The sequence below is a fragment of the Thunnus albacares genome, chromosome 20, assembly GCF_914725855.1.
Source record: "Thunnus albacares chromosome 20, fThuAlb1.1, whole genome shotgun sequence".
Lineage (NCBI taxonomy): Eukaryota > Metazoa > Chordata > Actinopteri > Scombriformes > Scombridae > Thunnus > Thunnus albacares.
This window is the reverse complement of record NC_058125.1, coordinates 18635220-19211935: the sequence shown is the minus strand read 5'-3', so window position 1 is coordinate 19211935 and position 576716 is coordinate 18635220. Positions and strand designations below refer to the sequence as shown.

The 576716-nt window shown below is 40.3% G+C and overlaps 24 protein-coding genes, 2 long non-coding RNA genes, 3 other non-coding genes and 1 pseudogene across 80 annotated transcripts in view; 21 read left to right on the top strand and 9 right to left on the bottom strand.

Annotated features, from left to right (window-relative positions):
* Nucleotides 1-9256, bottom strand: part of rnf157 (ring finger protein 157) — a 24160-nt gene extending 14904 nt beyond the window's left edge. For 3 of the 4 annotated variants that reach the window (XM_044336759.1, XM_044336761.1, XM_044336762.1), the window contains exons 1-7: nt 8683-9255; nt 5099-5217; nt 2958-3046; nt 2244-2393; nt 1078-1195; nt 891-957; nt 751-794 (exon numbers count right to left, since the gene is read on the bottom strand). In XM_044336759.1, coding sequence (XP_044192694.1) covers nt 751-794; nt 891-957; nt 1078-1195; nt 2244-2393; nt 2958-3046; nt 5099-5217; nt 8683-8770 — 675 coding nt within the window. In that variant the 5' untranslated portion in view covers nt 8771-9255. Of the gene's footprint in view, nt 1-750; nt 795-890; nt 958-1077; nt 1196-2243; nt 2394-2957; nt 3047-5098; nt 5218-8682 lie in introns of all 4 variants that reach the window. The other variant, XM_044336760.1, reaches the window with a different exon arrangement.
* A 498-nt stretch (nt 9257-9754) lies between these two features.
* srsf2a (serine and arginine rich splicing factor 2a) lies at nt 9755-13594 on the top strand. 6 transcript variants are annotated; one of them, XR_006399278.1, is made up of 5 exons: nt 9755-10315; nt 11150-11486; nt 11855-12084; nt 12486-12578; nt 13124-13594. XR_006399278.1 is itself a non-coding variant. In XM_044336763.1 (3 exons), exons 1-2 carry the CDS (start codon nt 9981-9983, stop codon nt 11460-11462), a joined length of 648 nt encoding a protein of 215 aa, XP_044192698.1. In that variant the 5' UTR covers nt 9755-9980; the 3' UTR covers nt 11463-11486; nt 11855-13594. The 6 variants fall into 6 exon arrangements, 1 of the variants encoding a protein (XP_044192698.1); XR_006399275.1 differs by lacking the exon at nt 11855-12084; XR_006399277.1 differs by having other exon boundaries at nt 12486-13594.
* Nucleotides 13595-15333: 1739 nt separating this feature from the next.
* On the top strand, nt 15334-22403 carry LOC122971368 (matrix-remodeling-associated protein 7-like). Of its 4 annotated transcripts, none has more exons than XM_044337979.1 (5): nt 15334-16231; nt 17881-18115; nt 18211-18319; nt 18747-18822; nt 21770-21857. In XM_044337979.1, exons 1-4 carry the CDS (start codon nt 15935-15937, stop codon nt 18778-18780), a joined length of 675 nt encoding a protein of 224 aa, XP_044193914.1. In that variant the 5' UTR covers nt 15334-15934; the 3' UTR covers nt 18781-18822; nt 21770-21857. The 4 variants fall into 4 exon arrangements, with proteins under 4 accessions (XP_044193914.1, XP_044193915.1, XP_044193913.1 ...); XM_044337980.1 differs by lacking the exon at nt 21770-21857 and adding an exon at nt 18920-19062; XM_044337978.1 differs by lacking the exon at nt 18747-18822 and having other exon boundaries at nt 15349-16231; nt 21770-22403.
* A 157-nt stretch (nt 22404-22560) lies between these two features.
* Nucleotides 22561-35584, top strand: LOC122971367 (alpha-N-acetylgalactosaminide alpha-2,6-sialyltransferase 1-like). Of its 3 annotated transcripts, XM_044337975.1 has the most exons (9): nt 22563-23240; nt 23481-23784; nt 25000-25162; nt 27587-27749; nt 31548-31686; nt 31772-31875; nt 32825-32908; nt 33892-33991; nt 34883-35584. In XM_044337975.1, the coding sequence occupies exons 1-9, from the start codon at nt 23140-23142 to the stop codon at nt 35081-35083; spliced, it is 1359 nt and encodes a 452-aa protein (XP_044193910.1). In that variant the 5' UTR covers nt 22563-23139; the 3' UTR covers nt 35084-35584. The 3 variants fall into 3 exon arrangements, with proteins under 3 accessions (XP_044193911.1, XP_044193910.1, XP_044193912.1); XM_044337976.1 differs by lacking the exon at nt 32825-32908 and having other exon boundaries at nt 22561-23240; XM_044337977.1 differs by lacking the exon at nt 22563-23240 and having other exon boundaries at nt 23692-23846.
* A 7414-nt stretch (nt 35585-42998) lies between these two features.
* On the top strand, nt 42999-43113 carry LOC122972013. The gene has a single exon (XR_006399623.1). It is a non-coding gene; the product is annotated as a U5 spliceosomal RNA (small nuclear RNA).
* A 12513-nt stretch (nt 43114-55626) lies between these two features.
* Nucleotides 55627-63339, top strand: trim8b (tripartite motif containing 8b). The gene is made up of 5 exons (XM_044337286.1): nt 55627-56304; nt 60269-60364; nt 60478-60743; nt 60853-60968; nt 61083-63339. The coding sequence occupies exons 1-5, from the start codon at nt 55699-55701 to the stop codon at nt 61781-61783; spliced, it is 1785 nt and encodes a 594-aa protein (XP_044193221.1). The 5' UTR covers nt 55627-55698; the 3' UTR covers nt 61784-63339.
* Nucleotides 63340-72207: 8868 nt separating this feature from the next.
* arl3b (ADP ribosylation factor like GTPase 3b) lies at nt 72208-78021 on the bottom strand. Its single transcript, XM_044337552.1, has 7 exons — nt 77925-78021; nt 76408-76448; nt 75768-75911; nt 75519-75635; nt 75344-75394; nt 73458-73643; nt 72208-73363 (listed from the first exon to the last, which is right to left on the bottom strand). The coding sequence occupies exons 2-7, from the start codon at nt 76408-76410 to the stop codon at nt 73316-73318; spliced, it is 549 nt and encodes a 182-aa protein (XP_044193487.1). The 5' UTR covers nt 76411-76448; nt 77925-78021; the 3' UTR covers nt 72208-73315.
* Nucleotides 77329-91209, top strand: sfxn2 (sideroflexin 2). Of its 2 annotated transcripts, XM_044337551.1 has the most exons (13): nt 77336-77389; nt 77518-77665; nt 82323-82575; nt 83070-83240; nt 83335-83433; nt 85249-85324; nt 86143-86228; nt 88208-88268; nt 88373-88439; nt 88536-88585; nt 88677-88726; nt 88830-88877; nt 90319-91209. In XM_044337551.1, the coding sequence occupies exons 3-13, from the start codon at nt 82421-82423 to the stop codon at nt 90416-90418; spliced, it is 963 nt and encodes a 320-aa protein (XP_044193486.1). In that variant the 5' UTR covers nt 77336-77389; nt 77518-77665; nt 82323-82420; the 3' UTR covers nt 90419-91209. The 2 variants fall into 2 exon arrangements, with proteins under 2 accessions (XP_044193485.1, XP_044193486.1); XM_044337550.1 differs by having other exon boundaries at nt 77329-77665.
* Nucleotides 91210-93572: 2363 nt separating this feature from the next.
* On the top strand, nt 93573-110750 carry timp2a (TIMP metallopeptidase inhibitor 2a). Its single transcript, XM_044337559.1, has 5 exons — nt 93573-93982; nt 103441-103541; nt 103635-103743; nt 106802-106926; nt 108638-110750. Exons 1-5 carry the CDS (start codon nt 93853-93855, stop codon nt 108833-108835), a joined length of 663 nt encoding a protein of 220 aa, XP_044193494.1. The 5' UTR covers nt 93573-93852; the 3' UTR covers nt 108836-110750.
* Nucleotides 110751-118770: 8020 nt separating this feature from the next.
* Nucleotides 118771-141329, top strand: cyth1b (cytohesin 1b). 7 transcript variants are annotated; one of them, XM_044336970.1, is made up of 13 exons: nt 123497-123544; nt 123626-123677; nt 131561-131643; nt 135830-135894; nt 136496-136562; nt 137154-137272; nt 137633-137826; nt 138194-138342; nt 138560-138672; nt 139369-139447; nt 139566-139637; nt 140089-140243; nt 140347-141329. In XM_044336970.1, exons 2-13 carry the CDS (start codon nt 123650-123652, stop codon nt 140423-140425), a joined length of 1203 nt encoding a protein of 400 aa, XP_044192905.1. In that variant the 5' UTR covers nt 123497-123544; nt 123626-123649; the 3' UTR covers nt 140426-141329. The 7 variants fall into 7 exon arrangements, with proteins under 7 accessions (XP_044192909.1, XP_044192904.1, XP_044192907.1 ...); XM_044336974.1 differs by lacking the exons at nt 123497-123544; nt 123626-123677 and adding an exon at nt 118771-118863; XM_044336969.1 differs by lacking the exons at nt 123497-123544; nt 123626-123677 and adding an exon at nt 119909-120011 and having other exon boundaries at nt 138560-138671; nt 139371-139447.
* A 1511-nt stretch (nt 141330-142840) lies between these two features.
* LOC122970761 (CDP-diacylglycerol--glycerol-3-phosphate 3-phosphatidyltransferase, mitochondrial) lies at nt 142841-167231 on the bottom strand. Of its 4 annotated transcripts, none has more exons than XM_044336965.1 (11): nt 167081-167231; nt 164168-164378; nt 160216-160293; nt 157163-157262; nt 156872-157061; nt 155403-155581; nt 152144-152343; nt 150473-150764; nt 149178-149326; nt 148943-149073; nt 142841-143474 (listed from the first exon to the last, which is right to left on the bottom strand). In XM_044336965.1, exons 1-10 carry the CDS (start codon nt 167194-167196, stop codon nt 148954-148956), a joined length of 1635 nt encoding a protein of 544 aa, XP_044192900.1. In that variant the 5' UTR covers nt 167197-167231; the 3' UTR covers nt 142841-143474; nt 148943-148953. The 4 variants fall into 4 exon arrangements, with proteins under 4 accessions (XP_044192900.1, XP_044192899.1, XP_044192903.1 ...); XM_044336964.1 differs by having other exon boundaries at nt 142841-143471; XM_044336968.1 differs by having other exon boundaries at nt 148953-149073.
* Nucleotides 167232-170843: 3612 nt separating this feature from the next.
* On the top strand, nt 170844-175212 carry socs3b (suppressor of cytokine signaling 3b). Its single transcript, XM_044338098.1, has 3 exons — nt 170844-171076; nt 171956-172301; nt 172404-175212. The coding sequence occupies exons 2-3, from the start codon at nt 172173-172175 to the stop codon at nt 172953-172955; spliced, it is 681 nt and encodes a 226-aa protein (XP_044194033.1). The 5' UTR covers nt 170844-171076; nt 171956-172172; the 3' UTR covers nt 172956-175212.
* Nucleotides 175213-190996: 15784 nt separating this feature from the next.
* On the top strand, nt 190997-195319 carry tha1 (threonine aldolase 1). Its single transcript, XM_044337721.1, has 7 exons — nt 190997-191432; nt 192825-192908; nt 193009-193097; nt 193198-193383; nt 193533-193670; nt 194569-194761; nt 194846-195319. The coding sequence occupies exons 1-7, from the start codon at nt 191138-191140 to the stop codon at nt 195151-195153; spliced, it is 1293 nt and encodes a 430-aa protein (XP_044193656.1). The 5' UTR covers nt 190997-191137; the 3' UTR covers nt 195154-195319.
* An 848-nt stretch (nt 195320-196167) lies between these two features.
* On the bottom strand, nt 196168-196249 carry trnal-uag. Its single transcript has one exon. It is a non-coding gene; the product is annotated as a tRNA-Leu (tRNA).
* A 2542-nt stretch (nt 196250-198791) lies between these two features.
* Nucleotides 198792-217696, top strand: eef2k (eukaryotic elongation factor 2 kinase). Of its 6 annotated transcripts, none has more exons than XM_044337712.1 (19): nt 198792-199093; nt 199741-200005; nt 200608-200673; nt 202612-202712; nt 206369-206429; nt 206532-206569; nt 207440-207611; nt 208990-209139; nt 209228-209360; nt 209522-209649; nt 210439-210658; nt 210768-210832; nt 211287-211364; nt 212066-212131; nt 212725-212856; nt 214256-214444; nt 214535-214659; nt 214899-215077; nt 217161-217696. In XM_044337712.1, exons 2-19 carry the CDS (start codon nt 199757-199759, stop codon nt 217268-217270), a joined length of 2262 nt encoding a protein of 753 aa, XP_044193647.1. In that variant the 5' UTR covers nt 198792-199093; nt 199741-199756; the 3' UTR covers nt 217271-217696. The 6 variants fall into 6 exon arrangements, with proteins under 6 accessions (XP_044193647.1, XP_044193648.1, XP_044193649.1 ...); XM_044337713.1 differs by having other exon boundaries at nt 198797-199118; XM_044337714.1 differs by lacking the exon at nt 212066-212131 and adding an exon at nt 211809-211865 and having other exon boundaries at nt 198798-199093.
* Nucleotides 217697-221365: 3669 nt separating this feature from the next.
* Nucleotides 221366-221447, top strand: trnal-aag. Its single transcript has one exon. It is a non-coding gene; the product is annotated as a tRNA-Leu (tRNA).
* Nucleotides 221448-221556: 109 nt separating this feature from the next.
* On the top strand, nt 221557-235775 carry polr3e (polymerase (RNA) III (DNA directed) polypeptide E). Its single transcript, XM_044337719.1, has 21 exons — nt 221557-221744; nt 222539-222653; nt 224216-224266; nt 224387-224464; nt 224564-224679; nt 225601-225683; nt 226007-226114; nt 226502-226551; nt 226669-226788; nt 227065-227150; nt 227493-227537; nt 227639-227730; nt 228110-228230; nt 228462-228543; nt 228682-228741; nt 229801-229958; nt 230122-230183; nt 230273-230742; nt 233940-234017; nt 235134-235256; nt 235422-235775. The coding sequence occupies exons 2-21, from the start codon at nt 222615-222617 to the stop codon at nt 235476-235478; spliced, it is 2079 nt and encodes a 692-aa protein (XP_044193654.1). The 5' UTR covers nt 221557-221744; nt 222539-222614; the 3' UTR covers nt 235479-235775.
* Nucleotides 235776-238135: 2360 nt separating this feature from the next.
* LOC122971189 lies at nt 238136-257960 on the top strand. Its single transcript, XR_006399424.1, has 3 exons — nt 238136-239412; nt 256522-256526; nt 257950-257960. It is a non-coding gene; the product is annotated as an uncharacterized LOC122971189 (long non-coding RNA).
* On the bottom strand, nt 238699-248426 carry LOC122971187 (cerebellar degeneration-related protein 2-like). The gene is made up of 6 exons (XM_044337720.1): nt 248197-248426; nt 247067-247179; nt 244626-244774; nt 244379-244543; nt 241356-241575; nt 238699-240846 (listed from the first exon to the last, which is right to left on the bottom strand). Exons 1-6 carry the CDS (start codon nt 248276-248278, stop codon nt 240232-240234), a joined length of 1344 nt encoding a protein of 447 aa, XP_044193655.1. The 5' UTR covers nt 248279-248426; the 3' UTR covers nt 238699-240231.
* A 3672-nt stretch (nt 257961-261632) lies between the features above and the next one.
* Nucleotides 261633-292529, top strand: LOC122971067 (neurotrypsin-like). Of its 2 annotated transcripts, none has more exons than XM_044337512.1 (14): nt 261633-261996; nt 268859-268901; nt 278215-278457; nt 279715-279853; nt 280072-280250; nt 280457-280604; nt 284168-284346; nt 284738-284879; nt 286595-286815; nt 287529-287670; nt 287766-288044; nt 288569-288691; nt 288814-289082; nt 289865-292529. In XM_044337512.1, exons 1-14 carry the CDS (start codon nt 261883-261885, stop codon nt 290455-290457), a joined length of 2814 nt encoding a protein of 937 aa, XP_044193447.1. In that variant the 5' UTR covers nt 261633-261882; the 3' UTR covers nt 290458-292529. The 2 variants fall into 2 exon arrangements, with proteins under 2 accessions (XP_044193447.1, XP_044193448.1); XM_044337513.1 differs by having other exon boundaries at nt 261634-261981.
* Nucleotides 271798-274931, bottom strand: LOC122971071 (zinc finger protein RFP-like). Its single transcript, XM_044337532.1, has 2 exons — nt 274828-274931; nt 271798-273603 (listed from the first exon to the last, which is right to left on the bottom strand). The coding sequence occupies exon 2, from the start codon at nt 273599-273601 to the stop codon at nt 271916-271918; it is 1686 nt and encodes a 561-aa protein (XP_044193467.1). The 5' UTR covers nt 273602-273603; nt 274828-274931; the 3' UTR covers nt 271798-271915.
* A 611-nt stretch (nt 292530-293140) lies between the features above and the next one.
* On the top strand, nt 293141-297101 carry LOC122971072 (annotated as a pseudogene).
* A 1349-nt stretch (nt 297102-298450) lies between these two features.
* Nucleotides 298451-339181, bottom strand: LOC122971069 (calcium/calmodulin-dependent protein kinase type II subunit gamma). Of its 17 annotated transcripts, none has more exons than XM_044337514.1 (23): nt 338914-339181; nt 336704-336798; nt 327333-327392; nt 323367-323421; nt 323099-323164; nt 321050-321122; nt 319590-319692; nt 318079-318162; nt 317535-317629; nt 316504-316626; nt 316238-316321; nt 315240-315282; nt 314332-314394; nt 311463-311503; nt 310546-310629; nt 309079-309123; nt 308897-308951; nt 308605-308685; nt 305836-305976; nt 304052-304127; nt 303762-303856; nt 302627-302863; nt 298451-301198 (listed from the first exon to the last, which is right to left on the bottom strand). In XM_044337514.1, exons 1-22 carry the CDS (start codon nt 338976-338978, stop codon nt 302631-302633), a joined length of 1860 nt encoding a protein of 619 aa, XP_044193449.1. In that variant the 5' UTR covers nt 338979-339181; the 3' UTR covers nt 298451-301198; nt 302627-302630. The 17 variants fall into 17 exon arrangements, with proteins under 17 accessions (XP_044193449.1, XP_044193450.1, XP_044193454.1 ...); XM_044337515.1 differs by having other exon boundaries at nt 308906-308951; nt 338914-339180; XM_044337519.1 differs by lacking the exon at nt 308605-308685 and having other exon boundaries at nt 308906-308951.
* A 4846-nt stretch (nt 339182-344027) lies between these two features.
* Nucleotides 344028-353189, top strand: LOC122970896 (NLR family CARD domain-containing protein 3-like). The gene is made up of 10 exons (XM_044337247.1): nt 344028-345318; nt 345429-345604; nt 345846-345986; nt 346060-346131; nt 346240-348028; nt 348937-349098; nt 349201-349374; nt 349496-349663; nt 349821-349867; nt 349964-353189. The coding sequence occupies exons 2-10, from the start codon at nt 345559-345561 to the stop codon at nt 350482-350484; spliced, it is 3120 nt and encodes a 1039-aa protein (XP_044193182.1). The 5' UTR covers nt 344028-345318; nt 345429-345558; the 3' UTR covers nt 350485-353189.
* On the bottom strand, nt 353080-372919 carry sec24c (SEC24 homolog C, COPII coat complex component). Of its 2 annotated transcripts, XM_044337245.1 has the most exons (25): nt 372772-372919; nt 370185-370363; nt 369195-369275; nt 368271-368397; nt 366365-366534; nt 365436-366170; nt 365210-365352; nt 364357-364425; nt 363295-363403; nt 362969-363096; nt 361643-361781; nt 361413-361528; nt 359315-359439; nt 358785-358976; nt 358583-358676; nt 358223-358339; nt 357354-357524; nt 357028-357124; nt 356753-356898; nt 356243-356381; nt 355630-355748; nt 355107-355286; nt 354191-354376; nt 353482-353571; nt 353080-353385 (listed from the first exon to the last, which is right to left on the bottom strand). In XM_044337245.1, the coding sequence occupies exons 2-25, from the start codon at nt 370342-370344 to the stop codon at nt 353245-353247; spliced, it is 3774 nt and encodes a 1257-aa protein (XP_044193180.1). In that variant the 5' UTR covers nt 370345-370363; nt 372772-372919; the 3' UTR covers nt 353080-353244. The 2 variants fall into 2 exon arrangements, with proteins under 2 accessions (XP_044193180.1, XP_044193181.1); XM_044337246.1 differs by lacking the exon at nt 364357-364425.
* Nucleotides 372920-375641: 2722 nt separating this feature from the next.
* Nucleotides 375642-388357, top strand: synpo2lb (synaptopodin 2-like b). The gene is made up of 5 exons (XM_044337467.1): nt 375642-375885; nt 379260-379411; nt 379519-379821; nt 380037-380440; nt 384436-388357. The coding sequence occupies exons 1-5, from the start codon at nt 375784-375786 to the stop codon at nt 387441-387443; spliced, it is 3969 nt and encodes a 1322-aa protein (XP_044193402.1). The 5' UTR covers nt 375642-375783; the 3' UTR covers nt 387444-388357.
* A 3753-nt stretch (nt 388358-392110) lies between these two features.
* myoz1b (myozenin 1b) lies at nt 392111-402859 on the top strand. 2 transcript variants are annotated; one of them, XM_044337469.1, is made up of 6 exons: nt 392111-392287; nt 394969-395055; nt 399484-399650; nt 399737-399803; nt 399896-400082; nt 402236-402859. In XM_044337469.1, the coding sequence occupies exons 2-6, from the start codon at nt 394971-394973 to the stop codon at nt 402468-402470; spliced, it is 741 nt and encodes a 246-aa protein (XP_044193404.1). In that variant the 5' UTR covers nt 392111-392287; nt 394969-394970; the 3' UTR covers nt 402471-402859. The 2 variants fall into 2 exon arrangements, with proteins under 2 accessions (XP_044193404.1, XP_044193403.1); XM_044337468.1 differs by having other exon boundaries at nt 399734-399803.
* Nucleotides 402860-404309: 1450 nt separating this feature from the next.
* On the top strand, nt 404310-462060 carry usp54b (ubiquitin specific peptidase 54b). 4 transcript variants are annotated; one of them, XR_006399472.1, is made up of 21 exons: nt 404310-404972; nt 416792-417384; nt 425921-426013; nt 431788-431922; nt 434956-435069; nt 435265-435347; nt 437342-437447; nt 440657-440803; nt 443930-444079; nt 444729-444921; nt 445152-445334; nt 445694-445913; nt 446586-446972; nt 447280-447407; nt 447522-447680; nt 452393-452540; nt 455003-455826; nt 457084-457211; nt 457309-457440; nt 457676-457815; nt 459614-459722. XR_006399472.1 is itself a non-coding variant. In XM_044338059.1 (20 exons), exons 2-20 carry the CDS (start codon nt 417229-417231, stop codon nt 459698-459700), a joined length of 3573 nt encoding a protein of 1190 aa, XP_044193994.1. In that variant the 5' UTR covers nt 404311-404972; nt 416792-417228; the 3' UTR covers nt 459701-462060. The 4 variants fall into 4 exon arrangements, 3 of the variants coding, with proteins under 3 accessions (XP_044193994.1, XP_044193995.1, XP_044193996.1); XM_044338059.1 differs by lacking the exon at nt 457676-457815 and having other exon boundaries at nt 404311-404972; nt 459614-462060; XM_044338060.1 differs by lacking the exons at nt 404310-404972; nt 457676-457815 and adding an exon at nt 405259-406121 and having other exon boundaries at nt 459614-462060.
* A 16130-nt stretch (nt 462061-478190) lies between these two features.
* On the bottom strand, nt 478191-481911 carry LOC122971444. The gene is made up of 2 exons (XR_006399476.1): nt 481730-481911; nt 478191-478487 (listed from the first exon to the last, which is right to left on the bottom strand). It is a non-coding gene; the product is annotated as an uncharacterized LOC122971444 (long non-coding RNA).
* A 50552-nt stretch (nt 481912-532463) lies between these two features.
* On the top strand, nt 532464-570731 carry LOC122971793 (melanopsin-A-like). 2 transcript variants are annotated; one of them, XM_044338537.1, is made up of 11 exons: nt 532464-532720; nt 544904-545040; nt 545221-545354; nt 552992-553195; nt 556054-556225; nt 557558-557719; nt 558981-559088; nt 562271-562442; nt 562587-562778; nt 565771-565842; nt 568131-570731. In XM_044338537.1, the coding sequence occupies exons 1-11, from the start codon at nt 532598-532600 to the stop codon at nt 568329-568331; spliced, it is 1677 nt and encodes a 558-aa protein (XP_044194472.1). In that variant the 5' UTR covers nt 532464-532597; the 3' UTR covers nt 568332-570731. The 2 variants fall into 2 exon arrangements, with proteins under 2 accessions (XP_044194472.1, XP_044194473.1); XM_044338538.1 differs by lacking the exon at nt 565771-565842.
* The last annotated feature ends 5985 nt before the right edge of the window (nt 570732-576716 follow it).

Genomic DNA, 576716 nt, shown 5'->3' with positions numbered 1-576716 from the left:
TCAAAAAACTAATGATATTTTCTCAAATTTTCTCAAAAATATCTTAAAAAATCTTAAAAAAGCTGCAGTTGTAATCTCCAAAACATTATAACTTCATTAACTCTAAAGGTTTTTTGTAAAAATGTTTTATTTGATTTACCCCACAACACCAAGGTAATCAATACAGTATGTGTCGTTATTGTGCTGGTGATTCTCTACACATTCATGTTGCAAACTCAAGAGAGAATAATCAAGTATAAAGTCCTTTCTTAAACAAAAATGCCAAAACATGCTGATTCTAGCTCCTCAAAATGTGACGATTTGCTGTTTTCTCTGTTTTTAGTCATTTCATATTGAATATTTCTGGGATTTAAGCGTTTGGTCGAAGCAAAAAAGCAAACTGAAGACGTCACCTTGGGGAAACTGTGATGGACGTTAGTCTGTTTTGGTTTTATTCTGTCACAAAACTAACCGACACATAACACACTCTTCCACATATGAACCAAGATGACTAACAAACAAAAACACACAGATTCAAACCATAAACACAAAACAAACTGAATACATCATTTTTCATTATTTTCTGACATTTTATAACTAAAGGATTAGGAAAGTTTGATAATGAAAGTAATCACAGCTTTATTACAATACAGCATTATAATAATAGCAGTAAATATTTACACTGTTATCATGTGGTTGCATGTGACATCCTGGTATCTGCTGTAAAACACCAAAATCCACACCGACTCTAATAAAAAGCTTCATTCTTACCTTTTCAAATGTCGCCAGCAGAATATGAGAGTGTCCCAAATGTTCTGTGGATATAAAAACAGCAAACTTCACTTAAAACTCTGCAGCTCTACTCTCACATCGGACCATCGGCGTGATAAACAGACGCTAACTCAACTCACCTTCCCCCTCGTCGACCACGGCCTGCACCACCATGGGGAAGATCTCCTTGTCCATATCAAACAGCAGCTGAGGAGAAAAGAAGGGGAGAGAGGTGTTGTAGATATCTATCTGTTCTGCGTTCCTCACAAGAGAACAGCCTCATACGGAACCGCGTCTCAGCGTTCGGCCTACAGACGGGTGGCGTACCTCCTCGTCGGCCCACTCGCTGAGGTTGACGGTGTGTGAGGGCAGGCAGAACTGCTGGCAAACTCCCCTCTTGAAGTGCACCGTCTCAGACTGCAGAGAGCTGTCCTGGGGCAGGTAGCTGCAGGAAAAATGCGGATACAGTCCATCAGTGCACGCAGCTGCACGGAATACATGATATGAGCGCACGATAGATCTGTCAGCTCAGGTATCAGGCAGTACTTGATCGTACCTGCAGCAGTCTGTGGGAGATTCATTGTCTAATTATAATTTATTTCAGTCATGACAGGCTTTTTCTGTTTAAATGTGGCATTTTCTGTGCAGTGACAGATGATTCTGTGTGAGCTGGAGCAACATTTGCTTGTCTACCCTGATTTGAAGACAAAGTTAGGAACATAAAGGCCTCTTATCTGGATAGAAATAAGCTCACAGCAGCTATTTATGCAAGAAATGCAAATACAAGACATACTGTATGTATATAATATACTTATGAAAGCAGAGTGTCCGCATGAATATTTATGGAAACATATTTCTCTTCCATACCAGCCTGTATGTCTATAAATGATATAGCAGATGTCCCTCGTTTTTCTAGCGATGCACCAATTTGACCTTTTCTCTCCTGATCCGATACCGGTGCTCTCTTTTTCCCCCACATTTAAAATCTGTAAACTTCACTGCTTGTGACTGATTGGGATCATTTTTTAATGTAAGGTAACATAAGGCCAGAGAGTCATCTGCCTTCTGTGCCTGCAGAAATACTGAATTTTATACGACACTGATGAGATTCTTCATCTATTTAATGTGGATCAGTCACGTCTGACCGATAACCAAACTGTCAGTATCTGCCCTGATATCCATCTGTTGGATCAGATCCCTGCATCCCTACTTTTCACTTGAGCGTGAGAGTCAGTATCTCACAGTAAAGTGCTCGAGGATGTATCTCCAGTAGACGCATCGTCAGCGCAAAAACATTTGTTCTTCTGTCCACTCATCTCGCACAATTGCAGACTCTCAGCGTCACAAGACATACTAATAAAGCTTTGAAAGTCTTTTTGAGGACTCTTCAGTGTAATTTTACTGATGGAAACTAGATGATAGGTATTATAACGAAATGGAAAGTATAGACCAATACAGGAAAAAGCAAAGTAAAGCTGAAATGTTCCACTTACACCGGCACTCCGTTGTGAAACTCCTCTATGGCCTGGTAGTAGATGGTGATGGCCACCTGCGTGTCAGCATCAAAGGTGAACTCTACGTTGTAGCAGGACCTGTTCTTACCCGCCGCCTCGTCACCCGGCAGCTTCAGGTCCTCGCTGCATCTATGGGTGGCGGAGAGAGTTGAAGGAAGGGCAGAAGACATGATTAGGGTGTAAACCCGTCGATGATCTAAACTCCATTTAGTCGTGTTTGAGTCATGGTTATAAAACAGGAATTAAATGTAATTATATTCAACTTAAGGCTTCAATAATCATACAAGAATGATCTGAAACAGTGGATTATTTATTGTTAGAAGCTATGTGATGTCACGTAATGACAATATGTCAATAATTAACAGAAATATCTTAAAAACTTGGGATCACTTTACATATTTTTTTTTGTTTGAAATGTTTTTCTTTTTTTGTGTGTGTTTGTCTTGTGAGACTTTGTGCTTTTATTTTTAGCTGGTATTTTGTAATTGGATGTTTTATGTAACACTTGACTGTGTTTTGTTTTCTTGACTACGCCTGAAGAAAAAAAAAAAAAAAAACATGCATGATTTGACGCCATCCCTTGAATTAGCTGCTGTGGCTTGTTCCCTAAAAATAGCTGAGAGGACATAAAATTAGACAACAGTGGTGTAATGAGAGGTTGTGTATGTGTTCAGGTGGATAACAGGAGCGTACCGAACAAGCCGCAGCGTGTCCTTACGGATGTTTATAAGGCTTCGTAACGTCTTTACTGGTTCCTGAGGTGGAGGGGCTGCGTAAGGGAACTGAAAACAAAACAAAACAAAACATATTATAGATGTAAAATACATGTTATGATACTGAAGAGTAGCCGCATTCAGCTTCACTCAACCGCCCCGACATTCCTCTGGTTACCACAGAGGAGTCAGACTAGCACGATGACCGCAGCCGCTCCTGGTTCAACCTCAACACAGAAAGTGTTTCGATTTGTCAGCACGGATCTCGCCGGTGCTGACAAGTGCTGAGCCGGAGAGAAAAATCTGCTCGGATTATGTCTTTCCAGGGACGAGGCTGACACTTCAGAAGACAGCTCTCGGCACATTTCTGCACACACAGGGACCGCAGGGGTGTAAAACAGTCCAGGGTCAAACAAAGTCTCTCTTTCTTTCAGGCTGGTTTCAAGGATCTGATGGGTGAGGTTTACTGCATCAGGGGAATTTTGATAGTGCCAAGTCACAGATAAGGATGTGAAATATCTAGACTTTCTGCTTTTCTGCAGTGGCCGACCTTTCAAAATAAAATCAAACATTAACAAACCCCGCTGTAAAACCGACACGCAACCTTTCAACTCGAAGCCTCACGTCTCAGCGCTCTCTTTTGTTGTGTGTTTGAAGGCCAGAAGTTGCTGACTGTGCGTAAGGAGAGCTGAGGTGGTTTGAGGATCAGTGAAGGAGAAACATGCAGGATGTGGTCAGATACCTCCGCACTACAACCCCTCATCTGTGCGTGTGTTTGTGTGTGCTGTGAATGGCACCATATTCAGTACTATTACACACATCTGGGCTCAGCGGGGAGTCACGCCTGTAAACCACACAAACAAACACACACACACACGGAGTAGCAGATGCTGAAAAGAGCCATTCATTAGGAATCTCACGGGCAACAGTGTAGGTCTTGAAACTTATTAGAAATCACGAAACATCAGAGCAGCCACCCAGAGACACTGAAACACTCTGTACTTCCTCTCACAGGCTCAGACTAAACTGAAAAAGGTTCGACTGTTTTCCCTTTTTCAAATAAATGTGAGAGGAGTGTTTATATAAGGCTCTATTCAATAATAAATTGAACAGAAGGGCTTATGAAACTGAAAAAGCAATTTCAAAAAACAGCCCAACGCTTCTGGCAGGAGTTTCAGAAAAAAAAAAAATCACTAAATATAGCCCGTCCATTATCATATTTGTCGAGCGGTGCAGGAGACCGAGAACACAACAACTGCGGCCGGGTTTATGATTCCGCAGCACCATCTGCTTAGAAACCACCAAACATTATATAATGCTGGTAAAGCTTCAGACACACATACCGAAAAGAAAAAAAAAAAAAATCACCAGCTGAATTCTGTGCCCACAAGAGGATTATAAACACCCACATAATCGGGAGAAAAACTGCACTCCTAATTTTAGCCCCAGTCTAGACAGAAACAGCAGTGTGACTGAGATTAGCGCACAGAGAGATGCAAACGAGTCTCTCCATTATCACCCGGCTGAGCTTCGCTTTTCAAATTCTCTTTTTTTTTCGACTTTAACTCCCCTCCAAACTCTTCCCTTACGTCTGTGTCGAATTCTCTCTCTCTCTCTCTCTCTCCTCTCGGGGCTCGGGCTCTTTTTGATCTGCAGCTCTCATAAGTTTAACCTTCAGCTTCACAATTCGGGAATGAACGAACGCTCCCGAGCGAACCCCCCCGTCGCTTATCAGCCTCTCTCTCTCTCTGTATCGGGGAGCTGGCAGACTGTCATTTCATTTTTTAATTAGTTTGACAGGATGAGACGTTGGAATAAATTTCAATCAGTGACAGTCTGAAAGCCTGTTAATCGCCGCTGCAGGAGTCACGGCTGCAGAGATGCAGCAGCTTCTGTTTAATGACAAAGAGGCCTTTTAATGCTGAAATTCAATCAGCCGATCAACACTAAATTAATCAGCGACTGTCGAGTCAGCTATTAAGCAAAAAAAAAATAAAAATGCTGTTTTGCTTGATTTGCTGCTTTTCTTTGTTTTGTATCATCATAAACTGAATATATTTGTGTTTTGGAAACAATTCCCTGAGCTCTGGGAAATTATTATGAATGTGTGAGAATACCTACCGCTACTGGTCTGGTCCCCAGGAAGTTAAGGTCTGTGTTTTCCCCGAACAGGTAACCTTCAGGATGGGTGGAGTCAAACTTCTCTCCCCCCATGATGAAATGGCTGGCGAAGTAACTCCCTGCACACAAAAGAAAACTCACTTTGAAAGATGGAAAAACTGAAAAATGCATCACACCGTCAGCTGAGATTATAAAAGACTTTAGAGATGAGCACGATGTGTCTGAGCCGTAGCCGTGAATCATTTTGTGCTTTATAAAGCTGGTTTCAATGTCAGTGAAGGTTGTTACTTTTATATTCTGTTTTAAAGACTTAAATCCATAAGATATGTTGATCATCTTTGTTTTGAGAGAACATTTATCATATTTTGTCCATTGCTCTGTGTCTTTAGCTTTCAAGACTTCATGTTTTTCTTAAAATAAAACAAATTCCACCATTAGAAATGACTTTTTCTTCCTGAAATAATACAGAACAAGAATATAAAAACTTGATTCTGGTTGATTTTCATTCGCCTGGTTAAAGAGCCTGAAATCGCTGCTCTCATCTCTGATTTCTTCAGCTGTCCAAACAGAAAACATAACAGCAATTTAGTCTGATTGTCGGGGTTAGATTTGTATTATTTTTATAGGAATGTTGAATAATTATAAACTGGTGAAATTCTCTCAGTCTGTTTTTCATGGGTATAAGATTTTAGGGGCTCGAATAACAAACAAAATGAACGCTTAAAAACTGAGATTTCTCGCTGTGCGACAGTCTTTTTTTTTTTTTTTGCTGTGTTGCAACACCCACCCATCTGGCACTTCAGTGGCATGAAACATTTACAACTCCCTTTAATATTTGAACCGTTTAACTGGCACTGTCATCCACAGAGACCCAAAAAAAGCCCCAAACTGCTAGATCTCAAACATTAAACACAACAACTAGTGAGCTTTACAGATGCACAAAATATCCCTGTGATCCTTGTAAGACTTGTAAGAAATGATGGGAAAAATGTAGATTTGTTTTTTTCTTTTCTTATTTCAAGAAGACAAATTAAACCCTACAAAGGACTGGAGAGGTCATTGTTGGCCTGCGGCTCGTCCACCTGTTTACTGCAACTTTAGGTTGGTGACAACAAGACTAAATAGACGTTCTGCTTTTTAATCACAGGTTGGGCTAATATCATAAGACTGTAATGGTGGTTCACAGTCTTTAAATAACATGCTGGACGGTCAAGTCATGTATCTGCTGATAGGACATCTAGTCTGGATCTGAATCAGGTCCTGTCTTGTTTCATGCGTATTAATGCAGGAGAAAAGGACAAAGGGTTTGGATGCTCTGACCTGTAGAAAAATCCATAACAGTACAAATCATGAGCTAAAAAAAGCCCCGATGACGACACTCCCTCTCTCTCTCTCTCTCTCTCTCTCTCTCTCTCTGCCTTCATTGCTTTATTATTATTTACAGAAGGTAGGAGAGGTGAGCTGGGCCGAGGCTTTGTCACCAGATCCCGCAGACAGGAACTGGGGCTGACAGATCGGTTTCACCTGCAGCCGCTGCCACCACCTCCCCTGCCCCTCCCACCACCAGCACCAGCACCAGCACCAGCACCGGCACCAGCACCACTCCTTCAGGCTGCAACCAGCACTGTTATATCACAAATTCATACAGCCTGTGACGAATTCAGCCAAAGTGCAGTGAGACAGGCGCTAATGGCAAGTCAGCACTTGTTCTTCCTTTCTCTCCTTTCTTTAGGACATAGTAACACTATAAATCTAAGATATTATTGTAATATCAGTATATAGCCTAACACATCACATCTCAATATAATAAAACTATTCCCCGATTCAGTTTGAGATCTCATTTTGTGAGAGGCTTTAATTTATTTTATGCCACTGCTCACAGTAGAATTGAAAAGCAACGGCATTATTTTTGACGTTAATATTGGATTACGGCTAAACCCCGGTAGGGCTCTGAACATTGTGCTGTAATCAGAAAATGTCACATGGAGGAACATTAACAAGACAGATTCAAAACACACACACAAACACACAGGTCAGTTTGGGGTCCAAAGGACAGTCAGGTGAGTTGGGTTGAAGAGAGCAGGGCTGGGTGTTGTTTGACAGTTTGTGATTGTGGTGCCAAATACTTTGCATAAACAAGAACATAAATTAAATAATATATAATACAAAATTTAGAGCTGCAATGATTAGTCATTTGATAGAAAATTAATCATCCACTATTTTCAAAATCGATAAATCATTTTTCAAGAAAAAAAATCAAAATTCTCAGATTCTAGCTTCTAAAATGTGAATATTTTCTGCTTTCTTTAGTCTTCTATGATAAAAAAAATCTATATCTTTGGGTTGTGGACTGGTGGTCGGGACAAAAGAAGACATATGAAGACGTCATCTCGGGCTTTGGGAGACATAAATTGATATTTCTTACAATTTTCTGACATTTCATAGGTCAAACAACTAATCAGATAATCAGTAAAATAACTGATAATGAAAATAATTGTTAGTTGCAGCCCCTAAAAAAATGAACAAAATTAAGACTTTAGTAAGGTAATAACTCATCAAAGAATCAGTAAATAGGATTAAACATCTGAAAAAGTATTCTGTGCTAGGTGGGTTTTAATACTGAAGGAGTGCTGAGACGTCTATTTGACTTTAAATTCAAGCTGCAACATAAAATGAATCAACAATTCATTCATTTACTCAGCAAAAATGCCAAACCCTCAACATTTACAGCCTCTAAAATATGAGGATTTGCTGCTTTTTTTAAAAAAAAATTCATATCATTGTAAATTGAATCTCTTTGGGTTTTGGACCGTTGTCACCTTGGATTGGAAAGTGCCTTTTTTCACTATTTTCTGACATTTTATTGACTAATCAATGAATCATTTAATGTAAAAAATGATCACCAGATTACTTGAAAGTGACAATAATTACTGCAGTCCTACTTAAAATCAAAACCTCATCTAGACTGACTGAACACAACCATAACTTCCACAGATTAAAGCATCTCTACTGCTGATGGTGATGTTGCTCTTTTTATTTCCATGTCCAGATCCCTGAAAGACTGCTTACAGCTGCAATCCCACTTCTGTCTCCCATACAAATTAAATAAAAGAAAATATACGGTTTAACATATATAAATATGTTAGATGGATAATCAGTAGGATTCAAAATACAGAAGTAAAGTGGTAATATGTCCCTGTGTGTTGCTGCCATGGGTTTTATCCCTCCATGTAATGCTGCAGTGCTAGAAATAAATTATAATAAATTATCAAAAAAAAACAAAACAATCATGAAGTAGAGAGAATTAGGAAGGTATACTGTGAATATGTTAAAAGACAAATTAAGTAGAAAGGTGTTTGTGATAAATCATGAAGCATGGATCCTCTCTCTGTCTCTCCACAGGTAGCTCCAGGTTAGAGGCTGAAATGCCCCTACAGGCCTGTCAGCAACAAGGTATGATGGTGATGGATTTGCTGGTGATGCCTAGGCTAGTTTCCAATGCGTGTACAGCCTAAAAAAAAATACACAATCTGCGAATAAAACTGAGAGCATTCAATCAGTCTGACCTGTTGTTGGTGACTTACCAGATTTCGGTGGATAACGGTACACCGAATTGGACGGAATGTCCACTTCTTCCACGCCTATATTCTGCCTGCTTGTTAAAGCTCCCATTTCCAGTCAAATAAAGACCATACGGATTAACGGGCATAACACTTCAGGTTCGCTTTGTTCGCGGCGTCTCGTCACTCCCTATCATTTAATCCAGTTCGTGCTGCCCTGTCCATTTCTGTCGGGTCCGAGCCCCGCCGTGAATGTGACCGTCCCGGGGATTAACGGTTGTTCTCTGGCTGCTTATCTCCTCCCCGGTGCAGCTCGTTTTTTAAGGCTGAAAACAGCCGTTAATGACAGAGGAGCGCTCTCATGGTGCGCCGCATTCGCACAATCGAGCAAAAAAAAAAAAAAAGGAAAGCGAAATCTCCGCGCCCCGGCTTTTTTTTTTTTTTTACTTTACCGAGGCACAAAACGGTGATGTTCCCGTCGACATAATAATAACCGGCCCCCCTGGCTGAGTGTTGATCGTGTATCCTCCCGGTGCTTTTCGTTGCTGGATCCTGTCAGAGAGGTCGGTGGCTCCCCATGACGTCAGCCAGGCACAAATCCGGACCGTGTGTGTGTTTTTTTTTTTTTTTTTTGCGCAGTCCTCCTCTCTCCGGCAGCAGCTACCGACCCGCTTTATAACGTGACCTTCCGCCACCGACTGCAGTGCAGAGAGGACGGCCACACCGAGCCCTAAAACAACATCACCCTCCACACATGAAGCCAGTAGAGGCTCAATCATTTAGTGTAACAGGAGCCCAGATGCTCGCTATGAAAGCTATTAACGGTCGATTGAAGCTTTTTTTCGCAACAAGTAGAGTCATAGAAATCAATGTGTGAGAGTTTTACAAAGACTTGAGACAATAATGAGCCCTTAAAGTTGATAAACTACAAAAACAACCGTTAACGCCCCATGATATTATAGATAATATGATATTTATTTGGGGACAAAGGCGGATTTGTGGTCCAACATTGCCGTTAAAAGCAGCTCCTCGTCGACAGAGGGCGCTGTAACGGCTAATGTGACGGAAGGTGAGCAGCCAATCAGAGGAGGCCACCACGGGCGCAAAGAAAAGGGGAAAAGGAAGCTTTATTGCCGCCATTTCACGTGAAAGCAGCGCGGTAAGGACGACGTCTACTGCTAAACAATTTAGAATAAGTCCGAATTTGAGTTAAATACACCATTTGGGGATTAATAAACCAACAGTGACCGTTTAAGCAAACGGTAGGACGTAACGGTTTTCGTTTCAACGGGCCTGCTCTGTTGCTTGGAGACGGTGGGAAAATGAGCTACGGAAGGCCGCCGCCAGACGTGGAGGGGATGACCTCCCTGAAAGTGGACAACCTGACTTACCGGACTTCGCCCGAGACTCTGCGCCGAGTGTTTGAGAAGTACGGCCGCGTGGGAGACGTGTACATCCCCCGGGACAGGTACACCAAGGAGAGCCGCGGTTTCGCCTTCGTGCGGTTCCTCGACAAGCGCGACGCCGAGGACGCCATGGACGCTATGGACGGCGCGCTGCTCGACGGGCGGGAGCTCAGGGTGCAGATGGCCCGCTACGGACGACCACCGGACTCGATGTACAGCCGGAGAGGAGCTCCGCCACGCAGATATGGAGGGTACGGACATAGAAGCAGGAGATAACTCTGCTTTAGTGTAGCAGAGGAACTAGTTTAGGCTACGTTAGTCTTGCAAAGGATAAGAGGAGCACATGGTGCAACGGAAACGAAAGTAGTTTGTAATTTTATACTCATTTTGTAAACCCAAATCTTTACTGGTTGCAACACTTTTTGATTGATTTTACACTTGTAATTTCAGTTTTCAAACCGAACGTTGTTCAAATGTTGTATACCATTGTATACAAGAGGTTTTATTGTCATCCACAGCAACACAGTAAATAGCAACATTGAAGGTAGTGATATTTTGCTTCTTCGGGCTCTAAGTTGGTTCCAATTAGAGTATATGACGATAATAATAAGTAACAGTCAAATCAGTTTTATTTGTAGTCTAACATCATAAATCAGAGATTTGTCACAGGGGACTTTACAATCTGTACAGTAATAACATCCTCTGTCCTTAGACCCTTGATTTGAATAAGGAAAAACTCCCTAAAACCCCCCTTTTTCTCCAGAAAGATGTTGTTGACATCAACAGGAAACTATTAGCTCATTGTATTGTAGCCCCTCTGTGACACCTACACTGTATAATATTTTGCATTAACTGCTACTTATTTTTTGTGTGTGTATGTATGTGTACACACACACATTTATTTATTTATTTATATATATATATATATATATATATATATATATATATACATACATACATACATACATACATACATACGCATGCGTGTGTGTGTGTGTATAAGTATATTAATAGGTAGCTGATTGTTAAGGCAGTGGTGTGTATGTATTTTGGTCTTACTGAAGTCCTTCTCTCTGTACCTGCAGCCGTTCAGACAGTCCCCGGCGCCGCAGACGTAGCCGCAGCCGCTCCAGGAGCAGAAGCCGTTCCCGATCCAGGAGCCGCCACCACTACAGCCGCTCCAGGTCCCGCTCCTACTCCAGATCCAGGTCAAGGTCCAGGTCCAAGTCCAGAACCCCCAGGCGAAGCAAGTCAAAGTCTCCCTCCAGGTCTCGGTCCCGCTCCAGGTCTAAGTCGAGGAGTCGAACCCCGCCTTCCAACAGAGGGTCAAAGTCCAGGTCCAGATCCAAATCCAAGAGCAGACCTAAATCTCCAGAGGACAACGGAGCAGAGTCTTAACCCAAAGTTGGACACGATATGACGGTATACAGGGGAATGGGCGGATTATATTATGTTCTTCTAATAATATGTGTGAGATTGCAATCAGTCATTAGCTGTCATCACTTGGCCAACCAAGTCGGCAGAATCATGAATATTTTTAGCAATGAAATAGCAAATATTGGGACCAATTTGGTCTACAGTGATGGTGCTCTGTGCGCTTTACTTGGCTCGTATGTTCAGCTAATCTAAAGCGCACACATGGGCAACAAGGGGTTTGGTTTGATGTGATCTACTGTTGCACATATATCAAAATTGGGGGTGATGTGAGTGTGGGAGGGAGGGAGGGGTGGTTGGGACGTGGGGTGCTTCACTCAAAACGTTCACCTAAATGTGGAATTCTTTCCTCCAAGCTGCGGAGTCCTGTTTGCAAAGGGAGGAGGAGGAGGAGGAGGAGGAGGAGATGGGGGTGTGGCAGTGTGAGAGCAGTTAGTGTGTGACCCGCCCATGTGACCTGCCTGTTGCTGAGAGCGATGGCAGTTGCTAAGGAGCAGGTCACCAAGGCAACGGTGGTTGCTATGGAAGCAGGTCGTCAATGGCGGTGGTTCGGGCTGTCAGTTGGTGTATGAGGTGGTGTGGTGAGGTACGTTCGCGGGGATCACAGGCAGATGCACTGAGCACTGTTCCCACCCGTGCCTGTGGTTTCCTCCGCCTCTCACAAAGGGAACGGACCCCGAGGTTTGTTTTTCAAATATGCCCGAGTGTAAGAGACTTGTTAGAGCTAGTTTTTGGGAGTGTGGGGGCCAAGGAAGGTGTGTAAACAAATGTGAACATTACTATAAATGTTAGGTATACTGCAAGAAGATGGATGCCCAAAAAAAAAAAAAAAAAAAAAAAAAAGCCTGTTTGATAAATGTTAGTGTCAGCGGAAAGAAAATCAGACCATGCTATTAAATGTCCAAGTCAGCTGCAGGAGTTTAAAATAGACTTTTCTTTTGTTTGTTTGTTTTGCTCTTGTCAACTCTGTTCTCTCTTTCCTTCCAGATCTCAGATGATTGAGCCTTTGCTGAGGACATCAGGAAGAGTCTCACATTGAGCAAGTGGACTCCACTATTACCACTGAATGCAGACTGAAAGGTTATTGGAACTTGGTCTAAAACGTTTTAAATGTTTCATTTGACTTAATTTACCGAAACAAATTCTGTAACTTTGATGTGATCATTGTTTGTAAAGTTGAGCATATTGAAAGGGATTTGTAAGGTTTTTTTTCCTCCCCATTTAATTTGTTTTTTTGTTTTTTTTTTTGCATTTTGAATTTGTACTTGTTAATAAATTCTTTTTTTGAATTAACGTAGCTTTCTTTTAATGAAATCCCTTGTTTAACACTTCTTTCCAGACTGATATGGAAAAGTATTAATTTGCAGGCTTGATTTATAGAAAAGGTTGTCTTGTTGGATGTTCAAAGCCTTTACAGCTATGTTATACCACTCCTATCGGAAAATGGCATAATGTACAGTAACAAAACAGCAAAACTTTGAAATATTGCAGTGCCACTTAATTTGTGACTCGCTAATCCGGCAGCATAGTATTTTTTCTTTTCTGTCAAATCTCTTTTTTTCTGTCTGGTTAAAGTTGCTTCCTATGACTCTAACCCTCTTTCTTGTGTATCTTTTGTGCACTAGGCGCAGTTGTGTAGCAGTTGAGTAATGCTGGTTAGCTGTTAAGATGCGGTGCAGTGCGGTGGTGACATGGTGTGGCGTGTTGCGGTGCTGAGTGCCCGGCACTGTTCCGGGGCTCGACCCTCCGCTGCTGTTTGCCGGTTTGTAAGCTCACAGGTGTGGCAGATCATCCATCCTCTCCTGTCTTGTTACCTCTGCTTCCCTCCATGTGCTGTACAGATTCTCTCTTTCCTTCCTTCTTTTTTCTCTTTACTCCCTCTTCTCCTTTCCCCCCCCCCCCCTCTGTGGTTTATCCACTGTTAACTGGTTTTGCTCGCTTTCTGATATTGGGTCCAGTGTGACTCCTAGTGAAGGGTTGAGAGGGCAGTTCGGCTGCTTCATGAATCATTTTTGTGTACTGCATTCCTCTGTGAACCTCTCAATGTCTTGTAATTGCTTCAGGTGAATGCTAATAAACATCTTTGTGGTAAATAAGTTGCCAGTGTGAATGCTGTCATGCTTTTCTGCACTTTTGCTTTGCTCTGTATTGTGGTATTTGATACTAGAGCTGCACCGATTAGTCGATTGGCAGAAGATTGATCATTCAATTTTTAAGCAAAATGCTAAACTAACATTCGCTGGTTGCAGCTTCTCAGATCTGAGGATTTGAAGCTTTCTGTTGTCGTACATGACTGTAAACTGAATATCTCTGGATTTTGGACTGTTAATCAGACAAAGCAAGACATTTGAAGGCATCACCATGAGACTGATTAATCAAGAAAACAATTAGATTTATCAATAATTAAAATAAGCTAGTTGCAGCCCAGTGAGTGTTTACAGTCTGAATCGAAAGTCTGTCAGAAGACGTGTGTATTGGAAGGTTTAATTGGTATTTAATATTTTTGTTCAGGTTGTAAATATGGATACAACCTTTTTATTATAGTGTGTATGTAAAGGTACATCACAATATTGATTATGTTACACCTTCAGGAAAATCAATTAGAAACCATCAGCCAGATGGGAATGTCTGTTCTTTGCTAATCTTGTGAATTAAAAACCTGTACAGCATTTTTTTATTTTTTTATCGGCTCACAGTAGTCTATTTGTCACATCACACTAAAATCTTCCACCTAAATGTGTTTTGTTTCTTAATTTGGATGTTTGACCTTCATTGTACAGAATAATGTAAGCGCAATTCAACACCAGAAGATTTCTACATTCATGAGCTGAAGTTTCTCTGCTCACCTTAAATCACAGTTTAACTCTTTACATAGAGCAGCACTGTGTGACATCACAGCTAGTTTTGAAGCCAGTCGTGGTCCAGTACGCAAGCGTGATGTCGAGACCTGAAGCCTCTGGTGCACAAACACAGACGAGGAGACATCTTGTGTCCAGCAGTTAAACTTATGAGATAAAAAAATATTTACATGTTCATAGATTTTGGATTTTCCAGTAGAGCAGATTGAATTTTTAACTGAAGTTAATGGTGGAAAAACCATTTTAAACTTTTAAAATTATTATTCTAAGATGAGTATTTTTATATCTGAGGGGAATCAATGGGTTTAAGGTTAGAATATAATGAATAAAAACTTGTACAGCTGCAACAATTAGTTGATCTATCTTGGTTATGATTTGATTTATTTTTTCTTTTAAAAATGCCAAAATTCTCCTCAATCAGCTTTGTAAATGAATATTTTCTTGTCTCTTTAGTCTTCTATGACAGTGAACTGAATATCTTTGGGTTGTGGACTGTTGGTTGAGACAAATAAAGACATTTGAAGACGTCATCTTGGGCTTTGGGGAACTGTATCAACATTTTATAGACCAAACAATCAACAAAATTATTGACAGATTCATCTATAATGAAAATTATTGTCAGTTGCAGCCCTAAGAACTTTTTAATGCAAGGTGGTTGTTTACTGGAGTTCATTTTATTGAAAAGTGTTCCTAATATTTTGCCCCTCTCATGCATGTTAATAAAGTGGACAAAATATTAGCAAAGTATGAACACTTTTCAGTATCCAGTACACCACCAACACCCACTACGACCTCAATAAGACACGATACAATGTCAACAAAATCTGAAAATGTATAAGCTTCATCAAAGTAGAGTTTATGGCAGAACTGTTGTAAGATTGCACAGATGTTCCTAATAAAGTGCTCCGTGAGTGTATATATATATAATTAAGGCCTAAATTATGTTAAGGCCCTACACTTGACAAAAATATTGATTTCAGTGGTGCGACATTATCACACACCTTTGCAATTAATCACGTGGTTTATAGGCCCCCCGTGAGGGTCCGGGGCCCTGGGATAGTAACCCACTTTACCCAGTTGGTAATCTAGTAGACCTTTATGTAATGTATCCTGTAGTTTCCCTGCTCTTAGTTGTTTATAGTCCTGATTAAATCCTCGGTGCAGACTGACTGGAAGGTGAACACCTTTCCCCTTACAGCACAGACTGTAAATACTGCTTGGCTTCCTCAGCCTGCACGGGTCCTGTCACAAACCATTTCCATCTCCCAACATGTCCTACACTCGCTCCTCATGATGACGGGATTAACAGCACAAGCGAAGAGCCGAGCACGTTGCAGGGCTCCGTGCCAGCCCACCTGACCTGCCCGGCAGTCTTAGGACTCAGCGCGGCGGGGGCGGGGGCGGTGAGGTGAGGAGGGGCGGACCCGGAGGATGTGACGCACAGGCCCGAAGAGGAGATTGTAGTACGTCCCGGTGAACGCTGCTCGTTAACGTTGATGTTTGGTGAGGATTAACACCAGCAGCGAGGATGAGTGAGAGACAGAAAGCGGAACAGTGAAGACGGCTAACCACAACAATATGGATCTAACGTTTGCGTTGTCTGCTATCATTTTCACGCTGCTCGCCATTGTGGTCGCTACGTCGCTTTTTAACAACTCCTCGCCCGCAACCGACTTTGCAAACGCACGGAGTTATTTCGGGTGCAGAGGGGACGGTGCAGCCGCAGGATCGGACCCATCAGGGCCCAAACTGAACGGTCATGTACCCGACAATCAGAAGGAGGAGGAAGAGGAGGAGGAGGAGGAGGCGGACGACTGGAACGAGCTCAGCGGCAGCTCACATGATCACTGGGATGTAGTGAAATCTGTGCTTTCGGTAAGTAGTCTGTAATCTGGCTGTTAGTTTATGAGAGTGCTGGTTGTTTGTTTAGTCAGTAGCTGTAAAAACGGGTGTTTCATAAATCTCTCTTAATCTGTTTGACTGTCCCTCCCACTCAGTTTACATGTCCAGCCAGAGGAAGAAGCTGCACTCAAATCCTTTACTGTAAACACAGGTAGCAATGCAAAAAAAAATACTGCAGTACAACATGTGAAGATCCTGCATTAAAATGTAAAAGTGCAATGTTAAGTGTCAAGAAAAAAAGACAGGAAGTAAGGACAAAAAGAATAACTTTATTTCATGTTAATTGGAAAATCTGAATGTGCAAACTAGCTACAACTACTTTATAAATGTATGGAAAAGTACTTCAAAACTGTGCTTCATCAGACCTTTTACTTGTGTTCAAATAGCAGTGCCAAAAGATGCACTGATCTGACTTTTTCAGCCCCGATACCGATACCTGGGCTTTGGGTATCAGCCAATACCGTGTACCGATCCGATACCAGTGTATAATCAATAAGCTCACAGTGTGGAAGAGACTGGGATCAATTCTTTTACATTTAAGTCAACATCAGGCTTGACTTAAACTTTGCTTTGTAAAACAAAACAAATAAGTACATAGATATAAATTTGCTGAATTGTTATCTATTAAAATTAAGGTATCTGATAACAGATTGGCCCATTGTCACCGATATTTCAATCAATATCGGTATCGGTGCATCTGCAGCAGTGACAGTGAGTAAAACGCTCAATTACAAGCAAAAGTCCTGCATTTAACTTAACTTAAAGTGCAGCACAGAATCAGCTCTAATAGCCAATATATATATATATATATATATAAAGAACAAGAATGGAGCCAAAGTAAGGAAATAATAAATATCAAAACAAAATAATATAATAATTAAATTTAAAATGTATTTTCTGAATAGAATTCAATAATTCAAATGTATTATTGAATTGATGCATTAACATGTAAGCAGCATCTCAATGTTTTAACTGGTCCAGGTGAATCTAATTTTAACTGGTTTGTATTCTCTTGGATAGTTTCACCATTAACGATGCATCACATTTTATAAGTGTGTCAAGTCTTAAATTTTCATAGAAGCTATCACTGATGTACGTGGTTACGCTCCACGTCAGCAGGTTTTTCTAGTAAATAACATCCCACGAATGTGTTGGCGTGCTCAAAAATAAAGGCTGCTGGGGTCATAAACATGCTATAACTGGTTTTAGTTATGTCTTTTTAGTCTCAATTTGACTAACGAAGGGCATTCCTCCTTCAGCCAGGTGATATATCGAAGCTAAATGGCTTAACTTTTATTTGTAAAAGGGCACTTTAGTACCCAAGACAAACAGAAACTCAGAGTAGAGGAGTCATCAAAGTGGACAAAACCAGGGAGGACAGGGAGAAAGGTGTCAAATCAGCACCTGAGGGAGCAAAGTATGGACAGGTAACCGTGGCTGCTCCCATCACTGACACCCGGGCGGAGTGTAGGCCAGATCAGCATCCAGGAGAGGTGACAAATGAAGGTAAAACAAGGTGATTTGTTCAGCGCTTTCCTCGCTGCTTAACATCTGTATCTCTGGAGGGGGAAAAGCCTGTGATGGTGCGACGCGCCTCATCTGACCCCTTAATTCTCTGACAGGAGGAGGCACAGCCCAACCCTCGCACTGAAGAATTGGCAACACCAGTTGTTCACTCCTCCTTCACATCTAGCCTGTCCGTCCCCAGGCCTGGATCTAGGCACACGAGCTTAGACGTAGACTCGTCACCTGGGCGGTGCCGTACGTCATTCATTGGGCTCTCTGATAAGGAACTCCTAAAGTGTGCTTTCTCTCACCCCCAGACTGAAGGAGCCACAGAGAGCCCAGAGATCAACGGTGAGCACTTTTACATATTTACTCTCGTTTTTTTTTTGCCCCCAAAATAATCGTTAGATGTCGATTTCTAATCAAAGTCGATTCTGTTTCTCCAGATAAGGTTGAATCAAATTCAGACGATTCCTTGAAGTACGTCCCCGGAAAGGCGAGATCCCACCATCTGAAAATGATGATGTCCAAAGAGGAGCTGGAGGAGGAGCAGAGGTCAGTGAAAGCTACAAATACTGCAAATACCCGTTTATTCATGGCCACCATCTGTTTTTTTTCTCCCTAAGTAATTAAAGTAACATGTCTGTTCTGTCCGCTGTCCAGTGTCGACTCCTCTTCCTCCCTCTAACCTTCCCTACGCCTGACTGTCTTCACGTGTTTATGTGTCGTTGGCATTTCACTCAAGAGATTTCCTCGTTTAGCTGTTGTGTCACGCCTCAGCTTTAGGCTAGACTGAGTAAGGCGAGATTGAGCCTCGGCCAGGTGGAGGATGAATGACACGAGGCTTAAAGAAATTACTCAAGGTGTTTGGCGTGTGAGTGTTTTAACACGGCTGCGGAGTAGCGGACAGGAGACGCAGGGAACAGAGGAGCTACCAAAGTCTGTTTTTCCTGTAATGTATCTGCATATCTTATCATTGCAGGATACACTCCAACACAGACTTTAGCTGTCTGTAAGCCTCTTGAGCAGGCAGGCAGGGAGAGCGGAGCAAATACGTGGTAAAGTATGAGTATTATTCTCACCCGTTAACCTTAGAGGGGTCACTTTCTGGCCATTGTATGGAAACTCACGTCAGACCAATTTTTGCATTCACAGTTTCGACCTCAGCAGTGATTTTGACCTCACCAGCTCTTTATCCACAAGTGGCCATGAAGCGACTGATGTTACTGTGCCCACGTACCCACCTCCCGCCGCCCCCATTATTCCACATTAGATGTGTGAGTGTCAGGTGTCACAGCAGGTGCTCCTCAGCTTTGTGGAGGTGTTGATTGTGTCTCCAGTCATCACCTCTGACATAGGAGTGTTAGTTAATCCTCTAAGGACTCTCCTCTGTTCTGCCACAAGGAGGAGTCGGTGTAACGCAACACTGGGACCTGTGCTGATGAGGCCTCCAAAACTATTCAGTCACACAGGAATTGTGGGGGCGGGGTGGGCAGGGGGTGACTGGTGGTTTATGCATTGCAAGATAAATATAGTAACTCAATGGATACAATTAATTATCATTTAGTGGACCAAAACCATCTAACCAGGTGTGAATGATTAACTTTATCACAGAAAGTCTGAGTTTACCAAAGTCCACCCTTTGTGTGTCTGTCCCTCTTGTTTTTCCCCTCTTGCCTTTTAGTAATAATATAACAATAAAGTTTGTGGTTTGTGTGCAATATTACATTTTTCTATTCTGCTCTTTCACCTCTCGATATGTAATATGTAACTATAACATTTTTTCACACCAAATAGTCTTGACAGGTGTGTCAGATCAAAAAGTCCGGCTCACAGTTGATCACTAGTTCTCACTTTATTACTTTATTACCTCATTTCATGACATTTCAACACCATACTGAGCTCTTCCATCCACATTTCAACTCTCTACTGTCTTTGTAATTATTTGGTTCATCCCAGCAGCATCATGTCTTAACTATTGCCCCGTCCAAACTTCGTCAGCCACACTTAATTTGCATACAATAATACATCAACGATCACTCAATACTGCAGTTTAATTTTATGACTGTTGCAGCACCAAATACAAGTCATATAATCATCATAAGCCCATAGTGAAGCTTACATATGTGAAAAAAAAATGCATCCCCAAAAAGGTACAGGCCAGCTCACTGTACACACACACACACACACACACTCACTAACAGATGAAAGCGAGTCCTTTGCCCAGGTTCAAGTGCCATAAAGTCTAAATGGCCACAATAAAAGGCAGCACCAGTTTCCAAAATCAAAACTTATATAAGTGAAGCCTGCATTCATCCTTCTGTCCACTCACGAGTGGTGCAAGTATACGAATGTTACATGAATAAATCCATAACAGCCGCAGGTATTAAAAGTCTGTTCCTACCTTTAAAACATGGTCCTCCTGGTTTTACACGTGGCAAAGTCCAGGGCTCTAACAGTCACTATCCAATGACATCAGTGTTAAAACAGTTGGCTATTTGAATAATTTCTGACATAATTTGTTCCATCATTAATTGAACAAACTCATCACAAATTGTTGTGGAAACATATGACTGTGTCCCCTTGCCTACATTCTGAAAATTGCTGGTGTGCTCTCTCAAGAAAAGGGTCAAACTGACTGATTAATTCTAAGCACCCCATCCAAAACTTGCCATTATTGAGCGAACCAAATGTGCGTGCCCCCTCAAAAGGCGATCCCATGCTCAGATAGAAAATTCACAGTGGCTACGACCCTTTTTTATCTGTCGAAAACAGGCTTCAAACCATTTAACCACAATGTACTTACTGGAAAAACTGAACATCTGACTCCTTAAAGGTTCTTTTCGTACACCGAACGCTGAACACGACTTTTGTAGGCAAACAAAATGTTACAATTAACTTTCATGAACTGAAACAACGTCTCAAAGTGGCCACTCCCTTAATTAATGCATAATTTTAAGCCTCAACAAAATGTAAACAGTTGTCATGAACGGGGAAATTAGCTATAGACCAAAACGGTTAGGGTATTAAACATGTTTATTTCTGCTGTATAGTTGGGCATTTTGACATGGGGGTCTATGGGGATTGACTGGTTTTTGGAGCCTGAAGTGGCCATTCGAGGAACCGCAGTTTTTGGAACTTTGTGTTGTCTTCATTTTTCAGCCCCGGAGGTTGCCGCTTGTCTAAGATACCTAGATACCTAACCTGTGGAAGCACGTGGTAATTCTGCCGGTGTCCTCATCATTGTTTCACTTGCCACCTCTGCTATTAGTACTGCTGCTGGGAGGGTTTTTGACCTCAGGGCTTGCAGCTTTGAAATATCCGGTCAGCTTGGGGATTTTTCTTAATAGCTGTGACGTCTGCTGCCCTTTTTCTCTTTGAGTTTTGCATTTTTGAGCTCCACTTTCACATTTCTTTCCAGACATTTCTGCAAACGTGGTTCTTGAGGTAAATTTCTTCTCAAACCAGGAAACTACCATGCATATAAACAATGAATGTCATTCATTGGACAATAAAGACAGGCACATCATACATTTACTAATCACAGTGGCTTTTTAAAAAATTTTTCAAGCTATTAACTTGAAAAAAGTTAATAGCCTGGTCGTCGCCGAGGCGGAAAGCGTGTTGTGTTACTATGGCGACCGGCAACAGTGAGTTGTCAAGTCAGCTGCAACTAACCGCTACCTGCGTATTAAACAGTTTTTAATATAGTGATTTAATGTAACATAAAACATAATTAATGTAAATGTTGTAGTGAAACATTATTAAAAACGCACAACAGATTAATCTCACAGCACCCCTGGTCCGTCCTCCTCCTCTTCCTCAGAACCACTGGACCATATAAATGGATTTTACCTGATGAACGTTGTTAATCATCAACAGCGCACAGTGTTATATCCGGCTGTTTTACAGAAGACAACTGTAACACTTCCTTGTCTACTGTATTGTATTCTTTGGAATTAATAAAGTACTCTTATTGACCTCATCCTTTATCTATCTTCGCAGGGTGCAACGTGAGCAGCTAGCTGCCATCTTCCAGCTGTTGAAAGAGAACACGGAGACGTTTGGGGAGGTGTCTGAGGGAGACATGGAGGAGCAGCTCAGACTCTACTCCATCTGAGACTCCTCTCTTACTCAGGTCTTCGTGCTTCGTTATACGCTCACCTGTGAGCGCTGCTGAAGGGACTACTCCGGTGCACCAAATACATTAACTCTCTAAACTTGTTCACAGTATTCAACACAGCTGTACAGTCTGCTCGACAATATTCAAGACACACCACCAACCATCCTTGTTTTTGTTTTAATATGACACACTGTTTTATTGTTTTGTTTTCTTGCTGATCCGTTTGCCCTTCATCCACGCTCCAGTCCACATGAAGGCTAAACCAAAGCAGCTGGACCAGTATATTTCTAGCTACTCATGCAAATAAGGACTAAAAGGGATAAAGGACTGTTGTTTCTGTTAGTTTTATATTGTAATAAAATTTTAAAAATGTTAATTTATTACATAACCTTTTTTAAAATTTAATTTTATCTTCATTGAATCTGTCCCAGGTATGAATCTTGTAAAAGTTTCTGCATGACTTCCCTCCTCTGTTGCGTAATAAACCAAACAACGGGAAATACCATTGTGAAGGTGTGTGAGTGTGCATGAGCGGTTCTGTTGTGGGAAATCTTCAGATGGGCCAACAAATCTTCAGGTCACCCACAACTTAGTATTAAACTCAAAACTTACAAGAGAAAGACTCAAAGAAATACACTGGAAGCTGGTAGAGTTCAATGTGAATAGGTTTACAGTAGCAGCAGAGCAATACAAAGCAAACTGAGGCCTTGATCCCATGATAAATAACCTGATTAAAAAAATCATAAAACGATAAATTGTATACCTCTCATAACACCTCCTAACATGGAGCTTATTTGCTGATCCCCACCTTGTTCAATCTTAACATTTTGGTAATAATCCAAACATGACTCATCTCAGAAAACAATGGTGTCTCACACTTCTCTAAATGTATCAGTCATACTTGGTATTTTCTGCATTTCTCCCAATACACATGGCCTAATGGCCTTCGCTCATAACACACATAAAATTAAAATGTGACCTCACTGATCCTCCCACGCCAAGCTCCCTTTGGAACTATCTCTTATTGACATAAATTTTATGTTTGCACAATTACTGGCCTATTCACAGAAAGGCAGTTTTCCACCACGGTTCCTGTTCTATTGTGCATCAGCGCAGTAGCCCTGCCCCTTTACAAGTTGGTGACAAGGGCTCAAATACTCTAGGTAGCTTTCCCACCAGGGCATAAATTCCAGCAACGCAAGCAAACACTTGTCTGTATTCATCTGGATAGCAACACTGCTGGTTCTCAGGGATGGGAATACAAACTGACAGGATATTTTTTGTGCTGTTTGTGATCTCAACTGGCATTGTACTTTTTACTCTATCAAGGAGAAATTTATCACAAAGCATCAGGTAAGAAGTATTTTGTCTGGAGAAATGTTAGGATAAAGAGGGAAACTTTACACTGTAAGATTTTTTAAACCTGTAATATTATCTGGTAAAATCTAATCAGCTGATTCTTTAAAATTTTCCTGAATGAAATGTGTATCAGCACATTTCTAGGTACACTATTTTTATAATGGTTGCTTAAAGTGTATCTTGCTAATTCTTGTATGTTGCATCTATTACTCTTTTGTCAAATTTCCAATTCAGCTGGACCGCTTTCTCAGGAAAATTCAAACACAGAGATGGAGACAGTAAAATTACAGTCTTGGATAATAAAGGAAACTCAACTCCATCGCCTGCTGTGTCACCCACAACAACACATAAAGCAAAAATCACTGATTCAGTGACAACAAACCCAGTGACAGAGTTTAAAACTGATGTAATGAGAACCTCTACGCATGGCGCTGTAGCTGAGACTCCCATGCCTGTCCTCTACAAAAGTTCCTTCAAGAAACTCCCCAAGTGGGATTTTGAGGATAAATATAACCAGGATGCTCCACCCAGACAGACAGTAAGCATAATGTGACAAGACAGGACAGAAACAAATGAAGTTTAATAACTTACTGGGAGCGGGTAAGCATGGCCGTGACCATGTGTTGTTTGGCTTTGGTGTGACTTTCATGGGCTTTCTGTTTGCTTTTGCCTTTGATGCTTTTGCAGTGTAATAGCCTTTCAAGGATGTGTTCACAGATTTTCAAGTCTGTCTTAAGACAAAAACAACAGTCAGGTGCCCAAATGAACACTGAGACAGTTTTTGTTTGCTGTGGTCATTCCTCCTGTTCATACTCATCATTAGAAGATCCCTTCGTAATGCACTTACAGTATAATGTGAGTCATGGGGGACAAAACCTACAGTCCTCCTTCTGTGCAAAAATTTATTCAGAAGTTTATCTGTCTGAGAGTCAATTAAAGTGGATATCTTCCAAATTTACAGTCAGATTCCCTTTTTGTGTTTCCTCTGACAGTGTTTCTGTGTTGACACTAAAAAGACTGTAATGTTGAAAGATATCTACTTGATTTGACTCATTTGGGTGGCTGAAGCTTCATATCAGCGTCAGATACACTTTTGAATACATATCTGCACAGAAGGACGACTGTGGATTTTGTCCCCCATCACTTATATTGTACTCATTATATTTTAGCTTAGAATGAGCCCTTTATATCTACATAGTGATGTGTTTCTATGTTTCTACAGTAGCCAAGTCCAGACAAACCAAACACTGGCTCCAGAGAGAGCCTTTCACATTTTTACATTGAAGTAGCAGCCACCATAGGTTTTCTACACGCTTGGAAAGGGACGGGTGAGTGGAGGGGTATTCAGTTGGTTGCAATCTGTGACCTCACCTGTAGATGCCACTAAATCCTACACTCTGGTCCTTTAATGGTCAGTATGAACAGGAGGAGTGAGTATGGCAAGAAAAACCTGTTTCAATGTTCATCTGGGCTCCTGACTGTTGTTTAAAAACAGACTTGAAAAACTCTGAATCTGTCCTTTAACTACAATCACTTTTCATTTTCATTTTCATTTTTCTTTTAGTAATGACTGACATTCCCCTACTTTTTTGACCTACTTTTTTGTCTTCTCTATCACCTGATTATGTCTGCTGTTTCCTCAGCTGTATGGGACCTTGACTAAATCAATGGTTTTAACAAGATGAACATGGAGAAAATCACATTTGCTTTCTGTTATTTGATCATTTAACATTTTTTTCCCCAATGTTCTCAGACATGTGCCCAGTCTCTACGGAAGTCTGAAGATGAGAGCTTTAAGAAGGCTTTTCTTCCCAACATACGCTTGTTTATGCACAAAGACAATATCAATATGAGCGAGTGGAACCGACTTTCCCATTTTAACAATCCTTTCGGTTTCATGGGGTACAAGTATGATGGTAGGTGTTTGCAAGTGTCCGTGTGAGTGTCAGAACTGTAGCCTCTATGTCATTATCACTACGTGAGGGCGGCGATGGTCACATACCTCCCTGTTACTGTCATCCTCTTTACTTTTCTTGGATATTGCATTAGTATCACTGTGGCACCATAACCATATGACACATTGAGGCAAGTGGTTCCACCTGATAGACCTGTAATTATGTTTTGGTAGCACAAAACATTACCCCAAATTTCACAAGAAAGTACTTTTTCCTGGCAAAGAACAACTTTGTCTTAATTAGAAACTTTATTTAAAGCCTCTCTACTAAATATTTTTATATTAACAATTACTGAAATTACTATGTATCATGTGACTCAGGTCACTTGTAGGGATGAACCCACAGAGAATTACCAACTGCAGTTAGCCTCAACTCTGCAGAGCTTTTCAGCACCTTTCAGCTCAATGTTTTGGTTTTACAGCCAGCAGCTTTACAGTTTTTTTGTTCACAGTGACCACTTTCATCAGTGTCGTCTCCAGAAGCAGCAGGTAATGAATGAAAAATCTCTTAAAACCTACCAAACAATAAATTGACAAAGTTAGCGACAAGCTGGTGAATATAGTCGAGCATTTAGCAGCTAGAGAGCCAAATACTTTGCTCAGGACTTGGTGGAGACCAAAATAGAGCTAAAAGAAGAGTGAACATGGGAATCACAACTCCAAATGAATGCAAATGTTGTTTGCTAACAAAAACAGCGTTATGAGTTGATGATATGTTAATGCTGTGCTTACAGTTTGTTTGGCTTTCCCCAAGAGACAAACCCAAAAAATTAAATTATTGTGAGTTAAAAGTTGAAATGAGTCACCGCACTTTGACCTTAATTGGATTTAATCAGCATTATGTGACCTCAGTTATGAAGCCCTAAATATGGGGTTGTAACTCTTGAACTGAAAGGTTTATTGAAGTAAGAAAACTGAGAGGTCTATCTAGTCTATCGGCTGAGTAAATAAACTCATAGTATGATAACAAGAAACAGGACACATAACATTTACATTGTTGAATTAACAAGACACAGAAATACAAATCTGCTGTCTGTTATAAATGAAGAAGTCACAAACACTAAATGAGAGGGATGCACATACAGTGAACAAAGGGCTTAACACCAACAATGATGATTAGGATCAACGTACGTCTATAAATAACATTGCAGACTTCTGTGTCTCAAAGCTGACTTTCCTGTAAATGCCCACTACAGAAAGAAAAGACTTTGCCAGTCTGGATTCTTTATATTTAGAGTCAACCACACCTATTGTTGCCTCACTACATTATCTGCTATCTCTCCCCCTCCCTCCTTCTTTCTCTCTCAACCCAACCGGTCGAGGCAGATGGCCTTTCACCTAGAGTCCGGTTTTGCTTGGTTTCTTCCTGTTATAGTTTTTCCTCCTGTCAAGTGCTTGCTCATGTTGGGTCTCTGTGAGTACGGTCCTGACCTGCTCTATGTGAAAAGTGCCCTGAGATAACTTTTGTCATGATTTGATGCTACATAAATAAAATTGAATCGAATTGAATATTGTCTGCTATATGTTGAAAACATCAGTGTGCTGCTGCTGTGAGGTTGATGTGAACATGTGATGTGAGTTAACGGCCAGAAAACCAAAATAATGAGCTTAAAGACACTAAAGCGCTCTGTAGAGCTGAGGGGAATTGAGTCACTTTAAAATCAGTTTATCTATTATTAATATGAAAATGTTAATAAATGCAACTTTAAATATATAAAATATTGGCTAACACTTTTGAAATGTAAGCACCAACTTAGCAAGCTGTTAGCAATACGCTAATGAGTTTCACTTACATGTTAACCATGCATGAATTTATTTTAGAAAATGTTTTTGTCATAAACTGTCAGTATGAAACAGAATCCCTTAATTTTTTTTACCTTAAAATACCATTAATAATAATGGAATTGAGGTATTTTAATGGGTTTTAAGGGGATAATTAAATTATAAATTAATAGATTGAAATAAAGGGGTTTTTAAGGGTTCTTAAAAATCTTAAAATTGACCAAAAAACACCACATCTTACTGTAATTTATATATTAAAAGGTCTTAATTTCTTATTTAAGGTGAAAATGAGAGAAGAAAACTAAAACCCCAGTCTGTGATTGATGTGCTGACTTGTTTGCTGTCCAAGGAAATGAGACGGTGCTGCTATGCAGATTTGCAGGGATATGCAGGGAAAGTCCCCCTTAAAATCTACTTAATATGATAATTAAGGAGTTTTAAGAAACCCTCAATAACTCCTTAAATTGATAATTAAGAGTTATGTACCCCTTAAATTTTACTTTAGGAGTAATTATTGGTATTTTAAGGGATTCTTGTTTCATAGTGTGTTATGCATCTTAAGACAGTTTATGTATTCATATGTGGGGTTTTTTTTGTTTTGCAGACGTGATGGCCTCAGCGAAATTGATCTCAAAGCCAAAGGAGCCACTACTCCTTCCAGTTCCAGGCAGTGATGGATGTGTTCGCTGTGCTGTGGTGGCCACCTCTGGGATCCTCTATGGCTCTAAATTGGGGAAAGAGATCGATGCACACGATTATGTGTTTCGGTAAGAAAGAGGGAGAGAACAAGTTTGTTAGTCATCAAACCTGGCATGCTATAACGTTTATGTATCTAAATGTATCTAAACAACTGGAAAGATCATTCATGGGGACGATTCTAAAGGTCACATCCCTGTATGATTGTACTGCTTCATACTTGTTTGAAGTGACACGTAGTTTAGGAGCTCTAATTAATCTCTTTATTTGTCAATATTTCACTGTGATAACTATGAATTCTATATGAATTCTTGAGTTATGGCCAAAAATGTGTTTTGTGACGTCACAGTGAACTTTGACCTTTGGCCACCAAATATTGGATGTTGTGCCAGGTGTATTGAAATTCCCTCCAGGCGTTCTGTGATATCATGTTCATGAGAATGGGATAGATGTTAGGTCACAGTGACCTTGACCTTTGACCATCAAAATCTAATCAGTTCACTCTTGAGTCCAAGTGGATGTTTGTGCCAAGTTTGAAGAAATTCCCTCAAGGCGTTCTTGAGATATCGCGTTCACAGGAATGGGACAGATGGACAAACAACCCAAAAACATAATCCTAGTCCAGATACAATACCTGATCTGGAGATTATATACAGTATTGTTGACGCTGCAGTTTCAATGAGACTTCACTATCCGGTGACCTCAGAGATATTTTATAAACAAAGCACAGATGCTTTATTTTCTGTTGCTCTCATCTGGGTTTGGTCGGGTGCCAGTACAAATTATTTTCACTGATAATACAGCCTCCATGGTGATTAAACACAACCAGTATTTTTTTTCCAAAACATGTGGGTCAAATCCTTAACTTTTCAGCCGTACACATCAAGAAGTTGAAACATTTTTCTTTCAATCTCTGTTCTTACCCTGGAATATGAATGAACAGCAATTCTGTATTGAATTTGGACTGAAGCCATGACTCTGACTTAGCCACTCCAGGATATTACCATTGCTGTTTTTAAACTCTTCCTTTTTGCTAGAAAGTAGAATTTTCTTGCAAGCTGCACAGAGATTTTTCAGTACTGTGTTTTATTGATCATTTACCTTAACAAGTCTTCCAGGCTTTATTATGAAACTTCTAAAAACAATTAGCTGTTGGAACTTGGATATTATTTTTAGCCATATTGCACAGCTCTACCAGGGTACTCAGGCCTAGCATAGGCTTGATGTACAAGTGGAATTAGTAGGAAAAAAAAGTGGCAGAGAGATGCTCTTATGGTGAACATGCAGTTCCAGGGCATTGAATGCTGAGACAAGCAGACATTTTCCAAATGAACAGGCAGAATTACCGACAGCCAAATGTGTTTCATTATATTGCTCAGACAGAATCATGACCCGAAAGTGCCCCAGGAGTTTATCATGAAAATTAACAAATCTAAATCAGTTCTATAACAAAGCAGTTCCCAGTAATGTATGATAAAAGGAAATAAAAATACAATTATGACAATAAGGTACCTTTGTTGCATGTCGTTGCTCCTCTCACAGACCCCATCATTACAAATTAACAAAATTGACAATCTGCATTTTTCTGATGATTTTCTTTTACTCTTCTCTGCTTAAAGGAGTCAATGAAAAGTTTCATGTTCCAGGCATAAGTAGCCCCATTTTCTAACTTTCTAAGAATAGTTATAAGTCATTTCAGCTTTCACCTAACAACTAGCTAGCATTGACGTACTTGCCTTGTTTAAACGTAGCTTTTTAGCTAACGCAGGTTTTCATTACGGGCCATAGACAGTTGGCTGACAACTGTATGGGTTTTTTTGACACTTTTAAATCTGTGTTTATAGAGCTGTAAATACAACACTGACATATGATGAGCATGTTAGCAAACAGTTGCTAATTTACACACCCAGCTCTGAGCAACGTTAGCCTTCATTTGGAGTTGTGTTTCAGTCTGCTCCACTACGTTCACCAGCTAGTCGCTACCTCTGGGTATGTCGTGTACATTGAAAAAACCTGCCTGCTGCATCTGGAAATGATGTTGTATGCTGAAGTTGCGGGCCGTAAAACCAAAACAATGAGCCGAAAGATGCTAAAATGCTAACAGCAACCTGTTTCACATTACACATAGTCCATTAATATAAAAATATGGATTAAAGCAGTTTTAACTTGAATCTAATACACCATTACAGATCAGTCTTTCCAAACACTGCCTGTTTGTTTGGAGTTCACTTGGAGTTACCTCGCACCTGTAGCTTACCCAAGATTGAAGAAAGGTCATATAAACTTGTGTCATTTCCTGCAAGCAGTAGCAAAGGCATTGCATTGATGATTGCCACAATGGTAGACCTCTGGCTGCGACCAACAACATAATAATGGAGTAAAATTGTGACTGTTGATAGACACTGTCAACAGGAAGCAATACAGTTCTCATTCTCAGTTCTCACTCCCTGGGTGTGTTTCATAATAACATAGTTGTTCAGAAATAACCATTTTCTTACCAGACACAGACTAAGCCATGCCAGTGAGTCAACAGACACACAACTCGCACACCCCTTATTTACCTAATGTGATGGATCAAATGTCTGCTATGAGAAAGACCTATTCAAACATCACTGGGATCACTCTCTTAATAACATTGACGAAATACTAAAGAAGAAAAAAGAAAGGCTGAGGATTGAGAAATTATTCTTGAGAACTTCTGCCACATACTTGCACAAACACTTCAGTTAATCCTGTCTATATCCAGGGCATTCAGCATGGTACACGATAATGAAATGAGAAGTAAAGTTTACAGTAAACAGAGAGACTGATATCAGCACAATGTTCTGTGCATTGTGAGTGAAGTTGATAAACCAACCAGGGGCTATTAAGTTCCACTTAGCAGGTATTCTAACAAAGCAGTTAGCCTCTCCTCTACATACACCTCCCACAGCCTGATTTAAACCAGCCCTCAAACGAACAAAAGCGTTCTACAATATAATCAACAATAAGAATTGATGGGTAGATAATCTGTGCCACCCAGCCTACCCTCCAGGGCATTGCAAATGCAGTGCTCTGGAGGCAGTACAAATGCCCGTAAATTAAAACAAGCAGACACAAGAAGACTGTCTTCACACTTGTACGTTAGCCGCGACAAGATGTCAGTCTAATTTATGTTTGGATACAACTGCAATTACGAAACCCTTGAATGCCAACTCATACATATTCACACATTACAAAAACAAAACAGAAAAAAGGACAGAAGCAGGGCGAGGATACGTGCATCCACAGCTGCATCGATCTATCTGTGTTCAAACACTCATCAAAACTCACCTTTGCAGAACTGCTTTTAATGTCATGTGCTACTTCAGTGTTTTTTATGATCCTTTTAATTTATATAAAACGTCTTGAACATAAGGTAAAAAACAAGAAAAATTGAAATGGTAACAAAAAGATAAATATTAACAACAAGAACATAATCTCTTTGAAGTCCAACAGTAAGCTACATAACATACAATAAACATGAATTTCATACAGTCATATTTTACCTATGCATGCACATTTAAACATACCTACAAATAAATATATGCTTAGTCAGTCCTTGTAGATTATAATGAGCAACCTGATCTCAATAAATAGATCTATATGTCTGTTTGTTCAGATGTTCCTTGTTTATCTGTCTTTTCACAGTTAACCTTTTGCGTAATAGCTGGGTATTCCAGTAATCTGTTTTGCATGAGTACGTTGACAGCTGATAACTGCAGTCCTCGTGTGTGGTCATAAGAGGCCAACAAACTCAACTCAGATTCTTTACTGGTATCATAGAAAAAAATTTTTTAAGTACATGGCACATTTCTGAAAGCTGACATTTTGATCTGTTTGTGTGGCAGGATGAACGGCGCTGTCATCAAGGGTTTCGAGGAAGACGTAGGAAACAAAACGTCAGTGTACGTTCACACGGCCCACTCCATCACTTCAGCCTCATATACGCTGAAGAAGTATGGATACAAATCTGTCCCTCATGATGAGGTACTCAAACTCACACAGCAATGGTTTATCTGTAATGGTTTACACCTTACATGTACTCACTCAGCTGTCCTCCTCATTTTTGCAGGGTATAAAATACGTAATGATTCCTGAGGGGATGAGGGATTTTCAGTGGCTCCAGGGTCTTCTCAAAGGAGAAAGAGTCTCTGCTGGTCCATATCGTAACAAGCGGTGAATATCAACTCACAACATATTATTAACAAAGCGTAATATGCACACACAAATACAAATAAACACATACATCCACTGCTGGAACATATTTGGCCTGGAAACAGTCTAATATCTGATGCAAGTAAATGTTGATTTTAGTTATTATTTACTAAATTAATGGAAGAAGGCAAGAAGGCATCAGTTAGTACAATTTATTGAGGTTGCAAGTTATGTTAAACACTCACAAGATATACTAAACACTCCTTTGTGGTTCAGGTAGACAGTAACAAAACTCACTTGAAAAAGCAGGCAATTTAATTTTGCTTTTCTAGAAACAATAATCATACAGAGTATACTTTGTGAAACACTACAACCCACAGTGTTTTCTTGTAAATTCCTCATTAAAAGTATAGTAAGTTTTTTACTATTTCAAGAATGTTTCCATAACATTGTTCCCTGCTACTTCTGTGAACATCACACTTCACTGTTTGTCAGCACCTTTTGTCAGTTCAACATGTTACCTCTTGTAAGGAGTCTGGAGAGGTCCACCGCAGTGATTAGACTTTTTTTTAGTGTTTTATTAAAATAAGTTAAGAACATGATACATTTTTAACAAGCTATTATATATTATTTAAATTTTCATTTAAATGATACATTATTTATCTCGCAAACAGAAGCAAATAAACAGTATGAAAAGTTTTGTGCACTCCAAACTCTATGATATGAGTCTATGATTTGTCTAGTGGCACACTTCAGACTCATGGATCATTGTGGGTAATTTACTGTTGCAACAGGGAATTAACTCCTGCCTCACTGACAACACAGTGTAATTTGAGGTGGATTCCTAATCTAATTTGGCCTCAAGCAACATAGTATTACCTGTATTGCACAGACAAGAACCAACAACGCTCAGTTTTCGTCATGTCATTCTTTCATTATCAGAATTAACTTTTGTGTTGTAACCTTCCAGGCCGAGGACGTACTATGCCCAGCAGTACAATGAGACACGCTTCTACGTTCTGCACCAGGACTTTCTCAGATACGTGCGGAACAGGTCAACCTCATTTCAAATCCTACCCCAACTTTTTATTTTTTATGGTTTATAACAAAAATAATAGTAACTTTATTTGTATATCATCTGTCATGCAAAGATGCAGTCCAAAAAGTTTCACAAAACAAGATTTAAAAGCAATTGAAAGCAGAAAAAAAATGAAAACAAACAATTAAAATGTTTCATAGCATTGTTAATGTTTTTTAATATTTTATAGTAAAATATTAAAAAACATTAACAATAAAACTAACAGGAAAAATTACATAAATAGTAAAATTAAAAAAATAAAGAAGGGCGGACAAGGAAGGATTAATCCAAATTAAAAGCCATATTTGAAAAATAAGTCTTTAAATTCTCAAGGGAGATTGCTGTTTTAAAATCCAGAGACTATTCCACAGTTTAGGGCCATATAAACAGACCAGATTTCTTGGAAAATATTAGGAACACCGAAAAGAAAGGCAATGAAACATCCAAGATGACAAGTAGACAAGTAGAACTTTTCATCCAAATATTAATGCCACTGAGACAGGTAATAACAGCATTCAAAGAACCGGGGTTGTCTGGTAAAACAGAGATATACAGTTGTATCATCTGTGCAACATGTCTGACATGATGATGAACAATAATGTTGCCCAGAAAGCATGTATAAAGAAAACAGAATAGGGCCCACAATGCTTCCTTGAGGAACACCATAATGAGTATCAAATGTCTCTGACACAAACTCACGTAAACTAACGAGAACCTTTCATCTATTAACAAAACTCATCAAGCACTACACCGGCGAGACCCACCCATTTCTCAACAACTGTTGATTAAAATATCGCAATCATTTGTATCAAATGCAATGCTAAATATAAAAGAAAGGACAACCACATTTCTGGAATCAATAGAAATTCACTTTGGAAGCTGTAATTTGTCTTTTAGTGGTACAAGACTGGTTTTAAATGTATGTGTGCGTTCATTCGACACTTTTTCATTGCCCACAGGTTCTTGTCTTCTCATATCTTGAATTCTGTACACTGGGGAATTGTGAGACCAACCAATGGGGCATTCACTCTCTTCCTGGCTCTACAAACCTGTGACATAGTAAGTTAATATTACTTAAACTCGTCCACGTTATCTAGTATCCAGTAATATATGCAGTAAACAATTATTTATACAGTTATTAACTTTTGTTATCAAAGAATAGTTCAACAATTTGGAAAATTCACTTACTAGCTTTATTGCTGGGTGTTATGAGCTTAGCTTCGCTTGATATACAGGGGTTCTGGGGTAGGCTGCAACCCTCAGATTTTTGTTGTGTCCCACTCAGACCAGATAAAGATTGTGTTTACAAAAAAGGATTCAATTATCATGTATCTAGCCAATGCCAATGCCATGTACTTGTTGGAAGAAATAATGCAGAGAGGGGTACCTATTAAAACTATAGCCGGCCATGTACTTGTTGGCAGAAATAATGCATTAAAACTATAGCCGACCTGCTACGACAAAACTAGACTGAGAGGAACTGGCTGTTACTTTGATGTCCAAAGGTAACAAAATCTGTCTACCAGCACCTCTAAAGCTCACTAAATTTGTTTAATTGATACAAAAAACAAAGTGTAAAAAAATAACTATTTGTTTATTCGATTTTATGGGGGCTTACATGCAAAATTGGTTTTACACTTTGGTTTCTGAGATATAATGTGTTAATTTGTTGGCTTTAGAGGCACTAGTGGGTAGATTTGTTTTACCTTTATACAGCACCTGGATAGTTGTTTCCCCCTGCTTCCTGTCTTCATGCTAAGCTAAGTGAACTGTCTTCTAGCTGTAGCTTCCACTTTTTTAGATATGACAGTGGTATCGATCTTCTCATCTAACTCTCAACAAGAAAGCGATTAAGCACATTTCCCAAAATTTCAAATTATTCTTTTAACTATTCTTTTTTGGTGGGATCTAATCCCAAGCCTCCCCGTTCTCTCTTTCTGTTGTTCTCAGGTGGATGCATATGGATTCATTACTGGTGACCACAAGAAATACTCCAACTACTATTATCAGAGGAATGCTAAAACCCATGTCGTTTACTACATCAATCATGATTACACAGTGGAAATGAATATGTGGAAAAAACTGCACAACAGCAAAATAATTAGGCTATATCAAAGAACTGACCCTGAAACAGAAAAGCCAAAGCAATAATGACACACTGAGAATGGCGGTAATGGCATCAAGAGCTGAGGTTATTTTTACACGGAAAACCAGGTAAGGAACGTGTTCCACAAAGAGATTATCAAAGACATTACCAAAACCTGACCATAAGTGCTCTTAAGCACTTATTAGTGCTTACTTAGGTACTCCAAAGTCACTATAAAGTTGAATAAACACTTCTTCTGGTGAAACAGTCAGCAAAAAACTGACATTATAACCTTCATGAGGGTGGGACTGAAGGGTTGGTGCGTTACACTAGTTTTAGTGATTAGCTAGTTTTGATTGTAGTATGTCTCTAATTAGGTGGTAGATAGAAAAAAAACAATATACCTTACTATTAAATAAGAGAGATGAAATATCATTAAGATATAGCTATCATAATACAAATGTAAAAATGCTGTCATAGATGATAAAAGGATTTCCCATTTTGTGCTCTTGTAATGTGGAAAATCCATTGCCATGTCATGATAGCATGATAGCCAAAAAAAGCAACGTGCTGGGAGAAAGAACAATGAATTACTAGATTATTAGTGATAAATTCTTATGTGACAATCCTCTTGTTTCCAAAAAGTGTTCACTTCTCGTGACACATTGATATCTGTCTGACTTCTGTCGGCTCTAGCTAGCTAAGCTAACGTAAATTCCAAGGAAAAAATAGCAGCTAGCAGCAATGATAATGCTAACCCAGACTACATGAAGATAGCACTTACAGTTACTGAGAAATGATCTGTGTCTGTGTCCCAGACGATCAACTGGCAACACTGAAACCTCCTCAAGCAAGTAAAGTTAGCATTTATTAATTGTATGCTGTTTGTTTGCACAAGTTAAAAGTACAGAAATCTCCCTAAGGCTGTATGTTAACATTACTTTTGTTGTGGTAGTATGCTGCTGTTTACCATCAAATATGTAGACACTAGATAGATGCCAGATGTCCCATATGAAAATATTAGATGTCTGCTGTGTATACAGGCAAAGTTTCACTCATAAAAAACAGGATTTAATAATTATCTACGGAGCCTGGGAGGGGCAATGGAGAAAAAATAACTGTATAATAACTATAATAAATCATCCTCTCGATTTAATAATTCATGCTCTCGATTTCATAATTTGTTTTCTCAATTTATCTATTTTGTCTGTTGCCCTCTTGTAGAGGGCAGCAAACGCTTTCAGTTAGCCAGAACTTTGAAGAAGCGACAGAGACATTTCTCCTGTAATGTCAGTAAGCCTGCTGATCCAAGCCAAGCCCCAGGAACAGCGCTGGGCTGTGAAGCCAAACCACATAATTACAACGTCACGTGATTCTATTTTGCCCAAAAAGACTTACATTGTAAAAGAGACATCTGCAAATCAGCAGATAATTTTTTTGAGCATCACAACCCCTGCGAAATGACTCATCTCACTATCAGAATTTGATACATTTGGTCCGATCACATTTCAAAAGTCTAGAAGAGCCAAACGATTAAATTGTTTTATCCCCATTCAAGTTAGCTGGAGGGCTAAATTCACATTCATGGATGTATTAAAGGACCAGTGTGTAGGATTTAGTGGCATCTAGCGGTGAGGTTGCAGATTGCAACCAACTGAATACCAATTCCATTGGACCAATCGTCGCATTTCGTGTCGTGGTAACTTCCGTCATCGCAGTGCATTCAGCAGGGATTCAGGGGTGCAGTCAGACAAATCTCACCTGCCAAAAAAAATGACTGCCATAGACCGTAAAATCAAATCCCAAATGTTCCCAAATGAGGTTTGCATTCAGTTAGTTAGAAGAATACAAGTTGATGTGTTGTTCAGACAGCAAAGATGAGCACAATCTACTTCAAACATAAAAATGGGCACTTTGGAAATGAAACTGTATTTTTATTTTAATGGATTTATTTTGATGGCATTGTTGACTCATTTCATTTGGCGCTAATGTTGAGATGAGAGTTTATTTAATAATGGCTTATAAATGAAACTCAAGTACAGTATTTTCTTTTGCACATACTTGTGAGCCCATGGTTCTCATGTTTACAATTTTTTTAAAGCACTGAAATATAGTTGTTTCTTTGATATACAGTACTTTTTATTTCATTGGTAGTGGTTATTATTTTCCTTGGCTTCCACTTTTTCCCAATTCCCACAATTTAACCACAAAGAGCACATAAAACATTGCAATTTTTGAGAAAAACAGCTGCAAAATCAAGCATTTTTGGCTGCAACAATCACAAAAAACTGCACAATCCTGGAGGGACTACACAGTGTTGTGCTTAAAGTATATCCACATATCTTAGTCCAAGATCAAAATAAAAACGTAATAAATCCTGGATTCTGTTAAAATGAGAGCACAAATTTTTAAATCAAGAGTACAAATGATTTATTTTTTCTCCAGGGCTCTGTAATTATCAGTTGCAGGGGATCATGAAAAAAAATCCAGGGCTCTGATTAGATCTCAGACACCAATAGCTAATTCTGAACTAAAAGAGGAGGTTTCCTTTTGGGGATATTGAAGATTTTCCATTCAATACTTTTGTATTTTTTTTTTAATCAAAGAAGAATTTTACTTTTGTTTACATAATTATTTTAATAGTATAATATAATTTATAACAATAGAAGTAATTTATTTCACTTGGTCTCTATACATAGCTTCTATGTAGATTGTTGTATTGTAAATTCTTAGACTGATGCAAATATTTACTGTAAATGTGTGTGTTTGTGTGTGTGTTTATTGTTTTTGTATTTATATTTTATAGTTTAGATTTTATACATGGGCTACAAACAGTTTGTTTGATGATGTTCTGATAGTAATTCATTGTCTTTTTGGCATCAATGTTCATGAAAGTATGTGGCAGTTACAAATGTGTAAAAGGCTGAAGGGTGTTAATGTTCCCTTCATCTGTTTGGTATTGAGACTATGATTGTGCTATGTATAGAAAGGAGGTGCTGGAGGTGTCATGACGTGATACATATTTGTGAGGAAGCCTAGTGAAGCTGGTCATCTAATTAAAAAAGGTGTGTAACATACCATGTTGTTATTTTTTTAATGTCTGATGTACAGCACTCAAATAATACAACTAACTTCATACTACTAAATAAGCTTAATCATGCACATAATCAGATACACAATTTAAATACAGCTCATCTATCAACATAAAAAAGGTCATGTGCAATATGAGGAAGAAGAAAAATGTGTGTTCCAAATATAAAACCTAATTTAGGCAGTAATGAAGGTTGTATGTAAGTAGAATATTTTGTTTTTTCAGTCTGTAGGATCTTATTACTTCTTTCAGAGACAAAAATATTGGACCTGCATGAACTCAGTTGCTGTGAATGTATCAACACAACTGGTTCACTGTGCCAAGAAACCACATAATGGTTCAGCTATTTGCTGGCTGCTGAAACTAGTTTTGCAAAGGTGTTCTTCCTTTCCATGCTTTTCATGATTATCACATACTGAAATGTTATCAAAACATTCATGCACAATGCATAAATTACATCATAACATGTAATTTTACCACACTTTTGTCAGGTGACGTGAGAGCTGGGAGTGTCGAGGCTTCTCCTCGGTTCACTGTGGCTTTGATTGTACCTCATTAGTGCGTCGCCTTGGACAAAAAGCACAAATGAATAAATGTAATTTAATGTAGAATAGGAGGAAGCTGCTGGGGGATCTCTGTATTATGGAGGGATATTTTTTTCACAATGTTTTGTTTTTTCTCTGTGAGATTCAAGGTGTTTATTGTCAGACTGGTTGAACAAGTACACTTGTGTGAAATTCTTTGGCTAGGAGGCTCCATTACAGAAAACAGTAAATAAATATATATAAAGCATATCGTGACGACCCCCTCTGGACAGTCCTTTTCCTCTACCTGCAGGAGCCTGGTGGTCAGGGAGATTCAGCTCACCTGGACTGACAAGCTTCTATATAAGCTGATTAGCAGTCAGTTACTCTCTCTCTCTCTCTCTCTCTCCTCTGGCTTCCACCATGTTTGGTTTTGGTTGTATTTAGTTTCATTTATCTCTTAGCTATGTACAATGAATCCGTTTTTAGTTACAGCTCATGTGTGGTCTCCCCTCCTTTTTCCAGCCTTGAGCCAGGTTGTGACAACATAAATATAAAAACAGAATATAAATAGCAATTAAGGGTATATAAAAGGGTATAAAAAGCAATAAAAGGTGCATATACAATCATTAATCAGATATTACACAGATGCTTAAATTGCACTTCGTATCAGTATCCTCTTAATTGGGCTCAGTTAGTGAAGGTCTTGTCTGGATCTGTTCAGCCAGTGGATGTAACATAACATTTCCTTTAACTACTGAGATGTTTTAAAATTCTTAATTTTTTTTTTCGGTCCTTTTAAAGCAACAATTGAGTGTGTGACATTTATGCAATGATCAGATGTAGGATCTGTCTTGACCATTGGCCAGTGATACTGTTGCTACATTTAATGTTTTCAGCACTGGTGTTGTCTCATGTTTTCAGATGCTGTAGTTTTAGTTTTAGATTGGACACAGTGAGCTGGCATTTAAACCGGACATGGGAGCAAACAATAAAGGGCCTTGTGTATATTATGTAAGACTGGAGCCTGCTCTTAACACTTTTAGTGGTTGCTGATGACAGTTTAATATATTGTGTGTGTGTGTGTGAGTGTGTGTGTTATTTATTTAGTAGTCTTATGGCCTGAGGAAAAAAGCTGTTCCTCAGTCAGCTGTATCTCCTCCTTGAGGGCAGCAGGGAGAGCAGGCGAGCTGGGTCCTTAAGGACCCCCAGGGACTTCCTGAGGCACCCCTGAGTGTACAGCTCATGCAGGCTGGGTAGCTCACACCTAGTGATGTGCGGGGCCATGCACACCACCCTCCCCAGTGCTTTGAGATCCATGCTAGTACAGCTGCTGTACCAGGTGATGAAGCAGCCTTAGGATTTAGGGCTGTCAGTGACAGTCATCCCTGAAAACCCCACCCTACATTGTGGGGGTACTATCTGTAATGGAAAATTGAAGTACCAAGTCGAGCCAATACCATGTAATGGAAAAACGCCATTAGTGAGGTAGTGAGTCCATTTTTCCAGTGATCTGATTGGTCAGTTGACAGGTTTTGATCTGATTCTTCAGAGGTTAACCTTTTCCAACTGTTCAGCAAAGCAGCTAAATGCTTTGCAAGATTTCCAAAACTAGTCTTTTGTTATTATAAATAGACTTGTTTTTCAAAAATCCAGGAGGACTTTCATAAATAATTGTGAGAGAAAAAAATGCTCATTTGTGAAGGAGAGATGTTCAATGTTCAATTTATGGAAATGTTCAACTTATGAGCTAAGTCTTTTCATAAGAATGTGCTAATCAAAGCCTTGATGTGATGATTTCATCTACAGGGACTGACTCTGTCCTCCAAGGTCTCATACTAGAGATGTTTTAGCTTCATGGCAAGGGTGGGAGAAAGTGATAACCTTGGATGGGTAACAACAGCTGCCCGTATTATTTTCCAATTAGAGTTCATTCTGACACCAAGTGTCCTTGTTTCCCCCCTCCCTGGTGGCATGACATGAGCAACTCCATAAGGAGTGATTGTTTTTTGGTGCGATTGCGTCCATGTACACACTGTGCCAAAGGCATCTCTGACGTCATTTGTTTTTAATAAACTTCATATATTCAAGTAAGTATCAGCTGGAGCCTGTGGAGTCTCTTCAACAATTATTCAACAAGTACAAGATTTTCCTTATCAATAATATTTGTAATACCTCGATGCAATCTAGTGCAGAGTGGTTCCCAACCTGGAGGTCACGACCCCCACAAGGAGTCACAAGATGAAGGTACTATAAATGGTCATGAGATGATTATGTGAGTATAAGATGTGAAAATACAAAGTTTTATACATAAAATTATGTTTGTTTTTCAGAATCATTACTTTCTTCTTGTGACATAAAGTATAGTTTTATCTCTTCAGGCTTCAAAAAAGTATTCAAATGAAACAATAAGGAGATACTTGTCATGTCGGATGTAGTCCCAGTAGGCTATTTATTGCTTCATAATGGTCACAGGCAGAAAAGGTTGGGTTAATCTAGCAGTTGATGAGTCATTGTTTTATTATCTATGGATGATCTGTTTATTTTATCTTTACCTTGTTTGTCTCACCGCCCAGAATGATTTCTTGTGTAGGCAGGTTTTGGGTGGATGGAATGAGGTAGGCGTTGATTTTTTTGCTTGACGGGAGACGATCATGAGACAGTACAACTGTGAAACAAGCCGGATTAAGTCACTGTCAACATTGTGCAACACCCAAACTGCATGTAACAGTAGCTACATTAACCTTAACTGAACACAATCAGCAATTAGGATGTTATTCAACTAAGTCTGAGATATCTAAAACAGTTTGCATAGATGGCATGAATTTGTTTTAGGAAACTGTGTATGCACTGATGACCTTAACATACAGTTCAAGGGCTCAAGGCTCAAAGATACAAAGATACTCAACACAAACAGCAAATACTACACTAATAAACTGATTGATGAGAACCAATTATGCACAAAATATCAAAGGACAGGTTCACAATTTTTCAACTCTATTTAAGATGTCAAGAAGATATCTTGCAACGTTACAGCCAACAAGGAAACACTTTCCGAGGAAACACAAAAGGGAAGGAACAATGAAGTCTTTTGTATGTCTTCACACATACTCGTCAGACGGATCTGTCTGATGGGAGATAAGCGAGGGCGGTGCAAGGCCATTCCTGTCACTTTCCCACACCGATGAGCCGACATTCAGGCCCACTTCACGCAGTGATTGGTTGGTGCGGAGGTGAGAGAGGAGTCAAGGTTTACACTTCTCTCTCTGGCTCTCCTTTTTTCATTCTTGAAACAATTATTTCTGTTTTGTTTTTTTATGTGAACAACAAATTGCAACAATAGTAATGTCTTCCAGGAAAGAATGTCTGGAAATATTAATGTATTAAAATAATATCATATCTGAAATATCTCCACAACTATTAGATAATAGTGTGTATGCTGATGGATATCTGTTACTGTAATGCATTCACTGCCGACCAAATATTATTAACTCAGCTGGACGCTGAGATCAGAGATAGTGAGTAATTTTGAATAGTTTTCACCTGAGAGTTAGAGAAATAAACAGCACCACCTGCTGACTCATTATAAATAAGACCACAAAAACATTTATAAAAATAGTTGTACAGTAATGGATGGAAATAAGAAATATGAGCATGTAAAACTGAAGCAAGTTAAAAGAAAATGGAGAGAAAATAATAAAAACATTGCAAAATGTGAATTTACAGTACATACAAATTGTTAGCACATGCAAACTGTGTAAATGTGTATGATGTTTTCTGCTCAGCCTGTTTACTTAAGTACTGTACTTAAGTACAATTTGGAGGTATTTGTACTTGAGTATTTCCATTTTATTCTACTTTATACACTTCGCTTTATACATCCATGGTACATGTCTTTGTGTGTGTGTGTGTGTGTGTGTGTGTGTGTGTGTGTGTGTGTGTGTGTGTGTGTGTGTGTGTGTGTAAGGAGGCGGGTCTTTCCGTAACGTAATGCACGCTTTATATAAAAGTGGGAATATTAACACGGAGGAAAATTATGTTGTAGAGTTATGTATGTTTGTGTGGCTCAAATGATGTTTTTTAATAATAACAGAAACGGCAAAATAAAACTTTAATTCGAGAAAACACGGAAATACAAACGTCATCTCATCCCATCATGCCTTGCGCCACAGCGCGAACGGCTAAATAATCGCACAGTTTTTACCGTAAAATGTCGTTTTTAGCTGTGTTTATTCCGCTGTGTTTCTGTATTTGCTAAATTATGTGAGTCTTGTGTTTCTGTGAGTATATTATTTTATATCAAACCGTCAGTAAAGGTAGTATCGTCGTTAATGTGGTCTTTCTATGTAACATATATTTTTCAGTACACTCTTGTTTCTCTTCAGATCGTATAAATCTTTCGCCTTTTACTAAAGATTTCCGTGGAGAGGAACAATAAGAGTTTCAACCAATTTTTTGATGCCCTGCGTTTAGTGGGGCTTTCTATTAATGTTAAATATAAATACGTATCGGAATAACCACCCGCTGACCATTCAATGGGAGTAATGCCTGTAGTATCACATCTATATCGATAGTTAGAGGCCACAAACACAACGAGTGATTCAGCCGACTTTAATAGTTATATGGTAATAACACATCGGACAGTTTAGCAAAGATACAGGTTCACACATTTTGCGTTTATGTGAAAAGATTTCCAGTTTGTGTCTCTGCTGACAGGAGGGTTTGAGAGGGCGGGATAACCGTCAGTCATTTTTTAATTTGGCCAATCAGAGTCTTACAGTCCTCTGTCCTAATTTCACCCAAACGTAGCCTGAACCGGTTGTCAATCATTTTTTTAATTAACTCGACTCAGTGGTTTCAGAGTGGTGATTAAAGGGAGTTGAGATCTCACAGAAACTCGCGAGATTAAACGTGACTTCAGGAAAAAAAAGAAGAAAAACACGGAGGCGTCGTCAGCTGCAAAAAACAAAAAAAAGAGAGAAAAAACTGTGTATTAAGTGATGGCTGAGAAGACGAAATCAGTATGGTTTATAATATATTTTGTAGGTGAGTTGGAAATAAAGTTTTATTGTACGCAACATCCGGTTGATGACGCGTCCCGCTCAGCTCGCTCTCATTGGCTAATGCAGGTTTCTGTTCAATATTTGATCACTGTCCTTCTCACTCTGCAGGATTTCAAGTCACATGTTTGATATTTAGGATTCAAATCCAGTCGTTAACATTAAGATTATGTCTGTAAACCCTTCACATATCATCATACAGCATCATTTGTCAGGACCCAAAATCTGTTCAATCATCCTCAAGTGTGGAGAAGAACAAGAGGCTTCCTGTTGTACTAAATACTGAGTAACATCTAACAAGAATATTTTTAAAAGTGACTGCATTAATTAAATATTGACATGGATATCACGTTCATTAGGAAGACGTTAAAGCAATAATTACAATAACATTAAAAAGTACATGAAAAAAGTTCCTCTGTCCAATATGCCGTAATTATTATGTATAAAATAAAATAGCATAAATAGCTCAAATTGTTTATTTAAGTTTTAGAGCTCTGGTATTCTTCAGGGCTTTGTTATGATGAAAATTAATTTACAAATATATTCTTCAAGGGCCAATGGTTTAGTATATTTGCATTTATATAAGAAATAATTAAACTATATTATTATCTTTGTCTTCCACAGTCATACCATGCTGAATATTTTTAAACCAGTCATTAAATTGATGAATATACAGCTGTAGAACAGGTGTTTTTCCTTTTTGTATGTGTTTTGCCTCTTGCAGCTGTTTCTTGTGGCATTTTTGAAGTTGGTATTTGTTGCATTTTTCACTTTTGTTTTTGTTTATTTTTAACCGTTGACTTTGTGGACTTTTTGGATTTTGAGCACAAATATAACAGCATGATAGTTTCAGTCATTTTTTTATGCAAAAATGCCAAATATTTGCTGTTTTCAGCTTGTCAGATGTGAGGTTTTCATGCTTTTTTTTGTCACACATGACAGTAAACTGAATAGCTTTGGGTTTTACGCTGTTTCTCGGACAAATCAAGACATTTCGAGACACTTTTGACTGAAAAATTATAACCATAATTTTTTACTAAGTTCTGGCATTTTGTAGACATAACAATAAATCAATAATGAAAATAATCATAAGTTGCAGTTACTTGTAAAAGTTAAGAAAGGTAAAAGTGCAGCAGCTCGCTATCACTTTTTAAAAGACTCCTTTTGATGAACACTGCTGAAACAAAGAAACTTGGAAAACACAAAAAGTTCGAGCCAACTTGCAACAGAAAACACTGCATGACTTGTAAATTGTCACATCAGTGGCACCCTGAGCAAACACCTGATAAGATAGTTAACACAATGACACCCACTATTTAACTGTAATCCTGTGATTGGACATACATCCTGTCTACTTTCTATACACCTACAGGATTAAAAGTGTCACTTCCCATCTGTGTTTCTTTCTCACATTTAATCCACTGAGACAAATCGTTTTAAAACAAAGAACAGAACAATGTAAGGACAGCCTGTATACCTGCAAAGCTGTGAGCCGGGACTACAAAGTTTAGAGGAAAACATATTTTAGGGAGCACTGCCTGCACCAAACAGCCACTTTGGGAACTTATGATCAGGTACCAGAAGTTTATCAGCAGTGTTTTATATTCTGGAGGAAGTCTGATAAGCAGTCACATGTTGAGTTTACAAAGAACTTAACTAAACATTTCAACAGGTGGTGCTCTGCACGGATGTCACTATTTTTAAAGATCGGTGTGATCTGACGGTGCTACAAGCAACTTTCTTCTACCTGAAGTTGCCACTCATATCGCTGAATGTTGAGTGAAAACTGCCCTGAAGCTGCTACTTTGGCACATATGAGGAAATCTGGAGATTACTGTGCTTCAGATGATAATGCTGCTGCTAAATCTGTCAGTCACTCAACAAAATTTTCTTCATTTGAGTCTGAAAAGGTGAATCATGGTCACAGTTCTGTTGGTTTAGTTCCTGTACTTAAAATGTTGAACCAGCAGCTCTCATTGCTCCAGTTAGGGAAGTTTCAAATGATGAAGATACTTTTTACAGCTAAACCTGAAAGTGTGAAATATTCTGGTTTTGAGGCTTTTGTCTCAGATGGGTTTGTGTCTGTCACTGGTAGTGATGTTAAAGTGCTCATGAAAATCCTTCAAGACACAGGAGCAAAGGTTTAAAGCCAGTCTGTCTCGTGTCCACAGTAGGGTTTTCCATGCTTTACCAAAAGATGGGGTCGATGTCACACTGGAAAACAATTTGGCTGGTAATCGACATGTCTGGGGCTGATGGCTCTCTGCCTGCTGAGTCTCTAATCATTTGCTTCTAAGGGAAATAATGACTGTAATACAACAATAACAGACGCCACTCTGCCTAACAAATGAGTGATTAAGATACGTTGAGTGCATTTTGTTTTGTTAATACTTCTTTACTTCCCTCCATTACTTCCATTAATCGCAGAGCTGCGCAGTTCGATCGCCCACTCTTGCTCGAGTCCACATGTCGAGGTGTCCTTGGGCAAGATACTGAAACCCCAGTTGCTCCCGATGGTCAGGACAACACCTTGCAATGTAGCTTGCTGCCGTTGGTGAGTGTGTAATTGGTGAATTGTAAAGCGCTTCAGCCTTTATTTAAGTTGAATTTTGAATGTGTGAAGTGGACGTAAATGTCAGATCATTGGTTTCAGAAAGTCAAGGGGATATGAGAGATAATGTGAAGGAGAGATAATGTGAATTTCTGTCTGACAGCCTACATTATGACTTGTCTTACTCTATAATAATAAGTGTGACATTGAAAAGAGAAAAAAAGCAAGGACATGTCCTGAGTCATGGCTACGGCCCAGAAAATACTTAACTTCTTACTCCTTTACATTTATTTGACAGCTATCGTTATGTTGCAAATATATATCTTAAACATACAGTATGATGAATGTTGAAGATAAAGTGCATTATTGAGAATTAAACTACCTACAACTATACAAAGTGGTTGTAAATTACTGTCAATCTACTTCAAGATGAGACATTCAAATTGCTTCTTATACATAAATGCATCAGTGCCAATAATAAAACAGTAATATATAACACTATGAAAGGAGCCATTATGTACAATGAGTAGTTTCAATTTTGATATTTTTAGTGCATATTCATTTAATACATCCATCCATACTCCAACTCATGACTTGCAGTGGAGTCATTTTACGTTGTGGTATTCACACATTTATTTATATAAAGGATGAGAATACTTCTTCCACCATGAATTTCAAAGAAATAGTAATATTTAGGGAGTTTAAGGGGTTTTCCCAGCCTACACAGTACCGTCATCATAATGTAGTCGAACCTTTTTGGTAATTTTGAAACTCACCAGCTGCACAAACATCATCTGATGGAAATACTTTGAAATACTTTTATCAAAAAATAATGTTGCAACCAAGCAACATGTTGACCTCAGGTCAGAGCCTCGGTTTGAACTGACAGTTAACGTTTCTTGTTGGAAAGTCACAGAGCTCAGTTAAAAGTAGAGATGTCAGAGGTCTGATCCTTATCAGTCTTTTAATACTGCCAACTGCCTTTTTATTTATTTTTTTGCTTCATGTTACAGCTGGACAACATACTGACAGTGAAATAAGGCTATTTGCAGAACAGCTCTAAATGAATAAAACAGAACATGCATCTCAGGCTTTCTTTGATTGTTTCCTATTAGATTTTGTATAGTATGTTGTAATATGTAGTATAATATTTATACAGAGGAGTCAGAAAGCTTCTCTGCTGCAGTTTTTGAACCAACAGCAGAACCTCCGACTCTGGTTCACCTGCAGAATGTCTACGTGGTTCATAGTCACTTTCCTGCAAGTCCTTAATTTTAAATGATTTTGTTTAAACGTGCAAATTTGATTTATTTTTTTTTAGTTTTAACTGAAACCTGACAAAGTTTCTTTCTCTGAGCTGTGCCTTGTAAACAGTTCATACAAATATCTTATATGTGGATGCGTTGGGGGCCTGGTCATGGTTTTTAATGGTGATCTTTTTTTAACTGTAAACCCACGTTGACTGTTGAATATATAATCAATTCCAGTGCTTTGTGCTCTTATACGCAGATTTCCTAAATTTCACAAGGTTTTTACACAAGAATTCTCTTTTATTATATATGTATCCAAATCTGATCCAAGCTTTTAATTGTAGATGATTTTAATATTCACATTTACTGTCCGTCAAATCCTGTGGCTTGTATTTTTCTACATTTAATTGACTCTTTCAGTCTTACCCAGTCAGTCGTAGGTCCTACATATGTACACGGTCATATCCTTGACCTTGTTTTAACTTGTCTCGAATGATGAACAATGTCAGCTTATCTTATCATTGGGCCATTTTATTCTACTTCCTTCCCCCCACTCCTAAACCCATTTTACCTGGTAATTATGGTCTATTATCCTTTTACTGCCAGGCAGTTCTCTGATACCTTCACCTCTGCTGTCATTAAAGCTCCTCCTGCTGGCCTGGACACATAACTGGTCTCTCTATTCAACCCCACTTGCACCAATATTCTGGACTCTTTTGCCCCTTATAAAGTCAGAAAACCTGAAAATTTAAACTCAGACCTGGTTTAACGTTTGTGTAGTTAGGCTGGTGTCCTTCCAGCATCTGAGATACTGTCTGGCTAAATATCAACAGTGTGTCAAAGCAGAGAGAGATAAATGTTTTTCCACTATTATCTTCAAACATACCCAAAGTCTTATTTAATATAATAGATACAGAGCTCAGCCCGGCAGTCACAAATAGTCCTGAAACAACTCCTGATACCTGTGATTATTTCCTAAGATTCTTGGACAAATAAATAAATTAATTTGACTTGATTTTGTGTCTCTTTCAGTCTTCGTTTCTTGCTCCCACGTTGGAGGGTTTGGGCGCCTTTTATCTATCTGTCACCCGGGGGTTCATTGTCTTATAATTCGTCCACAGCGATAAGGCGTTAATGTACCAAAATAATGGAATCAAACACATTATCTCTGTAATAAGTGCCTTATTGTGATTTCCCAATGAAAGTGATTTCCCAATGAGTGGCTCATTTTGGAGGAATTTGAAACAATTAGTTGTGTGTAAGCAGTGTAAAATACATTTTATCAAATACTGAAATACAATTTAAGGTACTTTTTTGTATTTCCATTTTATGCTACTTCATACTTTATATTATACTTTATATTCCGCCACATTGCAGAAGGAAACATTGTGCTTTTGACTCCATTACTTTTATGTGACAGCTGTAGTTTAGCTACTTTGTGTATCAAGATTTTACATATAACACAGGATTTTAGTAAATATGATGCATTGCTGATTTATGACTTATAGACATTATTTATTCACTTATTTTATTATATTCGTGTTGTAAAGTTTTATTTTATTTATTTTTCCCCTCTTATCAATTTTATTTGTCTCTGTTTATCTATTTTGTCTACTTTTTTAATCTAAGTTTTATTTCACTCTATTTTTTTTATTATTATTTTTATTTTTGAATCTATTTTATTTTATTACATTTCGATAATTTTTATTTCTCGTGTGCATTAGTCTCAAATTGTTTTCCTGTTTGCTGTTTACATTTGTTCTGTCTCATTATTGGCTTTTATATATATATATATATATATATATATATATATATATATATATATATATATATATATATATATAGTTTTATTTTCACTCCTCATTTTTTAAATTTATTTTAAGTCTGTTTTTCTCATCCTCACTTTGAATTGATGTATAGCTGAGTATTTGGTAGGTAAACATGTGTTTTTATAATATGTGAATGTCCTTGTGTACAAATCGAATCATATTTTTCTAAAATACAAAAATAAATATAGTTCAACCAGCCACGACATTAAAATGCTTCTTACACATTAATAAAACTGTAATAATAATCCAATAATATATTCATATAATAATAATAATAATAATAATAATAATAATAATAATAATGTAAGTCTATTTACTATTACATTATTATTACATAGTCTGTTTACTATTACATTATTATTACATAGTCTGTTTACTATTACATTATTACATACTATTACATACTAATGGGCTGTTCTGTTAATAATTCAAGTATTTTGCTGATATTTCTGTACATTTAAATAAGTACAATTATGAGTAACTTGACTTGTGATGGAGTATTTAAACTTAATTTGATGTTTATACCTTTTTAAAGTAAAGGATCTGAAAACAATACTATATATTGTCAAAATAAGTGATATTATTGTATTCAGAATTGTATAAAACACAGTTATTTGTACTAAAATTATATTTTTTCCTTCATCTTTTTATTGCATGTCAGGAACATAGAGTGACTCATTTCCTGCTAGTTTTAATCTGGTCAAGGCCTAAGCGCTGCAGAATGCACCTTTAGTCTGTAACAAGATATTACAGTTATATTTTCATGCAACAACATGCACTATACACACACATACACACACACACACACACATACACACAGTGATCTCAGTCAGCAGCTGTGTTTCCATCACTTCAGAGGACATTTCATTGACTTATATTCATTTCCTGCAGACTTATTGTAACTTTAATCATAACCACCACATGCCTAACCCTAAACTTAACATAACTCTAAACTTACTTTAACTTTTAACCAAGTCTTCACCCCAAAATTAATGTTTTACGGTAAGGGGACTTGCTTTTTGTCTCCATAAGGAAACCAAGTCCCCACAACATGAGGAATACCTGGTGCACACACACACAGATATGCAATGCTGCCCCAAAGGAACATCATGAACGTCCAGGCCATTAACAAATGCAGTAAGCCCTTTAAGTATGATTCCCTGCCCTTCCTCCCCGGCTCGTCCCTCAGCTCCTCCCGGTTAAAACGTGACACACATCAGTTGTGTGACAGGTCACGTGACGGCCGTAGCGTTGATCCGGAAGGAGGGAGGGGATGAAGGGATGGAGGAGGGATGGAGGAGGGGGTAGCCGATGTAGCCGAGAAACTGCGTCAGGTCAGCCAGAGACAGCCTGAATCATACAGGACGCTCAGCTGGTCAGCTTCAAAATGAAAGCACCGAACATTTTTCACATGTTGGAGTTACAGTAGAGTTACAGATCCCCTCCAGACACCTTTGAAGACATTTAATTTACAATTTATTTGGTACAGTAATTTGTGTCTGATATGGATTTTCCTTTAGCAAACGTTACTCAGACATTCCTTTATCATATCTACCACAATCCATTATTACATGAATAGCATAGACTCCTCAACCTGGAAGTGTTTACATCAACTAGTCGGGTGTTTTTACTGTATTTAAGTTTCTTGAATTCTTATTTTACTGAAGATACCTTCCTCCCAATTTTTAATGTCCAAAGTACCCCAAATAGTCCTATCAGATGGGATGAAGTCCTCCTTTTTTCAGTAGGTTTGGTCAAGTTTGCATTAATTTTACTGCTACAACTTGGAGTGGCAGAAGCTGGATATTTAAACCAATTATCTGTTTCTTCTATCGATCCCTTGTTTGCTAACAAGTTTTCAAGCATTCTTGAACTTAACACTTGACACAGAAGGCTGATGATATTTTATATTTTTCTTATTGTCAACAAACCCCATTAAAAAACCAAAATAAACTAAACACAAACCTGCTACGTACAGGTATGAAATTAACAGCCACACAAATGTCTCCAAGCAACCCCTGTGCATGTTCGCCTACGTGCAGCCCGCAGAACCATAATTCCACCTTAACAAGTACTGTCATGAGCCAACACGTTGTTCCTCCATTGTGAAGAACATGGTCTCTGTAGTTTATGTTGAGTAGAACTCACATACGCCGTCCTGCTGAACAAAATACTCACTGACGCACCAAATGTGTATTAATCTTCCACTGAAAATAGTCTCCAACAAAGGCATCAATTACTCATGTCTGAGTAATGTTAAAAACTACAGCGCTCAGCTGTTATATGAAATCATTTAGCTGTTTTTCAAACTCAAACTATATAATTATGAGCTGTTTCTGAAGATTTTCATTGGAAACAAATTGACTCGGGGCTAACAGCCACAGACAGTATTGTTGGTTTTAGTCTTTTCATGGGAATTGTTGACAACAACAAAAATATAGAATAGCGCCAGCCTCGTTCTTTTCCTGGTGGGAAACTGAGGCATATCCTATACTCATAAGATCAGCTTAACACTAGGGCTGCAATTAACATTTTTTTTCTCAATTTATCAATTAGTTTTTTGGTCTATAACATGTCAGAAAATGTGAAAAACACTAATCACTGTTTCCCAAAGCTGCAACCTAAAACGTTTTGTTTTGAGAGATTTAGTTTACTGTCACAGAGGACTAAAGAAACCAAGGAAAGAATTTGGGGCATTTTTTCTTTAAAACATGACTTTAAATGATTCATCAGTTACTAAAATAGTTGGTGAAAATCAGCTAATCATTGCAGCTGAAGTAAAAATACCAACACAGCAGTTCTACATGAAAAATCCTACGGAAGTAAAAGTAGTAGTTTGGTTCCTCTGACTGATATATTATTGTATATGACATCATTAGATTATTAATACTGAAGCATCAGTGTTAGAGCAGCATGTTACTGTTGTAGCTGCTGGAGGTGGAGCTAGTTTCAACTACTTTATATACAGTTAGCTAGTTTAGTCCAGTGGTTCCCAACCTAGGGGTCGGGCCCCTCCAAAGGATCACCAGATAAATCTGAGGGGTCGTGAGATGATTAATTTACCTTGCGAGGCCATCCGTGTTGTCAGGCTTCAAGTTATTTGTTTGGCTGCGTACGCTAAAACAGTATGTCTGAAACCTTAGTGTGAAACCAATAGTATGTGAAGTGCATACTATTTTCAGGGAAACAATACAGTATGCAAGCACTGGACACTACGCCAGCATAAATATCCCACAATGCGATGCAGTAGTGACGACAACAACAACAACAACAACAACATAACAGACAATGATGGACAGTGACCAAGGAAGCTCTGGCGTAACGTCAATAACACTTTAATTTAAGCAACATTTCACTTTGCTCTGCTTTTTTTTTTTTTTTAATCACCGGTATTTCAGACTTTATGGTTGGCACATGTTACCATGGTTACGTGTCTCCAACAGGCAAAGAGGCTCTCGGGAAGTGACGTCCGAAAAGACACATACTCCTGTTTATTCACACAATGTTGAACAATAGTACACATATTGGGTATGTAGTGCATAGTACGTGATTTCGGACGGAGCGATTGGTCCGAACCACCGGTAGTTCAGGCCAATCAGTGTCCTATGAGGATTCTTACATGAGCCAGCTGCTTAGCAAGGTAAGACGGTGATAGACAGATGGTTCATCCAATCACCTGCCAAGTATTTTTTTTGTGGAAGTGCCTGCCCAGTTTCCAAGGACGACTTCTCAGATGGTTCTGTGTAACAAACCATATGGTGCATCAGGTTAATGATTAATGGGAGAGGAAAGAAGAAAAAACAAAGCACAAATCAGTTTTCAGTTTTTAGACTTTTTCTCTAATCTGATTTTTGGTGAAATGTTGGATCATTTGAACATTTATTGAACTGTGAGAAGTTTAGAGGGGGAAAAAAATCACTATTTGGTGGAGCTGTTAACAACTCATAAACATCTGAAATCTGACCTGACCACACATTGCTTTATGTAAGACATCAAAAGACAAAATTGGAACTGGAAATCACTGGTTTCATCTTTAACAATGTGTTGTATTTTAAAAACTTTTTATATTATCCATTGTGTCAAATATTCATCTGACAAGTAACTAAAGCTGTCAAATAAATGTTGTGGAGTAGAAAGCACAATATTCCCCTCTGAAATGTAGTGGAGAGGAAATATAAAGTAGTATACAAATGGAAATACTCAATTAAAGTACAAGTACTTCAAAATTTACTCATCTCTCTTCTTTTACGGTTTCATTTTGAAACCCGTAGCCGGAAGTGTCACGTCATGCTGTTTTTCTTGACGCGAGTTTAACAGCTCGCCTGCATTCCTCCTCTCTCTGAGAGCCTGGTCGATACAGACAGAGAAAGAAAAGAGGGGACAGAGAAAACACAGATTATTATACAGAACAACCCTGCTGGATTTTTATAAATAAACCCGAGTCGGCTCACACCGGACACATTTGACGACACCGGGGGGGCAACGAAAACAGAAAATAACCACGTCAAGACTGCACCTTTGGACCTACAACCACGACAGGGGGAGGAAAAAAAAGGCTTGTTTTTCTTTTATAATGACGGGAGTTTCAGCGTTGATAAGCCTGTGTAGGTCAGCTATCGAAAAGCAGCTTTGTTGAAACAGCCGCGGCGGATATCTCCCCTTCATTTATATATATATATTTATATATATATGAAAGAGGATTTGCAAGATGGCTGATGACAGCTACCCCTAACAAGGACAGAAAAAAGCGACGTCCCCTTTAAGATTAGGAGGGTATATTTTTGTATTTTATCAGTTAAATATATAATTATGACTACAGCTTGTGTTAATAAGGCTCGTCCTTGTCTGGAAATAGTGCAAATCTAAGTGTTAATCTGTACCTGTGCTGTGGTAGAAAATGGTGAGGTGACGTCTGAGGTAACGTTAACGGTTAATTTACGTTACGGTTTAATCGAGATAAGGAAGTAGATAAATATGTTGTTGGCTAAAGGCTGAGGCGACAATAGGTGAAAAAGGTGGACACCAAAGTTTAAAACAAAGAGTCCAGAGCTGATTAATAATAGTAATAATAATCTTTTAGGGGGATATTTGATAGATGTGTTTGCGACAGCAGCCAACATTCCTGCGGATCCTAAAACCCTTTGTTTTGTGCGCAGGAGCCGGACTCGACTATTAAAAACGATTAACTATGCAGTAAACAGCCTCGAAATGATGGCCTGGGTCTGATTTTCTATTTAATGAGATTATAAGGCCTTTGTTGTCGACAGAAAACTGGCAGAAAAAAAAAGAGCCGAGGCCTTGTGTACAGATATGCGAGCTGTGCCACATAGCAGGCGTTATTCATCAAACACAAATGTCGTTTTTTATGTCAAATTGAAGGGCTGGAGGTCGCCTATGTTGTTAATCTGATCAGTAAAACTGTGTTTTTTCTCCGTCTACTGCCAAACCGTCGCTGTTGTGTATGTATAATTGAATTGCTGGTGGAGGCTCCTTGGATACTTATTTATGATTCAGCGGACAAAAGCATTGCGCTGCGTTGTGGTTATTGAGGGATTCAAGCGTCCTTGAGGTCAGATTCAACACATTCAGGTTTAAAAGCTGTGCGTGTGTGTGTGTATGTGTATATGTGTGTGTGTGAACAGTAATCAGGGTGTGGACTGGAGCAGTCCTTTTCTCGTGGTTTTCATGCTTCGTTTGTTGGTCTGAATTGGTCCTCAGTCAATCATAATCCGACGCTGAAGTCAAGGAAGCTCTTCAAGGTAAAGGGCCCGAGCAGACAGGAGGGGGATCAAGTGTGTTTTCATGTGCTCATGATCATTGAAGTAACAGTGTAGATATTTAGTTCTCTGTGCCTTGTTTGCATTTCATGGTTTACCTGTAGCTGACAGGCTTTTTAGCTTCCTGTAGGCCTGTACACACACACACATACACACACATATACATTTATATATATATTTATATATATATAAACACACACACACAGAAGCTTTAAAGGCAGGCCCAGTGTGTGTGTGTATGTGTGTGTGTGTGTGTGAGAGAGTGTGATTTAGAGGAAAGGAAAGCACCGTTTACTGTAATCTGTATAACGTCAGCCCCTGCTGTGTGTGTTGAAATCACCAAGGTGTTGTCATCCTCGCCTGAAGCCTTCTCTGGTCAATTTCTGGAATTTGCCTTCATGCTGCAGCAATAAGCAATACTCGTCATCTGTCAGGGAGACTCGTCTGATTTTGCTCACAAGGGTTTGAAATATACAGACTAATCTTTCAGGACGGTATCGGGTCTGTTTTTATCTTTTTTCTCAAGACTCATTTTGAGAGTGTCAGGTTTCCTGTGCTGAGGACAGAGAGTCATAGAAGTGGAGAACAGAGTTAGTGTATGCCTGCCCGCACCATGATGGCCTCTGACATGGCTGAGACGTGGAGGAACTGTTTTGAGGAGGAGCTCATCTGCCCCATCTGCCTGCACGTGTTCTCAGATCCCATCCAGCTGCCCTGCAAGCACAACTTCTGCCGGGGCTGCATCAGCGAGGCCTGGGCCAAAGACTCCTCGCTGGCCCGCTGCCCTGAGTGCAATCATGCTTACACGCAGAAGCCCAGCCTGGAGAAGAACCACAAACTGTCCAACATAGTCGAGAAGTACAACGCCCTGAGCGTGGAGAAGGCCACCACGCCGGCGTTGCAGTGCATCTTGTGCCGCCGAGGCCCACCACTCCCTGCAGTGAAAGTCTGCCTGCGCTGCAACGCCCCGTGCTGCCAGTCCCACATCCAGACACACCTGCAGCAGCCGTGCTCAGCCCTGGGGCACCTGTTGGTGGAGGCGGAGGCGGTGAAGGCCTGGACCTGCCCTCAGCATGACGAGTACAGGCTGTACCACTGCGAGGCCGAACAGACGGCGGTGTGTCAGTACTGCTGCTTCGCCCGCTGCCACCCCAGCCACGGCCACGCCGTCACTGACGTGGAGCTGCGGCGCAACGACATAAGAGTAAGAAGAATTATACTTGTACACAAACATGAAACAAACATATGCCAGCAGGGTGTCATCACACACAGAAACAAAAACACAGCCAGTAGTTTGACTATATCACTGATGTCAGACATCTTGCAAGAATTTGTCAATTCATCACTGATCAATAAGTATTGGCTAAGTGCCCACTCAGGTACCAAAATGCAGCTTTTTACATTTATAACAGCACCACACAGACCAATGAGGTCATTTTTCTCTACTGTCCAGCAAACATCACCAGAACAAAGGGCATATTTGAATGTAATCCTTTGCCACATTAGAGACATTAAGTGGAGGTTTTTGGGTAAAAAGCTGGCATGATCTCCTCTTAGTCGTTAATGTTTTTACCCAATCAGTTTACTCAGTCAAATACAGAGGCGCCTGTATTAAGAAACAATTGCATTTCGAGTGTTTTTCAGCGCCTGTGTTGGAGTCTATCTTCCAGTCTGTGCATTTTTTCAGTTGTGATCCATTCCAGCCCGTTCTCATCTGTTGGAATGACAAACAATGCAGTCGAGGGTGGAACAATGAGGGGCCCTCAGTGGGCCTTATCTCCCCAGCACAGGTGCATCCTAGCACAGGGATCGCCAGTTGTGAGAGGGGGGGGGGGGGGGGGGGGGGTGGGAGTGGAGACGAGGGGAAGGGGGATTAAAGTGATTCGTCACTTGATTCTGCGGTCTACTTGGGTTTTCTTATTAACCTCTTCCCTTCCTGGGGGTTTGGTGCTCGCTGCCGTCTGTTCGAGCGGAGGTCGGGTTGGTTTTCCATCCTGGTTTTTTTTTTTTTTCTTCTCTTGAAAGGGTTGTGTGACAGGGCGGTTTAGTCAAACCACGAAGGCAACACTCCTGACTGACTCATGTTATTCACCCAACACCCTGTTTGGGTGTCAACCATGTCATGCTCGGGTGTGCTTCCTTTTGGTAACACTATGACTCAGCTTTATGTATAGTTAATCGGTTGCCTGGGGCGCAGGAAGGGCCACCGGGTGGGACCTGGCCTGAATTTAAAGGCTGTATTACGAAAATCCTTCACATTTACAGCTTTTCCTACATTATCTATAATCAGACTGGACGACAAGTTGAGCCTGATTTAATTCTGGATTTCTGATTTATTTGACTTATTAAAAAACCCGATAATCATATTTCAGCCGATATAACTATTTTAGCATAAACGTATCACGTAAATAAACATTTTTAATAAGGATTCCTTTAAATTTGGATTTTGAAAATAATCTTTCAATAACACCGTGACATTGATTTCAAACATATCAACCAGCCTTAATCCATAAACCTTTTAGATCACATTTGTCCTCGTGTTAGTGGCCACTAATGCATCCTCCATGTTGAATGCAATCAAGAAATGCAGAGTGGACCCCCCCCCCCCCCCCTCTCTCTCTCTCTCCCTCTCCACACACACACACACACACATACCACCCTACAGCCACTCCCTGCTCTTCACCTCCATCAGCCCCCCCACCACCAAATCCACCTCACTAGCTCACACCATCCACCAGCCACTCCAGGCGAGCACCGACCTTCCCTCTGGCCCTGCTCTCCTGCTCTGGTGGCTCTGATGGAAAAGACACTGTGGTGAAATGACAGCTAAAGAGCCCCCCCCACCCCACCCCCACCTCCTCTTTATACCCCCCTCACCCCTCTCCCTCCCCCAAAGGTATCCCATACATTTAGTTGCTACCCCCCTCTGGGAAGCTTCAGCTCCTTCGACCCTGTTTTTCCCCTGGCTTCTGCTCGGAGCCTAACTCAATCAATCAGCACAACCAGGTCACAGTCCTGGATCTAACCATGCCAAGTGTGTGCGTGTGTTTGCGTATGTGTGTGTGTGTGTGTGTCTGTGTGTGTGTGTGTGTGTGTGTGAGAGATATCTAGGGCAGTGGTTCCCAACCATGTGCCGCTGAGGCCCAAGAGTATGCAGGTTTTCATTCCTATCAAGCTCCACAGCAGCTGATCATACTGGGAACTAATGATAAAATCAGCTGTTTGGTTGGAATGACTGGACAGTGGAGATGATGATGATGATGATGGTGGTGGTGGGTGTATGTGAACAGATCTTCATTCTGTGAAAAACAACTGATTATTGACTTGTGGGATTAATGACAGATTTAGTCCCATTTTTAGCCACGCTAGCAGTGAGACTCTAGGGATGGCGATGTCTGTCCACCAGTCTGTAACTGAAATATCTCAACAACTATTGGATGGATTTATGTGGAATTTGATACAGACGTTCATGTTATCCAGAGGAAGAATCATACTGACTTAAGCGATCCCCTGACTTTTCATCTGGGGTCATCATCAGATCAAAAATTTAGACTGTCTACATTAAGCCGGCCAAATTCTAAAACACTGTTTTCATGCTAAAACAACAAGCGTCCACTCCAGCGTTTCAGCTCGTTTCTGCAAATACCTCCGTCCACATTAAAACACCAAAACCAGTAATTCGTCTACTGGGCCTGTGCAGAGGACAGATGAGCAAATCAGCCACAGAAAAACCAGCAAAGAAGAAACAGTATACTGTTTCTGTTTCTGCGGCAGCTTCCTGACATTTTGTTTATTGCGTGCAGATTATAACCATTCCAGCGAGAGAAAGGTGGTAGATAGCTACGTTTAACAACAAACAAGCTATCAAAGTAGACAATAAAGACGATAACACCCGCATGAAGCCGTCTGCCGTTGTTGTGGTGTTTCTTCTTCTTCTTCTTCCAATGAAAAACAGTGGACTGTCGCGCTACTGCTACCATCTATTTTGTCACCAATACCATAGTGTTTCTACAAAGCTCAGTTTTCTGTACATACTACAATGCCAAGCCGGCATTTTCACATTCACAAGAGCTCAGATTTCGTGGGAGAAAAACCTGTTTTAGTCTGGTCGGAGGGTCAAAACAGAGAGAAAAGATGTGTTTATGAATTTAGCTGCATGGACATGTTCTTAATTTGCCCAATACTTTGAGTTATGACTAAATACCTTCAAAACTAAAGACATTCCCACCATCCTCAGCTTGTGTTTAGTGCTAAATAGCAAATGTTAGCAGCTGAACATAGTAAACATCATATAAAAGATCAGCATGTTAGCATGCTGACATTAGCATTTAGCCCAAAGCAGCACTGTGTCTAAATACAGCCTCACAGAGCTGCTAGCATGGCTGTAGGCTCTTCGTCCTGTTTATTTAAATCTGGATCATATTGGCAGCACCACATTATTCTCCTCTTCACCATCTCATCCTCATGCTTCTCCACTGTTACATGTTGAGCAAAGATTATTCATTTTTCACATTAAATATTAATAGCATGAAGGATTAGCAAATCTGTGTCAATGATATTCCTGCTGTCAGACTTGTATAATGCAGGCAGAGACATAAAGGATTGTTGATCTCATATAAAGACATTTATCATGTTTTTTTTAAATTTATTGTAGCCACAAGCTGAAGCAGGATGGACATCTCAGTTTGGCCCGAGCAGGCGTCTGCTCTTGTTCACATGCCATCAACCTCCCAGAAATAACAAGTGTTGTTGTCACAACATTGCTGTAGCTCACGGAGCGGCCTCGACGGCGTGAATACATGAGCGTGTTTTTAGAGAGCAAATAAAGAGTAGAGGAGCAGTAAGAGGAGGTGCACTGAGGGGAGAGTAGAGGGAGGAGAGCTCCTTATGCCCATTTATCTATCTCTCTCTGCTTGCTGCCGCCAGCTCCCCCAACGTTAGTCCTCACTCACTAATGCAAACACAAAATAGCTGTTGGTTGCTATGACAGCACACCCTCCCTCCTCCCCCACAGGGATTGTGTGTTGGATGGAGACTAAATTAGCCGGCTCCCGGGTTCTAATATCTCCGGCATGGGGAGGGGATGCTAGTGGCTGGCTGAGGTCACAACTTCTCAGAGTTTTAAGACTTTCTTTCTTGTTTTCTGTCTCTCTTTCCCCACCTCGCAGCAAAGCCTGTTGAGACAGCAGGAGCGCGTGGAGGAACGAGTGCAGGAGATCGAGGAACAGCTTTGCAAACTAGACTCTGACAAGTGTGTGGTGGAGGTATGTTTTTGCACCTTGCTCCGTGGGCGTAAACACAGCCACACACATTTTAAGACACACTGTTATATAACGCCGGTATTGATGTTTGTGTGTCCGCGTTTGTTTCTCTACAGGACAGGGTGTGTGAGCTGAAAGAGGAGGTGCGTTTGCAGTACCAGCGGATGCATCAGCTCTTGGAGGAGGATCTCGGTCGGACACTGGAGGCTCTGGAGCGGGCTCAGGCTCGGTTCTGCCAGGACAACGCCGCCCAGGTTCTAGCTCTGGGAGAGCAGCGCCATGAGGCCCAGAAGCTGCTGAGCTCCATCCACACAGCCTTCAGTAAGGCAGAGGAACTGAGCTTCATGAAAAATACCAAGCCTGTTAAAATCCTCACAGACAGGTGAGAGAGAAGGTTTTTTTTTTTTTTGCCCTCGGTTCTATAATATGCAGGTGATGATGCCAAGAGAAGGCGTCTTATCTTGAATTTTGTCTCCTGGCACTTGTTGCAGGTCTCAGGCATGTGTGGGAAGCAGTCTGCCTCCTTACAAAGTGGGGAATCTAAACTCAAAGCTGTTCCTTTCTGAAATCTCCAAAAGAGAGAAGAGCTTGAAGAGAACGCTGGAAGGTACAAACTCAGACACACTTTTCAGGTTTTAATCCAGGACACGACAGTCATGAATGTGTTTTTATTTTAATTACCACTTATCTCTCATTTCACACCCTCTCTCTCCCCTCTCAGCTCCCCTCACCCCTCCCTCGACCTTCCTGCAGTCTGTTCCTGCTTATCCCAGCGGTCAGAGCTCTGCCTCTGGAGCAGAGAAACGGAAACATTCCACTGCCTTCCCAGAGGGAAACGGGAACGTCGGAAAAAACACCACTCTGGGTTTCAAAGACTCCTCCTCCTCTTCCTCATCTTCTTCCTCATCGTTAGCTAAGCAGCCCTACCTGGGCTCAGGCTCTGCCTCTGGAGAAGGCCAGTCCACCAATCAGCAACCTCTCGGCCCCTGCGGCCCACCTCACATCAGCGAGAGCGGCGGGGCAGGAAGCGGAAGCGGCTCGCTGACCAACCACCACTCTGGTTCCGTGTTCGGCTCCTCACACTTTCCTCCCGGTGGCAGCAGCTCCTCTCACTCCTCCCAGCAGGCAGTGCTGCCACAGTACGGCGGCCGTAAGATCCTGGTGTGTACGATGGATAACTGCTACTGCTCCGGAGTGCCCTCGGTGTCGGGCCACCGCAGTCATCCCCCGTACCCGCGCTCGGGCTCTTTCCCCTGGGTCAGCGCCCAAGACTACCCTCCGCCTCCTGGCCTGGCCTCTGGAGGTCCGTCCATGCAGGGCTTGGCAGTGAGGGACTGGATAGACGCCTCACAGACACACAGACATGCAGATTTCTACGGGCTGTATGGGCAGCCATCTACAAAGCACTACGTCACCAGTTAACAGAGTAGACACACACACACACATACACACACACACACTTGGATATAGAGACAGGCACCAAAATAGCACACCTTTACTGACTTCATTACCGGAAAAAACACATCAATACTCTCTGATAATGCAGTTATAGTCTACACACACTTAAATTAATGTTTATATCCACACACACACACACACACACACACACAGATCTAGAACATGTACACACATTCGGGGGCAGGGTTGATCTCTTTGTGTTTTTATTTTTTTATTTTCTTTATTTTCGGTCAGTGTTTCATGTAGTGTATTATACGTAAAATGCATATACAGCCAACCGCTCACTCTTGGCACAACTCAGCTCAGTGTTTTACACGTTAAAAGACACAGAGGAGGGGCTGAAGACGTCCGGATGAGATGCATCTTTTTATTTATAGAGCAGGAGACGAATTGATAGAAAATGAACTTTTTATTAGAAAATCTTTCATGCCTCTTCAAGGCTTCTCACTGAGGCTCGAGGGAAAAGAGATAATACCGTGCAGTGTTGAGCTTTCCAGTTTAGCGTCTCATGTTTCTCTGATATAATCACCCCTCCAGTTGTACTGAGGTCAATTGCCTTATGTTATTAGCATCATATTTTTCTCAGCCCAGCTGACTTACTTTGATAGATCCTTTAAAGAGGGACCACGGTCCCTTTGTGTCTCTTGATGTTCTTTTTTTTTTTTTCTCGTCATGGCACTTCCTTTCTTTGCTGAGTTCAGGGATGGATAGTACGGCTTGAACACAAAACGCTCTTCCATGGAACACCCACAATGCACTTGTGGACGCCTTGTTATGCCTGGACTACAGATGCTGAACCACAGAGGGACACTAGAGCTGCGTCTAAAGGGGCCGGTTGACCCTGACCCTCTGAGTTTTTGGGGAATTCAACCCTTATTCCTAGCACTCTTGTTTCTGGAATGAGGATCCAGTCCTCCCTTCATGCTGCCAGGCTTCCCACAGGACAGAAAATCTTCTGACAAAGACTGTTTCCATTTAGTAATGACTATGACTTTGTGTTATTTGGTACATCCGTAGGTTTCATGCTTGTCTTGAGAGACTCTTTGATTGTTGAGAAAAAGGCAAAACTGGACAGACCAAACCAATCAAGCATCTGGAGGATCTGATGATGCTGTAATTGTACTTCCTGCAGGGCAAAGATGTCACTTCCTCTCAATAAGCACACAAGCTCTTGGCTTCCTGTTTGCAGCTGTAAGCATGCAAGGAAGAGTTTTTTAAGCACTCAAAAGAAGAACAATAGGGGAAAAAACTGTATGCAGTTTTAAAAAAGAGTGTATGGAAGAAAAAAAAAAAGGGTGGGAGGATTTTTTTTTTTTTTTCATGAACTTTTTCTAAAAGACTGGACTGCGAGATGTAAGCAATGGTCATCATCCTAAAAAGGAGCCGTTACAACAGACATAAAGATAGAAAAAAAGAAAAAAAAACGACATAAAAGTATCTTTTTTTGTAAATATTTTGTGAAATGGAAAAATTACAGACGTGATTTGGAGGAGGGTTCCAAATAAACGAACAAATTTAAACCAGTCTCTGCTGTCCACTCTGTATGTGCACATCCTGTTTTCTCTTGTTGCTTAAAGGATAAGGCTGCTGCAGATATTCTATATTTTTATTATTGTGAATAAATCCCATGAAAAGACTAAAATCGACAATGTGTTAGTCAATCTCTCAAAGGTTTTCGATTTCCCTACCCTATCTGAGGATCTCACACCAAAAACAGCCCTGCATTGTCTGTACCCCCGCTGCATTAACGTGCTGCCCCTGTTCAAATGAATGACATAACTTTTGCTACGTTTACGCCTAGCGTCCACACTGCTCTGGTGTTTTCCCAACCCCTAAAACGGACACTTTTGAAAACATGGTCGACACAGTTTTAGTCTGGACCAGCTGAAACCAACACTTTCGAAAACGATGATGCAGACACCCCCGTTCACTTCCTGATTGGATCTTATCCATCACGACGTGTATTTCCCTGATTGGTCACGCCCCTATCACATGGTCATGTTTTCTGCCGCCTTGACCACCTTATACTCGTGTTACTCAGTTCCGCCTCATCATCAGTCCAAGCAAAGAAATCTCTAGTCTTACTTTTTGACATTACTGTTCTTTCTCTGTAATATTTTCTGCAACTAAGCAACCAATAATCTGCTTCCTGTCTACACCCGCACACACACGCCCAGTGTCCGTGAATGGTCATGCGATATGCGTTTTCAGGCGTTAGTATGGACGGAGATCATTTCTGAAACAGTGCTAAAGCGCTCGTGTGGACGGAGATTTTAAAACGTCTAAGGCTGCCATTCACACCAAATCCAGCAATGCGGCACCTTCCTGCAGGGTTGTGCGGAGGTGTGGTCGTGTTTATTTGTGCTGTAGAAAGAAACAGCTGTGAAACAATCAGAAAATAACGTCTATCTGATTCACTGCTTTGTTTTCACTACACCGCTCCTTCTTTTCATTCACTCTCCAGCTCATTCAACCGTTACTCTCTCTTTAGTGCTCTTGGCTCACTCGCCATCTCTCTCTTTTTCTCTTGTCTTTTAAATTGAGTCAGGAAGCTGTCAGCAGAAGCCTAACTTTATTTTTAAAGCTATCAATCAAAGCGAAATGTCTTCCTCTCATCCTAGTAACGTCTTTGTACTCCCTCATGGCAGAGTTGTACAGATGCTACATGGTAAACAAAGTTCTTCTCCCCGTAGGCGTCTTCGATCTGATCGCCAGCTTTCGTGATCGGCCACAGCAGCATGACTTAGGGTTACATTTTGGCAAAAGTTGATTATAGTTCAATTTTTTTCTTGCACTGCTGCTGTGGTTTTCTGCTGCAGCCCATGCGGTTCCCACTTCCGCAGCCTAAATGCACTAACCCCGTTGAAATGAATGGGAGGACTGGCCTTTTTCCTGCATCGCTGGATTTGGTGTGAATGCTGCCTAAATCCTCAAAAATGGTCACAAATATTATGTTTCAGTTTCCTAGAACAGCTGGGCACTGAGGTTTTTTAGCAAACGTTCCTCAAGGAGTAAGTAGTGCGTTTGTTGGGGACTATTTTCAGCTGCAGTAAGTATTTGCAACACCAGAAGTGTTTTTATGATTGACTCTAAAGGTAGCTCATTATGTCAACTAGTACAAAGATGTGGCTCATTGATGTTTTGTGTCTAGGGATGGCAATGTCAGTATGTCAGTTGGTCCGCCATTTTGGTCCAGACTGAAATATCTCAACAACAATTGGATAAATTGAAAATGAAAATTGGTGTAAACATTCATGTCCCCCGTAGAATGAATTGTAATAACTTCCCTTGAAAATCCCTTGACTTTTCATCAAGTGCCATCAAAACAATTTGTTCAAAACTTTGATTCATAACTAAAAACCTGCAAAACAAATGACCCTCCCATCAGCCTCAACTGTACTTTGTGTTAAGTGCTAAGTAGCAAATGTTAGCACGCTAACACGATACACACATACCTGCTAGACATCAGCATGTCACAGTAGCATCGGTATTTTGAGGATATTAGCACTTTGACATTAGCATGTAGCTCAAAACACCCCTGAAAGTACAGCCTCACATAGCTGCTAGCAACAATGGAAGTCTATGGGTCAAAGGAAGTTATCAGGCTTTAATGAGGATCAATTCATCGTTTGTCTCGGGTCTTTTATGAAAAATATAGAATATCACCTGGACTGATCCTTAAACGTTTCTCCTGTTTGTACAAACACAGAATCTCAGTATTTGTTTCATGCTCAGCTATTGTTTTCCATTTCATAAGTCATCACCACCCAGTCATCTGCTCGGTCTTCATATGACCTTAAAAAAAACACGGCATCCTCCCACTTGTACCCTAACATCATGCAATCGCCGCTGTTGCAATGCAAGTACATGCAAATTACCCCTCTGGCTGCCCTTTTCTCTGTTTGACTGTTTATCTAATTTATCTTTTAGTATGTTTATTTGTCTTAAAAGACACATTAAAAGAGGACAAACCATTAAAATAAAACATTAAATATCTCCTGTGGGGCTCGTGTGTGTGTGTGTGTGTGTGTGTGTGTGTGTGTGTGGGTGGAGGTCTGCAGAGAGAAAACAGGATGGAGAGAACGAGTCTTGAGATGAGTAGTCAGAGTGTGTGTGTGTGTTAGTGTGAGTGTGTTCCCCTCAGCCTGATTAAGCTGTTGCATTACTGCTTTCCCCCACCCAGCACTTTGAGCCTCTATCTTGTTCAGACTACAGAGATGATCCACTAGTGTTTGAGTGAGTGAAAAGGGAATGAAGTAAAAAACTATTTTAAGAGACACAAGTTCATGTTAAGACTTGAAAATAGATAGATAGATATATAGACCAAAGGGAAAATAAAATGCCACAGCAGCCACTCGACATAAATCACGTCAAAATACAAAGAGGCAGAAAAGGCAAACGAAATGAATACAGTTAAAGGCTAAATTGTAGATACACTCTAATAAGAACCATGAAAATATTATGAATACCACATATGTGATGGATAATGCAACAAAATTAAATTTCAGGTGAGAAAATGAAGGTTTTTCAATCAGGAAGATCATGTAATATGAGCAAAAGCTCCAGAAGTCCAGAAGATTTTTAGGTACATTAGCTGCTTTTGGAATATTTTTGGAAGTATACTTACTCGTTTTCTCACCGAGAGTCAGATTAGAAGATTGACACCACTCTCATATCTGTATGAAGCTACAGCTAGGTTAGCTTAGCTTAGCATAAAGACTGGAAGCAGGGGGAAACAGTTAGCCTGGTATCAAGGTAACAAAATCCACATACAAGCATCTTTGACACATAACCCCTCGTAAAACAACATATTGTTTTTACACGTTTTTGTACAAATTAACAAAATATATAACGTGTTAGCTTTCAGACAGAGCCTGGCTAACTGTTTATCTGTTTCCGGTATTTCTGCTAAGCTAAGTAGGGCTGCAACTAATAATTATTTTCATTATGGATTCATTATTTGGTATATATAGTCATTTGGTCTATAAAATGGCAGAAATCAAAAATATCAACATAGTTAAAGATTAACTGTCGATTGATTATTCAACCTATCATTGTAGCTCTAAAGCTAAGCTAACCAACTGCTGGCTCTAGCTTTATATTTAGACAAACAAACATGAACGTGGTATCAATCTTATGATCTAACTATCTGTAATAAAGCCATAAGCATTTCCGAAAAACTATTCCTCTAATAGTAATTTAATGATGAGATCGTTTTGTTGACTGCGGTTTTCAAGGTCAATGAGTAACCTTGAGTCTAAGCCAACATGCTGAGGAAAATCATTCAAAAGCTCTAAAAAAAGCTACTAAATAGACCTCGTGGTGAGTAGATTTTTGAGTCATCTACTTCTTTTTAAGGTGAACAATGAACTTTTTTGTACACTATGTAGTCATTCAGACACATCAGTTACCCTCTCATGACAATCAGTGTTTCATATACACGTAAAAACAAACATTTTAATCATGTTGCGCCACCCTCGTTTTACTCCCCCGTCTTTCCCCTGGTGAGCTGGTGGAAGCTGATTTCTGATGAGCTGCCTTTTTCTCACGTCAGCAAACCTCAGAAGAGACAGAGGCAGCCAAGAACTGTGGGGTCGGAGGTGCAGCATAAATTACAGCGCTGCTTTTCTATCTTTCTCTGACACACACATACTCGCACAAACACTCCTCCCTTTCTCTCTCTCTCTCTCCTGACACACACATTTTCTCACACTTGTGCACACAGCTGCTGAACAGCTGTCTGATCCATGAGGAGAGAGAGAGGCAGCAATCCGGTTGCCTACGTCCCCGATATGTATCTCTGTCACACACACACACACACTCTCTCGCACTGTCTGGCTCCTTTAAATTACCCATACACACACACTCCGTGAGGGGAAATGCTTTTATTCACTGATAAAAAAAACCACAGAACTTTTTGTTTGCTCCCTTAAAGATTCCAAAAGAACATATGCAGATAAAACACTAAAAAGACCGCAAAAAAGAAAATTAACTGTTTGATGTTCGACTGTGGCGACCAACTGAGATATCTCAACGTTTATTTGGTGGATTGCCATGAAATTTGGTACAGACATTCACGATTCACAGAAGATGGATCCTAAAAACCTTGAGGATCCCTACACCTTTTCTCTAGCAGCACCATGAGGTTCACATTTGTGGTTTCAAGTCAAATCTCAGCAACTATCTGAAGGATTACCTTGAAATTTGGTACAGATATTCATGTTCCCACCAGGGTGAATTAAAGTAACTTTGGTGAACCCTTAACACTCTATATAGCACCATCATCAGGCTCAAATTTGTTCAGTTTTGTTTTGGGTTTTTTTTTTAACTAATACTCTAGACAGTATATAAAGATGGACGTAGCGAGGTCTGACGTCACCCACTGGTTTGCATTGGAGCCAATTTAAAGCCCAAGGTTCAATTTTAATTCAATTCAGTTTTATTTATGCTAAATCATAACAAAAGTTATCCCAGGACACTTTTCACATATAGCAGGTCTAGACTGTACTCTTAAATTTAGAGAGACCCAACGATTCCCCCATGAGCAGCACTTGGCGACAGCGGCGAGGAAAAACTCCCCTCTAACGGAAAGAAACCTCAAGCAGAACGAAATCTAGATGGACGGCCATCTGCCTTGGCCGGTTGGGTTGATAGAGAAAGAAGGAGGGAGGGGGAGAGAGACACAGAGAAGCATAATAACAACAATAATAACAATAACAACGATAGTATTAATAAAGATATGACTAGTAATAATAATAGCAATAATATTGCCGGAGAAGGTGTCAAGGCAGGACACCCGCAGGACCACGCCACCATCGCTGCACTATCCCCGTGGCCATGGCCCACAATTCGGATTCTGGATTTTCCTGCGAGGTGAGAAAGCACAAAAACTGCGGGGAAGAAGCCAAGTTAGTAACACGCATTATATAAAGTTGCAGCTTATGGTCCCGTTTGGAGCCAGGATCTTCCAAATAAGGAGTGCAGGGTGTTGCCCTCCACGCTCCGGAAACACGCCCCGCTACCTCGGACTGAAGACAGCACTAGTTTATGGGGAACGGCTTATTTAACTGAAGTGTGCTAACGTAATCAAATACTATTAAACCGAAAAATTGCAACAATAGTCCGACTCATTGCGGGGAGAGCAGCAGTTGAGCCAACTATCAATCACAGCTGTCAATCAACGTCCACACAGCAGACATCAAAGATAATATAAGCCTTCAAATCTTATTAACGGAGCAATAATTACCAAAAAGACCACCAAGACACCATAATGACTCATTGAAAAATAATGACTGAGTTAAAATTTCTAGAGAGAAGTTGACGCTTTTTGAATGGGAGTCAATTGGAGCATCTGATGGCGTTGCACTTTAAGCTAGTTGCCACGTGACTAATATCTGCAAAAACTAATGACGTTCCCATCAGGCTCAACTTTACTTTGTGTTTAGTGCTAATTTGCTAACGTTAGCATGCTGACATGTTAAACTAAGATGGTGAACATGGTTATATACCTGCTAAACATCAGGGTGTTAGCATTGTCACTGTGAGCACAGCTGTAAGTTCAACTTCACAGAGCTGTTGTTTGTTGTTTGAAGACTCTTAGTCTTTTTAGTTAGTATACTGTACGTTTTTCATCATGTTCAAAGCTATCAATCTTTTAAAGGCCTTCAAGTTCATGTGGCTCCCAGGGTGTGTTGTATTTCCACAGTGCTATGTCAGAGGTGAAAGTAACAAGGGTAAAAGAGCCAGAAATGTGGAACAATATTAGTACATTCTGTCTGTTTGAGAGCAAAGGAAATGCTGGACAATGAGCATCTTTGTGAGAGAAGAAGAGGCTGTTTGCATGTCTCTGAGGCCCTCTGAATCAGTCACATACAATGTTACGCAAAGTAAAAACACACTGCACGCACTGTTCCTACAGCAGGCACGTACTGTCCGACATGTAACACCTCCAAATATCTGCTGGGCAGTTATTTACGACCTGGAAGTGGTCTGTAGGTGACAAAGACAACTTTTTAAAACCCACACTGCCTCGAGAAGCTTTAAAATTATACTCTTAGGTCAACTACTTTTAGACAGCAATGTATTAGAGTAGAGTTGAAAGCTAACATGAGCATGCTAACATGCTGTTTTTAACAGGTTTAATATTTACCATGTTCAACATCTTAGTTTACCATGGACGTTAGCATGCCAATTATCAAAGTACGGCGTCATTTGTTTTGAAGGTTTTTGGTTATGAATCATAGTTTTGGACAAATTTAAATGTTTATGGCGCAAGATAAAAAAGTCATTAGGCTTTATCCTCTGAGGGCCATGAATGTCAGCACCAATCCATCCAATAATTGTTGAGATATTTCAGTTTGGACCAAAGTGGTTGATAGGCAGGCTGACAACGCCATCTGCTAACGTGGCTAAAACTATTAAAAACACATGAAAGAGCCATAATGTTGCATTTGGGTGACATAATCCTTCATTTACAATAAATCAGCGCTGGTGTAGTTTATTCTGAGACTAGATGAATCACTTCCAGGCGTCTCAGAAAGAAATCCATCCTCTCATTTGGCTTCTAAGCACATACAGAGCCATTTCTCTACAATATACAGCTTTATTGTCATTCACAGTTCTCTGTTAGAGCAATACATGGTCATTTAGTTTTCTGCACATTTTAAACTGCAGATTGTTTTCTTTGTAAGTACCTGTACATGCACCATTCAGGTGATTGCAGAAGGATGATATTCATGTGTATCAATCAGCTTGATTTCATGCTCTGACTCTGAAAAATAGCTCCTATTCAGCAGGAGGTGATCATCATGTATAGAAAATAGAGGTCATGTGACTGCAGTTATATGTGACTGCTCGCAAGGGACTCGACAAGCCTCTATAGGAAGCCAAAACCAGCACAGGTGTATCAGCTAATCAGAGACCGAGCCACAGCACAATAGAGGTCGAGGGGGAAGACCACGATGCAGTCAGATGGATGTTTTCAACCCTCACTCTCCTCTTCTGTGCAATCAGTGTGACGATCCAGGTATGCTGGTGGTCTCATGCGTAACTGCAGCCAGCAGGCTCTACACGCCTCGGAGCTGGATCCAAGCTGCACAGCTTCTCCTGCTCAGCCGCAGGCCATGAATCACTTACCCAGGCAGGCGGATACTGTATAGCACCACCTGCCTGAAGCTCCTGCCAGTGAGAACACACACACAAAATTTGATTTCAGATGTATTGTATTGGAGCCCTTATTCTGTAATTTGTGTAATTTCACAATACAAGGAGTATTCAGATCCTTTATTTAAGTAAAAATATCAATACAGTAAAGATGTGTAGCGTAAAGATACTCCATTCCAAGTAAAAGTCCTGCATGAAAAATCTTACTACAGTAAAAGTACATAAGTATTTGCGGCTAAATATAGTTAAAGTATTGCAGTAAAAGTAGTGTTTTGGTCCCTCTGACTGATATATTATTATATATGACATCATTAGATTATTAATACTGAAGCATCAGTGTTAGAGCAGCATGTTACTGTTGTAGCTGCTGTAGGTGGAGCTAGTTTCAACTACTTTATATTCAGTTAGCTAGTTTAGTCCAGTGGTTCCCAACCTAGGGGTCAGGCCCCTCCAAAGGGTCACCAGATAATATCTGAGGGGTCATGAGATGATTAATGGGAGAGGAAAGAAGAAAAAACAGTTTCAGTTTTTTGGACTTTTCCTCTAATCTTCTTTTTGGTGAAATATTGGATCATTTGAAGATTTATTGAGATGAAACCATGTGAGAAGTTTAGAGGGAAAAATCACTATTTGGTGCAGCCGTTAACAACTCATAGACATATGAAATGTGACCCCGACTACACACTGCTTTTTGTTAGGTGTCAAAAACCAAAAAGGTTGGAAACCACTGGTTTCATCTTTAACAATGTGTTATTATCCATTGTGTCAAATCTTCATCTGAAAAGTCACTAAAGCTGTCAAATAAATGTAGTGGAGTAGAAAGTACGATATTTCCCTCTGAAATGTAGTGGAGTGGAAGTATAAAGTAGCATCAAAAGAAAATATTCAAATAAAGTACCTCTAAATTGTTCTTAAGTACAGTACTTAGCGACTTTCCACCACTGACTATATTCATCCAAACACATTTCTAAACTCTCTTCAGTGTTGATTCTTAAAGTCTGGCTGCTGTCTCCCACAGAGGCCTCTCCACACAAGCTTTAGCTGTTGTCACGAACAGCTGACCCCACCTGCTACGATGTGTGACCACTAGAGCCTGGTTCGATTTATACACACGCAAAAAAAAAAAAAAAACCCTCCATGATCTGAGTGAAAAACAGTCTTTATGAGTAGAAGACGAAACTTGGATTAATTTATTAATAACCGGATGATTTCCTGAAACATTTGTCTGTCTTTTTTCATCTTTTTTATTCACATACAGTACCTTCAATTCTGGACAGATTACATTCAAGAATATCAAAAGGAAATGCCTAAAGAGTGAAATTCCCTCACTACCCGAGAGTCGCACAGAGAAATGCATTGGGACATACAGGACATATAACTCTGTTAAAAATCTGCCAGCATATATTACATATGCAAACATTATAGACTACAAAGTACAGCAAGGTAACGTATACTCTATAACATGTGCATAAGGTAACATATGAACACAGGGCCGAGCTATTTACAGTTGGTCCAAAAAAAAAAAAAAATGTAGATCCTCTTAACCATTTCATTTGTTTTATACATATTAACATGTACAAGTATCATTCTTTAGTGGGGAGAGTTTGAAGACAGCGGACTGTTTCTCCAACATCCTTGACATCACACACACACGCTACACCAGTTGTTGTTTGAAAGCACTCTACACTCTACTTCACCATAAATAAAACAATTACAAAAATATACCTCACTTCAAACAGAGCCATAGCAGGAAAAGCGCTTACAGCCATTGTGGAATGATAAAAAAAAAAAGAAAGAAAAAACACAACACATATCGACCTGTAAGAATGAGATGAAGAAAAGATGGAGATGGGAGGAGGAGGAGGAGAAGGAGGAGGAGGAGGAGGGGGCTGGTTTCCAGGACAGCGTGTGAAAGAGTTTTAAGAACATGCTGGAATTCCAATGAAAGACAGCAGTTTTAACTGGGATGTTTGAGGTTCTGACAGGCTGCGGACGGTGGCTGGGATTGGCTGGGACGGTGACGGTGACGTGGGTAGACTGGGGCGGAGGGCGGAGGGGGGTTGACTTCCTGGCATGGGTTCCCTTTGAAGTTCCCCCCCTCTTCTTTTGTAGGAGAAGAAAACATGGGAGGATGTATGGAAATTAGTAAACATCAGCGATACAGGAATGCAGAGGGTTAAAAACTCCAAGTCCATGTTGGATTAGTAGTGTGTGTACATTCACAGGTGTATCCCGTTGTATTAAGGCTCAGGAGGGCGCATGTGTGTCAGTGTACATGTATGAGTGTATGTGCTGCAGCTGTTCCTCCTGAGTAGTGGAAGTCTAGAAGCGAAGCTACTTTTTCTTGGAGTTGACACTCTTGCAGACCCAGTTCATGCCCTCCTGAAAGGGAAGCGAAGAGAAACAGCAGGACGGTGAGAATCAGGAAACAGTAAAAAAAAAAAAAAAAAAGGAGAAGCTGGAGTTGTATGCTCACCTGAATCCCCTCGCCGGTGAGGGCAGAGCAGGACTGGATCTGCCACATGCGATCCCGGATGGTGTGCAGGTTCAGACCCTCGGCGATCTCAGAGGCCGGGGCGGCTGTCAGCAGGTCCTGCTTGTTTGCAAAGATCAGCACTGGAACGCCGCTCAGCTTCTCTTCATCCAACAGCTCAGCCAGCTCCTACAAAACACACACACACACACACACACACACACACACACACACACACACACACACATCTGTCTATTAAACATAAAGACAATAAAACTGTCACAGAAGAAGAAGTGCTCTAATGCTGTTAATAGAAACCAGAGCCGTAGTTGGACTCAGTCATAATCCTTCACATAATTCCGACTTGGCCAGATAATTTAAGATTTGACAGGAATTATGAAATGGGCAGAAATATGTGTCACCAGAAACTGAATTTAAATCATTTATATTTGAATTTGAATTGCTCAACTTAAAAAAATTGCATTAAAAAATGAATCTGAGTAGCATCATTTGAAGTTTTATTTATTAGTTTGGAACTGAATTATTTAAACTTGAAACTAAATGTAATATTATAAAATTGAATTAATTTGCTGTGAAACTGTATTTCATCCTCACTGAGAATTCAACTCTATAAACTTCTACATTCAGTTCTCACAATTCAAGACAGACGTCGTTGGGTCGGTCGTTGAGGAAGATTCACAGAACTCCTTTTCACGTACTCTAACCACTATTTCTCTCAACAATATTGACGACCAATAGGAGCTGGATATTTACTGGATATTTCGAAAGCCTGAAGTGTTTTCTCTGCTCTTTGTAAAAACTGTAGATTTATGATTTGCGTTGTGTGCCTGATCCATCGCCATGGTAACATTTTGGCTTGAGAGGGACAGCCAAGTCCCAGCCTCATCCATGATCGAAAGAAACATTCTTCGACGTGCATCAATCACTACGAGTCCATGGATCAATGAGAATGAAGGAAATTGTCAATAACACAAGTGCTGATTGGCCAAAAAGGAGTGTGAATCTGCACTCGAGGATCAAAAACATTCATAATATTATGTTCAGTTTCAAGCTCATTGGAATTCATTTCCAAACTAATAAATTCAATTTCAAATGATGCTACTCAAATTCAGTTTTTAATGCAATTATTCAAGTTAAAAAGATTCAAATATAAATGATTAAAATTCAGTTTCTAGTGACACATATTTCTGCCCATATTGTAACTTCAAACGTTTTAAAAAGTGTCATGTTTTGACCTGATAAAATACTAAAAAAGTACAATACTAAACAAAAACTAAAATAACTTAACATAACAACACACACTGGATATATTATTAAGCCTTTGCACTGAATGGACTTGGTGTCAGATATGTAAAAAAAACACCATTAGGTCAACTTTCTCTTGTAATTTAATGCTCAGCAATCAGAATTCTCAAAGTCTCGTATCTGATATGAAATTTGCTCAGGAAACTTCATTTGAACCTGCCCTAACAGACTTTAAAAGGACCCTAATAAAAACTAGTAAAAAACTATATTATAATGGAAACAATTAGTTGATTAATTGTCTGAAACAATTTTGATAATCAATTGTTCATTTAGGTCATTCTTTAAGCACAAACACCAAAAGTCCACCAGTTTCATCCTCTCAAATGTGAATATGTTCCTCTTTTCTTTGTCTTATATGAAAGTAAATTCAATGTTTGTATGTGTCCGACTGTTAATCAGACAAAACAAGTGATTTGAAGATGTCACAAATATTTGTCACCGTTTTCTGACATTTTAAAGACCAGATGATTAATAAAAGAGACTAAGCACCAGATGAATAGATAATTAAAATAATTGTTAGTTGCAGTTCTACAGGATATGCTTTAATGTGCGACTGTACATACCTGACCTGTTTCCTCAAACCTCTTCCTGTCAGCGCTGTCGATGACATAAATCTGAAACAAAATGAACGTTTTCCTTGTTAGCCAGGGCAGCGGGTCCTTAGTACACATGTGTGATAAACTTCATCAAGGATGAATGGATTAAAACTGCCTGGTAAACAAACCAAACTCCACTCACCAGCACATCAGTGTTTTCAAAATAGTTTCTCCAGTACGGCCTGATCTTCCTCTGGCCTCCAATGTCCCAAACATTCAGTTTAAAACCCTGAGACTGGACGCTCTTGATGTTGAAACCCTGGAGACAACACAAAACATCAAGGGAAGATGATGTGATAATTTTAAGGCCACCCATCCTCTTTGTATTACATCAGCCCGCTCCAGAGACAGGTACATTTACTTGGTGTGCATATGAACCTTTCCTGCATACCTGTGTGGGGGTGATGTGGCTGATATCCTCAGATGCCAGCTGTTTGAGCAGGGTGGTCTTCCCGCCGTTGTCCAGACCCAGCAGTAGTATCCTAACCTCCTGGTCTGGTGTGCTCTTTAGCTTACGCAGGATGGACAGCAATCCCTGCAACAAGCAATGGAAAAAAACAAGTTGCTTTTTCCAGGAGGACAGGGGGAGCACTGCACATCAGCTATTGTAGAAATGCATCTCTTGGCTCCTCACTAACAGGCCGTGTGAGTGCATTTCTACTGCTCACGATGAGCTCCTAACAGCACCAGTAAACTAAAGACAACAGCAGATCCCGTTAGAAGCGACTCACATCATCTTCTTTGGTTTTACTGAACCTTGAGGGCAGCTTGTTTCAGAGTAAGGCCGGTTAACGGTACGTAAATAGGAGATAAACACAGCTAATTTGCTAAGCTAATCTCCGCTGATGACTGAACGAAGCAACAAGGCAGCTTTTGCAGTTTAATGTTTTTTTTTTCTCGGCAAGTTGCGGACAGCAGGAAACATTAAACCCCAAATAAACTCAAGTCAGCGCCACTTAAAGCTGGTGTTTGCACAATTGGAGCGTGATGTTTACAGTTAATGGCTAATTATTACGATAAATTAAACTCACCATCTTGTTGCCTTCTCTCTTGGAGACGCCGCCGAGGGTTACTAAGGGGGATGACGTCAGACGCACAGTCACGCACGAAACTTTTTTTTTCAAATTTATTAACAACACAGTAAAATTACAAAACAAACAGTAATAAATAATAATAATTTGTACCGCACTTTTCATTCATAGTGAACTCAAAGTGCTACAGTATTAATAACATAGAACACACAACATAAAGAAAATAATGATGATAATAATAATAATAATGATAATAATAATAATAATAATAATAATAATAATAAGAGAGTTAAGTACAGGGAATATTGGGGAAAATTAAATGAAATAAACTGTTCATGAAAACACAAACAGAAATAAAACTGTAATGTAAAAAAACAACAAAACATAATACATTAATTAAAAGAGAATATCTCAAACCAAATTAAATCATCTGGCAATGTTGTTCACAATGTTTCTCAAGAGATGAGATGTTTTTAAAGCTTTTGTTGTTTTTAGATAGACAGAATTATGTCTGAAGTTCAACATAAAACAAGTTTTTGTTCAGAAGAAACTGAAGAAATCAGGCTTTGTGAATATGATATATTGCCCAAAAGACACAGCAATTTCTCTTCACTCTCTACATTCAAAAATAAGAACATACTCTCTGTAATAGGGACCTTATGAGTCCCCCAGATTAATAAGAAAATTTGAGTCCAAAAGGATGAAATGGGTACAGACATAAATTAAACGGGAATAGATTATTTTATTTATTTTAATTTAATATATTTTATTGTACTGTATTCATTTTATTTTGTTTTATTTTAATTTAATTTAATTTTAATTTAATTTCATTTAGTATTTTTTATTCATTTACTTTTATTTTATTTTACTCTATTTTATTTTTATTTCATTGTCCGTGGTATGTGTCATGATAAATAAAGTTTTTCTTTAAAAAAGTATGGAGGACCAGTTTAGCTCTTAGCTGCCCGTGAATGTATCACATGTAGGCCGGTTAAACTTCTACGTGTTTCCTTCTCTTGACAGTTCTTGCCCACAGACGTTTCAATAAGTTACAGTTCATACATGTGTTTCATTTCTCCGTTAATACATGTGTTTTGTTTATACACACAGAAGCAAATGTTTGTTGTTTTCACCGGGAGCTGCCCCAGCTCGTGATTGGAGGACTGCATGCCACGTGCACATTTCTTTACTATGCCACACGAGCACATTTTGAGTACTGACAGGTTACTCTGCTGGGCAGCTGAGGAGTCTCGTAAAGGTATGTTTTGTGTTTTTTCGTGTTGCAGGTTGCAGACTGAGTGTCCACACGGCAGCAGCTCGGTGTCTGTTTGCGGAAGTCAGACTGTAGCTGAGCGGTCAGTTGCATCAGTCTGTGAGCTCCCGGCTGACATGTCTGAACTCCCTTCTCACACCAGTTTAGTCGGTGATCTTCACACAAGTAGCCACTGTGTCCACACATAATGTTTATTTACTTGTTAGAGGGCACGTGTGCATACAATTTAAGACATTTTACCCACGCACAAGCTGTAAAACTGGTGAGATTTCAGTGTTGACTGGTGTTCCAGATGCTGGCTGTGCTCTGGCCTGCAGATCCAGTTTGTCAAGCGTCTGTTGAACCTTAAAAAGCTCATGTTAGTTTTGTAACTTGTGTCAGCTGCACTATTCACATGCAACGTACATATAGACGAGTTCAAAACACTTTTCTCTTCATGCAGGGCTGCAATTAATGATTATTATCATCATTGAGCCCATTATTGTCTCAAATAATCCATTAATTACACATTTTAGGTTCACAATTTTTCAAGTCAGCAGTCAAGTGCTCATATGAACAGTGAAAGAGGTTTTTCTCGCTGTAATCATTCCTTCTGTTCATTCTGGCTGTTAAAAGATCCCCTTCAAATGTGGTTCCAATGTAAGTGATGGAGGCCAAAATCCACAATGTGTCCACACAGTCATTTAGTGTAAAAATGCATTTAAAAGTTGATCTGAAGCTTATATGAGGCTACAGTAGTCTGAGTTAGTCATATCAAGTGGATCTTCTAATGGCCAGTATGAACAGGAGGAATGATTATGGCAAGAAAAACCTATTTCAATCAGGGCTGGGCAATATATCGATATTATATCGATATCATGGTATGATACTAGATATCGTCTTAGATTTGGATATCGTAATATCGTGATATGGTGTAAGTGTTGTCTTTTCCTGGTTTTAAAGGCTACTTTACAGTAAATTGATGTAATTTTCTAAACTTACCAGACTGCTTCTAGCTGTTCCATTTACTTTTACCCACTTAATCATTATAACCACATTACTGATGATTGTTTATCAAAAATCTCATTGTGTAAATATTTTATGAAAGCACCAATAGTCATCCCTACAGTATTGTCACAATATCGATATCGAGGTATTTGGTCAAAAATATCATGATATTTGATTTTGTCCATATTGCCAGGCTCTGGTTTCAATGTTCATTTGGGCACCTGAAGGTTGTTTTAAGACAAACTTGAAAAACTGTGACTCCATCCTTTATAAAATGACTGGGATGATTAAACACCTAATCAAAATAATGTCTGGTTATTTTCTGTTGATCGATTAATATGTTTCAGCTTCCTGATATCTGTATCAGTTTGCTAATACATCAATTTATCGATACAGGTGAAGTTTCAGGTATATGAACAACGAAACATCTGCAAATCTTGAGATGTATCCGTAGAGTTTTTTTCATTTAGTTGTGTGATTCTGAATAGATCGTTGTGCTGAAACCATTAGTCGATCATGAGAAAACTCATAGACAACCATTTTTATAACTGATTATTGTTTAAGTCATTTATCAAACAAACATTTGTGCAGCTGTAACTAACAATTATTTTCATTATCGATTCATTTTCTGATAATTTTCTCAATTAATCACTTTGTCTATAAAATGTCAGAAAATAGAGAAATATGCTTGTTTATAATTTCTGTAGATGCATTGAATGGGTTTCTGGCACAACTTCACTTAACTTCCAAGGTGCACGGAGAAGGGAAAGAAGTCTAAAGAGGTTAAAACTCCAGCAACTCTTGTAATATATAGAACAACTTTATTGTAGACCAACACGTTTTGGCTTGTGGCCTTCATCAGGGTCATCATAAAACACATTACTATGTGCCGAAACGTGTTGGTCTAACAATAAAGTTGTTCTATATACTACAAGTTTTGCTGGAGTTTTGACCTCTTTAGTCTTGTTTTATAATTTCTTAAAGCTCAATGTAACGTCTTCAAATGTCCTGTTTTGTCCGAGCAACCATCCAAAATCCAAAGATATTCAGTTTACAGTCACATATGACACAAAAAAACCTTCAAATGCTCACGTTAGAGAAGCTGCAACCACTGAATATTTGGCATTTTTGCTTACAAAACGACAAAAGCGATTATTCGATTATCAGAATAATTGCCGATTTAACTTCCTGTCGATCGACTAATGGTTGCAGCTCTAAACATTTGCTTGTTCCAAGTGGACAGCCGAGACACATCGCTGTTCACACCTGTGTCTATCATGTGTCTCCAAGGTGTCCAGCTGAGCAAAAAGGGTCCAAAGTCGTTAAGCGTTGGCGCTCTGTCACCAAAACAACCATCGTGTCCTGCATTGATGACGTATTTTCCTGTTACGTCCTTGTTGGGGACATGTTAGCGTTTACACCACAAACAATATTTGGTCAAATGCGTCCCAGAACCACCTTAGCAAGTGGTTTGAGTGATCAGATCACAATGGGGCCACTTGTGTTCTGATCTGACCAAGACGCATTTTAAAACCAAGCGTAAACAGGGTCTTTGTTTTATATCGTCGTATATTGAGTCTTTGGTTTTTTGACTGTTTGTCAGACAAAAAAAAATATCTGAGAATGTCACCTTCGGCTCTTGAAAATTAGGAGTGGGGACGTTATTACCAGTAAATTTAAACATTTTATAGAGCAAATGATTAATCAACTAATCAAACAATACATTGTGTCGTCTACTTCTGTAACGACCCAGTTTCATTCTATCACTTCCAGTCTTTGTTTATGTATTTGTATTGGTATGTCATGGAACAGATTCAGAAAGTAGGGCAATGTTGACTTTTGGCTGATGTGCCGTGTTCCCCACAAGGTCTTGCAGGCCTTTAGCCTAGTTTCTAAACAAACAGCTCCAGGAACAATCCAGTTCCAGCCAGACTGAGCCTTCAAAGAGCCCTGATATACTCTTCACATGCCCTTTAGTTAAGAAGATTATACCACATAGGAAAGTTTTGTTGCTGTTGTGAGATTGGTCTTCACCTAAAACCTGCGGTGAATAATTAGTAATGTAATGATGAAGAAGTGCAGTGGGATGTTTGGATAGATCCAGCTCTAGTCAGCAGATTCTGGGTCAGAGGGAGCAGCGGGCTGCAGCTGCAAAACCCAAAATGACCATTTACCAGGAGGTGGTCAATGATTTCTAGTGGAAGTTTGGCCCTCGAGTATTTAAAGGGAGTTAGTGTTTGTTCAGGATTGTGTTGGGTTTAAACTCAAGGGCACACGTAACGTTAGCAAACAGCAGCTCTGTGGGTACATTTGGAGGCTAAAGCTGCAACGATTAGTCCATCATCAGAAAATTAATCTGCAACTATTCTCATAATTGATTCATTGTTTCAGTCATTTTTAAAGCAAAAATGCCAAATATTTTATGGTTTCGACTTCTCAAATGAAAAGATTTGCTGTTTTTCTTTGTCATATATGAACATCTTAACATTTTAGACTTTATTCAGACAAAACAAGCAAACTGAAAACATCACCATGGCACCATGATGAATGCCATTTTTTCACAATTTTTAAAAAAATATTTCATATACCTCTGCCAGAAGTGCAAATAAATTACCTTTGCACATAATAAAGTGAATGTAACCATCATAATTTTGAAATGTACGTCAAATGGTTGCCAGTGTAAACTAATCATTCTAGTTACAACTTTAATATTTATAGTTTATTTTTTGCTGTTTGACTTGATTTTAATGATGATAATTTAGGTATTTTTTAGCGCTACAACTAATGATTATTTTCTTTTCTTATTCTGTCGATTAATTGTTTCGTCTATAAAATGCCAGAAAATGGTAGAAAGAAAAGTCCATCACAACTTCCCAAGCTTACGTCTTCAGATGTCATGTTTTTCCACTTAATAGTATAGTAGTAATTAGTAATAGTGGTAGTAATAGTATAGTAATAGTAGTAGTTGGATTGTATAGTAATAGTCTTAATAGAAAACAAAAACAGAGAAAAGCAGCAAATATTTACATTTGAAAAGCTGGAACCAGGAGTTTTTTGCTTAAACAATTACATAAACAATTAATTGACTATCAAAATAGTTGACTATTGATTTTCTGTCAATTGATTTATTGATTAATTGTTTCAACATTAGTATCTATTGTATTGGTTTGCTGGTAATATGAAGTCATATCCAGTCGCCTGGACTCATGTGTCTTTAATCTTTTTACATAGAGGACTCTCTTGTATCTTTATTGTCTTATAAAGTCAAATAAACTAAAGTCCACACTAAAGTTTTTGGTAGACGAGGTTTGTGTGCACACTAACACACACACACATGGACACAAACCTCTGAGCGAGTCTGTGGGAATGAGAGTTCAAAGGTAAAGCAGTTTGGGCCTCTCTGACCCACTGAGCTAAAACTCTGTCAGTGTTGCATCAGCTCAGACTAGGTCTGGCTGGTTTGACAGACAGGTAACCAAACATGAACCAGGTGGGACTGTTTGTGTAAAACTGACAAGAAACTATGAAACAGTTAATGTTTTAGTTGTAGCTGGAACAGTCAGGACAACAGTCAGATGTATTTTTCTGTTTTATCATTTCTATATCTTTAACATCACACGCAGCTAATCGTACTATTCTTCTCCCTTTTCTTCAGATTTCGACTGCAGCTGCTGAGAAGCCTTTTGGAGCGTAAATAAGCTGCTGTTGAGACTTTTTAATGAATTAATTTGGGACTGCTGTTTAACAACCACGATGGCTTTGAGTTCATTCGACATCGACGCACCACAATGGGATCAGTCCACGTTTATGGGCCGACTGAAACACTTCTTCAACATCACAGACTGTCGAACGGCGATCTTGCCTGACTCACGTCTGGATGAGGCCAAAGCTTTAGTAGAAAGCTGCAGGTAAGGAAATGGACTCTGACACACACACACGGACTGTAATTGTGGCGAATCTTGAACCTTTTTTTAAATCAGCCTTTCAGCAAAAATTAAGGTCATGCTATTGCAATAATTCTGTACATTAGAGTCAGTATCTGAATTTCTTCATCCCAAGTATCTGACACCTTTTTTCAGGTGTGGTCCATAAATGCTGACTTGTTGACTGACTTCATTTATACAAATTTATAAATATATTATGTTTAAATGAGAACGAATCAAATGTACTATCTCAGACAGAAGTATAAAGCTTGAACTGTGCTGTATAAGAGATCTGCTTTCGGGTGGATTTTCCCTTTATAGTCTGGCTCGTGCCCTGGTGTCTGCATTTTAACTGTCACCTGCAAGTTTCAACAAGAAAAATGAGCCCCCAAAAAAAGAAAAACAGGCTTTACAAGAATGTTTCCGCAGGTAGTCGACGGTGGAAAAAATGTCTGCTAACGTCTTTTGGTGCTTTGTAGGGCAGGATCCGTTCCCCCCGGCACCACAGAGGAGCAGCTCCACTATGCTAAGAAGCTGTACGACTCGGCCTTCCACCCGGACACCGGAGACCGCATGAACATCATCGGCCGAATGTCCTTCCAGGTCCCCGGAGGCATGGCCATCACCGGCTTCATGCTGCAGTTCTACAGGTACCCGAGAGCAAACCGGACGAGCTGCATTCGACCACATCCTACATTTTCACAGAGGAAGCTTTTAGAGGTTTCATAACTGTCTGTTTTCTAGGACAGTTCCTGCTGTGGTGTTCTGGCAGTGGGTGAATCAGTCCTTCAACGCTCTGGTCAACTACACCAACCGCAACGCTGCCTCACCCATCACTCCAAAGTAAGAACTCAGACCCCGTTTACACTCTGTCACATCCAGTGTGTCTCATATCCAGATGTTAGTCAGTGTCAGCCCCCCCCCCCCTCCAGTCCAGACGGTGGTGGAAATGCACCTGAAGCTTTTTTGGTAACTGCCAAAAAAGAAAGAAATAACTTTTACGTTTTAGCAGTTTAGTTATAACTATAAGTGGTTCTGCTGAATGATGACGACAGTCGATATACGACTGCTGTCAGTGGTCACACAGCCAGAGATCAGAATGAATCAGATCTGGAACCACATATGGCCCAGATCTGATATGAAAAACATCAGATCTGATATGAAAAACATCAGATCTGAGTCACTTAGGCCGCATTTACGTTGCCTGGTACAAGTGACCCAATTCCGATTTTTTTTTTTTTTCCTCGCATGTGGCACAGATCAGATATGTATTATGAACGTGTAAACAGGAAAAAAGCACATGGAATCAGATGTTCTCAGATCCATTTCGGGCCTTAATGATATGTGGAAATAAATCTGATAGTAATCGGATATCTGCCGATGCGACTGTCATCTAAACGGACAGATCGGATATTCCCCGTCACTGCGATTCACACGTCATTGAAAATGCGACCATCTTATCCTTTTTGGCATTTTAATGACGTATAACGTTATTTTCACGTGCACGGCTGGCACAACTACCGTCCGCTAAAAAAACAAGAACAAATTGTTTACTTCCCTTTCGGTAACCAAACCCTCGTTTATGCATGCGGGTTGTTTCAAGTGTAAACACAGGTATCGGACATCGGTCACTTGTAAAAGTAGATGTAAACAGGAAACATGACATGCAGCGTAAATGTGGCTTTGGAGGCAAAATAAATTCACATTTGGACCACTTCAGTATGTAATGTGAATGTAGCCTAATTATCTAATAAATATCTATGAGCAAGACAAAGTTTTATCGTGTTGAGGAGCTCACACACACACACACACACACACAGATCATTCAGAACTGATCTGAAATCAGATAAACATTACAACAGCTTGGTGTTAATCCGTCCTGTTACTTTATATGCGACAGGAAGGATGACAGCAGTGTAATTTCTGTGTAACTGTAGCTGCCATTATCACAGGGGACAGACCCTGTAGAGACGACTTCCACAGACCTCTTGCTGACGTAGTTACACTTGGGAGGAGTATAGCTTACATATGACGGATGCGTTTTCAACAGCTTCTCCCGAGGTGGTTTAAACAATCCGTCTGAAATGTTTTTGATATCGGATATCCAGTCTCCAATCAGATAACTATCTGATATCAAAAAGGCCTGATGTCTAAATCCAACCAGGCAGCAATATAGAGCCAGATGCTGAAAAGTCGTAAACACATCTGTCTCTCCGAGATTCATACATAATCTATACTCCTCCCAAGAGGAACTACGTCAACAAGAAGTAGCCGCTAACAGCATCAGCCGAAATGAGCTGCCATCTTTCTTTTTGTGTCATGACAACGACGAGAAGACTCTCATTGATTCGTGTAACGTGCTAATGTTTATCTGATCTCTAATCAGTGCAACCACTTAATGATCTGTGTGTGTGAGAGCTCAAACTATTGTCTTGCTTGTAGTTCCTCCATGTTAGTCACTCATGTTGTTAGCTACCTAGCTAAACTGAACTGATGAAGTAAGTGGGGTCTGGCATGTTAAGTGTATTAAATCTGATCCTGATGGGAGAAACTTGAAAAGACAAGTGTAAAATGTGCTTTACTGACCGTACGATCGTTAATCTCAGTGTTCGTAATCCTAAAAGAGCTGCTCTCCTGTGTCTCTGTCGTCTCTCTCAGGCAGATCGGAGTAGCCTACGTTACAGCAACCAGCACAGCTTTAGCGACAGCAGTCGGACTCAACCTCTACACAAAGGTACAAACGCACATGTTGTCTGAAGCTGCACGAGATTTACTGAGAGGAAATTATTTTGTCACCAAACTCATCTGGATAATTTAAGAATTGACGAATAATCCAGATGTGTCACGGTCTCGTGTTATCCGAACTTTTTAGTTTCTCGGCCGAATGAACTGTGAATATTTAATGTGAAAGTTTATTCTTGATATTAGGGGTAAAAAACCTTGAACAAAGGTCCACTTATCAGCTTTTTCCAGAGCTTTGACCACAGTCATCCTCTGCAGATGGTGTTTACAGAGGTTATGATTTACCAGTTAATTTAGATATCATACAATCATAATATGCGTGTGATAAGCTCATAAATCAGATTGTAAACCTTTCTAAACTTCCCCTTGGAAAAAAAACATGAGTCACATTTGAAAGATCAGGATAAAAGCTAGTAAGTGGACCTTGAGCTTTGTTTTTTTTTGTTTTTTTTTCCCAAAACATTTTTAAAACTTTCTCAACACCTGCAGACAACTCGTCTAGTGTTAGTTTGTGTATTAAAAGACGTCAGAAAGATGTCAGTTACTGTAACAGACCTTTTTCACAGCTCATATTTCAACTGATCATAACAGTAATGATGTTACAGTAATGAGGCATCATATGAAGATTCATGAGATGCAGAAAATATTACTGTTGTGAATTTACATCTGTGCTTTTCCATGACGTCTGTGAAAAAGATCTATTTGTGAGTGATGATTTTAACACTCGGTTATTGTTTTATCCATATTTAGATAAGGGATCATTTCTTCAGCTGCTTTATTTTATTGGTTTTTTTTGTCTTTCTCCTACAGAAAGCTCCTCCTCTCATCGCTCGCTGGGTTCCTTTTGCAGCGGTGGCCGCAGCCAACTGTGTTAACATTCCCATGATGAGGCAACAGTGAGTCCATCACCAGAAAAACATATATAACATATAAATATATATTAATGTTTTTCTGGTAGGCAGTTGTTACACAGTATTGTACTGATTTCCTTTTGGAGATGTGCTGAAATCAAAGTGACTTTCTCAGAGCTTTTCTGAGAAGCCCCGACGACACATTTCCTGTGTTAAGTAGGTGTTCACGCAGCCTCCTATCTGAAGAGAAGAGATGTGTGTCAAAAGTTTCATGTTGACTAGATGCGTGCAGCCGTGGCATCGGGCGGAATTCAGTGGGCATTCGATTTTTTTCCACAAGAGCTGTTGTAAGAAACAAATGTTCTACTTAATTTCAGTGACGCTGTTGGACAGAATTCAGGCATCAATTTAGATATTTGCTGCAGCTGTTTGATCATTACACGAACCTACAGTATATTAGGTTAACTAATCATACCATGAGACTAGAGCTGGGTATTGTTTAAAAAATTACAATACCAGTACCCTTAAAGTGATACTGATACCAGTAGAGTGCATCGTTCAATACCCATCATATGAATGAAAGCATTATGTAAAATGCCTGCACTCCTCCCCATTCAAATAATTTTTACACAAATACATTTTGAAAGTGTTCAGATTATTGAAATATTCATTAAATAACTGTACAATGAAGTATCATCACCGCAGACTGTAGGGATCGTAGCTGTTGCCAATCAAACGTTGCATTAAATCGATGAACGCGAAAACCATACAAACAGTCATTTCTTCCAGATCTGCGTACAAAAAGCATCGAATGCAGTTATCGTTTGACTGGAGAAGTTTCAGTATTGCTTGGCACTGGCTTATTTCGTTCAATATCTTAAAGGTATCTGGTATCGATACCCAGCCTTACATGAAACAAACAAGCCCACCGCTGTAAAAACACAGCAACACGGAGGCCGACTCTCGCCTACGTTGTTGCAGTTTCTGCCAGCAAAACACTCACCTCCCATACGTAAACTTACGATGTGAATGTTCTGTATGTGTCACAAAGGATGTATCAAACTTAAATTATGACCGACAGCTGCTGAGTACGTCCTAAAAATTTAAAAGCATTGATCATAAAGCCTGCGTGTGAAACTCCTACAAGAAACATTAACACACATTGCTGACTTGTCTTGTTTTTCCTCTGTGCACCAAAAAAAGCATCCAGCACCACTAAAATCCAAGGCTCATTCATTTTCCACTTGACAGACCTGGATGTTTCCTAGTTATCTTGGTTCTCAGTTCATTTTTCATAAGGCTGAACTTTAAAAAAAAACAAAACAAGTGACCCAGATAATGTTTTAAAACTCACCCAATTTGAGAAATGAAAGCTCTAACTTAACTAAACAGGCCATCAGATCATTCTTTCATCTGCGCTGCCTGTTTATACTGTGTTTTTTCTTTTCCTACTGTTTTTTTGGGGGGAAAAAGACTCAGTGGTTTGTGGGCATCTGTCCAGTCCAACATCCGCTCTGGCTGGCACAAACCTACTACATACACAAACCCAGTCCTGCTGCCACATGCATGGGCAAGAGGTTGCAAACAGGTCACCTTCCCAGTAAGATCCCTGAGAGCCTTAATGTATCTATACTGATTTATTGATTATAGTCTGGGTCTGGATCTTCTTTCAAAACTGCTGTCAGAGCTTTAATCACGTTTATGAAGTAGAAATTCTGTGTAGAAACTAAATTAAAATATGTTTTAATAACACCTGCAAAACATAAAACAAAATCAAGGTAGTTGTGAATATAGTTGCCATATAATACTCTTCATATTTCAGTCAATGTGGCCCTTTCTCTGTTTTGTTTTGATCACTAAATGTTCTCCCTGAAGGCTCCTGTGTGCTTTTACAGTGAAGTCAAAATATCCACTAAATAACAGAGCGGCGAGCGTCGCGGCCGGCGGTATGATAAGGAAACCACATCTCACATTCCTTTTCCCTTTCAGTTCAGTTCACCATCAGTTTGTTTCTGTTTTCTCAGAGAAATCCTGAACGGCATTGCTGTCACAGATGAAAACGGCAACAAACTGGGCCACTCTAAGGTCAGCACTCCCGACACGCTTACGTTGACGTTTTTGTAATTTGTTAATTTCACAGAAACGTTCCTTCACTATTCACAAATCGTCCTCTTTTATCTCCTCTGTAGAAAGCTGCGGTAAAAGGCATCACGCAGGTGGTCGTCTCACGGATCACCATGGCCGCACCAGGAATGAGTATGCAAATAAAAAACCCTTGTCTTCTAAATGATCGTCTTATTTTATTACACTTAAATTATCACAACAACTAACTTGTCGCTCCTCTTCTGTCAGTCATCCTTCCCATCATCATGCAGAGGCTGGAAAAATACAAGTTCATGCAGGTTAGATCTTTGCTTCCTTTACTGTCGTCCTGCTAAAGTTTCCAACATCGACGGGTGCATCTGTCATCAGGTTCTTTACGTCTTTTCACAGAGAATCACGTATCTCCACGGACCAATTCAAGTGATGATGGTGGGAGTGTTGTAAGTAGGACATGTGTGAGGGAGTTTATGGGGGTTTCGATGTCCTCGTAGTGTTTCAGGGGGAGGAATAAACTGTTTCTCTTTTTGTTTTCTCTTTTAAAAGTTTGATCTTCATGGTGCCGGCTGCCTGCTCGCTGTTCCCTCAGAGATGGTAACCAACCCGTTACTGTACTTCCACCTGTTGACACATGTAGCTTATAGACTAAAGGCGCCTTTAGACTGTGCAACAACAACGATTGTTTATGTTTATTGCACGTCACATTGTGCGAGACGCCTGTAATAAAATCTCAGTCAGAATCTGTGTCGGACTGTAAGATATCAGTTTGCTGTCGGATTGTGCGCTGAATGTGTGATGAATCGTAGCCGCAGCAAAGTTACACAAACTGACATGGACGTATTAAAGGGGACATATCGTGGTTTTTGTGATTTTCTGTTATTTCTATACTGTTATGATGTCAGATATCTATGTTAAACATGGTCAAAGTTCCAAAACTTGAGGTGGATGTGTGTAAAAATGTTGCATGCAAGTCAAAAGCCTTCAGCCTACTCTGAATGCTTCATTTGCAAAGTTACCTCTACTTCCTCCTCGTGGTGATGTCAGATTGTTCGCACATGCCCACAAACGGCCGTCTGTTCCCTAGACTTTGTTGCTAAGGTTGTCCACTCGCATATTTCAGATCAGATTCAGACTCTAACATATCAAAAAGAAGTGATATCTGACCAACTACTGTTTGTTTATGTTGCTTCTTAAGGGCAGCTGCCTGAAGCTGGCCAATCAGAACACAGTGTGCTCATCAGGAGGCGGGCCTTAAAGAGACAGGAGCTAAAACAGCCTGTTACAGACAGAGGCTGAACTGAGGGGCTGCATAAAGGACCAGTATAAGATAAATAGAGTTTTTTTTACTGTAAATTATCCAAAGATATTCCAGTAGAGCCCCAGAATATAAATATATACCTGGAAATCTGCATATGTCCCCTTTTAATGAGAACAAATGTGTTTTAACCCAGAACTTTATTCAAAAAACTGCATTTACAGAATTCACCTGCGTGACATATTGTGTCATCTTATGTTGTACTCTAAGTGGTTTGTTTGTGGACATGGGTCGTAGCAGCAGTCAGATTGTGAGATTTTGGTCTACTAGGACTTTTTCTTCATGTTGTCTTTGGTCTCTATATCGGACGTCAGTGGACAACTTTTCATCTTGGAAATCTCAAAATCGCACAGTGTAAAGGCGCCTCTCTGATTACAGAAAGCAAAACAATGTGTCAATGTTCATTTTGGCTCCTGATTGTTTTAAGACAAACTTAAAAAACTGTGACTCAATCCTTTAAAATATAAGACATGAAATGATGAGGAAGATTTTTGGAAATTAGCTGATTAGATGCAAGAATTTGGATGAATGTTCAAAAACTGAGGATTTTTGAAGGTCATAGAAAATGTAAACCAGTGTTTGCTTCTTAAATCAAAACAAGTTAATTCTGACCATGTTTCTCTTCCTCTCTGTGTCCCTGTTTCCCCTTTCTAATCTCTCTCTCTCTCTCTCTCTCTCTCTCTCTCTCTCTCTCTCTCTCTCTCTCTCTGTCTATAACAGCTCTATGGCTGTGTCGAAGCTGGAGCCCGAGCTGAGAGACTCCATCATGACTCAGTACGGAGACGGCGTACAACGTGTCTACTTCAACAAAGGCCTCTGAGGCTCATTAGTATTAATCTAGTCAACACACAAAGAGTGAATACATACGTGTTTATGTAGTTTGTCTTTATTTTTCTAGTTGTCAGTTATGAGGGGTGATAATGAAATGCTCATTCCCAAATCGGTGCTTAACGGGAACTAGTTGTGGGACGTTTAATTAATCATGTCACACTTTATTTTTTATCAGCTCGTCTCTTTTTGGCTCTAAATTTCTATTTTCTGATTTCTTATAATGAAGCAGATACGAAGGGCATTATGAAATCCTGTTGAGAAACCAAATGATCTTTTCTCAGGAACTGTGCTTTAGTTTGCCACATTAAAACTCTTTTTTTTTCTGTGTTACTTCATGGTTTGTTTGGCTCATCTGCAGCTGTTTTACTGTTTCAACTCTCTGTAATGGTGCTGTTTTCTGTCTGCAAAGCTCCCTTTTCAATCTGTGCCTTCTACTAAGTGGCAGGGGCAACAACACTGCTGGTTTTTCTGTTTTTTTTTTTTTTTGTTTTTTTTTAAACTGATGTTAAAACCAGAAGCTACTTCTATGCACGGTTTACAGGAAGTGACATTTATGAGCGTGGATGAACAGTCTGAAACGGTGATTGAGTGAGAGGCTGACGTGTGATTAAAGGTGGAGGATACCGCCCTCTTCTGCCAGAATGGAGGTAGAGGTCTTGAGACTCGTGTGCGTGATTTATCTTGAGAGGTTTGAATCATTTCAGTGTGTAAAACTCAGATTTGTGCCACAGTCGTCAGGATGAGATGGAATAAAACCACACAAATATTTGAAAATCAGAACCCTGTTGTGTTTTTTTTGTTTTATCATCTGTGCTGTAAAATGTTTTTATTTACATGGATGAACGGGTTGTCAGGTGATAGTTTTAGATTAGATTTTAGGAAACTTTAATGAGCTTTTGTGGAGAAATTGATGACAGAGTAAGAAAAACAACAAACTGAACATCTGCAATGACAAATTAATGTCTTTGTGTGTGTTTCTGAGAACTTAATACTCAAATTATCCTGTTTAGGCATTAATTTTGTATAAATGTACATATATTTAATGCATATCTAATTAAGAATACATTAAGAAAACATCAGATTCACAGGGAAGTTGCACAGAAGTACAACAAACCCAGATGTGCTTTGGTCATCATGTTGTAGCATTTTCAGTTAGCCGCATACCAGATGTGCAGAAGTGCATCATTGAAGTTAATCCTGTACAACATGTGTGTAGGTCATGTTCAAGGATGCAGAGAGAGAGAACTGCAGAAAGGATGTTGGATGTAGTTTATGTTTGAGTTCAGACTTAATCAACTTCAGCATGTAAAAAAATGTACATATGAGGTTAATTATAGGACGGAAACTTCACATTACGATGATTCGCACATGAGAAAATACAATAATTTGAGACAAAGCAAAAAAGTAAATGCACATAATTAGCAAATAAATCAACTTAAGAGTGGAAAAGTCAATGGCTTGTAACTTATCTATAAACTATAATGATTTAATACTATTTAATATATCCATGTGTTACTAATTATGAAGCCTTTATAAAGGTTGCCTTATTAGAAAGTGGTAAAAACATGAGTTATATGGTTATGAAAAATAAAGCATGAATATTTGATCTGAAGGTAAAAAAAAAAAAAAAGTGTCATAAAAGATGATTCACAATTGTTACGAAAAGACAGTTAAAACCTGATGTTGATGTGAATTATTCATTTTTTTTTAAGTTTCGTTGAAAACACATTTATTTATTTAGTTATTCTCACACTGGAAAGTTTGCCAAGATCTTTGTTGGATTTACTATTGTAAAATGTGTAATGACTTCTCTGTAACTCTAACAGGCTGTTTAGTTTTCATAATTTTCACAAATCTGAAGACAAATACATTTACTATATAAATTAAATTATATTATTAGTCAAATATCACACATAGATGAAGTTTTTCTGAAACCAAACCCAGATTTTTTAAAATTTGACTATGTATTTTGTAATAATTGAATTTTTTAATAAAGTTGTAACATTACACAGCTCTGTTGGAAATTGATTATATGTGTAGGAACCAAAGTCTTTTTTATATGAAATGTTTTTATAAATTTGATCAAAAGAAATGTTACTTGATCATCAGATTTTGTTTAGCCAGTGTCACAGGTAGATACTAAGATATTTTAAGTGTTTTCTTATAGCTAAAAGTGTGAGATAAATATAATACTTTACTTAAATATTTCCATGTGATGGTACTAAATACTTCCACTCCACTATATTTCAGAGGGAAATATCATACTCTCTACTCTACTACATTTATTTAACAGCTTTAGTTACTTTTCAGATGAAGATTTGACACAATGGATAATATAACAAGCTTTTAAAATACAATACATTGTTAAAGATGAAACCAGTGGTTTCCAAACTTTTTTGGCTTTTTACATCTTACAAAAAGCAGTGTGTAGTCGGGGTCACATTTCAGATGTTTATGAGTTGTTAACAGCTGCACCAAATAGTGATTTTTCCCTCTAAACTTCTCACATGGTTTCATTTCAATAAATGTTCAAATGATCCAATATTTCACCAAAAATCAAAGATTAGAGAAACAGTCCAAAAATTGAAAACAGATTTGTGTATCAGAACTTTGTTTTTTCTTCTTTTCTCTCCCATTAATCATCTCACGACCCCTCAGATTTATCTGGTGACCTTTTGGAGGGGCCCTGACCCCTAGGTTGGTAATCACTGGACTAAACTAGCTAACTGTATATAAAGTAGTTGAAACTAGCTTCACCTCCAGCAGCTACAACAGTAACATGCTGCTCTAACACTGATGCTTCAGTATTAATAATCTAATGATGTCATAAATAATAATATATCAGTCAGAGGAACCAAACCACTACTTTTACTGCGATACTTTAACTACATTTAGCTGATAATACTTATGTACTTTTACTGTAGTAATATTTTTCATGCAGGACTTTCACTTGCAATGGAGTATTTGTACATTACTGCATCGGTATTTCTACTTAAGTAAAGTATCTGAGTACTTCTTCCACCACTGTAAACAGCAGCAGCAGCTCCGGTTGTTCCAGGCGGAGGACCGAGCGCCCCCTGCCGGTTTGACCGTCACCACCGGGGGGAGGAGTCGGCCTGGCAGCTTTATAAAACCGCCTTGATCCCAGAAACGAAAACACTCCCGAAAGACAGACAGCTGCAGACACCGGCAAGAAGACCACCGAGCATACCGTGTAACCTCACCTTTTTATCCCGGAGCTGACTGAGCGGACCGTCCGGTGTTGTTGACGTCGCCCGGTTTCTGTCGGTTAAAGAAAAAACAAACAAAAAAAAGAGACAGAAAAACAAGCGGAGGGTCGCTGGAGCCACACTGCGACGCATCTGCGCAGACAAAACACAAGCCACGAAGAGGGTGGGAAACGTCGCATCAGTGTTGATAAAAATGCCGTTTACCGTTAACGGCATCCTTTGCACGCTCGCGCTGCTGGTCCTGTGGCGGGCGGAGGAGCTCGCGGAAGCTTGCAGCTGCGCTCCGGTACATCCGCAACAGGCGTTCTGCAACGCCGATATAGGTGAGTACAGCACTGGAGACTTGTTGTTGTTGTTGTTGTTGTTGTTGATGTTGTTGTTTACGTGGCCCATGTTGCACCAGGCTCCTGCACGGTAGCTACAGCGGCCTCTTTGCAGCCGCTCAGTCCGCCTCCGGTGCGTGTTGAATGGGCTGAGAGAGGCTGCTGGAAACCGCTGGAAAGGCTGGAGGTGGAGGGTGTTGCTCCTCAAGGCCATGGCCCAGACAGTTTGTGCGCTGCATGCAGACTGCACTCTTGCAGACACATGCAGATCCCATTATCATATTTTATCGTGCCGTGTTGACAAGGATAGCTCTCTAAAATGCACAAGTAGCCATATTTGAAGAGAAGAAATAGATAATATGTTGTTTAGGTGTCATGGTGGCATGCCTTGAAGGGACACACACACCCCCAAACACAAACACAAAGCTTATTTTGAAGCAAAGTCCACCTTAAAATGCAATCTAGCATCACTTTAAGGAGTTAAAAGTGCATTTGTGGCTCTCATTCATGAGTTGTTATTGAACTTTCCTCTAATGTCATTGTTACATCTCTGCGTTGCCCTCTAAAAATCCACAATAACATATTCTTGTATCTCAGGGTGTATAAATGCTTTATGTTTGTGTGAGTCAGCCGGGAGATACAGGAAGCACAGCGGGACCATCGTTGTACATAAATGTCTCAGCTCCGGAGCTCAGAGCTTGACTTGTGTTTACCAGGCTTCACCCTCGGCATTCAGCAGCTCCAGGACGAAGAAGGAGCGTTGCCTGGCTCTGCAGGGCAACGTGGCACAAGAGAGGAAAAGAGACAAGGAGGGAAAGAGCAGAGAGGAGGACAAGGGATGGAGAGAGCGGAGCGGTTGGTCTGTGAAAGAGAAATTTTTTAGGGGGGGATTGAATCTCAACCACAGAATATGTCGCACCGCGAGCTTTCCTCATATTTTTATTTCCATTCCTGCCCTGTTTCTTCCTGCGAGGGGTGGTGCTGGGAGGAATTGCAGGAATGCTGCTGGGGTTTTCCCAACTTTGCTCCCGGTGTAACGCAGGGACACACGCACTTTCAGAAAGGCTGCCATGCATTGGTGAACTCTCTCTCACACACACACACACACACACACACAAAACACACACACACACACACACAAGACATCTGGCTGTCAGTTGAGGGTGTGTTTTCCGGGAGAAAAGCAATAAAATTCACAATCCAAGTGAAAATATGCATGGTATCCATGAGAATGAGAAACTTTTAAGACCACACTACTTTGGCTCCAAAGCGTCTTTTCTTCCTTCTTTTTTTTTTGTCCCATATTTCCCTGCAGATGCACAGATGCGTGTGTGTGTGTGTGTGTGTTGATAAGATAACTGTGTAATATGATATTGCAAAATGACAGCTCTATTTTCAAGTGTGACTCAGTTTCTTGCTGAGCTGGCGGAGACAGGATGTGTTTCAGGATTCGTGTGTTTGTGTTTGGTGTGCTCATGTTGTTTTTAAAGGGTCTGTGAGTCAATATAGCTTCTTCTTCTTCTTTTTTTTTTTTTTTCTCACAGAGGGAGGAGGATGTTTTAAGCTGGGCTCCGACTACAGGAGTTTTAAAATCTTAACCGATTTTGAAATCTGGTTGCATCACACACACACAAGGAGAAACTTCACAGATGTTCTTCTCTTTAATCTCAAACATGCACACACTACAAGATTTGAACATAATGGGGCACTACTACACACACACGACAGGATATTATCAAAGATTATCGTGCCAGAGGGAGCAGTTGCACCACCTCATGTGATCTCATGGGGAAGTAGATGTAAACAAAATAATTTGCAGTGAGAAAAAAACCAAAAGTAGAAGATTAAAAATGGTTGAAGAGATGCGGTTAACACAGGTTTTCTGTTCTTCAGTGAGAGCTGGAGGTGAGATTTTAACTGTTAGTTATAATACCTGTCGACAGTAGTATGCTAGCTAACATTAGCCTCAAGGGCTAGAATGTTTACTGTTGCTTGGCAACGCCGTCAGCTCCCTCTCATTGGCTGTTGTGGTCTTGCTCAGAAAGTAGTGATGTAAACATCCAGATTTTTGATGTTTGAAATTATCGGGGCGGTGTCGATGAGTCTGCGAGCAGTTCTGGAGGTTTAAGATTGGATCTGTAAATCCCTCACATTACCAGAAAATCTGGGCTGAACAAGATCCCAGACCAGATTTCTCCTCCGATTGTCGGGGATAAATCAGCCCACATCTCCTGTAGTCTGAGTTTAAAGTTCCAGTGAAATGTACATCAGTGTCTTTGTCTTCTGTACTGTGACATATTTTCCAGAGAAACAGAATATTTGAGCAGTGTACAGTTACAAGAAGGGTTTAAATCGAATCCTTCGCATTTGATTGGACCATTGAAAAGTGGGCGGGGCTTACAGTTAAGTGCGATACTGAGCTACTCCACACGCACACCTCCTCACCTGTTGTTAAATCAGGGGGAGGACAAGAATGAATTAGACCTCAAGAGCCACATTGTTTTTACCCACTGATATCCAAACACACATCTCTTCCTGTCTGTCTCCATATTACTCTGTTAGCTATTACGACCCACAAACGGTGAAGTGCGGTTTTATAAGATCAGTGTGGCAAGCTACCTGCCCAAAGTCACATTTTATTGATTGAACTTTAGTAAATGCCTCTGAGTGCAGGATGACTCATCAAACATTTGAAACTGTTTTACAGGAAGAGAAAAGAGATGAATAAATAATTAACACAGAGACACTGGATTAAAACTTGGAAAATGTATTTCTCATTTCACTGGGACGTTAAGGCTGCGCAGACCGCTAAACGGCAACAATGACCAATGTCTAAATGCGCCACTATCTTCAGCAGCTAGTCGCTAACTGTCTGTCTGTGAGAGTGAACCAAAACAATGAGCTGAAAGACGCTAAAATGCCCCCATAGAGCTGGAGAGGAACTGCAGAGGCTGTGGGTTCACCATTACAAGTGACCCTTTTGAAATCACAGGTTTGCATTTGATCCACAGTTAACAAATGTATTGATTAGAGCTGCTTTAAAATTTTACAGAAAGATAAACCTCAACGGAGGTTCTCTACAGCAGGTTTATCAGCAGCCTGTTGTATCTAGTAACGACACTGAACCAAAACCAAAACAATGAGCTGAAAGATGCTAAAAAGCTCGGTAGAGTCGAGGGGAATGCTGAGTCACTAAGAGATCTTTTCATATTAGACATTATCATTTGATCCAGTGTTAATATAGAAATATTAATTAATGCAGCTGGATGGATGTTTAAGGCCGCACACACTGCTGAACAGCAACAATGGCTGATGTCATTGTCCAGCGATGATTTCATGAGGATGAAACTGCAACTTTGGTGGATCTGAAAACTCCCAGTGACCCCACCTGCTGGAAGAAACATTGAGATATGATCCTGCAGAAATGAAGAAAGGACCATGTAGAGGAAGAAGGAGCAATGTTGACAAACAGAGAATATGAATAGACTCGATTGTCTGTTTGGGGAGAATGTGCGTGTAGGCAACAACAAAAGCGGCGTTGTCAAAAATTATGTGACATTTGGGGTTTTTTTTTAAAAATGGTTTCCCAGTTGTTGCGTGTTCACACACACACTGTAAATGCTGGAATCAGTAGTGTGTGTGTGTGTGTGTTACCTTCTATTTTTCATGCTAAGTGATGCTCCTGGTCAGACCACAAGCCATAAAAAGCAAGCAGTGTCACGCACCCACCGCATAATGTTACACACACACACACTCACGTAAACATATGAAGCAAACATCCTCTTTTCATATAAATCTGTTGCCCACAAAGGGGAACTTCCCCGGCAGCCCGGCCCAGTCAGACTGTCCGGAGGCTGGGTGGTGTGGAGTCACCCAGCTGTCTGCACAAAACAAAGCAGTGGACATGTAATAACACATGCACACTGAATCAATGTGTTTCCATTTATGGGAATATAAACAAGTTTTTTTTTTCTCTTCATGAAATGTGCATGTGTGAGTGACTGCGTGAGAAAGTCTATGATTCAAAACCTCTTCAAACAATATGAAAGTCTCGGAGGATATTTAAAAGAAACCAATGGATTCTCATTTTCTTAGGCTGATTCTGATCATCAATAACTTTTATATCTGCCGTTATTTGTGTTTTAATTGTGTTTTACATAAATATTTATCTCCAATATCATTGATAGAGATGTCAAAGATCTGTACTGAGGAAAATATTTTACACTTGAACAATAAACTTAATCATCAACAGTGAAAATAACAGACAAACTTCACTAGAAATTAAAGCTGCACTAATTCATATTTTCACATTTTTAAAATAATTTTTCGTGTAATATATAAGGTGGCTATTTCAAACCACAGACAATTTATCATCTCGGCTCTGTGGAGCTTTTTAGCCTCTTTCAGCTCGTTGTTTTGGTTTTTTACAACTTTGTTGTTTTGGTTCACTCTCAGACAGACAAAGGAAAGTGAATATTGGACTTGCATTTGTCAGTTGGCAAGAAACACAATATAAACACAAATAAATGTTAATGTTGCTTTGTGGCAGCTGGATGTTCATACAGTACTACTACTGTTTGCCACAACGTTGTGTTTACAGCTTGTTTCGCTGCCCCCAAGTGGCCAAAAAACCAATAATGCTGCTTTAAAGGTTAAAGTGCTAAAATGATTATTTGATAGACACAAACGTTATCTACAACAGTTTTGATAACCAATTAATAATGATTATGTATATAAATACAAATATAATGATTTGCTTCTCTGCTTTGTATAATTGTAAACTGAATATTTCGACTGTTGCTCGGACAGAACGATGTATTTGAAGACATTGTGACCAAACAATTAATCAATAAATCAAAATAATTATCAAATGAATCAACTTGCAGCCCTATAATACTATAAATAATAGAAATAAAAACACAAATATAACAATATATTACACTTGAGTAAAGAATACACTGTGTACTCGTATACTTTGTGTATATACATCTTAAAACCAGTGAATCTATTGCTTATTGCTCCACAATAGGGCTGCAGCTAACAATTATTTTCATTATTGATTAATCTGACTGTTTATTTTCTCAGTTAATCGATTGTCTTGTCTATAAAATGTCTGTTATAAATTCCCAGAGTCAAAGTTGACATCTTCATATGTCTTGATCTTTACCAACCTAAAGATAATCAGCTGTATGACAAAGAAAATCATTTATTAATCACATTTGAGAAGCTAAAACTAGCTTATGTTTAGCATTTTTGCTTTAAAATGACTAAAATAGTTGCTGATTAATTTACTCTAATCGGCTACTTGTTGGAGCTCTAGTCCACAGTTTTGTCCTGTTACATTGTTCAGGCTCTAATATTTGAGCTTTTTATCCCCTCAGTTGCTCTCTCTGTATCTCTGATGAAAGTTTATTGATCGTCTCTTCTGTAGGGTTTGTTTCATGAAGACCTAACAGAGAAAACCAGAGCTTTCTTCTTCAGGTCTTCATACAGATGTTGTCAGAGGTCAAGAGGGCGTCTCATCTCCGTTCAAATGACAGGTTAAACAGAAGGCCCACATGCGTCTGGAACTGAAACCACATGGGGGAAAGTCGGGGATGATTTGGTGGAGTATGAAAAAAGAAATGGATAGTCATGCGGTGGATTGAATGAGGAGGGGGGAGGGGGGGGCACTTCTTGGGATGTGGTGTGTGTGTGTTCATATGGAGTTTGCATGGAAAACATTGCGTAGTGCGTCTGATAGGCGTTTTACATGTCATTAAGCTTCATCCTGGTCGGGGAGGGTAGGGGAACAGACTGAATGTGGGTCAGCCGGTGGTTTACGAAGGGGGCTCATGGCTGCTGATTGACTGCCGGTGATCAGACGACGTTGGGATCAATCTGTGGTGTAACTCCTGCAGGCCTCCCCGGTAGTCGTGCTGTTTTAGCTTCACGCTGTGTAGTCTGCTGCCTCCGCAACGCGCTGTTTAGACTGCACAGGATCAACCACTTCAGCTTTATTGCTGGGTGAAACTGAGAAGTAAACATGTCTGCAACATCGAGGTGGACAGATAAGCCTCCATAATAGCAATCTGTTGTGAATAACAGAGTAATTTCCCCTCAGTATTGTGCCCTGCTGCTGATTCTTTGCTCATTAGTTTGTGGCTCAGAATGAGGTCAGGAAACGAGAGCGGAAAAACTGAAAGGAATGCAGGAGAGAGCGCCAGCCAGGTATACTGCTGCGTGTGTGTGTTTATGTGTGTATTCTGGCTGCTTCTGCGTATTTGCATAAGCATCAGAGTGGAACTAAAATGCAAAAGTTTTCTTGAGAGGAAGGATTGGTTTCTCTGAAGCACTGATGAATGACTAGACATTTATTTAGCTCTGTGAGCCGCTTCCATTTTGTGTCTTTTATTGTTTATTTGGATCCCAATTAGCTTCCACAAAGAGGTCGCTAGTCCTTCTGTGGTCCACACAACTTGAGCAACGATTAAACAAACCACCATTTAAAATCACATTTATCAGTACAACAGGAAAAAGCTTCATGTAGAGATCAGAAAATAAGTGAAATAACTCCAGTTCCAAGTTGTTAAAATAGCTGATTTGTTCATCTCTGAGTCAACAAAGCTCTCATCAAAGTTTTAATCTCCTCTTCCTCTTTTATCAGCGAGTAGTAATCAACCAAAAAAGAAAAAAAAATGTAATCTGTTTGAATGTCAGTTTGGGTTCATTTCTTAAACATTATGTTTACAACTTAAACTTTCACTTAAACTCGCATCATTGGATTTTTTTTGGCCACTTGGGGGCAGCACAACAAGCTGCAAACCACAGACTTAAAAAATAAAGTGGACGTAGCCACTGTGACGTCACCCACTGGTTTGTAGATTCCCATTTTGAAGCTTCGAGTTTGACATTTTGACCGTCGCCACCTTGGCTTTTTGGAGCTTGGGAAGAGCTCCCCAAGATCCAACTGCAGCGCCGTGGTAGCGACTTGTCAATCACGACGTAGCCACGCCCTAAAGCATACCCTGCTTTATCGTCTATTTTACTCTAAATGGGACCATAATTTGCAAAATGAACATCATGCTGTCTTAAAGACTTGATACTAGTGATTGAGAACATGAAGTCATCAGGAAAGTGTTTACTGCGGTAATAAATCAGGTCATTTTTTTTTTTGTAGACGTCAGTGAAGTCGCCCCCTGATGGCCATTAGAGAAAATGCAGGTTTAAGGCACTTCGCACTGGGAGCTACCAGCTCGCTGCAAACACAACACTTTAAAACATATTATTATCTTTAAGTTGATATGGAAGACTTGTTACCAAACTTGCTTAATTTAATTATTCAATTATCAAAATTACCGATTAACTTTCTGTCAATCAACTAATCAACTCTGTGTGAACTGAATTTACCTTTTATATGAAATAACGCTGTAACTCTCAGGCTAAAAAAGATCAAAGGTGCTATTTCACACATCATATATTTAATGAGTGTGGATATTGTTTAAGCTGTCGTCCTTGTTGACATGGTGACATGCCAGGATGATTATGGATTACCACCTCTTCTCCATCAACCATCAGAATCTGCTCCACTATTGATCAGTGCTGAAACAATTAGGGCTGCAAATAACGATTATTTTCATTACCAATTAATTGTTTGGTCTATAAAATATCAGGAAACTATGAGAAATGCCCAGTTGGGGACATCTTCGACTGTCTTGTGTTCTGATCATTGATCAAAAATCCAAAGAAATTTAGTTTCCCATCACATATGACGCAGGAAAGGTTCAAATTCTCACATTTGAGAAGCTGCAACCAGCAAATTTTTGGCATTTTTTTCTTGATAAACGACTACAATGATTAATCTATTATCAAAATAGTTGCTGATTAATTTTCTGCCCATCAATTAATTGACTAATTGTTGCATAATCGCCATTTATCAAGCAAAATTATTAACATTTGCTGCTTCCAGTTTCTCAATTGTGAGGATTTGTTGCTTCTCTCTTTTTTTTTTTTTTTTTATAAAATTTTATAAATAGAATATTTTGGGGTTTTGGACTTTGTGTGAGCTTTTTCACTATTTTCTGAAATTTTATAGACTAAATGATTATTGATTTGTTTTTTTAAAAAAAAGAAAGAATACAAATAAATAATGAAAGTAATCAGTTGCAGCCCTGTGAGCTACATGTGCAGAAAAGCATGTGTGTCTGGACCAGGGGGAAGAATGAAAAGGGGGAAAAGGAAGTAGCGAGGGAGAAGCAGAGACGTTATTAACTCTGGGAGCCATGAACCCCATATTTGTGTCTGCTCCAAGCCATAAACTGAACCCAAGGGTGTAAGAGCAACGGCAGACAACTCTCTCTGTGTGTGTGTGTGTGTGTGTGTGTGTGTGTGTGTGTGTGTGTGTGTGTGTGTGTGTGTTTATCTATGTGTACGTGTCCTCTGTTCCTGCTTATTTTATGTTTTTTTTTTTTTTTGTTTCTTTTTTTTTTTTCTCTATTGCTCATATTTTCCATTCTGAATAAATGCCCAAAGCATAGCTGAAGCTTGATGTAGTCAGTCAGGCCATTAAAACACACACACACACACACACACACACACACACACAGAGAGAGAGAGAGAGAAATATGCCTCTGGCTAAGTCTTTCTCCCCGTATTGGCTTTCACATTGTATTCTTATTCTCTAAATCTGATTCTTTGATGGTTTCCTTGTTTCATGTTTGGAAGCAGGAAGCTTCGTGCTGCGGGCCAAGTCGGTTCATGTGTCTGTTTCTGAAGTCGTATTGGACCAATGAAACGCCGCAGTTGTGTTTTTCATTGACTGGGCTGCTTTAGAAGCTGAAGCTCGGCGGCTGTGGCTCGTTTTCTTCATTTTCTTGATGTGGTTTGTGCACACGAGACTTCAGACAGCTGTGGATGTTGTTCCTGATGTGGTCCAATCTGCCCTCTTCTTAGCCCGGGATGTGGTAAATAAGAAGAAGAAGAAGAAGAAGAAGCTGAGCCTGATGATTCAATATTATTGTTTATCAGCTTTCAGTGGAATCAGGAACATTGTGACCATGATCTCGTTGTCATTTTGCTGAAGTCTTTTGTTTTCTATTAATGATCTCAAGCTGACTGCGGTTAAAAACTAACACTTGAATCACTAGTACCAGAAAAAATATTGTTGACCATGTCGTTCCTTTTATCCGTAGCGCCCAGCCCTGCTCGAAGCTCTAACACATGTGTTAGTTGGTTTGTGTGTTTATAATTTCAGTTTGTCAGTTTTTTTTTACTTCTAGAAAAACAGTCGACCAGTTTTTCTCAAGGAAAAGCCTCTTAAAATGTGCTGTAGTTGCTTAAACAGCCCTTTTTTTTTTCTTTATCCTTTTTATTTCTCATGGTTTTATTTCTTCATCTCCTCTACTGTGTGTGAGACTCTCTGTGTTTTTGAGTGTAAGGTCACGTGACCTCTGACACACGCTGCTCTGCTTCTGTAACAGTGATTCGAGCAAAGGTGGTGGGAGAGAGAGAGGTGGATTCTGGGAACGATATCTACGGGAACCCCATCAAGAGGATCCAGTATGAGGTCAAACAGATCAAGGTGAGAAGACGCTGGTAGAATGCGTCACCACAGTGTTTTTAGTGAGAGCTGTTTTGATGACCTTTGACCCTCTCGCTGTGCTTTTTGTTCCAGATGTTCAAGGGGCCTAACCAGGACATCGAGGCTGTCTTCACCGCTCCTGTGTCCGCTGTCTGTGGCGTTACCCTGGATGCCAGCGGCAAGAAGGAGTACCTGATCTCAGGTGTGTGTGTTTTCTTATGAGATTTTATTTATTCTCGTCTGCAATTAAAGCAGTTCACAACGTTTCTCTTGTCCTATTGGTCACCTCATCTGTTTCCTTTCTTGGCAAGGGTTTGATGAGAAGATACAAGAGATACCACTCACATATCGGTTAGCTCAGCATAAACACTGGAAGTATAAACACTCACTAGTTAAGACACTTTATCTTGTTTGTTTAATCTGTACACTAACAGAAATGTAAAAATGACACGTTGTATTCTTTACAGGGGTTTGTTTACTTGAACTGTTTTTTTTTTTTCCTGGAGTCTCCAGTGGTTTCTTGGTGATCTCATAGTCTGGCACATAACCCCTCTATAAAACCACAACTTCTCCTTTTTTGTGTGTGTGCTTTGGTTTTTATACGGATCAAACTTAGTTAGAATTAGTGAATTAGTGAGCTTTAGAGGTGCTGGTTGGCAGCCAGGCTAGCTGTTTCCCTCTATTTCCAGTCTTTATGCAAAGCTAAGCTAACAGAGCTAACAGTGGCTCCATACTTGATGTGTTATTGATCTTCTCATCTAATTCTTAGCAACAAAAGTGAATAAACATATCTCATCAAATGTTAAACTGTTCCTTTAAGCATACACTGTGTTTACTGTTTAGTCAGTTACTTAATTGCAAAATCAGCATAAAATTTTAACAGTCAAGTAATAATTTAGGTAATTTATCAAGTAAAAATATCAAATAATTGATTGTTTGTTGTTTATACATGAGGATTTGCTGCTTTACTGTTCTTTGTGAATTATGAGTAAGTGAATAATTAATCATAATTTGTCATAAAAACACATTTTAATATGTTACTCAGGAGTGTGGTAAGTTCTGTTGGGCAATTTTTTGACATTTCGTATCCCAAATGAGGAAGTGATTGATCAACAACACTCAATAGACAAGATGTCTCTGTAATCTGGTGACCGACACAAGTTACGTAACCGCAACTTCCCATCCTTAGTGTCTCTCTACCGTGCTATCAAAAAAAAAAGCCTCCAAAATCCTCACTGAATTAATAAAGAATGAAAATAATCATCGCAGTTGTGATATTAAGAGAGAAAATGGTGCTTTACAGCAACTGTAAAGCTAAAAAGTAACTAATCAGGAGTGATGTGAGGGGAAACCCTTCACATTTATAACATTTACACAGACTGATGATACAATCGCTACAGTCATTTTTTTCCTCTTTAGCAACCGATGTGGACACATTGACTAATAAGACACTGGAAAGCTAAAAAGTCTTGTTCTGGCTGATCACGTTAGCTGACTCGTTAAAAATAACTCAGTGTAGTCCTATAAATACTGCTGCTGTCTGTGATTTCAGTTATTGCAGGGGGAAAAAAAAAACCTTAAGATCGAATATAAAAACAAAAATGGAAAGAATGAAAAGACAGACAGTTACTCAGACAGATAGGAAAACGACAGGAATTCACAGACGTATAATCAGATATCGACTCGCAGGTGTAAACAGCCGGTGCAGACGGGCAGCATCAGGACGGATACAGACTAGAAGGACATTTTTTTTTTTTTTTTTTTTTTTATGTGTGTGTGTGTGTGTTTGAGCAGTAACTGTTTATGTTATTACGGGTAATGATACGCTGCTGACTAAACCCTGCGGAGACTGGGAGTGACCTCGTCTGTCTTGGTACAACTTGTGCTCCTGAGAGTTGTAAACGTTCATATTTTATATCTGGTTCTTCCTGCTTGAGCCGAGATGAACGTGAAGCAAAAAAAACATTTATAGCAAACCCTGAAGGGAACAAGGTAACATTGTTATCCAGGTATCTGAATTACATATATCTAAATGTATGTCAAAGTGACCTTTTTATTCACATTTATGTCAATAAATTTCATTTGAAATGTTTATATTTATTGACATTTTCAAGCATAATGACATTGGAAATACAATGCTTGTAACAGGAACATGATGAGTCACATCTTTGTAGGCATTTATTTAGTATACTCAGTTTTTTCTAGTATCTCAGGTACATTTCATAATGTAGTCTAAAGATAAAAGTCAGTTTTTCAGGACAGTGTATTTCTTTGACATCATTATAGTCCTGGCATCTTTTGTTGGAGGGTTTGCGTGCAGACATATCATGTTTTTTGTCTTTTTTTTTTGTTGTTTTTGGAATCACAAAATATCTTGTTATGTACCTGTCCTACTCACGTGTTATTCCGTCATCCTCAAATATCTTCAAACCTGATTCTCTGTCCAATTTCCGTTTGACGTGGACAGTCCAGTAAACCTTTTTATTGTCATATTTCTAAGCCAGCAGTCGTGTTTGCGTACAAAATCTGGGTTATATTGTGACTGAAAGCGGCGCAGTCAGTCAGTCAGTCAGTCAGTCAGCAGCAGATTGAGACAGCGAGCAGAGGAGACAGAGAGGATCATGATGTCATGCATGCTCTGGTTTCCCCATCGCAGACAGAGATGCACCCGCAAACACTCTGCCCTAATTACATAGAGTTGTAAGAAGAGGAACTGCTGAAGCCAGCGTTTCCTCTCTCTCAGACTCAAGCAGCTGGGAAAGACAGTTAAACTTTCTGCAGCCCGGGGCATCTTTTTAAAATGATTCATCCTTTTTTTCTTCAGTTTGAAGGGTTAACATTTGGAAGAGTTACAGTGAAACATGAGTCAGTCCTGTCTGGGAGGACATAATGTGAAGACTTCAACATGTTGAGAGTTGCTCCGCAGACAGATAGTGGTGAAGTGAGGAGGACGCAGCCTCAGCAGATATGCAAACCCTACTTGAAATATCGCCTTGTTTTGACTGGTGTCACTCGTGCATGAAACATAAGCTCTATGTTATCACAAGGACAGGTGGTCTGTGTTTGCCCCTACAGGCACCAGCCTGAAAAATAACAGATTTTATCTATTTAACCTGTGAATCTGTTATCTGATGTTCTTCACAGCGAGAACATTTCATAGTGACGCATCCGGCGCTCAGCCGCCGATCGTCAGCGATCATGTTTTTGAATGTTGTTTCGTGTGTCGCAAAGCTTTTTATTGCTGTCTCGTTTGTTTACAGGCAAGGGCGAGGGCAGCGGGCGCATGCATGTGACCCTGTGTGATTACATCATGCCCTGGGACTCCTTGAGCACCACCCAGAAGAAGAGCCTGAGCCAGCGCTACCAGATGGGCTGTGACTGCAAGGTAAAGCACAGGATGGCTGTTTATGTGTGAGGTTTGTCTGTCTAAAAAAAAAAAAAAAAAGGAAGAAAAAAAAAAAAATGCAGCAGCTAGTCGTCCCTTCCTGGAGACATAACAGACTAAATGAGATGAGACACGAGCCACAACAACAGATACAACAACAAACATCAGAGCGATGAGTTTGTGCAGAAGAGATTAGTTGATTTTTAATATGTTGACAGAAAATTAATGGACATAAACTTTGACAATCGAGTCATTCATCAAGAAAAAAATGCTCAACGTCGGTTTCAGCTTCTGCAACGAGAGGATTTGCCTTCTTTTTCTTTTCTTTTTTTTCTGTTTTCCATCATGTAAACTGAATATCTCTTTGTTGACCAAACAATCTCATCTCAAGGTCTGATGTAGTTCGTTGGTAAAGTGACATGATCTTGTCATTGGAATGTAGATGTTCAGATTTCCATTTTTGCTGAAGTCTTTTAAGGATCTATCGTGGCTCCGGGAGCTTGGGAAAGACATTTTTCATCAGTTTCTATCATTTTTATAAACTACATTATAAAATATCAACAAATTAAGCGAAAACAAATGCTTCACAGTTTAGGTGAGGACACCTCAGTACTTACTTGGTATAAAGCACAAATTATTAAAAATATATGACTTAAAGATCACTTATTCACTTGATTTAAGTCACTTGATCGATTTTACAGTATATAAGGAAACCAGAAACAACCTCAAACACGACCCTGCTGAAGGCAAGATAGCTGAAAACATTAATAACTCTGTTCTGGAGAAGAGTCGTGACATGTTTTTATTTTGATGGGCTGGTATCGAAGCTCATGCAGCCTGCAGCTCGCTGGATATGTCTTCTCAAAGTTGGAAATTGTTTAAAAGAATAGTGACAACAACATCGACACCACTTTTCTGTCTGTACAGTAAATATGAAACCACAGACAGCAGCCGGTTAGCTTAGTTTAGCTTAGCTTAGTCTGGAAACAGGAGGAAAACAGCTAGCCTGCCTCTGTTCAGAGGTAATAAACTGCAAACCGTGTAAAACCGCAACTTTACAACTTAACTGAGATTTAGAGGTGCTGGTTGGTGGATTTTTGTTTGGACAGAGCCAGACTAGCTGTTTCCCCCTTTATTTCCAGTCTTTAGGCTAAACTAAGCTGTCTCCTGGCTGTAGCTGCATATTCATCAGACAGACAGGAGTGATTTTCTCCTCAAACTCTTGTGTATTTTTTTAAAATGTCAGACTATTCCTTTAAATCATAATACTGCCAGTTTTAGAGTGAGTGTGTTTTCATGTAGACAAACTTCTGGGACAGCAGACAACTTTCTTTAAAATAATAAATTATTGAACATCATCATTTGAATTTGTCAACAATGTCCATACTGGGTTCACAACACACAATTAATCATGTTTCCTTTGCAATAGTGATAACTCAAATCATCAAAAATATAAATAATTGTGATTCAAAAGAGGAAAAAAAACATTTGTGAGCTTTGGTTTCTTCAGGTAAACTCAGGTATTAAAAGTTTTGGTATCTGTACTGAAACTGTGGTATCATAACAGCACTAGAAACAAAATATTTTGCACAATACGCAGCCTGAACAGTGTGTATGTATGTGTGTATATATATATATATATATATATAAAATAGAGATATCATAACTTTCTTCATGCAGTAATGGGAGACTGTTTTGTGTGTGTCTGCAGATTGTGCGCTGTCCCTCTCTGCCCTGTGAGATCTCCGCTCCCGAGGAGTGTCTGTGGACGGACCTGATGATCGAGAAGCAGGTGCACGGACGCCAGGCCAACCACTACGCCTGCGTCAAGAGGGCAGACGGCTCCTGCTCCTGGTACCGCGGTGTCGCACCGCCCAAGAAGGAGTTCATGGACGCCGAGGACCCCTAGTCAAGTCAAGCACGCTTGACTGCCCACTGCACAGCCTGACGAAAATAAATGTAAACGATTCCAATGAAATTTAAGACAGCAACATCAGGCAAAGTGATTTTTTTTTTTTTTTTTTTTTTTTTTTTAAAAAAAAAAAAAAGGCAAATGTGACTGAAATGAACTGCTGGTCTGAAAACAATCTTTAGCCTCTCTTTTTAATTTGCTGTCTGTAAGTAATGTCAGTCAGAAAAGCAATATGAGGGTACTTTCAAGTTTAACGTTGAAGAGGAAAGGCTCGGAGGTTGTTCTCAGACGCAGCATCTGTGTAAAAACAAACAAAATGCATCATGAGACATAGACTGGTCGAGTGATGATGAAACTTCCTCCTGAGGCTGGCGTCAGGAGGATATAAATTCTCGGTGAGACAGAGCACTTCCTGCCCCGCAAAGCTCTTTATTAGCTCTGCTCTCCGACTCCACCAATCAGTCCCCGATCTACGGACAATCATTCGTTACCCATCGTGTTTCTACTTTTATTACCTCATTCTCCATTTTATTCCAAAGCCAAATTCCAAGTTGCCTTTTTTTAAATGATTGTCTCCCCTCTCTCCCCTGAACACTATTTAGTTACTTCTTCTCTCATCTTCTCTGCTGGGAACTGTTTGGCTGCTGGTGACGTACAGTAGGTGACGCCCACGACATGCTTAGTGTTTCTTTAAAAAGAACATGATTCATCTTGCATGGCTGATAGCTTTTCTGGTTTCATTCCTTGTAGCGATTTTAACAGCTGCCTGTGACCATCACACAGGCCTCACTGGACCAGTCTATGCTGTGTGAAGATGAGCGCTCTAAATTTAAACCTGCTCGTGAGGTAAAACACCACGTCTTCACCGCCCCACAGTCTAATCAGAAATGTCCGAAATTCTCCCTTTCTTCTTCAGATCTCCTTCCCCCTCTCCCTTATTCCCACTATGTAGCTGTACAGTACCTATGCATAGACTTTTGTTGTTACTTGATAATTATTATTTACTGCATTAGAACTAGATTTGCACTTTTTGAGGATGAGTTCCAGTAAAGACAAGAGCCTGAACACTCTGATGTGACAGTTATTATCCCCCAGACCGACAGATCCACCTCAGGTGCAGATTTCGCCTATTTTGAGTGCTTTTGGTGATCCATATCTATCCACAAACGCAAGCTTAATATATGCTATCTTTGTCGTAACAGATGAAGTAGGCAGCGGAAGGAAAAACAACAAAAAAGTGGTGTGTGAGAGGTGTGGATATAAGGGATCTTTTTGCAGATTTTGTGTGTGAAAGAGAAACAAAAACAGCTTGTGGGATGTTATTTCAGTGTCTTTGTATTATCTGTTGATTGTAAATGCAAACAGCAGTTTCATAATTTGCCAATATATTCTCGCGGACGGTTCATTTCATGAGTAATAAGGTCTTTACATGCTTAATGTTAGCTTTGACTTGTCTTTCCTGCTCCTTCCAGTTATTAATGAAAGCTTTATCGCTGTCCTAGAAAGCAAGTTACTCAATCGAAGTTTACAGTGCTGTTTTATACACCTCAAGCTACATTAACAAAAAATATATATATGATGGAGTATTAGAGGCATAATTTAAAAGTAAACTCTTTCCATTTTCCATTACTTTGTATTTTTTCAGTGTTATTATTATACCTGTCATGATTTTTGTGTGTTTTTCGCTGTCTTTGTCTACGATGTCTTTAGCTGTAGTGTCAAGTCGAGAAGGTCCTCTTGCGCTGGAGTCACGTGAGAGTGAGAGAGAATAATCCTTTTTGGAGAGGTGTAGAGAAATGAGTATCTTGTGTGAATAGAGGACTGTGCATGTGTTTGATGCTTTGTGTAAGTCCGGGCGAAGGACAAAATATTCAGTATTATCAAATAAAAACTCCACGTTTGAAAGAATAAATACTGTTTGTGTGAGTCATTTACTGGCTGGGCTGCGGGGCGCTGATAGGAGTTTTAGTTTTGGTGAAATGATGCAGAGTGCTGTCAGCTGAAAGTATGGAGGCTCAAAGTGTTTAAAAACAAATCAATTATATGCAGTAAGACATTATTAAATAATTATATGAATTAATAAAGACAAAATACATAATGTAACAATGAAATTGTGAAGTAATCCATTTTTAAAATGCAAGTTATGAAATTATTTTATCCTGCTTTTATCACATTAATAGTTTTGAGGTCCTGTTTAACCACACTAGGCTAAAAATATCTCAACAATATTTGATGGTTTTAGTGCTAATTAGCCAATGTTAGCATGCACACACGCTAAATTAAGATGGTGAAACATACCTGCTTAACATCAGTATGTTAGCATGCTAACATTAGCATTTAGCTCAAAGCATGGCTGTGGACTCTTTGTCTTATTTAATTTCAGCTACTTTTATTTGAAACATCCTTTTTATAAGTCTGTTTTTTTAATTTCACCTTTAATCATAAATGTCTTTATCTGCTAGTCAAGACAAACAGGGCAGAGCCAGTTATGTCATTAGCTGTTTTTATCTGAATGAGTGAACAGCCAATCACATGACTGCATTGGTCCACTATGTTTATCTTGGTAAACAAAGACATGATGAAGAGTGGCATTATGCAATAAAATGGTAACCAGGAAAAATATGTTTGTTAAAACATATAAATATTTTATTATTGTTGTTGTTGTTGTTGTTGTTAATAATAATAATAATAAAAACTAAACCTTCTGAATTCTGCCTTATGGGATGAAATAACCATGGTAGCACTCACTTCAACTTAGTTAACACTGGCTAATTAGTGCTAAATACAAAGTATAACTGATTGAAATTTCATTAGTTTTCCATTTTATTCGGTCAGAAGTGCTTAAAAGATTTAAAAAAGAAAAGAGCAGACAATTTAAAAATCAATTGAAATATAAAAATACATTTAAAAAGAGGAAGTAAATTACACAAAATAAAATAAAATCCTAAACCAGAGTAATGAACCAATTTAAAATTTGACTTGATGTTAAAGTTATTACAATTTATCCTGAGGTGGACATGAATTTACGCAGCAAATTTTATGACAATCCATTCAATTGAGATATTTCAGTCTTGACCAAAGTGGTGAACCGACCAACCAACATTTCCATCCCTGGGCCATGCTAGAAGCATAAAAGTCTTAAATATTATTGGATTATTCCTCCATTTCATGATTATATTCCATATTTTGTCTGTACTTATTCATGTGATTTATTTATTTCATAATGTCTTTTTTATTTAACATTGGAAGCTTTGGGCCTCCATACAAAAAGAACCACAAGGAGAATAGTTGAGCCCAAATGTCCAAAAAACAGATTATGTGGAGGATTGATTCTAAATTCTACACATTACATTGAATTTCACATTTAGGCTCCACCTTTTGTAATATTGGTATGCTAAGCAGTCAAACTTGGCCTTCATTTGTCTGGTGTTAATTTCCCGCTGAGGTTGTCGGTTTGTGTGAGAGGAATTATAGATGTGAGGGCAGACTGGAGAGGCTGTGTTGGGAGAAAGGCAGACAAATACACTCAAATAGATGTGGTAATCGACTCAACTAGGAAAATATTTGAGAAATGTTCAGACTGAGCCCAGACCAAGCGGTTTTGTCATCTCTGTTCATTCTCTCCTCAATAATGTCAAACAGGATTGTAGTAATCATCCGGTGTCACAAGGGATTTCACTTCTTCCTACACGTAGCTTTTATGGTGACACTCTGAGGTCAGGCCATCGCTCGTGAGCGAGGGTGTAAATCCAATTATAAGTATAATTGGGTTAAGTAGACTATAATGCAGAGTGTCAGTCACCTGAGGCCATGTTGTCCATATCTGTCCTTTCTTTTCTTAAATATACATTTGCTTTTCTGATTTCTGTCCAAATGTTTGAAACCGGTTGGGTAACTCTGAGTGCGTGAGTTCTGTAAACTGTTGCTTTAACCTCCACTTTGCAATCCTGGTTACCCAACACAGAGAGGAGGGACAGAGAAACGCACACTCACGGAAGCTCTGGTGCAAACAAATTATTTATAAACTACTAAATGAAGTAAACAAAGACTCAAAGTCCTGGCCTGATTCACTTACTTCCTGCTAAAATGTTCACTAACAAAAGAGAATCATGTTTTGCGAAACAAGTTGCCCTCTTTTGCATGAAATGTGCCATATAAATAAAGTTTTATTATTGTTATTATTACGTCACAGTTTCTCAGTGTTTATAATATAATCATGATTTCACATTTCAGTTATAAGTCAGGATGCAACTGTTGTCTTTTTTAACCAATGAAATAAAATTATATCCATCAAATTTGGATCAAAATAATCCAATAAAGCTGCACTGTCATGTACCTGAGGTGAAAATAACTGAACCATTTTCTCAGACAATAAATCAGAAACACTGTCCCTTGTAGTTGTGATGCCACCCAGTGGCTGCTGGAGGACACAGCAGCCATTTGAAAAGACTTTAACTAGAAATATAGAGTACTTTATTAATCCCAAAGGGAAATTAAAATGTTACAGCAACCACTTGACATAAATCAAAATACAAAAACAATGAAGTAGGTAATAGAAACAAATGCAATTAAAGGCTAAAATATATATACAATAACTAAATTAACTAACTCAAATATAGCAATATGTAAAAAAAAAAAAAAAAAAGAATAGAAAAAATAAAACCACAATAGAGACTAGAAATATAACCATGACTGGAACTATAATACACTATTTGCACAAAAAAACATTATTTCTACAACTCTGATACTGTGCTTTCAAGCAGCAATTAAAGGCAATTGTATGAGTGTAGCTCATTTTATTACAACTAAACTCAATGTATTTTACATTAAAATGCAAGAAGTGACATATAAAGAAGAATATAACAGATAAAATACAAAAAGAAAAAGCACAAATGTGGAAAAAAACACCCATCAATCCAAAGACAGTGAAAAATCCGCATTATAGAAACCAAAAAAGTGACGTACACTGACAAGAAACTAGTCATAAATTGAAAAGTGACTCCTAAAATGGCATAAAAAACTGTAATGCATTACTAAGTCCATATTATCATATTAGCACCCACATTGTGCATTACATTTGCTATCAGGGGTTTAAAATAAGGAACACAGTCACTCTTGTGAGATGTAAAAGTGTGAATCATTTGGCTGTCAGAGGAAGAAACGCCCAAAATTGTTCGATGTTTCCCGTTAACTGTGTTCAGCTTTCATTAACTTGTGAATCTGACTGTTGTGTGCGATCATAACTCAAGATGCATCATTACACTCACATCACACCCAGAATATGCACAGCAATTGATAGTAGTGTAGATGTTCTGCCTTAAATGCATATGTGTTTCTGAAAGCATCAGTCCAGTCATTCGTCTCCTCAGCTGACGAACATCAGACCAGAGTTTGAAGTTTGTGAACTGTTACATCCACTGACTTTCTCCCAGCCTCTTTCTGGAAGAGATCTGTCTGTGTTTTAGGTCTGCCACACCCATCTCTGCATGCTTGGATCACCCGCACCTGAACTTCGTCTGACCGTCAGTGGAGCTGTGTATGAACCCCCCCTGAACCAGTGCTTCTCCCCATTTTGCCACTGAGCTGCTGGTTTGGCTGGTGTTGTTGTTGAGTTTTTGCTGTTCATACTCTGTGTTGTTGTTAGCACTTTGATTACAGCTCTGTGTAACTTGTAGGTGATTTTCAGGAAGCCTTGTAGGGGTTCTCTGCCTTTTTATTTTGCTCTCCTGTTTTGTGGCTAACCAGGGAGCTTAGCATTGCCTTTGTTTTTCATTCTGTAGCCCGAGTGAGACCTTTCTTTTCTAGTTGGTGTAGGATTTTGTTTGTTGTTTTGGCCTTGGAGACGCCTAATTTGCTTCCTTTATTTAACTATATTGGTCAGTTTATCTGTTAATCATTCTTTTTGTTAATAAATGGTTCTCCTTGTTGCACTTTGTAAGGGTTTCAGCAGCCTTTTTCTTACCATTTTTACAAAGGGTTTTCAGTCACCTGGTTACTCCTTGTGTTCCCCAAGACATTAGAGGTGGTAACAAAGGCAAAAACTAAAATTTACCTTGATGTCAACATAGTTGTGACAATTAATGTGATAGTCGCAATGCCTCATTCATTCATACTGTATGTACTTTTCAAACCCTTTTCTCGGACCATAATTGAACTTGGTGCCGTTCCTGCAACTGAAACTGAAGCTAAAAGACACTCTCTCTCAATGATTGGGGCATAATACTACACTGAACTGCCATTTTGTTTCACCTTTCCTTTTTTCGTGCAATCTGACAGGTGTGCAGCAATTCAGAAGTCTGGAACCAGGATAATATCTAACATTAAACCTCTTTCAGAGTCTCCATGCTGGTTTTGACTTTATAACTCTGAATTCCTCTCACCACACTTGGCAGACAGCTACTCTATTATCTTTTATGGATGTCAGTTGGTTAGAAATATCTCAACAACTATTGGATGGATTGCCATGAAATTTTCTACAGACAGTCATGGTCCCCATAGGATGAATCACAGCGAATATAGTGAGCTGACTTTTCTTCTATAGCAACACTATGAGGTTGACATTTGTGGTTTTAAGTAGGCTAAAATGTCTCAACAACTATTTGATGGTTTTAGTGCTGGTTAGCGCGTTATCATGCTAACACGCTAAACTAAAATGGTGAACATTATTAGCATGTTGTTCATATTTTTCTTTTTGAATCGCTGACAACATCTGAGAAGTGTGCAGTGATTCAGAGGTCTGGAATCAGGACAATATGTAACATTGACCTTGAGAAAATTCTGGTCTTTTTTTTTTTGGCCGTCTTTCAGAGTTTCAATATTGGTTTTGACCTTGTCTTTTAATTCTGAACTGAGCAGCTGTCTGCCATGGAGTCTGGTGAGAGGAGTTCAGCTTTGAAGGTCAAAACCAATATTGAGACTGTGAAAGAGGGCCAGAAATAATCAGAATTTTCTAAACTAACTACTCCCATGAAATTTTCTACAGACATCCATGGTTTACGTAGGATGAAACATACTAATTTCAGTGATCTGACTTTTCTTCTAGCAACACCATGACTTGACTGGTTGATTTTTTACATGGTTTTGAGTAAAATGTCTCAACAACTATTGTGCTAATTAGTACATGTTAGCATGCTAACACACTTAAGTAAGAAGGTGAACATGGAAAACATTAAATCTGCTAAACATCAGCATGTTAACATTGTCATTGTTACCATGCTAGCGTTAGCATTTAGCTCAAACTACAGCTTTCACAGATCTGTTAGCATTGCTGTAGGTTTGTTAGTACAGGATTTAACCTCTTTGTGCCCTTTTTTGTATGTATTCGTTTATTGTAAATCTCATATTTATTGCAATTTCTTATAAATATCTTCTCATTTATTTCGTTTGTCGTTATGTGTAATTTATGTTTATTTTAGGAGCAGTTTGAGTCGGTGGGAGCTGTGAAGAAAAATTGCTTTTAGCTACAGTAACTCTGATACAACAAGCAGGTATGGTATCATTTATGATTGATATTGCACATGGAGCCTTACAAATAAACAAAACAAATTCATAAATGTGTTTTAAAGAGAACAAAATGGTGTTGTATGACTACAAAAACTGCATGTTGCATCTTTGTTGAAAATCAATTAATCAATTTAGAAAAAAAAACATGTTATAAACAATCACAAGGAGCAATATTGAGCAACAAGACAATGACTATTATTGTTTCTTATCTGTGAGGGGGAGGAAAGATGGTCATTGCACTTTCCTGATCTCTTACACTCTGAGATTTTAGGGTTGGCATGGCAACCTGATGCATTTTAGAAATGAGTCTAGGAGAAGCAAAATGAGAAAGGAAGTGTTTTTATTTTTCCACCAGGAGCCTCACAAATAGAAAACATGAACTAAATCATGTAAAGTACTTCAATATGATCATGTTTTACATGTTTTGAGACATGTTTTTTGGCCGCTGGGTGTCAACAGGAGCAGACACCACTGGCATTTAGAGAGAAAACATACTGTATGAGGGGAATCAATCAGAATAATTATGTTTTCCTCATCTTCAGCATGTTAATTTTATAGATCCTGTTTAAAAATCATTTGAATAAATCATCTGGAATCCTTGACTTTTGGTGGATTCTACATCAACACTGTTATTTGTTTCTTTCCACACCCAGAATGCACTGTGAGGTGAGATTATTTTTCTCATTTTGTGTTGTACATGGTTTAAATGATAAGCAGCAGCAGCAGCAGGCGGTGCACCACAAGTAACATTAACCCAACTGCATATATCATCTATATATGGAAAGGTCCATCCGTGTGCAATTTCGTCAGCAATTCTTCATCGCTGCCCTATGAAGGCTGATGCTGTGGAAACAGACTGTGTTGTTTTTGTGGTTTCATTTTATATGCAAATCACATAAAAAGTTCATCCAGGGCCACTTACATCACACCACCTACTCTTCCACTGCTATTCAGTACCACCTGGCAGGCAGTACTGAAGTAAATATGCATATCTATATGTACTATGTGCCATTATGAAGGGACAAAATAGTGTTGAACAGATAAGATATCCCCATTTCCCAGTTGTACAAGCTCTGAGGGAGGAAAAGATGAATACACCACCAAGTGATAAGTGGCAGGAGAGTTCGAGAGTGGATGAGGTCAACAGAAAGAGGTCAGCGCTCCAGAGAGGTGAGAAGAGGTATCAGATTAAATCAAAGACACAAATAGTTGGACTATTATTATGGTCTATAATAAAGAGATACAGAAAAGTGGAGTGAATTAAGAGTTGGACAGAGAGGAAATACAGTGCAAGTGAAGGCATTGAAGCAACGGAGAAAACCAAAAAATAAGGAAGTATGTCGTGTATCAAAATCCGACTCTAAAACAGTCTGAAAACGCGATGATATCACATTCCCATTCCATGTCTATAGTGGCACTGGTCTCTTATGACAGATGCCGTTTATATTTAGCTTTAGTGGCTGTATTTGTAGGTCTATGTAGAGTAGTCTCTCCAACACGGCTGCTACGACACTACAGTAGCATTTTTCATACCTTTTTAAGTCATTATATAGAAATATGCAAGACAGGAAGCACTTTCCCTTTGTTATGAAGCCATTATAGTAACTGTACTTCCTCTAATCGATACTATCACTCTCATGGCTAATATTGACTTTAATACTGCTAAAACTGGTTTATTGACATAAACCTGCTAAGCCATCTTTTACCCCCCATTCCTCCCAGTCTCCCTGCATTGTTTATGGTATCCAAATACTGAAATACTGCCTATGACTCCAAGTTTGCTTTGACATAATTTGATCAATCAAAAATTAATTTGAAACATATTATATGCACATATATATACACTATATGCAAAATACATAATAAATAAGACATAATGCAGGTCTTAATCCTCTTCAAGACATGGCTTTATGATTAGAGAATTAAACATAGGACCCACCTCAAAGCCCTCTCTTATTATGTCAGTTGATATTGTGCTTTAGTGGTGCAATTATTTGAAATCAGTTTTGTCAAATGAATCTGGTGCTTTTGGGTTTCTGAGGCCCCAGATAGTTCGCAGTGTGCCCTGTTAGTTAATCTAGCTTTGGCTGCTAGTGCTAATACAATGAAGGCTCCCACTGGTATCATTACTGCTACTGCTTTAGACCATTTAGATCTTTTTACTGCAGTAGTTTTTTCACTGCTCTAATTCTGTTGGTGCTCCTCGCAGTGTTACTGATGTCATAACCGGTGCTACAAGCATGACTTCTGCTATTACTATTGTTACTGCGACTGGTATCGCTGCTGTTACATTACATTAAATTGGCCGACGCTTTTGTCTGAAGCGACTTACGATTGAAGTGCATTCCATTCCTGTGCATTTGCTAATTTGCTACCACTGATACTGAATGATTATTGATTTTCCAGGTTTCGTCTTAACTGTCTAGAAAATTTCTGGTGGTATTTCCTGAGACAACAGTTGGTGTTCTTGTATTAGATGACATGATACTGCACCGGTGACTAATGACTTACGGTGGTGGAAGGTAAGAGCATTACCTCAATCAGTTTTGTTGTATTTTACTTGAGAATTTGTATTTTATTCTACTTTATAGTACTTTACACAGACAAATATTGTACTTCTTACTCCACTGCATCCATTCGATGACAATGATTGCAACTTTGCAGATAAATATTTCAACTTATCCATTTATGATGATGTATTCCTATAGATGAAACAACCCAACATTATATGAATAGTTGAAATTAGCTTCATCTCGACCAGATACAACACACATTAAAGCAACAGTAATAATAACCTATGAATATAATTAATATAATCATATAAAACTCTGAAGGGGACTGTTCTGCATAATAAGTACTTTAACTTCTGATATAATCATATTAGCTGATAATATAATCTACTTTTACTCATAAACTGAAGTATGTGAACACTTCTACCTCTGATATGCAATACATGTGTCCGCGTGTGTGTTTGCTCTGACTAAACTAAACTGGGCTCTGATGTGTGTGTGGGGGTGTGAAACAGGAGGATACGAGCGTGTGTGTGCATGTGTGTGTCCATTTGTCATCACTTCCAAGAATACTTTTAACAACTGTTCAAAGCGACACAGCAGTGGGTGTCTCTATATACAGTATGTGTGTCCCTTTGTGCGTTTGTGTTGATGTGCATTTTTTTGTGAAACGTATTTTTCCAGTAACGTATATATGATGTATTAAAACATGAACGGTTTGTGCATGTGTGTGTGTGTGTGTACAGTAGTGGAAGTGTGGAGTGTGTGAGGCTGGATTCGGGAGTGAGGTCAAGTGTGTGAACAAGAGCGAGGAGGGAGGAGAGAGAGAGAGAGAGTGAGAGTGGAGAGCGTTTTTCTCAGAGTCCATCAGAGTCTGGTAGCAGTCGATGGGAGAAAAGCTTTTTTCCAAACAGCTTTACGCTGAAACCAGAACCTGATCCTGCTGATTTGGTCTCCTTTTTGAGTAATGACGCCGATTTAAGGGGTAGTAAAGCAAAGAGATGCTCAGAGGATACCGCTAGAGCCTCAAACAGTGTTTTGTCACAAACTCCTGAGCACACACTGTGTAGTGATGGGGACCGTCAGTGAGCTGTGTGCCTCCAGTTTTCAGGCATTTCTCTGTCCTACGGTGCGAGCTGCGGCACCTGCTGCTGCTACAGGTAAGTGCTTTTAAGATAAATACACTCGTCTTGTGTTATTGTGAACTATTTTTGAGCTTTTTGAGTAGTTCTGCCATGCAATTAACCTTTATTTCGAGCTGCGTGAACATGCTTTCTCTTTATTCATGCACATTTTTTCTGATTTGGAAAAAAAAAAGTGCTTTATAAATAAATTATCACCGTTGTTATTCACACAGGTCTTTGTTGCTTATATGTTGCTTTGTGTGACTCTAGAAATGACAGACAAACACAGCGAGAGACGTGGAGAGCAAGACTGGCACAAAGTGCTATCAGTGTTCAGTTGCCGTGGTGATTTTCAAGACACAGAGCACTCTGTAGTGTGTGTGTGTGTGTTTGTGTGTGTATGTGCCATGCTGTGCTTTTGACATTTCTGTGTTCATGTGCACACATGAGTCAGGCAAACTGTGTGCGTGTGTGTGTGTGTGTGAGAGAGAGAGAGATGGTGGGCTTGATTTGAGAACATGACGCAAACCCATCATCCTCTGGTCCAGGATCTTCCTCTCCAGTGGGTGCTGGAGTGACATAATCTCCATTGCTGCCCACAGGTGCTTTTATACAGTAATGTGTATCTATGCATTCATTCAAAAGCCATTTTTACACAATGAAAGCAGTTCAGCACTCAAGCAGGTTATTTCCTTTTGCCTTATGGCTTTTTATGACATTTCTTTCTATAGTGGGACTTCCCCATCTTTTTCCGTGTCATTTCCTCTGCTTTCTTCTTTGTTAGTCTGCTTTCTTCTTCTTTGTTTTTGCCTTGAGCTTTAACGCTTCTGAAGCCTGAGCGATTTCACAGATAAACCCTTCAGCTGTGAAGCAGATTTGCTCAATCAATCCTTTGAGAATGATTCGTATCTTCAGATTTACCTTTTTCCTGCAAAAGTATTAAAGAGTTTGTTCGTTTTTTAACTCACCTCCAGCATGAAAGAGTATGTGGATATATGACCACATGTTCACTGTTTTGTATATTTGCAGGAATTGTGAAAACCTATTTCCCTCCTTGGACAATAAAGATCTATCTATGCTGATCTTGGTTTTGAGATGTGTCCAAGAGATTTGGGCCTCCACCTCAGAGCAATGTAGGGATTTCATTTCTGGTGGTCACAACAGTGAAAAATGACTCTTTCCAGAAACAATGTACTGGTTAATTTGGATAATACACAGACCTCACTGTCAAAGGTTTTCATTTGAACTACTTTTTACCGATGAAAAAGTCCCAGTGGAAACAGTCTGTTCACAATCTGTCGCTCAATAGAAGGGAGAAAATGTGTTTTTTGTATTTGGGTGAGCTGACCCTTTAAACTGTTAAATTGCAGCAGCTCTTCCTCACCCCTCCTCAACATATCCTGTTTTTGGTGTGTCCAAAGTCTGAATAAAGCACTGATTCAAGTGCACAGCTGCAATCCTTCGCCCTCTTTTCCTCTATCCTTCCCTGCATCCTCTCCTCGCCCTTCCTCTTTCTCTCACACACGAGTCGTTTCTGATATCAAATGTGCTTCCTCAGTCTTCACACCCATGTGGTTTAAATGTGTGTCTCTTCTCCAGCAGGTTCACTTTATAATTAATTATTTTATACTTCTTGTTGCGTCCTGTCTGTGTTCTTTTCCTGCTTGAACACGCCACCACAGGGTGGAGTGCTAAAACATCAATAAGTGAAACATTCACACATATCCCCGAGCCAAAAGACATTAAAACTGGTATGGGGAACAGATACACCCATATACACACACACACACACACACACACATATACACACACGGACATCTGTAAAAACTACAAACAGATTCAAGCATGCAAACATGTGAATTAATGCAATTTTTATTTTAATTTCTCTCCACATACACATATGCTTATAGTGCAGCCTATAGTGTTATTACAAGCAGTCAAAATGATGAGATATTAAGTCAAAAATGATAGTAAGTTAGTAGCTGTTAAGTCAGAGATGAGATCTCAAAATGATGACTTGATATCACATAATTAAACAGATTCAAGCATGCAAACATTAAATATATTTGTTCCTCTCATTTTTCCTATTTCTCTCTGCACACATATCCTTATGAAAACCTTTCCAAAGTATTAAAAACAGCTGAAATGATTGGAATGACAAGTTAATACAAGACATGCTGACTGCAGAAACATTAACTCAGAATTAACACAGTCACCTTCAGTGTTTTCATCATTAGACGTGGTTTATGTGCTTCGTACATCGTTTATTTTCTATCATTTTTATGTGTGTGTTTATAGTTTTAATACATATTCAGTTTTACATCTTTTACTAGATGTTATTTGCTATATTTTAATAGTTATTTTATTACCCCTAGATTAGTGATTTTATTTAATCATTTTCTTTTGATGTCTTTCAAAAAGCAGTGTGTAGTCGGGTCACATTTCAGATGTCTATGAGTTGTTAACAGCTCCACCAAATAGTGATTTTTCCCTCTAAACTTCTCACATGGTTTCACTTCAATAAATGTTAAAATGATCCAATATTTCACCAAAAATCAAAGATTAGAGAAAAAAAATCCACAAACTGAAAACAGATTTGTGTATCAGAACTTTATTTTTTTTCTTTCCTCTCCTATTAATCATCTTACGACCCCTCAGATTTATCTGGTGACCCTTTGGAGGGGCCCTGACCCCTAGGTTGGTAACCACTGGACTAAACTAGCTAACTGTATATAAAGCAGTTGAAACTAGCTCCACCTCCAGCAGCTACAACAGTAACATGCTGCTCTAACACTGATGCTTCACTATTAATAATCTAATGATGTCATATATAATAATATATCAGTCAGAGGAACCAAACCACTACTTTTACTGCAATACTTTAACTACATCAAACTGATAATACTTATGTACTGTAGGATTTTTCATGCAGGACTTTTACTTGTAATGGAGTATTTTTACATTGCTGTATGGGTAAGATAAGTCAAAATATTATAGGATATAGATGATATATTAAGATTAAGATATTAAGTCAAAATGATAATAATGTTAATATGATGATAATGTCTCTACATCACATAATAATCACTAAAATTGTCATAAATGTGACTTGATCTTTCATAATTCTGACTCTGTGCATTATAATTTAGATTTACCAGGAGTATTTTTAGATAGATAAATAGATAGATAAATAGATGGATGGATAAATAGATGGATAAATAGATGGATGGATAGATAAATAGATGGATAAATAGATGGATAGATAAAATAGATGGATGGATAACTAGATGGATAAATAGATGGATGGATAAGTAGATGGATGGATAGATGGATAGATAGATGGATAGATACATAGATGGATAAATAGATGGATAAATAGATTGATAGATACATAGATGGATAAATAGATGGATGGATAAATAGATGGATAAATAGATGGATAGATAGTTGGCTAGGCAACCATTAACCGCTTTCTGATTGGCTGCAGCCGCTGAAGCCACGCCTACGTCATCCTGCCCCAACACCGGCTGTCTCCGCAGAGACAGTTGTCATTAACTGCCAGTTTAACGGTAACGGAGTGACAAAATACAGACACTTTTTGGCCTTTAAAGTTACTTAAAACTTAAAAGTTTAGCTTTTCTTGTTATCAGTCAGCGTCGACCAGCAGCACCAACATGGTTTTGAAGTCGGAAGACGGAGTTGGTAAGTTGCTTTGACCCGCTTTAGTTTAGCAGGGCTAACCTTCAGGCTAACCAGATTAGCAACTAACGTAACTTTAACGCTAGATAACTTAAATAAATCAGCGCGTAGCGGGTAGTTTGTGGTTGATGCTGGTTTCAGCATTTCATTTCTTATCAACAGAGCGAAAGCAACAAGTCCTCATCTGTCCTGACTGATTAAGTTAATGCTCTTTGACAGTCTGTATTAACTGGCACAAGGGATCCTTTATTATTAATCTGGTTTGAGGCCAGACTTTATGGGGGTTTGTGCTTATTGTGCAGCACTTCATAATTCATGTGTCTATAAATACAGTCAAAGCAGTCATTTATTAGTTGGAAATGAAGAAATCACCCTCAAAAATACTTGTTTTTTTTTTAGTTAACTTGGCTGCGTGGACTAAACTGCGTAGTTCTCCAATTTGTGACCAAAAAGTACCTCATCGTCAGAAATAGTAGGTGAAAAGATCAGTGGTGGAAGAAGTACTCAGATCCTTTACTCAAGTAAAAGTACCAATACAGTAGTGTAAAAATACTCCATTACTAAAGTCCTGCATGAAAAAAACCTACTCAAGCAAAGGTACATAAGTATTATCAGCTAAATGTAGTATCGCAGTAAAAGTAGTAGTTTGGTTCCTCTGACTGATATATTATTATATATGACATCATTAGATTATTAATAGTGAAGCATCAGTGTTAGAGCAGCATGTTACTGTTGTAGCTGTTGGAGGTGGAGCTAGTTTCAACTACTTTATATACAGTTAGCTAGTTTAGTCCAGTGGTTCCCAACCTAGGGGTCGGGGCCCCACCAAAGGGTCACCAGATAAATCTGAGGGGTTGTGAGAAGATTAATGGGAAAGAAAAGAAGACTTTTTGTCTAATCTTTGATTTTTGGTGACATATTGGATCATTTGAACATTTGTTGAAGTGAAACCATGTGCCAAAAAAAGCCCAAAGGGTTAGAAACCACTGGTTTCATCTTTAACAATGTGTTGTATTTTAAAAGCTCGGCAGTATGAAGTAGCATCAAATGGAAATATTCAAAGTATAAGTACCTCAAAATTCTTCTGAAGTACAGTACTTGCATAAAAGTACTGTGAAAAGAGGAAGAATAAGCCACAAAAACAATACAATAAACAAGATACACTAATTTATTATTTGTCATCTTCACCACAACTACTCTTTTGTTTCAAGCTGTACTTTACAGTAAAGTATCTTACTCTGTCAGGTGGGAAATATCTGTCAAATCTGATTACCAAATACGCTTAAATAAAGGTAGCTCATTCTGTCATTTACGAATAAACTGTCAAAACCTTTAGTAACATAAATTGGTTTTAATGAAAGATCACTCATTCTGTCAAGTAGGAAATATTAGAGCTACAAGCAGTAAAGGTGGCTTTTTCATGACATTTTCCACTTGACAGAGTGGGTGCTACTTTATTTTTAAGCATAATTATAATACTGGAAGTCTTTTTTTTCCCCCCACCTGACAGATACTCCACTTTAAAAGACTTTTCCACCCTCAGAGAGCAGTTCAAGTTGTCAGAAATGTCCTCACATTCTCTCTCTGTCATATTAAGATGTTTTTCTTTTCTGCAACAGTTTATTTTTCCTTCCCTGAGCAGTTTGATTTATTTTTACCTCCTTACTTACTGGACTTTTGAGCCTTACGGCTGTGTGAATGCAATCAGTCACCAGGGAGTTTACCATAAACGCTGGATTATATCACTCTGCTGAGCTTGTTATCCTCAGGCCAGGGAACATTGTAACGGACAATTATCGCCTTGTGAATACTGAAATGGACAAATATTGCCTTGTGAACGGTGCCAGACACTGCAACGCTCAATCTCAAAACACAGATCTTTTCCTAGTCATAACCAAACTGCTTTGCCTTGGGTCCTGGGTCAGCTGCCGTCCTGTGGGGGCCAATAATGAGACAAACCAATGAGGGAGGCGTTGTTGGTGTGTGTTCTTTTGTAGGAGTTTAATTTGCGAGGATTCAACATGTGATGAGCAGAGACGGAAGACTGAAGACAGATTTAATGCCACGATAACAGAGAGCTGTTGTTAAGTAAATTGTTTTTTTGTATGTTTTGGTGTCCAGCAGGGCTGCAACTAACAATTATTTTCATTATCGATTCATCTGCCGATTATTTTCTAGATTAATCGATTAGTCATTTGGTCTTTAAACTGTCAGAAAATGGTGAAATATGTTGATTGCTGTTTCTCAAAGTTCAAGATGACGTCCTCAAATGTCTTGTTTTGTCCCGACCAACAGTCCACAACCCAAAGATATTCAGTTTACTGTCATAGAGGACAAAAGAAACCAGAAAATACTCACATTAGAGTGAAGCTGCAACAATTAGTCAATTAATAAGTGTGTCGATCGACAGAAACTATTTTGATAATTGTTAAATCATTTTGAGTCATTTTTTAAGAAAGCTACTTAAATAGCTCGAGCATGAGGGAGTATAAAGACGTTGCTGGGACGAGGGGAGGATATTCTCTTCGTTTGATAACGTCAAAAGTAAAGTTAGACTCGTCGTCGGCTTCCTGACTCAATTTTAAAAAGACGAGAGAAAGAGAGAGAGAGCAGCGTTGGCCGAGCGAGCTAGAGAGTGAATGAAGAGAAATAAACACACCGCATAACCCTGCAGGAAGGCGCCACATTAATGGTATTAAAAATAAGTAGCTCTTTCTTTCACTCACTTCTAAAACAAATGCTAGCCCAGATCTTTACGACACGAGGCGGTGGCGCTCATGGGAAATGCAGTCTTCATTCTGGGAAAACACTACCGCTTTTGTCCACAGGGGCCGCTAAAATCAACATGAAATTAAAGTTCCTTGTTGTACCTTTAAAACATTAAAAAACTATTAATCAATTATCAAAATAGTTGGCGTTTAATTTTCTGTCAGTCGGTTAATCGACTAATTGTTGCAGCTCTAGTATTCAGGACAAGTGAGTCAAACTCAGGTTTGCATTCTCCTCATTTCTTTACCACTCAGTGTTTTGAACGTGCATGCAAAACTGCCCTGCCCTCTCTCTCTCTCTCTCTCTCTCTCTCTCTCTCGGACACCGGTGTCCACGTGGGGGAGCCGGTGTTTGATGCTCTGCTCGTTCAGGGAGGGAGGGAAGGAGGGAGGAGTCAAGATGGACAGAGGGAGGGAGGGAGGAAGAGAGATGAGAGTTCAAGGGTTTTCCCCCTCACACACTCACGAACACTCTCGTCCTCATCCTCATTTAGCTGCAGGCCTGCTCCCTTCTCCTCTCTCTCCGTCCTCTCTCCTGTGGTGGAGTGAGCGCCTGAGGATTAAGAGGCAGGGAGGCTGGACTAGAGGACCACAGGATTGGGATTGGAGGGCTCTGACAGGGCTGGATTACTGCTGTGTTATAGGAGACACTAGGCTGGGCTGCTGAAAACCGGCTGCTTTGGTGCTGGAATTGGCGACTAAGATAGACTTTTGGATTTCAGAATCAACCTGTGAGTGAGTGTGTTGTTTTCAAGCTGCACTGGGAATACTGGGACAACCGAGACTGGTGGTAGTGAAGCCACTCAGCCAGACTGACGTTCTCACTGGTATGAACCTTTTAGGATTATGACACAAATGAGTGGGTGTACTGCGTCAGCACTACTTCTCCATCAGGTCTAATTTGCAGAAATGTATCTGAATGAATGTGTGTGTGTGTGTGTGTGTGTACGTGTGTGTCATCACATCATCCTCAGAAACCTCATGAGAGCCGGAAACCCAACCAGAACATACGGTAACTGCTGATTGATTAATGTGGCATTCAGTTTTCTTCAGAGGATGCAATGTGTTGCATAACTTACAAACCAGACGGTGGATGCAGAAGCACAGAGAGCAAACTTTAGGGCCTGAGATATGTTGGTTGTCCGGAGCAGCTGGTCATCTGCAGCGTCGCTCTGACAAGGTGTCCCATTACTTGGCAACACAAACACACACTGGCTGACCTCGAGACTATGCAGATGGTTGAGGAGCCAGAGGACGCGGGTCAATAGTTGTTTATGTTTTTGTGTTTTTGTTTACATGAGAGAAGAGTGATGTGACACGCTTTCATGAAGCATCACAAATCCGCCGCCGGCTTTTATTTCCTCTCTAAATGTAAAGTCGGGGGATAGGAAGTGAGCGTGAATGCCAGTTTCACTACCTCTCTGCTCACAATGGCGCGTTATTCTATTCTGAGTGGAGGCTGTGTGTGTGTGCGTGTGTGTGTGTGTGTGTGTGTGTGTGTGTGTGTAATGAGTGAGTGCGTCACTGTCTGTGTTTGCAGGATGTAAATTATATCAGTATCTGAGGCTGTGGCACCTGTCACGCCACCTTGGCCTTTTCTGACTTTACCTTTCATATATTTAGAGGAGTCTGAGACAGATTTTGAAATGACTGACAAAAAATAACTTTACTCAAGGTTCATCCACGAGATTTTTCCAGAGCTTTCAACCACATCTCATGATCTTTTTTTTTTTTTTTTTTTTTTTTTTTTTTTGAGGATGTAGTTTAAAGGGGAAACAACAAATGATCTTAATGTGTATATATAGAGCTGAAACAATTACATCATCGATTACTAGTTTAACTTAATATTCATCAGTAATAATTAATATAATGGCCTGATGGTTTAAGTCACTCTTAAAGTAAAATCTCCATAAATCCACAGTAGAGCTGCAATGATTAGTCGATTAGCTGCTGACTATTTGTCCATTAATCGCTTTGATTCATTTTTTTTAAAGAAACAAAAGTTAAAATTCTCTGATTCCAGCTTCTCCAGTGTGAATATTTTCTGGTTATCTGAATATCTTTTGGGTTGTGAACTATTGGCGGGGACACAGAAGTCATTTGAGGATGTCATCTTGGACTTTGGAAAACAGTGATGGACATTTTTCACCATTTTCTGACTGTTTATGGACCAAACACCTTGTCAATTAATCGAGAAACTAATCGATAATGAAAATGATTGTTAGTGCAGCCGTACTCCACGGGTTTCAGCTTCTCAAATATGAAGATTTGCAGGTTTTCTTAGTCGTCTACGATGGTAAACTCAATACTTTTGGGTTTTCTTAGTAAAACAAATATTTTGTCAACTTGAGCTGCTGGAACTTATTTTCTGACATTTTACGATAGTCCGTAAACTAGTTAACAATAGGTTGATCGATAATTGATAATGGAAATAGCCGTTATTTGCAGCTCTATGTATTAGACTATTGAATATTATTTAAATGTACAGGTTGATTGTGAACTCCATCCCTGAGAAAGACTGCTACATCCACTTATAAGCTCTGGAAAAAGTTAGTAAGTGAACCTTGAGCTCAGATATTTTTGTCTCCAAGGTTTATAACAAAGACTTTTTTTTTTTAGAAATTTTAAAAACGAGATTTCTTGCAGTTCAGTTTTTTATTTGTTGGAAATGATCCTTTTTGGCGTCTAAAAAGCTATTTTTTATTTACATATTCATCTCAGCATCAACCGGGTGTAATATATCATTTGAAATACAAAACTTCTTGTAAAATATTATGAATCTTAAAAGTACTGGTAAAACACTTGCACCTCTGCTTTTTAAATGAGTTTCCCTCGGTTGATCCAGAGGTTGACAGTGAGTAACTTGTGAAATGAAACAGTTTACAGGAGTCTCCCAGCGTGGCTCCACTAATGAGGCTGACAAACAGCAGCAGCACAGCTTGATTTGTCCTTCGTGGCTCCTTCTTGTTCGCCATAAATTGTGTCTTTTCTTCACCTTTTTCATTGGTTGAAACATATTTTTTTATGCATCAGAAAGTAGCCAGAAGCTTTATTATGAGGCACCCAGTGGAGAGGAACAGCAGTTATAGTTTTATGGTGCAGAATATGAGATGTTTGAAAATCTTTGGACGAGAGACTTGCATATTAAAAACATGAAATATGCAGATGGGCACGTCTCTACAGCGCTGTGTTCTCTGTCTTTTTTTTTTTTTTCTCTCTCTCTCAAGTTTTCTTAAGAAAAACCACAAGTCAGCCACTGTGACAGATCCACGTTTCCCTCCTCACCTTATCATTCCTCTGCAGATGTTACGTGTGTCTGTGGTTGCCCACCAACCTCTGTTCTATCAGAGGACACACTCGGGGTGTATAAAGTTCAGGGTGTGTATTGTGTGGAGGGTGGGAGCAGCATCGATGTTCGAGCTTAACGGATACAGGAAGAATTCACGTCTAATGTACCGTTTTTAAAGCTGCTTTGATGTTTCTGTTGGAGATAGTAATGTGTCATCTAACTGTTTGTTTTTGGATTGTGTGTCAAAAACCGGAGCTAGAAACATTTCAATAATATCGATGAATCTGTCGATTACCTTTTTGATTGACTGATGAGTCGCTCTATAAAATCTGAAAAATGTCGATCATGTTTTCCCAAATCCCAAGATGCAACCTGAGATGTCTTGTTTTGTCCCGACCGACAGTCCACAACCTGAAGATATTTAGTTTACTGTTGTAGAAGCCTGAAGAAACCCGAAAATATTCACATTTAAAAAGCTGAAACAGAGAATTTTGATATTTTTTTCTTTAAAAATGACTCAAAACAATTCATTTATTATCAAAGTATGCTAGGATGCTGCCAAACACTGTTTTTTTGAGGCAGAACAAATGGGAAACGGCCAGAAGTGAGAGAACAAGCTACTATTCTGTGTATGATGAAACTTCTCATAGAATTAGTGATTTTGGAAGATTCTGGGTTATATCTGATGAGAAACCACTCATTTCTGTACCATGACAGTGTAAGGGCTTTTTAAATGTAGTTGCTGATTCATTTTCTATTCATTTTCAGCTCTAAATAACATAAACATTACATTACATTTGTTTTTTTGCAATAGAAAGAATGAAATATATCCAGCTTTCCATTTCTGGTGCTCAATCTGGAAAGAAAAAGTGTTTTCATGCCACTTAATCTTGTTTTAAAAGCTCAGCAACATCGCTGATCTTTCTTCTTTTTGTCAGTTTCTTTTGTCATCTTCATTCATTTTAAAGTCACATGACTCTCAGCTTCTTTTTTCGTCGTCGCTCAATGAATGAAATCAGGCAAAATTATGTTTTATGGTCTGTTTTAACCATTAATATTATATATAAAAGCAAACTTTCTATCATTTGCTCTCATACAGTTTGTATAGTCTACCATGGTGGATTAGTCAGTGAACGTCTGCACACGTGTACGCTGTGATGTTGATGATGAAACGTTGAGTTCAGTCTCTTCTTCTCCTGCATATTTTCTGTCACCAATATAACTTATAACAATCTCTAAAGATATGAAAAACATATGAAAACTGTGTGAACATTTTTTTAATTTTTACACAGTTCTTCATGTTTGTGCTTCAAGTTATTTGTCTGTTACTACATTTTTATATAACACTGATAGTTTTAACATGTTTCAGTGTTTAAATGTCCTCTAAAGCAGCTTTTTATTTTATGATTGTTATGTTTTTTTTCAGGCAAATATAAATTTTGTTTTCTAGATGTAAAATATAACAATATTTGTAAAAAGGACAATATTTTTATTATTGTTGTTATTATTGTTTCCTCCTCCTGAATTTTTCTTATGGCCACTGGTTAGTGAGTGAGTGTGTGTGTGTGTGTGTGTGTGTGTGTGTGTGTGTGTGTGTGTGTGTGTGTGTATCTGTACAGGACTAAGGGAGTTGATTTAATCTCCACTTTGGGGAGGAGGCTAATTTGATGGATCAAAGATTGTGTTGCTATAATGACCCAGACCAGTGGGATTCTCAGGTCCCCTTCCTGTGTATGTATGTGTGTGTCTGTGTGTGTATTCTGTATATATATATGTGATATAGATATTTGTTTGTATTTGAGTGTTATATATTCTTCCTCTCGTCTCAGTGCCTGATGACCTCAGTCCTGAAGAAAGACAAGAGCTGGAGAGCATCCGCCGCAGAAAACAAGAGCTACTGGAGGACATACAAGTAAGAAAACACACACACACACACACACACACACACACACACACACACACACACTTTGTCAAGGCCCAGTGATGTTTTATTTATTTAATCAATTTGTTTAACTTTAAAAGAAAACCTCAGCTGAATTCATCTGGAGTTCAGCCTCGTGGTCTCAGTCTGTTTTCTGTCCTCCTGATTACTGCACATTCTCTGCTGGGCCGCTATGAAAGGGAGTTTGTTTTTGTCCCTGCTGTGAACCTTGTGGCCGTCTGGACTGTTGCACATCTCTCTCTTTCTCCCTTTCTCTCTGGAACATTTCATTTTTTTTAAACCATGTCAATTGTTTCAAGCTGGCCATTTAAAAAAAAAAAACAAAAAAAAAAAACCTGCATTGTTTTGCTTTTGCGTTTTTATGACATGGTTCAGGTAGTTCTTTCTTCTCTCTTTGTCCTTGGCCAGATTTGTTCCTCCATGTCTAGACCAGTGTGCCTTGGGAGGTGTGTGTGTGTATATAAATATATATGTGTATGTGTGTGTGTGTGTGTGGAGGGTAGGGGGTATTGGGGTATGACCACCGGAGCGTTACTGTACGCATTCAAGACAGATGATCCTCTTTGTGTGGGGGTGCATGTGTACGAGGGGGGTTGAACCTCATATATATATATATATATATATATATATATATACAGTGTGTGTGTGTGTGTGTGTGTGTGTGTGTGTGTGTGTGTGTGTGTGTGTGTGTGTGTGTGTGTGTGTGTGTCCTTTATCTGTCTCTGCCTGGAGGGACAGTTTAACCCGCTGCCTCAGTTCCCCCCTACAACCCTAAATAAATTAGCGGGACTTTCTGTGTCAGCTCTTCATTAGGATGAATTTGTTTTGGCATGATAAGGGAGCAGAGGAAGACCTTAATATTAATATTTATCTTAGCTGGAAATAAGATATAAAATGCAGACAGAAATGAATCATAATAATTAGATAAAAGCACAAAAGGATAAAAAGGGCAATAATGACGTTTTATCTCGTGTGTATGTGGCATTTTGAGAAGGTTTTTGATGTTACATGTTCTGGTTTGTAGGGTTGGACCAATATAACAGTTTGGTGATATTAGATTAGATATACTTTATTGACCCCCGAAGGGACAGTCACCAAATAGTCACCACATATGACAAGAGGAAAAAACATTAAAAACAAAGATAAACAAAGCCAGGATGAAACAGTTAAAATAGTCTGAAAAACGTAATGAGTTACTTAATATGTTGCTTAAACACAAGGCAATAAAAACTAATCGTTAACACTGAGCAAATAAGAACACAAAAGACCTCACAGCCAACAGTGATAGATAATCATAAAGGCCATTTAATAGTGTAACATGTCATCGATAAGCTTCACCACAGCAGGACCTTATCAGTCTTTCCATTGAGCAGCCGTGCACTAAAAGAACTTTTCAGTCCACGAAAAAACACCACTGAGTGGGTGTTTCTGCATATTTTAGAAAGGTCTTCAATTTTATTCTTGTTCTATTTTCTAAAAGAACCTTTAAGAAATCTGGAGGTGAGCCAAAGATAGAGCTGCTTTTTTTTGATCAGGTTATTTATTCTCCCTTTGTCCTCCACTGTAATACTCCCCCCAACAAACAGCAGCATGAGAAATGATGCTCTGGTTAAAAACAAACAAGAAGTAGTCCTCTATTTATGTCACAGGACCTTTTTAGGACCATGTTTGTATCTACCTTCCAGGTTAGTTTTGTACACCGATATTTGTAAGAACGGACAAATCTCCACCTCTTGATCATCAATAAAAACAGGAGTAACTTCCTCCCCTCTCTTCCTAAAGTCAATAATCAGCTCCTTTGTTTTACTGACATTTAAGTTTAAATAATTATCTTTGCACCATTTAATTAAAGAGTTCTTCTCTGTGAGCTAAATCGTTTCCTTTTGATATGAAAATGCAAAAAACAGGAAGAGCCATGACCGTGTCTGCAACCAGCAACAGCAAACTGTTCCCTGCGGTGATCCTGTCTTAGTTTAGAGACTGTCAGAGAAGTTGGTTATTAATTCTGACACACTGAGGTCTGGAGATCAGATAATCCATCTCCAGACCTCAGTACGTCAGAATTAATAACCAAGTGTCTATCGCACTGATATCGACTATTTCAGACACTCCTGTCAATGTTTTAACTATAAGCAGGCATTTATGAACATGAACACATATTTAAACAAACATCCAAAGTTCATGTACAAATGCTAATACATGAGTCTATATTATATTTTATATATATATATATATATATATATATGTATTGTGAGAGATGGAGGGTGTTTAGAACATGTGACTATAAAATGACTCCTGTGCCTAAACTCACACAACGCCTCATTTATTTCATGTCACATATTGTCAAGTCAGTTTTATTTGTACAAATCAATATCAAAAAAATCACAAATCTGCCTCAAGGAGCTTTAAAATCTGTAGTTATACAGTTATACTGTTATTAGACCCTTAATTATTGACCACTCATATCATCCACCTCTGATATGATCAGGTTTAGGGCTGCTGTTTGTTAATATTCATATGAATTGTTCATAAATTGAGTTTTGGACTCTTGTTTGGACAAAACAACCAAAGATATTTAATTTACAATGATATAAAACAGAAAAACAACAAAATCTCACATTTGAGAAGCTGGAACCATCATATGTTTAATTAACAACTTGATTGATAAATTATCAGAAGTGTTGTTGATTAATTTTCTATTGACTAATCCTTTCAGCACCAGCAGAGTTTTTCCCTGCTGACTAGTTACACAGAAACCGTCTGGAAACTGTTTAGTAAACGTCCAGTAATCCATCTCTGACTTTCCATTCCAGTAGGTGTGGTGGGTGATTTGGCCTTTAACATCAGATAATGTTAAAATAATTTTTATTATTCTGGTTTCACTGGAAAGTTTTAGCGTCTCGTGTTTTCATGCTCTAAATGTTTTTCCCAGCATTCCTGAGGTGGAAATTCTCAAAGTAAAAATATTATCAGCCTTCAAAAAAAAACCCTTTAATTTGCTCCCTAGTTTTTTAGTTTCCCTCACAGCCGTTCAATATTGTTTTAAGAATTAATCCTCAGTCAGCAAGGTGAGCATCCAAAACACACACACACACACAAACACACGCCCTCCGGGCAGCGACGCTGTGTAAATAGATTGATGGAGTTTATTACTGAGGTCGACTCTCGTTCTGCGCTTCTCTCCTCTAAAGCGCCGCCCTGTCCTGCCCTCGGGGGCTGATGGGTAATGAGCCATGAAATATTCCAGTAATGGAGACAGAGGACGCTGTTCGTTTACGAGGGGGTGTAACCATGGAAACGCACATGGGAGGAATCCTGACAGCTGAAGTTATTTACCTCAGATAAGGGCTACGTCACCTGCTCTACACACATATTCTGTTTAGATGATTATATCTCAGGCTGCGTCTTTTTCTCTCTCTCTCTCTCTCTTCTATAATTAGTTCGTTATCTTCTGGGCTCAGTGTTTCTCCATCTGCTTCTCACCTGCGTTCGAGACTCCCATAACCTCTGCTTCTGAGCTCTGCTGAGCAGCTCCGCTAAGCCAGTCAAAGTCTTTGATCCTGCATATTCCCGTCTCCCCACCAGTGTGACGCTCGCACAGACTGGGGAGGGAGTCAGTTGATGGTGGGGGGGGGGAGAGAGAGAAGCAGGCTGGTAAATCTGGGTCAGGAGTGGGGAGAGAGACAGAGAGAGAGAGAGAGAGAGAGGGGTGGTCAGCTCTGACCCCAGAACAGGTGCTACAGCTCCCAGAGAGGATTTTCTGCAGAGCGCGGCTGTTCTGAATAACTCCTGCCGAGAGGAAGAATGAGAGAGAGAGAATCACGTCTGCACTTTTTCAGGGTTTTACTGGGTCATCTTCTTAGCAGGAAGCTCTTGTCCGGACATGTTGGTCAGTAAAGACGTATCTGGAACAGACAACCATGAAAGATGAAATGTGCTGACGGTGAGATCAAAGCATGTCCGGAGGTTTTATGTAAAGAGTCACACATCACACAGACATCACATGTATGCCTTTCGTTTCCTTTTGAGTTTCTGTGTTTGCAGCCGAAAAGACGCACAATTATTCAACTGTATTTCCTTCCTTTTTTTTCTCCCCCCTCTTTCTGTCTCATCACTCGTCTTCATCGCTCTCTCTCTCTCTCCCGTCTGCTCTCAGAGGCTGAAGGATGAGATAGCAGAGGTGACCAATGAGATTGAAAACCTGGGCCTGACTGAAGAGAGGTAAAGTATCTCTTCAACCACCATTTCTGTGCTTCATGTGTAGGCAGCTCTGGTCCACTCAGCCTTTTGTTTCATGTGTTCACGGGGATCTGACACACAGATGCATGTTTGGCTTCGGGGCTGCAAAAACAAATGTTTTCGTTATCGATTCATCTGTTGACTCTTTTTTTAATTAATCGTTTAGTCTATGAAAATGAGAGTAAGGAAGCATTTTCAAGGAGCTTGTTTTGTTTGACCAGCAGTCCCAAAAATATTCAGTGGAAACCAGTCTAAACACAAGGTCCACTTACTGAATTATTGTCGGAGCTCTCAACCGTATCAAAAGCTTCACCTTCTGTAGCTGAAAGAGGTTGTTGGATATTTGTCCCGAAGGTCGAGAATGAATCTCAGCCTCGAACAGATTCAGTTTACAAAACAGAGAAAAGCAGCAAATCCTCACATTCGAGAAGCTGGAACCGCTGAATATTTGACATTTTGCCTCATAAATAAACAATGATCAAATTTCTGTCAATTCATTTTCTGTTTAGACAAATACTCTTCTCAGTATTAGTGGGACTGATGCGGATTCAACCACTTACAGAGTTGTTTTCTTGTTTTTTAGGAAAAGCATGCAGAGGAATAAACAGATGGCCATGGGCCGGAAGAAGTTCAACATGGACCCCAAGAAGGTGAGAATCAGTCGACGTCAGGCTCTGTCTTTATATAGAAGACTGTCAGTAACACAATAGTTCAACATTATGGGAAATACACTTTTTTGCTTTCTGGGTAAGAGTTAGATGAGGAGATCGATGCCAGCAGCAGTTAGCTTAGCATGAAGACGGTAAACAGCTAGCCTGCCTTTGTCCGAACTTAATAAAAATCGACCTTTAAAGCTCACGTACCAACATGTTATATCTTGTTTGTAAAAGCAACAATTTGCCGTTTTATGGAGGACTGTTTGCCAAACTATTTCTTGCCGTCAAGCAGTTGCCAGGCAACCAGCAGATACTCCAGGAAGTTACTGGTCCTGCCCAAGAAATAGTCCGGCACGTAACTCTACACCAGAAAGTGAATTGAATGATTATTTCCCAAAATGTCAAACTACTGTGGTGAAACTGAGACGCAGTTATGAATATTTTTAAAATTTAAACAAGTGATTCATCTGAACTTTGTTTGTCTCACTGGACAAAGACCGTTAACTTCACCTGTTCTCATATTTAGTGTAAATACTGATGTCCAGACTATGATCTGAGCTCTGATTGGCTGCTTTTCCTCCTCAGGGGATCCGATTCTTGATTGACAGCTCCCTGCTGAAAAACACCAGCAATGACATCGCCCAGTTCCTCTACAAGGGGGAGGGGCTTAATAAGACAGCTATCGGCGACTACCTGGGGGAGAGGTGAGTGAGACTAATGATGCTCCTCCCAACTAGTTCTTCTCATCAGGAGTGATGATGATGATGGACCCAGAGAGTTCTCAGAACAGGATAATCCTCATATTTTCAATCTGTGGACTTTGTCCAGCATTGAGGACAAATCGAGCCTTATCAATACAGAATATATGAGCTTAACAGATCATCCATTAATCTGTTTTTTATCTGATTCGTCACATCTCATCCATCTCTTTTTGTTGCCAACTCAGTGAGCTAAACAGAGCTGCGTTCAGGTCTTGATCCTGTTTTCGTTGTCCTTCCTCCCCCCTGCCTGTGTGCGTGTGCATGTGGGTTGTGTGTTTGTGTGGGACCGCGCGTGTCGTGCAGAGATGACTTCAACATCGAGGTTCTGCACGCCTTCCTGCAGTTACACGAGTTCACAGACTTGAACCTGGTCCAGGCTCTCAGGCAGTTCCTGTGGAGCTTCAGGCTGCCTGGCGAGGCTCAGAAGATCGACCGCATGATGGAGGCCTTCGCACAGCGATACTGTCGCTGTAACCCCGGAGTGTTTCAGAGCACGGGTACGTGAGTGTGTGAGACACAAACACGTTTCCAGTCATAGTATTTTTATTTTTATGAGCACTAAAAGAAGTTAAAATACTGCTTTTCCCCCCTGAAATATCATGTACATCATGTGTTTTAGCATTTTGACTTCAGACTTAATCCCAAAAATACATCACAGATAATTTGCTGTTGTGATGAAAACATCAGTTTTAAACTTAAGTCAGTGGAAACATATTTCTAAAACACAATAAACATGAGTGTTTTTTCTCTTTAAATCTGCTAAAATATTTACAAAGGAGCAAATCTCATTTAATCTTTGTTTGTGTGTTTATTTCAGTCATTAAATCCCATTAAAATGTGCACATATATTATCTTTTTTTCCAGATACTTGTTACGTGTTGTCGTTCGCTGTGATCATGCTGAACACCAGTTTACACAACCCCAACGTGAAGGACAAACCGTCCGTTCAGAGATTTACGGCGATGAATCGAGGCATCAATGACGGAGGAGACCTGCCGGAGGACCTGCTCAGGGTCAGTTTATTTTACTAAAACTTCAACTCACTGGAAGCTTCATTTTAAAATAAACAACACAAAAGGACATGTTTGTTTATTCCTCAAATGAACATTTTGACTGGTGAAGTCCACAAGATCTGACCTTTACACAAATATCCTGCCTGTTTTCACGCCAGGACATGCCATCCAATAATCTAAGATAACATTTCTTCTCTTTATTTTGGCCTCTGTGTAGAATCTGTACGACAGCATCAAGAATGAACCCTTTAAGATCCCAGAGGATGATGGGAACGACCTCACACACACCTTCTTCAACCCCGACAGAGAGGGGTGGCTACTCAAACTCGGTACGTGCGTCCATACTTCATAATACTTCATTATTCATTCACTTCTGGATCCATCCAGCCTCTGTAGGTCAATGTAAACTGGATCGCCCTCTAGTGGACTGGATTTGTAACAACATCTTTAACCAGAGGAGGACAAACTGATGTTGAAACTTAGAAGAAAGTTGACTGAAATGTTTGAACTTGTAACTCTTCTGCATCTGTTGTGTGTTTACATGCACTTCATGTAATGTAAAATGTGTTTTTTGACATTCTTCTTCTTGTGTTTCATGTTGTGACTTCAGGAGGTATGTACCCTAAAAGCTCAAACTCGCCAGCTTCAACGCACGGCTTTGCCTCTGAGCCGCCCCTCCCCTCCCCTCCCCTTCCCCCCCCTTCCCCTCCCCTTTTACCCCCCCCTCAGTGGCTGTGTGCACATCAGCTTTTTGCATATTTTACATCTAGATTTCATTCAGAATGAAGACATTTCATTCCTGCGCTGCGTGCTGTTGAGCACTGATGTAAAACAATAAAAAAAAAAAAACATAACAGTTGTTTCACATCTGCTTCTGACTGCTGGACCACACTGACCTGAGTTTTAACCTCAGCTTTCATCTTTGCAATCATTAGTCTTTATTTAACCTGCTGATCAGTTTGCTTCAGCTCTAACAGACGTTTTCTGTCGTTTATCGACGTCACCGCTCACCAGTAATCTCTCCTCAGGTGGACGAGTGAAGACCTGGAAGAGACGCTGGTTTATTCTCACAGATAACTGCCTTTACTACTTCGAATACACGACTGTAAGTAATTCCTATTTTGGCTGCAGAAATATCCTCAAATACTGTGTGTAGGCTCACGCACGTTATACTTAGATCTCTTACAGTGTTATTTATTTTCTCTCTCTGCTGTGTTTATAAGGATAAAGAACCCAGAGGGATTATTCCACTGGAAAATCTGAGTATCAGAGAAGTTGATGACTCCAAGAAACCGGTAAACTGAACTCTTATCTCTCCACCACTTTACTGTCATGTGACTGACTGACTGCCGCTGTTTTTCTCCGCACAAGATGTGGAGAAAAGATTGACGTTTTGATAAATGTGTCCGAGAAATTTGTCAAAAAATAAACCAAGCAACAAGTAGAAATGTCTTAAAATAAGTTAATTATGTTAAAATATGTAATTTATCCCCCATTAAGTGCGATACTTGTTGTGGTTCGATATCCATTAGTTGCCTCATTAAAACTTTTCATTTTTAAAGCAGGTCCAGTGTTTTCAGATACAGAACCACCACAAATCAATTCTTTACAGACTTGTTTTTTATGTCCTCTGTCATCAGGAAACGATTTATTCTCTACAGCCTGAAACGCTTCTAATTTGTGTTTTTTTGCACATTTCGGTAGTTTCCTGTTGACTCATCTCACTCTTGTTTCTCTCTCCCCCAGAACTGCTTCGAGCTGTTCATCCCGGACCACAAAGATCAGGTGATCAAGGCCTGTAAGACGGAGGCAGACGGCCGCGTCGTCGAGGGCAACCACACTTTTTACAGAATCTCCGCCCCGACCGCGGAGGAGAAGGACGAATGGATCAACAGCATCAAGTGAGTCACATTTAAACTCTTTTTTTTAATTTTTTTTTTTTATTGTTGTTGTTTATTTTTTTGTTTCCTCCGTCTGATCCTCCTCCACGTTTCTCACCTGCAGAGCTGCGATAAGCAAAGACCCGTTCTACGAGATGCTGGCTGCTCGGAAGAAGAAGGTTTCCTCTCTGAAGGGGCTGTAGAGCCGCTGACGACTGAACTTTGAAAACAACAAGCACAGGTTTGACTCATCAGTGCAGAACTGGATGCGGATCTGATACTCCTCCACGGACCTGGCAGAGGAGTCAACTTCTCCTCTGTCGCCTTTTGAACTCTTGAACCTTCAGCACCGACACTCCTTCCTCTACAGGTTTATAACCTCCTCTTGAATATTTTTCATTTCACATCTTCAGATGAAACTATTCAACCGTAAACATCTTTTTCTTTTAATCTTCAAACATCCTTTTTGAAAAACAAACTCCTGCAGGACTGTAACTCTGACGCTCTTCTTTACAATCTGCTGTAATGACTGATTCATCTCTGAAACTCTTCAGACTCTGTGTTGTTTTCGGTCTGCTTCTCCCGGAGAGAAACGGAATGAAGAAGTGTGTAACACTCACCGGATCATAAATCATGTTTGTTCATCATTACACACGAGCGGAGGAAAAGAAACAGATGTTTGATAAGAAACATTAAAAGAGAAGGAGTCGAGATAAAATGCTGGACACTTACTGGAAGAATCACATTACACGTTAATGGGATTCAGATGCTTTTATGTTACACTTTAAGTTAGTTTACAAACGTCTCTGTTTCCATCAGTTTGAGGTAAACATAATCCCACACATACAGTAAACTCTTCACGGAGAAATCTACTGGAAAAATATCCTTCGGTCAGGATTCGTCCTCGTCTGGGATTCGTTTAGTCTCATTTGCCATATAAATGCTTTTTTTTTTTTTTTTTCTAAGCCTGTTTTCTTACTGCTGTTGATCTTTTTGTCAAAGCACTGTTTATGGAAATGAAGGTAATGCATAGCTAAATATTTATTTATCCAGATTTCTTGTAATTTATTGTTTTCAGTTTTGTCTCATTAAAAGTTTGCAAACGAATATCGTTCATTTGACTTTTTGTCACGCAGGAAACAAAAAGCCTCCAGAACATCTGTGTCGTTTATTACTGTGATGATATGGTCGCATTAATATTGACATTGAAGAGTTTCCTGGTTCAGACTTGTTTTTAAAAAACCAAATCTGGATTTTAGGGTTTTGTTTTTGGTGATTTTATGCTCTCTGGATCAAATTTAGAAGACACAGCAGATGAAATATTACTATAGTTGTGAAATAGTGACAAAGTTCTCTAAAAGTTCTCATTTAATCTTCAGGTGAAACAAAATATTTTTGATTTTATTTAGTCCTGAATCTTACCAGCACTGATGCGACCAAGATGTTTTCAAACGGTTGATTTCCTGCTCGTTAGCTACAGAACATGTGATCGTTTCACGTGTTTCCAGAGCCGATTGTTCTGTTGTCATATTTTTAACTTTAACAAGCAGATGAAAGCTTCAGCCTCGAGGCAGAGCGGGGAGAGATTCCTCCTCAAGGAAAAACTGTTCAAACAGTCTTGTGACTTAACTGCATTAACAGGTAACAGCTACGACTCCGGAGCGACACCAACGTATCCAACAGGCTGACGTGTCACAACCCACACTAAATATTTCAGTGTGAATTCACAAGATCGAAGAAGCGTTTCACAAAGAGCTAAAAGGAAAAAAAAAAGATCTTATGAATGATGAATTAGAAATGATTAAAAAGGCAAATCAGGTTTGTAAACTAAATATCTAACTCTAGTAGTCAGTTGCTCGGCTACCGTTCTAAATCTAAGATAAACTTTTCTAACTTTATCTTAACTTGTAGTTAAGATTGGTTTTTTTGGGCACTTGTGGGAAACAAACAAGCTGTGAACTCTGACATCATCTTAAAAAAATGAGGTGAAGACAGTAAACAGCTGCAGATTTACACATTCAGCAGATATCAATGTTGACATTATCATTCGTTTGGAGTTCTGGCCTCCTGACGAATATAAGTCCAATATTCACTCAGTTATGAGTCACTAACTTAACCGGCTCCGCACCAAACAGGAGACAGATCGAGTTCAGAGATCTTAGAAGAGAAGTGAGAGTGAACTGAAACAAGGTCGGGGGGCCAGAAAACCAAAACAACGAGCTGAAAGGTGCTAAAAAGCTCTGAAGGGGATGAGGAACTGTAGAGTTCACTTCACACATAGTCATGAGATCCGTCGTAAATAAAACATGCTCTCCTTTGCTGACATGATATAAAACTTGAAGCTGTCCTTTAACGATTATTTTCTTAATTGACTGATTAATCGTTTAGTCGATGAAATGAAAAGCCCACAGTCAACATCTTCAATTTGCTTGTTTTGTCCAACTAATGGTTCAAAATCTTAAGATATTCAATTTACTGTTGACCAATCAACCAATCGTTGCAGCTCTACCTTTTAACCATTCAAAAAAAAAATAAAAAACTTACTGCTGGCTGTCTGTATGTTGCTATGGCGACAAAAAAACAAACAAAAAAACACCTCAGTCACACATTTAAAGTCGTTTTAAAAACTCACGTCGTCCTTTAATTTACAAAGATAATAATAACACAAAGACACTGTACAGTTCGCTTTGATTACAGCTGTCGGCAGAGCTGTAAACACTGTAAGAGCTCTTAAAAACTGTTATTAAGGCTCGTCGAGGGATCGTAATGATTCACCACACCCGTCCGTTTAGCATCACACCCTCCGTCACTCATCGAGTCTCTATTGCTTTCTTACACATGCAACATGTACGTGTGCAGATGTACGTACAGTAGAAGTAGAAGTGGGGTTGTTTTGTTTTTTTCTTCTTTTAAACGTTTGTAGCTACAAACCCAGAAATTCACAGTGTGATGACGTCAGGTGTTAACATTTAAATGATCTAACGGAAACACAGGTAAACCACAGGTGAATCCACCACATACATCTGCTCCTGTGTGTGTGCGTGTGTGTGTGTGTGTGTGTGTGTGTGTGTGTGTGTGTATGTGTGAGTCACTTCCTGGGACACACTGATGAGAGTTTAAGCCGAGGTGAAGCCGAAGATGTCGACTCTCGGCACGCCGGAGATACTCGAGCGTGTCCGACCGTCCCGTCTGCAGGAGTCGACCGAGACCTTCAACCTCAGGACCGACGAGACTGAAGCCGCCTGCTTCCTGCTGAACGAGAACACACAGAGACAGAAAACAGTTTGTTGAGTCTTCAGCGACGTCCCTGCAACGTGTTATGTCTAAAAAGTTCCTGGCGATGTTTCAAAAACTTGAGATTTAACATGTTTTGTTGTTTTAAAGTTCTGGACTCTTGTATAATGTGCGTTTTCACATTATTTTTCTTCCAGTTGAGCTTCCTGTAGTCTCAAAATGTGTGTCAGTTTTCAATTAAGGAGGTATTACAACATTATGAGCCACTGGTTCGGTATGACGGGTGAAAATTTCCCCCAATTCCTCATAAAAGCTTTTTTTAAACTTGCCATTAATAGTATTATAACTAAACATCTGTCACTTCCTGTTACACTTTCTTCAAATAACTTAGAAATAAATTACTGTACAAATCGTACAGACCTTATATGTACTTTACACATCATTTCCCAAAACAGTTATTTTCTGATATTTCCCCTCATTTCTACATGAAATGATCAAAATGCTCCAACAGCGTCTCTGTTCTTAAAATATAATCATTATTATATACGAAAGTTATGTAAAATAACATTAATACAGATAAATTTACCTGATAATATAACTTGCGTAAATGTTTTTGTTGCATCGTACCAGCTGAGAAAAGAGACGACAGAATACTTTTTGATCCAGACTGAAAGGTTTTATGGTTTGATTGCCTTTGATTTATCTTTCAGAAACATGATAAACAGCTGCAGTTCCCCACATGAAAGCCACCAGATAAATCTTAGGAGTCACAAGGTGATTAACAGGAGATGAGAGCAGAAAAAAAAAAAAAAAATCAACATAATTCTTTACTTTTTTTTACCCCTTCAAGCCTTGTAGTCTGTGGTCATGACCCGCAACTTAAGATTAATCTGTTTTTTATTCTCTAGATAACTTGTTTTGTCTATAAAATGCCAAAAATAGTGAAAAAATGTCCGTCTCAAGTTTCCCAGAACAGACAGTAAAGTTATGAAATGTCTGTCTCAGTTTCTAAAAGCCAAAAGTTTACGAGTTCACGATGATATAAAGACATCAAAAACTTCACATCTGAGGAGCTGGAACCAGAGACTAATCGATTAATCATCTAATTTATCTCAGCTCTACCGCAGATACACACAACTAGTGTCGGCTGTATTAAAGGATCATACTGGGACCAGTTCAAAGCATGAAACCACAGTGGGAGATCACGGTTTCACCAGTAGAGGGCAGGCAGGTCCGTGACAAGCAGCCCGTCTGCTGCAGGATTGACTGTGATGCTGCTGCTGTAACCTCAGGACAGGCCGTTCACCATGACGGTGAAAACAGTTGGGAGAGGCTCCAACTTGTTGTCACTAGTCTCTAACAATAGACAGCCTGCGCTGCCGATAAGGACTTTTTATCCTTTTAACCGGCAGAGCTATTGTTGGAGCGCCGTGTTTTGTTTTTTCCTCTGTCAGGAAAATAAAGGAGATAAGCACCGAAGTACACAGACGACAAAAGCCTGACGGATACGAAGCATGAGAGAGAGTGAACAATAAACTCATCCTGAGCTCAGAGCAGCAGACAAAAAAACTCCGTTTGTTTTGTAAACTGCTGGTTTTAGATGAAAACTGACACAAAAAAGTCTTAGAAAGTATGTTTTTTTGGGAGGAAACAGTCCAAAAATACACAAGTTAAAGAAATCACAGTCTTTATAAACAAACAGGACACTAAAAAAAGAGAAATAAACAGTTCATCTAATGTTAGAGCGGCAACAATTAGATTGACAGAAAATTAATCACCAACTATTTTGCTAAACGATTAAAAAGGTTAAAATTATCTGCTTCCTGGTTCTTAAATGTGAATATTTTCTGTTTTCTTTAATACTGATTGTTAACTGAATATCGTTGAGTTGTGGACTGTTGTTTTTCGAGACTAAAGACGTTTTAGGTCGTCATCTTGGGCTTTGTGATCAACGTTTTTCACCATTTTCACCAAACAACTGATCCATTAATCGAAGAAGATAATCGACAGATGAATCGATAATGAAAATACTCGTTAGTTGCAGCCCTGAATGCATCAGTCTGCCTCTGAGTGATTTCGACGTCCCTCTGTGTCACTCCTCAAACACATTCATTCGTTTCTGCTGTAAAACTTTAACACAAATATATTGTTTCATTTCCTAAAACAGACGTTTTTTTCTGTAATTTTCCTGCAAAAATGCCAAAATTTTAGTCAAATGTGAATATTTGATGCTTTTGTTTGTCATATATGAAAATAAACTGGATATTTTTGGACTTCTGGTTGAATAAAACAACACTTTGTTGAAGCTGGATTGCAGAACCTTTAAGTATAAATAAACATCTGTTACATTCAAACCCTTGCCAGTATACAGAGGTTTGAAATCTGTGGTGACCCTCCTACGCTGGCGAACCGGTAGTGATGTGTTTTACAACAACACGGGCAGACTGTCGTCAGTATGCGCCAACCGTGTTGCATCACCAGGGCAGCGACCCGCTCACGTAAAAAAGCTTTTACGGTTCTGCAGCGATGACGTTGACAGTCTTTGTGTAATTACTCTCACTGCCAGAAGGGGGAGATAAAAGTTCCTCCCTGCAGGTTTAACTTCGGTTTTTGGGGAAACTGTGATGTCTTTTCTCACTTTTCTCCTGACATTTTACAGACTAAAAGATTAACAATCGTTCGTTACAGCCCTTGAAGCAAACATTGTGTTTGTTGGGGACTATTTTTAGCAGCGGATTAATACACATTTGGTGTTCCAGTGAGTATTTACAGCAGCTGGACGATGAATGTAGGACTGACTCAAAATAAACCGCAGTGTGTTTGTTGATGGTAATGAAGGAACATGTCAGCCAGTATCAACAGATGTGTTTTTGGACGACAATGAAGCTCAACAGACAATATATGTTAGTGTTTTAGTCCTCTGCTTTCAATTAACTGCTCCCCTCCAATGACACTTTTAAGACTCAAGACTTACATGTTTTCAACAACCTTTTAATGACTTTAGTACTTATTATAATCTTTTATTTATGTATTTAGACCTTTATCTTAAAATTTGTGTACATACTTTGACGTTTCCTTTTACTGTTGTGCTTTTTACTGTAAATCACTTTGATCAACTGGTTGCTTTTAAATGTGCTCTATAAATAAACATGACAAGTCCAATCAATTCATTATTGGTTTTGGTCTTCTTATGGGATTTGTTGAAAGTAATATAAATTATAGTACATCCCGAATTCTTGTTTAAATAGCTGCAGGAGGAAACCTTCATCTTACAAACAAAACATCTGCTCAAAACTACTTTAACAACATCCACACACACAAAAAAAAAAACTGACATCAATGTGCCAAAAGTGTAAATTAACAAAAAAATGCTATGAGTGTAATTGGTATAAATTGACACAACTATATATTACAAGTCAACGTTTTACAGATTTGCTTCTCTCAAAACTTCTCTTCACATCTGCTTCTTACAGCCAAAATGATCAAAACAGTTCATTTTAAGATATTAGATGTGTACTAATCTTAAAAAAATCAGCCTCAAAAGAAAAAAGGTTTAAAAATCTCTGTATTTCAACTTTAAGTAAACATTTTGAAAACTGCAGCAGGTTGTTGAAGATTAAGATCAAATTTTACAACTGTTTTTGTTTTCAGCTTTGAAACCACAGTCTTTGTATCATTTGAATCTTTCTCTGCTGTTATCTCTGAGGCGTTTCTGCTGTTATCTAAACATGTTCAGAGAGTTCCGCTTTCTGTTCGAGGTCATTCATGTGTGAGTCTCAACCCCCGTCACCCGTCACCCCCCCCCCCCTCCCCATCCCCCGTTTGTGACGGTAAAAAACGAGGATTTCCAGAAGTCGTCGATTTCCCAACAATTGAGCCCAAACGTGCTCGAGCTCACCTCATTGTTTGAGAAGTATTTCGTCTGTGTGCATATTTGTGAATACGACCTCTGTGCCAAAAGGTGACCTTTTTTTTTACTGATTGTTTCCCTCTGGCAGCAGATCACACAAGTTTTTTGTTTTTTTTTCCCCTTTACTCTGTCCAGGTAGCGATAAGACGCCACCCATTTACCGTCATTATCCAGCCTAACACTTCCTGTTTTGAAACACACACACACACACACACACACACACACACACACAAAAAAAACGCTGACTTTGTCTCCATCTTCAGCTGTGGTCTTCACAGGTTTCCCTTCGGTTAATCGTCTTCCTTTTTTTCCTTCCTTTGACATTTGTTGATGTTTTAATGTCTTTTACTGTCATCCTGCAGTCAGCGCCTTTAAATATTCTTTGTTTTCATACAAACAGACACACACACACACACAAAAAAAAAAGTTGACATTTATTCACTTTTCCACAGAGCAGAAGTTTGGCCCGGTTGATGAACTCTCTGACTTCACCGCACCAAGTCCTGACAAGATCACGGTAACACAGACCATACTGTCAAATCATCACCATAACACCACGCTGACTCACTTCTTTACAGCGGTGAATCAGCCGACACGCTGTCCTACTCTCGCTTTGGTGATTTGTGCTGCTGGGAAGACGAGGACAGGACCTGCGATTTGGGACTCGCCACAATGACTGCAGACATTTCTAAGAAGCCACAGCCTGTTTTTACTCTGCGTGTGTGTGTGTGTGTGTGTGTGTGTGTGTGTGTGTGTGTTATGTACAGTATGCTTCGGGGCTGTATTTTGTCTACCTTGCACAAATTGCAGACAAACTTACAAAACTATCAAAACTTTGTTCTGATTTTCATAGTTGTTCTCCAAGTTTTTTTTCGTTTTTTCAAGGTTTGTTTGGAGCTTTAAATGATTAGTCAATTAATCTGCACCAATATTGATAATCAATCCATTGTTTCAGTCCATCATTCTCTGGGTCGAGCTTCTCCAATGTGAGGATTTGCTGCTTTTCACAGTTTTATAAAGCTTTTTGGGTTTTGGACTGTTGGTTTAATCAATAATAAAATAATTAATAGCTGCAGTTTTAGTTGTGATAACTCGACAGTTAATCACATATATTTGTTAATTGTTTATATTGATGTTGCATGTTATCTTACAACATGTACGTACGTTCATACGGCAACTAGTGCTTAATCTGTTGATTATTTCTTGATTAATTGATTAGTTGTTTGGTCCATAAAATGCAACGGAAAACGGTTCATTAACTTTATCTGTCTGCTGCTCGGTGCTGGGTTGGTGGCTTACAGCGAGTTCATCAGAGCTTTTTCTGCCTGCTGTGGCTGGAAACAGAGTTTATGAGAGCAGTGAGACCGAACCAAAACAGTAAAATTGTGGCCCATAAAACAAAAGAGTGAGCTGACAGACGTTAAAAACGCTCCACAGAGCTGAGAGGAACTGCAGAGTTGAGTTAATTACTTGTTAAAATCAATATATCTACCAGTAAAAACTGATTGTTCTCCTTTAACAGGAATAAATCTGAGTTTATTTCATGTTTAGTGAGTGTGTGTCGGTGTGTTTGCACCTGATGGCACCTCAGAAGAAATTCTTGATGAGAGGAGTGACCAGCTTCACCCACAGCTTGACGTGGCGGTCCGGCCGCTCAAACGTGGAGCTGGACACCTCTGTGGAGCGCCGGTACAACATCTCCTGCTCCTGTGAGGCCGAGAGTGTGAAACACAGGTGTGTATTATTCAGTAAAGAGTTACACATTAACATTTCTGGCTGCGGTTAAAGGAAAAAAAAAAAAAAGAGCCGACCTCCTGCAGCTGGCTCTGCAACTCCTCATTCTCCGTTACTATGGCGATTTGGGCCTCCAGGTCACGGTGAACCGAGCGGTAACCAAAATTAGGGGAGCCAATTAGAGTGAGGCAAGGCCGATCCTGCCCCTGGAGGTAATACCACAGACCTGCAGGAGAGGAAAAGAGGAGTGAGCCGGTGAGGAGGTAATGCTTCAGAGAGCCGTTTCCAGCCGGGATTTCTGTCGGCCCGAAAACCACAACTAAGAGGAAGCACATGCAGAAATCCCCAACGTCAATCCAAAACCCCAAAGAATGAGAGAGAGTGAGTGTACATCCTTGTCCTGAGGCTACGACAGGATGACTGTACAAGCCTTCGTCTCTCACGCTACATACCATCACGACCACAAGAAGAACACCAGAGCAGGGAACAGATCAGTGAGAGTAATGTGTTTTTATTATTTCCACTGAGCTAAACAAAAGTAATCCGGACGGTGAGGTCTAGTTTAGCTCGTAATCTCTGCTGAAATGATCAACGGAAAAAAATATCCGACAATTTATGAGGCAAAAATGCTGAATATTCTCCGGTTCCTGCTTCTGATGTCATCTTGGCACTGGGAAAGCACGATAGGCTATTTTAAAAGGGGACGTATGATGCTTTTTGTGATTTTCTGTTATTTTTATACAGTTGTGATGTCAGATGTCTACGATAAACATGGCAGAAGATCCAAAACTTGAACACAACTACTTCCTCCTCATGATGATGTCACATTGTTCACACTAATGCCCATAAACGGCCATTTGCTCCGTAGCCTTTGTTGCTAAAGTTGTTTCATGGCTTGTTCGCGTTGTTCATTTCTGATCTAATTCACGTTCAAACATATACGGATGTATTTGAGAAGTTTACATTTTTGAGTAAGGAACAAGACAAAGAAGGGAAATCCTACTACTGGTTTGTTTACGTAGCCTCTAGAGGCGGCGTCACAGCAGACTCTGGAGGCTACGTAAACAAACTAGCTAACCAATCAGAACAGAGCAGCTCATCAGGAGGAAGTCTTAAAGAGACAGGAGCTAAAACAGCCTGTTTCAGACAGAGGCTGAACTGAGGGGGCTCCATAAAGGGCCAGTATAAGATAAATAAGGAGTTTTTTGAACTGTAAATCATACAAAGATATTCCAGTAGAGCCCCAGAATATAAATATAGACCTTTCTGACATTTTAACTACACAATTAATAATAAATAATCGACATAAGGTGTATCTCTTGTGCGACTGGAGTGTTGACGTGAACAGGCATGCACGAGTGTTTCATCCCACCTTTGGCGTGGAAGGTCCACTGCTGTCTGTGGTACTCGTGCAGGTGAACTCTCTCCTGCTGACCCAGCTGGCACACTTGGTTGTAGAACTGTCTGGCGATGTGGATGTAAGCCGCGGGGATCGCCCCGGCAACACCCTTGGCTCCGAAGAACCCGTTGACCTCCGGGGAGGCTGTGAGGATGCGGTAGCTGGGTCCGGCCCCGAGCACCAGCCGCATGTACGCCCGGGTCAGGTTGAAGTAACCCGACGTTAGAAACACAGTGGAGTCCGGCTCCGCGTCTGTCAGCAGGCGCTGCAGACGGAAAGTGAGGAAAGACGCATCACAGCTTCTATTTGTTTCTATTGTTGTCAAAAACAGAGATGGTTGCTAACAATTATAACGAGGAAGTGGTTAGTTTTTTTTATTACTGCTGTATTCAGTCAGTAGACTCACTATAGTGCTGCTCAATATGACTAAAACATAATCACATGAATTGTTACATTTACCGAGATAACCATAAATTTAAAGATAAGATGATTTTTAATGAATCAGTTTCCTCCTTCGCCACGTTTGCTCATTGCTAATAATTTTATGACAGTTAATAACTTCATGACCAGTTAATAGTTCTGTACTTTTGGACTGGACTGTCAGCTGATTCCAGTTACATGTCACAGGTTGTTGTAGCTATAACCAGTTTAACTACATGAAAATCAGATGATGTGTTTATTGAAAACAGAGATATAAATATAACAATTAGTCATGTGACTTAGATGTATTTATCACACCTGTGAGTAGCGACCGACCAGCACCTGTCTGAAAATACTGGCTGTGCATGAGGAGTTCTGTCCTTTTAGAGATATAAGTACATTTATTATGATTTATTGTGCAGCTCTAGTTCATGATATTTCTCTTTTTTTTTAAAAAAAAAGAGGGAAATTATGTGAATTATTTGGATCATTTAAAATATGTGAAAATTAACTCTAAACACTAAAACTTCCTGGTGAAAATCTGCTAAAAAAATCTGGTTCATAATCAGCAGCAGCTACTTTTTACTTCCTCCCCTCTTTTCTTTATAATCGAGGAAGATATTTTGTTGTCATAAGAAAACTTTGTTTACGGTAAACTCGAGGAGTCACGTCACTACTTTTGGGTGGAAAGGAAACACAGAAGCTGGGTGAAAAGCCGTTTAAACTTTTAAAAAAAAGGATTCAAAACTGTGGATAGATGAGCCTTAAATGTACTCTACTTTAGAAAAAAATACTTCTTTGCTCTAAACATGTTTCTCATGTCAAGTTAAAAACCAAAGTCACAAATGAATAAAAAGACCAAACAACTTTTATTACGTGTTTCAGACCAGTTTGTGGTTGGTGTTTGTTGTTGTATTTGATTACATTATATTGCTCTGGAGATCATTTTACTGTCTTCATTCCCAGAATATGTGACTAACAAACCCAGAATAAATGTCCAAATATTTATCCATGGTTTATTAGTCACATAATAGTTTATTAGTCACATGTCTGCAACATCCCGTGATGATATTACTTGTTATTAAAGATCAAGAGGTCAACGTCAGCAAAGCTTAGACGACACTGCTAATGAAAATATAGGTGATAATTCATTATATATAGATTTAAATCCATTTATAAATTGCTGACTGTGTCTTTTGTGGTGTTTTTTGTCTGGAGCCGCACCTGTGTGACCTGCTCGTCCACCTGGATTCCCAGAGGCTTCATCTGGACCAGCGGGAACACCCAGGTGTCCTCCTCCCCCTCGCTCATCCCCTCGTCCTCCGAGTCCTCGGACCGGTTCAGCAGCTGCTGCCGCACGTGGGCTGTGTTCACGACCTCCATGATCCGCTTCCTGGCCACGGCCGAGAAGTCCTGCCGGTCGCCTGGTTGCCACGGAGACACATGCAGGCAACACATAGACAAAAGCTTCCTGAGTGAAGAACGAGGCGGTCAAACTGTTCTCCGGGTCAATGTGTCCTGGGATCTGAGTGTGTGTGTGTGTGTGTGTGTGTGTGTGTGTGTGTGTGTGTGTTATTTCTGGTAATTTAAGATAAAAGGACTAAGTACAACATTAAAGGGGCAGTTCACTCAAATTACACAAAAAACAAGGGTCATATAATTGTTGAAAAGCTTGTTTGTAACCAGTTTACCCAGTGTGAGTAATGTAGCACCAAGCAGAAATCGTGTTGCTATGGTTACCTAAAGGTTAAAAAGGGTCAGCTCACCTTTTTCTCACTAGTGTTTGTGTAGTGGTATCCAGCCATAAACAACCACTTTCTACTGTGGAAATAATCCCCATGAAAACAGTTTCAGGGTTTCATCAGAGTCGAGATGAAATGAAAAATGTCTTTCTAACCTTTTTAGATCACATCCACCATCATATTGTGCACCTATTGAATAATATATGCCGAAGAAATACAAAAAAAATCAATTTCTTTGTATTCTTATATCAAAGTCCAATCATGTTTTCTTCCTATAAAACAAAACATGACGTGTGCGTCAACCAATAACATCATGACATCAACTCATCAATCAATCTTCAACTTTTAGTGGCACTAAGATTTATTATGACACGCCCGCTTCCCAACATTCAAATTAAATTCCTCCCAATGTTACGTCCCGCCTGTCTGTCCTGTTTCAGTCTCGACATGGAAGTTAAATACTCTCGAAATGCCGTTTCATCTGAACTTTAAATTTAATATCCCATATATACAAATTTATTAGCCGTTTCACGATCACAACAGCAAAAGTAAGAAAGTGTGATGGAAAACCAGTCGGGACGATGTGGCCCGAGAAAGATTTATTATCATATCACATTTATTTCAGTACTTTCCAGCAGTATATAACAATTCTTTATTATATAATTAACTAAATTAATGCAACTTGGACCTGAATAAATGGAGGAATCGATTAATCACTTATTTTTATAATTAACGTTGGACTGTTTTATTGTAATCTATTTATTTTGTGTAGTGTTTTATAATTTCATGTTGACTTGTGCCTTTTATTGCTCATATTTTCTTTTATTATTTTTACTGTTCTCTTACCATTTACTTATCTTTTATTGGTGTCTTATTAAATTTATTATTTTAAAGCAGGTTTTATCGAGTCTTTTTCTTTCTAATCTATTATCGTCTTTGTGATTATTGGGTTTGTGTCTTAGTCCTGGGGCTGCTGTGTTTCTGTGTTTCCCCCCTACAGGTCCAGGTTGGTGGACACTGTATTAGTGCACGTGGCCAGTCCATCCACGATGCGTTTTGGATCAGCCATCCCCATTTCTCGGTCTCTCACTTCATCGCTGGCTCTCTCCTTTGCACCACATGTTTTCTTTTGTTTGTTTGGTTGTACGTCTCTTTCGTTTACACCTTATGAAACACATTCAAACATCCACTCACCAACACCGCTGACCTGCTGACCGACCATTTCTCCACATCAGATTAATAATGTGTTGCAATTTCTTAAAACAATAAATATAATTGCTTGATTCTGAGTACAACCATTTGTGTTTTCCTTTATGTGAGTCAGGTCATAAAAAGTTGGGGGCTCGTCCAGGATGATGATATCAGTATTTTTCAGTTATTTTATTTACATTTTACAAGTAACTTCATTTTATTTTTTGGTATTTTACTTGTGTCTTGGTGTGCATTAGTCTCCCAAACCATATTTGCCATCCTGTGCATTTGTCAGTCACTTGTAGAGCACTTTGAATTGCATCCAACTTGTATGAAAAGTGCTATATAAATAAAGTTTTACTGATTGATTAACCATTTAAAAAGAAATCACTCATTTCAGCTCATTTAAGTTTTTGCTCAAATGAGTGTTTGCATGTTATGAGTCACTCATAGTTACTGCAACTAGCAGTAGCGAGTGTTTGCTGCAGGTCTGGTGGTGCGATGTGCAAAGCAGTGCTTCTTATTATTTTCAAGACCTGCAGATGAGTTTACTGTGTGATCTGTGGATTTAGAGGAGTAACAACACTGTTCTTGGAGAGCAAAGTTGCTGTTGAATTCATTTCAATTTAACGTTCAATGCCGTGAGCACCACAAATAAAACTAATTTCAACTCCATTGTTTTGTTGTAGCTACTTGGCTGCACACCAGTAGAGATAAGTGAGAAGATGATTTTGAAATTCGGGTGAACTGACCTTTTAAACCGCAGGAAAACATAACAATAGTACTTCAGTCTATTGTTGTCAGTCAACTCTTACTGACAACAAACTTTAAACACAGCTTCTCTTTTTGCTTGTGGTAAGTGGCCATGCTGTGAGATCCATAACAGAGAACGAGGTGTCCTAATGTAGAAAATAACAGGATGTAGGGAAGAAAAAGCCTCTCAGCCTCCTAATCATCCGTTATTTCTGTGTATGTCAGGTATAAAATTATCAGCTATAAATACTCTCTCATCCTTTCAAATGTCTTTCGTTAGAATTTCCCCAGTATGTGTGTTCTTCTGAAATAAGTGTGTGTGTGTGTGTGTGTCAGTTCCCACTCCATATCATCTTCCAGCAACACTGTGACATCACAGCTCTATTCCTGGTGTTCGTTACCACAGCAGTCCACTCCTGCAGACATGATGTCATTCATCCCTCAAACTAACATCCTGGCAGTCTGCGCTCCAGTTACGGACACACTGTACGAGTGTGTGAGTGTGTGTGTGTGTGTGTATATATGTGTGTGTGTGTGTGTGTACACCAAATCCTGACAATTTCACATCCGGCTGCATGGCTAGCCAACCACAAGAGCTCTCTCCATCTTTCTCGCTGTGCTCACACAGACCAAGTCCATCTCTCTGACCATCATCTATCCGCCTGTCTAAGCTTTCAAGCTCCATTAGTAAAACCAATCGGCTCTTCTTGCAGAAAACTGGGCCGATGCCACCGTAACTGAAGTGTCAAAACATGTTAGAGAGTAAACATTTGTCTGTTTCCACACACGGTTTCTACCTTTGTATGGGTGTACCATGCCCTCCAGCATGCTGACTGAGTCATCGGGCTGAAGCTGCAGGGAAACGTCTCCCACAGCCTCCACCAGCTCGGAGAAGAAGTCGGCGACCTCCCTGCAGTTCTCCAGCAGCACGTAGCGGTCCTGTCTGTTGGTGAAGTACGAGTCGCTCAGGTTGGCCCTGAGAAATGACAGTGAGACAGTTTTTAAGAAAGAGAGGAGAACACGGGAGTATTTTGGTGAGCGGTAAGAAGAGATCGGGATAATTTGATGCCTCGTAGCCAAACTATACCTAAGTCCTGCTAAACGAGGTTATAATGGAGCTGTGGTACGGCTCACAGCGCACTTTTCCAGCAGCAAGAAAACAGCAGAGACAAAATGCCTCACTAATGAGTACACAAAGAACAACTTCATGCCACAGGATGTTTTTCCTTGAAATGTAGTGGACGAAGGGTCAGTGTTGTAAACGTGACTTCGCTGCTCCTCACACTGCTGTCGTTTTGCTTTGCTGGTGTCCCATCTGTCATGAAATGCTGGGAAACCCCCTCAGATGTAGTGCAGGTGGCATGATAGGCAGTAGGCATGACCTTGACTCCCTGTCAGCTGTCAAACAGCAGCAGGAGGAACAGATGCTGTTGTTGTTCAGTAGAAGTTGTTGAACTAGAAACATGTAAATTAAAGGAAGATGTGGAGGATTTACCTCTAAGATTTAATTTGTTTAATGAACAAAAACCCTTTTTGTATTCTGTTTTACTTCTTTGTACTGCTACTTTTCTGTTTAACTGGTGCTGTGGGAAACAAAACCAGAGAGAGAGATCCTCTCCGCTCTCTCCATGTGCACATGTCCTCATAGAATCAGCAACATGTGGAGCGACCTTTTGCACAAAATAAATTTTGCATGAATACTTTCCTTGACAAAAGGGTAAAATCATAAACATAGTATTGCCACTAATTGAATGTTTTGACAGGTTTTAAGTGTTGGCAGAAACAGTGCAACACATTTTCCATTTGAATTTAGCCATGAAAAGCTATACATATGTGTTTACTAGTCTCCAATGTTTGGTACATGTGGTATCTTGTTTACTTTCCCTGTAAGTCGTCGATTGGCAGAACCAGCATGTGCCATTTTCTGACTGGAAACCGCACAAAATTGGCACTGTGCTGGTTGGGTTTTGGAGAGCTTCCACTGTTTCCCTGCGTATGTCAAAATGTGCGCTGACAACATTTCCCAGCAATGGTGGTACGCACCTGCACTTGATAAAGAAAGCCACTGATCAGAACAAAGAACATGGGTGAAAGCAGGCGATGGAGGAGGAGGAGGAGGAGGAGGAGTGGGGGAGGGGGGGGAGGGGGGAGGTGTGGGACAAAGTTTGAACTTAAGTTCAGACGTAAAAAAATTCAGTGTGAAAGCAGCCGTATTGACACAGCCAGCCTAATCTCTGTGTGTGTGTGTGTGCGGGAATCAACATACCCGCTGATGATAATGCTGTCGTCAAAGAGGTAAACTTTGATATGCTGGACTCCGATAGTCTCGTTGAAGCGCTGAGGGACCAGCAGCCTCAGCAGCCCCCTCAGGTCCGGAGTGTGATACAAAGACACCCGCATCTGTGAGGAGAAGCGCTGCAACAGTGGCAGCAGCATGGTCCTCGAGTTAACCTGCCCTGCACGTTAAAGATAACCGCAGAATACGATCAGCGTGATGAACGTGGCGCTCGGTACAAACCAGCAGAGACAGAGAAACGTCACAGAAAACGTCACCGACCTCGTGAGCCACGTGTGTAGTCCAGCAAAACGGAGACTTTTAGGTCGGGAGCGTGACTGTTTTCCTGTGAGAGTTGTAGAGCTTCTTCCATACAGTCCACCTGAAACACAAGAAGAAGAAGAAGAAGCCAGCAAACATTAAATAAACAGATAAAACACAACATGAACCGCAGTCTTGACAAACTTTTAGATTTAAGAAGTAGAGTTGAGGTAAGAAATGATTCAGTTCATTAGTTGAACCCAGTTGTCTGAATTAGGACTAAACTGTTGCCTTCTGGACCAACAGTTAGAAGACATTTTACTTGGAAACTCCCAGTGACAAAAAGGTTTCCTGTGGTCTGTAAAACGTTTTCACTTCTCACGCAAGCCATTGTTTCACAAAACCACAAATTAAGTTTTGTATTCCTGTTGTTTTGTCGGCAGGTGACATTAATTGTCTGTTTCCAGCAGGTGTTTTAAGCTCAAAATTAAGTTTTCTAAAATCATTATTTTTATAACTTTCATTTGAATAAATTAAACCTGAGCCTCAGTCCGTAGACCACTAACACATCCCTCTAAGAACTCCTGATCTCTTTGTTTTTTGCACTTTGTCCTCCTGCCTGTGTTCCAAGACGGAGCCGCAAAACAAAGGAGCAGATTATTATTATTGATTAGCTGGCAACAGTCAACATTTATGAAACACTAGTGGCCTATTATTACCTGTTTACTGAGCGTGGGAAAAGCATGACTAAATACTTTGTGCTCATGGAGGAAATGGCTCCTCTTCAGAAGGCACCACTGGTAGTGAGCATGGAGTCTTTGTTCCCCCTCCTGATATCAATCCGATGCTTTCTTTTTCAAAAAAAACTTCAGCTAAATTGTGCATCTGGTGCCCAAATGCATTCATTATACGTCACCCCACAGAGCCTGTTTACATGCCAGTAAAACATTTATTCTTTCCAGTAGAGAGCTCTTTGGGGAGCACCAACACTTCCAGCTTCGCTCTGAAGTAAATGTGACAATGAGTTGGAGCTCGGAGGAAAAAACGTTTATCCATTAAAGCAGAGAAGTAGTTTACATGTTTGCCAGAGCTCTAACAACCAATAAATCTAGATAGAAAAAGGTTTATGGTTCAACTGAATCTTAAGCCTTCAAGTTAATATTCATTTTTTCCCGTATTTCCAAATCAGCCCCAGTCTTTCATTTTAGAGTGATCGAAGCTGTAAAACCAAAACATGAAATGTGTTCTTTATTCACATTCAACATTTGAAACAGCAAACAATCTGCAATCTCGAGCACTGTTACTCTTAGCAGAGCTAAGTTTGCTATCCACAAGGGAGAGCAGATAGTGAGATATATTATTGAAAGCTGCGACAATTAACCAATTATTTGATCATTAAATAATCGTTTTTCAAGCAAATATGCCAAACATTTCCAGGCTCTGGCTTCTCAAATGTGACGATTTGCTGTTTTTCTTTATCATATCAGCACACTGATGACATCACCGTGGCCTCTGAGAAATTGTGAATGTGTTTTTTTTTCACTATTTCTCAACATTTCACAGACTAACGATTAACTGAGAAAACAATCGGCAGATTAATCGACAATGAAATGTTTAAAACAACAAAAAACACAAAGACTTTCTTCCACTCAGTGGCCCCGCAGGAGACAACAACGTGGTTTAGACCAGAATCCACCTTCACATGTTCATCCTGCTCTCCATTTCTCTGTTTTAATCTTTTAAAATTTCATCTTTAAATGTGTTTTAAATGTCTTGTCCTCTATTTGTTATTAATGTAATTAACGCCAGGATCGAGGAGTTGGGATAGCGCTGGGAAAACAAGCTTTTAAATACTAATAAATATGAAAACAACTGAAACTGTTAGAGATGATTACTGTTTGGGGGATTTGAGTCAATTCTAAAGAATCAGGAAAATCGTACTCTTGGTCAGTGTGTTTGCCTTTACACGTTTCGTTCTTTATTTGAGATAGTTTTGGAAAATCCTACCTGGTTTATGCATCTTAACTGGATTCTGTCTATAATCTTGTTTTGCATATTAACTGATGTTCACTCGTTTGTCATGTGACATTTGTATTGGTCTGTTTTATGTAATTATAGTCTTAACGATGTTTATGCTGCTCTCTCGGCCAGATCCTTTAAAAAGGAGGTTTTAATCTCCATGAGACTTGGTTAAACAAAGGAAGAAGAGGAAGAAGAATGCCTGTTTGAATTGCTCTTGTATGTGAAAGATGATATAAATAAACTTGCTTTGCTTTAAGAATGTTCAGACTATTTTCACTGCTTGCACCTGCGCTTAAGCAAACACACTACGCAGGTGTGACTGTCTGAATCAGTCGGGCATCTTTTGTGCGGAGCCTGTTATCGAGGGTGGATCCAGACTTCAGGATGAAATTACACCTGCAGTTTGAATTCTTCAGTCTGTACCACAGACCGTTCTCACATTTTTCTTCTGAATCGAGTTCTGTTCGTGGTGTCCGGTTACAAGCAAACCTGGGCATGAAAATAAAACTCACATGGACTAACTGTACCTTGTTGACTCAACATTTCTAGTAATCCATCATACTGTGAGGTTACAGAGTTTGGAAAGCAATGGAGGCTGATTCAGATGCTTTTAACTATAATTAAGCATGTTTGACTTGTCTGAGCCTTTTTCTGTAATTCAGCCTCTCTGCTGCTCATGCCAGTCAGAAAAAACAGCTGAATATGAGCGTCAGTCCAGACTGTGGTTTGTTCTGGGTTAATGTTGTTATGCTAGGCTTTCCAAGCATGAAGAACAGCAGGCTATCACATGCCAACACTGGTCTCCTTATACCCATAAACCCTTACATTTAGGGGTCATTCCTTGTAGTTGGCTTGGAGTACATTTTCATTCTGAAGAAACCACACTGCGGTTCTCTAGAAGAGGACCGTGACTCACATTTTCTGGCATCTCTGACCAGTTATTTGGCACACATCTGTGTTCGGACGGCCTTGTTCTCACCTGCCTGAACTGAAGACGCCAAGTCTCAAGAGAGAAAACTTCCCTAAACATGCTTGTTATGAATGTCTCTCACCAGGTCCTGCTCCAGTTGACCTGTTCCCAGATACAGCGAGGCCAACACCACTCGCCTCTTCGCCGTCTTGATACGTGCCTGATGTGAGAGAGAGAGAACAAGAGAGAGAGAGAGAGAGAGAAAGACAAACACACGTAACAGTGAATGAATTTATGGGTGTACTGGGGTGTGACGGTTCTGGTCACAAATGCCGAAAACTGTGAAACGTTAAAACTTTCAAGCTGAGGGTACATTTCCATTCTTGAATTGTCAAACTAGTTCATACGATGTGTCGTGTGACCACGTCTAAAAGGAAGAAGTGTTTATAGTCGCCACGCTCGGAGGCGGTTTGAAAAGCCGGCTGTCATAGAGAGACTGTCGTCATGATTTGGTGAAGGCAGTTATTTAACCTTTTAGGAGTTTTTTATAAAGTGTCAGGTTTCAATTTAATGCGTAACAGTTTGTTTTATTCGGTCTGTTTTGTGTTTCTGTGCGTCCGTGTTTTATGGTTACCGTTCGAATCTGTGTGCGTTTGTTTGTTTGTTTGTTAGTTTTCCTGGTGAACAGATGGAAAAGTGTGTTATATGTAGGTTGTTTTAGGACAGAATAAAACCAAACCAAACCAAACCAAACCAAACCAGACACGACAAATCGTTCAAATGGAGATAACAGTCTCATATAGTCTTTCCTTGAAAGCATTCATAGTGGTCATAGTGTTGAACTCCGGGTTGTAAATATGGAAAAGTGTCTCAAATAATTGTGTGAAGAGTTCAACCTCTGCGTACTGGATGTCAGATCGTCAGCGTCATAAAGTTACGGAAATAGTTGGACCCAGCCCCGATGATTAAAATGTCAGAAAGGTGTGTGTGTGTGGTGGCATTAAGGCCACCACACAAGCTGATAACAAATCAGCATTCTCAGCTGCATGTTAAAAATGTCGACTATTTGAGGTTTAACACAGAAGTTCTTCTATTTTTGGCCTTTAAAAAGGTTTTTAGCTTGAAGGGTTGGAACAGCAACAAAATCCTGTCCTGTTTTATTGTTTTTCAAATGATCTGATCCTGTTTTAGTACAGTTTAAATACTTGTTCTAAGCAGGAAACTAACCATGAATCAGATCTTTCTCATTCTGCCTTTGGCGCTTTTCATGGACAATTGTCATTATACACAAACACCAACCAGCCCGGTGACAATAAGTGACAAACGGGACACAATGGAGCTTGTTTGTGTGCATCATAGGTGAGTTATAAATACACACTATAATTCCCTTGAGAGATAATTTTCCCAGCTCTCGTGACTATGGGGAAGTGTCCATATAAAAGAAAACAAATTACACGTTTGTTTTGAATGTGTGTATCACACCCATTCTCACACCCAACTACATGCATTTACCCACAGTACATAAATCATGTCTGTCATATGTGATATTTCTAGATCTCATTATATAAAAGGGATACAAATATCCAGGCATCCAAGCATTAAAGAGAAACATTTCTTGTGTTTAATTGTGATTTGTCTTCACATCAAATAAAGCTAAACAGTGGCCTTATGTCAGGGAAACTCCTGACTGGCTGCTACATATAAACTGCAGCAAATTCCTGTTTTTTTGTTCCTGGAAAAGCTGAATAGCCTAAAGTTAGTTGAGACACAAAAGGATTCCAGTGTGGTGACACACAACAGGTGTGGGGCCACATAAAGAAAAATGGCCTGAGGAAGATCTTGCAGATCGAAATGTTGCCTCAAAAAAAGATAATAAAATTATTTAATGGGAGTTTAACAGAGTGCAGACCTCACTCCTTTGTACCTCACGATGAAAATTGTTTAGTCTTGCACCTGAATATTTTATATCAGGATGTGCGCACACTTGGTCCCAATATGTAAAGAAAGAAACAAAGACAAATCATGAATAACCATGTCAATGTGTTAAATTAAGACTGTAAATCTGCTGATCTATTTAATGATTAAGTCAGAAAGAAGTAGTATTTTACAAAGTTAAATGTGCAGGTGGCAAACTTCTATGTAGGGAGACCAGGAGGCAACCTGACGCACCAAATGATTTGTTACACAAAACCATCTGAGAGGTCTCTCTTGGAAACCGTTTGGAAAAGCAAAGGTACTTTCAAAAAATACTTGGCAGGTGACTGGATGAACCATCTGTCATCACAGTCTATCACCTAGACCGCACCCGTAGCTGCCGGTCGCTCCTCATAGGATGCTGATTAGTCTGAACCATAAAGGCTGAAGGCTGACGAGATGGAGTCTCAAGATGATCTCATGATCATGTGAATCCAGCGAGGTAAACAAGGAGGGGCCATGGAGGAAAAAAAAAAAAAAACTAATTTGTGCTCTCGATTGAATATTTCATGCTCAGATTTAAGTCAATTCACCCTCATGACATTCTCTCATCCTGTGTAAACCCTCAGTATGGATCACTTGGATTTAATAAGGTTTTATTTTGATCTTGGACTAAGATATCTGGATATACTTTAATCACAACACTGTTTTATCTCTGAGATCCTTTATAACATCCCATTATTAAACCTATTCTATGGGATAAAGGACCCATAAACACTTAAAGGCTCCTGCGGATATCGTCCAGTTCATAAAAACTCAGCTTCAGGGTTCTGAAGCGCTTCATGGATATGTAGGTGGATGTTCAATAAGTGTAAAGAACGTGGTTTTCTTGAGAGAAAGGAGGACATACAGCTAATCCTGGCGGCCCTGGATCCAGCTTGGATCAGTAGGCTTACTGACGTTACAGAGGAAACATCTTCTTCATCGTCTTCTTCAGGCAATATAGATAAATTGAGAGCATGAATTATTAAATCGAGAGCACAAATTAGTCTTTTTTTCCTCAGTGGCCCCTCCCAGGATCTGTATCTATGACTGTTGTAGCTGGTAAAAATAATTTTTGGAAGTGACAGATGATACATTTATCAAGGATTAGTTGTGACATACAGTAGATATGTGGAGTCACTTTAGAGCCAAACAATAAACTCTTGTCAGCTGCGACGCGCCACTCCACCAACTCAGGTGTTACGTAAACACTTAGAGTCTGCTGCGACAATAAAACTTCCTCAAGTAGGGTTGAGCAATCATTTATATTTTCATATCATCCAATTGTGATTACATGAGGTGATCGATAGGTGATCTGATCAGCAGGGGGGCAGGGTGGGTGGGGGGGTTTGGGGGGTTGGAGGGCGTTACGTCTCAGTATGCGTCTGTGCGACAATATCACAGCATCATGTTCCATTTAACATTATTATCTTTATCTTTAACAGCACAATCCAAATCATTTCCATAACGTTAACGGCTCTCATGGCGCGCAGAGCAGACATACAGTTGGAGTCAGACGTTTACATACAATTAGGTTGAAGTCACTAAAACTCTTTTTTTTAACCGCTCAACAGATTTCATGTTAATAAACTATAGTTTTAGCAAGTCGGTTACTTTGTGCATGACACAAGTCATCTTATAATTCACTATATCACTATTCCAGTAGGTCAGAAGTTTGGAGCTTAAAAACTTCTAGAAAGTTAAGTCATGGATCCACAGATAAGAGACGGTTTGTAATTAATCATTTAAAATTAATGCGTGACTCATGCTGATTAACGGGGCTCAGCGGGGGCGGACAAGCCGCTCCGCTCCACCAGAAATATTTCTAAATGCACGGCAGGATGCAGATTCAAGTGATTATTTTTGATAGTAAGTCTGATAGTAAGTTAAAGTCGCCTTAATGTCAGTGTAGGAAAAACCAATCGTCTATCGTTCCTTCAATCGACAATATACGATCTGATTGCCAGTCAGCACAAGCCTATCCTGCTTCATACCGATATGGATCATCTGTTGAAAGTCAGCCGTGGCCGCGTTCAGGTTTATCAGGTTCATCATTTACATCTAACTCGTTTTGTTTATGTTTTTCTTGCATTCCATTGCAGCTGAACCGAAAAGTTCATTTTGACGGCGACACCGACCTTCATGGTCTGGTAGAACTGGTCCGGTGAGGTGAGAATGTGGATGTGGGTGCCCGGCACCCGGAAAGCGGGTACGTGTTCCGCCATCCATCGGAAGTGGGTGCAGAGGCCGTCTGTGCCCTGAGCTCCGGCTGACCCGGCGGGCCTGGAGACGCGTCGGGGGGCCGGGTCGGCTTCGGCCAGTAAGGGAGCCAGCAGCAGCACGGAGGACCTGCAGGAAACGAGAGAGGAGCAGAGCAGGAAATGGGTTTCGTGTTTGGTTGAGCTGAAACTTTAGCTTCCAATTTCACTTATATCTGAATTTTTAATACATAACACAGAAGAGACAAGAGCTAAAACAGCCTGTTTCAGACAGAGGCTGAACTGAGGGGCCGCAATAAGAGCAAGTATAAGATAAATAAGGAGTTTTTAACTATAAATCATGCAAAGATATTCTAGGAGAACCGCAGAACGTAAATATAAACCTGTAAATGTGCATGACATGTCCTCTTCTAACACTGTGTCTGGTTTTTCTTTGTCCTACAATTCACCCTGACACCACAGCCGTTTTGTCTCTGCCATACAATTACACAATTTGGTCTGACAATGTGGCCACATTCAATAAAGAGGGTGGAGTGTTAACCTCAGACGTGACTGTCACCCTCCGGCAGCTTATCAGAAGTCATCCTGCTGCATTCTTTTATAAGCTTATATGCATCTTATATATATTCATTACAACCAAAATTCATCCAAAACACACACACACACACACACGTATTCATTCACAAGGTCTGGGTGCAACAGGAGCTAACAGGACGGGTTTACATGTGGGTTTTGATTTAACCCACAAAGAAATCAAAAGGACACAAGAGTCGTATTAAACCAGTAAACACATGTCAGGGCTCCTCTCCAAAACCACTGTGCTGAGTTGGAACTTCTTCGGCAAACACAAAGAGGGGACTTCCCCCTTGTTTGGGATCTGTCATAAACATGCATATCATTCAAAAAGCCATAACAACTACAGCATGTAAGATGACTTCCTCATGCTTACACCGTAGGACTGAATTACTTAAGGTTTTTACAGCAGTGCAAAATACAAACGTTATCTAAGGGGAGTTTACGGAGCTCGTTAATAGGCTTATGTAATGTGACGGACGCCTTAGCTAACCCTCAAAGCCTTCGCAATTTTCTGTAAGTAGTAAATGATAAGAGAGTGTGACAGGAGATAAAGGAACATACTCCGAAATTATGTGACCACTGTTCCGGCGTTTAATTTCAAGCCATCAATATAAAATCAACTATTACCTCCGGCTACAGTGGAATGAAAGCCACCATAAAACAAACTGCTAATATGAATCCAAAAAATGGATATTAAGTTGAGATAAAGGTCAGAGTAGATTTGTTAATCCTCAATTTTTCAAATTTTGCCCGCTCAGTATCAAGCTATTGTTATACAGTTTCTGTAGCGATTTGATGACTGTAACTGAGATAACTTTTAACTTGCTTAGATTTAATGAGGTTAGAGGCTAAGTTAATAACGTAAGGCTCCAGCTCGTAACTGAAATAGAAAGAGCTGTTAACTTTGGTATGTGACTGCACCACATCCCTGCTGATTTGAAGCATGTGATGGGAAAAAAGAAAACTCTTTCTTGCTCTTCCACGTGGTTCCCCAAAATTCAAAATTCCCCCGACTGGAAACTTGCATCATCTGTTTGCATCCTTAAAGGACCTACCGTTCTTCTCAGGGGGCCTAAACTCTTAAAAAAGTGGAAAAGTTGGTCTTTATAGTTCTGAAGATGTAGTATTATCAGTTAAATGTAGTTAAAGTATTGCAGTAAAAGTAGTAGTTTGTTCCCTCTGACTGGTATATTATTATATATGACATCATTAGATTATTAATACTGAAGCATCAGTGTTAGAGCAGCATGTTACTGTTGTAGCTGCTGGAGGTGGAGCTAGTTTCAACTGCTTTATATACAGTTAGCTAGTTTAGTCCAGTGGTTCCCAACCTAGGGGTCAGGGCCCCTCCAAAGGGTCACCAAATAATCTGAGGGGTCGTGAGATGATTATTGGGAGAGGAAAGAAGAAAAAAACAAAGTTCTGATACACAAATCTGTTTTCAGTTTTTAGACTTTTTCTCTAATCTTTGATTTTTGGTGAAATATTGCATCATTTGAACATTTGTTGAAGTGAAACCATGTGAGAAGTTTAGAGAGAAAAATCACTATTTGGTGGAGATGTTAACAACTCATAGACATCTGAAATGTGACCCGACTACACACTGCTTTTTTTAAGATATCAAAAGCCAAAAAAGATTGGAAACTACTGGTTTCATCTTTAACAATGTGTTGTATTTTAAAAGCTTGTTATATTATCTCTTGTGTCTGAAAAGTAACTGAGGCTGTCAAATGAATGTAGTGGAGTAGAAAGTACAACATGTCCTCTGAAATGTAGTGGAGTGGAAGTTTAAAGTAGCATCACATGGAAATACTCAAGAACAGTACAAGTACTTCAAAATTGTACTTAAGTAGAGTCCTTGAAGGGACAACAGTGTCAGGTTTCAAATTTCAGCACATGTTACATAACAAACATAAAGAACATTATGTGCAGCCCTTCAGTTATGGAAACTTCTTCTTCTCTTGAGGGTCAACTACTATTTGAAGCATCAGGAGCTGCAGGAGAAATGTTCTTGATTTGACCTCGTCGGTTTTACCCCACAATAAACCAGAAGTTGGCGGCTAAACACGTAAAATCACTGTGGAGTGACGTCTTCTAGAGTCTGAGTCCAAACAGGAGCATTATAAGTGCATGTGTCCGATATTGGACGCATTAGCAGCACAACATTAGCAGCTTGGCTACATGTCAGGCACACTGAGTGACATTGCAGCTGTATCCGCATGTCTGGAGTCTCTACGGATGAACCGCGTCTCTTACCCGCCTCTCCTGTCCCGGGCACGGAAGAGTCGGTCAGATATTCGGGTGAAAACCCCGGCAATGGCCGGTGTGTACACGGAGTACACCAGCCTCCTCCAGGACACTGGGGCCGCCATTGCTGCAGCAACGTCTCTGCGACTTTGAATAAACTTTATCGACACAGACTCAAAACACACTGCTGTTAAGATTGAAGAGACTTTATTGCCATTTGTACAGGGGCATAGACAGTGCAGTTCCCTCAGTCAATGAATTAAAAAATTAAGTTAAAAAAATTAAAATAGAGTAGCAAGGTCTGAGAGGAATAATTTCATTTACAAGAGTTATTTATAGAGCTTCTAATGAAGCACTGGAGCAGCAGTAGGAAAGAGGTATTGCACATAAGAAAAAAACAGATGTTTAGCAGCATGTTATACTGGGATATTAATAAGGGTTTTTGAATAAATAAAACAATCAAGGTGTTTGTGTGTCTTTGGGTGGGACTTTATTTATTTGCACGGGTTAAATTCAAAAAAATGTGCAGGGAGAGGGAGAAAAAAAGACTATTAGGCTAATTGATAACCTCTACTTAAATGATAGAAACACATAAATATACAAGAAAAACAAAATCAGACTATTAAGAAAAACTACAAAAAACAAATAAGGTATGAAAAGTGAGGATAAATTAGAATAGGATAGAAGAATAAAGAGTATGAAGACATTGTTTGTCAACAAAATATCTTAATTTCCTAAAATAGAAAGTGACAGCTTAGACTAAACTAAGAAACATGTTTGTTTACCAACATCAACAACACATAAATAATTAAGAAAAACAATATATTACTGGCTTATCTTGGTTTTTCTTGTAATTAAATGCAACCTCTAGTGGTCACCCTGCAACCAGACTTGTAACTTCGGCTGTGCAGTGATGTTATATCAGTCAAATTTACCCTGAAGCTTCCTTAAAAATGATCACGTGTCTACACAGTTTACCGGATTCACACAGCACAGCCCTGCATGCTTATATCTACATGTCTCCCAAATGCATATCAGCAAAAACTTGTTTGAACTTTGCCCTTCCTATCTATTACTGACAAAGGTGTAACCTCAGATCTCACCACAGGTTTGCATTCATGCAGCACAGAGCGTGTAATGTATGCAGGTTTTAGTTCCAGCTAAAAGACTCTTAGTCCTTCTTGGCAATGGGAGGGCCTTAAACTTGCTGCACATGATACGCATCATTATTATACCATAATAACACTATTGTTATGGCAGTGCGGTGGTTAGTCTCAGGGGATTAGTCGACTAATTGCTTTGTTTTCAGCTATTAAATTTATCACCAACCATTGTGATAATTGATTCTTCGTTAAACCCCAAGTTAGTATCAATGTTATTATAATTTACATTTTGCTAATGAGAAGTTAGTCTCCAAGAAGTATAATTCAGAGGTACTTTACCTTTTTCTGATACTATATATACTTTTATTTCACTACAAACAGTAATTTTGCACTTTTTACTGCATTTATCTGACATCTGCAGCTACTTTAACTATAATGTGCAATGCAATGAATAGTTATAAAGCACATTAAACTATCCAACAGTGTATAAATTAGTTAAAGTTGGGGCCACGTCAACTGTGCAGCATTAAAATGTCATAATACTCCAATAATACAATAATATAACACTAACAGAGAGCGTTCTGCACAATGTGTCCTTTTACTTTTTGTATTTTCAGTGATAAAACACACATATTTGTAATCAAATTAAGTCTTTGAATGCAGGACTTTAACCTCTAATGATGTGTTTCAGTTCAGGCTCTGAAATAGAGCAGCATTCCCGTAGCTGGATGTTGCTCAAGAGCACTTACAGTAAGTCTGATGCTTCCTGACATGACACGAGGGCCCGAGGGACCTTATCTTTACCCGAGGGACCTTACCATCGGCCAGGAGGTGAAATGTTAATCATCTGTCATGTTGTGATGAAAGTTGAGTGAAAAAAACAAGAAAGGGTTATACTTTCCTCCTATTTTCTATTATCTACCTTCTATTTTATGACACTTTCTACTTAACTTTTCAGATGTAAATGTGAATAACTTTTTAACTCCACTACATTTATTGTATAGCTATAGTCACTATCACTTTGCAGATTAAGATCTGACATAAACAAATATATGATGGCTTTAAAATATGATGATGCATTGTCTAGATTAAACAAACAAAGCAGTTAAACTACTGCAGCTATATTAAAATGCTGCTTGCATGTGAATGCATCAGTAATAATAATCAATAATGTAATATATATAATAATATTACACAATATAAAGCAGAATAACTACTTTTAGTTGATCCTTGAAACTCTTTAACATACAGATTTCCCCTTTTTATCTCCTTATGGAGCTTTAAAGTTGTAAAAACAACCTTATTCCACACTATATATTCTGTATCAGCTTGTTCCAACAGTTCATTACACATATATGCACATACACCACATTTCTCCAAAATTCAACCTGACATATTTGGTATCTCTGGAAACTCTGGGATCTCTACTAGAATACATAATAGGTTCTGTGGGTTTGGACGACGTTTGGCTGCACAGGATGAGTTTATAATGCAGGTCAGTGAGGTTTAAGTGAGTATTTTACTAATAATACTTCTGCATTTTTTTGACTTTTACTTGTGAGTTGTAGTTTTTTTTTTACATGACATTGCTACTTTTACTTATAGTAACAGATCTTGATACTTCCGTCCACGCCTTAATATTTGTTTGAATGAATATGTGCAAAGGTAATCAATCAATCAGACTTTATTTATATAGCACCTTTCAAACAAATCAAAAGCTTGACAAGCAATTAATAAAACATAGGATGTAAAAAATGGATTTAAATGGATTTTAATGCACACCAAACTAACTAAAAAGCCAAAAAGTTAATTGAATAAGACAACATTAAAAGACGAGTAGTTAAGAAAAGATAATACACACAATAAAAATAATAAAAAAAAACATATAAAATTATGAAATAAAACAGTAAAATGTTAATAATCAAGGTAGTATAGTGACTTAAGACAGTGGAGTCCCAGCAAAAAGTGGGGTCCAGGGACCCCCGGGGGTCCATGAGGGGGTTCTAGGGGGCCCCCAGGAAAAAGGGGAATCATTTATTTTCATTATATTTCCATCCATAAGTAACACAATGACAAAATGTTTGACTATTTTGTTCATGGGTTTCTTTCACTTTCTGTAATAAAACATCTAAAAACAAAACTCTTATCAGATGGGCGTCCTCGTCTAATTTGTGTCAGTTTAGGGGTCCTTTATGTGAAAAAGTTTGAGCACCACCGCTTTAGGACCATATGTAAGTCTTCATGTTACACAATATGTAAAACAGCTCCTATATCTGCAGTGAAATCTGCACCATACATTTCATCATTTGACAGATTATTGTTTTCTGTTGCGCCATATGTGAAGCTTTTAACATGTTCACCTTGTCGGGACGGGAACTCAACAGTACCAGGAAACAGCCCGGCAAAAGGTCACGCTGATTAGTTATTGGCAATCTGCCAAAGAGAGAGAGACAGAGAGAGAAAGAGAGAGAGAGAGAGAGAGAGAGAGCGCTCGAGCCATGGATGTATTATAAGATCATGGGCGCGAGCACGTGCGCCCCGAGCTTGGCTGTGCGTGTGCGTGCGTGCGTGTGCGTGCGGGAGGGCGCGTGCGTGTGTTTACTGGAAGAGCCTCTGAGCGCAGGAGGCGGAGCTTCACTGGAAACAACCTCCAGTAACCTTCCTCCACACACACGGACGGGGTTTCTCCGGCAGGCAGATACCACCACCGCCACATTCCTCCGGTCAGGACAGAAACCCGCACACTCTACGGATCCTCTCTCTTTTTTTTTTTTTTTTTTTTTTCTTTTTTTGGATTTTAATGCCTGAGTTAATAATTCATCTAGCACTACTCTCGGGTAGTTTGCATATCTTTTCCTTTTGCGACGAGCGCCTGCGGTGCGGGGCTGCACATATCCGCAAGGTAAGTTAAAAAAGACTGGGAAAGACACAATAATAATAATAATGATAAATAATAATGCGTTTAATTTGTGCCGCACTTTTCATTCATGGTTTAACTTAAAGTGCTACAGTATTAATAACATAGTTACACTTCATGCACAGCCTGAATGACAAAGAAGAGGTTAAAGCCACAGCATATGTTGTTTAGCTGCTCTTGGTGCAGTGCAGACGGTATTTTTTTTTTTTTGCTGGAAGTGTAAATTTTGGGGTTGTTTTGCAATATTTGTGAATATTGGATCGACTTCCATTCTAGCGGCTCCGTGCCGTTATGGCGCCTCCTGCTTCAGCCGTTCTCTCCGGCTCTGAGCCCACCGGGGATCAACCCAGACAAGACCGGACACCTTTTTAGTCACAGTGAAACCGGAGAATGGGACCACTGTGGCGCAACCGAGCTGGGAATAAGGAGTTATTTATTGAAAGAGGGGGAGAAAAAAGCGCGCCGGACTCTCTCTTTCTCTCCCCCCCCCCCCCCCCCGCCCCCCCCCCCCCCCCTCTCTTTCTCTCTGTCTCTCTGTGTGTGACCCCGTTTCTGAAGTCCCTTGTTGCGGTTCGCCCGGTCGAAGACAATTGAAAGCAATCAGGATCCAGTTGCTGTCTGGCTGCACGGTGCAGCAGCAGCAGCAGCAGCAGCAGCATGAGGCTCATTCATTTAAACTAAATATAACCCGCCTGCTCGCTGTGCAGTCTTGCCTTGTGCATTTGTCACAGTTGTAAACCGAGAGGTCCAGTGAGGCAAAGAAGCCATTTATTTATGAATGAGTGTAAATTTCAGAGTTTGCATGTGTGCATCAGCCTATATATAGATGCCTAATCTGTCCTCCATCCTTCCCTGCCTCTCCAGCTGTGTTTAGGTGCTCTCTCCCAGCCCCTCTCTGGATGCATCAGACTCCTCTGCCCCGGGGCCCTGGACCCGGTGTGTGACCCCGCCGCCCTCGCCCCATTCCCCCTCTCTTCCCTCTCCCTCTGCCCCCAACTCTTTTCCACCTGTCCACCTCGGCGCTCCTGCTCCGGGCCCCCTGCCTCTCGGCCAGAGGGCAGAGGCAGGGGGCCATGGCGCCATGGTAGCCTCCGGTGGACGCAACCCCCTCGCCATGAGCAGCGGGATCCCTCCAGAGGGCAGGGTTCAGGGGTCGAACTTTACCCCGCATCACTACAAGCCCTTCAGCTCGCATGCACACTACCAGCAGGTCAGTCACACCTGAAGTTTTAGAAAAACAGCATTATTGAAATGTAAACATTCACTCTGGCTGAAAACACAATAATGTCAACATCCTTTCTACCTGTTTCAGGTGATGCGTGCACTGCGTAAGCTCCAGGAGAGTGGGTTTTACTGGGGGGCTGTTGGGGGACGGGAGGCCAGCTCCTTGCTACGCTCTGAACCCCCGGGCACTTTTCTGATCCGGGATTCCTCCGACCACCACCACTTCTTCACCCTCTCTGTCCAGACGGTCCGTGGGCCCAAGAACCTGCGCATCCACAGCGAGGGAGGCGGCTTCTTCTTACAGCCGGACTCCCAAAGCACCCAAGAACCCCCGCAGTTCGACTGTGTGCTGAAACTCATTGCGCACTACATGGGGAAAGGGCCTGATGCTACGAGGAACAGAGAAGGAGCGTGTGGCGGGAACTCAGAAGAAATGAAAGCGCCCAGTGTGTATCTGATCCACACCGGCGGAGAGAGGATTCCCTTGGAGTTGCGCCGACCCCTCTCAAGTTCTCTCTCGTCCCTGCAGCACATGTGCAGGAGAACCCTGAACAACAGAGGCTTTGGGGGGTCGGAGCGAGCCGAGCAGCTCCCGCACACACTTAGAGACTTCCTTGAGGAGTATGATGCCCCCATATGACTGACAGGAACTGCAGAGGTTCCACCACATGGACCAGACACCCGGAGGAAGGCACAGACCAGTACTCAGCGCATACGTGAATATGCCATCATATACTGACCAGAGTTAGCAGTCAGAAACCAGTGAGGTCAGAAATCATCTGTTCCCAGATCTGTTTCAACACTGACAGCCATCGTCTACCTAACAGTCTCCCTCAGACCTGTTGTCTGGGGTGAGGAGTGTGATTTGGGTAACCACGGATACCTTGTCCGTCCTGCCTTGCAAAAAAAAAACTGACCACTAGTGTGAGTGGCAGATGAAACCAGAGGTTAAAGGTCAATGTTTTCTATGACTGACTTAGACGCAGAGCAGAGCCTCGTAGAAGATTAACCCGATTGGTCAATATTAACGATGAACACACCGCTAGTGATCCCCTGTTGGTTTAATATGCTTTAGCAGAAACCTCTCCTCTCCTCTGTCAGCCTGATATTTACAACATTTTGGATCACTGGACGGACAGAAAGACAGAAATGAACAGAAAAGGTGAAAGAAAATAGTGCAACAGAGAAAAAGCAAAGTCCACAAGAGGGGCCCAAAGCAGAGAACATACAGAATTTGTGTGTCTGAGTGTGTGTGTGTGCGCGTGTGTATTGTGGTGGTGGTGCGCACATTTCCATTGCTGCTGCTTCCCGCAAATGTTGCCTCATAGAGGGGGAGCAGGGGGGTGGTCATGCACGCTATCTCCACACACGCACACACGCACACACGCACACACTCAGGTGCAGGCCCACATGTAGATTTTGTTAGTGTGGGAGGAAAAGGGGGGGAAAAACAGCATTACAAAGCATCTTTTCCCTCTCCGCTGTTTATGTCTTGGTTCTCCTTCATTACCGATTCCCTGCCTTTCCTTTTTTTTCTTTTTTTTTTTTTTGTGTGTGTTTCGGAGCTGCATGTGCGCTTTGACAGTGACAGAAAACAGGCTGCTGTTGCTGAGACAAAAGCCTTGGCAAGGGACCAAACAAAACAGTAGAACTTATTTTTATCCAGACTGGCTGGAAAAATGTCAGCGACACTGTAAAGCTCCTTGGGGAATGATGATGATGATGATGATGATCCTAGAGATTGGTGGTGGTGGTGGAGGTAGGGGGAGGAGGAGAGGAGAGAGGGTGAGATGAGGGAGTGAACGAAGGAGAAAGAAGAGCGGGAAATGGGATTAGGAAAAAGGAAACTGAAGAGGACAGAGTGCTGAGGAGGGGGGCTAGTGTAGAGGAGAAGGGGGAGGAGACATACTGGTATACAGCTAAACAAAAACATTGACGTGATTGATGTCCCAGACTTAGAGGAAGTGATAAAGCTCAACAGGACGCGGCTCCTGTAAATATAAAGCTTGGTTTGCGCTCAGACAAGCCAAAAAGCTTCATGTGAAAAAGAAAGTTTAGACCGAGTCTTAATTCTGTCTGTTTCACCCCTCTCACGGGGGATTTCTTCTTTACATTATCATCTCAAGCTCACTTCTTTCTTTGTGGTTTGTTTATGTATAAGACCTTTTCCCAAACTGCTCTCCCGACTCTCTTATTTTCACCGTTCATGAAGGAGACAAGAGAGGAAATGAACTGTGATGTGATTCTGTGGACGTAACTGCTAACTAAAGGTGTTTCTATAGCCCCCCCCCTTCTACCTTCCATCGTTACCTCTGAAACAGGAGTTTGGTTTGTCTGTCTGAATGTCAAAAAGGGAACACAAGTCTTCCCAAAAATCGATTCTTTAAAGAAAAAAAAAAAGAAAGAAAAAAAAAGCCTTTTATAAAAACAAAATGTAAGACTCGGATTTGATCAAAATGGTTTTCACTTAAACAGCGCTCCTCATACTTACCTGTGATCCATATTGGAGTGGTAGCCTTTCTCACATTAAACAGTTTTTGTGATCTTATGTGACCACTTGAGGAAAGAGTGCTGAAATATACCATCATAATACATGTTTGTCTGTTGTTTTTTGTTTGTTTGTTTTTTTTTGGTCAAATCCCAGTCTTTATTTTATTTTAACCACACACATCATGTTTGTACATGTGTCTCACCAGTCGACCTCACGTGTATGTGAATCATTTGTCTTTTATAAAGACTCTTGCAAAAGGCTGGCCACTAGTCTGGCAAATACAAGCTGTAATATCTGAAACGACAAAGCATTACAAAAGAAAAATAAATGAAAAGGAACGTTGCACATATTTATATTTCTAAGATATTTCAATAATTTATATTAAAGAGCACTATTTTTACAAAAGTCAATGCTTTTGCCCTGTGTGTTGCTTCATTGTGTGTGTGTGTGTGTGTGTGTGTATGTGTGTGTGTGTGTGTTTCTTTGCCTCCTTCACTGCTCCTCATTTCACTCACACAGTCACTGAGTCAATATTGACTGAATAAGCTCTAACTTACCGTAATGTATTGTTAGGCAGTCTGTATTCCAGCAATGCCTGGCCTCACAACAAGATTATATACTGCCAAATGGGATTTCCTAGTTAAACAAAGCAGTGTTTATTCAGTCAGCAGGCTTTTAAAGAGTCGGACCAGAGCTGGATACACATTCATAGGGTTAAAATTACTGCAATCATCACTTCTTGTTTTCACTGCTGGAGCATTGTGGGTAAATTCCATAGGCATCAGAGAGCATATAGGAAGGGGCTGGGAGCGCAGTTTTGTAAGACACACCCTGCAGATGTACACAACACATAGTATAACAAAGGGATTCCCAGAAACACACAGTTACGTTGACACTCACACACACACACACTTTGACACAGCAGTTACTGTGTAGAGGGCTCACGTTGGGTTGGACCTAACTGGAAAGGAATGCAGCAGGGTTTTATACATCCTGCCCGAGGGGCTGAGAGAGGATGGTGTCCTCTAGAGAGAGCGTGTGCAGTAGTAGGAGAAGTACTCAGATCCTTTACGTAAGTAAAAATACCAATACAACAATGTAAAAATACTCCATTACAAGTAAAAGTCCTGCATGAAAAATCCTATTTAAGTAAAAGTATATAAGTATTATCAACAAAATGTAGTTAAAGTATTGCAGTAAAAGTACTTGTTTCGTCCCTCTGACTGATATATTATTATATATGACATCATTAGATTATTAATACTGAAGCATCAGTGTTAGAGCAGCATGTTACTGTTGTAGCTGCTGGAGGTGGAGCTAGTTTCAACTACTTTATATACAGTTAGCTAGTTTAGTCCAGTGGTTCCCATCCTAGGGGTTGGGCCCCTCCAAAGGGTCACCAGATAAATCTGAGGGGTCGTAAGATGATTAATGGGAGAGGAAAGAAGAAAAAACAAACTTCTGAAACACAAATCTGTTTTTAGTTTTTGGACTTTTTCTCTAATCTTTGAATTTTGGTGAAAAATTAGATCATTTGAACATGTTTTTCGCTCCTCATCATGATTCCTCAGAATTCAAAGTTCCCTTACTGGAAACTTGCATCATCTCTTTGCATCCTTAAAGGACCTACCGTTCTTCTCAAGGGGCCTAAATTCATTAAGGAAACTGGAAAAGCTGGTCTTTGCTTTCTTTTGTAATTCTGAAGACATAGTGGTGGAAGAAGTATTCAGATCCTTTACTTACTTACAGTAATGTAAAAATACTACATCACAAGTAAAAGTCCCATATGAAAAATCCTACTTCAGTGAAAGTATATAAGTATTAACAGCATAATGTACCTAAAGTAAAAGTAGTGGTTTGTTCCCTCTGACTGATATATTATTATATATGACATCATTAGATTATTTATACTGAAGCATCAGTGTTAGAGCAGCATGTTACTGTTGTAGCTGCTGGAGGTGGAGCTAGTTTCAACTACGTTATATACAGTTAGCTAGTTTAGTCCAGTGGTTCCCAACCTAGGGGTCAGGGCCCCTCCAAAGGGTCACCAGATAAATCTGAGGGGTCGTGAGATGATTAATGGGAGAGAAAATAAGAAAAAACAAAGTTCTGATACACAAATCAGTTTTCAGTTTTTGGACTTTTTCTCTAATCTTTGATTTTTGGTGAAATATTGGATCATTTGAACATTTGTTGAAGTGAAACCATGTGAGAAGTTTAGAGAGAAAAATCACTATTTGGTGGAGCTGTTAACAACTCATAGACATCTGAAATGTGACCCCGAATACACACTGCTTTTTAAAAGACGTCAAAAGCCAAAAAGGTTGGAAACCACTGGTTTCATCTTTAACAATGTGTTGTATTTTAAAAGCTTGTTATACTATCTATTGTGTCAAATCTTCTTCTGAAAAGTAACTAAAGCTGTCAAATAAATGTAGTGGAGTAGAAAGTACAATATTTCACTCTGAAATGTAGTGGAATGCAATTATTAAGTATCATAAAATGTAAATACTCAAGTAAAGTACAAGTACCTCAAAATTGTACTTAAGTACAGTACTTGAGTAAATGTACTTACCACCATTGAGTGTGTGTGTGTGTGTGTGTGTGTGTGTGTGTGTGAGAGAGAGGTCAAATAGGTGAAAGGGTCCACGTGGAGAAGATTTATGATGGTCTGTGGTTTTAGTGTGCAGGCGATGCATAGTATGTGTGTGTGTACGTGCACGTGTGTGTGTGTGTGTGTGTGTGTGTGTGTGTACGTGCATGTGTGTGTGTGTGTGTGTGTGTGTGTGTGTGTGTGTGTGTGTGTGTGTACGTGCACGTGTGTGTGTGCGTGTGTGTGTAAAAGGTTGGTCTAGCAAGATTGCTGTTGGTAAAATGAAGCAGGAGGTGAGTTTCTAAAAATTCTTGATTCCTCTCACACACATACACACACACACACACACACATACACACACACACACACACAGGCACACACACACACACACGCACACACACACACACACACACACACACACACACGGTTCCCATTCCCTGCATACCTAGTGTTCTGTCTGAGGCTGGCTTCCAGGAAAGAGGCACTTTAATTGAGTTGAGTTTTTACGGCTTGCCTGGTGTTAGTGTGCGTATGAGAAAGAGGGAATGAGGTGTCTGTGTTTGTGAGTCTGTGGAAGAGAGAGAAAGAGAGGGAGAGAGAGAGAGAGAGAGAGAGAGAGAGAGAGAGAGATGGGGACTCCACCTGGAAAGAATGAAATAAAGAAAACAAAATGATGCAGAAAGAGCATCAAGTGCAGGGAAACTGACTATTTTCACTCCGACTACTGACGTTCACTGACATTACACTATACAATGACACCATTTACCACACACACACATACACACACACACACACACACACACATCTGGATACAAGCCAGCAGTCACAGACCTTTGTGGGAGTGATGGTGGGAACGAGAGGACAATGTTTAATAACTGTTTTTACAGCTTACCTTAGTACAGGTAATTACAATGGTTCTAAAAGACGTCCGTGGTTCCTTATTTTGTTATGACACTCCCAGGAAAAATGTGAGTGTCTAAAGTTTCTGTTTGTACGTCTGTGTGTGTCTGCGTGTGTGTGTGTATGTAGGTGGGTGACACTATTTGTTTATGAGAGGAGGATTGAGTGGGCAATTATAGACAAAAATGACGTAGCTCAAGAGACAAACAGCAATGACCGAGTCGTCTTCCCAAAATCCAACCAGAATAATCCAGTTTCACACACTAACACACACACACATTGTCTAAATAAGCCAGCTCAGCTCACTGTGACTCATTTTATGTTCCCCATAGTTGCCTGGTTAGTGGGGCTGGAATATCCTGCCTGTATCCTCAGCTCCTCTCGTGAATCTCACACACTCATAGAAAGTCTTTCCACGGTGATTCATTTTCTGGGTAATGACTTGCTGTGTCCAGCTCAACAGTTGTCAACAGTGTCTCGGCCAAGCACAACACCCGGCTCTCAAACAACTGAGCTCGGTTTGGACTTTTTTTTTTTTTTTTTTTTTTTTTTCCAACAATCAAAACATTCACACTAAAGTTTGGGCACCGCCCCTCATAGCTTTAACATCGTGTTTTAATGCTGCACGAGGAAACGTGAAGCAAGTTGTGCAACAGGGGAGAATGTTTAAAAAATGATGACAGTTTGACTGATAAGGTTTTACGGTCTGCTTAAAAGTGTTATTGACAGTTTCTTCTTTTTTTTTTTCATTTTTGAGCTCATGCCAATATCAACGGTGTCAAGCGTAGAAGGTGGAAAGAATATTAAAGGATTAGGAATATTCCCTGCAACGAGCGATCCACATTGGTCTTCCAGGAAGGGCCTCCGGTTTGCTGATTATTTCTTCCAGGAAGGCTTTTTGTTGGCTGATCAGTGCTTATAGGAAAGACGTTTGGTTGGCCCATCAGCTCGAGTATTGTCACAGCCGCTTCTGATAAAGCCAGACCAGCTTCCAGGAAACCAGAGATTTACCCTCCAGCATTCCATCATTCCTTCACCATCAGCGCACACAGAGAAAGACAGAGAGAAAGAGAGGGAGCAGAAGGGGTATAATAGGGACACGGATCAATAAAAACCATATGGGAAGCATACAGATAGTCAAATGCACTCAAAAAAACACGTGTGCATGAGCATGTATGTGTTTGCACAAGCCTAACTGACCAGCTCATTGTGACACACGCACCGACGCACTCACTCAAACCACAATATTTTTCTAAGCTGACTATTCACCATCCCCCCCCTATACACACACACACACACACACACACACTGTACAGCATTTGAAACTCATTGTGACTAACTTTATTTTCACTTAAATCATCACTGAAATGGTTTTCCCGTAACACCTGGACAGCCTAACAGATGGGTGTGCCTATGTTGTTCCTGGCTGGAAAAACAAAGAAAACTACCTGGGTTGACCGGAAAGGTACAAAACAGGTTGTAAAAGGCAGTTGTGAGGTTGTAGTAGACACAGTTGCATTGTTTTATATAGGTGGTGTGTTTTTTTTTTTTGTTTTTTTTTTCCATTCACAGCTGTGCGAGTGTAGCGGCAGGGAAGGTCTGAGGCCAAATGGCTTACTGTAACAGCATGGACTCAGACCAAAATCCTCCAACACTCTCAGGTGTCACTGTGTCCCCTCAGCCAGCTACCAGGCCTGCATAATAAACACTGCACACATTTGAACAGACACACACATATATACATAACAGCACTAGTATATACATATGTGGTGGGCAAGGGGCTTCTGGTCATGTATGAATAGTAATAATAATATATTTTATTTATAAAGCGCTTTACAAGGTACTCAAAGATGTTTTATACAGAAGAATAAGGGAAAAGTCTATATATAAAACACACTAAAAGCAGGAGAACACACTAAAAGTATGTTAAGTAGCAGGGGACATTAAATCAAACATTAAAAGAAGTTTTAAAAAGGTAGTTCTGAGTAGTTTTGAATGTCACCACCTGTGATGAAGACTCAGTAGGATCAAAACTCTGCCTTTTTCACTCAATTATAATAAAAAGACTATGGGAGTTATAATCCGGTGTGCAGACACTCTACTTTTTTCCACCACCCACGATTTACCCACAGTGTTGTAAGAAATGCACTAAATATTTCTACAATATAATCCTTTACTTAAATAAATGCAGCAGTGCTACATTAAAAAAAAAAAAAATACTCAATGACAAGTAAAAGACTGGCATTCCCAATTTACCTCAGGTAAAAGTAAATAATTACAAGCTGTAAAATGTATTTTGTGCTGCCTCACAAGTTCCAAGATGTTTTGTTTGGTAAAAAACACTAAAAATATTCAACCATGATGATATAACAGAGCAAAGTCTGACGTTTAAGAAAAGATAAAACAGGAAATATTTGGGATTGTTCCTTGATTAGTGACTTGATGATCGATTAGTAGAATAATTGTGTTAGCACTACTTTAAACCACATCTTACAGTCCTCACAGTATTGTAGTCAAGTCCTAAATCTTGAGTCCAAGACAAGTCTTGAGCCCCCAGTGTTCCAGTCTGAGTCCAAGTCACCAAAGAAGAGTCTGAGTCGAGTCCAAGTCGAGTCCCCATTACCCTAGTCTGAGTCTGAGTCGAGTTCCAAATAAAAACAAAGTCCTCGTCTCCAACTTCCGATTCCAAAGGCAGTCAGTGCTCGAGTCCAAGTCAAAGTCTGAGTCACAAGTCCTGAAAATCAGGACTTGAGTCGGACTCAAGTCCAAGTCCTGGACTTGCACTACAACACTACAACACTGCCTCCTCTGCAGATGGAGTTTTTAACCTACAGCAGATGACTTCCACTGAGCAAAAAGCTAGTAAATGGACCTTAAGTTGATCTTTTTATGTAAACATACAGTATATTAGTGATGTTTAGTGGTGAGTTTATTTCACGTTGAAGGTGAAATCTGATTCTGCTTGTCTAAACTGCAAACAGCATCATGCTAGCAGCTCTGTGAGGCTGCAAAGCTCATTGTAAACAAAACCAAACTGTTACATTGATGAAAGATGAAATGTCAGGTGATCACTAAAGTTCACAAAGATCATAGTCAGGAGATCAAAAACACATAATGATTCATGGCAATCCATCAAATAGTTGTTGAAATATTTAATTAAAAAAACAAAAATGACAACCTCATGGTGGCGCTAGATGAATGTCCGGGGATCATCAGAGTCATTAGGCTTCACCCTTTGGAGACCATGAATGTCTGTACAAAATTTCATGGTTATCCATCCAATAGTTGTTGAGATATTTCAAAAACTATTGACTAAAAAGCACATTAACATCTGAAATAATAGAATAAAGCCTTTCAAACTGGAAATACTGAAGTAATATACCAGCACTTGATTAAATGTACTTTATAAGGGCACCATATGGTTGACACTCAAAATTCTGACACTCAAATAAAATGGCAAACAACAAATATAATTCACTATATAGCAAAAGGGCAGTGAGTTCACACACACTGCATGAGCATCTGCACCAAACTGCATGTTAATCCATCCAACAGACGCTTCACTCTGAACCAAAAATGTCAAACTGCACTGGGGGAAAAGTCATTCCAATTCATCCTCTAAGGAACATGACTGTGCAAAAATTTAAGCCACTTCATCTCATAAATGTAAAGATATTTTGCAGGATATGTTAAATGGCTGCTGGTGGCGCTAGAAGAAAAGTCAGAGGATCAATAAAGGCATAACGATTCATCCTCTAGGGACCAAGAATGTCTGTCGCAAATTTTGTGGCAATCCATTGAATAGTTATTGAGATATTTCACCAAATGTCAACCTCATGATGGCGCTAGAGGAAAGTCAGACGATCATCAAAGTCATTAGGATTCATCCTCTGGAGACCAAGAATGTCTGTACAGAATGTCATGGCCACCCATCCGATAGTTGTTGAGGTATTTCAACAAATTTCAACAAATCAAAAATACTTTTGGATCTGAAATAATTTAATGAAGTCTCCCAAACTGGAAATACTGAAGTACAGTACGAGCACTTGGGTAAATGAACTTACTCCCACTCCTGTTTACTTGCCAGCACAGTCACTCTGTGACACATACACACTGTCCAACTAAGTCAACATTACTGCAGAGCGTATGAATTGACAGCAGTTGGAAAAGTGTGTGGGAAGGTGTCAGTCTCTGGCCGTCAGTCAGTTACATAATAAAAGAGGCAACTGACATCAAAAAGGAGCTCCACTAGCTTTGGCATTTCTTTATCAATACTCTTCCACTGTGGTTTCCACATTGGATAAAATCATTAATCGTCTCTCTCTGCAGCCACACATACAAGACCAGCTGGAATATCAGCATCAGATAAAAATGCGGCTGTCCAAAAAGAAAAAAAAAGAAAAAGTTTCTCATGAGTTAAGACCAAAACAGCGTTCTTTTATAAAACCATGTGTGTTGTTTCAAATTATACACAGATTTTACAAGGTTTTCACTGCAAATTAAAAAGCCTTCAATCCAACCAAAGTGGAGTTTTTGAACATGAACAGTGGCCAATAACTGACAGGCTGCTCTGTTTCGTCTCAACGAGGATCCAATTGGATTAAACGAGCCTCAATGCTGAGTCCATTCAGCTATTGACCTGCCACAGCACGAATCCCTCAACATAAAACAAATACAACTTCTCAGGCTTAGTTTGTATGTGTGCTCATACTTAAGTGATTTCACCTTGTGAGAACAGCCCACTCGTTAAGGACAAGTAACCATTGCTCAATTTGAATTCTGTTTACTGAAAAAGGTGGTATTTAGACACACACTCATACACACACACACACTCATGAACCCCCCCCCCTCGCTCTGTCTTTTAATGTGAGGGATCACATTTGTTCCTGCAAGAAGAAAACAGTGGGTCCGCTGTGTGTGTGTGTGTGTGTGTGTGTGTGTGTGTGTGTGTGTGTGTGTGTGCGCCCAGCAGTGAACAGCATCTGAATGCAAGAGCCAATCAGAGAGCTGTATAGACACTGAGCCCCCCAAGTACTGCTGGTTTATAGGGCTCAGCTTCAGAGAAGTCACATGACTTCCCAGAGAGAGAGAGAGAGAGAGAGAGAGTGAGAGAGAGAGAGAGAGAGGGAGAGAGGAGTGGGTAATGTGGGAAGGAGGATGAGGAGGAGGAGGAGGAGGAGAGGGAGGAGGAGGAGTGAAAAAAGGGTCAGGAGGGTGACAGGATCGCTGCAAGGGGTGAATTGAAGGTCTGGTAAATGAATGGAGCAGAAGGGAGGTAAAAAAAAAAGAAAAGAAAAAGCGAGATACTGCTGTTCTCGGAAGTGAAATTGTACAAGCTGGTCATGGTCTATAATTACAGCTGAATGAACAAATGAGAAATGACTGACTGAGGGGAGAAGTCAGTAAGTGGATGAATGAAGGATGAGATGGCACACAGGCAATGGTGGGTGCAGTTGATTACTACAGCGGGTAATCTTGATGGTCTGGTTAACCCTGCCTCATATTGTCACCACACTGCTTAAAGGGACAGTTCACCCGATTTTACAGCAAAGATTCTGGAGGTATCAAGACAACAGGATTGTTGCAGTGCACGCAGTACCGTGCAAAAGTTTTAGGCACTAAAAGTAAAGTGGAGATGCTTTCATACAAAGCAATAAAACAGAAGAAAGCTAAATCAAATCCATATTTGGTGTGAGCACGCTTTGCCTTTAAAACAGCACCAGTTCTCCTCGGTACACTTGCGCACAAGTTTTTTTAATGTCTCTTCTGTCTCTTCATGTGATCCCAGACTGACTCAATGATGTTGAGATCAGGGTTTTGTGGGGGCCGTACCATCTGTTGTAGGACTCCTTGTTCTTCTTGTCGCTGGAGATAATTCTTTATGACTCTGGCTGTATGTTTGGGGTTGTTGTGATGCTGCAGAATAAATTTGGGACTGATCAGAAGCCTCTCTGATGGTGTTGCTTAATGGGTAAGACAAACATCTAAAGTGACTAAAACTCTCACACGGTACTGAAATCCCACCACCCAAATACAATAGAAGTGAATGAAATCTTTTTTGTGGTGCTCAAAGCTTAAAAAAATCTTTTGTCCCTTTCCAGGAACAATTTTCTTGTTACTCTAATCCACTGAATCGGCTGTCAAGAGTTTTAATTGGGACGATTTACTGGGTAGAAAGTAGTTCCAGTAAAAACTGTTCACAACAAGTTCTTTGGACACATGGGATGCTTTTGAGTTTCGCAAAAGTAAATTTTCAATGCTTGGAAGACCATAAAAATAATTAATATCTCAAAACTTCAAAAATACAGCCAAAACTAAACAATATGGTCTGGGGTTCATGGTTTGAGTTAGGCTCCTTAGGTCCAATGAAAGGAAATCTTACTGTTACAACATACAATGATATTTCAGACAGTATTGTGCTTCCAACTTGTGGAAACAATTTCAGGAAGACACGTATATATTTATGAGTGTATTAGTCTGGTATGGCAGAACTTGCACAGAACCCTAACCGCAACCCTGTCCAACACCTTCAAGATGAACGAGAACGCCGGCTGCGAGCCAGACGTTATCGCCCAGCATCAGTGGTTGACCTCACTAATGCTCTTGAGGCTGAATGGGAGCAAATCCCTGCAGCCAGGCTCCAAAATCTTGTGAAAAGACTTCACAGAACAGTGGAGGCTGTTATATCAGCAGATTAATGCCCATGGTTTTTGGAATGAGATGTTCAGCCCTTGCTTATGGGTGTAATGTTCAAGTGTCCATATACTTTTGGCCATACAACAACCCAGTACCGTAGAAATTACATTCATACACAACTAAACTGCAACAGCAAACACGTCTGGCTGAATAATGTTTTCTGTACATAACATAATGAGAAAACGTTGCAAAAATGTTGATACTAAACCTATGACTGAAATGTTCAGGACAACGAACCTAGTTGTTGTTTTTTCCCACCAAAATATCTGATCTTCCAATACAATATCCTCTAGTAGAAAGCACAATACAGCGTCATTCAATTTATGGTTATGTTTAAGCACTGGCAGCACTTTGTTAAAGATCACCTTCAAACATGCGTGTCTGATATGGTTTTTCCATACAACAAAAGTGTAATTACCAAATTTAAGTCCTTAAAATGGCATCATCTCCTTCTCCCTCATTAAAAATCCACAATCTCTAACCATGTGGATGTTGTTTATTTCAAAAGTTTTCCTGCTGGACACAAGATGTCTCTTACTTCACTGTAAAGTCCATTCTCAGTGTTTGTGCACTGGAGGCTTCAAGTTCCCACATCACACTTTTACACGTTGAGTATTAAACCACGTTAGCTACCAAACTAGTTGTGATGTCACAAATCAAGCTTCTAGACCCACCTGTTGAAATCAGATTTTCAATGAGCGCAGAGAAACTCTCCACTTTCAGCAGATGGATGTGAAAACAGCCTTCCAGCCAAACTCTGCACATACATCATTCTGCACAGCGAAGCTCAAACATTCAACTGTAGGAACAAGTACAAAAACATATTTTTGAGTGGAGGGAGACTTTAAAGTTAGGGAAAGATCATGTTCTTGGTTTAATACAGATAAAAAAAGTCTGCAATGACTTGAAGCACAAGCTTGTTAATATTTAAATGAAACAACAGCCTTTCACTAAACCTAAATGAACCACATGCAAGACTTGTTTAGACCCATTAAAGAACCAAAACACCACTATGGCACAGAGAACTCCCCCCACTCTGCTTTGAGAAAAGGGGAAAGAAAGAATTTGCACCACTGAGCCTCCCTGCTTCTTAAGAGCAACGTATATATATGTGTGTGTGTGTGTGTGTGTGTGTTTGTGTGTGTGTGTGTGTGTGTGTGTGTATGTGAAGTAAAGCATGTCCACATGGCCCATGACATATGAAGTAGGGGGTTAGTGTGAAATGTGAAACAGATGTTACTCTTGTTTCGCAGGCACTGATGTCGACACCTTGACACTGCACTGGGAAGTGTGTGTGTGCGTCTTTGTGTGTGTGCGTGTGTGTGTGTATGTGTGTGTATGTGTGTGTATGAAAAACCTCATTTGAGGGAAGGCTTCCCATAAACACCTGTTTTGTTCCGGTTAATATCTCTCGTCATGGTGAAGAAATGAGGAGAGAGAGAGAGAGAGAGAGAGAGAGAGAAGGGAGGGAGGGAGGGAGGGGAAGAAAAAGAAGAAGAAGAAGGAGGGGGGGTTGCGGGGGGGGGGGGGGTCACCTCCATTCCCCTCCATCTGTGAAAGAGAAGAGCTCATGTGGGATGAACACATTCGTTTATTCATTCAGCCCGTCTATTTTCAGCCCAGTGGGTTTATGGTTATTGGAAAGGCGTTGCCGTCTCGCTCCTTCCCAGAAGGAGTCAATATTTCTCCCTCTCCTTCATTTCTCCCTCTCTGCCTCTTTTTCTCTAATTCAATATTTTCTCCAAAACACCACTCTCCCTCCACGCACAGGCAAGGAATGCTGGAAGGCATTTGAGAGAAAACAAAACACACAACCAAAGACACAGAGAGCACATGCACACACACACACACACACACACACACACACTCACTCAGACACACATACACACACACACGTAGACAAATGTGCGAGGTTACAGAACACAGTGCCAACAGCGATCCCGGAAAACTCCTGCTCAGGACGTCCCCCACTTTCCCCCGTCTTATCGCAGTTATCCATCGCGGCTCTGTCTTGCTTACCGATGCATCTTTATCTCTCTCTCTGTTCACGGCTCTTGTCGGGCTCTTGAGACCGACTGTGGCCTTTTTACGATGCTGATGTTTGCTAATGACTTTTAATGATGACTTGTTATGGCTCATAAAACCTGGCTCTGTTACTGGCAGTATCAACTACAACATAGTGTGGCCCTGATAACACACACTGGGACTTTTATCAAGTGATTAAAATGAGAACAAGACAGCATGAGTATGCATGCGAGTGGGAAATGTATGTGTGTGGGGAGTGTGTGTGTGTGTGTGTGTGTGTGTGTGCGTGAGTGTGGACTGGAAAGGGAGGGAGGGAGATGGTGCTTGTGATGTGAATGTGGTCGCACCATTTGTAGGTCAGAAAGAAAAAGTGAGAGTCAGAGGGAGGAGGCAGCTGTTTTGTAATGAGCGCACCTCCCTCGTAGCCTGATCTCTGTCCACAGTAGATAAATTCCAACAAGCCTTTACCTCCAAATATTGACATAGACATGAAGGAACTGGGGCTTTATTGCAGATAAAAATAGAGGACAGGGCTGGATAAAACCAGTTTAGTTTGGGCTCCATCATGTCATGTGTGTGTGTTTGTGTTCGGGGGGGTGGGGGGGGGGGGAGATTGTGCAGGCGGGCTTTCACCTTTGTCACTCTCTACAATAAGATAAATTAAATGAGTTAGAATTAGCTTTACAGCCGAGTGCAGGGAGAAAAGGTCAGTCCAAAAGCAGGTTTGTGACCTGTGAAGAATTTGCGGGTGTCACAGTTATTTCAGAGCATTCGTGACAACATAGTGTAAACATCTCGTACACACTTGCACAGGAACAGACAGACACACACAGATGCACAGGGATATTTACGTACATACAAGTAGCACTAAAAGGGGTGGGAGGGTGGGGGCGAAAGCAGTCATTGCTGAGTGTTATATGAGGCAGTGGGTAGGAATATCTGGTACAGCTTCAAAATGGTTCCTTTCATACGTGTCAAATAGGAGGTTCTGTGTCTCCATTAATAACCGCATGTCATCTTCTGCTCCTGTCAAGTATAAGTATGGTGTCCCTCAGGGGTCAGTTTTAGGGCCAATTTTATTTTCTCTGCACATGCTTCCCCTGGGACATATTATCCATAGACACGGTGTTTCCTTTCATTGTTATGCTGATGACACGCAGATGTACCTGCCCTTTATAGCCACTGATCCTTGCGTGCTGAGTTCACTACGTATGTGATGTCAAAAACTGGATGTCACAACATTTTTCTGCAGCTTAACTCAAGTAAGACAGAGATCATAATAATTGGCCTCCAGCACACACAGCAAAACAAATCCTGCCATCTGCTGGTGTTAGAACACATTGAGCCTGTTGCAAAGAATCTGTGTGTTTGGTTTGGTAGCAACTTAAAGGTATATTATACAGGATTTTCCTAAAAAAACAATATATAGATTTATACAAAAATAATCCCACTCAATCATTATGACCCACTAGAAGTGTGTGGTGGTGTATTTATCTGCAGAGACTCTGCCCTCTGCCTGTATTTTCTTATTATTTTGCTGTGTTCAGGTGTGTTTCTGGGCATCAACCTTTGGGCAGTGGGTGTGTAGCCCCCAGCCAATAACAGCGTGCAGGGTGTGAGGTCGGGACTCGTAGCTTAGCGATCAGGTTACACCGCTGTTTCCGTCTCTCTCCTGTGCTCCGCTCTGCTCTCTGTCTCTGTGTCATGGATGTATAAAGAGCTGCAGGTCCGTGTGTCTGCTTGTCCGAGGGCGGGGCTGAGCTGCACACGCGCAGAGCAGGGAGGACCTTGCAATGCCGCACCCTCCCGCAGGGTTGTGCAAAGGTGTGGGCATGTTTATTTTGTGCTTTAGATCAAACTCGCCGTGAAACAATCAGAAAATATTTCATTTATCTGATTCATGGCTTTGTTCTCGCTAGCGCCGCTCGCTCTCGTCATTCACTTTCTAGCTTGCTCGCTTGTTGAACTAGGGAGGGGCCAACTTCGAATGCTGTGTGTTTACAAACACCAATCTACAAATCCTGCATGACATACCGTCGAGCACCACACAATAAAACTTGTGCAGTCTTGTTTTTTTATCATCTTAGATATATTTCCAAAATACAATCTATTTTATCTTTCAAAGACAAAGGGACCATTTTAGTTTAGAGTATTGCAACAGCCTCTTTACCTGCATCAACCAAAAATCTATCAGTCTGCTCCAGACTATACGGAATTCAGCTGCCAGGCTTTCAACAAGATCCAAGAGAAGTGACCATATCAAACCTGTTTTAGCCTCATTGCACTTATTGTTGACTTTTAATCAACTTCATGGCCTCTCTCCATGCAATATACCTGACCTCTCACATACAAGTCAGTAGGGAGCCTGAGATCCTTGGACAGAGGTCTTTTATCTGTTCCTGAGAGGTGACAGAGCATTCACAATCAGAGCCTGAAGCTATGGAACGAGCTACTTAAGGAAAAAGTAAAGGTCCAGTGTGTAGAATTTAGTGGCATCTAGTGGAACAGACTTGGCAGAAATGGAATATAATATTCATAAGTATGTTTTAATTACTGTATTATCACCTGAAAATATTCCTTCCATTACCTTAGAATGAGCCCTTTATATCTACATAGGGAGCGGAGTGGGTCCTCTTCCACGGAGCCCGCCATGTTGCACTACCATGTTTCTACAGACTAAACCAAACACTGGCTCTAGAGAGGGCCTCTCGCATTTTTCGTGAGTTTTTCGTGAGAATCTCCCGATTTCATAGTGATACAAATGATATTTCTCAGTGTCTGTGTCGGGTATGTGTTGTGGTACCTTAACCAGCATGCTGTGGTTGCGTAAAACATACTGGCGGGTGGATGGGACACTACAGGCAAAGCAGTTGAAAATATCGCATTTCTACATGTTTATGCTTGTTGAACAGGTGGGTTTGATAAAGTATTTATTGGCTTTTTTACTGGCAATGTTTTTTTTTGCCCAGCCGCCAAACCGAAAAAAAACTCCTGTATTTTGAAACCTAAATGTTGGCAGGTATGACGGTAGGTTGTCCTACACACTTGGGGGGTGGGGTGGGGGGTTGCAACCTAACTGCTAGATATCACTAAATCCTACACACGGCACCTTTAAATCTGTTCTTATCTAAAATCTGTTTAAATCTGTTTATTTTTCTTATTTTGTTTTTATGATCTGCTCGTTTTGAGGTAAGTTTTTGCCTTATGTGGAGCACTTTGTAACGTGGGTTTAGAAATGTGCTCTATAAATATGTATTGTTATTATATATACAAAAAAATAACCAAACGCCACATAAAATATAAAGTATTCCAATAAAAGACAATTGAGTGAAAGTAGTGGAATACACCTGGGAATATTTTTTAGTAGTAGTGGCAATGGTTAAATCTGTTTGTTAGCAACCCTTAAATAAAATACCTGAACTAAATTTTACTGTTATTCTGATCTGTGCGTATGTCCACGCTTCAAATACAGCAAAGTAATCTGAACATACCGGGGTAGACACAATAACCATGATCACCTGTTCTCTATGAAATGATCCAGTGTCACAATCCTGCAATAAATATCACCTATATTAAAGTTTGCTGTGTTTAATTTTTGCTGAGACACTGTCAAAGAGTTGTTGATCTTTGTTGTTGTTGCTTGTTGTACTGGTACTTTTTAAATGTTATTCAGTCCAGTACCGTCTCAAAAAGAGTTGAATAAACACCTCCCTGACACAATCTGAACAAAATGTAAACATAAACTTCAAGTTATTTTGTACATCCTGTGTGTCCTAAGAAATGAGGATCCATGTGTGAAGGGTTTGAAATTTCATGGATAACATTACTTATTACAGTTTTGGCACAACAAAAGTTGTTTTGATCAATTATCCATTAAGTTGAGTTAAATTTTACATGTGAACAAACACTTTTTCTACGTAAATCAGTGTATTACTGTTTATTATAATTAGCTTTGTTTGGATAGTGGCTCCACCTTGAGGTCCACACTGCTATGTGCATGTTGATCGATCTGATCGGTCATCCATTAACTTTCCTCGCAGTCGATGATTATCGATTGCAATGATCCAAAGTTCAGCGCAAAAACACCTTCAATGAACATGATTAAAAGCGGCACATCATGTCTTTGAAAACATTTTGCTGCAGGCTTTTGTCGAAGTATTTGAACCACGGTGTCGTCGCTTCAAACAAGCCGCTCCGTGCGCAACATGCAGCCGCCGTGTTGGGACGAAGCTCCGCTAGAGGTTACTACACCTCCGGGAAGCCCAGGGACACCGGGTCTGGAAGGGCAGCCCGGGTCCAGGTGGTGGATCTCCGCAGCGACACGGTGACCAAGCCCGGGGCGGCGATGCGACAAGCCATGGCGGAGGCCGAGGTTGGAGATGATGTGATGGGGGAAGACCCGACAGTCAACGGTAACAGTAGCAGCGATGCTAAAATGAGCCTGTATGTGACCTTAGAGCGGCGGCGTTTAAAGGACCAGTTCACTGTTTTTCAAGTCAGGCGCCCTAATGAACATTGAAACAGGTTTTTCTTGCGGTAATCATTCCTCCTGTTCATACTGAGCATTAAGAACAGTGGTTATAAAACCTTTTTTCATGTCAAGGACCTTAAACTGCCACAAATTAGACCACAGACCCCCATCTGATAAGATTTTTGCTTTTAAATGTTTTATTACAGAAAGTGTATGAAACCCATGACCAAAATAGTCACACATTCTGTCATTGTGTTACTTATGGATGGAATTATAGTGAAAATAAATGATTCCTCTGTTTGCTGGGGACCCCCTGAAACCCTCTCAGCCGTTCAAATGAGTTAAATCAAGTAGATATCTTTCAACATTACAGTCTTTTTAGTGCCAAAGTCCCTTTTTTAGTTACTACACTTCCACTGCAGCTCAACATGGAAACACTGTCCAAGGAAACACAAAGAGAGAATTTGATGTTAAAAAGACTGTAAATGTGGCAGATATCTACTTGATATGACTAACTCAGACTGCTGAAGCCTCATAAAAGCTTCAAATAAACTTTTAAATGCATTTTTGCACTAAATGACTGTGTGGACACACTGTGGATTTTGGCCTCCATCACTTACATTGAAAGCACATTTGAAGGGGATCTTTTAGCAGCCAGTATGAACAGGAGTAATGATTACAGCGTTCATATGGACACCTGACTGTTGTTTTAGACAGACTTGAAAAATTGTGAACCTGTCCTTTAAAAGCCCAGAATATGTAAGAACTGTAGTGCACAAAATCATGAGTAGTGATCAAGCAGTGAATATGACACAAGATGTTGGCATAACTGAATCAAGGACTGCAGACTATTATTTTATTTATTTATGTATTTATTGGGACCATGTACAGTGTTAAACATAAATGTTACCATTTGATGTACTGTACCAGAGTTAGCTTATAGCTAATTTTCATCTGCAGTCCCTTAGGCAGGTCACAATTAAAATATATAACAGCACAATAAAAAACAGTACAAAGCAAAAAACACACAGGACACATAATACAAAATACAAAGCTCCACACAATAGCATATTACATACACTCACAATGTCAACTAGATATAAGTAGCTTTATAGATGTTATTGAACCTGTTTGTAATGCTTTGTTCCTACTTAACCGTACATCTACATATCAAAACCCTTAATTTATTCTGAATCTGAATGAATCAATCTGTTTTCATTCAATTCTCCTAAAAGATTTGAATGATTATGCAGGTCAAAGCAGCAGCCTGAAACTCACCCAAATAGCAGAGAAGAAGAAGAAGTCTTGCATTGTTTGATTTTTGTTTTTTCAGAGTTACAGAAAATTGCAGCTAGTATGTTTGGGATGGAGGCCGCTCTGTTTGTCCCCTCTGGAACTATGAGTAATCTCATCGCAGGTGAGCTGTTCTAAGTTTTCAATCAACTGTGCTTTTTATTGTCTTGGTCAGTTTTTATGAGGTCAGAATGTTCATTTTGTGCGTGCAATTTATCGTGCAGTGATGGTGCACTGCAGGGAGCGAGGTGATGAGATGATTGTGGGCGATTTATCCCATTTACACATCTACGAGCAAGGAGGGAGCGCACAGGTGAGTTTAACCGAGCAGCAAACCCTTCACCGCATCTACAGAGTTTTGTTTTTTTTTTTAACTTGGTGGAATTCACTGTGTGTTTGTTGTGTTGACGCAGCTGGCTGGTGTCCACGCCACCACGGTGACAACCCTTCCCGACGGGACGTTTGACTTGGAGCAGCTGGAGTCAAAGATCCGCCACGGTTACCCCGACCCACACTACCCCCGCTCACGCCTCATATGTGTGGAGAACACACAGAACATACAGGGAGGACGTGTGATGCCTCTACCCTTCCTGCAGCAGGTTTATTTTTCAGATATATACGAGTGAAGTCAGGAATCTCAGCAAAGCTCACGCTGATAGAATAACGCGTCGCCATGTGTGAATGCAGCAGTGATACTCACCTCACTACGTCAGACAATTCAGCAGATGTGTTTCCGTGTGTTTCCAAGGTGCGCGCTATAGCAGACAAACATGGTCTGTCAGTTCATATGGATGGAGCCAGAGTGATGAACGCCGCTGTGGCCCAGGGGGTGACTCCGTCCACCATACTGCAGCACACACACACCGTCAGTGTGTGTCTCTCCAAGGTGGGACTGCCGAACACACACAGAATGCACCAGAACATACCTATTTCAGGGAATCCATGTGCAACTTTTGTAAAATTCAACAAGTGAATAGAGTCAAAACCAACAAAGAACTTTAAGACAAAGCCCATGATGCAACTGCAAATGTCTTGTTTTGTCCCCAATAACTCAAAGATATTTAGTTTACTATCACAGAGAACTAAAGAAACCAGAAAATATTCACATTTAACCTCTCAACATCCACCGGGTCGCTGACGACCTGCTTAAGCCCGTTATAAGCAGCTTAGCGTCACGCAGTAATGAATAAAAGCAATTGGCACAATTTGGCCACTTGGAGACATTTTGGAGAGGTTCAGGGACACAAGTGACACCACAAAGTAAAAACTCACTCCCCTAAGGTCAGGCCTAGAGGTCTGGAGTTTTATACAGATGTGGATGACATGATGTAGAAGGTATGTGGTGATTTGCACAGTTCTGGCATAAAGCATGTCCTAGTTATTATTCAAATATGACTCATTATAGACGAGGACCAAAAACACTTCTTTGAGCCATATATTTGAACTGATGTAATTTTGATTGTGTTTTAGCCGCATGCTAAATAAGCACATGTCCAGAAACTAGAAGATGTTACTTTTCAATTAAAGCCTAATACATGTATTTTGGCCCCACAGGTCTTCTGTTATAAGCTTTTCCATTTCGGTATGCGAAATGGGCGAAAATTCAAAAAAAAGGGTGGATGTTAAGAGGCTATGAAGCTGGAACCAGAGAATTTTGGCATTTTTTTCTTATGAAATGACTCAAAATGATTACTTTATTATCAAAATAGTTGGCTATTATTAATTTTCAATTAATCATACAGCTCTAGAGTCATATTATATTAAACTGTCTGGGTGTGTGACAGGGTTTAGGTGCCCCTGTGGGAACCATGCTGGCTGGACCCCGAGATTTCATATCCCGGGCAGTACGGTGCCGTAAAGCCCTGGGTGGGGGGTTGCGGCAGTCTGGTATACTAGCAGCAGCAGGAAAACTGTCTCTGCTGGAGATGATAGGAAGACTGGAGGAAGACCACCGCAATGCAAAAACATTTGCTCAAGGTGAGTAGCTCCTATTTCTCCGTAAAGGTTTATTCTGCCGTTGTGGTTCCGCTCGTGACTTCCTGTTTCTTTCTCCTCTCCCAGCTTTGCTAGACTGCGACCCTCCTCTGTTCGCCGTAGACATGGCAGCCGTTGAGACAAACATCCTGCGTTTCAGACTACAGGAACCCACTTTGAGTCCTTCTGAGTTCTGTGCCCGCATGGCCCAGGTTGGGGAGGGAGAGGAGACTGCGCTGGGACAGGGGATACAAGTCCTCATGTACCCTCATTTTGGAAATTCTGTACGGGCTGTGTGGCATCTCGGGATATCACCCGAAGATACCCAGCTGGCCATCCAGAAAATGCAGTTTGTGGCTTCTCAGTTTTTAAAGGAAAAACTCAGGGCCCAGTGAAACCTCATGTCTGATGTGTAACCAAATTTATAAAACTAATCTTGAATAATCTCCACAGACGAACCTAGAAAAAGACTCAATCAAAGGATACAGCACTTTGGATCACAAGTCTCTTTATATTAATACATGTTTTACTGTAATTTATATTCATTAAATTTTTACAAAATACTATATTTTGTCAAGGTTTATTCTTCCATGTTGGTTAATTTGCATACTCTGAATTTTTCAAGTGTGCCCTAAAACAATAATCAGGTGCCCTAATGAACATTGACACGTTTTTCTTGCTGTAATCATTCCTCCTGTTCATAATGACCATTAATAGATCCCTTCATAATGCACTTTCAATATAAGTGATCTATTCTTAAGTTTATCTGAAGCTAATATGAAGCTTCAGCCATCCAAATGATTAAAATCAACTCATCATCTTTCAAAGTTAGTCTTTTTAGTGCCAAATTCCCTCTTTTTGTTACGATCCTTCCACTGCAGCTGAACAGGAAAACACTGTCCGTCAAGATGCAAAGAGGGGAATTTTAACTAAAATAACTAACTGCGGAAGATATCCCGTTAATTTGGCTAAGTCAGATGGCTGAAATCACGTATTATCTTCAGATAAAACACATCTTTGCTCAAAATGAGGAATGTGGATTTTAGCCCCTATCACTTATATTGTAAGTGCATTATGAATGGACCTTCTAATGGTCAGTATGCACAAGAGGAATGATTAAAGCTAAAGAAAAAAATGTTTTAATGTTCATTTGGGCACCTGATTATTGTTTTAAGACAAACTTGGAAAACTGTGAGCCTGTCCTTTTGAAAAATATAGTAACCATGCTGCCACAAGGTGGCGCTTCTGTATCACTACCTGCTATATGGTGACTTCTAGGGAGACGCTGACAAGAGGGAAACGCCTATTTGTGTTATTTTTATCTTATCATTCTTTTTATTTCGCAGCTGAATGCTAAAAACGTATTTAGCACTTATGTCTTATCAAGTATGAAGTAAATAAAAGTATCCTGGCAGCGGTGGGATTCGAACCCACGCCATCGAAATGACTGGAGCCTAAATCCAGCGCCTTAGACCACTCGGCCACGCTACCGATACATCTGCACTGGTAAGACCTAACTGTATTAATATTACCAATACTCAATGTAAACAAAAATTAATTGTATTATTTTTGTGACAAACTGGACGGTTGGTTAGCTTTTCATTAGCTACAGACATTTTAGCCGTTCCCATCAGGCATTGCGTCACTATATGTTTATGTGCGGCGGCCGGCTGGTGTTTTTGATAACAGTTAACGTTAGATAATGTGAATTCGGAACTCAACTGATGAACGGGATGTACGTGTAACTAAGTTAGCCATAAATTACATGATGAATGGCAACGGTTGCTAACTGAAATACTAAAAAACAGTAACCAACATTGGGACGTTGGTTCTTCAAGTAAGTAACGGTTCGTAACCGTTATGTTGGTTTACTACCAAACACTTAACGTTACGTACGTTCGCTAAACTGAATGAGCCTCATTCATACGAACAAACTCGCTCTTAAAATGCACGTACGAGTGATTTAAGAACATTTGTGGTATTCATCATTTTTTTCGTAGTTTTCTCTTAAGTACGAAATGTACGAGTGGTCCAGGTCTTGCGTACGAGTCATGAACGGATGATCTCTGTTGCAGTTCTTCACAGGGGGAAAACACACTTGTTTGACTTACAGTTATAATACCCTAATCTTAATTAATTTGGAGTTTAAATATGATACCGACATTAACAAAAAATAATATGTAAGTAAAACAAACTATATAAATGCAGCCCATCTACCATTCATCATCATGGCTGCCAATTTATTTACAATGTTTTTTTAGATTTTATGATTTTTATTGCCATATTTTGGTGCAGCAACTTCTAACCTACATGTGCTGTTGCTAGAAACTTGTCTCACTGTGACAGCTGCCTCTGTGTGTCTCTGCAGCTCTCCGTCCAGTATCATGTTGTGCTGCAGCTGACGGTGTAACATCACCTGTAGACTTTTATACTCTTCTCTAATATCTCTGTGACATGACCTCATCAGCTGCTCTGATGACATGTTAGCTGGATACATATTTTCTAATTGTTTCCGGTCTCCTTCTGTCACTCATAAATTTGTTTTGTGTTTATCTTCTGGTTTCTTAAAGCAGGAGGAAATTGTGCTGGTGTTTTTACTGTTTGGGGACTTTTTGTGAATGAAACTCGCCCACAAACGGAGAGGAATTTGGATCCTTATATGGTAATTTTAGAGGCGTGAATTATGTTAATAATCAAAACGCGTACCTCTTCATGAACAGGTGACAGTCACCTCATCAGGCAGTTAAGAGAGTTTGTTGGATCCATTCGTACGAGCAAACCTCACAGAAAAAAGTCAGAGTTTTAGGATAAAAATACGAAAATGTTCTTGCATGAGGCCCATTGTTTGCATTCTGTCACCTATTAAAGGACAGGTTCACAATTTTTCAAGTCTGTCTTAAAACAAGTCAGGTGCCCATATGAACACTAAAGTAAAAGTAGAAATACTGTAGTCAAAAAATACCCCATTATAAGTAAAAGTCTTGAATTCAAAATGTTACTTAAGTAACTTAATGTTACTTAAGTAAAAGTACAGAAGTATTATCAGCAAAATGTACTCAAAAGTAGAAGTACTCATTTTGCAGACTGCCTTCTTTTAAAGATCTATTATCATACTATATTATTATTATAGTGTACTATAATATTATAGTGTATTATATTTGTTTTTTATCACTAACAAATGCATGAAAGAACATTTTTAATGTTATAAATTATATGAGTGTATCTTTTTTATATAATAATAATAATGATGATAATACACTTAAAACTACTTTATATACAGTTAGCTAGTTTAGTCTAGTGGTTACCAACCTAGGGGTTGGGCCCCTCCAAAGGGTCACCAGATAAATGTGAGGGGTCGTGAGATGATTAATGGGAGAAGAAAGAAGAAAAAACAAAGATCTGATACACAAATCTGTTTTCAATTTTTGGACGATCTTTTTGGTGAAATATTGGATCATTTGAACATTTATTGAAATGAAACCATGTGAGAAGTTTGGAGGGAAAAATCACTATTTAGTGGAGCTGTTAACAACTCATAAACATCTGAAATGTGACCCCGACTACACACTGCTTTTTGTAAGATGTCAAAAGCCAAAAAGGTTGGAAACCAATGGTTTCATCTTTAACAATGTTTTGTATTTTAAAAGCTTGTTATATTATCCATTGTGTCAAATCTTCATCTGAAAAGTAACTAAAGCTGTCAAATAAATGTAGTGGAGTAGAGAGTACAATATTTCCCTCTGAAATATTGTGGAATGGAAGTATAAAGTAGTATAAAATGGAAATACTCAAGTAAAGTACCTTAAATTTGTACTTGAGTACAGTACTTGACTTACTTTCCACCACTGTTTATATTATAATTACGCAGGGTAAAATATTATGATGAATAAAGTAATGGGATTATCGGTCAGACTCATCCTTATTTATTTATAGTTTGTCCCTTAAACTTTAGATACATCCTTGGAGGTATGTTTACATTTCTAAGCTGAAAGTTCTTCGTCTGTTTATGTGCGTTTGATATTTCCGACAGCCTCGAAGGCAGCAGGATGCAGGGGCGTGGCTGACGTCAGAGCTGTCAGTGTTGTACGTGCGGAGCGCTCACGTCGCCGTGGTGGACGGTAACCACATCCCGCTACAGTTGCCAGGCACGTCCCCGGACCTTCAGGGCAGGTTGGAGAACCAGGACCGACCCAGTCTGGTCTGGGAGGAGACAGTTGAAACTGCAGCTGCTGCATTTTCTACTTGTTTAACTTCAAAACTGAAACTGTGAGACGGAAGAAGACCGAGGTGACTTAAGTGAAACCGTCACAGTCTGTCAAGATAAAGTCATTAAAGGTGTGTCTGTGCCCCCGGGTGTAAGGTTGGTTGTTTATTTAATATGTGCATCCAACACATAAGACTCGTTTTTTGGGGTAAACTCTGCTGCAGCATGCTGTAACATAATGTACTACATCCATGGCTGCCTCTGCATGGTTTCTGTGGGAGCACGTTGTACCAACAGGAGCGCAGGAACTTAATGTATTGAGCTTTTGTTTGCATTCCTCTCCGCCAGCCAGCTGTCACTTTTAAAATCTGCAAGCATAATAACCTCTAGCAAAGACAGACAGCTGTTGTGCAAAATAGATGCAATGAGCTAAATTGCTTTTGCATGCTGATTGTCACCATTTATTGCCACGTACAGTGAGTGTATATTTTGATTGAATTTATGCATTTGATGGAGATGTCATGCTGCAGCCACTTCTAAGATAACACATAGCTTACGGATGGCATGAGCTGCAGTTATCAGCCACGATACAAGGCAGCAGTTCATTTGGTCACCTGACAGTATCAGGTGACCAAATGAACATCCAAACAGGTTTTCCTTGCTGTAATCATTCCTCCTGTTCATATTGACCATTTGGGCACCTGTCTGTTGTTTTAAGACACACTTAAGTGACTTTGCTTTCTCAGTCCACTCACACTCCTGTCTCCTCTCTCGTCAGCACAACAGCAGCCATCATGGAGGACGACCTGATGTTCGCCATGGAGGAGGAGGGCAGCGCCCAGAGACCCCCCGTCCAACGTAGCGTCCCCGGCAAGAGGACATCCTCCCTCAGCGACGCCAACGCCAGTGATGACGACGACGACGACAACTTCATCTGCTCCATCCTGGATGACTCCGCCAAAGAAATCTGTCACTACATGAAGAATCTGGTTTACAGCCGTCAGCTGTCGAGCTCTCTTCCTAAGAGCAACTTTGCGTACAAGGTGAGCCGTCGCCCTCTGGCAACAGGGAGATGCAAGGTGCACAATCTTACTAGGAGTGACAAGGAAGTGAAAAGCATCTGCTAATGTGTCAGGAGGGTTAAATTACATAGTTAAACACTTATTTTCTTTGTTGATGTTCTGTTTTGACACTGCATAATCATAAACACTCAGTTCTGCATTTGCTTCCTTATAAGGAGAGCTGATATGTTCACACTCACACACACGTACCAGTATGTGTGATATGTGTATATCTGGTTTATTGAAGCGGAAAGCTGATCAGTCACCTTTCAACTGTACTCTCTAAAGAACAGGAAGTACCAGAGTGTGGTTTTCATGTCATGTGATGACGCTGTATGTAAACACGTCTCTCAGAGCTCAGAGTCACTTCTTCTACAGTACAAACCAGCAGTCAACTCAGGGCAGATTGCTCCTTATCAGACTGTGTTGCTGCCACTGTGTACCGGCCAACTGTCAGGATGAATGACCTTTTTAGTTTTATGTGTAGTGTTTTTGTTTACAGGCAATTAATGTTATCTGAATTAATGTTGCATAATCTGTTTGCTGACGAAAAGCCGTCCGTTTTCTTTTACCCTTCTGCATAGAATGAAACAGAAACAGAAAAAGTGGCAGAACCTCGGTCGTACAGGGTTTTGTCTGAGAGCGCACGGGTATGTTACAGATTAAATTATATCTTCCTTCTTTCCCTCTTCACCAGTGACCATCTACACCTCCCTTCTTCCCTGCTCCACTCTGTAATTTACTGTCCTTTTCTTCACTGTTTTTGAAATGTCTTGTTGTTGAAATGTTTTTACTTTCATACCAACATGTTTTACACCTTCTTTCTCATTTCCCATGATTTTTTTTTTTAATGACTGATTTTTTAAGTATCCTAATCAACGCATCTTCCTTTCCTCTAGAGTATAATCCCTTAATCAGGAGTTTATTAATCTGCACTAATAAACACTAGAAATTTTATATTGATGTTTGACAAAACTACACTGAAAAAATGTGATGTTTTTGTGGATGAAATGTGCAAATCCTTCAGTGTTTTTCATCCTGAGAAATTAGTTTCAGAGAGCTGATTTTTATCACAGATGATGCCACTTCAAGCTTTTTTATATATATCTTTTATTTTCAAATTTTAGATCTAACAAGACATACAGAATACATACACAAACACAAACACACACAAACATGGCTCCAAATCCCCCTGCTGTCCCACCCACATACAACGTGAGAAAGAAGCTTACTCGAAAGACGTAGGTAGCAGTCAATTAAAATTCAAAAGAAAGAAAAATGTAATTAATTATAAATAAATACAACACAAACTAAGAAGAGACAGTATAAACAATGCTGACTTATTCACACACGGACAGTTTTATATCAGATCTGATACAGGTGTTGGCAACGTGTCCATATAGGTCAGATAGTTTTGCCAAATCTTTAAAAAGGTTCATTCATTTCTGAGAGTAATGTGACCTTTTCAAGTAGAATGCAACCGAAAGTTGTTTCAGGATGTGACAAAAAAATCCCAGAAAGAAATTGTGGTTAAAAAAACAGTGTATTTTTAGCATGGCTGTGTGTTTCAGTACCATACCAGCTTTACCATTTGATCCCTGTCACTGGGCTACAATGTTTTCACAGCGTTAGAGAAGTCTCACGAATCCTGCAGGTGAGCGAGGTCTGAAACGAAAGAGAAATGTGTCGTTTGCTCCTCTTCACAAACAAGATATGACACTCTATCAGTTAAAAACACGACCCTCACTACTGCTCTTCATGTAAATCCTTCCCTCTAAATATAAACATGTCCAGAATGCCTACTGGACGGTGACTAGTGGTGGACGAGAGAGACGTGCTGCTGTGTGGTATAGGTTGGGTCGGGGTTGGGTTACTCGGTCAGGTTCACATACATCGCTACTGACACTTGATTCATGGTTCCTAGTAAGAAAGTTATTTTTTGAACATTGCGCAACTGCAGATGATGACAAAACATCCCATGGTGATCACATTGGAATTCAAAATGCTTGACACCTTTTCAATACATTTATAGTGAGGTCTACTTATTAAAGTTGACCTGTTTACCTTAAATTCCCTCTTTTAATTCCTGACTCCTTCATTATTCTGTTGTTTTCATCTACCCCACCTTTAATGTATTCTCTAATGATCGTGTGCTTTCCTCCTGGTTTGTTTGTGTTTCAAAGTTATTTGTGTTTCTTCCTTCCTCATCCAGCTTTCTTGCTTCTTGATTTGCATGATGTCACAACAGTTATAAACTAAAGATTACAGGATCTATTTTACATTGAATGTGTCCCTGAGTTTTGTCTGTAGATTAACTGTATCATAGGCAGTTTATTTAGCTGTAAGCTGATTAAAAGCAAACATTTCCAAAAAGGAGGGGAAGCTGTTCAATGCAGACATGTGAAATTCTATTAGAAAGCATAATACAGGCAATTAGAGAGAGAAAGTGCACGTGTTTTTTGCATTGGTTGGCTTCCCCTCCTTCTTCTGTGTGTTCTAGCTAATCTGTTTGGGAAGCTGACTCTTCTTTCTAATAGCATTAAAACAATCACTGTGAGCTAATGAGATGTGTTTCTTCGTCGTGACAGGAGACATGGAAACATGCGATCCGAAAGGCCAAAGCCATGCCCGACCCCTGGGCAGAGTTTCACCTGGAGGAAATAGAGACTGAACCCTGTATACGCTACAGGTATGAACAACTCAGCGTGGATGTGAGTCAACAGTACTCATTGTTTGTTTTATGGGTGGGACAATGTGATCACACAGCCTTCAGACGTTGAAATAATATCCCAAAGAGTGATACCAAAGTACCAAAACAATCTTTTTGCGTGTTTGCATGAATGTAGATCCAGAGAGAGACTTAAAGCATTAGTGTGGGGCTTTAACATATCAATGAATGTCCGTTATATTCAAGCCAAACAAGATCACACAATGGTGAATAAGCTCATCACCACCAGGTAAATCTCTCTGTATTTCACAATATACAGAGTTTTTAAATCTGCTGTCTGTGGTGACATTCCCGCACTGGCCAGATGAATATAAACATGCTCTATGGGCCGAGCATGCACAGTAGAGACTTCACCAGCCGAGTGGCTAACTTCCGGTTAACTCTCTGCTAACTTGAACGAGGATAAAATCATTTAATCATGCGGCTTTTCTAGACTTTCCAACTGTTATCAGACCGAATGGATCAAATTCTGATAGTGAAACAAGTCATTTTGCGGGGGTTTTGCTGCTTTGGTCCGGTGCTGGCAAGAAATAAGCAAATGATTCTCTGCTGTTGATCTGTTTACAAGTTCATACCAGGTCTGCACTGGTGCGCACTGCCTCCAGGAAAAAGGCATATGCTCAAGCTCAGAAGTCAGACACTGACAAAAGCTTGCGCCCTCCCCCGCCTTATCAGCTTTTAAATTTTACTAAAATAACTACCAGCCATACAAACGGAAGCATACACAGACTCGTGTTACACTCATTACTGTGTGAGAAAGTTTAGCTTGCTTTAAGTGGTGCAGGTGGTGACTAGTACATGTTTTCCTCGCCCAGAGATTACCATACTATATGTGTCCACAACACTCGAGCTTCCTTGTATTAGTTTGGTGCTGTATTAGTTTTTCTTGAACTGTTATGGCAGCAGGTTTCACACTTGGCTCATATTTTGGTCAGTGGTGCTTATCTTAACTAGAGCTGCAACGATTAGTCTGTTAATCAGTTAGTTGCCAACTATTCAATGAATCGCTTTTAGTCATTTTTTTTAAGAAAAATGTCCAAATTCTCTGATTCCAGCTGCTTAAATGTGAATATTTTCTGGTTTATTCAGTCTTCTATGACAGTAAACAGAATATCTTTGGGTTGTGGACTATTGGTCAAGTCAAAACAAGACATTTGAGGGCGTCTTCTTAAGCTTTGGGAAACAGCGATTGACATTTTTCATCATTTTCTGACATTTTATGCACCAAACAACTAATCGACGAATCAAGAAAATGATCAAAAGTTTAATCAGTAATGAGAATAATTGTTAGTTGCAGCCCTCGTCTTAACATATATTGCTGCTTCTTCACTGGGCTCATGAAGCACTAACATCCTTTTGTCCCATCCAGTTCTTTTTTATTTTTATCTCATACAGTGGGTGGAGTACAGTGAGTACAGCAAGATATTGCAGCCAACAGAACGGCAACATAAACATACATACCTCTCACACAGTTCTCAGGCATCGACAGCGTTATATCAAGGCAGCCACATAACTGAATGGGCGTGGGCAAAAAAGCAGGAAAAAAAAAATTCCTCTGCCTGTGTGTGTTTGTGTGTGTGTGTTTTAGTGTGTGTGTGTTGAGCCTGTTACATAACATACAGGGCTTGAACTCGATTACAGAGAGAGGAGGGATTGTCAGGAGCTGGGATTTGCCCTGGTGTTCTCTTTTCGTGTGCTAATTTTACCCACATGTAACCTCACTCCTCCTCCCCTTCTCTTATGCCCCCTGTAGTATGAACTTAATGGAATGAAAGTCACGGTACACCGTGTTCCCAGGCTGGGAAATGGATTGTTGGCAGTGAAGAGTGAACACTAGATTTTGGAATAGCGCGCTGCTCTTGTGTGGATACGTGAGCGGAGAAAGAAAGCTTCACGTACTAGAGTTTTCTAGTTCAATGGCGCTCAGGTTTCAACTGTGAAGACTTGCAGCTGCACCTACGGTACATGTTGTACTCATTAACTCAGGACACACACACACACACACACACACACACACACACATCTGCCAAGCCAAACAGACACACTGACCCAGACATACAGTGCATTCACAAACATTTCTCACCATATTGATTGTATGCGATACTTCACTGACTTCATGAATTCCCTAAACTCGCTCCTAAAACCCACGCTTCACACTAAACTATCCCTAAATCGAAATCTAAGTAAGTGGGGAGAGTACTATACACACATGAAAACGCTCTCTCCTCGTTGTTTTGCGGTGTAGAGGAAACCAGCCGCTCTATGTGTGTCTCCATGATAAGAATTCATAATGGGCTGTTTGACAGATGAACTCCCTCACAGAGGCCAAAGAGTAACTTAGCTGATGTGATAGAGGCTGGAAAGTTTATGTTCCCCTTTAATAACAGAATTAGACTCTTGAGACTTTTATCTTGATGTGCTTTGTGCTGCGTTTATTGACTTTGTGACAGTAGGTACCTTTTGATAAGGCAACGAGGTCAGAATTGTAGAGTGTCTGAGTGTGAGTGATTTGTAATGTAACAGGTGTGAAAACAAAAACAAGTTCTGATAGCTGAGGAAGGTCACAGGATTTGCTCTGTGACCTAAAAAAAAAACGACCCACATATGTGACATTCGCACAGCCCCCTCTGCTCAAAAGAAGGAACTGAGTTACACCATGAGACTGAATTAAAGGATAAGGCTGATGGTTTCCTAAATTTTCCTTACTGTCAGCAAATTTCATGTGCAGAGCCAAACCAACAATGAACTGATCTATCCAAAGCCTATTCCTCTGTGCCGTAGACTTCCGTTGTTGTCCAATGACTATTAAAAACACAACAGAGATAACATTTTCAGTCCCAGGAGAGTAGTTCTGTGTAAGGCAGACGCCACTCCGTACACAACTACTCCCCCGAGATTTAAAATGTTGTTGCTATAATTAGTCTTTGGAGCCGTATCTAAACAAACTACGATAACCGTTATCTTTGGCGCGAAGGAACAAGTCACCCAGTGCAGCGGTGTGGCTCATTGACGGGTTTTTAATAGTTTTTGGACAACAACAGAAGACACAGGGGAATACGATATATCAGGCTTTGGATAAACACACAAATAAATAACATCAATTCATTGTTGGTTGTTGACAATCAGAACGCCATATCCTTTAAATAATAATGATAATAAGAAAGAACTGGAGCTGCAACTAAAGATTGTTTTCATTATTGATTCATCTGTGTGTTTATTTTTTCAATTCATGGATTAAATGTTTAGTCTATAAAATGTGGAAAAATAGTGAAAAATGGCCATTACAACTTCCCAGAGCCAATGGTGACGTTTTCAAATAGCTTCTCTGTTTGGCCAACAGTCCAAAAGATGTTAAATTTACAAAAGAGCAGCAAAACCTTACATTTAAGAAGCTGAAACCAGCAAATATTTGACATTTTTGTTTGATAAATTACTTAAAAGGTCAATTGATTATAAAAAATTGGTGTTGACCAACTAATTAATCGTTTCAATCTGCCATTTCAGAACACAAAAAGCAAACACTGTCATTAGGTTTGATGAGGATTTTGAGAACACTCAATATTACATAATAAACAATGTAAGTGTTCATCTTTTTTTGACTTAATTCCTCTTCACAGGTATAACGCCATCACAGGAGAATGGGCTCAAGACCAGATCCACATCAAGATGGCTGCCCAGGTAACACCGCTCTCTAGAGAAGGATTGTTTGCCAATATTTAAGAGAGCCCTTCAGTTTCTTATCTCCTGACTAATTTATTTTCCCTGCCTGGTTTCTCACAGCCGTTTGGGAAAGGAGCCATGAGGGAGTGCTTCAGAACGTAAGTTGAACTATTTCTCTATATTCATCTGTTCTCATCCAGCGGTTATTGCCCTCGTGTTCTAGTACCGAAGGCTATCATGGTCCTTGTGTAAACAACGCAGAACAGTGTGGCTCTTCTGGGCTGTAGCCTATGAGTGGTGCAGGTCCACATTCCTTACATTTCTTGCTCCAACCCAGAAGAATATTCGCTGACGTTTCCACTACTCTCAGAGCCAAAGATGGTTGTGAGAGAATCACAGCAAACCAGCTCTGTAAAGTCTTCCATGACGGCACTGGGACTTTATTTTTATCTCATGGAAGCGTTGTTTCCCCCCACCATAGATCTTCACTGTTTGGTGAAACAGAATTTAAGCAGACGGTGTTAATGCTGCTCGACGGTGTTTTGGCTTTTGCATGACATCGCAGAATGAAAGAGAACAGGAATAATAGTCTAATTGTTAAGGTTTAATCCCTCAGTCAGTGGGAAATGTAAAAGAGAGGCACCCGTCCCCAATCACCCCCCCCTCCACCACCACCACCACTTCAGCTGCTTGTTGTTTGCAGTATCCCACAAAAAGACAAAACCCAGAGCATGAAAATAACTCCCTCAGTCCCTGCAAGCCCAAACAAGTTAGATCCTAAAAAAAGAAAGCCTCTACATCTGAAATGTGGTGTTTTTCCTGTTGGACATCTGGGTTTAGAGCTGAGTTGCTCTGTGAGCCAGGGTCACTCTGGGCACATTTGAGATCTGCTCCAGTTGATGCTATGATCAAAAAAACATCTTTAATTATGTATTTTAATAAAGTTTTCTGCTATGAGAGGGTCATAAATATAATCCAGATTCTGCTCACTGCTGTAATATCTGACTCTCGTTTCCTTTTCCCGCCAGGAAGAAGTTGTCTAATTTCTCACACAGCAGCAACTGGAAGTTGGCGTCTAACTATGTGGCCAAACGCTACATGGAGACGGTGGACAGAAGTGTTTACCTGGAAGACGTCAGGCTGCAGATGGAGGCCAAACTGTGGGGAGAGGAGTACAACCGCCACAAGCCTCCCAAACAGGTAGAGAGAGATGTTCAACTCTGAAATGAACTCAATAGATGACAGAATCTAGAAGAGAGAAAAATGATAACATGAATTACTGAGGACAATATGGACAAAATCAGTCATCATAATCCTTTGAAAGCACTCAGAGAGCGCAGCATAATCCTGTAATCCTTTTTAATTTAATAATGTGATAGTTATGACAATCTTTTATTTCTAATTTTTTTAATTTGCATCTGGAGATCTGCATCAATCACAGGATACATGTGTCAGATTTGTGCTTCAAGTGAATGCAGTAGTGAAAAATAGTGAAAATGTTTAAAAATGCCTTGTCTTGCATTATTATGAAGTCCGTTACATAAACCCTGGTACTGAACCAGAAGCAAATCCTCTAATCTTGTTCCTCTGATCAAACTCATCAAATGTCATTAAAATCAGTGCCAGTATCCCAAACTACAGATAAATAAACAAACATGGCTGACAGCATAATGTTTTGGTGGATGTAATAACATGGTGTGTTTTTTATGCAGTAAAATCACATTGTACTGCATGTACTATATATAAATATAAAATATGATCATTTTGATCATTAAATAATATTTCCTTTCCATTTGTTTCATTGTAGGCACATAACTATGTTTTTCAGCATAAAAAAATGTTTGCATCACATAGGGCTGGAACTAACCATTATTTATTTTCGATTAGTCTGCTGATTATGTTCTCCATTAATCATTTTGTCTGTAAAAATGTCAGAAAATAATGAAACAATGCCTGTTATAATTTATTGTGCTCCATGGTGATGTCTTCAAATGTCTCGTTTTGTCTGATCAACAGACCAAAATCCAAAGATGATCAGTTTACCGTCATGTGTGACACAGAAACGCTTCAAATCCTCAAATTTGAGAAGCTGCAACCAGCAAATATTTGGCATTTCTGCTTTAAAAAATGACTAAAACGATCAGTCGATTATTGAAATAGTAGCCAGTTAATTTTCTGTCAATCAATTGATCAACTAATTGTTGCCGCTCTAGCATCTGTATTGAGGGACTGTTGAATAATTGATTTATTTTTTATTTTATATGGATAAACAGCTTTTCCATTAACATTTGCACACAAGCATTTGCAAAAACTAATTGTATAGTTTGCCTTAAATTTGTGACATGTACATTTTACATTTTTACACATATTTATGATTTTTTTATCTTCTCATCTTTCTGTTTTCTAACTTTTCACACATTTCACTGCACATATTGTTTGTAAATGTTACATGTAGACCTTTGAATCATTGAATCATTGTTCCCTCCACATCATGTCATTCACTGTATGTTTGCTGTACTACATATGAGTGAGTCGGAGAACGTGTCTGATCAAATCCACGATGTGTTTAACTCCTCAGGTTGACATCATGCAGATGTGTGTGGTGGAGATGATGAACCGGCCAGGTAAACCTCTCTTCCACCTGGAACATTACATCGAGGGCAAGTACATCAAATACAACTCCAACTCTGGCTTCGTGAGGGACGACAACCTCAGACTCACTCCACAGGTGGGTGTCGTTACCTTTTCCTATTAACACATGTTCAGCTGATAAATACCTCATAATCTTCATCACTCATTCCCTTTCTGTCCGTCAGGCCTTCAGTCACTTCACCTTTGAACGGTCGGGCCATCAGCTGATTGTGGTGGACATCCAGGGGGTCGGAGACCTCTACACTGACCCTCAGATCCACACAGACAAGGGCACTGACTTCGGAGATGGAAATCTGGGTACATCTCTCTCTCTCTGACAATTTATCATCAGTTATTAGACAGATTGATAAACTGCTGTGTGATTTTTTTTTTTAGGTTAGAAGTGATTCAGAGAAGTTTCCACATTTGCAATAAGACAGATGCTAAAGTAAATTTTCCTGATCATACCTGCGTTCCAGGTGTGCGAGGCATGGCACTGTTCTTCCACTCTCACCTGTGTAACAAGATCTGCAAGAGTATGGGTCTGACGCCTTTTGACCTGTCCCCTGCAGAGAAATCCCAGCTGGACGGCACCAACAAACTACTTGTAATTTTAAAATATTACCATAATAGTATAAGTATCAACCAGGGCCAGAAATCAGCAGCAGGTCAGTGTAGAAATACACTTAAAAACAAATAATATTACTCATTGGCATTAAAAAGGGTGAAAAAATGTCCCCAGATATTAGGACTGTTCACAGTTTCCATATTAAGGCATGAATGTGACTGTTGTTCCCCGCTGTGGGAGCTTATGAGTGCAAATTTTCCTGTGAGAAGAATTGTTTTTTGTACAGAAAACAACAGTGTGTTGCCTAAAACAGTAGAGAGAAGAAGGAGTGTGAAATACATAAAGCCTTCCTCCAGTGTGTTTTGGTATTTTTACGATATTACGATTAGCCAAACTGTCTCAAAAACTTGATTTTGCATTCAGCTGTTGCTGAAACAGAACAATGACTATAGCAGAACACTGCAGTCACACGTCATCCTCATAAAATCTCGTTTTTGTTAGTGTCACATAAGCTACTGATACAGTATCAGGCGCCTGAGTTTCAAACTAAATACTTGCTGCAGATGTGCTGCAACAAGTGATTAATGCTTAAAATAAAAATAATTTATTTCAATTAAATACTCTCCAACCAAAATTGGCATAGAAAATAAAAAACATAATGTGCTGAATTATGAGTTTAACATTTGATAAATTGTAGAATTGTATTAAATATCTGCAGAAACATATACCTTTCCTACTGCGCTCAGTCTCCAGTTCAGTTTTCTCACTATATTCTGCTTGTTATGCCATCGACTTCCTGAAGACGGTTTTCATCTTGTTTTGTTTTAGAAGTCAGCTCAGACAGTGCTGAGGGGTTGCGAGGAGCAATGCGGTTCTCCTCGTGTTCGCACCATGTCCGGAAGCCGGGCACCTCCGCTGTTATCTCGCCTGTCTGAGACTTCATCTGCAGACGAAAGCATGAGCGACGTGGACTCGATCCCCTGCTCACCTCTCATCTTCCCCTGCTCCCCGCTAGCTGCACATGGATCTATTGGCAAGTCCCCTGTCGGTACGTGCATGAACGCATTACTACATGAACTGTGTATTTGATGCAGTAAAGCATAGTATCCACATGGGGGGAAACTGCCAGTTGTAAATGTTTTATCTACATTTTACAGGCTTATCTTTTACTGGATCGTACGAAAATGATAGACTCAACAATAACAACACAGGTGACCACAAGGTGAGGTGAAAGATGGTGGCGCTGAGAGCTCAACACACTGCAACTAAAGAAGACACAAGCAAATAGACAAAACATGGTGATAAAACGAGGAAAACAAATACAAATCTGCAAATACAGAATCGCTGCAAGTTGCACAGAACAAGAATTTACAGAGAACACTATAACTATACATTATATACACACTTCATTAACGTAATCCATGCTGAAACTGTTCTTTTTACATTACATTTGGCTTTACTCCACATACTAGATGATGTTAGATGTCAATCACTGTGTGCTCTGTGTCTTTATGTACATCATATCGATAACCAACCGAATAAAATTCAAGTTAAAGTCAAAATGAAAGTCTTACTGAAATCTAAGGTGACTGCCGAGGCCAAGTATCACTGCAGTACTGCAATCTCACCACGTAACTCATAAATCACCACACCGATCTCTGGGTTTCTGTCTGTAGGAACCGGATAGTGGCGGAGACAGCGGCTACCCCAGCGAGAGGAGGAGTGAAGGGGACCCGAATGACCACGTGGATGGGGTAAAGATTTCCATTTGACCTCCCACTGATTTAATTTCAGTCAGTCAGACAATTTCCAGGATTGATTTGCAGGATTGATTTTCTAGCAGTCAGAAATGGATAGAGGGAGGCCTTAAATATTGACCTAAATAACTCATACACCCCTTCCTCAGTTAACCTTAAAGAAACAGTGGCCAAGAAAAGGTATTTATGTTTGTTTCTGACATTTACCAACATGGTTAACAATAATTTATACATCTTATTGACTCATTAGAATTCTTTGTGTCCAAATTACCTTTCAAAATGTCATTTACATGTAGAACTATATTGTTTGGCTGAGTATTGTGTACTTTTAAGCAAATTTGTTAGCATATCTTAGCTACACATTCTTCTTCTCCACATTAAGTTTGACTGTTATGATTTCCTGACAGTAGGTTTCATAATGCATGTTGTATCGTCACGTAGGCCCATCACCGCTACCAAAGACATTATTCCGAGTCGGATGAGGACAGTGTCAGACGGGTAAACAAACAGTAGAGATAACAAACCTCATCCTCACCTTAATCATAATCATCCTCGCTTTAATCAGATAATCAAACTTTGTCTTCTCATTCTTGTCTTTCCTCACTTTGTCCTTCCCCTCATTACTTACATACCAATGAAAGTGGTTCCCCGCCTTTCCTCTAATTCAGCTCCTGCTGCTCTTTGTGTTCCCTTATTAGAGGAAGATGGTAATTCCTCCAAGAGTCTCCGAAAATGTATATTCTGTCACTCCTGACCATGAATGGGTGATTATTTTGCATGGCAGGCCTCCATGTGCAGTCTTGTCTTTGCTGAAATATCACGATTGAGACAAAATGTACCAAGCATGATTCTCAAGTTAAGATCTGAGTAGTTTAATTACACTGAGATGTCACTGTTTCCATTTCCTCACTGCTCTTCCGTTCAGCTGAGTGAATGAAAACAATCTGAAAATGCTAAATTAAAAGCGGAATTTGGAACCTGAACACACCATCTACCTCTCTGTTTCACCAACTCCGCCATCTTGCTCATGATTCTTGCCATAATGACCTTGTGTGTGTGCTTATATTCCCATGTTTTACATGATTTGGCACTGATTGACTGACAAGCCAGCAGGGATGTACTCCTCCAGCGATGAGCTCAAGGCTCATATGTGGCATTTATCAGTTCAAATTTACTTTTCTGGATGAGTACACCCCTGAGTGTGTTTGCAGAGTATGAGTTTTTTATTTTTTACTTGCACTTGATTTATTGTCATAAAATCAGTCTTTCTGATGAACTTGGTAAAGAACAGATATAACATTTTTTCCCCCTTTTTGTCTTTATCCTCCTTGTATTTTTACTGTCTATTACTATCCAGCTGTCAGAAGAGAAGTGGAGCTTCTACCATTCATCTCGCGCTCACATCCACCGACCTTCCTGTGTGGCCACTGAGGTGGAGCGACTCAACGCTCTGATGCAGAAGAAGATCGGCCAGTCAGTCCTCGGAAAGGTAAGAGAACACGACGCCTGCAAACATCTGATTGGTTGATATTATGTTAATAAAGATGATATATATGAATAGCCATGAAGAATATTGAAACCTGACAAGACACCACACACACATGTTGACTACATACTGATTTTTGTAGTCTTACCAGTCAAAAAGGAGCACATATGGAATAGTTCTCCATATTGGGAAATGTGCTTATTCACTTTCTTGCCACTCTCATATCTGTCTGTTAAATATTAAATATGAAGCTACAGCCAGGAGAGGTCAGCTTAGTTTAGCATGATTGATAACAGGGGGAACAGACAGTCTGGTTCTGTCCAAAGGTAACAAACTCTTGTTTGTTTCATCCACACAAAAACTGAAATTTAAAAAGGAAAAGTTGTTTTTGTGTCATGACTTCCTTGTTTCTGGAGAAGTGTTTAAAACCTGTCCTCTACCTTTAGGCATCCTAGTAGCCTAGTGGGTAAGATCCATACCATACTGTATAAGCCAGTACTGTAATTTATGCTGCATGGAAAAGGCAAAGATGAAAGGGCAACATGGAACTTTAAAGTGTAAACTTTACAGGAAGAGTTGAAGATGAGTGAACTTCATAAAAAGTGAGCTGAACTTCAGCTGAGTTGTGGCTCTACACTGATACCTTAAAAACTGGACTATAAATGAATCACTACTCATGGCAAACCACACTCTTTTACTGTTTGCTTGCCTTTTTTTCAACAGTTTTTAAAGGTCCAGTGTGTAGAATTTAGTGGCATCTAGTGGTGAAGTTGCAGACTGCAACCAACTGAACACCCCTCCCCTCAGCATCCCCTTCCAAGTGTGTAGGAGAATCTACGGTGGCTGTGAAACTTACAAAAAACATGAAAGGCCCTCTCTAGAGCCAGTGGTACTGTAGGAACATGGCGGGCTGCTAGAAAAGGACCCGCTCTCTCTGTAGATATAAAAGGTTCATTCTAAGGTAACAAAAACAACAGTACTTATGTTCAGGTGATTATACACTGATTAAAACATACCTACGAATATTATATTCCATTTCTGCCAAGTCTGTTCTGCTAGATGCCACTAAATTCTACACACTGCACCTTTAAATGGTCATTTCTTCCACCATGTGATGACAACAGCCCCAATTTTCCCAAATGCTGACAAGAACGACAGGCAGCAATTCATCAGGACGCCACCAAACACAACTTGGTCTGATCACCAATGACACCCAAATCATAAATATCATCATCTCAACTGTCATTATTTGTGTCGCTGCCCTAAGAGATCAAGGTGATTGGCTGCTGAGAATCTAAAATGTCATGTGAAGTTTTGAATACGCTCATCTCTGCTCTGAGCTTGTTTTCATGGTTAGTTTCATGTGTTGAACATATTCCGGATGTCCTTTGTTCTTGCCCAGGTCCATCTGGCGATGGTGCGGTACCATGAAGCGGGCCGTTTCTGTGAGAGGAATGAACAGTGGGATCAGGACTCAGCCATGTTGCACCTGGAGAGAGCCGCCCAGTGTGGAGAGCTGGAAGCCATCGTAGCCTTGGGACAGTGCTATCTGCAGCTGCCTCATCACATCCTGCCAGACATGGAGGTGGAGGTACCACACGCTTTATTTTTCCCCCCTCTTTTATTTTTTACTTGGCTGTGTATGCATCTTTGAATTCTAACTTTTGTGTGTTGTTGACAGGATAATGCAGGAAGCAGGATGAAAGGTTTCAAGTATCTGCTGCAGGCTGCTGAAGCTGGTGACAGATCTTCTATGACCACAGTGGCCAAAGCCTTTGATTCTGGATTAAATCTGCCAGCTGGCAGGTCAGTGAGAGTCAATTTTTGAATTTTAAAAGTTTTGTTCGCATTTGAATGTTTGTCGTCTATGTCCAACACAACACAGGAATCCAGTTCTAGTAGTCAGGACAATACTGCCCCCTAGAGGGATTTCTGGAGTCTCGACTATGCTAGTTTTGATGCTACTAAAGTCATTGATTTTTAGTGTTTGTTTTATTTGACAGACATTTGAGCATTCTTGTTTTTTTTCTCTTTCAATCATACAGGAAGCAGGACTGGGAAGAAGCGATACACTGGTATGACAGTGTGTTGAACATGACAGACTATGACGAGGGGGGAGAGTTTGATGGGACGCAGGACGAACCTCGCTACCAGCTGCTGGCCAGAGAGGCAGAGATGTACCAAGAAGGAGGCTTCAATCTCACTGCAGACCCACAGAAAGCAGGTTTGACTCTTTATGTTGTTACAACAGATCTTACTGTGCACACTCACCCCATGTAGGCTTGAAATGGGGCTCTGAAAAGTTTAGAAGTTTGTAGTTTGCTCTCTTATGGACAGCCGTGGCTGTAGCAATTACAATGGCTTCCTGTGTCAAACCTGAGTCAAAGCAAAAAAAAGAAACTGAACATCTTTTGAAACCTTTTCTGCAGCATGATCCACTGTTCACTGATTCGCATGTTCTGTATCTTTCCAAACACTCGTAGTTTCTCTTTCTCCACAACATGGCTAAATACACTATTTCCACATTGTGCTATTTTGTCAAGTCATATCTTCAAATCTCCACTGAATAAAGTGCATCCAGTGGTTTATTGGCAAAGGGATAATTAATGGAAAATACTGAAAACATGGATCAACTGCAGACAAGTGAAAACATGATGAAGGAGGGTTTAAAAGGTCATCGTAACTGCAGTGAATCCAAGCTGAGTACAGCTACAAACTTGTCTGAAAAAAATCCCAGGCAATTTCTTAAAATAATTGGGCACTGTAGTTTCAGCTTACTTTTATAAACAAGAGCAAATGGTGCATTTGCTGGGGATTATTTTCAGCTGAGGAACATGTCTCCTATACAACAGTTAAATGGAGCTCTATGGTACAGAGGAATATGACGTATTAGGCTTTGGATACACAGGCAATACTTGTTGATTAATTCATTGTTGTTTTTGGTCTTTTCAAGGGATTTGTTGGCAGTAAGTGTTTTGCCCTCATTATGCGTGCACAGCAACAAACTAAACACACTTCCAGTAAAGATTGACGCATTTGAGGTTTTTACTGGAAGCAATTCTGAAACTGTAAAAACAGTATTAAACAAATTCTTTGATGGTGACTAGAAATGAGAAAGATACCATAAACAACACTCAGACCTGAAGTGCTGTTTATGGTACATCCCTAAAAAATGAGTCGGTACCGCAAAAAAGAAGCTGGATTCACAAGTGTAGACTAGACAAATTAGCTTTCAAATTAGTAAGTGTTTGTGCCAGGAAGAAACTAAATGTCAACAGTAAAGATTAACATATAATTACTCCAGTAAACATCCACAGAGTCCACAAGAGCAAAGAGCAAAAGCAAGAAGAGCAACATACCCCAAAGTTAGCCAAACAGAATGTTGCATCAGGAAAACATTGGCTCAAGATAGCTAGTAAAGTGGCTAGCTTAGTTAGCAGTAAGCTGACCATAGAAAAAAAATCCTACTAAATCACAAATTAACAATCACAACGTAGCTGTAACGAAAGAGTACATTCAGATAACGATCTAACATGGGGAATTTGTGGTGTAGATAAAAGACGCCTGTTAATATTTGTGTAGACACCTGACTTTGTGATTGCTGGGTTATTTAAAGAGCTTCTGAATTAGCACATCAGTTAAAGTATGAAGACCAGAGATGAGAGCCGTTCATCAATTTATAGTCCATTTCAAAGGATTTCCACTTTAAATAGTTGACTGTCACAGATGATTTTACCACTAAAAGGCAAATAAAAACATTAATTGGCTAACAAAAGGTACTCTAATATATCTTATTCAAATAGAACTAATGAACCATTAAACAAAGAAACAGCAATAACTATATATCAAATATCAATAACTTACTCAAGTATGCATCTGGGGTACAGTCAAGCAGTTCAGCAAACAAAAGGAAGAGACCGAGCAGGACCTGAACCAGGCCTCTGATCAGTTCAGGTGTGGTCTGTTAGGTTGAGGCTAAGTCCTGCCATCTAGGACTGGGCAGGAAAGTGGATTTTCCACAGCTGCTTAGTCAAAAATCTGACAAATGGAGGACTTAAAGGTTGATTTACGGTAGGTTGCTCACCACTTTTGATAAGTGTTACACGACTTCTGTTGAATGACACCTATCAAAAGTGTTGAGCGACCCACCATAAATCAGCCATAACAACTGCTGTAGACCTGCACCAGTAGCTGTTGCTACAAGCATCAGAATGTTTAACTGAAACCAAACTGTCTCTGTGTGCAATATTTGATGCAAATATTGTCACTGTCTCCATCTTAACCTCTCATACCATCCGTCTCTACAGGTGAACTGTTTACAGAGGCAGCAGAAGCTGCCATGGCAGCCATGAAAGGCCGGTTGGCTAGCAAGTACTTCATGAAAGCTGAAGAGGCCTGGGCCCTGATGGAGGAGTAATTGTGGACACATTTTTTTTAAATGACAAAAAGGCCAGAGGAGTTATGTGTCAGCCAGGCTGGTTTTACACAGTCGTGATACAGCCTGAATGGTTACAGTTTACATATTTTTTATTACAGAATTTTTTCGCTAATGATGCTTTGTGTGTTCAGACTTCGAGGATCAGACTTACATCTCCAGTTTTCTGTTCTTCCTTGTCTTGGTTTGTGAAACTCTCTTGACTCCTGTTTTCTTTAATTTCCCCGGTCTCTGTTTATCTTTTGGTTAAGTGAATGCAGTTGCGTGAAAGAGAAGGTCTGAAGAATTTAGAATAACAAAAGTGGTTCACTTACTTTGCCCCTAACATGAACTCACTTATATTGGAAGAATGTATGTTAAATGCTTGGAGTTTAAATCTGTAAAAAATAAAGTTTGCATTGCTTTTTATGGGTAAATATTGTCATTATTTCCTGCTCTTATCTGATTAGGCCTATAACTAGTTTCACAGTGAGACATTTTTCCCCCTTGACTTTCTTTAAATATAAGAAAATTAATCAACTCCTTTTTTCACCTGTCTTTGGAGCACATATTACAGTAAAAACTAACATATTGGTTCCAGTTGGTTATACGCGTTTCTCAACACTAAGTTCCCTTTTTCAACACTTCAACACAGTCCTCTTTCTTACCACACAGCTCAATACAGCAGTTAATATCACTTCCAAAGTGCACTAATGCAACCAAAACACTTCATTCATGTCTCAGCATCAACTCATCCTACCAGAAGTTTGTTTTTTTTTGAATATTTGTCTTCCAACAAGACAGACTTTGTTACTCATAACACAATAACCTAAAAAACTTAAACAATAGGTAGCCTACCATTATAATATGTATCACTATTGTCTATTATGTTTTTTTTTGTTGTTGTTGTTCAGTTGTTCAACATGCGATTACAAAACAAGACTGAAAGTGTTACATTACAGTGAGAAATACACCGGAAATGCTGCAAATGTGGACTTTTGAAATATGAAATTATTTTGGCGTAATTCTAAAATACACCAAAGAACAATCAAGCACTTCCAGTAATACCAAATATATTATGTATTTTCTTTTTTACAGAATATAGGCAGTATGAAATGAAGCAAAATTTGCTAAGTGCAACTTCAGTTAAAATGGGAATTAGCTGTGGTTGGTCTTTTTATGTCATGGTTTGAACTTAGAATTCATTTTTGTTTGTATGTAAACAATGGACTTAAATGGTCATTGAATGCATTTTGTGTCAAAAAAGTTACTCACAATCCAGTGCACAAAGACTGCTGCTGTAATTACATAATACGTAAAGAGTTTTGATGAAGAAGAAGATTAGTACGGAGCCACCAAAGTCCCAAAAGGTGATACTGTTTTATCTTGTTCGCACAAGTTATTATCTTGTTGGAACAAGTTATTATCTTTTATGAACAGGTTATTATCTTGTGTGCACATGATCTGGATCTTGTGAGAACAAATAATTTACTATAAATTCATGTGTGGGAAACATTTAACCCTTTTTTAATGATTGAGTGTTAGCATTACCACCATGACAACAAATATAAAGCATTTTTTGTCAGTAGACCATCGGGATGTCTAGAGATAAGTCAGTCTGACCACTCCAAAACATAAATGATTATGAGCCATTAAAGTGTAACTGCACCCCTAAGTCTGAGCCTAACTCCAAAGAAAGATTGAACCTTTCACACTTTCTGATAAGTCATCAGGTCTGCAGTTATACTTGATAAGTCCATCCATCCATTTTCTGTTGCTTATCTGGGACCGGGTCGTGGTGGCATTAGACTGAGTAAGGTAACCCAGACATCCTTCTCCCCGGCAACGCCCTGCAGCTCCTCCTCGGGGATCCCAAAGCATTCCCAGGCCAGGAGAGATACATAATCCCTCCAGTAAGTTCTGGGTCTGCTCCAGAGTCTCATAACAGTTGGACATGTCCGGAAAACTTCCAGAGGGAGGCGTCCAGGAGGCATCCTATCAAGGTGCCCAATTCACCAAAAGTGCTTCTCCATGGCCTCCCCGAACTCCTCCCACACCCAGGTTTTTGCTTCAGCAACCACCTGAGCTTCAGTACCCATCTGCTGCTTCAGGAGACCCCTGGGCCTACCAGACCCGAAAGGCCTTCTTCTGCAGCTTGACGGCCTCCTTCACTGCTGGTGGACACCAGTGGGTTCTCGGGTTGCCACCCCGACAGGCACCGATGACCTTCCAGTTACAACTCTGAGCAGCTGTCTCCACAACTGAGGTCCTGGACATGGCCCACTCGGATTCCATGTCCTCAACCTCCTCCGGGATGTAGGAGGAATTCCTCCGAAGGTGAGAGTTGAGGACCTCATGGACAGGGGCGCCTGCCAGACATTCCCAGTCCACCCTACTCGTTTGGGTCTCCCAGGTCTGTCCAGCTGCTTTCCCTGCCACCTGATCCAACTCACCACCAGGTGGTGAAAGCTCTGCTCCTCTCTTTACCTGAATGTCCAAGACATACGGCCGGAGATCTGATGACGCAAGTACAAAATCGATCATCAATCTTTGCCCTGAGGTGTTCTGGTACCAGACACACTTATGAACAACCTTATGCTCGAACATGGTGTTTGTTATGGCCAATTCATGGCTAACACAGAAGTCCAGTAACAACACACCACTCAGGTTCAGATTAGGCAAGCTGTTCCTCCCAGTCAACTCCCTCCAGGTTTCTCCGTCATTGTCCACGTGAGTGTTGAAGCTCCCCAGCAGAACTTTGGATTTGCAGGGCTGCGCCCCATCCAGGGCCCCACCCAGAGACTCCAAGAGGGCCGGATACTCCGAACTGCTGTTCGTTGCATATGCGTAAACAACAGTCAGAGTCTTCCTCCCAGCAACATGTAGTCACAAAGAAGCGACCTTCTCGTTCTGCTGGAAGAACTCCAACACTGCTGCATTCAGCCAGGGACTTGTGAGTATCCCCACACTTGCGCCTGTTGCCTCTCACCCTGGGCAACTCCAGAAAAGAGGAGAGTTCAGCCCCTCTCCAGGAGTTTGGTTCCAGAGTGGGTGCTGTGTGTAGAGGTGTGCCAAACTATATCCAGTCAGTACCACTCCACCTCCTGCACTAGCTCCGGCTCCATCCCCACCAGGGAAGGAGCTGGACCTAGTTTACGATGGCTGTGACCAGCACGTCCAGGTTCCTGCCCCAGCCCGCTGCCCGTTTGGCAACGCACCCAACCTCAGTCTCTCTCCCTGCAAATGGTGGGCCCAAATGGGGGGCGACTCTTTGGGCTGTGCCCAACTGGGCCCCATGGGTCAAGGTCTGGCCACCAGATGCTCGCAGGTGAGCTCTCCTCCCAGGCCTGGCTCCAGGAGGGTGTTACAGTCTCCCTCTTCTGGGTGAGGTTCCCACACGCCTGAAATGCCACTTCATTGAGATCTATGACAAGTCATTAATGAAAAAAAAAGTCTGCAGGAGACTGAGCTCAGGAGGAAGCACAGGTTGTCCCCTAATTAGAAGATTGGTAGTTCGATCCCCAGCATGTCAAAGTGTCCTTGGGCAAGATACTGAACCAAATTTCTCCCGAAGATGCGTGAGTGTGTGAATGAACATTAGAAACCCCTCTTGATGAGCAGTTTGACACCTTGCATGGCAGTCTCTTCCATGAATGTGTGTGTGAACAGGTAAATGTTGGCACGTAGTGTAAAGCCCTTTGAGTGGTCGGAAGACTAGAGAGGCGCTAGATGCAGTCCACTTACCATTTACAACTTGTTAATAAATGGATTTTCGTCTGGATACCCTGCAGCCCTTTCTTTCTTCCTTTACATGCAAGTTTCCCGAGGTGAAACTTGATCAGCTGAATTCTCTTCATTATATGGTGGCTGTGTGCATCTGAAATTGTCGGGTTTTGTGTTAGAGACACGTATGAATTTATAGTAAATTAACTTGTGCACACAAGGGGGAAAAAAAAAAATCACCTTTCGGGGTTTTAGGGCAAAATATAAATGATATAGGTGTAAAGTGAAAGGTGTGCAAAGAAAAACTATGCAATACTTTTTCATATTTGACTTGTTTCGAATATTATGGTGAGATTCCTATGCATGTTTCCATAAGGTAGCGTGGCCGAGCGGTCTAAGGCGCTGGATTAAGGCTCCAGTCTCTTCGGGGGCGTGGGTTCGAATCCCACCGCTGCCATCAGTCTTTTTCATACCCTGTGGTTATAATCTGCTGTACTCTCCACATAGTTAAATGACATGTATATACAACACACTCAACTGTAACCGCTAACAAAAATACGACATTGCAGTTAAAATAACGGTCACTGTGCGTTGGACTTCGCTGTGCATTATGGGCACGCGCTCCTCCCCACGTGCCTGCGTGGAGTCAACATGGTACCGACACTAACTGACTTCAGCTGGGTTAGCATTAGCCGGAGTTAAGACACTCCTTCTGCTCCTTCAACGCAGCACATTTCTGGGCTGAAGTGTGCAGGTGAGGGCGAAATCTAACCGGGATGCTGTTTAGAGAAAATGACGCGTAAAAAACAGGCCCGTGTGGTATTTTGACTGACATAAGCTAACAAATGCTACGCTTAACTTGACTGCTAGTTCAAGGCAAAGCTACCACCGGCTATCAGCTAGTTTCGTTGCTCATACGATTGTTTATAGAAAGAGGAAATGTTGAGCGTGTTGCTTTTTGTCCTGCTTTCTTTTACAGGTGTTTAGATTTGTATCCGAGTTATATTTTAACCCGTAGTGTTGGTGCAGGCCTGTGACAAGTGGCTGTTTGTTTTCCAGCTTGCTAATGAAGCTAACGTAGCCAGTAATAGGACTTATTTTTAGGAACAATGACCTGCAATGAGTGTTATAATTGTCAGAAATCGTTGCCTGACGTGTTAGCTATATATATAACATTTGTTACATAGTGTTTGCATGATGAAGAGTCATTTAATGTGGATTACATATTCTTACATCATGTGAGATTTACCTCACAGACTGCTTGATCATGGTCTGGCTATTGACTAACTTAAAGGGGTTTTCATGGTTTACTTTCTATATTTGGTGAAATAAAGATAGAGGACTGACAACCTGAATCACCCAGACAAACATCCTAATGAGATCTGATGTAACCTTGATATGTTGAGACACATTGGTGATGTTCTTGTTACTGCAGCAGCTGCCTGTCATCTGTTTTCTTTGTTACCAATCTTTTTTTTGGTCTGGTAGGAGCTTGTGTTTGTAGAATACAATTCCTGTGACTCTGACTTTGTGTTTCGTTGTTTCCAGGTTGGATCTCTAAGATCTGCTGCCGCTCCTCTCCTCTTTTATCTCCTCTTCCCCTCCTCGCTCTGCTCACATCAATATGGCCAGCGGGGATGATGATGACCCCATTATAGAAGAGGTACGTATGGGCTGGTTAAAGGAAAAGACTGGATGTGCTATAGACCTCCATTGTTGTGCAAAAGTGTACTTAAAAGTTTATCTGAGGCTAATATGAAGCTTCAACCATCCAAGTTCGTCAAATCCAGTAGATATCTTTCTCAATGTTAGTCTTTTTAGTGCTAAATTCCCTCTTTTCGATACTATACTTCCACCACAGCTCAACAGGGAAACATGGTCAGAGGAAACACAAAGAGGGAATTTGATGCTAAAAAGACTGTAAATGTGGCAGATATTCACTTGATATGTCTAACTCAGACTGCTGAAGCCTCATAAAAGCATCAGATAAACTTTTAAATGCATTTTGGCACCTAATGACTATGTGGACACACTGTGGATTTTGTCCCCCATCACTTACATTGAAAGCACATTTGAAGGGGATCTTTTAACAGCCAGTATGAACAGGAGGAATGGTTACAGCGAGGAAAACCTCTTTCAGTGTTCATATAGACACCTGACTGTTGTTTTAAGACCCTTAAACACATAAATAAACCACACCATATTCCTGACATATTCCTTCATTATTATGAACATGGGCACTGTAGTTTATTTGGAGCCAGAAATACTCACTAGTGCACTAAACATGTCCCCAACAAATGCACTATTTACTCCTCTTTATGTAACATCTTAAGAAAATAAGCCCTTTTCAGACTTAAGTGGAATATGTGACATTGTTGTCTTAACCAAGTTGTTCAAAGTGATGGCTTCTTGTCATTCAGACGTACTGTAGATGATTGTTGTGTTAATTCGTGGAGTTGACATGAATTAAAATTGAAAATATCATTATTACTTTGGTTATAAGAGGTTTGTTTTTCTTCTGCTCCAGTAGAAGGTGAAACAAGATGTGCATTACTCTGTCTGCACGTTTTACGTTGTGCTGCTGCAGCCTTTACATTAACCTGACTGCATTCAATTCAGACTTGTGTCGTGTTGAAAGTGGAAATGTTACTCGGTTCGACCCACGTACATGTGACCAGGGTGCTTATTCAGACGTGAGACCGACATGGTAAATTTCCAGTGAGACTGATGTAAATGGGTGCATGTCTGAAAGGGGCTTTAGTCAGTATAGAGAGACTAAAGCACTGTTGGTTTAATCTTTTCTTGGGATTTATAATGCCAGTCTTGTCCTTTTACATTAGTTTTTAGGTATCACTTCTGGCATGGAGCGAACATGTGTCATGTGATCGAGTTTTAGACTGTTAGTCAGACAAAACAGTACATTTAAAGGCATCACTTTAGGCTTTCAGAAAATGTGACATGCCTTTTTTAAATATTATCTGACATTTGACACAAATTTGACACTATCACCATGTTTTCTTGCCACCAGATGCAAAAAGGTGATTTTACATTTAAACTTAAATATTTGTAGTTTTTGTCCTATTTTTTCCATCCCAGTCACTGTTTCCTGCCTTGATCTAAATTAAGCACGAGAAACATCAGTGATTTTGTGGTCACGGCTTCATGAATGAGAATATCTACCAGTTTGCAAACTTAGAGAATAACTTTGATCAATGTGTCTTTCAGATTGATGTGTATCTTGCCAAAAGCCTCGCAGATAAGTTGTATCTTTTTCAGGTAAGCGTTTCCTTTGTTGTACTTAATGCTGATGAGGACAAGTCAGTTTTTGAGCAGCTTCTCTAAAATTATCTAATGTCATGAGTCACTAATCACCTGTATTGTTTTTTTCTGACGCAGTACCCTGTCCGACCCTCCACTATGACCTATGATGATGTCAGCCACTTAACTGCTAAGATCAAACCCAAACAGCAAAGGGTAAAAAAGGCTTTTTTTTTTCGTACAGCTCATCTTTTAAAGGATTTCTGTTTCCTCTGAAAGTGTTGGTAAATGTTCTTTCTACCACACGTTATACAGGTGGAGTTGGAAATGGCCATAAACACGATGAGTCCCAACTACTGTCGCAGTAAAGGAGAGCAGATCGCTCTGAATGTGGATGGCACCTCCTATGATGAAACCAACACATATTCAGTGTATGTCCACTGTTAAATCTTCGTATACCATTAACCCCTTGTATGCTGGTGTCCTATTAGGTCACTTTCACACCTTTTTAGTTCAGTTGATCTGCTGTCTTTTAGTCTGGTCTGGTTTGTGTTCATATGGACTTTTTTATTTTTCTTATTTTTTTACAAACTAACCAAGAAGAGTAAATATAAAGTCACATAACCTGACAGGTAACTCATTCATTGGACAGGTTGGCAAGTCATGCAACACTTTACTGAACCTCTGGTGTAACAAAGAGCTCACAAAAATAGTATTCATGACTACAACTAGACTTCATATGTCATAAATTACATCGACAGATATAAACAGAACAAAAAAGAAGCGTCCCTGGATAACTGTAATTAGATAACATGACTGCTCTTGATCTTGTACCATATCACAGGAGATAATTATTGTGTGGCCGCTAAGCGTTTCACACTCTTTTCATTGACCGCCAACATACACGGAAGAAGTTATAAGCACAATTCACTGCTGTTTTAACTCTATTCCTCTTTGTTATTGATAAGAGGAAATCCTTGCACTCATGTGGTGATGTGCATATGATTTACCAAATGATCTTGTATATTTATATCCTTTCACTAATGGTTTATACAGATTACTTTCTTGATGATCAACAGATAGATTTAACAGTAGTTTAGCTTTCGAATTCATGCTTCACATGTTGACTACAACAAATTCCTGTTGTCGGTCTGCTTTGCTTTCACTCGTAAATGAACCGAACCAACCAGGTGAGTTGTGAAAGGACCCTTAGTCAGTGTGATAAATGTACGCTCTTTAATGGCATCAGGCTCATCAAAATGGACAAAAGTTTTCCAGGATTTCACCCTTCTTGCAGCAAGATAGACAGCACAGTGAATGACTCTTCTTCTCTTTGTTTTTTTTTTCCACAGGAAAATGATGGACAAACAGACGTTTTCCTCCATCCAGGCCACCACCAACACCTCCAGATACGCTGCTGCTGTGTTCCGCAAAGGTCTGATTATTCAGTCCGCTGTATCGCCATGTTTGTGTTTTGGTTTAACTGTGTCTCTGCCTCTTGTAAAAAAAAAAAAAAAAAAAAAAACCCACAAAGGTCGCCAACATGTTGACAGAGTCCATTTGAATCTTTATCAGTGTTAACGTTTCTTATCTTTTCTTTTTTTAGTGTTCTGTGTTTACAGTGAAGATAACAAAATATGTCAATATGACTGACTTCATGACTTACTAACACGAGTCCACAAATCAACCACCACTGTCATTATTGATGCTCAAAATCAGGATTTAGGTCTTTAATTGTTTTCCTAACGATGTCAACAGGTGAGCTTCATGTCACACCTCTGACGGGAATCCTGCAGATGAGACCCAGCTTCTCTTACCTGGACAAGGCCGACAACAAAACCAGAGAAAGGGAGGCAGCCAATGAAGGTGAGTTTGTTTTTCATGTTTTCCAGAATAAAATACAAGAAAGAGAGATTAGTGTATGTTGCATTTATTTGATGTGATAACAGAAAATCATCTGCTTGAAACTATCTCACTTTCCCTCCACATTATCCTCAGATAAATAGAGCAAAATGCATTTATCAATGTTATTATAAAACTAATTTAGCAACAGAAATCACTATTTCTTTTGTCTTTTTCCTGTTTTCTTCAAAAAAAAATAGCACCAATACTCATTAGTTAGGCAAATCCCTTGGTTGTGCTGATTTATTGACACTTTTTACACATAAAACAGTCGAGTTTGATGCTTTTATCAACTTTACTTGATACAATAAAGGTGTGATGACTGTTAAATGATGCGTCTTCTGTCTGCAGGTGGAGACTCCTCCCAGGATGAAGCTGAGGAGGAAGCCAAAGCCATTACGGTAAAAAAAACCAAAAAACTTGTGCACACATTCACTCTCACAAACTCATGATAGCTCTGACTTTGTGCCCACATGTAAAGCCATCATATCTAAAATTCTCTGCGCGTTTCTCTCCAGGTGAGGTTTGCTCGTCCCGAGTCGGAGCAGGCCCGGCAGAGGAGGATCCAGTCGTACGAATTCCTCCAGAAGAAGCAGGCAGAAGAGCCCTGGGTTCACCTGCACTACCACGGAGTCAAGGTAAGGGCCGCACTCACCATTAGGACACCACACTGTGTACTAAACTTTAATGTAATCACCTTCACCAAAATACACACTTACACCATGTAATATCAAAAGTGATGGAGCTTCTACTTTCCTCTATTTAGTTTAACGTATGTCTTCTGTTGATTGGTAATAAAAGGCTGCTGGAAACATTATCTGATAGTATTGTAGCTGTTCTTCATCTTCAGGAGACGTTGACATGAAGAGTTTGTCGCAATCAGTTGTGTCTTTGTCATGTTTTTTTAAATTCAGGACAGCCGTTCAGAACATGAAAAGCAGTACCTGTTCTGCCAGTCGGTGGACGCCTCAGAGAACTCTGAACTGGTCAAAACTCCTAAGTGAGAATGAACTTTACATTACTTACACTCTATATTATTATTTTTAATAGTTGTCTGTACTGTATTCTTTTGATTTTTGGTAATACAAAGTCATGATTGTCTTGCCTCACTTTAAAAATCTAATATTATCTGTCACCAAACTTCTGTTTTTTTTGTCTGGTTGCAAATATATGAATTAAAGTAAATGTTTGATGGTTAGAGATGTTTTTGCTGTGATTGAGTACATTGATGCTGTTTTAAAAAGTAAATAATCTACCAAAAAGGATCATTAGTTCTTTTTTTTTTGTCATTCTTTCATTCTTGATGCTTTCCTTCTGACCTGCTTTATCTTTATTTTCTTAGGGAGTACCTTGCAATGCTGATGCCACCTCTTGCAGAAGAAAAAGTGTAAGTGTTCCTCTGTCTTCTGACAAAAGATTAAAGTTTGTTAAACAGGTTCAAAGAGTCATTGACACTGTTTTCTCTCCAACTGCTCTTCTGTATATTAGTGTGAAGCCTGTAGGTCCGAGTAATGTGCTTTCAATGGCTCAACTCCGCACTCTGCCGCTGGGCGAGCAAGTCAAGACCCTGATGAAGAACGGTAGGTTAACACATTTAGATAAAACCGATCACACATCTGTCAGATAGTAGGGCTGCCACGTCTGTGTTTTTTTTTCAGAAATCAATCATTTGTGACATATGCTGTATTTCCGATTATTTAAACAGCAGATTGTTAAGTCAGTGCAGTTTGTGTTTGTGCCAGACGGGTGCATCAAAGTATTAGTAATGATGAATACAGCTGCTTTGTTTCCAAGAGGATGGTTTTTCACTCTTCTTGTTTTAGGTTTAAAGCAATTGTTACCCAGCAGACTTTTTTTCATGTCCTGAACTGCATCAAATTTACACCATTTTAACATTCAGACTGTTTGACCTCCTGTTAACAGAAATGTTTCCTTCTCAATGTCTCCACTCATCTTTAGTCAAAGTGATGCCATTTGCGAACCTGATGGGCCTGCTCGCCTCCGGTACCGACTCAACCGCAGTGCTGCGCTGCATCCAGCAGGTGGCGCTGCTGGTTCAGGGAAACTGGGTTGTCAAAAGGTGAGACAATGCAGCAGCTCCAACACAGATTAACTCAAGACTAAAATGTCCAAAAAAAAAAAAAAAAAAAAGGGTTCACAGAAACTTTTTAAATGAGTGTAAATGTTTAATCTGAACCGCAGCTCATGCTGAGATGTAAGACCTGTGTGCTCTGTGAGTTAACATATTCACATAAAACACAGCGGCCTGGCAGATGTGTGATGTTTCTGTATGTTGTTGGTTTTTTTCCAGTGATGTTCTGTATCCTAAAAACACCTGCAGTCCTCACAGCGGCGTCCCTGCTGAAGTGCTCTGTCGTGGCAGGGACTTTGTGGTGAGCTGCTGTCACTGATTTATTTATTTATTTTTTTTTGTTTGTTACTGAATTACTCAAAATTAAACCAATAACAAGCCTGATGATTTGTTCTGTGTGGTCAACATGATGCTGACTCGTTTGTTCGTTCCTTCTTAGATGTGGAGGTTCACTCTGGAACGCTCTTTGATGAGAAAGGAGGTTACGTCCATCATCAAAGTAAGGATGAACATGTCTAAAATAATAATTCACCAGAATATTCCTGCTTAGTAAAACTTAACATGGCCTAAGAGCTTGTGTTTTCTGAGCGAGCTTTGCATCTTAATCAAGGAGCCTCACCAGCATCTCAATGTTCAAATCAAATTAAATGTAGCTTTTTTAATGGGTTGTTTGCAACCATTTTCTGTAATTTTTAACATTTTTGTTTTGAAAATTGCAAGCCAGTAGTGAAGTTGAACTTTTTAAAGCCTGGCAGGTAAATTTTGTTTGGACATCTTGCAGTTTGAGTAGTTTCACTGATCTATCTTCCACAAGGCTGCAGTCAAAACTTTGAAACTCTAGTGAGCTTGTTTTAATATTATTTGAGTAGAATTTGACATTTTTTGCAGCAGAACACGGAGCATATCGTCTACATCTTTCACCTGCTCCCTTTTTTTCTTTTTGTCTTCTTACTTCCTGTTCATGGTAGAATTTTGTCAACGTTGTTAAAGGTGCAGTCGTCTTGCTTAACTTTATTAGATGGTCACTGGACAAAACCACCTGGGGCTTTGTCTTCTGTTCAGTGTTGTGGCTGGTGAATTGATCCGTACAGCATGAACATGAACGTTGTCTGCCGAGTTTAATCACTCCGCTTCACAACATGGGTTGCCTGGGAGGCTAATTTTATAGCAAATTAGCCCCTTGGGGTTTTCAACAGGAAGTTTTCTGTGGAGATGTGATAAACGGAAACATTTCACTTGTTTTTGGACCCAATCAATTTGTGTGCGAAATTGCATTTGCTTTGTCACATGGCAAGCGTATTCTTCTCATTTTAAAACTTATTGCAGACATATTACAGCTACAGCCGGCGGGGAGTTCTTTTGGGATTGTGGTCTAAGCAAAAACAAACTCCTCCACCTGGGAGATGCTCATTGTGATTTGCACTGAGCGTCTCCCAGGTGAAGGAGAGCATCTTTGAACACCTGCTCTAGCTTGCTTCTGTCACCTTGAGGCTACATTAAAACGTCTCGTTCATTCAGGTAAACTGAACTAACAAGTTCCTCCTCGTGTCGCTTTCAGCTTCCTCCGGAGGACGTGAAGGAGTTCTTGGAGCATGTGGCTGTGCCTCGGATAAACCGGGGCTGGGAGTTCCTGTTGCCTACTGATGAAGACTTCATTAAGAAACACCCAGATGTTGCCCACAGGCAACACATGCTGTGGCTTGGCATCCAGAGCAAGTAGGTTATACTCAGAAGCCAGAAGACTTCCTGATGATTAAGGAACAAGGAGTTTTTTTTTCTAGAGAAGCCTCCATTCACCAGAATATTCTTTTGCTATTATATATTTTGTGGACTGTTTATCAAGATTAATTTGTATAAATCTCTTCTCTTTTTCTTGAAGGTTGGAAAAGGTCTTTAACTTCTCTAAAGAAGACTTCATGCCAAAGAATTCCCCTCAGCCTGGTGTGTTGTACTGTTAATATATTAATATAATTAAACATGCAGCAGAAACGATGTTGCTTGAGCTGATGTCTTTATGTGTCGTTTTCCAGATGCTGTCCATGTCAGCGGGGAGCAGCGCCTGAAGATGGCTCAAGATCGTGCACAAGAAAAACAGGCGTCCCTACAAAAGGACCTGGACGCCAAACGAGCAGGAAGCAGCATCCACATCAAACAGGAACCAGTCAGTGACAGGGAAGACGAACCTATGGACACCTCCTCTCCCCCGTCCTCCTCCATCCCCAACGGTTCTATCAATGGTTACCCCAGCACTACCTCCCCCAGCTTCGATCATACTAACGGTAACGGAGGGAGTCCCACCAACACGCCTTCCCAGGAGCTGCAAAACTTTGTGATCAAGACTTTCAGGAAGCATTTTGTACTGACGCTGAATGAGTTTAAGAGGCTATTTAACCTCCACCTGGCTTCCATGCCGGCGGGGCACGGTGTCTTTAACTCCATCTCGGACCGCATGCTACAGGACGCTGTACTGTCCTGCCAGTGCAAACAGATAATGGTGCCTGTGAGTATTCAAGGAGGAAATGTGGGCAAAATTCAGGATTTACAAGGTTTTTGGATGTCCAGAGTCCAGTTGGAAGTCCGGATTCTCCTGTTTTCCTTCCTTTCTTCAGTCTTTTGTGTTGTTTAGTCACATGTCTATAAACTCATCTCAGCATTTGGAATTTATGCTCGCGTCGCTGTGTTTAGACTGACAGTAGTCCAGAAAAACATTGCGAAGGGCTGCATTGGTGAGGTTGTGTTGCAAAAGGTATGAGTTTGAAGGATTATCAGGCACCAAATCATTGCACAGCGGTTTATATCGCTTTGAGGCAGGAAGTTACAACTCTGAATGGCAGCAACAGTTTTCTCTGTCTTGAAACTTTCCTGTTAAACAGCGTAGTCACCACTAGAGCTGCAACGACTAGTCGATTAACTGAGTAGTTAACATAATAACATAATCAGTTATTTATAATTAAGTTGTTGGCAAAAATGTCAAAATTCCTTGGTTCCAGCCTTTTTCTGATTTCTTTCTCTTATAATAGTAAACTGAATATCTTTCTTTTTTTTTTTATCTACTGCTGCGGCTGTAAAAAGGTGGATAAATTGTTTTGAGCGTCACAAAACCCCCGTGAAATGTCTTGAAGAGCCACATGATTAAATTAAATTATCCTCATTATTATCCTCAAGTTAGCAGAGAGCTAATCAGAAGATATCTGGAAGTTAGCTGACTTGGCCGATGGAGGTCTTTAGTGCACATGTTCCGCCCATATAGCATGTGCTGTATGCATTCATCTGGCCAGCGCAGGAATGTCAAACCCGACACCAGATTAAAACCTCTGTATACAACTGTGATTATACAGAGGATTTACCTGACGGTGATCGGCTTAATCAGCATAGTGCAAACTCGTCCGGCGACGGCTGGAATATAACGGACGTTCATTTATATGTTAAAGTTCCGCACTGCAGGTTTAATATTGAAGCTTGTAATAATAGATATTAAAATGTAAAATCACAGAATTAATGTAGAATAAACACCAAGGAAGTAAATTTAAATTCAAATACCACAGTTTAATAGCATCTTTTTAACTTTGAACACAGATTCTCTCTTGTTGAATCACAGATTTCCAGTAGAAGCATCAAGACTGTCAGCTTGAAAGCCGAATTTCTTATATGCACTTAACAGAAATAATAACAAAACCCAGGACTATATGTTCAAGTGCCAGTTGAATTTCAAAACCATTGAGGCCATTATAATTAGATATAATCTTAGAAGGCAATAATTTATTATATGCACTAATATAAATGATTATCAAGTGCCAGTTGAATTTCATCAAAGTCTAAGCAAAGTCCAAGCAAATATGAAAAAGAGAACAAGGAAAGATTCTGACACAGTGGAGTGTTATTCTAGACAAGGTATCATGAAATGGTACCAGTGGATGCCTTAGGTCATCTAGTTTCATATGATACCAGTATGTTCACTCTAGCTTTAAAACTGAGCCCTCCTACAGCCTCTGAAAGACAGTAATGCATTAATCATGTTAATGTTTTTAATGCCTTAAATATTTTAAATTATTTCAAAAATGAACGCTTTAATTTTGACAGCACTAATGTATTTATATTAATATATGTATGTTGTGAAATAGCAAATAGTGTGATCATTCAATGAGAAACTCTATTTATAAAATAACCAAGAATTGATACCTTGATAGAAACAGTATAGAACTATTTCTACTTGTGGACAGATTTCTATCTTATGATATATATATATATATATATATATACATATGTTTATATTATCAAATCGCCCTACATGAAGCAGGACCCTGTTACGTCAAAGCGGCGGTTGCAATTAAATAAGGAGGCCGTGTTTTTGGACACAGTGCTACTAATCTGACCGCAGTCATTTCTGAGGCTGGATTATGTAATGACTTTCATCCCGTCTTGCTGAACTGCAAACTGATTTGTTCAAATAGGCTTGAACCAAAGGTCGCACCTTAGGAGCAGAGCAGAACTCATGAACCTCTTTAACCTGCACAAGCGTGTTTTGAAGCATCAAGATTACAGTCTCCCCTTTTGTCTTGAATGAAGAGCTGCTGCTGCTGCTGCTGCTGCTGCTGCTACTCTGGTCACTGTCTCGTTAAAAGTGCCTGCGGCTGCTGAATAAGGGGGTTTTCTAGCCGGCAGCTTGAATGCAGATATCAGTTTTCTCAAACAGAATAACGACATTAACGGTCGATTTGCTTGTGAGTGCTTTGTTGCATGAAAAGGAGTCGGTGCACTGAAGCAATGCAAACCCAGTTCTCAGGTTCCAAACGAGTTCTTGGAGCAACCTGATCCGTCTGTGTATTTGAGGTCTGCTGGTGTGTCCTCTGTGTTTTGACTAAGGTCGATGTTTGTAGGCTTAATATAGATTGATGTGGTCTGTTATCAGTCGTCTATTAGCTGTGTTTTTCTTGGTGCTTTTAGGGTGGGGAGTGGCGTGGTCTGTGCCATGTCCTATTGTTTCATTAAGCAGCCAGGTCTCCTGCCAGGACCAGGCCTGTCCTGGCTTAGGTCTTATCCCATCTCTATCCTTGACGTTAGAGGATTTGAAGCGTCTTGGGGGGAGGGAATGGACGGGCGCCATCTTTGTTACGCAACAGCTTGTTAGCCTCAAAGCAAAGCTCATTACTGCTCAGCGAGGGGTTCAGCCAGGAGGTTGTTTGCAAACGTAGGCAGATCTGGAATCGGGTGACTCCACTTCTGTGCCGCTGTAAACATTATTGTTAAGATGCCAGACGGTTCATAGATCAGTTATAGATCAGCAGGTCGTGTCTGGAGGGTTAATCCTTTATTTTGGGGATGCTCAGTGGTCCTTCTGGTCACAGCAGTGTTTGGCCTGTTGTTGTTGTTATGACTTCTCGTTTGGGTGAGAGATAAAATGAACAGACAAAGCAGGTGTCTGAGAACGGAAAGCAGTTTAACATACAAGTAGTTTAACTATTAGTTAAAATGATATTTGCACACTTGAATCAAGGTTTCGATGAGTAATGCATGCTTTTATTATTTTTGTTATAAACGCCGTACACATCATTTGAAACAGAATCTCATAGTTGTGACTGCTGAGAAGAGAGACTTTTACTTACTTCCCTGCTCAAACTCAGAGCATGTTGTAGTTTTGTGTGGCAACCTCCTAGTCAAATGTTTTTCTAACTTTTGCTGTTTCCCCTCTAAATTCAGTTTCCTACTCAGAGCACAGCATCCCCCGATGAACAGAAGGTGTTTGGTTTGTGGGAGACCGGAGAGGAATTCGACAAGGTAAACACACGGCTTCCTGTAGTCGTCTTCATATCCTCCATCTTGCACTACTTGCAAAATTTTGCAGCTGAAACACACCCCAGACCACATGTCAAAACCTTCAGCGATCACTGAAATTCACCTGAATTTTAAAAAAGCCTTCGCAGCGTGTTTCAGTGTTTTGTTGTGGTAGGCTCGTTGCATCATTGCAACGTAACACAGGAGAAAAGAGGACACCTTTCTGTTGAATCAGCATAGCTTTGGGGTTTTTTTTTTTTTTTTATCTCTCTCTCCTGTTCGTTTTTCTTCTTTAAATTGCAAATGGGGAGGAAATGACAGTTGATGCTTTGTGGTCTTCAGTGCATTTCAGCTGCAAACGTCTGCAATAGACTTCCTTCTTTATAATCATCAAGGTGACTAAAGATGACTTTAGACAGAACTTGTTTCTGTGCGGTCATCTGTGTTGCTGTTTCCCTTCAGACATAGTTTGTCATCACACTTATTTGCTGAGAGAGAGTTAGATGAAAAGACTGATGTCAATATGGTAAATACACTACAGTAAAGAGATGGATAGCTTAGCAAAAAGACTAAAGACTAAGATAAAATACTATCCTGCGCTGTGTTTGTGTGTGTAGCGTACACATGGAGGGCTCAGCCGTGCCCGCGGTGAACCACAGAGAGCAGAGTTAGAGTAGTGTGATCATAAGTGACAGCAAAACACAGTAGAGACTATGTTTATTCACGTTATTGACCTAATTTATGTGTACTGGTTTCATTTCCGCTCAGTGAGAGTCTCTTCTGTGTTACTACTCTCCTCTGCTCTCTGTGGTTCACCACGGGCGAGGCTGAGCCCTCCCTGTGCACCGTTTCTTGGCGAGACGCAGTCCTGGAGTCTTGTCAGTGACACAAGGTTGAAAAAAAAACTCTTCTGTTTTTGTAATGAGTTTTGTCGTCTTTGGACAGCGACAGGCTCGCTGTTTCCACCTGTTTATTTTAGGTTCATATTTAAGGGGCTTATGAAAGCAACATCTATCTTCTCATCTAACTCTCTGCAAGAAAGCGACTAAGCGTATTCCCCAAAATATGTAACTCTTCCTATAAATTCATTCATCGGCATGTTTCTTTTCCTTCCCGCAGCACCGTCGGCTGCTGTTTGACCTGTTCACGAAGAACTACCGCGTTAGGAGGAACATGGTACAAGCCAGACTGGCAGAGGAGTTTGGAGACGTCTCAAAGGCCGAGATTGACCGGCTGCTCAAGGTGAGAGAGCCCAGAGGACTGCTGGTTTTAAAGGATAGACTCACTAGTGGCATCTAGCGGAAAAGGACTTTAGGAAGGAAATGAAATATATATATTCATAAGTATGTTTTAATTAATTAAAAACCTATGTCAATGTTCATTTGAGCACCTGCCTTGTTGTTCCAGGAGTGCTGCAGCAGCCACGCAGGGATGTGGTACCTCAAGGGAACGATACAGTCCTGACACTGAGAGCCTGCCACCCTGCGGTCACCGTCAGCCAATCAAATCCTCTCCCGGGTGTCCAGCTGGGAGGGCAGTCTAAGAGATGAGAGCCAATCACAGCTCGCCCAGCTCTGAGGTCGGGGCGATCGGAGGACAAAGATGTCAGCCGTCTGCTCAGAACACGAAGCTTTTTCCTCGTCTCAACTGAAGCATTTCTGACATTTAACACGAGCACTCTGATGCAGCGCGGAGGATAGAAACTCCTCTCACACTCACACTGACAGCTGGAGTGTGAGCAGAAACGATGAATATTTAAAATTTAAAAAAAAAAAATGAAGACATAGCAAGTTACATATACGGTTTATCAATAGATTTGGGATTTCTGACTTCATGTTTGATGAACTTTATTTTTGAATTAAGCTTTTACCAGAGCAGGATGGTGTTTACTATTGAAAGCAGCTGCGGCTCAGACTGCTTTCATTTTTCCTCCTGATTTGTAAAAAAGAAAACAAAAAAAACGTGTATCTCACTTTTTAAGTTGTGTCACCAACGAAGCGAACGTCGTTTAAGGCCTTGTGCGTAGAAAACCTCAAAAGAAGCAAACCTGATTTCCCCTTTTTCATCCATTAACTTTACAAATATGACTCAGTTAAGGCATATCAAATGAATATTGTATTTATTCCACCCTCAACACACAACGGCTTTAACGATGGATGCTGCAAGCGCTTAATTAAAATGGGAAGAGTCAACATGAGAAGAGGGGAAAAAAAAACATCTAGTGATGCAAAAACAAGCAAAAAGCCCTAAATGTCACTATGCTCGTGTTATAGAAATTAATCACTTTATGTTTGGCAATCATGGACCTGGAAACTGCTACATCAAATGTGGCTTTTTCCCCACATTTCTGTATTATTCAGTCTAATGTGTAGTGAAATATAAAATTTAAGAAGAAGTGGATTAAATGGCTTGATGTTGAGGTTTGTTTTTTCTCAGTTGAATGTAAAAAGTTTCAATTGGGTTTTTCTTTGAGAGAGAAACTAGAGTGACTTGATTTCGATCGCCAAATAAAGATGCAATTTGGAGAAAAGTTGTCATATTTTTATCATAAATCTGTCAGGATTTAATCCATTATATTGTAAAAGGAAAAAGAAAGAAAGAAAGAAAGAAAGGAACCGGAACTGACTCGTTCATTACTCAAAGTCGATAGGTGGATCGTGGGTGATGGGGGAGGTGTTGCTATGGATACGTTGGTGTATCGCCATGTGCTGCTATCTTGAGCCTCCATCTAAAGTGCCTCTGCCTCACAAGGCATTCAGGACAAACTCCCACCCGTTCATAAACGCCATTACAAAGACAGTAATGCTTTGATTCTCGTTGAAATACTTCAAGATGTTTAAGACCTTTATGAGTGGAAATGTAAATAAAGGCTTAATCAATAATGACACTTGCATTTTTTTTTTCATTGGTTTGTTACTTTGCTCAATAAATATTGTAATGTCAGCTTGTCTCGTATTTTTTTTCCGCATTTTACACTAAAATACCATTAACAGTGACACTTAAATCTTATTTAAAGGTCCAGTGTGTAGAATTTAGTGGCATCTAGCACAACAGACTTGACAGAAATGGAAAATAATATTCTTAAGAATGTTTTAATTATGTGTATAATGAGCCCTTTATATCCACATAGGGAGCTGGTCATGATATTTTTATTCCTAGGGTGGTGAAGTCATGACCTGCCCTATACTGCCTGATTTGTTTACCCTGATATCTTTACCCTAATCTTAACCAATCTCACTCCTCACATTTAAACCTAACTAACCCGACCAACGAAGGCAATGAGTACTAGCCGATCAGAGGCAGAGTAGGGCAAGTCATGACTTTGCCATCCTAGGAAAAATAATTGGTGAAGATCTTCCATGAAGCCTGCCATGTTGCTACAGTAGCCCAGACTGGACAAACCAAACATCAGCTCTAGAGAGGGCCTTTCACATATTTCAGGGGTATTCAGCTGGTTGTAATCTCACTGCTAGATGATACTAAATCCTACACACTTGTCCTTTAAGTCACTCTGGATTTTTTTTTCATCATTAAAGTGGTGCTCTTGGTTCTTGATAAGATATGATACCTAGAAAATCTGCTTAATTGATTTTGTTAATTGATCAGATTCTTATTAATGGACCATTTTGATCTGTAAAAGTACAGGTTTAAACAATAAAATCAATGATGGCTGAATGCCATTTAGCATTATGTTAAGCTAACTGTTGTTATTTGGTCATTTAGTTTAATGTTATTGGAGTAAAGCTTTGTAATTTGAGATTAAGTGTGTTTTTTCTGTGAACTTTAAAGTGTCAGGTCAGATATGTCGACTATGTTCAATATTACTCCTTTTACTCTTCAATCTAAACAGGTCAGATATTAGCAAGCTAACGTAAGCTTTGTCAGTTGGTTCATTCAGCTAGCTAACGCAACAGTAGGTGTTTGTAGGTGTAAATACTTAGTAAAAACTAATCTCTATGTAAGAACTACTTCGTTTAGTACAACTGTCGTCACAGTGACCTTTGACCATCAAATCTTATCAGTTTGTCCTTGAGTCCAAGTAGACCTTTGTGCCAAACTTGAAGAAATCCCCTAAAGGTTTTCCTGAGATATTGCGTCATGTGAATGGGACGGATGGACGGACAACCTGAAAACATAATTTTATTAAAAGCATTTTCTCACGGGTCTCAATGAGGATCTGATTTTAATTGTTAATAACTTCTTTTTTTTCCTTTTTAATGATTTCTTTTTAGTCCGATCGACGTGTTGGGTCTGTTTAAAGTCCAGCAGGGTGTCTGGACGGCTGACATCAAAGCGCTTTTTTTTTTTTTATAACATCACATGATAAAAAACACATTATACAACTCACAAAGTGTATCAGAGATTTATGATGTCCAGGTTTAATTGTGACACTTACTCAATAAATATGGTTCAATCACCATTTCACAATGCAGCGACTAAGCAAATAAAAAGACACAAACTTGCCATCTCAGCTTACGTCATGTTTTATGGCTCAGAGCAAGAGGTCCAACCATGAAACAGGTAAAAACTCAGCGTACATACATTCAGCAGGTTATTCAGATTTAGAAGATTGAAACAGTAGCACATCACACTTTAACTACATATGACAGTATTATAAAGTGTCAGGGGAGCATTGATAATGCCTGTGCAATACTAAAGTGCATTTCAATGTGATTTTTTTTTATAGATATCTACAAACTATGTGCACAGTTTTAAGCTTAACAAGGACACAAGAATTACATCAGGCAGCAAAAAGCAACACAGAACTGCTGCTGTGGAAAAAGCTTCCAATCATACATGGCTTCATGAAACAACTGGCTAATATATCAGGAGGCCGTTACATGATCAAGTACATAGAGAGAGTTAATATTTTGGTAAACCTCAGAACTTCCCTTAAATATAAACATTCACTCACATTCACCTAACCTAACATACAATAATCAAGTATAATTTCATAGAGAGATGTTACAATTTCAATAATCCTAATATTTTTGAGCACCTTGAATCACCAGCTACTCACCAATATACCATTACACGCTATATTGGTCGCCCTTATAGGCAGGCAAAACTATTCCCAAAAAAACTTTTTTTTTTTAAATAGTTGAAAGGAAAAAAAAAATTAAAGAGTTCACATTAGATCATAGGAGCTCAGTAAACAAAGCAAATAGCAGTTACAGCAGATAGCACTTTATTTTACAGACCTAACAGACCTATTTTCTAATAATTTTCTAGAAAGTTTCCTGGAAAGAGATGTGTAATTTGGTACAAATTACAAAGAAAACAACCGTATTAGTTGAGTTTATAAGCATTAGTTGATTTCCAGATGAATTACTTGAAATAAGGACATTTTATTCTACATATATATTAAATTGTTATGCAACTGTATAATTGAATTTAGGTTTAGGTTGCAGTTACAGCTACAACGATTGGTCGATCGACAGAAAATTAAGCAGCGATTACAAGATAATTAATGAATTAACCATTTAAGACAAGCATACACACAAATCATGTGTTCCAGCTCCTCAAATGTGAACATTTGCTGGTTTTCTTAATCGTACAAATACCTTGTGCTCTGGGAAAAGGACTTTTTACACTATTCTCTGACATTTTATAGACTATACAATTAAAATAATCAGCAGGTGAATCAATAATGGAAAAAAAAAATGTTAATTGCTGTCTTTCAAGCATTTAATTGGAATTATTTAATAGAAAGTGTACCTATTTAACTCCATTTTCTATATAACTGGTACCAATTTACATCCTTTCCAGGAACCTTCCCAACATGACACTTACATGTCAGTTTTTTTCTTAGAAATTATAGGAAACTACGAGCCCTGTAAAATAAAAGTGTGACAGATACATCTTAAGAAAAGAAAACTAGATTATTCCCCAGATATTATTCCTCAGGAGCTTGTTTTCGGTGAGGTAGAGTGATTGTACAGTGGAGACGGCGGCGTTAGGCACTGGTGTTTCTGTGCATCTGAGACGTGAGCTGGTGGTGTTTTGGCCTTCTTGTTCCTGCATCACTCGTATCTCTCAAACCCTTTTTTTTTTTTTTGCATAACAAATTACCATTTCTGGGCAAATAACATACAGTTAAGAGTAAGTTAGCATCTTTCTCTGCTGTGAAGGTCTTTCCGAAGTTTCCTCTGTAACTGGAAGACGATGATTAATCTCGCAGCAGGTCTGTTTTTCTTTCTTTCTTTTTAAAAAGTAACTAATGCAAAATAGGCATCACTCCACCAGCTGAGGGTCTCCCTCTGTTTTCAATCAGGTCCTCTTTGGTTTTCTGAATGCGGGAGAAAATTTCCCTAAAAAGTTCCTTGTACTCCGGCTGGTGAAAGTCATCCTCAAAGTCCTCCATGTCTGCTAGAGCTGGACAAGCGGAGGCGAGGGACGCGGTCTGGACGGACTTGTGGGTCTGCCCGTCCTGCTCCTCCTCCTCCTCCTGCAGCCCCAGGTGGAAGCGGCGCAGCAGCTCATCGTACTTCACCTGCAAGGCACTGTACTGGGCATCCACCTCGTTGAGCAGGGAGATCCCGCGATACTTCACCACCTCGGCTCGGCGCACGCAGGAGCACTCGTGGTCGTAGATCCTGTCGGGAGAGTCGGGTATCTGCGTCAACTTTATCAGACGCTCGCTGTCCCATCGCTTCAGGGCCCGGGGGCTTTTAGCTGCCGCCTCCCCTTCGTTCTCCTCCTCCGGGTTGAGGAGCATCGAGTCAGACAGCAGCCCGTGCAGCAGGTTGGACCTGGTGGATCTTGTGGAGGACTCTGATTTCCAGAGCTGACGCAGCTCCTCGGCCTCACGCTCCAGCTCAGACACTCGTTCCTGAAGAGAAATCAAACAGAAAAAGGGACTTTAGAGAAGACGAACTGAACTCTGAGTGCAACTGACATGTTTCATTTGGCCATGATGATGATGATGATGAAGCATCCTTGTGCTTCCACTGCTCCTGCTGATTTACTTTATTTAAGAAGACAATAAGCTGACAGTAAGAGTCTTTTTCATTCCTTTGAAATGATGATGGATTTATTTTTAGATCAAAGCCTTACATATGACCGTATTATAACTGCTGGGTGAAAACTGGGACTAAAACCACGTTGCATATTTGAGTTTCCTCGTAATTTTAAAAAGGTTTTCATGAAGCAAAGAACAAAACTACAAAAATAATACCCAAATTGTAATAAACCAGGATAACCAGATAGTTTCCTTACAGTCTTTCAAATTTAAAAACTCAACAAGTGTAAAACTCACATGTTGCTCACTTGACTCGTCATATTTTTGTATGTGTGCGCTTTGCAAACAAACACAAGGTGAGAGATATTTGTCAAACATACCTGACACGCCTTCATCCCCGCCAGCTGCTGCTCCAGCGCTGCGTTCTCACCGGCGAGCAGCTCCGCCTCTCGCTCCGCCTCCTCCCTCCGAGCGCGCTCGCTGGCAAACTGGGTCTGGAGGGTGCGGAGGGACTGTCGCAGGGACGCCTGCTCCTCCTCGCGCCACGACATGTCGGAGGACTCCGGGTCTGAGGGTTCATCTGGGTCGTATTCAGAATACCTGCACAGAGTCACAGACAGTCATATATATTTATCTTCTTCTATATCTTTTATTATAGTTTTTTTTCTGGTTCTAGTAACGTGTGCTAATAAAATCTACTGTCAACTATACTATAATTAGTCTATTAAAGGAATAGTTCAGCATTTTAGGAAAACCATTCTGATATCTGTATGCTAACCATTAAGCTCCAGACAACTGGAAGTTAGCTTAGCTTAGCTCAAAGACTGGCCACGCGGGGAACAGCTAGCGTGGCTCTATCTAAAAAAAAAAAGAAAAATCTGCCTACCAGCTCCTCTAAAGTTCACTAATTAACATGTTATATCTTGTTGGTTTCATACGAACAAAAATTGAAGTGTAAAAACAACAAGTACTGGTTTTACAGGGTGTTATGTGCTGGACTTCTTCAGTGGCTTCCTGGCAAATAAGTGTAGTTTCCAAAATGTCCAACTATTCCTAAATTGATCATTCAACATAAAATATCAATGGGTGTACAGACAGAACTAATGATACTAACAAATTATTCTTCAGTACCTCCCAAAGCTTTTTATGATACTTTTCACACTTCAACACAGTTTCTATTTAACCAAACATGATCAGGAAGTCGTCCAAAATACTCAGAATAACGGGAAGTTTGAAAACCTTCAGTTTTATGAAAACTGAGGAAATTTTATCAGTTGAGAAAAACCATGTGACAAAGTTTAAAGAGCTGACGAGTAAGCGGACACTGAGTGGATGATTTAAGACTGCTTGGGATAATTATTTGTGCCTTGTGGTTTTTCCACAAAAAAAAGTTCAATTACATATTTAAAAATTCTTAAAATTACATTTACACAATTACAAATTGCTTCCAAAGTAGTTGTGATGTCAAAATCATGCTTTTTAACTGTTTAAGGTGAGTTTTACAAAGGTGAGAAGCTTTCTCCCTTCAGCACATGAATGTTAAAACAAACTCTGAACATCCAAGTGAAGTAACAAAAAGCAAATCTTTGGAGTGGAGAGGGACTTTATCTAACTATTACCTAACCTTAATCATTTTTATCTAACCATGCACGCTGACATTTTGTAATCTCTTTCACAACTGGCTTTAGTATTTTATCTGTGACGTGTGTCCGCTTAATTAGGGAAAAAAAAGTGAGAGGTGGAAAAATAAAGCACAGCGGAGAGAGAGATGACGACGGCATGTGCTGAAGGTCATGAACCAGGTACAAACACATCACACTGTGGATGCAAAGTATAATGTTTTATTATTTTATTCATTACTATTATTATTATTATTGGTGACTGTCTAGCAATCAGCATTTAGGATTTAAATAAATTAAACAAATATTTTAGATTTTATTTCTTGCCAATACATATTATTGTGTATATTTTTGCAAGTATGTTGGGTATGTATGATTTTATACCAGAATAAGTCAAACGACAACAGACAAAACACTAAAATTGATTATGTAAAAACAAGAAACAGGAGATAAGGCTGAGAAAAGAACACCAAGCAGAGAACTCAGCACTTATCAGTAGAACAGAGGTGATTAGAAATCGGCGCAATAATCAATCAGCAGCTTCAGGGGAGATATTGAGACACATTTGAGTCCTCCAGCTCAGACTCTGACCTCTTTCCCTCCAACCTCACCACTCACTCATTTATCTGCTGTGTTTATCAGTAAGATTTCCATCCACATGACCTGGATGTTTTGAGGGAGCAGTCCGAACAGGATTACACACACACACACACACACACACACACACACACACACACACACACACACACACACACACACACACACACACACACACACACACACACACACACACAGACAAAACTCAGGCGGTAAATGAACCTGTCACACTACAGGCCAAGAGGAAGTTAACTCTGCGTGAAACAGTCAGAGTAGGGCTGCTGTGAGGTAAATCTGTCCAACTGCCAGCAGGTAGGATTAGCACACATAGTGAGGCAGCGCTAATGCCCGGAGGATTTACTGCTTCCCTTTTTGAAGACACGTCTTACAAAGAGCTTCTGGATCTGTGACAAAGCAATCATGATGGGTTTTTTTTAAAACCAAGTCAAGGAAAGTGTTACAGTACAAAAATCTCAGGAGGTGTAAAGACATTTTTGTCCAGAGATGATTCTCGTTGGCTGAATCCAGCAACACAAGCAACTTGAACTGATAATTTCCCGCCATAATCAGCATGAAACATGATCAGTGATGTTGATGTGGTTGTTAACAAGTGTCTGTGTATTAATTAGCAAGTATTAGGAAACATAGGTGGTGTTGATACAAACTCTTGCGAGGCTGCAACAAACCATTACTCTCATTATTTATTAATCTGCTGATTATTTCTACAATTCATCACTTAATCGTCTAATAGTTTACAAAATCTAAGTTCCAGAGCTGAAGGTGAGGTCTTTAAATTGCTAGTTTTCTTTGACTTATAGTCCAAAATACAAAGATATTCAATTTGCAATGATAGAAAACAGAGAAAGCAGCAAATCTTCACACCTGAGAAACTAAAACCAGCAAACAATCAGCATTTTTGCTTGATAAATTAAACAATTCTGTTAAACACAAAATTAATGTTGCTTAATTTTCTGCAGAACGACTAATTGATTAATCTACGAAGTCGTAACATTTTTCAGTCCGTCTTCTTAATACGTTTTTTCATGCAATATTTTATACATCAATCTGATCTGGACCCCATATTGGTCTTCAAATTTGCCTTTTATCTGTCTGCCTGTCTGCCTGGTGTGCATAATATATCAGGCTGCAACTAATGATTTCAAGTTCAGATTTAAGAGTATGCTCACCTGTTTTGCAGCTCTTTCAGGCAGGACACGCTCTGAGTGCCGCGGGGTGACCACATCTCTCTGTGCGGAGGCTTCTGAGGCTGAGAAGGACTCAACTTCATGTCTTCAACCTGATGTTGCAGCTCCTCCACCTGCGTCTGCAGCAGCTCCACGGTTTCTGTCAGCCTGAACAGAAAATGAGGGATATTTTAGCCTAAATATGACTAAGATCTTCAGGTAAACTGGAGGAATCTGATCACTGTCTCACCCCTGGATCTTCTGCTGGGCCGTCCTGTTGTCCAGAGACAGTTTGTGGTTGTTCTGTTCCAGCTCTCTGGCCGACACGTCCAGCTGCTCGTACACCTTAGCATGCTGGTCGTTGACCTGCCTGAGGAGGTCCACTTGCTTCGTCAGGTACTGGAGAAAAGAAGACGAGACATCCAGATGTTTAATTGACATTATACGTCACACTATGATGATTGTGAGTTGAAAGATGTCATTACCACAGCAAAGGGAAATAGTGTCCTAATCTGACAATTCTTAATTAAAAAGCTGCCCTGATGAGCTTTCAAAGTTATGTTTCCATTCAGTGTTTCTCATCTAAACACACTGTGTGTTTCCTTCATGTCTGACAAACATGCCGAATCCTTCCTCATAAAATATTTAAAGTGGAGTTCAGGTGGCGTCTTCTGGGGTCTTGATTTGTCTGATCCAAACTCCAGAGCTCAAAAGCTACATTCTGCACAGTTTGATTTCATGTTTTCTTGCAAGCAATCTTCTTCACTGCTACACGTCTTTGTGCATTACTGCCACCGCTACTTGTTCAGCAGAATAGCGTGAAACGGTGTGCACTTTCATGTGTGTCTTTGAGCGTTTGTGTGTTCTGTAGTGCTACTTGAAGTTGAAAACTCCACAGGGTAGCTTTAATCTGAACGGCTAAATGTAATGTTTTTGCTATATATACTTACATATCAGGAGACTCAACAGTTTATACTGATGAATATGGTGCTCATAAGGGAACCAAACCCCTTTTGTTGCCATTATAAATTAGCTGTTTTAGCTGCTATGCTGCTAATTGCTACTTGCAAGGAATCTAAAAAGACAAATCTGAACATTACTGTAGATTTTGTTGCTTCTCATCAACACAAAGATCTCTTAAAGCTTCATCTGAGGTTCCTTTAAGTAACAGTTTCTTAAAGAACAGGTTATCTTATCAGTCATTGCAGACAGGAAACTTTGAACCTTTTGTCATGTAACCTGTCTGCTGAAAGTCAACAGACAGGAAAAAACAACAAAAAAACACACTGAGAATCAACTTCAAAGTGACCACAGACCTGCTGTCAGCTCAACAGTTCAATGTCAAACCACAGAATGAATCCTGCACAGCAACACTGAACATAAACAGTCCAAAGTCAATGATAACATGTATGTATGTCAACGATCGTTCTCACAACATTTCTGCTTCATCAAATGCCTTCATTCCAGTCAGTGGTGGAAGAAGTACTCAGATCCGAAGTATTATGAGCTTGATGTAGTGAAAGTATTGCAGTAAAAGTACTTGTTTCTTCCCTCTGACTGATATATTATTATATAAGACATCATTAGATTATTAATAGTGAAGCATCAGTGTTAGAGCAGCATGTTACTGTTGTAATGCTGGAGGTGGAGCTAGTTTCAACTACTTTATATACAGTTAGCTAGTTTAGTCCAGTGGTTCCCAACCTAGGGGTTGGGCCCCTCCAAAGGGTCACCAGATAAATCTGAGGGGTTGTGAGATGATTAATGGGAGAGAAAAGAAGAAAAAACAAAGTTCTGATACACAAATCTGTTTTCAGTTTTTGGACTTTTTCTCTAATATTTGACTTTTTGGTGAAATATTGGATCATTTGAACACTTATTGAAATGAAACCATGTGAGAAGTTTAGAGGGAAAAAAAATCACTATTTGGTGGAGCCGTTAACAACTCATAGACATGTGAAATGTTTTTTTGTAAGACGTCAAAAGCCAAAAAGGTTGGAAACCACTGGTTTCATCTTTAACAATGTGTTGTATTTTAAAAGCTTTTTATATTATCCATTGTGTCAAATCTTTATCTGAAAAGTAACTAAAGCCGTCGGAGTAGGAAGTACAATATTTCCCTCTGAAATGTAGTGGAGTGGAAGTATAAAGTATCATCAATACTCAAGTACAAATACAAATACCTCTAAACTGTATTTAAGTACAGTCTTTTATTGTCACTCTTTACTGGATTCAGTAAAGAGTGACAGTAAACGAGATGGGAAGCAGCTAATTAATTGTATCACAGGTCATGAGCTGGAATCAGACCTGTGACGTCACACGCTTACAGCACAAGTCTTAAGAGATTAATTCTGTATGGCAGCAGTGACACGGAGGGACAGATTTAATGCCAGACATCACAGACTGACTCGACTACTCAGGGAAATTAAAACAAGTAGACAAGAGATCCGAAAAAAGCTGCAAGCTAAATATTGAGTTTCTATTTTAAACTAATGCGCGCAGACTTATAAGTCTGTACACAAGAGGACAGAAAGAAAACAACTATACAGGCTAAATAAACATGTGATTGTACAATTTAAAACCGCATTTAATAGGATGTCAGTTCGACCAAACCACTCTATTCATGGTATCAGTGAATTTTAGCTTAAAAAGACACAAGAAGTCAGTTTAGATCACGTCCAGGCTCTTTACCTCGATCTCTTGCAGTTGTTCCTGGTTGTTGGAGTACATCTGCTGCAGGCCCTGCTCCAGCTCCCGGTTCCTCTCCAGGAGAGTCTTCCCGAGCTCGGCTGCCAACTGCAGGTCTGCGGGAGAGACGGAGTGAGGAACCACAACTGCTACAGCCTTCATGGTTTAGTCTCACTGAGACACATCGACCTTTCAGTACAAGCAGCTTTGTGCGGTTTTGCAGTTGTTGGCAAGAATCCAGTAACCCACTTTTTCAAATTTGTGCAAACAGACATGAGATCAAATCAGAGCAGAAACACACATTTTAGTAAGTAAGGACTTCTGGTCATATCTGAAGAACCTATTAATTTACACTATTTTTTAATAAAAATAGTATATTATAGTTATGATTACATATATAGTTTAGTTATTGAATTTACTGAGTTAATCTATTTAGCTACTGTATATAATTTAGTGTTTAATTGGCTTTGTTTCTCTTACCTACCTCATTGTTTTTGTATTTTGATTTATGTCAAGCAGCTTCTGTAACACTTTAATTTCCATTTGGGATTAATAAAGTATTCCCTCCATCAGTACTCTATCTATCTATCTATCTATCTATCTATCTATCTATCTATCTATCTATCTATCTAAACTAGCCTCTTATTATTTAGTCTTCCAGGCAGCCCTCTAAAGATTAGTATTTAAAAATCACTAATAATTGGTAAAAAATGACACAACAGTGACGCAAATATGAACAATTATAAGGGACTAGTGCACAGACAAACCCATCCGAAGATATGCAATAAAGCATGGAGGTGTGAATGATATCAAAGCCACTTCATTTTTTTTCCCGCTTTGCCGCATATGTGAGTCCTGCTGACTCCTTTCTTTCTAAGGTGCTTCATTTTTTTTTATTACTAAACCAGCTTATAGAACATCCTGACTAGAGAAACAATACATATCATGTGTTCACAAACCCTGATAGAAATTCCTATAAATGTAACCTGCTGTGCACCTGCAGGGCTCAGTGTGTGTGTTTAATATGATGCGTTAATTAAACCCGCAGCTGTAATGTTTCTGATTGTTATTTGACTATAAAAGGATCGATATCTGTCAGGCTGCAGGGACAAAGACTGGAAAGGAAACGTTACCATGCTCAAGGTCTTGCTTGTCGTACCACGGTTCCTCCTCCTTGATCTCAAATTCTTCCTCCACGATCATGTCTGTCAGCATGTTTGGGGTCTAGAAGGAGCCGCGCGGCGTGAAGATCCTCCGGTACCGTTACATGACAGAGTCCGGGTGCGGAGACGGGTTCAGTCTGCCCGCCTGGAGCAGCCGGCGCCGGGCGGTGTGAGCTTCATCACCGGGGACCGGACAGACATCTGAACTCATTGATGATGATGATGAAGCTCATATACGTTAGTAGCAGGGTTCCGGTTTGACATTTCTGAATAAAAGCCGTGTTGGTGAGCAGCTCATTAACTGAAGATAATGTAATTAGAGATAATTATGAATAAATGGAGGAAAATCTCGCATTTAAATGCAGAGGCTTGAAAATCAACGTGATGGATTCACATCCAGCCCAATATTTTACATATTGTACCACATCAGAAACCCATACAAATTATATTTATATGTTAAATTATATATTTACAATTCAAATTGTGATGCATGCATATATACAAGCCATTCAAATTAAATCAATCAATCAATCAAATCAAAATATCTGTTTCTCAGCATTTTTATGTTTTTGAATATTAACATATTATATATACTATAATGATATCATATATATAATATAGTGTGGTAGCACTTTTCAACGTGCTTTATACAATACTTTAAAACAGTGGTTCTCAAAGTGGGGTCCAGGGACCCCCAGGGGTCCTTAAGGAGGTTCCAGGTGTCTCCATCAAAAAGGGAATTCATTTATTTTCACTATATTTCCATCCATGAGTAAAACAATGACTGTATGACTGTTTTGATCATGGGTTTCATGCACTTTCTGTAATAAAACATCTAAAAGCAAAGTTCTTATCAGATGGGGGTCGGTGGTCTTTGTGTCAGTTTAGGGTCCTTGATGTGAGAAAGTTTGAGAACCACTGAGTTAAAAACAACATAAAAGTGACAATCAAGACAAAGCACAATCAATATGGGATCTTTATCAATAAAGTAAACAGGTAATAATGCAAAGATGACACATAAAACAAACAACGAGATAATAAAAATTTAAAAAGAAGTTTAAAATAAGTCTAAGTCAAATAACCTTTACAGTCTGTAATTAACATATATTTTAACATGATCTCAGTGTTTACGGTCATTCTGCTTTCTTTGGCTTTTATGTTGAAGGTCAGTTTACGCAGTTTCCGGTGTGGTTTCCTCTCTCTGACAGTTTGAGCACCTCCTCCTCACCACACCTGCTCCTGCTCACTGGTTCCTCCCTTTGAAACCGCAGCGCACAAACTCTTAAGTGACCACCAGGAGGCGCTGCAGATAATTTCACCACCACATGAATATTATGATGATATTTACAGAATATTAATGAGCTGATGGTTTCAAAATGTTAATGATAGAAAAGATAATAATAAAGTCTTTCAAATGCAATAGTAGTAAACTGTACAGACACTGAATTTGTTCTGTTTTCTTTAATATTTATATTGATAAGAACAGCTGCTGCCTGTCATCATGAGACAACAAGCTTCCAATATACAAATCTTTTCTTCTTCTGGGTATTTATATTATAGATAAGAAGCTGGTAAAACATTTTGTAGGTGAAACAGTACTAGTACTCAGAGTAACATTGGTATTTGGTGCAATTTTACACTTGTTCTCTACATTTCAGGGAGAAATATTGTACGTTTCACTCCACTTTGTTTATCTACTCTGGAAAATCTACATGATAATTTTACATATGAATTGTATGATAAATTGTATGATGAAATATGAAGCATTACATCAAAATACATCAAATATTGTAACTTTGGAAGCCATGACTGTTTAGAAGATGACAGTACAAGCTGCTTCAGTTTTGTGTTATTTAACATTTTTTTATATTCTTAATAAAAATACTATTTCAGAGACGACACATATTTTACAGATTTGTAATCTCACAGAGCTGCTTTTGTTCTCGCCGTCAGGACGTCTGGAGGCGGTGGCAGTTAAACAGTCGAGCTGCTGACTGGGAGACAGAAGGTCATTACTGTCCAAGGAAATAGAGAGAGAGCGGACATGTGTTTGTCACATTAGAGGGCCTCTGCTGTAGCTGATCCTTTAAAGGACGGGTTCACAGTTATTCAAGTCTGTCTTAAAACAACAGTCAGGAGCCCAAATGAACATTGAAACATGTTTTTCTTGCCATAATCATTCCTCCTGGTCATACTGGTCGATAGAAGATCCCCTCATAACGCACTTACAATGTAAGTGATGGCAAAATCCACTGTTCTCCTTCTGTGCAAACATGTATTTAAAAGTTTATCTGAAGCTAATATGAAGCTTCATTTGTCCAAATGAGTCAAATCAAGTAGAAATCTTTCAACATTTCAGTCTTTTTAGTGCCAAAGTCCCTCTTTTTGTTACTATACATCCCTCACAGCACAACAGGGAGACACAAAGAGGGACTTTGATGCTAAAAAATGTGGCAGATATCTACTTAATATGACTAACTCTGGATCACTTACATTGAAAGTGCATTTAAAGGGGATCTTTTAACAGCCAGTATGAACAGGAGGAATGATTACAGCGAGGAAAACCTCTTTCAGTGTTCATATGGACACCTGACTGTGTGAACCTTTAATAACAAGCAGCAAACACAAAGACACAAAGCTCTTCCAGAAAAAAATATCACTTCCTAATTTCCTCTTGTTTTCTCCGAAAGTAGTTGACTCAGACTGAGAGGCTGTAGGACACCAGCGGCTGAGTCATCTCTCAGAGTGGGAGAGTTTCCACTGTGAGTGGAGGTTTCTGGGCCTCAGAGGGCATCGACAGAGGCGGAGGAAGAGCTGCTCTCACACATTTTTTTTTTTCTGAAATCACTGAAATCTGCTGACAATGAGACGTTCCTCAGAAGCCGAGACATTTATCACCACTTGTACTATTTATGGTGATATGCATGTGTCAGAATCATCCAAAACAAACCGAGATGAAGTTAATTTTATCTTTACAACCACTCACATAAATACAAATACATATATATATAAATATATCTTAGAAAACTGGATATACTCAACTGTTTAAGCTACATAGTACCATTTCATTTTTCAAAGGAGGATTTAAATGGAAAAGACTTGTAAGCTGCAGACATGATGCTCCATCAGCTGGTGGCAGTATAGTCTCATAATTTGCTCTGAATCCCCTTTTTTAGCACAACGGATCCAACATAAAAGAGTCTTTTATCCAAACGAAGAAGACAAGTTACACAAACACACGCTGCTTTACAGTAGATTATTCATTTGAACACATTAGAAAGAAGGAACTGACATGAAATTAACACATTTTTCATGATTTTTCTAAATTAGTTTCATTCAAAGAAATGAAAATGATCAGATAAATTAATATATAACAGAGTGTTGATCCACACTACAGATAAAATCAAGTATTTGATCAGCTGCAGAGTCAGATTTCATTTTCATTTTATCTGATACAGACACATGAAAACATTTTTCTCTGAGAAATATCCTGCCAGCTGATGATAAATGATGAGCTGCTCTGCATCCAGAAGATGATGATGATGAGTACAGCATCAACTTCTTCACCTTCTCTTTGTCCTTCTACTACTTACTGCTGATACTTTAATTTTCCCTTTTGTAAAAAAAAGTGTGTTGTAAGGTTCTTTCTTTCTTTCTTTCTTTTAATTTTTTTTATAATGTGTTAGTGTGTCATGCACATACATGCTCAGCCCAAATGGACTTAAAGCACCAAAATACAGTTGCAGTGGTGAAATATTTGTCAAACATAGACAAGAACAAAACATTACATTGCAAACAAACAACTTTGTCATCTGTACCAAAAGCTCTAGAAATAAAATCAGCCACACAAAAGGTTCTTAAAATCCTTCTTGAAGCTCCTGAAAACTCACCAGAAATTAAGGATATTTTACTAAATAGTGCAGAATTTAAATCGTTATATAATGAGCAATAAAACATAAAATGGACTTTGTCTTCAGTCTGACTTAAATCACATAACAAACAGTGTTTTGTCTTCAGGGAGATCAGTAAACCTGCCTGTTTCTGTGTTTCTGTTTCACAGAGATCTTCAGACTTTTGGATATATTCTGCATCACTTAAGGCTGCACACTGTTGTTGTTTTTCATCAGACGATATGTCCTTAATTTAAGTTTGAACCAAACATTAACAGAACATCTTTCTTTGTGCACCAGGAACAGTTTGTGCATCATGAATATTACACTGTAATCTGTAGTAATCTCTGTAATTTTACTGTAGTTTTGTCCCTTGTAGGGTTTTTTTGAATCTGTGGTATGTGATTTATACGACTAATTTGTTTCACACAGGCTACTGTAGACCTGTAGACTCTTTACTTGAACTATTTAAAGTAGTTTAGGGATCTTCATTTATAAGGCTGTGCTATTTACTCTCTACTCTTCTACACTCTTAGTTGATCTCAGAGCTAATAACCATGACAGCAGATCACAGAGCAGGTTGGCTTTAAAAGTTCCTCATACAAACTCTGAACTGGGAGGGAACTGGTTTCAGGTACTATACACCTCACTACTGGAATGAACCGCAGCACAGCTGGAAGTTAGAGACGCTTGTTCCTCAGAGGGACTTTGACGTATTACTGAATGATATTTTTCATAATGCTCATGATTTTTTAAATTAAATTAAATACACACAGGATCACAATAAATAATTGTAATATAGGATATAGGATTATATCTATATATAGGATTTTTAACAGTTTTATGTGTGTACAGTAGACACACTCTCATTCAAGAGAATGGGGAGGTGTGTCCAGATGTTTGACTGGTTCTGTATATATATATTAAAAAGGCTTTCCACAATATTTTGGAACCTGTCTGCAGGAATTTTCTCCCATTCAGCCACAAGAACATCGGTGAGGATGGACACCGATGTTGTTGGAAAGCTGTTGAGGCCAGTAAAGTTCATTCACACTAAACTGGGAAAATCATTTCACCCACTGTCATGTTGAAACAGTAAAAGGGTCGAACTGTTCCTACACAAGTTGAAGCACGATGTCGTCTAAAACATCATTGTATGCTTAAGCTTTACGATTTCTATAACTGGAACTGGAGGTGGCCTAGCTCAAACCATGAACACCCCCAGACCAGATTAGTTAATGAATCAGTGAATCAACATAAATAACTGACAACTATTTTAATGATTGTTTAGGTCACGGCAGTGTCAGTTGGTTGGTCCATCATTTTGCTTCAGAGTGAAACATCTCAACAACTATTGAATGGATTGGCATGAAAGTTTGTACAATTATGATCCCCAGAGGATGAATCCTGCTGACTCTGGTGACTTCAGGTTGACGGTTGAGCAAAACTTGACAAGTATTAGATTAATTAGCAGACATTCATGTTCCCTGCATGTTTCTTTTCCACCTGAAATGTGCTAAAGGAGGACATTCATTTTGATTTCTCATTCTCATGACTTTTTAGTCTGTTTTTGGTTCAGACTGAAATATCTCAACAACTATTGGACAGATTGCCATTAAATTTTATACAGCCATTCATGATCCCCGGAGGACGAATCCTAATGACTTTAGTGATCCTCTGACTTTCCCTTTAGTGCCAGCAGTAAGTCAAAATCTTCACTTATTCAGTGAAATATCTTGAAATCTAATTGATGCATTGACACAAAATTCGGTACAGACATTCATGTTCCCATTAAAATGAATCCTACTGATTGTGTTGATCTCCATCCTCAGCTGCTACACTAAGATGGTGAACATTGTAAACATTTATATCTGCTAAATATCCGCAGGTTAGCATTGTGATGTTAGCAACTCAGAGATGCTAGCAAGGCTGTGGAAGTCGTGTTAAATAGTTCAGCTGCAGATATTAAACCGAGACATTTTTATGTGGGAAACCTGAAGGAAGATACTGGAGGTTTTCCACTATCTGACTTTATTTTTGCACCAGTTTATTCATCATTCATCATCACTACCCAGGATGAAGAGTCCAACTGTAGATTACTATGTGTCACTTCAACCCAGGAACTGAGTCAGACCATATTCTTACAAACAGATTGTCTGAGTAGTCGTCGGCCGGAGCTTTCACTGCTTCTCGTAGGTGTTGGGACAGAAGTCACTGTTACGTCTCACTTCCTCATCAACCCCTCAGGCCAGATTATTCCAGCCGGGTCGGGGGACTAGAAGCTGTAACATTAGAAGGCCTCTTAGCTTCAGACATTTCACCTCCTAGATCAGTAACTTTTTCACATTAAGGACCCCTAGACTGACACAAATTAGACCACGGACTCCCATTTGATAAGAATTTTGCTTTTGGATGTTTTATTACAGAAACTGTATGAAAGCCATGACCACAATAGTCATACATTCTGTCATTGTGTTACTTATGGATGGAATTATAGTGAAAATAAATGATTCTCCTTTTCCCCTTTTTGCTGGTCCGCAGACCCCACTTTGAGAACCACCATCCTTGAGTTTGTGCTCTCTCCTTTTTTTGCGCTCCACCCTCAGCGTCTTCCCTGTCTGTCCTCCACCATCCTGATTCCTCCGTCTGTGTTTTTTTTTTTTTTGTGTGTCTGTCAGCGAGATGAGAGAAAGGGCAGAGCAGGAAGCAAAAACTCTCTGCGGGTACTCGGCTTCTCAGAGCGATAAAATAACTGTGATCTTTTTTTTTCCCCCCGCAGAATCAACACGCTGCTTGTGTTTTCTCCTATCTACACTTGTCACCCGTGGCATTTTTTTTTTGCTTTTATTGATGCTGTATTGCCTTTTTTTTCATTTCAGATTACAAGGGCTGTTAAATGCCAAAAAGACGAGAAGAACAGGACCCCATGTGCTGCTATAGCCTTACTGTTATTGAAAAATGATTACACGTGTATCTCAAATGCAAAATCATATTTTCTCTGTGGCAGTCAAAGCATCTTCAAGCGTAATGCGTCTGCAACAATACAGAAGTGAAAGGAAGTCAGATAAACTAAGGAAGGAAATTGAAATATTACAGGAGAGAGGGCAAGCTAACAGGATGATTACCACTGTGCTCACCAACCCGTCCACACATTCCTCCTCATCCCTGCAGCGATCTGGGTTAGTGATGGTGTTTCTCGCTGCCTAGAGTGGAAGCAGTGACATTAATGGGCGGCAACAACCGGTAATGAGTCGTTAAAAGAGAGATTTGGAGCTTTACTGATCCGTTTCCATACCAACTGTCTCAGCTGTGGGGATTGGATCCTCTCGATTGTTTGGGGGGGGGGGGGGGGGGGGGGGGGGGTTGGACGAGGACAAGCTGGGGAGGGGTGTAATGGGATTTGAGGAAGTGCTTCTGGGAAGAACTTTAACACATGCACGCACACAATACATATGACAAAACCTCCGAGTGTGTGTGTGTGTGAGTGTGTGAGTGCTTGTTTTATCTTCAAAGCTCTTCCGTTTTTTGCAGAAATCCACCATGACAGCAGAGAGCACAGAGCCCGCAGCGATTTTAATTTGTTGAGATTTATTTTTTTCTTTTTACTGATTCTTGTCCTCTTCCATGATTTTTTTTTTCTTTTTTTCCTACTGCCTTTTGTTCTGGAGTGTGTATACACAAACAGTCAAGGATGGGAGATATACTCACACTGAGAGGAGCCGCTGTGTTGCCATGACAACCAGGCGTTTGCAGAAATCAGAGTGATGCCAACTCTCATCCATGATTGCATATGGGCTGTGTGGAAGCAAAAGAAAGAAAAAGGAAGAGAGACAAAGACTCTGGCAGAAGCAAGCAAGCACTCCTGCATGTATGTGTCGCAGATATTACTTCTATAACGCACTAGTCCATCCACAGCGACCGGAATACACAGAACATGGAAAATTATAGGGCTGCAACAATTATTTACATTAATCTGCACATTATTTTAACATTCAGTCAATAAAACATAAGAAAATGGTGAAAAGAGCTCAACACAACATGCTGGAGTCGGCTGGAGTCCAAGGTGACGTTCTTAAATGTCTTATTTTGTCAAACCATGTGGTCCAAAACCCCAAAATGGAATTAACAGTGAAACAGGGCAACAAATTCTCAAATTGAAAGCCTTGAACCAGCTAATATTTGGATTTTTTGCCTGAAGAATCACTTAAACGATTATTCGATTATCAAAATAGCTGCAGATTAATTTTCTGTCATTCGGTTAATCGACTAATCGTTGCAGCTCTAGAAAAATGACGTGGGAATGAAGAGACACAGAGAAAACCAGAGAGAGAGAAAGATGGTGATAAGAGAAACTGGATTTGGGTTAAAGATAGCAAACTGTTATAAGTGAACACTGACATCAAAGGCATAGTTGTCAGGGGGAATCAATGAAACTTTAAAAAAAAAAAAAAGTAAGAGAAAGAAGTTTAATTTCACAAGTAATCTCCCACCCTGGGGCTTGTGGGTAAAACAAAACTCTGTGAAGTAGATGAGTTTTGCTAATCTCTCTCACACAGCTTCAGGGGATCACGGAGGCACAGGGATAGAAAAGCACACTCGTTTGAGCTGAAATTTTATAAAACAGAAGCGTCTTTGCTTCTGTGCATGCATAGAGGATCGTCTCTCTGTCTCTGCTCTTAAACACAAGAACAAAAACATGTTTTTTAACAAGGATCCACAATCAAACTGAGTCTGAGAGGATGAAAGGCTTCGGCACTCACAGGCTGAAAAGAAGAATGACAGACAGCTGTCTGCCGCTCAGATGTTTCCTGTTGTGAGTGAGCGGATGGAAAGAGACGTGGCTGATGTTGCATCAAAACACGGTGCTGATGCAGCAGACAGGAGGGATGATGGATGCTGTGTGAGTCTGGGAGATGATAAACTTTCACTAAAGCCATTCAGTTCAGAGCTGAAATTATTAATTGATTAGTTTATCAACAGACAATTAATCTAATCTTTTCTGTAATTATTATGGCAACGTCAGTCGGTCCACCGCAGACTGAAATATCTCTTCAACTTCTGGATGGATTGCCATGAAATTTAAATTCATGATCCCTTGAGGATGAATCCTACTGACTCTGTTGATCCACTGACTTTTCCTCCAGCATCACCATGAGGTTGATGTTTGTGGTCCAGACTGAAATATCTTGACAACTTTTGGATGGATTGTCATGAAATTTGCTACAGATATTCAAAGTCCCTAAAGGATAAATTCTATCAAACCTGCATTAACTCATTTTGGCTATTTGGGTACACAACACTGACACATGATTACCTTTTAAGTTGATCCACATCCAGCATCCACAAAGCATCATTCATTTGGACATGTGTTTCTGTCCACCTGGTGAATTTAAGTCTATTCCATCCAGATCCTTCACCCCAGCAACACCCTCCAGCTCCTCCTGGAGGATCCCAAGGCGTTCCCAGACCAGAAGAGATATGCAGTCCCTCCAGTGTGTTCTGGGTCTGCCCTGGGGTTTCCTACCAGTAGGACTTGCATGAGGAGGGAGGCGTCCAGGAGGCATCCTAACCAGGTGCCCAAACCACTTCAGCTGGCTCCTTTCGATGCAAAGGAGTAGCAGCTCTACTCCGAGCTCCCCCTGAATTTAAGCTCAATATTCACTCTCTTTTAGCTCTGTTTTTGGTCTCCACCAACTCCTGAGGGAAATATCCTGAGGTAAGGTACAGAGGGGTTTTTAGAGGTTTTTCTCTGTTGCAGTTGGACCGCTAAACAATGAGCTGAAACTCGCTATAAAGCTCTGTAAAGCTGCAGAGTCACTGATAATTCTCTGAGGTTCACTAAGAGCGATACCTCTGACATTACACACTGTCATTTGATGCAGTGTTAATATAAAAAATATTGATTTCAGCCACTTCAACTTCAGTGCTCCCTAAACTTTCCATATATATACTTTCCAGGTCAAAATTTTTATTTGTCCAACACTTCGGTTTATGATCAAATTCCTGCAAAACAAATGAGATTCACATCAGCCTCGGCTATATTTTGTGTTTGGTGCTAATTAGCAAGTCGTAGCATGCAACCTGTTAAATATCATCATGTCAGCATATGATGTTAGCACTTAGCTCAAAGCACATTGTGCTCTAACAGACTTTTTCAAGCATAAATGATAAATGATCCGGTTGCAGCTTCTCAAATATGAAGATTTGCTGCTTTTACTTTGTCTCATGTGATAGTTAACGGAATAACTTTAGATTTTAGACTGTTGGTCATACAAAACAAGCAATTTGAAGTCTTCAGGAAAATGTTATGGGTATTTTCCCACAATTTTCTGTAATTGTAATTGTTTGTTATAACCAAACAATTAATCAATTAATCTAGAAAAATAATCAGCAGGGTCATCTGTAATGAAAATAGACCTTAGTTGAACCTAAAATCCATTTCATTTCTGTTTTTTCTGAATGATTTTGCTGTACTCCCACACACACTGCACCTTTCTTTTGATTGCGTTTTTTGGGATCTGATAACACACAAGCTAGAAAAAGCTGAGCTGACCACTTCTCTGCAGCAGCAGAGTCCAACTGCTGAGCGAAGACAAAACGTCCCGGCAGCTGGCTCCGTGTTTTTAATCTGTCCTGATCTGAAATGCTTCTTCTTGGATCATCTTCAAGCGCGACATTCTGAAGCGACACATTCAGGCAATTTTGTCAACAGCTATAATCAAAATGTGGGTGTTTTTTTTTTTTTGTCACTGTCAGCCAAAATCTTTGCTATGCTGATTTTTTATTTCACAGCCAGTTTCTGTTTTGGATGTTTCCTCATAAAGCTGATTATATTTTATCAGTTTTACAAAGAAGAGCTGCAGCAGTTAAATAAATACTGGACTAATGGAGAACTAGAAGTGTTTTGCCAGAGTAGTTTTAATTATTGAACGCAGACAGTGAGCAGGCCTTTGTAGCTCACTTTAGTGAACAGATATATTTACAAATGGGTGGCAAAATTTATTATGTTTTCTCCACAGATTTATTCATTGTTTCCCTTTAATTTGTCACCAATTTCTGCATATTTTCATAAGTTAGTCTCATGTCTTTTGTGGCTATAAAGTCCTGTTTCAAGTCCAATTCATGAACTTTTTGAGTCTTTAACAAGTCATTCATTACACACAAATTTACAAAAATTCACTGTAATTTTAATTTTTTAACAGAGTAACAGTTATTGTAGTAAATTTACAGAAATAATGAATGCTTTTTAAAGTTTGTAAATATTGGTTTCAAATAAACTTCATCACATTTAAGAGTTGATCTGATGTGCCGTAATTACAGTTATTTGCAATTTCTGTTTTGCAGTTTTGCATGTTGCTAACCATTTTTTGCTGATCACAGCAGAGTCTTTTCTAGAGCTAGACTGATAAATAGGCCGGTGCTGATAGGTTACAAGATTTTTCAGGACAGAAATGCCAAAGATACAGTTTATATTTGAGGTAGGTTAGAAACATTGTCATTGTTAAAGAGTTTGCCCACCAGAGAGATGTGAAATATGTTGGTCACACTGCTGTAATAACCAAATTTAAAAGAATCTTTATCTAAAATGTTTATATGTTGTGGTTGTGTTTTCAAGAGACAAAATAGATATAAGTATCAGCTTCAGGAAGCCAGTATTGGTCGGGTTGTTGTCTTTACACCTGAAAGTGATAAACCGAAGCATCATGTTGTTTGTTTGTTGGTCTGCACGGCCAAACGCACATTTCCCTCCAACATGATGGGCTGCTTTAGGAATGATTCAAAGTACAGCTGTTGCCAGGAAGATATAGAGTTTATTTGCTGCACATTTTTTAAAAGCATCGTTTTTCCATCTTTGGACTTCTGGAGGATTCAAGTTATTCCAAATCAGAAGGCTTAAGTCCGAGTGAGGTCTCGAGTCATTGGTGTTAAAGACGAGTCATTTTTTATTTTAAAACGACGTCAAATCAAATCTGAAGTCATCAGACTCAGGTCCAAATCATGTTAAATTATGAGTCCGTTCCTCTAAACATGTGTAAGATGAGGACTGGAATGATTTCATGTTAAACTCATCATGATACCAACATTGATTTTATCCTGAAATATAATTTGGAGTATTTGTGTTGATTCCTTTATGCTCTGTATAATGTATAAAGTATGTGGTCTAGTAGGTTGCAAATGCACACGAAATATAGACTCTTGACTTTACCTTTGCATTTATTCCCACTGTAATGTTTAACATTACAGTATGTTATAATTATCCTATGGGAAAAAAAGCCTCAATTGTTATCTGTTTTTCCTTTTGTTTATTCTACTGTTAACTGCATTTACCACCTATGTTTTCTTTTACGTTACATAGTATGTTTTTCAAGGCTGAATGCTCTCAATGCTCGTATTGTCTCCATGTGGTCTCTTGAACTGTTCTGCAATCGTACGAACACGAACGAGCTACATACAATATCAGGAGGCGTAGAGGTCGAAGAGAAGGTGATCTATTTATTCAAGCTGAAAAAGATGCCGCCTTGTATTGTATATGCTGGAAAAACTGTTTGTTTATCATCGTCTTTACTGAGGAAAGCCACTGGCAACATGTGAGGCATTATATAGTGATGTTTAAAGTTCACATTTTTTTAAGTCAGTCAGGAGCCCAAATGAATATTGAAACCGTTTTTTCTTGCTTTAATTATTCCTCCTGTTCATACCGAACATTAGAAGATCCCTTCATAATGCACTTACAATGTAAGTGATGAAGACAAAGCCACAGAGCAAAAACATGAAGAAGAAATGATGCTTCAGTCATCTGAGTTAGTCAAATAAAGTGGATATCTGCCACAGTTAGTCTGTGTTTTCCTGTTCAGCTGCAGTGGAAAGATTGTTACAAAAAGAGTGAATTTGGCACCAAAAAGACTGTAACTTTGAAAGATATTGATTTGATTTGACTAATTTGGAAGGCTGAAGCTTCATATTAGCTTCAAATAAACTTTTAAATCCATTTTCTGCACAGAAGGCAGACTGTGGATCCATCGCTTACATTGAAAGTGAATTATGAAGGGAACTCTTAATGGCCAGTTTTAACAAGAGGAATGATTACAGCAAGAAAAACATGTGTCATAACTTGAAAAATTGTGAACCCGTCCTTTAATTTGTCTCAAAGCAGAGTCGATTATTGAACACTGACTTTGTTTTCTAGTAGCTACAAAATTGTGATTCTCTGTGATACCAAGAGAGGAGCAAGCATGGCATGAATTCCCACAAATCAGGGTCTCTATGTTGGGAGAGGAGGTCAGTGGCAGAACATTTGTCCCAAATTGTCACCTGAATGAACAGGAAGAGCCAAAGTGATTAACCTACCGAAAACAAAGTCAAATTCATCAATAATTACTCACCCAGGTGACGGGATGTAGCCTCTGTGTGTGTGTGTGTGTGTGTGTGTGTGTGTTTGTGTGTGTGTGTGTGAGAGAGAGAGAGAGAGAGAGAGAGAGAGAGATGCTCGTGGCTTCAGGTTTTTGCAGAGCTCAACACTATTTCACCCAGCGTTGGATCCCTCTCTCTCTGTGTGTGTGTGTGTGTGTGTGTTTCCATCCCGTGAAGCGTTTATAGTGCCGCACCCTGTCTTCTTCTGCGCGTAAAACCTCCCACGTACATCACCATCATCATCACCATCATCACACAGCACGCTTCTTCTTCCCGAGCAGCGGAGGATAACGGCTCACCTCGCGGACAGGTCGGACTCATCAGAGATGGGAGTGGAGCGGCGGCTTTTCTGGCTATGACACGGACACACCGGGCGGGAAGGATGGCTCTAACCAGCCGGGAGATGTTGTGCTTGATCGGAACCGCCTGCCTCTGGCTGCCGCTGTTGGCGGAGGTACGTACCCTGAGTGTGTAGCCTGTCTGATGATGATGATGATGATGATTTTGCAATGTGGCCTGATTTTGAAGGCTTTCCTTTTTTTTTTCTGGAGGCATGTCCCGTCACAGTCACGCGTTGGTGACCTGAGCTGCATTTGAGAAAAAAAAACAAAACATTAATTAGATTGATACTAATCAGATTGATAACCCAACAAAAGAAATCAGGGCAGTGCAACCAAGCTGTGATGTCTGTATGTTTTTATGCTTCACAGTTGATTTAATCAGGATGCTTTTCTAACAAAGCAGGTGCAGGTCGGGCCGTTAAAACAACACCAAACCCTCTCAACTGTCTTTCGGCCAATTAATGGCGTCATCAAAGCGCATTGTCCAATTAAGCGGACATTACGCTGTCGCACGCAAACACAGACACTCGTGCATGGGTTTCAGTCACAGTCCCTCCACCCTCTTCATCCTCATCATCCTCCTCCTCCTCCTCCTCCTCCTCCAGCCCCCCTCGGCGGGATATCATGAGAGGAACCCGTCGCTGGCTCCTCTGCCCCCGCGGTGTTGGGGGAATGAACCCTGTACGGGCGGCTGGTGCTTGTCACAGCAATTCAGTCAACTCAGACATGTTGAGACCGAAAACTGCTGAAGCAGGTGTTGTTCTCAGGTGTGGGTCAAAGGATCCTGAGTCTCAGCTGGACTCCAGGTTTAGTAATTTAGAATTATATAGTTTTTATAGGTTTTATTATGTCAGATCAGGAATGAGCTGAAATTAATGATCAGCGGATTCATTAAGCGTTAGATACGTTCATTTTCTTGCTCTTATGTTATAGTATGTGTGTGTTGTGCTAATGTGAAGCATATGAGCCTGTGAAGTCATTAGTGGGGTGATGTGCAGGATTTAATTAGACCCACTAACACTGGAAGCAGCCGTGCATGTAGCACAAATAGCAACACTGCAGATGAGGTTTTTTTTTTCTTTCTCTCTCCTTCATTTCAACTTCATTAGACAAATATTTTCATCAGGAGAATCCTGCTCCGCAAACGCAGCAGCACATCCAGTTTTTGTCAGCAACAACAAAAAAAAAACATCAAAGCTGTTCACGTAAACAGAAATAGGAACCAAACTGTGGGAATCAGTCAGTAACCTGCAAACTCTGCTTTACTCTGAAGCATACCTAACATTTCTCTTTTTATTTTTTCTGAGATCAAAAGGCTTCAAAGAGATCATTTCAAAAACAGTAAGTTTTATGCACACATGGACGGATCCACCATCAGAGAGTCCTGGGTGCTCGCTCAAGGGCCTCACATGCACCCTGTGGAGAAATATATGTATAAAGAGTAAATCACCTGCAGAGATCAACTACTGTATCTGCTGTATGCATTTGTCTAGATGCAGTTTCACCAACCTTGTCTCCTAGAAACTGTGTTTAAAGACAGTCAAGGCTCATGGATTATCCTTTTTTAGTTAAAATTATGAAGAAATATTGTTAATTATTGGATCTGCCAACCTGCAAAATGTTGATACGAAACGTATTTAGCAAAATGTTCACAGGCAACTTAGCTAAACCATGATTAAAGTTTTTATGGTTATGTTTAGGTTCTCACGACTAGGGCTGCAACTAACGATTAATTTCATCTGTCAATTATATTCTCAATTAATTGATTAATTGTAAATTGTATTCACAGTTTCTGTCTTCAGTTTGCTTGTTTTGTCTGAGTAACAGTCTGAAACCTTCAGATTTTCAACTCATTGTCAGATATGACAAAGAAAAACAGAAAATTATCACATTTAAAAAACTGCAATGATGTCATTTTACTTAAAAAGTGATTAAAATGATGATTGATTATCACAACTGTTGATTAATTTTCTGTCAGTTGAATAATTGATTAATCATTGCAGCTTTGCTTACAGCACTTGGTGAAGGTTAGGGAAAGATATTGAGGAAGCCAAAAGCAGGACATGTTTAATTCATTAACATTTAACTGAACCCACGATGCGTCACTAACCTTAACCAGAGTGTTGCTTAAATCTGACCACACGCAGGATTCAGCATGTGAACGTTGATCTCTGGTGTCAAAGTCCTCCATGATACTAGAAAAAAACACCAAGGATCATAAAATAAGCAGAAACAGGGCAGCTTTCATATGATTCACATCTTTTTCATACTCATCAACCCGTTCAGTGACCCCTCGTGCCCTGTGGATGGGGGTCTTGTCCTGTTCCCATCAGGATAGAAATGTTTCATCATAGGATAAAGGTGATGACTCAGAACAACTTTGTATTGATTTGCAGTGAACCTTCCCTCTAAGGGGACAAGTGGAACCAAACCATGCCAGCAAAATGCCCCCCAAAGCATAACAGAGCCACCAGACCCCCTCACTGTAGGGGTCAAACATTCAGACCTGGACCAGTTTTTCCTTTAATTTGTTACTTGTCTGTATATATATGCATACCCACACACATGCAGATACCCTCCCACCCCAAAATACATTAAATTAAATTAAAATTAAAAATAAATTTAAAAGGAATGAAGGTTATGGGGTAAAGAAGATAAAGACTAAGGTGAAAACTATTCAACATGTTCCAGGGAGCCAAATGCAATCAAATTTAAACGTTTCCTCGCAGATGGGACTTTATCTTTTCTAACCTCATAAAATATCTTCAATCCAGCAGCTGTGAGAATTCATTCATCAATTTTATGTAATAGGTGCCACAAGGATCAGTGGGTTTGCTTGCGGAGTGCAGTGTTGAGTTCAACTTTCCTGAACTTTGACATGTAAAGTCACGCTGCTGACCAGCTGCAAACCATCTTGTTGCTGCTTGACTTTGAGGGCTCAGAGAGAACCAAAGAGACCAAAATGTAGGAAGCTATCAGACTGTTTGTTGCATCAGAACATTTTATTTATATAACTCTGGATGCAGTCAGTCATGAGACAGGAGCAGGGCTGCAACTAATCATTATTTATATGAGCGATTAATCTGTCAATTGTTTTCTCGATTAGTCGTTTAGTCTATAAAATGTCAGAAAATGGTGAAAAATGTTAATCCCAAAATCCAACATGTAACCTAAAATGTCTTGTTTTGTCCTGACCAACAGTCCACAACCTGAAGATATTCAGTTCTATCATAAAAAGATAAAGAAACCAGAAAATATTCACATTTAAGAAGCTGGAACAAGATATTCTTTCTTATAAAAATGACTCAAAACAATTAATCAGTTATCAAAATAGTCGCTGATTGATTTTCCGTCGATCGACTCATTGATTAATCGACTAATCGTTGCAGCTCTAGACGAGTGTGGGTGGTTTCAAATGTGTGTAACTGTTTAAACATGTGAATGAGTTTTATGGCGCCACTTTCTGGTGCGACACACATAAAAAGTGTTTTAAAGCTTGTGAAGCTCACATGTAATGACAGGCGGCAGGAAACAGCAGCTAAAAGCACTTTAGCTGTCAAAGATTCTGGTTTGAGGCCCTTTGAAGTTAAATAACCTTAGAGGTAGGGTTCAAACCAAAAAGATAGGAAGATCAGTGGAGGAAAAAAAAAGGTCATTTCCTCAAATTTTACCAGCAACAATCACATTTAAGGCTAAAAGCTAAAAACAGACTGAACATCACTTTGGAGCATCTTCCATCTTGCAGTAATGTCTTTATTTCTCCCTGTCTATCTGTACACTTCCCTGCTCTGTAGTGTTTGTGTGTGTGTGTGTGTGTTTGCATGTCCATGGACTGGACGCAGCTGTGAGAGCATCAAAACTGATTAGCGCCATAATCGAGCCGTGTGATTGATATGAGCGGCGATATCAGCACCGATGTTCACTAGCACAGGTCACCTGTTCCTGATCTAATATCATTAGACTGAGCAGTGCCTTGTGGGAGGATGTGTTTGCATTTTGGGTTCACGTGTGTGTGTGTGTGTGTGTGTGTGTTAGTGTGTGTGTGTGTGTGAGCTGTTGTAGAGCGACAGAGACAACCAGAGAGCAGAACTCACCTGTGTGAAGGTGAAATGTGTTGTATTTCATTGCCCTTGCCACACATATTCCACAGCCGCCGCAGTGTGCACGTGTGTGTGTGTGTGTGTGTGTGTGTGTGTGTGTGTGTGTGTACGTACATGTGTGTGTTCTCCTCCTCTTCTGTCAGGTGCCCTGCTGTGTAGACGTGTGACCTGATTTCTGGAGAATAAAACAAACACTCTTCTGTCAGATATCGTCAGACACTCTCTAGTACTATGTGTGTGTGTGTGTGTGTGTTTCTGTGTGTGTTTCTGTGTGTGTGTGTGTGTGTGTGTGTGTGAGTTTACACTGTTTGTGAGCTCTCATAACTGGGTGGCTTCTACTTGTCATATTTTTTCCTTTGACTGGTGATCTCTGCTGTCACTGAATAAAGTCATTCACCAGTGTGATAAATAGAGCTGCAATGATTAGTTGTCAACTATTTAACTAATTGCCAACTATTCTGATAATTGATTAATTGTTTGGAATCATTTTTAAAGATAAAAATGTCCAAATTCTCGGATTCCAGCCTTTCAAATGTGAATATTTTCTGTTTTCTTTAGTCTTCTATGACAGTAAACTGAATATCTTTGAGTTGTGGACTGCTGTATGAACCACACAACTAATCGATTAATCGAGAAAATAATCGACAGATTAATCAGTAATGAAAATAATCGTTAGTTGTGACCAAACTCATTCACAAATGTGAGAAAATGGTGTAAATATCCTTCAGTTAATGATTTTACCTCTTAACATCACAGACTTTTCTTTATTCTCTGGTTTCTGAGAATATTTCATATTCAAGAATAAGTAGAAGGAAGTCAGAGAGCGCATAACTTCACCAAGAATCAGAATCACAATCAGCTTTATTGGCCAAGGATGTTTATGTGTACGAGGAATTTCTGGTCTGGTTTCTAATGGCTCAGTGTGCTCACACACAACAATGTTCAGGAAGATACACATGGACATACAGCCAAAACAAGGACAACAAAGCTGAACAAAGATAATTAAATAAAATGAAAAAAAAAGGCAGCAGAATCCTCTAAACGTGTTATTTAAATAATAGAAAATGTTCAGAAACCTTTCTATTTAAATTAATCGTCATGTAGCACCACCTTCAGGCTGAATACCATCAGACTTCACGGGGTCACTTTTATTTGATTTGTGCATGTGTCATCTACATTTGACTGCAGTTGATACATTTGAGGAAACTGTCGTCACCAGAAAAATGAAAACATATTTTTTTCAAGCTTAAACTTAAAACAACCAGTGATTTTTTCCTGGCGAGGATTTCTTGTGACCTCGACAAATAATTGCTGCTGCCTGTCAGAAGCAAGTTATAACGCCACAAAGCGTCTTGTCGACGGCCATCAAGAGGAAGAGGCATCTGACACAGAGATTGCAGTTTCTGTTTCTTCCACGTTTGACCACAATCTCCCTCTAATCAAAAGGTTTTAGTCGCCTAAACTGAACCAAACCTTGAACATAAAGGTGGCAGTTAAGAAAATGATGATATGAATTATTTTTGTAATTGTCATTTGCACTTGTTTTTTTCTGAAGGCCTTGATGAATAATGTTGTCCTGCTGCTTTCATTTGGGTAAATCGGGAAGGCAACAATGAACAAACTATGTCTTTATTCAAATTCAAACATATTTTAAATAAACTACACCTGCAAGAACTCGGCAGCAGCTACAGGAAGACGGTTTGGAAGATTCAAAAACCAGATGACACCCAAAGAAATGTTTACAAGGAATTAAAAAATTAGTTATTGCAGAAGCGGGCGACGCTTTTAGTAGTAATAGATTCCCACTGAACCAAATAATCTAGTCAAATAATTGTTATTATACCTCAGAGTTCAGGAGGAGCCTGATAATCTGACTGAGGTGTTGGTGATGTTAGATGATTTCTTGTTGGGTATTTTGTTTTGTTTTGCTGAAGCGTATCAGTAGTGAGTGTATCTTGCATCCGTCCTGCTCATCTTATTGTCAGTTGCTGCAATTGTGGTTGCTAGAAGCTGTTAATCAATTAATTTAGCAGTTGTTATTTTTGTGGACGTGGACTTACATTAACTTGTACAACTGTGTCGACCTTCCCCACACTTGCTGCCATTTTACTGTAGCTGTTTTTCACCAGTGTAGCTAGTTAGCAAGCTAGCCATGTGGGACGGTGAAACTCACATTTTTAATCCCTCCTACTAAGCTTTGATTGATTAATTGTATCTCCAGCCGATGTAAATAGTCGTCAACGGGCACCAGACAAAACCAGTTATGAGCCAAAACAGTGTAAGAAGTGCTTAATAAAAATGGAGACAATTAAGTCTCAATACTAATGACCAATCAGGTTTCATCATACACAAATTAAAACAAGGTCTAGAAATGTGTAGAAATGCCAGTTTGTGAATTAATTATGATGATTTGATTAATGAACACTAAATTGGAAATATATAAGCCCATGTGGAAAACATTACATTTATTCAGGTGTGGTGGAAGATGCATCTGTGATCAATATAACTTAATATAATTTAAACTTAATATAACTCACAACACATTTGTTAATCATGTTTGTATTTGTGTATCATGACACTCACATGTGTTACTAGTATTGCAACGTGCTGTATTTCTTCCCATGTATGAATGGTTTAATGGAAGCACTTTTTGCACAAAGTATCGATTAGTTTCTTGGCTCAAGGTCTATGATTACCTCAACATTCAGTGAAATCTGAGATATTTCTGAAATATTCCCTAACCTCCCTGGCAGTCTGTCTTATTGTTTGTCTCTTCTTCTTACAACGACATGATGATTCTTTTTCAAATAATTCGTGAAACACTGAGATTATTAAGTTAAATTTCTGGTCCTTTGTCTGACTTGGTGCATCTTTCTCTCTCCGTCTGCAGGTTGTGGCCGAGGACAGTTACTTAAACGAGGTGCAGAACTCAGGTAGGTGGGAGGTGATACTCCGAACACGGCGCTCTCATCCCGTCTGTACGCCTCTCCCTCCATCCTGCCTCCCCTCCCACACCATCTCATCCCTTCCCTTCTGCTCCGTCCATTTTTTCCCTCCAGTTTAACCCACAGTCTGACTCACGAAACGTCTCCCTGTTTGCCGCCTCTCCTCCTCTTATCTCTTTTATTATCCACCCTGCCTCAGCCCTGCTGCTCCCACACTCAGTCTTACCTCTCCTCCTCCCTCCGGCATTCATTTCATTTCTCCTCTTTCATTTCTCCCCCCCCCCCCCCCCCCCCCCCCCCGAGAAGAGTGGAGGCCATAACGGGGAGGAGAGGGGGTGGGGCGAGGAGCTCCTCCTTTCCTCATTTCCAGCGCTGAAATATCTGTGCTTTAACAGCCGAGCGCACGTTCACAGACAAGTAAAAAAATGACACGTAATTACAAACACACCTCTCGTCTGTGAGCGGAAGCAGCCAAACCGGCAGTGTTTGATCGCGTGGAAACCACCTTGAAGCTGTTTTAAAGTGATAATCACCTGGATAATCGGTTGACATCTGCAAATGTTGCACAAGATGCTCTTATGGTTCCTCTGACTGTATCAAAATCAGAGGATGTGAGGTGAGGTAAACAGTGAAAAACATAAATGCATTTTCCCCGTGTTCCCCCGTATTTATTCATAAAATGTGTGTTTTGTGTGGAGGATGCCGTCGCCACACACCCACCCCCCATACAGCGAGCCTCGAACCATGTCAAATACTCATTGTGGCTGGGAAATGGATTATGGGAGCAGGGAGACTGAGTGTTCCCATGGCGATGGGCAGAGTACCGTTGTCGTGGCAATGAGGAGGGTGTTAGCGGCGAGTGTTGTGTGTGTGTGTGTGTGTGTGTGTGAATGCTGCGGGTGTTGAGATGAATTACAGAGCTTGATCTCTGTTACATACTGTCACAATGAGACATACAGGACGGGACGGAGGAAGTGAAATATAACAGCAGAGTGAATTTAGGATGAAAATCAGACGGAGATCAAAGTATAAACAAAAAGAGAGACGCTCATTTGAAGATGTCCTGGTTTCACTGAAGAGGAAAATGAGGGTTAAGACAGGGATGAAAATGTTACGTAATGCTTTTTTACTTTATTAAAATTTCATCAAGCTGACTATAAAAGTTTCATTCCCAGTACAGAGTATATGCAGCTTTAAAGAAAATATTTTTATTTATTCATTTATTTACTCATTTTGGTTTCATTTTCATGTAGTGCAGGATTTCTAACAATCTGATTTTGGGGGAAAAAATCTGCACATCTCTCCCTAAATAAATCAACATCAACACAGATGACAGCAAACGATACATGTTCATGAAATAAATATAAGAACAGGCACGACTTACAGTGATTAACATAAATATGTTTGATATCTATCTGAAATATTAGTGTACAGGATATAAAATAAAAACATGCTGATATATATTTGCTGAAATATGACTTCAGATCAGCTGCTGTTCTTGTGTCACAAATACAGATTAGTGTTTTTCACCTGTTACAGCACAGATTCTAGTCTCAAAATGATTAAAAGGATAAAAAAACAAATAAATCACTTCTAGTATTTCAATTAGATTGATTTTGCTTTTTTTTACTTGCAAATGTTATTACTATCCAGGCTTCAAATTAAAGAATTTGTGAAATTAAAAACACTTGTTTCTCATACTTCATGTCCACACGATATGTTTATAGTCTGGTGTGCTTCACTGCCAAAAAAGGAAGAAAAACACTGTTTTAAAAGCTCAAAACAAGCACGAGGGCTGCAAGAAATGTGTTTGTTTTTCTACTTGATTCTTCATTTTTGTGTTTTCTGCTGCTTTAACCATCCAATATAACAACCCCTCTACTGCTCTACTGACTCCACTAATGTAGAAACAACCATTATTAGATGAATGATGAGTATTAGATGAAACCTTTAATGCTGATTGATTTATTTTCCTAGATTTTCGCCTTGTAGTAGAACACATAGGCCCTTTTTTTTTTTCACACAAGCCATTGACTTGTCATAATAGAAGAGCACAGGTGTTACTAATAACATTAACGATGGCTGACTCCCATTCAAGTGTCCCAGTAAGCCGTGACAGCGTGACGCCTGTGTGAGTCAGCATGAACAATACCGAGACCCTGAAAACTGGAGCAGCTAAATGAAACTCAGCCATCACTCATTTTATTATTTACACCTGTGCTTTTCCTACCGGGACATGCCAAAAACGTCTTCTGTGAAAAAGCTTCGTTATGAGTTACTGCGTGGCCCAGTTCCGAGCACTTAAAACTGACGTCACGACGTGCGTCATCGTCGCAAGTGCCCGAGTGAAGGAACGTCTCTGAGGGATGAGGCAATACTTTGTGAAATCACATTACCTGCACAGAGAAACTTCTGTGGACTGTGAAATGTGAGGCTGATATTTCATTTGTAGTTTAATCAGTGTTTGTTGTTGTCATCCTGCCATCGTGAGACAAAAATAGTGCCGGTAACTGTAAATCATGCAAAGATATTCCAGTAAAGCCCGAGAATATAAATATGTGCATGATACGTCCCACTGAAACTGAATTACTTTCGGCTCTGGGTAATTATAATTGGCATTTTTTTGTACTTTAGAAGCAAAACAATAAAAATATTTGAGGAAATAATCAGCAGATTCATTCATAATGAATATAATCATTGGATGCAGCCCTACGTACATGTGTGTTTATACTTTACTTACTTTAAGATCTTTTTTTCTAATTACTTTCATGTTTTGTTTTTGTTTCTTTTTTTGACAAGGGGGAACTCCAGTATCACTTCTGTGAGCCAGCTGGGTTTCAGACCTATGAAAAGGGCTCAAAAGGTCAACCGGAAAGCTTGCTGATTTCAAAGTGAGCTAGCAGAATCAGAAAAAAATGCTTTATATATTCAGTCACTATGAAAAATACAACACAATGGTTTTTTTTGCATTCTAGTAATTAAGCCATCAAATCACTGAAGCCTCAATACGTATTATGGACAGGAACAATTATCATCGGATCCAAGTTTGAACCATATTCATTATCACAAGGATTCAAGTACGGATACAGTTCTTCAGTAAATAAACACTCCATGAATGAGTAAATATGAGTGGCTGTTTCTACATCATAGAACGATATCTGACCTCCGTCACAATCCACAAACACCCCGACCTTCTCCACTTTCCCAAAGTGCACCGGTTCATTCGGTGAACTGAAGTCCTCAAACTTATTTCCTAGGAACCAGATGGCCCAGAGTCCAGAGTGAGGACCCCGAATGAGTGCGCCTCTCTTCTGGATGGACGCCGTGGCCATTCCCAGACACCATTCAGTCTTTTTACCCACGAACACCTCGAAGTAGTACTTGCATGACGAGAAGCCTCTTAGTCCCAGAACGGCGAGATGTACAGTAAACATGTTCGGGTTCAGGTTCTGGTTAAGCCACAAACCCTCATTGTATCTCACTTGTTTGCCATCGTCTGATAAAATGAGCAGAGGGTGAGCTGTGTCAGGATCGAGCCGGACGTCCACTTCAAACCGCTGCATGTGTCTCAGCTCGGTGTCGTCCGACACGTCCGCGCCTTCGGAGGATTGATTTATTTCTGTGTTCATTTTATCCAGCAACACTCGCAGTTGAGACACTGATTTGCTCAAAGATTTGCGTATGTGCTGTATCCCCAGGTGGCGGTCAAAACTAAAAGTGGACAAGTCCATGGTGTGTGGTAGGAGGGAGGACACTGGGAAGCTCTGGAGGAAACGCACCTGGTCATCCATCTGCTTTAGATCCCTCAGATTCACCGCCGTAATCTCCAGATCAACGACCTCCCGCACCATACCGCTGATAAAACCATCTGCTTGTTCCTCTGCTGCTTTCTGCTTCTCCTCAATCACCTTTACAAGCTCCTCCTTGACCTTCTGAATCTCAGACACCAGCGCCGTCAAGTCACGCACGCTGCTTTCTATCACATCCCTGGTGTCCGTCTTGCTTTGCTCTACGGACGCCTTCATGTCTTGCACTTTCTGTAGCCTTTCCTTGATCATCTGCTGCACTTTGACCTCCGTGTCCCCCACCAGAGCCTTCCTCTCTTTGTACGCCTGCTGCACAGGAGCGACGCTGTGGCTCACGTGGCGCAAACTGGCGCAGACGTCACACAGCAAAACATCGTCCTTTCTACAAAACAACATCAGGAGTCGGTTATGCTCCTTGCAGATCCTGTCATCCAGGCTCGCCAAAGGCTTTACTAGCGTGTGTCTCTTCAGACCGGCAGCTCTGTAATGAGGCTCGAGATGAACGTCGCAGTAGGAAGTCAGACACTCCAGACAGGATTTGACAGCCTCTTGCTGGGTGTCAGTGCAAATATCACACTGTACCGTATCACCAGAGCCGGCCTGCTGTTGGTCTAAGCTCCAGATGTGAGCGTCTGTCACTTGAAGCGACATGAACTGCGATTCGAGCTCCGAAATGAAAGTGTTGACCTTGAGATCAGGTCTTGTTTCAAAAGTTTCCTTGCATACGGGGCACCGGCAGACTGGTATGTCGTTCCAGTAGCACGAGATGCAGGACATGCAGAAGTTGTGTCCGCATGGAGTAGAGACGGGTTGAGTGAACATGTCCAGGCAGATGGGACACAGAAACTGCTCCTCGGATAACAGACTGCTGCTGGACGCCATTTCTGAAAAAACAAACAAACTGTTAAATAAATATTGACACACATACACAAAGCTCGTTCTTGATCTCAACAGGGTCTATTTAGTAGCTGTTCTGGAGTTTTTGATCACACCACACTATCTTCATCAGCAGATGGAGTTGTCATAAAATTGTAGATGTTAAAATTTCCATTTTTTTCTGGGCACTTTAAAGGTACCCCGTGGACTTTTCTACCAAACAAACTTCTGTTTACGTTCAGTGTTTCTAACTAAATGGCTTTGTGTGTGTGTGTGTCCCTGAGGACTGACAGATGTGTTAAATGCATTTCTCTCTACATAAAACATTTGCAAAACCATTTAGGGAAATTTTGAAAATTGCATTGTTGAAATGTTTAAATAAAATCCTTCAGATTTGATTGGATCGTTCAAAAGTGGCTGTGGTTTAACAAAGACAGCAGCTGTAGAGGACAGTTGGTCTTCCTCATCCAGGTTGTTAGATCACGAGTTGGAGGACGAGGGAGTAACTAAACATTAACCACATTCTTTCGAAATTGTCGTTGAGGTTTGCTAACTGATTTTTACACAGCTAGCTTGTACTACCCACAATCTAACTGTCAAGTCTGGTTTCAAGTGATGACCCGGGTTTAGCTCGTCCCCCCTAATCACATTTGATTGGATACATGTATGTATATGCCCGAGATCAGGATCAATCATCAAAAATATTATAAAGTTTTACAGTGAGGGACCTTTACTTGTCATAAACTAAGAGATAACTGGCTTAAAGTCTGAAGTTACTTGGCAACAGCAGCTGACAAGAAATAATCTCACCACAATATCATGCATGTTATGATCGAAAGCTCCAGAACAGTTACTAAACGGAACTTGTGATGAGTTTTTTTTTTTTTCCTTTGTCAACTTTCCAAGGACATGAACGATCCTTTGAATCTCAACTTTCAAGCCACAATAAATCCTTAAAGAAAATGTGAACGTCTACGTTTCCATGACAACGGGGCACAAAGCATCAGCTGATGAAGATCAGGTGATGTGAAAGCTCACTAAATAAACCTCGTGGTGGGGCTACTTTGTCAACTAGACAACACATTTGTAACTGTGTCTTAGTAAACAACAGTGTTTCTCAGCAAAAAAAGGGGCTAAAAAAAGGCAGGAAGTGATATAAAACTACAATTTACAACATAGATTACACTTCTTAAGAGTGCTGGTGAAAGTTTGTCTTATCAAAAGCTGCTTACCTCTGTTGGTGTGGGTCTGTGAAAGAGAAATAATGACGAGAGAAAGAGTTTGGTTGTTTCTAAAGAAGGATCTTAACTTTCGGTTTCTTCCTGTGTCATGTTTCTTAAAGGGACAGGCGCCTTTTTCACGCCTCTCCTCGTTTGTAGTCAGAAGCTCTTTTAGGTTTAGATACTAGTCGGGTTGTTTATGGGCATTGATTCCCTGTTTCTCTCCTGTGCTTCCCTCTTCTCTTATCTTCCTCCAAATTGGACCCAGTGTATGTGTGTGTGTATGTGTGTGTGTTTCTGTCTCAGCCACTATGCAGCAAATCTGTTGGTGTATGTGTGTTAGGCTGCAAAGTGGGCATGAGGGTTGCACCACGTAGATAATTTTCCAGGACGGCCAAGCTGTGTGTGTCGAAGAGATAAGACTGGTTGGTGGTTACTGAAGCACCTCTGCATTAATCATAGTTTAGTAGCCGCTTGGCCTCAAAACCCCCTGGCAGAGAAAAAAGGAAGTACCGAAATCCACAAGAGAAAGTAGCAACACCGCAGAGGGGAAAATACTAAATTACATGTAGAAATTCACTGGGTTTTTTTTCTTCTTCTTTGCTTTCAGGGATTTTTATCCTTTCAGTTCAGTTGATGAAAGAAAAATGAAAGATAGAGGGATGTAAAGAAACACATAAGGCGAAAAAGGAAATTATAGAAGGAGGGATGAAAGAACAGATAGATGAAAAAAGACAAAAAAAAAGATGTTGATAACATTATTTGTTTTAATGTAAAATTTAAATCTGCAGAGTTATGGAAGTGTTCGACATTAAATAAACGGATGATGGGCTGCATTTATATAACACCTTTCTAGTCTTCCGACCACTACATACCGACATTAACCTGTTCACACACGCATTCATACACTGATGCCAGAGGCTGACGTGAGGTGCCAACCTGCTCATCAGCATCTAATCTAACACACACACACACACACTACTGGAGCAGCCATCGGGAGGAATTTCTGGTTCAGTATCTTGCACAGGCTGACATGTGGACTGGAGGAGTCCGGGATCGAACCGCCGATCTTCTGATTAGTGGACGACCTGCTCCACCTCAAACCGCCACCGCCGCCAAATGAGATATACTGTATAATATACACACGTATACATAGAGCCTATTATAAAGTAAATAATCATATGAAAAAGTTAAACGATACAGTTTGAAATAGTTTGGTTGGCTGAGAAATGACGGGGCGGTGACTAACAAAAATGACATTTCATAATAATTAGTTGAGTTTTAATGATTTATTAAATCATTTAATAATTAATTGATTCATTTATCTATTTATTTGTACAATCATTGATCTCATAATCTCTTATTGATTTTATTTTTTAATATTTGGGCAGGGCTGTTGGAACTATTTTCTGGGAGGGGGTGCTGTAAATATGGAGGCATAGATTACCTCACTTCTCTCATGGTGCTCCACCCTGGACAGCGCTGCCAAACAGACCAAAGGCTTTCATTTTTAATAATTTAAGAAGTATACAGCTGTTAAAGAAGCTAGAAAGTAAGATTTAGATGCTCAAAAAGCATCTTTATTATTATGACAATAAAAAAATGGTTCATATCAAAGAGGCCTGTGTCACATATGCTCATATAAATCATGAAACCTTAATAAAATCCTTTAATAAAAAGTGCAAAATCAAAAGTCATCAGTCAAAGGCCCTTGAAGGTATAAATATTTGCAGCCTATGTGAACAAGAGACCACTTCTGAATGAAGGCTGGTTATTCTCTATAGTCATAAATCTCAAAAGTAAATTGTGTGAAACAGAACATGAGGCCAAATGTAACTAAAGGAAAATAGAAAAATAGGCACCTGCAGTCAGCTCAGCTGGTGCAGGGAACCTTCAGCATATGTTGAATTAAACTTTATTAACGTGGGTCAACAGTTTTTCTCGCCAGGTTGTTAAGGAGCCTTTCTCGACTCAAGAAAGGCTTAAAGACACATTAAGTGCTTTGAGCAGGCGACATTTATCATCTCTGACAATCACATCACCGGGCTATGAAAGTATATATTCTTTATGTTGTAAGGAAACGTGACAGAAATGAAAATCATACAAATTTAAACACCGATTCTTTATTCTAAAAAGATGTTTGGTGCAGTAAAGGGAAGCTCCAGCTGTCAGACAAACATAGAGGAGTAAAAAGTGAAATATATCTTTCTGAACTGTAACGGATGAAAAGTATAAAGTCTGCCAAAACAGACAAGTGTAGTACATTTATTTATTGATTTATTTGATTAACTTATTTATACATATGCATATTTATCATATTTTAAACATTAACTCGTGTTTTTCTGCTATGTCACATGTGATATATTCACACATACTGTAGGCACATGTGGTTTTTTTAATGTGAATGGTGAGTTGTGTTGTGGTCTATGGTGGTTGGAAGTTGTTTTGATTGTTTGATTGTATATCTGTAAATAGTTCCATAAAATTTGCATTTATGGTTTTGTTTTTGGTTGTTAGACTTGTGGCATTTAAATGTTGGGATTGTTTTGTGCTTTAGATATTTCACATGTTAAAACATTCTAACAGGCACATGTGGTTTTTTTGGGCAGTTCAGAATATCATATTTCACACGTCAAAGCAAATTTTTTTGGTCTCAAGACACTGAATAAAAACAAAAACAACCAAGATGATTGTGCAAGATGATTGTGTAACAGTTCCTCCACATTTCAGAAGATACATTTGAAAACTTTAACAAACCATTTTGCACCTTTTGCACTATTTTTGCACCTCTGAACACATTAGCATGTCTTGTGTCTTTATGTGTGTTTGGATGTGTGCGGCTCTGCTTGTTATGGTCTCCAATATTATTATTTTTCAGTAATGTGTGAATTTAATAGGACGCTGCTCTATTTTTTTTTTTTTTTTGCCCTAATTTTGCTACACTTTCATGTCAGCAGTCTTTCTAAGCTTCTCTCTCACACATTTCCTCCTCACAGAGAAGATTACTGTAAGTATCTGGTCACCACCATGTTAAGTGAGAGTGGTTTAAGGTTATGGAAATTTTACCAGTTCAACATGAATCAGTGAGGGTGAAGGCATTAATCAGGATCCTGCTGTGGCAGCGGACAGCGTATGAGAATCTGCCATGTAAGCCTTTATGTTTAGATAAAATGCAGACATGGGGATAATGTGATTTCCATGAAAGCAATTCCACTCCTCTTTCCTCTCACTTCTCCCAAACTTTCCCCATTTCACTCCCTTTTACTCACATTGTCGTCTCTGACCCGAATCCTCAACATCCTCCTTTCATCCAAAACATCTTATTCCCCCATCTCTCTCTCTCTCTCTCTCTCCTCAGCATCCACTTATTCTCTCCCCTCCCTCCTTGTCTCCCTGCAGTGCCTCTGTCCTGCTCTGAGGGATTCACTGAGTTGGGATACTACAACGGCACCGTGTCCCAGACGGACTCTGGCGCCCCCTGTCTGAAGTGGACAGAGTTTCCAGACTACGTCATGCAGTACCCGGGCCGAGGGCTGGGAGACCACAGCTACTGCAGGAACCCAGATCGAGAATCCAACCCCTGGTGCTTCTTCAGGCAAAACTCTGGAGCCATCGGATGGGCCTACTGCGACTGCCACCAGGGTACGACTGTGGTTCACCAGGATGTGACTGATCTAGGACCATTTATAACATTAATAAACTTTATTTGTTTAATACTTCTCTAAAACAAGGTTAGAAAGTGTTTTACAGTGTAGAATAAAACAGATAAATAACAAAACTTTTATCAAGTATTGAGGGAATCAGTCATAACAGTGTAACACGGGAAGAATCGGGGCTGACATTAATTTGAAAATGAATTAATTCAATTATTTTTTGATAACCTGATCAATCACTCAGTCCATTGGTTCCCAATTTGAGGGTTGAGACCCCGACTAAAGGGGCCCCACAATTAATCTGAGGGGTCTTGAGATGAATAAAGGAATAAGAAAGAAGAAAATACATGTCTGCTACACAAAATGATCTTTATTTTTTCTATTTTTTGTCTAATCTTTCTCCTCTCCTCACACATCTACAATGTACTCAGTTATTATAATATAATTATAAGAAAGTACAATCACTCTGTGGTTCAACTTCCTGCAACTTGTGGACATAAACACAGATAAATATAGACAATGTAAACACCACACAGTCTATAAGAGTTCAAAGTGATGTCTTCAAACTGGTCGCAACAATCCATATAACGATATAAAACAGTTAAATGACTTAAAGCTGCACTAATCAAAAATTTAACACAGTATGAACACAATGAATCAAATGACTGTGTGTAATGTGTGTAGTCATGAAGCCACAGAAAATTCTTACTCTCTTAGCTCTACAGAGTGTTTAAATCTATTTTGAATCAGTGTTTTGTTTTATTTGGCCCACAAAGACAAAGTTAGCGACTAGCAAGTGAACACAGTGGAGCGTTGAGCAGCTAAAGAAGCAGATATTTGTCTCAGGAGGAGCTAAAAAGAGAGTGAATATTGGACTTAAATTCATCAGCTGACTGGAAACACGACACTAAATGAATGATAATGTTGCTCTTTATCTGTTAAATGTGTAAAAAGGCAACTGTTTGCTAATTTGATCGTCATATGAACTTCACAAGGTGATAATATGTGAATATAGTGTTTACAGCTTGTAGTGCTGCCCCCAAGTGGCAAAAAAAAAAAAATTAATGCAGTTTTAAACAATTAATCGTTTATCAAAATTGTTGATTTATTTCAGCACTAAAAAGAGAAGCATAATAGCATTCAGCACTGTATGTTTATGTGACTGTTGTGTTTGACTGTGTGTCATCATTTACACAGTGAGGCAGGTTTCTGAGCATTTACCTGTTTGTCTCTCTCTAACTGTCAGGTGCTGCTCGTCTGGTCGGCGGCTCGTCCTCCGGCAGCGGGCGGGTTGAAGTCTACCTGAACGGCCAGTGGGGGGCGGTGTGCGACTCTCACTGGACAGACAGAGACGCCAGTGTGATCTGCAGGCAGCTGGGCCTGAGGTAGGAGGAGATAAATACACGTCAGACGTTGCAGCGACGTCTCAGCACCTTGATATTTGCTCTTACTGGTCAAGTCAAGGGTCGAGAGAGAAAACGGGAGGCAGAGAGGGGAGAGAGAGACACAGTGAAGCACAGCAACAACAATAATAACAATAATAACAATAATAATGATATAAATATGACTAATAATAATAATAATGGTGATTTTTTATTAACAGTGACATTGGCACCGCGCTCCAGCACTCACAGTTCGGCTCAGGCTCTGGCCTTTTCCACTACGAGCGTCTGGGTTGCCATGGAGACGAGAACACCCTGAGTACCTGCCGGAGCAGGACTTTCGTCACTGGGGACTGTAACCATGGAAACGAGGCAGCAGTGGTGTGTGAGCCGCCGGAAGGTCAGTGTGACTTCCTAGACTGTCATGGCAACCAGACCTGAATAATCCCCCCCCCCCCCCCTTCACCTGAGAGAGACAGAAAGGAAGAGATTATATTTGAAGATTATTTGTTTTTCTTTTATAATGGACTGTATAGTATGTGTTATGTATTCCTACTGCAGTAATAACTATTTTTAATTACAGTAAATTTGTTTCCCTCCTCTCAGGCAGCGGCACTCCTCTGCGATTGGTCGGAGGCGAGGAAGACTTTGAGGGTCGAGTGGAGGTGTTCCACGGAGGAAGGTGGGGCTCCGTCTGCGATGACCAGTGGGACGACAGAGATGCAGAGGTGGTGTGCAGACAGCTGGGCTTCAGGTACTGCATGTACTTCAAACCAGGTCAACATCTGTGTGGTGACATTTTCAAACCAATCTCTTCTTACTCGCCCTTAAAGATCCCCTCCAGATGTGATTTATGTTGTATATAAAATACTCTACTTTGAAGAATAGTTTGTGTCTAATGTAGTTTTTTTTTCACAAAAAAGTTTAATTATCTCATTAAAATCCTTAAAATGATGCAGAATCTATGACTATACAAATATTACTTTAACTTTAACTAAGGGTTCACACATTAAATCACACTGTAGTTGTGGAGGAGACTCTGCATTAAAGTACAAGGCTGGTTATATTTAATATTTTTCTTATTATCAACAAATCCTAAACACCAAAACCAGCAATATGTTATTTCATTTTTCAATACTTTCTGATTCCCCTTCTCCGTCTGTGGCATTAAGGCCTATTTTTTCCTTCCTTAAATCTTTAAAAACAGGGTACAAATGTATTTTTATTTTTTAATTAAAAAAGGCTCAGTAATTTTCTAAATTAGCTGCAGTTTTTAGAAAATGTTACACAAACTGAAGTGCATTTGTTAGGGACTATTTTCAGCTGTGGATTAATACACATTTGTTGCATATGGATCATGTCACCTGGTGCAACGGTGTGACTCACGGATGTGTTTTTAATAGTTTCTGAGAGCTCTATGGCGCAGAGGAATAAGATATATGAGGCTCTGCGTACACAGACGATCCTTGTTAGTGGCATCAATTTTTTATTGGTTTTGGTCTTTTGATGAGATTTGTTGACTTCGGGGCACAGATGCCACCATGAGCATGAAACAGACGTCACCATGGATACCGACAGATGCCTCGCCCGCTCAGCCAGTGTGTTGTATTATGTAGTGTTGACCAGTGAATGTACAATATCCCCAAAGTGAGCATATGTGATAGATGGTTGCGAATTGAAGCCTGCATTTACTGAGATACTGGAGATACTGTGACTCTTGAAGTGTTGACGAAGCGACTGAATTTTCATGACATTTCCTCTTTTCCTGCACTTCTGTTTAGTGGTAGTGAAGTTTGATTCAGCAACGCTGGTGGAGACTTTCTGTCAGGCGGTTTTATGTCCATTTCCTCTCACCTCTTGCTGGTTTTGGGAAGGCCCTCAGTTGGAAAAACACTTCCTGTTATTGCTCAATCAAAGGTGAAGTGGAGAGAGACTGAGCATTGGACCCAAAGTGACCAGTGTCCAGTACCAGAAAGTATTTGGGTCAAAATTGGACACTGAATCAGTATTTTAAATAGACAAAGAGGAGCTGCCTCTCTCCTTTAAAGCCTAGTAGGAAATAAAATTGTGTTATTTATCTGATGCTCTTGGGTTAATAACCATTAGTGAGCTTGAAGAGTTTGGTAAAGAGAACATGGGTGTTGTTTGGATCACGGTTTTTCTCACAAAAGTGAGGAAAAAATGAGCAGGAAACACCGCGATGAAGGTTTGAATCTTTGCAGGTGTTCCCTTCGTGCAGTGAGAGACTTCAGCCCCGACAGAGGAGGCGTAGCAGAGAACTTTGACTGTCTAACAGAGATAAAGTTGTAGCTGTGAGGGGAGAGAAATTCTTCCATGTTCGACATAAAGGTTGCATTTCATCTCCTCGAACATCGAGGGACGCCTCATCATCTGTGTTTGTGCCTCTAAATAATAAATGCCCTGACACTGACGCACAGGTTCTCACACAGCTGCACAAAGGCTCTGATGTGATTTGACACTTGAAGGCAAAACTGAGTGAAAATGATTTGTTTACCCACCAGGTTTTTCCTTTTTTTTTCCCTACAATAGGTAGGTGCATCAAACACTTACAAGCTTTCTCATATTTTTTACAACAACCACCCCTCCCAGTAGGAATGTTCAGATTCCCCAAACAAATATGATTTTTTGACAACAACCATCCACCTGTTCACAGCTTCCTATGTGACAGCACAGAGGACAAAACAGTCTTTCCATCCATCTTCTACTTCCTGTATTCTGATGTCATTATTCTTCTCTAAAAATGGTCTGTGCCTCACTGTGCTTTTAACAAACCCTTTGCATGTTATTTTCAGCTTAAACATGAACTTCAACTGTACACACAGTACAGGAGAAATGTACGGACACACAAAAACATACACTTTAAAGCATTTCAGCATCAATAAATGATCACAACATGATGCAACAGCATCCTTGTACGAACTATTCATTATTTATTTGGAGTATTTCAGACATTATCTTTATTTTTAGAGTATTTTCTTTTGCCATTTCTTTGCTTTGGTTAGAACTGGGCAGCATTAAAAACAACTCAGGTTTATGTTTATGTCAGTCGGTTGTTTGGTCAGTCCACCTTTTTAGTTCAGACTGGCGTATCTCAACAATTATCGGTTTGATTGCCATTCATTTTAGTACATAAATGTTTATCATAGGATGAAACCTAATGACTCTGGTGATCTCCTGACTTCTCCTCTAGCGCCACCATGAGGTTCACATTTGCGGTTTTTAGTGAAATATCTCAACAACCACTGAATGGATCGCCATGAAATTTGGTACAGACATCCTTGTTCCTCAGGATGAATTGCAATCACTTGGTGAACTTTTCATCTAGCACCAACATTAAGATTAAATCAAAAATCATAATTTAGTGTGACTAATCTCATTCCCATCAGCCTCAGCTGTACTTAGTCTTAAGTGCTAATAGTAAATGTTAGTATACTAACATGCTAAACTAAGGTGAAAAATGCAAACATTAGACCTAAGATATTATCATTGTGAGCATGTTAGCATTAGTATTTAGCTCAAAGCAGCCTCAAAGAGCTGCTAGCATGGCTCTTTAAAGCTAGCATGGGAAAATGGTTACCATTTGTAGTTTAGTGAATAAATGTACCAAGAATTAACTGTTAATTTGACAAGAATATATATCTGTGTTTGAATTATTAAGCAGCAAATATTCTGAGTCATGGAAGCAAGTCAAACTAAAAAATCACTGGGTTAAAATGTCACCCAGTTTGAGGAACCCAGATCATTGGGTTAACTTGTAGCAATCTGTTATTTTGACCCAGTGTTACACACAACAAGCTTTAGCTAAAAACTGTCACAAATGTATTGTTTCTTGTACAAAATAATGTGCACATGACATTCAAAAAATACACAAGTTATTAACAATCAATACCAAATTGTGACATGTAAGTTTAAAAAGAGCAGAGTAGATAATAAAAAAAATGAATCTGGGTAAATAACCCAACAGTAAAATAAAAAATAACAATAAAACTGGGTCAAAACACCATTTTGTCTTGAGTGGCTTTCTGGGTAACATTAACCCAGTATTGTGTTGGTGCGATATTGACCTAAACTGGGTAAAATTTGAGCCCAGTGAATGAATGTGCGTGTTCAATCCTCACATATCTACAAATACAGTATCAGAAACTAAATGCAAGTATCAAGAATTCCTTCAGATATTTCAACAAGATTTCCAGTTTTTCCAGTTCCCTGAATCTTACAATATATCTCTGTTATAAAAAAAAGTAGAAGTTAAAGTCCCCTGTAGTCAACTTTTATGTGTGTGTGTGTGTGTTTCAGTGGTGTGGCGAAGGCCTGGTCGTGGGCTCACTTTGGTCAGGGTTCAGGCCCCATCCTGCTGGATGCTGTGAAGTGCACAGGAAACGAGCTCATCCTGGATCAGTGTCCCCATGGCGACTGGGAGCAGCACAACTGTGACCACATGGAGGATGCTGGGGTCTCCTGCAGCCCTTATACAGGTACATGTACAGTATACACACACACACACACACACACACACACACACTGATAGGCTTAAAGCTGTTATTTTTAGCCTCTGAACATCAATAAATTATTACAGTATGGAGCAGCAACATCCTCTGTGTGACAAGCAGGATTTATGAGAATTGAGAACTAACATACTGTCTCTGCTATCATGATCGTCTAACTTGTTTATATTTATATCACAAATTAATAATTAATGTGCAAATGATATAATAATGTTTAAAATATTACATGCAGGAGCTGTAAAATGTAATCTCTGGCCTTACGGCTGCATAATTGATTTTGTTTCAAGTGTATCTGCCTTTAATCACATCTACGTCCCCAAAGGAAGTTGTTATAATGGGATACAATGTGAAACTGTTTCAGACGGTGTGGTGCGTCTGGTCGGAGGAGACAGTCCCTGGGAGGGTCGGGTCGAGGTTTTCCACAACGGTGACTGGGGGACGGTGTGTGACGACCACTGGACCCAGCAGCATGCCGACGTGGTCTGCAGACAGCTGGGCTACAGGTACGGAAACAAACCCAACACACACGTTGTATTTGTAGCGTTCAAGTTGGTTCACAGTAGAAGATGAGAACTAGTTTGCTTTGGTGCAGAACTCCACAGAGATACATTTATAACAGTTACATTACATTACAATTTAATCAAAGCTTTAATCAATATGCGTCTATTACTCAAACTTAATGATATCAGTATAATTTAGTCTTCTGTTTGGAACAGCATGCTAATTTTTTTCCAAATCAAATTTCCTTTATTAAGATGACTGTAATTAAATACAGTGTTATGTAAGTAATACAGTAATATAACAGTTAACTATACAGAGAAAACATCATTTTCAACAAATCTCTCAACAAAAGGCGATTGGCAACTTTATCAATATCTAAATCAATCAAAACTATTTGTATAGCACCTTTCATGCAGGTCAGTGCAATTTAAAGTGATTTACAGATGACTTACAGGCTGATAAAACAGTACAAATTGATAAAAATGAAATAATAAAACCAATACAATATATAAAATATGATAACAATAGTAAAATAGATAAAGACAATAAAAAAAATAAAACCTCGGTCACTATACTGATTACTGTACATCCTTATTTACGTGAATGTTTTATAATTGTATTTACATACTTAACTGGAATATTTTCATAATTTTATTTTGGACTGTTGCAGAGTTTCTTTTTAACTCTAACTCTGACTAACTAAGTTATCTAAATCTAACTCTTTTTAATCTTTTTATCTAACTGCCTCCTCTCAGACACTCTGACCAGTCTCACACCAACACTGCTTTCCAAACACCAATCAGAGTAAACCAAATTATAACACAACTGGGAAGAAGAAACTAAAAGCCAAAGTAGATTAGAGCGTTATCTGACTATAAAAACAGATTATGAATCGGCAGAATATCTACTGTCAGAGATAGAAAGCAGAGACAGATCCTCACCAAGAACAAACTCAGTGATCACAAACTAGTGATCGAAAAAGGACGACACAAAAAAATCATGGCAACCAAAAGAAAACAGAATATGTGGTCACTGTTTAATAGGTGAGGTTGAGACAGAGATGCACTTCCTCCTACAATGAAAAACATTCAATGAAATAAGGAACATTTATTTTTTTAGTTCAACTCTGTAATTTCAGATTTTAAAGAGCTTAATGGCCTCTCATAATTAAAAATACTCCTTAGAGAAGGAGACGGGTCATATGTTGCTGCCAAATATGTATCAAAATGCCACAACCTGAGGGACAGTGAATGACCTACACACACACACACACACACACACACACAAACACACACACACACATTTGAATTCATTGTTACTTAGTTATATTTTATCACTACAAAAACATGAATTGTAGTAATTTAAGTTCATTCTCTCTTGCCTTACAAAATTTTTAGTCCCTTCCTGGGTCTAATTTACTGCCTTGTCATGTTGCCGTTGATTATTTGAAGAGAAACTGCAGAAACATCTTATTTCCCTCGAGTGACTGGAGTACAATTAAACAAGAATTCAGGCTTAGAGGGAAATAACACATTACTAACATTAATGATTTTTAAATATCACTTTAAACACACGACGGTTAGCTTAAAAACTGAAAAAATCCACCTGTAGTTCTGAGCGTTTGGATCTTCTTTATAATGTAAAACAACACAAAATATCACTAATGAGGTAAATCCTACTTCACAAGAGTAGACGTTCACCTGTTCTGCACCTGCAGGGGTCACACTGAGGTCGTGTCAGATGGAGCGTTCGGTGAGGGTGTCGGTCTGATCCTGCTGGACGACGTCCGCTGCGAAGGATCTGAGACCTCCCTGCTGGACTGTCGCCACGGGATCTGGGGTCGGACCGACTGCTCCCACAGTGAGGATGTCGGGGTGCGCTGCAGGGCCAGATCCAGCCAGGAGACCAACGAGGTGCCAGTTATCGCACCGTCCACAGGTAAGAAATGTGAGATGACTGAAGATGGTGGGCGGGGGGGGAACCAAAAATTCCTTGAAGCCATGGACAGCACAGGAGTAGGGTGTAGTTATCAGATTTGCAGCTAGGTAGCGTCGGCCTACAGCTTAGTGAAACTATAATTGGGACTGAAGATGACTGAAACAACAAACTATCATTTCACTGCACTGCAGAAGTTTGGTGACTGTGCATCTGCAATTAATTTTGTACCAAAAAGGGCAAACTGTCCCTGTAGAACGCTGGTCTTATACCAGACTATGAGATATTTGCTTTATACTTGTAAAAGTGTCCACTTAAGACAAATTTCTAAATATAATAACAATAAAAACAAGATGCACAAGACGTTTCTATCCATCTATGTCCCTTTAGTAGAATAAGGAATGAAAAAAAACAAACAGTTGTTGCTCCTTTCGTGTCTGTGTTTTGTCCAAAGAGTTTAAATGCCACATGTTGACAGCAGACAGAATAAAGCAGTGTTTACTGTCTCAGCACCCCAGAGGTCCTGCGTCTCCTGTAGACACACAGTCCATTACAATGAGAATAGAGGCTGAAGAAAGAGACACCAGGCTCCGGATGACATTTAGTCCTGTCAGCAGACATTTAACGCGCTCTCTGTGACTGCAGACTGCAGTATGTAGATGCACAGATATGAATATTAATAAGAGTTGTGTTTGTTTGGGGTTTTTTTCTTTCAGGTCCCCTGGTGCGTCTTGTGGGCGGCAGCAGCAGGAAGGAGGGTCGAGTCCAAGTGTATCTCCATGGTGACTGGGGAAGTATTTGTGACTCTGGATGGAATGACCTGAATGCAGCCGTCGTGTGCAGACAGCTCGGACACAGGTTAGCGTTTATGTCTGCATGAAAAAGACTTACAGAAAGAAAAAAATGGCACAAAAATATATTCATATTTTCTAATCCACGCATCTTCTCTACAGCGGTGGAGCAGTAGCAGCCGGAGGGTTCGGTCAGGGGAAAGGACCCATCCACCTGGACCAGGTGAGGTGCACAGGGAAGGAGGAGTTCCTGGGAGAGTGTCCCTCTCTGGGTCAGAGTATCCAGGGCTGCAGACGCAGGGAGGATGCAGGGGTGAGGTGTGACGTCACGCCGCAGGAGTCAGCGGTAAAAGTTAAACCGGAAGAGCTGAGCTGCGGCCTGAGGAAGCTCGGGGAGGAAGAGAGCAAGAGGAGGAAGCAAGGAGAGGAGAACATGCTCAGGTAGGATTTGGAACCATATTTTGTATTTCAGAAATCTGACACTGCATCCTGGTGACTCAAGAACTGATGATTCAGTTCCAACAGTCACATTTTCATATATATATAAATGATCTTCTGAATTCTTTAATAAGGATTGATCATGACCAGGTCATTGTCATGTGTATTTTGATATCTTCTGTTAATGCTCTTTATGTTTGATGTAAAGCATTTTGAATTGCCTTGTTGTTGAAAGCTGCTATAAAAATCCACTTCCCTTCCCTTGAACTTATCTCACATTTTGAAAGCTGTTGTCTTTGTGTGTTGCTCCAAACCTCGGTGTCAGGAGGGTCTTTCCTGATTAAAATCCTCTCGCGCGCAGAAAAAATAAAAAATGATTTCCTGCAGCAGCTCTTTTCAAATAAATAAACGAAGAAATGTACAGTCAGCATAAGCAGTGATACAATAACTCCTTGTAGGAGGAAAAAGATGTCAAAGCAGCAGATACACTTTTTTTTTGATGGTGATCTTTTCCTGTTCTGTCTCAGGACCACGTGGCCGTGGCAGGTGTCAGTGTGGCTTCAGTCCCAGAGTGAAGATGGTGGTCCTCTCTGTAGCGGCACTCTGATCAGTCCCTGCTGGGCTCTGACCTCTGCGTACTGTGTCAGCAGGTAAATCAGACGTACAGCTGAGCTTTACATCAGTTCTCACACAGGAGGAGGTGTGAAGTAATAAATCCACCTTAGGTTTCCTCTCTCGTCTGTCACTCCCTCTCTTCTTCTTCCTCCTCCAGGTTTGGCAGCGATCCGTCCAGGTACGTGGTGCGTGTCGGGGCCTCAGAGCAGACTCTCACCCCGGAGAAGGTGGTGGTTCACAGGAAGTTCAAGGGTCAGAGCGGAGGTCATGACCTGGCTTTGTTGAAGCTGCCCAGCACCAAGGGTCACTGTATGACCTTTGACCGCAACACCAATGCAGCATGCCTTCCTACTACAGATGCAGCATCAGGGGGAAGTACTCCATCTTCCTGTGTTGTCATGGTTACCGCTGGCTGGACAGGAGCAGGTATGTGTATTTAAAAATATCTTTTAGATGCAAAACCAGTGCAGAGCAGTAAAAAATGTGAAGATTTAAGATTTTATGAAACAACAACATGATGTTGATGAGAGCAGCTCTTATGTAGCTACAAAAACAAAAACAAATTATAGCACTGTGACACTTACGTCAGAATTTTTTAAATGCTCATATCTATGAAATCACACACAACAACAACAAGAACAATGACATTGCAAACGACTCTTTTTGCCATAAATTTTCATCAGATTTACTTTATAAATAAATATTATAATATATTTAAAGGTTAGAATTTGACCTTGTGGCAGGTTTTGGCTGCTTGTCTCAAATGTTACATCAATGAGTAGTTCATAAAAATATAAGAATAACCTCTTATAATTGTAAATGTTGTCTTAATAAAGTAACTTTGACTTTCAAACTTTGATTCAGGGCATGTAGGGCTGCAACTAATGAATACTTTCATGACTGAAATCTGTTCATTATTATTTTTGATATTTATTTTTTGATGTTTTTTGATCATTTATAAGATGTCAGAAAATAGTGAAAAATGCCCATCATTAGTTAAATATATTCAATTTGCAGTGATATATATATAAAAAAAAATCAAACAATTATCTGTTTTAAGAAGCTAGAACCAGCAAATGTTGACATATTTGCTTGATAATTGATTAAACGAGTAATCGATTATCAAAATTATTGCTGATTAATTTCCTGTTGATGGACTGGTCATCTAATTCCACCTCTTTCATCATCTCGTCTGCCCTCTCTTCTAGACTCAGTTCTTGCATCCTGGGTCCCTCTGATGTCGTCATGGCAATGTAAGAAGCGCTATGGCGACAGCTTCTCCAGCCACGGCACCCTGTGTGCCGGCAGTCCTCCAGACACCAGCCTCCTCCATGGCGACAGTTGTCAGGGCAACTCTGGAGGCGGCCTGGTCTGCCTCGGTGAGGCAGGTCGATGGGTCCTTACCGGGGTTGTTGCCGGGGGTTACGGCTGCTCTGACCCCTCCTCTCCTGCGCTCTACACGAGGGTGAGCCGCTTCAGGAGCTGGATCGACGAGGTCATCAACGCACGAGCGCATCGAGAGGAGCGAGCAAAGACAAATGAAGATCTGACGCACGTTGACAATGACCTAACACACACCCGTGAGGAGCGCACGCACAGCGAGAGCAAGGATAAAAACCTCCACGTGCACGGCAAACACACACACGAGCAACAACAACAACACAAGAATGTGGAAATCAACGAGATTAAACACACACACACTCATCATTCACACACTAATCAACACGTCAACACACACACCAAGAGTTCGCGTACCCACCATGTAGGGGACGCTGACACAAACACGCAAATTCTGGTCTGATTGAGGCCGTGCCATTGGCTTACCATCTGTGCCATGTGACCGCCAGAGGAGGAGGAGGAAGAGGAGGAGGGAGAGTTAAAGGAAGACGAAAGCAAACTTTAAAAAGCAAAAGAAAAGAAAGACGCTCCTAACTTAGTCAGTACAAAACGGCCGTCTCTCTGTGCTCATTTCAAATCTGAACTTAGTGTTGTGAATCCCAAGTGTTTGCGGTTGCTAATCGTCGGATGAGTACAGCAGTGTGGGCAGATCTTCCTGAGCTGCCAGGATGACAGAGTGTGTGGGTGATTTGTGGTGCTTACATGTGAGTTGCAGCCTGTTAAGAAGCAGAAACAACGACTGAAGGATCTGCGTCGTTTAGGTTCGAGCCCTGCAGATTTATCAGCATGCTGATCAGGGCCTTTCACTGATACTGAAAATCAAAAAATCAGCATGGCATGTATTTTAAGGACAATAGTGTTAGCATAAAAAATATCTGGAGGTTATGGTCACACGAGAATCTATGCTAAAAAATCACCTAACTCACCTATTCACCTTCTGTGCAAGCTGTTAGAAGATTTCTGTTAAGTGACAAAAATCAACAAACTAACCACCAGAACATCCAGTATAAACGCTGACTGTATATCATTACCGTCCCTCTAAGATTATTAATGTAGAAGAACCTCAAACATCCTGCATCAGGTGACGCTCGTCCCAAGTTAAGTTTTGATAGAAACTCAGATGTGGGTGATGTTGCTTTTTCAAACAGGGCTCGTCTCAACCTTTACTGGTGAAATTGCTGTTGTTTATTTAGACCCATGACTAAGCTACTTAAAGTTTGGGCCGTACCAGTGTTTTTACTTTTTTTTTTAGGTATTTATTACTAATGATGTATACTTGCTGTTGTGTTACAGGCTGGCTTGTTTGCACTTAAACATTGTGTCATGAGTGTCGTACTCTTCTCGAAAGTATTCCTTTCTTTCCAGGAAGTAATTGGTTTCCGTTTGTTTCTGTGCAATATGGAAATCAATTAGCTTAGACTCTTGGAACAGGTTGAGCAGCATATTTCCTCACAATAAATGTTAAATCAGCATTTATTTTTGTCAAAGTTTGACTATTGTTGAGTGTGTTCAGATCAATTAAACTGCATTACCCCGCAACAATAATGGACGGAAAAAATCTTGCAGACGTGATGTTTGCTGTGATGGATGACGCAACTCAAGCAGGTTTAAGGAGTCTGCTAATTGATTTCTACTCTGAGTAGAAAACAAAAGAAACAATGGCTGCCTGCAACGTAGAAAAAATGTTTAAATATCTGAAACACAATAACATCAGTCGTTATATGAAGTATATATACGCTGTAGTAAAGGAGCTAAAACTTGCAAAAACACTGGTATGGTCCTTTAAAAACTGTACAGGACAGTTCTCTCCTTTCAAAGCCATCTGAAGCTGACTGTCGGGTCCTAATTAAATATCTTTTTGTACTGAATCCAGCAGTTGGCTCTAGATAGATAGATGAGTAGGCAGATAGACGGATAGATAGCTACTATTCCTGAGTTTAGATAGTATGTGTACTGCTTCATTCTTGACTGAATTAGATAGCCAAACTGTTGAAGTTAAATGTTGTCTGTTCTGTTGTTCTCTGAGCAGATGTGTGATTTTAACCAGAAGATGGCGACATTGCTCTATTTTCACAGAGCCTCTAGTTGGATAATGCGGCTCTGACGGTTCTTTTTATACTGTTGCTATAAGTGTTCGGACTTGACTTGTGCTTGGTGTGCTGTGAATCATTGTGTCGTGACGCATCTTGTAAACCTGCAACTGCTGTTTCTCCAACATGGACATGTCCGATGCCTGTTGTTATAATCCTGTACATAAACTCGAGCCTGTCACTACTCCTCCCTGAGACTTGATGTTTTGCCATGCAGGTCCTGTAGGTTCATGTAAATACTGTGTGTCTCTGGCTGGACAGTGAGGGAGCAGCGTAAAGTGTTTAAGGTGTAGGCCTACTTTATCTGTGTTAAACCCATCAGCTGTTCCTCAGTGTAATGTGCTAAATCATGGTTGAGTATTAAACATATACTTAGTGAAAACAAGTCATCAGTGTTGTTTCTCTTCTCTGTTGTTTTTCCTACAAGCTCATTCAACTTCCAAGTAGTCAATAATAAGCTTTTATTAACAGTGTTTTCCCTTAAGTCCAAACATGCCAAATAATGGTAATTAAATGGTAATCTGCAGTTCATTTCAGTTTTTATACCCTTTTTGCACAATTTGGATTCAGCTTGGAGACAATGTTTATGTCTGTGTTTACAAAAATGTGTTGGAGGAAATAAGCAAAACACTGAATCCCTTCTGTTTTTCATCATAATATGAGTCGGGTATTTATTTGATCAAATAGAAAGACTCTTAAAAGCCTTTTTTGCTGTCAAATACATGGATTTTTGTAAGTTATATGTATAAAAGATTGCTTACAAAACCTTAATTGCTTCCAAGAAAAAAAAAAAAAAGAGTAAATCTGCTAAGCTGCTGCTCTCAGTCACCCATGAGCCATGTTAATCTTTTCTTTTGTTTGGATGGGTTCCCCTCTGAAAAAAAGGGGGGATCAGAGGAAACCCTCGTTGCAGTGGATTGGCTAGTACTGATTGAAAACCGTAAAAAAGGGATTTGATATGAGCATAAATGAGTCAGCTTTTGGGATATAGCTGACTAGTTATAAATGAATCTGGTTGAAAGTAGGTTTAGTTGCTAAAGGTTTCTATAAAATGGGACAACAGCAGTTGGTGTTAGCTCGTCCTTTGAAGGGTTAATTCACATCTGTCTAAAACTGGATCTACAGCATAGCAGTGTGAGGGGTGGCAGGACTGTCACACAAGGAAGATATTCAGAGTTAAGATGATGGACTAAAGAGAAACATGACATCTGAATGGAGGTAATTGCTGCACCATTGTTTAATTGAAGCTAGCGGAGCACGTGGATGGGAAGTAATCACACCCTCAGGTGAGAAAGACTGAAGACATCTGTGCGTGCTGGTAAATATGTGCTTCTTTTTTATGTTGCCAGATAATAAGTTTGTATGTGCACCTTTAACCCAGAGTGTGCAATCCAATGACAAAATACAGTTAGTCTAAATTAATCTGGCTTATTCAATGTGTCAGAGTATTAGAGGGGAGAGAAAACACAAGCTCACATATTGGTCGGTTGGAGAGATGAAAAACAAATGCTGACATATTTTTCCAGGAAGTAATGTTTGTGGTTTACGTAATGTTGCAGGCATGTCTTCCTGCAGCAGTCTCTTGTGTGAAGAACAGTTTCAGTGCTCAATCTGCCTGGAGGTCTTCACTGAACCCGTGTCCATCTCATGCGGCCACAACTTCTGCAAGGCCTGTATCAGCAGATACTGGGACAACAGCAGCCAATGCCAGTGTCCACTCTGCAAGGAGACGTTCACGAGGAGTCAAAAACCAATACGACAATCCGAGAAGTCTTTGATGAATCGGTTGCGGAGCATGGAGGTGAGGCCTTCGACATCTGCATTTTGAGGAAACCGAAGGCCGCAAAGTTCTGCTTTAAGTGTCTGACATTTTTCTGTGAAATCCAACTCGGGCCTCACCACAGAGGCCTGAAGAGACACACATTACTCGACCCTGAGGTCAAACTGGACAACAGGATCTGCAAGAAGCACAATGTCTGCAGGACGGACAAAGAGTGTGTTTGCCAGTTCTGCATCAGCGAAGAGCACACCGCCCACAACATTGTTCCACTGGAGGCAGAGTGTGACGAGATAAAGATCCTTCTCAGAGAGACGGAGCTTGAAGTACGACAGATGATCCAGGAGAAGCTGCAGAGGGTCCAAGAGGTCAAATACCTGGTGGAGCTCAGCGAGAGGGACACCCAGAAGGACACATCTGATTGTGCGCAGGTGTTCACCGCTCTCATCGCCTCGATTGAGAGGAGCCAATCAGAGCTCATTTGGGAGATTAAAAGAAGCAGAGAGCAATTGAGAGGATGGCCGAGGGCTTCATTAAAGCTCTTGAGCAAGACATTAGTGCACTACAGCGCAGATGCACAGAGCTGGAGCAGCTCTTACACACAGACGACCCTTTCCGTGTCCTCCAGAGATCATCGTCGCTGTCCAACCCTCCACACATGAATAATCACCAAGAGTTCATCATCCAGAGCAGCCAGTATGAGCAGAATAACAGGAAATCTTTGCGGAGTGCCATCTCTGAACTCCAAGAGACTGCAAGGGGAGAACTTTCCGACTTAGAAGGCAAGTTCAACAAAGAAATGGAGAAGTTCCCCGATCAGAGGTTGAAGTGGATTCGGCACTACGCTGTGGATGTAACTCTGGACCCCGACGTGGCACACTCACCATCTCCGATGATGGGAAGGAGGCGAGGGAAGGAAAGTGGCAGAAGAAACCTTTTAACCAGAAAAGATTCACAGGGTTATTGGGTGCGTCAGTCGTAGCAAAGGAAGGATACTCCTCGGGGAGATTTTACTTTGAGGTGCAAGAGGAAGGGAAGAACAAATGGGCCATCGAAGTCGTTAGAGAGTCTGTAGACCAGAAGTAACTGTATCCGATATCAACTGAACGTGGATACTGGACATAGAGCTGGGAGACGGGTATAAGGCCAACACTGCTCCCCCTGTCCTCCTCTACCCACAGAAGCTGAGGAAGGTCGGGGTGTTTGTGGATTACGAGGAGGGAAAGGTCGCCTTTTATGATACCGAGGGCAAGTCTCATATCTACTCATTCATTGGCTACAACTTTACTGAAAAACTGTGCCCATACTTATACTGCGGCATTGATGATAGTGCTCCATTGGTGATAATCCTTGTAAATCTTGAGGACTAGGACTGTAAAGGGATACATCTACGACCTCTAGTTTGTTTGTTCCCACTGAAAAAAAACAAAACGTCGCAAATATATAGTGTGGTCTTTACAAAGTGCTAACAACTGCTGGGCACTGTAGTGTTTTAGCAAACGTTACTCAAACAGGAGTAAATAGTGCATTTGCTGGGAACCATTTTCAGCCGCAGCTCAAAAACTGTAATGAGTATTCACAGTAGCAGGTCAGTGTGTTAGGGTTTGAGTGCAACAACGGGGCACATTTATGTGTTTTAATAAGTGTAAAAACAATGGCACTCAATGGCACAGAGGAATAATCTACATTTGGTTACACAGAAAATACTTTTTTGTTGATTTGTTGACAATAAGGAAAATACAGAAGCTGTTCCTCAGTTTTTTTTGAAAACAACTTAACTGCTTGCGGAGGAAACTCTCAAATGTTGCATGCTTCAGTAGCTCTGCTGTGATGTTTACTGAGATCCTTTGTTGTTTTTCTTTCACTTCTGATTCAAAACACTTACACAATATCACTGTAAGAAAAAGGAGAGTTGATGAATGTTCGGTTGTGACAAATGTGTTTTTATTAATGAAACTTGTTAAATTTCTTTAGACTTAAGAGATGATGACGTCTGTCAAGTTGAACAGATTTAAGTTTCAATCTCAATGCTGAACTAAGACATACATCCACTACAACAAAAGGTTTATGTTTATTATTGTGCCTCTTTTGTGACACTTACACGACTCTAATGAAAATCCTTTACAGACAGCGATTCTCAGGCTCAAATAGCACGTCTGCCAAATGTTATAGACCACTGTACTGAACTATATTAGACCCAGTTTTGTGAAAACCACATATTTATGAAACCAAAGACCTCAGTCATCAATCATCAACATCTAAGAAGTCCTAATGCTGTAAATTGTTGCCGTCATAAACTAGAGTTCTCTCCACATTGAGAAAGTCTGCAGACTTCATAAAAGATAAGAGATTCACTGTTTTTGAAGCCAGACCTCATTGAAAAAAAAACAGTAAATGTCGTCTTCTGAAAAGGAAAGTTCACATGACGACATGGTTACATTTGTGATGGAAAGAAGGCTGGAAAAATAAATAAAAGCTGATAGATGATGTGATGATGATGATGGTTTGTGATGATTTGATAAAATTAAGTGTGAGGTTTCCGTTTCCCAAAGACTATTTTTAATGCTTTTCAATGACCACATTGAGCAAGAGCTATTGATAAGCCTGTGCTATGTGATATCATAACAAATATTTGGATTAGCTCTGTGTACTTGTCCTTTAAGATCTCAACAAAGTCAAAAGTAATTTACATTCAGCAGTCGTTCTGGGTCAGCTTTTCTCCTCATTTCATTGACACGAAGAGTCGAAGGTCAGAGAAAGCTAACAAGACACATTCCCTCAAGAGTTTCTGCCTTTTCGTGTCTTTGAGAAAGTAAGTGTCAAAGTTAACCAACTGCTGAGCTCTCCTCATTAATCACACAGAAAGCAGAGGAACCAGAGGGAGCTGTCCTACATCCCAGGGACACACACACAGACAGATCCTTAATATAACTGGGACCATCATAAATAACACCACAAAATCGTTTTTAAATAAGGCTGCTGCATTACTCAACACTTCACTGTGCTCGATACGGCTAAAATAGGAACACTGCAAGCAAGACAGAGGAAAGGCCGGAGTGGTGAGACGGGGACGATGCACGAGCTGTTGAGTGGCCGGTGGTGATTGTTTTATCCTGTATGTTAAAGGTGTACTATGCAGGATTTGTTGCTGTTTGTAAACACGCAGCATTCAAAGTTGGCCCCTCCTCCCCGGCTCAGCAAGAGAGAGAGAGAGAGCAGCAGTGGTCGAGCGAGCTAGAGAGTGAATGAAGAGTGGTAGCGAGAACGAAGCAGTGAATCAGATAAATAAAATATTTTCTGATTGTTTCATGGCGGTTACATTCTAATGCACAAATAAACACGCCAACACCTCGGCGCAACTGGAGGTGCTGCGTTGCCAGATTTTGTGTGAACGAAGAGCTTCATGTCTACTGTGGCCTCTCTGCTCTGCGTGTGTGCGGCTCAGCCCCGCCCTCGGTCAAGCAGACACACAGACAGAGAGCAGAGCGGAGCGGAGCAGAGGAGACACAGAGACAGTGATGTAATCTAGTCGCTATGCTACAAGTCCCGACCTCACACCCTGCTTGCTGTTATTGGCTGGGGGCTACACACCCACTGCCCAAACTGTCTTGAACACAGCAAAATAATAAGGAAATACAGGCAGAGAGAAGAGTCTCTGTAGATAAATACACTGCCACACACTGCTAGTGAGTCATATGTGATGATTGAGAAGGATTACTTTTGTATGAGCCTATACATTTTCTTTTTTTTTTTTTAGGAAAATCCTGCATAGTATACCTTTAATGGCCTGGAGGCTATGCAGTGTTATTTAGGGCTTAATCTGAATTTGTTACGTGATGACAGACAAGTATGGAGGGCAAATATTATGCCAGCTGTGATGCCGGGTGGTGTTCAGAGCAACCAGCTGACCACAGAAACATGTTATGGTTTAATTGTGGAAAGATCCAGAGCTGGTTTATTTCACTCGGCTCAAATCAAAACCAGTATCCTCATGTCAAATGTCATCTGAGACACACTAGTTTCCTTTTCCTATAATTGGACATGAGACTACATGGGTAGATATTCAGCGTGACTAATCAATTTTGCAGTGTTATATAATCTGTAACATGTGCTGCATCTCTATGAGCTCCAAATTTGGTGATTTCCGGTTGAGACTGCTGCTGCTGCTGCTGATGATGATGAAAAAGAGTCTCAAAATCTGAAAAAGCAGAGTGATAAGGCCAAAAACAGGTTTGCTATGTATCGCTAATATTTCATTTCAGGGATACATTTTTTCCAGACAGCAGGTATGCAGCACCAGACAAGTGTTAAAGATCATCAGTCCAGAAACTGTGGTATTAAAAAGCACCCGGGGTAAACACAAAACTGTTTTGGCAGGTTGTTAGGTCCAGGAATGGATGGAGCGCATTTCCAGGGAGTAGATGCCTTTCCAATAAGATATTCATTGGAGAAGGGACAAAAAAAACTAAGTCGAACATGGGAGAGATGGCAACAAACATTAAGAAATAAACGAGTCAAGAGAGGCAAACCAGTGCTGAAATAGTATTTTTATTAAATACTTTCAAGATCCAAGTTTGAAGAATAACAAAGCTATGATGAAGACCAACTAACACTCAGACAAACACTTGATAGTCGTCAATTCATGGTTGTATTTCATTGTACATCATGATCATGCAAAAAAACTCCAGCATCCATGTGAAGGCTGGGGGAGAAAGCGCAGCCCAATATTATATCATTACAACGCAGGGAAAAAACGGTAACATCGAGGGCCTCATACCAAGCTACGGCTCCTGAATCCTTTTTTTTTTAAATTTTTTTTTTTTTTTATTATTTTTAAATTTTGCAGTTTTTTAAAATATTTTGTCATGTCACCTATTCAACATTCTGGATGGAGGAAATTTTTATTTCAAAAGATGCAAATATCATATATTAACACTAGCTCCATCCTTATTCAGGTAGGTACATGGTAGAAATGCGTAACTGAAACATGCATATAACTAGGTCTCCCGCTCTGGTTCGACAGTGTAGGTCACAGAAACCTGCACACCCACACCAAATCATTCTCTCTCTCTCTGGCTTTCGAAACTCCTCTCAACTGAGCAGGCACGATTTAAAACCACCAAGGGTAGATTACATTTATAAATAATTTAGTCCTGATCAATCCATGATCATTCAATCTGTAATTTTGTGTTGTCTTTACTTCCTCCCTCTTTTCCCTTTTTTTTTTAAAATTCTTCTTTTTTTTTTTTATCTTCTCTGTGTTGCGAGGGAGAGTGCAGAACTCCAGCTTGGCAGATCGGCATATTACCAAACGACAAGTTAACAGCAACAGCGACGACAACAAATTAAAACTTAAACCAGTAACACGGGAACAGAGAAACAACAGAGAGAGGTACAAATAAACATCTCAAGAGCAAGGACTCGTGGGGAACACGGAGGGGGGGGGGGGAGGAGATATCTGGGGGGGGTTTAAGATACGACTGTCGCGGATGGATGGAGACAATTAAGCAGCACAGCGAGGGTGGTGCCGTGGTCACACAGCAGTGGTGCAGATATGTTACAAAGCCTAAACACACCACCAGGCGTGTGTGTGTGTGTGTGTGTGTGTGTGCATATGATATGAAGAGACGGCTCACAGCATTGTGGGATCAGGATTTTTAAGGACACTATGATGGAGGTCTTCATATTTAAAAAGTTGTTGGGCAGAGGGGAGGGGAGGGGGGTCAAACTATTTTCAACCTGTTATTTCTTTTTATTCCCCGTCTCCAAAAACAGTCTTACGGCCATGGGACTAGAGCTGGTAGCCGACACAAGTGTGTATTCACGTGTTTTATATTCTTGAGGTCAAGAGCTACCAATATTTTTAAGGAAGTATTTTAAGGAGGCAAATCGAGATAGGTGTTGGAAAAGGTTGCTCCTAAATTAGATCGGGGTCACAGAGGTCATGAGATAGTTCCCATGCCCAGGTGCACAGGATGAGTGTCTCTTAGATACATGTACATATAATACACTTTTCTACATATATCTATACATACACTGTATTTACACAGTGATTATAAACAAACCAGACCCTTGCAGAAAGCAGAGAAAAGGAGAGGGGAAGGTAGGTTTTTAAAAGGGAATGGTTAAAGAGAGAAAAAGGGGGCGGGAGGAGGGGGAAGGACAAATGAGGGAGAGGCGGCAGGCAAACATGCAAAACGCAGACGCCTTTTCCCGGCTCGCTCACTCCCTCCACTGCATACAGACACAAACAGAACATGTTACACGCGCAGATAGCTTTAAACTTGCACAATAAAATCCCTCTTTTTAAAAACTCAGCTGCTTTAAAAAGGAGCCTCAAATATAGGATCAGTCAGACAACAAAAAAAAAAAAAAAAAAAAAAAAAAGACAAAAAAAAAAAGAGGCTCCGGTTATTCACAGGAACGCAAACGGAACAGGACGCTAAAAACACAACAAAAACGCATAACTTCAAATCAGGCCCCCCCTCCCCTCCCCTCCCCACTCACCCCAAACAACACCATTTTCCATTCTCTTGGAAAACAAGCACACAAACAAAAACACATAAACACATAAAAAGCCTAAAGTTCTACACTTTGGTGCTTCATGTTTTTGATATCAGGTTTCTCTCGTCATCAAGTTCTCTGACTGAGCCCACTTGATTTTTTTTTTTTTTTTTTTTTCCCCTCTAGAACGCTGATTGGGAAAAATCTCCCTACATCTTTTACATCAACGTCCGGGTAACAAGCACAACACTTTCTACCCGGTAATCCCTAGAATGCCAAAATGTGTCCAAAATCTCAGCTGCTAACTTCACACTCCTCTCTGTTCCTCCCTTATTAGATAGTGAATATAAATGCTTGGTTGGGTTTTGGTGGTTTCTGGTACATCTAGTCATAATTTACACAGTATATTCATAACTCATACTCATAAACTGTCACAAGTTCAACTGTAAATCCTCTCCTCCCCCAGGACGTCTCATCTTGCGCGGGCAGAAAAAAGATGGCTGCCAGGGGAGGGATAGAGGGCAAAGACGCGCCCTCCAATCAGGCGCCAGATGCATGCATCATCCCATGGGGGCGGTGTCTTGTGTTCAGCCGGCCCCCAGCAGGTCAAAGGAGGGACAGGATTGGTTGGTAACGTGGAGAGGGATGCGATCTCGCCCGTCCGGGCTCCTGGCACTAGCCAATCCACGCAGAGGACGTGCCTCTTAAACACGCTCGCTGAAAAAAACTGCCCCCCAAAACACACACTCCAGTAGACTGGAGGCTCAGGACCACTGGGGGGGGGGAGAAGAGGACGGACATATTAGTTTTTTTGGCAGTTCACCAGTGGGCTGAAATTAACCCAGTGCTTTTAAAAAAGGATGATTCCAACTTTAACTTCTATCGCTAACAATAACTTTGTACTCACCAAGTTCATTGAGAGATCTGGGAATGGAGTGATATCAGGGCTGCAACTAACCATTATTTTCATTGTCGATTAATCTGCTGGTTATTTTCTTGATTCATCGATTAATGATTTAGTCAAGAGAAATGTTAAAAAATGGCATTCGCAATTTCTCAGAGGCCAATTTGCAGTCAAAAACAGCCAAAAACCAAAAAGATATTAAATTTAGTGTTAGAAACAGCAAATAATTACATTTGAGAAGCTGGAAGCAGAGAATTTGTGTAATTTTTGCTTGAAAAATGACTGAAACGATTAATCAATCATCGACTAAGACATGAAACCACCATGTAAGCCAAACTGTAAAATGACTAATAGTGTGTCTGTTGTAAATATTGTCCACAGTACTGCAATGACAGATCTGCTGGTTAAACTTTAACCTTCAGTGTTTGCAGTAACAGTTTTCCTGTCCAAACATGGATTATTACCACCGCTACGGGAGTGTTTAATTCATTTGTTCTGTTTAGATCATTTGACTAAACTGTTTACTGGATTGATCATCTTACCACTTGTGTTTTGAGCTCCATCTTGACTGAAATGTCGTCATGATCTCAGCGGTTCACGTGGTGAGTTAAATGTTATTATTACCGATAGAAACAACGGCAAAAAATTACGTAATTGAGTCGTAATAAACCAGAATCAGAATCAAATAAAAACAATAGAGAAAATCAAGAGTCACCGCTGTCAAAAATTAAACAGCAGTATTGATTGGACTTTCAGTGCAGGGACTCACACTAGACAACAACTTAATCTGTTATTGATGCTTTCTGACGCTGTTAAAAAGGTTTGATTACAGCAGTAATATTTCTAAACAAGGGATTAAAACAGGCCTGTATTGATCTATATGATTGGTTTTCTTAACACAAAATGTAAATGTTTAAGTCAAACTCTTCATAGAAGATGTAGTGGATATACTTCATATTTATGTGATTGCAGCTTTTAAACAAATTGTACTTCAGATGATGTTACAGGTCGGTGTAGTTCCAGTAGATTAGGTTGTCAAAATCCACTAAAATTTCACTTGTGTTACTTCACATTATGTGATTAAAATTTGTTCCAAATTAATCTGATGGCAGGAAGTTTTTACTTGTAGAAAACTGGACAATGCAGATGAAAATTGGTGCAGTCACTGTGTTGCTCTTCAGCACATTCCTCCCAGTGTCCTGAGTCTGAAACGTGTTTTGTTCCACTTGTGTGAAACTATATCTGTGTGTGTGTGTGTGTGTGTGTGTGTGTGTGTGTGTGTGTGTGCGCTGAATACCTGATCACTGTAGTGGTGCAGCAGGAGCTCCTGAGCAGTGGAAGTGAACATTGAGCCACTTTCCATCGCGACGATGCCACACCCTGGTCTCCTCTGACTGGCTGGAACGAGGGCGGCCCGTGGAGTCCACAAACTGTGTGAGTCGGATGTAGGCGATGCACGCCGCATCCTCGCCGATCAGGTGCACGTGTGGGTTGAGCAGGGTGGTGTGCACTGGCTTGCTGTTCTTACTCAGCACTGGAGGGATGAAGAAAGAGAAACGATGTGTTCACAGTCATCTTTAAATACCAGAAAGAGGCGTTTTGTTTAGTTCACATCTAGTGGCTGTTCAAGCCAAATGAGAGAAACATGAAGCTACAACTACAATCTTTGTGTGATTCTGAAGGCTGCAGTATAGGTGCCACTAAAGATTATTTTCATTATTGATGATCTGCTGACTATTTTTGCGGAAAAAAAGGCATTCAGAATTTTTCAGAACCCACGATGACGTCTTCAATCAGCTTGTTTTGTCTTACAAACGGTCCAAAACCTTAAGATATTCAATTAACTGTCAAATATGACCAAATAAAACAGTAAATCATCACATTTGAGACACTGGCATCAAAGAACATTTTGCATTTTTGCTTGAAAAATGACTGAAATGATTCATCAATTATTCAAATAGCTGCAGATTAATTTTCTTTCAATCAACAAATCGATTAATCGACTGATTGTTGCAGTTCTGTTCAAATACTAAAATTCAAAACACTCAAATTACTGAAGAAAAACAGAAAAAGGTGGAAAAAGTAGAACAACAACAACTAGAAGTAGAGCTGAAACACTTGATTCATTGATTACTTGATCGACAGAAAATTCTTCTGCAACAATTCTGATAATCAATCAACCATTTGTTATTAATCAAGGAAAAAATCCAGAAGAAACTGCTGGTTTCAGCCTTTCAAATGTGAAGATTTCCTGCTTTATGCTGAGAATAGTTAAGAACGATAGCTAGTAGTGAACCGTAACCACGTTGAGACATTCAGATGCTGTCAGGAATGATGTCAGCCGAAAAGAAAAATCATAAATGTACAGTTTCTGGTGATCCTCATTCTGTATTCTGAGCGGATTGAAATAAATGTACCAGGTGGAGACTCACAGTTTTCAAAGTAGAACTTGTGAAAGTCCATTCCCTCCACCAGGTTCCCCAGGGCCTCTGGTTCAAAAGAGGTGAGTCCAGGATCACAAATCCTCCTGAGAAAGAGCAACAAGAAAGAAAAGCAGAAAGAGGAAAAGGAGTAAGAGTGAGAGAAAAGACATTAGAGCAGAGAAACAGAGTCTTGGAGCAAAAGTAAAGACAACTCAAATAAATTCTGTTCTGCTATTTCACTTCATGCAAAAAACAAAAGAACTCTGCTGCTTTCATCACACACATGCAGTCATACTCACGTGTAGGCATCGAAATCTCCGTTGTTGATTGCTTCAATCAGTTGCTCTGTTATCTTGATGATCTCCTGTTTACGAGCTACAGAAAGAACGAGAGACAAAGAGACAAACAGATGGTGAATGATGAGCAGAACGAGAAGTCGGTTAGAAGGTGAGAAACAATTAACTATGTGGGGATTTCTCTTGATGACATTTTCTCTCATCGCTTCGGCTCCTGCCTGCCTTCAGGCTCTCTGTGCGTCTGTGGCTACAGCGAAACACTCGTCTTTAACCTCAACACTCGGCCCGAAGCAGCTTCCTGGCTGCGGCTCGGCCTCATCGCTGTCTGACGCTTTGCTCGTCACCTTCTGTACGACACGAAAACTGACTCCTCTCTACTGCACGAGCACACGCTGCCGCCAAAACAACACACTAACTTATGCTTGTAAACACCGTAAGCTCAGTTTGACAAAAATGAACTCAAGGTCCACTTAGTAGCTTCTTCTGAAGCTTTCAACAGCATCTTCCTGTAATAATCACCATCAGGTGACCTAAGTATGTTGGTCTGGTAATGTCAACTGACCTATCTCCATGACAACTGAGAAAACTCATCGAAGTCTGACAGGTTTGTTCACTGAGCCAACTATCCGCTGAGGAAGACAGCAAGATGTGACTGAAAGCTCCAAAAAAAAAGTTCAGTTTCAAGCTCAACCATAAGCTTTATTTTGCAACTAAATGGCGTGATATAAACTTGTATTGTATTGATGCCTTCTTCTGACCAGGTTTACCGTCTAGTGATATTTTAGACTGTACTTGTTGTCAATAAATCCCATGAAAAGACTAAAACATTCATCAATTTATCCTACTAACATCCATCACATGTGCATCCAAATCTAGATATACTGTAGCTCACTATAGCACTCCACTGTTGTCTAAAAACTATTAAAACACATAAATGAGCAACACTGTTTGACATTCTCCTTCATTACGTAGTTTATTTTTAATCAACCCCATATTTCCTTCAGTATCAAGTGTGTTTTAATCCACGGCTGAAAATAGTCCCTAACAAATGCACTGTTTACTCCTGTTTGAGTAGTAGTTGCTAAATTTGATTTGTTGACAATAAGACATGGGCGTTATCCTTTAACAAGTCACTTGATCAAGTGATTAGCCCTGAAATCTTATTGTAGAAACATTCCAGCCACCCGTAATTGGTTTGTGATGCATGCGGGGTGATCAGTCTCATTTCAAGATGCTTCTAAGTCTTGAAACAAGGGTGCAGCTCACGATTATTCTCTTGATTAATCTTTTGGTCTGCAGAATGTCAAAAAAATAGTGAAAAATGACCGTTATATCATTTCTGACGTCTTGTTTTGTCTGATTAACAGTCTAAAACCCAAAGACTGTTTGTTAACTGTCTTGTTTGACAAAGACAAATGTTAAATTACATTTGAGAAGGTGACACCGGCAAATTTCTGGCATTTTCGCTTAAAAAAAAAAAAAAAAGACTAAACTGATGAATTGATTGTCAAAATAGTTGCTGTTTCATTTTCTGCCGACTGACTAATTGATTAATCTTTGCAGCTCTTCTTGAAACTTAAAGTGAACAAGAAAAAAAAAAAAGTGTCTCAAATGAGACTCTTAACACCTGACTAAATGACTTATGATGTCATGACATCATTTACGGCCTGTTTTCCCTCATTCCTGGGAAAACTGCCATTTGAGAGATGCGAGGTTTTAGTGTGCAACGGCTAGTGAGTAGACAGCAGGGGGAAAGCTGAGGTCAGTTAGTGCAGATGTGTTCTTACTCTGCTTAGTGTTGCTTTTAGCAGCGACAGTGTTGCTCCCTAGTGGAGCGGCAGGCATGGAGGACTGTGAGAGCTCAGAGTCGGGGCAGGAGCTGTTGCCTGTGCTGTTCCATGCCATGCGCTTTACGTCATGCGGTGGAACTGAAACACATAACGGATGGTCAACATACAAAACACACACACACACACATAAACGTGTGGATGGACAACAGACAAGATGACAGAAATGTACATGTGATCATCCGCACACGTCATGCAGTTTAAAAAAAAAACAAAAAAAAACTGAACACGACAAATCTGATGTGGGTTAGTACGCAGTGTAATTAGAAATAAACAACACTCAGAGTTAGTGTGGCTTTATGACAGACATGCAGATGGGTGACATGAGGACAGGATGGCAGCTGGAAGCAAGATCAGTGCGGCTCTGATCGTGATGCTGTGTGATGTGGAAGTCACTTAACTGCCTGCTCTGCTCACATCTACTCTACTCTTAATGCTCATATACATTCACAAAGCATCCTCTGATGAACTGCAGCACCCAGCAAAGAGGATCAAAGCCACTGTTTGTTATTAGCTCATGTTATGCCTGTGGGGGGAAACTTAGCATGTTTAGGAAGGAAAGGAACAAAAAAAAAAAGGACACAGGAAAGGAGAAGAGAGAGGAGAGAGAGAGGTGGAGAGTTTTAGACTAGTGCAGGTGTGTCTAAGGAGAGGAGATTTCTTAGGAGATGAGAAGAACGGTGTATTAGAGAGAAATGGATAATAGATTACAGAGGAGATGAAATAACAACGATGGAGGATAAAGAGAACGGAGGAGAAAAATGTCGAGGACAAAGAGAAACATGATGCTGTATGGTGCTGCATGGATCCAGTAAAGTCAGACAGGGCAGGGTCTGTCGGACTGGGAGGCCAGTTTAGGACACACAGCTGCAAGGTAAGCAAGGCTTCCTCCAGCTGGAGCTGTCACATTAGGAGGACAAGGGGATAGATGCAGTGATATCCAAGAACACACACACGCACGCACGCACACACATTTCAGGGTTCCCACAGTGGCCCTGATGAAAAATTCCACGACTTTTTCATGACTTTCCATAATTAGGTCACAGACTGCTTCTGTGGCCTAAAAAAAAAAAAAATTAGTCCTTGCTGTTTTTTTTTTTTTTTTTAAAAGTTTGTTCTGAGTGAATTTCAGCTGGTGAAGCAGTCAAAATCTTGTCTTGCTCTTGAGAAACAAGCACAGGATGTACTGTAGTATAGATATACACAACAGGAAATGACGGTCTGCAGTCAGTGTGTAAGAGAAGTTGTTAAATGCTTTCTAATAATGCATCCCTGTTAAAGGGTAATTCTGGCTTATCATAACTCAGGTCTTATTTTTGTAGTTTAAACCAATCGGTTATAATGATACTGTATTGTTCTCACAGTAATTGCTGAGATCTGGGATCATTGTAACGGTGCTAAAAGTCCAGCAGAGCAAGAAACACAAGCTGTCAGAAGATCAAACAGGATCTAAACTAATTATTCATTGATCCGCTGGATCGGTTCAGGGCTGATGCTGACCTTACAAAGTGGATCTGCTGTTGGCTGGATGTGACAGAAACACTTTAAATTTAGTTATTTCCCAGTTGTCATGAAATTCAGTGTTTCCCCAATACTGAGATCCATACAGTGAAGTGTATAGATTTAAAATTTGCAATTTGCAGTGGTATCGGACTGGGAATCTGTATCAGCAGAACCTCTCAGTTGAGGTGCTGGGTAAGAAGAAGTCAGATTAGTGCATGTCTTATATAAACAGTTTAGCCAGATTATCCGACCGTTTTATAGTTATGACACAGGAACACACAACTAGAGTATCTACGGTGGGTAAAATTTGGGGAACAGTTTATTTTACAGGTCCTTTAGTTTCCTACAACTTTCCAGGAATTTTTTTCTCAATTTTCATAAAAAGGTGGCTGCTACTGTATGTAACTATTCATTCTTTCTATAAAAGGGTTATGTCATAAACCAACAGTTTTTCCATTTTTCTTATAATTTTACCAATTTGCACCAACCCCCCTCTCTGTAAAATGTCCTAAGAATTAACCGTTACATACCTGCAAATTACTGGAAACCAGTAATTTATCAGGAAAATTTGTATAAAATTAAGGTACCTGTAAAATAAACGTGACAAAAAGTCGATCTGTGAAAACTGTGATGAATGTTTGTTACAGATATTTGGGTGATCATTTTACTGTCAGTCTTTGTTCTCTAACCTGGTGGTTTGTTTAGCCTGTATGATCGTCTGATTGCTTGTGTTTCTTGTCCCGTCTGACTTCTTTCTAGCAACGCTGCTGCATTTCACATTTCAGAAATTAACTTGGTGAGTTATTCTTACCAAAAAGGAGTGATGGCCAGAACTAAGAAAATAAGACCAAAATAATTATTGACTGAAATTATACTTCAAATAAATCAAATCGATACTAATATCAAATTCTATGATGTTCCCTGACTTTCCTGAAGAACTTAATTTTCTGATTTTCTCTGAATATTCAACAAACAAAAAGTCAATAATGTGCCACAAATTCCAAAACCAGTGGGAACCCTCAAAAAAAGCTTGGTGGATCAGAGTGAGGGAGCTTAAAGATGTAAGACATCATTGGCAGTGACTACAAAAAGCCAGGGTGGGAGTGGGGGGGGGGGGTGGGGGGAGGTGGGTGGGTGGTTGGGTGGGGGTGTTAGGTCCTTGCCAGGGGCGACCGTATAGCTTCTGGTTGCCATGGATAAACTTACTGGCAGGTGAACTTTGAGGTGAGGGCAGAAGTGGGGGCATCTCCTCTGTGGCGCTGCTCTGACTCAGCGCTGAACTGTCCGCTAGAACACACACACAAAACGCAGCCAGACACACGATAAACACATACATACACACACACCACAGGCAAACGGTCAAGAGCGTGACAGACACGTGTAATATCTCGGCACACCTGCCAGTCACTACAGTCAAATACACACACTTCACTAGATGGGAGACAGAGAAAGAGAGAGCGGATAAGAACAGGAAAAAGGGAGTAAAACACTTGAGTACCTTTCCTACCTTTCATTTCCTCCTCGTCATTGGTGGCGTTGCTCTCCGTTGATCCCTGGAGAGCAGAGGGATGAAGAGAAAGATACTGAAATTAACAAAGCCGGCGTCTAGTCCGAGAGGACCGAGACTGAAGGAGCTGGGTAATAACTCCGGCTTTCAGACAGACAAAACACGCATCTCACCTTGACTCCATCGGGAGGGTTGTGCACCACTGTGCTCTGAGATTCCTGTGACGCAGAACACAACAGTCAGTCTGACACGTCATAATCCTGGACCAGTGCCTCTCAACTGGTTTTCCATTGAGCCCCACATCTTAACCACAGCCATGGGTTCATGACCCAACACAACATCTCCTTACTAGTGGTTAGTTTCTTTTCTAAACTGTCAAGAGCACCCACGGCCAGGGCGAGGAGATGGTTATTTTAATTATCGATTAATCTGCAATTTATTGTCTTGATTAATGGCTTTATTGTTTGGTCAATGAAAAATGTGACAAATGCTTATCACAATTTTTTTTTTTTTTAATAAAATTTTGTCCGACAAACAGTCCAAACACATTTGAGAAGCACATATTTTACTTAAAATATGACTTAATCTATTATCAAATTGTTTCCTGTTGTTTATCTGTCGATCAACTCACTTTTCACTGGAATCATATCATGATGATATGATCACAATGTGTTCTGTTTACAAAACCCTGCTGGCTAAATTGATACAATTCTGAGAAAACTAATTAAAATCTAACAAAATTTCTTACTGAAGTTTTTTTTTTTTTTTAAACAAACTATTATCTGATGTATATTTTAAGTGTGATTTCACATGTTTGAAAATCTATTGAAAAAAAAAATACTCATGCTAATACTGATTTAATGGCCTGACCCTACCCATGGCCTACTTCGGGGTCTCACACCAACAGTTGAGAAGCACTTCCTTATCAGACCAGACTGTGCATTATGTAACCAAACCACTACGAGATGAAATATGTAATGCGTGCTATTAAAGCGTGTTAAAAATCACAACATGCCACTATTGGATGAGAACAAGACAGTCAAGTTTGGTAAAAGATGTTAATGATGGCGAGATAAAAACAGGTTAGAGTGAGAGAGATGGTTGTATGAGCTAAAAAAAATTTGGATGACAAAGTAAGATGTTAGGACAGATGGTTTGCAAGGCGGTGTTTACTTTAGAGAGAAGGTTAAAAGGATAGCTGATTAAGCATGGGAGGGGATGATTATGTACAGAGGTCATTATATGATAGGAATAAATTCTAGGTAGCTGAACCAGGACTCTACAGTTCTCTGTGCTGCCACTTTAGAGGCATATAATCCTGAAGATTCATGCTCCTTAGAAATCTAAACAAGGTGCACATGTGCATCCTGGGAGTCAATGTTAAGGATGACCATTGTTAATATTTTAGTGTCTCATATGCTAGATTTAGAATTGAGGACCACATGTGCACCTTGGGGGGGGGGGGGGTAAAAATGGAGGATTGCTGGGACAGGGAATGTTATGATGCAACATCTCCTGGATGGTGGATGAAGGATAACAAGCAAAAACTATGACGATGGAGGATGAGGCACAACGGGCTACTATGCAACTACTGGGGGCGGTTAAGAGGCGGTAACCGACACTGCGGCGGCCTACTGTACCATCTGGGCGTTGGTTGCCATGTTGGTGTCTTTCAGGGCATTGATGGCGCTCACTATACTGTTCTTACTGTTGTTGGTAGAAGGCTGGGACGAGAACGCAGACACTCAGAGTGAACACATACGGTACCGCACACACACACACACACACACACACACACACATACAAGCGCACACATACTCACACAGATGCATTAGAATTATACGCCTTTCAGGGAATGGGGCTAATATTGGTTGAGGCTCCCAGGCTGTTGAGAGCTAACAGGGCAAATGAGAGGGTGAGTGCCACAGAATGGCCTCTAGATCATCCTTTTTACTGCCTCACTAACTCTCTATGCCTCCGCCACTTAACTGCACAGAGAGACCCCTGGGGCAGAGGAGAAAGAGAGGGAGGCAGGAGGCAGGAGGAGAGAGGGAAAGGGATGCTTAATAGCAGCAGAGACTGCTCGGAAAAGAGAGCAGCGAACCTCTGACTGAGCCTGACTCAAAAAGGTGAAAAAGAACAAAACCAACAGTGAGAGAAAGAAAGAAAGGACTGATAATTATAAACAGGGGTGTGACTGGAACTAAAGACTGGAAGCAAATAGAGTTTCTCAAACTTGTGGATGGGACTAGAGGAATCTGGGGGTTCTATAAACAGGCCACAAAAGATTGAGAAACCCTGGAGGTAAAGCATAACCCCCTAGGAAGTTTTTAGCCAAAAAAAAACAGAAATCTGGAACCTTGAAATAAATCATTTCTGGATGAAAAAGATATTGCTCAACATAATACAAGGAAGAGAAAGTGAGCTAGGGCAGAGAGAGACAGTGAGAGGCACAGAAAAGGAACAGAAGGCAGAAAAAAGGGGGTCAGCTAACAGAAGAGACAGAACACAATGTAGGAAAACAAAAGAGGGCAGAGAGGTGATGAGACAACCTTACCTTAGCGGAATCTGACTTCTTGTTGAGTAAACTTTTGCATGCTGTAAAAAAAAAAATAAAAAAAATAAAAAAAAGATGATAGAAAGGGAGAGAAACAGGCAGAAAACTGAGTTTCACGTTTGACTAGAGCATCCATGCCAATCCACCCAGTTCTTTTTCAGCTTTTTTTTATTCAAATCTGCAAATTTAGCAAAAATCCGGATCTACAATTCGTCAGATCTATGAAATCCCAAATCCTGAGCCTTTATGACAACGTAAGCTTAGATGTTGCCAGAGAGAGTAACATGCATTTTAATGGATTTCTTGGGCATTTTTCCCCTTGGCTGTACAGTTTGCTACACTCTGCAAAACCCATTCAGATCATAATCCATTCATTGCCACCTGGGGATAAAAGAGAAACCTGAGAGCAAAGTAAACTTCCTCAATCCATTTCCTGTCTGGAAGACCCTAGCAGACCTAAAAAGAGAGTGATGGTCAGACTCAAACTGCCGCCAGGACTGATGGCAATGAGTTAGGTTAATGTAAATCATTGATTTCCTTTAAGGGCCCCAGTCACTTCTCTACTCAGTCTAAAGCTCTCAACTGTCTGTTGTTTCCTTGTCTCTTTTTTTTTTTTTTACTGACAAAAACACACACATACACACACACACAGGTTCCAAAAATCTTATCTTGTGTTTCTTACCTTCCAATAAGAAATGGGAGAGGGAAAGAGGGGGAGGGGGGGGGGAAGATTGAGAGAGAGGGCTTAGTATTTCAATACAACAGAGAGGAGATAAGGGGCACAGCGTTTAAGGCAGCAAACAATATCAAGAGACAACTCATGCTCAATAATCTTGGCTGTTGCGTCGATATGCAGGTTCTATCTTGGCCTGGCCATGCAGCATCCAAAGAAAAAATAAAAAATAAAATAAAGAAAATAAAGAAAAAAATTCCTTCCACAACCAGGGAAAGGAGAGCTGATTGTTTAGAGCGCAAACATCTGCTCTTCACTTCTACCAGACAGCCATCAGGGTGCCAATAGTGACAGCATGGGACCACCACGTTCACATGCTCTCTAAATACACCCTTCCCTCTTGCTCCTCGAAAGAATGATCACCGATTCCACATGACAGGATAAGTAAAGTCGAGATGACCCCACAGTGAGAGGGCTACACCACTCAAGCAATACCAGCTTAGTGATGAAGAGGGAAAGATGGATTAAAAGCATATGAAGGTGCGCCTCCTGTGAACATTTTTTTATGAAATATAACCACACAGGACACCCACATGCGAAAGGCAGCAAGGCAAACACCTTTCTAAAAACATACAGGAATGCCTCAAACACACACTTCTGTCACATTTTGCTATAATATAATTAAAAGGGAACATCATGAGCAAACTGCCAAGCCTTGTTTCAGCCATTATCTTTTACTAAAAAAAGGTGCAAGGAAGCAGTTACAGTATTAAGTGCTAGGATTTTACAGTGATGAGTGACATCATCAGAGGACCAAAAGCTAAAAAAATTACAGCTGGACGATTACAAAGGAGGAGGAGGAGGGCTGATGAGTCCAGTCTGGAGCGATGATGTCACACATGATATTCACAAAAAACTTACAAACAGGCAACTTGGTCCAGTCTCAGTGAAGAAGCCCGCAATCGGAGGGCTCTAGCTGACAATCAAACCACCACAAACACCCCGAATCTCAGCGCACCAATCACACATAACAGGAGTATCACCTTCCACTGAGGTAATTTCCCCTTTTATATTTGACCTTTATTCTGCCTACACAAATATCCTACTTACTTATTATGGAGATTAATTAACACTATAGAGCAAAGAAGATTCTCACGTCTGAAAAGGTGACAGAGAACCCAGTCTGCTCTACACTGTCTGTTTCTAATGTACTGAATCCATGGAGCCACCTTCGGAATCGCCGACCTTCACCACCCGCCACCACCCGGCAGGATGAGAGCATAGCCTGATTTTAGTACTTTCAAAAAAGGTATTCGCTCCTCCAGTAAGTGATGGACTATGTCACTTGGTATTTTACGAACGTGGCGAAAGGTTTGCTGCTACGTTGGCCTGTGGCATTCCTTTGAGGAGGCACGGATGCTTTTTTGAAAAGTACTAAAACAGACCTGAGGAGGGGGAGATGAGACGAGGGATGCCTTTAACCTCGTGGGATTCATCAGGAAGGCTGCACAATCGTGATTGTTTCAACAGTTGACTCCGGTAGCAGGACCGAAGGCAGCACTCCCATCCTCCGTCTCAGTCCAAACCTCTCCCTCTCCGACTCCTCAACATCCGCCTTTCCCCCTCCCACCAAACCCAGGTCTGACGATGGCAGCACGCCAACCCAGCTCTTGCCGGCCCCCTGCAGTGTCAGTTTCCCGCCCCCAGGATACATGCCCCTCCTCATCCCCTGCCCCAGTCCGCCCTGTGCCCATCCTCACTCAGAGAGAGCACAAGGGCGTATGGGGTCAGTTGGAGGTCAGGATGGAGCTTGCTAGAAGTGACGACTTAATTAATTTGGGAGATGAAATGGAGGTTACAAGGTTGAGCCTGAGCGATGGTGAGGTGTAAATGTAAAAAGCACTTTGGAGTGCGAGGTTGAATTGAATTGATTACCATTAAGTGATGCTGATGACGACTGTGTGCGTACAATCTAATGTCTTTGCATTACAGCAAAGACAACACACATTCGTGAGACCCTAAATGAACAAAATTTGTATGAGTGTGCATGCATGTGTGTGAATGTTGATGAAGATGCTGGCAGAGGCTGCATGCAGGAATTTTGGGTGTGCTAATGAGGGCCCACCCTGTACTATGAACCAAAGAAGTAGCTGTGTGTGTAGAGAGGAAGTGGATGGGCGTGTCTCTGGGACGTACCTTCCTGAGCCAGTGAGGCCGTGGAGGAGGCGGCAGCAGCAGAGTTGGTATGCTGCCGGCCCACTATTGGACAGAAATGCTACAGTTGGGAGGGGCTATGCAAATTATTCAGGTCTATCTCACGCTGTTCAACCGTGGGCCTAGAAAGCTACAGGGTGTGCTGGCTACAGCCCAGATATATCACACAGTTTGATAGAAATGGGCTAAAAGCAAAGACGTGCACCCCTGTGGTTTCCTAGGCCTAGGGTCGAAATCATTAACCATCGACTGACCAATTACTTAGAGGCTGGGAACAAGGCTTCAGCGAAAACAAGTCACTCTCAGCAGGCTGAGATAAAAAAAACACAGAATCTTAGCAGTCACCTGTTTTTATAACACCACACTTGCCCCCAACATAAAAATCTCATTTAAGTCTAGGCTTCCCTCTCTCAAACATGCAAACGCTCCATGGGCAGCAGAAAAGAAGGACACACACACACACACACACAAACTCATACATACACACACAAACAGACACACACAAACACACAGGGAGAAATATATTAGCATGGACAAGGACGAAACTGACGCCCACATATAGTCTGGTACAGTAAATGACAGAATATCACAATTAAGGCTGCTCACTCATTATCAATACATTATTTCTACCATGACTCAAAGGAGCTTCATGTCTCAAATCAGTTTTAATGTTGTAAGCAAGCAAACTCCTGTGCACACATAAAAATATATTGTTATTTTGAAGATGAGTGGGTGAGTGTGTGTGTGTGTGTGTGTGTGTGTGTGTGTGTGTGTGTGGTGAGGGGGGGGGGGGGGGGGTTAAAAGAGGTGCAGAGGACTCTATCCACTCTCCTTCCTCCTCTCCCTCTGCATGTGCTGCGTGGGAGGCGGAGGGTGGAGGGCACACCCACCTGAGAAGTTTCTGGACACCAGCATGGTGGTGAGAATGGCTCCCTGGAGGAGGAGAGGAAGGAGGAGAGAGAAGTGAGGGAGGTATAATGAGTGCTGGGAGAATTGTTTTATTTAACAGGATTTCAGTATGTCTTCTGGGCTCACTGCTCTATATTCATTTCTAATGGGACAATAGAATTTTTATCTTTCTGCTATTATAACAGTGGTGCCTCCACCACAGTGCTGTTGTCTTTAACAGCCAAATTCAGCCAAGGCTGTACGTTCTTTTGTTCTTTGTCAAACAGTATATAATTATTAAAAGGCTGTGCATGTTGTTTTATTGGGCAGATGCACAATTAACTGTAAATCTTCACATCTCCAAGTCCCATGATGCAGTCTTCTATGCAAATTAATTTAAATGATGTGACAAAACAGAACAGCTGATACTTCATCCATTGGTTAGCATGTATGGCTGTGAATGCAAACTACAGCAACTAGAGGCGGGTATCGTTTGACATTTTTCAACACGGATGCAAATATGATCCCAAAACAACATGTTTTTTTTCTATGAAACCATTTTTTCAATAAACAAAAGCTGTATCAAAACAAGCAGCCATATAAAGAAACCTTGGGTAAATAAAATTGGTAAAATTTTGATTACATCAGGAACCATCTGATCAAAAAAATAAACACACATAATTGACCAGATATCTGATGCCAGCTTTTGGTACTTTGGTACTTGCTTTTGGTAACCCCAACTGCAACATACATTACAAAGCTTAATACTTAACACTTAATCTATTTTTAAACTATACACAGAGCTTCTGTATATGTGATGTATGTTTTCAAATGGTTCATAAAGATGGAGGGCCGAGGATAAGCAACTTCTAACACGATGAAAGGAAGACACAACAAAATAAGTAGTAATTTACTGGACAGTAGCTAAAGGTGAAGCAGTGAATAAATCAAGAGGGATGGACATATAGAAAGATGGCAAATCAAAATTTAGAATAACTACCTTGAGTTTTCGGCGAGCATTGAACTTGCGGAGACACTCCACAGTCTCCTGTCTGTGCATCATGGATGCCACTGTAGAACGATGCTGTAGGAAGACAAAACAAGAATTACACACATTACAAACTCTAAGTGTATGCATGAATCTACTTGTGCTGATATTTAAAGGCCTTAATATAGTAATTATCAAGGTAGGTTGAGTGACTACTTATGCACACCTTCTATATCAGTGCCTTCTTTGGTAATTTTGTAATCTGATTGAATACTTACGCAGACCCATGGGTGTTTGAGGGCCTGTTCAGCAGTGATTCTCTTAGCTGGGTTGATGGTCAACATCTGGTTAATCAGGTTCTTTGCCTCAGGAGTCACTGTGTCCCACTCAGGGGAGGGGAACTGTGGAAAAGAGGGAGAAACAAGTCCTGAAGGACTATCCAAGGAGGGTTGAACCGAGGGCAACCGGACTTGGTTGAAGATACTTGAAAGATATTAGGTCGATACTTCGAGGCTCCTTGCATAACCACGACCGAGATGACAATCTTCACAGACATCTTCATGAAGGACTAGTTAGAAGTCTGCATGGTTCTGGCTAATCCACACCATCTGGGCACCAGGTATTTAGTTAATTTCTCAAATTTGGGCTGATATGAAAACAAAACTGCAAATTTTGGGGGGATTAACAAATGCATCTGCGCCTGGTCTTTAAACTTTCTTTTATTATGAGTTTATTCACTACAAACAGGTTGCCTAAGACTTTCCTTCCCTCTGGAAACTGCAACGTGACTTGATTATCACAGACTGAGAAGGAAGGATACCCCTTCTCTGATTCTCTGTCTCTCTCTCTTTCTCTCTCTCTCTCTCACACACACACACACACACACACACACACACACACACATACACCCCTCTGCAATGCGTCAGGGAGGCTCTGATAGGATCAATAGCTTTGGACCAGCTCTCAATTGGACACTATTAAACATTCAAAAACTGCTTAGCAAAACCCTGCACTGCACCCTTTACAAATATACACCTCACACACACACACACACACACTTACTTTACTTAGGTCACTTCTGGGGACATTACAGACTTACATTCATTTCCTAGAGACTTACCCTAAGCATTACTTGCCTTAACCTAACCCTTATGCTAACCTTAACCACTGACCCAAAAATCAGATTTTTACCAATTGGGGACATGGCTTTTGTCCCCCATTGGACAAGACGCCCCCAATTAACTGGTCTTTAGTCTGAAATGTGTCCCTGAAAGTAGGATAAGTCAGACTCCCACACACACACACTTACATCGTATGCCCCAGCTTTGATCTGCTGATAGAGTTTGTGTTGATCTTCATCCCAGAATGGAGGATATCCAACTAACAATATATAGAGAATAACGCCTGACAGAAAACAAGTGGGGAAAGCAGAATGAGAAAGAGATCATGTTACAATAACTTGCATTCATTTCCATTCAAATTAGACAAGGCAAAGCTAGTTTATCTATATGGCACATTTCATTACAAGCGAACTAAATGTGCTGTACATTCAAATTCACACAGCAACAAGTAACACATACAGAAGAGTATAATAAATCAAATACAAGACAATGTGACAGCAATTCAAGAACAAACATCCAAACATGTTTTACTTGTAATGTAAAGGTTATTTCAACACTTTCTGTTAGTCTTCACTCTGCTATAGGTTGGAGGTTTTCAAAAATCATCCTGTCAAATTGGTTAATTTGATTGAAGACAGACATAGACAGAATCTGGTGTTTGTTTCCCACCAATGTAGAGTAAAATGCTGATTGAAACAGGTTAATTGCCCAAAGGTGAGGCTCAAGACTCACCACAAGCCCAAATGTCCACAGGCTTGCCATAAGGGTCCTTCCTTAGGACCTCAGGGGAGAGATAGCCAGGGGTGCCCGCAAACCCTATCGGACAGAAAAACCAGATGACACAATTAACCAATGTCTTTTATTACATTTCTGATGAGGGCTATTTTTGTGCAGTTATGTGAATGGTTCAGACGACATTGACCTGTTGGACTCCAATGCAAGACCAGATTATGACAGTGTAGAGTCACAAGCAAATGCCCATTAATCATCTCGTCCCCGCTGGAAAGTCAGCCAAATGTTCGCAGCTCGGCTCTTTGCCAAGACACAATGACCTAAGCATGAACTGGAATGTGTCTGTGAGCCTCTTAAAGGTGCAGTGTGTAGAATTTAGTGGTATCTAGCGGAACAGACTTGGCAGAAATGGAATAATATCCATAAGTATGTTTTATTTAGTGTATAATCACCTGAGTATAAGAATCGTGTTTTCGTTACCTTAGAATGAGCCCTTTGTATCTACACAGGGATCGGGTCATCTTCCACAGAGCCCGCTATGTTGCACCGCCGTGTTTCTACAGTAGCCCAGAATGGACAAACCAATCACTGGCTCTAGAGAGGGCCTTTCGTGTTGGTGTTTTTAGCAGCCACTGTAGGTTCTCTTACATACTTGGAAGGGGAGGGTGAGGGCGAGGGGTATTCAGTTGGTTGCAATATGCAACCTCACCGCTAGATGCAACTAAATCCTACACGCTGCAACTTTAAGCAATGCTCACACAAACATTTTATGGGCTTCCAAGTTGGCGGGCAAATATGTATCTATATAGGCCTTTATGAAAGAGGGTTTATTCAGCAGTGATTCACATACTTAAGTATAGAGACTATTCAGTGCTTAACATCTATCCAGACATATGAAAGAGAAACCCATTCAGTAGTGATTCATATGCTGAAGTGTGAAAACTCTCCAGTGCTAAACACCTAGACGAAATATCAGATCATGTAATGGTCAAGCATGTTTAAAGGGATACTATGCAGGATTTTCCTAAAAAAAAACAATGTATAGACTCATACAAAAATAATCCTTCTCAATCATCACCTGTGACCCGATAGAAGTGTGTGGCAGTGTATTTATCTGCAGAGACTCAGCCCTCTGCCTGTATTTTCTTATTATTTTGCTGTGTTCAGGACGTTTCTGGGTGTCAGCCTTTGGGCAGTGGGTGTGTAACCCCCAGCCAATAACAGCGCAGAGTGTGAGGTTGGGACTAGCGACCAGGTGTGGCCATCTTTATTTGTACTTTAGAATGAAACCGCTGGGAAACAATCAGAAAATAACTTTTTATTCATCTGATTCACTACTTTGTTCTCATTAGTGCCGCTCCTACTCTGCACTGCTGCTCTCTCTCGCTCTGGTGTCGTTGAGCCGGGGAGGAGGGGCCAACTTTGAATGTTGTGTTTACAAATGCCGACTAATCCGACAATTCCTGCATAGTATGTCTTTGATGTGTGTGTCACTGTTTGTGTTTTCTTACCAAACCAAGCCTGCTGTTCTCCCTGCACTTCAATAGCAAGGCCAAAGTCTGCCAGCTTCACTGCAGCTCCCTTCATCTTACTGGCCAATAACAGGTTCTCAGGCTAAGACAAACACACATACACACACATACACACGGTGAAGCAGAATGTAGGACAAGAGATCAAGACAGTGAGAGACAGATTGTGACAGGCACTCTTCAGTAAAGCTCCTTCTCAGAAATATTTATATTTGACGTATTCAACGCGGCTTGTGTGGGGGTGGGGTAAAGGTGTGAGAAAGCGATGGAGAGACGGAAGAACTAGAGAGAGGATGGGTGGTTGAGAATCTCCACAACACCTTATATGGGCATGGGTTCGTAGCCATAGAAACCACTCGGGAGTCATTTAGGCAGCGCTGCAGACTGCATGCTAAATGGAAAGTGTACTTAGCAAGAGGCAGCGTGTGTGGCAGCGTTCTAAATGGCCGTTGTTTGGGCAGTAAGACATAAAGGGCCGCAGTAAAAGCCCACTCAGGATAAAAGGCCAACAAATCAGACAGGCAGCGCTGGAGGTAATAGCGTTATTCTCCGACACAGAGCGCACACATACACATCCAAAAGCCGCCCACACACGTCTGAGACATCCCTTGAGATTGTTTTTTCCACACGTTGCGGTCTCTGCTTGAAAAAGGTACAATTTAATACATATCATTATTGTCCAAACCTATTAAACCAGGTTAAGTAGAAAACTGGAGGTGGCGGAGAAGCTCTCTTCCTCTACTCTTTGCATTTGAGCCTATCAGCAATTTGGGACAACTCAAGCCCCTCCCCTGCTGTTCCATGGGTGGTGTGATGTCAAATGGGTTGTCCTGGCAACTCCCGAGGTTCATCTATGCCTTCACCTCCTCTCTCATAATAGACCCCCTTCACGACAGCACAAAATTGTGTGTCTCTGTGTGTGCATGTGTGTGTGTGTGTGTTGTTTGAGTCCTTGTCTTTTCCTTGCCATAGGTGATAGACAAACTCTTCCACGTGATCATGACTCACCATCTCTGTGCTCAACATGAGCATTCATACACGTGTGTGCATGTTCACATATACAGACACACACACACACACACACACACACACACAAAGAGATCTGTCAAGGACAGACAAGCTGACAGATCTGAGAACAGATAGAGGAGTAGAGGGTAAAACAGTGGATGACAGAGGGATGCAGGGGAAAAATAAAAGAGATGGCAGCAGAAACGCAGAGGAAGAGAGAGAGAGAGAGAGAGAGAGACAGACAGACAGACAGATAGAGAGAAAAAGAGAGACAGAGAGAGAGAGAGAGAGAGAGACAGAGAGACAGAGAGAGAGAGAGAGAGAGAGACAGAGAGACAGAGAGATGGAGCAACCGAGAGCCATCTCTGTGTTGCCATGGCCACGAGCAGAGGTGTGTGAGTGTGTGGTTGTCACGGTAACGGGCAGCCACTCACCTTGAGGTCTCTGTGCACAATATCATGCTGGTGGATATGATTGACACTCTCCAAGATCTGACTAATGCAATGACTATGGAGAGAGAAAAGGGGACAAACGGAAAGAAAGATGTGTCAGTCGCTGCCCTTTCATCACAGAAAACTTCACATACACACATCATTTGTCAGTGTGCATGGTCTGGTTACAAAACTGATGCATTTCATTACAACATTTTTTTTTAAGCTATTATCAGGAAGAAAAACCTGGTATCACTCTTGTTCACAAAATTATAACACTATGAAACTAGAACTGTTGTTCTGTCACGTTTTAAGTGCTGTTAAAAGGTTGGATTGACCAAATGCTGCTTCAGACAACTTGTATATATATGCACATCGTGGGTAAAAAAAAACAAACCTTTAAAATGAAAAATGAAGAGCTGAAACAAATTAATTGGTTCGACTATTTTAATTAATTATTCATTTGGCATTTTTGCTTGGAAAGTGGCTTAAACAGCACATAGTTACAGCTTCTTAATTGGGAGGATTTGCTGCTTTTCTCTGTTTTAGATCATTGTTAAATGAGTATCTTTGGGTTTTGAGCTGTTGGTCGGACAAAAAGCAATATGAAGATGTTACTTTGGACTTCTTTAAATTGTTATGGGCGTTTTTCCATATCTATACTCTATAATTTTATAGATAAAAAAAAAATGAGATGGAGAAAATAATCAGTAGATTCATTGATAATGAAAATCAGTTACAGATCTATTAGGATGCATAAAAGCATGTAAAAACAGAAGAGAAAAATCATTTGAAGCCAATGGATGTTGAATTTAATTGTAAGTTGCATAACAAACGTTTACTATACAATGACTATTCCTTTTCAAAAGCATAATACAGGCACTGTAGTTTAAACAATCAATACTGAGGAACTTGTGTGGGAGGCGTACACCACAGAGTCAATAAATCTCTGTCCCAGTAGCAATTTTAATAATGGGGGCGTCAATTCAGCTGCCATCAATACCATTGCCATTATTTCTCAATTCTGGCCGGTGAGAATGTTTTCACACTAGCCTGGTGAGTGTGTTGGCTCATGATGGGTCTTGTAAAAAATTTTCCTACAAGCCAGTATCCAACCACCTTATTAATGTCCTACGCACTGTGGTGTCAGGCTCCATGATTCCACCGTTTCAGGCTCATGTTCCTGTCACGTCTCTGGAAAAGGTTAATGGGTCGAAGGTCGGGCCAAGCTAGAGAAAGTGTGGCTGAGGCTTAATCCACGTGGCTTGGTTTGTGTGCGTCTGTGTGTGTGTGTGTGTGTGTGCGGGGGGGAGGTTTCTGTGTTTCTAAAGCCCCCCCAGTGTGCATGAACAGACAAAGACCCCTAATCCAATTGTACAACAGACTCCATAAGCTGCACACCACACAGCCACAGGGAAAAAAAAAAAAAGAAGAAGAAAGAACGGGAACTGGAGAAGGAGGAAGTAGCGAGGAAGAAGAGAAAGCTTAAATGTCACAATGTCAAGAAAATGTCAGGAAATAGTGAAAAATGCCCGATACAATTTCACAGAGGCCAAGGTGACATCTTCAATTCTTGTTTTGTCCGGTGAACGACCCGAATCTTAAAGACACTCGATTTGAAATAAAACAGAGAAAAGCAGCAAATCTTCACGTTTGAGAAGGCAAAACCAATATTTTTTCATATAAATGACACTATCGATCAACTGATTCTCAAGATTGTTGGTGATTTATTGACTGCCGATTGACTGATTTGAGTAATCAACTAATAGTTTCGGCGCTCCTTAAATGTCGAGCGAGGATGGAGAGTGATGCATGTGAAACGTACAAGGATGGCAAATGAGAGACGAGTATATTGATGCACTTGTCGGTGGGGGTGGGGGGGGGGGTTGCATTTGCTGACAAGAATATAAACAAACCAATTATATCCACCACTGTGTGTGTGTTTATGCTCAAAGAATGAGAGCCAGGATTCATATATTTAATGGAGTTACTCTGTACGTCTGCAGCAGAGTGTGTGCGCATGTATGTTTTAGCGACATACGGGGTGCTTACCTGGCATCAGCCTCACTGTAGTACTCCCTGGCTACAATATCTTCAAAAAGCTCTCCTCCTGTCACCCTGGGAGGCGGAGAGAAGTATGGAAAGAAGGAAAGAAAGGAAGAAAGAAGGAAAGAAAGGAGCAGACAGAGAGAGAGAGGTCAGAGAGAGAGAGAGAAGTTGTTAGCATACACAAACAAACTGCAGTCACGCACATGGATAAAATGTCACAGCGTGTGTATGTGTGTATGTGTGTGTGTGTGTGTACACAGAATATACTCACAGGTCAAAGACTAGGTAATGAAAACCTTCCTCTGAAATGCTGTCATGGAGTCTCACTGCAAGAGAGACGGTGAGCAGTGAGACAGAGATATATGTAAATACTGGAGTCACGGTTAACAGAAATAAGAAATTGTAGTTGTTGACGGTTAAAAAACGCCCCATAAATGAAGGCTAGAACAAAGAAAAAATAAAAATAACTGAAGAGAGAAATGAACCAAGGCAGAATTGGAGAAATCACTATCAATTATGGCTGTGATGTATTGATTTTTTTCCCCTCACTATGGTGATATGACAGCGCAGCCAGTGGTTAGGTGGTTAACCACCATTTAATTAAAACCCTCACACACACATGCTATGATTACTGAAACTGAGTGATGGTGCTGGGAGTTTTACTCGGGGACAAGTAGTTTTTCAAAATTCATCTTTAAAACAAAAACACCCCTAATATGACAAATTTCTATACAGTTCGGCGTAGCGGCGCTGCGGCCAACTTGTGAGCGGCGGGGATTGTGGTTTATGATGCGGCACATGACATGAGCGATATTCCATACGAGAGGAACCTTAGTGACGTACTGGAGGTTTTATGTTCCTGCGAATGCCTGTTACATGCAAACCTTCATCAATCAACTCATTATGGCTGTTTCTTCTTTTACCAGTCCTTCCTGCAATATTCAAATGTATTCACTGAGAAAAAAGTGTCCAAAATATTAATGTAGGGATATTTATCTAGGCAGTAAACACAGGGACCAGCCACATGTAGCAGCATTATGGCTAACTGCATATGGAACTTCATCTGGGGCAGTTTGCACGTCGGTTTGTTTACGTCTGAGGCTGTGGATGGTTCGGCGTCTGTTCGTGTTAGAGAAGCAGTAACTTAGCGGATTAAATAAAACGGTTCATGTCTGCGAGTTTCCAAATGGCAAAGATAAAATGACGAGCTACACGCTGAGCAGTTTTCATGGACAACTGCTGGATGATAGACTTACATACTGTAATTCTTCACACAGTTGGGTGTTGTAATCACATTTTTCTTACCATGTGGAGCTGAACATTTGATCCAGCTGGCCTCGCTCTTTTCTTCCAGTTGATTGTGTGGAAGTGAAACAATCTCCAGGACGACAATGTTGATAAATGCTGTGAATCCACGTGTAGTAGTTACACAGCTGGGATTACTCTCATCTGTGGACACTTCTAGATTTTCCGAGTCTGGCAGCGACAGGTCCGACTGCAGGAGAAGTTTTCCTCTTAAATCTTCGGGAGAGTAGTGACTGAAGTAACACCGGCAGTTTTTCTGAGGTAACCGTTATAGTATGTTGTTTTTCCTGATGGTCCTGTTGCCTCTCTGCCTCCATTCTTTGTTTTTTTCTTCTTTCACTTATTTGATCTCCTCTCTGTATACTCCAGGTCAAATAAACACGCTTGGCCATTCAAAGTGAAACGGCTCACGATCGTCCTCATAATAGTCCACAGGATAATCTGTCATCGCACTTAGTTTTTTTTAGTTTATAATCATGGTGAAAGTCAGCCTAATACACGTAAATAAACCAACATGCGCAGATGAATATGTGGGTGGTTTGGTTAGCCGGCAAACTGCCCCGGCTATAGATTAAAATCTCTATGCGGTTAGCCGTAGTGCTGCTACAGACGGCTAGTTCCTGTATTTACTTTCATTCAGACTCAGACACAAACTTTAGAAGCAATTCATGTAAATTCTATGTTCTGCTGACAGGAAATACACCAATATAAACTCATATAAAGGCCCAGTCATGCAAAAAAAAAAAAAAAAAAAAAAAAAAGTGCTACACTGTGAAGCTGCCTGAATCTTAAAAAATACTGTAATACAAATTTTTACAGCAGAGCACTACAATCTGTAGTTACTGATGTATGTGTCATTTTTACATCATTTTCAGTTGACACAGAAGCTGTGACTGGCGAGCACTTACTGTTTCTCACGTTATTTACAAAAAAAAAATCTTGCATGGCTGCATTTTTGTGACAATTTTTTCTGTTACTATTTTTTGAGTTTGACACAGAAAGATGATTTCCTCATTTTTAAACCTTCCTACAAACCTCTGATTGGTTTGGTTGTTTTTCCAACAAGGGAAACAGTTGTCAAACAGCACGATACAAGACCTATGTGAATCTCTTGATTAAAAACCAAAACATGCAGACGTGGGCAGCAATTCAGAGGTTTAAGACCAGGCTAGGAAATGTAATGTTTGCAAAGAAAACTCTTGCTACCAGTAATATTATCTGAAAAAATACCGCAGTGATTACAGTAATGAACTCAATGCAGTAGGCACCATAATACCACGATACTGCGGTGAAGCGGTAACCATCACAGCTCTACTGTCGACTTAACTAAACAGCTACAGAATGACGAAGCAGGATCCAGGCAGCAGGGGCCAGGCGTTAGAACAACGGCCTGAGATACAGCTTAGGTTTGGTGTCAGGGGAGCCACAGTTATCGTTATGTAAAATGAATATCAGTTGTATAATAAGATGAAGTAGGATGGCCCTGCAGCAAGAAACAAGAGCGACTGCTCTTTCCTCCTCCTCCCATCTTCTCGCTCTCCCTCCATCTGTCTCCTACTCCTCCTGCTTTCGTCTCTCCATCTGTCTCTTTTTTGTGCCCTCTTTTGTCCAAAGTTTGAATGCGGGCGATGCCAAAATGTGTCAAAAAAGAGGAGAAAGGACAAGAAAGAGAGAAAAATCTATACCGAGTGGGGAAGAGAACAGGGAAAGAAGGCGAGGGGCGAATGAGTGCCTGGGGGGCCCAACAGAAAACTAGGACATGAGGAAAAGAGAAATAAGAAGGAGCGCAGTGGGAAGGTGTCATTGATTTTGTCATTTTCCCCCCTCTCTGCCCTTTAACACCCATCTCCTCTGGACATCTCCATTAGAGCTGCACGATGTATTTTATTTTTTTAATCATCAATGCGATATGAATTTCCACAGATGACACAATATTACAGGCTGTGACATCTGAATGGCCGAGAGTCAAGGAAGCAGTCGACATTTTTCACAAATCTGTCTGACAGAAACTTAGCGAGGAGAGCGAAGATCTGTTCTCACCATAGTCGGCGAGAGGAAGATAACCTTCTGTCACCTCTCGTTCTGACTGCGATCGCTTATTTTGTGTTTCAGTATCGTGTTTAACACAAAACCAGTGACATAATCTAGAAATATATTTGGCTGGACTGCAACAGCGAGGCCAGCCCTATAACTGTGTCTGTCCGTCACTGACTGACTGAGTGACGAAGTTACACCACTGGTTGGCCGAAGGTGGGCCGAAGCCAAGTATCCCAGAATGCATTTCGCATCAATTGACAGCAATGGCGGAGATTAAGCTGATGTAATTTTCGCTGTAGGACTGTTAATGTCATTTTATTAAGTTTTAATATTGCGCAGGCGAGAAAGCCATTTAGAGTCAAAGTATGTGGTCAGTTTATCCAAATATTTGAGAAGAGAGGATCTGTGCGCCGTTGCCAGCGTAACTTCCTGTCAATTTTTGCATGTTACACGCGTCGGATACATTTGCCAATGCAAACTTTACACACATGAAACACACTGTATTGGGGTGTTTTACACCCAGCATTAATGATTAACTTGATATAGTTACTGCATTAAAACTATCTTATGGGTTGTGGTTAAGTGAAACCATAAATAAAACATATAAACATATACATCTGAACTCAACCCGTCTTACAGAATCATAAAGTCTACACCCACAATCTGGTGATATGTACTTTAAATATTTTAAATGTTTTTCTTATGTGTACAGCACCTTGAGTTACAACTACTGTATGAAAAGTGCTACACAATTCATTTTATATAATAATAAAATAAAAAATAATTTTATGCCTGCACCAATGTTGCCATATCAGTGAAGAATTTTATGCTTTAAGCACGAGCGACAATACAGAACCACACATCATACATTTGATCACATGGCACAGCAACTCACCTATGTTGGGATGCTTCAGGAGACGGCAGATACGAGCCTCTCTCTCCAGCTTCTGATGGTCTGAGAAGGAAAAAAAAAAAAAAAGTGCACAGTTTAGACAAGTTATATCACATCATGACACCGTCAAAACACTGCTCGACAAGATAAACATATAACTCCACCTTTAGCAAACTATCACTGCTGTAGAGGGCGGACATAATATCTGAAACAAATATATACTACTAATAATTCCATATTCCTGTGGTACAGTTATATAAAAAAGCTGATCACTAAAATATTCCTGCAGTACGTTTTATATTATGTATTAGGTATTTCATCTTTAACAGTGATAGTAGAGAGACAGACAGGGTAGGACATGCAGCATAGACACATATATGGTATGTGTCTTACCCAGTAGGCCAAAAGCCCAATATGTTGCAATTTGGAGAAATTCAAACTCTAAATGTTTAAAGCTGGAACTCTTAAATTGATTATTCGACAGTTTGGCATTCCATCATTTCATCATTGTCACAAGAGGCAAAAAAATGCTGGATTCAGCTTTTTATTATTTTCTTTGTCATATCTGATGGTAAACTGAATATCTTTGTGTTTTGGACAGTCGATCAGACAAAATAATACATTTAAAAGCAGTCACCTTTGACTTTGGGAGATTAGAACAGGCGTTTGTCATTATTTTCTGACATTTTATAGATAAAACAATGAATCAACATTGAAAATAATCGTTAGTTGCAGCCTTCATAATGTTTGTTTTTAATGAGGCTACCAGAGGTTTCAGTTCACTCATCGCCACTGTTAAAACACCCTTTTCAGTCAGTGGAGACTGTCTTCCTGTGTGACTCATGTCCACTTTTACAATGTCCTATGTATGGCATATGTGTGAAAATTCTCTCTGTCCAAAATAAAAGTGTGTGAGACTAATGCACAACGAGTGAATACTTGCTGATTGCTATCACTTTTGTAGTTTGGTAGTTTGAACTGGTGCGTCAGTCACAAATAAAGCCAAATTATGTGGAGCGATGCGGCATGTGAACGCAAACATTTATAGGTATGAGGTTATTTGTATCACAGATATAGATCAGTTTTGTGTACATGAGGGCAAATATTTTAGGCCATAGCGCCGACAAATTAATAATACAAACGCTGAAGCAGCAGGGTTTGCCTCTGAAAGATAATAGTCACAAGGTGCATTTAAGCGGAGCTCTACTGATTGCATGTATGGTTTTATTTAAGGTAATTAAGCTGTATGGGAAAATTAATGAGGCTGTGTGTTGCAATGGATGCATGAGTTTCAGTGTGCATGCGTGTATGTGTGTAAGGTGGTTGGTGTACAGCCCAGTTATAAAACATTGCAGTGTTTGCACTTCTGGTTGGGAGGGGATGGTAGCGAGAACATACGCACACACGCACACACACACAAACACACACACACACACACACACACACATACACAGATGTCCAACCCAAGATCCTTGTTTGAGGATTTTACTCAATCCTGTAGCAGTATGTGTGTGTTTGCATGAGATGTGGGTGTGTAAACCACATGACACATTTAACTGCACCCACCCATCACTAAGAGGGCGCGGGCACAATCATACCACAGCCATGCGGCTGAGGTCAGAGGTCACATGGTGAAACTGAAGTATGATGATCCAGTGTGTGTTAGTGTATGTTATCGTTGTGGTGAAGTCAGCTCAACCCCAGAGCTCGATGGCGATTGCACCACACAGAGGGAGCCTCACTAAGATTTGCATTCATTTCCCCAGTGCAGCAACAGCCTCAGATAAAATTCACATGCTGTTGCTGAGCAATCAACTATCACCTCACCCAACTGTTCTTCTACAAATGCAATGCAGTATGTACAGGCAGAATATAAGAGGACGTTACTATAAAAAGCAGCATCACTTTAAAATATAACAGCCACCAATCCCTCCTCCGCCTCTCTGCAGTCGTCGACCATCATATCTACCTTTTCTTAGTCTTATTTTGTCTAACTTCTTGCTAGCTTGGTCTAGTTTTAAAGCTGCAGTTAGCTGTTCTGATGGTCTGCCTTCTGTTCTCTAACATGGTGCTTAACTCTCCACTAGGGTTGGATCGGTTTCCAGTTCTGCCGGTCTGGTCCAGTGTATGAGCTTAAACCAGTTTGATTTTATGTGAGCCAACAGAACCAACATTGGTCATTATGAGACATCTAAGCGCCTCACATGGAGGCTCCGACATTGACAGGGCTGGCTGCTGCTGCTGTCCACCCAGCTGGATGCCAAAGATGAGCTGGAGGAGGGAGGCTGACCTGAGCTAACAGTGCAGATCTCACAATAACCCAGATAAACCCGGCCGAGCTGCTTACAGTTTCAAGCAGTCTGAGAGCAGGTTGTGTTTTGAAAACAACCTGCGGATACCAGCCTGCACGGCAGCTAGTGGCTCGTTAGCATGGCTCGCATCGTTAGCATAGCATAGCTGTGCGTAACCACGGTGTTTCTGGTTTAACAGCCAAAAAGCGACACACAGCACCCTAACACAAGAAGAAAAGTTAAGTTGAATGGTTGTGAGAAATAAAAAATGATGTGTCACTCAGTTGTCCTGACGCTGCATTCTCATTATGTTCCACTCTGAAGTGGCTGAGTCACATGTGACAAAAAGTGGTAAAATTCAGTATTATCAGTGCGGTCTGGTATTTGGATTCATATCAAACCGGTTTGAATTTTTTTTTTTACATCGGCCCAACCCTACTCTCCACATCTATGGTCCTGTTCACACCTGGCATGAACATGTGTCTTAGGTGATCTGATCACGTACGTTATTTCCATTTGCAAAGACCAAATGCGTTGTTGTTTTTAACCGGCGCGAGGCAGCAATGCACTTCCTGTGCCTAGTCTGCCGGAAATTGAAAGAAGTTTGCAAAGACCTTGGCGCAGGGGCAAAATCAAAAAACTCTTTGGCCCAAATAGAAATCAGACAGCGTGTTTCGCGTGTACTTCATTCACAAGAATCCATTTGGACTGTTGTTGTGGCTTCTTCTTGTTGTTTCGCACTTTAACATGCATTTCAGAAGTGTCCCAAGAAGCGGCTCTCTGCTCTGCTACGCTAAAAATATGCACCTAGTCTATTTTTGAGAGCAGATTGAGCCAGACAGGAGGTCAGACGCAGGAAAGGCATAGAGCATCCCGTCAATTTATAAAATAAAATAAAACACCCTGTGCAGACTCCTGAATGTATATCACATCACTACATCAACATTACGTCATAACCGGTGGCACCAGGCAAGGAGTCAACCGGTCAGAGGATATGTGACACCATGGACAACAAAAGGTTCATCTTGGAAGTGGAAAATCATAAGATTTCATATGACATGGTGGAAGCACAAAAATCAAGGAAAAATGACCAAATCAACAGCAACAGTTGACGGTTGACAGTTAACGTCGGGCAGGCAAAGTAACCTTTTGTTTGGTTGTTTTTCTCTTTATATATTCATGGTTGTTACAGATTATCACATGATCTTGCAATTCTCGTGTAATCTCGTGAGTCCAGGTGTGTTGCATGGTACAGGCATCGCTTCTGAAACGTTCCCAGTAGGGTATGACGCCATGCGGAGGGCACGACAAAACTGCGTCGCAGCCGAAACGTCGCGCCTGGTGGAATTGAGGCGTGAGCGATCGGATCCCGATGCGTTTTCGATGCGTCTTGGGTGCGTTCACACCTGTACTTAGAGCTGTCCACTTGTGATTGGATCACCCAAGACGCATTTTAAAGCCAGGTGTGAACAGGGCCTTTCTTCTTCATCTCCCTGCAGGTATAGATTTCCCTCATTTGAGCGAAAACGGAGAATAAGGGAGACCTGAACCTCCTTCTAATTACACCAGTGACGCAGGACAGAGACAGACAGAGAGAAGGAGGGAGGATTACACGGAACGTCCATTTGCTAGAAGAGGATCACAGCTCCCCGGTGTGTGTGTGTGTGTGTGTGTGTGTGTGTGCGTGTGTTTGTGTATAGCCGTCTACCCTGGTGCAGTGTCACTGCAGCACTCACTAATTCATTCAATCTCCTTATTTGTTGGTGCGAGAGTGTGTGGTAGAAGAAGACAGGAAAGAGAGGGCTGGAGGGCAATTACTGGCACTTCCTGCTGCTCTCTAATTGGCCATCTGCTTTGCCATGGGGCGGGCCTACAGCTATCTTACGTCACTGACAATCTGACTGAAAGCTCGTGTATCCAGTTCAATCTGTTTCGGGCACGTTTACATCCAAACTGGAAACAGGAAGTACTGACAAAATCAAATACTTTATTTTTGAGTATCTCGATATCGATAATGTAACAGTATTTTGAGGATGAGGATATTTTCTAGAGTTGGCTATATACCGTCTGCTTTCACGCGCTCACTGCAGTAGTGTTGAACTTGATATCTTCCCATACGATAGTCTAGTTGAAGTACAAATATACCGATTTTTTTCATTATTGATTAATCTATTTTCTCGGTTAATTAATTACTCCTCGTCTATAAAATGTCTAGAAAATAGTGAAACATGGGTGTCAAAGTTGACATCATGTCTTGATTTGTCCAACCAAAAGTCTAAAATCCAAAGATAATCAGTTGTATGACAAAGAAAATCATTAAATCACATTTCAGAAGCTGAGACCAGCTAATGTTTAGCATTTTTTACTTTAACAATGACTAACACGATTATTCAATTATCAAAACAGTTGCAGATTAATTTTCTGTCGATTGACTAATTGATTTCTTGTTGCCTTTTTAACAAATACCAGAATTATACTTCTTGATATGTCACATTGAAAGAAAAAATGCCTCAGTACTGAACCATTTTTTCTATTTAATGAAATAAATGTAACTTCTACTCAAATACATCAGTGATCCATTTTGTCATAACAGAAAGCAGCTGTACAAGAGCTTTTCCGCAATAAAATGCAGTCTAAAATTAACTAAATTATCATTTAAATCAGGAAACATCTAACCAAAGAATGCGTAAACAAGACCAAGAATCTGACCAAACTACAAATACGTTATGGGTGGTAATCAAAAAATATTTAAGTCAGATAACTTGCCCAATAGGAATATGGCTAGTCTTATCACACTAAGATGACAGTCTGCGCAAAGATTGACTATATTAACACATTTCAGGATGTATTTGTCAATGGTTTATGTAGAAGTAACACCCACCGACCCCAAATACTTACACAGGAAATTTTTGATAACAGGTAGAGGTATTTATTTTCATATTTTCCTCTGCTAAAATACTCTAGTATCTTCCTTAGACTGTTACTGAACAACAGCATCCAAGGAGCCAAGAGAGACATTATTTCAGCTTTAGTAATATTAGAGAAATTAAGGGAACATGAAGACCTTTTCTAGTGAGGTGGAGTGGAAAAGCTGAACACTCATGACTCACATGAATTTATTTTAACAGATGAAGATCAACGTTTCGGCAAACTGCCTTCCCTAGATAGATTATAACCACTCTAGACAATAATGTCTCACACAAATGTTATCAGTTCTACTGACAGCGCCTCCCTAAATATCTGTAACGTATCTGACTCATTGGGAGAAAGGTTCCACCCACCCATCTGTCACTAAGATATGTTGAACATATCAAAATGCTCATTTAAATTACACAGTATGTGTACTCATCCAACTGTCCACCTAGTAAGAAATGGGGTTTTCACAGTGTAACGTAAATGCACAAACTGTTGCCATTATGGTCACCGTGTGAAGCACTCGCTGTTCACTAGAGTTACTTTTTGATCAGTGGCAGGAAACACATTCAACGTAGCCTGATAATCACACTGAACCGCCATTTAATTTCACTTCATGTTCATGTTGGCTGAATTCTTGTTAGGGAGGAGGGTCATTTTGTTTTGCTCTAAACAATAAGTAATAAGTGACATATCCGTCCCGTTGGCGTCGTTTTCAGTCGACACCGAGGTTGCAGCAGTGGTTGCAACATTCTCACGATGATCAAAGAAATAAGTTGATTAAAGAGTTGTTACTTCAGTAAGTCAACTTATGATGCTTGTCGCCACTTTTCATGGATGTAGGTAGTTAGCTACCTATATATGAAGATGACATCCCCATTCTTAATCCTGATTTACAAAGCTCTGATTAGTCAACCACTTCTCCGACCGTGGAAGAATAGCCATCAATTAGTGCAACACCAGCCCCGTTTAAATGACTGATCAATTTGAGATTGGGGCACCAATTCAGAGCTCTGGATTTAGGCTACTCTCAGGGGGGACAACTGCTGAACCTGAGTGCTTTAGTATTAATACTAAAGAGACACTTTGGACAGGAGGTGAGCAAGGAACCAAGTGAACTGAAGTGGAAATGTAGTTAATTGATTAGCAATATATAACGTTATTATATTGCAGAGTAGCAGAACATGGGACAAGCATACAGCCCCAGCTCCAGGTCCATACTGTAGGACAAAACAGCCCTTGAGGAGGAAAAGTATTAGGGCAGCGCATTAAAGTGGATAGTCTGTCACACTCTGACTCTCTCTCTCTCTCTCTCACACACACACATACACGCAGTGTTGCAGCAGACAATGCAGCAGCCATCCACATTCCAGTCACTTCACTCATCAACAACAAAATAAAAACGTCATTCATTCAGTTCACCAATTAGCAGCGATTCAACTGAGCACTGACACTCGCATCACACTAATGGTGAAGACACACCAGAAGCGAACAAAATGCACAACATTGCCTCTGCCACTTCTCGCTCGGCATTGTGGGTGTAATAAATGCTTGCAAGCTAGCGAGGACCTTGCTTGTTTGCAAAAAAAAAAAAACTGCTTTTTACGCAACCTTCGACATTATCAGACAATTATATAATATGTGGCTTTGTTCCATGATGCACTTCGTTTCTGATTGTGTCTGCAATCTTGGGATCTTCCAAACTACTGCAATAATCTCCTCCGCAGATCAACAGCAAGTAAAGACTAAACGCTCTGTCCCACCACTACGTCATTTTTTTCCCTTTGTTGGTTTTTCAGCAAATCTCTACGGAGTTTGAATTTCACCCTTGTTTGCATAAAGTTACATTTTTTCTACTTTGTGCAATATGCCATTTAAAGCTTATCTACTAATATACTCATTTACAGAATTTCTATGTGATTTCATTTGATCGGTTCTTTTGAGTGATTTGACTTTAGTTCATTGGGTAGTTTTGGACAAATTCAAATCATTTAGTAGCTTTTCATGATATTTTGATTTCGATGCATCTTGCTCTTTGGGTGAATTTTTAATTACTCATTTTCATCTTCCTCGTCTTCAGTCCCTAAAAAAGCTGCATTTATAAACATCAGTTATAAATGTATAAAATTGGCAAAGCAAACCGCTAAAAAGTAGATGCCTGAACAGTAGCATTAATGACTCTTGATTTTCAGGGGTGAGAATCAGGTGTTTTTGTGCGTGGGTATTGTGTGCCCTGCTGCCCACTCGCAACTGCCCCTCAACTGCCTGTAGGCAGGACTATCCCACAGCCAGCTACCTACAATCAATCCCTGACCTCCCATCCTCCCTCACTTCCTTCCTTCTTTCATTTCCTTCTTTTCCCTCTCTGCCTCCCCGTCCCCCTCCCCCCTCCTCAGATTACTGCAGTGTTTACCAGAGCTTTGAGAGACTTACCCACCAGGCCACGCGTGAGGTCACACTCGCCCCGTCAGGCTAAAAAAAACTCACTCAAATCCTACCGGGCAAGCTGCCTGCTCACGCACTGGCTGCCTATGTGTGTGGACGTTGTGTTTTGTGTGCATGTAGGTGCATGTTGCGTCAGCCAGACGGCCTACCGCAATTCTTCTCTTAGCACAAAATCCTCTTCCTCGGCTCACTCTATCGTGTCTCTTTCTCTGTCTCAGTTCACCTTTCTTTCCTGGTGTGGAGTGTCAATGATCTCCTTGCAAGACTATACTGTTAAAAAAAAAAAAAAAAAAAAAAAAAAAACTCCTCCTCTCCTGGCCGGCTTTCTTCTTCCCTGGCAAACACGCACACGTACACAGGCCTACATTGTACTCCCTGCTTCTGTGAAGAGCCAACAGTTTTCTGCTGAGCCCTTACTTTTCCTCCGTGGGACATTAATACCAGGAGCTGCCCTATGTGGACACTTGATGGCAGGGACAGAACAATAACAGCATTACAACACACTCACAGATGCCTCACAATACAGACATGCTCTATTAGTGTAACTCCTTGCTCTCTCTGTCTCTCTTTCACACACACACACACACACGCACGCACGCGCACACACACACAACACGAATGCCATCAGACACAGACAACAACAGGGCAAACAGGGAGGCGCCTATGGAATCCGTGGGGTCTTAGTGGTTGATGAGATACATTTAGTATAAGTGGATTAGCCTCAATACAAACCAATCCCCCTTTGCAGAAAGACAAGAGAAAGGCAATGAGGGAGAGAAAGACAGACACAGAGTAATGAGACAGAGAGAGAAAGAGAGAGCGCAGGAAAAGAGAACAAAAGGAAGCCAGGTGTGTGTGTGAATGTCAGGAAGGAGTGCGGGCCTAATTTGTCAGATACAAAAAAATGAGAAAGCAATTAAGTATCTCAGTCTGAAGCCAGGGGAGGTTCTGACACACTGACATGAGCTCACGTCATCGTTACGACACGGCACGCCACACCAGACGTGCGCATGTAGGTGCGGAGCTATGCAGAGACCCACGAGTAATGCAACAAACGAAATTCAGGAGTGGACTGCAGAGAATACAACCGAGGCAACAATCAAATTGATAACAGACAAGAAAAAAAAGCCTTCATGTCCTGCCAGTCCCCTCCGTGTACCCTTTCCATGAAGCGCTTTTTAGGAATTTGGATCAATTCATCGTACAGCGGTCATCTAATGATATCACAGAGGAGCGATTGGGAGTTATTTAATACGATGTTTAGTGAGAGGGTCATTAAACCATCAAGAGGTTGCTGATGAGAACTCCCCGCAGACACGGTGATTGAATAAAAGATTTCCTCTGCTGTTGGAATTATGGGACTCCTGTTTATGTGCATACTTTCCAGTCAGGGTGGGAGATATGACGATATACACAGTTAGATGAGAGACAGATTTCAATGTATGTGGTAGGTCATAACGGGCAAAGTTGCAAATCAATAACCCGAACAGCTTTATGGCAGTATCGAATTTACAGGATTTTACCTTGATTTGCCAAGTTCTTAGTTCACAACCATAAGCGGACATTTCCACTTGTTATTTATTATTTTATCTGTGAACTGTTTCTCAGTAAGAATTTTCAGAAACGTTAACTCATCGGTAATGAAGCCCCATTTTCCGATATTCATCACAAAAAAAGCAAACATGCGAGTATTAGAGTGTGTCGGTGTGCAGGGTGTTACCATACCTCTTGCAGACAGCTTCTTAGTGTTGATGATTTTTGCAGCATATTCCTGTCCTGATGACTTTTTTACACATCTACGCACCACTGAAAAAGCTCCCCTAAGAAGAAAAGAACAAACAACCAAAAGATCAGTTGCATTTCACATGCTCTCTCTCTCTCTCTCGCTCGCTCTCTCACACATACACACATTGTGACACAACTGAAAATGCAAACACGCGTGTCGCAGCAATTTGTGTATACTGACAACCTGGGTCTCTCTCTTTCTCTCTACCACACACACACACACACACACAGTTTACAGTCATTACTATCACAGCATCAGCGTGCACAAGCTGAAAAGGTGAGCAACAATCAAGAAAACCAGCACCAACATAACAAGCTTCTCCAGTGTGAGTGATGATATCAGCTCAGCTCTTTGATTACGAATGAATGGCTGAGTACTTTTGCCAATCTTTGATAGCCACACAATACAATGCAACCTCCTTCCCCAAAGGAAATTCAATTTGTAACGACCCGGACAAAGAATGGGCTGCACCTCACACAAAAATGGGCAACACTTAATACATTCACAAGGTAACAACGTTCAGTTATAAATCTGCTCAAGCAGAAAAGGAAGTGCATAGCGCACAAAGCAGTGTGCTCCATATAAAACAACTCCTACTCCGAGGAGTTTCATATTGACCTAGATGAATGCTCCATATTTTCACCTGCTAGCTGCTTATGGCGATAGTTCAATTTTGAGCATCGCAGAATAAGTAATTATGCATGTTTTCATAGTGCCTACATCACACTCTGTACAACCTGCAGTATCCGGCCCTCTACGGTTTTCCTGAAAGAGGTCGGCCAGCCTTTCACTTCTAAGGATGATATATTGAGGCTTGCTACTCTCAAGCCTGCTGCACTCCCGCTCCCAACCACTCTGCTCTTAGTTTCAATTATTTACCAGTAAATGAGAGGTGACAGGTGACAGAAGTACAGGTCAGTGCCTTGACGTTAATAACCTATGACGGAGCAAAATGCATCGACAAACGGCTGCAGAAACACAAGCTGAACCGAGTGGTCAGTCTTGAGCAGAATCAGGAGCAGGTGAGCCCCGATTCACTATGTGGAGGATGTGTAGATGTGCGTGTTGCATTGGCTGTGCAATCAATGCCATTGATTACTGTCAATTATTAGGCAGAGAGTGGAAATGGCAGCTGGAACTGAGGGCCGGTGTATCTTTATAAGGCCGATGTCGCCCTGCTGCCGCTGGTTTGGGAACATCAGGGGAAAAAAAAAATGCCTTCGCCGGCCAAGAACAACAGATGCTGCTGCTGCCGCTGCTGATGAGGATGATGATGATGAAACAGAGGAGGTAGTGGCCCGGTTTTCTTGCCGTCATCAAAATACCGAGAAAACACGTCATTCCCTCTTACACAGTAAACGCTAAATCTGCCGCTGTAAGTGCCAGTGTAGAAGATTACCTCCGACACACCGCACGACAATGCGTTTATTGATAACATGATGATCCGGCCAGCTGGTGAGCGGAGCGTACAGGCATTAACAGTGCAAACATAAAAACAGCGCAGCCTGGACCGAATAACTTCCTCATTAAGTGATCCAGGGGTACGTAACGTTACTTAACACGGTTACACAAATCATCTGCAGCTGCTCGGAGAAAAGGGGGAAAAAAAAGTGGTCGGCCTAGTTAGCTAGCGACCACAGCCTCTGGTCTGTCGAGCCCGCAACGGAGCTGTCAGACCCGCGGGTCGGTGAAATGTCACACGGCTACGTCTCCGGCGTCTCTCGGGGCCCCGCTGACTGATCCAGCAGAGCAGAAAATACCGGCTAGCAAACACGGAAGGGCTTAACAGCTGTTAATGCACCAACCTCTGGCCGGTCTATTCATCACCATTAGCGACTAAAAGACGCAACGCTAGTGGGCTAACTCGGCTAGTTTATCAATATCAGCGTGGTAGCTCGCTGGCTAGTAACTGAACGTTAGTACGCCCGTTACTGCGGGAACAGCTAGCCGTTAGCAGCCACTAACTGCAGCACGACACCAACTGACAAATTATTACAGCCTTCACCCTGATGAGTCTTTCAGCTATTTAGGGTAGCTACCGCCTGCTAGCTGGCTAACTAGAAATAATGTGAGGCGAGGTTGCGGGGGTGGGGGACAAAACGACAAGACAAACACGATGCACACTGTAACCGTTGCGACTGCTGCTTACTTCCCGAGCTCCTCGTACAGCTGGTACTCGTCGGTGAACCTGGTGGAAGTAGCGGTGGTTGCCATGGTTGGAGCCCGAGCCTCGGGGTACGACGGCGGCTGGCTCTCGTACAGGGGGGTCCGGGAGGAGGGTAGCCTAGCCTCCAACACACTGGAGTACCTATCTGACAGGCAAGCAGGCAAGGCTGAAGAGGAGAGAGCCGAGCAGGGACGGAAAGGGAGGGGCTGGGGAGAGGAGGAGGAGGAGGACTGATGATGATGGTTGTGTGTGTGTGTGTGTGTATGTGTGTGTGTGTAGTAAAGGGGAGGAATCCTCGCGAGAATAGGCTCGTGCAGCATGAGACCAAGGCCTCTAGTTCAATGAAGTCACTGAAAATGGGCTTAAGGCTAAATAAACCAGCTTTTTTTTGGAAAGGGGGGCAGTAAATCATAATTAGGTGACATATTGTTTAAAGGTACAGGAGCACGCGATGGTGCAGATGGCTTAAAAAAAACAAAAAACCCAACAAAAAACAGCTTTGACATCCAGTTGCTGTCACTTCTTATACCTTCCAAATAGTGCAGGGAACATCTCAGCAGCATTTTTTACTGCACTGGTTGGGATACACCCAAGCCTGGGTCACACCTCACTGCAGCAGCAAGGCAAATTGTGACACACACACACACACACGCACACACACATACACATACAGATACACACTCCAGGGATCAATATTGATTTATGCAGGTCTTGCTCTCAACACAGTAGGCCTTTCTGAGCCACAGATTTTGTCTTTGCATTGAAGAGCGTGCAGGAGGAGAGAGATAGCGACGGGTAGGGGAATAATACCACTGCTGTATCAGGTTTCCACCGACGAGCATGCACCTATGTTTTTCCACAGTGTGAGGGGCTGTTAGCTTGGCGGCACTAAAAGATGGTGTCACACAGATCCAGAGTGCCTCACTAAATGTTTAATGTGGCATGAGTGGGAGGCCATCAGAGGACAGGCGTGTGGGGCTGGAGGGAGCCATAGAGCTTGAGAGTTAGAGGCCCTGTGTGTGTGTGTGTATGTATGTGTGTGTGTGTGTGGCTGCCTGCTCAGCACGCTTGCTTAGAGGTGGGACGGCGAACAGCACATAGACACTGTCAGAGAGAAAGAGAGCAAAATGGTGATTTCACTTGGAAATCTTTATGCGTGGTAGTCAGCGTGGGAACACAAAGCTGCAACGCTGAAAAAGTTCAAATATTATGAGGCTGTATCTGCAAGTGCAGCCTGCTGAATGCGTGATGGAGAGCAGGAAAAGGAGGCCAGCATGCGTGTGTGTGTGTGCGTGTGCATGTTTGTGTGTTATGTGGAAGACAAATGAGCACTGCAACGTAGGCTACTGGCCCTCTCCTGCCCTCCTTTTCCTACGTGCTAACCCTGCTGCCTCTCCTCCTCTTCCTCCACCTCCTCAGCCTCCACAGAAGTTATATAATGCTGAACTCCTCAGCCTTTGTTATCTCACACCAACCACACACTACGCCTTGCCCGCTTGATGAGAGACAGAGGAGCAGAGGAGGGAAGAGGAGTGAGAGCACGGGAAGGCCGAGAGAAGAGAAAGTGGGATGGTTTCAGCTGAAATCAGCTCTAAATGAGGGAACGAAATAAAGTCTGTGTGCGATTTTCCATATTGTAATATCATTACTGTCAGACCTGTTGTCATCTTTTAGCAACCTTATGGCCATTTTGCACTATGCACACGCTGAGTACGACTTCACAGTGACACAGAAAAGAAGGCCAGGCATCTCTTTATGTCAACCTCCCTCTTGATTCTGCAATGGAAAAAGCACACGAGGATGGCAACTATTTACGTTGCCATCACTTGGTGTTCCCATGCAACGCTGCTGTGAAAAACACTTCTAAAATGGCATGTTGGTTCTTGCACCTTGCAATGTGGATCTACCCTGACTGAGAGAAAACTCTAATTATGGAAACTGATGAATGAATTATGCTCTCACAGTTATTTTAGCCATGCTGAGAAACTGAGTGTGCACCTCCTCAAGTGCATCTCACAAACTTCCGTTATTCAATCCAGCTGCAGGCAGTAGAGGAAAATTATAGTGCAGCATAACATATCACTTGTCTTGAATGGGTTCAATTGAAGCTAGCAGCCGTACACCCATGCAGGACTTGAATTTCTACAATACCATGCCTTTTTGGAGCTAAAAGAGGCTTATGGTATGATCTGCAGAGTCGAAATATCACATTTCTGTTTCTAGCAGACTCCTGTGGCTGACTGAAGCTGTGTTTGTATCCAGAATAGACTAATTGTGCAATCAGAGCGTCAGTAGCTGCAAAACATTTAGGCATGACTTTTCCTTTGTTGTGACTAATGAGGGTGAATATGCCATCTGTTACATCATCACAACTGAGAGGGCGGACGGGGCCAAGAGCTGAGTCATGACACTCTTGTTCTTTTCTGACGACGGCGATACGCTGCTTTGAAGAAATAATCTGACTGGGGGAAGTGAATGAGTAACACTCTTTCCTTCTTCAACAGATACTGTCGTGATGCCCTGCAGCACTAAGCTACTGACCTCCAACTGCTCAGCAGTCACAGCGGTGGTTGTGTTGGGCAGCACCCAGGCGTTTTAGTGTGTGTAGCTGTACGCAGAGGAAAGCATGGTGTTGCTGATGAAATGCCAGTGTTCTCCGTCAGCTCGGCCAGGATAAATACACAATTGTGATTTTGGACATCACAGCAAAAATCAGAGATGGCATGTACTCAGCTCCTGTTCTTGATGATTAGTCATTTAGTTTGGATTCTCCTATTAAGGGAAATGTAGTTGTATATGCTGTAGAGGCTCCCAGAAAGCAGATCAACAATATTTCTGTCAAATATATATAATAACTTGCATGTTTAAGGGCCTCTGGTTTCTCAGGGTGCCTCTGAAAACTAGATCCATCAGCTGTTATTCCAAATTAACAAAAACAAATATCTGCCACATCAAATCTGCTTTGAAAAATTAAAAATGAAGAACATTTAACTTGAGTTTAACATGGATGTAAGCAATGCAGGTTTCAGAATTTAAAAAAAGGCAAATGTCTCAAGAGGAAAGAAATACATTCAACATGTTACTTATACTTGCACACAAGGATACACACAATTCACAAGAAAACTCAACAAGGCAACTTTAAGCTTCTGTTCCTCCTCCCCTCTTTGCACAGGATTCCTATGATGAAATATTGCATCCATGTTTTATCTGTGTGGTAATTTGACTAATTACAAATTACTGTAATTTATAAATTTGCAACACAAAAGCAGTATCAGCTGAAATAATGAAGGTTTTAAATCTGTTTTGATATAAAGCTCCCCTTTCAAGACATCAGGATCAGGATCAGGTATTAAAGCAGAATACAAACAAACTCAATCAACTTAATCAGGTATCCCACCTTGCCTAGTTAATAATCCAGCCCTGACCATCACAGCCTTTATGAATCTTTTTTTTTCCTGTTCTGTTGAGGTGATGTAATGCAGTAAATGGCTCTCACCACCAGTGGCCAGTCGAGAGCAGTGCTGAACACCAGCACCTGACACCCGTAAAAGTGAAACAATTTGAAGTCATTGATAGTTGGCCTTTTATAAGCGGCACCTACACAAGGACATAAGGAAGAAACAAGGCCTCATAATAGTTAGCTAAATATTTGTGAATATATTGGATTTAGCCCAAAGAACAAAGGTGAGCAGCAGATGTTGCTACTAAATAATTAGAATGTTTTGATTGATTTTGATTGAACTTGATCAGCTAACAGTAGTTTACCTGGATAGGCTTTACTATATTTAGCCTATTCTGTAATCATGTAACCAACTGTCTTTCTCCCCACTGCAGTTTCACTTTATTTGTATGATGCTCTCTTTAGTCCATATTTAATTTGTTTTGATGTGTACTGCAAAAGCAGTAAAGCATTCCAGGCCACACTTCCTTGTGTTAACAGAACAGTCATTTTGTCTTGAACATACTGTATATATAGACTGTATCCAATCTGTAAAGGTGTCATCACTGTATATTGTATATGTGAAACCTAGTTCTACTATGTGATTGCCACCTTTGTGACAAAGTGAAGCCATCTATTTATATTATACAATTGATTAGCTGTGTAAAATAAATGATATTTACATTTTTACTATATTTTTTCTTAATTTAGAATTACCCATTTCTGTTTTACTGATAAATTGCGCTAATATTTTAGTCACAATGTCATAATTATGATAATGATCGGTGTTATAACTTCCCTACATAGCCTATAAGCAGTTTGTTTTGATTAACTTTTACGAACAGTATATATTGTATAATCTATTTTACTAGAAGCACTGTGGAGATTTCCTAAAAAAAAAACCCCAAAACCCAACAACAACAACAAATATTAGTATCAGAATCTACTGTGAAAACTCAAATCTGTCAAGGTATGTAATATTCTGTACATGAAGGCGATAATACCAACATAGCAAAACTTGGATTTTGCTTCCATCTTCTGTTCAAAAGGCACAACTACAGCAACAGGGTCTGAACTGAATACTGTAAAAATTTAAACTTCGACAGCATTTGTTCAGAGGACTGGTGCATGAAATTAGTGATGCCACTTGAATGATAATTTATTTTTTATTTGCACTGTTATTACATTGTTATGTAGCGTAATTCAATATTATAACAGATGGAGAAGACTGAGTAACAAAACTGTATGAAAAGCATGAGCAGAAAGTAAAGTGTTGACCTTTAATGGAATGAATCATTTGTGTTTTGGTCTCAGTTGTTTGTCAGATAAGTATGTAAAGATATTTTTTTTAAGGCAAAAGGGACACCGAAAACAACTTAGACAGACAGAAACTTAAACCTAGATATGAGAAATATTGGCTGTTTTCCCCCTACCAATGAAACATTATTTAGTATTTATTTTGAATAAAGCTGTGTTAACACATCCAAGTCAAATACGCTCTTCTGAAGGAGGAGGCATAAAGACTGGAAACAAAGGGAAACAGCTAGCCTAGCCAAAGGAAACAAAATCTGGACTACTGGCACCTCTCAAGCTCACTAATTAACATTTTAAATCTTGTTTGTTTAATCTTTACAAAAACCAAAAGTGTAAAAATGACAAGTTGTGGTTTTATAGTGAGATATGTGCTGACAGTCTTTTTAGTGCTCTCTGTTTCCACAAACAGTGGATAGTAACACAAAGAGGAAATTTCGTAACCGTAATTTTGGGAAAAACACACTTTTTTGACTAACTCAGACTGTTGGAGCCTCATATTAGAGTAGCTTCAGCTGTACTTAAGAATGCATTTTTACAGAGAGTGAAGATGGTGGATTTTGTCTCCCCAGCGCATTGTAATAGTGCCAGGAATGGATCTATGACCAATATGGACAAGAGGAATGATTATAGTGACCAATAAGTCTTTCAATGTACATAATGGAATTTTAGTATTGTTTCAAGACAGGCTTAAAAAATTGTGAACATATAATTTAATCTGAACATCATTAAACACAGTGAGATTTAAAATATCTCTTAGTTTTTGGGTTTTTGCAGACATTTGTTAAACATTTTTGGATTTGCGGATGATTTAAAATTCTCTTGATCCATTTGTAACATGTGGAATGTGAAATCCTGATGTATCAATGTGTGTGTTTACATGCCCAACAGTATCCTGGTTATGATCAGGTTTTTGGAGTATCCTGGTTAAGTGTTGCACATGTAAACATCGTACCCTGGTTTTGAGGAATCTGGATATGCTACCCAGAGAAAACCAATAGAAAACACTGTATCTAGGTTTCTCAGCATTCTCTGTTGGCAGAGAGATTAGCGGTTTAGATTAGATGAGACAATGAGAGATGGATGATCGGAAATCTGGATACTGTTGGAATCATGTAAACAGGGATATAAAAAAACAGGTTTCTGATGTTCCATGTAAACGCCATATACCAAATATGATCAAAACCAGGATAAGACTAAAACCGGGATACTTGCATGCATGTTAACACACTCCCTGTAGTGAATGTAAATTGTGAAATCCTTATGTATTGTGAAATCCTGATGCATCTTTGTAATATACGTTAAATGGGAGTCATGATAAAAAAAGAGTTTTTGATGCAAAATCATAAAAGATCATTGTCTGATTTTACAAATAAATAAAATCAAAACATTTTTGGAAACTAAGGTTCATTTTATAGTAAACGAAACCATTTTAAGAGTTGTGGTTCATTCAAGGACATTTAAATAACGATAGACTGCACAAAAGAACAAGAAACCCCAGCTTCCTGTTTTCTGCACCATTACTCAGGAAGGAAGCAGCAGACAGTTTTCTAATATCTGTGCCAATCCCCCTCTGCTTTCAAGTATCTGCTGTCACTGTGAGAATCAGATGGTAATCACAGTTGTTATTGAATTAGGTAAGCATTTCATTCATATTTTTATTTGTTTGATTTTCACATTAACCTTGACTGGACATAGTCAATCTGTATCTCACTGATTGTCAATTTAATGTAGTTTATTTTTTCAGCTATTTGATTCTCTGGATGTAAATGACTCAGAGTGTGCAAGAATGCCTCCCTCTCGTGTCCAAGACCCCAGATGAAGAATATCAATCGATAGAAACCATGTTACTACAAGGGAGCTGATGAAGGGAAAAAATGGAGCAAAAGAGTAATGCTGATAAAACAAACGAGGTCTCTCCAGGTAAGGATGTTAAATTAAGAATAAAAAGTTCATATGGCAGGGAAATGGACTCAATATCACAATCATTAAGAATGCAAAGGTGCAAGAGTTCAGTTAAAATACTGTAAATATATGGTTTGGCAGTTCAGTTCACAGTTACTTAAAAATGGACAGAAATTTCTTGATTTTGTAACTCTCATTTTTTCATGTATTGTGTTTTCGTGACAAAACTGCTGAAAGTTACTTGTGTGGTTTCTCTCAGAATCAGTTCCTTCTATTGAAGTTGCGATTCATCATTTCCAACCCAGCTACTCTGCTCAGAGTGGAGGCAATGTGGTCGCTCCTTCCATCATCGGCTCTAACGTTGAAAACATAAACATCACTATCATCTCAACTGCCCAAGGTAGATTAATATAAATTGAGAGAGTAAATGGAAATTGGATTTGGGCTCTTCTGATGGTTTTCTTCTTTTGCAGGGTCTGTCATTTCTTCAGAAGAAGCATCAAACCATGACACTGCAGACATCAATGGTGTTCTGCAGCCCCAGAGTGAGTCCTTTGTCATTCCCTGTACTTTTATCACATTTGGACATATGACATATTGACAGAATACCTTAATTCTTCAAAATAACTCTCAAATGGTATTGTCTACTCCAGATAATAAGATCGCAGAATGTCAACAGCAACTGAAGGCTACTCTGAAGAAGAAGTTCAGCCATTTGCTTGAGGGTGTGACAACTGAAGCGAACAAAATACCTCTCAATAAGATCTACACAGAGCTCTACATCACCGAGGGAGGAAGTGGTGAAGTCAATAAGGAGCATGAGGTGAGACAGATTGAGATGACATCCAGGGTGCAGGTGGCCCTGGAGAAATCAATCCACTGCAATCACCTCTTTGTTCCTCTACCGGGACGAAACCACCAGATAAGAACTGTGATCACAAGGGGAGTCGCGGGCATTGGAAAAACTGTATCTGCCAATAAATTCACTCTAGACTGGGCTGAAGAGAGAGCAAACACAAGCCTGGAATTTGTATTTCCCCTCTCTTTCCGAGAGCTGAACATGATGAGAAAGAAAACCTTCAGTCTGGTAGAGCTTCTCTGTGTCTTTTTCCCTGAAACAAAAGACACAGGAATCTTTACTAATGGTAAAAACAAAATGCTCTTCATCCTGGATGGTCTGGACGAGAGCCGTCTGTCTTTGGACTTCCACAACAGTGAAATAATGTCTGATGTGACACAACGAACCACGATAGCCATGCTTCTGACCAACCTCATCAGGGGAAGACTGCTTCCTTTGGCTCTTGTTTGGATAACATCGCGTCCAGTAGCTTCCAGTCAGATCCCTATGGAGTTTGTGGATCTTGTGACCGAAGTTCGAGGGTTCAACAACCCCCAGAAAGACGAGTACTTCAGGAGGAAAATTAGTGATGGGGGCTTAGCAGACAGGGTAATTACACATGTGAAATCCAGCAGGAGTCTCCACATCATGTGCCACATACCGGTCTTCTGTTCGATGGCAGCGAATGTTCTTGAGAAGAAGTTGGCGATGGCAGACAGCAAAGACATGCCAAAGACTCTCACTCAAATGTACATACACTTCCTGTCCTTGTATGTGGAACCCATGAAGAAGAGGCTGCCTGGAAGAAGAGAGTCAAGCACTGACTCTGTGAGAGCTAACCTCATGTCTTTGGGTAAACTGGCCTTTAAAGAGCTGGAGAAGGGCCACCTGATCTTCTATGAGAAAGACCTCATCCTGAATGGTATAAATGTTGCACAGGCATCTATGTTCTCAGGAGTCTACACACAGATCTTCAATGAGGAGCTGACACTGTGCGAGGAGAAGATGTTCTGCTTTGTGCATCTGAGCGTCCAGGAATTCTTTGCTGCGTTGTATGTTTATCTCGCATTCAACAATGACAACATGAACGTCTTGGTCAAGAAGTCGTCCACTTCAAGACGTTTCCCATTCAGAGATTCGTCAGAGCTCATCCTCTACAAAGAAGCAGTGGAAAAGGCTTTGCGGTGCGAAAATGGACATTTTGACATCTTCCTGCGCTTTCTTTTGGGCCTGTCTCTCGAATCCAATCAGACTCTGTTAAAACATCTTATGACCAGCAACAGAACAAACCCAAGGACAAGAACAGAGATCATTAAACACATCAAGGAGAGGATCAAGTTAAGTCCATCTCCAGACAGATGCCTCAATCTCTTTCACTGCCTGAATGAGCTGAACGACCACTCTCTTGTGGAGGACATTCAGAGCTACCTCAGCTCAGGAAGTCTTAACAGTGACAGACTTTCACCTGCCCAGTGGGCCACTCTGGTCTTTGTGTTACTGACTTCAGAGGAGGAGTTGAGTGTGTTTGAACTGAGCAACTACACCAGGTCAGAGGAGGGTCTTCTGAGGCTGCTGCCTGTTGTGAAAACAGCCACAGTGGCAAAGTAAGTACTTTCTAAAAGCTCTACAGCTTTTTTTTGCCAATGATGTTAAAGATTGTTGGCTCCAGGGTTCAGATTTTTTTTGGCATGAGGAAAAAGTGAACCAAGAAACTTTAAAGAGTAATTCCTCACTAAATAGATCTGTTGAACCTGACCACAGCCATGACCACAACTAAGTGTGGTCTGTTCTACCTGTGACCAAACCCACCTGCACAGGGAGCATCTTGTCACCAGTTGGCAGTGCAAGCAAGATCATTTGCCTGGGTCAAAAAAAAAGTTAGAGGATAATTCAGAGTACAAAATGATTCTATCTGGCTATACAGTGTAAAAAGGTTCAAACCTGCAACTTAAAGCAGCTGTTATCAATATTTTTACATTGACAATCGATCAAATCACTATTTAATGCCATATTTGTTGCTCTTAGTTACAAATTATCCCTCGAACGTGCAGTTCTTCTCAGCTCTAAGGTGTGTTTTAGTGTCTTTCAGCTCATTGTTTTGGTTTTCTGGCTCGTGATTTTACTGTTGTGGTTCACTCTGCTCTTGTTTTCAGCTGCAGCACACAACTGTTTTAAGCAAAAAAGCTCTAAAAGCCCACCACTAACTACCTACGCAGAACCAGACAGCAAACAGACACAGTTAGCAACTAGCTGGTGAACATAACGGAGCATTTAGCTGCTAAAAAGCCAGATGTTTCTGCTGGCGGTTGGTGGAGAACCAAAAACAGATATTAAAGAAAAAACGAAAAAATCTGTTTTTCAAGAATGGTGATAGATTTTTAACCTGCATAGTTGCTTTGTCACAATGCAGTTGTGTTTTCATTTTTGTTCATTTTTGTCTACTCTCAACACAAACACAGAGCATTTCTCTATGGCATTATTCACCCTTCTCTCATTGCCTTTCCTATTGCAGTCTAAATGCATGTAACCTCACTGTGAGGAGCTCTGACATCTTGGCCAATGTCATCCGCTCATCCCAAGTTAGAGAGCTGGATCTGAGTAACAACAAGCTCACAGATGCAGGACTGATGCGGCTCTCTAGTGGACTGAAGAACAGCAAACTAGAGATATTCAGGTCAAAATTAATTTTATCCAGTTATGTCAAATTATTTGCCAGTTATAAACAAATCTGGTGCTAGTTTTAGTATTTTCTTTAATTTTTGCTTGGTTTGTGTAGACTGAGGAGCTGCAACCTAACAGAACACAGCTCTGATGTCCTGGCCTCAGCTATCAGCTCAGCCTCCTGCCAGCTGAAAGTGCTGGACCTCACTGACAATGACTTTCAGGACGTAGGAGTCAAAAGGCTCTCTGGTGGACTGGGGAGTCTGCACTGTAAACTGGAAAAACTCATGTGAGTGAAATTCCATCCCGGATGAATTATTTAACAGTATAGTATCATGCTTGCAAACTCATGTGTTGCTGTTGTCATGGAGATCAACTGAATTAAATGTCTGGTGTTTATTTTTTTGAAGTTTGTCCCTATGCAGAGTGACAGAAGAAGGTTGCACTTTCCTGGCATCTGCTCTAAACTCCTCCCATCTGAGAGAGCTCGACCTGAGCTACAATCATCCAGGTAACTTGGGCCTGGAGCTGCTGTCTGCCCTGCTGGACGACCCACAATGCAGTCTGGAGAAACTCAGGTAGTCTTGGCGTCAACAATCAGGATTCTAAAACATCACTCTTCATTGATTTTTCTTGGACAAACTAATTCTCCAAGATAACCTTCTTCCTGCATATTTAAGTTTACCTTTTAACATTGTAATGGTCAGAAAACTATGCTCTTCTTTCATGTTTTAGTGTTGAACAATGTGGTGAATCCAGAATTCAGCCAGGTCCAAAGAAATGTGAGTGACCAGTGACTTCTTTGTTTCCTTCTAAATTCATAAAACAGCATTGTGTAATGTACATCACTAATCTTCTCAATCTGTTGGTTACTTCAGATACCAATAAACTCACCCTGGACCCAAACACAGCACACAGAGACCTCTCTCTGGACGAAGGAAACAGGAAAGCAACACGATGGACCAAGCAGCCATATCCCGATCACCCTGAAAGGTTCGATTTCTGGAGACAGGTGTTGTGCAGGGAGGGCCTGACAGGACGCTGCTACTGGGAGACAGAGTGGAGCGGGAGAGCTTTCATAGGTGTCGCCTACAGACGCATGTGCAGGAAGGGAGAGGGTCATGAAAGTTGGTTAGGCCGAAATGACTCCTCCTGGGTCCTGAGCTGCACCAAGGATGGTTACAGGGCCTTTCACAAAGGCATCAACACTGCTGTAACCACCCCATCCAGCTCCAATAAGGTGGGAGTCTATCTGGACTGGTCAGCAGGAAAGGTGTCCTTCTTCAGCGTCTCTTGTGGTGCACTGACTCTCCTCCACACCTTCCAAACCACCTTCACCGAGCCTGTGTACCCAGGGTTTCATCTTGGCTGGGTGGACTCCACAGTGTACCTGTGCTAAATATTATCTTCTGTGGACCTTCATATTGCCCCTGCTTTACACTGAGGACTTCTCACATGATGTGGTATTTTATTTCCTCCACTGCACTTGAGCCTGAATCTTAAAGATTGCCACACACACACACACACACAATTTTTCACCTATAGTGGTGTCAAACCATGTTTTTTTGTCTGACTAACAGTTCAAAACCTAGATATTCAATTTACGATGATATAAGACAGAAAAAAGTAAAAAAAAGTTTGTTTGGGAGGCTGAAACCAGAGAATGATTGGAGTTTTTTGCTTAAAAACAGATTTATTAAATTAATTGTCAAAATAGTTGATTCATTTTCTGTCAATCAACTTGTCGATTAATAGACTAAATTTTTCAGCTTTTACAGAACAAACATTTTTGGGTCATTTAAATGTGCTTTTTTAAAGAATTGTGACCAAGATCGGTGCTCTACAGGATATTTTACAGTTGAAATGTAAATTGTCAGTGTAATAGCCACACTCGGGTATCTAAATGATCTCATATGTACTTTTTTTCTTGTTGCTTATCACTTGACAGACATGCCACCATCTGCATTATGTGGGCCAATATATCAACTTGGACAAGTTATAGGTCTTGCTGTACCCCTATACAAGGAAGGTCAATGGAAACTCATTTGTGGGGCTCTCAGCAACATTTTTCTTACAAAACTATAGTTGTTGTTTCTCTGGATAATCTACAGAACACCATTTTTAGGGACTATTTCTTTCTTTCAAACACTAAGAGGAAGTGAGAAAATATTTAATTTGGGTAAACTGACCCTTTAAAAACTAAAGAAAAAAACCCTATTATGTGATCTAGATAATTTGTACAACAATATGATGAATGTATTTTGATAAAAGATTTTATAAATGTTATCATTTGTAATAAAGCTTTTCTTTGTTGGAGTCACAAAAATAAACTTGGACGGGAGAACCACGATGTCGAGTTTCACTTTTAACAATCATTTTATTAGCAGTCCCAAGAGGCAATGAAAAAAAAAATCAAAGAAAAAAAAAGGAACAGAAATTAAGATTACAGTCCAGACGGTGGGTCAATCAAAACCAGTGAACATAAAGACAGGAACAGAGGGCTACACACACACCAAACAAACACAAAAGTCACGTTGTTAAAAAAGGAACAGAAAGTGATAAATGAAGAAGACTGAATTTAATCTCATGGGTAGTGTGTGTATGTGTGTGTGTGTGTTGGCTGATCCCTCTGTTCCTCAAGAGAAATTCACCAGGACCTACCCCACATTCACACACACATACACACACTCTCTCTCTCACACACGCATATCAAAAAGCCAGTCAAGGCATCTTCCCCTCTTCAGTAAAAGCCATGATTTTATATTTAGGCTATTTTGTGACAGAGAAACCAACCATCAACAAACCACAGCTGTTCAGGCAGGTCTTTAAAATTGTTATTTTCTATTAACGCTGTACAGTTTATATTTTTTTATTTACACACTGAATGTTGTCACTGCAGAGACAACTCAAAATTTAAGTGATGTCTATTTATCCGCTGTTATTCTGTGCTCATTTCTGTCTGCTGGAAATTGCTTTTTATACAATTCTGAACATCAATATAAAGTCTGCAGCACTACATGTCAGCAAAAGACAGAATCATCTCCCATCACTGTGATGCTGGCATCAAAAGTTCACATGCCTCCTTGATTTTTTATTCTTTTTATTTATTTCACAGTGCTGCATAGACTTTGAACGAATGAGAGCTTCCTCTCAAAACAGAATCACGACAGCAATTTGAAATGCACAAGTGGTTCATCGGTGAACAAACATCTGAGCCAGATGTTCACATTAACAAAGAACTGAAGCCGATGTAAACAAATCTGGGTCATACCAATTACTGTAATGATGGTTTATCAGCCCCAGAAATCATGTGCACCTGTATTTTCTTAATATTTAAGGACTTTGAAAACAGATTTTTGACTTTAAGATATTTCTTAAATGCAGGTAAAAAGGTCACCAGACTCCCCTTCGAGCTATAATCTAGGGTTTAAACTGATGCACGCACCTGGAGACATACCAGGAAATAAAAGACTAGTCCTTGCACATCTGGAAACAAAATGCACACACACGCACACACACATATTAAGGATGATTGGAGCAGCATGGGGAGAGGGTACTAAGGCCATGATTAAAGGGGAGAAGAGACAGAAAAACAGCATTTATTTATTTAATTCCATTTATATCTTGGTATGTAGTTGTCCTTCACTCTATTGGGATTCAATCATATAAAAGAGTTTGCTATCAGAGGGTCATTTACACACCCAAAGCAGCCTTTCAGTGCTAGTAATACAGACAGTACACCGACTACAGTCAACATCGGACGCCTCCCTCACTCACTCAGTCTGTTGCATACATAATTGTTCACTTGTGTGTATATATACATTACCCTCCCTCGTCACTACTCATCATTATTTTTCTCCTGCTATGTTGGAGCAGTAGATTTGAGGCAGAGTAAAGCTCTATTAACATCAGATTCTCCCTATCTCTCTCTCACTCTCACACACACACACGCACACACTCGCTCTATCACACACACACAACGAGATCTGCCAGCTAGTCTCTGGTGCTCAGCTGACAAACAGCAAGGAGAGCTTTAGTTTATTAGGTAAAAAAAAAAAAAAAAAGATAAAGCGCTTTCTTTCTTTCACAAGGAAGGGTGAAAGGTGACCAGGGAGGGTCAGTGGGGGGGTCATACAGGTGAAAGTGAGAGTTTGTGGGCCTAGCTGAGAAGCTGGCGGATCTCCTTGTGCATGTGACACAAGAAGTCCACGTATGATGCTCCCCCACTGTTGCTCTTGTCCTCGACCAGGAAGTGCCTGAATATCAGCTCGGCTCTGTCTTCCTGTTTCACCACCATCAGCTGCAAGCAAAAGAGGAGAGAGAGAGAGGTGAGGAAGAGGGAATAGGTTTGAGAGACCAGACGAGGGAGTGGAAATAAGGTGAGGAGAACGCTTACCTTCATGTATCGTGATCTCTGCGCTCTGAAGGAGTCGACAATCTCTCGGAGCCTCTGGGAGAAGGGGTTGTCCAGCACTGGCAGACTTGTCTAGAAAAGAAAGCAGTGACATTCAGAAATGACACAAGACTTTGACAATTATGTGGATTATGAGGATGGAAATAAGGTTTTGACACCATGTGCATGGTTTAAACAGTGCTAATATAACCAAAATTCACATTTGTCCCTCAGTCACTGATAAACCATGAAATAACTGGTCTTTAACTAGGAGAATGATAGAAAAAATACTCAACTAAATCAACTAACACTTATCAGAAACTTTGCCTCCATGTTCCTGACAGTTATACAGTTAGCTACATGACAGTTATAGGTAATTTTCCGAAGAAATACTGAAAAATCGACATTCAACCATTTTTATCTTCTGATAGGTTGAGATTAAATATTGTGTTTTGTTCTAAAAGAGTGGCTGTTATGATTTGTATTTACTGTATAACATGACAAATTGATGACCTCCCCTCCAACCTCATATACCACTCTGATGACGGTAAAAGAGTAGAAAAGATGGATAGTATATTAGAGAGGGGTTGTGAGATGAGTGAAATTTGGATGGCCTTCTGTTAGAAACATAAACTAGGATTAAGCTGCAGGCAGTGGGCATGTCAGCCAAGTCAAACAAGCATTACATGAAAGCAGATCTGTTTCCTCTCACCATGCTCGGGTCGATCTGGCTGAAGCTTTGCGTGCCAAAGATGTTGAGCAGCAGCTCTTGCTGCACGCTAGCTCCTACCCACAGGAAGAGGTGGAGGCCCGTCTCCAGTAGGTAAACTCCGCCTTTCGACAGCCTCTCCTCTGAGTTCCTCACTGCCACCGGCAACGAGCCGCTTTCCAACTTAGTCTGAAAAGTTGAGGAGAAGTAATAATATTAGATTAATATATAAGCCGCACCATCTACTGATCAAACAGTGCATTTCATTTCAACACACTCACTGCAATTGACTATTCAAGCACAACAATATGTGCTCATGTTGACCCAATAATGCACCTTTGCTGTTTTTAAATCATTCATAAAAATTAAAAAATTGACATATGTGTCAACAATCACTACAGAGATGTTTTTTTTTAAGTTTGCAAAATATGCAGCTGCAGACTGTGAGTGCTCTTTTCTTCCTCCTCACTGTTTGAAGACCAGAGTGTGCAAAGCTTGCAGGTTTTATTTCCGGTAAATCACAGTTTGCAGTTCTAGTGAGTCAGACTGAAAAGTGAAGATGTCAGCACAGGTCCAGGTTTATGAGCTCAGAGACTTCGATGTGCCTCCCCAATAAAACCAGAGTTCAGCGGCTTTTCAGAGTGAAACCTGCAAATGCTTTGAGAGCTCTTATAGCCATTTTGAACCCTTTCAAGCAAAGTCTGCATGAAACCCATTATCATGTTGATTTGCTTTGCCTAAACAGCAATATTAAACATTTACGACTGTGATTGCATAATGTCTGTGAGCAACAAACACTCAGTTTCATTCAACTACACATCAAATATTAGAGTTGCATGTTGCTGGCCACAGAAAAGCTTCTTCCCATGTAACTAAGTGACAAGACCAGAGCTTTATGCTGCCGTGTGTGTGGTCTCACCAGGGGCAGCAGGCGAGGGTAAAAGAAGACGTGGGTCTCTGCGACGTCCATGCAGCTGATCAGCTGCCTCAAGTAAGCCCGGTCGTCCAACGAGATGTCGGCTCCCGGCATCAGCACGTCGCTCTTCAGCACACAGTTGAGATAGACCGGTAACAGCTTCATGCACTCTGGGAGGATCAGCTGGAAAACACAAATTTTTATTTTATTTCAAAACTATTCTGTTTTTTTTTTTTTTTTTTTTTTTAAATAAAATGAAATCTAAGTGGAAGTCTCAAATTGAGGTCAAAACCAAATCAAGTTGAAAAAAATCTGGATGAAGGCAACACGAAAACTAAAAAGCAGGAAAATAGAAAGTTGCACTTTTCTTAAATCTCAATCCAGAAATGTGTTTAATGTGTCAAAACATATAATATTACAATTCTCTATGTGAATTGTACGTCTCCTTTGTTTAACACAAGGTATTCCTCTGAGTGACAGTGAATGTAATGTCTGCTGGGCGTATACATGCTGAAGTTTTCAGTACCTGACCAGCTGACGAGGGGCTTGCACAGTTCTTGCGGTAGCAGGCCAGAATCTGAGCACATTGGTTAACCAGAGTGTCCCTCACTGCCTTGGTGGGGTTGTTCAGGATGCCACGGAAAGCTGTAGCACACAAACACACATACATATCAACTGTGACAGGCACAACAAATTAGTCAACCACCAGGAATTGATTTTATGTAAGACAGCAAGGGGCTTGTTGTAAGTGATTTAATAAAATAAGGTGAACCGCACTGATCTTTGAAAGAGGCACCGGAGCGGCAGCCTCAGATATGTGCAGTAAAGTCTTTATCTTGTGAAAGATGAATGAGAAATGTTCTGCTTCAAATTTACAAAGCTGCATATCTTTTACAAAGAACAGCTGCGGCTTTCTATTGATGGCTAATTTGCAGCTCAACAGGAGCAGCTGAGGATAAACCGCCTTGCTTGACAGTATTTTTAGAGACTGATACGTCGTCATTTTCTCCACTCAACATCTTATTCAGACTTTTAGAGTATATAATGCTGCACATGTGAATCTGCCTCTGTTACACCACACAGCCTGACACTGAATGTAACAATGAAGAAACCGTTCTGCTGTGCGAGCTGGTCCTCACCATATTTGGAGAAGAAGTTGATGATTGTGTCGGTCTCACAGTTGCGGTAGAGGTCAGCCAGCTGAGAGCAGCAGTTGACTGCCATGTTGTGGATGCGGAGGCGCCTTTGGCCGCTGCAGCTGGTGTACAGCACCGCACACTGCAGGAAAACAAATGACACGGGTTTTTTTAACAACTGAACTTACACTATTTTAACATTATTAGTCTACTAAAATGCAGTTGAAGCAGCACCATCCAAAAAACCTTGTTAGTACTCAAATTTCTTGAGGTTATTTTAGTAACAGTGAAATTCAGTGGTTTCTCTGCTTTAAAAACCACTCAAATGCATCACCTTGTAAGATATGAACACAAGCAGAACTCTGATTCCTGAGTCTGATCACTGGAGTTTGGATCTACTCCAAGCAAAGACTATCCTAAAATGGCTGATTTGAAAGCTACAAACAAAATGTGTTCCCCTCTTAAAAAGGATTCTGCTCAAAGGGAATTTGTTTCACACACTAATGTGCACACCTGCATAAGCGCTCCTGTTTCCTCGCTGAGCTTGTCATCGTGTTTGAACTCGACTGTGACCGCTTTGTCACAGTCCAGGCCCGCCAGCTCCACATCTGTGGTGTTACTCATGAAGAAGGAGCCAAAGAAGTCTGTCGCTCTGATACCTGAGGAGGGGGGGGGGGAAGGTGATGACGACAAAGGTGACAAGGTGGGAAATGAGGAATAATGAAGTCGGTTGTCACGTATGTCTTGGTGTGACTGTTTTCTGTTGATGAAGAGTGAATAAGACTAACCTGTGCTGGTTCGCACCCTCATGACGGCATCAAATCCTACTGGTTTCTGAACGTCTCGTCTGAGGTCGTTCAGGAATCGCTCCTGGTCTGACTGAGCCTGAGATGAAGAAAACACACCATGTGTTACGCACAAGTTACATGTCGCGTAGTATTAAATGATCCAGCTGCTGATGTTTTAACGACAAGCTTTCAGAGGTAGAATCCATTACATCTTTGTTTATTATCAAAAAACACTGAAGGAAAAAGCTGGCCACAGTAACTCCCAAACAAAACCTCCTTGAGTCTAAATAGTTTCAGAATAACATTGAATGAAGAGTTTTTCTCACCTGGAAATAAGTGTATTTGTAGACTGAACCTCCAGTGGAGACAGGAACCACCCCTAACGTGGCCACGTCCACATACTGGTTGGGAAAGAGGAAGAGATCGACGCAGCAGCCCTGGGCTACGCACTCCTTAGCCAGGGTGTTGTAGAAACCCACCTGGGGCTGAAACAGAGACTGAAGGAAAAGAGGGAGAGTCAATCTGGACTCTTTTTGCTAATATTAGTGTTCAGTTTTTATCATATTTAGTCAACCTCATCCTGTTTTTTTAGGTCAAGTTTTAGTGTCCTAAAAGTCTCTTAGTCAAAGAAAACCGTAACATTTTAATATAGTTTTAGTCTTTTTTAGCCTTCAGATTATATTGAACATTTCAGTCAAACTAGTCGAGCCAAAACCAATATTTTTTTTGTCATTTTAGTCAAATTTACTTATTCTACATAAGATTGTATCCTATTATCTGATGAAAAACACAGGATGAATGATTAAGAATGCAGCTTTGCATAAAGTGTCTGATGGTATCAGTTTAAGGAATTCATCCAGACATGGAACATGTTCTGATTTGCATATTTATTTTGAACCAACACAATTCAACAACTGGGACTCAATTCTCTCTTTAAAACTATTCTAAAACAACGAGAGCCGTACAGACAATAAAAAATCTTGAAAACAATTTTTTGGTTACCCACATTTGGATATTTGGATTGTAGAAAAAACTGTCTATAATACTTTGTCTCCTCTTTTTTGTCAACGAAAATGAAAACAATTTTTATTTTTTAAACCACATTTTAGTCTTGGTCTACAACACATACTTAAATCACACAGTGACAATACAAATGAGTGAAAAATAAAGCACATCTGGCTACAGTTGTGTTTACCTTCTCCTTATCTGTCCCAATGAGCTTCTTGTCCTCTCTGTTCTTTAGTTTTCCAGGAGCCTCAGCGATGGGCAGAGAGGTGTGAAACACAAACAGCTTCCCCGCACAATCTGCAGCCTAACAAAAAACAAAACAAAACACACAGCCACATGCAAAACATCAGCCATGTTAGCGACACTGTACAGGCCTCGTGTCGTGTATCCGGATGTAATAAGACCGTCCAGAGCCTTCTGAGTCATTCCTACAATATTTTTCTTGTATTTCTACACTTTCTGTTTTTAATATTTAAATGTGAAATTAATATATCGAGACCTATATGAGCTTTCCAGACTTGGGAAACCTGCAGGAAGAAGTGGTTACCTTGAGTGCTTCCAGTCCTGCCTGTATGACGGGTCCAAAGACTGTCTCTGTCTCCCTGGTGTCTGCAAACATCTCTGGAATCTGGTCCAGCAAACTGGAGGACATAAACCGTGCATGTCACCAAACTGGACCTTTTGTGTGCATACACACCTCATGTATCTGTTGATATGTGTGTGTGTGTGTCTGCTTTATGTCTGCTAACCTCTCAATAACTAGCCGGCTCTCGTTTACGTTGACCAGGAAGCCGTCTAGCAGGGGTACAAACATGTCCGATACGTCCGACACCACCAACATCTGGGGCTGGGCCAGGCTCGCCTTGACATTGTAGAAGTGCAAAACCTTGTTGTAGGTGACGAAGCCCACTCGCACCACAGAGTCCATTTCTGGGTTCTCTCTGGACACAGAAAGAGAAGAGGAAATGGGAAAAAGATTACGTTTCCTGACTTGTGTTGCTGTTTTGTAAATTCATTTAGTGATTTCCCACTTTGAATAGTAAATGTTTTTGCTTTCCTCTCCTCCTTCCCGTCTCCCGTTTGATTCCCTTTGCTTCCTTTCTCCTTTGCTTCATTCTGTTTTTCCTTTCATTTCTATCTTTCTTTCGTCCTCCTATCCTTCCAGACTCCTCATCCATTCTATCTTTCTCTTAATCAATCTCTCCTTTGTTGCTTCCATATGTCTCTTCTTTTCTATTCATCCCTTCCATCCCCGGTGTGTGTTTATGTGTTTGAGTACCTGGGCAGGTAGTCTAGGAGGGTCTTGAGTTCCTGGCAGACGATGCTGACCATGCCGCTCTTAACAGCGTTGTAGGACACGTCAATAAGGAAGATGAAGGCTGGAGGCTGAGGAAGCTTGTTGTTCTGTTAGAGACAGGAAAAAAAGCAACATATGAAATTCATACCTGTCAACATCGAGCTTTGAAAATAAGGGAGATTTTCCAGGGACCCCACCTGACCGTAACTTTTACATTATGAAAAGGGTTTCCTCTCTCGGCTCCAGAGATGTAATCGTCAGGTGCTGTAATTGAACGGACGGTTGATGTGTTTCTTTGTGGCTTCTTGGGCGCGCTAATGTTTAACAGACCTAGCATGCTGGTTAACATCATTTTTCCCCACCATGACCAACACTGAAGTCCACCGTACACACCTGTACGCAAAACGCATGGTTGTTTCTTAACATGCTTTTTGTCAGGAATAGGAAAATAGTCTCCCAAGTAAATATTTACACAGGGGTTTTGTTTTTTTGGCTAGCGTCTCACTCTTTTTGTTAAGGTATAGTTACTGAAGTCAACAACAGTTTAACAGCTTAAGAAGACATGATGTTAATCGAGTTGATTTGTAGTGTTAGTGCCTGTATTAAAAGATCTTATAGCAGGTTTCAATCTTGTGCTTTGACTTTTGTTAGTGGGATGCCCTTTAGTGTACATATGGACATTTTGCAAACAGATTGTGCCTTTAAAATATTTACCAGAACACTAATTCATCTAGATACAGGTGCAAGTTCCTTACCAGTCTTCCTGCTTTGAATTTGTCTCTCCATCACCTGACACCTGGGCTGCTTCTATGTGTTTCTCTTTCCTCCTTAAAAACTTTTCTTTCAATCTTGAATCAGTTCCGTCTTCTTTACTTTCTCCTTGTTTTTCTTTCAACACCATAACATCCTGCAATTCTTCCTCGCTTCTGTCTCCTCTCTCCTAATTCCTTCACTCACTCTCTGGAAATGTAAAAAGCCTTCCTTTTAAAAGTCTGACAGAGCATGAAGCGGTGTCAATTACAGTGATTGTGGACAAACAACACACAGCGGGAATGCATCAGCAGTCAAAACCAGCCAAACTATCAGTCTACATTAATATTACTGTAATGTAAAGCAGCAGCAACGAGCGCTGCTAGAAGCTACGACAGAAAGTTGAGGTAGGAAGCCGGTATGAGCGCACTGACGGCTGTAAAGTGATCAAAGTTTGTGTGAACGCTACTTCAGAATTTGAGAGGTTGGTAAACGGCATTTACATGTGTTTAGTCTCCACTAGAGCTCTGTGTGTAACTGTAGAAGTAGGGAAATACGGGAGATTTATGGGGAAAATAACGAAATGGAAGCACGCGGGAGAAACCTGGGAAAAACGGGAGATTTGACAAGTCTGGAAGTTGTGAGCAAATTATAACTACTTAATAACCATCCAAATGAAATCACACTTAGTCATCCCTTTTTGCAGTCTAAAATAATGTTAATGTGTTTCTAAATGTATTATTAATTATTAAAGGAAAAAAAGAGGCCTTTTGGGAAATGCTCCTTTTCGTCTTAGCTGGAGGGGTGTGTGGGTGTAATCTACAAGTCGAGGGTAGACGGTGTGTTGTTAGCAGTGTTATAGAGGAGTAAGGATCACACCAGCACCTAAACTGACGAAAGCGACATTTGCAGGTACATTTTTATGCTGTTTAATGTGCTCCAGCTGACTAGCTAAGTATTATCCGGCATGCAAACGTGTTGTTGATGTAACTTTTCCTGCTGAATATTTGTTTGGTCGCTCATTCAGCAAAATAAGGTGCAGGAGAAGATAAAGAGACATTAGTGGGTAAAGCTGATGTTAGCTGTTGTTTTAAGTCTGCGGCTCTTGTGTTGTGTATTCTGACCAAGTAATACAAAACCATCATGCAACCAAAAAATATTAAATAGAAACTCCCTTTTGGTTTCAGATTTTTTTCTCAATGGACACCACAGAACATGTGATTTATAGAGGAGATATGTATGCTGTAGCGAAACAAAAGAACGACACGAAAGACAAAATCCTGCAGACTTCAGTCCACCACATAGATCCCCTTTCAATCCCAGGACTTACTTTACAGTAGTCAACAGTGGCCAGAAACTCATAGCTGCCCAGCGAAAGCTCTGGTCTGTCATAGCAGTCCACTCTCTTCCCAGTGTGGTCCAGATGCTGGAAATAATGTGGAGGAACTAGAGGAGAACAGAGGAAGAATAAACAGAGAACATTAATACAGTGAAGTTAATTTAGAAAATAGTTGAACAGTTATTTGCTCACTGCACATAAACACTCTAACGCTAACTCACCCTCTGTGACGCAGCTGCAAAAGCCACACTGGAAGCGGCGTCCTCCCTCTATGAACTGCATGTATGGACACATGTAGGCCTTACAGCGGTTGCAACGGATTGGGCCGCCCTCACCATGGTCCACCAGGTATGGAGGAGTCTGATAAAAAGATTCCATGAAAGGAGTAAGAGAGAATATATATGCACCCATATTGGTCAAAAGGCCAAAATACACTGCTGCCCAACGGCACGCATCAAAACAGCCGCCCCTATTATTTTCTATGTCAGGCGCTCTTTCACACTCTTCCCCATGACACTTTGCACCACTGTCCTAATTCCTGCCTCACTGCCCCTGAAAAAAATGCATTTTTTTCCAGAGAAAAAACTGTTTTGTACTTCAATACAATGTCGGCCCAACTATAGACGTTATTTACCATTTTGTTGCCTGCTTTTCACTGTAGTTTTAACTATTTCACTTGTGCCTGTACCCACAAGGAAAATAATTAAATAAATGAATTAATAAGCTCCACTTGCTCCCTGCTTGAACATCCCGGCTCCTGTAGCAGCTCCTCCTCTCTTCACCTCTTACTGTCGCTGTCTCTCGTGTGTGTAGAACAATGGATGAGATAATAGTTGTTGAGGTTGAGAAATATTCTGAGCTTTAAGACCCACAATCCCGTCATTACAAAGACAATGGCAGAAAAAAGATATTGCCTGGTGAGCCATAGCTCTGGAGATTGGCTCTTCAGGCGTAAAACTAACCCCGTCCAAATGGATTTTGGTTGAACATGTGACAAGTGAATGAAAACCGATCCTGTCACTGTCATTTTGAGGCAATCATCCTACAGGCGTCCTGTGATAACGATTACATATCAGGCAGCGCTCTGAAAACTAATCTTTTTTCAAATCAGGCTAAAGGTGAAAACTGTCCAACTGTTATGAAAATCTCAGTGGAATATACATCTGCGGTGTGGAACACAAGCATGAAGAGGGTGAGAGGCAGAGGAGGCTTGTTGTTGGGTCAGATTAAGCCACAATCTATTCTAAACACCCAAAGGTTTTTGCTGCAGATTAAATTCTTAGGTAGCCATCAGCCAAAAGGATAATATGCTTTATATATTTTTATATTCAGAGCTCTTTTGATCAGCAATTTATTCCACCCATTGTCAACCAAATTCCTTCTTTCACCATCTGCTAGCTTTCCAGTGAACACAGTTATATCTCTGAGGATATTGTGTCATGCATCAACATCTACAGATCGGAAAAAGTCCAGTAAAAAAGCAGCGTCTATGTAGGGCAATACATGAGAGACAAGGAGGAGTGGGAAGAGGAGGGGGCATTGCTCACCTCATCTGGCGGCAGCGTGGCAAGGGGCTTGATGACGGCGGCGAGTGGCACCTGAGACTGCTTGGCCATGTCGGATGTGCAAGGCATGTTGTAGGCCGTACAGCGGACAAACCTGGGACTGGCGTTCCCTTAATACAAAAGCAAATTTTCCATTGATATCATACAGTCCATAAACCTTTGTCAGATTGAAAGTGCTCCGATATTTCTGATTTGCGTTCTACTAGTATCTAGTTGGACGTAAAGATAATTCTGTGAGATTTAGATCAAAAGGTCACAACTTCAACTCGCTGAACCCTTTTGGAAAATTAAAAGAAAGTAGAACCTACCTTGGTCTTTGACCTGAAAGTTGGTAGTGACCAGTGGTGGGGCCTGACCCCTAACCCCCGTAGTGAACGGCTCAGTGCTCTTAGCTTTGTCATCTTCGATTACTTGGATCTACAAAGAAGAGAAGGGGACAAATATATCCCAACTTTCATACATGTTTGCATTGTAAGTAAGTGTACATGACATATTGTCCCCCAGGTCTCCCAAGTCTAAAAGAAGACACCCATGCAAAAGAAGACTTTCACACAATGCTACACACATCTGCAGCTACTAAACTCAAACTGAACCAGTCATCGTCTTTGGACATTTTACAGCTTTTAAAAATAAATACTTCACAGTCAAGGTGACATATGGTAGATTCATGCTGAAGATGCTTGTGTAGATTCACAAATATGGTAAAAACAAAACTTAAAGACAGAACTAAATGACATCTCCTGGAAAACAGGAAGGATTTATCCAGGCATGCCATTTATGCATGGGAGTGTGGGAAAGTCAACACGTTGTAGGTTAACATGCAGCGCACAGAGATGGTTATGAGGGGAAGAAGTCGGAGATTTTTGATGACTGACAAACTCTGAAAACTAAAAAGTACTCTCAGTTTGTCAAAACAAAGATGGGCTTCCTCAAAAATCCTGGTCTAACACACAGAAACAGTGAGGTAGGAGTGAAGTAGTAGTAGGGATAACCAACACATGGTGACGGGATCCAGTGCATGGTAATGATAAGTATAGGGGGATTGTCTTAAATGGAAAACTATCTGAGGACAATCTCCTTAATATCACAGTCTCTAAGACATAAATATCATTCAGAAACAATGCCGTATGTTTGTACAGAGTACATCAGACATCAAAGTTTCCCAGAGTATCGTTCAAGTCTTGCTTGATAGGAAATAAATTAGTCTAAGTTGTTAATATTTCCAAAAGGAGCCCATCTTTCACATTACTATCACTGACTTTGAGAGGTTAGATGATAAGGACAGGAGGAGGTGGAAGCGGTGGGTTAGTGCACGCGAGCAGAGAGGACAGGATGAAGCAGAGGAAAAGGCAGGCACACAGGAAACTTACTGGGCTGGGGATAGCGTCTGGATCTATTCTATGTCTTGATTTCTGCACAGCCGGCATGTCAGACGCTTGCTTTACATTCAAAAGTTTGTCCAGCAAATTGTGCAAAACAGGACAAAATACATGAATACAAAGAGTGAAAGATATAAAAAGGGAGTGTGAGAAGAGAAAACTCAGCGAGATGGTGCTGAGTAGCAGGCAGCATTGTTGTTATTCAAACAGAAACTGATCGGTAGCATTGATTATAGATTTGTAGCACTGTAGAGTATGACAGTTGAGCAAAAGTAAACATAAACTAATAATATCAGTCGCCTGTTTGACACACATGCTAAGCAGCTCTACATGTAGAATAAAGGTCACACACAAAGTTGAAATATTAAGACTTTAGTGGTGGATATCAGGATAATCACGGGGACATGTTCATTCAGTCTTATGTGTGAAACTACAATTATTCCTTCATTTAAGTTTCGCTGAGATTAAAATCTGTCCTGGCCAAGAGAGCAGCATATTAACATTATGACGATTAATATAGACACATAAACAGGTGAAAAAATACTGTCTACTTTATACATGCTTGCCATCAAAAATCTATATGACTCAACTGGTTATCTGGCTAAATATGAGGATGATATATAATAATATTGCACTATCGCCCAGCCCTAATTGGCATGCACACTCATATACATCTCATTTTCACACTCACTCAGGCAAATGTCTTAAAGTCAACTTTCCTCACAAATACATCTCAAAACACGGCGTGTGGAGCAATTAATAGACAGAGATCAACAGTCCGTAACGGTGTCATAAACATGGACATTTGGAGTTGAACAGTGTATGTGTGTTTATATCTGCTCACCGGGCTAGGAATGGCATCTGGGTCGAGTCTTTTCTGTGCAGGTGGAGCAGGAGCCGGTGCTGGTGCAGGAGCTCCGTAGTTGGGTTGCCCGGGATAAGGGCCTGCATAGCCAGGCTGCGGGCCTCTCGGCTGCCCGAATGCACCTGAAGTGAACGAGAAAACAGCTGAGCAATGGAGAAAACTAACAGCAGTCAATTTAATTTCCATTTAGTGGTCGTCTCCTCACCATTCTGTTGAGGAGGGTATCCTCCCTGCATGCCAGGCTGAGAGGGAGGCTGCTGCATGGGCCCAGGAGGGCATGTTGGGCCTTGTGGTCCTGGAGGCAGGTGGTTGCTCTGGGCCATGGATGTGGGAGGCATCTGAGCTCTGGGAGGAGGTGGACCGGAGAGGTAGGGGGGTGGCTGGGATGGAGGGGGCTGCTGTTGGGGTGGCATGGGGCCTGGGTACTGGCCAGAGGGAGCTGAGGTTGGAGGAGGACCAGGAGGAGGAAATGACCCAGGCTGAGAGGAAGGAGGGGGTGCTTGAGATGGGAAGGAGCCCTGGGCAGGGGGAGGTGGGCCGGACATGAAGGCAGGCTGGCTGACAGGTGGAGGTGCTGAAGAGAAGGGGGGCTGTGTCGGAAGGAAGGACTGCTGTGGTTGGGACACAGGGGGAGCAGGAGCTTGGGTGGGTGGAGGCACGGGACCCGTGTAAGAAGAGGGAGAAAAGCTTTGCTGAGACGAAGGAGGTGGCGGTGCAGAGGAGGTGAACTGCTGTTGAGAGGTAGGGGGAAGAGAGGAGTTGAATGGCTGTTGAGAAGGAGGCGGGCCTCCGTAGTATTGCTGAGAAGCTGCGGGGCCACTGGGAGTTGGTGGCTGGGTGGGAGCAGAGGACGCTGCAGGGGGCGGGGCTTGGGTGTAGGAGGGTGGAGGTGCGCCCGGGAAGGCAGTACTGACAGGAGCCTGGGAGCTGTGAGGTGGAGCTGAGGAGAGAGCGACAGACAAGTGTGATTATCTCAAGGTGACATGAAGTATTGATGATAGACTTGTTCCTTTAATCAATATGCTCGGTTAAGCCTATGTTAAGAGACAACCGCACCACTTGCCATTCATCAATCACATCATCATATTAGAGTAAATAACACTGCACTTGAGTATAAATCCATCTGAAGTTTACCATATCCTGGCCCCGCAGGGGTGGGTGGTCCAGAGGTGATCTGCATCCCAGACATCTGGTTGGTGACGTGCTGCATTGAGGGTGGAGGCCCGTAGTGTTGGGGATAGGAGGGGTGCGGAGGCCCTGACAGATTCATAGCTCCTTGGCTGTATGGCTGAGACACAGCAGGCCTGGAAACACACAAATTTATTCTGTGAGTTTATATACCAGGGTTTTCCTGCCTATCTAACTCAAAAGCAGGATGCCTTTGTTGAAAATTCCCGGCCTGTGATGTTGACGGAACGAAAAAGGTGGAACTCAACTGCGAGGGCAGCGCAGCCCCCGGTAAGTCTACGGCGCACAAGCTAGAATTGTCTTGTAGTTCATCTATAAAAAATGCTGCGTTTGCAAGCGTTTTTTTTAAATTTAATGACTAAATAATTTCCTTCACGAGACGTTGTCAGTCAGAGACTAACGTTAGCGGAGCAGAGCAGCGATCAGCAGTAACAAACGAGACCTGCTGACCAACACACACTGCAGCATTAAACAACTTAAACCAACTCTGAGGTGAAGAAAATAACTTGGTGTTCAGTCTGTTTCACCTCAAAACCCCTGCGCCCGCTCAGCAAGTTGGACAGCGATGTTTTTTCCCCCGGAGCTAACGGGCTTCTCTCCACTGCTGGAGACATGACGTTAATAACAACACAGCGGAGCACTCCGCCTCCACCTCAGTTTGTTATTCTCATATAGGCAGGAGACTGTAAGATGCTTTGTTATTAATTAATTAATTAATTAATGCAGTTAAGGCTGTGGACCACTTATCTTATCTGCCAGTTATGTTTCATATTGTGTTTCAGTGGAATAAGGACACCAGTGAATGATTTGGCACAAAGTATACTGGAGCAAGAGACTGAAAATAGTGCCCCCCTTTTTCTATTCATTCAATCAATTCTGAATCAAACTGGCACTCAAGTATCATGATAGTATCAAATCTGGAGATAAGCACACACACACGCACGCACAGACATACAAAGAAAACGTCATGGCAGACCATTTAATGCAGTTAAAATAAGAAAGCCGTGGTTCCATAATAAGGTCGGGGGTTGCTGAAATCTCATTACTGACTTGATATGTGTATATGTGGATTTACAGTAACCTGATTACTTAAGTGCATGTAAATGCACTGAACAACATGACATACTTACTGAGCCATCTGCACGCAGTCTTGCTAACTTTTTCAGCCTGATAAAGTTTTGTGCAGCAATTCTAGTCACTATAATATTATCCAAGCATGATGAATGTGTATAGTCTCTTTGCAGTGCCTGACCTTCCATAATGCTTAATACCTGCATTAGAGCTACAACGATTAGTTGATTAATCTATTAGTGGATGGACAGAAAATTAACTGGGAACAATTTTGATAATTGAACATTTCAGTGATTTTGTTAAGCAAAAACACCAAACATTCGCTGGGTGGATCTTCTCAAATGTGAGGATTTGAAGTTTTTGTGTGTCATACATGACAGTCTGTTGATCAGACAAAACAAGACATTTGAAGACGTCACCATGGGATCTTTTTTTTTTTTCCACTATTTTCTGACATTTTAAAGATTATAAGATTAATCAAGAAAATAATCATAGTTGTATCCCTAACATAATTCATTTTGTTGAGCTATGTGTTTCAAGCACCAGTGTGTTTTGAATAACTTGATTTGGTTTATGTGAAGTACATTTTCTCTCCTAAATAACCACATGACAGTCTTGGAGGAGCCCCAAGTTCTACGGTTTCAAATAGTCTCAGTGTACCTATTTCATGTACACCTTCAAATAGAGCCTGTCAAATTGGGTACATTTATGCTTAAAAAAATAGTGTCTTATAAAACCTGATACCTTTAGGGGGAAAAACAATCAATAAACATGTAATTACCTGGGTGGTGCCTGTGTCATAGTTGGTGGTCCATTCTGCATGTCCCCCTGACTATGACTGTACTGAGTGTACTGTTGAGGGGCTGATACCGGAGGAGGTCCAGAAGTGGGAGGGCCCCTGCCAGGACCTGTAATGCAGGGACAAAATATTATACACATACCTGCGAAAAGCATCGTTCCTGCTACAAATAATCCTGGATCCATTCTGATATAAATCTTTCTAATTTTGATGAAATTAGTGCAGCAAGCTCAACATGGCTATATGCTCCCGTGGTGCCCAAACTCATTTTTAGAACTAACTGATTACCTTCCCAGATTTTATCTCTGGGATTAGGAGCACAGACGATAAAGTGAAAGCAGGCTGGCAAAGACTGTGTGCTAAAAAAGACCAGTTAGATTAATGGGAACAATGTTCTGATCAATGTTCTGCAAATAAACACCACATATCCGACAATTTTAGGGTGTGGCTGATCAGTCTGTAAAATCTTCAACTTCTCTTTGTTTTTACTTTTTAAATAAATTGCAATCATGAGACATTTTCAGCCAAGTAGTTTGTTCATGAAAAGCGAGATGTCCAGACTCCACAGCACATTCCCTACTGGAGACTGGAATCACAACACAATGTGTGTGTAAAAAAAAACAAAAAACACAACATTGACAAATTGACAGAGGCAGAGACTGAATTTGAAACATGTATCTTACATAGTTAAAAGCTTAGTTCACATTTCTGGTTAATACAGACGTTTGAAAATAAAAAGGTTAGTAACAGTCACTAGCTTTAGGTAGAATTAAAATATTAATATCTATTGTGCTTTGAGAAAACGACGTGGCAGTAAAAAATAATGCCTGCAGGTACAAAGAGGATTCGATGATTGCAGAGCATGTGGAGTGTGAAATGAGCAAGAAAAAGAGAGGAGGCAGTTACCTAAGTCAAGAGGAGAAGAGAGGTCAGAGACTGGGTTGGCTGCCACAGCCTTAGAGGGAAAGCTTGTGAAAGGAGAATAACCTGAAATACAAGAGAAGAGGGAAAGAAGGCAAATATAGAGAGGTGTAGGGAAATGTGTAAAGCCACATGAAGCCATGACAGGGCAGTTGAGATTTAGATTAGTATGCAAAAGGCACAGTGCTTTTCTCACACATACATGAACAAGCATATGGCGGGCAGCAGGTGGGACACTCCAAGGTTATAGCTCTGCGAATGCTTGAAGAGCATCACAGCTGACCCAGTGTCCTTCTCTCTCTATCATACAAACACTTGCTCAAGAACATATGGGCAGGAGCTTTACGTTAACTTAGAAATACTGAATTTTACCACTAGGTCTAGCTGCTCCTGAGTGGAACATAATGAGAGCCAATGAATGAGAATGTGGCGGCACCACAGTCAGGACAACTAAGTGACACATCGTGTTTTTATTTCTCACAACAGTCATTCAACTTAACTTTTCCTGTTGTGCTAGGGTGCTGTGTGTAGCTGCGGTGTTTCCGGTTTAACAACTGGAAACCCTGCGGCTACACACAACACGGCACAGCTATGCTATGCTATGCTATGCTAACGATGCTAGCCATGCCAACTAGCTGCTAGCCGCCGTGCAGGCTGGTAAAACGATCCATCGCGTCCCTTTGTATCCGTGGGTTGTTTTCAAAAAACAAGCTGCTGTCAGCAGCCCGGCCGGGTTTATCCAGGTTATTGGTGAGATCTGCACTGTTCAGCCCGGGTGAGCCTACCTCCTCCAGCTTATCTCTGGTGTCCAGCTGGGTGGACAACAGTAGCCGGCCCTGTCAGTGTTTGAGTCTCCGTGTGAGTCACTTAAATGTCTCATAATGACATCTAAGCGGTTCAGTCAGTTCGCATAAAATCAGTTTAAGCTCGTATACTGGACCAGCAAAATCGGAAACTGACCCAAGCCTACTTTACCTTGCGGCGGAGCTCCAGGCTGGTAGGCTGATGCAGGGCCATTGTAGGGTGCGTAGGGGGCAGGGTATCCCCCATCCAGGGGAGCATAGCTGGGCTGACCATAGCCAGGCTGAGGCTGGCCATAAGGAGAGGCCATAGGAGTGTGCTGGTTTACATTCATCCTCAGTTCATCCCTAAATCTGGATAAAATTGTGACACAATCACAAACAATTACTCAATATAGTTATTCAAGACTTAACTTGTTTTAGCCTGTTTCCAGGCTGTAAACAGAGATTTTACTATCAAGATAGTTGGAGTATAAAAGCCACAGAGGAAGAGATGTTGTAAGTGATAAAGATTGCTGGTATAGTCTTGGGTTGAGGCTGAAGGGAAGGCCTTTTGACAGAACTTCAAACAACTGATCTTGGAAAGAATGACTGCTACCGACACTCTCTTTTAAGAAAAAATGTTGTTCAATTCAGTTAAATGTTCTTCAACCTGTAGGACAGTCTTTTCTTTTCTGCGTTCAACTATTTCATCACCAAAGACAGAAAGAGAGAACTGAAAGCAGTGCTAAGACGACATATTTAACCCCGACTGAGCAGAGTTTGTCGGCACCACGCACCTGAACTAACAAGCGAGAAATGTAGTGTAAAGCCCTTCGAGCCTGCACGCCTTTTGGCTCGTCAAGTTTCTGCAGTCAGACACAAATCACATATTACTTATGACGTTGTTATTTCCTGGTTTAGTCAGTGACAACACCTCTATTGGCTTTTTATGTTTGCTTTGGTCACACCCACAGAGTGCATCTTAGTCATAGACTTTTGAGTTTACACACTGTGCACCAATAAAATAATTGACATTAAAACTGTTTACAAACACACTGTTCCCACACTGATTTTAACACAAATCAAAGTTAAAACACAACAAAAACTATTCCAATAGTTTGAAGCACAACAGACACAAACCACAAGACTTGTAACTATTTCTGAACTATGGGGACACGATTAAATGCTTGCTACTGTGAAGACGGTGTATATTGGCTACTGGACTCCAGCATCTGTTTAAATAAAGTGTTTTAAGGTCTTCACATTTCATTTGAAGTAGGGCTGGGCAATATATTGATAATATAGTGATATTGTGATATGAGACTAGATATCATTTTAGATTTTGGATATCATAATATTGTCATACGACATAAGTGTTGTCTTTTCCTGGTTTTAAAGGCTGCATTACAGTCAAGTAATGTAATTTTCCATTTTCCTTACTAGACTGTTCTAGCTGTTCTATTATTTGCCTTTACCCACTTAGTCAATATATCCACATTACTGATGATTATTTATCAAAAATCTCATTGTGTAAACATTTTATGAAAGCACCAATGGTCATCCCTACAATATTGTTGCAATATTGATATCGGGGTATTTGGTCAAAAATATTGTGATATTTGATTTTGTCCATATCACCCAGCCCTAATTTGAAGACCTCAAAAAGTAACTTGATGGGGCTATCAACCTTATGAGCATGGCTATTTCTGCATATCACATATAGTCTTCAACCCTGCTAACACAAGTCAGAGTTAAAACATACCAAAAACTACTCCAATAATTTGAAGCACAGCAGACACAAACCTCAAGACTTACAACTATTTCTGAGTTATGGGGTCACGGTTAAATGCTTGCCACTGTGAAGAAAGTGTGTATTGACTCCTGGACTCCAGCATCTGTCTAAATAAAGTGTTTTAAGGTCTTAACATTGCATTTGAAAATCCCAAGAAGCAATTTGATGGGGCGATCAACTTTATAAGCATGGTTATTTCTGCATGTCACATGACATCTTCAACCAAGTGGGGATGTTTGTACACTAACTTGGCTTACGGAGACTGACCTAACCTATATGACAGTGTGATGAGTATCATCTATCAGACTAAACGAGCGGGGCCTTTGAATAATTCAGCAGTACAGGTGCCACAACGAGAAATACAATCGCTGGAGCCGCACAGCTATTTAGTATGTCGGGCCTACTGAGTGACCCACACCTGCTGCCGTCGCTGTGTTTCACAATTAAGAGACTTAAAAAGGTTAACAGTTTCAAAAAAGTCACAAAGAAAAATATTATCCTAGTATAAGAAACGTGTTACTGGCAAATCAAATGCCAACTTCGTAGGAGTAAAGTATGACAAAGTGGGGAGAAGATGTACGAGTGAGAACAACCTCAGTGCCGCATTACAGTTAGCTAGCAACACCACAACCAAAACCTCAAAACACCAGATCGGTCAATACACACGGCTAACTGTGGCGAGAATGACCGAGACACAATATCTTCGATTTAACAACACAAAATGCTAACCGGGCTACTTGGATCATGATGACAGCAGCAGTGGTTGAAATCAGCTGTGACCAAATCGCCACCACCGGAGCTAGCTAATGTTAGCCTCATAGCTAAGCTAATGACTTCCATTCCATAATGCTATTTCTAAGAGCGACGCTAGCCGTGCTGTAGCATTAGCTTTAGCATTAGCATTAGCTACGGTAGCAAAAATCCTAGTCCCCCTGTCAAACCGGGGTTAGGGGTGTCACACATTGACTGGTTTCAAATAGAAACCTACCTCCAAAGTGGTGTAAATAGTAAGGCTCGGGGCAAAGCTGTTAAACCCGGTTGCCGACAAACTGTGAAGCCGACGTCGTCCCGGGGTGTTTCTCACTAATCCCTTCTTGCTATCAGAAGCGGACGTTCAGCGGAACTGCTGCAGCGCTGTGCCACGTCCACTTCCGGACCCGGCGGAGGGACTTCCTCCACACTCACCTCCACTACTGTAGTGGAGGAAAGCAGCTCAAAGAACTGGATGTAGGTTTAATACAACAAAAATCAACTACTCACGCTTCATCAACTACTACTTTTCTCTAGTTGTTGAAGAAAGTAGGTTTGTAATTGGTACAAAGTTAAAAGACAGGTTCCCAATTGTCTTAAAACAACAGTCAGGTGTCCATATGAACACTGAAAGAGGTTTTCCTTTCTGTAATCATTCCTCCTGTACATTCTGGCTATTAAAATATTTCCTTCAAATGTGCTTTCAATGTAAGTGATGGGGGACAGAATCAATCATTTTGTGTGTCATTTTGTGCAAAAAAGTTTATCTGAAGCTTATATGAGGCTTCAGCAGTCTCAGTTAGTCATATCAGGTGGATATCTGCCATATTTACAGTCTATTTAGCATAAAATTCCCTCTTTGTGTTTCCTAGGACAGTGTTTCCCTGTTGAGCTGTGGTGGAAGTATAGTAACAAAAAGAGGAACTTTGGCACTAAAAAGACTGTAACGTTGAAAGATATCTACTTGCTTTGACTAATTTTAACTGAAGTTTCATATTAGCTTCAGATAAATTTTTAAATACTGTAAGTGCATTATGAAAGGATCTTCTAATAGTCAGTATGAACAAGAGAAATAAATATAGCAAGAAAAACCTATTTCAATGTTCATATGGACACTTCTTTTTTTAAGAAAATTGTGAACCTGTCCTTTAAGGCAGATTCGCGGCCCATATGCAACACTTTAGGTGTTTCCATTTGAAACTTTAACACTTAAAGACACTTAAATATTATTTGCATAGACCCAGCAATATATTTGTTTTCACACTAGCTTTGCAATAAAAACTTTATGGCTCACTGGCTATCCTGGCCCTTCTAAGTGTGCGCTAGGCTGAGAGCCAATGGAGCTAAGATGTCCTCCCAGTCATGTATCAAATAATAATAATTTGACAAGAGGTAGCCATCTGAATTGGGCTAATTATGCCAAAGTGTCAGTACATGTGGCTGTCTTCCAGCACCATCAGATGTGAGCCAGCTCTGGCACACACATGACAGCCAGATTTGAGCTGATTTTGGCAGTTTGGGCTGAGAATCACCCCCAATTTTTGGGACTCGGACCAAATAACTTGAGGCAGAATCCCATGGGACTCATCCCAAATTTGAAATTATTCTAATGTGCTATTCATCACAAATCTGGCAGGAGTTAAATCAGGTGATCAGATTTAGGCCGCTGATGGGACAAACCATTTGCCGTCCTCCAGGAAGGTGAGACATCGTAGCTGATGCACAGCAGTGTCTTGCCCAACACTGCAGAAAGGTACATGCTTGCCAACATTAAACCTATCTTATTGGACTATCTCTCTAACGAGAAGTCCACTACCACTCCTCCCAACTGTATAGGCAGTAAACCCACTGAGATTCCTAAAATATTTCCTCCTCATCAGTGGTGGAAGAACTGTTCAGATCCTTTTCTTAAGTAAAAGTACCAATACAGTAATGTAAACATACACCATTACAAGTAAAAGTCCTGCATGAAAAATCCTACTTAAGTAAAAGTACATTACACAAGTATTAACAGCTTAATGTAGTTAAAGTATTGCAGTAAAAGTAGTGTTTTGGTTCCTCTGACTGATATATTATTATATATGACATCATTAGATTATTAATAGTGAAGCATCAGTGTTAGAGCAGCATGTTACTGTTGTAGCTGCTGGAGGTGGAGCTAGTTTCAACTACTTTATATACAGTTAGCTAGTTTAGTCCAGTGGTTTCCAACCTAGGGGTCGGGGCCCCTCTAAAGGGTCAGCAGATAAATCTGAGGGGTCGTGAGATGATTAATGGGAGAGAAAATAAGAAAAAACAAAGTTCTGATGCACAAATCTGTTTTCGGTTTTTGTACTTTTTCTCTAATCTTTGATTTTTGCTGAAATATCGGATCATTTGAACATTTATTGAAATGAAACCATGTGAGAAATTTAGAGGGAAAAATCACTATTTGGTGGAGCTGTTAACAACTCATAGACATGTGAAATGTGACCCCGAATACACACTGCTTTTTGTAAGACGTCAAAAGCCAAAAAGGTTGGAAACCACTGGTTTCATCTTTAACAATGTTTCGTATTTTAAAAGCTTGTTATACTATCCATTGTGTCAAATCTTCATCTGAAAAGTAACTAAAGCTGTTAAATAAATGTAGTAGAGTAGAAAGTACAATATTTCCCTCTGAAATGTAGTGGAGTGGAAATATAAAGAATCATAAAAATGGAAATATTCAAGTAAAGTACAGTACTTGAGTAAATGTATTTAGGTACTTTCCACCATTGCTCCTCATACCCTCCACCTTTGCTCTATCGTTGGAGTGCGTTGAGGAGATGGAGACAAATCTGTGAGCTGCGGCTGCTGGCCAGGCCGGCTGATCTGGGTGTTGAAGGGGGAGTGGTGGTGGTGGTTATTTCGGGAAGGTATATCAGCAAGCATCCCCCTTCTGTACAGAGTGTTTGAGACTGACATGGCAAGTGTTGAATACAGGAAGATGAGCACACGTGCTCACATACACTGACACACACACACACACACACACACACACACACTTTTTCCCCTTCTCACCCTCCCCACTGCCCACCCTCCGACACAGCATTCCTGTATAAGCAGATGAAAGCCAGCCACCCCCTGTCTCCTTATGGGTGGAGTGATTTAGTGTGGTCACAGAGAATAGTGGGGGATACTCGCAGAGTGTGAGGAACTGAAGAAGGGGAGAGCAACATATATACACCGTCACACACATACTGTATCAGGCTGTGAGCTGGGAGCAGGGATGGTAGCGGAGGAGATTGTGGTCTCCCTGTCAGGAGGATCCCCATGGGGTTTCAGACTGCAGGGAGGAGCAGAGCAACAAAAACCTCTACAGGTGGCAAAGGTATAGTGGAGCCAGTGTGTGTTTATGTATGTCACAGAGAAGACGTTACTGACAAGGTGATAACATGAGTAGACGGGTTTAATAGAGACAGCAGCTGGTAACTGATGGAAAGGCCTTAATGGTCAGTCTTGTGGTTCGCTGTGATTGTAATTCAAGCTTTAGTCGGCACTAAGAGCTTAAATCTCTGGTGTTGGAGGTATTTGTAGGGGGTGGAAAGTAACTTATTAAAAGTATCAGTGTAATTGCGTACCTTTCTGACACACTTGAACATTTGTGAGTACTTTCTATAATCAGTATTCACTGATTTTAATCAGTTCAAGCATCACTGAACTTGCTGCAAGAAATCATATTGAAATGCTCATAATCAGGATTTCACATTTGCTTTTTCACATGAACCTTTTGTAACTAAGCAATCGTTACTCAGAGGAGTAATCAGCAGTCTTATTTCCACTTTTACTTGTGCACTTTTGAACACAAGAACTGTTACAGCGACGTAGGACTTAATGAGTTTGGAGTACAATTTTCTCATAGTTATTTAGCCTCAGTCCAATTCAATACTGCAATTGTGATTCAGTTGGGTTTGTGGGTCAGAGAACAGCATGAACACATGTTTGGGGGATTGATCTTGACTCAGGTTTCATCACTGCGTCCTAGTGGCGACTATACAGTAGCAGAGATTAGTATTTGTTTCTTTTAAAAAGGTTAGTGTACAGTACATGCATGTGTGTGCATGCATATATATTCTAATTTATAATGATATTATATTCACACATACTGTATGAGTGGCTGTGCACATGAAAGTGTGTCTACTGTACTGTGAACACATAAGGGAAGTAGATAATGAACTTGCTTCAGATTTGTCATTATGTACCTATTAGACTTTTAAAATTAACTTAAAGCCTCATAAGTTTCCTTTTACTAAGTTTGGTTCCTCCAAAGGCCTTTTGTGTCTGTGTTTATATTTGTTGACAGACCAGAATGTTCTCTCTAATAAGAAAAGCTATTCTGGAGAGGAGGAATGTGACCTCGCTCACACTGAAAAGTTGGCCAGTCACTCATAAGCTTAATCGTAACCTCTTGTTCAAAATGGAAGTGGAGAACATGGTTGGGCACCAAAGACTACTCTTTACTCAAGATCTCCAAGCAGATAAGGTCATCATAATGAGGGTTTGATCAGTGTGTGCTTCCTCTCGTTGGTGTGTGTGTGTGTGTGTGTGTGTGTGTGTGGTTGGGCATACCTCAGATAAGCCTGGTAGGGAATGGAGCACAAACTAGAGGATCAGAATAGCTCATTTAAGAGGTGCTGGAAGCCGGGCATGGAAAAAGGTCTCTTGTTCACACACACAAAGATATGTATATGCACACACACACTTTCCTGTCTCATTAAGTATTCAATTCTTAAACTGTACTGTAAGTATTTTTTTCTTTGAGTTTCACCTCACACAAGTGTCTGTCTTTCTTCGTCTGTCTAGGAATGTGGTTGATTTTCCTGTGAGGTTTTATTTTGGGTATGTGGGTAACATATGGTGAATGATAGGCATGCCCCCCTGGTCCAGACTGGTGATGCAGCTGTTCAAACCCCCTCTTTCATGATGCTCACTTGTGCTGTGTGTGTGTGTGTGTGTGTGTGTGTGTGTATACTGTATGTGTGTGTACATTTGGCAGAGTGGGGAAAGTGCAAGATAGAGTTTGTGCTCTTGTCCTTCAATGTGTTTGTGTGACGGTGCAATGGGATAACTGGGTCAAGAGATACTGATAAAGGCAAATACTGTGTCCTCTTACGAATCCAAGTAGGTGCGGGAACACACTTTACTCCACTCAACATTTTTGCAGTGATAAGGTGTGTGTGTATTAGTGTGTGTGCGTGTGAGGAGAGAGAGGGGAGGAAACTGCAATCTAGTGGACAAGAATAATCGCCTTCCCATCTATCATCCGACCCCCACAGAAATACTTCCTGAAGGATCCTATGACATCATCTCTTAGCGACCTTCAGCAACAGCTGCATTAAAAAAACACTTGGCAGCATGACTTAAAGAGTTATTTTCTGATACATGGACAAACATGGCTGCCAGTAGAGGAAGGCTACTGTTTGTCAGTTGTTCTATAAATCGCCCTAAAAATTTGTCATTTGTCTATAACATTAAGTATTCATGACTTATTAAGCAACAATTAAAGTAAAAAAGTTCATAAAAACAATATCCTTATTATTCATTAAGAGTTTAACACTCTAATCTGTGTGGGGTTTGATCTGACTTTGGTCTGGAAACATGAGCAAACAGCCTCATCGCTGTCGTCGTGTTTCATTTCAAATGTTACTAAATCCTGTTTGGTGCACGGTGACCACAATTTTTCAACTGAGCTCCACCCCTCTTCTAAACAGTGAGAAGAGGAGTACAAATAATACAGAAGTCACTCATGTGAAATAACCAACAAGTGTTGTTGTGGGACCTCATCACTCATAGAAAGAAGCTGATTGAGAAAATATGTTTTGAGGGCTTTTAAAGTGACTATATATTTTGTGTTTGTAGCGTCTATAAATGCGCCCATTTATTCTCAGTGCTCGTGGGTTGGATCCATTGTTGGGAGATGAATATTACTAGTAGGAGTTGCCAATGTCAGAATTTTCATATCCCAAACAGAGGAGAGTTCTGAACTCTTACTGGAGACAACAAGATAATTACTCATCATTCTGCAAGAAAAAATATAGTTACATACATTTTGAGAAGCATCAAGGAAGAAAGAATCACAAAAAGCTGTGCAAGACTGTTTTTGGGACACTTACACAATATGGTTCCCAATTCCCACAAGGGGTCTCAAGATAAAAGTTGCAAGACAAGAGATAGAATGGCAAAGCAGATTAACAAAAAACATATATTCTACGAAATTATTCAAATAAAACATGGGGAAAAATCACTCTTGGGTTAACTTAATCATACTGTATTTATATAGCGCTCAAAGCTTTTTACAGTCTTGCCTCATTCACCCATACACACACATACACACACACACACACACACACACACACACACACACACACACACACACACACACACACACACACAACTGATGACTGCAGGCTACTATGCAGGGTGCTGGCCTAACCACTGGAAACAGTTGGGGTTCAATGTTTTGCTCAGCGTCATAACCCACAGACAGACATACTGTACACAACAGCTGATGATGGATCACAAGTATTTTTTGTTTTAATGGTCACAAGCCAAAAAGGAACCACTGGTCTAAAAAGTGAGATGACTAATGTCAGGTAAAGGTTAGGTATGACAAAGCAGACCTTGTACTGACAAAATGGTTAATCTAAGGTGACTTTGCCACAGCTATGAGTATTAATGTGTTATTAACTCTTTTCCTCTCTGCAGGTGCGCAGGCGCAGCAAAGCGTGCAGAGCTGGACTGAAGGAGCATGATGAGCTGGTTGCCATCGGTGACCATATGTGTGCAGAGCTCAGTCATGCTCAGGCCATGAACCTCATAGATACACAGAACACTACACTCAACCTGAGGGTTAAAAGGTCAGATCATGGCCTCACACTTACAGTACGCCACACACATTATTTACATGAAGCCAAACTGATGCATGTTTTGCATTTTCACAAGTTGTCAACCGTATGTTTTCCAGGGCCCCTTCTGGATTCCACTCCTCATCTTACGCTGGTCGCTCCGCATCTCCCCGCTCCGCGATGAGGGTCCTGTCTCCCCCCTCAGCTCCCTTGCCCTCCCACCACTCCTCCATCCTCTCCCCAACTGGGATACCCAGAGGCATCACTTCTCCTCCAGACAGCGAGGCCTACTACGGAGAGACAGACAGTGACGCAGACACACAGTCACACACGTACCGCCGCCAGCGTCGCACACCTCCTCATGCACGCTCACCTGCGCGCTATGACAACCAAGAAGAGGAGGAGACCTCAGAGATGAGTGGGTAAGAGAGAGTGAGCACCACTTCTGGTATTTAAAAGGTTTCTGTAATCAATCTGGTTGTTAAATGCCAACAAAATGATTGTTGTTTTATCATAAACAGACAAATGTTTAAATTTAGAAGCATCTACATTTCAGTCTCAAATGTTTACGCATCAAAATTAAAAAAAAAAAAGATGAAATAAATGAAATTATGCTCTCCTCTGTCTTTCCTCAAAGGTATGAGAGCGCTACAGATGGAGGGGTTTCCATGACGGGGCAGTGGGAGGGTCAGTGTCTTCCTGGCGTCCCCCGCAGAGAGCTCATCTATCAGCCCCCCCAGACGGAGTGGACCACTCCAACTCACACCCCACACACTCTGACCCCTCACACTCTGACGCCTCACACACTCACCCCGACCCCTGATCAGGGTTTGGTGGAAGCGGAGGGAGAAGTGGATAGCGGCTTCCAGGAGGTAGGGGGCAGCATCGGGCTGGCCTGCCCTCCGCTCGTGTCTCCCGAACGGGCGAAAGAGGCTCTGATGCTGGGATCTGCTAACCAGCTGGTGCCCATGGTGGGACCGCAGCAGACCCCCGTCAGTGATGAGCTGTCCACTACCTACATGGACAAAGCACGGCAAGCCAGTGAGTATACATCTTTGTACAAAGTGACACCATTACAGGCAATAAATAATAATAATATTAATGAAGTTTTCAAAAACTGAAACCAAGGATTTAAAAGTAACATACATACATATACTTCATGTATACATGATTACACACATGCACACAAATTACCCACCTTGGGATAAAAATATGTATTCAGAAGCAAGTTAAAGGAGCACATCTCAATTTGTCATGTTGTTCCACAGTGGACGTGCTGTGTGTGGCAGCGTAAGCATCAATAAATCATTACTACCTGACTGCTGATGAAAAAATACTGTAAGAACTGAAAACAAATGAGAAAACGTGCAGTTATATTGTCCATAGTTGTGTGCCATCAAGTCAGAGTTTCTGTGGAATAAGTAAAAGCATGATGGGAATATTCCCTTTTGCCCTCCGACGTGTTTATTCTCTTTTGTAAAACACAAACAAACACCAGAGAAGTGATGACAAGAAATTAATAACCTAACGAGGCGAACATTATTTTATATATGGTAATTATACTGCTATATCACAATTATTATTATTTTGAAGATGACATAATTAAACACTAATTATAGTAGAGCTGCAATGATTAGATGATTAATTGATTAGTTGGTCAACAGAAAAATAATTATTTAATTGTAATCTATTTTGATCAATTGATCATTATGAGTCATTTTTTCAAGAATTTGAATATTGAATATATATTTGGTATCTATAGTCTAGTAAACTTTGTAACAAAAATATCTTTGAGCTGTGGACTGTTGGTTGGGACAAAACAAGACATTTTAGGTTGCATCTTGGACTTTGTGAAACATTGATTGACATTTTTCACCATTTTTTAAAATATTTTATAGACCAAACAACTAATCAATTAATCAAGAAAATAATAGACAGATTAATTGATAATGAAAATAACTGTCATTTGCAGCCCTAAATTCTAGTCCTGTACAGCATGCCATGGATGTGTGTGTCCATTTTTCGACAAATAATTTTTGCTAATGAAATAAAATTTGGATCTTGGATGTCAGTTTATCCAGTTGGATCCAAACTTATGCAACTTTTGCAACTATTAAGTTTGAGGATAATCCACCAGCTGCAAACCAAAAAGAAGCACATCTCCGTTTTCTTACAGTAATATAACTATTTCTGTCTTGACAACTGTGTTTTTACTTTTTAATTTAAAATTTCAAAGATTCCCTCGGTGTCTCAAAGGCATCAGCAGTCCTGGAGCTTACTGTATATCTACAGCTAGATCACCATCTAGTGGTTACTTTCTGTAACTGGAGCATCCTGTTACTTTTACAGGCCGCCCTTAATGGGGTGATATATACCAGATACTGACAGAGGTATTCCACCTCCCTCCTCCTCCCCTCTCCTGTCCCCAGAAACAGCAGTCTATCTCTTCTGTCAGTATTCGAAGCATCTGCCTCACTGACTGTATTTATAGGTATTGAAGATTCTGACAGACAGACTGGATGAGACTCTGACTTACAGGCCACACAGCTGAATGTGTGTGCGTGTTTCTGTATGTGCACATGCAAATTCTGGCATGTGTTTACGTTAGTGCTGAAATGATTAGTCGGTTTCGCTGATTAGTCCATTAACAACAGCGAATGTGATAATCAATAAATCATTTAGGTCGTTTAGCGAGAAAAATGTCAAATGTCTCCTGGTTGCAGCTTTTCTAACATTAAAATTTACTGCTTTTCTGTCTTTTACACGATTGTAATTTGAATGTCTTTGTCTTTTGGACTGGTGAGTGGGCAGAGCAATCAATTTTATCATCTGAACAATTGATCAGTTAATCTGAAAAATAGGGGACAGATTAATCCAGTGGTTCCCATTTTGAGGGTCAGGATCTCCACAAGGGGTCACGAGATAAATCTAAGGGGTTCGAGAGAAGACTATTTCAGTCAGATAAAAGAAAACTGACACTGCTACATAAAATTATGTTTGTTTTTCATACTTTTCTCTAGTTTTTGTTTTTTTTCTTGTGAAATATTGCAGTTTTAGCTCTTAAGGTCTCAAAAATGTATTCTCTTGATATGTGTCTTGTAACGCTAAATTTCACAGAGGGATCGCAAGTAGATGTTGTTTATAGCCTTAGATGATTACAACAGTGATGTTAGGATTTAATTTTAACTCATAAAGTTTTATTAACCTTGTCTGGTTAACTTCATCATCATTAATCATTTCAAAAGGCAATAATTATCAAACTGAATAGCTATGCACTGACTGGGCCGTGACCTCATGTGGATGAGTGTTACAGTAATGAGAGGCCTGTTGTCCAGTACAAGAGGCTGAAAGCCAGAATGACTTAGGTGAGGGCTTTACTATAGGACGAATGATGACTGAGATGTCCAGGGACCTGCCCTTTCTCACATTACACACACGCACACACATGCGCATTGCCTTTGGCTTTGGATGTGGGATTGTTAGCTCTGCTGCTATAGAGTTGTGTTTCTGTGTGTGCAGCGGTTGTTAGGTGTGAAGTGTCAGCAGCAGAGAGTGACATCAGCAGTAACCTATAACCTATAATTGACTTTATGAACTCATATACACAAACACACACATATATGCACACATGCTCAATGACACGACTGTCTAAATATCCTCTGGTGAGGGGTCTCCCCGTCCTTGTGTGTGTGTGTGTGTGTAAGTGTATGAGACAGAGACTGGACAGGTGTTTGATGCCTGTCAGACAGACAGGAATAGTGGGTTGACATCATGTGTTGGTTTGGGTTGCTGGACAGAGACAAAGGTCTTTACATGGGCTGTGCCCTGAGAGAAGAACTGGGAGACAGAGACTACACGGTTCCCCACTCAGAACAGAACTGGACACTGTGAGGGTGTGTGTGGGAGGGTCTGAGGGAAGTTAAGGACACACACACAAACATACTCACGCTTGTGAGATGAGGGACCTAACTTCTAAATCAGGTTCAGACGCAGGTGGACACACAGCCTCACACACCGTGTACGCAGGTAAGACAAATTTAAACTCGCTCGTGTACATATAACTTTATTTACACACAGATTTACTCACACTAGTAAAGTGAAAAGTTGTTTTTCTTTTTCAAATTAATAATTATACCATGGCTGTGCTCTGTCTACACTATAGAAAATTTTAATTTAATATTATGTTATTGTTCTACTTAATAGACTTGACTCTTGATGAAATGACTTGACATGAAATTAAACTTTAAGGTAAGTTAGCAATTGAATTATAACTACTTGTGGCTGTAGATATTTATTCAACGTGTCTATGCGCTTTATAGGCTTTATAGGGGTCTGAAACTCATTGCAGAAATTTCATGGCACAAAATGCATTTTTCTCTTTCAACCTTGTTATGTCAAGTCTTGTGCACAGAAAACTACAAGCAGAAATCGTAAAACTGAAATATCAAGTTAGATATTGGAATTTTATGTTTTCACCTTCACGTTTTCTCTGTTTACACTAATTTTTGTTGCGTCTCAAAAAGCTTGACTCATCTGTATAGAAGCTATATGTGGATATGTGTGCGCACATACTGTATCAAGCTGTAGTCATATATTGAGGATATTCATGTGAGGTGAGCCAAGATACTAAAAAGACTCAAATAGCCTTGGACAACACAGAGATGCACACACACACACACACACACACACATAGGCACAAACAAGCATTTGTGCAGGAGAGACACTCTGTTCTAACCTTCCCGGCGTGTGTGACTCAACGCTGGAGAGCAGCAGGAATTCTTTGTTGTAAATCCACAACACACACTCCTGTCTGTCAGTGGTAATCCTCATAGCAGCTCCTCACTGTGATAATACTGTATAAATCAGCCTCTGCTCACAGTCAGTGAGAGCCATCACACTGTTTTGTTTCCGTTATTTGTCGCCTGTGCCTTGTTATGTATTCATCAAAAATCCCATCACCGGTTTTCTCCTATGCTTCCTCTCTCGTTCGTCACATTTATTTTGGTTCCCCTCTCTTTCCTCTTCCTGTCTTTCAGAGTTACAGCGTGGGGAGAGTGTGGTAGAGAAGCAGGTGAAAGAAGCTCGTACTAAATGCCGCTCTATTGCCTCCCTGCTGACTGATGCTCCCAACCCCAACTCAAAAGGGGTGCTTATGTTCAAGAAACGCCGGCAGAGGGCCAAGAAGTACACACTGACCTGCTTTGGCAAAGCTGAAGGGGATAGAGGAGGGGAGACCGAAGGGGACACAGGAGGGGAGACAGAGGAGGAAGGAGGCAGTTCCATCCTGAGTGGCTCAGAAGTTGATGAAGAGGGATTCTCAGGATCATTTGACCCCACGTGGGATACTGGTTATTTAGACCTGCTGGACAGGAGAAGCTCTGCCTGCCCCTCAACCACACCAACTACTCCAACAACGCCGACAACCAATCACAGCTCAGGGCTGGATATCTCAGCCTATCAGAATCTGGGACTTGTGACTTCTGACAATCAAAGCCCAAGGTTGGAAGTCTCAGGGCTGGAGGGCTCAGCCTATCAGGGCTCAAGGCTGGAGAGCAGCATCACGAAGCAGCCAATCAGTCCCCATACTGCTCCTAAACCTGTGCCCATGTCTCCTCCAGCAGTGGCTCTGACCAATGGGGGGTCGGTAGCTGTTAGTCGGGCTAGTGTTGTTTTGAGCCCGCCTTCACAAACGCCCCTACCAAGTCAAAACGGACAACATGTCAACCTTAATCCTAATCCTAACCCTAATATTAGTCCTCACCCACTCACAGACTCAGACCATCAACTGAACGCCAACTTTAGTCCTAACCCATCTGTTCTGAACCGCACTGCACGCCCCTTCACCCCTGGCCCGACCTCTTCTCGTGCATCTGTAACCTCCGTGATGTTTCGCCCTCCCCAACCCAAACCAACAGCCGTAACCACAGCGACCAAGCCTGTGGCAGCCATCTCCATGGTGACTATCCAACCTACTCGCCATCAATCAGGGCCAGATGCAAGGAGAGCAGTGTCTAGCACCTCTCTGTACATCCCTCCAAGAAATAACAACAGTAACACTCCCCCTTCTGGTAACTCTCCCCCCTCGATTCTCTCGCCTCCCTCCTCTCTGTCGTCTGCACCTTTCTCCCAGCCTCCCCCTAATCCACCAACATTTGCTCCTCACCCCCCAGTGCATGCATCTCCCTCAATCCCATTCTCTCCCTCTGCAACCCAAGGTTCACCTGTCTGTCCAACACCTGCTCAACCCTTCTCTCCCTCTGCAACTCAAGGTTCACCTGTCTGTCCAACACCTGCTCAACCCTTCTCTCCCTCTGCAACTCAAGGTTCACCTGTCTGTCCAACACCTGCTCAACCCTTCTCTCCCTCTGCAACTCAAGGTTCACCTGTCTGTCCAACACCTGCTCAACCCTTCTCTCCCTCTGCAACTCAAGGCTCACCTGTCTGTCCAACACCTGCTCAACCCTTCTCTCCCCCAGCTCCGCATTCTGTTCCCCCTCCTCCTGCTCCTGCTGTTTATCCACCTCCCTCCACTGGCATGTCTGCTCTTTCCATCTCCCAACCACATCCACCTAATATGGCCCAGGTCTCCATCCATGCCCAGCCCACCCCTCCTCCTCATCCTCATCCTCTCACCCAACCCTCTCCATCTCCATCCACCCAGCCCTACATCAACATGACAGGTGCAGTGACTCCCGGCCCCCATGCTGCCATAGCAACTGCACCCACTCCCCAGGCTCCTACCGCTGATTCACTGGCGACACGTGAACAGCGAATCTCAGTCCCCGCTTCTCGCACCGGCATCCTGCATGATGCCCGTTGTCGTGGCAACAAGAAGCCAATGTTCAGTGCGATCAGGAGCAAAGATGTTTCTCCAAACCCGGCCTTGATGTCGATGGTCCAAAATATGGATGACCGTTTTGTGAGAACCCCAGGCACTGAGTCTGGAGCTGCACCCAGTGGTGAGGCTGGGCATGAGTCAGGACCTGAGGAAGACTGGCTGAGGCTGGGGGCGGAGGCCTGCAACTTCATGCAGGCTCAACGGGGACCCAGGCCACCTCCTGTGGCCCCCAAACCACAGACCCCTCAGGCGCCACAGCTGGGGGGAAAGGGAGGTCAGCTGTTTGCCCGCAGACAGAGCAGGATGGATCGGTATGTGGTGGAGCGATCTCCCTCTGTTGCTGCAGCACCTTACTCCCCGGCTCAGACGAGGGAGCCCTCGCCCACGCCCTCCCTCCCTGCCACCTGGAAGTACTCGTCAAATATCCGTGCTCCACCTCCCATTAGCTACAACCCCCTCCTCTCTCCTTCCTGTCCTCCTAAGGCCCAGAAGAAGGTTGAGGTGGCAAAGTCTGGACCAGCTAAACCTAAAGGGCAGAAAGCGGGCATCAAGCCAGTGGACATTATGGGCCACCAGCCCTACCAGCTCAACTCCTCTCTGTTCAGCTATGGGGGCGGGGTTCCCCAGGACACCTCCACCTATCAGCAGCAACGAGGAATGGTGGGTGGTCCTCAGAAGACTGCACGGGTGTATGAGGTGAAGCGCTTCTCAACGCCCCCTCCGATAGCCACAGGGCCCGCCCTGAAAGTTATCGTACCTCGATCAGCCACGACGCTCGGAGAACCCCTGTGGCGTTCTGACGTCACTTCTCCTCCACCCACAGCTGGCCCCACCCCCTACCAACCCTATCAGCCTCAACCCCAACCGCCCGCCACTCCACACCAACCTCTATGGGCAACCTCCCCTCTGTCTTCTGCACCTCCCCCTGCCCCTACCGCCCCGCTCCCTCAGCTCCCCACCTTCTCCTCTGCTGCTGCTCCAAATCTAGTCCAAACCCCTACTTTCTCCCACCTTCAGTCCCCCAACACTGCACAGGCCAACAGGCAGTTTAAGAGTGCCCCAGATCTGAGTCCCCTAGACCCCATTGGAGTCTCTCGGCCAGCGTCCAGCAGCGCTCAACCTACCAGATGTCCCAGGCCTAGATTCAGTACTTCCAACATGGGTCTGCAGCCCTGCGTCTGGCGCCCTGGATCCACTATGCACTGAACAGATTCTGGTCTGGACATGATAAAACAGGGCTCTATGGGAACAAAGAGCCACATTCTTTAAATAAGTCCATGTGTTTTTAGTATCGCAATATTGTTATTCATGGCTGCGCTTTAATGTTTTATCAACCACATGTTTTATCACAAGATCAGTTTGGAATGGCCACCCATGGTGCACATTTTATCACTTTCATGTAATCTTGTTGACTCATTTATCCAATGCATTTGGTTATAATTAAAGGGAGCACTGTGTTTTGCAAATGTAGTGTGGAAACCCGAGAAAGGTTAAAAAATGGAGAACAACGCGAGATTGAAAGCGCAGAGAGAGAGAGAGAGAGAGAGAGAGATGTTATGGAAAACTTAAATGAGGTTCTGTAAATATTGTATTGAATGATGAAGAACTAAGTTTGAACATAAAAACAGAAGAATGGAGGATGTGAAAGAGACAAGCCTGTGGTGAGAGAGAGGTAGTCTTGGATAGGAAGAAGATGAAAAGGAAGGAGGCACTGATGAAGTGACATAATAGAAACATGTCTAATAAGGTGTAAAAAGTGCAGATTTGACTTATCTGTAAACATCGTACAGTACCTGTGGCCATCCAACAATATCAAATCAGTTGCTTTACTAAGAAATTTGAATCGTCTGCTGCAAGTTGCTTCTGTTTCTGTTATATATACAGTATATATCGTAAGGATTTGTGTTTTGTGATTTTGAGTTTTGTAGTTGCACTCTGCAGTGGTGCATGCTTTTTCTGTAGTTTTTCATAAGGCGAGGAACACAACTGTCACGTAAAAGGAAAGCCTCTTACAGTAGATTCGATCTGTTGATATGAAACAAGAGAGGTATAACATGTGTGTTTAGCTGTGATTCTTTTCCACAGAGACATGCGGCTGAATAAAAATAGACATGACTCACCTCAGCTGTCACTCGGTTTCTTCCTGTGTCACCCACGTCACCACCTGCTTCCACACCGGGAGTCCGGTGCGGTGTTTAGTTTTTCCTTCTTTATCCTTCAGGCTTTTTATTGACTTGTCTAATTGCTGGATTGTTCTAAGCAAATCTCAGGATTTAGGCAGTTTTGAGATCAATGACACGGAGTTTGGGCATCAAGAAAATGTTTTTTAATCTTTCACCACATGGAGGCACTGTAGGATTTATTATTCAGACATGTTGTACAGCTACAGTTTATGGTCTGCTCCCTGGTTTCATCACAGATTTTACATCAGCAAAATGTCAGTAACATTTATCTTCACAGCAACACACAAAAAATATGGTTTGGTATTTTTTCCAATATTTTTACATCTTAAATGATCTTTTTCTAGATTGTAACTGTATATCTGGTACTAGAGCTGAATGAGAAAATGAAAAATAATTTAAAATATACTGTACACACACCACCTCTGATTCTTTTACTTTTGCTTAAACATCTTACTATAACAGTTGAAAATGTCCTTGTAGGATTGTTGGCCTATATTTCACAGCAGTTTAATGACAAGCACCTGATGGCCTTGTAGCTGTGAAATCCAACCATGGCCTCAGAAAGGGATCTGACCTATGACCCTTGACTGGGATCAGGTGACAGAACGTGCTAACTTTAGCTGCTAACTTTAGTCCTCTTCAGGTCTGCTGGTAAGCTTAGCTGCTGCGCTAGTGGAAGGTACAACAAAAAACTACCCCTTACCCTCCAGTGTGTAGCATATTCATTTTTCTACCAACTGGGTCATTAGTTTTTAGAAATATATAAAAGCTCCAACTACACTTATAGTAATGATAGAAGTGGCTCTTTTAACTTTCGGCCTTATTACCAAATTAGTTCTACATTTCTCCCTCTTTCTGACTCGCTCCTCTTCTCTGTTAATTCTCCTCTCGCTCAGTTGCACACATACAGTCCATTACACCTATTTTTGGAGCCGTTAATCTCCAGTTATTCGGCTCGGTGCTAAACTCTTAATTCTGATGGCCTTTTTACAATTTGACTGGGAGCGGATGGGAAGCGCTATCTCGTACATCCTGTCTTCCCTCACTGCTCAGAGCCAAAGAGGCTCTTTCCTCACATAGTGCTTCTGGGTCAACAGTAGAGTAGAGTGTTTGGGGTTAAGGGTCAAGGTTTAGGGGCAGGTCAGATCATGAGTAAATAATGGTCATTCTCATTCTCTTGAGACTTGATTATTTCAGAGTTATTATATTGGAAGAGAAGAGCTCTTTTGCTGTTTTCTAGTTCATTGTTAACTGATCATTTTTGCTGAGTGAAGTATTAATAGAAGATAACATGTAATAATCAAACTGCTTGGTGATAAACCTACTCACTGGTGGATTCCCTGATGGATTTACAACCCTGCCACACACATCTCTATCAAGGCCACCTGGCTGCTCCAATATCAGGATGGATGGGATTGAAATGCTAGTCTGTCATTTGAGTCACCACTTTGGTCCTGACTAAAATATCTCAACTAATAAGGGATTGATTGCCATGAAATTTGGTACAGACATTCATGATTTCCAGACAATCACTTTGGTGAACCCCCTAATTTTTCCTTTACTGCCACCATGAGATTGAAATTTGTAATTTTGAGTTAAATATCTTGACAATTATTGGATAGACTGCCATGAAATTTGGTACAGACTTTCATGTTCCCCTAAATATGTATTGCAATAACTACTGCCATCAAAATCAAAATTTTTGTTCGTCCATTACTTTGGTTTATGACCAAATACCCTAAAAACTATAATGACATTCGAATCAGCCTCTGCAAAATATCAAATGTTAGCATGCTAACACACTAAACTAAGATGTCAAATAACCTGCTAAACATCAGAATGTTAGCATTATCGTTGTGAGGATGCTAGCATGCTGATGTTAGCATTTAGCTCAAAGTAGCAGCCTCACAGAGCTGCTAGCATGACTACAGACTACATATTGTTTCCAAAAATACATTTTCCTGTTCCTGTTGTTGGACTTATCACAGACCCAGAGATCATCCAACCCATTAAGGAAATTCTTCATATTCCAATTGATAAGGACTTATCATCCGGACAGAAAAGTTGACAGAAAAGTTGACAAACCGACAGATTTACATGAACTACTGCTAAAACCAAAAAGCAGAGGTCTGACAATGAACTGACAGCTAACTGCTGCCAGGCACAAACAAGGTTTGAAGTTGCAATACCCAAAGGTTTCCTCGGTGGAGGACAATGAGACTATGAGAGGGAGAAGAAACACATCAACAAGAGCATAAATGCCCTAAGGCGCATACAAACTGAGTGACAGGGAAAGAAAGTAACTGCTGTAAAGATAGTGTGTATTCTCTTGTGTTGTCTGTCAAGAGCCCCTGTTCCCCAGGAATTGGAAGAGGTGGTTCAAAGAATTGTGGTGTTCAAAGCTGGATGAAATATTTAATATTTGGTGTCTGTTCTGATTGTTCAAAATTCAGGCTGAAGACCAATGGTGCCCTTTGCATTCAGGACACCCCGATTTTTTCAGAGGAGATGAGTGTACTTTAGTCAATTTGGTCTCTAAATCTTCAGATTAGTTTATGTGTTTTAGCTTTTTTGATGTGTTAGTCTCATTATCTTTTAAGTCTTTCTCAATACTTTACTCACATGCCCATATGGACATTGTAAGGGTTATTGATCACTGTAAAGTTGTTCTTCCTGCCCATACTGGTTTGTGTAAAGACACCTTAGAAATGTGATTCCAATGTCAGAGATGGGGGACAAAATCCACAGTTTGTTCCTCTCATGTATTAGCAATGTTTGAGAAACCCAGGTCTTCAACAACCTTAACAGCTGTTTTGAAGGTACACTCCTTCTGACCTTCTGGATGAAAAAAATATTCTGTCCTCTGCACAATAAACAAGATTTTCAGCCTGTGACTCTGTTTTGTAGGAAACAGCTGTATGTATCTTTTAGAGAAGCAGATGTTTACTACTGTGATTCAAATGGAATGCTAATACACAAGAGGCATAAAACTGCTGCTCAATAATATGGGTATCTTCCAAAGTTAGTGCAAAATTCCTTCGTTGTATTTCCCCAGACAGTGTTTCCTTGCTGAATTGCATGTGGGGGATAATAACACAAAGAGGGAATACTGTGTTAAAAAGACTGTAACTTTGGAAGATTCACACTTGAGTTGCCTAACTCTGACATATAGCTTGGAATGAATTTTATTATGCATTTTTGAGTGAGGTGTGTGGATCTCTTACATTAGGGTTGTGTTAGAAAATGACAAAGCTAGTATCGACAGGAGGAGCAATCACAGTTACCAAAACCCATTTCCACCAAGTTCTGGGACCAAATCTTACATATGATTGCATTAGAATTTTATAAATAATTGCATTTCTGTTTCATTTTGTGGTAGATATTGTGTTATCTGTGTTTTGTCTGTACCTCATTGTTATTGCTGTCTATCTTGGCCTGGATGCTCATGAAAAAGAGGCTTTTAATCTCAATTATGTTTTCCTGGTTAAAAAAAAGGTTTAAATAAAGAATAAAAATGAAAATATGATTGTCTCACAAAGAAACTTGATATATAAATAAAATAAATGTATCATTATTTTATTATTGTCACATATCTTACCAACTTCTTAACTCGAAACACCACACCCACCTCCCACTATACCCCCTACTCATATCACCCCACCCCCCTTCCCACCCTCCAGGCCCGGTCCACTGGAGCAGCCCTGCTGATAGGGTTTCACTCTCTCCGGGGGCGAAGAGGAGGGCAGGCAGTACAATACAAGCTTGGGAACACAAATTTACTTGGGAATCTATATTCCTCTTCTTCCACGCACACCTATTCTGGGACCTTCTGGGACCTGTGTCTTCCTGTGGATACCTAGGTCTTAGGTAAGAGAAATGAATGTGTGTGACAACGGTGATACAACTCAGTCACACAAAGAAATCTCTCTCCTACATGCCTTGAGTGTTTGGGGATTATCTGGTGCTGATGGTAACTGAGTTGCTAAATAATTCTGTCCAAGGAGATATTTAGAGTCAAATTCATTTGACTCCAGCGGTCAGCAGATTTTGGCATGGCCCTGCAGGAGAAACCCATCTGTGGCCTGAGGAGGCTTCTGCATCTACATGAATAAATGTTCGAGGGAATAAGGAGCAGATGCTCAACAGTATATTACAGAATGGACAGTGTATTTAGCTAAAATGTGCACTTCTTGCTCAAGACAGGCTTTAAAATCATATCATATTTAATGTAGTTTGACATTTATATTGCTGACACACAGCTTTTTGCTAATTTAAATATCAGTTAAACAACTATGAATGATGAAAGCCAGCTGGTGGATGATTTTCTTCTTCCTTGCAACTTCTTCTTCTTCCAGAAGCTCTTACCTAACACTGTGGTGGGTGAGGAATGTGGCCCGCTGCAGTAGAGTTTTTAGTCCGCGAGCAGGGTGCTTGGGGATGGATGTATGTGTGTATTTGGGAATGTGCTGACTGATGCCCTTCCTCCCCAGCTGTCTCCTAGAGATTTATCTGGGAGCTAAAACAGGCTGGTCATGGGGGACAGGAGCGCCTCTTCGTTCAGAGAGGTGGTAACAGGACCCAGGCCATCGCACTGCTCCTGTAGTCGGCATCAGCAGCACTTTCCCTCCATCTTGCCTTTCCTAGAACATCCAAAAACACCTGTAATCCCCAGTCTTTAATCTATAACCACCGACTCACATTAATCATAAGAGAAAAGCCATTTGAGTGTGTGTGTGTGCTTGCCTGTGTTCATTTGTATGTATGTCCTGTACTGATGACAGTCCCACTCACCACGGTGCTATAGAACATGGGTTCATAAAAATAGCTCACACAGGACTGAATCCCAGGCTAGGAAATGAGCTTCAATTACAGCGGATGAAAAGCAATTACATTAACTGTCTCCCTGTAGACGGGCCCTCCAGCTTTTTCTCTTGTACTGGGACTCACCTCCAGCCTTACATAATTGCTTTCGACCTGTGCAATAGACAGCGACATACTGCCACCCCCCATCTGAGTGTTAGTCGAGAGAGACACGAGCTGCCACTGGGAATTAGTGTCCTTAAGGGCATGCAGGGGCATATACACTATGTTTAAAGAGTGCTTAACTTAATTAGGGAACCTAGCAAGGTTTCTGCTGGAGCTTGCTAAAATTTGGAGCCTGATGTGCAGCTTCATCATAAACAAATTGGAAATCTCTGTAGACTTTCTCATACTATAGATATACTATACATAAGTTTAACACTTTTGTTGTATCACATTTCACTGCCAGTCTTGTTGCTAATTCTGTCATGCTCTCTGCTGGACGCCTGACAAACCAAATACCGTTAAGCGTTTGGGAAATAATTCTTAATATTTGTTTGTTTCTTATAGTATAAGATTAATTCAAACCAAATCTATTTACTGAGGAAATAATAGTCAAGTCAGGTCAGTTTATTTACAGTATAGAGCACATTTTAAGAGAAACATTGAACAAAGTGCTTTTTAGAAAAATTAAAATAACAATTAAAAAATACTCAAAATGAAAATAAATAGATAAGTGTCATTAACAGACTAAAAGTAATCATGTTTTCATGATAGTAATATGGTTGCAGTGAGTAAACTAATTTTATATGATATGATTTAAATGTCCCACAGCAGTTTGTCCCTTTTAATTTAGTGGCTGAGAATGTATTTTAATTTATAATTTGACGCAAGCTGGTGTATTCATTGGAGCTTAGGGTATCAAAACATTTGAAGCAGCCGTACGGTGAAGCTGCTTCCTGCAGTTCCAGACCCAAATTCACATAACAGCAACCTGGATGCTTTTAAGCAAAAGACAAAGTGTGCTAGAATCTATTATTATAAGTCCAGTGATGATTTATTTTGTACATGTCTGCTCAATTTTTAAACCTGCATTAATACATTTTTTGGCCACTTGGCAGTAAACACAACACTGACGTATGATATTACCACCTTGAAAAGTTGTTAAAGCAAATCCGTTAGCAAACAGTTTCCTATTGACGCCTCCAGCAGGCACAGAGCCACCTGATGAATGTAATTCCAATATTCAAATATTAGTGGCTTGTTAGCTGCAAAATGCTCCACTATGTTCACCAGGTAGTACAGAAGCATGCTGGAGCTGGAAAATTAATGAGAACTGAACCAAACAGTAGAATCGTGGGCCGTACCCCCCCCCCCCCCCCAAAAAAAAAGAGCTGAAAGATGCTCAGTAGAGCTGCAGAGTGACACCTTTCATATTAAACACAGTCATTTGATCCGTCACTATAAAAATATTGACGAATGCAGCTTTAAATTTTAAAATCTAAATACATTTTAAGTTTACTTAACTTTTTAAAACTTTCCTTTAAGTCTTGAGTTCCTGATCATGAAAGTTTAGTAGTTCTTATAGTAACTAAAGGACGGAGTTTCTCAGCAGCAAACTCAATCCAATAATGTAGACCGTTAGCTTTGGTTAAAAACTCAGGAAAAAGCAAGTGGACTGGACTCTTTTTGGACTGTATTTTTCTAACCAAACAATTAGAGTAATCATTGCTCTTTTCTGTCCTTAGCCATGCCTCTGACAACTCCTGCCCCTCCTAACAAGAGGAAGAAGGCCAACAAGATCATCACTGACCTGTCCAACGTCAGCCAGAATGGTAAGACACACACACAATCACACACATGTGTAAAGAACACACATTCACACACAAAATTGTAAACAGGAGACATTTTGCCGGTCCTCTTCATCCTCATTCCTTGAAGACCTTTCTTTATCTCCCATGTGATCTGATTATCCAGTCCAGTAAATGTCAAATCCAATTGTAAGTTTCGCTCTGCGGTGTCTGCTATCTGCACAGTCTGTGTGTAAATCGAACTGCGTGGGTGTAAATCGTTGCATGTGGTCTTATGATATTACAATTAAATAAAGAGACACACACACACTTGTTCCAAGCAGTAACACAATATCTAACATGCATGTGGCATCTCCTGGAGGGATGTGGGTCATTATCAGATGGCAGAGCAGCTACAAATCTGTCACCATTAGATGCAACACAAAATACCAGACGGTGATTCTCCTCCTGCTATATTTGTTAGAGGGCTGTGTGTATGCAGTGACTGAACTGGAATCGATGCAACTTGTAAAAACGTGTCTAATAGTTCACGTCTTGGCCTTAAAATCCACAACCGCAGAATTTATTTACATGGTTTATTTGAGCAACATCTTGGTTTATTTGCTGTGGTGTATTTCAGCCTCATTTATTCCAAAAAACACTCCCTTTGCACCACAGATTTTACCCACCAGACCCACCAGACAGAGAGTGTTAAATGCATTTCCCTTTGCCAGACTCTCCAGTGGGTCCATCTGTTCAAACGCTTGCTGTGCAGTTGGATATTGTTCAAACTAACAGAACTTATGTCTGAATTTTATAGTGGAGATCCCAACGTTTCCAAAAACACCAAAATCAGGCTGAGTTTTGGGAAAATGTATACCTCTGCTATTTCCATTATGAGTTGGTCTTGTCATAATAGTAAATAGTTAAGTATGGTAAAGTAAATAATTACATTTACTCAACTATTGCACAGCGCTTAAGTGCAATTTTAAGGTATTTATTTTGTACATTATGTGAGGTATTAAACTTTTTTACTCCATTACATTTATTTAACATCTATCATTAGTAGTTGCTTTTCAGATTCAGTTTTTACATATGAAACATGCTATGAATTTATAAAACAATGAATTGTTCTATATTAAACTAGCAAAGAGTATATGACGCAGTTAAAAAGCGCTACCTCAACCGGCTGCAAAATGAAAATGCAGCTTAGAAATTAATGTGTAAATAATCAAATCTGATATACAATAATCAAACAATCTACAACACTGAGTTTTTCTGCAAAAAGATAATTTTTACATTTGATAAGTACAATATTCTGTTAACACTAAGATTTTGAATGCAGGACTTTTACTTGTAATGATGTACATTTACATTATATGAAATTACTCTTATATTACTTTTACTCAAGTTAAGAATTTGGATACTTTTTTCACTGCTGACCATATTGCAGAAAGGTTTTTTTTTAACTTTAAAGGAACTTGAAATTAAAGGTTCCATATTATGAAAAAATTCTTGTTCACAAACTTGAAGGCATTCTGAAGGCATCGTTGCACAAGTTCCACACATAAAATATGTTGCAAAAAATTGTTGACTAACCATTCAGTTTGAACTTCTGCAGGAGCCTCCCCTCTTTGTTCAGGGTCAGATTCTGGATCAAATGTATGATTGAACTCCTGCGTTTCTGTTAGCAGCCATGTTGGTTATTTTCATGGGGGGGTAAACTCTCAACCATGGTATCAGGTCCGGAGTGGGGGGTGGGCAGCAGCAGCTCATTTTCATTTAAAGCTACACACACAGAAACCGAGGGGTATAGAAGCATGTGAGAATGCATAATCTGAATGGTATTTTCAGCAAAAAACTTCAAAGATATGTTTTAAGGACCTCAGAGACCCATTTTAACTTGTTGAAAAGGAGTCTAATATGTGACCTTTAAAGGAGATAATATGTTGTGTTTACTATCAGAGTAGACATTTACTTATAAGAAAATGTGTAAAATTGCTTTTAAACACCAACTTTAATAAAATATTTTCACTGTTGATATCCTGACAGCACAGTTAGAGCTTTTCTCTGCATGTTTATATCAGTCATTCAACAATCTGCTGATGTCTTTTCCAATTTTATGTCTTTTCCTGTTTTTTCCACCCCGTCCTTCTGCTGTCACATCTGCAGCCACATCTGTATCTTTCCACCAGTTTGTTTTCAGTCAGTCATTCAGGAGCTTATCCTGCTTATCCCTTATTTTGCTCCAGTTAATGCCCACTCATCTCTCCATCATCCCGGCCACTGTGTCACTCTCGCTGTTTGTCCCCTGCCTCTGTCAGTCTGTGTGTATGTTGTCCGTCTGTCCGCCCTCTTGCCTCTGTCAGTCTGTCCAATTTCCTCCCAGTCAGCAGCCGGCTCCAGTTTCACATTCTTCTGAATTAACACTCTAATCAATATCCCCATGGGAGAGTTCGCTCTGCTCAGCAGCCTCAATTATTCTCTTTCTCTCTCTCTCTCACACACACACACACACACACTCACTTAACACACACCCACTTGCACAAGTCTGATTTATGAGGTACTGCTAACAGCTCTCCGCAGCATTGCAATGCCAACTCCCCGCTTTATAGATGTGTTCGTGCGAGTCTGTGTGTGTGTGTGTGTGTGAGTGTATGTTGGTTTATGGCTGGACTCCAGGTGTTATGAGTGATATCAGAGTGTATGTGGTGGATGAGAAGAGTGTTTTATGAGGAGCTCTGTGGAGCAGTAAAATCCATCAGATCTCTCCATCACAGAGAGAGAGGAGGAGAGAGAGAGAGACAGAGAGAGAGAGAGAGAGAGAGAGAGAGAGGGAGTGTTATAAGGATTTCCCTCCATAAACAGTTCCACCAGAAAACCTGCAGTGACAATCCCCAGTGGCCTTTTCTTCCATATTGCTTTGGCCTAGTAACCCCTACAACTCCCCTGGTTTTACAGACACTTATCCTCCAACAGCGCACAACAGGTTTCAACTCTAATTCATTTAAACAAGGATGGTATGAAGCCAGAGGATAAAAATGCGTCTTTTACAGCCTAAAACATCCTTCATTCAATATCAGACATGTAGTGGAAGGTAAACCCACCCTTTAATTTGCAAAATGGGTTTAGTTGAAAAAAACTAGAAAACACTCAGAGGTTGTATAACTCCTCCAAGTCTGCACAATCCTCCAAGCTGCTATTTTAATAACAAAAGATACTTTGGAATTGCAGAGTGATAATTAACTGTGAGTCAGGTTTATGTGTAGGTGCAGGAGTTTAGAAAGTAGAGAAAATGTTTTAAAAATATCTAATCTGATAATGTTAACAAATAACACATATTCTTTACCTGCTATAAGTTAATATATATGTCATAAGCTAATATATGCATCTAAAATATAATATGTAAAATTATTTTTATTGATTTTATTTTATTCTCTTTATTCATTTCCTAGTGTTCCCACTGCTGCTGTCTTCTGAGTGTTGCCACACAAAATTTCGATGTATTGCGTACAATTACAATAAAGTGTCTAATGTGCTTTAAAGGAATAATTCAACATTTTAAGATTTACTCTTGTTGGCTTTCTTGCTGAGATTTAGATGAGAAGATCAATATCAGTCTCATATCTGTCCATTCAATATGAAGCTGGCGTTAGGAGATGGTTAGCTTAGCTTAGCATAAACCCCAATAAAAACATAATTTGTTGTCTGTTTTTTGTCCACAAGATATAACGTGTTAATAAGTAAGCTTTAAAGGTGCTGGGAGGCCTCACAGAGCCAGACTAGCTATTTCCACCTGTTTCAAGTCTTTACACTAAGCTAAGCTGACCAGCAGCTGGCAGTGGCTTCATATTTAAACATGAGGGTGGTATCACTTTTCTCGTCTGACTCTCGTCAAGACAGCAAATACACGCATCTCCCAAAATGTTTGTTATGTCTATTACCTTCAAGTATTCTTGGATTTTCACCAAAAAGTCATCACTCATTTCTCGGACCGTGTCTGAATTTCCCACCAAATTGTTATTAAAATCTAAAATCTTTTTTTAACATATCCTGCTAATAATAAATAGATAATCAGACTGAATTAAAAACATACCTCCTTGGTCGAGGTAATAAATTAACATCTGGAATTCTTGCATCAGCACTTATAGCACTTTTAATTTTTGAAATACTGCTGCCTTTATTAAATATTAGTGGTAGTTGAACCAGGGATGGTGGGATGCATGTTGCATGGTTTCTATGTGGATAGAGGATCTTATTGCAAACAGCCTTCTGATACAACTTAATTATAAAAAAATCTGGTCAAAAGTCTGTTCAGTAGACACTTCATATCCAAGGAATCTTACACCAACGTATCATCACATTTTTTTCTCTGTATGCGTGAACGAGGATAATTTCTGCACACACCCATCTGTTCTTCCATATTCAGTCAATTCATTTTTACCTCCTCCTCTTCCTCTTCCTTCCTCTCAGATGATGAGTCAGACCCCGAGGCCTCCGAGTTCGACCTGGGCACCAAGATCAAGACGCCCAAGGATGTGATGCTGGAGGAGCTCTCCCTGCTCACAAACAAGGGCTCCAAGATGTTCAGGATGAGGCAGCAGAGAGTTGAGAAGTTCATCGTGACCAACGAGAACATGGTGAGTCATGACGAGAAAGGGTGTGTGTGTTTTATGTATGTGTGTGCGCTGATCATCCTGTATCTTCCTCTTTTTTCTTCCAGCAGAACCTCGAGAATCTGCTGATGTGCCCTCCCCCTGTTCCACCAAAGCCTGAGATGCCAAAGGAAGAAGGTCGGTGTGCAGAGACGCACTTTGTATATTTTTTGACAATTTTCCAGTAGTTTAACTTTGTATTTCATCCCCTCTGCCCCTGTGTCTCTCAGTGGTGGAGGAGACAGTGGATGAGGAGGCAGAGAGGGAGAAGAGGAGGAAGGAGTATGTACGCACCTATGTATCGCCATGGGAACGGGCCATGAAGGGCAACCAGGAGCTGACAGCCACCATGAAGGCCAGCATGCCAGGACCTATCTATGCGCATGTAGATATGCCCCACTACAAGAGCTTCAACAGGTACACATACACACACACACACAGAAAAAAAATGAATGCAGCTGCATCTTATTTATCTTATTTATGCACAAACACACACAGAAGAGAGGTATTAACAATAACTTGACTTGACATAATCTGTCGGTGATTTCTGTGATTAAATGATTATTTGGTCTATAAAATGTCAGAAAGTATTGAAAGAATATCTCTGTGAACAATAAATTATCTAGCTTTGTATTAAAAGTTTTCAACCTGCCACTGGGCACATTATCTTGACACTAGTGGAGTGACATTAGCTACTGTAGAACATCATTCTCAATAATTACTGCTCTTAGTGAAATAGTTCAGGGAACGAGTCTCTGGAAGACCGTTTGATTTGTCTTAAAGGGACACAACTTATATGAAGTTGGGGGACTTGTGAGACACAGATTTTAAAAAGAACAGTCAAAATCAATGCAGCAAAGGTCAAGATACTCTGACCTTTAGTCCCTAGAATGAGTCAAGAAAAAAGCTCCCAAACCCTGGGTCCGTAGTGCCCATGGATAGGCACACTGGATTGTCTAAATTTGCATGTGGTAGTCATAATCTGGCAATTTATGTTCCAACACCCTGAGCTTAATGTTTGATAGGAGATCAATGTAATGACTATCATTATGTATTGGTTTGTCCTATCTTGATGATAAGATAGATTGAAGTATAGATAGTTAAGATAAGTTACAGGATAAAATAGGAGTCATCCAAGCACTATTAAATTTGAAAAATGATTAACTGCCAAGTACATCAAAATAATAATGGCTACTTTTAAGTTATTACTGAATATTTACTACAGTTTTTCTTGTTTTTTGATTTGTATATTTGTTTGTTTATGTATGTATCATGTTCTTCTCTAGGTATTGCAGTTGCCTCATTATTGGGCAAAGTTTTAAAAGTTTTTGCTGCAGCACCGGTTTCTCTAACCCACTCCCATAGAGCCCACATCACTATGACAACCAGCTGTTTGCTGTTTCATCAGCAGTACAAAGCTGCCTTCCTTCTTGGCTGTGTTTCCATGGCTTTACTCAGCAGCAGCTACAGACCATGCACGCCACAGCACTGACATTTAGAAATGAACACACCTATACTACTCAGGCAACATTTTGATCCAGTTGTAATTATCTTAATCTTATTTGAACCCTTGATCTCAGTGCGCTGTAGTGCTGTTAATGGTTGTTGTGGACTCCGGTAAGAGCAGCTGTATCCTTCGTAATTACTGATGGGTCTAAATAAGCAATAAACAACTAGCAAACTATGATTAACAGGAAATTCATTTAAGTATTTGAGCAAACAAGAGTCTGTCAGGTTCTGTCCTACATGGTAATTTGTAATCAGTCATATTAAAAGAGTGTGTTGCTGTTTTAAAGGGGACATATTAGGCAGTTTCCATTTTGCATTTTAAGTCTATATCTTGAGTCTGGGGCTCAACTGGAATATCTTTGCATGATTTACAGTTCAAAAAACTTCTTATTTATCTTGTACTGACCGTTTAAGCAGCCCCTCACTTCAGCCTCTGTCTGAAACAGGCCGTTTTAGCACCTGTCTGTTTAAGGCCCCCCTCTCGATGAGCCCACTCTCTTCTAATTGGCCAGCTCTTGGAAGCTGCATCACATGGGAGACTACGTCAACAAACCATGAAACAAACTATAGTTGTAGGAACTCACTACTTTTTCTCATTCTCTCCTCCAAATGTCAACTTCTCACATTTATACTATGTACATGATCGAGCTGGAATCTGATCCAAAATATGGGAATGGACAAAGCAAAAAACACATGGAACAACCTTAGCAACAAAGGCTTCGTAACAGACGGCCATTTATGGGCACGTGCAGCTTGTTAGCAAGATAGAAAAAAACACTGCAAATGAAGCATTCAGAGCAGTTGTAGCCCTGGTTTTTGACTTGCAGGCAGCATTTCTACATATGTTAACCTCAAATTTTGGAACCCTGAACCGGTTTAACGTAGATATCCAACATCATATAAATAATATAAATAACAGAAAACCAGAAAAAGCATAATATGTCCCCTTTAGTAAAATTTGAAAAGTGAAACCTGTTGTGCTGCAATGCACAGCCCCAGAGATGCTCCTCATGATGGTGATGATGACGATGCTCCCTGTTCTTTCCCTCTTTCCTCTCCAGGACAGCGTTGCCCTTCGGTGGCTTCGAAAAGGGGTCCAAGATGCTGACCTTCGAGATCCCAGACATCAGCCTTGCCCCCGAGGAACCTGAGCCCCTGCCTCCCCTACAGGCCGACATCCGCTCACGCCCCTCGTTCAACCGCACGCCCATCGGCTGGGTCTGCAGCGAGGACAACTCAAACATCCACATGGACCTGGACAACATCCCCTTTGATGGAGAGACAGATGACCTGTGAACACACATGCAGACACACACATATTTAAGTACATGCACTGGAACTCATAAACATACATGAAGAATACACCCTTGCATGAGAGCATAAGTACAACACATACACTGACAGCACAAGCACTGCTACATCTGCTGATTCTCATATGAAAATGTGTTGAAATGTACTTTAATTGCATGGAAATGAAATTGACTAAAAATGTCTTGATGAAAAAGGACAAATGATCTCCCCGGTCTCCTTTGTGCTTTCTTACCTTTTCATCCCCGACTATGAATGAGTCTTACTATGATTTTGCATACTGTGTGCTAATATGAGACCTGTATGAATAGAAATAGATAAAGCACTCTGCACTCTTAAAACAATGTATTTATGCAATAAAGTTCCCCTTTACAGAATGTGTGATTTCTTCTCATGTAGCACTGCATTGTGCTAGTCCAGGAGACCCTCTATTATACACTCACCGAGCGCTTTATTAGGAAAACCTGTGCAATCTAATGCAATCCACTACAACAGCTCTGCCATGAATTCTCAGAAACAGGTTCACTGCCAAGTAGGTTTGCACATACAAGGAATTCACCTTGGTGTTGTGGTGCATAATTCAAAGTGTAAAAGTATATGCAGTGCAAATAATAATAATAATAATAATAATAATAATAATAATAATAATAATAATAATAAAGTGCTTGGTTAGTGTATGGGGTCTGTACAATATCACATCATAAAAAAACATTTAAGTACTTTTGACGAAATGATGTAATTTTAAGGTTTGCTCATTAGCTCTTTTCCAGAGCTTTCTACTGCATCTTGTGGTCATTGTCAGCTGATGGAATTTGCTCAGGTGTCATCATGTTTGATGCCAAAGACCATCCTGGAAATGTGACCCAAGTTGGTCCACTTAGCCATCTCCATGACCACTGAGCAAACTGTGCTGATGGAAATGGTGAGATGTAGTTGAAAGCCCTGGAAAAAGCTAGTAAGTGGACCTTGACTGAATATGTAAAGCTACTATTTTCTAGCTCAAGCACATGAATCTAAAGATTGCAGCTCTCTGTGTCAAAGATAACCAAAGAACCAGACAAGCGCTATAAGTGAACTAAGCAGTTCTTCAGAGCCCCAAAGCCACCAAGAGGCCTGTAAACAAGCTAATTACAAATATTTCTTTCTTTCTTGTCATTATTTTAGTGTTTTTATGAGCAAAGAAATGTAGTAGACAGATTGTTACCGGGGTTAATTTGTTGTCTTTGTTTCAGGGATTTAAGTTAAAGTTCATATGACACATTTGCATATCTCAGTTAATTTTTAAATTCTATAATTAGGGTGTCCTGGTGACCTTTAAGATTGTTTTTAAGACTTTTCTTTATTCAATAATAACCCCTCAAGGAGTTATACGTACTGTAGTTACACGTAAAAATGCTTAAGACACATAGCATGCAAAGTTTCCGGTTTGTTTTCAGCTGGGAACCTTTGTAGCCTGTCATCAGAGTCTCTTTCTCCCTGTGTTTACTGTCTCTATACTGTTGACCTATCAAATAAAGGCCAAAAAATGCCATAAAAATCTTTTTTTAAATGCAAAAATTAGCAGTCTTAAGGGGCACGCAGTAGTTATCACAATTAAAAGCCTTCTATGCTGCTTTGTTATGTTACTATTTTAGTAGGCTCTGCCACATTTCTAATGCCACTTTCTTTCATTAAAGTGGTATTAAAAACATCTCAACACTGGGAGGGCGGTGAAGATGAAACCATCATCAATGAAAGATGCAGACTAAAACATTTCACAACAACAACAACAAAAAAACATGCTTCTGAACATGCACCTAAAAAGTTTGAGTTGTTCTTGAAAGCAAGTTCTTGTTCATGTCTCTTGCACACCATCGGTGACAAACTCAACAACGTCCCCATGACCTCTCACCTGCTCTATGAATAGTCAACGTGTTCAGGCTGTGACTAAACTGGTGCTGGCGGGTCTCCAATAAGAGCAATTATACAGATGTCCTCTGCATGTTGCTGACAGCAGGTTACATGTGACAAACTGAGACTGAGTGTGTGTGTGTGTGTGTGAGAGAGAGAGAGAGAGAGAGAAGCAGTGGAAGAGATAGAAAGGGAAAATGGAAGAGATGCACGTGTGTGTGTGTGTGTGTGTGTGTGTGTGTGTGTGTGTGTTCGTGTGTGTTTCCCTGGACCTTCACTGACAAACAGGTAAAGCCACACGACTCAGCCATGGGATGACATCATCACCATCCCCTCTCACTCTTTCCGCCTCGCGCCCAGAAGGCGGCGGCATCGGGTTGAGCAAAGCGGGCCGCCTGACAAAACCGCTACGTCACACAAGTGGTGGAGCGGAGAGCTGCGACCATGGCACGGTATCGCGAGAGCGGCGTGCCGCGACCGCAGCGCTGGATGGCGCTGGTGGGGGCTGGATGCGCCCACGGCTCGCCCTCTCCTCTCTCCCGTTAAAATCACACGGTAGTACACGCGATCGGACGGAGACTGGCGGCGACAGCACCCGGGGTGAGTAAAAAAACCTGCACACTGGGCACTGCATGGGGTCCATCACCGCTCGAGGGACCCGGAGTGGGGGGGGCGGGGGGTGGGGGGGGGGACGCGCATGTGACAACACCGGACAGAGTACACCATCAGCATGTGTGTGTGTGTGTGATTATTGTGGGAGGGGGGCGGGGGGGGGGGGGGGGGGGGGGGCAGTCAACGTGTCGGCCAGATGTGGTCCTCTCCAGATGTGTTCTCGTGACAGTCTCTGAGGATAGCTGTCATCATCTTCTCCATCATCATCATCATCATCATCATTATCATCTCCATCGTTATCATCATTACTATCATCACCAGCACGAGCCCGGGATTGATGCTCGTGCTGCTCTTTCTCTTTCTGTTGCTCTGCATCTTGTCAGGTTCAGTCTGTTATCAGGTGGTCTTGGGTCAGTAGCCTAAGTCTTCTTCTACGCAGCTATACGGACGACAGCATCCTCCCCCCCTCTTCAAGTTCAACCCGGTTGCATCACAGTTGGGGTTCGTGTCTCTCAGTTACAGGTGTTATTGTTCAGGCCGTCCCGTCTACATACCGTAACTGCGCGCGTGGCTTCTGTGCTGCCCCGTGCTGCGTGATTTGGGGTTGCGCGGGTTGCGGTGTTTGGTGGACTGTGTGGACTTGTTGATGAATGGCCCAGAGACCGCACAGCCTTTTTACCGAGGCGGATTCACGCTCCACTGTCATCGCTCCCGGGGGGCCGATATTGATTTAACGTTGCGGTTTCGATCCGCGTGATTGATGACTTTGGCCCCTCACCGGGCACGCGTCACCGCCGGCCTGTACCGTCACATCAGCGTTGGTGACACAGCTCTTGCTGCCTCAGGCGCGCGCACACACACGTGAATACATAGCCTACAAAATGGGGAAAACAGGAAACTGGCCAGCCCCTCATTTTCCTAGTCCACATCATTAAGCGGGCACGCACTTTTGTTTTGTGGGCACGTGTGAGGACGTTACTTTTTTACAGTGACTCTTGGAGGCTTATCCTAACCTTAACCATGGCTGTCACGTGCCCAAACTCAAACACAACCATATTAACTGAAGCCTAAATCTAACAGAGATCTTAAGTGAACAGTTTACCTTGCGTGGAGCAGCTTTCTGTCCCTACATGGATCGTGAGTCCCCACAATACAACACCACACACACACACACACACACACACACACACACACACACACACACACAGCTACAGTAGCACACCTTCACCCTCCCAACTGAGCTGAAATGTCGCCTTGACATTTAAGTTGGACTTACCTTCAGTTTTAGTTTTTGGAGATGAGGCAATATCTGCTTTGTATTCTTTTTCTGTAGTTTCCATACTGTGGTTAAAGGTGTCAGGAGCCCATAGGAACACTGTGCCATTAACAGATCCTTTCCTAAAAAAGTGCTTTCACTCCTTCCTCTATGCAAAAAATGTATTCAAATGTTTATGTGAAGTTTTGAGTAAGAGTTACAGCCTTTTAAGTACTTTTTAAGTTACTATCGTCCACTGCAGCTCAACAGGGGGAAACACAAAGAGGAACTGTAGCTTCGGAAGACTTGTACTTGATTTGACTAATTCAGACTGCTGAAGCCTCAGATGCAACTCAAGCAGCAACTGTGGCTTGAGGTTGAAACCAATGTGGAGGTACGTTAAAGTTTAATATGCCGCCGACGGCTGCTAGATGCCGGCTCCAAAAAGTCCCTGGCTCCAATTGACTCCCATTCAAAAAGCGTCAACTTTTCTCTAGAAATACAAAGTTTTTTTCTAAGAGTGATTATGGTCTCAATTGCTAAATTCGGGCCCTCTAATAAGTGCGCTGGTGGTCATTTTGGAAATTATTGCTCCCTTAATAAGATTTGAAGGCTTATAGCAGCTTTCATGTTTGCCGTGTGGGCGTTGATTGACAGCTTTGATTGACAGTTCGCTCACCTGCTGCTCTCCCCGGCTCCCCCAACTCACACTGAGTCTTGTTGCAATATTTCAGTAACCTGCCCTGTTCAGCCAAGTGTGTGCCGCTCGGTGTTCCCAGTAAGCTAGCGTTCGCTTCAGTCTGAGGTAGGAGGGTGTGTTTCCAGGGGTAACCACGCCACACCACTTATTTGGAAGGTCCTGGCTCCAAACGGAAAAGATAGTGCCGACCACAAGCTGCAACTTTGGGCTTCAATGTGAACTAACGGGTGACCTCACACCTTGCTACGTCCATCTTTATATACAGTCTATGCTTCAGATAAACTTTTGAATGCATTGAAAACACAATACAAATGGATTTTTAATAGCTAGTATGAACGGGAACTTATCCTTTAATGTGAGCATGAGGTCAATGTGCATTTATTGAGCTGTATGTGTGCACATGACTGCCTGGGCAATAACCATTTTCTCTATTTTAGATTCAAAACACCAGATATTTAGTATGTCACATCCTTACATACACTGTTGTTTCCATATTTTATAACCTGTCACACAATGGTATTCTTGTCACACAACCTTTTTGTGTGTACAAGGAGTAGAGATGTGCTGGAAGGTAAACTCACATAACCTTTACCTACAAAATAGTTTGTCCTCAGCCCCAGTCGGGTTGAACACGCTGCCAAAAAAGCCTGGCTTCCCCCTTCCCTCTCAGTGGGATTTTACTTTGGGGGAGGGGGAGGGGGAAGGGGGGGGGGGGGGGGGGGGGGGGTCATTATTTAAATACTCAAACCAATCAGGACGATTTATGTGATGTCGTGCGTTTCTGTGGTGGACAATCGAGGCAACTTGACACGTGACATGAACATCCTCACAGCCGAGGAAGAATATCTCCGTCCTCAGGATTTGACTTGGCTTGGATAATCACTGTGGAGAATTTGAGTCTATTTTTAGTTTTTTTTTTTTTTTTTTTGCCAATTCTTTATGTGATTGTTTGGGTTTTACATGATAAAGAGCAATTTTAGAGTTACTTGTTGAAAGTAATATCCCTAGAATGAAAATAAACAGCCTCCGTCAACTCATCTCAAGGTCTTATTGACGCATTGCATGTATTTGCAGACAAACCGTCATGTGGTGGAACAGTTTAGAAGATAAACCCATTAAATTCACTTAAAATTTGACTCGAATTCACTTAATTGGTTTAATTCCTCAGAGTATTCCTTCCTTTTCTAGTCATGTGTGACGGATCCCGGCTTGTGTCTCGGTTTTTCCCAGGGCATTAATCTATTGTTGACATTTCAGTTAAAGTCTTTCTGCCTCAGTGGTCAGAGTTGGCTCCACATGTGTGGGATTATAAGAGGTTGAGGTATAAAGAAGAGCAGATTAAACGACAGAGGAGGATGAAGACGGAGGAGAGGGAAAGAAAGGCACGCTCATATGTCTGCTTTGACCTTTAACATCCGCTGAAGAGCTTTTTCTCTTTTCCTGTAACCGGTTCTCTTAGACATGTGGTTTGTTATTCAATCTGATGTCCCACGTATTCCTCCTCTCCTCTCCTCTCCTCTCCTCTCTTCTTCCCTCTCTATTTGCCTTCCTCTCCTTCTTCCCACTCCCTTTCTCCTCTTTTGTCTTCTTTTCTCCTCTCCTTTCTTTCCTCTTTTCTTTTTCTCTCCTCTCCTCTTTATCTTTCTGTAATTCCCTCCCTTTTCCCTTCCTTTTCTCTCCTTCTTCCCACTTCCTTGTGCTCCTCTTTTGTCTTCTTTTGTCTTCTCCTTTCTTCTCTCCTGTCTTCTTTTTATTTTTCTTTCCTCTCCTTCTTCCCCTTCCCCTGTTCTCCCACTTTCTTATTTTTTGTCTTCTTCTTTCTTTTCTTTTTCTTTCCTTTCCTTTCCTTTCTTCTCCTCTTTTTCTTTCTGTAATTCCCTCCATTTTCTTTTCCTTTCCTCTCCCTCCTTCTCCTCTTTTGTCTTCTTTTCTCTTCTCCTTTCCTTTCCTCTCCTCCTTTCTCCTCTCCTCTCATCCTTTCTTCTTTCCTGTCCTCTTTTTCTTTCCCCTCTTCCTCTCTTCTTTCTTCTCCTTTCCTTTCCTTTCCTTTCCTTTCCTTTCCTTTCCTTTCCTTTCCTTTCCTTTCCTTTCCTTTCCTTTCCTTTCCTTGCCTTTTCTCTTCTCTCTACTCCTCTTTATCTTTCCTCTCTTCTCCCATTCCCTCTCCTCTCCTCTCCTCTCTTCTCCCCTCCTCTCCTCTCTCTTTCTTTTCATCTCCTGCAAACCCTGTTTCCCCCCCGTCTCCTCCCCGTCTCTGACCTGAACTGTAAAAACCTTGCATGATTCTCAGCATACATTGTAAATAAGGATGGTTATGTAACAGTCTAAATATTAAGCAAATACTCTCACACCTCTTTATATTTCCTACTAATAGGATTTGATGTGCACATGTGCCACGGTGATAATGGGTTGCATCTAGGTTATAGCGTGCATGTATGTGTGTGTGTGAGTGTGTGTGCGTGTGTGTTCTCACATGTATACTTTAATGTTACACAGTCTGAGCAGGGAAATGACCTTGAAGGTTGCAAAAAAAAAAAAAATTGTCAGTCTTGGCAACATGCGCACACATGCTGCTGCACGTGTGCCTACTGTATGTTCACACACACACACACACACATGAAACACACACAAATACAGTATAACTTGAGATTGTAAGTGGGAAACGGAGGGAGAAAGAGAAGCACAGAGGGGAAGATGAACTCTGGGCTCTCCCTATTGTCAACTAGAGCTATTTGAAGTTACACATAACCCAGTTAGAGGGAAACCACTGTGTGTGTGTGTGTGTACGCGTGTGTGCGAGCACATGCATGTGAAATGAAGTTTTTCGGAAACGGAAAGGAAAGAGACAGAGATGAATGGGGGGAATAAATGGAGGGAATGAGAATGGAAAATAGAGGTCAGTGGCAGAAAGTGAGAGACAGAGAGCAGGAATGAAGTGAATGGGAAGGAGGGGAGGAAAGTGCAGTCGAGGAGAGAGAAGAGAAAGATCAAGACTTTTACAGGGATGTATAAATAATACTTCTAGTCTTCATGTTTGCTTTAGAGGGAGGGAGACGGTGTGAGGGACAGGCTATTGTCCTCGGGGACAGTATCAGCTCTTTGTTCAGCTTGCTTGACACTGGTGTCACTGTCACCGAGCCACACTGACCCACAGCAGAGAGAGAGAGAAAGGGAGAGAAAGAGAAAGACAGTGACAGTGAATTCAAATTCCAAAACAGTGTCATTAGTTTTATTTCCATCCAATTCTGAGACCAGTTTTGAATTTCAAAATGAATTCTCCTCAGTTGGGGAATAAATAGGATCATAAAATGGAGAACAAAGCAGCAACCAGTAGAGAAAAAACCTAATGAGAAGTGGGCACGATGCTGATCCTTTGTGTTACTGTAGATAATTTTGGAAACACAGTGTCTGAAGATAAAAACAGAGAAATTTGTGACCTTTCCAGGTGATCATATTTTAAATGTTGGACATATACTACATGGCCAAAAGTATGTGGACATGCCTGCCCAAATACTTTTGTGTGCTTTTGGTCCAGGGTTGTTTTTGGGCTGAATCCATTAGTTATAATTAAGGGAAATACTAATGCTACAACATTCAGTGGTGATATTAATAATATATTTAGTGGCTTTCAAGTTTGTGGCAACAGTTTGGTGTAGGTCCTTTCCTATTTCAACACAACAGTCCGCCCATGCAAAAAGAAAGCTCCATAAAGAAGTGGTTATGTTTGGAAGGCCTTGACTGGCCTGTGCAGATCCCTGACCTCAACCCCATCCAGCATCTTTGGGATGACTAACATCAGTGTCTGACCTCCCTAATGTTGTTTTTGCTTATTGGGAGTGAAACCTTGCAGCCAGGTTCAAAAGTCTTATGGAAAGTCTTCCAGAGGAGGCTGTTGTGGTTTTGGAATGAGATGGGTGTAACGTTCTAGTGTCTACATGCTTTGTTTGGATGTCCACATACTTTTGGCCGTGTAGTGTATTTCAGGACCTTGGTTCCTAACGTTGGGCTCAGAGCCCCCATGGTGCTGCAAGATAACTCTGAGGGAGTGGTGGGATTATTACTGAAATAGGAAACAAGAACATATTTTTTCTACACAGATTATCTTCATGTTTTCTTTAAACTTTGTTTTTATTGTGAAATACAGGATCATTTGACCTCTTCAGGCCTCTAAAAACTATTTAAACACTGATAGACCCTTAACATGGGGTCATGAGTATACATTGGTTCACTTTAAAGGGTCACAAGCCAAAAAGTCTGATTTAGAGAATTGTCGGTACCTCAAAAACTTTAACATGACTTAACTTAAAAACATTAACAGCATAATTCAGCATGAAACCCTTCACTTGATGTAGAGGAGGTGCTACCTAAATCTTTTTGAAAATACAGACCACAGTGAAACAGCCTCACGGTAAAACCAACATCAACGAAAAATAAAATGACCTCAATTTTAAGAATTTATCACTAAAACACCCCCATCAATGCTCCGTTCAAAACACAGAAATGGAAAGAAAATTGTGAGAAATGAGTGAGAGAGTGAAGAGAAAGATAGTAAACAACATGAAAAATAAGTAACGGGACTCAGATTAGGAGAGTAAAATGGGAAGAACGCTTGATCCCTGTTTCATATGTAGCGCTGTTCCTCTCCAATGTGGATCTGATGGAGCGACAGAATGATGGACGGATGTTTGTGCAGAATGTTTACATTCATTCAATGTGGATCAGAGAAGAAGCGTCACAGTGCACCGTGGGATCAAACAGGCATCACGCCATCCTTCAGATTCTGTCCTCGGTTCAACTCCTGCAAACCTTTGAAGTTCTGCGTGTTGCTTGATGAGCTCAGAGAAAAGGAGAGATGGAAGAGTGAGTAAGGAGACGAGGGAGGGAGGAAAGCAGTTGGTGTGATAGTGACGGTGGAAATTAAAGATGGGATGAGAAATGGGACAGGGAACAGTGGGGAGGGGCGAGAAAGATAAAAAAAAAAAAAAAAAGGCTGAGAAATGACAAAGAACCTGGTTCTGATTCTGATTCCTCAAAACAAATGTTTCTTTTCCTTTTTGTTTGTTATTTCTCAGCCTATATTTTTTTAATCTTCCTCTCCCCTTCCCACTGTTCCCTGTCCCATTTCTCATCCCATCTGTTTTCCTTCCTCCCTCCCTCGTCTCCTTACTCACTCCTCCGTCTCTCCTTTTCTCTGAGCTCATCAAGCGACACACACACACAGAACTTCAGAGGTTTGCAGGAGTTGAACCGAGGACAGCATCTGAAGGATGGCATGATGCCTGTTGGATCCCCGGTGCACTGTGACGCACTGTGACACCGAGGAGGAAGAAAGAGTAACTGATGTAATAATATCTATGTAGTAATTGTCACCACAGAACCGGCGGCGAGATGAGTCGTAGAAGAAATAGTCGCAATAGCGCAGGTGTAAAAGTAGCATCAGTATTTGCGACACTAGTAGTTGTAAGAGTTGCAGTATTAGTCGTAGCAGCAGTAGTGACAGTAAAGTCGCACCATGAAAACAGCTGTCTGTCCTCAATGCTCCCAGCTGTGCCCTCACTGGCTCCTATCGATCCACGAGTAATCATCTCCCGTCGTACTGACACACACATCCATTTAGATACAAACCGAAAAAGATCATTTTAACGTCCAAACCCATCCCTTTGAAGTTTGACTTAACGTACTTTACACCTAACCTATCTGAGTCTGAATCAATATGTTTCATTACGTCTTTTAAAACTTTTTTTCCACACCTTTTGACATCCCATGTACTTTCTATATCTGCTTATTCCATCACAAATCCCATTGGTTCCTGTAGAAGACGTAAATCTTTAAAGAAGGGTCACAAATACATAGTTTCAATTTAAAATGTCATTTCCTGTAGTTTTTAGCAAATATTACTCAAACGGGAGTAACTTGTTCATTTGTTAGGGACTATTTTCAGTGGTGGATTGATACACATCTGGTGCTTTAGTGAGTATTTACAGCAACAGGACAGTGGTTGTGTAATTGAATCAAAGTAAACAATGTGCTTGTGTTAATGGTAATGATGGAGCATGTCACCCAGTGGCTCACTGACGTGTTTTTAGTCATTTCTGGGAAAACAATGGAGCTCTGTGGCACAGAGGAATAATATATGTCAGGCTTTGACTAAACAGAGAATACTTATTAGTAAGTTTTGGCCTTTTTATGAGAAGAAAAATATAGATTATCATCAGCCTTTAATTATTGTGTCAACTGTGGTCATTGTTGCAGTTTGCAGTGTCATTTCTATGAATAGCATAGTATTGTAAGGTATTTCTGCTATTTTGCTCCTTCCAGTTATATATGTGAATAAGTTGGTCACTCAGTGTATTAAACCACTACACTATTATATATTTTATACAGTATATGTCCTTATAGTTCAGTCTAACCTGTCTGGCTTCTTCAGTAACCTTAAGACCTTCATTTGAATATACAGTAATGTTCAGTGGGTTTGAACAATGCTGGTCTTCAGTGATGAACCTGCCAAATGTCTGTGGAGTTGGAAGAGGTTAAAAGGTCGGTTCATTCAAATAAAAAAGAAATCAGATTTCTTCACTTACTTCTAGTGATATCTAGCCATGTGGATAGTTTTGGCTCTGCTTACACTAGGTTTTGAAATATCTGCCTCTGCCTGATACAATAAAGGTGAAGACACTTTCATTTGTTGTGCTCACAGCTGTGAAAGTGACATTTAAAAAAATCACCAGCAGTTTTTACAGGGACTATTTCTTCAGGAGAAAGTAGTTCCAATAAAAAACTTTTCTATCTATCTGTGGATTATCCAGAATAACAACAACATGACATTGTTTCACAAATGTCATTTTTCAAAGCTGTGAGCACCAAAAACTTAATTCCATTCAACTCCATTGTACTGGGGTGGCAGCAGAAAACCTACAGACAAATATAGCAAGACTAAATAAGACTTTTAAGAAGTATTTTTTGTAAATTGGGTGTACTGACCCTTTAAATATAACCTAAACTGGCTCCTGATTGCACTCTTGATCCTAAATTCACATCCTAACCCTGGAAGAAGTCCGGGACCTCACTCCTCACGCTCCAAGTCAAGCTAGGAATGATTTTCACAGGGTTAGATGAAGACACACACACACACACACACACACGTACTGTGTCTGTGCCTGGATGTACAACCAGTGTCCTCACCTCAACATCACATGTGGAAAATGTCTTCCATGTGTGTTCGCTGTCTGGGCTGCGACCACAGGTCCTGGTTTCCTTATGCCTGCCAGCGCAGGGTCAGAGAGTTTGATTGACTTGTGCCTTGACTCAATCTGGCTTCCAGGAACTCTCCACCATCAATACACATCATCATCACTAGCCAGCCCCCTGTGTCTCTGTGTGTGTTTGTCTGCGTGTGTGTGTGTGTGTGTGTATATGTGTGCTTTCTCAACCAGTGCGGCACAGTGTGTCTCTCAGTTAAATCACATGGTTCGGCTTTTCCCCCGCGTGCCTGCTGCTTGGCCTATTTCCATGGTAACTAGCCGAAGATGTAGACAGACACACACACACTCACACACACACACACACACATATACACACACAGGCCACATAAATAGTGCTTGTGTGAGGGCTTGCCAGAGCGATGTCGGTTGTGTGTGGCTGTAGGGTGCAGTCAGAGAGAGGATGTGTGATCACACACTCCACACGGGCTCAGCGGGAGACACACACACACACACACACAATCACTCGCACACACACACACACACTGTATGCTGAGACAGAAGCTCAGGATGCTGTTCTGTAGAGGAAAAATGGCACACAGGGGCATGCCAGCCAAATCCCTTTATAAATCCTCTGGCAATTTGGATTTGTTTGTTTATGGATGAGTGTATCAAATGTGGATTTCTGCTTTTGTCATGTAGATGGATAGATGAATGGATGGATGGATAGACAGATAGATAGATAGATAGATAGATAGATAGATAGATAGATAGATAGATAGATAGATAGATAAAGAGATAGATGGGATGTGCACTGACTTTGCAACGTTGCCATCTAACAGTTGCATAATGTTTCCGTCCATTTTCGCTCTGATGCATTTCGCTTGCCATCCTTGTCACGACGTCCCACCCTACCTCCATCCCACCCCCTCATCACCTCATCTCGCCACCCCAATCCCATGTGGCCATCGCCATAGCGACAACCCACGCTGCTTGCCTGCTCGCCGCAGCATCCCTGTGCCCTCTGGCCTTTCGCCAAAGGGGGGTGCTGTGCCGGCAACGCAGCCCGGCAACCAGGCGAGGGAGCTTTGCCAAAAGTAGGGAAGCTATAGGGGAAGGAAGAGAGGGAGAGTGGAGGGGGCACTGCGGATCTGTTCGCTACTGCCCTGTGGTGTTATGCAACTTCATGTACACACACCCACACACACATACTGTAGGGTGACAAACAGAAACACACACACACACACACACAGACTGCCTCTTTTTTCTCAGTCTCCCCCACACGCACTCACATTCAGAAGCTGTGCACACACAGTGATGCTTGAACCAGCATAAGCTCCAGATAATGTCCCTAAGTACTGACTATGAAATGACATAACAGATTTCACCAAGCGGTCCCTGTCTCATAATTCCACTGATGCAATGTTACCCCGACTAACACATGTTCATGTGATGATTTACATGATTCATGGTGCAAAAGCAATGAAATGATACGTTTAAATAAGTTTTGGCCATTAGGGGGCAGAGGAACATCACAACAAGCTGACAAATACACAGCCACTACCTTAGCTTGTCATGGCTAATGTGTTACCAAACATTTGCCTGCTTAAATATCCAGCAGACACAGAGCAACATTATCATTTATATGCTGTCATGTTTGTATCCACTTGATAAATGTAAGACCAGATTCGTCCTCCTTTGAACTCTGGTTTGGTCTCCATAAACTCCTGAGAAAAATATCTGGCACTTCATCTGCTAGACGTTAAACTGTCTTAACCAGCTAGTCGGTAATTTTCTCTGTCTGCTGTTTGATGCTGGGCAGGTCGTGAGTTTATTAGAGGTTGTTTGCATAAATTAAAATTGTTGAGAGACTGAACGATACAATAAATGTGTCATAAAACCAAAACAATTTGCTAAAAGGCTAGAAGGCTACATAATGCTGCAGATTTGGGTGTCATTTTAGAACTACAACAAAAGCCGCCCTTTCACACTACATATACAGCAAGACTTATTGATTAATGCAGGTTTATATTGGTTTGCATCAAACCTTAAAGGCAATGTAAAGATATTTAAAATGTAACGATGTCCCTGTCTCCTACACACATTTGAAAATAAACCAAATTTTTGAGCTATGCTAGGTCAGTAGCACCTACAGTTAGGTAGCTAACACTATAGAGCTGAACCTGCCTGCTATCAACATTTTTTGTCCACTTAAACCACCTTAAAATCTTCATCATTAATCAACCTAGCATTTAGAGTTTCTATTCTACAATTAACTGAACTCTCCACACACAGTCATGCAGAATAGACAGTTAGCATTGTATGCATTTAAAGAGTGACTTAACACCAGACTGAAAAGCAGTGTTTTGCTGCCCTGTTTCAAGCTTGTTTCACATCTGACCATACCCGGCTGGTGGTGGTGGTTGGATGTGGTCAGTGTTGCACATGTAACCGCACCCAACAGTGATGTCATGGCGTCCTGGAGTACACCTGTACATCACTGCAGCAAGGTGAAAAGTGAAACCACTGGAGGTCAGCAAAAACTAGATTTTCAGGTGGTGTTCAGTTACTCTTTATTTAGTTTTTATTAAGGTAGACCTGGCTAGCTGTTTTGTGTGAGGAGGCCTAACAGGTTGGTCTTTGTGTCTTTCAGGCGAAGTAAAAAGAGAAGAGAGCATCGAAGGAGTCCCTGCATGGGAGCAGCTGTGCTGCCTAATCAACATCTGACAGAATCTGCCAAAGGACGCTTTGGACACACTCTCATGTCCTTAAACACAAACTGTTAAATCCAAGGAGCTAAAAAAAAGAAAAAACAAAAAAGCCAACACTGGCTCCAGCAAGTGGACAGATTCTAAAGTGAAACACGGCTGGAGAAGGGGAGGGTTGTATGGGTGCCAAATTCCCATCCAAGACACACCGCATCTACCGCCGCCGCCTCCGTCCTCTTCCTCCCTCCATTTCCTCCTCCTCCTCCGCTTTTCTCTCATTCTCCCTCTTTCTCTCTCATGGGAGTGACATAGAGGCCGTCGCTTTGTCTGCTGCCCCACCCCTTCCCCGCCTTGCCGTGAAAACGGGGGCGTCCAGGTAGTGATGTCGTGGAAGAGGAACTACTTTGCATCGGGTGGCGGAGCAGTAGGCGGGGTGCAGGGGCTGGTGACCCCGAGAACCATGACCTCTATCGCACCCAGCAAAGGCCTGAGCAACGAGCCGGGACAGAACAGCTGCTTCCTCAACAGCGCTCTGCAGGTCAGTCGGAAAAACACGTACAAACACAAATTCAGGGTAGTCAGAAAGTATTCGGACAGCGACATGTTTTTCATGGAGTTTTTTAGGACCGTGTGGCGGTTTTGACTGGCCAAGTCAGTCAATTGACCTCAATCTACCGCCATGGGTCAACTATTTTCACTTGACCAAATGAATTTTCACAAAAGTGGTTGAAAAAGTCAAATAGTTTTTGACATTTTTTAATTAGCAATTTTATTTCCTAGAAAAAATTTAAACAGCACTGTTTTTGGATCCAGTTTAGTGAATGCAGATGTTTTCTTTTACACTCACTGAAACCAGACTGAAAGCAAAAAAAACACCCTCAAAACAATACAGAAGCAAAGATAGCTGCAGTGCAGGCCTGCAGAGCATCACAGAAAGTGTCTGCTCATGTATTTGTATCAGAGACTTCAGTTTTATGCTACTGTAACTTGTCCAATTACTTTTGATCCCCTAAATACAATTTCTACAGTGTTGATCTGTTGTGGATGTAAACACCCTCACATTAAAGCTGAAAAATCTGCATTTTAATCTCATAGTCATTGTTTCATTTTTAAATCCGATGCGTACGGAGCCAACACAGCGAAGAAATATGTCACTGTCCTAATACCTTTTGACTGCATTGTTAAAAATAGACAAAAACAGTTATTTACAAATAAAAATGCATGATTGGAGTGCTCTGCCAGAATTATCGCAGTGACAGAAGTTGTATCTCTATTTCTGTTCATGCTTGCATACTGAGGATATTTAAAAAGTTGATGATTTTGTCTTTCCAGTGTAGCATTTTGTGATTTGCGTTCATGCATTAGAGTATTACTCGCCACTTACCATTAACACATACTTTTAAGCAGCTTAGGATATGCTATATTTATATTATAGTGGTTTCCACGTCATGCACAATGCTGACACACACTTGCCTGCACCCACTGCTCACGTACCCCCTCTCACACTGCAGTAAAGTGATATTTAAGCGCGACAGGGATGAGATTAGCGCCATATTAACGGGTGTTTGCGTGTTTCGGTGGGTTTTGGCACTGCTGCCGGTCTGGCCTCAGTATGGACGTCCAGTCTGTGTGTGGAGATGCTTACACTGCGCTGCTACTGCTGCATCTCTCTCTCTCTTTACACACACACACACACACACACAATTACAATCTTCCCTCCTCCCAAGACTTCCAGCTGGCACAAACATACCTACACACACACAAGCACACACACACACACACACACACATAAATGCCTCTTGACTACTGGCTTGAAAGAGAGAGAGAGAGGGAGAAGGAGAGAGAGAGAGAGAGAGAGAGGGAAGAGGAGAGGAGAGGGAGGCTGGAGGAAGCTGAGGAGGAGGGGGTGATGGGGCAGAAGCCTAGGGAGAGTTGAAGAGAGCAGAGGGGAAGAAAGAGTGATGAGGAGTGTACAGTATGGAAAAAGTTAAGCGAAGAATAAAGGGGATGCTGCTGGGAGACACAATGGAATTAAAGAGTCAAATAAGGTAAGAGAGAGAGAGGAGGGAGAGATGAAAAGACACAGTGAAGGACATAAAGTTTATTTTTGAAATGAAGAAAATGCCTCAACAAAGGCATGTAAAGCAGCTTCAGCGGGGAGGGGGGAGAGAAGTGGGCCACTTCAAGGGCACACACACACGCATGTACACACACATGCATAAACACACACACACACACACACACACAGAGAAGAGAGGATGTTTATCAGGATACAGATGAGTGAGGATAAACTGAGGGAATGTTAAACTATTTAGATGCTTGTCGGCTATTTTTCTGTGTATTTCTGTTTGTGTGTGTGTGTTCATTTGTACACATGTTTGCTTATATAATTTCAATAATAACGAATAACGCTTCCGAGTGTGTGTGTGTGTGTGTGTGTGTGTGTGTGTGTGTGTGTGTGTTGGCGTGTAGCTGGTGGCAAGTTTGAAGTGAAGAATAAGGGGTTCTGGTTTAGGACAGACTTGCTGTATTAGCAGTATGACTGCAACTAAAGATCATTTTTTAATTATTGATTAATTTGTTTCTACAATGTAAAAATGTTAAATGCTGAACAGTTAGAAATCACATTTTCTCAGAGCACAAGATGACATCTTCAAATTGCTTGTTTTGTCCGAGTCCAAAACCTAAAGATATTTAATCGAATCCAACATTCAAGATGCTGAAACCAGTGAATGTTTTGCAATTTTCCATAAAAGATTCCCGATGATTAATCAATTATTAGAATAGTCGTAATAATCGTTGCAGCACTGCGGATCCAGGCTCTGCTTGTTTACTGTAATGTTTACTGTATAATGCAGTATGTGAAAGACTCTCTCCTGCTTCCTTGCCCCCAAGGACCCCTTGAGCAAGGCAGTTAACCTCCCGCTGCTTGGTGTCAGCAGCAGCAGCAACATCAGAAGCAGTGTGTGTAATTTAATGAGAGCGAAGGAAGGTGTAAAGTGTACATGCTCAGCAACTTTTCACTGCGTAAATAAAAGTGAAAAATAAATATCTAAAAGGAGTTATACTGGCTTTGATGAAGCAGAAACACATGAGTTCACTTGTCAGGCCGTGCCGTGGCGTGTCGTGTGTGTGTGTGTGTGTGTGTGTGTGATGCAGCGGTACAGAAGAGAAACTTAAGAATAAGGAAATAAGCAGTAATACGTAAGATTTATTGTAGACGTCCCATGTTTTCTGCAGTGTTCTGTTATCAAAAACTAAATGTAACTGTAAGTTTAACAACAGTATGCGTTCAAGTGTTTTAACCTCTAAAAGGGTTTTCAAATACTGATGAAGTTAAAGGACATTACTAATGATGCATCCTGAAACTGTGTTGGATTGCTTGCAGAGGGCTACAGTTTGTTATAAAGTCACTTACTGTACAGTATAGTGAGCTGAAATCATCATCATCAATCTTTATTTCAGTCTGCAGCACATAAAGAAAAATGTAAATGTTGTCAAACCGGAAAAACATACCGAAAAAGCACATTTAACAAAAACAGTCAACAAATCCTCTTAAATAAGACCACAAAGGTGTCGGCTGAAGCCAAAGTTTATTATGCCTACCATTGTTCATTCACCAAGACACCAAGTACTTCATTCTATTCTCTACTTCATACTCATACAATTAAAGTAGAGCAGCATTAAAATAAAATAGATCAATTAATAAGTGGAAACATCTTTAAACAGACTGTTTTACTTAACAATGTAATGTCTATAAACACCATATTCTTGTACTTTCTTCTAACATTTTCTTAAACACAATGATTGTTTTACACATTTTTTATTTATCCTCAAGTTTGCTCCATAAATTCATACATCTGTTTTTTTTTTCAAATTTGTCCTGGTGTTCCTGAACATACAACTTCCTTTAAGATCATATCGACTTTCTCTCATTTCAAGAAGTAAATATAACATGACGTCAGGCGCCACTGCGGTCGAATGAACAGTTTTTCTAGCCAAATACCTTTAAGTACTTTTGCTGATGGTGTGCATTAACATTTCTGTTAGCAACACTTACATTAGAGGATACAGGACCATGTACTGCATAAATTGTTTCACACTTTCATTTGGCAGAATAGATCTTCCTAATTAATCCAAGCAACAGTGCAGGATTTAGTAAGAAGAACAATAAAACCGCCAGGGCAAACCCTGCAGTTGTAACGTTTCTGTTAGGTGCTGTTTGGACTAAAAACAAGACTCAGAGCAGGTAGGATTTAGATGATGTTTACTTGGTCTTGATTCATAGGTAGGGGTCAGCAGCGGAAGGAGGAAAACAAATCCAAAGAAGGAGCAGGCAGGCAAACAAGAACAGAGGCTACATCCTATGGCTAAGATATATGGGATGGATGAGCGTGAAGGTGGGCGTGAAGGTCAGGTGATGATGGGAGGCGGGAAACTCTGAGGACAAGTGCAAGGCGAGGGGGGAGTATGAGGAATGACAACTGAGGTAATGGCTGGCAGACAAATAATAAGGTAAAAGCTGGACAAAAATTACAACAGTATCACACGATAAACAAAATGCACCGGAAAAGACACGCCATCATCAGGTCTGGTAATAAAAGACTAGAACAGGAGGAACTGGGGTCATGCAGGGCAGAAACCAATGAACACGGCTGCAGGGACGTGCAGAGGATGTTAGAGGGGCAGGGGCCCAAATTCATAAAAGGCGATTTTTGCAAATAATTAAATAAATATATTCCTGGAATGACTACTTTTGCAGCACTGTAATAGGGATATTAAAATGTATGTCATTAAAACAAACCCATGACTGAGGTTGGTTCAAACGCTGCTACATGACATGTTAATTAATGATAAATGCAAAGAAATGAAGTGTATTTTCAGTAGATTCTCCTCACATGTTAACCAGCCCAACTCTTACCAACTGTAGCCCTCTGACTGACATCCTCACTAGCAAAAGCTCAGCTTAATACTGCTGACAAAAATGCACTTCCTCTGGCTGCCTCTCTCACCTCCATATTCATCTCTTACCAACTCTCCATAGAAGGCATAATTGCTTCAGTAATAACAGGCAATAAGAAGATGCTGATATCGTATGGCTAAGATACTATTACTATGAGCCAACGAATTAGTTTAATATAATTCATATATCATTATCATAATACTGAGGCTTGGAAGACATCATGCATTTAAGCCACAATTCTAAAAAGCAGCACATAAGCTTTAGATAAGGCGTATTAGACACTGGTCTATAAAAGATTTTACAGAACAGTTAACTGTCCTTGATCCCTCCCTCCCTTCAAAAATACTGAAAAAAGTGCTTGAACTTGCCTATTTGCCTAAATATATAATAACAATTAGTAAAAAGTTAACATTCAACAATCAGGTAATGTAGCTGCATTCACTGTCCTTATACACACATTCACCTGTTGAGCAAAAATAACACATAAAATACAAAGAAAGGAAATATGTATGTTTACTGTACGTTAGGCGTTACTTTAATGTCTGACATTAACAACACAAACACAATGGCAACTGCTGACTTTAGTTAATGCTGGTCAATTTGACGCTAGAAACTCAGATTAACTTAACTAACATTGAACGCACCTCATTGGTTGCTTGTTACAGAAGGAGGGAAACATCCTTAATTTCGTCGTATTTCTTAAGTGTATCATATCGTCGTTATCTTGTAGCTTGTGGAGGATAAAGATGCAAACATTTTCCACAACTTTATAACTAAACAATTTGGAGAAATGTGTTACATGACAGTATCCATACCCGCTTTGCATGGGATGTGCAATGACAATAATAATCCCCCTCCGAATGTTAGTTCCACGCTACTGAGTTCTGCAGTAAACCATTAACCCTAACATTATTAATATAAATTCTCTGTCAGCTACACTCAGAAACAAGACGAGGTACTGAGTATATTGTTGTGTCAAGCTGGATGTAGCAGGAATAACAGGAATTTATTTATTTATTTAGAAAAAACACCCCAGAAAAAAGGCACTTTCTCTCTAGGAGGCCAAACGGGCAGGTGCTGAAGCCCCCTTTGAGGTTTATCTGTGCACGTGCCTATTCAGCTGCAGTGTGAGGCAGGTAGGAGCAAAGCATAACATGCAGTTTATATGTCTGAGAGTAAGAGTTTGTCAGATTATAAAGAGCCCGTATTGTCTTCATTGTGCTGCTCTGCTGATGTGCACGACTTCAGTGATCTGCCAGAAACTGCAACATTTCACTGTGACAACAAAAGTGTTTCCCATCAAATGTCATTAATAACTGAAGCCGTGTCTCTAATTCTCTTCATTCTTGACTGGAAAGATGTTGTCTTTTTTATATTAATATGCATTTACTTACTTACTTACATACTTATTAATATGTATTGTACTTGTGTGCACAGATATCCTTTCCAATAGTACCTACTGTACTACAAATAATAGGTGTAGTTTTATAATAACTAACCAGTTAATCTTTAATAATTTGTTAATGTTTTACAGATAGTAAGCCATAAATAAGAACTTAGGTAGACCTGTAGATCATATGCACCAAAATCTATTTATTTGCAATTAATTGACATTTATAGCTCCAGACCATTATGATAAAAAGCCACCAGTCACAACCCATAAATCCATAATGATGTATGCATCATGGTGCCAAAAATGATTTAAACTTAAAGAAACAAAAAAAAACATTTGTCAAGCTATTTACAACTACAAACCAGTCTTACAAATAAGCACACAACTGAATCTGTATGTGCTCCGAATTCTGGTATTTCTTGTAATTTAATATTGCACCCAACTTATATGAGCCTATAAACAGCTGACTTCACCACATCGTCTCAGAGTCGTCTGTCACTCAAATCACAATGACGACCCGCAGCTGGAAAGATGATGACTTCCTAAAAACATGAGCTGATGAGGTCAGATAGATAGATAGATAGATAGATAGATAGATGGGTAGATGGATAGATAAATGGATAGATAGATGGATAGATGGATAGATAAATGGATAGATAGATAGATAGATGGATGGATGGATGAATGGATGGGCATGGAGAGAGTGTGCCCTCCTTGTGGCTGCTGCAGTGCTGTGCAGGGCGCCGATTCATCACGACCAAATAAACTACAGAGTGAGGAGGGGAAACAGAGAGGGGAGAAAGATAGAACGCGTACACTGGCGTCAGCATGCAGTCTGTCATCCTCCGCCCCCTCTTTCCTCCACCTATCACTCTCCTTAACACACACACACACACACACACACACATACACACATACAGAGTGCAGACCTGCTGTATTGCTAAGGTTTCCATACATATTGGTTTTGTGTGTATGTGTGTGTCTCTTGTACTGTACGTGCATACTGTAACAGTGTGCGGTCCTTTGCATGTGTGCTGCGGTTCTCAGTCGAAGCCTAAGGGACAGTGTTGTGTCAATATTATCTTTCAGCATGGTGAATGAATGTACTGAGAGCTCTTTCCCCTAATTATGCACTAAGAGACAGAGAGAGAGAGGGAGAGAGAGAGGACACAGAGAGGTCTACCTCATGCAGCCCACTTAGTTTTTTATGTGTTCTTCCTCGTTGTATGCGTGCTGCTCGTTTTCTGTCTGTGCGTCCTTCCCGCAGAATCTCTCGCTCTCTTTTGTGGCTGAAAATATACAAAGTAGAAATCACACTGAGTGGGCGCTGTTGGGAAAAACAATTAGCTGAAAATGGCTGAAAGCCACACAGAGCTGCAGACTGTGGTGTTGATTCTCAGAAACCATCTCACATTACAGGAAGTCCTTTGATTCAGTGTTAATATAACAAACATTGCTTTTTTTTCGCTTCTCTTAAAGCTACAGGAAATATGACTGAAAGTCAGAATTTTAGCTTCAGAATTAGTTTTGTCACAAACTTCAGGATGTTTTTGCAGCGGCGTTTCTCTTACATGCAAATGAAATCAATCAAGAGCAGCTGAGAAGGCTCTACACATCAGCAACAGATCAATGTGGACGAGGTTGCCATGGCAATACCTGAACTGCGGTGCACAGTTTAAAGTTAGCAGATGAATCCCTCACTACAGCCATAAACTGTTTGTTTGAGCCAGTGAAGCTTTTAACCCCCTGAAGTGAAAGTATTAGAGCGTCTTTGTCACTTTCAACCCAACATGAAACTAAATGGAAAGTTATTTTGAGCAGAAACACACTGGTTTGTGTTTCGGCTCGCGCTGAGATGAAATGCAGCTTATTTGCTCTCGTGAGAAATGTTAAAAGAGGAGAAGAAAAGTTTAGTTGTTTGTTGACATAAATATCTGATATTTGCCATAAATTGTCCAGATTGTGCGTCTAGATCAGCGGTTAAACTGTTGCACCCCATCATGATGACTTTACCTTTCAAATCTTCCCATCACTCTGTCAGTTGCTATTTGTGACTGCTATGCACCTGGAAAATGTGTAACTATGGCAACCGGCAACCATGAGCAGTCATGTCACCAATCTTAGCCGTGGCATAACCACATATTTAACAGGCTTTAATATGTTGATTCCAATGTTAATTGCTTATTTCTGTTTTATAAACTGTGACATAGAAATGAAGCTAATGCAAGTAAATATTGGTGAAACATTATTAACAATTTAAAATAACAAAAGAAGAGAAATGAATATGTCTTGTGGCACCATGGCCCATTGTTAAGGTATATATATAGATATAGATCATCATTTTTAATGCGTAAATGGGACTTTTGGATCAGTTTACAAGTGGGCCGAAAAAAAAAGTTTAAAAAAAGCTTATCTGGTTAAAAAAACAGCATCACAAGTTGCAAACTAACCAGAAACAATGAATACACTGAAAACCCTGTTAAAATCATATTTATATGAAGAGCCTGGAGTGTCACTATCCTCTGTGAAACACAGGATGACAAAAGAACAAAAAAAAGAAAAGCATTAAGACAGATCTTACAGTTGAAGGGATTAAGAATCCGTTTCAGTGGGACCTGGGACAAAACATCATTTGTATGGCTAACTAAAGTAACAGAGGTTGATCCACTTGCTTTATTTAGTGTTTCTGTGTGTGTAAATGTGTGTTTTGTCTCTCAGGTACTGTGGCATCTTGACATCTTCCGCAGAAGCTTTCGACAGCTGACCACACACAAGTGCATGGAGGACTCGTGTATCTTCTGCGCATTAAAGGTAAAAACACTTACGCTTTGTGTACTGACGGTTTGAGGAGGACTTTACTGCAAACCTGCAGCAGCGGTTATTACTCTGGTGTTTTTCTGTCTTACACTTCCCACAGATCACTTGTCTGTCTAACAGCACCGTGATATGGGTTTTCCTGGATTCGCTGCTGAAGAAGGTTTAGATTCTGGTGGTGTGGTTATTGATTGCAATGCTGTCTATCATTTGTCTTCTGTTTATTCCTGTTTACTCTTTTTGTGTAACACACAAACTGTGGTGGCGTCAGGAAGAGTAATTCTGAGGTACAGGAAGTTTACTTGAGTTTGACCTTTCGGCACTTCCTGCTTTTACGTCATTACATTTCAGAAGAAGATATCTTATTTCTCCACTACGTTTATGTAATGGCTTGAGTCATATGTACAGGTTTTGTATGAAGTTTCTTCCCTATACTTTCCTTACTTTTTTTCTATGTGATTCACATTTTTTTAATGACCTTTTCCAATATATAAAGACCATAATGCGCAGAAAACATCCTAACTAATACACATAGTGGTGCTCCTGCCTCTTCTAAAACCAATAAACATAAAAAGTACAAATTAAATACAATACACAATAAAATCACAACTGAAATGGGGCAGAAATATTTACTTCATGTTATGTTTACTTCTTGATATAAATTAAAAAATAGACTAAACTTCTAAATAGTTTTTATTCGTTGCATTTAGAAAACATGAGAAGCACAATTAATTTGAACCATTCAGCAAAATCAAGCTTTGTCTGACACTAATAAAAGCAGAGAATAAGCCTCGAAGAGCCAATAAAACCCTCCAATATTAGTCCAAATTCCTGTTTGGATGTACTGGGTCCATCCTTTCGTGCTTCCTTTCTTTTGTCCATCTTTCTTCTATTTATCTAAAATTCCCTATAATGTTTTCACTTGGCAGCAAGATTAAACTCCACTCTTCCTCACAATAAGTACTTTTATTCTGAAAACTATATATTTTTTTACATGTTCGCATGTAGACTTTCGAATGCAGGACTTTTACTTGTAATGGTGTATTTTTCCATTGTGGTGTTGCTGCTTATTATTCTACCATTGTGTAAAATGCATCATGTACTTTTACAGCAGAGGATTTTTTTCCCCCCTAGTATAGAGCTGCCTCACAACACAATGAGCGTTTAGAGCTGCACACGTAAAAGCTTTTGTAACATGATTACAGATTGAATGGCTGCTGTGTTCCCGCAGCTGCTGATAGAAAGTAGCCAAACAGAAGATGAAGATCTGTAACATCATGAAACCCTCATAATGAACGAGCCTTATGCAGCTCTGTTCCAGCCATTTGTTGCATCAATGATGACAAATATGTGTCTGAGTGAAGGGAAGTGTTGTGTGTAATGCGCTGTGGTGTAGTAGTGTGTGTATGTGTGTGTGTGTGTGTGCGTGTTTGTGTGTAGCAGTGTCGATGTGTGTGTTCTACACGCTGTTCTGTCTCCAGCGCTTCTCTGTAATTAATTGGCTGACTGAAAGCGCTGAGCTAGCAGAGCCCACGCTGGGATGCTACACACACACACACACACACACACACACACACACCTAGACATGCACACAAATCTTACTTGCATGCCGCACACGTTAGGCTGCTACACACATGCGCTTTGAGATGCACACAAATCTTTCTTACCATGCTGGGATGCTACACACACACACACACGCACACACTCACGCAGGCTTGTGGGCGTGTTGTGTGTGAGTCAGCTGTGGGTTTACGAATCAAAGGTATTGTCGCCGTGTTAAGTGTTCACATTTTCCTGTCAGTTTTCATTAACCGTCCTGTCACTGCCGCTCTTTTGTCAAAAAAAAAAGAGGAACAGATGTAACGTTGTTGCTACAGTCTGTTTGTAGCTGTATTCCCCACGGCGAAGAAGATAAAAGTCTTGAAATAACAGGGCGAGACACACCAAATGAACTTTAACGGCATGTTAAATTATCAAATATCCATATTAAAGAACCAAAGAGATAAATTATGATTATGGGGGGGGCTTTTGTTTATGAGGGGAACGTTGAAGATTTTGTGTGAATTTTTTGTTTATCCGCAGCAGATAAAGACGCCTGCCTTCGTAGTAAACAGAAGTTCAGAGGCTGCCTGTGGCTATCCGTCTAGAAATCACTGCAACACTTTATCTCTCTCAACAGCAAAACACTCACACACATACTCAGACGCGGATACCTGAACACACACACACACACACGGGCGCGCATAGTGTGGAGGGAATAAGAGGAGAGAAGAAGAATAAAAAGGAAAGAGGTGGAAATGGAGGAGAGGGAAGGAGAAAGATGAATGAATGTGGGAGTTGGTGTAGATTGCGCCTGTCTTCACACTTAGACCAATGCGTGCTCGTGCTGGTACACACACACACACACACACACACACACACACACACACACACACACACACACACCCCTCCTTCTCTTACTCTGCCTCATCCCTCCCTCCCTCTCTCTGTAGGGTATATTCCCCCTCCATTCTCCTTGGCGCATTGCTGCAGTCAGCACAGCCACCATAACACACACACACACACACAGACGTAGACACACACACACACTCATGCACGCACCCTATTGCTCACACATTCCCCTTTTTTCCTCTTCTCTCTCTCTCTCTCTCTCTCTCTCTCTCACACACCACACACACACACACACACACACACACTCTGCTCACTGTCAGCACGACTGCATTACCTTCCCCATTGCCAACCCTCAGCCTGCACACACACACACACACACACACACACACACACACACACAGACTGAAGGCATATTGTTTTATAACATTTTCACTCTACATGATCACAGCCATCGCTGTAAACCGCTTCCAAAATGTCAAATATGACGTGAAATTTAGAAACAACCAAGCACATAAAGATGCAGAATAATAAGAGGGAATAAACAGTGTGACCAAGTCCAGGCAACACCAGGAATTGTTTACATGTCTGAATCTCACGCAGATTTAAGCTTGACTTGTGCTGGACTCTGTGACCTGTGTATCAGATCTCATGTTACTGAGGTTTGAACAACTTAGTGTGAACTTCGTGTCGAGTGTTTAGAAAGTAAATCAACCTCTGTGGAGTTCTGGCTAAGAAAAGAAAAGCTTTGGCTAATGTTTAGGTTTGATAATCTGTAGAAGATGTGAAGTCTCCAAGAGGAAACTGGCAATGTTTTATTTCTAATTCAGGAAATGTCTGGATTGTCAGGGTTGGGATGGCTGTACAAAGCACTGCACAGTGACACCAGAGATCAAGGTTTGCCTTCTGTGTGCGTTATAAAGTTTTATCTATTAAAACACTTTGGGAAAGACAGTAGTTGTGGTTAAACGTGCTATGCCTCAAGTCAGTGTTTGGACAGCCGTGGTCCATTATCTTTTCCTAACATTCACCATCTATTTTGAGATGCTTACATATGACCGTACGAATGATAATCATGCTTTAGTATCCAGAGGCGGATAGTAAAAGTAAAAATGGAATACACTGAAGTGAAGATTTTGCATATACTGTATTCATATTTCAATGCATATTTTAAAGCGGCGCTCCAGAAATATCAAACACTAACTTTTTGAAAGGGCTGTTAATAGTTGGTAGTTTAATCCTTCATAAAGAATAGCGGCTTCAACGGGGACAAAAAAAGTAGCAAAACATCCACATACATTTCTCAAATCACCCTTAAAACACGAGCCAAACTCTCAAATGTCTAAACAAACAGCTTCACTGCCTCCGCTCGTCGTCGCTCATGCCGTCAGCTGCTGTGGATACAAACACACGTGTGCTGCTTTTATGTGACTGTTAGAATATCTTTCTGTCACTTCATACAGTCCTCTCTCTCTCAGTCCTCAGGACACGGAGCACCTGCTGGTTTTCAGTCCAGCCCTCTAATCAGTGATTGAATTACCGCTGGGACAGAAAAACCAGCAGCGCGCTCAGTCCAGAGCACCAACCACCGCTCTGACATGTCAGACTGACTTGTGTTTATTTCTGTTTTTACCGTCGGTCAAAAAATAGTTTGCTCGGTTTTTTTTTTGCTTTTTCCGGCTGAGTATTCTTACCAACAAAAAATTAGGTCATTTTTATCCGTTGGCAATGTGAAGAAAGTCAGCAATGCTTTTATCTCTCTTTAGACGTCTGCAGTTCTCTCAAAAGTTACTCGCACTGCCTCTGCTTAAACTGAGCGTCATGTTTAGACTTAGATCACTGCATTTAAGGTACAGATTGACCTTGATCTCTCAATTTTCAACTACTAATAGCCTTTTCCAGGACTGCAAGGTGGGATACAACTGCTACTACTATAATAACTAACTGAGCCTGCACAATACTCGATACGTGTAGAAATGTTCATTCTGCGTATGGATGCAGATCTGCATCAGAATACACACAGTGATAGACAATCATACTGACTGGCTGATGGTGTCCATGACTTTTGCAGGAATATTAGGACCTTGTAGGATGATTTGTACAAAGTTTTAAGTTATTTATGGCCATTTAAATGAATCATGTTGTCATATCATCAGATTTTGGAGAATTTAATTGAGTACAATCGTCATCCAAATTTGGCTGTAAGTGCAGAATGCATTTATGAGTTCAGGCGTTTCAGTTGGGCCACACACTTATAGAAACAACTACAGAAAATATCAAAATAATATTTTATAATTTTTCAGGTCTTCCAAATATCTTATGTGCCAAATTTGTTAAAGATTAGATCAAATTTGTAGATTTTCTTGTTCCAAAATGTCAGAAAATTGTTCTAAGCATAAATGAGTGTAGCTCTAAACAAATTATCTCTAATCTTTGCTTTTTGTGGAAAGTTTTCACCTCTTCATGTTTTGAACATGAACAGGTATTCTAATGACTCTCCACTCATAGACTTCTGACACTTGTGACAAGTGGTTATATGTAGAGTGGTTTATATAAGTAAGCAAATGATGGATCTACAGTATCTACAATACACTTTCCTTGGATAAACTTTCCACCAAATTTCACAGAATTGTGTTAAGTATTTTTTGAGATATACTAACTATCGAAAACAGAAACTCAAGCAAATACGTCCAAAGTCATAATTCTTCCTCCTACACATTGAAATGAAGCAGCAGTATTGGAGCAAAACAGAAAACACTCAGTGGTTGTATATGGGGTCACAGCTGTGATTACTGGTCTGTCAGTTTCCTGGAACCTGCATGAATGTAAACAGTGTAAACAGCTCTTCAAACTGACTGATCCTCCTCCTCAGGCTCTGAAGGCTGCCCTCAAAACACACTTCAGTGGCCTAGCTTTCTGTCTGAGCCCGCTGAAAGAGTTTGATTTGGTTTCTATTTTACTGCTACAAAGCACTTTAAGAGCTGTTTTTGTCAGAGAAAAGTGCACTACAAACGCCATTTATTATTGATATGGTCTGATATTGAGGCCAGCTGTGCTGCGGCTCGGCCGCCGCGTTTGTTTTAGTCCAGTCTGGGTTTGTTGTGCAGCACTTTGGTCCTGACAAGTTGAAAACTAGTTCCACTGGTTCTATTTTATGGGTCAGTTGACAGAACAAGGTGCCCATTTTGTGTCGTGAGAGTTTTTTTTTCAGTCTGTAAGAAATACAGTAAACACATAAATATATATATATCCATGCACTCTAACAATGCAGAGGTCTGTAAGGAAAAGCATTTGTGGCATAGTGTGTATATTTGTAGCAGCGAAATAAAGAATTAATGAATTTCTGTGTGTGTGTGTGTGTGTGTGTGTGTGTGTGTTTGCAGAGTATCTTTGCTCAGTTCCAGTTCAGCAGTGAGCGTGTGCTGCCATCAGATGCACTGCGGAGCGCTCTGGCCAAGACTTTCCAAGACGAACAACGCTTTCAGCTGGGCATCATGGACGATGCTGCCGAGTGCTTCGTGAGTGTGCAACACAACATGGCCACACACACACAGACACACACACACACACACACACACACACACACACACACACACACACACACACACACACACACACACACACACACACACACACAAATGGGTATGAGCTGTAGAGTAAAGTCAGATTGCTTTGTGAGTGTTTGAGGAATTCTCAGATCTTTACTGCAGTCAGAAATCCAGACATCCAGCACAGCAGCGTCACAAGAAATTTGTCAAGCTTAGCGTTCAACTTTTGTTTAGACTTTGTGTGTATGTGTGTGTGTAAGTTATTGGTGCTATTAGTATATACACTGCATTATCATTATCCAATCACTGTATCTCTAAGCTGATGGAGAGCACAGGCCTTCAGCCGCACAATTCCAATAACCAGTACAAAAGACACTGCAGACATATCCAGCTAGTTTGTTGTTTAAGATGATTTATATGAAGTTATTAAGTTACATTTTATTTAAGCTGTGAAGAATATTAAATTAAAACTGACTAGCTTGATGTTTATGTGGTTATTTTGCAGCAGACAGGTGTTGGTTGCTTATTTTTTAATTTGGGTAATCACAATGCACGACTGCACTTTATGATGCTGCACTTTGACAGTTTGCGGCACTTTTTTTCAAAATCAGAAGCAGATGTCTCACAGAATGTGTTCTTCAGATGGCAGTAAGGAGTTAATCACATTGTACTTTCATGTGCTGAGATAAAGCTAATACATTTGATTATCTCTGTGGTTTTTACTGGATAAAACCATGGATGCAGATAATTAAGTGAGGAGAGAGATTGTATCTTTTTTCCATTGCTATACGATATGGGGCTCAGTGATGTCAGCATTTTATGATTTTGACTCTTCACAAAAAAATCATGAATCATGATAATCACATATAATCGCTACTAAAGGGCTAAAAGAAATAATTTCTGAACTACTAGGAGTTCTCAAAACCCTGAATGCTTTAAGAATTCCTAACAACTCCTTAAAAGTTACGTTTACAAGAATCAGAAGAATACTGTCGTTGATTTTTCAAGGTATTTTTGTCATATAATGATGAAATTCTTAACGATTTTTCACATTCTTAAGAATATAAGTATCTGAGTTTTATTAGGAGTGACACTAAGGTCCCCATTTACACCTGGCATTAATGAAGAAAAACACATCTTAATGCAAGGCTTCTTAGCCAGGTGTAAATGCAATCTGCACAGTGTGACCACATTCATAAGAAAAAAATTGTCCCAGTAAGTTGAAAGGTCACCTTGCTCCGCCTCTTCCTGCCAGCGGTAACTAGAAGTCTTCTCTCGTAAAAAAAAGTGAATGATGTCCGTTTGTAGCAGCAGTTTCCTTGACCTGGTTCCTGGCAGCTACTTTGCATATCGAGATACGATAACAATGTGGACGCAGCTGAGAAAACGAGAACGCATTTTAATACCAGGTGTACATGCAACGACCCATTGATTGGTTGTCATTATCAAGACACGGGTCACATGATAATACCAGGTGTAAATGGGGCCTAACATGTGATCTGTATCTGGATCTGTATGCATGGCTCTTTGCATTTACACCTGGTATTAAAATGTGTTTTTGTTATCTCAATTGTACCGGATCGGATCTTGATATGTCCCAGGTCATTGGAAGCAATGCCGTGGATGGGCGTTTTAGCCACTGTTACTACTGGTAGCTTTTGCCAGGCTTGCTTTAGCTGGCAGGAAGAAGTTGAGTTAAGTGACCTTACAACTTGCCGGGTGGATTTTTTTCTTATGAATGTGGTCACGTTGTACGGATTGCATTTACACTTGGCTGAGATCCAATCACAATATGAGCCTGACCATCTCCAAATGTGGTCCGACTGATCCATTCCGATCCGAATGCGTTTTGTTTGCATTAACATGTGTTATATCTAGATACAGATTGCATGTTAATATCAGGTATAAAAGAGGCCTCTGGGTCGGTTTATGCTCAGAACTAGTTTATACAACATGTTGTTTGACCTTTTCAGAAATCAAAAGTGTTTATAATTGTTAATAAAAAAAGACTTTCATAATGTTGCACTCAGTTGTTCACATTAAAAGTGACAGAGAGACTCATGTCAAGAATGAAAAAAAAAAAGAGAGAACTACAGAGAGAAGTTCAAACCCTGAGTACTTTCTCACCTCCGCACAGCTGGCCATCAATTGTGAAGTGGGTGTGAATGTTGGATATTTGCTTTCGGAAAGTTACAGAAATGGCTGCACACAACCCCCCCAAATCTGACGTCAGAAAGATGTGAGGGCGATGGGGTTTTTCCAAAGCTTTTCGACTACCCGACAAGCAGTTCTGACTGAATACTGGACCCTTAACATAATCTGGATGCACTCCCTTTAAATTTAGTGAGAATGACAGTCACAGCTTGCCACAGTGCAATGTTACACATCAGTAACACCATGCTGGACTGACTGTAACTCCATATATAAAAACAACACTGCTACCTCATGGCTTTATATTACGTATTCCCAAACTACTTCCTCATATGCAAAGATCTTAAACAGTGAGAGAGCTTTGCATTTTTCAGATAGTGTCTAATTTTGTAATTAACCTTATCATATACTGAAGGTGAAGATTAAAGTGGGACATTGTCATTAGTCACAGGTTTTTATTATTTATATCTTCCTCTCTTCAACCCTTCCTGTTGCTTTCTCTCCTCCACTTTCTCTGCCTGTTTCTTTCTGCCTTAAAGACCTCCACTGTATATGTGTGTGTGTGTGTGTGTGTGTGTGTGTTTTATGTGTGTGCCTGAGAGGCGCTGTCTGATCGATTGGTAGTAAATGTGTTCAGTCAGGGAATCAGTCGGCTTCTTATGAAATATAGATGCTGCTCCCACGGTCAGATTAACAAGAGCACCAACAGAGAGGAACGATCATTTGCACACACACACACTCACACTCACACACACACACACACACACACACACACTGTACATATGTATACAGTATAAACAAGCACACATACACACATTAATTTAGGTCCATTTTGCTATTTGTGTTTCTCAGGAGAATCTTCTGATGCGTATCCACTTCCACATCAGCGCGGAGAGTAGAGAAGACATCTGCACAGCCAAACACTGTATACCACACCAGAAGTTTGCCATGACTCTGTTTGAACAGGTGAGACACACACACACACACACACACACACACAAAGACACTTAGACACATGATGTTAAGCCCCTCTGTGACTTCAAAAAGCTACTCCATAGTTCAGTTTCGGGGGTGTAATTTAAAAAAAAAAAACAACCACACAAGTAATTTTTAAGAACACGATGTGCTGAAATGAACCTGCGGATGTATTTGTGTTTGCAGTGTGTGTGTAACAGCTGTGGAGCCACATCAGACCCCCTGCCCTTCATTCAGATGGTTCATTACATCTCCACTACATCCCTCTGGTAAGACCAGACACACACCTACACACACACACACACACACACACACACACACACACCACACACTGCAGTAAATCTGGCAGCAAGCTGAGGCTGGGTGGCAGTAAAGGAAGGTACAGCATGTTCTCTTCTTCCCCGCACCTGCTGAACACTGAACTGTGAGCACAATCACACACGTACATGCACATATACACGCACACCTTATGCACACGCACACGTATGTTCATGCATATGCAAGAGAAGGTGAGCTTGTGCATGATATGGCTCCTGCGTACAGGTAGATGTTAGCGTGCATATACGCACGCAAGGAGAAGTGTGTGAGCGTGTGTGCATCCTCAGAGCTGTTACATAAAAATCGCACACGCTCCGAGTCAATGAAATAAGGAACAGGGGAAGTAATCAATCAGCTGTTTGATTCAGTAGACCCAGGGGGCGACATAAATCTATAAGTGGAACAGTGGGTCGGAGAGACTATGAACGAGAGGGAAATAAGGGGATATATCGCTCCATATCCTGCTTGGAAATGGAACACGGCAGAGGAAATAGAGGGATGAATGGGGGGCAAAAGTACAAATAAACACAGTGTGTTAAGGTAGTTGTGGGGCACAGCGGTGCCACTGCTCTGTGTTTGTGCCTGTTAGCACTGCCAAGCTATTTTTACCCTTAGCGGAGTCTGTTGTTTACAGTTGAGATAGCCAAATATGCAAAAGTCAACATGAGTAAGATAATCAGAGGGCAACAAAAAGACAAAACAAATGTCTGGTTCAAGCAGAATTCAGACGTACGCTGGGATTCTGTAAACAGAGGTAAAAGTGCGTTGTTGTTTTTTCTGCTTTCTTAGTCTCGCATCCGCCAGTGCATCTGAAGAGGAGAGGGCGATCGTGTAGTTGAAATTGAGTGAGAGAGTGGAGGGAAGAGGTTCAGTTCATTTCGGGCTAATGGGAGGGGTGAGAGGAGAAGAGAAGAGGAGAGGAGAGGAGAGGAGAGAAGAGGGGGAGGCGGGGAGAAGGAGGAGAGATTTTGGATGGTTTTTTAAAATCGTTATTCTTAAAGGAATACTTCACCAGAAAAAAAACAATGCTGATTCATCGCACACATAATCTCATACATGGCACTGAGCTGCAGACACAAGTTAATTTTGTATTCACAGATAATAACATATATTTCAGTTTGTCCTTCAGAGGACAATTGTGCTTAAAAGGAATAAATGCAGCTCAGTATTAGAGCGTCATTGCTTTAAACCTCGTTGAAGGACATTGCCACAAACACTTTTGCTAATAAATTGTTTTATATAATTACTTAATACCACAAGAAGATTAAATCAGAGATCAAAGATCAAATTATGCTAGTTGTGGATGAACTTATGTAAAAATAATCTGTTAAAATAACAATGTTTTTTTTTTTTACAATAATCGCTCCCTGTAGGAAAATCTTTCAGCTCGACCACTTCTGGAAGGTCAAAGATCACGATCGGTCAGACAGGATTAAGAAACTTGCTGAGAACGACAGCCTCATTTCATTGACTGTATAAAGCCTCTATTTGTTCTTCTTACTTTTCCTTATTTTGTTTTCCCTTCTTCATATTTTCTGTAGTAACGCAGAGGAGAGAAAGAGTGAGGGGCTGACTCAGAGGGCCACACATCATTTGCAGACAGTTGTTTCATTTTGTGTTGTACTTCTGGCTGAACGTGTCGAAAATCTTTGAATCCTACAGCGTCTTTTTCATCAGAAGCATCAGTACCGAAACGCAGACCAAGAAACAGACAAACATAATAAGTTAAAAGAAAGAAAGATGTTTGAAAATGAAATGAAAAACGTTTCTGATGGCCACAAATCATATTTGGATTTCACAACAATCCTTATTTGTTCTGCTCTCAAAAGCTGTGTTGTTGTTTCCTGGGGAGCGCACACATTTATTGAGTTACTGTATTTATTGTGTGTGTGTGTTTGTGTGTGTGTGTGTGTGTGTGTGTGTGTGTGTGTATCCAATGCTGCAGTAACCAGGCAGTGAGGATGCTGGAGTGCAGAGAGAAACCCACACCGGACATGTTTGGAGAACTGCTCCGCAACGCCAGCAACATGGGAGACCTGCGCAACTGCCCTGTGAGAGTACACACACACACACACACACACACACACAACACACACACACACATGCATTCACACAACACACATATACACGCATTTCAATGTCCACTCAGCAACTTTATACTGTTACTATCAGTGCAGGAATAAACTGCACACACACAAAAATGTATAAGACAAACGCTGATCTTAAAGCATGTATTTTTGTTCCATACCATGTTATTTTTTTCTTTTTTGTCTAATCCAATATGAACTGAGTCAAGAAAATGAAAAAAAAAACACATTACATTTGTCTTTCCTATATTAAAAGATGATGAAAAAAAATCAATAATACCAAAATCAGGGAGAAAACCAGATTTAAAAGATATAATTTGCAACATAATCACTTTGACAGTTTTACCATTTCTTGTTTGGTTTCTGTTTGCTACTTAGTGGGTCTGTATTACATAATCAGCAACTCATTTGCATTTTCTCCCATTTTTCTCTTCACTTTCTGTTACCAGAAGCATTTTCTGAGTTGTCCTCATTGACCTCCTTTAGAGTAAACCGTGGTGCTCATCATCTTCTTGCAGCAGGAAAGAAAATTAGGATGTTATTTGGTGAAAGTCGGGGGGAAAGAAACAGAAACTATCAGCCTCATATATGCTGTATTTTCATAGTCAAGAGAGAAAAGACATAGAATGAAAGAGAGTGAGATAGAGAGGTGTGAAAGTAGGTGGACAGAGTGTGTGATTCCTTTGTTCTGCAGGTTTGTGTGTGTTGTGCTGCCACATGGGAAAGTGCTGCTGCTGAATAGCTCCAGCTTGGCGCCGCTCTCCCACCCCTCTCTGCCAAAGTGTCCACACAAAGAGCCTCCTCTCTGGGCATAGTCAAGCAGCTGCCCCCTCTCTTCACAGAGCTCCGCCATCGCCTCCACCGCTGCAGGCTCTCTAATACACACCATCAGCTTATCCACGGTCCCAACGCTGACGTCGTCGTGCGCACAGTCCTGCACGACCTGTCTCTGTTTTTCTTCCATCACTTCCAGCGCTGATCTTTTGTTAATACCACCTTGAGCTTTGCTCAAACAAAGTATTTGGATGGGGAGTGAGGCTGCTGGAAGATATTGTAGGTGCCAGATTGAGGATAGGAGAGTGTGAGGATGTTTGCTTGGTGCCAGAAAGTCGACAGAGGAAACTGTGGGAAACATTCTGGGTACACAGGTTTGGGATATTTGGTCAGTTATTGGTTTAATTCCAGCTGATGTATAGATGCAGTGGTGTGCATATGTTTTTTTCTTTACCGAAGTTCCCAATCAGTTTCCTATGAGCAGTGTTGTCCTACATGAACAAACTATTTTCTGCCAGATTTAGAACAAATTTGCTGTCTGTAATTGTGTTTTGTGCTTTTTTCATTAGCTTTTAGTCACATATAATCTCATACTTTAAATACCAAGTTGTCAGATGCTTTTAGGAGAAATATTTTCATGTTTTAGCTGTTTGAGGTGGAGCTGAATTTAACTACCTTACACACTGTTGGACAAATGAATTCATAACTTGCTGTGCATTTTTTTGCATGTATTTAGTCTGCAAAGTAAATAGAGTTATCAAATAAATAGAAGAAGTATAAAGCAGCAAGTACAAGTACCTCAAAATTGTACTTAATGATTACTTCAGTTTGTCTTCAATTTTAATCTTATTTTCATAGTTTTGGCCATCATTCCTTTGATATAGTAATGACACTGTACTCACACGTTCATCGCTAAAGTCTGGGAAAACATCACTAAAAGGAAGTCTTACAGGGCAAGTGCATGATCGTACAGGTCCCAGGTTATTTAAACCTATTAGAAAGATGAAATGAAAGTGAAAAGTACAATTATTACCCAAACTGTCTATCCCCGTTTAAAGACCAGCCTCCTGGTTTAACGTCGACCTAACAAACTGCTGTCTTCTTTACAACCTTTACATGCTTTGGTGATTTATAATAATTAATCAGTAATCATAGAAATGAGTTGCAATAAACCATAATGCTCCTTTAAGTTCAGTATATGCACTTGGTTGCTTTCCACTTGTGTATAGATGTACTGTATGGTAACTATACAGCGCATTCATCCTACATCAACAGTATGTTTACGTCCTCAGCTGTCAGAACATTGATAAAAGTGGGACTGTCTCTTTATTTCAGCAATGTGTGAGTCGGGGGGGGGGGAAGCATAAGCACAAACATTTTCCTAAAGTTGTTTCATTTTGCTCTGAAGAATGTCACGATCAGCATTCTGCAAACCTACAGTATCCTTTGACCAGCAGCGCTATTATATAACTCACGCTCTCATGGAAAGGTCTGCATAGCCTCAGCAAATAAAAAAAAAAAAAGAAAAAACAAAAAAAAAAAAGAATCTTTGCATATAAAATACAGAGATGAGAACGCGCCGATCAATGTTGTGTTATGAATCAGACCGAATCTGTTTGTACGATCATTTGATGAATGATGTTGTCACCGACTGTTTTCAGCAGTGAGACAGCACAGAGAGCTAAACTGAGGCCATGTGTCCCGTCAGTGTGTCCTAAGCTAACAGATAGCCTATGTCTCAGTGCTGCGCTGTTTGGCTGCTGCTCCCCGGCTTGTGTTTGTGTCCCTCTCTGAGAATTGAGAAGCAGACCCTGGCAAAATACCTTCCTGCCATTTCTGGTGCCAGCGCAAGACAAGCCCGACGCCCACAAAGGGAGATTTCTGTGTGTTTGCGCATATGTGTGTGTGTGCGCGCGTGTTGTGTTTGGCAAAGTGTCTGGTTGCCGGGGTGTTCTCAGGCTGTTTCCGAGGCCCGCTCTGCCAGCACTGCATGCATGCTTGTGTGTGCTCATGTTTGTAGGCCTGTGTGTTTGTGTTTGTGTGTGTGTGTGTGTGTGTGTGCACCAGCTCCGCGGTGGGTCATGACTCAAAGGAAGGATTCAGAACACACGGTTCTGAACTCAACAGAAGGCCCAAGGGACATATACAACTCAGCACAGTGCTTCTTCCTCTGTCATTCTCTCTTACAATCCTTTCATCATCTCTTTTGTCCTGCCTTTTAGCTCATTCTCCTACTGCCCGGTCTGTCCGTTTGTGTATCTGCATGCGTGCGCGTGTCAAATAAAGGGATGGTTTTAGCAACGTGCACCACGGTCAAATTCTGTGCCTCATAACACAGGCTGAATAAACCTGTTTGATTACATGCTCTCCTCTCCCCCTCCTCCCTCCTTCCATCACAGAGTAACTGCGGGGAGGTGTTGCGTATCCGCCGGGTGCTGATGAACTCGCCAGAGATTGTGTCCATTGGCCTGGTGTGGGACTCAGACCACTCTGACCTGGCGGAGGACGTCATACACAGCCTGGGGACCTGCCTGCGTCTGGGGGATGTAAGGGGATCACTCACAGATTATACACATTATATGCTCATTATAACACATAAACACATGTTATGTATGTCTATGTGAGCAGCCAAGCATGTACACCCAAACACTGACATAAATAAACAAACACATACAAGCACAGTGGACTAAATTTGTTAATGAAAAGAGCAAGAGGTGCTGGTAACTGCAAGATGTAGCGTATTATTGTCAGAAATAATAATTTGTGGTAGTGGCTACGTACTAAAAGTGTCAGTCAAGAACCTTTTATCCTTATTTCCTATCTTATGTCCTCTAAATTTGTGACAGAAAAATGTTCAGAAGTTTTTAATCTGCATATGTATTTGGATCTGCATAAAAAAATCATATTGACAATCAATCATGGGATCCATGTGCCAGATTTTCAGCCTTGCTGGTGGCAGAGCTCTAGGGATGTCAGTGTCAAGTTGTTTGGTCCACCAGTTTGGTCCAGATTGAAATATTTCAACAAATACTGGATGGATTCCCATGAAACTGGGTGCACAAAAGCATGGTCTCCTGTAGATGAATCCCAGTGACTTTGTTTGTCCAATACTTTGATTTACGACCAAATACCTGCAAACTACTCTGTGTTTAGTGCTTGTGCATGCTAACACACTAATCTAAGATGGCAACAGTGGTAAACATTACACGGAAAACATGAGAATGGTAGCATTATCGTTGTGAGCATGTTAGCAAACTGACATTAGTATTTAGCTCAAAGCCCTCTGCTTGCATACAGCTTCATAGAACTACTAGCATGGCTGTAGACTCCTCATTTAAGTAAAGGTTGTATTTCATGAGAAAATTGTGAAAATGCTCAAAAAGTCTAGCCTGATAATCAGACTGAATTTCACTTTATTCATTCAACCAGGCATTGTGTTCATGTCAGTTGTTTTGTCCCACCGACGATCCTCTAACCTCTTGAACGAAACACCTTTTCAATCCCTTCATTTCCAGGCATATGGCTCATACTCTTACTTATCATTTTCGACATGGGAGGTCAGGTATACAATATGTTTGGCATTTACAGTAGGTGGTCTAAGTCTAAATGAGAACACAGTTGCTAGGTGACAATGAAAACAGAAGATGCCTTGTTCTGTCTTCAAGAACAGCAACTGATTTTGTGTTTCCTGTATTTCATCGTGTGTGTTCCTCTGGGACTCTTACATTTTTAAAAACACCAGCATATATCACAAATTGGAGTTTTCCAGGACAATTTTCATGTAAATTGTGAATACCACATCAGGGGTCAGTTTAGTGGACTCTTCTCACAAACACTTTGAAAACAATCCCATTTGTAGGCACCATGAATACTTTTCCCAGCCAGCCATGTTGTATATTCTTATACAAGTTTGGTTACTCAGAATTACCATCATTTGGCATGAGAGTGGTGTTATTCATGTTCTAGGATATTTGTTATGGAAATTTCTGGATATGCAAAGTGGAAATCTGTTTGGAAATTCTTTGGCACGTGGCTGAACCTTCCATCTGTTATAATTGAATTGAATTTTCCCAACAAGTTCTTGCTAACAGCTAACTAACATCTAACGCTACCAGACACATTACCGCCTGGTCAGAGGTACAAATACAAAAAGTATTCAAACACACTCATGCTCAGATCTTCAGACACATGCAAGGACACACACACACAAGTAACTGCACTTGCACAAACAAACCCTTAATGACAAACGCAAATAGGGAATACAAATATGTGCATGCTGCAACGCCCAATAAACTCAACCGATCCTGTTCCAACACACTCAGAAGAACAGCAGATTATAACTCACATGACAGTAACATCCACTGACCTGACTTCTGTTACTCTAGAACTCAGGATGCTGTTCCTTCATCTCTTGCTGCAGTTTTCACACCTCTCTCACACACACACACACACACACACACACACACGCACACACAGATACACGTGTTCGACCCCTGATGCTCCGTGTCATGACTGAGTAATGTTGGTGCATTTTAATGCCACTGTAACATCTCCAGCCGCATTCTGAAGTGATATCTATGAATAATGGATCAGTGAATATGAATATGTGTTATAGTGAGTCAAGTTTTTCCCCTCCATCCTCTGTCTTCTATCTCCGCCTGCTGTCTCTCGTTTTTCATCCTGCTGCTGTGAGATGAAGCTAGTTGTTAGATACGAATCAGAGGCATAATGTATTTTCTGCTTTTGTGTTGTCATTATATCAGAAAAAGTGAATCCATCTGCCTCCCGTTTCCCTCCTCCTGGTTCACCACTTTCACTTTTTTTTTCTGTCTGTCTTTTGCATCTGCTTCCCTGCTACTGTTTTATGTTGTTTCTATTGTTAGATTAGATTATTATAGTGCTGAAACAATTACAATAAATAGATAACAATTTTGATAATCGATTAGCTTTTACTGTTATTTAACTAACAAAAATGCTGAACACTCTCTGGTTCCAGCTTCTTTAACATGAGAATTTGCTACTTTTTCTGTTTTATATCATTGTACACTGAATATCTTTGAGTTTTGGGCAATTTGAAAATATCATTTTGAGCTGCAGAAACTTGTGATGGGCTATTGTCTAACTAAATGATAAATTCATTAAAAAACAGTATGTTCAATAATGAAAATAAACTTTGCATAATTTGTAATTTTCTTGTATCGAACCGCATGGTTCTTTGCAGCAGCCAGCATGAATCACAATACTGTAATTCCTAAACCAACAACTACAGTTATTTTATCACAATTGTCTGTATAATGTGTAAATAGCAGCAGCTGTATCTGCAGCAGCTGACCTTACTAAGGCATCAGTGTGAGATTTGTGCATCATTTCTGCATGAAAGGGTGCAGGATGTATGCAGAACTGTACAGTGTGTGCAGTAAACAATGAGAGGAGAGTGAAGAGTTTGAAGGATTACTGCATACAGCATATATATACTAGGTGAGCAAAAATGTGCTTGTATTCACATTAACTCCTCTGTCTCTTTCTTCCCCCTACCGCACACCTCTCCCTCTCTCCCCTGCATCTCTCCCTCCCTCCCTGTCTCCTCCCCCTCCCTTCTCCCTCTCTCTCTCTCTCTCTCTCTCTCTCTCTCTCTCTCTCTCTCTCTCTCTCTCTCCTCTCTCTCTCTGTAGTTGTTCTACCGTGTGACAGAGGAGAGGGCTCGCCAGGCGGAGCTCTACTTGGTGGGCATGGTGTGCTACTACGGCAAGCACTACTCCACCTTCTTCTTCCAGACCAAGATACGCAAGTGGATGTACTTCGACGACGCCCACGTCAAAGAGGTGAGACACAGTTTGGACTCTGCATGCTGCAACACGGGGAGGATGTACTGTACAGTATCTGCTGCAGCTCCACTTGTGCCTCTGAGAGCAGGAACGGCAGGAACTACGCTGCATCTTAGTTTCAGTGCTGCATGGTCAGTTCTTTTGCAGCGGTGGCGGCTTGAGATTGATTATGTGTTTAAGGTTTAATCCCTGTCTTGGTTGAGATCTTAGCGTAGGTTTCAGTGCTAAAGCTTTTCTCAGTGTTGTAATACATTGTGATTTAAGCGTGAGTTATGTGTCAGAATGCAGGGAAATGATATGAATGTTGTGGTGAATGAATAGAGGAAGCTTGGTTGTGTCAAAGTGTGATATAAAGTGAACCTATACTGTATGTCCTTGACATCCCCACAGACACTGTACACACACTGTACGTTCTATTAGATTATTGAGCTAATGAAAAAGTGTGATAAAATGATATCAATAAGGACACACAGCAGCACAAGATGTGTTTGACCTTCTGCTTTTGGGGGAATATGCGTAATGTTGTAGCTTAATATGGATAGATTTACTCTCTCTATGTGTGTGTGTGGGTTTATATGTATGTTTATGTGTGTTTTTATGTGTGTGTGTGTGTGTGTGTGTGTGTGTTCCCCTGCTGCACCTCTAGATCGGCCCTAAGTGGAAGGACGTGGTGTCTCGCTGTATCAAAGGCCACTATCAGCCCCTGCTGCTGCTCTACGCTGACCCCCGTGGGACACCGGTGATACTGCAGGAGAGCCCCAACCCCTGTACCAGCTCCAACCCGCAGCTGGAGCTCCAGCACTGCAGCAGCAAGGCTGGTTACGACAGCGAGGACTCCGGTACAGCAAAGATGACACACTCTGCTACAGATCAGATCAGATTACTCAGTGTTTATCATCCGGGGGCATGCGAGGTTACAGCTTTAAAGCTCTGACCTTCAACCCTGTAATCCAACTTCTGCTTCTGTATACTGCAGAGCCTGAACTTATTTTTCTGCCTTTGACTGTAAACAAATAGGGATTCAGGATTAGTTAAAAGGTCATCTCTCTTTTCTCTTGTTCTCTCTCAGGTCGGGAGCCATCTATATCCAGCGATACTCGAACCGACTCTTCAACGGACAGCTCCAGCCACCGCGCTTCTCGCAGCCGGTCTCTCCACCAGTCCACGGGCAGCCACCTCTCCAGTGAATCCCAGACCACAGTGGTCTGTAATTACGACATCGGCACACCACCACACGGTGCTGACGCCGAAGGTAATGCTGCATATAAGTCCAGGGGCAAAGTTATCTTTACTCACAAAGTACAAGTGCACCTTCAGCTCCAAACAATTGCAAATACACAAGTGGCCGCAGTGCTTTCAGGGAGTAAGAGAAAATACTAAACTGCGGTACTTGTTTTGGGTACAGTTAAGAGCAAACAAAGGTCAGTTTTTAGTGGAAATAAGTGAGTTCTTTGTTCTTATTCTTCATCACTGCAGACTCTTCTGGTCATGTGCTTTATTAGTGGTTACACTCATATTTACTTGCACTGCTGCCTACATAATTGCCCCCTGTGGGATAAATAAAAATGATATTGGTTTTACTGTCTCTTTCTTTCTCCTCTGTCCCCTCAGAGTCAGCAGTGGAGGGTCCTCCCCGCCCTCCCTCTCCTCCCCTGCAGGAGTACAAGGAGACGGCCGTCTTCCTCCTCTCTTCCCGCCGGCCACTCACCTCCTCTTCTTCCTCTTCTCGTCCCCTGTCCTCCTCTTCTTCTTCAGGAGTAGGGGGCTGTGAGGGTGGGGTTGGGGGACCCCACTGGGAGGATGAAAGCACCAGCAGTGAGAGCAAGTCCAGGTACTGCAGCACTGATATACACGGACACATTGACTTCAGACAACCTGCAAGCGAATGGATTTTTTCATGATATCAGTGTCCAAATATTTGGCTGCTTTTTAAACATGCAAAAATGAGTTGAGATGAACTAATTACAAGTAGACTCATTAATGGAGCAGGTTCTTTATACTTTCCAATAATATTGGACCACAACTTACTAACACTACTTTAGGTCGTCCATATAAACATTTGGCGCTCATTCTATCTTTATACACCAACATTAAGCTTTGCATCCTTGCTGCTACGCCACTGCTTGCTTTTTATCTTTAATCTTGCAATTTATTTACATTGTGCACATTGTGAATTTAGAATTTAGAGTTTTTATGAATGTTTCCTCCAATATGTGTTTATGTTAATCAAATGTTTGTGTCAAGCTTGCTCATATTGTTCCAGAGCATTATTTTTGCAAGAAATGGTTAAAACCTCTACAGTCTTCTGACTGAACTGTAATGAGGTAGTTTTATCATGTATTTTAAGTCTGACAACCTTCTAAAATAAGTCATTTCTATTTTTGTCACTTCAGTAAATCTTAAGTGAGGATTCTGCACATTTGAGTAGTTTTTATTACACTATTCTTTCCACTCCTGAATTCACGAAACAGCCTTTGTAACATTCTCCTCCTTTGCTCTCTAGTTCTTCCGGAGGCCGCTACAGGCCAACCTGGAGGCCCAGGAGAGAGGCCTTGAACATCGACAGCATCTTCACCCGCCAGAGAGGTTGCTCTCTGGGCTACCACACCCCGCCTGGTCCCTCTCTCCCTCCGGAGCCCCAGGACTCTCTGCCCTTGGCGGGACCCGCTCCACCTGCACAGCCAGGGTTGCAAGAGGTAGAGGGGAGGGAGGTTGGGGAGTTGGAGGCAGGATTTGGGCTGGTCGGGCAGCCCAGGTCTCTGGGCAGTGGGCGGACGATGGGTCCCCCTGCCCCTCCACCTCTGAGAGGGGTGGAGCACCAGCCACGTCTGATTCAGAGGATGGAGAGTGGCTACGAAAGCAGTGAGAGGAACAGCAGCAGCCCCGACAGGTAGGAAACTCAAACACACAAATAACAATCAGTGTCTCTTCTTTTCTCTCTTTGTCATTCATCGCCTTTCTCTCTCCTGGTTTCTCTGCTGTCACTCTTCAAAGCTGCTTTATCAGCATGAAACACGAATGTGACATCAACAACAACAAATGGTCCAGCAGTAGTGGTCCATAACAATAACTCAATCAGTGGACACATCTGTCTAGAGATGTATGATCTGCACTCTCAACATTTTTTCCCTTCTGTCTCATTTTCTTGCACTCTGTTTTTTTGGGTTTCTTTCCCCCGTCTCTCCTTCCCTCCACAGGGAGGTGGGGCAACAGAAACGGGTGCTGATGTCAGGACCTTCATGGCGCTCGGTGCCCAAGTCAAAAAGCAGCGGTGCCATCCTGCAGGAGCTGCCCTCCCCCAGCTGGGGTGGCGGCACCAACACAGGTGTCTATTTGTGCCTGTAAATGCATGTATCTACATTAATTTGCATTTGATTTGACTGTATTTTAAAGATGTATTCATCACCTGACTCTCCTGTATGTGTGTGTGTGTGTTCAGGCTCAGGGCGCAGTGAGCTGGACGAGCTGCAGGAGGAGGTGGCGAGGAGAGCCCGCCAGCAGGAACAGCAGAAGCGGAGGGAGGCAGAGCGGGAGGCGGCCATGGGATTCAACCCCAAACCCAGCAAATTCATGGACCTGGACCAGCTCCAACACCAGGGTACGGATTAAAGAGGGGGGGGCAAGAGAAAAACAGACAGAGAAAAGTTGTCTGGAAAAGGGTGGAGGAGAAGGAAGAGATGTATGGAAGTTTAGAAGTTTGTGAGGAGAGTAGAAATTAAAGGGTTGGTTCACCCAAATTTAAACATATTTATCTCTAGTGGCACCAGGCCACGCACATAGTTTTGGTTTTGTTTGCCCAAGTTTTAAGATATCTGTCTCTGAGATTTTTGTCTCCACTCCAATACAACGGAGGGAAATGGATTTTTAAGAACTTTTAAGTGGGACTATTATTTCAGTAGAGATTAGCTCTAAAAGTGGGTTTCTCTTTTTGTGATTTGGGTGAACTGACTCTTTATGAAGAAGCCAAAATACAACTGTATTTAAAGCTGCACAGGGCAAGTTTGTAGTTTATATCCCCAGATAGCAAAGAGACGTAACAGGACTAGACATTCCTTACACATACCTTTGAATCTTATGGAGACAGTTCGGGGTTCAGTCTTTGAATCCTGCTTATTCTAGCCTGAAAAATATATCACTTTTTGGACGGTTACCCAAAAAAAAAAAAAAAAAAGTTTTTGGCATTAAATTTATGACATCGCAATTGGAAGGATGTGAGGCGAAGAGATTTAATGTTGCTGTATCATTTTGTGATGCAGGTTGCGAAAGTGTATTTTTATGTAAAAATCTTGCCCGGTGCAGCTTCGAGGTCACATTATCACCTGTTGTCTAGTTTAGCGGTCACAGTGACTTGTATGTCCATGTTTCTGTCTGACCTCCTCTTTGTCCTCACTCCCATCTGTTCGTCTGTCTCTCAATCTGTCTCCCTACGTCATTATTTTTTTATTTCTCTGTTAGTTTGGTGTGTGTTACTCCGACTCATATACATTATATATATATGTATATATATATGTATATGTATATGTATGTAGGCTTTTTTTGTGTCATCTATGAGTGTTTGTCAGAATGTGTGTGTGAGATTTTACCTGAGCTTTAGCTGGACAGTACAAAGAGTAAATCCCTGATTTTTAACCTACATAGAAGCTCCTGTGGGATGTTTACTGACCAGAGTGACCCCCATTTAAAACCACAATCCCAGTTCAAGTTCAGAGCTCTGACATCTAGGCCAAACTCTTGGGAGTTCACAATGTGTGTGTGTGTGTGTGTTTCTCAGTTCACAAAAACTCACTCTGTATGTGTGTGTGTTATTCTGTTTTCCTCTCTTTATATATATGTGTATATGTGCTTGAATATGCTTGTATCTCTCTATGTTTATGTTTATATCCATGCACATACAACTATACATTTTACATATAAACATACATATGAATAGTCATTTATGTACCTGGTGTGTACAGTGTATCTTCGTGTGTGTGTGTGTGAGACTGTGTGAGCTGTAGACTTGACATTTGGACTCCAGCCATACTTATAGGGGCACTCCACCAATTTTACATGTCAAAGTCAATTTACTTGTGTATAATGTCGTCTGTGACCCAGGAGGAGCTTTGTCAGGTCCGAGAAAATTACTCAGCTGACATCAGCTGAGGCTCGGGGAATACAAATTTATGTTACAAACCGGTGGCGTAGAATTTTGGGCATATACAGTACTATGAAGGGAGGGTCTAACAAAAGATAGAGTTGCTTTATATTAGGATATTTTGGCCTTTGCATCAATTTTGCACATTACTTTTTAGCCATGTAAGCTAGGGATGCATGATAATATCGGCACGTCATCGGTATCGGCCGATAAAAGCTCTAAAATTAAATATCTGCAATGGCCTGAAATGAACATTTCTGCCGATTATGAGAGGCCAATTTGTTGCCTTCTCCTCCGCCGCCCGACTGTGCTTCCCTCCATGAACTGTTTCACCCTCACGGTCCCGGTGCGGAGGAAGCACCAGGACCCAAATCACAAAAACAGGTGAAACAGTTCACGGAGGAGCTGCTATGTTTGGCTGCACAGATAGGAAACACCTTGGCTGACAGGATGTACAACTCTTTCTTGATCATACTTAATACAATCTATGATTGCGTGCATAATAGTCTCCTCAGCCAGCTGGAAAAAAAATATGTGATAGAAGAAAATAGAAATGTTAGCATGCTCATACGCTAAACTAAGATGACAAACCATGCTAGCATTTAGCTGCGCAGCCTCACAGAACCGCTGAGGTGGCTGTAGACTCTTAGTTGTGTTTATTCTGTCTAGCAAGTCCCCCAACTTTATGGATGTGCAGCACTAAATCACTCTACTCTTTCCAGTGACAACTATAAAGACTTGAGACTGGACCCGGACTTAATTGCTGTGAGACTTGACTTTACTTAACAATGAAAGGCAAAACATTCACAAATTTCTCAAAACTCTTCTCCGTCTTTCTTCAATTTTAAACCCTAAAAATGTCAAGCAGCATTTGCATAGCCACTCACACTATTTTATTACATGTGCATTGAAAAGACTCCATTGAAACGATCTCAAGGACACCAATAACAGCTTTAATTAGTTCTGAAAGAACAATGTTAACACGCTGTATCATCAGCATTCAGACAGCTGAAAGATTTGCATCTTGACTTGTAGACTTGTGGTTTGACTTGGACCAAATGACTTTGAGACTTTGCCAAAATGTTTGTCCATATTTCTGTATGTGTGTGTTTTCATGCATACAGTATTTAGTCCATGCATCCACAACTCATATTTGTGCGTTCCTCTATTCAGAAAAAGTGTGTGTGTGCAGTATTATGTTTGTGTGTGTCTGTGTGTGCAGTATTATGTTTGTGTGTGTCTGTGTGTGTGTGTGTAAGAAAGAGTCTTGTATGAACTGCAGGTGTGCAGGTTTTCCCCTCCAGCTCAGAACTAACTAAATCTATATCAGGGATTATTATGTTGTGTCCTGTCTGTCCTACTGTGTGTGCTTCAGTGTGTTCAGCCTTGACACACACACACATACACACACACACACACACACACACACACACACACACACACACACACATACACACACAGAAACACACATGCACCCCTGTGAGTACACTCAACCTTGATGAAGTGAAAGGACGACTTGCGAACAAACAGATGGCATCACTACCAGTGTGATTACGTAACAGAATTTGGTTTCCCACATCCGTATCGATGGTTTCAGACGGGCTCCAAACAATCTGCCTCAGTGTTTTAGAGGACATTTCAGCCAACAACAACAACAGAGCTGCCATCAGCCTTCCTTTATTCTGTCTCTATCAATCAAAAGTCTGTAAGCTCTCGCCAAATGGGTGATGGCTGCTCTTTTGTTGTTCTGTTTTGCATCTTCTTTTAACAAACTAACACCATTCAGGGTGCGTTCAAAAGCTGCGCACCATAGAAAGCTTTGTCTGACAAAAATCTTTTGTCCTCTTTTCCTCTCTGGTGTCTATGGCTTCATGAACGTAACCTCAACGTTACTCCTCACGTATCTAACCTTGACTTTTTGACTTACTAACAAGTTTACACATTGATGTATTTACAATAGAGTTGCAAAGTGGGAGAAGATGCAAGTTTTGGAAACGTTTTTCCCCACTGTAAAGTCTTCCTCGTCGTAGAAACACAAGTGTCTTCTCTGAGATTATGTAACGTTTTTGAAACAAGTGGCAATAGAAAGAAAATGGTAAATGCTAAAATGTACTTTAACCGTAGCACAAGTAGAGAGGAGTCACAAAGTCAGCAAACTGACTCATTAATGTCTGTTATATAGCAAGATAAAGTTTGCTAACATTAGTCAACATAAGCTATTGGTCATATCAGACCAAGTAAGTGCTGCAGCAAAATTCCTCTGTGTGTTGCATTGAGCAAGGACGCGTTTTATTGCTAACGAATTTAACTTTTCATTTGCAAAAGAATTTATGTGCTATTTCGTCTTTCAAATTTTAAATAAGCTCGTTTTAAAGATAGAACAAGTTTCTAATATAGTCGTCAGTGTTAATTCATCTTTTGCTGTCAGTCGCTCGTCAGTAGTTTTAAATACTATGATTCCCATGAGCCCCAGCAGCTGTAGCTAATGGAGAAATCAGAGCTGCAGCAGTGTTTCTAATGCTTTGTTGTTGTAATTGGGAACAGCTCACTGTTACTTTAGTTGATAAATTCATCAAAAAAATAACAAATTAAAAATTAATTGAAATAAAAAGAATCAAATTATTAACTGACTTAAACTGCTAAATGTTTTATCAGGTTTCCACAAAGTGTAATATTTAGCTTCAGCTCGCTGTTAGCAGCAAACGAGGCAGATTTATAAGCTTGATGATTTGATGTTTCGTAATAAAGTGATCCTTGGAAGTCGTAGCTAACTTCTCTCCTTACAACTTTATGAAGAACCAGATATTTTCAGGCACCGTTGCTAATATTTTGCACTGATGATTTAACTAAATCATCAAATGAAGTGGATGTCCAAAATAACGTCCCTCACTTTGCAACTCTATACATGTATAAAAACACACATTGACTTACAGTAGAGGAGCGTTAATGCATGCCGGCCCCCTCATAACCACTCCTTCTGCTCTGCTTCTCTTTTCTCTGTCTCCTCTTGTCTCACCTGTTCTTTCATCCTCATTTATTGTCTCCTGTCTTCATCTCTTTCCTTCTTGTATTCTGTCTCTTATTTCTCGTTTCGTTTCCTTTTCTCTGCCACTCTGTCATTATATCTTTCTGTCTTTTCTCCTTTTTATCTTCCGCTCTGTTGTTAACATCCTCAGCTGTGCTCAGACCCCTGCATGAGGCTAACGCTCATAGCGGATTGGCTGTAGCTGCGTGCATGAGGAGCACTGGGGTCCCAATCAAACGCAGGCAGGAACAGGAAATGGAACGGGAGACAGGAAGCGCCCGCCCACAGGGGCCTCGCAGGTACCACCACTGTCCCCCCTTTATGTGTCCGCAGCGGTGCCTGTCTCAAAATCACCTCAGACCCCCCTTCCTCCCCCTTTTTTTCACTTCGTGTGTGTCCTCAGCTCAAGCTGTCCCCAAAACCGCCTCAGGACTACTGTGTGTGTGTCCTCTGGGTGCTGGCTGTCCAAAAAAACGCCTCAACACCCTCATGTGTGTGTCTTCAGCTCTGGCTGCCTAAAATCCCAGAACCCCTGTTTTTTGTAACCCTTACACCACTGCACTCTCACATCATGCTCTATGTGTGTATGCGTGTGTCAGAATGTGTGTGTGTGTGTTCTCAGACACACACACACTTGACTATATACAGTAACATCTTATCCCCTTTGTGTTTGTGTGTTTGTTGCAGTGCAGTAAAAACCTGCTTTGCTGGGCTCTTTGCTGCCATTGAGGATAAAAAGAGAGAGTTGCTCTCCGCTTTTCCGTGCTTCACTGCTTCCCTTCATTGTTGTTGTGCTGCTCTTTGTAGCTGTGTGCTGCCAAGGCTTCCCTCTGCTCTTTGTGTGCCGCTGATCTGTCCCTCTGTGCACTGTAAAGCTGCAGTCCGTCACTGTGTTTATGTCCTGTGTGCTGCTGTGCAATTGCAGACACAGATCCTGCGCTGCGGTTTGTGTTCTTGCTCTTTGCTGTTGTGTTTGTGTGTTACAGTAAATCAGTCTGTTTCTCTCCTGATGTGTTAGTTTTGTTGTGTGAGGAGGGGAAAGTGAGCTTCTGCCTTTTTGTAGTTTTTGTATAAGAAATGCTGGGAAAAAAACATCAGATTTAATGTTTAAAGAGTGATGTAGCACATCTAGAATCTGAGATAATCCCATTTAATACATTTAAATGACAACAATAATAAGAACTAGACTTGTAAGCTCGTATAACAGGGTCCAAGCACCCCTTACAATTTGGAACCAAAGTCTAACTGACCTGTAGTGATCAGAGAGATTGTTGATTCATCGATCATCAGAAAATTAATCGGCAGCTATTTTGAATATCAATTAATCATGTAATTAATTTTTCAAACAAAAGTTGGAGACATTCCCTTGCTGCATTTCTTTGTCTTATGTGACAGTAAACTGAATATCTTTGCATTATGGACTGTTGGTCATTCAAAACAAGCAAATTAAAGACGGCATTTTTAACATTTTATAGACCAAATAATAATCAGGAAAGAAAACACATAGATCAGAGTGAAATAAAATGTGAAAAAATAAGAAAATAAAAATGTAACTAATAAAATTAAAAGTACAATTGCATTAAAAACACAGAGAAAGACAGAATTTTAAAATATAGAGTTTTAAATCCCACAGTTGCAAAGGCCTGATATCCTCTGAGTTTTAGGAACGAGCTAAAGACTAAACTCAGGCTCTAAGACGATCGTTAAAATCTTAAAATCTACTTTATTAGATCTTGTCATGCTGCGAGACTCTGAACCAGCTGAATTTATAGTAATGACAGAGGTAGTGACAATGATTGAATCTGCTAAGTCAGTGATGTTAGACATTTTACTGGAGCAGAATTTGGCAAAAATTTATAAATTGTAAACTGTTATCAGCAGAATCAAAGAGAAAAAGGTGGTGGTAAAGCTCAGCACTCGGCCTCTTTTATTACCTTCCTCCTCTCCTCTATTGATCAACTCAAGCCTCTGATTTATAGCTCGCCGCTGCAAAGCCTGCTGGGTAATTACTAAGGCTGAAAAGAGACAGGAGAGTTAATGTGGGGGATGGGGGTCAGCGCTCGTGGAGACACATACAGGTCTGCGCACACTTACATAAAAATAGACAAACGCAAATTTACAGACTTGCTGTTCACACATACAAATGCACACACTCGCTGCTACACTGATAAGAACCGTGTCTCTGCGGATAGGATCCACTAATGTTCAACATATATCATCTCCTCACATATCAATGTATGTAAATCAATAAAGTAATATAGTGGCCCGGTGAGAGACAATTACTCTATACTGTAGAAGCCACAGTGTTGATATACTGCACCGGTGCTCGGTGCTCTAAAGGGGAAATTGCGGTTTTGAAAATCAGATTAAAGTCAAATCTTTGGTTGTTTTGAGTCGGATATGGTCGGATCAGAAAGTTAAGTTTGGTGAATCTGCAGCGATCTGTCAGTCAATGAAGCCGAGCTTGTGCCTGACTCATAAACAGCATGGCAGTGAAATCCCATACATGTTAAACAAAGCGATGCTTGCATAAGGCTGGATCATTGTGTAGCTGTTTGTTCTGTATGTAGGTGAGCTTGTGTGCGTGTGTGTCTGTTTTCTGCTTGTTTATCCTGGTATGCTGTTGTGACCTTCCCTCTATGCAGTAACTCACCTGACGTCAGAGCAGCTGTTTTTTTTGTGTGTGTGTGTGTGTGTTGTTTTTTTTTTTTTCCTGCTGCTGGCTGACTGACACCCTCCTTCCGTCCCTTGTGTCCTCCAGTGAACAGCCTGGCCCGGTCCAAGTACTGCTGACGCCCAATCAGGAGGAGGAAGAGGACCAGGCAACGCCCAACCAGGACGCTGCTCTGGGCCTGGACCCGCCCCCTCCACCCTATCGCCCTGCTCACTCTCGACCCCCGCTCACCCTCAGCATCCCTCACCCTTGCGCCCCTTCTAGCCAAGGAGAGGAGGAGGAGGGCGGATGCTTGGGGAGGAGAGGGGAGGACGGGGAGGATGGGAGGGAGGGGACGGGGGTGAGGCTGTGTGAGTTGCTGCAGGCAGGGGGGGTGAGTGTCAGACCCCTGGGGAAACACTTAGCCATCTCTCTGCCCTCACTTCCTCTGCGTCTCTGGGATACACACACCACACACACCGCACACTCCACACACCTTGAACCCCCACACACACACCCTCCCCCTCCGCCCTCCACTCCTCCCCCGTCTTCCCCTCTGGAAGCCTCCGGGCAAAGGAAACCTGTCACACCTCTCTGGCAGTCCCCCCAGCCCCACTCCCCTGCCGGTGCCGCTCAGCATTGGCCGAGGCACGGAGTCGCCCCTGACAGCGGCACACGTCATTGGTCCTCCTGGAGTTTGGATCGCCCCGACGCTGTGGTGACGCCATATGACACCCCCCCAGACCGCTGTGTTCCCATCAGGCCACATCTGTCCAGCCAGAACTACAGCTACAGTTGCCAGTCCTCTCCAGGGCACTACAGCTTCCAGCATGCCCCAGGGCAACACAGTGATCCCTGCTGTGACCGTGAAGAGGCTGAGCTGTCTGAGCTTGACTCCCTTTACCAGGCCAGTCTGCTAGCTGGAAAGACAGGTACACACACACACACACACACACACACACACACACACACACACACACACACACACACACACACACACACACCACTCTAAGAAAAAACATCAAGTTCAAACAAGTGACATGTTTTCATTGGCTGAAACCTTTACCTTGACATACATTAGTAATTAAAGTGTATAATTTGCATATGCATCCGTAAAATATTGTATAGTAAAACTTAAACAATTAGTTGATTAAATAATATGTCAAGCAACAAGCAAAAAAAATACAAATATTTTAATTGTTGTAGCTTCTCAAATGTGAGGATTTACTGCTTTTCCCTTTTTTATATCATAGTACATTGAATATCTTTGGGTTTTGTACTGTTGGTTGAACGGACGGTTAGAAAGTTTGTAAATGCAGATTTCACTATTTTTGCACATTTTATGGACTAAACGGTAAATTGATTAATCAAAAGAATAATCGATGGATTCGTTTATAATGGCAATAATCATAAGTTGCAGAATTTCACACAGAAATTCACATTTCTACAGTATGTAGTATGCACCATGTTATTACTGTAAGTTGGAATCCTTTTATGGACAGTAGAGCTAATTATAAACACAGTCTCACATGTAAAATATGTTGTGTGCAGTACTTAAATATCACAGAGCCGTGTGTATGAGGATGCTCACTATTCAAACACACACAACTTCACGTAGAAAAGGGAAAAGCAGCATCTCCCCGAATCAAATACCACAACTTAATGTTTGTTCTGTATGTTCAGAAAATACTTTCTTATCATTAAAACAGTTGTTGCAGTTGATCTTGGGATCTTGTGCTTTTTGCTTTTTATTGTTTTTTGTTTTTTTTGCAAACACCACTATTCTTGAAGAATGATTTTGTTGTGTTGTCACATCACTTAAGTAAGAACTTAATATTAAATTATTGCCAAATTTCAAAGTTTCCAAAGACAAATTACAGGAAAATGTTTATAAATTGATACACAAGACAAGAAGAATTTTTAATTTGCTGAACCATAAAAGAATTGCATTTTGTGTTTGAATATTTTACTCAATAAGTGTGATACATTGCTTCAGTGAGAGTCTGGAGCAGAATTTATATTGAATATATAAATTAGGTTGTCAACAGGTATGGGACAAAATGTTTTACCTAAGCTAAGTTAGGCAACCTTTAAGGAGAATATTAAAGTTCAGGTTGTTCAAAAGCTACCAAGGAGTCGCACATGACATGTTCTGCTCAGCATCCTAATATGTTTGTGTGTGTTTGCAGGCTGTAGCCCATCAGAGAGGCTCATATCCAGGGTGGGAGGGCAGGCTCGCTCCAAGACCCCCAGTGCAGACATGGAGAGGAGTGTGTACGGGGCGGACTGCACCAGCACCCCCACCTACCTCAACAAGGTAACACTGACTAAGTCTTTTTTTAACAGAATCCCCTCACAGGTTGTCAGTCGGATCCATTTTTCCGTCATCTGACAGTCATTTTCTCGCTCTGCAGCCAGTGACGTTGCAGGATCTGCGTTTAGGGGTGGAGCCTGATGACGGGGAAAACCTGAGGCGAATCGGACGCAGCCTGAGCGGCACAGTAGTGACCTCGCACCGCAGCCGCCTGACTGCAACCCGCAGCTTTGTGAGTGTGACTTCTTGTGCTCTGCTGCCTCCATGTGGCCGTGCTATTAATCTGCATCTGCCTGATGTCCCGCCGTGGCACTTTACGCATTGCTTCTCCCTGTGCTTTTCTCCCCTGCTGTTTGTCTTTGTTTCTTCCTTTCGTCCTGCTTTCCGATTTCCAATCTGTCCTCCTGCTCTCTGCTTCTCTTCCTTTTCTTTCCTCTTCTTCTTCTCTTTCTCTGTCTCTTTCTAAGGTGAAGCAGGCTGATGTCAGTGCCTCTCCTTGCTTACTTCCTCTCTTCTGAGTCCCTGTTGCTATTCCACCACTATCATCTTCCTCCATCCTCCTCATCACAACACCTTCTCATCACCACCTCCCTCCACTGCTTTACAGGTAAACACCGCACTGAGTTATATGATGTTACACTTCTTTAAATCTTTAATGAAAAACACAAGTCATCTGCTGCAGAATGGGAACAGTCTACATATTTTTGTGCCAGATGAGTTTGCTTCTTAGCTAAATCAGGTCAGAATAGCAAAGGAAAAGTCTTTTCCTGATGTTTTATACATTTTCTGGTGAACATTTTACTTTCTGGCAAACTAGACTCATCAGGCACAAAGTAGGCTAAGCCCCTATTTGCACGTAGCTATATCCTGGGGATGTGCACTGATTTGTAATAACTCTGGAGAGCCAAAGGTGATTTTCATCCTGTGCAAATCTGTCATGTGTCAAATTTATTTAAAGATGCAGCAGAAATCACAAATGCTAGAGAGGGGAATTTGTACATTGCATAAAAAAAATTAAACTGAGATTTCCTTCTCACTCAGGAAGACAGACAGACCTTCGAAATATTGGCAATGGTTCCTTAGTTTGGAAAAAAATATCTGCAGGCAGCAACTAGATCACAAATTAGCTGTGAACAAATACTGAGATGAGTCATTTTATGTAATCAGAGCTTCCAGCAGAGACAATGAGGTTTATTTCCAGCTTTCCAAAATGTCTGGTTTGTTTGTGTCTTTTTAGAACTTAAAAGGTGAAAAACCTCTGACAAGCTGACTGAGGTGTCAGCTCCAGGTTTTTAACACTTCTGCAAGTGTAAAAATCTCATCTCACTGTGGGAGTTGAGGCTAATGCACATTGATCTTAGATGTTGTTTTTTTTTTACAAGATGATATCATAAATGTGGAATGTCAATATTCTCACATGTGAGGAAACCAGGAAACGTCTGGGATTAATAATAATTCTTTCTTTAGGTGGCCCCTTATGACTGGCAGCTCAGAATTTGACAAAATGACTGCTGAAAACTGAACATGTCAGCGCCCCTCATGATACATTGACAACGGGAACTACTTTTTCCAAAACAGATATATAATAGTTCAAACTGAAACTTTATTTGGCGAGTAGTTGCTTGTCAGTCAACTCTCCGTTTAAAAGTGGAAAGTGATGTTTGTGGGGGACAGCGCCAGAGGTGACAACACACAGTAGTGTAATGCTGTTGGCACCTTAATAATAACCAAACCAGGAAACAATAATATTACGAATACAAAAGAATACAAAACAGCAAGTAGACACTGACCCTTTAAATCTGTCAGATTTATTTTCAGTCTGTCTCGGATGTGAGTTGTGTCCAAATTAAACAAGTCACACAACTCTTTTGCATTATATTTTGCTTTCTACCTCAAATGTTTTCAGCTATCTCTGTAGTTTTTAAGAGTTTTTACTCCTTCAACCTCACTAAAAATCCCCAAATCTATGAATATGCAAATATTGTTCATTTCAAAAGTTGAAAAGTCCATTCTCAGTGTATGTGCACCAGTATTGTAGTACAAACTAGTTGTAATGTCACAAATGTCACTCTTTAAACTCAAAGATTTTTGGTGAGCACAGAGAAACTCTTGATGAATGTGAAAACAGCCTTCTAGTGTCAAACTCTGCACAAACGTCATCAAGCTCAAACACCCAACTGTAGGAAACAAAAAGCAAAACATATTTCAGAGTGGAGGGGGACTTTAACATTTGTGCACAGCTCTAATTTCTTTGTGTTCAACGTGTTTCTGATAGCAAATCCTCTGAAGTCTTAAATGTTTACACATCTAGTTCCTCACGCCTTGGACTTGTACTGAAGCTCACACTGGTTTGCACGTTGTTGCGTGTCTCGCCTGTTGTTCATACTCTCCTCTCTCGTGTCCAGGAGCTGTCGGGCAGTGCAGGGAGCTTCTGGCTGTGTCTGACGGGGGTCAAGCTGTCTTCTGACCAGAGTCCTGCTCTGCTTGATTAATGTCTCAGCGCGTCCACCTCCACACGTCACGGGGCAGCAGCGCCGGCGTCCTTGACGACCTCGCCTCGACGGACCTGGAATTGGCTCGGGAGGATCAACTAAACTCCTATCCTGTTCCTCCTCCCTTCCTCACACGACATGCACACGCAAACACATGCACGCACACATGCACATCTGCACTGACGTAGAGCCTCCCTCAGCGCCTGCAGCACCCCGCTTAGCCCCTCCTTGCCTTCCTCCCTTTCTCCCCCTCCCCCAGCCCCCCCCCCCCCCCCCCCCCCTTGACCCACTATTCTGTCTATGCAGTCACTCTGACCCCCAACTACAACCTCAACCTTCCCCCCTACTTCCCGGGACTGTTGTTTCTCGTCTCCCCCTGGCTTTTCAGAGGGTTTCCCTGTGCAGTCAGCCTGGCGAGCATGCCGCTTATAGTGGTGTTGTTGGCTTGGTCGCTCACTGGCCGGGTCTGACTGGGACCTGAGCCCTCGGCAGACTCGTCCTCCACCTCACAGGATCCTCAGCTCAGGGGGAGGCCTCTTACCAAGTAGCCACGCCTCTTCCTCTTTCTTCACGGGCATTTCCTGTTGGACGCACACGTAGCCGAACTGGGTCTGTTTCAGATGGACAGCCATATTTTTTCTGTTTTTGTTTTTGGGATTTGTTTAACTTTTTGTTTCCTGTGTGCGCGCACAGTAAATCCGCCCGAGGCCGAACTCTCTAATAACTAAAAGTCATGTACAGAAAAACTCATGTATGAAACCTGTATGTTAATTAATAAGACCTTATGGAATGTTGATAATGATAATTAACGAATATTGATAAACTTAAAGTGGTACTTCCTCATGTCTGCATTTCAAATAGAAGTGGAGTGCACTTCACAAGTGTCTAGCTGGAGTTTCCGCCCCCCCCAAACCGCTCGCCGACCTAATGACAGCTCTCCCGTTTCTACCGGGAGATTAAACAAGAAAAGCGCTTCCTTTTTCTCTGCTTCTTTCCTTGTTGCGTTTTCTTTCTTTCTTTCTTTCTTGTTCTCTTTCATTCTCGCTTTCTTTCTTTTCTTCCAAAACGGGAAACAGTAGCACCAGAAACAGGCCAGCAGGGGAGGAAAGTCAAGAAGGAATGAGAGAATGTAGGTTAGGGATACCCTTCTCTTTTGGCTTTATCAATGAAAACAGAGATTCATAAGTGCGCTTTGCAAGGTTGCTTGGCAGAAGTGCACTTTCTGAAGGCTTTTTGACTGAGAGGTGCTCTATCTAACTTCAGTGGCACTTATGAATTCACACTTTATTAATTCTCCCTCCCACTGAAACTGGTTTTGAGACCTCAGATGTGAATAGAAAATGCCCATCTTCAGCCTGAGACAGTGACATGTCTAATATGAATATGCTTTATATGATATATATGTATTAGAGGTATATTTTCAGCCAGTGAGCTATCTTCTTCAGAGATGTCAACCATTCCTCAGTTGTAACGCAATTATGAATATACAGTAATGAAAAGTTAATTCACACCCCCCCTTTACTGAGTAGCATTCTGACATGTGTAGAGTACATTTATTATATGCTTTATTATATTAAAAATCATATAAAATAACAAAGTCCTTATTGAAAAACTGGCCAATGTAAAGTTCTTCAAGAATTTACTGATGTTGATTGATCGTTGTAACTAAACCAAAGGTTGGCACTTAACTCAGAGAGCGTATTTAACATTGCTGTTTTTATTTTCCATTTAGGTTCAGTTCTGATCTGTTTGTTGTTGTTTTTTTTGTTTGTTTGTTTGTTTCTTTTTGGGGTTCTGGATGTGGGAGAATGTAGCCAATTGTAGCGCATGAGTCCGCTATGCAAATCAACCTTCCCTCACGATCCTGTATCAGAGACAGTCAGGAGGCAGACACACCCACCCGCGGGCGCTCTCATGGACTCTGGCAGAGACACGGAGAGGAGGAAGGAGATCTCATGTTAATGCTGCTGGTGAACTTTGTTGTTCTGCATCTACTACTATGTTTCAACCAATGGAATGCAAAAAGAGAGCAACAACGAGGGAGAGAGAGCGAGAAAAGAGAGCGAATGAATGTAAAACTAAAGGATGAGAGTGTGTGTTAAGTGTGTGTTTGTGAATGACGGGCAGAGACATAGAGAGAGAGAGAGAGAGAGAGAGAGAGAGAGAGAGAGAGAGAGAGAGAGAGAGAGAGAGAGAGAGGTGGAGAGGGGAGATTTAACTACTGCAGGTGGTTTATTGTTTGTGGGTGTGTGTAGACTGTGTGTGTGTCAGTTCTGGGGTGGTGTTGCTCGGGGAAAGAGGGAACCTGTATTTTTGCAATAAAGTTATTACCAATGCACTCCCACAGGGGGGCGTAACCACCGTACAATGTCTGTGTCATTATTGATTTAAAAAAAAAGTGAAGAGAATAGCATCCTACCAAAGATGTCAACTGGAATATTGTGTCAGTCTCAATACCCACACTTACAGTATTTACAATTAGTCAAACGGCTACTAGTGTGACGTATTTCCAGTAACAGTCACGGCGCCTAAGTACCTGTTAAGTCCTCAGGAGTGTTGAGATTTATCAGAGCTCACTGGGACACTCTTGATTAATAAGAACATCCTGTTATTAATGCAAATACAAATACTGTTCATGACCCAATCGAACTCTGATGATTTGTTGAAGTAGGGGTTGCTTCAACCAAAAAGCATTACAGTTACAGATGATAGATGTCAGATGACCATAAAAAGGAGAAATACAAAACATTATATAGGCTTTCTGCAAGTAGGTTTACTACACAAAATAAGAGATATAACACATATTATTTTGGATGGTTTCTGTCTGATAAAACTTTTAAATATATTTTTCAAAATCCTTGATAATGGATATTTAATATTTATGTTGTCAGATAGGCCTGTGTGATATCAGTCTTATCAGTCCCATCAAAAAGAACAGATTAGTCGTTAAGATTAGGTGATAACCATCTGTGAAGCTTCTGCCCTAACAAAATGTTTGGATATTAATAATAATATTCACGCTAAATCCAACTTTCATAAACTTCAGCCTCTTCTGGTCTGTTGATTATTGTTGGTCCTAAAACCAGCCAAATAGGTCCACTACTGCTGACAACAAGTGGACTGTTGTTGCACAATATACCGTGGTGAATTGTGGGATACGCTTGGCTCGGAATATCACTTTGAAGCGGTATTGGGAGAAGCGTGCATCAAATGTGGGTTAAGTGTGGTGTATGTGTGAACTCACAGTGTGGGTATTGGGACGGACACAGTCGTCCTTCCTTCAGTCTACAGTCTGTTCCTAAAAACGTGAAAACTGAATGCCATGGTTCATTGTATCTCAGTGTTTCTCATATATAGAATTTATTTGCGCAGCCAAAACAAATACCTTTGTCTTGGACAAGAAAGATTAGTATTTTTAGCCTTAATTTGATAACTTACAGTTAAGATGCAGACAAGAGGTTTGGGGAGAGAGATAATTTTATTACACAATTTAAATTTATTTTAAAAATCTAAAACCCAAACAATGCTAGCAGGCCTGAGGCTGATATGCTCATTACACATGATAAGTTAAGATAAAACAAACTGAAATTTTTTTTTAGATTAATTTAGATACCACTGATTGGTATTGAGAGAAAAAACAGTTTGGTCTGATGGTGGAAAGAACATGTTGTTGTACCTATATTAAAATCACTTATCATCTGTAGAGTGGATATTTTTGTGAGATAGCTCAACTTTAATCAGTCTAAAGTTGAACTTTAACTTTAGCCTTCACTTCATCAGACTCAGCTGTCTTTTGTCAGTTTTAGATACGATTAGATATAAACAGGATCAGACAGTTCAGTGTCCAATCAACACTTTGAGTTGAATAAAATGAACTGGTTTCAGTTTGAGAAATGACCTACAGTACAGAATGAGACCGAACACGACTCACTTCCTGTAAGCTTTTTCTGTTGCTAATAATTTATCTCATTGTTCATGGACCTTACAGAACTGATTAAGCTTTTTATCTTTTGTTCTTTAAGTCTCATCCTAACAAATATATTTGCTCACACATGGGTTTTGTTACCCTTTTGTAACTTTAAATACATTTGAATGTATAATACAGTTCCTGGACAGTCCTGTGAGAAAATATTCACACTATACACTTGTAATGTAAATCATTAGAGCTCAGAAAAAGCCTCTCATAAATATTTAGCTCTTGTACTCTCACCTCAACTGCAACCTAAATCACTATAGATAGAGATAATTAATTCAGAGGGTATTAGTAGAAAATTTATATTTTATATCCAGACATATTCTCCTCAATTAGCAATCATACTTGCCTCTTTTTAAATTTGATATAGAAATGTTTCGCCAGAAGATTATTTGTAGACTGTTTGTTGGACATTTGCATGTGCAGAAAAAAATAATTTATAATTCAATTACACTCTCTTTATGTTACTGGTTTTAGTTGAAGAAAACAAACATATATAACATGTTTGATATAGAATATCTCATTAAAAATAATACTTAAACAACTACTGGCAATATTGGTATAGTTTGTGTGTGTGCAAACACTGTTAGTAATATTTCTGCATAAATGAAAATGTTTCTGTATGTGTAGGGCCTTATACTAGATGTTTGGATCATCCTCACATCAATGAGGAAGTAACTCACAGTGGATACAGCATCTTAATTGGATTACAAATTTAAAAATGCTGTAAAATGTATGTGTGGCACTATATAGCACTTACTGTACAGAAAACCATACAGTATGTGTAAATATACAGTCAAAAGTTTGGACAATTGTTCTCAATCAAGTGAATGGAGTTTGTCCAAACTTTTGACTGGTACTTTATAGAAGCATCAATCTTTTACATCTTAACTACTCTAAATCTGGCTATTGTGGCTACAATTATATTATTCATGACTAGTCTGTGCAGCAGTGAGTCAGAACCTTAACGCGCTGACTGTGCCAGTCTGCAGTTTGCTCTTCCACCACTAGATGTTAGCAGTGATACACTGACCTATCACATGCATTCACACGTTGCATTCAGTCAGTTCTACTCATTCACAAAAATATTGGCACATTGTCATCACTGACACAGAAACACATGCATTCTTTGCACTTGACCAGACAGCCTTTTGTCTTCTAAGTTTTCTTTTTAAGTTAAGGTGACAATTGAAAGTTCTTGTTGAGGAAACAGGAAGAAAAGAGCACAAAATCCCTGCAGAGCAGAGCAGAGAAAAAGTGATGAATCAATAACCATTACCATTCACATACTGTACACGTCTCTCCAGTACAGGGAGATCTGATTTGATGGTTCTTTTGTACAGTATGTGTGTGTTTGGTTGATTGATTGGGGTTAGGATGTCAGTGCTAATTGGAAGCCATTTTTATTGGTCTTCCCTCCTCCCTTCTTCAAGGGCTACAATGTGCATTAAGTTTGCAATTACAAATGAATGGGCTGCAATAATAGAGAAGTTTGTACTGCAGTCAGTATGTCAGGTCTAAGATAGAACTTGACATACCGTATGAATGATAAAGGTTTTACGTGTGTGCAGGGAGACGTCAATTAAGATGTGTATGACCTCATCCATTTGATCTTTTGGAGGCATCCCTCATTAGAGATAGAATAGTGAGTGGGATAATTTCTTATTTGATGAATGAGATGTTGCTAAGAGAAGCACACATCTCTCTGCAAAATGTCATCAGCATTTGTCAAGCATGGAGACCACCATGGCACAACTGGAACAAATGGGTGTTGTACACGTAGATAAGCATTTTACACAAGCGCGAACATGAGAATGTACTCAAACAGAAAAGTTCAAAAGCAATGATTAGCTGTCTAGCATTTGTTGGTGTGGTGTAGAAAGCAAATATAAAGCTTTGACCAAAAAATAAATGGACAGGAGATATGAAAATGGAGAATAAATTTACTAAACTTCAAACTTGTCATGGTTGTTCAAGCAAATGTCAAATCATTTTTGAGAAAGGCAAAGATAATAAGAAAGGCGCATGTGAGACTGTCACTCTATTTGGGCTCATCTAGACTTGAATTGCAGTAATTATGATATGCAAGGGAGATGGTGGCGGAGAAAAAGTTCATACCAATATTAGGTCTAAAAGCCTGTGTTGAAGTGGGTCAATAGAATAAGTGGTGATTATGCAGTTCACAAAGATAACAACACAGATGATTCACTTTCAGAATATAAGGATGTCTTTCAGGGCTCGGGCTGCCTTGAAGGAAAAACACACCGCTGAAAGAAAGTGCAGTACCGACAATACAACCTTTAAGAAAAATCACCAGCCAGCTAAAGGGTAAAACGAAAGGAGAGCTCTGATGAAGACTGATGAGCACACTGAATGAGCGAATGCAAATGTTTTAGAAGGCAAACTCTAAATTCAGTAAAAAAGAAAGAAAGAAAAAAAGAGACACAGTGCTATCAGCCTCCAACTGTTAATGAAATTACATGCAATTAGCACACATCAATAATTGCTCAGTGATTAAAGCCCTGGTCTGTGCACATTCAACACCTCATTTGGGTGCTACTGAGATAAATTACATTTGCAATTTTGCAGGACAATAAAGGAGGTTATTAAAGGCTTGGATGGCATAGAGAGATATATTGTTGGCATACTGGCGTGTGGTGACATGAGGAAACAACATAACATGCGAGTGGATCCAGTTTTGGAAAAAGCCAGAGCAAACAATGCAGAAAAATGCTCAACAAGAACAAGAAAGACTAATCTGTACAAACGAGACCTGACGAAGGAGAGATATTCAAAATCTCAACTTCTCAATGCAAAAAGACTTGGAAAGACACTTTAGGAAACTGAACATCCATCCTAATTGAACACACGTCACTGCTAAAAGCAGAAAGGAAAGGAAAGGAAGGTGTGATTTGACACTGTGAAAAAGAGCATGAAGTGAAAACATTGTTCACCATAGCACCTGTACTGAAAAACCATGACATCAGTCTGTGACACTGTCACTGGATGTATCCGCTGGATTAGGAGCAGTCCACCTACAGGATGGAAAACATGTGAGCAGTGGGTGAAATAAAACGCTAGCACGAAAGAAAGAAAGATTTAATCAGTTTTTCAATGTTGAATCATAATCTTATCATAAACCACTGTCGTTGTAGCTGAAAAGTCAGCCTGTCTAGTTAGGTGACAAAGGTAATTAAATATCAGAGACACAGTATTTTTCCTGCAGTCCAACTGCCTTTAATAAATCATCAAGCATATGCATATAGGCTTCCCAAGCTCTGTAGCAAGGGAGAAGCACACTGATCAGCTCACACAAACATTTTATGCTTTCAGCCTCTGTCCAACACAAGCACCTCGTGTGTCACACTTCACTGTCTGCAGACACCTGTTTCCTGCAAGATAATCAATAATAATGCCATATATGGAGTCATGCCCATCCTGCACAGTTTCCAGTTCTTGCATTTAGTTCCCCTTTTCCACCGATCACTTCTTAGAATTGGGGTCACCATGTATCATGCACTTCAGATAACCTTTTCTATTTCTTCTTTCCTAACAGACAAGACATTCATTTCAACTACACAAATGAGGTACGAGACATCTTGGCGAGACATTTTGCTTAAAACAGAAGAATGTGATTACAACATATAAAGGTCAATAGACAGGGTCAAGAGTGCATCATGTTCTTTAAAGACAAAAACTGATCAGTTGAATTCACTTCTACACTGGATTAATGATCACCAAAACATCAATATAATAAAACAGTATTTTCTCCAACAATACACTTCTAATTACCATGATTTCCTTCACACCACCTATTACATAAAAAAGACACTCAACTGTGCTCCTGCAAGAATACAGTAATCAAAGCTGAAAACACAAAATACCAAATTTAGTATATTACAGGACATTTCAGTCTCAGCTTTGCTCTACCATGTCAGACCCAGCTCGGCTTTTATCAGTTTATGCTTTCTCACATTTAGTTCAACATCTGTCACCATCAGCTACACTTTTTTACTCTTTATCACCTTTATCATCTTCAGCAACTTTATCTGGTCCAAACTTTATTAATACTTATTTAAGCATTCTAACATTGGCATTAATAAAATATGCACTATAAGCATAGGTGAATCTTCAATGCAAGTCAATGCAAGTCTAAACAACAAAAAAAGGGTTGTCTGGCTAAACAGTTGAACCTGACTCAACTTTTGCCAGATCACAGCAAAATGTCATCTGGCAAGGCACTGAATTAAACATGTGGAAGTACACATTGCTGGTAGATGACTTTGTAATATGAACGCTGTATTTCTATAGTTTACCTTGCAATCATCAGGCTGAAAGGTAAAATGATGCCACTGATGTGTAAAATCCTGTCAGAGTATTATGAACCTTTGTGCAGTGTTTTGGTTTCAACCTTGTGAATCTGTCACTAAAACTGGATTTCTGGATCTATTTCATGTCTCACCTGTAGACATGAAGTAGATCATGTCTACAGGCCTTTGTGTTGTTTTAACGCAGGGCTGTTTTTTGGTTTACCTTGCGAGGCTGCTGGATTTGCAAGACCATGACATCACAAGATCACGCGAGGATCCATCTCGTCAGGCTTCAAGTTATACGCTTGAGGATTCTCACGTGATCTCATGAATCCAGCTGCCTCGCAAGGTAGGACGGTGATAGACAGATAGTTCATCCAATCACCTGCCGAGTATTTTTTGACCTTTTCCAACCACTTTCCAAGGACGACTTCTCAGATGGTTCTGTATAACAAACCATCTGGTGTGTCAGGTTAGTTTTTGGTCTGAACACCCTCTAATTGCTCTCCAGAAGAAAACAAGCAGGTGAGCAAAACTTTATTTATAAAGCACATTTCATTCCAGATGGAAGCACAATATGCTTCACAGAGCAAGAGCCACCACAAAAGTTGCAGCCACAAAAACTTAGTGTACAAGATACCATTTACCATTTAGAAAGTAGAAATAAAATAAAATAATTAAGACCAGCAGCCGAACAGTAAAAAATAAGACACGGTATGAATAAAACAAAATAAAATACTAATAATTAAGACCAGAAAACCAGACTACTGAGAGGTGCAGATAAAAAGGAATGTTTTCAGTTTAGTTTTAAAAGACGATAGTGTTGGCACACACCTAACATGATTGGGTAGGATGTTCCAGCGGCTTGGAGCATAAAAGCTAAAAGCAGTTTCAACAATTTTTGCGGAGAAACAGGGACATTGGGGTACCAGACCATGTAGGGCCTTGCAAACGAGTGTTAAAATTTTAAATCAATTCTAAATTTCACGAGAAGCCAGTGTAATGACCTCAGCACAGATGCTATATGGTTGTATTTCCTTTTTCTAGTTAAAACTCTAGCATGCAGCACGTTACAGTAGCCTGGCTGACTCGAAGTAAAAAGATGAAGTTTTTCAACATCCTCCTGCGATAAAAAGCTCCTTACCTTCACAATATTTCTTAAATGATAAAATCTGGTTTTAATTATGCTACTAATTTGGCTCTGGAAAGTGAGGTCAGCATCCAGGATGATGCCAAGTTTTCTTACCCGTGTGACACTTTCCAGAGACAGTTGTGACAATTTAAAAGAGATATCCTGTCTGTTAGCCTTCGCCCCGATAACCAGGATTGCTGTCATCTAGACATCCAGTTATCAATATCCTTGATACATTCTGATAGTGTTTCAACACCCACACCCACAGTGAGTTGGACTATCGTCACAATATTTCAGTAAGTTTAATGTTACTTGATTATGATACCTGCCGTGTTAGCAAAATTTAGCTAAAGTAGCTAATGTTAGCCCAAGTGTGCAATGCTTGGTGTTCCTAGCAAGCTAACGATTGCTTCGGTCTGAGGTAGCGGGGTGTTTTTGAGCATGAAAGGCAACATCTCACACTTATTTGGAAGGTCTTGGCTCCAAACGGAAAAGGTGGCTCTGACCATAAGCTGAAACTCTGTGCTTCAATTGGGCTCCAGTGCGAACCAATGGTTGACATCACACCTCGCTAAATCCATCTTTATATATAGTCAATGGTTCTGATCTTGTTTAGTGTTAGGGAAAGACAATTTTTAAAAGAGGAAGTCCAACATTTTGTTTTGTTACCCATATCCATATTCCCTGACCTCGTCTGTCTTTGTGGTTCTATAACGTCACACTACTTCCTTTGCTCCTGATGGACAAGAGTCATAACTTCACATAAAGGTAAACATGGAGTCTTTACTGGGCATTTGCTGAAACCACAATAGTTTTTCTTGGGTCTCAACATGCAGATATTTAGTATATAGTATAGTATAAACCTAAACTCTACTACTAGCACTATTAGTGCAACATAATACTTCAGCAAGCTAACTGTAAGCATTAAGCACAGTTAAGACTGATTAAGATTGAGCCATGACTGACATCGTAGAGCTGAGCTTCACAAGATGTGTCTTCAATATCCCAAAATGTCCACTGTACAGAAGACTCTGTAGTGCCAACCTAGTAAAGAAATGATGCAAGTAGCTGCATAAATATCAGATGTAGCAACACAGGATCTAGATTAGTGGACACATGATTGTAGCAAAACTACTCGTGTCTACTGACAATTTTGAAAATATGTGATAGAATGCAGACAAGGAGGAAACATATCACATTATGGACAGGTGCATAGAAGAGGAGCCAGGCTCTTATGGGAGCATTCAAGATGACTGGAGTTACAAAGAGAGATAATGAGCTGTGATGGAGATCTCTTCAAAGGAGACAGAATCATTGTACCACAATCACTGAGATTGGAAGTGCTTAATTGCATTCATCAGAGTCTCTTTTGGACTGAAAACTGTTGAGGAAAAGTGAGCTTATGGCCCTGAGAAATTACAAAAATAGTAAGCAGGTGTTCACACAGAAGGGCCAAAAAGTCATTACAGCCACACAGTGCGACATGGAGACCATAGAAAAAGATTGAAGTAGATCTCTTGACTTCGAAGTTCTATGTGATGAATTTTAATAGTGAAATATTTTTAATATTTACCAGTTTTGTAGTTGACACTCAGGCAACAACTACAACAATCCAAATTCTGAGCTTCTGAACTTCAAGTTATTATTGCTTGAGTTATTTGTTGGTTAATCGCTCCTCCCTTTTGGTAATGTAAGGTTATGGTGAAGCTTGAGAGCAGGAATTCGTTGGCTTTTGTTCCCTTGCCGTAGTTTCCATAGTACAGCTTTAAGAGTGTACAACTAAAGGTGTAGCCTCCTTGTTTTTATTACTAAAGCTTTACACACAAACATGGTGTCAGAAGTCAATGGAAGAGGGCAAATGTGAGCGACTTAAAGCGGTTACTAACACATCCAGTTCTTTGCCAAAGGAGTTGACTTTGAACACGTTATCTGAATTTTCAATCGCGGGGAATTTAGCTAGTTAGCCTAGCACTATAACCATGGCTTCCACCATTCAGCTGCCAGCTGTGATAAAAATGATGAAAGACTTGAGCTGCAACTAAGATAGTTTTAGAGAGGAATTCAAACATCACCTACTTGAATCTAGACTGAAAGATAAACCAGTAAAGGGGCAGGCAGGCTGCAACTCAGAGGAGGGAGACGGGCAATCAGTGCAGTCATAGGAAGATGTTGGAGCTATTTCAAGCCTGCAAGGAACATAATATTTGAAAGGTACATCTTTGGCACCTGTAAAAAAGAAGATGATAAAAGCATTGATGACTTGTGACTATGGTGGGCTAAAAGATGAATTTATAAGGGATGGAATAACAGGGATTAAAAGGGACGTAACATGCTTTTTGTGATTTTCTGTTATTTTGATACTGTTATAATGTCAGATGTCTATGTTAAACATGGTCAAAGTTCCAAAACGTGAGGTGAACATATATAAAAATGCTCCCTGAAAGTCAAAACCCCAGGCTTCAGCTTACTCTGAACACTCCATTTGCAAAGTTACTTTTACTTCCTTCTTAAACTGACGTCAGATCATCATGTTTGCCCACATTCTGTTGTCTTTGTTGCTCAGGTTGTTCTGTGGGTTGTTCACATTGTACACTCACATATTTTTGATCCGATTTCAGCTTAAACATGTACGGATGTATTTGAGAAGTCAACATCTTGAGTAAAGAATGAGAAAGAGGGGTGAAATCCTACTACTACTACTGTTTGTTTATGTAGCCTCTCGGGCAGGTGGAAGTCCGCTGAGAGGCAGCTTCCGGGAGCTAACCAATCAGAACAGAGTTGGCTCATCAGGAGGGGGCCTTAAAGAGACAGGAGCTAAATTGGGCTGTTTCAGACAGTGGGGGGGGGGCTGCATAAAAAGCCAGTATAAGATAAATAAAGAGTTTTTAGAACTGTAAATCATGGAAAGATATTCCAGTAGAGCCCCAGAATAAAAATATAGACCTGGAAATGTGCATGATGTCCTATTTAAAGCCATTACACAAAACAAACCTGGAGAAATATCAATACCAAAAGAGTGCTTCGACAAGCACACTCAGTGCCAGATGACAGCAACAGTTGAACCTGGTTCAACTTTTTTGCTGGAGCTCAAATGAAGCTTAAAATATCTAATTCATGCTAAATAAAAGACATGCAGATGGTGGAGATCCCTAACTTACATTTCTAACCTGTGAAACCGACTGAAACACATAATACAGGAGCGTCACCAGCTCATAGAAGGTGTCAGAAAACAGACTCCAGCCGCACAAAAGCAGATGACAGCTCATACAATAACTAAACCAGCCAAAGATATGCTGAAAAACAACTTGAAGATAATATGTCAAGGAGGAAGCTGGACTCTAAAAAGAACAACTGCTCATCCCAGATCATACATAGTGCAAACTCCAGATGTCAAGTCAGAGAGACAGAAAATCCCTTTTGAAAATGAATGAGCTACAAAAATCCAAGGATAAGACTGTGAACCCAAATCAAAACATGCTGGTAATACAGGAGCAAAATCTTGTCCACATCACATGAAGAGACATGTGTGATCCCACTTCAAACCCTCGAGTGGGGAAAAAAAGTTTGAAAACTACAGAAGCCCATTTTTGCTTGGAAGAGAATAAGAAAAAGATAAAAAGTTAGGAATGATGCAATTGTTATGAAACGTTAAGTCAAAATTTAGACTCTCTGACATAATTATGAGGTACTGCTTCCTCCTGCTTCCAGTCTTTATAATAAACGACTTACGACCTGCTACATGCAAATCAGCAATGTGTGACTAATTGTGACTTAAAAAGTCACTACTTTGACTTATCATAAGTATTTCTTCTTATTATTTATTCTGTCATTCCTAACATTTCGTATAGTCCAGTGATTCTCTACATTTTTTGTCTGATGCACCCTCACAGCCTTGTCAGATGAGTTGAAGTACCCCTTCATTAACATCATCATATAAAGTACTATGCAAAAGTTTTAAGCAGCATAATTAAAGTAAGGATGCTTAAAAAAATAATGCTATGTATAGTTTTTATTTATCATTTTGCTTCAAACAAATAACTAAATCAAATCAGTATTTGGTGTGATCACACTTTGCCTTTAAAAATGGCAAAGTGTTCTCCACGGTGCGCTTGTACACAATATTTCAAGGTTCTTAGCAGGTCGGTTGTTCCAAGCATCTTGGAGAACAAGTTTCTGTTTTTCTGTGGATTTAGCATACATGCGGTTGCAGGACTCTTTGCTCTTCTTGTTACTGCAAATAGTTCTTTATGACTCTGGTTGTATGTTTGGGGTTGATGTCATGCTGCAGAATAAATTGAAGTAATGGAAGTGATCAGACGCCTCTCTGATGGCATTTCCTAAAACTTTTGCACAGTGCTGTATATGTTCATTTGAATTGATTTAACACTATTGATTACATAAAATAGAGAATATTGTTTCAATATTTTTACATAAAATTGAACTGTAATTGATCAAATTAATCGATAGCACATTATGCTGCTGCCCGTGTTTGTGTTCCCTCTCCGTTAGGGTCTGTTCGGGTCGACTGCATTTTGGATCAGGTCTAATTGTCCGTGAGTCTATTCGGGTTGGCTCAGGTCTGGCTGTCCTCGTGTCCCACTGAGATTGGGTCTCCCTTTTTTATTTATTCATCTGATATGTTTTTGGGCATTTTTGCCTTTAATGGAGAGCTGATTGTGGAGAAGCAGACAGGATACAAGGGGAAAGAGAGAGGGGTATAACACGCAACAAGGGTCCCATGCCGGAGTCAAACCAGCTATGTCGCGGTGGCATGCGCTGTAGCTAATGACTCTGGGTCTCTGGGTTTTTGAAAATTAATTCATGCACACCAGGTTTGGGTGGGTTTTCCACGGGTCCATTTCGGATTGAGTCCAAGATTTTGGACCCATGAAGACCTCTACTTTATACTACATTGTAAAAGAACTGCAGTACAAAGTCAAGAGGTTGTGATATGTAGCACAACAAGCTAGTGAAGCTGTGCCTTACAAGGAACTACTCTCTGGAGATTGAAAATGTGATCACTGTTATCAGTCTTTGGAGCCGTTTCTAAACAAACTACTTAAATTGTAATTTTTGTGGTGAAGGAACATGTCACTCAGTGCAACGGTGTGACACTGATGTGTTTTTAATGGTGTTTTAATCACGGCACAGAGGAATGAGATAATGTCACAATTCATTGTTGGTTTGGCTCTGCACGTGAGATTTGTTGACAAATATAGAAAATTGCCAGTCATTTAACAAAGAAGTTTTTTTTTCTGACGAGTAAAATTAAAGAAGATATCTATTTATGTATCTATCTATCTATCCTCCTCCTTATTGTCTTTCTTATCTCCTCCCTCTCTTCCTTCCTTCCACATGCTGTTGGCACCGGCGGCAGTGGTGTGGGTCGTGTCTGACGCCTTGGCTGCCTGTCATGGTGAGGAACGCACGTGCGGAGGACTCACGTGCGGTGGGGTGGCAGACAGACGCTCACGCTGTCGGTAGGAGAGTCATCGTGGGCTAAAAATAACGCACCAGCGGAGGAGGGAGAGGAGCTGGAGAAGACTACAGTGGAGAGAAATAGAAACTCAGGGGTTATTTTTAACTCTGTGTCCCTCTGGTGCATCCCAGACGTGTCTTCTTCCCTGTAAAAACCCTTTTGCCTTTTTTATTTATTAGTCTATTTTTGTCTGTACGCACCCTACCTGGCTTCTAAACTCTTTGCTCAGTTTAACTTTTTTCCCCTCAAGCAAGCTATGACTCAAGGTTACAAAGTAAATGGTCGGCATTTCCTCATCACTGGAGGAAATTCCTGGATGCAGAGCTGGAAGTTCTGAATGAATGTTCAAGCAATGAACTAAATATGACCAGCGTGAACATCCCAGATAGACAGCACTGTTACTGTAGCAACCACGACTTACCTATTAGCTTATTACACATGCACAGACTGAATCATTCATTCTCTCCTCCATTCAATGATTAGTTCATTCATGTAGTCACTCATCAAATTTCTTTCCCCAGCACTCATTGATGTTTTGCTGTGCTTGAGGGGGAACTGCAATGACTTTCACTGAGTGACCAGAAACATAGGAGTTACAAATCACAAATTTGGCTCAAAGGGCTTTACAATCTGTGCAGCATATGACACCCTCTATCCTTAGATCCTCGATTCGGATATGGGAACACACACACACACACACACACACACACACACACACACACACACACACAAACACACGCACTAAAAATAGAGAGGAATAAACAGAGCAAAAGAGAAGAAACCCCTCATCCAGGACCGAAAGACATGCAAGATGTGGTGTGTACACCGAGTTTACGCCATTCCACATCGTACTAAAATCCAGTTCTAAAAATATCCTACAGTTTTGTGCAACTTAATTGTTGTTGACACTGTGTCAGAAAGCCATTTATTCAACTCTTTGGCAATTTTCAAAGCTGTAGTTAGGAATGCTGCTGTATTCAGATGCATTATATTGTAAGTTGTTTCTAATATTTCTGCTCCTCCATTCTGTATATTTAAATGAGGTGGACAAAATATCAGAAACACATTTTGATACGATGAAGTTCAATGCAACAACAAAGAGCCACCTCAAAATTTAGTACACAAACAAGTATGTAATAAAGGTCCATTTTCTAGCTTCAGAGCTTTCAACTGCATCACATTTTCACGACATATGGGATGAATTGAAGCAGGACGGTAGCAACATATATATTAAATTGGATTAAAATGTTTGCCTACTTCAGTAATAATTTCACTGAGTAACTATAACCAGGGTTGCAGAAGTATGACGTCAGTCTTTGTGTGATGTGACAGAAATGGGGGGATTTCATTGTGTTTTTGTGATCAATGATTGTTTACAGATTGAGATTATCAGATTAGTCTATCATTGTTTAATTAATATTTGAATAACTAAGAGGCAACTATCTAGCCTAAAATCATAGCTGACAGGAGCCGGCCAGAGTCATTCATTCAAATAAAGCAACCAGAGAGAAGGTAGTCTGACTCATCTCACCTTTTTCAGTCTCAAGAAAGCAATCAACCAATCTTACAAAAACACAAATAGAAAACGCAGTCTGATCTTTTGGAAAATGGTATCAAACTATGACATTCACAGGAGGACATGTGCCAAGTGGTTGCTGGCGTGTTGGTTGCTATGGAAACCAAGTGTTCATTGATTCACTTCACAGCTGCCCCTGTACTCAACACGAGTTTTCTAAAAACAGGAGAAGCAGTTTTATATATGAAATAACACTAGCTAATGCCCTACACAGCTGGAGATACTGGTTGGATTTATTTCCACACACTTTTAGTGCACTAATATATTTCATTGCAGTTGGTTGCCATGACAACTAATGATTGCAAGCCAATGGAACACCTGAAGAAAATACTGCTATCCTACATATTTGGCACAATGTGGAGGTCTACACATGAATTGTCACTACCTAAATGTCTGCCATTACTCATTCCTCCTCCTCCTCTGACAACAACTTTGCAGTGTTTCTGACAGTAACTCAGGCAGGTGCACATCTTTACTGGGAGATAAATCTAGACAGATTTTGACACTACTGCGCTTGAGTTCATTTGCTCACTTTTTTTGACTTTACCATTGAAGCAGAAACTACCACGGTTTGACGCTGAACCCAATTGGAAGTACCTTAAAGTGCAATGTGCCACCGATGGCTGCTAAATGCTGGCTTCAAAAAGCCCCTGGCTCCAATTGCCAACTCCCATTCATAAAGTGTCAACTTCTGTCTTCAAATACTAGATCAACAGTCACTATGGTCTCAATCGTGAAATTTGGGCCCTGCTATAAGTGGGCTGGTGGTCATTTTGGAAATGACTGCTCCATTAATATGATTTGAAGACATGTAGGCTTTGATATCTGCTGTGTGGTTGTTGATTGACAGCGGTGATTGACAGTTGGCTCACCAGCTGCTCTTCCTGGCTCTTGGACTCACACTGAGTCTGACTTTCGGCGCTTCTGTTTAAAGAATAAACAGTGATTTTTCTCCAGACACGCACTTCTACTGTGTTTGTGGTTCAGGAGTTACACTAACAGGACCTTTTGTGCTGTCATACAATATTTCGGTAAGTTTAATGTTACTTGATTATAATACCGGCACTGTTAGCACAATTTAGCTAAAGTAGCTAGTGTTTGCCCAAGTGTAAAATCACTTAATATTCCTAGTAAGACAGTGTTTACTTTGGTCTGAGGTAGTGGGGCATGTTTCAACAGTGTGAAAGGCAACACCCTGCACCCATTATCTGGAAGGTCCCTGCTCCAAACGGAAAAGATGGCACGCACTGACCATAAGCAGCAACTCTGGGCTTCAAAAACGGCTCCAATGCAAACCAATCGGGGATGTCACACCTCGCTACGTCCATCTTTACACAGACTATGATTCCATTAGAGCTTTCAAAGACTTTATATCCAACAGGGGCTTTAAGGTGCTTTAATTCTCCAAACAAAGCCATATCAATGGTGCAGTCACTATGGTGGTGGATGGTAGAGATTCCCATGTTTACCACTTACAAACGCTCACATCTTGGAACAACTCACAATAGTTGTATGATTATAGAGTAGGTTGTGTGGTTGTTAAAAACACTTTGCTTTAAAAAATATGCTTATACTGTATATCCAAAACATTGGGTTTTATTTACCTTAAGTGGCAGGCACTAAGTAACTTGAGGCATTCTTGCTTGTTTGGTTTTCAGGCATTTCAATATTATTAAGTAAGGAAGCACATTACACTCACCAAGATCTCATAATTATGAGAAAAGATCTCTTAATTATGAGATCCATAACTCGTAATTATGAGAAAAGTTTAAAGTGGTTATCAATCATCATTTAAGAAGACAGTAGCATAATGACGCTACCTGATTTAATTTGCTTTTATATTCTCCTTGATTTGAGACACTGGGAGATATTAATGTCACTGAATAATGTGGTTTATGTTAATAATGTGTTATTATTAGTTTAATCAGACGTCTTGAGGTTGATATGTTGACGGATGTGAAATACAATAGTAGTAGGAGCAGGAAGAGCAAGTCACAATGAGCAGAATTGGACAAAGTAATCTTAACAGCACACTTTTCATTGTAGAAAAACATAACACAGGCCATTGAGCAGTGTCAGGAAGCAGAGACACTACAACATGTTATATCATACAGGAAATACACAGGAAATTATTACACAATTACAGTAATTAGGATTATCAGAAATCAGTATAGAAAGCAGTATGGAAGTATATGTTTGTTTGTTTTTTGAGGACAACCAGACTAATTAAACAGATACAGAATAATGGGACACTGATGAGGACTAAAACCAGAAGGTTGCAGTCATGCAACATGGAGGATGCCAACCCTGGTAAAACCTCAAAGAAGAAGAAGAAGAAGCAGTAGTAGGTTATGCACCATAGTTGCTGGAAGGATTATGTAGACCTATTTGACACAAAGAATGACAATAAGCACTGCAATCAATAAATCAACAGATCACTAAGATTGTTCAGGTGGAAAGCATACCGATCTGCTCAAAGTTGTTCTGTTCATCCAGAAGCTGCTATGAGATGCTTCATGTACACAAAGTCACACTGTACATCAGTAATGCATCCAAGCTACTATGGAACCATTTGGTAACAACAATCAAAATAAAGCATGCAATAAAGTATGATAAAACAACACTGTTATCTCGTAATTATGTGATCTTTTCTCTTCAAGGAGAATGATGATTGATAACCACCTTAAATTTTTCTCATAATAACAAGACCCTGAAATCAGGATCTTGTCATCATGAGAAAACTTGATAATCTTGGCGAGGACAACTAGGACCGTTATCTTCTCAAGCTCTCTGCCTCCTTAATATCAAATCTTTTTAACTTAACTCTTTTAACTGGCACAATTCCTAAAGTATGGAAGTCAGCTCATGTTGTATCTTATATTACTACCGCCCTATTTCAAAACTGTCTTGTCTGTCTAAAACCCTTGAATCATTAGTAAACAATCAACTCAAGTCATTGTTAACTAGATATTCTGTATTAACGCCCCACTAATCTGGCTTCAGAACAGATCATCGCACCATCTCTGCTACCTCCTCATTCCCTCCTCCTGCAAAGATTATCAAGTATTGGAATTGATCCTAATGCCTGCAGATGGTTCAACAATTACCCCTCTGACGGACAACAGTGCATAAAAGTGGGTAATGTTAGATCAGAGTTCCTACCAATAACAAAAGGTGTCCCACAAGGTTCAATATTAGGACCAGTCCTGTTCACTGTTTATATTGATGATATAGTCTTGTCTTTACAAACCTATAATGTTCACCTTTATGCAGATATTTTATACTGTTGGGCTGACTCTATAAAATCAGTTATTGAAAACCTGCAGCTTTGTTTTAATGGTTTGCAAGGTGCACTTATAGCTCTCAAACTTGTATTAAATAACAATAAAACAAAATGTATTCTGTTCTCCGGAGCCAAAGACATTGATTACAGTATTCTCCAAATCTGCACTTTAAATGGTACAGTCATTGAAAGAGTCCCACATTATCAATATTTAAATTCACCTTCAAACCACATATTGATGCACATATTAAAAAAATAACAACAAACACCAAAAAGGGCAAAACTGCTGCAATTAACAAGATGAAGGAGATGACTTGGCACAAAATTGATGACAGATTAAATGTATACCTGTAGGTGGGTAGTGATGGCCTAAAGGTTAGAGGAGTGAACTTATCACCAGAAGGTTGGTGGTTCAATCCCTGCATCTAGCTTGGTGAGAAGAGCATTGTTTGTTCCTGTTCATGGGTTTATATTTATTTGTTAAATGAGCATTCAGTAGTATAATGATAATATCAGATGTATAATTAAAATTACAGTGTCAGCAACTTAAGAGAAGAGAGCTGGCACACTTTTATTTCTTAAATTCTAAATGCTAAGCTTTTAAATAAAAGGGTCCAGTCCAATACAGGAGTGACCATGAATAAAATGGGGATTTACTTAAGTATTTTTGTAAAAGTCCCTCACAGTTCTTCTATTTTATGTTTCCTGAACACAGACAAGTGATGGGAGTGTGAAAAGACACTTGATGGAACCGTCTTTTGAGAGTCTGTTTCGGTCTGTCGGACATTGTTTGACATGCAGCTGAGTTAAGCTTGACCGTTAGCCTGCCATGGAGCAGGCTAGTTCTGCTGACTACGTTACCATGGTTACTGAGCTGGGACTCATATAAGCCGCAGTGATGGAACGGAACTCTCACTTAAATTAGCGAGGCTTATCGAAATAAGCCAGGCTATCCCGTTAGCCAGCTTGATGGAACACCCCCCTGGTTTCCCTCTTCCCACTCTTCAACCAGTGCACCTGCAGCTGATCACCTAATCAACTCAGCAAGCCACTGAAGAATGAAAACCCGGCACATCCATCAAGAATCTGCCAGATCTTTCAGTCTACCATGCGGTTCACACTCCAGTCTGCCTCAGTTGCCAGCCACAAACAGCTTCATCTTCATCACCTGTCTCGGGTTTGGACCCTCAATTCATTGCCTGCCCTGCTCTGCTAAGAAACCCCATTCTCCAACCTGCTTTTACAACACCGAACTCCTCACCTGCTCCACTCCAACTGCTCCATCTGCCACTCTCTGCCCCACTCTGCCCCACTGCTATATTGGACTCTGGTGATTTCAACCACAGAATTTGCAATAAACCCTTTTCTAAACTGTGTCTGTCTGAGTCTGTGTCCTGCATTTTGGGTCCTAAATTGAGTAGTTATAGCAGTTTGGGTGTAATGTTCTAACAATGTTATCACTAGACATTTTAAGAAGGTTGCCACCAAACATTTTTATCCTGTTATCCTAGAGCATTCTAGGAACAAAAAAAAAAAATCCTGTTGAAAACGTTTTAAGGAACGCTTGGGCATAATGTTCTATCAATATTATCAATAAACATTTTTAGGATGTTTTAGAGACATTATCCTAGATCATTCCAGGAACCAAAAGTAAACTTCACACTGAAAACATTAATAGATCATAACATGTAACCTTCTTAGATTGTTTATAGAACAAAAAAATTCTAGCTGGGAACATTCTTACGGCCCTAAATGCTGTCTACCATTCAGCTCTTAGATTTATAACTGGAAACATCTATGATACTCATCACTGTAATCTTTATCAAAAAGTGGGTTGGCTTTCTCTTTCCATTAGAAGAGACCAGCATTTATTTATAAAGGGTTTCTCCAGAAATTGCCCTTATATTTCATGTCACTTATTGGCTTGTTCACTCACAAGACTGGATAGTGCTGCAGGTTCCTAGAATTAACACTGATCTGGGAAAGACTGCTTTTATATTTTTTGCACCATACATTTGGAATGAACTGCAGTGTATTTTGAAGCTTGATACTCTGGTTCAGTTCAGAAATCTAGTTAAAAACCTGATTAATTTTTAGCTGTGACTTTTTAACATGTTTTTAATCAATTTTTATTGTATAATTATTTTTATATCTTAGATTTTTTATTTTTATTGTTGATTACCATGATTTATATTGTACATTTTGAAATGCTTGTTTTATGTTTTATAGATGCACTTACGTACTCAGGTCTCTCTTGAATCTTGAATGTGACTTACCCGATTAAATAAAGGTTTACACAGAATAAAAGTCAAAACTCCCTTTCAGGGGTTTTTGGTGACATTTACTGCAGCAATGTACATGAGATTCCAGAGCAAGTGGACGTTTCCGCTCTCCTCCTCCTCCTTCCATTCTCATCCTCAGCTCTGCCTGCTGACAGAAAGAGAGATTGAGCAGATTTAATGCAGGCTACACGGTTAAGTAGAAAAAAAAACACGCTTGTTGTAGAGAGGGGAAAAATGGCTGTGAGATATGCGAACAAGCAGTAATCACTGCAATTATTATTATCAGAATCACTGCTTTTGATTTCAGCTCTCGGCCGCATACTCGCTCTCTGTGTGTGTGTGTGTGTGTGTGTGTGTGTGTGTGTGTGTGTGTGTGTGTGTGTGTATGATGGGAAGTATTCCACTTTTCCATTAGGGGCTCCCTGATGGACATTATCCCTTAATCTGTCACAGTAATGCTCGATGCCTACCTCTGTATCTTTTACTTTTTTCACCTCTTGTTCCTTGCTCTTGTTCCATCATGTCCCTCTTCCATATTTTTCCATCGCCATCCCCCCCTGTTCTGGCATTCTGGTGACATAGATTTTAATGGAAAAGACTGTGGTGTCAGAGGGGACAGTGGTAACTGAGTGACCACTGATCAATATCTCACCTCTGTATGGCCCTTTGTCACGCTTCAGGTTTCCAACTGCACATTCACTTCTCAATCGTTCATCACAGTCTTCCTTTCTTTGCCTTGTAAGTCGTTCTTTCCCTCATTATCTCATTATCTCTTTGGCTGTTTTTCTATGTATTTACAAACCTCTCTATTTGTCTCTCATGTTCGGTTCCCTTACAATCATCGTCTCCCTCTCTCTCCTCCAATGTCTCATATCTCTCCACTTCATCCCTCCAGATCAGGCGGCTTAACTGTTCCCTGTCACTCATGTATCAGCCCCAGCCAGAAGACACATTATTAATAATATACTGAAACAATCGATTGAAATGTTACCTGAAGGGAAAAAAAAGGATATTATGTTTTAATGTCAGACAAAATGAGCAACATGGTCAGATGAGACCCAACTAACTCGCCATGATAGCTTGATGTTCAGTGTCAACATTTTAAAGTGATTATTCCTACAGTCGCCACACAGTGAATTGCATGTATGGTTAAAGTCAGGCAACCAAAATCACTTGGTTAAGCTTAGGGGAAGATTGTCGTCATGGTTTTTAAAAAAGCCATGATAAATTGTTGGTCTGACACGTGACATGCACTCCAGTCTGTTTTGTCTTGCACTAGTCTCTGTGAATGTTTGCTTTCATTCAGTTCAGTTAAAGCCCATGCAAACTGGACGATTCCCAAATGCATTTGTATGTTGTGGTGCAAGCTCCAGCTGGCTTTGGCAGTTGTAGTTTATCATTGTTCAATTCTGACCTGCAAATTCACAGTCAGCCAACGGACTGTTGTCTTGATGCACCTTGTATTTTTCTTTTTCTTATCTGTATTTGCTGTGTTCCTGTTTCCCTTGCTTTTAACATACATCTGTACATACTGTCTGAGTTGTGTGTATAGTACAGGCATTTTTAAAGGATAAATTCACAATATTTCAAGTCTGTCTTAAAACAACAGTCAGGTGTTCATCTGAACATTGAAAGAGGTTTTCCTCGCTGTAATTATTCTTCCTGTTCATACTGGCTATTAAAAATTCAAATGTAAGAGATGGGGGCCAAAATCCACAGTGTGTCCACACAGTCATTTTGTGCATAATGCATTCAAAAATTTATCTGAAGCTTACATGAGGCTTCAGCAGTCGGTCGTATTCAGACCAAATCAGGCGGTGCGGCAAAAACGCCAGTCCCCCCATTCATTTAAATGGGGGTAGTGCGTTTAGCCTGCAGGGGTTTTGGCCATAGGCCACCGGCCTGCGGTAAGAAAGTTGATCCAGAGTCACCTTTTGGAGAAATGCAACCCAACATCAAGCTGCAGTGGCCAATCACAACCGGCGATCAGACTGATCAGCGCTGTAAAACACTGCCATAAGGGAATACAAAGACCTTACTAGGAGGAGGGAAGGACATTTCTCTTGGTTTGATAATGTTGAAAGTAAAACTTTGCTGTCGGCTTCAAAACTCATTTTAAAAAGAAGAGAGAAAAAGAGAGAGAGAGCTGACAGCACCAGTGAGTGAGTGAGAGAGCAGCTGCGGTTGAGTGAGCCAGAGAGTAAATGAAGAGAGGGAGCGGTGGTATCAAGAAAGCTGGTGAATCAGATCAATAAAACATTATTTTCGAATTTTTTCACAGTGGTCACGTTCTAGAGCACAAACATGCCCACAGCCCCACACACTTCCACTCAACCCTGCGGCAGAACGCACCGCCTGATTGGGTCTGAATACAGCCTTAGTCATAACAAATGGATATCTGCCACATTTATAGTCTTTTCAGCATCAAATTCCCTCTTTGTGTTTTCTCGGACAGTGTTTCCCTGTTGAGCTGTGGTGGAAGTAACAAAAAGAGAGACTTTGGCACTAAAAAGACTGTAACATTGAAAGATATCTACTTGATTTGACTCATTTGGACAGCTGAAGCTTCATATTAGCATCAGACAAACCTTAAAATTTTTTTTTTTACTTACATTTTATTTACATTGTGAAGGGATCTTCTAATAGCCAGTATGAACAGGAGGAATGATTATGGCAAGATTTGGGCACCTGATAATTGCTTTAAGACAGACTTGAAAATGTATGAACCTGCCCTTTAATGACTTATTTTCTTTGCGTTTTTATTGTGTTTCTGTTTTCATGGTTTTGTATTTTTATGCTGCAAAAATAATTTCCTCTTGTGGAACAATAAAGATCTGAACTGAACTTGTGTTAGACAATGGAGGAGTCATTGTGATATCGGTATGTCACCACCCTGTTTTGTACAATATTGCAATACAATAGTCAAACTAGTCAAATTTTCTCCCATAGACTAATTCATTGCAGTACCTACATCTTTAGTGATTCTGCATCTAATAATTTAAATCCAATACCGATGTTCAGTGCCAATGCAGGAAGTCATGTGTCCAGCATGTAGCGAAGAATTTGTGTCCTGTCACAGACCTTCATTTTACATTCATCATTTACCTGAATTTTAACCAGGTGTTTTAGTCGCCAAAACCTAAACACACTATAACCATATTTTATTTTCTATAACCACCATCTTTCCTTAACCTTAACAACATCAGCACTGGGCTTAAAAAAAAGGACATGTCAATGTTTGTTTGGCAGAATCCACCTCTTCCAGGTAACAGTTCAGTTACAATATCTGAGCTTTGCCCTACGTTGCAGCCTGGTCATCTCTTGCCACATGTTATCCCGTCATGCTCCTTGTGAGGGCTTCAATGCTTCTCAGAGAAAATGAGCAGGAAATACTGGTTTTGTGTAGCTCACTGTATTCGGTCTGGCACTATTTATTTAAATTGTACAGAAACAGCACGCAACTTCCTGCACTCATACTGAACATTGGCACAATATGCAAATTGTGTCTTGCAGAGTCATCCAACATATGTGAAAATCTTAGAGATACTGGGCTGATGTGAAAACATTTTTCCTGTCTTTGTTAAATCTGTAGTGCTGCTCTTTCCTGGTTTTGTCAAGGGGTGATAGCGAGTTTGACTTTTGAGGCTTGCAGGCAATTTGGTGCTGTATGACTGACACTATTGGCTATTTCAGTCCTCATCACTTGGTTGGCATTTCCTATTCCTTGCACGACACTGACCTCTCACCTTATTGCTTCCATCAGCCATTCACCTTTGCTGACCAGCTGAGTTGTCCTAATCCCGATCCCCCAAGGTACAGTCATAATTGAACAAACAGCAGGACACCATCCAGACTGTGTGTGTGCCTGTACAGTAGCATGCATTTCACATATACCGGGCCAATTTAATGCAGATTTAGTTAACTTAAAAGAGGTTTGTTTAGATGAAGATGTCAGCACAACATCTTGTGATTTAACTGGCTCAGTGTGACATGTTAAGATGAAATCCCTACCTGATCTCCATACAGATGGAGAACTATCTCACCAATCTCCCCTTTCTCTCTGTTCGACCTGTCAGCCAAACCCCATCTTATCTGTGACATTTTTAGCTGACTTGTTGTGACTTTAACCAGGTCAAGTTAGATATCTGATTAGTCCACAAACCAAAGTGTAAAGGTTATGGTTTTACAGGAGCCTGTGTGCCAGACTAATGGCCAGGAGGGTCCTGTATGGGCAGAAATATGTGTCACTAGAAACTGAATTTGAATCAATGATATTTGAATTTGAATTGCTCAACTGAAATAATTGCATTAAAGGTGCTATATGTCAGAATTATGAAGCAATTTACATGTATTAATCATTTTTTATAGCCAATGAGTGATTGGGTTGTAATGTGACTTGTTGCTCTGCCAAAAAAAAAAATCTTTTTTAAGTTGTGATGGACTTTTGTTCACAATTTTCTGACATTATAACCCACAGTAACAATTGATTAATCAAGAAAATACATAATAATATTAATCAATGGTGTAAATAATTGCTAGTTGCATACCTAGTTTGGAGTCAAAGTGCATAATATATTCAGAGGGAGAGGGGAATTTGAATGTGTTGTATGCATTTACATGTAGGTCACACCTTGTAGCACTGTAGTGTAAACGCTGTGTGCGCCTGAGGGGATCTTTGTGTGTATTTTCTATACAATATGAGCAGGTGGCAAAGTCCTAATTAGATCTCATTTATATCCTTTCGTTTCTTGTCAGATGTTTCAGTTAAGAACATCAAACGTCTCTTTATGTCTAAAAATAATGTTTGGATGTGGCGGTGCTGTCCAACCCCTCCTGCCCCACCATTATGCTTCCTACCCACAATGCCATGGCTGCATTTTTTTACCCCAGAATGCTTTCCTTGAAGGGGTCAGTCGGGAGCAGCAAGGCTTATCTGTCACGGCCTTTTTTGACAAAGTCTTTGCACCCTTTGACATATTATCATTTTTTTCTTTTCATCAGTCCTTATTGTTTGGTTTTCATTTCGTTTCCATATTTAAAATCTGGTCCCTCCTTCCCGTACACCGTTCACTCCCTTTTACCCTTTTCAAAACCAGATGATTAATTTTTTTCTCTCCCTTATTCACTCTCTCTCACCTAATCTCTTCCTTTTATACACACACAGATACACGCAGAGAAAGAATCCAACTTGCTGTTTGTCAGTTTTGACATGCCCTCATTCATCTCATCTGCCAGCTGTATAAAATCACCTCCCCCGCTCTGCCATTTTAATCTGTTGTATGCCATTTTAATTTAATCTGTTTGCCTTTCATGTGAGGAGTACACAGGGCAGCCAGATGCTTTTTTGTGGTAACTCCATCAAATGAAGACACACCAGCCATCACGTCGTGATGAAGTGATGTCCTCTGTTTCATTCATTACCATCCTCTAAGTCAGTACCTCTTACCACTTACTTTTTTTCTCCACAAAAGACACAAACACACCCCCCAATAATGCTGTGCAATCTTCTACTCGCCCACACATCCCTGTCAGTGTAGAAAATCACTTGATGAGCAGGTAATTATCTTCTGCATCAATACTGCAATTTTCTTACAGTCAGTAACATGCAAACTGTACACTCTTTAACAAATCCAAACCTTCCATTTCCTGTCTTACTGCAGATACTCTCTGCTCTACCCGTCCTGTCATGTTTATTAGGTTTATCCCCGGAGAGTTCAAAGTGCTGCATTCTTCTTGTTAGGCTCTGTTCTGGGATTACAACATTACACCACTCCCCTTGCATGTGAATTAATGTTTCCAGTGGAGCAAATCAATCATCCACCAAAGCATCAGCTCTAATTTGGTCTGCAGCAAATGTGCAAATGCAACTGTGCAAAGGTAGAGCCTTATTCTGTCTTAAGTGACATTTCTAAGATTTATTGAAGAATGTTCCTAACATCCTGCAGCAAAAGACAAAGCACATTTGAGTTCCACAGACCTCTGAACAGTCTGATCAATGTTTGAGGTTAAAAAGTGCCAATTTAACAAAGTGGATGTCACTGTTGTGCCCTTAAACAGGGAACATAATGAAGGGAAAGGGATGAAGAAACGAGCACACAGCTCTCCCCATCTACCATCTGTATTGAGTACTTATATACAATGCAACCAAATCACACATTTTCCATAATGAATACACTCTGTCTCAGGGCCACAGTTTCCTCAACTAAGTCATTCTGTTTTTCTAAATAATGTAAATCATATTTTTAACCTACATGACATATAATTTACCCTTTTAACGCATCTATTTAAGCTGACACATGAACTGCCTTCTTACAGTGATAAAATAAACATTTTTGAACACCTAACAGAATGTCCCTTAGTGAGTAGTTTTAATGCAAACATTGGCAGAACAACAGTCGGGCGCTATAGTGAAACGATAGCAGTAGCTAGCTTACACAGTGACTGAAACTCTTTAAAGTTGCAATACGTGACATTCAACAACTAGATGTTGCACTATGGCACAAACATCTCAGACCAAAACAAATGTGTGTCATTTACTCAATAAAGTTGGAAAAAACAAAGAAAGCCGACAACTCACGAAACTCAGATCAAACTGTCAAACTCAGCAGAGATGATCAAATATAGATCAAGATTCTGTTAATGTGTTGATGTGTTGCCTTTTTCTTGCCTCAAATGCTTTCAGAAACATATTTTATTGAACTATTTAGCTGTAATTTGAGAACGTTTGTGACACGGCCACCATCTTGGAAATGGACGCGAAGGACACGGAGGGACTCACACTGCACTAACATGCACGCTCACAAGCACTGATGTACGCACAAGGTCGGCGCGGCTACCAAAACAAAGAACAGAGAAGCTCGGGTAACAACACACATGGAGGGAGTGTGACTTCATTCACTGTTAAGGACGCCATTACTCTGTGATATCTCTACATAGCACACACAAAACTCACAAAACTGAAACGAAATTGTCACATTGAGAATGCTTGCTCATTTTCACCCTCCTGAATCCCAATTATTGAATGAAATTAAATGATAAATGTATGCAAGATAGGCATAACTTGTTAGGCCAACAAATCTACTACTGTACACATCATCATTCTTAAGTTTCAAACATGTTGAAATAGAAACATCATCCGACTAAAAACGTCTCATATCCCTTTTTCTTGAAAGACAGACTTCTGTGTTATGGTCAATATGCAGATTATGATCTGTTATTAGCCTGTACATATAATAGCTTAAGAACCACCACACAACTTAGTAAACACCTTGAAATATGGTATGGTTGATAAAGGCTGTGGAAGCTTTAAATATTGCTGCTGCAAGGAATTGTGGACCAGAATTTCCTTTCATAAAGGATGGTTAAGTGTACCCTATGCTAAAGGAGATTAGAAAGGAAGCACTGAAGCACCTTTCTTTAGCATTTAGAGAATTCAACCAGTTCTTATCATGGCTGCCACTTAGATACTTCCAAGTCATTTCACTCAGTTAGGAACCTTCCTAAGCAAAAAAGACTATTCAACCGTAGCCATAATAACAATTATCAACAATATATGTCAAGTTTATAGTGTTTTGTGTATGGTAATTACCTTAAACAGTGGAAATAGTGAGAGGAGAGGGATGAAGAGACCAGCACACAGCTCTCACCTTCACTCATCTGTATTGAGTGAAGGAGAGGAGCACAGTTCCCCCTACTGAAGCCCTGATTACCAATAGATCAACATACAGTACAAGTAAACCAAACAGACAAGAACCTGCATTACCTATTTGTACTCTGGCTGCATATTCTTCACACTGATAACCTTAGCAACATAACAATGAGATTATGTATTATGAAAATGAAATGCAAGGAATACAACTGCATAACTGTGAAAAGAAATGAAATGCTATTTTCTGAAAAGTTTAATTGTTTTAAATTCTTATCTGCCACATCACCACTACCACAGCATTCAACTGTTGTCAAATGAAAAATCTCTATCCTATTAACTGCTCAAGAACATTGAAAAAAACCAACCAAAATCCAATTTTCTCAGCCCAAAAAAGAGTGTGTAATCATTCAATTTCTAATGTAAAAAAACATCAAAGTGTGAGACATGCTGGGTAGATGTGGGAATACTGTTGACTAACTGTAAAATTGATTGTTTCTTGACATGAGCCACCTGTACATATTCAGTAGCAAAGGTTGACGTAGCATCATGTTATTAATCTGTAAAACATCTTGGTGAATTGGCATAAGTGTCCTGTCGCATCCCGTGTTGTCTTTCTTAATTATGGAGATTGTTTCCTCAAATTGACCAAATAGATTTATATTTAGTTACTTAAAGCGGCTATAATCAATATTTCCAAATTAACATTGGATCATATGACTACTTGTATACCCATACCCACAGAGAATGATCACTGTACTCTGCAGCTCAGCTATACGAAGCATTATAGTGTCTCTCAGCTCATTGTTTTCTTTTTAAGGCCTGCAACTTTACTGTTTTGGTTTACTCTCACTGCTCTAATAGCATCGTTTATGGCTGTAGCAGGCAGCTGTTTACAGCAAAAGTAGCCCTAAAAACCCATTGTACACTACCCACCTGCTACCAAATGCAAGTTAGCCAAAGTTAATGACTAACTAGCGGAGCAATTAGCAGCTAAAGAGACAGATATTGCTCCCAGGAGCTGGTGGAAACCAAAAACAGAGCCAAAAGAGAGTGAATATTGGACTTATATTCATGAAGTGGCCAGAAACATGACTCTCTATATAAGCTATTGTTCACAGGTTATTTCTGTTGCACTCAAGTGGCCAATAACATGTGTTATTATGTCTATCTACTAAAGGAAGGAATCTCTGTCTGTGTGTCTGTGTGGCTGTATGTCTGCGTGTATGTCCTTCACGTATCTCTCGAACCATTCATCTGATCGACTCCACACTTGACGGGTGCATTGCTGGTGTACAAAGGGAGTGCAGTGTCGGATTGGGTGCAATTTGTACGAGCAATGCATTTAATATTAATAAACCTTTAATAAACCTGCGATCAATGAGCCACTCAACTCTGCAGGGGCAGGGCGGAGGTTCAGGGCTCTGTCGAATGACTCCTGCATGTCAGGGAGAGACCAGAGATGAGGTGTGACACGAGTCAATGAAAAATGCTCTAAGTGCTATTTTAATCAAGAATGGACACTCTTACCCTGAGTCTAGATAGAGAGCATAGTATTAGCAGCACATTTAGCAGATCAGTTCAAAACCAGTTTGTTTCATATGCTCTGAGACTATAGTGATTGTGAAGTGCCACTACAGACAAAGCACGAATCTTTGGACCAAACATACCCCCTCAAGTTGAAGAGACTAGGGATGCACACAGAGCCCAGTATTTGTATCTGTATTTGTTGAGGCAGATAAATTATTTGTATTTGTATTTGTATTTGAATAAAATGGAAATAGGCTGTTTTTGTTTTTATTACACTTATAATTTTAGGATATTAAAGTGTTGAAATAAGCGTTCTTCAATAAACTATTTTGTCAAGGACAGTTCCCACACTAGGTCTCAAATCCTGGACTCTGGGACAACTGCACTGACCACTCAACCAAAGCTCAGCTCTATCGGACCCACATATGTGCAGCTATTTATACATCTTTGACACAGAGATGGAGACAGCAATGTAACCGAGTCCTGACCTGCGTTGACATGTCCATTTCTTTCTTCACGAAAACAAATAATTCTTAAAAAAAATTTCTATGAAATAAATGTAAAAACCTGCTATTTGTACTTTTCCAAATACCGTATTTGGATTCGGTTCCACCTCTAGAAGAGACACTGTGCCACTGTCCAAAGAGCCGCTCTCTGGGATTACTCTGAGCAGCATGCATGGAAATAAATTACAATATAATAGATGTGTATATTTTTGTGTATATTTCTTGCTGTCCCCTGCTGCTGTTGCGCTGTGCTGCTCTGTCTTGTCTGTCTGTGCGCTTAGTGTCCTCTGCAACATTATCAGTTATGAATTTGTTTTTCACTGTGTGAGAAAATGGACGTGTTGTGAGAGTGTGTGAAAAGTGTCAATTGCGTGAGTCTCACAATCATTGTGTGAGAGTTGGCAGCTCTGGCAACATTGTCATTCATTTCGAGTTGTGTTTCTGTCCAGCTGATTAATGTAAGTCCAATATTCATTCTCCTTTAGCTTGGAGGGAAATATCTGGCTTTTTAGCTGCTAAATATTTGTATGTTCACTAGCTAGTTGCAAACTGTGTCTGCTTTTGCAGGTACAGTGGGTTTTTAGAGCTTTTTCTCTGAATACGGCAACAAATCAGATAATGTCCATATGGGTTGACTTGGGGTGCACTGAAAAATTAATCCCTTTGTGGTTTAGGCATGAAAACATCTTGACAGTGCCTTTGGTATGGCAGATGGGGATGGTGCTCCCCATTTTCATAAAAGGGAACATAAGGGGTTGTTCCAACTATGTGGAGCCTACCTTACACTTATACCAGGGAGGAAGGAGACTTAAGCCAATCGTTAGTGTCAGAACAGCTTTGTAGATTCTGTCCTGGTCATGGGACAGTGGAAATAGCTTTTATTTAGGCTTCTCACTGATGGATCCAGATAAAAAGGCAGCTTGCCTCAAGCTGAAGTGAAGTTTTTTCATGTGATGAGGTTTATGGCTTTTATTCACATGTGAGGGTAAGAGGGATTAAAGAGATAGTTTGGATTTTTTAAAGTGGGGTTGTATGAGGTAGTTATCCATAGTCAGTGTATTACCTGCAGTAGATTTGGGTCAGCACGCACTGTTTGGAGATGTAGACAGGCGTATTGGCACGTAAGCTAAGCAATGTATTACTGTGGACAGGGCCAGCAGCAAAACGTATTTTAGCCACCTAAAAAAATTAATATCAATTTAAGTGTACACTATATTTACAATATTTTCACCGCTTTATCTTGCCATCCGACAGCCTTTTCCTTTGACACTACATTTTCTCAATCATAGAACTTCCCTATTCCTACACATGCTGCACACTATTTTGACACTTACACTGCAGCAGAACTTTCTGACACAAACAGCTGATCTACAGCGTAATACAGTGTGTGGCAAGCGTAGGAATACGGAAGTTCTGCGTTTGATGATGGTGAAAATATCCTAAATATGGTGTTCACTTAAAGTGATATCTTTGACTATGACTTTTTTAGGTGAGTGTTTTATTTTAGGTGCTAAAATACATTTTGCAGGCCCCGTCTGCAGCAGTATATTTCTTAGCTTCTGTGCTGGTACTCCTGTCTGCTTCTCTTAACTGGGAGCGTGCCGACCCAAATCTATTGCAGGTAATACACTGACTATGGATAACTACTTCACACAACCCCACTTCAAAAAATCCGAACTGTCCTTTTAATAAATGCAAGCACTGAATCAGACAACAGTGCTAAAGAGATTCTTGAAAGAACAGGATAATTACTACCTTTACCTACCTTTTGTTTTCTCAATATAACAAGTTAAATAAATAATAAAATACCTGTTATCATGAGAAAAAAAACTTTGTAATGAAAACATATTGAGATAATTAACTTGTGACAACAAGATTAATGAGAAAAAAGTTTTTTTTTCCTTGTGTTCTTAGAGAGCTTGTTTCCAGGTCATTGGCCCTGTGAAACCCTTTAGGACATTTGTAGTACTGTATATGGGTTCCAGTAATAAACTTGACGTGACCTGTGGTCACAAGCTTTGGGAAGTGACCAGAGGATGGAGAAGGATGACTGATTATGATCTGACTGCGCACAAAGGAGACTTTCTTCTTTGTCTTTGTAGGTCTTTCCCCTACCTGCACACATGCTCTGTCTTGTGGGAATCAGGCTGTTGCTAAGTGTTGCAGAAAACACTTGCAGAACAGGTTGCTTAAAGGCATTTTCAAACATATAGTTTGTTTGCTCTGGTTCAAATCAGTGGATGAATTAGTAAACTTGTTGCGTTTTCCCCTTGGTTCGGTTTCTTTTCACACAGAAAAAATTCAAGTTAAACAAAATGCATCACTAAAAGTTAGTTGTGTCCGGTGTGGAAACAAAAATATATGGAAAAGGTGTCCTGAAGAAGGTCCTCTGGCCAAATGCATTGTACTTAGTTGCGCTAGTCTAGTTTGGATCTTGATTCACTCCCCAGCTAGCTGCTAGCAACTGTTGATTTTGCTCTTTAGCATCCAAGTATGCAAAGCGCAACTGGCTATGGGAGCCATTTAGCCCAAACTTGCAGAGTACGCCTAGTAGTTGGGTCCGATCGAAGTCGGATCACATTCCCACCGCAAACAAACTGCTCCAGAATTTCTTTGGGACTGGACCTAGACCACATCCTCAAAGGATCTCAGTGCAGTTATTTTGGCCCATGCCCGACTACGATTGCTGTGTTCAGATCTGCCCAAACGAATCGCACCAAGGAGGAAAACTAACCAGCGTTGGATTCAACTAGACTAAACAACACAGGTTTGAAAACACCCTAATATTGCATTTAGAACATTAGTAATTATGGTGATATATTGACCACAGATTATGCAGTAATATAGATGTATGCACACCACATTATGTTATGTAATGTAAGCGATATACAGTATGTCTTTTACCTTGCTTTACCTGTATTTGATGGCCAAAGTGTCCATTTTTGTCATATTTTAGAGTCACATGATGGCACAGTAACATTTCAAGTCCTATCCATACAGTTTTGCAGACTGGGTGCAGCAAAATCAAGCTATCATTAGCACTACTCCTAGAGGCAACTAGACTGTGAGTACATTGTTAACAATAACAGCAACAGCAAGATCAACAGCCCGGCTGTGAACATTGGAGCAAATGTATTTTCACTCCCAACTTCCTCTCACTGGAAACATCAGCACCTTTTAAAATGTAACTATTTGCCTTTACTAGTCAACAATGTGATAAAAGGGGAACACTGGAACTTTTTTCTTGTTCATTTTGAGTACTGGGGTCAGTTGTGTGTAAGATGTGACATCTGATTTATCAGATGCTTTAGACTGAACACAGACGGAACAGATGTGAGATGTGTAGATACCATTATCATCTGTGTCCTCCTCTTTTTTCTTCTTTTTAACTTATCCTCCTCCTACCTCCTCTTTCTTTCCCTGATGTTCTTTTATGCATGTGAGAGTGTAAGAGACAGAGTAATGTTCAAGGACACATTTATAAGGTAAATTCAAAACATATATCATAGTGAGTGGTGCAGTATCAAACTGATGTCACTGTGTGTCATCTGACACTACATCATTGGTGTGTGTGTGTGTGTGTGTGTTCATATCGATGTCTATGTGAATACAGAGATGTAGAGGGTTTACTCCTGGATTAACGTTCACTCTGATAAAACAGAGAAATCCAATTTTGCCATTCTATTGGTAATCCCTGGTCTTCCTAATCCCCCCTGCTGGTCCTGCTGACAAGCTCAGGGGCCTCAGTAGGATTCAAGTACACATTCCCAACTCTTCATCACTCTTCATCTGGTGCTCTTCTCCACATTTCATCTGTCTCTGATCCTTCTGTCTTCTTCACTTCTTTCCCTTTACCCCTCTCCCTCCCTGTCTGTGATGTTTATAACCTGCTGTCCTTCCTCAGATAGACAGATGGTATTTATTGTCTTGTGTTGTTCTTTCATATTCATTAGATTATGTGATAATTCCTCTTAAAAGTACACAACCTTTGACTACAAAGTGCCCACCATTCAGAGTCGTTTGATCTTTTCAACTCGATCAGACCAAACTACAAAAGTGTACACTTCAAGTTTGAGTTAAACGTCTACCAGTTCACTTGGATTTTTCTCTACGTGAAAAGAAACTGAACCAAGGTGAAAAGGCACCAAGTTTACCAACTCTTCTGATTCAGAACAGAGCAAACAAACTATAGGTTTGAAAATGCCCAAAGGGTCTAGGTACAGTTGTTTTGGTCCACACCCAATGATTGCTGTGTTTAGATCTGACCAAGCAAATTGCAGCAAAGGGGAAAACAAACTGGAGTCCGATTCAATTGGACTAAACAAGGAAGATTTGAAAATGTCCTCACACTGTCTTGGTGCAGTTTAGTCCTCACCACTGTTAAACTGACAGCTTTCACACCAGCCTAAATGAACTAAACTAAACGGGAAAACACATCACAGTTCATTTAAAATGGACAAAACAGTTTAGGTGTGAAAGCAGTCGAGCTGTAACATTAGGCTGATCTTATGTACTCAATGCTTGACCTTTGAATGCTGCTCTGCACTCTGATTTGGGAGTGGAGGTCTGCATCTCCATTCCCAAATTCACATCAAGCCTCAGTAAGCTACTTGATGAACCACATGCAGAGCTTTTGTTGACAGATTTTGCTTTCTCTTCTTCACTTTTTCATATTCTAAAATGTATTTTGCCACACAGCTGCAATTTTAGCATGAAAAGTAATTTCATGCTACAGCTGAAAAGTTGATCCAGTGAAATTACTATAATATTAATACTGCAAGGTTCGTATTTAGCTTACGTTAGTGAGGATTGGACACAGCGAATTGACACACGCATGCAAATCCCAGTAATTTTTCATGGAAAAAGGAAGTTGACTTTGGCGAGAATTGCAGGATTTCTCTTATTCAAGTATTCGACCTTGCTCATCACATTGGCCTCCACCAGCTCAACATGCACCCAGACTTTGCAGATTCACAAGATGCCTTTTGGTCTTCACCTGTGACCTGTTTGCCACAATTACCACTGTGAGTATACTGGCTTTAAAAAATGCTCTCTGGGTTCCTGGGATGAAAAATCATTCAACAGTATAGAAACTGAGTGGTTGCTTAACTTTTATGCTGATGAGAGTCAGCAATCTGCCTCAAAAACAAATTTAGTCCAATCCTCAGAGCTTATCAGCATTTTCAATGTGTTTGATGTCTTTTTTTTTGGGTGGGGGTGGGGGGGGGGGGGGGGGGGTAATCATCTCATGGCTTTTGAAATGTTTTGATTATTGCCTGCATTGCACTTACTTATCAAAAAGCTGCCTTAAAATTTTATATAAGATACAGTGCTTAAGCTTCGCTAATTAATAATGATTATTATGAAGTTGTTTGTCAGAATAACAACACATCATTGTAATCTTTTGCTGACGGTTCCCAAAAATGTCTTGTTTCTGCTGTAAAAAAGATCACATAGTGTCTGCAATGAGGATTTTGATGAAGAATCAAATAAAACCCAAATGTTTCGTCCAGGTAGCAGTGACTGTACATCATTACAAGTTTATCCCCTCTGTCTGTATAGAGTCATTTCATTGGATGCAATCACACTGTTGTCAGAAAAAAAATTCTGGGACTGCTGGTTACCACAGAGGGGATGGTGTGTGCAGTATGGCAGGCATTAAGTAATAGAAGGTCACTTGTATAACCCAGGCTCTCTGAGTAATGAGACTATTTCTCCAGCTCCCCATACATGGAGTTTGAAGGGTGAAGAGGTCTTGACACAATAGAGAGCAACTGATACTCAAGAGTAATACTGTACCATCCATCACTGCTGCTAATTTCTCCCTGAAGGTGCTCCACTGCAGTGATTTAATGGTGCATCCGCCTTTAGCTTTCACAGCACCTGGAGTTTCACACATAGATTAATTATCCCAATTTTACCAATTACTAGTAATCACCAGTTAATTTTCATATTTATTCATAGTAGATCATATTTATTTTGTTGTCTGTGGTGCAACTCAGCATCAAAGGGAAACTTTTCTGATTCTCAACCAGCATTGTATCATTACAGTGCGGGTCGTATATGCAAATGAACAATGTTTAACTTCCCTCCATGTTGCCTGCACCCAGAGCTCCCTGCTCATTTGCTGGCAAAAGTCCGGCGGACTTTGGAGATCTGCCTTAGACTACAAACTACATTCCCTCATTGTCTGTAGTGGCGCATTCAAGGATGATCAAATGTGGGTCTTCCCAAACACTCCCATCTACTATGTTACGCTAGTGATAGGGAAAAGAAGACACTAAAATTTCATACTTTAAAATATTAATATATATATATGCTCTGCTGGCCCTGAACACACTGTTAGTCTGATTGTTAGTCTGTTTTCTCTACTCATAAGGCACCAATTTCAAAAAATAATTACACATTTCTACTACATAGGTGACCTAGTTTTAAGAAATCATCATGTTCACAGAGGTGAATTTTCCCTTTATAGTGCATCATAAAAACAGTACAATTAATAAAAATGTAGTTATATGATCTGCTTAACATTTTTATGAAAGCATGTACTGGTGTTTTGCTCATCCCTCAAACACCTTTACATAAAATAGTAATAAACTGAAGCCAAAGTATTAAAGGTTCTTTATGTTTTTGGAGTGCCCCCTCTCACAGTTCACAAGCTGTTGTCACTTTAGCAGGGCAGTCATCACTTGTTTTACACGGACATGACAATGTTTCACAGTCTCAGTTCTTTATGCCATAAAACAGAATGAATTGAATCAATTTGTAAATTGCTTAGAGCTTCAGAATTTTTAACTGTAACCCACAAGTAATTAACAATAGTGCTAGCTTATTGTCATTTGCTATTAGTAGTAGCTTAACTATTATTTTTGTCAAAACAAATACAAATTTGCAGCACTGAAATACGTCCTACAAAACAGGGGATAGACATAAGGAGATTTTTTACAAACAGTCAAGAGTGAAATAGCAGCTTAAAATGAAAACATGTTTTTTGAGCTTTTGTTTCTTAACTTTAAATGATCATCAGTGCTGGCTATACAAACCAGCTAACATTACCCCTGTGTTTAAAGCCTTTTCCCATTTTATCGTAAGTGCAATACAGTGTTAATAAGTGTCCTTAGCTGTAGAGAGTTACTGATAGGGGGTCGTTTGATCATAACATAGAAGCCAAAGCAGATAATTGCATTGTGAAACATACACAAACTGTGACTGATTATTAGTCACCTTACCTCTCCTCAAGTGCAATAATGTAATTATTTATCAACCACTGTGACTGCTCCTTTATTTATTTCACCCCCTCCCTTAACTGTAATCTGTTCTGTGCAATATATCTTCAAGTGCAATAATCTGTTCTATGTAATATTTCACAAAACTGCTGCACTCCTCGCTCCACTTGCTTGACATTTTACTTTTTTAAAAAATTCTGTGTATAAACAGTATTTTGTTCATATTTTATATTTTTTGTATCTTATACTGTATAGTGTCTATATTTTTATAGTTATTAATTCTTAATTAGGCATCTATAAGCCTGCTCCAAATGGCATTTCATTGTAATTGTATAGTGACAATAAAGTTATCTTATCTTAAACTGCAAAAAAAAAGCATGATGCAGTATTGATGTGCAGTTTAATTTGTCCAGTTGTCCTCAAAAAAACAAACAGCTGTCTATTGCCCTCCCCATATACTTCATATACTTCCCATATACTGATTTCTGATAATCCTAATTACTGTAATTGTGTAACCATTTCCTCTGTGTATTTCCTGTATGATATGATGACATGTTGTACAGTCTCTGCTTCCTGACACTGCTCACAATGGCCTGTGGGATGTTTTTCTATAATGAAAAGTGTGCTGTTGAGAATACTTTGTCCAATTCTGCTCATTTATTATGATTTGTTCTTCCCTGCCCATACTACTGTTGTATTTCACTGTCAGTATATCAACCTCAGGACGTCTGATTAAATTAATAATAATACTATCCACAATATTCAGTGATATTAATATGCCTCTGTCTTCTGAAATGATTGCTCGGATCTCAATTATGAGGCAGTAAGTCATAATTTTGAGATCTTTTCTCGTAATTATGAGAGCATTTCTCATAATTTGGAATAGTAAGTCATAATTATGAGAAAAGGCTCCAAGAGTAACCTATCAGTGCATTATTTTACAAACACTATTTCAGTATTTTGTTAATATAGTCTGTGCAGATAGAGAAGCCTTCAACAACTGCAGATCGTTAGTGCTTGAATGACCTCCCTCTACGATGTATTTATAGTGTGTAATTAAATGATTTTCTTAATAGAGTGTAAAACATCCTGATGAAGGCCCTGTGCCAAAACATGTTGACTGAATACAGCTGAGTAAGTCAGTGAATGTTAAGTTCACATTACAGAGCTTGTTAACAGAAACTTTAAGTGTTTCTTTTTCATGTTCATCGTCTTCCTCTTGTTCCCAGCTGGTGCCAGAGGCTGTCTTGTATCCAGTCATTGCACAGCTTGTGGAAGGATTTGTATGATGCTTTTTCAGCCACAATGCTACTTTTTCTCTCGATTTCAGTAGCTCATCATTATCAGGCTCTGAGGTGGCTGGAGAGGGGGGGTAAAGAATGTTAAAGCAATACAAAACAAGAGCAAGACAGAACATACTTGCATGTACAGAAGGTAGTCAATTTATTCACCTTTGAATGAAGGATTGTAGACATTTCTCCAGAATGCCTGTTCCATGGAGGCCTCTTGTCTGCTCCACTCCCTCTCTAGCAGTCCTATCCATGTGTTCAGCAGGTCAGATCCTACATCATCTCCACATCTGACTTCCTGACCAAAGCTGGTCTTATACTGGTCATCTTCATGTCCGGGCTTCATTTGTTCTTCCTCTCCTTCTGAATCCTCAGACTTCTGCTGGTCTTCACACACTGGTCAGGAAATACAATAATCAAGTTAAGTTAAGGAATAAAACTGATTTAAGATACTGCTAGAATATACTGTAATAGTATATGACTTTTTTAAATAACTCTATGAAATATAATTTGCATAGGCTGCATAGTTATTAGACTTGATGCACTAGAGGGCAATATCAGGTAAACCACTGAAGAAAACAGTCTACTTGAACTTGATGAATCATGAGAGTGAAAGTAACAGTGGATCATTCTAGATTAAACTACATCTTAACTTGACACATGTACAATACCTGAAGGCTCTGGCAACAGCACACCTAAATGTATACAGCTATGATTAATGATATTAGTTACAGTAACATTAGTTTGACAACTCAAAAGCTGTGTCCCAGTTCCTGATAAACAGTATATATGTACTGTATTCTGTACTGACTATCATTTGATACTTTTTGCATGTACTTTACGAGAAATTAATGTATTTGTACCATTTTGGTAAATGAAATGATGCAGTGCATGTGCCAACGGACCATTCAAACATAAACTTTCGAACACTACTGCCCATTAAACTTCACAAAGAGATACAAAATATGCTTTTCTAAAGATTTTAAACTTTTTTTAGTTTGCCAAGATCTTCATGGAGCTCCTACCAACCTCCAAAATTTATTTAAAGTTTTTGCAGCTGTGCGTATAGCCTCTATTTCCTTTCTGCATTGCATTGTAGTTGTCTAACAACAGCACATTTAAAAATCAAGAGGAGGAGGTACCTTACCATTCCAATTGGCCCACACTAGTTTCCGTTATTTAGGTGTCAACATCGCTCACTCCCTCCCCTCTCTCCATAAAAATAATTTTACAAAGCTGGTTATGGAATTTAAATCTGATGTGAAGTGCTGGGACTATCTCTCTCTCACTCTCTCTCTGATGGGCAAAATCAATTCTATTAAAATGAACATTCTGCCCAGACTCTTGTTTTGTTTCCAGCGTCTTCCAATATTCCCACCAAAATCATTTACACAAATGTTAGACAAAACAATTTCAAAGTTTATTTGGGCTGGCAAGAACCCAAGAGCACATAGAGTCGTACTGCAGAGAAGCAAAAATGGAACGGGGGCCTTGCATTGCCTAATCTTTTATTTTATTATTGGGCAGCCAATACTCAAAAATGCCTGGTGTAACTCTTCCAACCTTGACTGGTGTATAATGGAGGACAATTCTTCCTGTCCATCATCTCTGGAGGCTCTTGTCTGTGCCCCTCTGACTTCTCATTCCAAATACATTAGAAGCCCAGTTATACTCTCTTCTTTGAAAATTTGGAGGTCATTCAAGTGACATTTCAAACTTTCTGCCCCCACCCCACACAGCCCCATTTGTAACATGCAGTTGTTTCTTCCCTCTAATTTAGATATAGCTTTCACTTTATGCAGAGTGAGAGGCTTGGCTCATTTCACAGATTTATATTTAGAGGGTTCATTTGCCACTTTTAATGATGTCTCTGTTGAGTATAATCTATCCCAATCTCATTTGTTCAGGTATTTTCAAGCTCGTAATTATGCTCGCGCATATTTTATATCCCTACCTCGGCTTCCAGCGGGTTCTCTTGTCATTAAGGTGCTTTCTCTCCCTAAGGCATGTGGTATGATCTCAATTTTATATGACCTTATATCATCCTTAGGTGTGGCCTCTCATGCAGGGGTTAGTGGTAATTGGGAAAAGGAGCTTTAGCTCAATGTGACAGACAAATGGTGGGCGGAAGCACTAGTCAGGGTCAACGCTACATCTTCATGTGCCTGTCTAAGTTTAATTCAGTTTAAGGTCCTGCATAGGGTTCATTTTACAAAAGCTAGGCTTAGTAGGTTGTTTCCAGGCACAAGTGGTGACTGTGATAGATGTGGCTCATCAGTGGCCGATCATACTCTTATGTTTTCTTGTTGTCCAAAATTAGCTGAGTTGTGGTCTTATTTCTTTAATACGTTAGGCGAAACCCTCAGTGTTACACTACAACCCTGTACCTTGATAGCCATGTTTAGTGATGTTGTTGCTTTTGCTTCACTCATAACCCGTATTCTGTTACAGCGGAAAAGTCCAAATCCACCTTCTACTACATTCTGGCTAAACAATTTAATGTCTTTTCTGTTTAATGTCTGCTTATTTCATAACAGGAAGTGTAGTCGGCTACCTGTTTTAATCTGGTACTTCATACTTCATATGCTCTATGGGCAGAGCAAGTGCACCAGAGACTTCAGAGTGGCTAACTTCCGCTAACTTGAATGGGGATAAAATAATTTAATCGTGCAGATCTTCTAGACTTTCCAAATGTTACCAGATTGGATCAAATTCTGATAGTGAAACGTGTCATTGCGCAGGGGTTATATGACACTCCAGACAATTTATCCACTGTTTTACAGCTGCAACAGTAGCGATGGATGTCAACGGTATTTTTGTAATTACTCTGCCAGAAGGGGGAGACAAAAGTCCTGCACTCCAGCTTTAAGGATTTTTAACAATGTAACTGGAAACATGTCAGACACAATTTAATATTGTGAGCGGAGTTGTGATATTGATGATTTGAGATTCTTTATTGTTTTTACTGCACTGTTTGTTGTCTTTATTGGTGAGTTTATTGGTGAGTCATTTCTTGTCCTATTGGGACTATATAGGTTGTTTTATTCTATTCAAATCAAATTATGATGTATTAAAAATACATTTCTCTTAATGTCTCTGGATACTTACAAGTTGGTGGTAATTCCATACTGTTGTTTCCTTTAAGAACATGGCGTATTTCCCAGTTCCTGCGATCCCACTCAATAAGAAGCTGTTGGTTGTGTGCTCATCGCTGTTGTTTTCAGTTGGTTTGTCACTTCTGTCTTCTGCTTGTGCATCATCTGTTTCAGGGTTGGCACTGTGGTAAAAAGTGTCGTTTCCTGCTATCATCTTATCCATCTTCTGTTACCTGACCACCAGCTGTGCTTGCATTACTAAAGACATGATACCTGTTTCCACATTTCTCAATGAGCCAACGGAGAGTCTTTACTTCACTTTCAATGTGCTGCTCAATAGTTTTGTCTCCCAAAGTTTCCCCAAATGTAAACACCACAATAACATGTCTCCACACTTCTGCCCAAGTAGACTCAAGTTGCCCTCTGTGACTCTTCTCTGCTCCTCGGTGAAGGCTGCAATTGGCACCACCAGCAAAATGACATTTGCTGATGGTGAGCGTAGAGACACCCCTTTTAAAATCTCAGATGAAGGGGTAAATGTCGCTGGGAAGTATTTCCACCATCCAGGAGTGTCCATGATGACGACCTGTCTTCCAGCCACCTCGCCACTTTGAATGAAAGCTTTCACCGTTCTGTCGCCAGGGTGAAACACCTCAGTGCTGAAAATACTGTTCCCAGTGACGCTTTCTCCAGAAAACAACCATCCAAGCATCAAGACTCTCAGGTTGGGTGCAGCTTCTGTGTAATAAGCAAGGCAAATTTATTTGTATAGGACATTTCAACAACAAGACAATTCAAAATGCTTTACATAGAGCATGAAGGCATCAAGACACAATATAAATGCAACACAAGACAATGTAAAAAGACATTTAAATACAATTTAAAAGTGTTAAATTTGGAAATAAAAAGAAGCTAAAATAGAATAAGAGATAAAACAGGAGAATAAAAGTTACAGTTTAAGATATTAACCCTCAAATTAGGTTTAATAAAAGGAAGTGGCAAACAGAAAAGTCTTCAGCTGTTATTTAAAAGCATTGTAGCAGACCTGCAGTTTTCTGGGAGATGGTTCCAGATATGTGGAGATTAAAAATTGAACGCTGCTTCTCCATGTTTAGTTTTTACTCTGGGAACAGAGAGCAGACCTGTCCCAGATGACCTGAGAGGTCTGGATGGTTCATAATGTGGTAGTGGATCAGAAATGTATTTTGGCCCTAAACCATTTAGTGCTTTATAAACCAACAGTAGTGTTTTAAAAACAATTCTTTGGCAGACAGAAAGTCAGTGTAAAGATCTGAGAACTGGAGTGATATGATCCACATTCTTGATCTTAGTGAGGACTCGAGCAGCTGCTGCTGTCTGATTGATTTTTTACGGGAGACCTGTGAAGACACCGTAGTCGAGTCTACTGAAGATAAATGCATGGACACGTTTTTCAAAATCCTGCTGAGACATAAGTCCTTTAATACTTGATATATTCTTCAGGTGATAGAAGGCTAACTTTGTAATTGTCTTAATGTGTAAAATTCAGGTCTGAGTCCATGACTACACCAAGATTTCTGGCTTGGTTTGTGGTTTTAACATTATTGATTGAAACTGAGTGCTGACTTTTAATCGTTCCTCCTTGGCTCCAAAAACAATTACTTCAGTTTTATCTTTGTTTAACTGAAGAAAATTCTGGCACATCCAGTCATTAATTTGTTCACCGCACTTACCCAATGCTTGTATTAGACCATAGTCCCCTGGTGACATGGTTATGTAAATTTGTGTGTCATCTGCATAACTGTGGTAACATATTTTGTTGTTTTCCATAATCTGAGCCAGTGGGAGCTTGTAGAAATTTGATAATTTTAAAAGAAAAAATCCAGTTTATTACAACGTAGATATTATTTTGTTGTTTATACCATTATTTCAATTTGTAACCAAATAATCTAAAGTTAAACGTCTACGCTTTCATAGCAATAAACAACATATCATGGTCTCCAGTAGCATGGAGCTAGCTCCATTTGCTATCGAAGAGCTTTGAAGAACACCAGCAAGGACCTGGAGGCAGACATCAGCTGGCGGTGAACACCAGACCAAAATAGGTTAAGGCATCAACTGTGAGCATCTGGTGTCAAAGAACATGCGAGACAATGATTATGATCTCCAAGCCATAAATGACCACCTGTTATCACATGATGACGCCTGAGCCAGTGCCATTTTCTGTGTGAAGAGTGTGGGATGAGGTCGAAAGCTTGTAAGTGCTCTTTTGCTCTTAGATTATTTTGTTACATATACGGCTCCAAAAGATCATCTCCATTCTCAAATTTTTTCTGTTGGCTATGATGACAGTACTCACCAAAGCAAAAAAACCCCCCAAAAAACAGAGACATCACTTCAACAAAATCAGACAGGGCAAGAAACACACATGGTCTGACAATCAGAAGTACTGTGAGCAAGCCAACAGCAGCCAGATTATCTAAACCACATTTATTGGTGGTAAAATTGAAGTGGTAATTGAAATAAATTGAATAAGCCCTGATTGCGCAGGAAAACTGTGTGTGTGCCAAACTCAGTATACACAGTATAGGTCAAGCTTGAGCCTGGATGTGGACCATCTTGGAAGTAATTATACTGTTCACCTTTGTTTGGTTTTCCAAATAAAACTGGCCAACTTCCAAGTTTATTTAAAACCTGTCTGATCGTCTGACTGCTTGTATTTGTCGGCCCTTTGGACCTTATTTGTGATGTTTGTGAGTATCAGCACTTAACTTGGTGAATATAATGTGATTATCAATATGAATGATGGTCAAAGTTACAAAAATAAGAACTTTCCTTCAAAGAGAAATATATATAATTGAACAAATTCATCCAACCTGCCAGGAGATCTCTGAGCTTGCACCTTCTTACACACCTCCTCCACACTTTGCATCAGCATGCTCTCAATTTCGTAATGGCTGTTTGCTGCCACCATGATGTCAATCCTCTCAAACAGCTTTTTCACCCTCACATCGTTGCCGTCATCACATATAACGTGATATCTCTTACCACAGGCCTTTAGAAGCGACTGGAGTGGAGACCACAATAGTGTGATCCTAGACCTTCTCACCAAAAAAGTGTTGCAAGTGCTCCTGTGTTGCCTTTTTGTACACATCTTTGAATGGTAGTTCAGCATTAATCACAAGGATAAAACAGTGAGGTCCAGGTGGACACAGAGACACTCTGAGTATTGCTTCTGTCTTGAAAAGTTCTGGTGTGTCGCAGAGGCGATATCCTCGCGGCCACCCAAGGGCTTTGACCAATGTGACTCTTAGTCTGTTTACATCTCCTTCTCCCCTCTCACAGCTGGATGTTTCATCTCCGGGATCAAACGCCTTTCTTCTCAGGATGATGTTTCCAACAAGATATTTCTGTGAGCTTTTTGATCCCACAAGCAACGCGTTCAGCTCTGACAGAAGTGAAACCGAGATAGTATCATGAAAAAATCCACATGAAGACAGAGAGACTTAATGAATCATCTTTCATTCACAGTTTGAGAGTTACTTTATGGTCTTACCTTTTGCAGATGTAGCTTTTTTGTTTTTTGAGGAGTGTTTTTAACAGTTAAAAAATATGGCTTCTAATGTGTTTTATTTCCTTTATGTCTTGTTGATGTCTGTGTGAGCAATGAATGTAGATCACACAGTTTTTGTAGCAGCAACTCCCTTCTGCAGCAACAAGACCAACAGCATATTTTCATTTAGATGAGATCAGATAAATGCCAACACCTGTTCTAAGAAACATTTCATTCAGATTTCCTGGTTGATTTCCAGTGTGTACACTTGTGAGCTGCTACCATTGAGCATGTGTGCTTTTAGTTTGCTTCCTCCTTTTGTACTTTTTTCTTTCAAGTTTTAATACTGTGACTTTTTTACATTCATTGTGATTTGTGGGTTTAAAACTGCATCAGCAACATGTGGCTCATTTCTCACATCTTTTCATAAATTCTCACAGCCTCTAAATGAAAAACATCTAACAGATTTATCATAAGAACAATCACTGGGAAAATGCCAAAACACTTAACCATTATACGCCGGCATCAATTCTTCTTTTTCTTAACAGAGTGTGAAATTAAAACAAACAATAATCTACAGTATTCAAATTTGGAATAGAGACATATAGACAAGTGACAAACTCGAGGAAATATCTGAATAAATGAGCAGAGAAACATAATGAATGCAAATGCTTCCCACACAGGCAACGAAAGTTCACTGAATGGTTTGAATAGTATGTTGATCATATGTTATGGCCTTCGCAGTCACCAGATCTCAACCAATGGGAGACTTTGCACCAACTTGTTAGCACTCTCTACCACCATCATCAAAACCACCAAATGAGGGAACATCTTTTGGAATAATGGTGTTCATCCTTCCAGAAAAGTTCCAGAAACTTGTTACGGAGGCTCAACAACGCCTCACTAAGACACTTTTTATTGGTTTTTCCTTTCATTCACCCATCTGTAAAACAAATTAAATATTTCATTAACAGTGGTGACAAGGAGACTGGTAGCCACAGGAAAGCATGACAGAGCACAGGAGGAATGCAAACTCTGTAAATTAGGGCACATAGAAGGAGAGCATTTTTCACTCTCCTGCTGGAAATATCAATTTTGGGATATATAGTTTCCAAATTTGGCTGAAAAAATACAAAAATTCTATTAAGCAGGAAGAATAGGTCTGTAAATCAAATGTACACATACATCTTTACGCACATACTGATATATTTTTCCATATTTTACATTTGACCTATTCCTGCTATTGATCGTTATGTATCATTAGGTCAATCAGTGTTTGGTGTTGGTCTTGTATGTCATTGTCACATTTATGTTGCATGATATACTTCTGTAGCAACAATGATTTATTTATAACGGTTTTGGACCATCAGCTGTCCTGGCCGTCTCCTTCCTTTGGCTGGTAGTGTGATTTCTAAAGTGTTTGCATCTGGATTCAGCCTCCCCTGCATGATCATTGTCCTTGTATTTGCCACTCTCCCTTTGTGTGCATGGTTTCCTTGTCTCTCTTCCTTCCTTCTGTGTGTGTGAATGATGTGATGTGTGTTGTCCCCTCTGTTTGTCCTCCTTCCAGGTCTCCATGATCAGAGGAGGTTGTGTGGCTCAGGTCCTATCTGTTTGGCAGCACCTGCAAGTTGCTCGATGCCCGACCGATCATATTCTTCATATGTGTTATCAATCTGTCAATAATTTAATCATTCTGTTTTGCTATCTTGGTCTATTCTGTACACATCACATCTATGGTATGTCTGTCCGTCCTGGAAGAGGGATGCCTCCTTTTTTGCTCTTCCTGAGGTTTTCCCCATTAAAGGGTTTTTTTGGGGGGGAGTTTTTCCTTATCTGAATTGAGGGTCTAAGGATAGAGGATTTTGTATGCTGTACAGATTGATGTTGGACTCTATAAATAAAAACTAACTTGACTTGACTTGTAACAGTTTTGGAAAGCACAGACAAATCATGTCGTCCTGCTGATTACTGTCAATAGGGGCATCAGATCAGAAAATGTGCACAGACAAACACCAATATTTTGTCGTTTAATTTGGAGGACTTGATGGGAAGAAGAGAACCATTTTGGCTGAAAAAAATAGCAAAATTCTATTAAGTAGCAAGAATAACTCTGTAAACCCAATGTACAGAATAATATGCATGAGTGGGTGAATTCATATTGTGGTATGCCTATTCATGCACATACTGAATGTTACATTTTCCATTTGACCTATTACTGCTTCTGATTGCTTTTGTGCCATTAGGTTAGTCAGTGTTTGTTGTTTATATACTATATATTCTTGTATTTCATCATCATATTGTTTGTGCAAGAGAGAGATGTGGGCAGCCACAAAATCAGATAATTCTGTCTGTGTCAGCTGTTCTGTCCTAGAAACTCTGACCTTAGTGCTGGTATGTTGTTGGACTGGTTGTTCTGGAGCGATTCCAGGTCCTAGAGCAGCTTACTAGTGTCAGGCTCTACCTGCTGCCCCTGCAAGCTCCATTACATAACCAAATTAATAGGAACACACACACAGATGCAGGATAATGTGTTGTATACATGAGTTTCAACAATTCACTGAGGCTGATTTCGTTATGTTTTATGGGGTTGTCATGACAACCAACCATAGTTTGGTTTCTCTGCTGTGCTTCTGTTAAAAATGTATCGACTGTATCGACAACAGTGTGCGAGCATAGACTGGAAATCTGTTTTGTTTTTTTTTGTTTGTTTTTTTTAAATAACTGGTACATCTAATACCAGTGTGCCAGAAGGGGGACATAGAGAGCTTGTCAACACGACCAGTAAGCCCCTAATAGTTCCATCTGTCCTAATAATTGTTCATGTTAATCCAGCTCCTTGGAGTCAAACAGTACCTCGCTTATTTTGGCCACTTGCAATCCACAATAGCTGCTTTAGGAAAATCCATTGTAATTCTGGTTAGGAAAATAGCACAATTACACATAAATTGTACAATATTTTGATGTGATCATTCTTCTTGTAATTTAAACAACAAACTTCAAATGAGGTTAAATGTTGGCAAATGTTTTGTGTATATTATGTTTTATGAGTAAATTAGGAAAAAGGTGCCAAGACCTAGAACAAATATAGATTTTCTTGTCATTCATATTCTTCACAATGTAAACATTTTTCTCTTTTCTGTTTTAAAAAAATATTGTACATAATGTTTATTAAAAGTATGTATTATATGTCCTTCATGTGCTACATTGTGTTTTCTCTGTTCATAGCAAATTGATAGGAGTGTTATTTTGTATCATTTGATCTCCTCAGTGTTTTCTGTATATATATCCTTTTTTTTCTTTTGCCTGAACATGAGAAGGCAGGTTAAAACGTTGCATTAATAAAAACATGGGTACTTTCAAACTTCAGTATATGAACAGGTTGTGCTTTTCCTGTTGATGCTTTTTGTCCTGTACCCTGGATGTGCACATTATCCACCCTTTCTGCTTAAAATATCTGAATAAGACTCAATTCATTCTATTTGGCTGCTTATGATAAAATCAACCTGAGGGGCAAAAAGCACAGAATACAGTTTTAAACAGCTGAATAAAAGAGTTTGAGGCTTTAAATGTCTCACAGTTGGTTTCTTTGTCGTTTCAAACCACATGCTGCTCCCTCTTTGGTTGCTGGCAGGGCTTTAAAACCATTAAATTTGTATAACTATAAATCAATTCAATAACCATTTAATCAAAAATTTACTTCGAGTTAATTAAATATGTTCAGTTCAGTACATTTCGTTGACATTACCTGGCCTCTTTGTTTGACAGCCTTGTGTGTCAGTTTTAAAACACGCACAATCAAGTGCCTTTAGATCTCGGTTCAGGGAAGAACAGCTCAAGGTTAATGAACTAAAGTCCAGTCCTGAATATAGGTAATGCAATTACAATATAACAATAAGTGGCTGATCAGTAGCAGTTGAACACAGAATTACTTCAAAATTAGTATTAACGGGGTATTATAATATGTTGGCTAATGAGACCAGCACCTCACCTGACATCTTGAAAGGTGTTTTGCTGCCCTGTGTGTAAGAGACTAAAAAGGTCCAGATCTGAGAACAGATTGCATTTAAAACTAACAAGAAGCCCCCCTTGGGAAATTCCTTTGCACTTCCTGGAACCTAAAGGGGAAGTTACCATTGTTTTAACCCCCCGAAAAAGAGGCTACTCTGTCTGTTAGGCTATCGGCATGAAGCATGTGGATGTGTGCTTTTATGTTAGCATCATGTTTGGACACTAATGTGTAATTGTAAATGTGCCAGCTTTATTTATTCCTATTTTGTCTCCCCATCCCTCTAACAAGTATATTTGTGTAGCAGTAACTGACATGACACCTACAGTGTCTGCTGGACTGAATGCCCTTAAGTGTCTTCACCTGCATGTCTCCAAAAATTGTCACTGCTCCTAAAAGGATTTTGTATCTCACAGTACATTTTGTCACATTTATGTACAGTTAGTATGTGTGAGTGCTTCACTGCAGGGGTTTGAGTGATGTAATGTACTTATTGTAGGTTGTCAGCTCTTAAGGTAAGTAGGTAAAGAATGAAAGAACAAACTGCACACTTCAGCTTCAAAATGGACAAGAAGTCTTTAAAGTCCAGGCAATTTAAACTCAAAAAAAAAAAAAAAAAAAAAAAATCCTGTCATATGACAGAAAGCATTTGAACAGCTACTAAATGGACCTTGAGGTCAGATTCTTTTCTCGACTATGTGATTATACAACCTTTCAAAATATTGTGATGGAACGGGTTTTTGTTTGTTGAAAAATTAGGCAACATGGTGAAAATTGGTACAGTTTATATGTTGCTTTCAGTCCCTACAGGTCAGGTCAGGTAAAGGGAGACTAGTGAAATGCATATCTGTCTGTTGGTGCCAAAGTCATAAAATTTCCAATTCTACACATAGTGGCTTGAAGCAACATTGGCAGTGGCAAATCACTTTGGTCCAGACTGAAATATCAACCTCAACAACAACAACTATTGAACTGATTCACATGGAATTTGCTACACATATTTGTGGTCTCCATTAAGCGCTACCAGCAGGTTAAATTCTTCACTTCTCCTCTGAAATATCTTCAATATGGATTGGCACATAATTCAAGGTTCTCAGATGATGAATCCTTATGATTTATGTGATCCTCAGACTTTTCTTCTTGCACTTTTTTATGTATTGGACAGATTGCCATGACATTTGGTACAGACATTCATGTCTTCCTCAGGATGAATTGTAATAATTTCCATGATCCCCTGACTTTTCATTTAGTGCCATCATCAGGTCAAAATCTCAATTTGCCCAATAGCCTTCTTTGATTTATGACTAAACACCTGCAAAACTAATGACATTCCCATCAGCCTCAGCTTTGTATTTAGTGCCAACAGGCCTTTGTCATTTAAGACGTTGACATGTCATAGTAGGAAAAGCGCATGTAAATAATGAAATTACTCATGACTGAATTTAGCTACTTCGGTTTCTGGGTCCTGATATTGTGCATACTGGCTCACTGTTACACTTTTTGCATTAGCTTTATTCAAATAATATCAGCTTGTTTGAAAACAAATAATAATAATTAAAACTGTGCTGGAAAATGTGCTAGCTACCAAGACTATCTTTTGGTTTAGATTAACTAATTAACAAACAAAATATGTTCTTAACATGCTATAGTGTACTGTTACACAATAAACTAATTTTAGAAACTTTTTTTTTTCATTGGACTATTTTTGTTGCGTAACTGACCTGCCCTATATTTTTCAATGTACCTCTGTCTTAGTTTTCTAGCCTGGTTTATCCATGTATTAATGCATTATTTGAAGTAAGTTATGACTGTACTGACCCCACAGGTGATTTCTGGGAAATTTGCGATACCAGTACCACATTCTGACCTACTGCCCCAAAGTCAGACAGATTTTCTAAATGTCAGTTATCTTAGGTCTCTTGATTGAAACAATCCAAGAGCTGTCTCCAGTTTACTGATCCACTCCCCCATTGCTAGTGTGAAATAGAGCACTCTGTCCTCTTCAATGTAGGACTGAACATGTTGCTCAAGGGAACAGTCTAGTAGTTCCTATGAGAACAGGAAAAATGGGCTTATTGTAGTTATTTCTTAGAAAAGAAATAAATAAAACTGGAGATATGAGTCACGTCTTGGACATTCATCCACTAATGCATTGCTTTTCATGCCCCTTTGAATGCACACACTGAAAAAGCCAGGACAGACTTGGAAGAGGCTTATTTTCACCTTTCTGCCATATCAATGTGTTTGAGGATGGGTACAGTGATGTGACTTCTAGTGACTCCTCTTGTTGTTGAGGACCCACAGTCGGTTGGCAGCATCCTAAATCAACAGTCTGGTTTACCTTGCTGTTAAAATATGTAGAGAGCTTGAGAATGGTGAGACTCTACACTTTTCCAAACCCCAACATACTCCAGCACTGAAACACCAGTTCCTTTGACATTTCTAAAAGCAGACTGGCTACTATACATCATGAGCCAGATTTCAACTTAGACCATGTCCAAACTAAGCTGGCTAAATTTGTAAATTTGTGTAGTTTTCTCCATTTGGCATTTTTCTCCCCCAAAAACAGAGCAAAATGGCCTCCAGAGTGTGTAAATCTGAAAAACGCAGGCTTGGCATCATAGTGTGTACAGAAAAAAAAACACAGCTTTGAAGAAATACTTCTTTTGAAGAAGGAGAAACACAATGACAATAACAATAATGGCGGGGGGCTTCATGCAAGTGTTGTTCTCTTTGTTATATCTCTTTTATTTATCTACTTTAATAGCTTGTTCAGAGTTAAACATTGCTATCTGACTACCACCTTTCTCTCACTGAAATTGTTGTAATCTGCTCACAATAAACAAAATGTCAGGAAGCTGCTGCAGAGATGGAAATAGTGTACCGTTTCTTTGTTTTGTTCACCCCACAGGTTTGGGGGCTTTTACTCAGGCAAACATGATGTCACAGTGTACAGGCACACCGTGAGATACACTTCTACATCATTGCAGTAAGACGTGAAATTCAACTACTGGAGGTCAGCAAAACCAAGATTGTCAATGGGTGTAAAGTTGTTTTTTAAACAGATTGGAGTCATTATCAATGTTTTCAGTCACTACTTTGCTTTTCCTGCAATGAAAAAAGGTCTTTAGCTTAAACTAGTTAATTTAAAGAACCCCTCCAGATATGTTTTAAGATGTATATAAAATACTTTACCTTGAATAATAATTTGTGTCCAATATAGTGAAAGTAAAAAAAGGAAGGAAAAAGGAAAATTATCTTGTTAAAATCCTTAAAATTACATCTACTCCTTCTCCCTAATAAAAAATCCAGAATCTATAAATATATAAATATTTTTCCATTTGAAAACTCCATTTTCAGTGCACTGGAGGCTTCAAGTTTCCACATCACACTTGTGTAAGTTGCATACTGGACCATGATCAGCTCAAACTAGTTGTGATGTCACAACTCATGCTCATACATACACGCCTTAAACTCAGATTTAAGGTCTGTCCCCCTTTGGAAGATGAATGTGAAAGCAATCTTGTAGTGTGAAACTCTGCACATACATCATTCTGCACAGTGAAACTCAAACATTCAACAACTGAAGTAACAACAAGCAAAACACATTTTTGATTGGAGGGGGACTTTAACTTGCAATGCCCTACAGAAGAGTGAGTGGGAAAGTCCATAGAGCCTAAATTGGTCTGAATTGGTCTGTACTCATTGAACCAGGATTAGAACTAATAACCTTCATTCTTTACTGTCACTATTAAATGAACTGACTCAGCACTCAGCTGAAACATTGCTACAGGCTGATGTTTATGTGTCAATTCAGTGTTATTCTTGCATTGGTTTAAATGTTTGTACTGTATGTTTATGTAAAGTTTATTATGTTACAATTTTCTGTCACTGAATGTTGCTTAATAGACTCATTGAGTTGTTTAGGTAGACACTTTGTTTATTGACATGTGCAATGACAATCAAACATGCCTGCAATATCCTGGACACATAGACTTGCCTAACTTGAAATTGGGTCACTTGGATTTGGTCAACCTAATGATCATTATTCTCAAATCTGAGCTGCGGCATGAATGACGTAGGATCTTAGAATTAAAAATGATCTTATTTAACCTGAACAGGAAAAAGTATGAAGGAGGGAGGTAGGGCGAGGGGCTCATGCAACACAGAGTGGTACTGTTTAAGTCTTTGTATTAGTTGTTTTGTTTGTATAATGCTACTGTTGTGTAAGTTGAGACCCAGATTCTGATCCTCTTAATATCAGCCAGAACTCTTGATCACGGGACCAGATATTTTGCGGGTCTTGAAGCTGGAAGAATGCGGTGTGCTTGCAAATACACAGACACAGACACAGACACACACACACACACACACACACAACTGTTGAAATATTGTCATTAATATTGGACTATTGATATTGGACCATGAATATATCGGACATCATTATCAAAGTTTGCACAGCCAGGACATTGCATTGACTTCCATTTATTGTGGACAGCCTAACCCTAACCTTAACCACTGACCCAAAAATCAGCCTTTTCCCAATTGGGGACACAGCACACACATGCACAAAATCAAAATATACAACACCCATGCAGGAAGGGTGTGTTTGTTTGCTGGAGAGTTCAGTGAGAAGGGAAGAGGATAGAAGTTAAACTCACATGCACTGTGTTTGTGTGTGTGTGTTTGATGATGGAGAGACTGTTGAAAGTAAATGAATGACTTAGTAAAGCGGTATGAGAAAGGCAGACATGCATAGAGCATGGTGACTTTGAGTGTGCAGGGGTCAAGCCTGAAAAAGGTGGTAGGTATTCTTTGCACACAAGATCCTGTCACTCAGTCTTACTGTAACCAATCACTTTCTTTCTACAGCGCAAAAAACCTTAATTCCCACCGGGTTAAATCTGATCCACTGTCTCCCAGGATTTCCTCATATCAATACTTAGCATTCCAGAGGTGGGTTAACCTGATTGAGTTTAAGACAGTTGAAGAGGCGGTTATTCTGTATTATGGAGCATTAGTCTGCATTAGGGAGCATTACCAACACTTTGTTGAAAATGGAAGTCTACAGTAAAGGGTGTTATATAAACGGTAAAATGGGTTTTGGGGCCAGAGGTTAGCTTGCCTTTATGAGGAAAAACCAAAGACAGACCCAAAGGCAAGGACTGATGGAGTGTGGAGAACGAAAGGAGGTTAGAGAAGCAAGGATGTTATGTCATAAAAGAGAGGCATTATAAGACCTCGCACTTCCTTCCAGAATGAACAAAAACTGGAAGACAGTCACGCTCAAATTCCTCATCATCGTTCTTCTGCTCTTGACAATCGGCTATTATTCCCAATCTATCATTCAGCCTCTCTACCGTTCACTCTGTCCACAGGGTAGAGCGCTCTCGGCTAAATGTCATCTTGTATCCATGAAAAGGAAAACATTCTCCTGGTCTCTCTTTCCCTCTGTAGTAACTCAGCTAACCCTTTGTACTGTCTCCAGGAATCATGAGACAAACAAATTAGCACAGTTATGCATAGATCAGTGCATCTCTGATCGCTATTAGAGCTGTGTGTGTGATTCTGTCCTGTGACAGCACTAAATAAACACAAACATAAAACTGTGTGATGCACAAACATGTTTTTTTCTTTTTGTTCAATTCAACAGAGAGAAACTGAGTTTTTAATTTTGTATTCAAGCAACAAAATAGCTTTATGCCTCTTAATTTAAAGGGGACATATGCTTTTTGTGATCTTCTGTTATTTTTATACTGTTATCATGTCGGACATCTATGTTTAATGTGGTCAAAGGTCCAAATCTTGAGGTGAACAAAAAGCAAAAAGGCTCCCTGCAAGTCTGAACACTTGGTTGTAACCTACTTACTCCTCATGATAACATCAGATTGTTTATGCATGCCCACAAACAGTTGTCTGTCTGTAGTCTTTGTTGCTAAGTTTGTTTCATGGGTTGTTCATGTTGCACACTCGCATTTTTGGGTTGGACTAGGGCTCAAACATGTACGGACGTATCTGGGAAGTCTATATTTTGAGTAAAGAACAAGAAAAAAGTGAAATTCTACTACTACTGTTTATTTACACAGCCTCCAGAGCCGGCGGAAGCTAACAGAGTGGGCTCATCAGGATGGGGCCCTAAAACGACAGGAGCTAAAACGGCCTGTTTTAGACAGAGGCTGAATTGAGGGGCTGCATAACGGGCCAGTATAAGATAAATATGTTTTTTTTTAACTGTAAATCATGCAAAGATATTCCAGTAAAGCCCCAGAAAATAAATATAGACCTGGAAATGTGCTTAATATGTCCCCTTTAAATCCATCCATTTAGAGGAAAATTGCGGTATTTTTCAACCCAAATCATATTCTCATAATTGCGGCTGTCTTGATTTTCAGGCATGCAATTTCACTCTTTTGGTTCACTCACAACACTCTCATGCTGTGTTTTCGGCCACGGCTTACACCTGTTTTCCCTCTTTATGCTTCAAATGCATCACCAAACAGCAGACAGAGAAAGTTAGACAGACATTTCCCTCAGAGATTAGTTAGAGACAAAAATACAGAGTTGAAAGGAGAATATTGGACTACCGTTCTCCAGGTTGCCAGAAAAACAACCCCAAATATATGTTAATGTTGCTCCCTAGCTGGATGTGTAATCAGGTTTGCTAATAACTTAAAAAGGTGATACTATGTTAAGTCTTAGTCATCTTTGTGAGTCAGACTTTGTTTTCTTCCTTTTTCTGCATTCTTGTTTTCTCCCTCATCTTCTATCTATCCTTCTTTCTTAAGGATTCAAAAACTGCACACACATATTGACCAAATAAACTCCAAAACAAATACCTTTTAATGCTTCTATTATCCATCTCCATCCTTTCTCCTATCCTTTTTTAGTCTACTCCAACTTTGACCTTTCCTTTCCCCACATGCACTAAATATAAGTACTAAATAAGCCTCTTTCTGCCCAAATGAAACACACTCCAGTTATCTGAGTCATATCTCTGCAATACAATAAATATGGATTTTACATCTTGTTACGTAAATTCAGAAGACATGATCAGGACTTGTGAGAGCTTCTGAATGAATATGGAGTTCTCTGCTGATGCCCAGGAAGACAAAAAAGAGATTGTAAATGGATAACACAAGCCACGTGTGTTCCTGTGGGATACAGATAACCCCAGTGGCAAATCCCACTTGTTTTGATCCTTCCTTTGCAGTGATGGTGTTATTAATTTTCCCCACCTAACTGTCTGTTGGCAGAGGAGAGAGCATGCGGTACTGTAGATAGTACAAAGGATTGAATGATTTTACTTGAGAGCCTGTTGACTGACAGGGATGGGAACATGGGAAAACTGAAGATAGGGGGACTAGAGGGGGAAAATGCTCCATTCATTCTTTGAAGTTAAATAAACAAACAGAACAATGGCCATTTCTATCTGCACACACACACACACACACACACACACACACAGATAGACCTACCCAGCCGGCATTTCAACGTTGATTCATGTGTGAATCAATGTTGAATCTTGGTTATGATTTTGCAAACCAAATCAAAGTTGAAATTGGAACTGTGTTTCAACGTTTTACTTTTCAATATTGAATAAACCATAGATTGTTTCCTTTTCATTCTATACTGCACACACTAGGGATGTGCAGAGAGCCCAGTATTTGTATTTGTATCTGTATTTGTTGAGGCAGCAAAATTATTTGTATTTGAATAAAAGTGGAAAGAGGCTTAAAAATCCTGTTTTTGTTTTTATTACACTTTTAATTTTAGAAAACTAAAGTGTTACAATAAGTGTTCATGAATAAATTACCTTATGAAGGAGGTCCCCACACTAGGTCTCAAACTAGAGTCTCCCAGATCATAGACAACTGCGCTGAGCTACAACCTTTACTCATTGCCTCATAGCAGACAGACCTTTTCTTATTTATACACCCATAACACAGAGACAGCACAGCATGTGTAGGGAAGAACTTCAAAGGCGATTATTGCTTTGCACTTTTCATTTATTGCCTATTTTTTACGACCTAACTTTGTGGAGAGAAGGGGAAGAACAGGTTATGTAGAGTCCCTTGGGAGCACTTTGCATGTGTCAGTAGCTCAGCTTTATCTCTGGGGAACACTCCCAACTCCAGGAGTTATGTCCAAATTAGGAAATGTATGTCATGTAGCAGGTTGATGTGAATCCCTTCATTGAGATTGCTGACATGATGTAACAGCGGAGCAGAGGACAGAAATTGAGATAGTGATGTAACCCACCTGAGCACTGGTATTTGACATGTTTTTTTCCCTTTTGAATACAAATAATTTTAAAAATATTTGTATGATATAAATATTTGCAAAAAAACCCCACTATTTGTGCTTTTCCAAATAACGTATTTGTATTCAGGCACACCCCTAGTACACAATTGTGCATTCAATTATATTATAACCTAGTCTGCAACTGGATCAACATATGACAATACTGACTGAATCAGTGATTTATATATTCCATGTTTTCAATGCCTTGTTCAAGTTTTAATTATATCTATGCAACTTGCTGTGCATAACTTGCAATACTATTATCCCCATACCATATACACAAAAATAACCCAGTGGCAAAGCTTGAATGTGATCAAATGAGACTCCCTGGAAAAAGAGATTGTGGCACCTTCCTGAATGAATATGAGGGAACGCAACTGTCATGATTATCTTTCATAGAGGGAAATTCATTCTTTCGCAGACATAGTCAGATTTCCAAACTGTTCTATCTGTGGTGCAGGAGTCGGATGTTCCACGTTGTATGGGAGAAAAAAGCACTGTATAAGATGCCAGAATGAAAAATGAAAAAATAAACCACTTTATATATATATATATTTATATATATATATATATATATTATTCAGAGAGATAGGAACTGCTCAGGCAACAATAGAAAAACATGAAACTGTAACAAAACAAACAAAAAGAAGTTCCACTACGGGCAATTATTAAAGGCCCCATTATATGCAAAAATGGGGTGCGGGAAAACAACAACAGCTAAATCCTGACTTTTTTTTTACCCTGTGGATGCCTGAATGATGTTAAAATAAAAATTTAAACTGTTTAACACCAACACTAAAAAGAGACAAGTCTATAAACCCTTTTAAAAAACTGTAAGTGGCGTGGGTCTTTAAGGGAGGGTCTTCTTTTCCTACAGCCACCACCACCCATCCTTTACTTCAGGTATTTTGTCATGGTCTCCATTACTTTTGTGTGTGTTGTTTTGTATGTGCTGATGACAGCGTCTAAAGAGGAAAAACAAGCCACAGGTAACATCATTGTCAAAAATGCTGTACATTTTAGCCCATGTATGACAAATCCTGTGTAGTAGTGTACATTTTTGGCAACCATTTTCCAAAGCTGTACCAAAGTTGTTTAAGTAGGATCACATTCATATCACACTTCGCACATTAAGAAATGCAAATTGTGCAAACTCTCTTGAAAACTACTTTGTTGTTGCTAGGTAACCACACTCCACTCAAGTATGTCACAGTTTTTTCACAGTGAACTCAAGTTTTCAAAGTGGCCAACAGTTTAACACAAGATATTATTCCTCTTTTGCTGCAGTCCCACTGGCTTGGTGCATGTCAGGGGAATGCAAGTAGTCAGAGAGTGGGGATTGTACATTTTGACGGTGGTGTCATAGGTCATTAATAGTGAGAACGTTCATCTAGTTGCTCACTAATTTTTGTGGTAATCCACCAAATAGATTTAGAGATATATTGCCTTGAAGTAAAGTGCTAAATGGACAACAGACGCAGCCACCCTTCTCTTCAGGATCTGTTGTAATATTTCTTACATGGTCATGTGTATAGTTTTTGTTGAATTTATTAAGACTGTGTACAAGACGAATTGTAGCCACATAAAAACTTACAATACTAAGTGGTTTCATTTGCTTCACCTGAGTGTACATACACAAAGATGATCATGAAGATGAATCATTTGAAACTTACTAAGGCTGCCCTCTCATTTTCGTCTGCCAGATGACTCTCCAGTTCTTGGAAGTCTATCTGTGTGTTGGCTGGCCTTATCTGAAATGCTGTCACATCAGTGGATCTGATGGATATGAAGGATATGAAGCACTTTCATCTGGAATTCTAGGATAAGGGGAAGTGAGCACAGATGTTATATGGTAATGCAAGAATGATATTTTTACTTGCCCCATAAAAACTTTTAGGTACTTAACACAACTTTAACATACAACATAAAACTAAGTAGGGTTGGGCGGTAACACAATTAATACTCTTATAGGTACTATGTACCTTAAAGCTATAATATGTAACTATTCCGCATTACAATGTCTAAAAATGACTAGACCTTTGTTATATGTTTTGTTGAGAAAATTCCGTAATTTTAATCAAGATAACAGTCCCTTTCATTTGATCACCTGTCAGTGGCGTCATACCCCCTCTACCAAAGAGTATACGTGCACAAGATGCACACCCCGGCGTTATGGTTGTCCGCCACAATGGTGTCTACCAAAGAGTATATGCATACAAGATAATATGTAGGCATTGTGGTTGTCTGCCAGAAACTGTCATAAATTGACTTTTATTCAGTTTTAAGCCACATTTCACGATAAACTTTTTAGATCTTGGTCGTTTTTAACTATATATTTTAAGTGGATGAAAGATTTTAGTCATCGGACGCCTGGATCTTAAGTTATCAGAGAAACAAGTAAACGTTAGCAGCAGCTCGGCTAGCTGCCCCTCCCAGACGTCCTCTGTCTGCTGAAAAGCATCGGAGAAACACAGATTTTTTATGTGAAACTGTTTTTTTTAATGTTTTTACCAGTTTTAATTCCCATGTACATTTGTTTTGGAGAGGAAGAGACCTCTGCGGATCATTCGTCTCCCGCTAAAAACCTGCTAAACATCTGGATGTTAAGCAGTCAGAGAAACAAGCTGAGCAAACATTAGCAGCAGGTAGGCTAGCAGCCCTTCTTTATGTCCTGTGTTAGCCGAACAGCATCAGAGAAACACTGATTTTTGACGTGAAAGTGTTTTCTTCAGTGTTGGCTGGCATGCTGTGAGTGTTTTTCCATTACACAGCACAGCTAAGCAAAATAAGTTGTTCACCTGTTGGAGGTGTGCTGGTTGTCTGCAGCTCTTCATCAAACATCATCATCACTGTGGCTGTTTCTGCTTGCACTATTTCTCCCTGCATTATTTCCAACTGAGCCACTGAGCAAAGTGCTCCAAATATATCCATATGTTATTGTGTTGACTGGTTTTTAGCGCTGCTAATGAAGCTCTGCTTATTTGGTAAGGAACAAATTTAACTTCCTGTAAACTCTTCACAATAAAAGTCTCCCATTATTTAGTCATTTAAAAGCTCAGCTTATCATAAAGCATTGCTTTGTTTCATTATAGTAAAAACGCTATTTCTATGCTGCACTGAGAAATCAGGATTAACGCTGGGCATGTACGCTAACTGGCCTGTGACGTAACCAATCATAGCCTGAGTATCTCCCTGTCTGTTTACTCATGCATGAGTAAGCAGTATCAGAATTGGTCTCCAGATTGAACATTAACGGCTGTATTACACCAATATTACCTCTTGCCGTTGTGTAGTTTACAGTAGCAAAGCAGAAAAAAATGGAAGAATGTGTGTTTGATCAAGTGTGTGCGCACCGGAGCAGTAGAGGGGTTTTGGGGTTTGGGGGTAGAATCAGTGACTACTTGCATATTCATAGATCCACGCATACTAAATGAGGGAAGACACAGAGTTACATAAAAGCCATTTTAAGTTTTTCATGCATCCAAGTCTTAATAGCGCATTTGGTTGGACAGAGATGAGTTTTTAAGGGTTTAACCAATTCCTGGAGTGGGACTTAATAGTATGCTACCTACCCATTTGGTAGTCTAGGTAGGTCTTCTTCTTAGATTCCTCTTTTCAAGGATCTCCCCTGCAGCTTCTCCCCTGAGCAGATCAATTCAGCAGTGGTCGTCAAATCATTGTTTTCACATTCCTTTCTGTTATCTGAAAGCCATTATTATACACAGGTACAATAGAATTAATAATTCAAGCACAAATTTCATAGGATTGAAGTAGTCCAGGATCACTTGTCCGCACACAAAGTCGAGAAATAGGTCATCAACAAACTGGAATCATGAATGGCAGAATACCAGATGGACTCTGATTACAGGTTTGCAATTTGCAGCATGCAAACAAAATATGATAATTACATACGTGATTGATTTTTACTTTTATCAGAGGGAATTTCATCCATGCATCTTCAGGCTCTTTGCAGATTTTCATGGCCTTTTTCACTCATTGATCAGGCAAATACATACAATCATTCTTAACCCAACAGACAACACTATACAACAGACAAACATAAAAACAGTAACACGATGTAAAATCTACTATCAATATAAAGATTGCTCTTTTGTGGGGATGTGGGATTTTCAGTATCGCACACTATTGTTTTGCATAGAATATGGTGTATTCCTATGACATTTTCTGACAAATGTGTTGATGATTAAAAAGACAATAGGATACTGGTAAATTATGTTATTTCAGTAATAATAGATGTAGGCTAATAGTAGAAAGTGGTATTACAAATAGTAATTAATGTTGGTATGGGTGTACACACACCTTCAGAGTATAAACACCTCCACGGTGGGGCGTCTGTGTTTGAAATTACATGCTTGTTGTTAAAGTCCAACATAAATAGCTACACATGCTTGAAAGACTGAAAAATTTGCTCCTAATTCCTTTTACTGCCATGAAGAATTGGTATTAGAACAAAGCCATTTCCATATGGAAGACAGACAACTTTCTTCTTCTGCTCAATGAGTTTTTGTTTTCCGTTTCTTCTTTCATCCCTTAGAAGTGCTATGTTGATAAGTTTAGAGTCACATGGATTGTCAGAGAAACTCTCTAAACTGTCAAGGTGGTACAAATCACACACACACACACACACACACACACACACACACACACACACATTTTATTTGTCCTCTTTTCCTTCACAAAGGCAAAGCTATCTCCAACGAGGAAACAGGAGTCCTTCTTCTTGAAGGAAACAAATGTCTGGTGTGGTGCTGGTGTAATGTGAACTTGGGCATTATCCATTTCAGCTATCCTCTTAGATAAAGGAGGTCAGTAACCTGCATTTACCAAGTGTGAGCGTCCACTTTGGTGGGAAGAGTAGGACTGCCTGCTGAATTCCTCTTCTGTTCTTGAGGAAATCTTCTCTCGTGACTGGTAATTATATGCAACCCTGTGGTTCACATATTGTCCTTTAATAGTGCATTGCTCGCAACTATAGTACATATAGTTGTGAGTATAGTATGTCTCTTTATGCATTTCAAAAAAGCTCTCACTGGAGCATCACAAAAGGAAGCATTGACTTTCACACTTAAGGTTTCATCTTGGAATGCAATTCCATCTTGGAGACTATTAAGCTCTTCAAGAAAGTCTGACATGAAATCACTCACAGAATTGGGTTTTGCACTGCCATAATATATGGCTACAATAAAAGGCTTGAAACTGGCTGAAAACTTTTCAGACTGCAAAGAATTGGCCTATTGTGGACATTTGATGACTTGAACAATGGCAAACCATCTATGTTGAAATTCAGGACCACATCGTTTTCTCTGGAGAGCTCATCTGGATACTGTGAACACATTTTCAAAATTCCACACTCAAGACCAAAATACAGATATTGACCACCACATAATTTCTATGCTTCTACTTGGTGAGGAGTTCCTAATAATGTCCTTGCATCTTTAGGCAACTAATGTCCATGTTTTCTTAACACAGAGAGGAGCTCGTCAACAGATGTGCATGTTGCTTTATTCTGAACAGCCCATTTAGCCAAATCACTCCTTAATTCACTTGATTCATCTAAGGAGGTGCTTGTTTCTGTACCATCACTTTTACTGTAGTTGTCATACTGCCAGCAATCCTGGTTACATGCAATATTATCATTCTCAATGTCTGTAGTACCCCCTGCATTATCCAAATCTTCTCTCAGAATGCTTTTGCTGGTTGCACCCAGGCCAGCCCCAGCAGTAAAAGTAGATTAAGTAAGAATAAGAGTATGTGTATGTAATAATACTTTTTCACTTTCATAACTAGACCCCCACTGCTTAGAAGGGAAGGATGAACATGGGAAAGGCGACAGTGTTCACTTCATTGTCTGTCAATACAAGGATTCTTTTCAGTTTGGTTAATCTTCCCTGCAGGTGAGCAGATCAGAGTTTGTGAGGTGAGGTATCTGTACTAGCCAAGAAAGTATCCCAATAAACCTTCTCCTTTCTTTATCAGTCAATCTACCATCATCCTGTACATCACAGTCACCTCCCTCCATGCTGCCTTCAAAGGCTGCAAAACAAACAAGCAGGCTGTTGGTGTTCATGTAGGGTGAACCAAGCTACAGCATGCAATCAGCAGTGTTGCCAGATTAGATCGACAGTTTTCCACACAATCCTGGTCAAAATCCGCTCAATTCCTTAAAAAACGCACATTAATAACCTTTCCAGAAACCCACATAAAACCACATACTAACAACATTAACTGTGTAATAGAAAACATGCCATAACAATACAAGCTTTATATCTGAATCAAATAATCAAAGATGCAATAATGCAATCCACAGATCACAGTTAAGTTAGAAAACCATCCTTTACACACAATGCAAAATGCACTACTGCTGTGACATGTGATCCACAATAAAGCACCAAAATCTCATTTAAGCACAGTAACAATTAAATGAATAAACCGCAACAGTACAATAAATTCACTCATACACAAAACAGGCTATGGAGTAGCAGCGCTTACCATTCAGTTTAACTCTGAAGAATGCAATCGGTTGATAATTATTAATGATGAATTCATGTACACCCTAGTTGTTGAGTCCCACTGTCAATCTACCCCCTCCCTGCACGTTCTGCCGCTTATTCTAAAAAATATCCACCATTGACAGGCTGTCAATCTTAAATCATACTTATTTTAACTGGATGAGAAGAGGAGCTGATTCATAGTAATGTATCCTTTCACATTTTACTGGGGGCAGCTGCCAAAATGGAACAAAAAGACACCCAAGTTATTACCAGCCGCCCCAAAGCCATTTTTACCGGCACGAACTTCTGTGGCATCCATATTGTGTAGAACTGCCCCGAAGCACCTGTACCACACTAGCAACTTAGCGGACAACCTTAAAAGTAAAATTCAAGCACTTTCAAGGTACCTGAACCAAAAATTTCCACACTCGAAGAAGACTTCTAAATTGTTACTTCAATTCAAAAAATAAAGTTTACAGAATTCTTTGGAAATTGAGCTGAGTTGCAATCAGCAGAATTATTGAGAACATGAATGTCCTCTACCATCCTTTTTTCCATCTTTTTCTGCTCTCCTATCTCATACATCCTTTCTTCTCTTTTTTCCATCCTTTTCTCATCCTTCTGTCTGGTCTGTTTTTCTGATCTGCCAGGTACTGTTGGTATTTCTGTCTTGCAGGAGATGCTGCGAACACAAGCTCTTTGATAAAGGCAACGTTAAGCACTCTCTCAACACACTGCCACCAGCGAGTGCTCATGCATATACTCCACCATCACTTCTTTGTTGACCGAAAAAGCTCTTTCTACAGAGGCCTGGCCATGTGAAAGGATCAGGAGGTGATTTATGATCTCCCACAGGTGGCATCACTCTGCCTTGGGGGACAACTGCTCATTGTAGAATTCATCTAATCTGTTGCTGTCTGAGTTGAAGCTCCTGGAAGAGTAAGACTTGAGGCTGTGGTCGTAGAACTGGCTGAACTCCTTCAGGACTTCATCACAGGATCTCTCATGGATGCAGCCAGATTCCACAAGGATCTGAAGAACCCTGGTGAGTTTCTTCACACTTGCTTCCTTGCTCCTGATGAGCACTCTTGGGTCCAGCACTGATAGATGTCTCACAAAGGGATATTTGATTGGAGCCTTTTCAAATAGTTTTGAGGCTGTCTTCATCAAAAACTATTTACAGCTCTGTCTGAATTTCAGCCTCAGCCTTTGAGCATTTAAGTGTTTTGGGCATTTCTTTCTGTGGTCCTTAAGGACTCTTGCTGTAATGAATCCAACATTCAGCTTTGTGACATCAACACGGTTCCCTGTATCATTATATTATACCTGTAGCAGCTTCAGTGTGGTTGTGGCAGCCTGCATGACAGCTGGCTTTATGAACTTCTCCAGTAACCCTCTCAGCAAACTGGAAAGATCCTTGCTCATAAATGGGAGCATGGGTTCATCACTCTGGTATTTTCTTAAGAAAGGAGAGATTTCCTTTGCCACCATGAGAAAAAAGTTTTGCTGAGAAGAGATCATCTCCAATAATGTTCTCAGCAGCTTTAAACGACTTGTTTAAAAAGATGTTATGACCTGGGTCGAATGGCTACAACAAAAGGGAGACACACCATGTTGAACTTTAACAAAAGATAATTTATTCAATCAAATTAATAAGGATGTCAGTGGTGTATATGATGCATGGGTAGTGAGGGTGTGTGTGTGTGTGTGTGTATTAGGGGTGCGCCCAAATACAAATATGTTATTCGGCAAAGCACAAATAGTGGGTTTTTTACAATTATTTATTTCGTCAAAATATTTTAAAAATTATTTGTTTTCGGGAAGAAACAAAAAAACTTGTCAAATACCAGTGTGCATGTCGGTTACATCGCTATCTCAGTCTCTCCTCTGCTCCGCTGTTACGTCTATCAGCAGGTCTCAACGAGAGGAGTCACATCAACCTGCTACATAACGCACATTTCCTAATTTGGACATCACTCCTGGAGTTGGGGGTGTTCCCCAGAGATAAAACTGAGCTACTGACACACGTGAAGTAATCCCAGGGGACTCTCCATAACCTGTTGTTGCCCTTTTCCTTTCCACAAAGCTAGGTTGTAAAAAATAGGAAATAAATGAAAAGTGTAAGTTCTTCCCTACATGTTACACAGTGTGCAGTCTCTGTGTTATGGGTGTATGAATAGGTAGAGGTCTGTCTGCAATGAGGCGATGAGTAGAGTTTTAGCTCAGTAGTCAATGCAGTTGATTAAAAGCGTAATAAAAACCAAAACAAAAACAAAAACAGGAGTTTTAAGCCTCTTTCCATTTTATTCAAATACAAATACAATTTTCTTTTTTTTTCATTTTGCTGCCTCAACAAATATAGATACAAATTCAAATACTGGGCTCTATGCACATCCCTAATGTGTATGTGTTGGATGGTGTGTGAAAGCAAAATCAACTAGAAAATGCAATTTCTGTAGAAATGTGTGAGATTGCTGAAAGTGAATTTAGATTGCATAACTGGAAGTTGAAGAGTATTGAAAAAATTACTAAGATTAAAATCAGCAATGGGTGAAATTGAACCTACACGCTCATGTTTGTAAGACAGACATGCTATGCACTGAGCTAACATGTCACATAGTAATGTCAGGCCAGATTCAGGTATTTAGCCTGTCAATTGCATGAAATTGATAAAAAAAAACAGTTCAGCTCAGCAAGCAGATTGACATCACCTGGACTCCTTCATCTCTACTAAGTTCTGCCCTAAGCAGGGCTCAAACTCAGAACCTTTGGATCTAAAGGGAGTTGAGAGGTGACATGAACTTAAACCAGTGGACTACTCAGACTAGATCTATAGAATTGGAAAAGATGTATTTAACAAAAATAGCAATACACACTTTAGGTAATAATGTTAAAGTAAGCTAGAGAGGAATTGACTTACGGTACATGATAGAGATGGAAAGCAACTTTGTACATGACAGCAACATTATGAGTAGCACTGCAGTGAGCAGGTATCGAACACACAACCTTGTCATCTAAGGTGAAGCTGATCAGAGAACAGTGTTCTAAACCACTGAGCCAACAGACATTCACAAAAATGATAGGAAATAATCTCCATTTTGATGAGGAAAATGTGTTTGTCTCAAACTAGAGCTTGAAGCCCAGAGATTTGTACATCATTAGTGAAAGCAAAACTAGTTTAACATGAGGATGAATAATATGTGTAAAAAGTGTTTGAAGGAAGAGAGAATCTGTAAGTTAAAGAAACCGGAGTGAGAGGAGACACATATCCTGCAGACTGTATTGCAGTCAATGAGAACATGACAGTGACTCTGTCAATTAAGGTTCAGATCTTAACTATAAGTCCTATGTGAAATGTATTTACATTGTGAGAGAGAGGAGGCTTGTGGCAACATACCGAGGCAAGATATGTGCGTGAGGAGTTAAAATTGTGGGAGTGACAGCAGTTTAGGAAAACATTTCTGGCCTAAAAATATCTGTACTCTCCACTGTGCCTGATCACATGACACACTGGTGAGACCTGAAAACGCCTGAAAAACCCCTGACTTTGGGCTTAAATTGCTGAAAAACTACAAAAGATATCACTAAAAAATCTGATAACTTTGAAAATTCAAAGTTTTGTGAACATTTTAAAGTTTGAATGGCGTCTGAAGGATAAGGAACGTCCGAGCAGTTGAGTGTCAAAATGACGAAAGTTCCAACTCGGTTGGACGGTTCATCCCATAGACTGCCATTATAAATTTTAATGTTTTAAAAAATTATATAAAATCGCTGAAACATGTTACATTTCAGAAAAATACAAGCACACATCTGCTGAATGAGCTGCTGAGCTACACAGATTGATGTTTGAATGGTTTTTATAGCACAAAGTATGCAGCAGTTGAAACACGGCAAAAAACGTACAGAAGATGGAATAAGAATAAATAACAATAACAACAATAACTAGGGCAAACCAAAACCAAACCAAAACAGGTATCTGCAGAGAGCTGCAAACAGCAGCAGCAACAACAAGTAGACAGAGGAGGGACAAGCTGCTAGCTGCGGCCAGGCTTTATCACATAGGAACACTGGCACCAGGTGTTCACAGTTGGGCCAACGAGCCACCTGCAGAGCAGAACAGACAGGTGAATAAACAGCAAACCAAAGATGACAGGGATCATCACACACGGCTTAAACTTACATCAAACAAAAGTGCATATCCTGATTCTATCTTTACCCTCTCCATTAGTGACAAGATATGGGGTGCTATGCCAAATGTTCCAAGATATGCTGCTTTCTTCTCCTCACAAGTGAACTGTTTTGCAATGGCACTGTCAGGAAACATGGTTTGGAAAACAGCACCAATGTTCTCACACGACTTGTATTGGTAATGATTCGTAATCACTTTTGTTGCCCAACAAATTTCAGCCATCAGTGCTGGGTTTGAGGTTACAAAAGGTTTCAGTGTGTTTGCACTGTTGCCTGCTGCAGGAGTAGCTGTGGTTTCACCAGTTGATGTTGATGCTTCACTGCGTAGTGCTTCAGATGTCAGGTGAAAATAAGCCCCAAAGGTGGGACCTGACCTGAGCTTTAAGAGGTCGTCATGCTTCTTGCCTTGAACAAAAGGGGAAAAAAAGAAACAAAATGAGGATATGGCATTCAACTGACCACTCAGTTATACAGGTGAACAGAATATGCTCCATCACATGAAGTATAACCTAACCTGACATACGTCACCACAGTCTCATGAGCGATCATAAACAAGACTAAATACTCCATTACGTATCCTGAATAAAATTTCAATGACAGATATTTAGAACTCAAACATGTTAAATCTGTCAATGAGGTTTCACTTAGGTTAGGTTATTGTCACATGGCATGAATTACGGAGTATAAAAATAAAATTAAATAAAATTTAGCAGCTGTCTAGCTAAAAATGTGGCGTACCATACACTGTGCATGTACGAACATGACACATTTTTACTTGGCTGTTGTTAACAAGGTTTGGATAAGTTTATCACTTACCTCTGAAAAGCTGCTGAGTGCAGGCCTGGACTTAAGTCTTTTTTTAGGGCAAGACCACTGAATGTTTGACTTTTCCACAAAATGCTTTCTGATTGATTTTTAAAAAAAGTGAACAATTCATTCATTCACTCTCCTGATGTGTCTTAAAGAAGTGGCTGTGTCTGCTTACAGAGAAATTAATGTGTGTGTGTGTGTGTGTGTGTGTATGAACATCGCATTGCGCTGAAAAAGTAGCATCCTGTCAGATCTCAAAGCAAGTCATAAACTCTATGTATGCCTGTGGTTAGCTAATACTATGCAGCCGTATCCGGGTAAGGGATGGCAATGATTAACCACTGAGAATATTTTTAACTGGTTACACATGTCGGTCCATAGGTTTATTTGCATACACACTCCGCTAATGGCTAGACAATTACATGTTCACATGTGTAAAACAGACTACTACATGGAGTGTTGCATTATGTGTTGTTTGCATTTGTAGCATTAATGTTGCAAGGCTAGCGACTGTCTTAAAGTCTGTTTATAGTGAGTGTGTTAGTCAGTCAGCCCTAAAAGTTAGTTAGTTAGTTAGTCGTTAGTCCAGTTTAACCTGCAGGAGTTTCTGAAAGTCTGTGTAACGTGTTTTTCTACAACGGCGGAAATAAATCAATGACAAGTGAAAATGAATCCAGAGCATCTTCCAATGTATCTACTGCAGAAAGAGAATATGTCAAGCTGCCAAGCTGTCACACATGATAAAGAGCTCAAAAACATAAACAGACAATCTTATGAATGCTAACAGCTGGATACAATAAATTTGACCGCTTCCAAGAGCCTGGAAGGAGAGCGTGTGACTTGTAAACTTTAAAACACAATGTGTATTAATACTTAAATTGTACAGTGGTTAGCTGCTTGTGCTTATCACATAACATTAATTATTAGCTCATTTTAGCTAGCGTGTTAGCTGTTAATGTTTATGTTAACATTAGCCTACACATGTATTTGCAGGAATGGGAGAAATCTTGCACTACTGATGATGTCCAGCGTAATGACGGAGACACTGGGAAATGCTGAGTCTGTTTATTTGATGTTTCACATATAGTTTTAAATAAGGAAATCCACAACTTTCTGCATTGAAACACACATTGTTTGTTTCCTGACCACTACGTTAACTAGCTAATTTAGCTGGCAAATGTAGTGTAAGTTTTTAACTTACCAGGCATTGGCATCATGTGTCTTAATCATATCACTCTCCATATATAAATGAAATAACGTTATTCTTTTCAAATATTGACTTAACTTACCTTTAACAGCTGTGGTATATAATATAATTTTATCTCTTTGCCATGCTCTCGCCTTTTTGCTACCACTGACCCATATAAAAACATGTGAAGAGCTATTACACTGTCCACAGTGTCGTATAATCTCGTGGGATTTCGTCACCACTTGGGTCTTTCTGGCTCTGGATGGAAGAGAAAAATAAAAAATGCCAGATTTCTATATTATATCTAGAAACATATAGGAACATAACTTCATATATAACAATAGTCTAATATAATATACAATTATTATATATACATCAAATAATAATAATAATAATAATAATGATAATAATAATAATAATAATAATTGGTATTATTATTATTATTATTATTATTATTATTATTATTATTATTATTATTATTATTACTGTTTTCTATTTTTAAGATATAAAACTTTGAAGTGGTCTTATGATCAAAATATAATATAATGCTAATAAGATAATAACAATGATCATATTAATAATTTAAAAGGCAGAGGTGCATTTTGTGTGTTGTTGAAGACATGATCTTGTTAAAATTACAACGTTGATTTATAAGTATTTTGTTAACCCTTTTACGACCATTTAGCATTAAACGTTGTTTCAACGTTATGTCAACGTTGAAACGACAACTGACATTATTTCAACCACATTTCAACGATGAAGGTCGGTCACGTGCCGGTTGGATACTGACACACTCTGAGGCATCCCTGGAGCAGGGATTGGACGAAAGACAGAGAGAGAGAGAGAGAGCAACTCTTTCCCACCCTTCCACAGCTGCTGTACTACCAGTGGCTCTGTCAGAGCGGGATATGAGAGGGCGGCGATGATGACTGGCCACTTGGACTCCTAGACCACCTTATCTTGATTCAACACCTCTACGGTCCATTTCTCTCTCACACAACCGCTTTTCATTAACTGCCGTGGACCCAGAATGGATTCTAGGCTGCTAATTGGACCGGGGATCCCCACACCGGACGCGACCACCCGGGCACCCTGGAACATCAGCTCCATCAGTCCGCACCGGCTCATGGAGCTGTCTCCAGTCGCCACAGCTGTAAGTATCCTGCTTCCTCTTTTATTTTGATTTTTTAAATGGTGGCTGGAGGGAATACCCCGCGGTGGGACTTTGGAGAGCTTCTGTGCGCCGCAGCGACGCGTAAACGCGCCAAGATCCGAGTGCAGAGCAGCCAAACGCAAATTCGCCAAACCCAGCAAAACAGCCAAAGAAACGACCGGGTGTTCCTTTTTACTCCACCAGATCATTCATGAAATTTGAGGAATAGAGTAGAGCAAGGTGTGAGCGAGCGAGATGTTAACTCAGTGAATGAATGAATCACATCATCCTCTGCTGCGCATCTGCGCTCCGTTCATTCAGCACCGGACTTGAATGAAGGCAGGAACAAGGCGCAACTCCCGTTATCTCTGGTGTTTCTTCTGCTTGTTGCAGTGCATGAAATGGTTGTTAAAAAGCTGCTGTGGGTGTTGGTATGTGTCAGGTCTGTGGTGAAAGTGCGTGTCTTTTTTTTGTTCTAGCATCTGTGTGGAAAAACGCCATCCATGTAGTTAATATTGCTCATAATTATTTTAATCTGCCTCCTGTCAGAACTTCTGTAACATTCCAGAGGACGTTTTGTGATATAGTTTTGTACTTTATGGCATTTATCTTTTTTAGTTCTATATTATTACGCCATAAATCCCATATAAGCCCTGTCAGAGGTGATTTTAACATTCTTTTATTTCAAAAAAATCATGCTAACTCTGACACATTATTGCTCCTGGAAAGTTCACAAAGTCAGGTTACCAGCATGAAGAATGTTTTCATTACTAAGTCTCATGGATGAATCAGACTCCATATCTCTGTCTCCGTCTCTATCTGAGAGTGGGATTAGTTTACACATTTAGCCTTGAGGAAAATCCTTTTATACAGATGTGTAGATCAAGTGTATCCACTGGTCTACAGTAAATCCTCTGTACTGTATGTAAAAAAAATGGCATAAAAAGAAAGTACGGTGCCTTAACTTTGCCCCAGGAGCCCAGACAGACATTATATGCTTTGAGAGAGAAACAGCTGATTGAAAGATACACTGAGAAACACATGGGTGCACTGCCACGGTAAATGTAGTTCAACAAGTGGGAATGGTTCAGTTTGGACTCTGACTTTGATGCTCAGACCTGCAGGCTTCAGTGACTGTAGTTTTTGTGGTCTTGTCTTCATGGTGGGAGTGCTGAGAAAGCTGATACTGAAGTGTTGCCTGGGGGCAGCTTCTACTGAAACAGATGGGATCTTCTACCGAGGAATAAGTGTGGTTTTCATTTAAAAACTCTCTAGGTTTTCTCTGTGTTTCTCTCTGGAGCTCCCTTTTCCTTTAACCACTGTTTGTTTCTTCCTCCCCCCTTAATCATCTATCTAATCTACGATCTCTGCACAATTATAAAAATATGGGTTTAATGAATCGATGCTTATCTTTGTAGGTGTGTATGCATGCACACACACTAGTTCGCAGGGGTGTGTCTGTTGAAAAAAATCATGCATGTGAGTGAGTGCTGATGTGTTTGTGTGTCTCTAAAAAGAGGTGGTGTGTGTGTGTGTCTGTGTGTGTCTGTGTGTGCATGCGGGTTGCCCTTTGAGTTCATGTCCTCTGATTGCTCTGCAGTTGATTAGAGTGTGTTAGCTGGCAAACAATGCCTCTGAAGTTGCTGAAAACCATTTATCTGTCAACTTATTGACAGGCTGATAAACGACCTGCTCGTAACTTGTGACTTGGGGTCCAAGTCAATCAGTTTGAGGCCATGTCCATTAGTTATGGCTAGGAGTGGAGCTTCCAGTGAGGCATAATCACAGATCCACTGTCTGCAGTAGCCCGTCATGCCTAAAAATTACATCAATTGATGTTTTGTCTTTGGTTTTGGAATTTTTAGGATAGTCTCCACTCTTTTAGGGCTCAGAGATTTGCCCTTCTCTAAGATCTCATGCCCAAGGAATGTCACTGTGGGGAATACAAACTGCAATTTAAATTGGCTAGACTTGTGATTTTGTTCTGCTAAATATTTCAGTAGTGTCACTGTGACAGTTTTGCATGGTTCATTTGGTAGGTGAACAGATCACTAGGTCATCTGTATAATATGTCAAAACACTACCTGCAGGTAAACTTGGACCCTCACGTCGTTCTTTTCTGAGTGGAAAAATAAGGTTTCTGACAAGTGAGTTAGAACATGGCACAATTACTCCCGCTGATAGCAAACTATTGAACATTGGTGTGATTCCATCAACGGCTTCAGTGGGTATTGTTGCTGACATGGTCGGTAAGTGCTTTTAGGATTCACTCAGAGGGGCAGCACCCCCTTCACTAGCCCTACATCATATTTACCATTAGCCCACAGACTCTTTGGTACATTTTTTTTAGTTCTTGTGAATTTATTGTAGGGCTGGGAAAACACAGATTTGAATTTGAGGTTTTAAATGTACAGATCTCACCTCAGTGAATGAACTCACAAATGGGCATCTGTATGTTTTTAGCAAGGGTGAATATTGCACTCTTTCTCCCTTGTTTGTCCATCTGACGAGTACTCAAATAGAGGAGATTTGGCCAGTGACACATGTGGGTGTGACCAGCAGACATGGAAGGATTTAGTGATCGCAGTGGTCATGTTAACGACAATGCATACATGTCATCATTCCAATAGAATATATTACTACTTAACAAATCACTTTCCTGTCCTTTCTTGAACCAACTCTTTTCAAAATCTGTCTCCCCCTTTTTCACTCCCCCTTTCTGTGCAATGTAGGTCAGCTGGTTTCATAAACATGTGGGAGTCAGACATCAGTGTGTTTGCTGTTGATAATAGTTCTGAGGCAATAGACCAGTTGATATCAGGTCCCATTGTTAGATGTACAGGGGCTGGCTTTGTCCCATTTGCACAAATTGACCTATGTTTGGTTGTTTCCTGGTTACCTTTATGCCCTCTTCAGTACAATACAGAATTAACCCAAGAGCACACATTAAATCTCTTGCCAATATATTTACTAGGCAGCATTTGGAAAACAATGTGTTTGAGCGTATCTCCATCACTTGTGGTGACTCTTAGAGGGGTAGTATATACTTCTTTCACTGCAGTGCCTGCTGCTCCTACAGTGTAAATATATCTACTGCTCTATTTAGGAGGAGTCAAACTCACCTTGTTTTATTATTGATACTGTTGCCTCAGAATCTACCAGAAATATGATATCTCTGTACCTGAGAACCTTGCCATTTTGAAATGCTTGTCATTTGAATGTGTTTGTCAGTTTTCTAAGTGTGTGAGTGTGTGGTGTGTAGGGGTGCGTTTACTAGAAATGTTGGCCTCCTCTGCCTCCACCGCCCGTCATGCCTCATCATCGTAGTACTGGTCCCCCTGTAGGTGGGTCACAGTCACCTTTCTGGGAGGTTGTCTGTCTATGCCTCTGTCAATGTCCTTTTGGACAGTCTCTGTCCCAATGATCTAGGCTTCCACAATTCCAGCAGCCTTCTTTGTTTCCGCCATGAGGCCCTCTGGAGTGTGCATGTCCTCTGCCTCGCCCTCGATCTCAGTCCCGTCCCCTCTTTGGCATTTTGATGGCCTGTGACTGGGCCATTTGGAGTCTCTCACTTAATTTTCTTTGTTTCAAGTGGCTCTTGCTGCTGCCGATATCTGGATTTTTCCAGCATGGATAGCATAGTCTCGTATTGTTCAATGATTTAGCGCGGGATAATCACATATTCCTGTCCCCCTTGGCTGCATATATCAGGGAGTTCGCTTGCCACGGAGGCCATTTCTTCGCATGTCCAACGGCGGTAGACATACATTATTTCTCCGCCGTCTTCTCTGGGGTTTGGAACCTCTATCATTTCTCCTCTTTCTATGCCTCTGGTGTGTTTGGAGGGGGGTTGTAGATTGTACCCGCTTTTGTTTGTTTTGACATCATTTCTTGGGCTGAGTCTGTAGAATATGAAGGAGGCTGAAGACTCCCATCGCTATTCGGTCCAGGTCATTTCAAACCCTGTCACACGGGCCCAGACGTGTGTCTGGTTGGCTTGCCTCTGGATGTGGTGACTGGTCTGGAAGCGGACCTGGTGCTGACGGACAGCTGGCATCGAGAGGAGGTCAAAGTCTTTCTGGAGAGAAAACTGGGGACATTGATTAGTTTCCCCTCTTTTTCCCCTTATTTTTGTGTTTTAGGTTGTCTTTCTTGTTTTTGTTGTCTGTCTCTATATTCTGCCTCATTTTTCCACAGAAAAAATGCTTTCCAATCCACCCTTACTTTCTTTTTCCCTTTTTTATGATTACATTCTTCAAGCCCTCTTTGTAATTTCTCAATTTGACTCAAACCGAAACTGCCATTTTCAGCAAACACACAGTGTTCAATTGACAACTGTAACTGCCTGCAAGTCTCTAGTCCATGTTTATCACTCATCATTTTCACACATCTTGATAACTTTAGGAACTTCTTTACTTTGACCTTTACCCATTTTATCGTGCACGACCCAAGCAATCTGACCCTTTGATTTCAGTTTGGGTTCTTAATCACTCAATCAGACATTCAATTTACATTATTCATTAATTCCTTTGTCAACGGGTCGTCACCGCTAACGGAATGATCAAGTTTCAAGATGTTTATTGTCACCCCGGTACAATCGTGTGAAATACATCGGCTGGGAGGCCAATATATATAAAAAGACATAAAATAAAATAACAAAATATAAATGTATATATATTTAAAATATATATATATATACATATATATAAAAAGACACAGGCACGAAAAGGTTGCATATACAATCATTGGTCAGAATGTTGCTCAGAGGTTAGATTGCATTTTTTGTGTGTGTGTCTGTGTGGTGTGCATGTGTAGGGGGGATAATGTTTGTGTGTGTGTGTGTGTGTGTGTGTGTGTGTGTTATTTATTTAGTAGTCTAATGGCCTGGGGAAAGAAAGTGTTCCTCAGTCTGCTGGTGCATAATTTGAGAGTCCTGTACCTCCTACCTGAGGGCATCAGGGAGAACAGGCTGTTGTGGATGCAATGGGTCCTCAATGTCTGTCTTTACCTCTCAGACATTTTTCATGGTCTTCAATACTGTAACCTCATTTAATTTTCAGATGCCGTGTCATTCAAACCGTTCTATAATTCTCACAGGCAGTCTCTTGTCATCAGAGTCATTTAGGAACCTTCCTCAGGGGAGGTAGACTTTCTGGCTTTTCACCAGCTGTGCACAGATTCAACCTGATGCCAGTCTCATTCCTTCAGGAGTGAGATTGGCATCCCAGATGAGCCCCCCCAAAATGTCATGGAAATTCACCTCTTGCACTTGACTTCAATGAAGAAAGAAACAGTTTCTCAATACGGTATTGGCACACTTTCTTAAATGCTCAGAGCATGGCTCACTCACACTTGATACAGACATACAAGCTGCTGCAGAGGAGTGAGCTACTCATTTATCTCTTTCACACCAACCTCTAGGAGTTGTTGTGACTACTCTATGTGTGGTTATACCCAAATAGATATGGCAGGATATGCTTCAGCATGAACAGATGTTCTTTGTTTCTCTTTCACACAGGAACATAATGTTCAGACACACAAACATGGTTTCCATAACTGTCACTAAGCATTCTTAACCTTTCAGAAGTTCACACAAGCATTTATACATATTCATACACACAAGCAGCTTGTTAAAATTTCACACATTCCATCATCTTGTAAGAGCAGGATTTACTTTTCACAAGTGAATACTTTAGGGCTGGGCAATAAATAAAACAACAAATCTCATGTGAAGAGCCAAAGCAACAATGGATTGATGTACTTACAAGTATTGTGTGTGTATCCAAAGCCTGATATCATATTCCTCTGAGCTGTAGACCTCTGTTGTTGTCATAAACTATTAAAAACATGTCAGTTAGCTACATCATTGGGGACTGAAAACATGATCGCTGTTATTAGTCTTTGGAGCAGTTTCTAAACAAACAAATGTGTCCAAACTCCTCAGGGCAAATGTCACCCAGTGCAACAGTGTGGCTCACTGATTTGTTTTTAATAGTTTTTGGACAGCAGAAGTCCACAGAAGATGTAGATATATCAGGTTTTGGATACACACACAATATTGATAAATAGGATCACCTCATTGTTGGTTTGGCTCTACATGTGAGATTTATAACAGTAAGACAATAAGAAAAAAAAAGCACTGGTTATATCTTTTAACAAAAAATCATTCCAATATTGATATGTCACAATATGGCAAATGTATGCACTAAGAAAGCAAATACATACATACATTCATAGGTGTCCAGACTGTGTGGTCACTAGAAATTAATGGCCACCCTCAAGCCTATCAGAATCCAGAATTCTCAGTGGCCATTGCACAATAATGAGTCATGCCTATAGCCCAGGTTATATGCAAGTGTAGCTTCATTTTCTGTTAATGCACAACCATTGAATCACATTGTTTCACAGCTATCTTTTATACCTGACACAGATTATAAAGACTTATTTCTAATGAATGAACACATTTCTTTGTGGTGTCATTATTTGGACTTTTTGAGTGAAGCCCCCTCAGCCACGTTTAGTCTATTAGTCTTGGCTACATGTTCTATGCGTGCACACAAACTTGTGTGTGTGTGTGCACATATAGTATGTTGCCAATAAGCAAAAGTCTTTTCATTTACATGTCTTTGTAAGTGTTTAAACATGCATACCCAAGTGTGCCTGGCTGTTTATCCTTGCATGTACAGGCATGTGTTTCTTTTCAGATTTAATTCCTACAATGGATGTTTAAATCTCACTCTGTCTGTCACTGCTCTTCTTGTCTTCCTAATCTTCGTCCTTCTCTCTCTCAATTTCTTTGAATTTAATTCGCTGTGCATTAGACAGTCACAAGACCATTTACATCCACATTACTTGCTCTCCACTGATGAAAAAAAACCAAAACAGAAATGCTGGCACCTTGGCTTCAGCACATGCTCACAGACATACAGTACAGATGTGTTGTGCCCATCTCAGAGAGACAGACACCCACCATTTCCAAATTTAAATCCCACACCAATATATGGACTTCCATGTCGTGTTGCCTTTGCTTGCTGCTCACTGTGCATCTCCTTCCTCCCTGCTGTGTGATCTGCATTAATCTGGCCCCGAGCAGCTTGAGCTGGGAAACAGACAACATGAGAGAAAGCAAGAAGGAGGAAAGGAGTGATTTCGGGAACAGAGGAACAGTTGTGAAGGGGGGAATTATTCAGGATTGGGAATCAGCAGCGATAGCAGAGAAGAGAGAGAGATCCAGCTGGGAGAGTGGCAGCCATGTGAAAAGGAGAAACCAGATTGGGGAGGAAACAAAGCAGGCAGGGAGGGAGACCTTGAGTGTGATCCATCACATCACTGATGACGGCGTCGGACCGGATCTAAGTGTGTTTACATTCCACACACACACACACACACCACATCTGCATACCACCTTCACTGCACTTGTCCCCTCTTTCGGTAACACATCCCCATGACCTTTTCACTCATTTGCTTACATAACCACTCCATCACTTTGTACGACACTATTCAAATGTCCTCCTCTCAGCAATGAGAGCTTGTGACTCTGCAGAAAAGTACGACCGCTGAAACAGATGTTGGACACTCAAGCACATGTGTGTAAGCAGACAGACACAGACGAACACACACACACGTGCATGCTTAAGTGCGGCTGCCAGGATTAATGAAAGAAGATGCGTGTGTTCCAGTTGAAAACTAAGAAAGATTTAGCTCAGTGGAAGTATTCTTGGTGAGTACATTTCTGTTTGTGTATGTGGGTGTGCATCTGCTTGAGGGAAATACAGTGAGAGACAAAAGAAAAAGGTTAATGCATGGGTGTGTGTGTCAAAATTTCTGAAATGAATTCTCAGATGGTGCTGTGTGCTCTGAGGTGCAGAATACTGCTGTCAAGTGAAAACCGCTGACAAAAAGTCAGCTTTTGGGGATCCACAAAAAATAACCTCGTTTTTTTAGCTTTATAAATATTTCAATGGTGCAGTGGTGGAATGTAACTAAGCACATTTATTCAAGTACTGTACTTAAGTAGCCTACAAATTTGAGGTACATGTACTTTACTTGAGTATTTCCATTTTATGCGACTTTATACTTCTACTGTACTGCACTTCTTGCTCAATTACATTTATTTGACAGCTTTAGTTAAATTAAATTATTTTACAGATTATGATTTCACATGAATGCATCAGTAGTAATAATCCAATAATATCAGATAATAGTACTTTTACTTTTGATACTAAATACATAATAATACCCACATACTTATATTTTCAATGCAGGACTTTTACTTGTAGGCTCTGTGCGGACATCCGCGTACCTGCAAATTTGTTGTGTCCACACTGTGTTCCTGTAGACGGCAATCTACTGCACATGTGTGGAATGCGTCCTCCATGTGGACCACAGAAGGTAGTATAAACACATCAACAAGGTGTCCGCAGCTGTCCATGTGCATGTCCACTCAGGAGTATAAATGAAGCTTTATGAGGTCAAGTTGTTCACGCATTCCCACAAATGGCTGTCTGCTCTGTAGCCTTTGTTGCTAAAGTTGTTCCATATGCTGTTCATGTTGTCAATTCACATATTTCAGATTGGATTCGGGCTCAAACACATTCAGCTGGATGCGAGAAGTTTCACTTTTGAGTCAGGAATGAGAAAAAGAAGCAAAATCCTACCACTACTGTTTGTTACGTAGCCTCCTGAGGTGCCAGAAGTCTTCCGAGATGCAGCTTCCAGGAGCTAACCAATCAGAAATAGAGTGGGCTAATCGGGAGAGGACCCTTAAAGAGACAGGAGCTAAAATGGCAGTTTCAGACAGAGGCTGAACTGAGGGACTACAATTAAGTGTCAGTATGAGATAAATAAGGAGTTTTTTTAACTGTAAATTAGGGGTGTGTCCGAATACAAATACGTTATTCGGCAAAGCACAAATAGTGTTTTGTTTTGTTTATTTACGAATATTTGTTTCATAAAAATATTTCAAAAATTATTTGTTCTCAGGAAGAAACAAAAAACATGTCAAATACCAGCGCACAGGTCGGTTACATCACTATCTCAATCTCTGTCCTCTGCTCCGCTGTTGTCTATTAGCAGGTCTCAACAAGGGGAGTCACTTCCACCTGCTACATGACGCACATTTCCTTATTTGGACATCACTCCCGGAGTTGGGAGTATTCCCCAGAGATAAAGCTGAGCTAATGACACACACAAGTGCTCCCAAGGGACTCTCCATAACCTGTTCTTCCCCTTCTCCTTTCCACAAAGTTAGGTTGTAAAAAATAGGTAATAAATGAAAAGTGCAAAGCAATAATCGCCTTTGAAGTTCTTCCCTACATGTTACATGGTGTGCTGTCTCTGTGTTATGGGTGTATAAATAAGTAGATGTCTGTCTGCACTGAGGCGATGAGTAAAGTTTTAGCTCAGTAGTAGGTGCAGTGGTCTATGACCACCTTCTTGAGGTAATTTATTCATGAACACTTATTGTAACACTTTAATTTTCTAAAATTAAAAAGGTAATAAAAACAAAACAGGATTTTCAAGCCTCTTTCCACTTTTATAACTCGAATATAAATACAAATACATATCATTTTGCTGCCGCAACAAATACAGATACAAATACAAATACTGGGCTCTCTGCACATCCCTACTGTAAATCATGTAAAGATATTCCAGTGGAGCCCCAAATATAAATATAGACCTGGAAATGTGTATGTTATGTCCTCTGAATACTTCCTCTACTAAGGTGGTAGAAAACTGCATGCACTCATAACTTGGATGCAGTGTTTTTATTTTATATTCTATTGATCAGTATTTTTCAGCACATGTTCATCAACATGAACATAGTCCACAAAAATTCACAATATGAATTTTAGTGTAAGCTGACAATAAAGTCGTATTGTATTGTATCATGTTGCAGAGAGGTCATTTATAGCCAACATAAATATGTCCACATTCTTTAAACTAGCAAATAGAAAGTAGAAGATCACAGATTAAACATTACAAAGTAGAAACACATCTGGATGAAGCAGTAAGTCTGCAAAAGGAAGTAAATGAGTTACACACAGTCATGTCAACCCTTCAACAAAGATAAAAACATGAAAATCTAAGTTAAATACTGTAGTTCTTTGTTCAAAATAGTTCATTGAGTAGGTCAGCATCACTCAGCTAGTACCACCGGTATTCCACTCAGAGTTTGATTTTCTTTCATGACATCATATAGTCCCTGTGGGTCTTTATGAGGAGTTATCACTGAGGCTGATCCATACTGATTAAATCTAATTTCCTCTGACTATAAACCCTGGGCTGGTAACCATTTGTGTGTGTGTGTGTGTGTGTGTGTGTGTGTGTATGTGAGTTTATGGTGCTGTATATCACACAATGTGGAAAATACAAGGTCTCTATGTGCAAAGTTCAACAGGAGTTAACAATCAGGAAGAGACCCACAAGGCATCTTTGGGCTCCTTGTTGGGTCTGCAAAGTGACTTAAAAGAGTTAGAATATAAAAACATTTAATGAATTGTAAATAGGCTCCCTTTCCTTGAAAAAGGCAACAATTTTTAGCACCTTTTCTGAAGTCATTTCAAGATGTATGAAATAAGATTTTTATAACATCATTGTGCAAAATAAGTTATTATGGCAAAAAACAAATAAGAATGTCGTATTTGCAGGAGGTGAAAAAATACTCATACACATATATTTTTGATTCCACCACATTCATCTGAATGATGTACAAACTACTTTACATGCAAAATATATTAATTTGCAGTTATGATGAATTGTTGCAGATATTTCCATCTGAAAACATACTCAGTACTTTTTTGCCATTGTGGTATCATTATACCTTTATTCACTGTGAATGTAAATATAACTTAAGATCTAAATATACCTTCTATGACCTCTTTATATCTCTGCTCCTTAGCCATTTTACTTGTTCTGTTGTGTAAATGTGGCCTTTCAAACCCCATCATTTACATATAGTGTAAGCTTATGTAAATTGTGCCAGGAGCCTTATAAGGTTTTTTTTGTTGCTGTGTCCGGTTGACCAGTAGTGGCTTTACGTTTTCACACAAAGAGGAATGAGATGGAGGTAAAATGCAAAGCGCCAGTCTTGGCATTTCTTGTCTTCCATACAGACACCATGAGACACACCAACACCAACCTCCATTAAAAGCAACTAGTTGCCTTATATACCCACCCGGCTGCAGGTATTTAGGCAGACAAGACCACAACCATAGGAAATAATAAATATTTACATGACACCATACAAAAATAGTATGTAATAAAATAGTAATAAAAATATTTACCTACTGCTTAATGTTTCTTTTTTTACACAGGCAGGACGGCCAGTCCCTCTGTGCTTCCTCAACCCCCTCTGCTTCTTCCACAGCAAAGAAAGTTACCAAATGTTTGACTAAATACATAAAAAAATCTGTTCTTTGTCAATCATCCCCACATAAATCCTTATGAAGTATTTAAGGTAATGGAAACCCTGGCCTCCATTACATGCTGACAGGTCGATAGAAGTTAATCTCTTCATGACCTTCAGAAAAGAAACAGTTACTGGAGCACAGACACTTTTATGTTCTCTCTCATCTTTTGAAATAGGATCAACTGTTTAAAGTGGGTACTTACTTACTGTAGGCTGCATGAAGCTACCTAATGGTCTTTTTAAACCTCATAATAACACGCCAAACCAATTATTATTACCCTAATTATTAAACTGAAAATACCATAAAATTGCCTGTATTATTTGAATGGAATCTATTTGTGCATGGTGTTATGTGATTGATGGTAGTATCTCTTACTTTATAGGCTTTATCTCACACTGGCTGACTGACTGAAGTACAGTTTTAATATGTATGAACCAAAGAATAGCCCCATGTTGAATTAGTATAGTCTAGTACAGTTTTATGGGTTTAAATGTTAATAACAGACCTGTTTATGCCAAAAAACATATAGAACTGAAACACAGAATAAATATTTTTTTTAATGTGAAAATATCTCCTTCTCTTTCCAAAGCCTGTGAATTTTTCAATACCATTCTGGCAATAAGCTATCAAATTTACCTGACAGCAGTGATCATGAGACATACGGTGAAATCGGCATTGTTTTTGGATTACATCGCTATCCCATCATGATTTGATATCAGGATTTCTTGATTCATGTTAACCCATCCCTTCTTGTTTTTTTTTCTGTTGCTAGGGTTCCTTGGTTCCAAGCCACCCATTTCCAACGGTAGACGTCCCAGACCATGCTCACTACACCATTGGTGTTGTCATCTTGGCTGTGGGCATCACAGGCCTTCTGGGAAACTTCCTGGTCATGTACGCTTTCTGCAGGTACTTTTTTTTTTACACTTCAGCTTCAGATTATAAGTGAGCTTCCCTCAGAGAACTTGTTCAATGCCAAGTATTTGTGTGTATCTGTGATATTAATATATGTGATGATGATGTTCAATTATTCATGGTCCAACATTAATGACAATATTTCAACAGCTGTTTGTGTGTGTGTGTGTGCAGGAGCCGGAGCTTGCGGACACCATCCAACATTTTCATCATTAATCTTGCAATCACAGATTTCCTCATGTGTCTCACCCAGACACCGATCTTCTTCATCACCAGCATGCACAAGCGATGGATCTTTGGAAAGAAAGGTAACACAAGCAAATGCACTGTGTCAGATTTTAACTTTATTACATAACATTTTCCACTTTTATTATATTTAAAATCGCAGCGCAGAGTACCTGATACAACAACCAGAACACAGCCTTGGGAAGCAATTCACAAGTAAACAAACATACTGTACATATGTAAACTCTTTTACTTGTGCATGCGCAAACACACATCATTAACATTTACGCACACAATTCCACAGGGACCTGTATTGTTTCCATACCCTTTTGAGTGTGACCTACAGTTCGATTAAGATTCAATACATGCAGACAAACGAACACATACACACACACACACACCAACCTGCTATCCTCTATCATCCTTTTGTGACACAGTGGAAAAACAAGCACCAAACGTTTACCTCTGCATTATCCAAATTCCATCAATCAAGATTCAAGATTTAGTTTATTGTCATCTCCTTGTGTACTTGCATACATATAAAAATGAAATGTTGTTCCTCCCAGCCAACAGCAGCGCAACAACAAAAGAAAGTATAAAGATATACATCTAAAAATCCCCTTAAAAAAATGATAAAAGCATATAAATCCCAAGAGAAAGAAAAACAAAAAAAGAACAGTTAGCTGTACGGTGCTTTAAAGTGCAGTTAGAGAGAAAGTGCATGTTTCAGTTTGATGTTGACAACTGGTACATGTCAACAAGTGACCAGTACTGATGGAGGAGTTAGAGGGTAGGTCGGGGGGGGGGGGGGGGGGGGGGGGGGGGGGGTTGGCATGGTCATGGGGGTGTCACAGTCTGTTGATGATCTTGACTGCTTGCGGGTAAAAGCTGTTTAGCATTCTGCTGGATTTGGCATAGATGCTCCTGTACTTCTTCCCAGACGGCACGAGGGAGAATACATGTGAGTAGGGTAATGGGGATCCTTGATGATGCTGAAGGCTCTGTGAACACAATGTTGATGGTAAATCTCCAACAGGAAGGGGAGAGAGGCACCAATGATCTTGCTAGCTGTCTTCACTATCCTGTTCAAATGATGTTGTTCTAATGCTTTGCAGTTACCGAACCAGGAAGTAAGGCCCTAGGCAAGAATGCATGCAGGCATAGGCCTAGATTTTGGGGGGACGCAAGGGATACAGGGTATACATCCCAATCAATATTTAGAACATATGCATTCAAAAATCAGTGTTTTACCAATGGGGGACACGGCTTTTGTCTTCAATTGCACAAGCAGTCCCCAATCAACTGGGCTTAAATCTGAAAGTGACTTAAGTCTCTCTCTCTCACACACACACACAGACACACACACAAACACACACACACATAGTTTATTTACATCACTTTTGGGGCATTACATAGATTTGAGGACATTACATTTATTTCTTGGAGAATTACCCCAACCCTAACCATAACCACTGACCCAAAAATCAGCTTTTCCCCAATTGAGGACACAGTTTTTGTCCCCACTTGGACAAGCTGTCCCCATTTAACTGGCCTTTAGTCTGGAATGTGTCTCTGAAAGTAGGATAAGTCAGACCACACACACACACACACACACACACAGTGCTGTGATCTCAGTCAGTAGCAGCACAGAGTCTCCTCCTCTCCTCTGGCGCTTTGTGCATGCCTGCAAGTTGATAACTATCGAGGAGCCAGAAGGGAAAAGAAGGAGGAAAAGCCAAGTAAGTTGTGAGTTGTGATGGTAGCTAATGAGCCACTAAGTAATGTTTTTCGAGTTTACTTTTAGAGGGGTTCTTTGCTAGTTTACTTACCAATCATAAGGTAAAGTTACCTGCCCTTAAAAGCTTGCTAGTTAGCTATAATAGCACCAGACAAGCTAATCCAGCATTAGTTGCACAGCAGCTGTCTGAAGACAGTTAAAAGAACAGCAGCATGTGATTTGTTAACATTTGAATTTGATCAATTGGAATTTCCATATAGCTTATAAATTCATACGACAGTGTTAAATTATTGATGTTTTCAACATGAACGTGAGACATTTTGGTGCAATCTGAGATTATAAAATGCTTTTAGGCTATTAAGGTAAGTTTGTGAGTTAGGTCTACAAGTATGGAATGTATTTATTCAGTTCAGTCTGACCACAAGCAATGATGAAACAATAGTCACCTCATTGTAGTTGTTTGTTGGGTCATTCATAATTCCTTCCTTCAGGATACCACAGGAGGCAGGGAGAGTGCAGCTGAAGCGAATGAAGCAATTAACAGAATTCTCTCTCTCTCATTTGATTCGTGCATGGGTTACATTAAACTACTCAGGGATAAAATGACCATATGAATAATGGAAATTTAAATCTTGCTGAAATGTGATGCCTTTACATAAATAAAGACATTTCAACCATAAATGGATGCAGAAAAGGCACAAATTAGTGCTTATAAATTCACCAGAATGCATGGAATGAAATGTTTGACATTCAAAATTTCCTGGGGGAGGACTCCCAGACCCCCCGCTTAATGTGCCCCCCCCCCCACCGCCACCCCATGTTCAAACAAAACCTACGCCCATGCATGTCAGTGGCGTGTTTTACATGAGTGCATCTGGATGAATATGTGTACTCTGATGCATATCATACAGGAGCGTGCAACCTACTGGGAACAGAAATAGAGAGGCGGTAAGAGAGACTCAACACTCCATTGATTAAACACTGATAGTTAGAGCGCTGTGTTTTCCTTCAGGAGTTGTCCTGACCTTGATGAAGAAAGCCAATCGCTGTCAGATCTGCAGCTCAACTCTCAGTGGCGGTGACTGCTACTCAGCAAGTACTCGGTTTTTTTTTTTTCTCTAACCACCGCCAACCCCCCAACCACCTAGAAAACCGTCTTTTGTTTTTTTTTTCTTCCTGCCTATTCTTCTCAAGAGACAGAGGAGGATATAGATAATAAGAGAGGTCAAGGATAAAGGGGGTAAATGGAAATCACAAAGAGCCTTGACGGGTATTTATTTGTGTTTACCCGTCTTATTTTAGTCAAATTCATGGAAGTCTAAATTGCCAATGCATCCTTTAATGATAGTAGCAGTGTGGCTATAAGGATGGGAATGTCAGTAGGTTAGTTGGATGGTACAGAATGAAATACTTGGTACAAGACATTTATTCTCCCCAGAAGATCAATCCTCATGACTCTGGTAATTACTTAAGTACCACCAACCAGACACATTTTTAATTTACACATTTTGAACACTTACAGTATAGTCCCAATGAAATGGCAGTTAGAGCATCCTTAGCTTCTGTAATGTGACATATTTCAGAGTGAATGCGAGCAGGGTATAATTTTGTGAGGCATTTGATACGATCACTCAAAAATTATAGAGGCTGCAGGAAAGGGAATCACAGCAATTTGAAGTGGGATAACAACCACTTTACAGTTGTAAAGAATTGTTCACCTTCACCAACATCTCTGTAACCTACGTCGTTAGTTCAGGAACTGGGGGCCTTGGAAATTAAAGTTACTACAAGGAACTTTTAGCTGTTTATGAAACAGTCTCATGATGCCTCTATACGGCCTACATAAGCAAACGAGACCATCAGCGAGAAGATCGGCTATTTCTTTGTAGTTTTTCTAAAATTAGACTATTTTACGATTTACTGCACACAGACCAGAAGAGCCTATGTTTACATTACATGTAGCATTGTAGCGTGAGGGAGTGCAAAGACGTTGTAGGATGAGGGGAGGACAGGGGGAGGACATTTCTCTCATTTCATAACGATAAAAGTAAAGTTAAACTCCAGCCGGCAGAGTTAGTCAGCTTCGTGACTCATTTTAAAAAATGAGAAAAAGAGAGAGAGAGCACAAGCGAGCTGAGAATCAAAGAAATAAAACACAGCGGTTACATTCTAAAGCACAAATAAACATGCTCACACCTCCATACAACCCTGCAGGAAGGTGCCACCTTACATGTTACCCAGGTGTATAAACAAAGTTTACTTTGTTTCACCATAATCATATTACAATTATTAATCTCACATAGCCACAAATAGATGCATTACTTCATTGCTATGTATCCTGCAAACAGCTGTGTTTAAAAAAGAAGAAGCATCTTTCTTTCACTCGCTTCCAAAACAAATGCACACTCTAGCCAAGATCTTTACAACATGAAGCGGTAGTGCTCATGGGAAATGCAGTCTTCATTCCAGGAAAACACTACCTGTTATCCACAGGGGCCAATAAAATCAACAAAAACTGAAAGTTCCTTCTAATAATTTTAAATAAGCCACAACCATGCTCTTTTGGGCTTTCCTTGAAAGGAAAGGAGTTTTGAATTTAATATTCAAAATGCTACATTTTAAACATTAGCAGGTAATGCTAACTGTGAGCATGTTCAAATCATGGATGTATTGAGAGAGCTGAATATGGCTCTGCTACTCAGCCTTGCTACCAATTTTCCCCAGTGGCCACTGACAATAGTGCAAAAGCATTTTCCCCGTAGACCAAGAGACATCTGTAAAACTGCTGACAGGACACTTTGAGCAGCAAACAAGGTCAATTATTACTCTGTGTTATGAATTTTTAATCCATAAAGGTTTTATATTTGTAAAACTGTGTGAAGAAACTCAATGTCAGCTCAATATAAAGTCTATAGGCTGAGAAACTTTTTTGGGCTTATGCATCAAGTGAGCTATTTTCATTTGAGTGAATAGGCACCATCTTTTAGTCCAGTATCCAATTCCTATAATACATCCATGATTTAAATGCAAACACCATTATGATAACAGGCAAATACTTTGTCAGGCAAATCTGACAAAGTAGAGTTGAGCCTGAGAGTCCTACAATGGCCACTAATTTTGATTTAAGCAACAACATGGCGTTTCCTCTCCTTTCCTGTCAAGTATAATCTCAAGTTATATTTTCTTTTGTCATCAACGAGGACCATTGATTGGCGTCACCTGATTGCAGGACCTTATTAACTGACCTCTCCATTTCTGAGATGTTTTACATCCTTGTTATCTTGACTTGACCACATTGCAGTTACGACAAAATGCCGCAGGACTTAATTGTGCTTCTCCAGAGAACATATGCGGCTCCTTGGGAGCCAATCTGGATTTCATTAGTTTCACTAACTTAACAAGGGCTGTCAAACACACACAGACGGTCAGGTCGACGGACATTCAGGCGTTTTGATAAACATTTAATTGGCTGAGTGGTATTTGTTTGAGTTTCTTCACACAGGCAGCACACACTCCAGATTTTGTCTTGTGCTTGGATGTGACTTGGCGTTGTGATTACATGATATATGACAGGTCGGTGGTAATCACACACTCAGGGCCTGAAGGGACAGCAGCTGATAAAGTGATGATTGACTGTTTGCATTTTGTCTGTGTGTGTGTGTGTGTGAGAGTGAGTGTATAGGCTTGCACATATATCTACAAGTGTGCATAAAAGTGTGTATCAGATTTCATCATACATTATGGATACATTTGGTGTAATCTATGGAGAACAGCCCCTTGAATTGTGGAACGAAAAGAGACATGTTAGCGGTCTTGTCAACAAAGCCTCTCAATGAAACCACGCAGAGTAAGTCAGCATGTAACAAGTATGTTATATTAAATATTTAAACACTAATATGCTGTTTGTACATTCCACATTTTCTCTAACTCTCTTCCTGTTTTCCCCATTCATCTATCTTTTATCTTGCTGCTACTTTCCTTCGACTGACACCCTGACTCATCCTTCATCTTGGGCTCTCCCCATTCTCATCCTCACTCTCCCTTCCTTTCCCCTCCACTTCCTTTCTATTCTTTATTCCATGTGTTTACATTCCCTCTAGTGTATCTCTCCTGTTTTCTCTTCTTTCTTTAATTCAATTCAAATGTGCTTGGTTGCAATAAAATACTAAATTACCTGTTGTGACAGCAGAATATATAATTAGAAACAGATTTTTGTTGTTAGCGTTGACATTAACAGGCTTTAAAAATGTCTCACAAGTCTCAAAATAACCTTGGCTTATATCTCGGAGGTCTGAACTTGTTGTGTACACATGTTAAATATATAATAAGTTGCAATGTAATAAGAGTGCTGTGAAGAAATCACACCTGAACACAAGATAGCGTGAAAAATGAGTCACTTTGTCTTTTATTTATCCCTAGAACAGCAAAATGTGAAACTTCTACTTCTTCTTTGCTAACAGGTTCACATTATATGGACGTTACTGTATGTACCAGACTTTTATTTGATCATGTCAACATTTAAGGGGCTAATTACAACTGGGAATCAATTTTTTTCAACAGCTGCAATACATCAGACTTGACATTTCTTATATCCTAAAATCAATTATACATGTCTCACCAGCTCATCCAACATGCTAATGTAACACTTAGCATTATTTTAGCATGTTAGCATTTAAATACAACCAAGGGTGACAGGAAATTTAGACTGGATTAAAAATCAGGCAATTATAATGTCATTAGGACTCATTGTCAGCGAACAAACATGTCTGCAAGGAAGGTAACCCAGCTAACATTTGATGAGATTGCAACAAGACTAGACCAACTGGCCCAAAATATGGACTATATCCAACTCATCAGCATTGCCAACCCTTGAGCTATGTTGCTAGCATGGCTAAAATGTTTGTGGTGCATTCAGGAGCATTCAAAGTAAAAGCCTGTGGTTGTGAAAACATAAACTTATTTCTAGTGTTACGACCCCGAGGTTGTATGAACATTTCTCTATGTATTTGTGTACATACTGTAATCCCCTCTGTGCCTGTGTTGTGGGTCTCTCTCTCTCTCGCTCTCTCTGGTGATCCTGCTGTGGTGCCTGTGTGTGATGGGCTGCAGGTGAGCTCGGCTGATTGTCCTATTGAATGGTTGTGACTGTGTGAGTGTTTAGGTTATCCAGGGAGTTGATTGGTTCCAGTTTAAAGGCCGGCTTCCCCCAGTTCCTGCGGGCTCTCCTCTCTCTACTTCCAACCAGCCTGCCAGCCAACATGTCTCTGTATAAAATGTTGTGCATAGATTTGCCAAATTGATGTAAATAGCCTAGGTTTTGGTAGGGGTGGGTAGCATTTTTGTTTAATCCTTTTTTTCCTCCATTTTTGTTCCTTTTTGTTTGAGTAGGTAATTTTAGGTTGCCCAGCTTTAGTTCCCTTTTGTTTATTGTTTTGCTGTTTTCCTGAAGCTAAACGATTTTAAAATAAACATTTAAAGAGCTGCAAATCCTCTGTTGCTGGTGGTTCATGAGAGCTGGGAAGGGGGGAGTCTCATCTTTCATGTTGCACCAGGGTTCCCCCTAGGCCGGGTCATAACACTAGACTTCTGTTAATGTGACTGTATCATCCACTCTTCAGGTCTATTCAGCTATCACACAACACTTTCAACTGTAATGTAGCTTCATTGGAGTCAGTCCAATTAAATCAACTGTTTGTGGCTTTTTGGATAGCTAGGTCAGCATACAGATTTGTCAAAGAGAGAAATGCAAATATTACAGTACATGTAACTATTAGCCATTACAGGCCACATAAAATAAACAACAGCATAAATGCAACAAATGTTCTCTAGCTAGTATGATATTAGCACATGCATTGGACAAAACTGAATTAAACTACAGTATTTTACATGACTATTGTACAAGAGCTGCTGGATTACTGGGCAAACATATTTATCCTTCCTCTCTACTGCTTCTTCAGCCTATCATTACCTCTCCTCCTCCAGGTTGTGAGTTGTATGCCTTCTGTGGAGCCCTGTTTGGTATCTGCAGTATGATGACACTGATGGTGATTGCGGTGGACCGGTACGTGGTGATAACTAGGCCTCTGGCTTCCCTGGGTGCGATGTCTCGCAGGAAAGCCCTTAGCATCGTGGCTGCTGCCTGGGTCTACTCTATGGGCTGGAGCCTGCCGCCCTTCTTTGGCTGGAGTGAGTACAACTACACTGAGAGACCTGGAAGTTGAGTCATTATTGATCAGCGAGATTCCTCTGAGGGATTTAGTTTCTTGAGCTCTGCCTTAGTACTTCTCTCTCTCTGTTTTCATTTGTGTCAGTATGTCACATTCCTGCTAGTATGGCAAACAGATCTGACTATGCCTTTTGTCAACATGCCAATTACATTTAATATAAATCCATTACAAGATGACAGACTAGAGTTTTTACCTGTAGCTGACATTACAACAACCCAACAATATTTGTTGAGGCTGTGGAGTCTTGCTCTATTTTTCCTTTGTTGTATGTGCTCCCAAACAGAACTGTGTATTCAGCATGTTTTAGGTTAGTTTTCTACTTCTTCAACTGTCACACAGAACTAAACCTGCACGCTAAGCTGTTGAACCAAATAACAGGAAACAGTTTGTTCTCAAAGTTCAGACATTTTGTCCGTCCAGATGGGACTTTAAATCATTGGACAACCAATGAGCACGACACAACACAGCAGGCATTGAGACTGTAATTGATACTAGGGTAGAAGGAGAAAAATCACACACATATGCACTTAATTGTTTGTTTGCAAGTTTCTGGAGATTGCAACAATGAAGGGAAAATACAGCTGAGTGTCAACTACCTAAAATGAATCAGTGTTATGTCTGTGTAGAAAGAGAACAGGAAGGCCATGTGGATCTCTACAGGTAACTGGTGTCTTTGATGAAGCTGAATTCCCAATAAACAAAAGTCCTATTCTGAAGATGTGAATAAAACCAATTTAAAACTGACCCTGAGATTCCAAACATGTCATACATACAGTAAATGGGCTCTACAATCTCAGTAGACCTCAGTGCATATAGTACAATACTGCATAAGGATACCTGAGATATTTGTGAAAGTACATATACAAGTAATGCGACACTATTGTATGTGAGTTCCCTGCATATGATCTGTAAGGTTTATTTTCAAAATGTGTGGATTATCATGATTTCCTTGTGATAAATATTTAGCCACTGGATAGGCTATTTTTATATAATATATTGCATTCTTATGCACAGCCAGTTATACCATGAGATCTTCTTTCATCGGAGTATCCCTTTGAGTTATATTTCTAATGTTGACACTGGAGTTAAGATGTTAAAGGCAACATGTCCATTTATTCAGTCACAAACTACATATGTAGTTGGACACATATACAGTTCTGGTAACTTTTATGGCAGTTGTAACACTCTGTTTCAGGGATTGTTTTTCACTAAAACATCTCTTGGGGTTTGGAGCCCCCACTGCCACAACAACTTAACACAACATGTAATAAAAATGACGTATGGCTTCCTTCCGTGTCTGGAGAACAGGAGAAAAAGTGTTTTTGTAGGACTGCTGTTGTTTGATTTTTAGAAAATATTATGTGTGCATGTGTGGTTAATTGCGTTAGACATGTAAGTGGAGACACATTACTAGGGTATCTTTATGTGCGTGTGTGTAGATTTTCTTTGTGGATTTTATGTTAAATGAAGGATGGTGTCCCATATAGAAAGAGCCTGTGGTGTGCATACAAAACACTAGAAGAGTCTCCACAGTAGAAACAATTGGAGAGAGCTGCTTCCTCTGATGGATTTTGCAGTTGGGCCACTCGGTCTCACAGTTGGTACAAGTGAATACTGCATAAATCTGTGTAATACAGTTTGAATCAGAAAAATAAAACAACTGTTGGTGTTCATTAGCAATGCAATGACATGGCTCCAGTAATGTTGGTTGGTCCAACACTTCAAAGTTCAAAGTGAAATATCTTGACAACTATTGGATATATTTTGAATTGCTGATTTTTCAAATTATTTTGCAGACAAAAATGCCAAAGATTGATTACATTACTTTTTAAGTTAACTGAATATTTTTGTACTGTTATTTGGACAAAATAAGGCAGTTGTCTAATGTTTGATAGACCAAACAGTTAATTGATCAATCAAGAGATTAGAATCAGAAACACGTATATTACCAAGTAGGTTTTCACATAAAGGGAATTTGCCTTAGTGATGTGGTGCATAACAATCAAAAAATAGAATGCAAGAGAAAATACAGCTACCACAAAAGACAGGTGATCATAAATAATGTAAATACAATTTTAGAATAAAAAAATAATTAAAAACATTATCAATTAAAATGATAAAAGTTATGTCTAATTGTGTTTCATTTTAACATTTTGAAAAGAAACTTTCAAGAAACAATTAAGCAATTACAATACACATATTTGCTTTCTTGATGAAGGTTAAATGAAAGGATCATGCTAATGACAATTGATGATGATTGATGTTGTACAGGGTCAGGCCAGCTTTGTTAACATGTCTCCAGTCTTAATGCTAAGCTAAGCTAACAGCTTTCCTAGCTTTAACTTCATATTTAGCATACAAATATGAGAGTGGTATCAAACTTCTCAGCTAGTTCTCAGCAAGAACTCAAATATATAACAGAAGTATTTTTTTCAGAATATCTATTCCTTTAAATAGTAATTTTAGCCATATTGAGATGCAAATCAGGGAAGTAGGAAGGTATGGAGAAAATTAACACAAGCCATAAGTAAACAGTAGTGTGTAGAATCTGCAATACACCAACATGATAAAGCCTGAAAAACTAGACTGTAATATCTGCTGCAGTATGAAATTCAACTCTGCCTACTGGTTATTGTAAGGACTGCACTTGGAGGGCAGTTACAAGGATATGTGTTCAGATTACAGACACAAGTAGTTCAAGGCTTTCAGATTGTGAAGAAGCAGTAAGATATACAATACAGAAACTGACAGATAAATAGGAATTGTTAGACTTAATGGTGTTGAAGCAACCACTAAAGTGTGCGTGTTCTTTCACAGGCGCCTATGTCCCAGAGGGTCTGATGACGTCTTGTTCCTGGGACTACATGACATTCACGCCTTCTGTCCGCTCTTACACAATGCTGCTCTTTACCTTTGTCTTCTTCATTCCTCTCTCCATCATCATCTTCTGCTACTGCTGCATCTTCAGAGCCATCCGACACACAACACGGTGAGTACGTCCACACATATTGTTTATGTTTAGTCATGCTCCTACTGTCCTCTTCCATTAAGTCTCCTGTGACCCAACAACACACTAAACAACACACACTCCCACGTGCATCGATAAAGACATGGGTGTTCGAGACTGTGCGGTGTGTGTGTTGATACTGATGTCTTGTTGATTAACGACGTGTCTGGGTATTGCTATCGATTTCCACTGATGTCTCGCTCAACCTGAACACTAATGCTGCCTGTGCGGATGACGCTGACAATGTAGGTGATTAGGACATTATGTGCAAGAACACACAATCACCATGAATGTCTAAGTCAGTTAATGTAGCTATCAAAATAAATTAACTGGAAAGAAAAATAGAAGCCTTCCTGAGAAAATGATCTTGAAATGGCCAAATGTAGTTAAAATGACCAATTAATATTGAAACAAAAGCAAACTAGAAAATGCATTTCTGGTGGGAAATGCAAATGAATGCTGACACTTTTTAAGATCTTGTAGCGCCACCTACAGGTGAAATTTTATCAAATGCTACAGACTTGTTCAGCATCCCCATCTGTACAACTTTGCTGAATTTGGTTACCATGGAATATTATATTTAAGAGATACGGCAGTTAATAAGTAGTATGGCAGTGTTTCATTTATGGCCACATGGTGGGGCTATTGGTGCCATGTTTCAATATATATGTATATGTGTATAAATATCATGTTATAATATTACAGTAGTGCCTCCTGTGGGTAGAATTGTATCAAATGTTACACACTTGTGCAGTGTGGCTGTATGTTCAACACTCCCAAAGTTGGTTGCAACCGAATTTAGCATTGAAGAGTTATCAATGTAAGTGCATCAGGCCACACCGTTCAAAATTTTGGTAGCCAATTACAGACAAATGGTAAGTGATGCCCAAAAACAAACTCAAAAGTTTTATTTGGGATCATCTAAATGTTGTCTGTACCAAATTTGGTGAAGATTAGATGAAATATGTGCCAAAAGAAGCAAAAAATGTGTTTACCAAAAATCCAAAATGGCAGAAATTTTTTCTAGATGCGATTAGGCTTGGCTTATATCCGTCGAATCGGCATTGTCCAAGGAACACACTCTGCAAATATTGTTTTGCTACACCTCATGGGTCATGAGTTATTAGCCAAAATGTAAAAAAACATAATAACTGACCACATAGTGGTGCTATAGGTACCATATTTTGATATGTTAAGCATTTCCACATGGGATGCATAAATAGTAAGCGATTGAAAAATGTACGGAAGAATAAAAAAGCTTTGAAGAACAATAAATAAGGTTTCATAACTATGGTGAGTGTCTGTGTTTGACAGAGCGATAACAAAGATCAACTGTCAAGGGACCAGAGACTCTGCTAAGAGGTTCCATAAGTTGAGAAGTGAATGGAAGATGGCCAAGATTGCGCTCATCGTCATCCTGCTATTTGTAATCTCCTGGGCCCCTTACTCCTGTGCAGCCCTCACTGCATTTGCTGGGTAAGTCTTTATGTGTGTGTGTGAGTGTGTGTATTTTGTCAATGAGTGCTGGAGAGACATTTGGTGATGTCCAAACATCTCCATAGGAGATAAAAAACTGGTGAAGAACTTATATTTAGGGAGACACAGGTCATAATAATAAAACATTGCTGATAGTTAAATACGTTATTAAAGCCGCCCTTGTGAAAGGTCATCCATCCATCACTCAGTTCTAACGAGTTGCAGCAAGTGTAACTATGGCTACTAATGGATGGCTAAAGGTTTGAACATCTAATTGCTCTGTGTCCAATCTAAACGCAAGAATCTCTAGCAGGCTTCTTCAAGTGGATCATTATAGTAACATAAACTGGCCCCTGTGCTGCCTGGAAGATGAGAAATTAATCCTAAAACTGGCAGCAATTTTGTGAGATTTGTACTTAAAGGGTCAGTTGACCCAAATCACAAAAACACATACTTACCCCAAATAGTATCTTTGCATGTAAATAGGTTTTGGTTTTATTTGCAGCTCTGTTTTTAGTTATATGCCCTGCAAATAGAATTTGGTTGGTGTTGCTCACAGCATTGAAAACCTATGTTTCAAAACACTGAACGGCAATGAATCAGTGTCCCTGTAACACAGACCATAATCCACAGAACTTGTAGTTTTAGAATACTGCTTTAGTAGTTCCAAGGCAAACTGTTCCCAGCCAGGTCTGTAGATTAACGTTTTCTAACATTTTTCAAACCTGTTAGCACCACAATCATAATTCCATTCATGTCCAAGATATCCATTAAATCTCTAAATTTGGGCAAGTAAAACCAAAGCCATCTTATGGCATTGTACAATATCATTCCTTCTTTAATGTGATTTATTTGTATTGCTTCCACAGAATGCTGGGGGCAGGACATTTGACGATCTTAACTGTAAACCAACTGGGCTATTAGTTAAAGAAAAAAGTTTGATTTCATTGGACAGGAAGAAAGGCTTTTCATTCAACTTTCAGTTACACCTACCACTGCAGTGTAAAGTCACCTCTGAGGATATCCTGTTCTCTAGAAAGTTCAAATGCACATTTAATGGCATCTTTAAACATGAATCCAACATTGCGTGTGGGTGTGACTGTACGTCCCGCTCTCGTGTCTCTGCACCAGTTCTGTACTTAAGAACACACCCACTGCTGCCCTTGTCGCACGAAGGTGCCTCATTTCCTTCTCTCATTTTTCTTCTTCCCCACAACATCTGTCCATGCCCTCCTCCTTTCTTCTCTCTTCTCTCCCTCAGGTACGCTGACATGCTGACTCCCTATATGAACTCTGTTCCTGCTGTGATCGCTAAAGCGTCTGCTATCCACAACCCCATCATATATGCCATTACACATCCGAAATACAGGTACGATACACACTCAATTGCTGAGTTTCATTAATAGCAGTTTGAACTAATGGTGTGGAAATAACATTATTCTGAGTTTACCATTTACCCAGGTTATTATATATAACCCGGCTGTGTTTGTCACTTTCACAGCACACAACAGCATTGTCAAAGCAGACATTGTGCAGTAAAAGGTGCACAGTGTCAATATAACAATTTGTGTGAAAATCAAAATTAACCACACTGTAAACTGTATGTTCCTGCGACCGACCAGCACCTGACTGAAACTACTGGCTGTGCATGGGGAGTTCTGTCTCAATTTGTGTATTCATATAATTCATTCAATTTTCACAGTGCTATAACACCATACAAAATACACCATACACCATACACTACACTATAGAACTTCTTTATAATAGTATACTACATTTAGTGATATAAAATAAATCATTAAAAGGTTTATTTAAAAAAATTGAAGAATATATATGCTAAGATAAGACAGACAGTCAAATATATGAATGAATGAATGACATTTTAATATTATGTCATGCATACAATTGCATGCTCAGTCCACATGGGCTCACAAAACAACATAAACTGAAATAAGCCAGGACTGGAGTACAGCGTATACATTGTCAAACAACAGAGGAAGAAAATAAAGAAACAACTGAAGCACCTTTCACACTCAGAGCTTCAGACCATCATTGAGTAGTGCAGAACTGTTAAATGACTGACAGAAGCTTACAGTGTATTACTGTAAAATCAAAATAAATACTAATTAAACAATCTAGCTTGCCTTGTTTTCCAGGCTTTTGAGATAAAGTTTGAACACATCAAAATTAAAAAGACTTTCTAGTTTTTGCTCATCTGAACACCAGAATAATTCAGAGTTCTGTCAAGCAATTTCACGGCACAGTAACTCTCTTTAAGTCATCATAATTTGTACAGCACAAAAGAAAACGGGACTCACTTTCCTCTTCACCCAAACCACACAGCTCACACAGTCTGTTTCCCTCCGGAGTATTTTTGAATCGACCGACCTCAACGGCCGGAGGAAGAATACCAGCTCTCAACTGTGCAACCACTGATCTTTGGCTTCTAGATAAACAAGACGTAACATATAAATCAGGGCCAAAATTCTGTTTGATATGCATATATGTCCTTAATTTTGGGTTTTAGAGAACATTTTCAAACCATTTTTCTTCAAATTTGTGTGAAAGCTTATTTTTAATAGAGTTAAGAGTATAGCACAGATTATTCCTGTTAATTTACAGCATATCCACCTCCTCAAAAATTGAGTAAATTTCCATTGCCCGTGGAGAACCGTCTGATTTGATCCACATAAATACTTTATTTATTCTGTCCTTTGCTATTTTGATTAGACAGTTCCACAGTCAGATCATTTCACATTTTCGTTGCACAGACCCTGGTACACAGCTAATATCTCCCTGAATTGCTGGAATCAGAGCAAATCTGTGAAGCCCCAGAAGACATTGTAAAGCTCTATTCTGTAGGGTGTCTATAGTTTTAGATTCTTTTAAGCCCCACACCCCTGCAGCATAGTTCAGTATGGGGGAGACACATGCATTGTTCAAGTTGGGTACATGTAGAATAGCCAAGATCATTTCATACTTTAAATATGTTAATAAATGATCCCAAATCTCTCCCAACAGGGAGGTCTTAGGTCATAATTTCATCCGGAAAGACACACTAACATATTCTAAAGCAACTGAACCAAACCTATTTTTTATTGTTTTTTTTTATTAATTTATTTGTGTATCTTTTCATAATTGGGAATAGTGAGAATCAATCAATCAAAAAATATTTTTAAATTAAAAACTAGACAGCAGATTTTGAAGTTTGCTGTGTTGTTCTGGTGGTTTTGCCCTGACATATTTTGATGCTTCTGTGGCAATGTCCATTTTTTTTTGCCCAAGTAAATATTGAATTTTGTTTTCCTCTGAGAGTGTGTTGAACATTTGGTATTTGAGGTTTATTTTATGGTTAAAAAAACAACTCTACTGTCTTTACACAGGCTGCAGTGAAGCTGGCAGTGTTGCTCTGTCTCCTCTTGTTGGCAGAAGTCACAGTGTTTCCTCTGGGTCGCCAGGTTTTCTGTCCAGGTTTTCGTCACTCTGGATTTCATTAATTTCTTTCTCAGTTTTTGGTGGCTAATGATGCCCAGATAATCTGCCAGTGCTAAATATCATTGTTTACTTTGGGTCTTTAGCCAAGTATTGCCCTAAATGTCTGTCTATTGTCCACCACTTTATTACAGACTGAAATATTTCAAAAGGCAGTTGAATGACATGCTTGGAAATTTTGTACAGACATTGATAGCCCTCAGAGGATGAATCCTAATGACTTGATAAACTTGACTTGATCATGAGGTTCCTGTATGTGGCTTTGAGTGAAATGTCTCTACAACAATTGGATGCATTGCTGTAATACTTTCTGTACACATTGATGTGTCCTCCAGGATGAATTGTTATCACTTCCTCTGCCATCATCTGGTCAAGAGTTCAACTTATGCAGTGTTGCAAGTATTTAATCATAAACCAAAGCGGTTTATGACTGAATACCTCCAAACCTAATGTTATTCCCATCAGCCTCAACTGTACTTTGTGATTAGTGCTAATCAGCAAATGTTAGCATTCTAACATGGTTAACTAAAATGTTGACCATGGTGAACATTATACCTGCGTTAAAAGTCTCACTGTGAGCATGTTAGCATGCTGATAGCAGCTGTTAGCATTTAGCTCAAAGCACCGCTGTGTGTATGTACAGTGTCACAAAGCTGCTAGTATGGCTGTTGACTCTTAGTGTTGTTGTAGTGGATGTCCAGTAGTGAATGTGCTTTCCATATTCTTTGGTTGTTCTAATATTTTGGTTGTTCCAGATTGTGTGAGGGCTGTTTTGAGGCCATGTGCTGTTATAGGAGCTGACTTCTCTCCTTCTGGCAACACAGAGATGTGTAGGGGAGTTGGGCTCACTGGTTTCAATAAACTGCATTATGTAATATTATTGCTCATTTTTCCTAATGAAAAGCTTGTGTTTCTGTGGACACTGATCATGTACTCAAAAATGTCAGTGTGCAGGGTGTCAGTTGTGGTTTCATTCATTTTCTTATAGTCTTGATTTGTCAATAATAAAACTGGTTCAGTTATGGATTAACAGTAAATGTTTCCCTCTCTTTCTCTCAGGTCAGCACTCAGCAGGTATATACCCTACCTCGGGGTGTTGCTGTGCGTTACTGGTAGAGACCGTTTCAGCAGCAGCAGCTTCCAGTCCACCCGCCGATCAACCCTCACTAGCCAATCAGAGAGCAACCGCCCCAGCAAGCCCCGCCACTCCTCCCAGTCTGAGAGCGAATCAGTGAGTGTACCTCATATATAATATGGTATGTCTCTGTCTTACACTTCCTCTGACAAATGCTTTGAATTTCGAGTTGCTGATTTTAGTCTTGTGTGTCTGTGATTTTGTCTGTGTGTGTGTGTGTGTGTGTGTGCGTTTTCTCAGGCCCACCTCTCAGACACAGAGGACGACAGCTCGTCTCGGACGCCTGTCAGTCGTCAGTTGTCCACTGATGTCAAACAGGTGCGCCATGCCAGCCAGAGGTCAAAGGTGAGGGGTCACAACATGGGAGAATTTCACAGAACTTCTGCCGTCCACCCCACTGACCCAGCCATATGTCACCTCTCACAGATCAATGTGAGTATGGAGAACTGGCTTATGTCAAAAGCAAAAGCATACATTCATAAATATACACTATATATATTAAATGGAAGATTTATGCAGCCAGAACGTCATACCTTTCCAACTTTATTACTTTGAGTGTCAGACAAGTAGCCTCAAACTGAGACAGTGTTAGTTATGTTGTGCTCTGTTTAACTTTTCACAAGTTAGTTTTATGTTTTTGATGGGAGATTTTGCTCCTGTTTTGTCATTACGTCAAGGCCGATCTGAATGCTCTCCTCCTAAATTTGAGAAGTGAGGTCATGTTGTTTTGGAGTCCTGTTCAAGTCAATACACGTCATGTTACTGCTCGGTATTTCATGGCATGTAACTCAATGAGGTTATGTCGGTTGGAGCCCTCTTAAAATCTGGGCTCTTCACGGTTATGAAAAGAGTATCTTAGCATGTAATCTAATAAGGTCACATTGATTTGGTCCTGTGTAAATATCACTGATTATTTTATATGGTTAAACTCTGAGATCCCAATGTTTCAGTATGACTCGGCATGTTGCTTTTGAGTCCAGTTAACTCTGAACGTTTTGTTTGATTTGTTTTTTATTAATTAAAAGGTATACTATGCAGGATTTGTTAGTTGATGTTTGTAAACACACAGCATTCAATGTTGGCCCCACTTCCCCGGGTCGACACCAGAGAGAGAGAGAGAGAGAGAGACAGAGAGAAAGAGAGAGAGAGAGAGGGAGCAGCGGTGGTTGAGCAAGCTAGAGAGTGAATGAAGAGAGCAAGCGGCGCCAGCGAGAACAAAGCAGTGAATCAGATAAATAAAATGTTATTTTCTTTTTGTTTCATGGCAGTTACATTCTAAAGCACAAATAAAGACGCCCAACCACCTCTGCAAAAGGTTGCCAGATTTTGTGTGAATGCAGAGCTTCATCCTGTCCGCCGTGTCCGCTCTGCTCTGCGCGTGTAAAGCTCAGCCCGCCCTCGGGTCAAGGAGACACACAGACCTGCAGCTCTTTATACACCCATGACACAGAGACAGAGAGCAGAGCGGAGTAGAGGAGAATAACAGAGACGGTGATGTAACTTGGTCGCTACGCTAGAAGTCCCGACCTCACACCGTGCGTGCTGTTATTGGCTAAGGGCTACATATCCACTGCCCAAAGGTTGACGCCAAGAAACGTTCCGAACACAGCAAAATAATAAGAAAATACAGGCAGAGGGCAGAGTCTCTGTAGATAAATACACCGCGACACACTTCTAGTTAGTCATAAGTGATGACTGAGGGGGATTACTTTTGTATTGAGTCTATACATTGATTTTTAGGAAAATCCTGCATAGTATACCTTTAAGTCACAGAAATGTAGGTTTCACACATGTAGCTCCCAAACCAGCATGAGTTTTATATGTTTCTAAAGTAGAGACTTGTAAATCACTACCTTAAGTTAAAATATGCCATCAGAAAATAGGCAAAATAAGTAAAAATGAGACAATCCAAGTGAAAATTGGTGCAATCTAAGTGTTGCTTTCAGCCCTTCATTCCCAAGTCCCAATCGGTTGGATCCGTGGGAGGATATCAACATGACAGCCATAATATCTTTTTTGATACCAAGACTAGGATTCACTAAAGTCGGAATTTTAAAATCCTGCACATCCTGCTCGTAGGGGCTTTAATGGAAAATTCAGATTCTTACAACCTGGGCCTTCGGACTTCTGTCTTATCAGGATCTAGGGACATGATGTCGTTGGTCGCTACAATTTTACAATGCACAGTTTAACGCAAATATTCTGAATCGCTTATTTGGATGCAAAACTAAAGGTGAACCCTGTTCATAACGTTTTACAGTTTTTGTAATAACTTGAATTATCGCCTTTGTTTTCACTTCCAAAACTATGGTTGAGATGTTAAAATATGGACTTTGAATCACATTGAAAACGTGATTGATCACTTGTGTGGTTGCCCTGTGCACCTCATCATCATATATTGTGGATAGTTAATAGGAATGACCTACTGTAGGTTATGGAGAGTTTCCTTTATTTATACAGTGATTTAGGAAAAAGGAACAAGGATGGAAAACACATAAATTGATATTTACCTGACTTTTTTTAAACATAGCTACATGTTGAGGCTTGGTAAAACACCAACACTTTATATAACAGTGGTTCTTGAATGAATTTGTGTCATGTTTCTAAGCATCACACTGTCAGGCTGATGGGGACATCCAGTATATGGAGCTTTTAAGTCGCTGTGAACTAAGATGTAATCATCTTAGTTTACAGAAAAAAACACAAGCAACCCACATATATGCACATATGCAGACACGCACGAACAGGCGTGCTGCCGTGCAGGTCAGGTTCACTGAGGACTCCATTACAGAGTGTCCAAAGACTAATCCAGTAATCTGGGAATTTCAGACTTAATCCACACCATTTCAACATACTGCACTTGTCTGCAGACGAAGACAGCTGATTCTTTAGGAGTCTCTGTCCTCCATCTGCTTCTGTCTCTGCACAGAGCAGAAGATATAAATTACTATTTTTATCCATAATTGCTTTTAAATTGCGTACTGTATCACTGGGAACGAATCATTTTAATTCAGTGTTGTAAAATGACAAAGTAGAAATACTTTTTTGTGGAAATACAGTATGTACTTTGCTCAAACATTCCTCTTTCTGATTTGTTTCACCTGGATTTTGCAATATTAAAACGTTTGTTCATGTAGTCTTTATTTTAACTGACATTTGCCTCTTATCTTTTTATTTTTTTTATTATAATGTTGTCAATTTTTACTTTAATTTTTGTACCTTACGTATAACAAAATACTTTAAGACCTTGGTATAATTTAGATTAGTTTTTACGCTACTGTGGGTTTCAAGAAACTTGAAACACACAACACTTTTATCTAAAATGTCCATTCTGTATTCAGTAAGAGTGTGTGCCCAAATAGTACAAAAACCCTTTTGATTATAACTAACACTTAATGGCTGTGTTTATGTGCGTACTGTTCAGACTCTGACAGAGCCTGAAGACATCTCCATGTCGGACATCAATCTCCAGCCAACCAGTCATCTGCCTGCTACTGTAAGAGTCCACCGATCATCCACCTCTTGCTCTGTGCAGCAGATGTGGCATTTGTTTTTGATTTTTTGGGGGGGGGTTTTATATCAAGAAAATCAACAAATCCCATGACAAACCTAAAATAAAAAACATTGTCTGTGTAGAAAAGCCTGATACTTTATAGCTGATGCTTCCCTGCCACAGAGCTCCATTATCTTACGCATGTTTATACTGGCACACAGTCAATAATACCATGCTGAGGTCATGGTCAACTGATCAAACAAAACATATCACTGATGTACTTTGTACATTGTACAACACAAAACAACTGTTATTTCCAGAGATTGCTAAACGTCATCATGTTATTAGTTTATGAAGATGTTTCAGAATCAACTACACTAACCATGTTTTTTGTAATGAAGAATACTGTGCAACAGTATGGCTCTTTAAGTATTTTATTAATAGTCTTTGGACAACAGTAACTACATCAGGGTTTGGCTACACTGACAATAATTGTCAGTAGGATAAATTCCTTGTTTGTTTTGCTCTTTTCAAGGGATTTGTTGAAAATAATCAGAGGATTCAATTTCATCAGCCTTATCCTTTAACTTACTACTTCCCCTCTCTTTTAAGGTGATTCAGTCATTTGTGTTTTACAGCTATTTAAAGGGGCATGTCACCCATTCTACAGTATTGCTCAATGATTCTACCACATATAAATTTCTCCCTGAAAATAGCCCTGAATGCTAACGGTGCAGCTAAACAATCTGTTTTAAAAGTATTTGTAAAGTAATGTGAAATGGTTGGCATATCCCTTTTTTCTCCCGCCCATTCCATTTGATCAAATTAACTGTGCAGATTGGCTTTGCCAGACAAACAATATTAACTGATTGACTCTTCCACAAAGATGAAAAGATATTGAACCAAGAATCAAATTGAAATATGAATTTCTTGTGAAAAGAATAACTTACTTTCACAGAGAAATCTCAAAGATTTTAGGTGCACTTAAAAACTAAAAGTTTGTTATTACTTGTGATACATATAACTTAATTTTTTCTTATCAGTTTAATGTTTAATGCTTCTTTTGAGCAAAGAAATGTAGATTAAATCCAGAATTGAGACATTTCTATACAATTTATTACTTTAATGTGTATGTATAAAAGTTATTCTTAAAGGATAATTCCAGATTACTACAACATGGGTCTAATTTTTGTAGTTTTGGTCATCATTTTTAGCTGATATTATATCATTATACTTACCAAAGTAATTTCTGAGATCTTAGACACACTGACATTGTTACAACAAAGTCCAAAAAAATTAGGTGTTCAGACAGGTTAACCCAGATCAGCTAAACCACTTCATTTATAGGTAAAACTGAAAGTGAAGGCCACAAAAAATATCAATAATAATCCCTCATTGCACAGGAAAACTGTTTATGATGGACAATTTGAGTAATAATTTTACCATTTGCCTTAGTTTTCTCTTCCAAACCTGTCTGATCGTCTGACTGAGTTTCTTGCCATGTGGGACTTCTCTTTAAAAATGTCCCCACATTCCCAGATCTCAGCTACTCTCCCGTAAAAGGAATATTTACGCATTTTGGGAAATACACTTGTTTGTTTTCTTGCCGAGAGTTACATGAGAAGATCGATGCCACTTTGATGTCTGTATGCTAAATATGATGCTACAGCAACCATCTGGTTAACTAAGACTGGAACATAACAAAATCTGCCCATCGGCATCTCCAAAGCTCACTAATTAACATGTTATTTGGATAGAGGCAGGGTAGCTGTTTTCCCCTGTTTCCAGTCTCTATGCTAAGCTAAGCTAACTGGCTGCTATAAGCATATTTCCCAAAATGTAAAACTATTCCTTTAACATGGTGAGATCAATTACAATAGAAAATGTGGCCAAAACTACAAAAAATACACCAGAGTTATCCTTGAAATAAAAAAAACAAATCTACAAAAATATGCCCAGCTAGAGTACTTTACTCTTCTGAGGGAGAGTTATTGATCTTAGAGGGTCAACTGAGTGATATAGTCCCACTCCATCAAGGGCGCCATTGGAAAGCCATTCATCAGTCCAAACAATCAATGCCTTTGATCAGCTGTGACTGTTTCAGGTCTTGTGCTGGTAGGTTAAGTGGAGGAGAGCTGTATTGATCAAACAGTTGATAAAACTCCATTCCCTCCCTTAACCTCCAACCCCGCTCCCCTCTCTGCATTTTCACACAAGCATCCAACCGCCGACATGTCGAGTCTCAGCTACAATACCTGAACATCTCTCTCTCTCTCCCTCTGCCTACGCAGCTGGATAATGTGATGGAGGAGTCAGGGCCAAGGACTATGTGTAAGTCGACGTCATCCATTATTGTCACCTCCATATCCAGCCCATGTATATTGCATAGCCCCCCAGGTTTCCATGGCAACCTCAAACTGACCAGAACTTACAGCCCGGTTGCTAAGGAGCCCCTTGACATAGCCAGGCTGGAGACGACAGCATTACCATGAACAGCTGGACAAAAGTGCAACGACTGTGTGTAACTGTGTGTGTATGGTGTGTGTGTGTGCACGTGTATGTGTGTGTGTGTGTGTACGTGTGTGTGTGTGTGTGTGTGTGTGTGTGTCCGTGTGTTCCAATATTTCCCCCATGGGACTTTTCTGTACCAGCATGCTGTTAACTAGTTATGGTAAATTAAAACCACAGCATGCTCTTATTGTTTTTTTTTTGCATAGTGTGTGTGAGTATGTGATTGTGAATGCCCAGTAAATTTAAATTCATATTTGCACACATACATTTGTTCTACTCTTTCTGACATATCCTGGTGGTTGGAGATGATTTACCTCGGAGCCAGAGGCAACAAATTAGCCTTAAAAACACAATGTGAAAAGCGTTATTTCTAAGGTTGAGTATCGGGAACTGTAGATTTGCATCAATTCCTGGCTCAGATTTTTGTCATATAATTTTAGTAGAAGAAATCAAAATATGTGTTTATATACATATACAGTATATACATAAGTCTTTTTATCTTGCCATCTATGAGTTGAATGTTTGCTGTTAAAAACGTGTTATTTCCACCTTCCCATTACGTGGTTCGGGGGTTTTATCACTTCAACTGATGACATAAAAAATGCTGAAATTATTTTTTATATTATTTAATGTTTTAATGCTATGTGCAGTGATGCATTCATAACCAGTGATGTCAACATTAATACATATTAACATTAGATGAAATTACACCTGATTGAGTATGAGAAGTAGTGGCACTACTGATCCCACTGAGAATCAGCATCCTACTTTGCAGCTATATGCAGATTAAAGCCACTTTTAGTTCATCGCGTTGGTTTGCAAAATACCATGATTCTTATTGTAAAACTGTGAGCAGTTCCCAGCACAGGAGTTGGCTGAAGCTACTGTACACAAACTGAAATGAATGAGGTAAACAAGTAATTGGCAAACATTTAGCAAATCAGTGAGAGACACATTTTTCTTACTAGCTTGGATGAAGCAGAGCTAAAATGACAATGAATACTGAATGAACATTGAAAGAAATCAATTAGACAAATGCCCATGCTGCTTTTATCCTGCTAGATGTGTAGATAAGCCTACCCATGTACATGTTTCACCACATTTTGTATGTATTATTTCAATCTCTCAGAAGTTGGCATAGAAATCTGCTGTAAATTCAGATTCACAGAGACGTCCTCTATATTCCTGGAAAAATGTGTACATTGATAAAAATTAATTCCCTAATCAGAAGTCAGCCAGAGAATTCACAACTGCTGCTTCACGCTAAAATGATGGAGCTTCTCACTCACCCGTGAAATCCAATTAACTCGGTCAACCACCGTAAATAAATTGAAATTGCACCTAATACTGTATGTTAGCCAGGAGAAATTGATCAGTAAATGCTCATCTTTGTACCCTCAAGAGGCCGTAACACACCGAACGCCACTTTAATACGTGTTTAACTTGTAAACTGGGTAATCAGACACACATATACACACACATGCGGCAGGACAGGAGAGGATATAGTCAGTTTGTTCTCCCTCTGGCTCTTTGACAATGATTTTTCCAGTCCTGATTACATGAAGTACCACAGATCAGGCAGATTGGGACACAAAGTGTCACAATACCAATACTGTGTGTGTGTGTGTGTGAGTGGGTGTGGGTGTGGGTGGGTGTCCGCACTGAAGAACTGGACTCAGTACTGTACTTTGCATTCCTCTTGATGCCATACCACAAATGTGTCACAAAACCAATACTGTGTGTGTGTGTGTGTGTATGTCTGTGTGTGTTTGTGTGTGTGTGTGTGTGTGTGTGTGTGTGTGTGTCCGCACTGAAAACTGGACTCAGTACTGTACTTTGCATTCCTCTTGATGCCATACCTTGCTGTAATATCTGCCGTTAGATATACAGGTGACAGTAAGCTCAGTGATGTTACTGTTTTTATAAGCGTGTGTTTTCTGGATTGTAATCATAAACCTCATCATAGACAGACGCACAAAACCACTTCGCCAACTATGTTTCTCCCTCCTCGTCATTGAACATCATATATTCTAAAGCTTTTTTTTCTCCACTTCTGTACATCGCTGCTCCCTTCGAGATTCCCAAGATTGCTGCATTATTGACTATGATTGTAATAACTTCTGACATAAATCTGACACATGCTGTCACTTTTATGTTTGTTAAATGATAAACAGTTAAATTAAAGATTAAAATCTTAGTTAACAACGGCTGACACATTCCCTCTTTTGCTCGTTTATCCTGCAGTGTCCATCAATGAATGTACAATGTAAATATGTTTAAAATGTTATGGCAAAAATTTTAGCATCATGACAAAACAAATATAAATATTATATATACAGTATATGAAAATTTTAATTCTGCTTTAATGAAGTGATGGTTTTATGAAGTGATGGTTTCATGTTGATTTTGTTCTTTGTACAAAATGTTTTGTGTTGTTTTTATTTATTTTTCTAAATAAAAATGTTGCTAAATTCTGCACATTCTGGTGTCTCCATCTTTTTGCCCTGGTTATGCTTTAATTAGCCGCTGCAAGTCATGATACTTTTCCGTTAGTGATTGAGTATTTTTTCTCAATTAATTGATTAATAGGTTGGTCTAAATGTCAGAAAATAGTGGAAAAGTAGCCACCACAATTTCAGAGCCCACGTCGATGTCTTCAAACTGTTTATTTTGAACATCCAACAGTCCAAAACCCAAAGGCTTTCAGTTTCTTATCATTGAAGACAAGATAAGAAAACCAGCTAATATAATTTTTTTCAAAGCCGGAAGCAGTGAATTCCTGGCATTTTTGCTTGAAAATTTAACAATTAATTGAATAAGTTTCTGTCAATCAACTAAGCGGCATTCAGCATTTCAGCTCTACATTAAAGGATAAGTTTACAATTTTTCAAGTCTGTCCTAAAACAATAGTCAGGTGCCCATATGGATGTTTGCCCCCTGTTTTTCTTGTCGTAATCATTCCTCCTGTTCATACTGACCATTAGAAGATCCCTTCATAATGCACTTACAATGTAATTGATGCGGGGCAAAATCCACAGCCCTCCTTCCATTAAAAAATGTATTTAAAAGTTTATCTGAAGCTAATCAGATCATCAAATCATGTCAATAGCTTTCAAAGCTACTGTCTTTTTAGTGTCAAGTTCCCTCTTTTTGTTAACATCCTTCCACTGCAGCTCGACAGGGAAACAATGTCCGTCAAGACACAAAAAGATTGTGAAACTAATTCATTACAGTGTTCTTGGTGGTCTGCACTTCTCTTAAAAAATAGTCAAGGGGTTTATATCTTTATGAAAACTAAACATCATTTTGTTCTGGTCAGACATATAAATTCACATGCATACATACAGTCATGTGCAGCAGTGTATGATTGTGGGATTGTGGTCAGTGCAACCTGTTATCCACCATCCATTACTCATTGATAGTTTAGAAAATCATTAGGTCATTTTCCTGAATGGAAGTGATCCATCCACCACAGCGGATAACAGCTGAAACATCCTGATGTAACAGAGTGGCATCAGTTTAGGTCACATGTCACCATGTCAGAAAGCATATATGATGGACAGTTATCCTGCATGCTGTTTGACCTGAATAAATGTCCACACAGAACTATGGCGCCCTGTAGAGGTAAGAGTTGGTATTATACTTGAATGAGTAGGTGGGAGAATCAGATAGAGATGAATCTGTCATTCCCATCCATTACAGGAACACAACAGGTTGTGAAAGGCTCACAATAAGAATAATGAAAGACAAGAAATGGTATGCACATTACGGCATAGTATACAGTAATGAAACAAAAACAAACTGTCAAACATGACTGAAAAAAATAACAGAATATAGAGATAAAATGAGTAATAAACTGAATGTAATAGCAATTGTGAGAACAGCAGAGAGAAAGAGATAACATCAAAATTGGAGTAAATTTTTCTTTCATGAGTTGCTCTACTGGTTTTCCTTCAAGCTCTGACTTGTTGCTGCCTCAATGACAATGTCAATTTTCCCCCTCAGAGTAATAAATGAGTTTATTTTGGTGTGAGAGTATTATCTTTCTCTGCCTTCTCATCCGTGTGAGAAACCTGTATGAGGTCAACGTGTGTGTGTGTGTACATGTGCTTTTGTGTGAAGGGAAGGAGAGACAAAAGAGCATCAGTGACATCCCTGGTGTGTAATCATGTTGTTATCCATCACACCATGGCTGGAAAGTAATTTCTACCGAGTGTGTGTTTCATCCTGTGTGTCTTTCTGAGGGGAGAGAAATCCCTCCACTCCAATCCACTTATCACAAAAACAAGTACATTCTCTAGAGGCATTGAGGACATATTGCACAACCATTGTGGATAATAGCATGTTATCTTTTGGTGTTAAATAGCTTCAGTGCCATATAAATAAATTAATGTTTATTGAAACTTGCAGTCATTTTTTTCCATTGTTTTTAGTCTATGCACAAATGATTGCATACACTATGCTAACATGCAATTTAGTTTATGGTTTTGTGTCTTGATATGGGTTTTATCTCATGATAAATGTGCTAAAAGTAAAGGTCACTGATTTTAGGACACAGGCCTGCATTACTTACAGTATGTGAACATCCAGGATACAAACATTGATATTGTTCCTGAGTACAAACACTCAGAGACTGTCACTAATAACAAGCTTTATTTGAGCTTTTTTGAGTCAAATACTGAGGCTGTTTGTGAAAAAGTCTTTGAATATATTTTTTTAAGAATCCTCTTATGACTTTGTTTTATCAGTGATTTATTGATTCTCTCCTCACTTACTTTATTTTCGGTTTGGTCTTGGTTTGGTTGCCTTCGTCTTGTAAATAAAACACAGGCTGTCAAAGCTTCTCAAGGTGGCCAGTAAGGTTGGTGTGCAGCACACCCAGCTTCAGGACATTTACAGTAAAAAGAAGTATCAACAGTATCAGGAAAGCTCAACTAATTCTTAACTGTCCTGATCACAGATTTTGACCTCCTTCCCTTACACTACAAGACGCTCAAAACAACAACTCTCTTTTATTTCTGTAGCCACTGGAATGCTACATCTGTAAAGGAATAATACTATATAATAATAATATAATAATACTATATAATAGGGAATATAATTGACATTTTGGGAACGTATTTGATTTATCTGCTGAGCATTAAATGATAGGGCTTTTCATAAAGCTTTCTCTTAAAGCCTGTAAGCAGGGATATTCTGTCCTTGCAGGTTTGTCAAACCGCATAGCTAGACAGATAGCTAACAGAAGACTCGGTAGACTGTACTGAATACAAAACACCTTACACAGTTACAATGAAATATGTGCAACAATATTCAACCATTTTCTTTATCACAGTTTTCCAAATACAGCCTAAGTGACTTAAACACACCTTTTAACAGTGGTTTTTGAAGCATATTACTAAACTACAGCATATTACTAAACTATAAATTACTATATTACTAAACTACAAATCTACTCCAAGGATCAAACTAAAAAACTCTGTGGGTGAGCACTGAGCCTGCATGACCACTGTTTGGCTGTGCTGTGTAGACTAAAATAAAAACAGCAGGATACAGCAATTTGGGGAGATTTTACAGGTGCAGTACCTCAACGTGCCTGTATGTGTCACTAATTTACAACAAACACTGACTGTGGTCAGAACAAGGGAGAAACAGCTAGCTTAGCTTTGTTCAAAGTTAAAAAAAAAACAAACTCTGCCTATCGTTTTATTGATTTGATTTGTTGAATCCATACACAAGCAGAAATGAACTAGAAATACCACTTCACACTTGTATGCCTCCGCAAACCACTTAAGTTGCAGTTTATATCCATGTCTGTCCAGGCTCATAAAATATTTGTAGTGAAGGAATTTAATAAAAGGTATTAAGTGTCAATTCTGGCGAAATGGAGGTTATGTATGATTCCAGTGAATAATTTCCAATAAGAAACTTTGTCATAATTAGCATATTAATTCTTGAGTTATAGCCAAAAATGTGTTTCATGAGGTCATGGTGACCTTGACCTTTGACCTTTGACCTTTGACCACCAAAGTCTAATCATTTCATACCTGAATCCAAGTGGACGTTTGTGCCAAAGTTGAAGAAATTTCCAGAAGGCGTTCCTGAGATTGTTATGGTTCTGATTCCAGTCTGGCTCTATGTCCCTCCACCAGTCCACCAGATGCCCTCAGGCTTTTCTGCCAAAGACTGGACTGAGTGGGAAGAAGGACAGATAAGAGGTTCAGCTCAGAGCAGCTGTTGCCTTTTGTAGGGTTTTTTTTGTTTGTTTTTGCCAGCCCACTCTTCCCTTCACACTTGCCCTGCATTCTGTCTCATTAGCCCTGCCTTGCTCCCTGTGTCTTCCTTGCCAATTAGCTCCCAACCTGCCCCTTGTGTCTTGCCACCTGTTCCTTGTTGTTTGATTAGTTCAGTTTGTATGTATCCTGGTTTCCACTTCAGTTTTTGTTGGATCCTTTGTTCTATTCAGTTTGCTCAGGTTGTTCTGCTCTGCATTTTGCTTTTTACCTGCCAAGGTTGTTTTGCCTGCATGAGCCTAAATAAATACGCTGTGCTTGTAGTCACCTGCATTTGGGTGAACCAGCCAGTTCAAGCAGTCATAGACCCAGCAGAGTACACCACTCCTGGAGAAGGTCTTTGTACAGCAGCAGTATTTCAAGGAGAGACCATGGGTGAGTAATTTTGTTCCCCACCTGGATGTCGACCATGAAAAACTCAACCGTTTCCTGCAGACCAACTCAGTTGACTTTCCTGTAGTCTCCAAGCCTGCACTCCAGTCTGTTCACAACCAGCCTGTCACTCAGTCAATCAGGCTCGGTTTCGCGAGTCTGCAGCCTGCCCGTCCTAAGCCGACTCCAGCTCAAAACCCTTTCCTGGGAACCCGTCAAGCACTGAGGGAACCTTGATTTGACGAGCTTCCAAGCCTGTCAGCCACCAGCAGCCATGCCACCCTGATTCTTCCAAGCCTGTCACTCCAGCCTCCTCTGCACTTCGGCCTGCACCTGGGACTGCTAGCCTCCAGTCTACCTCTGCCTCTGAGTTGGCTAGCCTCCTGCCTCATCATACCCCTCCAAGTCCAGCCCCAGTCCCCACAGACACCATTAAATGGACGAAGCAACCAAGTATGGACCCAGCAGAGCAGCTTTCCCTTTTCGAAAAGATAAAGAAGTTTGGTCAAACTGTGGTGCTCTTTATCACTACTCCCCCTCCTCAGCGCAAGCCTCAGCTGTGGGTGGATATCTGGATCCAGAGCAAGTGGTCTGCAGACAGGCCATGGGTGACGTGTCTTTATCCCCAGTGTGACACTTTTCTGGAGGCCTTAGAGCATTACCTGCAGTCCAGCCCAGCTCTTTCATCTGAAGTCCCCACTTTGCTAGTGTCTGCAGAGTCTCCACTCCCCAGCGTCACAGAGTCTCCATTGCCTAGTGCCACAAAGACTCAGCCCCTGCCCCTGCTGACCTGCAGCAATCTCCAGTTCCTGCTGATCTGCAGCAACCTCCTGTTCTTGCTGGGCTGCAGCAATTCCCTGTTTCTGAGCTGCAACAGCTGCCTGTTTCCCTGGCTCCTCCAGCTTACCTGACAAACTCCCAGTCGGCCTTCATCACTGACCTCCTCCTCCTAGACCTTCAGTAGTTGGCTATCTCCACCGACTTCCTCCCACAGCTTCAGCAGTCGACAGTCCCCGCCGACCCACAGCCAGACCTCCCAGATCATCAGTCAGCCATCTCTGCCAACACCAAGTCAGACCTCCAGCTGCCCGCCTCCTACTATGCACCCCAGTGGTCTGCCTCTTCTGCACCCTGTCCCGACCAGCAGCCGAATCTTCTGGTGACAGCTGTCCTTCTCTAGGCCTCCGGCTTCATTGCCGACCTCTAGATTGGCCCAGTTTGTCGCCAACCTCCAGATCAGCCTAGTCTTCATAACCGACCTCCAGGGCAGCCACGCATGTCTGGTCATCCACCTGGTCACCCTCTGGAGTGATACAGGCCTTCAGTCCTGCATCCTGGTCGCCCTCTAGATCTGTTACGTCCTTCAGCCCAGCCCCCAGGCCACCCACCTGAGGCCTCATGCTCTGCCCTTGTTCTGTCACCAGGACACTTGCCCTTGTGCATGGTTATATTGTGAACTTTGGCTTGTGGATGAAGTTCTGTTTTTGATGTGTCCTCAGCACAGAGGAGCTATTGCCTTTTGTGTTTTTTCTTGTATTTCCCAGCCTGCTCTTCCCTCCACTCCTACCCTGGATTCAGTCTCGTTAGCCCTGCCTTGCCGCCTATGCCTTCCCCAACCAACTAGCTCCCAGCCTGTCTGTGTGTCATGCCACCTGTTCCTTGTTGTTTGATTAGTCAAGTTTGTATTTATTTCCTGGTTTT

What these genes read in the sequence shown, in the direction of transcription:
- srsf2a (XM_044336763.1), top strand. Translation starts at nt 9,981, where the DNA reads ATGAGCTACGGAAGGCCGCCGCCAGACGTGGAGGGGATGACCTCCCTG. An exon ending in CCGCCACGCAGATATGGAGG is followed by an intron (nt 10,316 to 11,149) that starts GTACGGACATAG and finishes CTGTACCTGCAG; the next exon opens with CCGTTCAGACAGTCCCCGGC.
- LOC122971368 (XM_044337978.1), top strand. Translation starts at nt 15,935, where the DNA reads ATGGATCTAACGTTTGCGTTGTCTGCTATCATTTTCACGCTGCTCGCC. An exon ending in TAGTGAAATCTGTGCTTTCG is followed by an intron (nt 16,232 to 17,880) that starts GTAAGTAGTCTG and finishes ATTCTCTGACAG; the next exon opens with GAGGAGGCACAGCCCAACCC. An exon ending in GAGCTGGAGGAGGAGCAGAG is followed by an intron (nt 18,320 to 21,769) that starts GTCAGTGAAAGC and finishes CTATCTTCGCAG; the next exon opens with GGTGCAACGTGAGCAGCTAG.
- LOC122971367 (XM_044337975.1), top strand. Translation starts at nt 23,140, where the DNA reads ATGGGAATACAAACTGACAGGATATTTTTTGTGCTGTTTGTGATCTCA. An exon ending in GCACACGATTATGTGTTTCG is followed by an intron (nt 27,750 to 31,547) that starts GTAAGAAAGAGG and finishes TTTGTGTGGCAG; the next exon opens with GATGAACGGCGCTGTCATCA. An exon ending in CTCAGATACGTGCGGAACAG is followed by an intron (nt 32,909 to 33,891) that starts GTCAACCTCATT and finishes CATTGCCCACAG; the next exon opens with GTTCTTGTCTTCTCATATCT.
- trim8b (XM_044337286.1), top strand. Translation starts at nt 55,699, where the DNA reads ATGCCTGCCCGCACCATGATGGCCTCTGACATGGCTGAGACGTGGAGG. An exon ending in GTTAAAATCCTCACAGACAG is followed by an intron (nt 60,744 to 60,852) that starts GTGAGAGAGAAG and finishes CACTTGTTGCAG; the next exon opens with GTCTCAGGCATGTGTGGGAA. An exon ending in CTTGAAGAGAACGCTGGAAG is followed by an intron (nt 60,969 to 61,082) that starts GTACAAACTCAG and finishes CTCCCCTCTCAG; the next exon opens with CTCCCCTCACCCCTCCCTCG.
- arl3b (XM_044337552.1), bottom strand. An exon ending in GCCACATCACCCCCACACAG is followed by an intron (nt 75,636 to 75,767) that starts GTATGCAGGAAA and finishes TGTTGTCTCCAG; the next exon opens with GGTTTCAACATCAAGAGCGT. An exon ending in TTGAAAACACTGATGTGCTG is followed by an intron (nt 75,395 to 75,518) that starts GTGAGTGGAGTT and finishes ATTTTGTTTCAG; the next exon opens with ATTTATGTCATCGACAGCGC.
- sfxn2 (XM_044337550.1), top strand. Translation starts at nt 82,421, where the DNA reads ATGGCTTTGAGTTCATTCGACATCGACGCACCACAATGGGATCAGTCC. An exon ending in GCCTCACCCATCACTCCAAA is followed by an intron (nt 83,434 to 85,248) that starts GTAAGAACTCAG and finishes CGTCTCTCTCAG; the next exon opens with GCAGATCGGAGTAGCCTACG. An exon ending in ATTCCCATGATGAGGCAACA is followed by an intron (nt 86,229 to 88,207) that starts GTGAGTCCATCA and finishes CTGTTTTCTCAG; the next exon opens with AGAAATCCTGAACGGCATTG.
- timp2a (XM_044337559.1), top strand. Translation starts at nt 93,853, where the DNA reads ATGCCGTTTACCGTTAACGGCATCCTTTGCACGCTCGCGCTGCTGGTC. An exon ending in GTTCTGCAACGCCGATATAG is followed by an intron (nt 93,983 to 103,440) that starts GTGAGTACAGCA and finishes CTTCTGTAACAG; the next exon opens with TGATTCGAGCAAAGGTGGTG. An exon ending in AGATGGGCTGTGACTGCAAG is followed by an intron (nt 106,927 to 108,637) that starts GTAAAGCACAGG and finishes GTGTGTCTGCAG; the next exon opens with ATTGTGCGCTGTCCCTCTCT.
- cyth1b (XM_044336969.1), top strand. Translation starts at nt 119,924, where the DNA reads ATGGGGACCGTCAGTGAGCTGTGTGCCTCCAGTTTTCAGGCATTTCTC. An exon ending in AGCTACTGGAGGACATACAA is followed by an intron (nt 131,644 to 135,829) that starts GTAAGAAAACAC and finishes GTCTGCTCTCAG; the next exon opens with AGGCTGAAGGATGAGATAGC. An exon ending in GGCGACTACCTGGGGGAGAG is followed by an intron (nt 137,273 to 137,632) that starts GTGAGTGAGACT and finishes CGTGTCGTGCAG; the next exon opens with AGATGACTTCAACATCGAGG.
- LOC122970761 (XM_044336965.1), bottom strand. Translation starts at nt 167,196, where the DNA reads ATGGCGGCCCCAGTGTCCTGGAGGAGGCTGGTGTACTCCGTGTACACA. An exon ending in CATGGTACACCCATACAAAG is followed by an intron (nt 152,344 to 155,402) that starts GTAGAAACCGTG and finishes CGTGGCAACCAG; the next exon opens with GCGACCGGCAGGACTTCTCG. An exon ending in TGCAGAGCCAGCTGCAGGAG is followed by an intron (nt 149,074 to 149,177) that starts GTCGGCTCTTTT and finishes TCGGCCTCACAG; the next exon opens with GAGCAGGAGATGTTGTACCG.
- socs3b (XM_044338098.1), top strand. Translation starts at nt 172,173, where the DNA reads ATGGTAGCCTCCGGTGGACGCAACCCCCTCGCCATGAGCAGCGGGATC. An exon ending in CGCATGCACACTACCAGCAG is followed by an intron (nt 172,302 to 172,403) that starts GTCAGTCACACC and finishes TACCTGTTTCAG; the next exon opens with GTGATGCGTGCACTGCGTAA.
- tha1 (XM_044337721.1), top strand. Translation starts at nt 191,138, where the DNA reads ATGTCTTTGAAAACATTTTGCTGCAGGCTTTTGTCGAAGTATTTGAAC. An exon ending in TATGAGTAATCTCATCGCAG is followed by an intron (nt 192,909 to 193,008) that starts GTGAGCTGTTCT and finishes TTTATCGTGCAG; the next exon opens with TGATGGTGCACTGCAGGGAG. An exon ending in CTCTACCCTTCCTGCAGCAG is followed by an intron (nt 193,384 to 193,532) that starts GTTTATTTTTCA and finishes TGTGTTTCCAAG; the next exon opens with GTGCGCGCTATAGCAGACAA.
- eef2k (XM_044337712.1), top strand. Translation starts at nt 199,757, where the DNA reads ATGGAGGACGACCTGATGTTCGCCATGGAGGAGGAGGGCAGCGCCCAG. An exon ending in CGAATGACCACGTGGATGGG is followed by an intron (nt 211,365 to 212,065) that starts GTAAAGATTTCC and finishes TTCCCTTATTAG; the next exon opens with AGGAAGATGGTAATTCCTCC. An exon ending in GCCAGTCAGTCCTCGGAAAG is followed by an intron (nt 212,857 to 214,255) that starts GTAAGAGAACAC and finishes GTTCTTGCCCAG; the next exon opens with GTCCATCTGGCGATGGTGCG.
- polr3e (XM_044337719.1), top strand. Translation starts at nt 222,615, where the DNA reads ATGGCCAGCGGGGATGATGATGACCCCATTATAGAAGAG. An exon ending in ATGACCCCATTATAGAAGAG is followed by an intron (nt 222,654 to 224,215) that starts GTACGTATGGGC and finishes TGTGTCTTTCAG; the next exon opens with ATTGATGTGTATCTTGCCAA. An exon ending in GTCGTGGCAGGGACTTTGTG is followed by an intron (nt 228,544 to 228,681) that starts GTGAGCTGCTGT and finishes GTTCCTTCTTAG; the next exon opens with ATGTGGAGGTTCACTCTGGA.
- LOC122971187 (XM_044337720.1), bottom strand. Translation starts at nt 248,278, where the DNA reads ATGCTGACAGACATGATCGTGGAGGAAGAATTTGAGATCAAGGAGGAG. An exon ending in CAAGCAAGACCTTGAGCATG is followed by an intron (nt 247,180 to 248,196) that starts GTAACGTTTCCT and finishes TCTCTCCCGCAG; the next exon opens with ACCTGCAGTTGGCAGCCGAG. An exon ending in AACAACTGCAAGAGATCGAG is followed by an intron (nt 244,775 to 247,066) that starts GTAAAGAGCCTG and finishes TCTTTTCTCCAG; the next exon opens with TACCTGACGAAGCAAGTGGA.
- LOC122971067 (XM_044337512.1), top strand. Translation starts at nt 261,883, where the DNA reads ATGACACGGACACACCGGGCGGGAAGGATGGCTCTAACCAGCCGGGAG. An exon ending in CGGAGGTACGTACCCTGAGT is followed by an intron (nt 261,997 to 268,858) that starts GTGTAGCCTGTC and finishes CTCCGTCTGCAG; the next exon opens with GTTGTGGCCGAGGACAGTTA. An exon ending in CGCTGGCTGGACAGGAGCAG is followed by an intron (nt 289,083 to 289,864) that starts GTATGTGTATTT and finishes CCTCTCTTCTAG; the next exon opens with ACTCAGTTCTTGCATCCTGG.
- LOC122971071 (XM_044337532.1), bottom strand. Translation starts at nt 273,601, where the DNA reads ATGGCGTCCAGCAGCAGTCTGTTATCCGAGGAGCAGTTTCTGTGTCCC.
- LOC122971069 (XM_044337514.1), bottom strand. Translation starts at nt 338,978, where the DNA reads ATGGCAACCACCGCTACTTCCACCAGGTTCACCGACGAGTACCAGCTG. An exon ending in CCTGAAGCATCCCAACATAG is followed by an intron (nt 323,422 to 327,332) that starts GTGAGTTGCTGT and finishes TCTCTCTTGCAG; the next exon opens with TGAGACTCCATGACAGCATT. An exon ending in TACAGTGAGGCTGATGCCAG is followed by an intron (nt 321,123 to 323,098) that starts GTAAGCACCCCG and finishes CTCTCTCCATAG; the next exon opens with TCATTGCATTAGTCAGATCT.
- LOC122970896 (XM_044337247.1), top strand. Translation starts at nt 345,559, where the DNA reads ATGGAGCAAAAGAGTAATGCTGATAAAACAAACGAGGTCTCTCCAG. An exon ending in AGCAAACTAGAGATATTCAG is followed by an intron (nt 349,099 to 349,200) that starts GTCAAAATTAAT and finishes TGGTTTGTGTAG; the next exon opens with ACTGAGGAGCTGCAACCTAA. An exon ending in TGTAAACTGGAAAAACTCAT is followed by an intron (nt 349,375 to 349,495) that starts GTGAGTGAAATT and finishes ATTTTTTTGAAG; the next exon opens with TTTGTCCCTATGCAGAGTGA.
- sec24c (XM_044337245.1), bottom strand. Translation starts at nt 370,344, where the DNA reads ATGAATGTAAACCAGCACACTCCTATGGCCTCTCCTTATGGCCAGCCT. An exon ending in CAGACGCTATCCCCAGCCCA is followed by an intron (nt 363,404 to 364,356) that starts GTAAGTTTCCTG and finishes TCTTCTTTGTAG; the next exon opens with ATCCAAGTAATCGAAGATGA. An exon ending in GCCAGATCGACCCGAGCATG is followed by an intron (nt 353,572 to 354,190) that starts GTGAGAGGAAAC and finishes TTTCTTTTCTAG; the next exon opens with ACAAGTCTGCCAGTGCTGGA.
- synpo2lb (XM_044337467.1), top strand. Translation starts at nt 375,784, where the DNA reads ATGGTAGCGGAGGAGATTGTGGTCTCCCTGTCAGGAGGATCCCCATGG. An exon ending in GAGACCTCAGAGATGAGTGG is followed by an intron (nt 379,822 to 380,036) that starts GTAAGAGAGAGT and finishes CTTTCCTCAAAG; the next exon opens with GTATGAGAGCGCTACAGATG. An exon ending in GGACAAAGCACGGCAAGCCA is followed by an intron (nt 380,441 to 384,435) that starts GTGAGTATACAT and finishes CCTGTCTTTCAG; the next exon opens with AGTTACAGCGTGGGGAGAGT.
- myoz1b (XM_044337468.1), top strand. Translation starts at nt 394,971, where the DNA reads ATGCCTCTGACAACTCCTGCCCCTCCTAACAAGAGGAAGAAGGCCAAC. An exon ending in GTCCAACGTCAGCCAGAATG is followed by an intron (nt 395,056 to 399,483) that starts GTAAGACACACA and finishes CCTTCCTCTCAG; the next exon opens with ATGATGAGTCAGACCCCGAG. An exon ending in TGAGATGCCAAAGGAAGAAG is followed by an intron (nt 399,804 to 399,895) that starts GTCGGTGTGCAG and finishes TGTGTCTCTCAG; the next exon opens with TGGTGGAGGAGACAGTGGAT.
- usp54b (XM_044338059.1), top strand. Translation starts at nt 417,229, where the DNA reads ATGTCGTGGAAGAGGAACTACTTTGCATCGGGTGGCGGAGCAGTAGGC. An exon ending in CCTGCCTGCGTCTGGGGGAT is followed by an intron (nt 440,804 to 443,929) that starts GTAAGGGGATCA and finishes CTCTCTCTGTAG; the next exon opens with TTGTTCTACCGTGTGACAGA. An exon ending in GGACCAGCTCCAACACCAGG is followed by an intron (nt 447,681 to 452,392) that starts GTACGGATTAAA and finishes TAACATCCTCAG; the next exon opens with CTGTGCTCAGACCCCTGCAT.
- LOC122971793 (XM_044338537.1), top strand. Translation starts at nt 532,598, where the DNA reads ATGGATTCTAGGCTGCTAATTGGACCGGGGATCCCCACACCGGACGCG. An exon ending in TGTCTCCAGTCGCCACAGCT is followed by an intron (nt 532,721 to 544,903) that starts GTAAGTATCCTG and finishes TTCTGTTGCTAG; the next exon opens with GGTTCCTTGGTTCCAAGCCA. An exon ending in GCCCTCACTGCATTTGCTGG is followed by an intron (nt 557,720 to 558,980) that starts GTAAGTCTTTAT and finishes TCTCTCCCTCAG; the next exon opens with GTACGCTGACATGCTGACTC.